The sequence below is a fragment of the Odontesthes bonariensis genome, chromosome 24 (genome assembly GCF_027942865.1).
Source record: "Odontesthes bonariensis isolate fOdoBon6 chromosome 24, fOdoBon6.hap1, whole genome shotgun sequence".
Taxonomy (NCBI): Eukaryota; Metazoa; Chordata; class Actinopteri; order Atheriniformes; family Atherinopsidae; genus Odontesthes; species Odontesthes bonariensis.
The window spans coordinates 6553076-7129791 of NC_134529.1; the positions used below are offsets into that span (position 1 = coordinate 6553076).

The 576716-nt window shown below is 39.3% G+C and overlaps 16 protein-coding genes, 1 long non-coding RNA gene and 1 other non-coding gene across 20 annotated transcripts; 9 read left to right on the top strand and 9 right to left on the bottom strand.

Annotated features, from left to right (window-relative positions):
- Positions 1–6156: 6156 nt before the first annotated feature.
- On the bottom strand, positions 6157–48465 carry clvs2 (clavesin 2). 2 transcript variants are annotated; one of them, XR_012768937.1, is made up of 6 exons: positions 47211–48465; positions 43887–44061; positions 16743–16853; positions 16289–16521; positions 11544–12396; positions 6157–7382 (listed from the first exon to the last, which is right to left on the bottom strand). XR_012768937.1 is itself a non-coding variant. In XM_075459352.1 (5 exons), the coding sequence occupies exons 1-5, from the start codon at positions 47597–47599 to the stop codon at positions 12303–12305; spliced, it is 1002 nt and encodes a 333-aa protein (XP_075315467.1). In that variant the 5' UTR covers positions 47600–48465; the 3' UTR covers positions 6157–12302. The 2 variants fall into 2 exon arrangements, 1 of the variants encoding a protein (XP_075315467.1); XM_075459352.1 differs by having other exon boundaries at positions 6157–12396.
- Positions 48466–61384: 12919 nt separating this feature from the next.
- smpdl3a (sphingomyelin phosphodiesterase acid like 3A) lies at positions 61385–71429 on the bottom strand. The gene is made up of 8 exons (XM_075459067.1): positions 71226–71429; positions 70156–70369; positions 68488–68632; positions 67740–67836; positions 66459–66622; positions 66115–66295; positions 65529–65653; positions 61385–63547 (listed from the first exon to the last, which is right to left on the bottom strand). Exons 1-8 carry the CDS (start codon positions 71320–71322, stop codon positions 63242–63244), a joined length of 1329 nt encoding a protein of 442 aa, XP_075315182.1. The 5' UTR covers positions 71323–71429; the 3' UTR covers positions 61385–63241.
- A 1431-nt stretch (positions 71430–72860) lies between these two features.
- On the bottom strand, positions 72861–74619 carry LOC142375320 (fatty acid-binding protein, brain). The gene is made up of 4 exons (XM_075459312.1): positions 74483–74619; positions 74202–74374; positions 73691–73792; positions 72861–73334 (listed from the first exon to the last, which is right to left on the bottom strand). Exons 1-4 carry the CDS (start codon positions 74553–74555, stop codon positions 73284–73286), a joined length of 399 nt encoding a protein of 132 aa, XP_075315427.1. The 5' UTR covers positions 74556–74619; the 3' UTR covers positions 72861–73283.
- Positions 74620–79392: 4773 nt separating this feature from the next.
- On the bottom strand, positions 79393–82111 carry LOC142375644 (uncharacterized). Its single transcript, XM_075459790.1, has 7 exons — positions 82051–82111; positions 81552–81878; positions 80989–81225; positions 80798–80887; positions 80494–80522; positions 80345–80407; positions 79393–79497 (listed from the first exon to the last, which is right to left on the bottom strand). Exons 1-7 carry the CDS (start codon positions 82109–82111, stop codon positions 79393–79395), a joined length of 912 nt encoding a protein of 303 aa, XP_075315905.1.
- An 18831-nt stretch (positions 82112–100942) lies between these two features.
- LOC142375646 (uncharacterized) lies at positions 100943–104519 on the top strand. Its single transcript, XM_075459791.1, has 6 exons — positions 100943–101003; positions 101948–102277; positions 102605–102841; positions 102943–103336; positions 103423–103485; positions 104425–104519. The coding sequence occupies exons 1-4, from the start codon at positions 100943–100945 to the stop codon at positions 103047–103049; spliced, it is 735 nt and encodes a 244-aa protein (XP_075315906.1). The 3' UTR covers positions 103050–103336; positions 103423–103485; positions 104425–104519.
- Positions 104520–107750: 3231 nt separating this feature from the next.
- On the top strand, positions 107751–108391 carry LOC142374823 (uncharacterized). The gene is made up of 3 exons (XR_012768814.1): positions 107751–107876; positions 107996–108091; positions 108181–108391. It is a non-coding gene; the product is annotated as an uncharacterized LOC142374823 (long non-coding RNA).
- An 8211-nt stretch (positions 108392–116602) lies between these two features.
- crip2l (cysteine-rich protein 2-like) lies at positions 116603–126596 on the top strand. The gene is made up of 8 exons (XM_075459229.1): positions 116603–116802; positions 120938–121032; positions 123504–123561; positions 123671–123802; positions 124043–124111; positions 124242–124336; positions 125561–125618; positions 126018–126596. The coding sequence occupies exons 1-8, from the start codon at positions 116760–116762 to the stop codon at positions 126080–126082; spliced, it is 615 nt and encodes a 204-aa protein (XP_075315344.1). The 5' UTR covers positions 116603–116759; the 3' UTR covers positions 126083–126596.
- Positions 126597–130878: 4282 nt separating this feature from the next.
- On the top strand, positions 130879–134724 carry LOC142375012 (proline-rich nuclear receptor coactivator 1-like). The gene is made up of 2 exons (XM_075458916.1): positions 130879–131538; positions 132410–134724. Exons 1-2 carry the CDS (start codon positions 131191–131193, stop codon positions 132878–132880), a joined length of 819 nt encoding a protein of 272 aa, XP_075315031.1. The 5' UTR covers positions 130879–131190; the 3' UTR covers positions 132881–134724.
- A 1507-nt stretch (positions 134725–136231) lies between these two features.
- fsaf1 (40S small subunit processome assembly factor 1) lies at positions 136232–140526 on the bottom strand. Its single transcript, XM_075458891.1, has 9 exons — positions 140186–140526; positions 139253–139423; positions 139066–139166; positions 138202–138261; positions 137969–138064; positions 137808–137894; positions 137679–137716; positions 137395–137508; positions 136232–137211 (listed from the first exon to the last, which is right to left on the bottom strand). Exons 1-9 carry the CDS (start codon positions 140262–140264, stop codon positions 137208–137210), a joined length of 750 nt encoding a protein of 249 aa, XP_075315006.1. The 5' UTR covers positions 140265–140526; the 3' UTR covers positions 136232–137207.
- gnpat (glyceronephosphate O-acyltransferase) lies at positions 140398–153377 on the top strand. 2 transcript variants are annotated; one of them, XR_012768853.1, is made up of 18 exons: positions 140398–140586; positions 141931–142122; positions 143019–143195; positions 143282–143411; positions 143529–143656; positions 143859–143934; positions 144068–144219; positions 144565–144695; positions 145101–145339; positions 147211–147309; positions 147492–147665; positions 147887–147966; positions 148068–148208; positions 149463–149562; positions 149654–149747; positions 150111–150175; positions 150260–150357; positions 150502–153377. XR_012768853.1 is itself a non-coding variant. In XM_075458890.1 (17 exons), the coding sequence occupies exons 1-17, from the start codon at positions 140563–140565 to the stop codon at positions 150301–150303; spliced, it is 2046 nt and encodes a 681-aa protein (XP_075315005.1). In that variant the 5' UTR covers positions 140398–140562; the 3' UTR covers positions 150304–153377. The 2 variants fall into 2 exon arrangements, 1 of the variants encoding a protein (XP_075315005.1); XM_075458890.1 differs by having other exon boundaries at positions 150260–153377.
- A 34879-nt stretch (positions 153378–188256) lies between these two features.
- On the bottom strand, positions 188257–426026 carry LOC142375550 (exostosin-1). Its single transcript, XM_075459624.1, has 13 exons — positions 425202–426026; positions 423934–424516; positions 421456–422207; positions 232004–232097; positions 226873–226980; positions 220038–220157; positions 215693–215825; positions 210665–210783; positions 209735–209830; positions 202071–202160; positions 195171–195331; positions 193160–193331; positions 188257–189329 (listed from the first exon to the last, which is right to left on the bottom strand). The coding sequence occupies exons 2-13, from the start codon at positions 424216–424218 to the stop codon at positions 189144–189146; spliced, it is 2316 nt and encodes a 771-aa protein (XP_075315739.1). The 5' UTR covers positions 424219–424516; positions 425202–426026; the 3' UTR covers positions 188257–189143.
- On the top strand, positions 284674–285929 carry LOC142375552 (pleurocidin-like peptide WF3). The gene is made up of 3 exons (XM_075459625.1): positions 284674–284758; positions 285341–285451; positions 285613–285929. Exons 2-3 carry the CDS (start codon positions 285342–285344, stop codon positions 285740–285742), a joined length of 240 nt encoding a protein of 79 aa, XP_075315740.1. The 5' UTR covers positions 284674–284758; position 285341; the 3' UTR covers positions 285743–285929.
- A 16739-nt stretch (positions 426027–442765) lies between the features above and the next one.
- LOC142375405 (sterile alpha motif domain-containing protein 12-like) lies at positions 442766–450043 on the bottom strand. Its single transcript, XM_075459412.1, has 4 exons — positions 449965–450043; positions 447214–447360; positions 446887–447027; positions 442766–446663 (listed from the first exon to the last, which is right to left on the bottom strand). Exons 2-4 carry the CDS (start codon positions 447332–447334, stop codon positions 446647–446649), a joined length of 279 nt encoding a protein of 92 aa, XP_075315527.1. The 5' UTR covers positions 447335–447360; positions 449965–450043; the 3' UTR covers positions 442766–446646.
- Positions 450044–450993: 950 nt separating this feature from the next.
- On the top strand, positions 450994–532782 carry scara5 (scavenger receptor class A, member 5 (putative)). The gene is made up of 12 exons (XM_075459190.1): positions 450994–451222; positions 457458–457575; positions 462454–462582; positions 492993–493192; positions 494312–494490; positions 494570–494696; positions 494795–494963; positions 500234–500314; positions 505332–505439; positions 511015–511080; positions 523391–523579; positions 528418–532782. Exons 2-12 carry the CDS (start codon positions 457464–457466, stop codon positions 528549–528551), a joined length of 1494 nt encoding a protein of 497 aa, XP_075315305.1. The 5' UTR covers positions 450994–451222; positions 457458–457463; the 3' UTR covers positions 528552–532782.
- Positions 532783–535578: 2796 nt separating this feature from the next.
- Positions 535579–542070, top strand: pbk (PDZ binding kinase). The gene is made up of 7 exons (XM_075459021.1): positions 535579–535647; positions 536240–536407; positions 536780–536919; positions 539211–539380; positions 539560–539689; positions 541294–541476; positions 541600–542070. The coding sequence occupies exons 2-7, from the start codon at positions 536241–536243 to the stop codon at positions 541830–541832; spliced, it is 1023 nt and encodes a 340-aa protein (XP_075315136.1). The 5' UTR covers positions 535579–535647; position 536240; the 3' UTR covers positions 541833–542070.
- Positions 542071–542277: 207 nt separating this feature from the next.
- esco2 (establishment of sister chromatid cohesion N-acetyltransferase 2) lies at positions 542278–549728 on the bottom strand. Its single transcript, XM_075459019.1, has 15 exons — positions 549644–549728; positions 548543–548608; positions 548245–548357; positions 547822–548137; positions 547433–547742; positions 546608–546717; positions 546307–546418; positions 545729–545792; positions 545598–545637; positions 545194–545335; positions 544746–544877; positions 544405–544494; positions 544149–544292; positions 543868–544052; positions 542278–542846 (listed from the first exon to the last, which is right to left on the bottom strand). Exons 2-15 carry the CDS (start codon positions 548593–548595, stop codon positions 542714–542716), a joined length of 1944 nt encoding a protein of 647 aa, XP_075315134.1. The 5' UTR covers positions 548596–548608; positions 549644–549728; the 3' UTR covers positions 542278–542713.
- A 1465-nt stretch (positions 549729–551193) lies between these two features.
- Positions 551194–554325, top strand: ccdc25 (coiled-coil domain containing 25). The gene is made up of 9 exons (XM_075458712.1): positions 551194–551385; positions 551522–551569; positions 551694–551733; positions 552480–552531; positions 552721–552796; positions 552882–552985; positions 553131–553333; positions 553628–553673; positions 553823–554325. Exons 1-9 carry the CDS (start codon positions 551361–551363, stop codon positions 553850–553852), a joined length of 624 nt encoding a protein of 207 aa, XP_075314827.1. The 5' UTR covers positions 551194–551360; the 3' UTR covers positions 553853–554325.
- Positions 554326–555035: 710 nt separating this feature from the next.
- Positions 555036–555108, bottom strand: trnaa-agc (transfer RNA alanine (anticodon AGC)). The gene has a single exon. It is a non-coding gene; the product is annotated as a tRNA-Ala (tRNA).
- Between the last annotated feature and the right edge of the window lie 21608 nt (positions 555109–576716).

Sequence of the window (576716 nt, forward strand, 5' to 3'; positions counted from 1 at the left end):
GAATTACATTTTTAATAAAGATGGAAATGGTTATTTTATTGATTATATTAAACACTTAACATCTATACATAATTAAATTGGAACACAGTATTGAGCAAAGGTCTCATTTCTTTATTTACTGCCAGTAAAACATGCAATAGGTGCAGTGATTAAATGAGACGTGTGCACTCAGCTTTAAAGTGAATATCTGCTCTGAGCTCCTTTCTCCTCCAACTCAGCCTGAACCCTCTCAGACGAGCTTTCTGTCCTTTCTTTAAGGAGTCTTCAGGAATAGTTCTCCAGGCTTCTTGAAGGACATCCCAAAGCTCTTCTTTGGATGTGGGCTGCCTTTTGTTGCGTTCTCTGCCAACATGATCCCACACTGCTTCAGTAATGTTGAGCTCCGGGCTCTGGGGAGGATTCATCCCTCCATCAGACCTGCTGCCACTGATTTTCAGCCCACTTCTTGTGTCCTTTGGCACAGCTCAGCCTTTTCTCCCTGTTTCCCTTCCTTAAGAACGGCTTCTTGACAGCCACCCTTCCATGGAGCCCATTTCTGATGAGGCTTGGGCCAACAGCAGATGGATCAGCTGAAGGTCCAGATGCATCTCTCAGCTCCTGTGTCAGGTCTTTGCTGGATTTTTTCCTCTTTCTTAAGGACATCACTTTCAGATCCTGTTCATCTGCTGGAGATAGTTCATTAGGCCTGACACTTCTTCTTTTGTCCTCCACTTGTCCAGTTTCCTCAAATGTTTTAAGGACACACTGCAGACCATGCTGAGATATGCCAAGTTTTCAGCTAATAGCTCTTTGGGAATAGAGAAATGTGTCTTTGAAACAAGCTGCCAGTAACAAAAGTGCCAAAAGATACGATTGAAAATGGTCTTAAATGCAAAAGCGAAAAAAAAAGAAGAAAATGGATGTTCTGGACTGAAAATGGGTAAAAAAAAAATCAGCCAATATCAAAAGAAAAACTTAGCAAAACCCTTTGGAAAGCCTGGAGAACTTTTGCCAACTATTAAATGAAGTCCACTTTAAAGATTACAAGTAAGTTTAGCTGCTTGGAAGTAAAATAAAAAATATAGCTCAAGTTATTTACACAGTATTATATCAATCATGGAACAAGCACAGAGCTTAAGCATGAGAGAAAACTTTGAGTCGAGTAAAAGTTAAATACTGTGAACACCCACATCGGCTAACCACCTCTTATTACTTGATGCTGAGATATAAAATGTTGCGAATAGTGGGCAGTGATGTGCATCGCTTACAACTTAGGTCCATAAAAGTTTATTCCAATAGAGTAAATTAAACATAGGTTTAGGTCTATAAACACAGATGCATCTCAAACATTTTCAGCTGCGTGATATGGTGACAGCAGGGACTACTGAACAAAGACTTTCAAGTATCCAGTAAAAAGTGAAAAGGAAGATGAACGAATGACACCCAGGGTGTGAAAAAAATCCAAAAGATTTTACTACATCAGCCCAAAGATGAACTGAAAGCCAGAAAAGATATAAAATGAGGTGACTAATGGCTGATTGACTGCAGCTGCGTGTTTTAGGAACAGAACAAAGGGATGAAGTTAAGGGAACTGAGGTAAGAACATGTTTCAAAGTGACGCAGGAAGTGTTAAGAAGTTCCCTATAGAGGGTGTGCACCTATGTCAATGTGCCATCAGGTCATATAGGCAGGCTCCCCTGAGAGGCCGAACATTTCATATGACACCATCCACCGTGGTGGGATTGGGAGCTTTACGAATGAATATCTTCTTAAATTAAAGGCTGCTGGTCCCAGCAAAGATCCTTTTGACTTTCTAAAGAATTTGTGTACTATGGAAAATCATATCCAGCCTAAAATCTTCGACCAGTCTGTGATGGCAAGTGCCATCTACTTTGCTGTAGTCTGCTGGGGGAGCAGCACCAGTGCCAGGGACGCCAGCAGGATCAACAAACTGATACGAAAGGCTGGCCCAGTTATTGGACTGAAACTGGAGACGTCTGAGTCAGGGATGAGCAAGAGATCACTGAACAAACTGCTCTCCATCATGGACAATCCTTCCCACCCTCTCCATAAAACATAGCAGTGGCAGCGGAGCTCTTTCTAAGAAGTCTTTCTTACTGTCCACCATCATACTTTATAATGGTTCTCCTTTGGGCCACAGATGAAAAAGTTTGCACATTTCATTACTCTGTTTGCATCTATCCTATCGGGTTATTATTGATTTGCACAGTTTAATATTGGTTTGCACCAATCATATCAGTTATAGTTTAATCATAATTACTTTGCTCTGTGAATACATATTTATTTTTATCATTTTTATACTATGTATAAATCTCTTCGGCTTATTCTCTATTTTTGTTGTCTACGATATAACTTGGTTTATGTGTGCTAACCGTTTGCTGCTCAATCAAAATAATTTCCCCTTGCAGGATTAATAAAGTACTTTGATTTGATGATTTGAAATCAGGTTCCTTGATATTCATATGTACCTATTTTCTGATTTTCTTAATTTAATAAAAGACTGCCCTTAAATAAATGTACTTAAAATAGAAATATTTGTTCAACTCTACCAACTCCTCTAAATATTTATAATTACTCTTTTTTATTTCATGTGTTATTCCATGGGCTTATGTGTTTATTCATTAGTTTATTTATCATTAATTCATGAATTAATCCATTCATTCATTCGTTTATATAACAAATGGAAAGTAGCACCATGTGCAGAAAATTGTGATTGTGAACCTTGATTTTTGATCCCTGCAGTGAGGATTATTTGGTCTAAAACTCAAATAGTAAACACACAGAAGTGGTGAAAAATACTGTAAGACACAAAAACAAGAGAAATAGGACGAGTGAGGAATCTGCGTGTCCATATTTATTTTGATCATTTACATTTCAGCAAATTGTCTTTGAGGACATTTACACATTGAACACCTGCTAACTGAACAGTTTTTGCTCCTATAATATACTGTCTTTCCATAATAACTTCAAAATTTAGGTTAGGTTTGGTCTTCCTACAGCTCCTACCTCAACTATACAATCAAAGAACATTGTTATGAAAATGAAAACAACAAACTGAGAGCTAAGCATTCATTTTTTCAGAAAATGACCGATCATTAAAAAGAGTCATTCAGTGTCTTCAGAGCACAGATACTTACTGATCGGAAACAATACATTAAATTCCAAAAGGAAAAAAGTGGCTTTGGCTGAAATAGTAACAACATTAGTCAAAGTCAGTGAGAAACAAAGAGTTTTGTTGACCAGATCATAAAAAATAAAGCATTTGTTAGAGAGTTTAATTCCAAAATGAGGCATTATTGTGAAAAACAGTGCCTGAAAACTGATTTATAGATCAGAAAATACATTTATATCAGACATTAACTGCAGAGATGTTTTTCTGTCACCTTAATTTGGAACAAACTCTTCATGCAAACATTTGTTTAACCCGGTCTGTACAGTGCACACGTTGTCATGGCTGACAGCTTCAGCTAGTAAAAAAAGATGTGTGAATAGGGCAGAGGGCATTTATTGTACATCCATGACAGCACAAATGTTTTTCTTTTCTTCTTTTAAATAGCCATCTAGAGTCGAATTCCCAAGCCACGTAAAAGCAAACCATTCATATATCCAATTCGTACAATGACATTGTCCTCTCGTCCATAAATCAGCCAAACAGGCGTTATTTGCATGGTAATTTGTGTGTTTAAGTCTGGGTAAAGTCCTGGAGAAATGCAGCTCAACTCGTGTTTAACCATCGTGGAGGTCCAGCAAAGACTTATGTGTGTGTTGAGAAGAGAAAGAGAACACTTTTAATTTAACACTTTTAATTAAACTTTGTACTTTGGTGCCTCAAAAGACCACCAGATCCTGGCTGGAGTGTGATGTCACTTATGGTGTTAGTTCCATTAAAAAAAAAAAAAAGGGATTTAGTAATTGTTTTTTTTAAAGTACGTACTGTAGGAGTATTTATCATGAAAGTCTATCTGCAGTAGACAGCAGTCTCAGTTTGGAGAATTGGGGAGCGAGTCTTCTGGGGGAGATAAACTAACAGAGATTTTCAAGCTAACCTCGAGACTTTCATAGCAGTTCAATCTGTTCATATCCTTCAGTATGACTGATAATTCCATCCTGTAAAGTATGAGTGGCATGAATATGGCTCATACAAGTGTTTCCACATCTCAGCCGTCATCACTGTCGAATCTATGGGAAGAATAAAGGTAACCTCGGTAACCATGGACCAACACACGATCCTTTAATTGTACAATAACACATTTTTCTCACTTGCTCGTTGGGTTTAGAAAAAAACATTAATTTGGTAAAGTCAGGAAGTAACCGTGGTTTGAGCTAAGCTACTTTCTAAATTTGCACGGTTGCCATGGTTACTTATAAACACAACACACTATGACGAAACTTTGTAATTTCCTGATTGTCTTAAGGCTGTAAAATCACTCGGTTAAGGTCAGAAATCAAAAGTAAAGGTTAAGATAATACGGGATTAAAAACAACATTGTTTTTACAATACAACATTGATGTCAAAGATGGCGTTTATGCTTTTCAGTTAATTATAGTCTCCTAAGAGGAGTTTTGGGATTAGACCAACAGAATTGTTGGTCACAGTCAGAAATTCTTCCTGATTCTCCAAGCTGAGAGCGCTCCGACTGCTGCCTTCTGCAGGTAAGACATTCAACAACACTTCAGCCCAAGATATCCCTTTACTATCTTAGATTTACTTTAAAAACAAACAACAAGATGGACGTGTCTTTATGGAGCTAACAAAACTCACATGGGCGATAGTCATCTGGTGCGTGCTTCACATGCTCACTGGGCTTGACCTCCACAGAAAATTTGAAAAGAAATTTCAAATCAGTCACTGAGGACGTCCAGGATGGCTGTCAGAGTGGTTTTTAAAGTAATCTACAACACTGAGTATGTTGCAGCTGGTATCTGGGATGAATCCAGCAAAACTGGGATCCAAGAACCAGAAGGAAAGACACAACAACATAGAAAAACATTCAAAACGCTGAATTTCTTAAAACTGAATTCTGTTTACACTTCATATAACTCATACATATATATCTGAGGCTTGTGTAATAAACAAGTTCGATAGCAATAATAAAATACTGACAAAAAAACATGAAAAAAACCTTGCATGTGATTAAGCACAAAGCATCATCAAATAAAGTGTATCTGTAATAAAATGAAAGACCTTTTTCCGTGTATCCACCAATACTTTGACTTTAACAACTATCAGCAGGAGTGAGACTCAGTTCCATTCGGAGTATCTATGTTCAAGCAGTATACAGATGTTTATTTCATGTAAACGTTGTATCCTAAAAACTGGAAGCATCTACAGTGGCTGTGTGAGTGAGTGTGTGTCCCTGTTTATGGGGATTAATCTTTACATTTCTTCCTGCTGAAAGTCTGACTGGCTTTTCAGATTCTACCACCACTGCGTCTGTTATATAACACAGAAAAATACATCTAAACACTTGAATGTTTCTCTGGAATCATCTTTAACGGAATGTTACAGATGTGTGACTGGTTTTTACACATCTCAATCTGAATGTTAATGTTAATAGTTTTACATTTTTTACTTACTTTTTTGAAGACTGACACCTGTTGTGATGCTGATAAAAATGCTGTTTTTGCTGTAAATGATTATTGTTTGATTGAGGATAAGTTTGTTTTGATGGTTTGATCCCATTTTAAGAAAAAAACCTGATATAATCTGATCAAGATAACCTTTGGATTGCAGATCAGACTCCAGAATGATCTTATTTCAAGACAAACTTCAACACTGGCTCCGTCATTACGTGTCAGGCGTGACAGGATTGCTAAAAGCATAACAAGGATCAGCTTTCTGTGATGTGTTATTGACCCGTTTAGCATCTGATCAAGATGTTTACAAATGAACATTTCATTCGTGTGCAAAACAGTATGAAAGTATGACATGTTGAAATTATTGTACATTTTGACTGAAGATGCAGAAATGTAACTTAATTCTCTTTAATCCTCTCTGTATTTTCTGCCCGTCCTGACAGTGAGCCATATGTAACAGATCACTGCACACTGTAAACTGCATAGAGGTAATTACATGTCAACTCAACCAAAGCTTGCTATAACATGAAGCAAAACCCTGCAAATCCCCCTTTTTTTTAATGTATTTGTCAATTTTGAATTTTTTTCTTTTTTCACATGGAAGACAAATGGAAAGATCATCTTATGCAGAATAAAACAAAAAAGCAAGAATTTTAGGAGATTTTTACTTGGAAACATCTCATTTTATTCAAATCAGGTCAAATAAAACTATAAAATATGATTTATTTTGCGTAATGAAATGAGGTGATATTTATCAGTCAAAAAAATCTCCTATTAACCAGTGGTGGCTTTTTAAAAAAGATAAATACTTTCGGTTCCACATTTTCTAAAAACTTTTATGCATTTAATGGGTTCATTTACAGACTATTGGCATATATTTATGTGTGACCCAGTGCTGCCACCTATTTTTTCTTTAGATTTCTGACAAATAAAGAAGTTTTAGACTGACCTTGTAGACCAAATTGACATCTGTTAATATAACAGGAAAAATGTTAAGAATGCTCCCCTTCAAAGTACTCCTTTTTAACCTCTAAGGTTGCTCAATGATTCAAAAGAAGCCTACCCTCTTTAGATGTAGCCGTAGCTTAATGAATAATTTAAACTTTGTTCTAATATTCTGAATTTCAACATTTAATAGATTGATTTTCCACCAGAAAGAATCAAAGACACTGAACATTTAGGATAGGGAGGTCTTCAAAAGAAATGGTTAAATTGACACGGGATAGGATGGATGATCGATGTGAAACAGAAATCTTAACAGATGTAGCTGCACAGGATTTAGTAAAATGTGAGAATCCAGTGAGACATCACACTGGGAAGGTTTTTAAACACTTTTCCGTAGATGAGTCTGCTGAGGGCGACTGACTGATTACATATTCAGCGAACGTACAGTATCACCACCACAGATTATCATCTCTGTAACCAAACGTCAGTGGAACCAGAATGAATTGAAGGGGAAACCAGGGCAGAGCCTCTGAGCTGCTCTAAGTGGGGTTGACATGTCATGTACGCTGGTTTGATAGTTTAACATTCCAGCTGTCTGTTCTGGTTGCAGCCAGCCACCTCTTGGCTCCTGCCTGCCGGCTTTTCTGTGATCTGCTCGGCTGCCTATTTGCCAGCTTGATTCTGAGCTGCTCTGTACAGTTTCACTGCCTCCCTTTTTTGTCCTCCTTAACATTCTGTTGTCATACCTGTGCACTTCAAATGCCTGTGGTGAATGGCTGATGCTGAAGAACCAAAACTACAATGCCAAACACCGTCAGATGGTGCCGGTTTCATAAGCCTTTATGGGAAGCCAGTGTTATCTAAAAAAAAAAAAACAGAGTGAGGAGCAAACATAAATTGAGTGTGTCATTTAGACACCCTAGTTTATCTACAACATACTGTAGCAGTAGCTTCTCTAACTGCTGGGTTTAGATTACAATCTAATTATAATAAAATTATATACTCTAAATATGAATAATCTGAAATAAAGTTACAAATAAACTCCAAGTCATTTAAAACCTCTGTACAGAAAATATTAATTGCAGAAACTATTAAGAATATTTTACAACATGCCAATCATGTTTACATCCCTAACGGTTGAAGCATATGAAGGAAAAAGGATTGCAGATTGAAATGTCTGCAGGTTTGTTGTATTCAGGTGCTCGGGGATTTTTCTTGGAAAAATAAAAAAAGATTGAGACTTTTCTGCATATTTTCAATTTGTGCATCATTTATCTCCAAGTTACCAAGTGAACAAAGGCCCCACACAAGTGCAACATGACTCACATCTATATTTGTTGGTGAATTTGCTCATGTGATGCTCTAGAACAAACTGAACAAGCGTGATACACACCGTCCTGAGAACACAAACCCCTTAGCAGAGCCTAAGATTTGATCTATTGTTTGACCTAAATTTAAAGTAAGATTTACAATGAGGTGGGAGATTTATCGCAATGTATATATTCACTGCATTTAAATAAACACTGCATGAAAGACGAAAACACTGAGTGCTGTGGGAGTAGGCTGGGGAGGCGGGGGGATCTTCAGATAAAGGAGCGATGTGGTGACCACAGGGCAGGCAGAATATTTGAATATTATCAGAATATTTGAGTCATGAAGCATGAAAACTGCGTGGGATAGATCGATCTGTGGCCAGCGGGACTGTGTACCCACTTATGCTAATAGTGGACCATTTATCATACCACGTTTTTTCACTCCTAACTTGTAGAGAAGCTTGGTCTTGACCGCTTGGCATGTGTTTCTGTCACGCAGTCAGACGAGCTTATGATTATGTCTTTATGGGTTTTGCATCACGGTGGGGAGACATGCTGCTGTGCTAACCTCGGAAAGACAGGAGACACTTTTTGCAGAAGATATCAACACCTGATTTTAAAATTGCAGGTAATAAAATCAGACTTGGACCTCTGGAGACCAGTTTATATTCCATTTAGATCAATTCAGACAGATTCTATGCTTAAAAATCAGCTAATTGAAGTTTTGCTGCAGATCCTGTTGAGTCAGTGTGAGATTCCCACATCAACAAAAGAGTCAAATTTAAGAATATTGGTGCGTGCAATGTAAAAACATAAAACAGCACTACTGACAACACTGACGAGGATCACAATGCAGCATCAAATGTAAAATCTTAAGCTTAGAAAACATTTTAAAACACAAAATTTTCTGCCACTTGTAGAGCTTGTAGAGCACTGATCAGGTACAACAACAGCATAACAAATACAAACGCTCACCTGAGAGATGGCGTGATAAAACATATGCAGAATCCATGGATGCTCATGCAGCTAGCATAACTGACAGCAACACACAATATAAAGACACTGATATGAAAAACTTTTCCCAACCTAACAAGGTCAAAGACATTTACAGCATGTATTACCCAATTTATTGCTGAGAATTTATACTCTTACAGTGTGGCTGAGAGTGATGGCTTCTGTGGCATCAGACATATTTGAGTCAATGGAGGCAAATAATAGTAAAAAATGTTTAAAGTAAATGCGCGCCAGACTTGTAAGTCCAATAAAAACTTTCAGGTGCATTTTTTCATGCTATGTTTTAGCACAGGGCATTCTGTATTTCATATAATGGATGTATAATACATCAAATAACTTCAGATCGTTCTGGATATAAATGCATTTTCCCTGAATCATATTGCACTCCATGTATTTATATATTGTAGAAATTTAGAAATGGAGACACACACACACCCCTCATGGTTATCAGTGTTTATGAAGATGTTTTAACTTGTTTTCCCAGAAATGTTGTTGCCTCAACTTTCCTAAAATGACTGGAAACAAAGCGATACTCAGTGATCACCATGAATACGTTTACATGGCACAAGCAAAAACCAAATTAGAGTGTAAAATGCATGTAAACATGTTAGTTAAGCTTCGAAAAACTGAATAAACAAACCCAGATAATGTTTCGGGTTTGAATCAATGGGCATAGGTGCTCTGTACATGCTCCAAAGTTGAATGCTTTTGCATTTTTTTGTGAAAACACTAAAGCAGAAGTATATATATCGGCAATAAAGCTGCTCTCATTCACACGTTTGTCTGTTTCTTTTGTCAGACGGCTAAACGTGTCAGAAATCCTGACTGAAAGCCATCCATTAATGCCGTGTCAACTTGCAATTGCTTAAAGCTTTTTGCAGACTGTCGCTCTGCTCTAACAAAATCCTGATTTTGTAAAAAAAAAAATAAAAATAAATAAATAAATAAATAAAAAAATCACCATTCAAGTGACGTAAAGACTGTGCAGTTAATTCAGCTATACTTACATGCATGATGATCTCCTGCAGAGAAAATCAGAGGCGGCAGGATGTTTTGAATGTTTGGGAACTCAGACTTCAGTCAGTAATTTGATTAAACTCCCCTGCATGTATAATGGGAAAAGGATGGTGGTCTTGTGAAATGGCAGAATCGTAGCCCGACTTAACTGTTCACATAACTAAGCCAAATGTGATGCCAAGGGCTCCTGACCAACAGTTAGAATGAGACAAGTTGGGAGTGAAAATGTGTTGGCATGGCTTACAACTGTAAAAGCATTACACCAGACAATGACAGGCGCTCACAAACTCCACAGGGGCTTTTAGGAGTCTGCCGCTAATGAATCATTTAGTTAGCTTGTCCCTGAACACTGAACACACACACAAAAAAATGAAACGTGAATTTAGTTCTAGCTCTTAAAAAACTACAAATCATTAGCTTAAAGCTGCAGTCTGCAAGATTTGTTGTTGTCATACGTAAAGTCCTACTTTTTGGCCTTTTAAGAGTTTACATGATCTATCAGAACGCTTGAAGTTGAAAACGGTGACCTCCGTAGTCGCAAAATACAAGAAATGCTTATTTTTTAACCAAAAAATAAAAAGTTATTCAACTTCCTGTCCCGCCCCTTCAAAACACATGAGAACTCGTGCACGTCTACGTGCACACCAGATGCGCCTACACGACTCCTCATTCATCAACTCACCTGTCATTTGCGATCATGGAAGACACAGTAAGTAGACTAGCCCGAAATGAAGTTCAATAGTCCAGATAAATAAGCGTGGGGACGAGCCTACCTTGTATCGCGCGTGCACAATCGGTGATTGACAGGCAGCAGAGCCCAGCTCATAACCTGATTGGTTACCTTTTACCGGTCCGGTCTGCAATTTTGTAAACAAACCTGCTGGCTTTGGAGGGACCTAGCGGGACATATAGGGGACCTAGAGAACTCATTTTTTTTTGTATTGGGGTATTTAATGTACTACTTTCAGAATCCCCGGACAGTTCCAGGCATTATGCTTGAAAAAGAGTTGCAGACTGCAGCTTTAATGGTGGTGCTGGGGTAAATTTCTCATGAGATGATGGCACATGAATATTCATAATTCTTCCAGCGTGGGATGCAGCTGAAAGCTCAAGTTGTAAATGTCACACCAGAAATACTAATATTTGACTTTCAGCTGCATTGTAACATTATGAGCTTGAATAGATGCAAAAGGAACTGAACCTTGTAATATTGTATAATGTACATGTGATTTCTTGTAAACAACAAAACACATACAGTCCAAATAATTCCTAATTCTATAAATCTTATACGAACATTTTTACCCTCAAGAAATTAGAGCTGATGTCATACTGTTGTTTTCAATAAACTGTTGTTTTACGTCTGACTTTTTAGAGGGTCGTTATCAACAAAAATGCAGTGAATGCGTCACAAAGTCACAGAAAAGAATCATACACTTTCCTTTTTGAGCTTTTCAAGCCTTACATTTCTGGCTGCCCATTAGATTCTGAAAAACATCTTTTGGTCATCTTCTGCCAGACAAACACATAATGATGTGAGTTGTTGTTCAAGAAGGGCCTGCAGCTTTGTAGTTTTTCTAACGGTGGGGGAAACCACTGCATTCTGTGGCATGTGGGCCAAAAAAAGAAAGAAAATGGCTGAAGGGGAAAAAGCAGATGATTCATAGAGCCAACTCTTACCGTAAAGGGAGGTTTGCTTTTCCAAGAGATAACTGGAGCGGGACTGATAGTATAGAAACTATTTTCACAGCAAAGAGGCCAATTGTCCTCCGGAAGCAATAGAGACGAGCGATAAACTCCTCCTAAAAACGGTGCCTTTTTGCACGTTTAGGTCGAGGAGGTTGAACGAGCTCATTATCGTCACGTCTGCAAATTCTAAGCCGTCCTTCTCGCACATATGGAGCATCTTCCTCAAATTACTGCACGAAGAAAAGGAAAACGTGAGACCCGAAGGGCTCTTTGAATTATGGTTTGCATTTTCTTCACATCCTTTGTCATCTGTATGCTGTACGACTGTGAGAAAGACTGTCTTCACACATATGTGGCACCTTCACCATTCGTCCTCTTTGCAGCTTTGCCCGCCCTCCAGACGCATCTTCCCTGCTCCACGCTGAATCGTTTAAAGACGTTAATTTTCAGTTTCAGGAATTGGCACTTGACATGTAACTAAATAAATAAATATACTGTATAGAACACCGTCGGTAGCTTTTTGGGATGCCTTTCGGTCTGAGAAAACGTCCCTTTTGTCTCTGGTCGTCTGCTTTTCCTTAAGTTCAAGAGAAACACAAATCCAACAGCAGCAGCGGCGGCGGCAGCGTTTTCTGGAGGATGGGGTTTTTGCAGGGGCGTGTGTCGCTTCCAGTATGTGCAGAAGTATATCAGTGTATTTGTGTGTGGAAATACTGATTTGTGTATGCGTTTGATCTGTTTATGTGTGGCTTAGTCCAGCGAGAGTAGCGGCTGCATGTTGTCTTCTTCGCTCTTGGCTTTGTCTGGTCTCTTCAGGACTCCTGGTTCCACCACTGACTGAGACCTACAGGAACACAGAACACAACATATCCAAGATTTAGTCATCATGACTGTACCTCTTAGATCTGTGTGTCCATCTGTCCAACATCTGACGGCATACAATTTCATGTTCATGAGCAGAGAAACATATCCTGTGAGTGTCAGCTGTAAAGTGCACCGATACGTTATCCTCTGTAATCATCTTGTTTGTCTAATTATCATGAATGCAGTTAGCCACTCAACATCCGGCGTCACAGCATCAGCAAGTTCCTGATTATAACTCTAGTGGTGCTGTTCTCTTTCTCACAAATTTATCAGCTGTTGATCTCACCTTGTGTACTTATTTAATGTGAACTAACACAGAGTCGGAGATAGCTGAAAAACGACTGCGGTGCCTGCTGAGGCTGACACTAAATGTCATTACAACAGAATAAAAAGCAGTGACTGTCAGGGTTTGTATTGATCTGATCTGGGCTGTTCTTCTTACAACAAATCAATATTTGGCAGTTTGTCCAGGTGTGTATATTTTTGATGAAATACAACATTTTGGACACAAACAAAGTATATAATACCGTTTTCAACTTCTGACAGTTTATTATGTATAGCTCCAATGCCCGTTTATACGGTTAATGATTCATTAAATTATGTAAAAGCTATGGACATTATGTGCATTATTCATTCTTTCGTGTGTTTTTTCTGGAAATTAAAGACACAGTTTTCTAAATTAATTTATGAAAAATGGTGTTAAAGTTACTTGAAATACAGGATTAATGATACATACTTAATGTATGCTTTGTTGCTCTTTCATGTAGTTAATGTTTTTAAACCAAGTTTAGTGTTTATTCGGTTTTCATTGACAATAAAACAGGAGTTAGCCGTTAACACACTATTGTAGATGCAGATTTTGATATAAGTATTTAAAAAAAGTGTCTATATTCATAGCTCCAGGGAAGTGAAAATACAGCTGAAAGTGTTTTAAACAACACAGTGTCATTGTCAGATAATTAATTACTGATGAATGATTCATCGATAATTGGGCGGGTTGTGCAGCCCTGCAGTGACAGTCTGCTGTCTACACTCTGGGTCGTTTGCATCACATAGCACGAATGAGTTCGAGCGAATGAGTGTGTTTATGTCCCACAGTGAAGAGATGATCTACTGTCAAAGTGAATCATATTACACAGTGGCCTATAGGGGGGAATGATACAGCACGAAATGTCAAACATGTTCAACAACATTGAGCTAAAGACGTATTTACGTTAAAGAATTCGAATTCATGTAATGTTTTTTGTCATTTTATCTTTTAACTTCACTCCGTTTTAAATACAAGGAAGTAATATATCTGTTTTTTTTCCTGTTTTAATGTCTCCAACTTGATTATCTATTGATAAATGTACTTATTTTACTTTCTCCAAGGTTTCACATAGACATTTTTCCACATTTTAAATTTAGAGGAGATTTGGGTAAGACATTTTTTACTCATGTAGTCCTCAAGTTAAGAGAAAATGAGGCAGAAATATATTGAAAGCCTGTAACCAAATTTAATTTATTATTAATCTATGACAAAGAATTGAAAAAAATACGGCTTCTCATGAAAAAGTTTCCTGTGCCTCAATCTCACGACAAATTTTAAAACCTCCCTATTAAATATTTTTAATTTTTGTTTAACAAAGTTTAATATTTTGTTTCTTAAAAGATAACCGGACATAGAAATCTAACAGAAAGGTTTCACTAAGTTGCAAACCTCCCCAAAACAGAAGAATGATGAGTAAAACTAGGTAAAACTCAGGGCTCTCAAGTTTTCAAGTTTGCTTGGCGTGAGATTCGGGCGGGGCAGGGGCCGGGCCATGTGCGTGGGGGGGTTTCTTTCGGGGTTTTTTTTTGGGGGGGGGTCCCTTGCAGTATCCCATCGCCATAAACTAGCTACTTAAAGAACAAAGAAATTGTTTTATTTATACCAAAATCACAAATCTTCACTTTTACACTAAATTCTGCTATATTTAATAAATTGTTTTAGGTATGCAAAGTCTTAACAAAAAAAAAATTAAGAAAAACAAACATAACCCCAAATGGGCCCCTTGAGCAGTCCCTCTCTGTGTGTGTTTGTTTATGAGTGTTGTTGTAAGTGTTTGTGGCAGATTTTGATGCTTGATGACTGATATTGGGGGCTCCCATTTAAAGCACTGTGGCTCAATGTCCGCCATTTTCACAGTCATGATGGATGACAGAGTTCCATTCAGAAACAAAGTGTTCCTGGTCTTGGTTTTATTGAGCCCCACCATGGAAAAAACCCTCTCTGCATCAGCATTTCAGTGTGGCAGAACTAATACCAGTTTGGCAATTGTAGATATCCTTATTGGGAATCTGCTCATACCAGTCACCTTTGAATAAAATTAACCATGGAAGTCTAATTACACTCCTACATATTTTTCATTTTTCATTAAGTTGCTCATGTCAAAGGGTGTGTGCTGAATATTTAGGCCTACTACTCCAACGAACACTTTAACCGGCAGGTATTGGTCTTTTACAAAGAGTAGGACAACTATGGTAACTAATAAAAGATTGAAATAAATGAAGATATGACCTGCTGATGATCCTGACGGTTCTCTTCCACCTCCAGCTCATCTACAACTTCTGCACGTATTCAGAGCATAATAGGCTATGTCCGCTGTGCATTCATGGAACGCTTGCTTGCAGCTGAAAGCTATTTCACACCCGGCAACAAGAAATTCTGTTTTCTGATTGGCTGAGAAATTCTATTTTGTGATTTGCCGATGGGTTGCTAAATCAAGACGGCTGTACCAGAGCTAGAGTTCTGAGCTGTACGAGCGCACAGTAACCTGCCATTGACTCGTTTAGAGTATCGGCCATTAGAACTTCTGTGCGACAAAGTTGATCATTTCTCAGCGTGAGAAATGGCATGTGGCGTGTGAGCGTGTGAACTTGTTGAAATGCGTGTGTCTCACGCTCATTGCGTGAGACTTGAGAGCCCTGGTAAAACTAGATAAAACTAGATAAAACGTCCCTTAAACTGATGAACACTTTGGTCAAATACATCGAAATATAAATCTGCTGCCCAAACTAATACTGGCACGACATAGCCGATGTCGAATGGAGAGACCAGTGAATCACTGTTCAACACTCATTGTGTCAGATATAAAAGCTTTTCATGGTTTTAAATGTTACCAAAATGCAATAGAAATAGTTTTATACTGGGATGAATTGACATGTGAAAGATGTGAAACTGGTGCTTCTTCTTTTCACAGTCTGAAATGATGGAGGCTTTCAAAATGAATGGTCACATCACAATGGAAGTGGATGGTTGCTAAGCTACAAAGGCTGGGTCAACTTATTCCACTATCACCCTATGTTTATTTATTGCTTCGTTTTTCTATCCAGACCCACATGGATCACATTCAACTTGGATAATGTTTGCTAACATCATTTTTACTACAAGATGAATAAAATAAATATCTAATTGATGCAATAAATCGTGAAAAGGAACTAATTAGTGCATGTTTATCCTCATCAGCTGAGCCAAAGATGACAAGAAGACCACACTAAGATAGAAATCTACAAATTAGCTCAATTATTGTCTCATTTGTTTACCCTAATTGTGCAAAGATAATCAGATTAGATTCACAACGTATTGATGCTCTGCTTAACACTGACACGAAATGAGGAGATAACAGTGAAGGGTTTGAACCATGCAGCCTCAGTTAAGCACGGTTTTTTTTTGGAATAGGTTCTCCAAATTAGGGCTTATATTAGTTTTAAATGCACAATTTAATTATGAAATCTGTCTGGTTCCATTTGGAGAAGTAAAGTTTGGAAGTCAGGTTACAAAAAATATTACACAAAACACATTTCCTTAAGAAAAATCAGCACAACGGATGTGATGAAAGTGACACGCTGACCTCTTCATGGTTTTTGGGGACATGTTTTTCTCCAGGTCTCTCTCCAGGTCTTGCACTGACAGGGTGTAGGACTCGGGACAGTAGTCCGTCTCCTCATCGTAGGCGTGGTCAAGCAGCGTACGAGCCCACGTGCCCATATCATACGGCGGCATCATCCCGCCCAGCTCTGATGGCAAGATCTCGGGGTGGATGAGCTGATGGAGGCTGTTCAGGTTGTTTCCATGCATGAAGATCTGCAAAAGGAAGATGGTCTAGATAAAGAGCATACTGTGGCATGAATTTTTCTTAAAGTCTAATGTAACAATAAGACCAAATGGAAAGGTTTTAGGCATGTTTAGCTCTGTTTAGGTATTTTGTCTGCAGGTCACTGAATGGATCATAACATTTTGGGCAAGAAAATCATTTTGTCTCTTAATTTCCAACAACTTAAATGTTGACAAATCTCTTGACGCACCCTCTTCCTGGTCTTGTCTTTGAGGAAGGGTCGAATGACAGTATAGAGAGCGTGGATGTACCAGGGCTGGTTCACAAAGTGGATCCCTCCAAATCTGGCAGGAAAACTGTCCTGTTGGAAACAAGAAAAGAATGAAAGAGATGAAAATAACGTTCCAGGCTGTAATTCCGTGACGATGCGCGTTTCTCCAAATTGAGGAATGTGGAGGTACACAGTGTAATGGGGAAATGAGAGACTAATTCAATTATCTGTAATGATGATTACACCTCCAGGTTGTTTTTATTTTTCAAACTTGCTTGTGTAGGGTTATAGAGAGGGTCAGTCATCAGTTACATTGAAGGAAGCTTGAAAAAACAATATTTACTCATAAGATTAATGTTAATAGTGGCAGATGGTAATATTTTTCATCACCTTGAAACGAGTTCAGGCGTGATTATTTATGAATATTTAAGTCTAACCATCGAGCAAATCAAATACAATCCAACAGAATTCCTTGAAAAAGAAAGTTATTTGGTTTTTAGATGATTAACAGAGAGACAACAGCCATTTTCATTAAATATTTAACTTCAATTATCCAAATCTCCAACCTGAAAATTGCTAATGGTGAAAAACAAAGTGCAACTATAAATGCTCCACTGTCTCCGGCCTGCTCTCCATTCCCGGCTCCGCACCTTTGGGGATCGGGCCTTCAGTTTACCCACCCTCTGGAACTCTCTCTCCCCCCTGCAATGCCCCGTCTCTGGACACTTAAACATGGCTTTCAACCAGTAATCCCCTTCATCCTGTGACCCCTGCGACCATATTCTTTGTTTATGTTTTTGTAAAGCCACCTTGGGTCCTTTGAAAGGTGCTATATATAAAGTTATTATTGTTATCATTATTACCTAATTTACCAGGATGATATAGGCTATAGGAGGATATTGTCATAGGAATCTCAACATTTAAACTCATCATTTACAGACTCAGAAAGAATCTTTTGTTCACCTACACACAGACTATCTCAATCAAAAGGATTAAAACGGCCTTTTCACCAACAGAAAAGGATTCGTGAGTTCCAGTAAACGTAAAATCACCTCTGTGAGTTTCCTGTCCCTTTCCATTAGATTAGTTTTGCAAATGGGCTCTAATCTCATAGTCAGTAGGAAATGGTCTGGTCTATTTTGGAGTCACCGCGACACAAGGCCTGAGGGAAATGAATCCGTCTTCGGGTAGGTTAGTGTGTGGTATCTGAGCCCATCGCAGTGTTTCCTAGAAGGCTGGACATAATTATCATAATTACAGTCATGATTTGGCTATGGTCCAGCAATGTGGCAAGATTACATTATGACATAAGAGCTGGCTGATGAAAATGGCTTTGGGCAGATATTTATATAAAAACTGTGGCACTGTGTGGAAGAGATGGAGGCTACAAGGGTGTCTGAGGTCATGTAGGCTGTCTGCATCAGGATTTCACTGACATGAATCATCCCAACCAGAGTCGCAGCAGGAATATTGCTTCAGTAGCAAAGACGTTAGCTAACGGGCTGTACAAAGTCTTGGGCTGTGTTCGAAACTGCATACTCCTACTACTCCTACTAACTTTTTGAGTTAGTATGCAAGTTTGAGTAAGCGAAAAGTTCCCGGATGCATACTAGATTCGCCGAAATGTTGGGTATGCATCATGAGGTTACTACTCATACTCAAACTACCCAAGATGCAACGTAACGTGACGTCGCCGATCGTCATTTTCTGTCAAAACGGCAGTTTCAAGCTAGCTACAACGAGGGTAGGTTCACTTTCTGTTTTCAAAACAAAAGCACCAATTGTATGGTAATGGCTTTCCCTGTGATAAAAGGCAACGGGTATTTTATTTTGTGAAAATAACCGGAAGTGCGTTGCTCACTGCGGCTAGCTTTAGTAGCGCCGAATTCGTGGGAACAAAATGGTAAACAGCCGGTATTTTGTCAGGTTTTCAACACGTTGGGGATCTAAACGACTACTTTCTCGCCTGAAAATGTTTCAAATGTTGCTAAAGTTTACAGAGTTTAGAACTTAAGTGAAATCAGCTTCAGGCCGGCTGATTTCGGCTCGGGCAGGAGCGAAATGCATTGTGGGTGAACGCTCTACAAACTGTCTGATCGATGAGTATGCAATATGTAGTATGTGGTTTCGAACACAGCCTTGGTCCAGAATAAGACACAGTATCTGGATATTTGTGTTCATATTTACATGGAAACTGGTGCGTTAACACATAAGCTCCAACAGAAAACTTCATCACCAGAGATAACCATTTGCCAACCATATGTGACGAGCTTTCTTGTAAACTATAGGCCATGCCATAACTCTCCTGTAAATGTGAATACTTTCCTGCGTTTTCTTTCTAAACCGCCATGAACCAGCCAAAATGTTCCATGTTGAGAAGAATCTTCATAACGTCTGCGTAAAACTTTGGACTTTTGTTCCATACAAAAATCAAAAAATTTCATTTCTGTCAGATTTTATGGGACATTTTATCACATAAAGTAAATATATTTTCTCCTTATTACGGGCTCAGTTGTTAGAGTAGGTCATCCAATAACCGGAAGGTTAGCGGTTTGATTCCCACTCTATAGTTACTCAGCATTAAAAGACTTTTAAAAAATTTGAACTTATACACTACACATTAAAAACAAAACAAACAAAAAAAAAACCATACAGGCTAATCAAATTTACAATCTGAAATAAATTTAAATGTAATTTCTACCTCACCTTTTCCCACAGGATTTAAATTTGCTGCTTGGAGGTACCCAAATTTCACATATAGATAAGACGTGTTTCTAATATTAACAGTTCAACAGTGTGGATATATCAAAAAAGGCTTACTTAAACTGACACCGACTGATTGTATACAAATACTCCTCCTCCCATTTGGATTAAACCATAACTCAAACACAAAACACCGTTTCAGATATTGAATCCCTCTAAGGTTTACAAAGAGGTAGAGTTTTGGGTCAAATGCCTGTCAGACAGCCCTTCCTGCTCTCAGCTGTTAGCTGCCTCTGGGCTCCTCTGACTCTGAACCTCTGGCCTTTCCTCTATACCGACAGACATTTTCACTTTGATGAAGGATGCATTATACATGAAAACTGAAAAATGGATTATGAGCTGCAGGCCTTCTGCTACAGTGGAGAGACTAGAGGAGGGGAGAAGTAGCAGCAGCAAAAGTACTGATTTGCTGAAGATATTTAAAGAGAAGAGAAGAGATGTCCACATGCACGAGGAGGACGATGCACTGAGAATAACAGAGAGAGCAGCAGAGAAGAGCAGCAGAAAAACGTCCAGAGTGCTACATGAGCAGATGTGACTTATTTTTTTAGGATATTCCATTCACATTCTATTCTACTATGGACAATACATCATGTGATGAATGGGTCACATCCCTCTATTCCACTGCATGTGTGTGCCCATCCAAAGTTTTCCATCCAAACACAGAGCATCACTTAGGTTTCTCCCTCATCCAAAAAGTGTCTCCATTCTCCTCTGCACCGACTCCACTGTGAGAGCAGGTGCTGCCAAATCTTGTGACGGTAACAAGTCTAAAGCAAGTGAAAGTGCTCACAAGAGAACAAAAGAAATTGCTTTAAAAAGGCAGACTTGGCAAATGTGGAAATGAAAGAACGCGTCGTAAAGCAGCAACGTGGGTCGCAGTATGCATCAGGGTATGGTACAGCGTGGTCCGTGTGAGCATCTTTTTAGAATTCTGCAATTACTTGTTTATTACAGCACACAACATTAAAAGACCTTCTGATATTTGATCTTTTTTGAAAACTCTGGGAAATATTCATGTCAGCCAGGCTCTAAAATGCCTAAGGAGAAGGCTTTTCTTTGTCCAGTGATTTCAGTTCACACGATGGATCTGCATTTGAATATGAACGTGCATCATTTGATGCAACTGACTTACGCCTGAAGGTGGTACTTTCATGTGTGTTGATTTCTTATCCCACTCTGCAGCTGGTTAGGTTTCCAGCATAAGTTGCGATGGTGATGCACTCTTTACACAACGAACACTGAAAATCCAGAATTAAGCATGAAGCTCTAAGCCTCTCATCCTGCTTCATAGCACAGACCCCTGGATAGCACTGGCTGGGGACAATCATGCCTCTATGAATGGCCCAAATATGGAAAAGAATCCATGAAAACCTAAAGAAATGTGAATATTAAGTTTAACAATTCAATTTGTGTCATCATATATAAGCTGAAAGACGTGGAAAAAATCTGGGGCTTTTGAACTTTTTTTTTTTTTTTTTTTTTTTTTTTTTTAAATCAGAATTTGTTGTCATTTCCAACTCTATTATTTGATATTATTTGACTATTTGATATGTGAATAATGTGAATGTTTTTAGAACCATTATAATGTACAATACATTAAAAAAAAGCCCAAGCAAAGACAAACAGGTCAAACAAAATATGATGGGAATTAAATGCCGGATTAATGGATTCATACCTTAAAATAAATCTGTTTTAGTCACTTAGTGCATTTGTAAGAGGATGGTTTTGATATTTATTCTCATCTTGTTTTGACAGAGTAGAAAAATACAACATTTTTAAGTGCATTTTTAGGTTGTTGGCATGTAGGAAGCTTTAATATTCAATAAATGCAAGCAGCCAATTTCTAAGACCACCTAGTCAGAACCACTTCAGCATTTTCTGTGATGTTAGGCTACTGGGAGGCAAAAGTCGATCCTAAACAAATGAGTAAGAGAGGAGATCTATTTTTGGATTCCTGCTGCAGGTCACTGCTGAGTGTGTTCAGATACAGCAAAAGGCTGAAGAAGATTAAAAGTGACAGAAGATGAGGTTGAATGTGTCTACATCAACGGCACAAAATGTGGAACGGATGAGACTTAAGTATTTTTTGTTTGCTTGTTCTGGTTTCTTTGATGTATGACCACTACATTTGTACATTTTGATGTTTACTCAACCCCCTGCTTGCACTCCTGGGAGCCTGTGGCTTGATGGAGCAGCATAAACACATTAGAAATGATTTTCTTTCCAAGGCTTAAAAAAAAAAAAAACAGCATCCACCTCCAGCTTTGAGGCAGATTTTCTTCCAAATCTAACCTGGGCCTGCAACCTGATTTTAAAATCTGCCAATCTTGTTTTTTGTTTTCTTTTACAGTAATTACAGTAATGACTCAGAATCATTTTTCACAGCATATGAAAATAGGTGCTGAAAGGGATTAACCCTTCATTTTTGTTTTGAAATTTAGAATCAGTTGGCTGCAACTGTACGTGTTGTTATCATGCACGTTTGAGCTGAGCTTTCAGAGAATCTATTTTCAAATACTGCAGTTTTTCTGGTATGTTATGAAGCTGCAGGCATCTGTGGTCATCCAGAACAGGTCTGCTTTCTGTCCACAAAGTGAGAACTAAACATGGAGAAGCTGCTTTTCATTTTAAGAAATCATACAAACTCCCACAGAACTTCAGGCATTTTAAAAACAGAATTGTAAGATTTTCCTGTTTCCTGATGTATTGAATTGCAATTTTCTAATTGCTTAGAAAACTAACATACAGCATCAGACACCTAATCCTGAGTGAATGACCAGATTATTGACTTGAAAGATAAAGGGTTACAGTAAAACACTGTAAATGTGTTTTAAATATTTCCTCATCTCCCTGAATTAGATGATCATCAAAACATTGCAATCTGTTAGTGTTTGACATCAGATTTTCCCCAACAAAACTAAATTTCCCTGCAGTGCATATCTTACACTTTTCAAGGAGAAACACTTCGGAGTGTGACTGAGAGGATTTGGGCTGTAAAGGTATTATGTAAGTGTCACTTTGGGTGAATATTTAACAACTGTGGAGAGGTACCTTTCTCAAACAGTCAGGGTTGAAGGGAAAAGCCTGAATGGGACAAGCAGCAGGTACACGGTTATGTGATTTGTTTCCAATTTACATATTAGGCCATCAAAACACTGCAGGATAAACGTCTATGGAGACAAACCACATCTGTACAAAATGCAAAGCTTCCTCCTCATGCATCTATGCTGTCATCTATTTTTTCATTTCTGATTTTTGACCCTCTAATCAAATGCATCAACACATTTTCTTTTATTCACAATAAGAATGGTACCATCAAGAGATTCTTTTGAAATGGTAACCACTGAGAGGTTTGCGATGATTGGATGTAATTAGGGTGGAATTGAGGCGCCGCAGCTTAGCAAACTCTTGAAAGTGAAAATAAGTAAACACAAACCCAACGAGGCGGTCTGTAAGTGGTGTGGATACAAACAACAATCCAGCCCGTACTTCCAAAAAGGGACTTAAGGTTTGCAACACATATATGATTTAGTGCATCAAGTGTTTCAGTTAGAGCTCCAAACATACATTAGTTCAACAGTCCAGGAGTCCAGGACGAGTCGTAGAAGGAGGGATGTGGTGATGTGTTTTTGAAGTGCCTTAAAGCAATACTATATAACATTTCTACCTTAAAATAACAGCTTGAAAAAAAATTGTGTTGCTAGAATGAGTTTTAATATTACGATTGGCCTGTCTCCTATGCCCTTCGGGGGTCTGAGTTGGAAAAACTGCGCTATGTAACTTTGCTGGAGCGGCCCGGGAGCTGAGCGGAAGTACTTCGACTTGCTTTCTGGCACACCTACCGCAAAAACAAATAGACCCCTCTCACGCTCCCAGGTATAAGGCTAAGCTAGCGCAACATTGTCAGTACGATCATCATGGCAGAGGCACCGAAGAAACAGAAGAAGACGTTGACTGATGAAGCAAGGAAGAGAAAGAGAGAGGCCGACAAAGCAAGAGACCGGACTAGAGTTGCTCTCGGAACAGCCTGTAGGGGGAGCTCCACAATGGGCTTTTTGAGAAGTTACATAGTAGTACTTTAAAGTCCAAGATTGAACTCTGATTATATTTCACATTTCAGCTGGATTCAAACAGAAACGGTTTCCTAATAATTTCACCCTAAATGGTGATAATCTTTTAGTGTTGTGCTCTGAGCTTCTTTCGGCTGATAGATAAAAAAAAAAAAAAAGTCTACATCTTAAAAATAAATGAAGGCATATAAATTAACGTTTTACTTTCTAATCAACGGTTTGCAACAGTCTCATCTTATCATAAATATTTGTATCTTATCATAAATTTAATGTACATATATCTGGTCATAATTATGCATAAAGTAACATTAGTTTGAATAAACTTCAGAAATAAGATCTCCCTGACGTGCCGTTAAATATTTAATGAGCAACAGCAACACCGATAATAAAATGTGAGGAATCTTAAAACAACTTTGTTTTAAAAGAAAAATACATGCGCCTGCATCATTTTGGGGTTTCACAACTCTCAATTACTGGTGACTGAATTGACCTTTGAAATCCAATAGTGATGCAGCACTAAAGGTCATGGATTTTAAACCGAAGCTGGCAGAGGACGCCGGGTCAGATTTCAGTCGAAGCAGCACATTAGAGGAAGGTGAGTCAGCATCTGAGGCCAAATACAACAACACACTGTAAAACACTCGTGATTTACATACACTGTAATCTGACATTGGCAATGAAACCCAAACAAGCTTTGTATATATTTATATAACAAAATAAAACCAATTAGGCTTCCTCTTGGAGCTAATCGATTAAACACTGAAATTGATCCAAAGTAAAACTGCAGCAACAAGAGAGGAGAAGAAATAAAAGAGCCTTTTTCAGGATGACAGAGACGACATAAAAGACAGCACTGACACAGCAGCAGGATGAGCAGGAAGATGGATCACAGCTGTTTTGTGGTAAGCGCAGCACATATTTCATGGCTGAACCTCCTGAAGCCGTAACATCAGGTCGCTCAGAGCTACATTCATTCATTATTCAGTTTATCAAAGAGAGCTGTGACAGCTACACGAGACTAGGTGGAAGCAGATGATGGGACCCCGATTCACAACATCCCTGAGTTAATGTTCACCTCTGAGGTGAAATGCAAGCTCACAGGCAGAAGCAGCAAGTGCTTCTACTCACTTCCACAAACTAAAGGTGCTTCTATATTATGGTGATCCATGAAAAAAGGCAAGAAACAGGTGTTGACCAGGCATGGAAGACACTGACAAAAAGGCAAAAAGCAAAAGGAAACAGATACTGTGGCAATCAAAAACGGGAAGCAAAAGATCTGAACTGATAACAAACCCTTTGAAGGAGGAAGTAGAGCTAGAACACAGAGAATGGAAATCCACAGAGGCGCATAAAAATTAAGGAGCATGACATAAGTAACAACACATTTAACACACATGAACCTATAGATTATGTGCCAGAAATGCAATGAAAGCAAACAATGAGCCAAAAGAGGCTAAAAGCCCCACAAGGCAGATAGAAAATGAGAATCTTTTTGACATTTTTTCAGTATTTGTGGATAAAATGCCTCATTGATGCTTACACAGTTTTAGAATGACATAATACTTGCATTGAAGCCCCTGTTATGTTTATATTACTCATTAATTCCTACATAGAAACTTGTAAAATCAGTCTTTTTTAGGATCTTTTCCCCTCAATCTATGATTGATGCGCAAAAAAACCTTGAATGTGTCAAAATGAAATGCCAGACAGTGAGTGAAAAATGTTGTAAAATCCAGCGTTAGTCTATCAATGCTCCACCAGCATGCAGCTGAAGCTGATATAACAAACTCTGACATGTGCCGTCTACCATCCTCTTGGTGCCTGAGTTGGGTCATAAATCTTCTCTCTCCGTCATGCTTTTTCAGTCTTTGTACAACACATCAGGTTGATGAGCTCCCTCTATACTCTGCTCCGCTTCTGTCATTTCCCATCCGCACAAGGATGAGTTAACATGGCCTCAACGGGGAAAAAGTGAGTTTGTGGTGGGGAAAAGATGACATCCATTGAAGTGCATTTTTTCAGGCTTTTAAAGTGTAGCCTCCAGTGATGACATTGTTAGCTACTGCCCTGCTCTTTACAAAGGCCATCTTTATGTCAGGATGTCTGAGTGGACTTAAAGTTGAACTTCAGAAGAAGGTCAAACTCCCTGGATGCAACAGAAAACTGTGACAGATCTGTGCCGCTTCAAAGTAGGTCGGACCTCTCAAACAAGTTAAAAAACTAAGCAGGCTCTGGTAAATTAAAAAACCTTAGACTCCTTGTCTTATTTCTCCAGAGCCTTTTATCCAATTTGTTTACTCAACAGTCCTTTTCCTCCTGCTCTTACTCCATATCAAGTCAATACATTTTCCTCTTCGTCCTTCCTCCCAAACCTTTTAGCCAATCAATTCAACTGACATGCTCCCTGATGCTCAAATCATTTCAGTTATCCCATCTGTTCCCCTCTGGGGCTGCATTTTGCTCGTACAGACCATTTCCCAATATAGGACTTTTACTTGACATGATTGTGCAATGAGTGTAAATGTTGTACAGAAACAGATTAAACTGAAAAAAGCCTCTTATTAGAACAGAAATTGGATTTAGGGAAAATAACAAAAGCAAAAAAACTATATAGTCCAATAATTAAGTGAACTGTATTTGAATAACCTGCAACTTTGTGGTTCTTCCTGTATTGGTTATGAGCTTCTTTTATTTCCAGCACCTTTAGTTGATTAAAGTCTGAATATTTGTACATCAATTTGGGAGAAACAGATGGACAAGCACAGTTGTAATAAGAATAGTTATTGTTGGATTTATGCCATCTTGGGGCCTGATGGATTAGTGACGCACAGGCACAAAAACCACATGTAACCAACGGATATCTGTGGGCCCCGTTTTTCAGAGGAATTTAAGACTTATAAGAGGTGAACAATTTCTCAGAGTTTTCTCAGAATGATAACGATTTTTTTCTGATCTTATCTCTTATTGTTATTGTTGATTTCCATCCATCCATTTTGCCAGTCCATAACACGGGCAGTGCAGAGATGACGAACCCTGACAGAACTGAACCACAGCTATTGACATAATTAGAAAAGGCAACACCTGAGTCATCGTAGTGTGTAGTCTGTCCTGTAGCCAACAGAGGAAGCAGTGGCTGGCACTGGCACTAGCAAATCAACAATCTGCTGGCTAAAAGTGTGTAGAGATGAGTAATAGTACGTGGAAACACAGTCATTACAACAACAACGAAAGCTCCTGGCAGGTGAACATAACCTTCATCACAAAGTAACCTTGTTCAGCAGGAAAGTTACGAAACGACCGAGACAATCAAATAATGTAAACCATACACATACAAAGGTAGCTGTGTTAATGTGCCCGGCCTGCACATTATCAGCAGTGACATCATAATCAGTGTTTGCTGATCTTATTGTCATTGTTAGTCAGCTGTTTTTCTTCATGAGAAATTAAAACAGTTAAGTTAGGTTACAATCAAAAGCAACCAGGGGTCATCGAGCCAAAAAGAAGTAAAACTCTGCCCCCTTGTGGTGACAGTTTTTGAATGCAAAAAAAAAAAAAAAAAAAAAAAAAACATCTTTAATTGTCTGCTGGAAATAACTGCAGTCTTGAGTAACGGTTATGCATCAGGAAGACTGCTTTGGCGTTTTTAGAGGACCTGGCTAATGTAATTTTAAGAAGACAGCACATGTTGAGAGATTGCTCCGATTTATTGGCACAAGCTGATAATGCATCGTTTTAGGTTTTATGGGGCAACTGGGTCTACAGTAGCCCTGATGCTCAGTGTGAGCCGATGCTGTTTGCCTCTTATTTGTAATCAGACCATTTCTTTTCTTTCTTTCTTTTAGTAATTTGTTCTGAATTAACAGAATTGGTGCTGTTACAGAGCTGAGACTACCAAATAAAACTCATTTTTTTTCTGCTTTTCTTCTAATTACATTTGGTAAAATCCTGCTTTTTTGTGTTGTCGATTTTAGTTTTGGTGCAAGACATGCAAATGATTAATAAGTGGAGCGTCTTAATCCGCTCATGGCTAAAGATCAGAATGGGAATCTGGCTGCTGCACAGCATTAATTTCCACACTGATTCAGATTTTTAAGACAACCATGCATACGTACGCTTTTATAAATCTGGTGACAAGATACCCAATTCTGCCTTTGTGCTTACACACAGTTTTATGCATCTGCATCTGGTTTTTAACACGCTTACTCACTGACATTTGACAGTAATAATTATCTTTATGTTTTGGTAAAACATGGACAGTGCATGAAGCAGGTCGACATTTTGCTTTCAGAGATTGTGCAGACATTTCTTCTCAGTTCGGAGTTGTTCTGAATGCAGAACTCGAGATGAGCGCCCGTACGACCATCACAGGCCTGCTGTTACCATGTCAAACCATTCATATAAAACACTGGAGAGTAATTGATTGATGGCAAGTTTGCAACAGCACTTAAACTGGTTTTGACTTAAAACAATAATCTTTTACGATTAAGACATATCCCATTCTTCTTTTGGACTGCAGAGACTGTAATTAAACCACAAATGTTTGTGTGCAAATCCAAAACTTTTCTAATAACACTTAATTACAGCTTAACAAATCAGAGCACATAGAGCCTATTACTACAAATGGGGAACTTTATCATTTGTGTATCAACATATAAAAATAAGTGTTAGGTTGTCAGTTGTTTCTAATGGTAGTCACCATCCTTTTTATATCATAACACAGGAAGTTTGACACATATGAAGAGGCAGGGAACTCTTATAAAGCTTTCCCAGGTTTCAAAAGGTAAGTCTACATTTTGTTTCCTGCTTGAAAATCCCCCTGAGAAAGAAGGTGACATCGACTAAACTGCAGCCTCTGAAATACTGCCAACTCCATAAACAAACACTGAACCAGGATCACAAGTGAGTTTAAATTAGTCCACGTTTCAGTTGGTTTCCCCGTGGAGTGCTTTCTCTGACTGATTAAGTAAACAGACAAGCTGCCGAACCTGAACATTTGAATGTCCTCATTCCAGTGCTTCTTTCATGTAGAGAGCTAATCAAGTGGGTTTAGATGCGTTTGTTAGCAGCAGATCTCAAGAGCTACTTCACAGAATTCAATGAGGGAGGAAGTGATAATCTGTTTTTAGGGTGCTGCCTCTCGTTATTCTGCGCGTGTTTGGTTCAGTTGACCCGCATGTCCAGATTGTGCCAGGCCTCCACAGATCTTGTCGTCCTGCCAAACAGACTGAGGGAGGTGCAGCGCCAGGGGACTGGTCATTCTGCCCAGTTCATCACTGCGTCATTATTCCTGAAGCATCTGAGCAGCAATTTATACACTGATAATCAGGACTGAACAGTGGGGATGTAAAAAGGCTACAATCTGCACCGGTTAATAAGAAATAATAATGGTAGAAAATAATCAACGGTTTGCAGCCCACAAATAATTGTGGTATACAATTGCTCATTTGTAATTTTCCTGCCTTCATGCTCATTTACATTAACTCGAACAGCTGGAACATTCCAAAGAAGAAGAAGTTAGGCTACATAGTTCACTTGGCTGAAACTCTATGTTCACAGACTGAGTGATATGGTAGAGGAAGGCAGAGCTCAGCAGAAAGTGATATAAAAAGTAAATATGGACACAGACTGGATGTTATGAACAAACCTGAAAGCAGGAACAGGGTGTGATGCACACAATGTGTAAAATCCACATCCCTGCAATGAAATACTGTGGTACTACAACTAATGTAAGGAAATATTTGAGCTGTATTCACCCTGACCAAATGTCTGCAACCTCAAAGAACAAAACCAGCAGAATAAAACCACCAACTAGTCTAGCAAGTGAAGTAACCATTGCTTGTATACATGGACTTCTGTCACCACTGACTAATCCGTAACATGCAGCATGTACGCTGATGAAGTGGGTCACTAAGTACGTTTTTATATTTAACACAGTTGTCTGGCTTTTAAAAGCACGACAAAAAGAGCATTCACGCTGACGTGATTGATCGTGTTTATTATTGAAAAAGTCGATATGTGCACTTATAAAGTCATTTTAGAGGACATGGCATCAAGATGCATCGAATTATAAACAGGGGAATTGCAACTGAATCCCATCAGTATCTGAATATGCCAAGTCATTTGCCTTTCTTCTCTTGGCCAACACTTTAAGCACTGAACACAAAACTTTTCAGCCAGTGCAGTGCTTTTCTCAATAAAACAGTTCAACCATCAATGATTGGCAGACAACTCCTCTTTCTCCTGAGCCACAGCCACCCCTCTGCAGGAGGCTGATTTCTGTTTACTTTCAGTCAGTCTCAAAAACAATCTTAAAATAATTCATGGGAAATTTTATTCATTTTATGGTAAATAGGGAACTTGTCCACGTGACCCATTTTCCCAATTTATTTATCATATATACAGCCAGCTGTACAAATAATCAACCAGACACAGTAAATATAAACTTCTGTGTGAGAGTTCCTCCTTAAAACATGCTCATATGGCCTTTGTTCATGCAGGAATATATGGATTATAGTTTTGTACGACGAATATGTGACCAGCAGAGGATGTGAAGGGTAAAACTGGTTTACACGACTGTATGGTTGCATTGTAAAAAGCACTGATAATGAAAGTTTTCCAACCTAACCCAAGTAGTTTTGGTTTCTAAGCCTGTCCCAGTGATGTTTTAACAGTTTTTTTATGCAACATGTTGCGTTTACATGTAACCAAGGCAACCAGCAAAATAATGTCAAAGATGGTGACAATCCCCTTGTAAAAAGAATGTATTTCCAACCTAACAATAATCTTTTTCAAACCCTAAACAAGTAATGTTATTGTTTAAACTCAACCAAAAGTGGCAAAAATGTTTCAGTAAAGTGTTGTCACGTTATTGATGAAACATTTGTTGGTCTCGAGCTCATGTCACACACAGGCCAGTGATTGAAACTTCTTCATCTTCTCATGCTCCACTTCCTATTCATGAAGATTTTGTGGCTTCTCAAAGAAAAGATTACTTCACAGGACGCTGTGTTGAGCGGTATAAACATTTTTCTTGTGACCTTTTATTGTGTCAGACTGCAAAAAAGCCACAATGTCTGCTCATGGCCGTATGCATTGGCATTTACTACTTCTTATGGTTAATTTGTTTAATTTTCATTTTTAAAGGCATTAATATGAATTGCCGAGTCTGCTTCGAGATTTTGCAGAGAATACACAATGGTTGCACAACAGGAGGCCTTGATAGTTTAAATCAAACTTTTTGTGAATAGAAAAAGGAGAGACATTGTTTGGTAGTGATGCCTCAGTCTCATACATGAATGATTTGGATTTTTTGTCATTTCCTAAATCTAAGAAGCTTATTTCAGTGAAGTGGAGGAACATTTGGTCAGATTTCCCTCCGTCTGCAGATGAGAGATAACAGAAGTAACACAGAAGTTTGACTCACTACAACACTGTTTGTTAAGACAAACATGGTCAATGGCTTTTTCTTTCCAACAAACCTGCTCAGCCTCCTGTTTCCAGACTGATAACTGAGACAGACAACATGTTTAAGCAGTGATATTATCCACTGTTAGTGATTATTCCAAATGAGACAAAAAGTAATAAACACTACACCTAATTTTCCTGCATTCATTTGCTGTCTAAGATTGTGTGCTTCAGATATATAAAAAAGCCAGATTATAGGATGCCTACAAGTGTCCCATCAATTCTATATAAGAATGATGAAAGGATCAGTATAATTATAATAATTCAGTAGGTTGGAATCAGTGTTTTCTTCCTTCTTATTAGCAGCTATCTAATAAAGTGTTCAAACATTTTGAGCTGCTTCCTAAGAAGATACAGGAGGCCCCTATCAACCTCTTCATTAATATTCTACAGCCACGTTGGCACAGTTTTCACAAAAGTACCAGTTATTCTGGAGGGGTCTGTATGTTACATAACAATGCTAATGCGGAATTAATCCACAGGGAGTTCACTCACTGGAACTGTAGTCTACTGTATATGGTAATGTGGTCTGAATAGCTGTAGATATTCAGGCTAGAACTATTATTTATAAATTAAAGATTAAAAATGAGCAATTTAGGGTTAAAAAAGCCATAAATCTGAGAAATAACTGAGCAGGCATCCGTTCCACAGACTAGAAATGTACAAAACAAATAACAGTTAAGAAGAAAACTTTTTCAAGCTGCCTTCATCTCATTTTAACCATTGTTCTCAGTTACAGCTGTTTGTATTTTGGGGCTTCACTACATTACACATCCCTTCTGGCCTGGGAACGCCTCGGGATGCCCCAGGAGGAAATGGAGAGTGTCGCTGGGGAAAAGGATGTCTGGGTTTCTCTCATGAACCTGTTGCCTCCGCGACCCGAACCTCGGTTAAGCGGATGACAGATGGATGGATGGATGGATGGATGGATGGACTAGATTCACAGTTGCATGATTCAAAGAAATACATATTCCTCTGATATTGACGGTTAATGCTATGCTCACTCATTCCTGAAACAACTACGCAGCTGTATCTGATGGTCAGCCTGAGCTTTTGGCTCACAGGGATGACTTTTACTGGTTTTTTTTTTGTTATTTTTCAAATATGAACAACTTACATTATGACATCAGATCATGGTTAAGGGATGACCTACTGATGTGCAGAATTTTTCATGATCACCATCTTCGTTCAGTTGACGCTAAATGCTAATTAGATGTTAAATGAACCTAAATGTTATTACTTTTGCATGTATTTAATGTAGCATAACCAACATTTCTAAACCAACCTGATGATTTGCTTTTTCAGATCCATCATGGATCTGATTTTGTGGTAATCTACATACCTGACTTGAATTGTTTTTCTTTAAAAAGTTTAACCTGCTGGAGTGGAGAGGCATTCACAAATGATTACAGCATCAATCCATCCTATAGCAGTCAAAACATTTAATCCCAAAACAAAAAGGCTTCAATCTCAAGAGCTAAGATCACAAACACCCACATGGTTAAGATAAAATGGATAAAAGATATAAAATATAAAGGATTTCTTTCCTTTTTGCTGCTTGTTTTTGACAGTAACATGTCCGTGCAGGGCCTGGAACAATACCCCCCCACACACACAATACATCAGCCAGTTACATGACTCATACTGATTTTACAGTATTTTGTGTTGCATCATCTGCTGTCACTTAATCAGCCGCCCGTGAGCTTCTTGAGAAAAAGAAAAACGACAAGAGAAACACGGAGATGTGCGTCTTTGTCTCGGCACACACGAACACAAAAACACCCAACAAAAGAGAGCCCATCGCGAGGAGAGGGCAGAGCAGATAGCGAGGCAGTACGACGTGTTGCCGTGGCAACGTAGCGAGGGTGGGATGAAGCAGGAGGGAGCCTGGGAGGGCGGAGGAAAAAAAGGAGGGGGGGTTAAGATGAGGCACACTGTGTCTTGAAACTGTCTGCTGATGAAGATAATGATGATTCTTCTTTCAGGTGAAAAGCAAGAAGAATAATTTTTAAAGATGTTTTGGATGATTTGTTTAGATTTCGAACTTGATTGTGTTTCCACAGATGCGCCGGCTTTCTGGTGATGAATAATTGCTGCAAATACCAGTGAATCTGTGCGATTACTGTGTTAATTTTTAAACAGAATGAATAATTATCTCCGTGAGACTTGAACGCTCTGGCTGCTGTCAATCCATTTAAACTGCTCTGCCACTATTGTCCCTGCTGAAAAAGAGACGGAGTGGCTGAATTGAGAGAGGGGAGAAAGATAAAAGGGGGAATGGGAGAGTGATGATGTTAAGGAAAGAGGTGGGGGAGGGTGAAGAAAACAAAAGTAAAGGGGTTTGGGAGGCCAGAGAAGAGGGAGGGAGAGGGGAGAGCAAGAAGAGCAGATAATACGTCACGATTTGCGTTTCAATCTATTTTTTCTTTTTAAATTTCAAACTTACATGGTTTGAAACCTTGGAGGTGTAAAACGGTCAACTTCTTTTTTGGAAATATAATTATAAAATCTAACAAAACAAGTATCAATTTAAGGCTAAAGCTCATTTTGATCGCTTCTTCAAGCTTTTTTTCTTTTCTTTTTTTTTTTAAACAAATTGATTTGAATCTAACAAACTTTGAATTAAGAAATTGTTAAACTCATGCCCAGGAGATTCGTCCTCTGAGAATCACGAATATCTGTACAAAGTGAAATCCATTAAAGCAGCACACTACCACCATGGTGCTATAAAGATATCCTCATTTACACCTTTTGACCTTAGCAATTCCGGTGCCGGTTCTGGTGCTAGAACCAGTTCTTAGTTGGTCTAACTAAGAACTGGAACCAAAGAGCCACATTAGCCGCTTTCGGACTGTAGGAACCTTTGGCAGTTCTAATAACCTTTTAATCCGCGGGGCCGTTTTCTCCCGTGTTCGGACATACAGGAACTCGGGGCTATCTCCCATAGTTCCTTCTTAGTAAACCCAGTTTTAAACAGCAGTCAGTGTGAATACTCAATGCAATGCTGACCAGCATTCTCAGAAAAGCAGACTGGTATCTATAAATGCTGCTGCACGCAGGATTTTTTTACACACAATTTTGAGTGGGATCTATAAAATTTAGCTGGAATCATTAAAATACTGACAATGCTTGTAAATGTTGCTGTGAGTGCATTTTGTAAAATCCGTACATCCGATACAGAGTGCTCTCGGATGGGAGAATCAGATCGTACTCATTCAGTTTCACGGAGTGGGTTCTCATAACGCGGTCCATGTAAAAACATGGAGTTGCATTGCAGCACACTGTGAACTCTGTTGCCATACAAGTGTTCTGCGGTTAAGAAATTGTAGAAGTAAAAGGTCATGGAAATACACAGAATAGCTCTGGCTTGAGCTCCTTTTTAAGGTTTGAGTTGTTTTAGATGATAAAAAAGAGCTCTTCTCTTCTGAGCTTCAGCACCTCGATGAGGAAACCCTCTGATTGTCTAAGCTGAGAGCTTTCTGACCGCTGCTGCAGGTAAGACACCGACTGCTCATAATCACTAGGCACAACCCCAGCGCATCCATATCAAAGCTCAGTGTGTTCTTTTGTTGTCTTGGATTAACCGGACTAGATAGAACACTGTTTCTGTATTTTTGAACACGGCAGTCACAACATTTCATTGGTCGGGTTGGTCTCTGTAATCCTGCCGCCTTCCCTTCACGTAAGAAGTTGTTTTAACTGGACAAACAAAGAGCCGGTGCTGCTCTAATCCTAGTGTTTTTGGAGCTGGAGACGAACCTTTGGTAGTCAAAACAGAAAGAACTGGTTCCAAGTGTGGCTCCAAACCAGCAACTGGGACTGCTGTGGTGTAAAACCCCCCATTGCTGCCGGCAAACAGGGATGCATTGATGTGTTCAGTCAAATAATGGCCTCAATTAAACAGGCTTTAGGTTATTGACAAAACATGACCAATGCTTTATCAATAGTAGCATAAATCTTTCTGGATTATTCTATTTTCTTTGCATGTGACTGGCCACACCAACCGACATAAATATATGACGTGCATTTTCGTCGCCTTGGAAGTAATTTGAATGTGCATCAGTAAAAGCTTTATAAATATGTCCTTTTCACTGGTATCAGTTCAGCAGATAAACAAGACTTTGGTTTTGACTTGAGGGACACTTCTCCACATTCAATGTACTTTTTTGTTGAATTTCCACCAGCTGGGATGAACCAATCTTGCACCTCAGGCCGACAAATAATAAGAGAAAACAAGAGAAAAACCTCATTTGATCTGATCTATAAAATAGAGAACCAAAGAGAGAACATCAATGCTGACAGCAGCATGAACTAGCAACACAGGGTGACTGTTAATACAGTCTGCTGGGAGACTAGCTCACATATTAGGCTTAACAGCCCATTTTTTATCCATCTCAAGAGGCATGCAACTCCAAATATTTAGATAGGACACTTTCAATTATACTGACATATTTAGTCATGCATTTCTGTTAAAAAAAAAAAATCTTACAACGTGTTAGATAAAAGCTTTCAAACCAGGTTAAACTACTTAATACTTGAAAATTCAATAACTTCAGTGTAGTTAACACACTAACAAAACACCATCTGTTGAGCTCGTACGTGCAAAGGAACTAACATGTAAAATGGCTTTAAATATCTAATAAATGATGAGTTTTGTATTATTTTTTCCCCTTAAAGCAAAAAGAAAAAGCATACAGCTGTTGCTTTTTCCCCACAAGCACTTAAATGTAACATTAAGGGGTTTGGCAACAACAAAAACTGAACTGCTAATCCAGATCACCATCAAAATCTGCACAGCTCACCCCTGAGTCCAGCATGATCTGTCAACACATGTGAGCCAGATCCTGCTTACAGACAGATGAAAGAATATTACTCTGGGTCCCATCGTTATAAGGACACACTGCAGATCTAAATGCACATGGTGCATCGGTGTTGTGTTTACTAGCGGTCTGCAGCTGGTAACTCAGGAGACTCAGGACTGCTCATTCATTCATCTGAGTGGCAGGTAGTTGATCTTTTTTTTTTTTTTTTTTTTTCCTTGTCCTGTCCAGCATTATGGCAGCAGAATTGTAATCTGAATACCGTTTATGCTAAACACATTTGCTATGCCAAGGGAAACTTTATGAATGTAAAGCTCCCCTTGACGCCCATCAACTCCTCATTTTTATTTATTAAATTTTGTTACAATATTTAACAGGATATGATAATAGTGCCGAACCGGACCGGGGGACAGAGAGAGAGGGAAAGCGAAGAAGAGAAAAAAAGAACAGAAACATGAAGAGACAAACATAAAAAAACAATGAAAAATCCGACAACCAGCTGCTGCACCTGTAAAAACAAAACTGAAGACGATTAACGGCTTTTGTGGGGAATCCAACCTTAGAAGCACCAGGAGCAGACAAGCAGAGAACAAACACACAAACAAAAAAAAACACAAGCAGCAGCAATCTCATATGACACACAGGTGACCTTAGACCACAGGACAGCACAACAACTGCTTAGTGAGCTGCTTAATGAATGTGAGTGTGAGTGTGTGTGCATGAACATGCAATACACATAGATGGTCCCACATAATAACCATGCTTAAATATCAGTGTATAGTGGCACAATCCCCCTCCCCAGCAATCAGAAGCAGGCCGAGAGGGCCCCCAGACCCAGGCCACCAACAGCCCCCAAGGAGCACAGAACCCGGGAAGCCCATCATAGGGACGACCACGCATCCCCCCAGAAGACAGCAGAGGAAGCTCCCAGACAGAGCCCCCACAAGCATCGGGCAGAGCCCCCCCGGCGACCAGAGGCGGCAGCCTACCAGCCCCGCCAGGCCCCCGCCACCCAGACATGGGCCGCGCGCCGCAACCGGCCCCCGCGAGCCCGAGCGTCACCAAAACCCCCCGGCAGGGGCCCCGCCCAACACCCGAGAGGGCCAGGCGCCCCTGACAGCCAACCGCAGTGGGCCAGCGCCTGCCCCAGTGCCCCTGGGCAAGCGCCCCAGGAGTCAAGACGTGCCCACAGGTGGGTGAGGCCGCGAGCAGCGGGGAGAAGCAATGCCCCCCCCCCCCATCAGGAACAGCACAAGCAGGCCAGAGGACAGCAGGACCCAGACCCAGTCAAGAGAAAAAAAATAAATAAATAAAAATAATAATAATAATATAAATACATACATACATAAAAAAATATATATAAGAAAAATATTAAAAAAAAAAAAAAAAAACACATCCACAAACACTCGCACAGCACATGCATCCATCCCCCACCTCCGCTGGAGTGTGGCGTAGCGGGCACATCCGGGGGCCAGCAGCCCCCCAGCCACCACAGACCCCGAACCAGCAGGACAACTCCTCCTCCTGGCCCCCCCGCCCCAGGCAGCAACCAGGCAACAGGGGTGCGGGAAGACCCCTCCCCTCTCCCCTCTGGCTCTTTGAAATTTTCTAATAGTGAGCATTTAAAATTGAGGGGCAAGCAACCTTGTGGAACTGGGAGCGTGGTAGTTGATCTGAGGTCAGGTGGTGTCATGCTGTGACAGATCACCTGAACAAGATGATATACAGAACTGAACTCCTGAACAAGACGGCTCGAAAACAGGAGCGCGCTCCAGTCCACTGCCTGGAATAACAGCTTGTATATAGAGCAAAACATAAAACTTCTAGCATAAAAGAATCAATCACAAGAGGAAGAATTCCTTTCATATCCAGATCTGGTTTTCTATTCTTTGAATCCCTTTGTCTTCATTAATCACGTAAAGCACTTTGATCTGTTGTACAAAACAAAGAATCTTTTTTGCCTGCAGAACATGAGATATTCTTGCTTTTATGTTGTTCCGAATTGATTCATTTTCTACAGTCTAATCTGCTTTTGTTGTCTGTGGGGCTGTTTTTTGAACTCCTGAAATGTTGGCATTTTGAGGTTACATTTTTTTAAAACATGAATAAGCATAAGAATAACATGATATGAACATCATAACAGAGGAAATGATAATGAATATCATAAATAATACATACATTTTAAAAATGGCTCCACAGCACAAATAATGCTAACAGAGTACTTTCTTGAATATGACTTTGAACGTTGCTTAAAACCTTTTTTTTTTTTTTTTTAACTTGTTTTGGGAAAAAAACAAGACTTTACATACTTGAAACGTTAATCCCTCTGTTACATTGTAATCCTGTAGGATTATAACCGAATGGGTTTGGATCCCATCATGCACAGTGTCTCACCTCCTGTGTTTTCCTGGACTCTTCGACATAATCTCTTTTCATGAGAGCAGAAGAAGCGTACATTTCATGCAACTGGTAAAATGATGTATAAACTGTGTTGTATTTATTGTATGTGAAAGATACTACAACTCAAATCCCAGACAGAGCAGTCTGTCTGCTGCAGAAACATTGAAGCAGCATGTTAAAAGCAAGGTTCATCCGAGGACACAAACTCTGCTGTGTAAGCTACCAAGTTAGCATTCAAACCTCATGGCCCATGACAGTTTTCACTGTTTCTGTTTCTCAACAGTGACACAAAACGCCAGTCAAAGCAGGATGCTGTGTCTGACAACCCCTGGAACCATTCGTCAGATGTCCTGAACTTGCATCAGATGCAACCACAAAGTCAAAGACGGTGCGTGGTCGAGATTAATCTCCAATTCAGACTTCGGTGAGCTTTGATATCAAACAGTAAAGTTAGAAACTGTGGCCGTTACAGCAAGGAACACCACAAGACTTACATTTCGACTCCACTGTGTCTTCAGAGTCAAAGTGAACACAGAGTAGAGGCAGGCAATTATAGGCGATTTCAAACAGGTGTGCAGAAGCCGTTGGACAGGTAATTGCACCTCATTACAAACTTACTGGACAGCCCAAACACTAAATGTATGGCATGCTTAGTCATGTCCTCATTATGGGTCTCATTTTAAGATGTTTGTCTTTTATCTTTGTATCTTTTTTTTTTTTTTTTTAAATCAATATTTTATTCATTTTCAAACAGACACAGAACAGAGAACATACTGATATCTTTGTATCTTTTGTCATTTTTGAAGAATTTGTTTCTTTGTCTCCGATGACACTACAAGTGTGTTATGTGGATTCTTATCAAAGCCAGACCCACCCTTGTTCTGGCTGTCCAATAGGCTTGTAATGCTGTTTCACGAGCTGTCCAATTACTAATGCACGCCTGTGTGAGATTGACTATAATGGCCTGCATTCATTTTGTGTCCCCTTTGACTGGTGAAGACACAGTTGTGTTGAAACAGTCTGTTTGCACAATTAAAAAAGCATAAGAATCAGTGAGTCCGGAGACTTCTGTGTCTAATGCTAAATGTTTTTTAATCTTTGAAGCTTCCCTTTACCCTCACAGTCAAACCAGAAACCACACTGTCATTTCCTGCTCGGGTTTAGACTAAATCTTCCCACGGTTAGGATTAGAAATCAAAACTACGAACTTCCTTTTCACAATTCACATGCAATTCACATGCAATATGCTGCTGAAGTCTGCCTGAACAAATGCCACCTTGGATCATACTTGAGAGGACGACAGTGCAGTCTTATTAGGACCTCTGATGTCACTAATTAACACAGTAGGAATGCCTTAATGCACACAGGCTGAACATAGAAAAAAAGCTTTATTTCCATTAAAAAGTGGACAGAGGGATTAAAGTTGCAAAGATGTCAAGTTGAAACCAAAACCATGAAAACCTAGCAGATAGTTTTCTTTAAATGAAAACTAAAATGACAAACCGATGTTATTATGCTGACAATCCCTTAGCATCCTGCACGACTCTCAGGAAAACGAACAATTTTAGAGTCCTAACTGTTAAGGCTCTGAGAACATTGCTGTCAGTTTCTCATTCATTCCCTTGTAGCCACAGTTGCAAGTTCTTGACTAATAAACGTCAAAGATTAAACTTACCCTCATCTCTGTCTCCCCATGTTCTCAGTCTATTCACTGACGTCGTGCTTAAAGACAAAAGTGCCCCATAAAAAAATCCTAAGAAAAGAACTTCCAGTTGGGACATGAAAAACACTGAAGCCTCAAGGAGCTGCCAGCAGGAATCCAGACTCAAGCTCACGTCTGCTGTGATCTTTACATAATACTGAGCTGCAAATTGGGATCCCAAGGCATGTGGCCTACATGCTATTTGTATTTGGTAAAAACCAACATCGTCAGGGTAACCATGACATACTTTAAATCACAGCCAAGGCAGTCTGAGCAGCAACTGAAGAGCGTCATGTAACTTTTTTCATGATGCTATAGGACCTGCTCTCCCTTTTTAAAGGATTATAAAAAATGACCAATCACAGTTTGAGAGGTCATGAACCATATGCCATTTTAAATCATTTCTTTATTTGTCACACTAAGATTTTTTCGGTTTCTTTGTGCACAAACAGCTCTTCAGAAATGTGCAACACATATTGTACAAGACCAAAACACCTGTTTGAATAAACAAAATGAAGAAGAGATAAATGCATATTGCTGCAGCATTCACAAATGCTCACCCCTTAAAGTTTTATTAATATCAGTATATTTCCCATGATAACTGACCGATGCTTATGTAAACAGATCAGCCATAACAGCACCAGCCGTTGCCCTCCAGGACAGGAGCGGGCCCTGAAAAAAGACCACAACAAATAGTCTGAAGGATTCATCCAGCCTCCAAACTCCCCAAATACCAATCTGATGGCGTCTGTCGGAAGCAAGCCCATTTCACTAAGACCCCTTCACACATTCCACAGGATGCCAGAGTAGCTCCACTCAAAGCCCTTTTGGCAGCATAAGGAGGACGTGCTTAAAACAGGCCGCTGGTCATATTGTTATGACTGATCGGTGTATGTCTGTTTTGACATCACGTAATCCTCTGGAAAAACTGAAAAATCTTCAGAGATTAAAACAAATCAAGGATGGCAGCAGCAGATAGAGAATTGCTGATGCACACAAAAGATAACCGAGTGCTGTGGTCTGTGTAAATCGGCCATCGCGCTACATCAAACCCTCGTGCAGAATAAGCTCTGCACGGCCGTCCTGCGTAAGCGGGATTCTGCAGCTGTTGAACGCTTCATAAGCAAACCTGCTCTGACTCGCTGTCGTGTCGTAAATGATTCAGACCCGAAGCTGAAACTTCAATACAGAATGCTTTATCTATCTTTTGTTTTATTCAAAAAAGGACAACATGAAGAAAAGTTCCTTTGGAAGACCCAGTGGAACAACGGTAACCTTCTCTTCTGCTTCGTTGAAATGGCTCTCAACCTTCAAGCCTGCTTAATTCTACTCAAGACATAAACTCTGGTAAACAGCATCGAAGGTTTATGAAAGATTGAACAATTTCCAATAATAGATGGGCGCTGTAGCTTTCATGGCACTTTCAATAAATATGTGAATATGTGTGTTTGTAGGAGATTATTTGGAGCTCTGATGAATATTCACAGCAAGATGATTTGTGAGTGAAACTGAAATAAATTGCAGAGCTTGTGAGTTATAAAGGATCTCAGTGAGGAGGCTTGTTGATGTGTTTTTAATAGTTTGTGTATGAGTGGAGCTCCATATCACAGAGCAATGAGATCAGTTTCTCATCTTTACATCCTGAGGAAAGATAACTTATAGCCCGATCCCTGATGTTTTAGTAACATGCTTTGTGAATTTTATATGCCGAATCAAATTTAATCAAATTACCCTTTTAAACCTGTTCCCCTTGTCTTTTGCACCCACCAATGAGCATCCATCTGAGTGGGGATGACTCAGGGCCCAGCTAATAGCACCCATCAATAATTCAGGCTCTAATCTGTGTCTATAGAGGCGTCAGAGATGTGTTATGTATGGACTCCTCACGGTGATGCACTGCTTGAATATCCTGTTGTTCCCTCAGTCTGAAAAACCCTGCGCTGACTGCATAAAACTAATATTTACAGAAAGTGGAGGAGGTGGAAAAAGTACTGAAGCATCCTGCTAACACACTAATAGAATATTTATTCAAGTCTTGCTGGGGCTTCAGTTAAAACAGATTAACTGAAGACAGTTTATTGCTCTGAAAGATTAACATCTTTCACCGTAACTGAGGAGCACTTTTCAGTCTGTCCTAAAAACAAACAAAGTGAATAAATAAATAATTTAACAATATAACTGAACTGTCTTTCACTGCTAATTGTTACAATCATATCATAACAAACTAAAAATAAATTGATTTAATGTTTGTGGTATATGCAGCATAATTTTTCATGATATATTGTAGATTTTAAGACAAATAAGCATTTAAGGATTCACAAATAATCAGGCCAAATACTTATTTTTTGTAATTTCACAATAGAAAACTTCAACTTTGAGACTTCAAACCAGTTTTTTTTCCAATCCAAACATTTCTAAACTTTTTGAATTCAAACAGATCTGTAAATGAAATCCGACTGAAAATTAAGCACTTCATATTGAATGTTTTAAGAGGAAAAGGAACAGGTTCAACAGATCTATAGAAATGTCTCATTCCATGCTGATAATCATGAAAAGATCTCAAAGATCGCTGGTTCATACAGCTGATCCTGGTTTTATTTGAGCTGTTTTTGCTTTTGTTGGTTTCTTCTAACTTTTGAGCGTCCGAAAATACATGAAACAAAACCAAAGTGCCCACATTAGAGTTGACATTTATCAGCTGTTGGTGCAGTTGATCTGATAGCCATCCTTACTGCTTCTTCACATCCATAATTGGTAAAGTATAACATTTGTGGTTGTTATTAAAGACATTTTAAATGCAAACATCTGCAGTTGTAACACAGTTTGCGCTCATTCTCCATCAGGGATAAAATGTTGTATGTAAATTTAGAGTCAAATTCACGGAGGATGCAGCTGTGACAGTTTTGTATCCATCACAAACGCATCAGATAATCACTCAGACCACTGCTTCTTACTGGATTCTACCCTCAAGAAACCCTTCCCTGTAGATTTCACTTTGACTAATGGAGCCCAAAAATAAATTGGCAGATGATTCATAGGTATGTTGAGAATGCAATAACAAGTCTTTGTTCACACACACACACACACTCACACACAGACACACAGAAGCAAGACATTTCCTCCCAGGATTGGCTGATTATCAGAGGACAGCTGCACTTTCTGCCTGCAAGTCTTTTTCCTCCAGTTACTCATTTCTATAATGATATTAAAGGTGTCCTGACAACTTAAAAGACTAATGTGTTTCCATGCTGTGCAAGCGTCACATTTTTCTTTACTTCTTTTGTTAATGCCAGACTAACCCCTCACCTCAGAGGGCCAGAACTAAAGGAAATATTACTATACTCAGGCAGTGAGAATTCACTTCTTTTGCACTGTATACCAGCCAAATAAGTCATGAAAGAAAGAAGGGGAGAAAAGGAAATAATCATAACCTATAACCAAAATGGAAATGTCATTATTTCTTTCTATTGCTTTTTAAACAAGCTCACAGCTTTAGCACAGTGCTTGACTGGTTTTTAAGTGGTGCGTTCTGACTGCAGAGAGGATACTGGAAGGGGAGCTGGAGGTTTGTCATCCCAAAAAACAACATCATCAGTGGGGTAAAGCAAGATATTTAGCTTTTTCATCATCTCTGAAATAAGGAAAGATAGCAAATGAAAATGACAAAGCTTTTAGCTCTAGGATCAGCTAAATTCAGTTAATATTTAGCAGTCAGTGGAGCACTGCTGCCATGGCACTCCTGCACACTCATGATGTTTTAGTCCTGGTCATTGATAAGCAACAAACAGACAAAATGATGTTCGTATCTTGGGATGGAAATCTACCCTTGAAGTTAAAAGTACTTCTGTCTGGCACAGGCAACTCCTGAGCAACCCGAACAGCATCGGCAAAGCTTTCTGACCTGCAGCCCCTCGATGGCCAGCCTCAGCATGCTGGGGGTCAGCTTGGACGCCTGTTTGAAGGTGAAGTTGCTCCAGTCGATGATGAGGATGAAGCCGTTGACCTGCAGCTCAGGATCTTCTATCATAGATTCCAGTGACAGTAAAATTGCTCTTAGTATGTCTACAAACGTGTATCTGGGGAAAAAATGGGACAAAATTTGGATTAGTTAGCACACAGAAGCACATGGCTTAACAAATTAACAGAATAGCTGGACAAAAATGATCTGAAAGGATGCGATGACTCACAGAAATGCTTTACAGAAACACTGTATGCGTTTGTTCCTTGTGTGATTTATTTAAGCCGTTAGTGAGCGTATTTGATACATAATTAATTGTTTCAGTTGTTGTTTCAGAGGAAAATGTCAAACATCATCTGGATATAGCTTCCAAAAGGAGGTTAGCTACCACATATCATTTCAAAGTGACCATCTTTGGGGTTTGGTTTGACCTAATTCAGAAGATCATGCTTTTTGAGGGCTTCAGTTAAACAAAAAAGATATCTTACATTTGTCAGTTAAGAGAATAATCATTAGTTATAGCCTGAGCCTAGAGTCATCGTGGTTTTAATCTCATGAAAGAGCTGAAAACAGTATCTGCTAGCCAGGCTGACAAGGCTTTGTCACTAGAATTTACCGTTAACCTCCCACTCAGTTCAATTTAGTCTTAAATCAATTAGGTCTTAGATCCATGTTTTAATTGCTTCTGGTGCTCACCATGTGGCTACTGGTGCCACTAGACATGATTTGTTTCTTCAGTGCATCCTTGAGAATTTTCATCCACCTGATGCCTCAGATTATTCACTGTCCTGTTCACCGGTCACGTCTATTTGCTCTTAACACAGAGGACACAAGGGTTAATGTGTCTCTAAACTCTGGTTACCTAAACACTAGAACTGGCCTGATCCCTTATTAGAGCCGAACAAAATCATGATCTGGCACCTACTTATATCTTTAACCTAAGCCTAGATGCTAATCCTGCTCAGGCCACTGCTGTCATTTATAAGACAGAAAAGCACAGGATGAGGTGAAAGAACAGTGATGCAGTGAAGTCAAACAGGAGGAAATAGCACAAATGTATCCCAAAAAGATCATTGATGACATGCCATTTCGATACAGCTGTATCTAATGGAACCACTAACTCATAATTTAAAGTTATGAAGGTACCAAATATGGTGAAAATACAATAAAAGAGGGGTAGGTAACTTCCCCTTATCATTATACATGTAATTGCATTCTCTCCACTTTATTTCAGACCTAAACATTGAACCTTTTGTCATCCACAGCCTTTTACTTTATTAATTTAATTAGCAAGTACTTTGCAGAATTAGAATTTTTACCATCAGTGAGCAACGGTTTCTGGATTATCAGTGGTTTCCAACCTGGTGGTCAGGGATTTGTGACGATTTGAGGATACAAAATAGCAAAAAGCATGGAATTAAGCCGAGCGAGCAAGCAGCGCTTCATTTCAAGGGATCATGAGCTAACAAGACTGAAGGCAGACAGCCATGCCAGCAGCTGTGTGATGCTGTGCTTTGGCACACTGTTGCTTTGAGAAAGTAAATTTTTTATATTTACAAGTGTAATGTGTATTCTCAATAGTCTCAATCTTTCTTAGATACATTAGCAGTTGTATTGCAAACATCAATCAGAAAATAGAGGTGCAAATAAAATGAATCCAAGAAGCAGAACATTCCAAGTATTGTAACATTCAAATTGTGGTTTAACTTTGTTATGACGGAGACATGCGTCTAACTATCCCTTCAATGGACCTGTGCACTATGAATATCTGTGCACTTTCTTAAGGAAGCATGTTTGTAGTCACTTAAACATTTTTAGATGGATTGAGATTAGCTAAGACACAGCATCCTGGTTCAGATCGTGCCAAAGCCTTAGTAACTGAACCACCACAACCCCCAGAGATACTGAGATGTCATCTGTCAACACACTTCTGTCACAGGGCTGTTTTGGGGATTTGGGACTCACCTCTTAATAGCACACTGGATGAATTAATCTGAGTATAATTGCTTGTTAAATTGGAAGGCAATGATTCACTCTATATCTGGTAAGAATGTTTCACTTTTTATATTTCCATCAAGCTATGCAAGCCTAATGCAATAGGAGGATATTCTCGGCCTTTTTGGTAACTAATGAGGTTCTTCAAAGTAGAATGCTCTGACCTGCTCTTTTCAGTTTGGATCTGGATGATTTAAGAAACCTAAATGAATGTAAGACTGGATGTATGATGGATGATCGTTTTATTAGTCATCTGGTGTTTGCTGATGGCTCTGTCATTCAGTCTCCTTATAGTGAGGAATTACAGCAACTTCTTAGAGTCTGTGCAAGATATTTTATGTTATATGGTATTTATTTAACTCTATAAAGAATGTTATTATGATTGGTACATCTAAAGATGACAAAAAGCGGAATTTTTAAGTGTTAAATCACCACGAATGAAGTCAGACTCTGGGTCATATCATCAGGAATGATATACATGATGATGATGATAATTAAATCCACAATAATATGCTGCTGTAAATTATATGGAGTAACAAATATGCTGGCAGAGCTTATTGTTCTCTTAATATAAGTAAAGTAAGTAAAAAAAATAAAAAGCTTCAGAGGACATTTCATGATTCGTTCAGGATCTTGGTCATGCTCCCAAGGTGGATATGTGCAAGCCATATGTTTGTCTCAAGTAATGAGATGTATGTGTCGATCGATAGGTTAAAAAAAACGCAGTCATAACAGCCTTAACTGTGCCAACACTAAGTGACACAAAGTATTCTTTTTGCTTCTGTGTGCGTGCTGCCAACTTTGAGGCAGCAGTTTGAGAAAGGCTGTTTCCTGTTTCAACATGACCTCTTTCAAAATGCATCAAGTCTGAAAGGAAGACAAGGTCTGAGGAAACCTTCAACTGGACAGCACCACTGAACTGCAATGCTGACTGCGAGCCAGTCAATCTCGTCCATGAACTTTCAGACTATAGATCAGCTCAGCCATGACATATGGGTGATGTGTTCAAGTGTCCATACACATATCACGTGTTATGTACGTTTTGTTTTCCATTTTGGATTGGCTATATTATTAGAAAACGTCCACAACTTGTTAAAGATGGTCCATGTACTCTGATATCAAGAAGTTTTCTGATTAACTGCGTGGTGCTGAATGGACAGCTCCACAAACCAGACTCTTGCATCTATGGATTTGAAAACACTGTTTTCTACTTTTCATTATGGCCTATTTTCCTTAATATAGCGGAAAAGATCAACTGAAACATATGATTACCTGCTCTGGTCCCAGTTGGCAGCGAACAGGACGAGTATTTTCCTGCCGTATCTGTCTAGGTTTGAGAGGACGCCGGGGAAACCATCCTTCAGGGCCTGTTTAATGCCCGGGTCAGTGGCTTTCAAGTTCTTGAACATGTCCAGGTTTTGCTGTCTGTACTCAAAATACTGTGCCAGCAGCCGGAACGCTTCGAAGTGGTTGAATTTCCTCGCCCGGAGGAATCTGAGGATAAACGCGTCGTCTGTCCTGAGGAAACCGATGTCCGGCCGGGTGATGATCATGTCCCGGACCTCTTGGATGTCCTGGTGTAAAGTCTCTGGGTTTTCTTTCAGCTCCACCTTGGCCTTCTCCAGGGTCTCCGGAGAGAGGCCAGCCTGTAAGTGAGTCATCTTTTGCAACAGCTGTCCCTCCACAGGGGATCACACCACACCAGCTTCCAATACAACAGAATAAATTGTTACTTCCGGCAGCAACAGGGCTGGAAAGTAGACTAAGTGGTTTTTCTTTCTGGTTCCCTGATCAGTAGCTGACTTCAGATGGAGGCCTGCTGCTCTGTAGACGTAATCCACCCTGAACTGACACAGACGTTGCTTCTATGATGCTCCTATGATGCATTATCAACATATGGGCCATTCACTTTTACGCACTGAATCGTTTAAATTCCACGGCCAAAAAAAAACACAACAACTTTATCCTAATTTTCCCACCGTGTATATAATGAATCAAGTCCTTCAGGCTGCACATCTAACCTGCTGATCCCGGTGGCCTGAGCTCAGAACCGACACACAGCCGCTTCCCTCCATGCCAGAGCCTCTCCTCTCTTCCTCTCTCCGTTTCTGTGACACAGTGACGACGACAGCATCACCGTCTCCCCGGCGTCGCTCTCGGCGGCCAGGCAATGCGGCACGAACCTGAAGCACCTGCTAGATCATCGTCATCATCATCAAACCTCCGCCTTCGCAACGCATCTCCATACGGCTGCTGGTGCTGCTGCTGCTGGTGGCGCCGCTGGTTTCCACGTCTACATCCCAGCTTGGATCATCACTCAGCTCGTTATCGTCATCCACAATTTGGGTTGTGAATTTAGAGCGTGAGTAATTTGTTTAAAAAGCCTCAGAAGAGGGTATCCAACAGCACAGGTGTCCGGCGAGGTTTTGTTCCCCTCCCGCCTCTGGTTTCAGGGTTTTGAAAAGGGGTGGGGTGGATGGAGGGGGATTACCGTCTCCGCTCCTCCTGCTGCTGTTGCTGCTGCAGCCGTCTGTTCGCTGGGAAAGTGACTGACATCAAGAGCGTGTGCTCCGGTCGGTGTATGGACACCACCAGCGGGGGGAAGGGAAGTGGTGGGAGGAGGGGGTGGAGTATAAGATGAAAAGGCAACAGAGATTCCAAAAAAAGGATGCGAGGCTGTGGAGAGGAAGAGGTGGCTTAAAGATGGAGACAACTTAGGTGTTAACGTGGGGAATAGATGGAGGGGTGATGAAAAGGTGCGAAAGGGACTAACAGGGGAGAGAAACAACCCTGATGGAGGGAGTGGAGGTAAAACCTGAAGATGGGGGCGTGGACTCTGGGTGTTAGAAGCCTGAGGCAAACTTGGGGGGCCTCTATGTCAGCCTTTCCTTTTCTATTTTTACTTAAAGCACCATGTGTTTGGAGGTTTTACCCTCTATATCTACCATTTTCTCGATATTCCTGTGGGCCACTTTGAATTGCACACTAGAAAAATATCCTATGGTAAGTTTTCTGAGTGTTTTTCAGGTGGGTATTTTATCTTTAAATAAATATGGATTTCTAGACTCTTGAAGCTTAAAAAAAGATCAAGAAAAATGACTATGGATGCCAACATTTCGTGAAAAATGAAGGTCGAAGGTCGAAGTTGATTGAAATACATCTTGATCAAAATGTATTTGAATCAACATCACTGGCTTTAAGTTTAGGACCTCATTCACTGTGAAATTGAGGTTACTATCCCACATACCTCCAAACTTTATGAAATGCTTGACATTTCCAAATTTCTTTGTAGAAAACTATCAATGTTTAGGGTTAGGGTAAGTTTCCAAAATACATATTTAGCTGCCAAATCAGCGCTTGTTTAATGACCTTTTTTAGGCCTTATCTATTTATTTAAAAAATACAGTATAACTAAAAAAGTTTCATGGTGATATCCTTCATCTGCATCTTTAAGGTCTGATATAGAAATATTGACTTCAGTTCACAGAACGATCAGTCCATATCTTATTGTAACCTCATTTATAGAATATTATATTTCTGTAGCTGTAAATAAAATGTACTTAGTCAAACTAAGTTTTGCCTTATTGCGTTGTACAATATTTTCTGATTTATTCATTTAAAAAGCGTAAATGCCATAAAGGGGCAGCATGAGTGCTGATAGTATGACTCCCACCCCGTGCAGGAGACTGTATCAGCTCTGGAGACCTCCTTCAGCGACAGACTGCTTCACCCGAAGTGGGTGAAGCAGCGCTATCGCAGGTCCTTCCTGCCTGCAGCTGTCAGACTTCACCACCAGCAGTGCTCCCAGTAGACCACACAGTTTAATGTGCAGTAATATATCGACCAGATATATTCCCAACTGTGCAGTTGTGTGAGTTAAAACACTGTATATATACTTATGTATATATGTCCTATATTGTTTATTTTTTATAGTGTTTATACTGTTATTTCTTTTCCTTTACCATCTTGGTATTTTCATTTTATTTTTTGTATCTATTGCTTCTGCTGCTGTAACACAAAAATATCCCCACTGTGGGACGAATAAAGGTATTCGTATAGTCAGCTTTCCTTAAGCTACAGAATCAGCTGCTGGAGTAAAAAAAACAAAAACACTTATTCTATGAAATAAGCGTTTTAATGTAAATGTAATTACTGTATGTCTGACAAACAGTTAGAAGAATTCATACAATAAACTTCCTCATTAGGCTCATGTACTGACAGTGTCTGCTGAGGGTTCCAGGCTGGTAACACATTTATGTGCTGAATACCTCGGCTTTGCATGGAGCTGAAGGAATAAAGAACATAAGTAAATTGAATGAGTTCAAGATGAAGGCTGAAGGAAAATTTAGGGTCTAAATATCAGGAAATAGTAATGATCTACAGTGTGAAATGATGTAAACATGCTGTATTTTCTGAAATGATGGTTAACTACAAACAAGTTGGGATGGAGGGAGCTTGAATGAACAGAGGAGTTTGGAGAGGGAAAGGGGGAGGAGCTGACACCTGCTCAGCAGCCACCAGCCAGCTGCACTTTAACATGCCAAATTAATTCTATTGTTTCCGCCTACTTATTTCTCCCCTGGTTTACTGTGTCAGTTCATACTGCTGAGTGTTCAACCCAGTTACCTTCATTACTGCCAAAGAAATCAGCATATTCATGATATTTCTCTAACAAATGAAGCATATAGGTGTATGTAGTGGAACTGGAGTGCTCAATTTTTAGAAACATACAACAATGTCTGTTTAGCTATCAAATGCTGTGATATTCATATATGATATATTACATTAACAAACACTGAATTTAGATTGAAATAAATGGGATTCTACAAATAGATGGATTTTCAGGAAGCTCAGTGTGTTTGAAAAATCTTTCTACCAAAGGTGGAGTCAATGAGGGATGACAATATTAAAGATGGCTGGGACGCATCTGCTTTAATATCATTTCAACTGGTTAGTGCATGCACATTCATGTGTTGATAAAGTTCCATATATTGTAGAACACTGTACCGGTCTAAGCCAAAAGAACCGCTTCCCGGTACTGTATAGAACCATGATGCGTTACTGAATGGGCAGTTTGCACAAGGTCAGGGGCCCAAATAATTGTCAGTCTGTTGAGCTTTAAATCCAAAATAACATGAAAAAAGAGACATAATGTCAGCAAGCAGAGGCAAAGCAACTCATATAAACAGCAAAACAAAGGCACACTTTGCCAAAAAAAGACTATAGAGACGCAACAGAATGCTATAACGATGACACATTTGTAAAGAAGAGCACAATTACTCACTGTCAATACCCAGACTACAGAAAAATGCAAAAGGGCAATGAACATGCCAAACAACAATGCAGATGTAGAACACCAACAATTTCTGTTTCTGAATTGCTGTTCTGTGTCTAAGGGACACAGAACAGCAAACCAGGTAAACCTAACCGCATGGATTCACAAAATGAAAACAAACAACCACAAACAGAAACACTGAATCATTTTTCTGTATCCTAAAATACGAGTTACATAGTGATAAAAAACGTCATTATGAGGTGTTGACTTATGACCAAGCAACAAGGGTCCAGTAAGGCAGATGAAGGGAATGTGTGGGAGAGTCATAGACCGAGAAACAGGAGACACATTCAAGACTGCAACACAGCAGCCGTTTTTCTATTCCTTCTTCTAATACATTAATTTTTATTTACATTTGTTATATCTTTTCTTAGGTTTAACACGACAAATAATGACAAAGAGACAAAACCCAACATGACTACTGCAAGGGAAGCATGACCACATAGACTAAAAAGATGTAAAAACAGCCACAAAAAGGTGCAAACAAGGAGACACAACCAGAGATAGATACATAATGGCTATGAAGGGACGAATATGCAAAGAGACCAGAGACATTTTGCTCCTCTGCAGTAGGAGTGAGGTCCTATTGAATAACCCTTCATACACATATAGAACCCTGATACAGATACCAACTTCTCGTAGGTATGCTTTTATGTTCTTATTAATGTCCTTTGATCTCTAAACGGTTCAGTTCAGCAGTTGCCACTGTGAAAGGAAAGACATGACAGAGTACCTGAGCCATTTAATGCAGTTAAGCCTTTAAATGAGGAATTCGTTTTTAGAGCACACATTTCCTACCGAATTAAAAAGAAATTAAATGACCTCCCACTCACAACAACATGGATTCAAGGATGCAGCACAAGCTCTCTCAGTCATGCCTTGTTTTTCTTATATTTTCTTTTTCTGTGCTAAGAAATATTTTTCTCCCAAATATTGTCAAGCCATAAATACATCTCCAGTCCAGAGCATCAACTGGGCAGTGGGTGGAGACCTAGGTTTGGATAACAGAGGCGGGGGATGGTAAAGGGTAAACCCTGAAAGAAGTGGGGTGGAGAGAATCTAACGGGCCCCCATGGGAGGCAGGGCCGGTGGCAATAAGTGCCCTTAGCTCTGATGGGCTGCTGTAGGAGCAAATTAAATGAATTGTGCACTTGCATTAGAAATTGCCTCTAGTTGTCAGACAGCTGCCATTTTCTAAAGTGCTCACATAATTCAGTTTTCAGTCTCTGAAGGCCGAACGCCCGATTAAGAAATGACAACCGGACTTAAAAAGTTCAAGCAGCAAACAGTTGATTCAGAGGCTCTGCTCATTCTGCACACAAAAAGATAAAAAACCCTGTTTATGCCCGTCAGGTAAGTCATTTGATCATTCATTCCAGTCTGATCAGACAAACATACTTACTCTGTAATGTTATAACAACTGATGCCGTTGGGATTTGGGTTGAAAATGCATTTTTTTTTTCTATCTAACTGTATCTTTTTATACAGGCAAAAATTGTCGTTATCATGATAAGGAAAATAATAAAAACAACAACTGGCAACCAGGCACAAATGAGATTTCTAGTCGGACACATTTCTGATGTGCAAACATGTCGGGGACAGTGCCAGAAGGCGGTGGAGGGGGGCCCTTTCTTGATCTAATTTTAAGATATTTTAGATTCAACCACTTTTCACCTGAAGTGAAAACAAACAAACAACAAAATAACAGCTTACAGTACATACATGTGCACGAAGAATACAGAATAGAAAGGAACAGATTAAGTCAAATTGAGCTTGTGAGTTTTTGTTTGACAGGTTTCAGAACAGGGAACCAAACACAATGGTGTGATGGCGCCCTCTGCTGGTCAATATACCGTAAATCAATTTTGCTTTGTCGAGCAGAAAATGGATTTATAAAATATCATAAATTAAAACTAATTATACAGTTATTTAGTGAGGTCCAGAAATCTTTTAACAGTGACACTAAGTTGAATTATTTGTATGACAGTAAAATAGGCTTGAAATGATTCCATCAGAAGGCATTCAAGTGCAGATTTTAAACTTTTATTCAAGTGGTCGAACAAAAATATCAGACTATCATAAGTAATTTATTACACAGTCCCTTCTTTTATCAGGCACAGATGTAATTTTATGAAAAAACATGATTGCCAGGTGTTCATTTTTGATACCGTTGAGTCATTTTCAGGCAGCCTCCTGTAAGTCTGGACCTGCAGTAACTCCTGAGTTGCTTTCCCAGTGTGTTTTGGGTCACTGTCCATCTGTACTGTGAAGCACAGTTCAACCAGCTTTACAATTCAGAATCAATCCTCCTCCTGCTTCTATCCTCTGTCACATCATCAATAAACATTACTGACCCAGTGAGCCAACACACACCATCATGCTGCCTCCGGGTGATTTACAGACTATGTTGTAGCTCGAGACGTTCAAAGCCCTTTCTATACTTTGTGTTTCTACTTTTAAAGACTTGAATGGTTTGCATCTTGTGGATAATCCTCTAGATTAGCTCTGACAAAGTCCTCGTTTCAAGGGAAAATTTAACGACAATATGTCCACTTGGAATATTGGATGACACACTGTCGTCTTCCAGGGATGTACAAGGCATTTTATATTGCTGAGTTTAAAGTGTGCTGCTTTTTTTCTCAGAATAAACTAAACTGTTTTGTCTGCTCCCAGTGTTTCTGCTCTCTGAGTTTGTCTTATTTTTTTCTGCTTAAGTGTGACACGTTTCATTCATGTTGAAAGCTCCTTTCACTGCATATTTAAGGTGTACAGGAAAAGCTTCCAAGCGTAAATGCTACAGTTTTAATCAACACCACACATTCACACTAGCTTAAATCATCAGGGGAATGGAAGTTAATAGCCCACGCTTGATCATGAGTGACCCAAGTCAAATATCCAATGACATTTTAAGACTCTGAGAAAGAGATTCTGTGCATGCAAAGAGCTGTAGATGGTAAAGTGTTGCTCCAATTTGGATGTGAAAACCCCAAAACAGAAGCTGTGAGCTTGTACTTTAAGCTGATTTTAATCATATTCCTGTAAAATGTTGCTGTTAGCTCTCAGACCTCCACAGCATTTCCATTCATTGTGACAGAAACAATGTTTTTGTTTCCAAGAAATCCCCCCCAAAGAAACCACACCACTGGTAGAACTGCAGATGGCAGCATTGGAGCAGTAAAAAAATAAAAAACTATATGTGAAAACCTCATTTAAGCCCTTTACCAGAAAGAAACGTTTAACATACCAGGATAACTTATCATTGAACTACTGTAACAGTCTCACTATACACATAAGACACGTGCATTGGCTTTAAAATATTCAACAGCTTTTAGACAATAAATTAGGTTTAAGATATTTCTACCCCACCTTTTTATAAAAGTGTGCAACGATTTGGAAAATCAACATGACGTCCCAACATGAAAGCAAAGAAAGGAGCAAGGATGGGAAAAGAGGGAATTTCTGGTGACCTGCTTTCCCCGTGTGCCTCCACTGAGCCCCAAATGCAGATGTTTCTCCACATGGGGTCGGACCACAAGGTCAGTACAGTGCTCATCAGGTGGAATAAAATGGATTGTAGCCCCCACAGTGATCAAAGACACTGGTCAACACGCCACACCCCTCTACCCCTCTCTTCCTGCACAACCCTGGAGGAGGGCAAGTCCACTGACCCCTGCAAACAGAGCCGACAGGAGGGGCGGGTAGAGCTGGAAGAGTCTGGGTGACTCATGGAAAGAGGGAAGAATGAATGTATGGATGAACAAGATTAAACATTAAGAGTCATCTTAACATATATGCATCAGGGAATTAATGTTTGTTGTAGGTCTTTGCAACATGTCAGGAAAGGAGGGCTGAGCAGGAATAAAAGAAATGAATATTGTAGGTCAGTTCATTTCGTTATGGAGATGTTCTTTACATTTTCTCTTATAGAATTCTGTTTATCAATTTAAATTTAATTTGTTAAAGCAGGTTTGAGACCAAATTTAACTGCAAAATCTGTGTATTTTTCATAATACTTTCAAATATGAGCCAAATCAAGATATTTCTCAGTCAAAATCATTTTCTACAACATTGGCATGATGTTGAACTCCATCCATCCATTTTCTATACCCGCTGAATCCGTCGGTCTGGTTGCAGGGGAGCTGGAGCCTATCCCAGCAGTGATGTTGAACTCCATTACACTGAATGCATCTCACAGCCTCAGTCACAGCACAGCTAACAGATGCAACAATGAAGCTCTTTGTAAATTTGTCACTTGCAGAGCAGCCATTGTCCATTGTTAGATTGCCAACTTAATAATTTATAAGTAATCAAAAGTAGTGAGAAACCATGTGACCTATATTTTTGGTGAATTTGGATATTAAGCATCTTTTAGTTTAGTAAACAAGCCCTTTGCCATCTCTCTACTACTCCAACAAACTCAGTTTAAATTATTGCCAACTTCTGCAGAACTTGGTAGAGATATGAGTTGGTCATTTGAGTCGGTCATTTGAGTCAGGTGTGTCACAGCAAGGAGATGTAAAACATGCAGGGTTGAGAGATGGTTGAGAGAAGCAAGAACTACAAGTTTAACACACAAACTGATATATAAATCAAAGGTGGCAAAATATAAGACTTACAAGAGCTCCAAATCAGAAATGAAGACTTAGATCTGATGACCAACAAATGAAAGCCTGGTGCTAAAAGTACACTGGGGAGTAATGACAAAGCAAAGGCAGGTGTTGTAATTAGCAAACTGAATCCAGGTGCATGAGGAGAGTATAGGTGAGAAACCTAACACAAAGACCATAGACTATGAAAGCCTTACTTGTTAAAAGCTACAGATACAAAAAGGAGAGGATATTTAACCCAACACCTGTCAGTAGAATGTGATCTGGTCCATGTTGGAGAGGTTACACCCAGCAGGTAGTTAGATTGGGTTAGCGCAGGGCCGCTGTCCTGCAGGTTTTAGATGTTTCCCTGCTTCAACACACCTGATTCAGATGAAATGGAGCCCTCAACAGATTGTTAAGTTCTGCACGAGCCTGCTAATGATGCCTTGATCTGAAGGGAAACATCTAAAACCTGCAGCAACAAACTGTATAAAACCATTATGAGAGGTCCTTGGCTCTGAATTTACATGCACCCAGCATGAATTGTAAGAATTGTCTGAACCCCAAAAGTCTTTTACATGTCAGACTATCATATTAGAACTGCCACTGCTCAGAAAGCTCCAGATAGTGCTTGAATGTATGCTGCTTTAGTCTTTCTCCTATAAAGAATTCCACAGTCACCAAGTGTTTCATGATATGAAACATTTATTTCATAAGGAGGAAAGAGATACTCCAGTTTTGTACAATATTTTCATCCATTGCTCCTCAACTTACTGTTTCATAACAGCCCGTCACAAACATGGAGCAGTTCCAAAGAACTGTAAGATAATGACACACTTTTTTCTTTTGTGCCCATTCATAAATTCATCTGCTCCAGAACAATCGGAGCTTTGTGCTCTGGCACAAAAGATTTACTCCAGTGGGAAATGTTCAACTCGCGTTACGCGTTGAAATTTTGATTAGAAGTGGAGACTCAACAGTGAAATCGGGAAGTCAATAGCTGGCGTTCGTCCAACCCGTTTTCTGAAAGTCCACATACACACATGCAGAAACACGGCCTTCTAGGAAAGAATTTTATCCCATGAGGGTATGGTTTATTGTAAGGTTTGAGTTTTTAAATAAGTTAAACTTGGTTTATTTTGGATTAAACTATCTGGTCTTCTTAACTGTAGCTCTCTGGGACTTGGAAACGTATCCTGTTAACACTCAACACACAAACTGCCGTCAAACTGAGCTGTCACTGTACTTTACTTATTGATTAATGTTTACTCACAATTTATCATCTACTTGGGAGGATGACTGTTTTAAAAAGAATTTAAGACAATCTCTATTTTTGGATAGTGAGACGTGGAAAAATGTCTAGGTTTAATCTGAGGTGTGATAACTGAAAATAGTTGTTTTAGAGATGCAGAAGCCACTAGATTTGAGTTTTCAATATTTACAAATGAGCATTTTATCAGGTAAATGAGAGTAAGGCTAGTAAGACACACAAAATCTCAAAATTCATTAGGAAACCTTTGGGATTCGTGTGCCTCTGTGATGGTGGAAAACTGTGTTGTCAGGAGAAATAGCACATAGTAGGCTCTCCCGTGGCAGAATGGTCCACAGGGAGACGCTAAACTAAGAGAGAAGACAAGACAAAGCTTTGATGAAGAAAAATGTGGAGCTGTTCCCCTGTGGATGCACCGTCTTCAGGGGCGTTGGGGTTGGGTGCACTGGAAGTTGGGGAGTAGGCTTAAGCAGGGACCAAAGTGTTCATACTTTTGGTGTTAGAAACTTTAAGATCTTGATCCCGATAGAGGGAAAAAGAAGGATATAATCTGCAGTAATGCAGCCATATTACTAGAGGTGATGAGGATGGAGTTGAGCCAGAAAGCAAAGGTTTTGTCCAAACAGTCAATCTACGTTCCAACCCTCACCAAAAAGTCTTAAACCTGGCATAAAGGCTGTGGATACCTTAGCTTTAGGCCATAGTGTAAGAAGCTGTGAAAATGGCCTGCTGAAGCTGTTCTGGTACGTAATTGCGATTCCTCCAGGACGTCTTACTTTGGAGGTTTTACATGCATACGCAGCTGGAAAGAGGTCCCAGAGAAGATGCGGAATTTTGTGGAAGAAATACAACGTGGGTCCAGCCAATCAAAAGAAAGGGGAAGGTAATCATCCTGAGGAAACCACCTTTTAAATGCATAATGCTCTTTTCTTTTTACTGGTATTATGTTTGAAGTGGCAGGGTGTGGTTTATGCTCAGCTGCATGAGGGAGATGTGAGGCCAGATGAGACTGATTGCTACAGCTGTGGTGTGTTTCTAATCCGTCTCCCTGTCTTTATCTTCAGTAGTCTGCTGAGTCCTAGATGCTTTAAACAAGGGAAACAGATCCCATTTATGTGGATTCCTGTATATTTTGGCCTCCCTGGAAATCAGAGGGTGGACAAGTTGTGTTTCTGTGTTTGTCCCGATGAAGTAAAATGATGTCGCCCCACCTTAAAGATAAACCTTCAGTCTTGATGTAACCAGACATAAAACGCTGTCAGAAAACAAAGACAAGTGGGCATCTCATGGTTGTACAACCCAATACATTTGTTGGAACAACAGTATACCCTAAAGGAAGACGAAAAGGAAAAACTAACAAAAAATCCTAAAAATAAGTAGAAATTGTTTTTAATTAAACGAAAAAAAAAAAATTCTTCTCATCGTGCTTTCCTGCACTCTATAAATTACCATTTTATTTTTGGGTGGACCCTTGTCCAAGTTGGCTCAGCAACCACTAGAGTGAGGTAATGTGTTCTGTGGAGTCTGATTGGGTGCTGGGAAACTGCCTATGGTGGTCCCATACAAAGGAAAGATCTGGGGTACAAGGGGTTTAGAGCAAACTCCTGTCTGAGAGTGGACCCCCACTAGTGTACACACACATACACTACCCTCAGATTCCCTGTTGCTGTCGCTGATGAAGGAGCCCATTCATGCCCTCTGACAAATTACTACTGAAGCATGAGACTAAAGAGACCCCCCCTGCCCTCTGTCTCTGTCTCCACCTCGCTCCATTATAGACTGTGTGAGAGAATATCACACAGGAGACCGGAGCTATGAAAGGAGCTTTATGTTTAGCTGCTCTGGACATCAACAAAACACTGCCAGTCAAGTTTTGTCACGGAAAATGTATTGTTAGTGTACCACTGAACCTAAAAGTGAGGCTTGATGTTTGTCTGAAAATAGGAAAAACAACTGAATTTGTGAGGCGTGTTTGAACGGCTTGGTTGAACGGCTTAGAAAGATGGCGAAAAAATTAATTATGTTGACGAAAAGCTCGTTAGAAAGTTAATTTCAGATGGAAAAATGTCCTGTGAGTGCACATATACAGATTTTCTTGCGAAACATCTGACAACATCTGATGCATCACAAACTGCAAAATACAACAAAGAAGACCCAGGACTGTCGAGCAGCTGGAATCCTGCATTAAGAACGAGAAAAAAAATGCATCCGCCTTTAGGAAAGGGTCATGAGGGGCCCTAATTAGTAAACTGAAAATCTACGTGCAGTTTTACGTGCAACAAATCGGCTCCTGAATAATTAACTTTATTAAGAGGATCAGAATCTTCTTCTTAGTAGATGGTGTTTATCTATTTAAGTGATTAGATTTGCCACAATCAAACTGAAAAAGTGCAGTAAAGAGAGTAAAGAGTTTTAGAATCATTCTAAAACTATAAGACTTCAAATGAATAAAATAGGTGACAACTGGCAATAAAACCTTAAGAGAGCGGCAGCTTTTAAAAACGTGAAGATGAGAGGGATTAGGTGAGCCGAAAAGCTGAAAGGTAATGATTATCTGAACCATGCACACACACACAGATTCCAGCTCCCCAGGAGAGAGCTGTTGGATGGCTATACTGTCCTGACAGTAATCCTCAGATTAACTGGTTGTGGGCCTCCACCAGCCAACTGGAACAAAAGCAGAAATCTATGCAAACCTGAACATGTGGGTCAGTCAGCCAAACAGAGCCGGCCAGTCAGACGATCATTTAAGAGGACAGACAGTCGAACAGCAGCGAACCAGCTCAAAAAAGGGATTCTAAAGTCCTTCAGCTACTGGATCACCATCTCTTTCACCCTGTAGATATTGTGCGATTCATATGGAAGTCACAACTTTTTGTTTTGAAAAGGTTGATGCAGATTTACGAATGTTCATTAGCCACTGAATTGGAAACATTGACCTGATTACGTTTCAGTTTTCAGGACAAAACCTCCAATTAATGAAAAGTTAGGCGATTGCTTTGCAAATTACCTGCAGAAACAATACAAATGCATGATAAAACTTTTGATTTAACTTAAATCAGCAACATCAAAACAACAACAAAATATTTGGCAAAAAGTCCCTGAACATAAGAATAATGGGGCTTCTGAAAAATGGAGGCATTTTACTGGTACACGTTGATATGTTTCACAAGATTAGAGGTAAAATATGTGAATTCTAATTACAGATGACATAACATCAATCAGAACCATGACAATATAGCACCATACTATACTGAGAAGTAATTTGGTCACTGCAGTACATAAAGAGTACTTGAAAAGCTTGAAAGAACAACGTTGAATTGTGCAACAGAACTTGTGTATGTTTGAATAAACTGAATGTACAGTTAAATAACCCGTAAGAGCTACAGCAGGAGCAGCAGTCAATGCACACTGCTATTTGCTTCATCTGCTTGGTATGTTGGTAGTCGAATAGTTGCTAATAATAGTGACCGAAGAGATGAATCCAAATGATTGGGTGCTTTACACCCGTTACCAGGGCGATGGAGTCCTCTCCATCACCATTCTCGCCACCAACTCGGTCTCCAGGGTTACGTTTTGGCAGAAACTGAGTGGAAGGAGGCGAGGGTTGGACAGGAATAATAAAAAGCAAAGGGGGCACATGAGGGGAAAGAGTTTAATGCTCTAAGAACAGATTCAGAGCTAAAGAGAATCCAGATGAATATAAGTTTTAAATATCTTATAAATACCAGTAAACTTACTGTTTTATCATGACTAATTTAAGATATGATGGTGTAGATGCTGCATGTCTGGACTTCCCTCTAACATAGATTTCAATTGGTCCTAAATTGTGATGATAAAAAAGTATGAGGACCAATACTTACACTACCATGGAGAACCATTATAAAGTAGATTGTTATGAATAAATGTTACCTAAAGACACAGTATTTGGACATGGGACTGTTGCTTTGCAAAATAAAAAAAGTCTGGGAGTGAAGCTGTAAAAAGTTCACTCAACATTTGGGGAGGGAGGCAAACAGACAAAAGAGTCTGGAGGGTGGAGGACCGGAGGAGAGGGCCAAATGCTTAAGCTGGTGGCTGAGAAACGAGAGTACTTTCTAGAAAGTTTGAACAAGAGAAGAATAAGATGGGGGGCTGATAGTGGGAGGGAGTGAACTTGAAGCGCTACGGTCATATGAGGTTAGTCATTGTTGCTGTGTCTCCCCTGCAGACACAAGTTTGTGTGCAGCATTCAAGTTAGAGACTTACAAAGTTTTGCTTTTTCAAAATTTAATTATCTCTCCAGTGACACACATTATGGTTCAAAGACATATGCATAAAGATCTTTATCTAATACAAAAATATACAACATTATTAAAGTCTTTGATATGTAACATCACATATGCTTATCACCACGAAAGTGACACTTTTTGTACAAATTTAAATGCACTTCTCCCACACTTTTCCATAAACATCTCAAACTTTGTGCCCATTTATTCTCATTCTTATTTGTGTCTTTAACAAGCAGAGAAAGTGTCCCTTTATCATGGCCCTGTGTTCATTAAACCCTGCACAATATCAAACTGAGTCTAAAAGATTTGATTCATCTCTCCCCTCAGACATAGTAATGATTTCTCAGCACAATCGTTTAGCAGCATTTAGATCACTTAGAGTATTGCATTGGTTTCCATTCCGTTGCCTTCTGTCCCTTTATCAAGTCATATCTGTGTAACAAGTGCAACATTTAGTCTGAATGATGCCTGCCACAACCAGCACCAACACCAAAGGTTACTGTAGGTGCATTTCAACATGCAGCACCCAGCGGGTAAAAAGCCCGGAGCATTTTTACAGGAGCTAAAAGATCCTTCCGCCTCGGGTCTGTTACATTTCCACTGCGGTCGAGGGTTTAGGGTGGATTAGGCAAATTAAGTCTGCTGAAGTTTGTTGCTCCCCCTCATCTGAATTTGCTGTAGTGTCTGCACAGACAGGATAAGTGGCTTGGCTGTATTAACTCATAATCTGTCCATACAACATACAACTTTTATGGTTGTTTTTTTTGGTGTTTTTTTTCTGTGCTTTACTTTATTATCACGATAGCTGCGGCTGTGGTAGCGTTGGCGGGGCCCTGTGGATCAGATCAAACATTTCTATGGGGTGTTCTTCTTCGTGTCTTAGTAAGTCTCTCCCTGGCTCCTGAAAAAGGTTCCTGGGGTGGAAATGCAGTTTTTGTGACAAAATGGCAGAATTAGACATCCCAGAAATTAGAATCGGGTGGAGTTATATGGAGATAAAAGAAGGTTTACGGGTCATAAACTTACATGATGGATTAAGAGCTGTAATTCATTCTATAGAAAAGACCTCAACTGAAGGAGAGCACTTAATAAGCTTATTAAGGTTATCCCCTTTTCAGTCATGTGATCTAATAGAAGCGTGTGGAGGTGGACTTCTGAGCAGAGATGCAGCCCTTTGCCTTTGTTTTATTCTTTACACGAAAATTAGAAAAATGTTAACGTCACTGTGTCCTCCCTCCACACTGGAGGCCGAAGCCAATTAGAGATACAGGCTAACTCTGTAGAAAAAGGGACTTTCACATATAATTCAGCAATGTGGCACCTTCCCGTGGAGATGTGCTTCAGAACGCCTTTTATCTCTTTAAGGACAAATATTAATGAGGTTAGCATTCATGCAAAAGTCAAAGTTGGAGAATGTTTTTGTGTCTTTTATAGAAAATATACGGCAGCTGTATCTCTGTATCGTCAGTGTGTGTGAACATTGTATTTTCCTCTGTTTGTATTTGATTTACTGCCATTTATAATCTCAAATGCATCTGGATATGCTTTAAATCAATGGAATCTATCATTCATATATATATAGATATATATATATATCTATATATAAAAAAAAAAGCAAACAAGAACAATTGCATGAAAAAATTTCCTAAATTGTCTTGCACATTTTGTAGATTTGCAAGCCCGACAGGTACGGTCAAGATTTGAATCAGAAAAAGATCAATTTGTCCAATATTTGGGCTCTTTGGAGGCGATTCACGGCATTTCCCTTTTATCTGATTCCAGCGGAATTAAGAAATATTCTAAAACAATCCAAAAAAAACTCCTGAGACAAATTCTTGCTACCATTCTCCGTTTGCCAGACATCTGGAGTGGGATTGCTGGTCCAGGCAGAGCACAGCGCACACCTGATTGACCTTACAGCTACCACCACAGGTTATACTACTGTTATAGTTGACCATGAAGTGATTGAAATATTTTTCGAAGGCTTTCGTCTGCGGCAGCCAGAAGCTCAGGCCCAGCTGAAGCAGGCTTTGTGGCCGGAGGTCAGTCAGTCCAAAAGCCTCAGTCATGATATATTCAAGCCTCCAATCGGATCTTTGTTTCTCGTTGGCTTCCGTCAGATTCAAATAGTACTGCCAGATATCCTTCAGAGAGAAAGAAAAGCACCAAAAAGGAGAGAAAAAAAAGTCTGAGTCTTTTTGAAAGCCAGAAACAGTTTTTGTGTGCTGATTGACACCATGATTAATCATCACCAAAGACTTGTTGATTCTGTCTTTGAGCAATGAGGTAAAAGTTGGAGTCTGTGCTTGAGTGCAGGGCATTTTTGGTTTGACCTAATGTTGCCATTATGCTTGCCAGCTTCTCCCCTTTTTCCATCTTTCTTTGTGATAATTCCCTGAAAACTCTGCAGTTGATCCAAAACGCTGCAGAAAATAATGAGGGATACTGTTAACAGAGATCATATCCCTCCTGTTTTAGCATCTCCACATTGATTCCCTGTAAAAAAAAAAACTAGAACTCAAAATACCTCTCATCATGACAAAGCCTTCAATTACTCTCAATCACCAAACAAGAGCTCCTCACAGGAGCTGCAGGACTGTTTCCAGGACAACAGGACGCAGAGCTTTTAGTTTTGAGGATCTTTTGTGTTGCGCTAAATGCTGACCACCTCTCTGCTTTAAAGACTAAGCTTCAGACATATTTTTGGTTTGAAGAGCACATATTCATGTCACTGATCTTTTGGTGCATTTCAATGCTCTTTTTGGTCTTTTGTATACTTATAAAAGCACTAATTTTTCATAGATGTTTTGCTTTTATTTCTATCAAATCCACCTGCTTTTTAGCCTGGGAAATCCCATGCTGCTTTGCGCTCGATTTCATTCTCACTGCAAAGGCAGCCTGGAAACCACCGCCCTTATTTTTGCCAGAGTTTGGGAACCAATCACAGAACGGGGGGGGCAGCAAGACGATGACGACGTCTATGCGCGACACCGAAGCTCGTAGAGTGTTAATCCAACATGACAGCGGACACAACGTTACCGTTCAATGCAGCCTTAGAAAGTGTTTCGGAGTAGATTCACCCTGGGGTCATTTGAACCGTGATATCCAGCCAAGTAGCCCACCCGACGTTTTTCCGATATTGGCTGAACATCAGCTGAGTTACTGAGTTATCCCTTATACCTTAGTACAAGCGCTAACGGACCCTGGCAGCATCTCCAAAATTACCACACTAAAATCATATGCCATGACACCAAACTTCTACAGTAGTACAAATATGGTCTGTACTCACAAAACGATGCATTTGGAAGTTTGAAAATAGTCCAGGAGTTTATTATTGTCAACACAAGCCTGATAGCTTCTCTGCAGCTAAAGCTACGTCGACGTCACTTCAGAGAGCTGGGAGCTTCAAAGTAAGATGAGGGTTGAGCTACTACTGTAGACAACAAAGCAAGGCTGCTCAATTTCTCCATTGATAAAATAAATTCACAACTCTACAACATAAAAATTCATGTAGAATATAGCATATAGGCCTACTTTGTTGTTAATTTAAGTAGCTTAGAGCGCAAGTTTACTTTTATTTTACTTTTTTTTCTTCTTCCTCGTCGAATTTCTGTCGTCATCTGGTATAAGTGATACAATTGGCTATTAATCGCGCGCAAAGCAGCATGGGAAGAACCTGACGTCATTTGATAGACATTCGTAGCGCCCAATAAACGGCTCCAGGCATTCGTAAACCACGCCTCAAATACGAGAAAATGCACACCTAGTTCCCAGACCACCATCTCATCGAGATTGTGGACGCGTCAGCCAGGCTACCTGCTTTTTGCAAATTGCTTTCTCTGTTTTTGTTTGTCTGCTCTTCTTGAGGTTTAATTATGAAAAATTATCTTAACACTTGTTGGTTTAGCTTCATATCTGTCAAACCTGTCAGACTATATTTGAAAGCCCTCCAGAATTTAGCTTGCAATAAGTTTAGAAGAGTGCACAGAGCCCAGGCATCAGTTACACTAATCCTACCTTTAAGATGTTTTTAGCAGTGACGGTGAGCCAGAATTCATTGTCCATCATCATAAACATCTACTTTTTATTAGAAAACAAATATGAGTTGACGGTGTAGCTTCTTACCAACAGACTGTAGTCCTTGCTGTTGTACAGGTACATGCGGAAAGCTGGGTTATTGGAGTAGGGCTCCAGAATGCTTTTGATCGGTGTAACAGCCGGTGACACAAAAAGAGAATTCACTGGTTCACCTACAGAAAAAGATGGCAAAACACAATCCAACAAATGGAATAAAAAACATAATGAAAGCACTTTTTCAAAGTTTTTCAGGTATGACGCCACTGTAAGTTAAAAGGGAAAAAAGTGCATGAATTTGCAGGGTTGGATCAACATGATTAAATTCCACATCACAGATTATTGTGCTCAGTGGGACAGAAATCCAAGCCCCATGTGCTGCAACGTTGCATCAACAGTTTGATCAGCGTGTTCTTTTCTTTATTCGCAGCCATCATTTAAAGTCCAGATGTTTAATATGTTGATTTCTGGCCAAAATGAGCTGAATCCAGTGATGTAAAATTCTACCGAATCAGACTTAGGAGAGATGTCTGTGGTTGGAGACTAATTCATGTGATTCTTTGAAAAAAATGCTTCAGTAAAAGCAGGGTCAACCGAACACGATCAAAGTCAACTTCAGTCATGACACATTTTTCACCTTGTTGATCCAGCAGCACCATGATGCTGTCTCTGTGGGTGTGGCCGTAGAAATGTCCTGCAACGACCCGACTGTACTTCCTGAAGATGGCGACCAGCCTCTCGTTGTGGCGTTCTCTGATAGCAGTGGTGTTTCTGCCAAAGGGCAGATATCCCACTGGTACGTGGGCTATGATGTATACCTAGAAAGGGAAAATCAAATATTTTAAATATACTCAACACACATTCAACATTTTGATTCATGTGTTAAAAAAGATAAGCTATGATTCGTGAAGGTATGCCAATTATTAGCGACTTTAACACAATCGACTTGATAAGACGGAATACAAACAGAACATTTTATACCCGTTCCAGGCTCCCAGCAGCCTTCTCCAGAGTATTCTCCAGCCACTCAAACTGTCCCGCCGGGTCTGTCATGTTACTTGTAACTTTATCGGGACCATAGTAAAGAATTGTGTTGAGACTAACCAACCGTAAACCAGGCTTCACCAACTGGGAGTAGTACCCACCTACAGGAGCAGACCAAAGCACAAAATACCATCTTTATTCTCTTCTTACATTAGAAAAGGCCATGAATCAAAATGAAAATGGCTTATTAACATATTTTGAATTGATTGCCCGACAGAGTTTAAATTTAACTCCATGTTTCAGTGATGATTACCAAATACTGAGACCATGTTTTTCCTTGACGACATTAAACTGAATATCTCTGGATTGTTTTAACAAAACAAACAATGAAAAGATGCCACGTTGGCCGATTCCCTGATTCCTCCCATTTTACAGACTAATTTATAATTCATGAAAACAGATGTTAGCTGCTGTGACTATCATTGGTAACATTATATGTCCTCATTTTTTGTATATATCTTGCTTCACATCAGCTTCTTTTGAATTCCAACACAGCAAATGTTGGGTTTGAGGGCTTATTGGTAAAATCAGCAAAAGATCTGTGATTTTCTGTGGTCTTCCTCTGTGGTTTTCTCACTTCCTCATGTCTTTATGCAAAAACCTCACAGTTTACATACGCAGTATGTAATTATATTCATTTCACTGTAAGCTTTAAAGCGGCACTATGCAACTTTCAGTAATACGGGGTTTGTTTACCATGCAATACACACCCCAAAGCTGTAGGGGGGGCTCCGTAGAAAATAAGGCGACAGTCTAGCCATATTATATATTACTACTCTAGAAGCTAACCACATTCAATTTAGCCGTCGACAGCTAATGGAGAGAGGTGTGTCTTATCAGGCTCCCTGGCTCGGCTCAGAGCCCTTTAGACCTGCCGTGAAGCAGTAGTTCTCGGCTCTCGTGTGTCGCGAGACTTCCAGAGGTAAACAAAGCACGCGGCGCCACAGGCAAAGTTGCAAGCGCTGTTTCGGGCTAGGGCCACCAGATGGAGATGGAAATGTCACCGTTTTCATCAGAACAGGTCAGCCAAGCTATCTGATGATTGCCAAGCAATTTTATGACCATGAAAAAGTTGCATAGTGCCGCTTTAAAGTAGTGAGAATGCAGAGAAAATAAAGCAGGTGGACATGAATGCATGTTAAAAAATGTGTGTTAAATGTGTGTTTTTAATGTATTTAAACCATTAACTGTTGACATGAGAGATAGTGGTGAATCTACCCTGTGAGAGGGTGAGCAGAGCCTCAGTCTGCAGCCAGGGCTTCCAGAGCTCAGCAGCAGCTTTGTAGATGGCATTAGTGGAGTTTGGCATCTGGTCCTAAAACAATAATACAAACACTTAAAATCCTCTTTCTTAAGAACATCACTTTTACAGATCCTGTTTATCTTCTGTAGGTAGGTTTTTCAGCCTGAAAACTTCTTCTTTTGTCCACCACTTCTCCAGTTTGCTAAAATTTGTAAGGACACACTGCACACCATGCTGAGATATGTCAGGTTTTAAGATAAAAACTCTTTGGGAATCACCTTGTTGCTGCAAAAATACCTTTTATGTCTATCAAAGGGTGTTAAAAATAAAGATGGGAACATATTGTGTGTATTTGTGTCTTTTGAGAGACTATTTAAGGTTTGCTCTTTGCTAAATTTGCTCATTTTTCAGTTTATTTTCAGTTTATTTTCAGTTGGACTGGACTGAAAATATGAGAAAAAGCAGCCGATGTCCAAAGAAAAACTTTGAAAAACCTTCAGAAAGTCTAAAGAAACACTGTTCAAGACCACAAGAAAGTCTGGCTGCTTGGAAGGAAAATATAAAGAAACGAGGGCTGAATAAAGACTTCTGCACAGTAAACACGACTATCCAGCTGCATGCTATGCCAACACATCATAAAGCTGAGGTTCAGCACACATTCAACAGCAGCTAAGAATTGGTGAATTCATAATTAAAATGTATTTGATTTCATCATTTAGATACCTGTGGCCAGTAGTCATGGTTTCCCAATGCAGGGAAGACTGTCAGGTTGGGGAAGTGCTGTCTGATTGTCTGGGTCATGTTACTGATAACCTGGATCACCATCTCTGTAGAAAGCTGGTCTGGAGGGACATGAGGTGGACTGTCGCTGTGAGAGAAGCAGCAAAACATCCAGTATTACAAGCCCAGGCCAAATGAGACAAGCTGAAAGACATTAATATCCATTTGGTTTAGTTTGATGTTGTGAGTTCAAGTTAAAACAACATTGTAAAAAAATAAATGGCATTTGTTTAATAAGATACATTAGGTGCTTCACTGAAAACCACAGGGGACATCATAAAGTGTGATTGTAGTCACACAGTTCAGGAGGAAGTGATACTTCGGTTTGGTTTCACGCATGAAAACACTTTGTGTTGGAGGAAATTAATTGACAATCATAAACCACATTATTGCCTCACATCTTTAACTCTCCTGGGACGAGTGTCCGGGAGATTTATCCGACACCACAAAGACATCAACGCAGAAATACAAGTGAGATGTGAGCCGAGGAAAAGACGTGTCGTCCAGATGTGGAATCTTTACCTGAAAATGAATCTCGTGCCATGAATGACTTGAATGACAGAGCCTTTAGAGACAAATGGATGATGAGAAACTGGGAGAAAATAAGTCTAAGTCTAAGTCCAAACCTTCACTTTGATGCTTAAACAAGAATTCAGACCTTTCAGAGGCCTACACTGGCAGCAAAAGCAGGTCGAGATGTCATTTCATCAACAATAGCTGCTCTGTTTCATTGACCGACTCTTTGTTGCTCTAAATAAGTGTTTGCTTGTTATAAACTGTAACAGATGCTTCATCATCACTACTTTTCCCAACCATTTCCTAAAAGTTTGAACAGAGAATGTCTTAGATGTTTCTGTGAAACATAAGATCAGCACTTGGGTTTAGAAACCATGTTTTCAGAGAAAAACAGAGATAAAACCAACGATGGACGACTTTGATTTAGTTTGTTTTAGTTTGAGGAACCTTTGTGCAAATAGTTTTGGATAGAGCGCCTTTAATTTTCAATGAAATGCTTATGTTACATAATGATCCATCTTTATTCTTTAATCTAGTCGCTTACATTATCCACAGTGAAACTCAACCATCAGCAGGTGGGACTGAGTTTTCTGCTCAAACGTGAAATATGAGGTGAATTTCTGTCTTTATACACTAAAACAGGGCTTTGAGCTGCACGGTGTTGGCAGTGTTCAGAGCTGGAAAGCTGTTGAGCATCTTCTTTTGACTGGCTAACGTTTTCTTCACAGTATTAAACATAAAGAAACAGTAAAACTAACATCTACACCACATAGAACGGTCATCCATTTCTCTGTTAAACAGAGAGAACCTCAAATCACCTGAAAATGCTCCTACAAGGAAACATATCAGAGTGACTCCACTTCTGAGAAATATCCTCCTCAACCTTCTGCTCCAAATAATCCATAAAACATTATTACAAAAACACAAGTACACTGTACTGCATAAACAGGAAGTGAAACCACTGACATATCTTTCCTGTGAACTGGTTCAACTGGTTTGCTGACTGACAGATTTGAAACTGTTACGTCTTCAGAAAAAGTTTTGCATCAAGGCAGCTAAAAGTGACTTTGAGTGTCCCTGCATGTGTGCACTGACCCGGTCCATATGATGAAGTCCTGCGGCTGTGTGAGCGGCGCCATGCTGGAGAAGGCCGACTCTATGAGGCTGTAAGGGGAGTCGCACAGAAAGTCTCCGTATATTCCGGCATGGGAGGCTGGGACTCCTTTGGAGGAGAAACAAACCTTTGTGGGGTCCGGGGCCAGGTGGTAGGTGGGGTCCAGGTGGAGGTCAGTGATGTGCCAGAACCTGCCTGAAAAGATGGCAGGCTGGTAAATAGGGATTGAAAGACTAAAGGACAGTGACATTAAAAACTTTACTTGTGTAAAATTGATTAAATGGATAAAAAAAAATGTTCTGATGAAATGTTCTGATGTCTTGAGCACTAAGAGGCAAAAGTAAGAAAAGAGGGAGGAAGCAATAGACTTTAGTGAAGAATATTGTTTTATAATGTGCACAGGAACATGGAGCTTTGCATGCAAACGATGTAAAACAAAGAACAAAGAAGCCAGTTCCTTTTTCGACCCAGATGTACGTGCAGAACAACATGTCGACTTTCTGGTCCTAAAGTTCTCTTTGACTTTCAGACGTCTGGGTGACATATATTAACACATAAATATCTACAGTAAATTTCATATATCTTGGCGTGAGACCACCTCAGTGGGGTATAAAGTAATCGTATTTAATAGTAGATAATAAGACAAACTCTAAACCTGTTTTATCATTCAAATTGTGAAGGTAAACAATCAATTTACCTCTGTAACCCCCAATTAGCAGGAAAAAGAAACAGATTTCGTTTAAAAATCTATCAATTTATTACGTTTTCAGCTTTGGCAAAACAATCTGAAACTTTACAGTGAATTGCACCGCTTATTTTCCATCAATAGTGCCTTCGGGTAAATTCGGCGAACAAGACACGAGTCAAGCAGAGCGAAATATTGAGCAAAAATATATACTTCTATTGGTTGAACTCGCTACAATAACGCCTCATGTCGTATATCCTGCAAAGTAAATCCAGTAGATCACTACAAATGCAAATATTTAAGTAGTGACACAAGATGCAAACACACGGAGCTCTCATCAGTGAAACTCGTCGTGCTTCCTCTCACCTGTTCCGGGCAGGTAGCTTTTCCGAGTCGGTGCTGCAAAGCCCGGAGCGGCTCGGCAGCTCAGCAGCAGCAGCACCGAACACAAAATGGGCTTCATGACAGTAAGATGTATCACATACCATTTACATGAACTAAAACAGATAAATACAGCAGGTCTTTTTTCTCAGAAGTAAACAGGAAGTACAGTAACCAATCGGTCACGTGACCACTGCGTTTTGGAGCTCAAGGGGGAGGAGCTTATAACAATGGAACCCGGAGAGTGTGCAGGGTGATTGGAGGTAACTGCGTACATTTCTTCAGGTACAGTAATACAGTAAGACCGTGAAGTACTTGAGTATGTCCCTGTCATACTACTGTTGTATTCCTTTATGTATTTTATACAAGAATATTGTACATTTTCCTAATTCATCTGACATAAACAACACAAATCAAAGCTTTACCTTATTTACATTTTCATGTTTAAAAGGAGAAGCACTATAAGTCTATAAGCCTATTATAGGTTTAACCACCTAGATAAATGTTGATGGAATCATTTCTCTACCTCAACCAATCTAAATCTAAGCTATTATCTGCTGATAGGAGCAACTTTTCTGCCTCATTGTTAATGATTTGGGTACATTTGGTAAACAGGTGTATACTTTTACAATATCAGAATTCTCAATATCTGTATAATATTAAAATAATATTTAATGGAGTAATAATACTAATTTTTGTCTTCATAAATGCTTTGAAAACAAATTAATACGATACCCTTTGTGATTTATACAGCCACCCTCTCTCCTACCTAATGTCCCTCTCCAATAAAACTAAAGTTCACTCCATGTTACACAAGAAATTGATTTTCTTCCTCTCTCCTGTTATTAAGATAATTCATTCAGTTTACACATGACAGTATGCAGAATGCTGTAAAAAAAAATATGTGCCTTAAATCTGTTAGTATTCTGTAAATAAACTGATTCTACAACACTTTATCATTCAGTATATGGTGAAGTCAACATTTATTCTTGCAAAAATAAAACAATTTGCATTTAAAACAACTAAGCTCTCAGAGGTTGTGGAAGGCTGAATTTGGAAAATTTCCACCCAAAATTACTCCAAAAACACCATGCTTAGCGATGGCAGCATCTAATTTGCAGCATCAGATCAGTTATCCATCTCTGATTGATCTTTTTACACCAATAATGGTGAATAGAATTCAAGCTGTGATGCTCTCAGTTTTGATAAATTAAATAACATTTAATTTTGCATTAACTGTACAGAATACGCCCTGTGATGGACTGGCGGCCTGTCCAGGGTGTACCCCGCCTCTCAGCCATTGACCGCTGGGATAGGCTCCAGCCCCCCCGCGACCCGACCGACGGATCAGCGGGTATAGAAAATGGATGGATGGATATACAGAATACTGTGATTTTCTGTGGTATTCGAACCAGGGACTAGTCGACCAACCATTTTAAAGCAGAATGATTGTTAGTTTGGAGAATTGTCTATGTTCAGGTGATGAATTTAAGTCATATATGAACAGTTTTAGCTCAGTTTTTTGGTCTTTACCAACTCCTGGGGGAAAACTTGGACTCTGTGGTAAGTCTCTATCAGCAGAGCTGCCCAGAAGAACAGCAAATGTTAAGAAAAAATTAATTTAAAGATAACAAAAAAAGATTTATTCTTCGATTCAGATTATTAAAACAACATGTTTCTTTCAGAGTGACTTCACACAATGACTTATAGCCTCTTCTTCTGTGCAGAAGTCAGATGTTATATTACAGAATTCTCTCAAAGTTCACATTGAATAATTGATTCACTTGAAAAAAATACAGCAAGGGAGAGACCGAGATTAGCTTTCTGCATGTTTTAATGTTTATTTCATGTTCACATAGGGTTGCAATGACAATCAATCAATCATGAAAGAAATGTATTCATATAAAAAATCTTACAAAACATGTGCAGCTTGCAGGCCTTGTACATGTGGAAGAGGATGAAGTGCAAAGAGTAGCATACAGTCCACAATAATTATAAAATCAACAGTTATTGGCCGGTTCGGGATGCTGTCAGTCTGAGCACTCATGCCTTCTCATATGAACGCACCGAATGGATATCTTCAAAGGTCAAATTCTGCAAGAAAGAGAAACGGTTACCCAGTTAGTGCTAATTTTCTTACCAAAACATTGAAAAAACCTTAGGACAGATGTAATATGGGAAGGTAAATCTACAAAAGTCAGTCAAGCATGGAAAAATACAATATTTATATCAGATTTTCTTTGTTTACCATCTGTTTTACATAATAATGATTTGCTTGTTTCTGAAACATCGCAATAATTCCAGAAAATTTTACTCCCTGGATAATCATTTTGGTCTACTTCAAACTATTTGCTTTGTTCGTAACTTTACTCTATTAAAGTCTTGTATTGTGAAAAAGTCAAACAGGACTGGAATCAGAGGTATGTGTGAGCTGCATCCGTCTCTCTTACCATGACCAGCTTGCCATCCTTGATCTCCCTGACAAACTTGGTCTCCTTGCCGTCCCACTTCTGGACGTGGACCAACTTGTCTCCCTCCAGAGTCACGGTGGACTGAAAAGAGAAAGACAGGAGGAGGCTTTCAGCATGAAAAGTGGAAAATTTGTGCATTATCATGCTGCCATATGTCGGTCAGCTCCTGTCGATGATCGAACACAACTCAGCTTCAGAGTTTCAGAAAATAACTCTTTTCACATGCATAATAGTGCTGAGAATGATGCAAAGTTTCCTTATATGCAATTTAATGCCCTTTATCGCTCACATGAAGCAAATCTAAACCTCTTTTATGGAATCCCAGCGTTTCTGGAACAGCAACAGATTTATTACACTAAAAAAATACTCAAATTTGCTTCTATTTACTGGTTTTCTTCAATTTCATATATACATCATCTTATGTTTCGTCACAAGTTTAACTAAATTTGCAACCCATAGTTTTAGCCTTTCTTTTTTATTGTCAACTTACTTTGCAGTTCCTGTCATCAGCTGTGGTTTCGTCAAATTCTTCTCCCAGTTTGAAGGAGATCTCAGTGTTTTTGAAGGTGCTCTGGGTGCGGATCGCCACCTTGTCGCCCTCCTGGCTGATGACTACAGTTGGCTTGGTCACATTACCAACCTGCCTGGTGGCAAAGCCCACACCTGAAGAATGGATAGAGGGGACATATTGTTGTCAACAGCCTATTTTACGACAATCTTATGTATGTGAGTGAATTAGACGAGCTCAGAGCGAAAGAGGTTTTTACTCACCAAGAGCTTTCATGTACTCATCGAAGTTCTCACTGTCGACCAGTTTCCAAGTAGCACAGAAGGCGTCAACCATGGTGAAGGTTTGCAGAGGGCCAAAGTTATCTCCAAAGCACACTGAGAAAGCTGCAGCTTTTGCAAGTTTATTCCCTACAGTTATTCTTCTGCCTCTTATTATTATGCATGCAGGTGGGTGGCACCAAGCATCCTATTGGCTCAGGAGATTTTCACTTCGTTGTGATTGGCCGTTAAATTGGGTCACGCTGTACTGCAGCAGAAGAAAAAAAAAAAAGGATTAGGCCATTTGTATGCTTAATGGTGTAATTACTCTCTTTCATGGGTGTTGTGGGGTTTGGTGGGGTGGTCCCTGCCATATCTTGGCTGTAAGAAAATCACATCACTTACTTTTTGTTTGCATTTCATCAAGATAAAACTTCTTTCTGAGCTTCTACTTTGTTTTGTGTTCTGAAAAAGAGCAAGTTTTCTGTAATTCATGAGTGAATGAACATAAATGGGCTCAGAGTTTGGTGGTAAATGATCCAGAAGACTAGCAGAACAGACTCAGACTGCTCCTTTCCCAAGCTGTTGGAAGGCTTTATCCACATTAATGTTTCAGTTGATTGTTAATTCGCTGTGTGTGAAATGTGTCGTGTTGGGGAGCGTCACTGAAGCAGAATCACTTTGTTTGACAGCCTTTTGTCCTAAACTGCCTTAAAACTTTGCCCCCAAGTGCAATTTGTTCATGCTCAGCACACACACTAATTACTGAGGCTAAATGTCTGTATGCGAGACATCTGTGTGTATGTGTGTGTGTGTGTGTGTGTGTGTGTGTGTGTATGTGTGTGTGTTAGAGACCGAGGAAGCTTGTTCACACAAAGTAAATGTAAGTAAAATCATTTCTGTTTCAATTTTTGAAATCTTATGAATAAAAGACAAGTTACTGATGTCCATATCCTCATTTTTTGATGATTTAAAAACAGAAATTTTAAATATTTCTTCCTTAACATTGCAAAAATCTGACATGATGTCCAATCAATTCTAATACTTGCTGCATACTCGGGAAGTTTCACTATGTTCTTTTTTTGGTTAATCATTTTTTCAGGTATATTCCAATAAAGACCAGCTTTTTAAAAATATTTCATTACTTACACATGTCAGATATATTTTGCACTTGCTGCCTGTTTTTGATATGAAAGAGAAACATTTTACAGTTATTCTCTTGTAAGAAAGTCTCAGTTTGGGTACACATGTTGTCTTGCCGACACCTCTATGCATCACTGTCTGCTGGTCTCTTGGATAATATACTAAATATAATAAATACAGTGTGATAGCTAAACATTCTGTTTTACTCTGACTTAATTTCCACTGCCTCTGAGATGTTCAGGGTATGAACTTAATCTACGGTAGAATGTGTTACTAAATGTTGCTCCAACTCTTCAGGATTTCACCCAAAAGATTTTATCACTATATAATACTGGACCAAAAAGTTATGGAAGCACACGTTGGCTATAGGGTGAATGTACAGCCATGACCCCTGCATGTTAAAGGATCTCTGGTGCCACTCTCTGGTAAGACATAGAATAGAAAGACAAATGTTTAAATTTGCTCTGACTGCATGTTTTAGATTGATGTCCTGCTGAATCAATGTTCTCAAACCCCCCGAAGCTTAATGTTGAGCTCCTGAAAATTCTGCTCATTCACAGCTCCTACTCAAAGCAAATGGCAACTAAAGAAGCTCAGGGATCTAAACAATGACATTTTCCTCCCATCTGTAATGTTTCTAAGACTCAACATGCTTCACAGATCAATCAGCAGAGCCGGATGTCCCACTGATATATAAACCTATATATAATATAAACCCAGCAGAGCTCTTAGATCCAATGACTCAGCTGGTCCAGTCCAGAGTCCAGACTAAACATGGAGAAGCAGCATTTAGCTGTTATGCTGCAAACAAGTGGAACAAACTGCCAGTGGAGATTAAACTTTCACCAAATAGACATTTTTAAATCCAGCTTAAAAACATTTCTTTTCTCATGTGTCTATGCATGAAATCTGCACGATATCTGCTACTTATCTAGACTATTGCTTGTTTTTAAATTAATTTAAATTATTTTATTTGTTTCTCTTTATATTCTTTTATGTATTTTTAATGCTTCTTCCACTCCCTGCTGCAATGCTTTTATTTTATGTAAAGGACTTTGAATGGTTTGTACATGAAATTGCTATACAAATAAATTTGATTTGATTTGATTTGATTTGACTGATATGACACCATGACTCATCAGTTTTCATTTTTCCACATATTCCTTCATCACAGCAATGATGTATGTGATGTAAGTTCACCAAGATTTAGGAAAACTAAAAAGAGAGAAAAGGAAGAAATGAAAATGAATCTTCACTTTTTACCCGATTCTTCAGTGACAATTTGTATTCAAAAATTTGGATCCACTAAAAAAGGTTTCTGTGGTTGTTCTTTAAATGGTTTGAAAGTGATTGTAAGCAGGATTTAAATCAGGACTGGAGGGGGGCAGCTCAGCAGCTTCTCTCTGATATCAGTAAATATCAATAGATTATGTCTTGATGTCCATTTTCATGCTTTATCTAAAAAAGAAACAGTGCAATTAAAATATTAGAAGGTCGTGTGTTTGATTGTGAGCAAGAAAATGTCCAACAGGATTTAATTTATTCTAAAATGAGGCTTCAAATGATTATTGTGAAGGTAATCTGAGGTTAATCTGAGGTCACTGAAACTAATCTGAAGTCAATCTGAAGTCAATCTGAAGTCAATCTGAAGTCAATCTGTAGTCAAACAACACCTATTTGTCAGATTGAAAAGAAAACAATCTTAATTGATGTTGAGGTGTTTTTTTGGTGTGGACAGTAAATTGTTAACCTAACTGTTAGAGTTTATATTTTCCTCCTGCATGTTAATTTCATACATCTTTAAATCTTTAAATCATATATATTTCATATTCATGTAAAAGAAAGATCAAGTGGCTGCAGGGTATGATATCATAAGGAACATTGTGTTGGTGTTTTAGTGGTTAGATTCAATATAAACACAAGAAACTTGTGCTAAAGGAAAAAAAAAAAAATGGAACAGACTCAGTGAATAATTCCCTATAATATAGACCAGTGAGCAGTGCTGACCGACATGTCATTGGGGTCATCAGGTGGAAACCTCCTTTCATCAGTGTTTTGTCAAGTTGGGCCCACGACACCTCCAGGAGGCTAGACAATGATCACTGGCGTCCCAGAGTCACCCCCCTAATGCCAGCCAACACTGCCCCTCACACCACAACAACCATCTTTTTTTTTTTTTTTACAGCCACAAGCTACCTCAGCCTCTCACCAACTGCACACCAGTCACAGCAGGGTGGGGATACAAACCCTGGGTCGGGTAGGGGGTAATGAAAATATAGAGGGTGCCAGAGGTGGAGGCAAGACAAGACACACTAGCAGATTCAGCAGACAAACTCATCTAAACAGTCCTATAATCACAAAAAATGCCAGCAGAACCAAAGCCATACACCTCACTCAAAGCCAACTCACCCAAAATGGCTGCCTGTTTTCAAAAGGCTCACATGGGCCACACCCTACACTTAAATATCTTGAACTTCTTCTTTGCTTTTTCCAAAAGTCTGTTTACCCTAAGTGCTCCCCTTGCTGGGCCCCCAGCTACTATTGCTTCTTCTAATCCAAATCCATTGACTGGACTTTACTGCCTTATCTGACACTTCCTTCACTATTTTCCTCACACTCTGTCCACTTACACCCAGCTCCCTCAACAATGAGACAACAGATTTTGCAACAAATCCTCTACATCCTACTTCCACTGGACATATCCTAACTTTCCATCCTCGTTGCTCTGCTTCTGCTCCCAACTCCGCATATCTAAGCTTTTTCCTTTCATATGCTTCTTAACTGAGAGGAGTTTGTTTCTATTAACTGCTGAACTTGTGTGAATGTGAGAACAGCTCTTTTACCTGAGCATTTCAACCTGGTGAAGGACAAACCAGCACCTGAACATGTGACGATGAAAGACATGAAGGTAAATGGAAGTTTGTTTAGTTTTATAGCTCATTTAATTGGTTGCATATTAAAAAGGTATGTTAAAAACTTAAAAAGGTCTTTTTCTTTAACTTGAATTAAAGACAAACAACACAGAACAACTGACATGTCATGGAACATTTTGTGCATCAGTGGTTAGAGAGGCGTTAGTTTCTGGTGGCAGCTAAAAAAAAAAAGCAGCAGCAGAGGGCTGGTGGTTTTCTTTTTAGATTAAAACTTCGCCTTAAATGGTCAACAGTCGGCATCTCACTTCAGGCGTCAAACCACAAAGTTAAAAACATTTACAGCCAGAGACAGTAAACATGGTCATGTAAAATCATGTTTATTAAATTTATCAATATTCAGTTAATTAGCAGATAAAGAGGATTACAAAAGCGTTAAAGAATAATAAGATTTATAAAAGACAGAAAAAACATGGGGAAACAGTCCTATTTCTCAGACTCTCCATCTCTAGAGGATCTCAACATGTGTGCTGTATCAGTCCCTCCAAAGCTTTACGGGCTGTATTCACACTGCCTGATCAAAACTTTGTTACACATCCTGTCTGTAAGATACTGTGGTAGAACGGGAGTTTAAGTTGATCCAACTCTGTTTGCTCAGGACTGAGTAAAGGTGAACAATGACAGCTGAAAGAGGAAGCATTTTTGCAGCAATTTAGCATGACTGCTGTGTGAAAACGGTTAATGCACATAGATAATGACACAGCATCTTTCACAAAGCTAAAATATAATGTAAGTTTTTTTATATACTTTATGATGCTCTACTCATTAATATTAAAACTATATGAGCAACACAATCAGGCAGTTTTCCTAAAAACAATATATTCAAGAAGCAACATTTTATTACTTTGGTTCGTTGATGGTAATATAGATGCTGTTCGGATCAATGGAAACTCCAGCAGAAGAAGAGGAAGCTCTCACAGTGCTGTAGATCACAGTGTCGGGGTCCTAGAAGGAAGCATTACAACACATACATTAACATTAGACTTGCTACAGGTCCTCAAACCCATACAGAGTGATGGCTAATTTGTTCATGCAGACAAATATGACCCAAAGAAGGTTTTCTCTAAACTGCTGCTACAGATGAGACATGCACTCTGCCTGGCCAACATATACTGGGCTGAATGTACAAATGACCAAATGTCTCCATCAAAAGGCATGGGCATGTTCCAAGATGCCACCGCCAACACTCATTGGGCTCAAACTGTAGCGGTTGATGTGGAAATGAAGTGATGCAGGGAGTATGAGACGGCATTTAGTCCCATTTTACCACCACAGAGTCCAGATCTTAACCCCACTGGGTATCTTGGAATGAGTTTACTTGTACTTTGTACATCCATCTCTCTTAGCATCAGTACGAGATCCAGGCAAAATAACAACAATTACTTCTCTGGATGGAAAATAATGTTGTGGCTCTCCATAAGCTGATTGAAAGCATGTTATAAATAAAGCTAAAGGCGGCCCAACAAAACATTGAGCGTATCACAGCTCTTATTTAAGTCTATAAAAGACGTTTGTACCCTAAGTCATAAAAGGTAAAAGCAAACATACCCTGATGCATTTGAATAGAATATTTTGCTGCACTGAGCATATCTACATGTTCGGATGTAACAGAGAATTTGAATAAAAGACCAGTGCTTGACGACTGTTTAGCCCACTGATGGATCTGCTATGCTTAAAGGATGTTTTCCAGCAGTGGCAGAGGGAACATGTTACTGGTTTACCAGCAATGCTTGGACAACATTTTGAAAGCTATGCTTTTGCAGCCACTATTATAATGCATTTGAACACTCACCTGGCTTTTTTTCTTGGTGTTCTTGGTGTATCTGATGGAGGCGTAGGAAACCTCAGGATCAGCCTGCACAGAAAACACAACACAACTCTAACTTTGCTGTATAAAGTGACAAATTTGTGAATATTTCATGATTCAGTCGTTCAACTCACAGGGTTTTCTTCCTTCTTCCTTTCATTTCCTGAAAAGAGAAACGAGTTGAGTTAATCTTCCGCATTAAGAATCCAGTGATAAACACCATCTACATAAAAGGAGGCCAAATTAGTGCCTGTATTCATCTGAGCCAACAATCTTCACATGTTCAACTTCTTTAATTCAGGTTATGATCAAGTCATTCTCTAGTTTTTCCATCATTGTAAAAGTTTGATTCTCAAACACTAAGTTAACACTTGTTTTCAGCATAATGAGAGAAGTGATCTCATCACTAATGAAGCTTTAATCAGTGCAGGTTCTCACCTTTAGTTTTCTTCCATATGATGATCACCACACCGACTATTAAGAACACGGCGACACCCACAGACACAATAACAACCCACCATGGCTGACCTGCAGGGAGAATTAAAGTTGGAGTAAAGTCAGTGATCCTTCAGAACATGTCTGTGAACGTCAGGCTGATATTCAGACTAAAAAAACAGAGATTCTGTCACCTCTTTGTTGTTGGGATGGATTCTTGGTTGTAGATGTTTGTTTGTCCGCTGATGTTTTTGTTGCTCTTTTTGTCGTAGTTGTTGATGTTCTGTGTTTGGTTCGTGTTACTGATGCTTTTGATGTTGTTGTTGTTTTTGATGTTTTCAGTGACGTAGTTGTGGTGGTCAGTTTTGTTGTTGCTGTTGTTTTTGGTGCTGATGTCACAAATTCTGATTTAGTTGTTTTTTCATCTTTACCTGAAGAAGAACAAGAAGAAAATGTGAGAAAGCGTTTATGAGACCATGATCTGAATAATTTACCTTTAAAATAACAGATTTTAAAGAATGACTGGAGAACAAAACTCCACTGAGTGTCTACAGCGATCATATTCCAACACAGAGCAGAACAAAGTGACTTTATCATTGTTCTTCTGTTCAGTCACTGCTGAAGATGGAGATATTGTGAGAGAAAGACAACGAGAGTAAAATTAACTTCATCACTGTGATCATAACTGTTGTGATGTTTCAGTGTGATGTTCTAACAAGACAGTTTGAGCTGAAAACTTTATGATGGAAATACTCACTGTTAATAACAGACAGATCAACCTCAGAGTCTGGTCCTTGTTCTCCTGATATGAACTGTCTGCAGGTGTAACGACCATCATCCTCATCTGTGACCTTCTTTATAACCAGAGAACAGTTCGCTGTGACACTCAGTCTGTCTGATTTAGCTGCTGCTTCTCTGTGAATCTGTCCATGTTCAAACAGTGTTACTGCTCCCATCTTATAACTGAACATCCAGGTAGAACTCTCACAGTTCTGCTGAGGACGTGTCACACTGTAGCAAGGCAAAGAGACGTCATCACCAACTCTGACAGTGAGTTTGTGCAAACTTTGCCCAACAGCTGCTGCTGTGAACAAAAGAGAAAAAGGAAAGAAGTGTTCAATACAAACTGCAACATGACTGTTTGTTTTCAGAGTAACCATCATTTTTTTATAAAAACAAAAGTTTGTGTCTCAGAAAGTAAAGCTTTAAAGGTGCTTTGAGTTAGTTTATTTAACATGTTTAATGTGTATCCTTACCTGTAAACTGAAGCATCAGGATCAGGAATAAAGACATTTTAATCCATCTGAATGTAACCATTGTGACTCTCTGTCTCTCTTGTTGTCTTGTTAACAAATGACTCAGTCTGAAGGGATTTCTTCTTAAACATGAATACGTTTTCTGCTTCCTGTGGTTTGGGAGGCGTCACTTCCTCATCACCAGAGAAGTTGATGCCTGACCAACAGTATTCACTGCAGGCTTTTTTCTTGCTGTCCAAACTACAGAGACGTAGTTTAAACCTGAACTATTGGAATTTAGAGTCACATTAACAGCACACTGAGACGCAGTTAAAGCTGATTTGAATGCATTTATTTTCCAGCACAAATCCAGCTGTTCACCCAACAGATAGAAGGTTTCCTTATAAACATCACTGAGCAGTAGTGGAGAGATGAAGCAAACATTTGCTCACAAAGAACAGAATGAAAAGAAAAAGATAAAAATATGACTTGAACAGATTTTGGAACACGGCTAATATCTTTCATGCAACTGATATTAATATTTGATTTAAATATTGATCAATTCTATGTACTTAGAAATACAAACAGGATTTGTCTTTAAAGTATGATGTCGTGTGAAAAATCATGTTTTAGTATCAGTGGTTAGAGAGGTGTTAAAGAGGCGTTTCAGTGGTTAAATGTGTGAATGTGAGACTATTTTTCACGATTACCAACGTTTCCCGTGTTCATAACTTTAAAGTGAACAAACGGACCAACCAGCTTAAAGGTAAGATGTCATGTGATACATGGTGTTTTTCTGTCAGTGGTTAGAGAGGCGCTGGTTTCTGCTGGCAGCTAAACTTGTATTAAAGTGGGAACAGCAGCAGCAGCAGAGGGCTGGTGGTTTCCTTTATTTATGATTATAAATGTGAACTGAAATGAAAAACATCTCCTAAAACAATGTAAAATTGCAGATTAAAAACCCAATAACTCACCTGTTTAAATGGGCAGTACATGAAGAGAGTGGAAAAGATGTGTTTCCAGAGGAAATGTTTCTTAAACTAAAGCTGTTCTGATTAAAATGTCTGTTTACGTGGACGTTAAATAAAACCATCTCATATGGGGAGTTTACACTCATAAAGCCTTTCATCAGAATGTGACTTCTTACATGAGCAAAGTGGGAAATATAACAGAGGAAGAAAGAAAATGTCTCCAGAATTTCATTGATGAACTCAGATATATTCAGCAGATCTACAGGGGTAGCTGTGCAGTTGAAGCAAACCCTGTTTTGTACATGAAAAATCCCTGTTATTTACTGACCGGGTGCAGAGGTGGTAGCTTTGTGCCTGGAAGGCGTGGACACTAAGATTATGCACACCTGTACCCAGTTTCCCTTTGAAGGGGCTGTGATCTTTGTTGTTAGAGGGACACACAGGATCTTAAAGCAAAAGTGTTGCAGGATGAGACAAAATCAGGATCTGACATGTGAAATCATAATAACTCAAAGTTAAATTTCCTGTTTAATCCGGGTAAGATCCAGCTCTTCTGCTCTGATTTAGCTGCGGATGTTTTTAAAAAGAAATCAACAAAAGTTTACCTCTTTAGAGATCAAAATAGTGAAATAGTGAAATAATCCTGTGATTCTGCTGTTGTGTTCGGGTGTAAAATGTGATGAGATGATCTTTAACAGCAGTGGACTCATTGTTATGGTGAGTGGATGTTTGTTACTGGTCAGTGGAGTCTGACAGAAGCAGAAGGCTCTGCAGTGTTTTCATACCACACTGAACCTTCATCTTCATCTTCATCATGGTGCACCTGAGGGAAACAACACAAACACACTGTGTGTAAAACTCAGGTTATAGATTGTTGTTCTGAACTGTCTTATTCTGTCATGTTTGTCCCATAACTGCATCTTCTTTACTTCCTGTTACATGTCTTTGATCTAGATTTCCACCACAGTGAATCCTTTGCTCAGATAACCACTTAAATTCAACAACACGCTCAGTTCAGTGCTTTCTTGTCTGCCATCTTCTCACTTTTGTTGGAACACAGTTAATAATAAACTGATATAATAAACACGGTTCTGCTCTGTAGAGTAATTTACTGTCATTCTCATTTGAATAATCAGTGTTTAAACTCACAGCGTTTTCTTCCGTCTGTGTTTTGCTTCCTGAAACGACAAAAAGACAAAAGACTTGAGTTCAGCTTCAACAGTAAAAATCCACTTTTAATGATAAAATCTTTCCTCTGTGAGTATTCTCACCTTTAGTTTTTGTCCACATGTTGACGATGATGATAGATATAATAAGAGCTGCTAAACCCACAGACACGATGATGCATCTCAACAAATGTGGAAAATCTGACAATGAAACAGTGATGTTTTTATTTCATCATGACTTGACCAACAGCCAAGTGTCAGTCTGACATTCAGAGTTTCCTGAAATAAACCAGAGATTCTGTCACCACTTTGTTGTTGGGATGGATTGTTGGTTGTAGATGTTTGTTTGTCCGCTGATGTTGTTGTTGTTGTTGTTTTTGATGTTTTCAGTGACGTAGTTGTGGTGGTCAGTTTTGTTGTTGATGTTGTTTTTGGTGCTGATGTCACAAATTCTGATTTAGTTGTTTTTTCATCTTTACCTGAAGAAGAACAAGAAGAAAATGTGAGAAAGCGTTTATGAGACCATGATCTGACTAATTTACCTTTAAAATAACAGATTTTAAAGAATGACTGGAGAACAAAACTCCACTGAGTGTCTACAGCGATCATATTCCAACACAGAGCAGAACAAAGTGACTTTATCATTGTTCTTCTGTTCAGTCACTGCTGAAGATGGAGATATTGTGAGAGAAAGACAACGAGAGTAAAATTAACTTCATCACTGTGATCATAACTGTTGTGATGTTTCAGTGTGTTGTTCTAACAAGACAGTTTGAGCTGAAAACTTTATGATGGAAATACTCACTGTTAATAACAGACAGATCAAACCAAGACTCTGGTCCTTGTTCTCCTGATATGAACTGTCTGCAGGTGTAACGACCAACATCCTCATCTGTGACCTTCTTTATAACCAGAGAACAGTACGCTGTAACACTCAGTCTGTCTGATTTAGCTGCTGCATCTCTGTGAATCTGTCCATGTTCAAACAGTGTTACTGCTCCCATCTTATTACTGAACAACCAGGTAGTTCTCTCACAGTTCTGCTGAGGACGTATCACACTGTAACAAGGCAAAGAGACGTCATCACCAACTCTGACAGTGAGTGTGTGAAAACTTTGCCCAACAGCTGCTGCTGTGAACAAAAGAGAAAAAGGAAAGAAGTGTTCAATACAAACTGCAACATGACTGTTTGTTTTCAGAGTAACCATCATTTTTGATAAAAACACAAGTTTGTGTCTCAGAAAGTAAAGCTTTCAAGGTGCTTTGAGTCAGTTTATTTAACATGTTTAATGTGTATCCTTACCTGTAAACTGAAGCATCAGGATCAGGAATAAAGACATTTTAATCCATCTGAATGTAACCATTGTGACTCTCTGTCTCTCTCGTTGTCTCGTTAACAAATGACTCAGTCTGAAGGGATTTCTTCTTAAACATGAATACGTTTTCTGCTTCCTGTGGCTTGGGAGGCGTCACTTCCTCATCACCACAGAAGTTGATGCCTGACCAACAGTATTCACTGCAGGCTTTTTTCTTGCTGTCCAAACTACAGAGACGTAGTTTAAAGCTGAACTATTGGAATTTAGAGTCACATTAACAGCACACTGAGACGCAGTTAAAGCTGATTTGAATGCATTTATTTTCCAGCACAAATCCAGCTGTTCACCCAACAGATAGAAGGTTTCCTTATAAACATCACTGAGCAGTAGTGGAGAGATGAAGCAAACATTTGCTCACAAATAACAGAATGAAAAGAAAAAGATAAAAATATGACTTGAACAGATTTTGGAACATGGCTAATATCTTTCATGCAACTGATATTACTATTTGATTTAAATATTGATCAATTCTATGTACTTAGAAATACAAACAGGATTTGTCTTTAAAGTATGATGTCGTGTAGTGCATCATGTTTTAGTATCAGTGGTTAGAGAGGTGTTAAAGAGGCGTTTCAGTGGCTAAATGTGTGAATGTGAGACTATTTTTCACGAGTACCCACGTTTCCCGTGTTCATAACTTTAAAGGGAACAAACGGACCAACCAGCTTAAAGGTAAGATGTCATGTGATACATGGTGTTTTTCTGTCAGTGGTTAGAGAGGCGCTGGTTTCTGCTGGCAGCTAAACTTGTATTAAAGTGGGAACAGCAGCAGCAGCAGAGGGCTGGTGGTTTCCTTTATTTATGATTATAAATGTGAACTGAAATGAAAAACATCTCCTAAAACAATGTAAAATTGCAGATTAAAAACCCAATAACTCATCTGTTTAAATGGGCAGTACATGAAGAGAGTGGAAAAGATGTGTTTCCAGAGGAAATGTTTCTTAAACTAAAGCTGTTTTGATTAAAATGTCTGTTTACGTGGACGTTAAATAAAAGCATCTCATATGGGGAGTTTACACTCATAAAGCCTTTCATCAGAATTTGACTTCTTACATGAGCAAAGTGGGAAATATAACAGAGGAAGAAAGAAAATGTCTCCAGAATTTCATTGATGAATTCAGACATATTCAGCAGATCTACAGGGGTAGCTGTGCAGTTGAAGCAAACCCTGTTTTGGACATGAAAAATCCCTGTTATTTACTGACCGGGTGCAGAGGTGGTAGGTTTGTGCCTGGAAGGCGTGGACACTAAGATTATGCACACCTGTACCCAGTTTCCCTTTAAAGGGACTGTGATCTTTGTTGTTAGAGGGACACACAGGATCTTAAAGCAAAGTGTTGCAGGATGAGACAAAATCAGGATCTGACATGTGAAATCATAATAACTCAAAGTTAAATTTCCTGTTTAATCCGGGTAAGATCCAGCTCTTCTGCTCTGATTTAGCTGCGGATGTTTTTAAAAAGAAATAAACAAAAGTTTACCTCTTTACACATCAAAATAATGAAATAGTGAAATAATCCTGTGATTCTGCTGCTGTGTTCGGGTGTAAAACGTGATGAGATGATCTTTAACAGCAGTGGACTCATTGTTATGGTGAGTGGATGTTTGTTACTGGTCAGTGGAGTCTGACAGAAGCAGAAGGCTCTGCAGTGTTTTCATACCACACTGAACCTTCATCTTCATCTTCATCATGGTGCACCTGAGGGAAACAACACAAACACACTGTGTGTAAAACTCAGGTTATAGATTGTTGTTCTGAACTGTCTTATTATGTCATGTTTGTCCCATAACTGCATCTTCTTTACTTTCTGTTACATGTCTTTGATCTAGATTTCCACCACAGTGAATCCTTTGCTCATATAACCACTTAAATTCAACAACACGCTCAGTTCAGTGCTTTCTTGTCTGCCATCTTCTCACTTTTGTTGGAACACATTTAATAATAAACTGATATAATAAACACGGTTCTGCTCTGTAGAGTAATTTACTGTCATTCTCATTTGAATAATCAGTGTTTAATCTCACAGCGTTTTCTTCCATCTGTGTTTTGCTTCCTGAAACGACAAAAAGACAAAAGACTTGAGTTCAGCTTCAACAGTAAAAATCCACTTTTAATGATAAAATCTTTCCTCTGTGAGTATTCTCACCTTTAGTTTTTGTCCACATGCTGACGATGATGATAGATATAATCAGAGCTGCTAAACCCACAGACACGATGATGCATCTCAACAAATGTGGAAAATCTGACAATGAAACAGTGATGTTTTTATTTCATCATGACTTGACCAACAGCCAAGTGTCAGTCTGACATTCAGAGTTTCCTGAAATAAACCAGAGATTCTGTCACCACTTTGTTGTTGGGATGGATTGTTGGTTGTAGATGTTTGTTTGTCCGCTGATGTTGTTGTTGTTGTTGTTTTTGATGTTTTCAGTGACGTAGTTGTGGTGGTCAGTTTCGTTGTTCCTGTTGATTTTGGTGCTGATGTCACAAATTCTGATTTAGTTTTTTTTTCATCTTTACCTGAAGAAGAACAAGAAGAAAATGTGAGAAAGCGTTTATGAGACCATGATCTGAATAATTTACCTTTAAAATAAGAGATTTTAAAGAATGACTGGAGAACAAAACTCCACTGAGTGTCTACAGCGATCATATTCCAACACAGAGCAGAACAAAGTGACTTTATCATTGTTCTTCTGTTCAGTCACTGCTGAAGATGGAGATATTGTGAGAGAAAGACAACGAGAGTAAAATTAACTTCATCAAAGGTTCAAGGCATCTTTATTATCCCCGTTGGGTAATTTGGTTTGCAGCAAGCAGTCATTCAGTCGTTGCAACAATCATGCAAAAACAACAAAGACAAAGCAAAACAAAATAAAAAGGCAGGGAAGAGACAATGATGAATAAAAACAAAGTAAAGCTGCTTATTTAGCAGAGCAATGGCAACAGGGAGGAGAGAATGTCTGTATCTATTGGTCCTGCATTTTAGCAGGATGTACCTCCGCCCTGACGGCAGCAGCAGAAACTTCTATGTATTATAATTTATAGTTATCGACTGCCAGCTGGACTGCACAGTTCTTAAGAACACGACCTCCAATACCATCAGGACCAGGACTTTTCCTCTCCTTAACTCCACTACACTGCTCTGAGAAGAGAAAATGTTTCGAAAAGCTGACAGTTCATCAGTAAAATCACAGATATTAAAACGGTTTAAAAAAAAAGTTCAGTTCATTAGAAAGCACCAGGTCAGACCTTCCTTTTAGGGAGACATGGCATTTTTTAAGGAAACTAAAATTTCCTTCTGTGGAATAATAGAGGACTCACAAAAAAGACAGATAAGAAGAGACAACATCAGTTAGTTCGTCAAGATCCACCACACAAACCTCTTTAAACAGGTCCCAGTCTGTGTCATGGAAACAGTCCTGGAGACAGAGAATTGATTCCTCTGACCAAACCGGAGCTGTCTCCGGTGTTATGCCGAGAAATGCATCCCCATTCTGTGCAGCGCGCGTAAGCCGTTTCAGGTGTGGATTATTACATTTATCCAATAAAGTTACAGTGATAATATTGAGCTGATGGTGTTTCATTCGTTCATCTTTTTTTCTCATTTCTTCATGTAGATGAATAAAACATGTACACTTGTGATAATCCGACAATTGTACAGAGCATCCATTTCACCTATCATTATATTATTGTACAAATATTCCAAAGTAAGGGCCGTGACTAACACTTTAGTAGTAGGCAAGAAAGACGGTTGGAGACATTTTCTATGAACAATCTTTATACTCAGTCTTTACTCAGTGTAGCCCAGATGAAATAATCTAGAAATGAACCTAAAACTATGAAACTTGATTATTAATTTTTGTTGAAGAAATTGGCGTGTTAATTCAATCAGGTAAACAAATTATAATAGTTATATCATTCCATTCCAGACTCTCTTTAAAGCATGACCAGCAGGGGATGCACTTTTCGGCATGACACCATCCCAGAGTCACAAAGCAAGAGTAGGAAGCCACAGTTTCCCCAAAAATGGCACAAAAAGCATAAAAAGGAAAAGGATGCTAACCAAATTAGGGTGAGTCCCTGCTGCCATTATATTCTCACAAGCAAAAATAGTAACTTCAAATTAAACAGCACTAAAAGTACAAAAAAAAACAGACTCACCAGCACACGTCTCACACCCTGCTGTGTTGCCAGCACCACAATACCCCTCCCATTCACCTCCCAATAACCCCTCATCACTGTGACCATAACTATTGTGATGTTTCAGTGTGTTGTTCTAACAAGACAGTTTGAGCTGAGATCTTAATGATGGAAATACTCACTGTTAATAACAGACAGATCAACCTCAGACTCTGGTCCTTGTTCTCCTGATATGAACTGTCTGCAGGTGTAACGACCATCATCCTCATCAGTGACCTTCTTTATAACCAGAGAACAGTTCGCTGTGACACTCAGTCTGTCTGATTTAGCTGCTGCTTCTCTGTGAATCCGTCCATGTTCAATCAGTGCTACTGTTCCCATCTTATTACTGAACATCCAGAAAGTAGTCTCACAGTTATGCTGATAATGTATCATATTGTAGCAAGGCAAAGAGACGTCATCACCAACTCTGACAGTGACAGAGGACAGAGGTTTCCTCTTGACAGCTGTTGACAAGAACAGAAAAAAGTTAAAAATATAATTTTAATTCAAACATAAAGTTTGTGTTCATAATTAATTTTAAATTAGTAATACAAACTTATAGAAATAGAAAAAACTAACAAACACGGCTCTTTCAGTTAAAGGAAGAATACATCTTACAGTATTATTTTCATTCTTGTTCTATAGATTATTTATTATTTTTTTAACCTCTTTTAACTGACCTGTAGTCAGTCTCACTTCGTTTGATATTTGAGATTAAACACATTTAAAGTACATTTATTAGCAGCCTCAGGGGTGCACATAAGATTTTTGGTCTTGTTCTCAGGGGAGAACCTAGGGTTGTTGCTTGGTCCTCAAATTTTAAACACATTTTTTCCTTAACCAACCACACGGGAGCAGTGTTGTATAGTAACGAAGTAAAAATACTTCACTACTGTACTTAAGTATATTTTGGAATACTTTGTACTTTCCTCGAGTTTAAACTTTTTTGACAACTTTCTCTTTTACTTCACTATATTTCCGAACTTAATTGCATACTTTTACTCCAATACATTTTCATTGTTCGGTTTAGTTACTCGTTACAAAAAAAAGAGAGAGAGAGAGAGAGAAAAAAAACACAACAGTGTTTTGACCCCATGCATGTTATGCCTGCCCAATGACGTGCAAATTCTATCTTACAGAAACTCCCCTTTTTTAGGTTTTAAGGTAGTTTTACAAAAACGTTCTTCCTCTTCAGATGCCAGATAAGCTGCAGTTCCCTCCCAATTCTTTTTTTTGGTGATGTTGGCCGCATTTTCTGTACCGAGTTATTTTATTTATTTTTTAGAAAGGTTTACAAAAGGGGTTTCAAACTGGACTCCCTCTTCAGATGCCAGATACGCTTCAGTTTTCTCCTATTTTTTTCTTTAAATTTTGTTTATAATGATGGCAATAACAGTAGCAGCCTCTTTTGTTTCATTTTTTTCTTAATGGTGTAATGTACGCCTCATTTTCAGCACTGACCTTACTTGAAGAAGAAAAACTTAAAGGTTCACAAAGTTTGTATTTTCTGTCTAAACCTGGTCTAAATTTTGCCTGCACTTGGTTGTGTGTAGATTTTAAGTGTATTTGACTTTCAAAGTTTACCAAAATATAAAAAAATGTCATTCAAACTGCATTTGCCTTGTTTACTTTTTACTTATACTTTTCATTACATTACTTAAGTACATCTATTTTTACAATAATTCTCATACTTAAGTACAAGACGTTTCGGATACTTTAAGACTTTAACTCAAGTAACATTTCAGTCAGTGACTTGGACTTTTACCAAAGTCATATTTTGGAGGGGTACCTATACTTTTACTTGAGTGTGAGATTTCAGTACTTTATACAACACTGCACGGGAGGAACAAAATAGAGATCTGTGGATAATGTGACATGTACAAGCAACACAACTAAATGTCTGTTCTTTAAACCCTTGTAATTGAACTGCTTTCTGGTGCGCTCTGCTATTGGCGTGCTAATCAAAAGCTGGGTGACTAAAGTTTTTGGTACCTGTATAAAAGGTGCCGTTTTTTCCCACCAGAGTGGGATTTTCACGGCATATTCTGCACCACATCTCTGTACGTTCATAATTTTGAAGCCAGCTGACCTCCTGCAGCCACTTTTCGGAGAACAGACTCAGTCTGACATTTCTTTGGAGGTGGAGGAACACCAAAGTAATCGCTTAATGGAGCTTGCTTCTTTGACATTTTGATGACGTTCTAAAACAGTGGCTCACAGGCCGATCCTGCACTACAGATTGCGCAACTATCTATCCCCGAATCTTAGGTACGCAAATGAGCGTTACAGCACCTGCGCACCACTTACGTGCACCTCTGCTTATTAGCATATTTCTTGCATATAAATACAAATATAAGACCGACCAACTGGTTTTACAGTTATTGTGATGTTTCAATAAAGGCTGAACTGATTCTTTCATGATGGAAATACTCACTGTTAATAACAGACAGATCAAACCAAGAGTCTGGTCCTAGTTGTTCTCCTGATATGAACTGTCTGCAGGTGTAACGACCAACATCCTCTTCTGTGACCTTCTTTATAACCAGAGAACAGTTCGCTGTGACACTCAGTCTGTCTGATTTAGCTGCTGCATCTCTGTAAATCTGTCCAAATACAAACAGCCTTACTGTTCCCATCTTATTACTGAACAACCAGGCAGTTCTCTCACAGTTCTGCTGAGGACGTATCACACTGTAGCAAGGCAAAGAGACGTCATCACCAACTCTCACAGTGAATGAGGGAAAACTTTGCCCAACAGCTGCTGCTGTGAACAAAAGAGAAAAAGGAAAGAAGTGTTCAATACAAACTGCAACATGACTGTTTGTTTTCAGAGTAACCATCATTTTTGATAAAAACACAAGTTTGTGTCTCAGAAAGTAAAGCTTTAAAGGTGCTTTGAGTCAGTTTATTTAACATTTTTAATGTGTATCCTTACCTGTAAACTGAAGCATCAGGATCAGAAATAAAGACATTTTAATCCATCTGAATGTAACCATTGTGACTCTCTGTCTCTCTCGTTGTCTCGTTAACAAAGGACTCAGTCTGAAGGGATTTCTTCTTAAACATGAATACGTTCTGTGCTGCATGTGGCTTGTGAGGCGCCACTTCCTCGTAATGACATCACTATTTGTTCTCACCTTTGTCAAGTGAAGCCTCGATTAATAACATCTGAATCTTTCTTAACTGGATGAATCTGTCAAAGGAAGGAAACTTTTGAACTCACTGTAACATTTAATGTTCATGGTACCCCTGACATATTTATCTTTTTTTTGTCTGAGAACTATTAATTCCCACATTAATTTTACCTAATAAGGTAACCAAGAGCCACCAGCCGCCTTTATGGTATGATGTCATGTTACAGCCTTTTTGGTGGATCTGTGGTTGTGCAGGTGTTAGTTTCTGTTGGCGGGTTAACTTGTATTAATGTGGGAACGTGACATTGAGCATGCATGTTCAAGTCCCACTGCAGCAGTTATCAGTCCTCTAAAAACTCACCTGCTTTCCCCAGATTTACACACATCAGAGCAAGTTTAGATCAGATGACCCTCCCTGCCATGTTCACTCAGATTTTATGTTCTGTTGATGTACATGTCTGAATCAGACAGCAGCTCTCTAGAAGAGGAAGCTAAATGAAATTGGTCTTAAGCAAGTAGAAAAATGAAAATGTTCATATATTTGCTTTCAATCATTTTCGACAATAAATTGTAGCATAAAGACTTTCGGCCATTTTTACACATCACTGTGGTATGTCGCTGCAAAACGGAGGTCCCTGTAAAGCTGCTGCTCCTCCTCTTTGTTCCATCTTACAGACTTATTGGTATGTGCTTACATGTAGCAAGCTGCTATATTATAGTCTCGGCAGCTCTCCTTCACCCTCACGCCTCATTGTAAAAGGTGATGGAGCACTTTATTCAAGACTGCCAACTTTTGTTTGGTACATTAAAACAAAGTAAACAAACTGACTGGGTCGTGTGAGGTCATATGAAACATCATGGTGGTGCATCAGTGGTTAATGAGTTGTTAGTTTCTGTTGGCGGCTTAACTGAACTAAACTTAGTTAATGTGGGAACAGCAGCAGCAGAGGTCTGGTGGTTTCTTTTTTATCATTAAACCCTCAACATGAGCAACTCAGGCAGAAACTTTCAAAAGTCACATCACACCACTTAAAAGCCAGAGGCAAAATGAAGCAACAGACCCATCAGCACATAGACGGCCAAAACATAAAACACACATTAAAAACTCTGATGACACTGTGATCGTGGTTGTTGGTTGGTTATTGACAGGAAATATAGCAGAAGAAGAAGAAATGTCTATTTTTCAACAGAATTCATTCAGTTTCCATACCTGCACTATGGTCTGCAGGATTGCTGGAACCTCTCCCACCTACAATCAGATGAGAGTACACCCTGGACAGGTCACCACTCCTTCTAATAAAGATGGAGACCCATCAGCACACAGGCCATCCGACATACATTGAAAACTCTGTTGACACTGTGATCTGGAGATCACCAGCACTGACAGAGTAAATTACATTCTGGGATGGACATTTTACAGAGGTGCACAACAGTCTTGACCACAGCACCTTCCAAACAAAGGATATGGTAGTTGACTGTTAAGATCCTCCTTCCTTTCCTACTTTGAGAGTCAGCAACCAGCCAATAGAAAGGGTCGAGTCACACAAATACCTTGAAATTGTTATTACTCATAGACTCACCTTTGTGTAAGCAGCACTTCCTTTTTTCCTGAGGAAACTGCAGACTCCTGGGACCTAATGAAAAAAGGGTGCGTACGTGCCAAAACGTGGCTTGTGCTCTTTTTCATGGCAAAGTTCAAGTGTACCAAGAGTGAAATGACCGTGGAAATGTGCGGTGCCTCACGCCAACTTCATGGCTGGCGTACGCACGTTTCTACGGCTGTTGATTCTTTGTTGACACATAGAGGTGATGTTGGCGAACTATTATAATAAGTAAATGTGAAAACAATTAGTCCTCAGACTGTGATGTACACTTTAAGACGCATGAACAATAAAACACTGATGAAAAATGAACACACCCATGTATCTGCAAATACACGAGTGGATATAAAAGAATGCGTAAAGTGGTGCAATGCATACCATTGGAAACAATGGCTGCTTTAGCAGTATTAGAAGACATTGCAAATGGTGCTATTCGAAGAGAGCGTGTGTTCAGAGACAGAGAGGATTTGCTGGCACATGATGACGACTGGCTCATCAGCCGCTTTTGAGGGCTATCCTCCTGGAACTGTGCGCAGAGCTGCGGCCGGCGTTGGAGCGCAACACAGCGAGGAGCCATGCGCTGCCTGTGTCCATACAGCACTGTTAAATAACTTTGAACCCTCAAATACGCTGCGGGCCCCGGACCTGGTGAACATTGAGCCCTCCTGCTCTGTGGCGGATCCCAGGAAACAGGGGTGCCTGTTGCAGCCATTCCTTGGCTGCCCTCTCCGGGGGAGCCTCTCTCCCCCGGTCTTCGAGATCCCCATACCCCTCTCCCTTCTGGCTCCTGTACACAGCACACATTCACACACGTAGGGTTTGAGGGCGGGTGTGTTCTGTGGGGGGCAGCGGATGGGTCCACGTAGGTGGTCCCCTTTGCTGCACTCTGCAGCCACTAGGGCTGTCGCGGTTGAGGAATTCCCCCTGCGGTGAGTCAAGGCGGCTCAATATTGCGATATGCGATATTATTGCGCCATCTTTTTTTTTTTATCTATCTTTCTAGCAAATTCGTTTGTTAATTACTAAATAACTAAACTCATTGCAATATTTCCTCTGAAACATAGCACTTACACATTTAAAAAAGGTTATAAAAAGACATGGCAACTTTATAACACTTTATTTTATTGAAAGCAGAACAAAGGGCGGTAACGGCACAGATGTGAGATGCAAGTTGTTTCTCCTACTGATTGAACTTAAAAACAGAATTCAGGAGAAGGCTGAAGTTGAACTTTTAAATGCAAATAAAATATGAAATGAACTAAAAAACAAGTGCCTGTTTTGTTGTTTTTTTAAATTAAGTATACAAAATGAGATGTACCAGGCACTACAATTTCACACACAAAAAAAATTATATCTCGGTCATGTCCTTGTTACACTCTAAGTTGTCGGCTCGCCCCAACATGAGCTGCTCCGCGACTCTGTGTGGCAGGAGGCAGCGGCAACCGTGCCGCAATAGCCGGATGATAGCTTGCTAGGTGAGCCTTTAAATTAGCTGTGTTCCCTCGTTTCACTTGAACTATTTTTTGGCAGATTTTAAATCGCCTCGTTTAAATTGGCTGGTTCACCCTTTTCATTTGGTTGAAAGCCGAAATGCTCCCAAAGGGGCGAAGTAACATTTGCTTTCGATACTAGTGCGGCTTCCATTTTCTCTTTCTAAAGTGTGTTAAGTTGTGGCGAGATCAGGTCTAGTGAGGTGATGGAAAAAGTAGTTCGTCAAAACGATCGTCACATCGTGCGCATGTAGATTGAAACCTGCACGGACGCTATCGAAAATACGTGCGGTAATCGTGGTGACCCATCATGAAGCGCGGTGGGCATCATCATATTGCGATATTTCATTTTTGCGGTTATTGCGACAGCCCTAGCAGCCACCCGCCCTTGTTTTAATTACACCTTAGACATTACTAATCATGAGACACACACACACACACACACACACACACACATTAGGTTTTGGGGGGCGACAGCACTGAGTGGTATCTGATGGGCGAGGCTCTTTGGGTATGTATTTTTTATATATTTTTTTATGTATGTATTTATTTATTATTATTATTATTATTGTGAGAATGCATTAAGCATTCTCACTATTAAGTTCCTGTTTCTCTTTATTATTATACCGTATTATTATTCTTCCGCCGATTTTTGTCCTTCAACTACTTCAGCATACTTTCAGCTATTTCAACAATTTTGGTATCAAAATGTTCAGCTCTTTCAGCTCTTTCCTGCAATTATTTTTTGGTGTTTCTAACTTTTCAACTTTTTAAGATATTAAGCTTTTTGTTCAACTTTTTTCCCATTGAAACTAATGTTAAATCTTCAAATCCTTCCAAATCCTTTCAAATCCTTTCATATCCTTCAAATCTTAACTAGTTCAGCATACTTTCAGCTAGAGACACCATTCAAATTTTAAAATGTTCATAAGACATTCAGCTATTACCAATTGTTTCATCTTTTAAAAATATTCAGCCAATTTTGAAATATGACAGTTTCAAAAATATGAAAATTAAGTTCTCCAAATCCTTATCTTCAAATTCTTTCAAATCCTTCAAAATCTTCAAATCTTTTCAAATCGTAACTGCTTCAGCATACTTTAACCTAGAGACACCATTCAAATTTTAAAATGTTCATAAGACATTCAGCTGTTACCAATTGTTTCATCTTTTAAAAATATTCAGCCAATTTTGAAATATGACAGTTTAAAAAATATGAAAATGAAGTTCCTTCTTGGATTTTAGAGTGAGACATTCAGCAGTGCTGATAAGTTTCAACTTTTCAAACAAATTACTATAACTTTCATACAGTTTAACTGAGAGAAACAAATTATACCTTAAAATGTAGGAAAACTTGTCCTCTTTCAGCCAATGTAACTCTTAAAGAGCTCACATGGACAGATTTTGAACTATGAGCCTTTAAGCTTGAACAACTTCTCAAATTTTGAGGAAATCTGCCATTTTTGAATCAGCTTCAAGTGTTTCAAACTGCTTGGATTTAAATATAGTTGACTCCACAGATGTAAAAGTCCTTTGCTAAGTTCCTTTAAGCCTTCTGCTTCTAATGGTGTTCAAATTATTTTTGTAGCTGCTCAACTTTTCTCACAAGACGCGATAGAAGACAGTCTGCGCCTCAGATTTGTCCCGCGGCTGCAGCAGCTAGCTCTGTGTCTGTTTGTGTAGTCTTTAAGTAGGTCAAATGCACATTTGGTGTAACAGAATGAAATGGCTTAATGGTAACACTACCAGCCTTTTGTGCAGGTGGCCCGGGTTCAATCCCCATCATGTCAGACCACACTTTATATATACATTTTTTTTATATAATTATTTAAGCATACTTTCAGACATTTCTACTGTTTCTAGCTTAATTTTATCTTCAAATCCTTCAAATTCTTCAAATCCTTCAGATCCTTCAGATCATTTAAATCCTTTCAAATCCTTCAAATTCTTCAGATAATTTCAATCCTTTCAAATCCTTCAAATTCTTCAAATCCTTCGAATCCTTCAGATCATTTCAAATCCTTCAAATCTTAACTACTTTTGCATACTTTCAGCTAGAGACACCATTCAAATTTTAAAATGTTCAAATCTTTTAGCTTTTTAAGATTTTTCTTTATTAAGGTAATTCAGCTCATGCATTCTCACAGCTGTTTCGCAGGAACAGCTCTTTCTAGTTATTATTATTATTATTAATTAATTAATTAATTAATTAATTAATTAATTTTTCTTTTTTCTCTTGACTGGGTCTGGGTCCTGCTGTCCTCTGGCCTGCTTGTGCTGTTCCTGATGGGGGGGGCATTGCTTCTCCCCGCTGCTCGCGGCCTCACCCACCTGTGGGCACGTCTTGACTCCCGGGGCGCTTGCCCAGGGGCACTGGGGCAGGCGCTGGCCCACTGCGGTTGGCTGTCTGGGGCGCCTGGCCCTCTCGGGTGTTGGGCGGGGCCCCTGCCGGGGGGTTTTGGTGACGCACGGGCTCGCGGGGGCCGGTTCCGGTGCGCGGCCCATGTCTGGGTGGCGGGGGCCTGGCGGGGCTGGTAGGCTGCCGCCTCTGGTCGCCGGGGGGGCTCTGCCCGATGCTTGTGGGGGCTCTGTCTGGGAGCTTCCTCTGCTGTCTTCTGGGGGGATGCGTGGTCGTCCCTATGATGGGCTTCCCGGGTTCTGTGCTCCTTGGGGGCTGTTGGTGGCCTGGGTCTGGGGGCCCTCTCGGCCTGCTTCTGATTGCTGGGGGGGGGGGGATTGTGACACTATACACTGATATTTAAGCATGGTTAAGGCTTGTGTATACTTCGCAGCAGTGTGTCGCAGTGAGCTTGTCGCAGACACGACGCAATTATTTTTGATTTATGCCTTGAAGCGCTGTCTGCGCTATGTTAATCCCACGCCACAACGCAAGAGGGACAATCACGAACAAGCTAGGATTGTGGGTGTTACGGTTACGGAGGTCATTCAACAACAATGGCGACTGGACGAATGCGCACTTTGATTGAGATGCAGCTGATCGATCTAGAAATAGAAGAAATATTGCTACTACTGGAACTGGCAGAGAGGGAAAGAATCGTCACGGTTAGCACGGTTAGCGTCAGCCGGTTAGCAAACCGGAAATACGCATAGCGTAGAGCGGATGTAGAGTTGACCAATCAGAGGCCTCCTTTCTCCTCCCTGCGGCGATGTCTGCGGCACTGTCTGCGGCGAGTTACAATTTTGAGGAGGTGCACCAGAGTGTCTGCGTAGTGTCTGCGTAGGGGGGGGGGGCATGTCTGCGTTAACTGCGACACACACGCAGACGACCTGGTTTCCGAGTATAAATCAGGCTTTATTATGTGGGACCATCTATGTGTATTGCATGTTCATGCACACACACACACACACACACGCACACACACACTCACACTCACACACATTCATTAGCCCAGTAGCATGCTCACTATGCTCACTAAGCAGTTGTTGTGCTGTCCTGTGGTTTAAGGTCACCTGTGTATTATATGAGATTGCTGCTGCTTGTGTTTTTTTGTTTTGTTTTTTGTTTGTGTGTTTGTTCTCTGCTTGTCTGCTTCCAGGTGCTCCTGGTGCTTCTAAGGTTGGATTCCCCACAAAAGCCGTGAATCGTCTTCAGTTTTGTTTTTACAGGTGTAGCAGCTGGTTGTCGGATTTTTCATTGTTTTTTATGTTTGTCTCTTCATGTTTCTGTTCTTTTTTTCTCTTCTTCGCTTTCCCTCTCTCTCTGTCCCCCGGTCCGGTTCGGCACTATTATCATATCATGTTAAATATTGTAACAAAAATTAATAAATAAAAATGAGGAGTTGATGGGCGTCAAGGGGAGCTTTACATTCATAAAGCTTCCCTTGGCATAGCAAATGTGTTTAGCATAAACGGTATTCAAATTACAATTCTGCTGCCATGATGCTGGACAGGACAAGGGAAAAAATAAATAAATAAATTAAAAATAACTTTGAACTTTGAGTAACAGCAATGTTGGGAACAGACAACAAGCTGGCACTGTGCGTGATGGATGGCTTCTTGAGTAACATTATTTGTGTTATTATCCTAATGTTATTCCCCGTGGCGTGCATTGAGCGTGTGCACCCCCAATTTCTATCCCCTCTCCACAGCATCATTACTAGTCGGTGGTAGTGACTTGCTGTTTTTTGCTGGATAAACTGCAAGCCCTTAATTGTCTCTGTGTGCAAAGTACTCATGTTAATAACCCCGTGCTTAAAGTGTGAAATGTCTTAATCAGCCTCACCGTCAATGCTCACCTCGCATCTCTAACCACTGACAGAAAAACACCTTGTGTCACATGACATCATACCTTAAAGCCGGATGGTCCGTTTGTTCACTTTAAATTTATGAACACGGGAAACGTTGGCAGTCGTGAAAAATAGAGTCTCACATTCACACGTTTAGCCACTGAAACGCCTCTTTAACACCTCTCTAACCACTGATACTAAAACATGATGCACCACACGATCATACCTTAAAGATAAATCCTGTTTGTATTTCTAAGTACATAGAATTAATAAATATTTAAATATTTAAATCAAAGAGTACTATCAGTTGCATGTTTCCAAACTCCAAACTCTCGAGAATATCATTTTTATCTTTTTCTTTTCATTCTGTTTTTTGTGAGCAAATGTTTGCTTCATCTCTCCACTACTGCTCAGTGATGTTTATAAGGAAACCTTCTATCTGTTGGGTGAACAGCTGGATTTGTGCTGGAAAATAAATGCATTCAAATCAGCTTTAACTGCGTCTCAGTGTGCTGTTAATGTGACTCTAAATTCCAATAGTTCAGCTTTAAACTACGTCTCTGTAGTTTGGACAGCAAGAAAAAAGCCTGCAGTGAATACTGTTGTTGAGGCATCAACTTCTCTGGTGATGAGGACGTGACGCCTCCCAAACCACAGGAAGCAGAAAACGTATTCATGTTTAAGAAGAAATCCCTTCAGACTGAGTCATTTGTTAACGAGACAACAAGAGAGACGGAGAGTCACAATGGTTACATTCAGATGGATTAAAATGTCTTTATTCCTGATCCTGATGCTTCAGTTTACAGGTAAGGATATTCAATTCATTCAACATACACACAACATCAAGCATTGGGACCGGTGAGGAGGTGTGGGAATTGCATGTGTTATCAATGAGCATGTGTGTGTGTGTGTGTGTGTGTGTGTGTGCGCATGTGGGTGTGTGCAAATAAGTCTGTGCAGCGCTGTCTCAGGCCATTGTCCTTGACGGTGGTGGAAAGTTTGTCAACCAGTCTAAACAGTTTCCACAGGAGTCCTCAGGAAGGGGAGGGAGCACATAGGTCAGAGCGTCTGTTTAAATAACAACTAGGAGAAACAGTTTTGCAGCTGGCTGCCAAGGCCAGCACAGGGAGCCAGATTGAAACATCCAGCTTCCGGTTCTGCTCATGTAGCATCTCAGTCTGAGTGTTGATTGCTCTTGCGACCCCCTCAAACGCTGTCCACGATCTCTTAATTTCTTGAAATGCCAGGTATCCTCCAACTCCAAAGTATCATAAATCCAAATGTATAAATATCTTCCACGTCCTCGACTGACAATATCGATAGACACACGATTCTCCATTTCCCCCAGGAGTCCATTGAGTATCCAGCGAAGAATGTCCCGTCAGGGCATGAGGGTTCTCCTCCCCCCAACTTTGCATTAGAGAAAATTAGATCAATTGCGTTGAGAGACCAGCTCCATCATTCTTGAATTCGTCTGATATGTAAAGAGAGGCTCCAAAAGAGCTCAGCACGCTGCAGCAGGGCAGAAAAAAAGGGAAGGGTTGGGAGCAGAGAGAAACTGCATCCTCCTTCACCGAGAGCAGGATACATATTAAACATGTTAAATAAACTGACTCAAAGCACCTTGAAAGCTTTACTTTCTGAGACACAAACTTTTGTTTTTATAAAAAAATGATGGTTACTCTGAAAACAAACAGTCATGTTGCAGTTTGTATTGAACACTTCTTTCCTTTTTCTCTTTTGTTCACAGCAGCAGCTGTTGGGCAAAGTTTGCACAAACTCACTGTCAGAGTTGGTGATGACGTCTCTTTGCCTTGCTACAGTGTGACACGTCCTCAGCAGAACTGTGAGAGTTCTACCTGGATGTTCAGTTATAAGATGGGAGCAGTAACACTGTTTGAACATGGACAGATTCACAGAGAAGCAGCAGCTAAATCAGACAGACTGAGTGTCACAGCGAACTGTTCTCTGGTTATAAAGAAGGTCACTGATGAGGATGTTGGTCGTTACACCTGCAGACAGTTCATATCAGGAGAACAACAAGGACCAGACTCTGGGTTTGATCTGTCTGTTATTAACAGTCAGTATTTCCATCATAAAGTTTTCAGCTCAAACTGTCTTGTTAGAACAACACACTGAAACATCACAATAGTTATGATCACAGTGATGAAGTTAATTTTACTCTCGCTGTCTTTCTCTCACAATATCTCCATCCTCAGCAGTGACTGAACAGAAGAACAATGATAAAGTCACTTTGTTCTGCTCTGTGTTGGAATATGATCGCTGTAGACACTCAGTGGAGTTTTGTTCTCCAGTCATTCTTTAAAATCTCTTAATTTGAAAGGTAAATTATTCAGATCATGGTCTCATAAACGCTTTATCACATTTTCTTCTTGTTCTTCTTCAGGTAAAGATGAAAAAACAACTAAATCAGAATTTGTGACATCAGCACCAAAATCAACATCAACAACAAAACTGACCACCACAACTACGTCGATGAAAACATCAAAAACAACAACAACATCAAAAGCATCAGTAACACGAACCAAACACAGAACATCAACAACTACGACAAAAAGACCAACAAAAACATCAGCGGACAAACAAATATCTACAACCAACAATCCATCCCAACCACAAAGAGGTGACAGAATCTCTGGTTTTTTAGTCTGAATATCAGCCTGACGTTCACAGACATGTTCTGAAGGATCACTGACTTTACTCCAACTTTAATTCTCCCTGCAGGTCAGCCATGGTGGGTTGTTATTGTGTCTGTGGGCGTCGCCGTGTTCTTAATAGTCGGTGTGGTGATCATCATATGGAAGAAAACTAAAGGTGAGAACCTGCACTGATTAAAGCTTCATTAGTGATGAGATCACTTCTCTCATTATGCTGAAAACAAGTGTTAACTTAGTGTTTGAGAATCAAACTTTTACAATGATGGAAAAACTAGAGAATGACTTGATCATAACCTGAATTAAAGAAGTTGAACATGTGAAGATTGTTAGCTCAGATGAGTACAGGCACTAATTTGGCCTCCTTTTATGTAGATGGTGTTCATCACTGGATTCTTAATGCGGAAGATTAACTCAACTCGTTTCTCTTTTCAGGAAATGAAAGGAAGAAGGAAGAAAACCCTGTGAGTTGAACGACTGAATCATGAAATATTCACAAATTTGTCACTTTACACAGCAAAGTTAGAGTTGTGTTGTGTTTTCTGTGCAGGCTGATCCTGAGGTTTCCTACGCCTCCATCAGCTACACCAAGAACACCAAGAAAAAAAGCCAGGTGAGTGTTCAAATGCATTATAATAGTGGCTGCAAAAGCATTGCTTTCAAAATGTTGTCCAAGCATTTCTGGTAAACCAGTAACATGTTTCCTCTGCCACTGCTGGAAAACATCCTTTAAGCATAGTAGATCCATCAGTGGGCCGAACAGTCGTCAAGCACTGGTCTTTTATTCAAATTCTCTGTTACATCCGAACATGTAGATATGCTCAGTGCAGCAAAATATTCTATTCAAATGCATCAGGGTATGTTTGCTTTTACCTTTCATGACTTCGGGTACAAACGTCTTTTATAGACTTTAATCAGAGCTGTGATACGCTCGATGTTTTGTTGGGCCGCCTTTAGCTTTATTTATAACGTGCTTTCAATCAGCTTATGGAGAGCCATAACATTCATTTCCATCCAGAGGAGTCATTGTTGTTTTTTTACCTGGATCTCATACTGATGCTAAGAGAGATGGATGTACATAAACTCATTCCAAGATACCCAGTGGGGTTAAGATCTGTAGTCTGTGGTGGTAAAATGGGACTAAATGCCGTCTCATACTCCCTGCATCACTTCATTTCCACATCAACCGCTACAGTTTGAGCCCAATGAGTGTTGGCGGTGACATCTTGGAACATGCCCATGCCTTTTGATGGAGACATTTGGTCATTTGTACATTCAGCCCAGTGTATGTTGGCCAGGCAGAGTGCATCTCTCATCCGTAGCAGCAGTTTAGAGAAACCCTCTGCGGGTCATATTTTGAATAGAAAAATACTTCATTCATCCCCCAATGGGGGAAATTCAAAGTCATTATTTACTTAAGCTAATAAGTAATTAATTAAGTAATTCAAATTATTCATTTGTCTGCATGAACAAATTAGCCATCACTCTGTATGGGTCTGAGGACCTGTAGACATTCTAATGTTAATGAATGTGTTGTAATGCTTCCTTCTAGGACCCCGACACTGTGATCTACAGCACTGTGAGAGCTTCCTCTTCTTCTGCTGGAGTTTCCATTGATCCAAACAGCATCTATGTTACCATCAACGAACCAAAGTAATGAGATGTTGCTTCTTAAACATATTGTTTTTAGGGATGCTGCCTGATTGTGTTGCTCATATAGTTTTAATATCAATGAGTAGAGCATCATAAAGTATATAAAAAAACTTATATTATATATCAGCTTTGTGAAAGATGCTGTGTCATTATCTATGTGCATTAGCCGTTTTCACTAAATTGCTGTAAAAATGCCTCCTCTTTCTTGAGCAAACAGAGTTGGATCAACTTTAACTCTCGTTCTACCGCAGTATCTTACAGACAGGATGTGTAACAAAGGTTTGATCAGGCAGTGTGAATACAGCCCATAAAGCTTTGGAGGGACTGATACAGCACACATGTTGCAGATCACCTTTTACAGTATCTGCTTCCTGAAACGCTTCCTGCTTCTGCTTCCTGCTTCCTAAGCCGCAACAAAGCTGAGCTCCTCTAGAGATGGAGAGTCTGAGAAATAGGAGAAGCTTCACTGTAGTAAATATGGTACTTTGCATACTGTTTCCTCATGTCTTTAACGCTTGTGTAATCCTCTTTATCTGCTAATTAACTGAATATTGATAACTTTAATAAACATAATTACCCATGTTTACTGTCTCTGGCTGTAAATGTTTTTAACTACATGGTTTGACGCTTTAAGTGAGGTGCCAACTGTTGACAATTTAAGGCGAAGTTTTAATCTAAAAAGAAAACCACCAGCCCTCTGCTGCTGCTTTTTACAAGTTTAGCTGTCACCTAAAACTAACACCTCTCTGACCTCATGACTTCATACCTCAAAGCCATTCGGTCTGTTTGTTCACTTTAAAGTTATGAACACGGGAAATGTTGGTAGTCGTGAAAAATAGTCTCACATTCACACATTTAGCCACTGAAACGCCTCTTTAACACCTCTCTAACCACTGATACTAAAACATGATGCACCACACGATCATACCTAAAAGATAAATCCTGTTTGTATTTCTAAGTACATAGAATTGATCAATATTTAAATCAAATAGTTATATCAGTTGCATGAAAGATATTAGCCGTGCATCGTTTCCAAAATATCGAGAATAAACCTAAAACATTAGTTCAAGTCATATTTTCATCTTTTTCGGTGACAGAGACACATAAAGTTGTGTATCGTCTGCATAACTGTGACAATTGATGTTAAAATTCTGCAATATCTTACCCAAAGGGAGCATATACAAGTTAAACAGAAGAGGTCCAAGAATTGACCCCTGGGGGACTCCACAAGTCATGGCCACTCGCTCAGATTCATAGCTGCCAATTGTAACAAAATAACTCCGGCCTTCTAAGTAGGACCTGAACCAGTTAAGGACCGCTCCAGAAAGTCCAACCCAGTTTTCCAGCCTGTGCAACAGGATTCTGTGATCTACAGTATCAAACGCAGCGCTGAGGTCCAACAGAACCAGGACTGAAACATTACCAGAATCAGTATTCAACCTAATGTCGTTTAACATTTGACCAGAGCTGTTTCAGTGCTGTGATGACGTCTGAAGCCTGATTGAAAGTTATCAAGTAATATTTAATAATTTAATCTAAAAAGAAAACCACCAGCCCTCTGCTGCTGCTTTTTCCAAGTTTAGCTGCCACCTGAAACTAACGCCTCTCTAACCTCATGACTTCATACCTAAAGCCATTTGGTCTGTTTGTTCACTTTAAAGTTATGAACACGGGAAACGTTGGTAGTCGTGAAAAATAGTCTCACATTCACACGTTTAGCCACTGAAACGCCTCTTTAACACCTCTCTAACCACTGATACTAAAACATGATGCACCACACGATCATACCTAAAAGATAAATCCTGTTTGTATTTCTAAGTATATAGAATTGATCAATATTTAAATCAAATAGTTATATCAGTTGCATGAAAGATATTAGCCGTGCAAAGTTTCCAAAATCTGGAGAATAAACCTAAAACATTAGTTCGAGTCATATTTTCATCTTTTTTTTTCATTCTGTTATTTGTGAGCAAATGTTTGCTTCATCTCTCCACTACTGCTCAGTGATGTTTATAAGGAAACCTTCTATCTGTTGGGTGAACAGCTGGATTTGTGCTGGAAAATAAATGCATTCAAATCAGCTTTAACTGCGTCTCAGTGTGCTGTTAATGTGACTCTAAATTCCAATAGTTCAGCTTTAAACTACGTCTATGTATTTTGGACAGCAAGAAAAAAGCCTGCAGTGAATACTGTTGTTGAGGCATCAACTTCTCTGGTGATGAGGAAGTGACGCCTCCCAAACCACAGGAAGCAGAAAACGTGTTCATGTTTAAGAAGAAATCCCTTCAGAGTCATTTGTTAACGAGACAACAAGAGAGACAGAGAGTCACAATGGTTACATTCAGATGGATTAAAATGTCTTTATTCCTGATCCTGATGCTTCAGTTTACAGGTAAGGATACACATTAAACATGTTAAATAAACTAACTCAAAGCACCTTTAAAGCTTTACTTTCTGAGACACAAACTTGTGTTTTTATCAAAAATGATGGTTACTCTGAAAACAAACAGTCATGTTGCAGTTTGTATTGAACACTTCTTTCCTTTTTCTCTTTTGTTCACAGCAGCAGCTGTTGGGCAAAGTTTGCACAAACTCACTGTCAGAGTTGGTGATGACGTCTCTTTGCCTTGCTACAGTGTGACACGCTATCAGCAGAACTGTGAGAGTTCTACCTGGTTGTTCAGTAATAAGACGGGAACAGTAACATTGTTTGAACATGGACGGATTCACAGAGAAGCAGCAGCTAAATCAGACAGACTGAGTGTCACAGCGAACTGTTCTCTGGTTATAAAGAAGGTCACTGATGAGGATGTTGGTCGTTACACCTGCAGACAGTTCATATCAGGAGAACAACTAGGACCAGACTCTTGGTTTGATCTGTCTGTTATTAACAGTGAGTATTTCCATCATAAAGTTTTCAGCTCAAACTGTCTTGTTAGAACAACACACTGAAACATCACAACAGTTATGATCACAGTGATGAAGTTAATTTTACTCTCGTTGTCTTTCTCTCACAATATCTCCATCTTCAGCAGTGACTGAACAGAAGAACAATGATAAAGTCACTTTGTTCTGCTCTGTGTTGGAATATGATCGCTGTAGACACTCAGTGGAGTTTTGTTCTCCAGTCATTCTTTAAAATCTCTTATTTTAAAGGTAAATTATTCAGATCATGGTCTCAGAAATGCTTTCTCACATTTTCTTCTTGTTCTTCTTCAGGTAAAGATGTTACAGGACTGACCACCACAACAATGTCGATGAAAACATCAAAAACAACAACAACAACAACAACAACAACATCAGCGGACAAACAAACATCTACAACCACCAATCCATCCAAACAACAAAGAGGTGACAGAATCTCAGGTTTATTTCAGTAAACTCTGAATGTCAGACTGACACTTGGCTGTTGGGAAGATTTTCTCTTATCAAGTCATGATGAAATAAAAACATCACTGTTTCATTGTCAGATTTTCCACATTTGTTGAGATGCATCATCGTGTCTGTGGGTTTAGCAGCTCTGATTATATCTATCATCATCGTCAACATGTGGACAAAAACTAAAGGTGAGAATACTCACAGAGGAAAGATTTTATCATTAAAAGTGGATTTTTACTGTTGAAGCTGAACTCAAGTCTCTCTTTTGTCGTTTCAGGAAGCAAAACACAGATGGAAGAAAACGCTGTTTAAACACTGATTATTCAAATGAGAATGACAGTAAATTACTCTACAGAGCAGAACCGTGTTTATTATATCAGTTTATTATTAAATGTGTTCCAACAAAAGTGAGAAGATGGCAGACAAGAAAGCACTGAACTGAGCGTGTTGTTGAATTTAAGTGGTTATCTGAGCAAAGGATTCACTGTGGTGGAAATCTAGATCAAAGACATGTAACAGAAAGTAAAGAAGATGCAGTTATGAGACAAACATGACAGAATAAGACAGTTCAGAACAACAATCTATAACCTGAGTTTTACACACAGTGTGTTTGTGTTGTTTCCCTCAGGTGCACCATGATGAAGATGAAGATGAAGGTTCAGTGTGGTATGAAAACACTGCAGAGCCTTCTGCTTCTGTCAGACTCCACCGACCAGTAACAAACATCCACTCACCATAACAATGAGTCCACTGCTGTTAAAGATCATCTCATCACGTTTTACACCCGAACACAGCAGCAGAATCACAGGATTATTTCACTATTTTGAAGTCTTGGATGCTAGCCGTATAAGTAAAATCACTCGGTGAATTATTTTTCCACATGCTTACTTTGGTTTATTCTGCAATATTTTGCCTGGAGATTAAAATGTGTTTGTTTCTTTCCGAAGCAGCATTGTATTCATTGATCTCAGAGAAGATCAACTGCTGCTGTTTGCTCTGTGTTGGAATATGATCGCTGTAGACACACAGTGGACATCACACAACATCATACCTTAAAGACAAATCCTGTTTGTACTTCTAAGTACATAGAATTGATCAATATTTGAATCAAATAGTAATATCAGTTGCAGGAAAGATATTAGCCGTGCATCGTTTCCAAAATATCGAGAATAAACCTAAAAATCAAGTCATATTTTTATCTTTTTCTTTTCATTCTGTTCTTTGTGAGCAAATGTTTGCTTCATCTCTCCACTACTGCTCAGTGATGTTTATAAGGAAACCTTCTATCTGTTGGGTGAACAGCTGGATTTGTGCTGGAAAATAAATGCATTCAAATCAGCTTTAACTGCGTCTCAGTGTGCTGTTAATGTGACTCTAAATTCCAATAGTTCGGCTTTAAACTACGTCTCTGTAGTTTGGACAGCAAGAAAAAAGCCTGCAGTGAATACTGTTGGTCAGGCATCAACTTCTCTGGTGATGAGGCTCAGAAAATGAAGGTTTAGCCTCACGGAACTGTCTCTGTAATAAACCATTTAAAACAACGTGTTCAAAAGTGAGGCTGAGGTCAAAGGTTCCAGACTTCCAAACTTTCAGAGTTGTGTTGCTGTTGTTTCCATATTTTCACCAACAGAAACCCCCTCCAGCTGTCAGAAAAGGTTCGATGAGGACATCAAATTAGAAAGATGAAATGAAAGATTAATAAGTGACCGAAGTCTGAGGAAGTGACACCTCACAAACCATACGAAGCACAGAAAGTGTTCATGTTTAGCAACCGTTAAACTGTCAGCCTGGTTCAGGTGATCATGCATCACGACAAACAGAATCATGACAATGAGCAGAAAAATAATTAGTCACATTTTGTGCCTCCATCCATCATCTATTTTTTAATCTTACTTATAAAAGTGCCTATTTTATCTACATTTAATCTAAATCTAAAAGTTCTATTTATCAAGTATTTATTGTGCTCTGGAAGTTTAACCCTCCTGTTGTCTTGCGGGTCAAAACTGAGCCACTACCATGTTTAGCTGTAGAAAAAATACCTTAAACTATCTTTTTCCAACTTGAAATTTTATGACTTTTCCTAAAGAGACCCCATCATTAGAAAAAGTCTATGTTTGTTTATGTTTCCATGTGGGCTGTACACCACTAGGGTACAAAGACTGTCTTATGGGTCATTTTTTGACCCGTGAATTATAAAAACATTTAAACACCAGGAAAAAGTTCACTGTTTTTTTTCTCTTTCAATATAATTAATTCAGAAGTAATTACTTCACATTTATATAACAGCAATAATAAACCTTTATTATGTAAAAAAAAAAAACTGAGAAAACAGGAAAACTGTTGGTCCAACTGACAGTTGGTTTGTGGTAAAAAAAAAAAAAAAAAAAAGTGTAATCCTGAAAACTGGTGATTGTCTTTTTGTATTGTGTAACAAAAAATACATGATAAAAAATGTATTGAATTGAGTTGAATAGATAAATAACATCATACAAAATAGATTTTGGATTTAAATTCAATTAAATTGCTTTATTTTGGGGCTTTGGCAGGGCGGGTCATTTTTGACCCATAGGACAAGGGGAGTAAACACAATGTTAAGACCGCACAAGGGTTAATTTACCACTGATGATTGACTGTATGTGATGTGTGCATTTTGTATTGTGTGGTTGGGTTTGTGAACTGTACACACACGGGTACTTTGGACAAAAGAAGTTCCTAACTGATAAATAAAGCTTCTTCAATTTATTCGAATTCTGCTATCTACTGACTTTGGAGAGGGAAAGCAGACATTATAGCTCACTAAGACCAGTTTATTATGTGTGTGTTAAATGGATCAAGAGCATGGATACATAAATGATGAAGATAAGCTTACTTGCAAACTGCTTTGGTACTGAAAATTCTCTCTGCAGGTAAGAAAATGCCTCACTTTTAGCTCTCAGGGAAACCCAAACAGTTTTACAACAAATCCAATTTTCCAACTTTTTCCCTCTCAAGCTGCTTTCACAATGTGTGCCCACAGAGGGACTGTTTAGCAATGCTGATGCCATTTTTAAAGAGATCTGATCGGACATGAGGCGCTAATTCTATACACATCTATGCATGCAGACAGACTAATTCAGACTGTAAAAATGTGCAGCCTGATGTTTCATTGTGATGTTCAGAGGTAAGAAGTGTGAAAACTCCAGAAAGAAGCTGAGGTTACCTCAGTATCTGTGAATTTTGCCTTGCAGCACTGACTTTTTTTCCCTGGTGTGCTGGGCGTCTAACAGAACTATCTGAGACACAGCATAAACATTGTTTTCACTGCGTCGTGTTGGCTTGTGTTGAAACAACGAGTGGCCCTCTTGAGCAGAAATACTTTGTAGTCATTTTCTTTTTAGAACGGTTAGACTAATGTGAAAGGCTTTTAAGTAGATAAGAAACAGAAGCTGCTTGGGAGTCTAGCCTCCCCTTCATCCATGACATCTAGTTGATGTATGTGCCAAAATTTACAGACACAATCTGGGGGTGTTTATTTTAAGACTAGTGCATTCCCAGGTCCTGGAAGGCTCAGGACCAGATGCACTTATGGTGGAAAAAATAAATGTCTCTGTTTCCATCTCATTGAATTTGTTGTGTTTATTTAATTGAAAACACAGCATGTGCAGTATTTATCTTTCTTGAAGAATTAATATCATTAACATTGTCTTATTGGCACGTTTTTTGCTTGAAAATTCACAACTCATGGTCAGAATGAATTTCAGTCCAATCCATGGGTATGAAATAAAACTGGAAAAGAACCTGCAGTTAAAGCGCACTTTTCCTCATTCATTCATTGTTTGCATGTCTTTAGTCACATGATGGAAGTGGATGTGTGAAAAATCCTCTGAAACACTCTTAGCGCTCTGAAACAGAGCTTAAACACACTGCAAAGACCTTCAACTGCCAGCCAAGACAAGTGATCTACACCTGCGAAAAAAGGCGTAGACTGCATGTATTATAGCGTCCGACAGGTTTGGTCTCTTCTAAGTCATATATATCCGTTGGTCCGCTGGCCACATTGTTGTGAAAGTGTTGGCTATACATGACAAATGTGAACAAATTGTGTTTGACAAGTTAAGTTAGACTCCGGCTTCCTCCCATCACCCAAAAACATGCACGTCGGGTTCATTTGATGACTCTAAATTGACCCTAGGAGTGAGTGTGTATGGTTGTTTGTCTCCTCTGTCTCTGTGTGACCCCGTGAAGGACCTGCGACCTGTCCAGGATGTACCCTGCCTATCGCCCAGTGACAGCTGGGACAGGCTCCAGCCCCCCCAACAACCCTGAGTTGGATTAAACGGGAATAGAAAATGGATGGATAGATGTTAAGTTAGCCGTTTGCCTCCTGTTATTGCTACAGGCCCCCTTCTTGTGCACCAGGTCCCTATGCAGAACCGCCAATCAGGGTGAGCCTTCTTACCCACAGATGCAGTAGAAAGCAGATGTTGTTGAATCTGACAACGCCAGCTGTGAACACACTGACAAAACAAGAGACACAGATGTTCACCAATGCTCAAGATGTTTCTGATTGATAAAGTATAGACCTCTTAGTCCCTCATGACTAAGCTGCTCACACCATCTATGAGTTTGCAGTCTAATTTTGGTCTCTACTCACAGCTTATGACCACAGGTGAATTCTGGAACTGGTAAATTGACAGTGTTGCCTTTAGGCTTAGCTCTCTTCTCTACACCACACATAATATCCAAATCACAATCTCCTGTTCTGTTCTACTCCCACTCATGAACAAATTGACTAATCCACTTGAGGCAGCAAGCCAATCCCTACCCAACATGGATTATTCACCCTTTACTGACAAAGGAGTACAACCTCAAACTCGTGTTAATTCTCAAGTCTGATCATGTTTGTGGTGGGACAAAGATAGAGACTCACTGTATCCAATAATCTGATGAGACTGATGCAGCAGCAGGATCTGAAAAGTAAAGCCAGTGACCATATATAATAGAAAGATATAGCACCGTAGATGGCAGTGAGGTGCTGATCACTAGAAAAACTTTTTTAAAAAGTGTTGCAGACTCTGGCTCGATACACATCCAAATGTATCGATTTTAAAAAGTTTAACTCTAATGGCCAGCAGGGGGCAGTACGTGTTGCACAAAGAGGTCACATTCCATTAGTCTCTTCCAATTTAAGGTCCCAGTTCAAGTAAAAAGAACAATAAATTAGGGTAACTTTTAGGGTGCTGTTACTTAGTGACTCAGGCCAGCTGGTCCAGTCCAGAGTCCAGACTAAACATGGAGAAGCAGCATTTAGCTGTTATGCTGCAAAGAAGTGGAACAAACTGCCAGTGGAGATTGAACTTTCACCAAATGGAGACGTTTTTAAATCAAGGTTAAAAACATTTCTTTTCTCATGTGTCTATGCATGAAATATCTTATCTAGACTGTTGCCTGATTTTAAATTCATTTAAATGATTTTATTTGTTTCTCTTTATATTATTTTATGTATTTTTAATGCTTCTTCCACTCCCTGCTGCAATGCTTTTATTTTATGTGAAGCACTTTGAACTGTTTGTACATGAAATGTGCTATACAAATACATTTGATTTGATTTGATTTTGATTTGATTAAAAAGCCTCAGCATTAAGGGTGCACATAGCTTAATGAAATCTGAGAAAGGGATGAAAAAGTCCACAAATCAACATCTTCTGTCGATGTTTAACAAGTGTTTTTTGATTCCCTACTAGTTCCTGCACAATTACAATTTCCAAATATGTCAAAATGTCTTATAAACAAATGTTTATTTGTTACATGAGACAAATTTCCGCAAATATATTATGTTATTACTCACTATTATCCTCAAAATACCAAGTTTTTTATCACAAGTTTTCTTCTGCTTTTCCGAGGAATCTGTTCCTCTTGTAAAAGCAGTCTTGTAAAAGCAATGTGCAAGTTTTTATTCCTAGTTATATAGAAAAGTCAGAGCCAAGAATGTACAAAGTAATATTCTTGGGAGCTGCAGAGCATCACTTAACATTCCTTGTGAAGAGCGGTACAGTCAGGCAGCGTAACCTAACAACCGCACAGAGGAAACAAACAGAGCTGAAGGGAAGGGCAGACAATGCTTTAATTCAGGATTCATCCCATTTCCAAAACAGAGACAACTGCAGCCATGTACAGTGTATCTCTAAATGTGCTTTGATGATTAGAAGTTCTACAAACCTTTAATCACCTTTAATTGGTTTGACAATAGGTGTGTGCCATCAAAATATACAAATGTTCTTAATCTGTATTCAAACACATCACAAAGGTAATTTTACCAACAGTGGATACACCCACTAACATGATGTTGTACCAGTAGCAGTTGACATGTCCAGATAAAACAAAGTGATAAAATTCTGCATCCAAAGGGTTTCCAGCTATTTGTGTGTTAGAATATCATGACTGTGTGAAGCTCACAGAGTTACAAACTTTTCTTTCACCATCACTCTCTTTAGTCTCGTGTCGGGCTGCATCATTCATCTGTTTTCAGTTCCAAAGTTGTCAAAGAGCTCTCAGAAGCTGATGGAAACAAAAACACAATTAAAGCTAATTTACTCACAGACAGGACATGTCAGAGTTCCATTCTGCTGCCCCCAAGTGGCCAGAATGTAGTTATAGAATTAGAAAACCGATTATCGACTCAATTCACATTGTGAGGAGTGTGTTGAGTTTGCTGCTGGTTGACTTGGTCTTGAAATGATTGTTTTTCGTATGATAAATCACATTTTACAATTTAAACAAATTGCTTAATGTCTTTCTTAAACAGAGTGGTGAAAATAGTCAAGAAATGGGCATTTTCGAGTTTCAACCCCTTCTCAATGCCTGGATATTAATGTATGAATTTTAATGTACAGGGGATCTTTACTGAGATCAAACATCTTCTAAAATTACACTGGAAATCATTCACAGATTGAATAATAAAATATGAAATAAGGAGCACAGGTTCATGGGTTTGACTTTATTCTTTTGTTTTGAGGTTATTGGACAGTTTTAGAATATAGTTTCACTTTTTTTTTTAGCTTTTTATGCCTTTAATGATAGGACAGTAGGAGAAAGACAGGAAGCAGGGGGCAGAGAGAGGGGGAAGACATGCAGCAAAGGACCGTCCGGCGTGGGACGCGAACTGGGGCCTGCTGCAGCGAGGACTGTAGTTTCTGTACATGGGGTGGCTGCTTAACCCACTACACCACCGACCTCCCCTAGTTTCACTTTTTTAATGATAAAAAAAAGAGTGTTTGGAGTAAGTAAACTCAGATATGTGAATATGAAATATCAGCCAAATTAAGCTGACTATGTTACATTTACTTGCTTCAGTAGCTGTGAAAAAACAATAAATTCTCACATGACAAGATGAAATCACAATAAAATGAGAAATAAAACTACATCTTAACAAAATAGTGAAGCTTGGGGACATTAACGAATAAATAGCAAAGGTCATCTTCCTGATGTTACCTAAAAAAATGTCTTTTTATATCTCAATAAAAGAGTTAATTGAAATAAAGATTACTCCTGTATAAGTTTGTATTCAGAACAGAGATCATTTCTCTTTGAAATAAGCCCCTATGTATCACAGTTAAAGGGATAGCTCGCCTTGTTTGACATGAAGCTGTATGACATCCCATATTAACAATATCATTTATGAACATTTTCTTACCCCCTGCTGCGTCCTGTGAGCAGAGTTCCAGCTGAGTTTTGGTGTCCACGAAGGTAGTCCGGCTAGTTTGCTAGGGTCCCAAAAATAAATCGTCTTGCTTCTCAAAACAATATGCGTTCAAAAGAGTAATACATTTGCATCACAAAATCGTCCCTCCAGAAAAAGTCAGACCTCACAATCGCTTGGCGCTATTTCTCTCTCCCTTCGTATCACTGCGGGCTGTGTAAACTGTGCAGACCGAAGTGCAGACCGAGCACTCCCCTGCAGTAAACACTGTAACAGGTGCGGCTATCGCTAGGTGGCTGAACGCATTGATATGAAGGGAGGCAAAAATAGCACCAAACGATTGTGAGGTCTGACTTTTTCCTGGACAACGATTTTGTGATGCAAATGTATTACTCTTTTGAACAAATATTGTTTTGAGAAGCAAAACGCTTTATTTTCAGGACCCCAGCAAACTAGCCGGACTACCTTCATCAGCACCAAAACTCAGCTGGAACTCTGCTCACAGGACGCAGCAGGGGGTAAGAAAATGTTCATAAATGATATTGCTAATAGGGGATGTCACACAGCTTCATGTCAAAAAAGGAGAACTATCCCTTTAATAATGTTCTTTCTAGAAGATTAAAGGAGAAGTTCAGTTTTTTTTACGCTATCTAGATCCGGGTATATCCATATATTGAGGCATTGGCCAATGCCCCGTTCACTCCCGTTATATGGATATACGCAGATCTAAATAGTGTCCGAAGGACCCTGACTTTCACCAAACTGTTATCGGTGAGTAGATGAACGTATTTTATGCCAGAAACAAGGTCCAGGTTTAAAAAAAAACAAAAAACGAACTTCTCCTTTAACAGGTGTCCAGCTTCAGGATCCAGTGAAGTGGAGTAAGTGCATGTATGACTCTGATCCTGAAAAGCGTCATGACACCAGAGGAGATAACATCAAAGCACATTTCCATCTACTTGTAGGGAGGGAGCCGGATGATGTCACCGTTAGGGAGGAGTCATACATGTGCAGGAGAGGGAGCAGAGGGTGGATGTGAGTCTCCTCATTGTCATCAAATCAGCAGCAGCATCCTCAGAGGTGTGTCTGCACAACCGGAGCTGCAGACAGACAGACAGACAGACAGACAGGCCGCCGCCGGACCGACGAGAAACCGACTCCGTCAGCTCACTCTGATCATGGCGTCAAAATGCCCAAAATGCGACAAGACGGTGTATTTCGGTGAGTGCATGTTTGCTGTGCAGCCGCTGCAGAGGCCGCCCCAGGGGCGATGCCTCCCTGCTCTGTGGGAGGTGTAGCCTCTCATCAGACTGAGGACATCCTAACCTGAAAATAAAGTCTAGTCTATGCTCCTTAAATCGCCTCATTGTTTCTAATCAATGACGCGTGTTTTCGGTGTGTTTTTTCGGAACCATACAGCCTCACCACAGTTAGATTCCCCCTATTGAATGAAAAGGGGCTTTCTTTTATCAAGCCTATTGTGTCTCACAGACTCAGCCAGTAAAACTTATAGCCATAGGTTAGTTGGATTTATTTTATAATACTTTACAAATAGTAATATGAGGCGATTTTATTAATCTTATTTTCAAGAAAAAGTTCATATTTGAACAATATTACTGCAATTAGAATAATATGGACAAAATTAATGCAATTATGACTGAAAACATGTTTCTTTCATACGTTTCTTTCTTGGAAGTATTGATAATCCTTTGAAAATAAACAGTATTATAGGATATATTCACTATAAACACATGTATTTGTTAAGGGTCACTTCAGTTTTTTTTTTATTTTGTATTTTTGCACTGGGGTAGAGATGCAGTTTGTACTGGTGTTGAGCCATTTTTCCTCTGAGCTTGTCAGTGCTGAATGTGGACAGACTATGTAATGGAAACCTTAATTCTAAATGACGTCAACCATCTTGAGCATCTCTGCATAGCACTTTCTTTATTACTTTTTAGCATTTACATCAGTATTTTTTTTTTGTAGCTTTGTTGTTCTAATAATAGCCAATCAGACAAGCATCAGTCAACTTAATCTCCATATTACTGATATTTCTATCCATAGCCACATAATGAGAATGTCTTATAAGATCTATACACAGATGAACTTACGGTGCTCTACATTCAGATATGAAGCATTGTTACTCCTGTGAGGTAATGAGATACCTTCACTTGATTCATAAAAGGCCTCCGGTTGCATTAACATGCATAAAGCTAAATTTAGAAAAGATATGTCTTTGAATTCTCAGTCTGACTGAAACATCAAAAGCCTGTTGTGGCCTGCAGCCGATGCTGCTCACAGAGAAGTTCCAACGAAAGGAACATTGTGCCCACGCTGTGTAATACAAAGCTGAAAGTCCCAGAAGGAATATTATATTAGTACAATAAAATGTCACTTGTGTTCACTGCTGAGCCCCCACAGATATTTTACCAGATCGGATGTGAAGTGAAAGTGACAGTTTCTTTGCAAAACTGATTCAAAAATGTCTCAGCTGCAGAGCCACAGACTCTATCAGACAACTGCTCTGCATCAGCACAGCCCAGATCCAGCAATAATGGCTGCGCTTCGGATAAGATTACAAAGAGCCATTAACAGACCTGTTTGCTGGTGCTCATCAGTAAACTGTGTTATCTCCAATCTTGTGAAAGAAATCCCTGATGAACGCCTTTAGGTCCAGGTAGAATGAGCTTCTTTCTCCTGGCTGCAGGCAGTACTCTTGAATGCCCAGTTTGTGTTTTACTTGACAGAAAATAGGCCTCTTGTCATTTTGGAGCCACCCCATATTGGCATGGTAAATAATTAATTGATTGCACATTTGCTGTATGGATCGATTATCTTATTGTTCTTTCTCCTTGGTTTCCCTGGAGAGCAGCAGCCGAACCCCACCCTGCTGCACCCTGAACCAAACCATGCTGCTCTCTGCTCCTTGCTCTGAATGCATTTCCCCTTGCAGTTCTCATCCTTTTTGTGTTATTACTGAGGAAAAGTGTAAGCTAGGTAATAGCTTGAATGCTTTATGGTATTTAACACTTGCCAGACTTCTAGCTTCAAAGTTATCACCTTTAAGTTGGCCTTTAAAGTTATTTTCTTTTGTTGCATTTAATGCAAAAATCTGAATTTTTATGTGATTTAAACTTGTTTTTAATGGGAGAAAGATTGTAAAAAATACAGTTGCATTATTTAAAAAAAAAAAAGCACCAAACAGTGGCTTCATATTCTTACAGTTCCAGTGTTCATAAATAAGAGCATTCATTTATGGCTGTACAGCTGTTGCACACACACGTCCTCCTCCATCACCACAAAGTACTCGCAGCGTGCTGCAGTGACTCGCTGTCACATAGCACACTGACAGGCTGGCCAGCCAGTGATTCTGAACAGGAAGTGTCACATTGTATCAGGCTCACTGTATCTGTTGTGATATTTTGGGAGGAGAAGAAACAGATAAACTGTTGAAAACCTTCTCCTTCCCTCTCTCCATTCATCTGCCTCTAACAAAAGTCTCTGTGACTGGAGCCAATGGCTTTCTTCTTTGGAGCTTTTCAAAATGTATTTTTAGAGAGTCACAAAGGGAGAGGTTATAGACTTTTTCATTTTGATGAAAGAAGCAGTGAAATGATATTCAGTCCTGAACTTATACTATGTAATATTTCTACAGTTACACAAAAAAACACATGCCTTAAAGGTGCATAACTGAAACAGTTTGCTTAGTATTGATGGTGGAAACATGGAGAAGCTCTGCTTTTAATCCAGTCCAAAAATAACAAGTCCATCTATCAGCCTGTCCAACTTGTTTTGACTAAGAAATAGACCAGCGCACGACCTTAAAATAGCAAATATTTGTCTGTTTTTGTACAAATTCAGTGAGATTTGATAAAGTAGCCACTTAGAATTGCTCCCAGTCAAAATCCAACCAGTTTCCAACCAATTTCAGCCGTACACATTGCAGACATTGGACCGGTGTGTTGTGCATGCATGAAGCAGCTGGCCATTCTAAGTGGCTTTATCTGTAATTACTTAGCATTCTCTGTGCTTGTGGGCAAACTTTTGGACAGCTATGCTGCACTGAACTACATATTAGTAGCCACTTGGACTAGTTCTCCTGCAGAGGAGCAAAGAGGAGTCAGTCTTCTTATCTAACTAAATAAGAAACAAGGAGGCAAGATCAGTTTCAGGGTCACAATTTATGGTTACAACACTTTGTGTCTTTCACGTCTGACAGATGGGAGAACAAACAGCATCTCCATAAAAAGGTTGAATTGGTATGAAAATGGAAATATCTGAGTCATCACACTGCCCTTTAGCATGCTGTGGAAAGAATGCGCTTTAGGCTGATATGAACTCTTAAGTGCCCATTAAGTGTTTTCTATCACTTAGACAGTCTGCACTGTGCACAGCTGCTCTGTCATAATTCAGATTGCTGCTCATGTCTTCGACCCAGGATGAGTCAAACATGCTGGCTGTTGTACTTTAAAGCTGAAGCGCAAAGTAAATGTAATGTCTCTTGTGAACCCATATATAGTTGCATCTGTACACACTTTAGATGAGGACTGTAAAATATGACTCCATGGAGAATGAAAATGAAAAATAGCTTTACATTCCGTCCAAAGTCACAAAAAGGCTAAAGCTAAAGCAGAGCCGTGGGTTCAACACATGCAGGAACTAATTACAGACTAATTTTATCATGTATGACAGCTAAGATGCGAAGCAAACTCAAACTGGCATATGAATAATGTTAGGTGGGGAGTGTGTGCACTGCAGGAGTGATGAGCTGAATGTAGAGCGAAAGATCAGATCATCACAGGTGGGAAAGGGCAGAGAGGTGGCAGTGAAAAGGTCTGAAATGACAGCACAGGGCTCTTCTCATTTCTCTGGAAGCTCCTCATGATCATAACGTGTCACCTTACTTCCTTCATTCGAGTTTACTCGACACGTTTTAACTCGTCTCAGCATGGGAGAGGAAGATTCACAGAAGCACTTCATACAAGAAGAAGGGATTGTGAATGCTTGGACTGGATGAATGACTGAATAAAAGAATGGAAAAATAGACCAGCATACAGTAGCTGCTGGTGAAAGGTTGCACTCTGTGGAGGAGTGCTTTCATTTGTGCACCAAAAGAGAAAAAAAACAACACTACTTTTTCTGTGAGCTGAATCTGGCGCATTAGGAAGGCTTTTTCCACTCTAACTAACCCTAACCCTAAAATTATATTCAGCTTAGACTCCTTTAAATTACCTAAGATAAGACAGACAGTTTTTAGAAGATGTAAGTTCCGTAAAATAATAGTAATAGTTTGATTAAAGTGTGTTTTCTGTATAATTTTAGTTTGTCATGTTCATTTTTTTATTGCTTTCTTCAGCGGAGAAGGTGTCCTCTTTAGGAAAAGACTGGCACAAGTTCTGTCTGAAATGTGAGCGCTGCAGCAAGACTTTGAATCCAGGAGGCCATGCTGAGGTAAGAGGAAACGACACGGGAATTACTGTATATTATACCCAGAAGACTCGAATCTCATTACAATTTATGAGGTGGCATTATGTGCTGTTTTCAAAGTAACTATATTAAATGTTAATGATACCATTTTATTAACATTATATTAACATATATTAACACTTTTTATCTTTTTTGTCTTGTTTTAATATCAGTGAAACAATTAAATATGCAGTATAAACGAATAACAGAACAGTTACTATTGCAGCTTTTCATCCCTCTGTCTTTCTCTCTGGTGACAGAAGATGAAAGAAGATCAATTGTGGTTAAACCAAATGATATCCTGACCATCAGTCTCAGACATTTCAATAAGACCTCAGGATATTGTGTCAACTCGTTGAAAATAAACGGCATAATCTGTGTTTTAGCTGCCTGAATCCAGCCAGGAAACATAGAGGTGGTTCTGTGCTGCTTGAGCAGCTATATCGTGGCATTATCAGGGTCTTATAATAGAACAGCACGTTGGGATTGCTTTTGAGGAGTAGTTAACTATAATTGTTAAAAACTGATTTAAAAGGGCACACTGGGGATTTGGAACACTTGGATTGGCCTCCTTAATCACCAGATCTCAACATATTTGAACTTCTTTGGTGCGTTTTGGAGCAGAAAGTAAGGAACTTCTTCCTGTGCCATCATCTTTGAGAGAGCTGCAATAGATTCTGCTTGGAAGTAGAGTGTAAGTAAACTAATAGATAGATAACTATGACTGTGATTGGTAATATAATAACCTGCAGTCAGAGTCTGTAAGCCTTTTCCAGTGGTTTAAGAGTTTATGTGAAAAGGCAGAGGTATAGATGTTTTGGCCTTCAGGAGGAGAAAACACAACCACAGCTGGGAGATGTGGGTTTCCTTAAAGTATTGTCTGGTTTGTGGCAGGTGTTTACGCTCGGTGTGTTAACTTAAAGGCGGGGTAGGGGATCTTTTTCTGGAACATTTTTTTACAAATTGCTTGAAATACTCTTCACACCCCCATTGCAACCAATTAATTAAAAGTTTTGACACAAATATGAAAAGTTTTAGTGGCCTCTAGAACGTACAATCTAGGAAAAACAGTATCCAATCATTGTGAACGGACCATTCACAATGATTGGATTCTGATGCCGTCTATCAAACTGCAATCTGCTCCTCCCTCCCCCCCTCCCCCCCTCCCTGTGCGCGTACCCTGCTCCGTGAACGAATTACGCGTCCAGAAGCTTGGCAGGAAGCTAAACTAGAGCCAGCTTGGCTAGCACCTAGCATTATTAAACGTATAGTTAGCATAAACTAAATACTAAATACTAAATACTAAATACGGCAACGATCGATGCTTGCTGTCAGAACAGCGCTCGTGCACCTTCGTGCTCGTGCGCGTTCATGTACTCTAGAGGCGTGCCTTCGGGGGGAAAGTGAAGAAAAGGGTTGGGACTTTTTACCAGTGTATTTTCAAAATGCAGCTTCGCTGGACTCAAAATCCAGGATCTCCTACCCTACCTTTAAGTGACAAATGATGCAGCTGATTCCAGTCATCACATCCAGATCACTTCCAACATTTGTTGCCCGTGTAGTTGAACTTTGTTAAAGTTGATCCACGACATGATTGTTTGTTCAAATGAACTTTGACATAAATCTGGAATAAATGAGCCCATCTTCAGTTCAGTTTGTTGCCTGTACAAGTTGTCACACTCATGTTCATGACAAACCTAGCTGATACAACACTGCATATGATGTTAACAGCTCAGCTGTTGGGATATTCACAGCAGTGTTATCATATTACATTGTTTCAGGGACTTCCACCATCTTTTAACAGTTTTTTTAACAAGGAAAGGATGTACAGTGAATCACAGCTGAGGTGACAACAATAGTGAAGAACTCCTAACTTAGTGACAACAGTATGGTCAGAACAGGGTAAATCTGTTTGTAAATGCACTGACTACAGCCTGTATATGCAGCCAGAAGCAGAATGTTACACACTAAAATGACTGAAAAGCATGACTGGAATGCCTGCTTTATGGATTGTTTTTTTTTACTGAACTGAATAAAGCTGTTACGTAAAATGTTAATGACACCAATGTCTGGATGACAAATGGCTAGTACTTTAGATGACACACTGCTGCATATTTTCTGTCTGACCAAGGTTATACATAGACAGTCAGCTAAGGATGTTTTCCTAAAAAATACATTTATCTCTATTACTATAAACAACACAGTTAGCAACAAAGACTGTGATCTGTCTAGCCCCCTGGTTTCATAGAGACCAGAGGGGACTGAGGCTTATTTTAGCTCCTTTGACTTGTGTTATGAATTGATTTGAACAAAGAAAACAACAGAAAGGAGATTCATCTCAAACACCTAAAAACGCGTCCTTCATTTGTTTGTTATCTGACACTGGTATGGGCTCAAAACAAAAAAGTTCTAAAATCTCAAATTCATGCTTACTGTCTCCTTCTCACGTTGTACAGCATGATGGGACGCCTTACTGCCACAAGCCGTGCTACGCCACCCTCTTTGGACCCAAAGGTGCCGTTTCTTCTTGTCTCACAAAAAGAAACCCCTTTGCTACAGCTTAATCATTCCCATCATTTCCAAGTTTGCAATTGCCCCGATTGTTCTATTGTGTGCGTTTCAGGTGTGAACATCGGCGGAGCTGGCTCCTACGTGTACGACGCTCCTGTCAACGAAGCCCCTGCAGCCGTTTCCATGGAAACTGATGCCAAACCGGAGCAGGAGAAAAAAGCCCCCGCACGGGGACCAGTGAAGGGTGAGAAATATGTAGAGCAGAAATAGAAAAGTGGTCACGTGTCAGCAGAACAAATTTAGTCTGAAAAATAGCTTCTGTAGAAGGATTAGCTTTTGGTGTCTGGGCCAGTTTTTTGCTCCGATCGTTTAAATGGGTTTAGAACATGTTTCCAAACTAAAAATGATTTATTTGTGACTGAATTTTTCAACAAACAGTTCAAAGAAAACTTAGAAATGAATCTGAGTCAGTGTCATTTTCCAGCTGCAAGCTTCTCGTCTTTCTCTGGAGGACCCAACATCTGCCCCAGATGCAACAAGACGGTATATTTTGGTGAGCAGATTGATGTCCTCATATTTCACTTGCACCATCCCAGTGTCAGAATGTGCGTACGTGACTAAGTGGGGTGGTTGCCGTGGTGACTGTCTCCATGGTGGCTTTCCTGTGTGCATTTTTTGTGCAGCTGAGAAGGTATCGTCTCTGGGGAAGAACTGGCACCGGCCATGCCTGCGCTGTGAGAGATGCAGTAAGACCCTGGCTCCAGGCAGCCATGCTGAGGTGAGATATGGGGGGTTTAACTCAAGCTTAAAAAGTTGGAAATCCTAGGAAAGTACTTTTATCAGTGCATAGGTGCAGGGATGTTAGTTGTTTTGTTTTTAAAAGGTGGCAAAAAGTGTTAAATGTGGACAATTTAGTCACGATTTCAGAATATTGCTGTGAAAGTGCAAGAAAAGATAATTTCCTCGTAAAGCATCTCCTTATCAGAGACTCATTACTGCTTTTATTAAACTATACAGCAACTTATCTGTAAAATTTGTCTGTCATTGAATCATGCATTTGTTTTACCGTATTTGATGGGCAGACATGTCTTGATTTTGTAAGCTGACTTATGTCAGTTTGCAAGGTACCCAAGAGGGAACTCATGAGCTTCTCCTTCATCTTATGGTGAATCCTGGATCTCTTTGTGTCCGGTTGTCTTCAGTATTTAAATTCAACTTCACTGTGTCATGAGGAGATGTTGCTTTGGTACGAAGTCAGCTGTGAAAGCATTTTAGTTTATGGTTAAAACAATAACCCCAAATGAGCTGTAGTTTAGATCATCTAAGAGCATCTAAGAGCATCTAAGAGCATCTAAGAGCATCTATAGGGCATTGTTAAGCACAATGTGGAGATGTAATTGTGTCATCTTTCTTTTAATGTCCTCAGTGTTGTCCATCTCATCAATAGTCAGCATACTGAATAAACATTTCAGTCAGCTGAAAGCACACATGCCTGCGTCCCAGCATGTAAGGTGCATGTAAGGAATGTAAAATAGGTACTTCAGGCATGTAGACACTGAGCACATGTGTGTAAAAACATAACATAACCTACATGCGAAGCGTAGACATCGTACTTATTTGTGGTTTATAGACATTTTAAATAGCAGCGTGGTGCTATTTAACCTGGTGACTGCACTGCAAAGCTGAAGTGGACATTTATCAGTTTTTCTAGCACTCATAGAAGAATGCCTAAGAAGAGAGTTTTAGACAAATTTAAGAGAAAAAACAAACTCAGTGTGCAATTTATACATAAATGTTACCATTTGATTCACCTTGCTACAAGCTAATTCACATTTCATGTCCCCTGGCAGTCCTTTGTGAGTTTTTATTTATTTTTCTTCTGTTTCTTTACTGAGATAAATGCTGATTTTACAATGTATGTCGTTGAAAGTGAAAATTTGAAAGTAATGACAGCATAAATTCCCAGTTGAAAGAATTAAGATGATCTCTTCTCATGTTGCAGCACGATGGACAGCCTTACTGCCACAAACCATGCTACGCTGTGCTGTTTGGACCCAAAGGTATGATGTCGCTAAAACTGTCAGTGCAGCACAGAGACGCTGTTTAAAAAGATAGATGCTTTTCCCCACAAACAATGATCTGAAGGAAGTCCATTTAGAGCGTCAAACGTTCCACAGAAGAGCCACAACTTTGTGGCTTAGAGGTGTCAGACTCGGTATGAAAAGTCAGAGGCAGGAAACCCTAATACTCTCACCAATAGCATCACTAATATTGATATCTATTTAATATTTTCAAGTTATATAGACCAAAGATCATTGTTTGTAGGTGAAGATACTGTTTCGTAATCATAGAGATCCCAGTTCACAGCACAGAAATCCTCATAAATCCAGAAAACCAGTTCTTATAACTCAAAAGCTTATTTATTCTGAATCTCCCTTTAAAGTTGTGCTCTGTCTCAGGTGTTAACACTGGAGGTGTCGGCAGCTACATCTACGATGACCCGGAAGCTGAGGCGCAGCCTTAAACCCTCCCGCTGCTTCCGAACACACACCTCCAGGACGTTCTGTGTCGTTGATTTGCCTTCAATGCTCATTGTGACAAATGATACATACTGCACTCACAGGGATGGATACTTAGATATTTATGTTGTATTTGTATATTGTTTATATATCTATTTTTTGTACTGAAACAAACCTTTAATATGTCCTCCCATGAGAGTTTCAGATTTCTCTTTAAGTTTATCGGTTCTCTTTGCCAAATAGTTATTAACCTATGAAAGTAGTGGATTAAAGCTCCCGTGTTCTTCCTTCTTGGTAGTTTTTTGGACATTTGTGCACTTACAACATGTACTGTATGAGAACAAAAAGTACCAGCCCACCTTTCTATCGTCTGTGTTTTTGAACAAGTTTATCTTGGTTTTAGTAAGAGGTACAGTGTAGTAAAGATTCACGCAGAGACGTGCATTTTTCTAAATGTCATCAGGGCTCATCAGCTGTTGATCACGTTTTCTACAATAAAACTGTGTGATAGCAAACCTGCGTTCAGTGTCGGTGGATTTTTACTTGTTCATCCAAACTGTTACAAAACATCAGGAGGGTTAATTAGGGACCGAGCAGTGAAACTGCAAGGACCCTATTGTATCTGTAAGGTTAATTAGGGACCGAGCAGTGAAACTGCAAGGACCCTATTGTATCTGTAAGGATTATTATTCCGTCTTCTTCTTCGTCTTCTGCGAGCGCCACCTGCCAGTCGACGACATGAAAGAATCTAAACTTTATATTTTTGGGAGTCGCTCATTGACTCTGGACCCCCCCCTTATAATGATTAAAAATGGTCCCCGCAATAGGATTAGTTTCGCGTGGGACAACGAAATTCGGTACACTCATTCATCATACCCAGACGCACAAAAAAGTCTCTGCCGCCATGGTCCCACATCCACAGGAAGGCGGCCATTTTGGATGGAAAGTGCGTTTATGTGCCATTTTTGACCGATTCCACGCCTTGCATATGATCTAACAGATTTAATGCTACAGACTTCAAACTTGGCCAGGTTACTCTTAAGACATGGGGGGAAAAATCATGGAGAAACTTTTTCAAACCTCAAAGGGAGTAAGCGTGGCGATGCCTCAAAATTCGATGACTCCATCACTCGCCACAAAAAATGAAGTCGCTTATAACTCCCACATACATTATCCAATCTGTCCCAAACTTCATACGGTGAATGCTGGACCCAGCCTGAACGCGTACATATAATCATAGTGACATCCACCTATAGCGCCACCTGCTGGTGGTTGGAAACGTCTTTTTTTCTCCACACCTCGCATTTGATCGAACACACGTCATGCCTGACGACCTCGTACGTATGTAAATGGTATCGTGTGTGGGTGGAGCAAAATGGCTCAGTGGTGCCCCCTACAATACTTAAAAATGGTCCCCGCATTGGGGTTAGTTTTGCGTGGGACGACGAGATTCGGTACACTCATTCACAATGCCCAGACGCATAAAAAAGTCTCATGCCGCCATGGTCCCACGTCTACAGAAAGACGGCCATTTTGGATGGAAAGTGCGTTTTGGTGCCATTTTTGCCCGATTCCACATATGATCGAACTAGTCCTACAGATTTAATGGTACAGGCTTCAAACTTAGCCAGGTTACTCTTAAGAAATGGGGGGAAAAATTAATTGAAAAACCTTTCCAAACTCTGAACGGTGTGGGCGTGGCCAGGCGGTGAAAATCATGTGATGGCGTTTGTGATTTGAAAGCCTTTTCATCATCGCAAAGTCATGAAACTTGGCACACACGTCCACCCTGACGACCTCGTACGTATGTAAAGTTTATCGTGTGTGGGCGGATCAAAATGGCTCAGTGGCGCCCCCTAGAATTTTTCAAAAACCCCTCTGCATTGGGGTTATTATGTGCTATCTCGGTCCCGCATACAGCTGCTTGCAGCTTTATAGTTTTTCTTCTGCTTGTTAAAAGTGAAGTGGCCAGTTTGTTTTAAGCCCCAACGCACCCAAGCTACGACACAGGCCTGCAACAGGGGTTTTAGGTGATTATAGAGACTGTTGTGGACCTGGTGTGTGTGTGTGTGTGTGTGTGTGTGTGTGTGTGTGTGTGTGTGTGTGTGTGTGTGTGTGTGTGTGTGTGTGTGAGAGTGCGTATGGGTCCATCAAATTTGGTATTTAATGTTTTGCTTCATTTTATTTGATGTTTTGAAAATAAGAGACTGAATAACAGTAAAACCGGGTACTACTTCTGTTAAATATTAACACTCTCACTATACCCAAGTGATTTATTTATAGGTACATGAGGCGGGTGTTACATAATATACTCTTAATATACTCAATCTTTCATTTTTTTCTATCTATTTTCAACCCCTTTGTTTCTATTTATCCCCCTTTTCCTCTTATTGCTGTTTATCTTATTATATTACTGCTGTTTTGAATCACTTTGATCCTTTTAAAGTCTTGATATCGTTTTGAAAGTACTGTTCTCGAAATACACATACCTTATACTTCCCTTTCTTCAGAGGTTACACTTTTAATTGCAGGACTTGTATTTTTTTACAGTGTGTCAATGGCAAGCTGCTTTAACCTTGAATAAAATCTGTGATTACTTCCCATAAACCTCTAACATAATTCCTCTCGGTTGAAATTACACTCGTACTGGTCAGAGCCGTGGTTGCAGACATCTACAGTTACATCTTTTCTGATCAGAAATTGTATTTTAAGATGTCTTTAACTTAGCTGGCACTTGTGGAAACCATGTTAAAGATGCATAAAATCTTCAGAAAGTCTAAGTGATCATTATTCGTGCTCATTAACAGGTCGAATGCTCCATTTAGATAACCGTTGTGTTCGTTTGTTTGAGAGAAGATGCACAAACTCCAAGTCGAGCTCAGAATTTATTTAAAGGTTCAGGTTCCACAGCGCTGTGGACCTCTCTGCCAGGCAGTCTGATCAGAAAAAGCCTACCACTCTTTCTCTAAACACACTTTTATATTACCATAGAAATATGATGTTGGTCCATAAGTCGGGGAGGAGCCGTGGTTTAGACTTGGCTTTCCCTGATTGGTCCTTGGTCCGATACTTTTCCACTATAGGCCTCATCCCACCTGTTTGGACTCCCCCTGTAAGCATGTAGTGTTTTAACCCTTCACACCGTGGGGTCGATGCTTGTTCCCTTCAAAAAGGAGCGTATCAACTCTGAATAAGCACAATGATCAAGATGACTTTATTGTCATGTAGTCATTGTCACACGAAATTTCTCCTCCAGTTAACTAACAGTGACTGCTGAGTTCTTCTCAAATTGATTGATTGATTTTTTTTTTATTATTTATTTAGTTTGATTTATTATTATTAGTTAGTAGTAGTATTTTTATTAGAATTGGTATTATTGTTATTGCTGTTGTTAATATACAATCGTTATAAAAAATAATGATTTTTTTTTAGCTACTTGACTAATTTGAATTTCCCCATTGGGGGATGAATAAAGTATTTTTCTATTCTATTCTTTTCTCCACATTGAACCCATCCAGGTTGGCAGCTGTTGAACACACACATGCACAGGGTCACACACTCATGGAGACAGATGCCGTGCACACTGGAGCGGTGGGCAGCCAATCACAGCGCCCGGGGAGCATGGGGGTACGGTGCCTTGCACCTCGGCCGTGAGGAGGACTGCCACCCCTCCAGCTGTCAGTTCACCAATCTGTGAGCAGTGAGAGTGGGAATCGAACCGCCAACCTTCAGGACGACCCACCCTCACCACTGAGCCACGGCCGCAGAGGCATAAATAAGCATAAATATGTCCAGTAAAAGGTGATATTAAACCCTCAACAATATCAAAGATACCTGATTTGTGCTTGAAAGAATAACTTTGGAAGAGAATTACCTTTTAATTGACACATAAAACCGTTTCTTATTTTGATAACAACCCAAACGAGTGTGTAATTTAGTTTTTTTTTTATTATAATTGATTCTATTTAAACACATAAATCAATACAATGATGATTTGTGAAGGAACATATCTTCATGTTCTGATCTGAATGACACTGTTAACAGCTGAGAGAACAATGCACTGATGCTTTCAGGCAGTTGTTCAGGATGAAAAGATACAGATGAACAAAAGTTATATGAATTTGAATCATATTTTATTGATGACATAATATGATGTATATTAACCAAATAACTCGTAGCCAATCAGAATATGAAACGTCACTACCAGGATCCAGCAGGTACCGCCCCTTATGGGAAATCAGGGGTCCCGGAAGAGAAGACTGTCAAGTTGAAAAGAATAACACCAACAGTTAGAAGAGTTTCCCTGCAAAATAATTGTTTAAAATTGTTATTATTATCATTACCATTAGAAAGGTATATAAATGAGTCACTTAGGGTGGTTTCTCAAGAACTCGAACATGAATTTATTTAGCAGTACTTTTACTTCCACGAATCTTCTGATAGCAGCTTGGAAACAAACAAAGAAAAATTAGATGAGTTTACCATCTATAGTGAGGAAGAATTAGTTACAACCTGTCTAAGAGTAGTAGCTGGTAATGGAGAAAATAAGAGTTAGAAGTTTGATTAAACTGTATGAAATCTTCTTTAAAGGCACATCTCATTAGGCAACAAAGATGGGGATGAAAATGTATTTATCTGACTCTGTGTTATATAAATGTCAGAATACCACGTAAGTGAAAAGATTTTTTATTTAAATTTAACAGCCAGACAGATAGATAAATAGAATAACCAATTTTTCAATACATTGTCATATTTTGAAGGGTACAGCCGGAAGTTCTATGTTTTATTATGGCTAATTACATGTCATTTGTGCCACTTCCGTTTTTAGATCACAATAACGTCGAAGCGCCATCTCGGTCAAAGTCGTCCGACGATATTTTAGCTGTAGCAATAACAGAAAACCCACAGCTTTACATTCAGAAGCTTTCGAGACGACGGTACACCGTTAAAGGGTTATTTTCTGACTTCAGACTCCTCGAAAACGACAGTGCATTTAGCTTCTTAGCTTTGTAGCTAACTGCTAGCCCGCAGATAGCTTGTGACGTTGTTTGCTGAAACTGTTCAGCTGCAGAGGTGTTTCACAGTCTGTTTATGTTTCCGTCACTGCAAAGACATGTTGGAAGGATCTCCTGCACACGGCGATGAAGCCAATGTCGGCAATGTCGAAAACAACAACCCGTGGTCGTTGATTTCCGGCAACGAAAGGGTCAACACGGGCAACAAAACGAAACAGGCGCTGCTGAAGAAAGGGGGGAGGAAACTGCGGACGACGGCGGCGGCGCCGCTGCATCACCAGAAACCCCCCAGACACTGCCCCAACATCCGCCTATCCGACCACAACAACAACAGCCTGACGGCCTCGTCTGCACACAGACCCGCAGCTCAGTCTGGCACCCAGCACCCTGCGGGTACTCAGACCCTGCTGACCCTCCATCATGTCAAACAGGGAGCCAAGAGAGAGGTAACTCAACAGTTTACAGAGAGTGTTATGTGGCCTTCTCAGAAACAACCATCTACCTTTAGGTTTGCATGCCTAATTAAGTAAATATTGTGGCACAAAGTGGCTGTATTGTCAGCCATATATCAGATCTGTTTAATTCTGGAAGCACACAATATTTTATGTCCTTACAGATTCAATTGAAACATCATTAAACATCAGATTTAATATTCTTCTGGTGGGTTTTCAGTTTGAGAAGATAATTGTAGATTGACAGTCTTATTCACATCACTTTGAATTGTTTTGTGAAGATACCTGCAGACAAGTCTTTACTGGATGTTGGGAAACTATTTCAAATGTATTTCTGGAACAGATGAAACTAAATAGAGGCATTGCCTTAAACTCCGTAGGTGTGAAGTGAAGAGTTGTGGAACAAGACTAACTTCTTCTTTTCCGGGGCTGATTCAGACGGAAAAAAAATTCCCAGGTTGTGAAAGACAATAGATGAGAGGAAGTACCGGATTTTGCAATAGCCAAAGTGACTCCTGAGAATTTTTTTATTGTGTATCTGTTGATGTGATTTCAGTCGAAACTGAATCTGTAGAAGTTACTTTATCTACAGTATACAGTATCTTTACTATATCTTTAAAATGGGTTTGAAAAACACGGTGGAGGAAATTCACAATACTGACACGTTTGGTTGCCACTAGATTAAAAGAAAGTAAAAGTAAAAGTTCACTTTAAATCCGATGATATGGTACAGAAGAAAAAAAAAGGGTTATTTTACTATTCGGTTTTCACTGTCAACATCATGATGTAAATCTAAGTTGATCGAGAATGATGGTCGAATTATTGTTGCCATACAGTTGGATTGATAATGGTTTCTGTTTTGTAGCTGCTGAAATCCAAAGGGAACCGATCGGAGCGAGGGGCTGTCCAACCAGGAGGGCAGCCAGCCCGCAACCTGCCCAGACACGATCAAATCGCCCACAACGTTAACACCCGGAGCCACAAACCCAAGCAGAACCAGACCCCCACTGCTTCTCCCTCCACCAAGAAGAATGATAACCGCACCCCAAAGAAGCCCTCGTCTTCCCACCTGCCTCAACCTGGAGAGCAAAAGAAACCCCTCCATGCCTCAAACAATGTGAAGATTATCAACAGTCCCCCTGCCCAAGATATCCCAGAATACCTCAAAGATGGTGAAAAAGTTTATGCTGGAGCCAGGTTCAGCGAGCCACCCTCACCCAGTGTCTTACCTAAACCTCCCAGTCACTGGGTCGGAGAAGACGAGCCTCAACAGAGCAACCAAAGCCGGGAGCAAATGACTGTTCATTTAAAGTCGCTGCTTAAGGTTCAAGAATAACCGCGAGACATAATCTGGAGTGTTAAATTGGCGCTGACCTGCAGGATGTGCGGTTTGCAAATAAATGCAATTGGAAAATGATTCATAAGATAAATGGAGATTGGCCTGTAACACTGCAATATAATGTATAATGAGTTTTTATTCACCGCATTACAGTTTCCCATGAGCCGACACGCTGCTTGCATTTGTGAACATTTTGGAAACGCTGTGTTGCTGCTTGAAATGGGACTGACGCGCCGTGTTTGTCAGAAGGTTGTGTTTGTGTTGCTGAGTCTGTGATTGGGAAGAGTCGGACATCATTTCCAGCAGCAACGCAGTCGGTGTTCCAGGTTTCCGTCGCACGAAGCGATGACGGCAGCCACGTGTGTGTGACTTTTTAAGAGCTCGTGTAAATGTACATAATATATTGTAAACATATATTTGTGTATATTTTTCTTGTTGTTTTAACTGAGATTCTAGTTTTGTTACTGAGGATTTTCCAAAAAAAAAAAAGATTAAGGAAAAAAAACAAAGGTCCCCTGCGAACTGAGGCACTTTGTAACATCTCTGTCTGCGTGACAACACTGTGGATTTAAGAAAGACTTTTCTTCCGGATTTGCAATGAAAACTAAAATGGAGAAGGTTCGGACACCCAAGCTTTATGTTCCACGTTCGACCAGCCAGCTCTCAGGCCCTGACTGGGTCACGTTTCAAAATGGTTCGGACAGCGGACGCGTCAGAACGTGGCAGCTAAAAAGGTTCTTCCCCTTCCCTGAGCAGGGGTCCAGCTGGTGGAAAGGCAAATCAGGGACTGAGAAACCTACAAGGATGTTGAAGCTTCAGCAGCCGAGGAAGAAGATGGTATAATGGGAAAATTCACCATCCAGCGTCCACACAGAGCGCTTTTTCTTGAACTTGTTTTGCACTGATGCTTCCACATGAAGCTGGATGATTCGTTGTCTCTCTCTGTTTTTCCACCCCATTGTATTTTTAAAGCAGGGCCCCGACTGAGTCGTCTCAGTCAGCCGTGGGGAGCAGCCATATGTGCATCGCTCCCGGCTCCATTTGTCAATTTAAATGTCACAACAGACAAACTAATCAGCCAGTGACAGACAGAGAGAGTCATTTTCAGACGCACCAGTTCAGTTTACATCACTGTGAACCAGTAATTACACAAAACAAGGCACTTCGATATGTTACTGGTAGATTTAGTCTCTTGTAAAGCTGTTTTTTTTTTTTGTAATTTAATGGCATTTTCTAGAGAAAAGAGAGCTTCATTAATCAGTTGGTTCATCTAATGATAGGGATTGTTGCAGAGTATCAGAAGAGATGAAACACAAAGTTTGTTTTAATGCTTCTGTGTTTCAGCATCGATGGAGATTTAACATAAACACAGTTGTGTTACCTTAGGTTTGTTTTCTATGAGCTAATTCAGCTTCATGTGGACGCAGTTCTTCTTGTATGTCACATGTTGGAAGGGGACTTGTTTTCTTTTTATATACCTCCTCTTTAACGTACATTAATGTTTACTGAGAGTACATTTTGTCTTGAGTGTGACCCGGATCATATTTTGTCTGATTATGTCCCACGAGTTTTTTTTCTTTCTTCTACTTTACGTTGATGGTGGAGACGGGCAGCTGCGGGATCTGGTTTTCCACCTCTGTGACGTCGCTTTCATGGAAAATTGTATTAATGTAGCAGACTTTTTTACATTTTATTGCAGTGTTTCACAATCATTTTGTTCCAGTTAAGAGAAGATGCTCAATAACATATCTCCATGCAACAATTTTGGAAGTTAAATGTGTTTTACAAAGTCTTTGATATCCAGATTAATAAAATTGGCATTGAAATATTGGTTACCTCTACGATAGTCTGTGTCTGTGTTCATTACAAGGAGAGAGAGCTGGAAACATTTTTGGCCTATGAGTATATTTCAAATAGAAGATGCAGGTATTTTACTGTAGTAATAATTTAACTCCTAAGGCCAAAGTTTTGCATAAACTTGATGCTTAGCGGCTGATATCTGAGGCAATTGGAAGCACAACAAATCTAAACTGGTCCTGTTATGTATCTTAAGAGTCACCTATTCCAAACACTCAAGTGTGGTCAAATGTTTAACTCACAGTAACAAACAGTACAACATGTTTAGGTTAACATATAAAGTCTGACTCATTACAGGTGATTGCCTGCTATGAGTCAATAAAAGAGCCAGAAAATATTCCGCCGTCCTCGTGCTGATACATGAAGTTACTGGATACACACACTGGGCTCCACCTAGTGGCCAGAATGCATAATACAGCTCACTGGGCTACTAGTGACTAGGATTCAACTTTGCCGTCGCTCTGTGTTTAGACTTGGACTCAGAAGTTATGAGGCTGCGATAGAAGCTTCAGAGAGGAGGGAGAGTAAGCAGCTTTCTCTCAAATTTTTCTTTGACACATGAAGGTGGAAAGTGTCTTTAAGATGACCTGAATCCACAGAAATGTGTCTGGCCTTCGGGCTCTCAAAATTAACGAAAGTTAACTGAAATTGAACCTTTTCACACAAAATTAGCTTTTTAGGCAAGATTAACGCATGCACATAAAATTTATATAGATAGATATATATGTGTGCGTGCATATTAATTAAATTTGACAGCCCTTTTATATACATATATATATACATATATATATATATATGTATATATATATATATATATATATATGTATATGTATGGCTACTGATGGCTACTCTCTCAGGATAATGCACCATGTCACAAAGCTCATATCATCTCAAACTGGTTTCTTGAACATCACAATGAGTTCCCTGAACTCCAGTGACCTCCACAGTCACCAGATCTTAATCCAACAGAGCACCTTTGGGATGTGGTGGAGCGGGAGATTGGCATCATAGATGTGCAGCCGACAAATTTGCAGCAACTGCGTGATGCTATCATGTCAATATGAGGAATGTTTCCAACACCTTGTTGAAAGTATGCCACAAAAAATTAAGGCAGTTCTGAAGGCAAAAGGGGCCCAACCTTTTACTAGCAGGGTGTACCTGATAAAGCGGCCTGTGAGTGTATAAAGTCACAAAGAAATTAAAGAAGCCTATTTAAATTGTGCTGTTTGTAGGATATGCAAATGGCATTCTATTCGTGCAGTTGCGCTCAGCTAAAATTAGTAGTCTGGAGCAGATATAGGGACCTTTCTAATAATGTAATTTAAATATTTCATGATTATATTATTTACAGTTCATCTGGTGGCCAGGGACACAACTCTGTATTAATGTTGCTCCTTTAGCTTTTTCCACTGAATCAACAAAAATCCTGACAGTTGATTCTGGCGCCCCCAAGTGGCACCAACGTTACATTGCAGGTTTAATGAAGCCATCAGTAAATCAGGACAATAACAAATAAAAATGAGTTTATTTACATTTCCACCGGCATTCATCTGAAAATAATCTTTCAATATTTTACCAGAAACACTTCCCGCTGGCACCCAGATGGAAATCTTTCGTGTGTCGCACGAAGGCAACATTAGTGTAAAAGGAAGGATTTAGTTGAGTTTCCTCAGACCCAGAGATCAGACATCTAAGCATCTGCCGAAAGGGTATTTCTTCCCGATGTGTTTTGGACGGCCAGTTCCCACCTAAAGGCAACATTTCCATCAAGTCGCTGCTCAGCATTGACCCTCCTCCCATCTCCCAGAGAAACCTGCCTCGAGGTCGACTTTGCTGTAACCGGGAAGTTTTCATCCCTGCGAGCAAAGTGAAGCATCCATTGTGTAACTAGGGGGGGACCTTTTCTGACCCTCTGAAACTTTGAATGATTTGGGTCTAAATGTCTGCAGGCTGGGTTGATGTGAAAATGGTAAAGAGAAAATCATGACTAGAGGGAAAGAAAGTTCATACTAAGAAGATCAGATTAAGAGTTGCAGAAGTTTTGAGAGGCAGACAGTATCAGGCTGAATTAAAGGATACTCGTTTTCTTTTCCTATCATAAAACAAATATCATGAATGGCTAATTATAAAATATACTATCTGTAAATGTCTTGCTTTATCATTGTTTCACTAAATCCATCAACTTTGGTCACTTAGAAAAAAATCAAATGAATTAACTGTGGATATGATCCGTCCGTTTTGTGCATCCAAGTCCTGCAACAAAGCACATTCAGGGTCCAATTTGAGGATTTTAAAATCAGCAGTCACCAGCAGCACTGTCCCATCTTTCACCGCAGACCATCGACATATCAGGAAATCAGTTATTTTTCCTCTTCCAAACATGTTTGGCTGCAGCAAGCTGAGTAACTGAGTAACTTCTTCCTCGGGTCTGCTGATATTTTCCCTCTTGCCTTTCAGATTTAATCTCTCACCTACAAACACAAACACAGGCACACAAATTTCAAATCTGACACTTTATAGCTCCATGTTTAACCACAGCACCAGCATTTAATATATTCAGCTCGAAGGCAAAGATTCATGGATGCTCAACATCTTTTCGTCCATCTTAGAGTATCTTATTGACTGGAAACGGGGGAGCACCTGCTTTTTCTTACCTTTTGCCTTTGATTTTCTGGATTTCCTTGGAGCTCAGGACCAGCATGCCATTCTTGAAACGGCCCACATGACCCGAGGGCGCCGCTCCAGAACCAGAGGAGGACTTCTTGTCTCTGGTGGAGATAGACAAGCATTCAGAAATATTACCCACTAATAGTCTGTCTGCTTGTTTATCATAAAAAAGATAAAATATGTCATCAAATGTGATTTAAACTTTATACTGGGAATCATTCCTCCACTTATAAGATCCTGGAGGACATTTAGAGATGGCCGTCTTACCCACCTTTGAGTACTTTGCTTCTTCTTCTTCTTCTTTTTGTCCTACATAGTGATGATGAAGGTTACAGTAAGAACAAACAAAGCAACATATTTCAGAAGAAATAAGTTGGAAGGCTGAAGTTGCAGCTCTTACCAGCTGAACTTCCTCCTTTGCTTTCTGCTTCTTTTCTTTGATTTGCTGCTGAAGCACCTTGTAGTTGACATACTCCTTCTTAGGTGGCTGATTAACAAACAAAAGTCATGTGTTATTATAGGACAAAGCAGTGGGACAGAAAGGACTTGTGTTTTTCTTACTCTGGCTCCCAGCATCACTGCTCTGTCCTGCTCAAAGATACGCTGCTGCTCCTTCCTATAACCTGTGATTCCAAACCGATGGACCTCCAGACGAGCCTGAAGCCAACATGCACAAACACAGCAGAGACCGAGGATATCACTGAGGTTAAGAGTGTGCAATAGCTGATGTAAAAACAGAGTACCGAAAAGTGAGATAACGATAATATCAGGTAGATTGTGATGAAAAAGATCACCTTTTCCAAACTGAGTTCCTCTTTCTGGTCGCTTTGCTTCTTCTCAGATATCTGAGGGGCCTTTAAAGTAACGGGTGCAGACACCGAAAGACAAAGGAGAGAGAAGAGAAGAAAAGGGACAAAGATCAGCGGTGACATGTGGTAAATAAGGCAAAACAGGAGGTTGGAGAGAGGTCAGAGCAAAGCATGTCACCTGACCAACAAGTTCCCAAGACGAGAAAGACATGAAGACGATGCAGAAACCTGTTTCATGTAGAGGGGATAACAAAGATACATCATACTATATGATCTAGCTTGTGTTTATTTCTGGTGTAAATGTGTGCAGCTAGTTCTGCAAATGGATAAAAACCCTTCCATCCATACACTGCGCCTTGGAGACGGTTGGGTTTGCAGTGAACCTTTAGGCCAAGATAACCAAAGAAAAATGCTGGTGCAGAGTGTGTGGAGGTTACTGAACTCACTAAAGTTCATCCTCTTCTGGCTGCTTTAGCTCCTAATTACCCTTTTTTTTTCATAATTCATATCAGTTCTATCCCTGTTCATTCCCTTTCAAATACAGAGGCTATAGAACTCATGTGCCACATTCAAATGCAAGAAAATCAGCTAAATACGCAGCCCCAGCATAATGGCTGAAAAAAAAAAAAAAAAAAAAAAAAAGCTCAGATCTGATTTGAAATTCTGGGATTTTCCTTGTGCAAACATCACACAACATGCCCCCAACCCAAACAACGCAGGCATCACTTTGCAGAATTTTATCAGACACATAAAAACAGCCTGAACAGTTGAAAGTTTTGAAGTTTTTCACCTGCAGTTTTAGAAACCAACAACAGAAAGCAGTAATAAGCTAAAGAAGCGTAGACTTACGGGCATTTTGTTGGGGGCCGGAGTCTGCTTGGTTTTTAGTTTCTTTGTGGGGTCCTGAAATGTAACCACCTCCACCTGGCTCGTTTGCTGGATGGTTGGACCTTAGTAAGACACGATGAATCAAAGAGAGTGACTGGAGAGCGACACATAGGGCGCTTATGTCATACATCTTTATGGCGCTCATTACCTGTTTGCTCAGTCTTTAACTGTTGCTGTTGATGTTCAGTTCCAGCATCTTCTCCTCTGTAGTCGTCACTGTTACTGCAGATATCTTTCACTATAGGGAGCTCCTCTTCTTCCTCTTCCTCACATCTTTTTCGCTTTTTCTTCTTCTGCGGCTTCTTTTTTGGTGCCGATTCTGCATGAAATGAATCAAACTGAATCCCTGGCAGGATGAGCAGCTATGTGCTCATTGAACCAATTCTCTGGTGGGGTTATGACAACACAAGCTGATACCCAGCATGAACTACTAGATGCCAAAATATTCCTACTTACAGCTAACGTTCATTTTTAATAGATGCACCAAGTTAAAAGTAATACACTTTAAATACATCATGCAACTCATGCTGCCTTCATATTTGTACATTAAGCTTTTCTTGAAGCAGTTTTAGAAGTATGTGGATTGATGTTTAAAGTATCTAAAGTAAAGTAGATCAAACAGGCTGTAAAAAAATGATAAACAGCTTTCAGTATGAAAAACTGAACATTAAAATCTTCTTTGACGAGGGCATTATCATATAATTACGTTAACAAAATGAATTTATGGTGTAAGTACACCTAATTAAAAGACAACACTGTGTTTATGCATAATACATATCTACTGATATGCTGCAGGAGAAATAAGGTTTATATATTTAAAATAGCAGGTTTGATAAAGATAAGCTAAACTTTCCACAGTGGAAACCAAATATTTGATGGTATTACTTCTCCTCATCACGCTTACACATTAGCTGATCAACATGTTTTGTAATAAGGTGTTAAGAGAGTTAAAGAGTTAAAGTTTTGTTCGGTGCCTGGACATTCGTATTAAACTAAATAATAAGAAGACAGATGCAATTTCAGACACAACACCAGCCTTACATAGTGGCTAGCAAAGCTAACATTAGCTAGCTACGCTTACCAAAGTCATAAAGCTTGTCCAGAACATGTTCAAGAAACGAGCAATCCTCGTCATCCCTTCCGTTTGTCTCCGAGCTCATTTTAAACGAACAAAACAAGCAGGCTTAGAAATAAATGATGGATTTTCGTTGACAACTTGTCCGTATGAATGTCAACAGACTGGAAACGCACATGGAACAACACGATTCGACCGGGTTGGTCCTTTCCGGCCACCGTAGGGTTGGGGTTAAAAATGCTGCGGAAACGTCAGTTCACACGCCCGTGGGAAGTTCTCCAGGTGCTGTTTTAACCAGGAGATATAAAGTTTAACACACAAAAAAGCAGGTCCGCGGAGATATTCGTGTGCATATAACTTCACTGGATGCAGTGTGACACAGAATGGCGTCCAAAGCTGTTTACTTGGTACGTAAACTGTGTCCACTAAGCTAAGCTAGCTGTGCTCCCTACTGTCTCTCCGCCCTCTGTTAAACATTTGACTTTTCATTCAAACGGATGCATGTTTGATTCGTAACGTACATATTCAGACAAAAATAGTTTATTCAGACAAAAATACGTGTACGTGTATGAGATCTGGTGGTTTTATGTCGTTGGGTATCTGCACCAATACACAAGTTTTTCGGTAGATCTATATTGCTTATAGCGAAGTAGTTTTTTAAGTTGAACTAATTTCCTGCATCTGAAGGTCTAACCCTGAAGCTGCAGGTGTCTGCTAAATTTTTGCTCATTCTCATTGTGGTGGAGAATATTTACTTTGCTTTGCAACTTGAAATTGGAAGAACTGCTTCCTTTTACTTCATTATGTAAATGGGAAAGTTAACCTGCCTCCCAATGTTACATAGATTGTATACTTACTAGTTTTGCGTGAAGCCCTGCGTGAGAAGTAATTAAGATACCCAGGTAATAGTTGTATGTAAAGATGACTCTGGAATGAAACGGTGACTACTTAAAATTTGCAAAGCATCACTTTCAGGCTTCCCCTGCTTGTTTTGACCCAACTGGGAGCCTTTATTGGACAAAGATCCTCATGAAATGTACCAAAGTGACCAGAGCCTTGTAGCAGGCATCAGTGTCCACTGGTAAAATGATTGGTTGTCGGGCCGTAAAATCCCTTAAATCCCAAACTTGCTCAGTAATTTTGCCAAAAGTTACTAATGTCTGTAAAGATTGGGGATATTTGAGTTTCCACCATTAAAAATAAATCACCTGCTCTAGATTTAAACCCACATTGCTTTCCAGCATTCGTTAAGACACGTTAAGATGTTCCAGTTCCGTATCACATTCACACACCCAGTTATTAGCATCTTCCTCTACTTTAACTCACTTCAAAGGGAATATTGTACATTTGGCCTCACTGTAGTTACTTGTGAGCTTTTTTGACGATCAAAGCTACTTCTACAGGACACAATTAACAGGTATTGTTATGAAATTTAACTCGACAACCATACAAGCAGCAGTTAAGATTAGTTAAGACTGCTTAATGCTTCTGTGCTGCTTTGTTAAGAATTATAGACCTCCTGAAGATCTTGTCGAGTATTTTTATTCATCAAAACTACTTCCTGGAGTTGCTTCTGTCTCTTTTCTTGTTTAAGTGCTGAAGTATAACCTGCCGGGGCTACGCTCTGTGAATCTGTAATAAATGTAGACATGCTGCATTTGCTTGGAACCACAAATGTTGTCAATATTAAAGGTTCATTGGAAAAAACAAACGTAAAGCATTCTTCTAATAATACATTTTCCTTTTAATAGCATAGAGATCCCATGTTAAAGAAGAGAGATGACTTTGAGGACATTCTGGAGGAGAGGAGGAGCTCCAGCGACCTGAGATACGCCCTCAGATGCTACACACCTGTTCTGTACAAAGAACTGAGTCCCTGCTCAGCCAGCGAGTTGAAAAGCATGGTGCTGCAGTCTGATCAGCTGCAGTATGTCATCAGTCAGGTGACGATCTTCCTGGTTTCATCTACTGGATGTTTCTTTGGGCTTATATGTGGCCACAAGGTTACACTCAGATGTTTACAAGTTATTTAGATAAGAACAATTCTGTACAATCCTTGTAATGACCTAGCCTGGGAATTGCCATGCTGCTTTGCGCGCGATTTCATTCACACTGCAAAGGCAGCCTGGAAACCACCGCCCTCATTTTTGCCTGAGTTAGGGAACCAATCACAGAACGGGGGGGCAGCAAGACGATGACGACATCTATGCGCGACACCGAAGCTTGTAGAGTGTTAATCCAACATGGCAGCAGACACAACGTTACCGTTCGATGCAGCCTTAGAAAGTGTCTTAAGTAGCTTAGAATGCAAGTTTACTTTTAAAAAAGAGTAACGTTTGGCGTTGAAAGATTTCATTGCCAAGAAGAATGTATTTCCTCGTCGAATTTCTGTCGCTCTACATACGTCATCTGGTATAAGTGATACAATTGGCTATGAATCGCGCGCAAAGCAGCATGGGAAGAACCAGACGCCATTTGATAGACATTCGTAGCGCCCAATAAACGGCTCTAGGCATTCGTAAACCACGCCTCAAATACGAGAAAATGCACACCTAGTTCCCAGACCACCATCTCATCGAGATGTGGACGCGTCAGCCAGGCTAGTAATGAGCAGGATTTCTTCTGAAATGCAGTTTGGAAGCTTTTACAAATACTCAGCTGACAAAATTATCTTTCCTGTGAGTTTACAGTCTGATCAGTTGGTGCTTTGTTCTTGTTGTCAGACATCAAATGCATTTACCAGATTTAAAAAAAAAAAAAAAAAAAAAAAAGCTTTAAAATTATATTTTTAACAAGATATTTTTATTGTCTGCTGGACATCTTATTTTAAAATGTCTAGGTTTCCAAAGAGATGGGCATGACTGCAGATAATGTCCAAACGGAGGCGTCGGCCATCTTGGATGAGATGGCTCACCGCATGCAGCTCAGCACAGTCCGCTTTTTTGCCTACATGCTCTGCAAAATCTTTAAAACTTTGTTCAGGAGTATCTGCGTCAATGAAGAAGGCATCCAGAGAGTGAGTTTACAGACTGGGCTGACTGTAACACAAGCACACACACACCCAAAAAGAAAGACGTATCTAACTTGTGTCTGCATTGTTAGCTCCAGCAGGCCATTCACGAGCACCCGGTGGTTCTCTTACCGAGTCACCGCAGCTACATGGACTTCCTGCTGATGTCATACATCTTTTACACCTACGACTTGGCTCTGCCTGTTATTGCTGCCGGCATGGGTAAGCAAAAAGGAAACGAGACTAACTACCAGTTCATTAGGAACAAAAGTAAAAGCTGATACTGATCAGTTTAGTCCGAGAGACATTCTTTCACTCACAGCCAGTGTTTCCCTGCAGATTTCATGGCGATGAAAGTTGTGGGGGAGATGCTGCGAATGTCTGGAGCTTTCTTCATTCGAAGGTCGTTCGGCGGGGACAAACTGTACTGGGCTGTTTTCTCTGAGTACGTCAAGACCATGCTGAAGGTAAAACATGCGGCGATATATACTGGTGTTAACAATAGTCTTATCGAAATACTGAAATGGTGACAATACACTTCCAGTCCCAGTACAAATTGTTTTATTCATTCAATTACCAAATAACAAAGGAATGGCAATACAACCCCCACCTCTCCAAGTTAAATATTGAAAATCGTTTTCTTCTTTTCCACTGAATTTCTCACTCCAGAATGGATTTGCACCAGTTGAATTTTTCCTAGAGGGGACTAGAAGCCGAACAGCCAAGTCTTTAACTCCCAAGTTAGGTAAGTAACAAGAGAAGGCACCAATAAATTCCCAGGTTTCTATTGAAGAAAGGGACTTATTTATAATCCAGGAACGCTTCCTGAACCCTAATGATATCTGTCTGACACTTCCTGTCTCTGGTTCCTGCTCCAGGTCTGTTAAATATAGCAATGGACCCGTTCCTTAAAGGGGAAGTGTTCGACGTTAGCCTCGTCCCAGTCAGTATCAGCTACGAACGGATCCTGGAGGAAGCGCTCTACGCCAGAGAACTGCTGGGTGTACCAAAGCCAAAAGAGTCCACTTCTGTGAGTTATTTAAGCATCCGACAAATGTATGTAGGAAAAATTAAATTTAGGGACAAAGTGGTGTCCCTAAATTAAAAGCTGTATTGATTGGAGATTGTTTGTTTTGGAGGTGCAGAGAAGCTGAGTATTTTTCAAAATATGATAAATATAAAATGCAACAAGTAGAATATGTGATTTTTATCAAAAAGATGTACACAGATTTAGTTTCAAAGTGTATTTTTAAAGCTCAAATGTCAGAGATTGTGTTATAATAGTTAAAGAAGATGCCTTGATATCTGAGTGACTGTAAATGCTAATAATGGTGGTTTCTCTCTACATAAGCTCTGGTTGTTTGTGTTTCTGCAGGGTCTGTTTAAAGCCAGAAAGGTCCTCAGTGAAGACTACGGCAGTATCCACATATACTTTGGTCAACCTGTGTCTGTCAGAAGTTTAGCTGAGGGCAGAGTTAACCGCTGCCAGTTCAACCTGATACCGAGGTGCGATAAACCAACATTAAATGAACTTGAATATACTAGAACTCTAGATTAGGAGTTCTGGGCTTCCTCGCTGAGGCTCAACATAAACATTTGCATCTTGCCTTGTTTCTTTTTCTTGGTTTTTCCCTAATTCAGCCTTTTTTTTTTTGCAAGTATTTCTAACTTTTCTTAATGCCTCTGGGCTGTTCCCTCTCCGTCATCATCTGTTCTGGATATTTATAACAATGTCTGCTGCAATTTCAGCCTTCGCCTTATTGTATAAGCTGGCATCTTATTTATGACTGCATGGGTTGAAAGCGATCATTCTTCTTCCTGAGTGGAAGGTGTCAAACCTGCCGGATCACTCCTCCATGAGCCATTTGCAGCGACTTGAAAAGGAGACTAACAGCAAGTTTAAATTTTCAGACACATCCCCAGGAGACCTGGAGAGGAAATCAGCAGCTTTGTCAACGACTCGGCCTACAAGCTCGTTCGAGCTCAAGAGGAGAACATGGTCCTGAAGCCCTGGGTCCTGCTGGCCTCCCTGCTGCTCCAGAACCAGGCTGCGGGCCAGAAACGGGGGATGCCACTGGAAGAGCTGATCGAGCAAGCTGTATGGCTCAGAGACCTCTCTCGGCAGTATGGAGCCTTCCTTCACTGGCCTGGTACAGTACCATCAGTGTTACTGTGTTCATAACAATGAAGAGTGTATGCTGCAGTGAGATGACTTACAAAAGACCTCTGTTAAACCTCAGCCGTGGGGCTGACCTGTAAGCATGCAGAGGAACACATCTGGAACAGTTAATCTTCCTGGAAATGGTGAATAATGAGTGAAAACCAGTATGCACGTCACAGACTCGGTATATTTGTTCAGTGACTAAACAGAAGTGTTTTTTATTATGTCCAAACCCGAGTCAAATGTTTGGACACGCCTCCCCATGAACACATTTACATTTATTGCAAAATTAGAGCTGAGAAAGTTCAAACTTTTTAGCTAAAAGAAAATAATAATTTCCTCAATATACCTACAGATGAGACATTGGATCAGACGGCTTTACCTGATCTCTCAGGCATTCTTTTGTCCTGGGTCTGACATGTAGCCATTTTTGATCCAGTGATTTTAAAATGTAGACGGCATCCTTGGCTTTTTATGAACACCTCACTCGAGACTTTTGGAGTTTAATGTCATGTCCACAGGCTACAGTAGAAGCCAGAGCCTTGTTCAGGGTAAGCCTGTTAAAAGGCGTCTGCCATGACAGGAAGGGCAGATGCAGAGCTTTGTTCATTGATGCTTTTGAAATGAACATAAAAGACGAGCAGGGGGTTTTCTGTTAGTGATGCATCTTATGACATTTGATGTTGCATTTTACACTGTGTGATTTCCTGGAAACAGGGAAAGGAAAAAAGAAAAAGCTTCCTGGTGAAAACTGCTGCTTGTGTGAAGTGGCATCAGTTGGTCCTTCAGTGTGTCTGTTGGGACATTAAGGACAACCTCAGAATGGGGTCATCAGATCTGGCTGTGTCCTCCTGAGTGTGTCCACATCTGTGCTTAATGCTGCCGTCTTGTTATTCGATCACCCAAGGTTGCTTTATGTGTTACCATGGTGACCAGTTAGCAGTGCTTGTGCATGCAAGGATGTGACAAAAATGAACAGATTAAGATGTGTTTTGCTCAGCAAAGTGAAATTCATTATCAATCAATCAATCTTTATTTATATAGCGCATTTCATACCACAGGTAACTCAATGAGCTTTACATAAAGACATACAGAAATACAGAAAAAATACAACACAGAAATACAGGTAAATAAAAACATCAATCAGGTAATTTTAGCTAACAGTAAGATTGGTATAACTATAACAGGTAATTTGAGTAAACTAACACACATGAATAAACTTTCCTCTAAGAGGGAGCATTTAAAAATATAGCTAATAACAGAACGCTTGATATAACGAATGATAAACATGGATAAGCTTTTCTCTAAGAGGGAGCATTTAAAAAGCCGTTCAATGGTTTATAAATTAAAGGGGACTTGGGTAAAAAACTTTCATCTGAGAGGAAATATTAAGGTTTATACAGTGATAATAGGTCTTAATAAACCATTTGAATATAACTAAGTTTTCCTCTTAGTGAAGCATTAATAAGATATGGGTAGAATGAGACAGGAAATAACACATTGGGGGAGAGGAGGACAAAAACCTCAGCACAAAGAAGCAAAAATTAGAATTAGAATTTAAACAGTTCTTGATGTTTTCATGTGCATCATAACTGCATTATATTGTGGGAAATGTATGCTGACAGCATTTAGTTCATGTGCATTTGTTATACTGACTTACTTCTTTGAACAAAAAGAAAGAAAGTGACGCAAGCTTATACATAAAAGTGCATTTATGTATGAGATTATTTAAAGTGATGGTGTTAATGCACAGTTTCAGGACCTTTTCTTTTCTAAAGCCTCTGTGGTTGCAGATCCACTCTGTTCCTCTTCTGCTCGCCCTCACTCAGACATATTCTGCCTTTTCTTTCTTTACTTCAGACCACGTTCCTCCCTCCGAGGTGGTTTCCTCCAGTCTTTCCCTTCATCGAGGGCTTGTCAGGATCTCGGAGGGAAAAGTTCAGCTCGCTTTGGAACAAGGTTTGTTCGATTTATTTATTTATTTTCCAAAAACCTAGAAAAGGAATTCCTTTCTCACTGGAATATGACCTTCATGTAGATGCCTGTATGCAGAAGTAACATTTTGCCAACTAGAAATGCCTGCTGGAACAACCCGGAGTGGCATATAAGAGGAACAAATGCAAATAAAACCTGTCTTTAAGGAGGCCAAGCCGGAGCAGGGAAGCCTCAGGGTGCCGTCACACCAGAAGAGGAGCTTTTGAGCCAGGCTGTGCTCATACTGTCCTGCACCTCCTACAGGAACCAGGGGCTTCACGTCTTCCTCCGACCGGCGCTGGTAGCCTCAGCTATCCATACCGCGTCCTGCAGCAAGAAACGTAGGACTCACACTCTTCCACTCCTCTCTGTCCATGTGATCAACACCGGGGTTGTATTTAGAACCTCTGTTTTCCCATTTTTAGAGGAATGTGTCTTAACCTGAAGAAAAAAAGGCACAAGAATGTATTTTAAGCATTTTCAAGGTATATTTCGTGCTGGGTTGGGTCTGTTTGAATCCAAAATGTTTTGACATGTTACTCTACTTGTGTGTGTTTTCCAGAGGAGGTGTTCAACAGCTTCACCTTTTTGCGGAACATGTTTTCCAATGAGTTCATCCTGTGTCCTGGAGAGGCAGTGCAAGTGGGGAGAACCTTTGTGTGCAGATGGACCTAACAAATGTTGGAGAAACTGATTAGTGCCCATTCTAACTCGTCTTATTCTGGCCGTTGTGTGAGTTGTAGGACTTTGAGGAGGCCTGTTACCTCCTGGTGAAGAGCGGAGATCTGCAGATAAACCAGCAGGAGATTCTGGTAACGGAGAGAGGACACAGGACGCTGGCCTTCCTCACCAGTATCCTGGATCCCTTTCTACAAGGATACCAGGTGAGGGACACCCACACATGCTGCCTGGTGTTTATCAGCTATGTCATATTTTGTATCCAACAGGGACAAATGAATATAATAGAGTACTTTCTGCCCATTTGCAGCAAATATTCTTGCTTTTGGGACCTAATAGCATCACGACTACTGAAGACAGTTTGTTTCAAGGATGCTGTTGGCATATGATCAGCATTAAGCTGCTTATGTCATAGATATGTGATAATCCAGATGCATCCAATGATGTGTAGTTTTATATCAGTGGTCAGTAGCCTAAACTGCTCTCTTTGATGTGTTGCAAACAAATATGACTTCTTACACACCCAACCTGAGCACCACTCTGAAGTACAACTGGAATGTCTGGAATGTTAATAAAGACGATGCAATATTTGCAAATCTCATAAATCGATGTTTTTCACAATGAAACATAGAGTGAGGCATTTTACTATTTGAAAAAAAATATGATCTCATCTTTAATTTGATGGCAGTAACTAGGCAGTCTTGGTTATTGCCTTATCTCATGGGCCAAAACTCAAGTGGAAAACTCTCCCGTGGTCAGACAAATCAAAAATTGAGGGACCATCCGGTTTGTTATCAGCACTCAGTTAAAAAAACAGGGATCTCTCATGGTGGAGGGTGGAGGCATCTGGAAAAGCTCCTCCACGGGTTTTAGAGCAACATCTGCTCCCATCCAGATGATGTCTTTTTCAGGGAAGGCCTTGCATATTTCAGCAAGACAATCCCAAACCACATCCTGCATCTACTACAACAGCATTCGAAGGCTTCGTAGTAGAAGAGTCCGGGTGCTGCACTGACCTGCCTGCAGTCCAGATGTTTCACCACCTGAAAACCTTTAAAACACAACAAAAAAGACCCGGGGACTGCTGAGCAGCTGGAATCAGACACGGATGGGACAACCTTTCTCTCCCTAAGGTCCAGCTGCTGGTCTCCTCGGGTCCCAGATGTTTACAGATGTAGTTAAAAGCAGAGGGGATGCTGCACAGTGGCAAACATGGGCCAATGTTTTTTAAACATGTTGCTGCCATCATCTTCAAGATGAGCTAATATTTTCTATGAAATGGTAAAATATCTCACTTTTAACATTTGATAGATTTTTTATGTTCTATAGTAAATAAAATACTGATTTATGAGATTTGCAAATCACTGCATTCTGTTTTTATTCACGTTTTAAACACTTTAGAGGATTTAGGGGTTCAGTTGTAAGTATTCTTAACAGAAGACGTCCTGCTGTGGTCCCAGGTGGTGTGTAGGTTCCTGTGTGAGGAGATGACGGAGGGTCTGACAGAGAAGCAGTTTGTTCCCGCGGTCCGGAAGTTCATCATCAAACATCTACTAACAGGTTTTTCTCTTTTTGCCTCTTCATTTTCTCCTGGTGTTTTACTTTTGTGTGTTTTTGATAAATGTGAGTTGTTTGTCTGCGTGTCCTCCAGGCAGACTAAGATACGCTGAGGTGTTATCGTCAGACCTTCAGAAGAACGCTCTGGCAGCTTTGCTGAGACTTGGAGCCGTACGGAAACTGAATGGGTAAGTTATTCACTTACAGTTTGCAACAACATAAGTAAACCCCCACTGCAGTGGATTCACTCAGGAATGGAGGTTAAATCTTTTTTCAAGGGACTGTTAATACAACAGCGAAGTTGCCTCGACCCTCACAACAGCACCGAGCTGCAACTCTCATGTTTCATCACTCAGCTGCAGACATTTTTACAGTTACGGATCCTCGGTCCAGCTAAAGATTACATTTAGAAAGGTTATCCCGGAAATGGGAGACGGTGTCAATACTGCCACTACTTTTACTAAAGAAATAGTCCCCTGATAAGCTGCTGTTCTGCGGAGACTTCTCCTTTGTGCTGAAAATAATCGACCGCTTCGCTGTTTTCACCCCAGAGGAAAGGAGCAGGGGTCTCTGAAGGTCGACACGGTGATGGTGAACTCACTGGAAGACACTCTGGGTACGAAACTAGCTGTCAGAAAACATTTTGTTTCAGCTCTCATCAGGCAATTGAAACAAATCTAATCTTTGTCTCTCTGTTCAGGAGGAAACCTTCCCACTCAGAAGGCTGTTGTCGCTCGCCTTTAACTCCATGACCTCGTTAGCCAAGTGTGACCGTGTCGCTCTGCTCTCCCTGAAATGGTAAAAGTAAGCCGGGTGAAGCACAAAGGCAGCCCGAAGTCACTGATGTCTGTGAGAGATGAAACATCTGGAGACACCTCCGCCACTTTTTATAGATATTTTCTATCATTTCTGTATCTCTCCTCTTTGGCTCTTTATTTTAAGATGTCTTTCTCAAACCGTTTTCACACACGAACACCGGAGATGTTCAGGAAAATGTGTGGACAAGCACATCACCGTGAGTGGCTCCCTGCTCGAGATGTTCGCTCCCAACTGGACGTACCATACGGGGGTGCAGGGGAGCGGCGGTCTCAAGCGCGCAGGAGGCAGCACGTGGTGCAGGAATGATGCCGTGTTTGCGTTACAACGTGCTGAGAATATCAAATCAGGCTCCTTATCGTGTTTGATATGAGCGCTGCTTGTATCTGTTCGTATCTATGATAGCTGGCAGCGAGTGGAAATGTTCTGGAATATCTGCTGACACGTTTGTGTCTCCCCCTCTGGTGTTCTGGAGATTTTACCAGGCTGGCTGCTCCGGAACATTTCAGGGCTCCTGTGTGAAAGCGGTGTCAGACGCTTCTCTTTAATGAAACTACATTAATCCAGATGATGAGTGAAGCCTTCAAAGCTGTGATGCTTTGGTCATTCAGCTCACTCTGAGTAGCAACCCTTTCGCTATGAGCTGCCTCGAGAGCTTCTGGATGTGCCAACGTGACTCAAAATAGTTGCCATTCTCAGTTTTAGTTGGTTGGTTCGTGTTTGTTTTTGTGATGCACATTTTAACTTTGGCTTGAATAAGCCCTTTCACCGCTCAAAGCAGAGTTTTTATCTTTTGAGTTGAGCTTGCCACAGACCCAAGTCCCTAGCTTAAGAATATCTTTCACTAGTTTGCTTAATATTATCCTCCCTGGTTTGAGTTACTACCCACCTACAGCTCTGTTGCCATGACTCCCAGCTGCTTAGTTTACACAGTGGATGTACTGTTAGGGTTCTAATGCTGGTTTATTTAAGTTGCCAAAGTCACTAAAAGTGAAGCACGACCAGCTACACCAAAAGATCATGTTTTAAGTTTTTGTTTGTCGGGAAGAATTTCTCATGTTGTCAAATTTAGAGTAGTTACTGTTGAAGAAGTTTTCTTTATAGAAGAGATTCACACTTTATACACTTTTGTAACATGGGAAGGAAAAAAGGAAAACGTCAAAATGAAACTCAGGAACAATAAATTCTGCTAAGATGTCATCAAAGTAGGCCAATTGACTTTAAGTCTCAGGATTCTTATCTTTTCGAAATCTTTTCGAAGCTAGATTAAATGAAACGCATCCATATTGGAGTATTTAATGGATACCAGTCAGCGTTGGCAGCAAATGTAATGACCGAACTGCTTCAGATGCAGAGAAAATGTCATGCTTATCTTTGGAAACGCAGCGACTCAAGACTCGCACATTTGAACCTAATGAGCAGCTGCAGTTTTAGTGTGAATGCCTTGTTTCCACATAGCTCTGTGTGTATCTACTCAAATCAACCAGAAATGTATTCATTCCTTTAGGAGTCCCTGTAATGTTTGCAAATTCCTCCAATCCCAACTTTTGTGGTGGATTTCAGAGAGACTGTGCTTTGTGTCAGGAGTTAGAAAAACTACTCACTGAGCATGTTGACGGTCAAACTTATTGTTTCCTCTTTACATTCCAAAGGCTTATTCAGGTAACATGAAAGCAGCTGTGTGACATCTGTAGTAGATCAAAATGTCTTTTAATAATGCATCACACTGCAGAGGCTGCACAGCAGGCAGGTCCACGTCCTAAATAGCACAATAATGCTTCAAGCACATATTGCTTAAAACTGGATGAAACCAATTTAGAACTGGTCTGTTGCTCATGGCTGGAGTGACGTTCTCATCTCTCTGTGAAGAAATTCACTTTCTTATGTTGAACACTGAGGATTGTGGCCCGTCTGTTCTGAGCATCGTACAGAGCTGTATGGAAATGAGGCATAAGACGGTGCTCACATGGTTTTTAGCTGCCAGCTGTCACATCCACTAATATTCCATTCTTTAATGATTAAATGCTTCAGTATTGATGAAATATTGATAAATGAAATGAGGGGAAAGTAGCTTATTTATGACTGAAGCTCCTGCTACTAACAGCAAGTGCCAAAGTTTGAATAGATTAAGATGATAACGTTACAGTGCTCAGGTGGTTTAAGTTGAACTTTGTTTCTCTATTTAAACCTGAGTGTGGTGTTAAAACTGCAAAAAGACCACATCAGTGCAGTACAAATGCACGGACCCTCAGTACAATGTCAGTCTCTGTGGCCCAAGTTTGAAGTTGCCTTGTTTAAGCCACCTTTAAGTCTTCAGAAAATAAAGAAAAGCTCCTTCCCTGCTTTCCCAAAACAAATCTCCTGCAGCTTCAGCCTGTCGTTGCTTTTGTTCTGCTTGGTTACCAGATCCTGAAACTCTTTCAGTCACATTATAAAGAAATGTTTCCTTAAACAACCACCTGCTTGCCAGAACATCATCCACAGTTCAGGGCTACTTTGTGCTATATTTGTGTTTTTGATATCTGAACTTTTGATTCATCAGTGTGTGCATTTCTGTATTTAACTCTCATATCACAGCGTGAGGCCTTTTAGTGGTGAATGTACAGGCTGGTGAAATAATAAAGCATTTTGAGGTACAACTCTCAGGCTTGGCGTGTCTGTTTGGTAGATGGACTGGGTCGTGTGTGTGTGTGTGTGTGGGGGGGGGGGTGATCGGATGATCGTATAGATTAATATTCAACCCATCCTTTCATTGTCAGTTCCCCTTTGGCTCAGATAATTGAGAGAAAAGTGAAGTGTTGACATTGTTTTAATACAATACAATGCTAAAGGGATTCGTTCCGTTTTGATTATGGCATCTTATTTTTCTATAACCAATACAACACAGTATCTGCCAATATTCTGTATATGCCAATTTGTTCTATCTTACCATCATTGCTGCTGTAACACTCCACATTTCCCCACTGTGGGACTAATAAAGGACTTTCTTATCTTATCTTAAACTGTTGTTTTTTTAATACAAACTCGGTGAAAATCTGAACCTGATGAATGCAGTTTTAACTTGGTTCCATAACCGCTCGTCTCTCTTTGTGCAGTTATTTAGTTATAGAGCATCACTTCGCAAATCAAGCTTACACATAGAATTATCGGTTTGATTGACAATTTCTCCTTCCCCCTTCACATCCAAAAAGGTCCTGAAACTGTTGCAGAGCTGTGAAGATGCACAGACTCGTTGAGATTAGCATCCATACGGCTACAAAAGAAGCCCTACCTGCCTTTATACACTGCCTTATTCCTCTAATCCAAAGATGACTCTTGAAACTATCCGTTCCTCATGCCCTTTAAGCTCCTGTATCATCCTACTAAGCCCATGTACATGTTCTGCTGTACCAGGGATTAACTGCGGAGTCCCTGTCACTGCTCAGATGAATTTAAAGCGCCTTCCGACAGTTTGACAGTTAGATAACAAATCTTACAGCTATAAATGGGCTAAATATGTTTGGAAAGTTTACCCCTTTGTGACACGAGACGCACCCGAAACAAGGAAACCGAGTCTTTTAAACCAGTTAAATTAAATTGAATAATTACTCCTGTGTGGAAAATCTATTAGTTTCACAAAACATTAAGATGTTTGTGTTTTGTTTTTGCATAAAGAAAAAAAAAAGGTCGACTGCAGTGCCAAAAGAGCAAAGATGTGTTTTTTTTTTACTTCTAGTGTTTTTAGTGATAATCACTGTCCTACTCCAAGAACACGCACCAAAACACACATTTTCAGAAGTAGAGTGATGTATGCTTTGGATTGACAGAACCATTTTGTATTGCAATGACCCAGACAAAATGTTTTTAAGAGCCAGTATTGGTTAATTTTGGCCTAGCAAGGCTGATACGATTAGCACGTTAGCAAACAGCATTTACAAAATATAGCAGAAAAAGCACTACACGATGTTTTTCATATAAGTTTGTGGCTCCTGCAACAGAAACGCATCATATATATATTCAGATAATCTGCTGAAAAGAGGATATTTTTGTAGGTGTACCTGTAGGTGTCAGGCTTGCCTCTCTGTGAGCATTCAGTTCACAGCAGCTCGGTTCTGTGTGTGTCTCTCTCTCTCACACAGACACACACACTGTCACGGCTGTATTTTTCATCATGTTTTGTGGCACTGCTGCTGACTAAGAGACTCCTGCCAGCAGATCCACCACTTTCCATCCATATTGCCCTTTCTTTCCTTTCATACTCTCTCAGTCTCTGACAAATTATAGGTTCATCTAAAGTTGCCATACAAAATTGCATATATACACACTCCAGTCCATCCATTCATCTAACCTTTTATTCATCCATCCCCATGTCGGTTCCTCCTCTTCCTTCCGTCTCTTGGAGGTGGTGTGTGATGGCGTGAGCTAGAGCCGTCTCAGCACTTTATCTGCTACTTATTGAAGAGGGAGGTGAACACACACGCACAGATACAGGAGACAACACCCCGATAAACTGTTTTCTGACCTGTGGCAGCTGCCTCCTGTTTTTTTTTTTTTTTATAAAAATAAGACCTGATCTTTTATTTCTTTACTTTCTGTTTGTGTTCGGCATGGACCAAGAGGTTGGCTAAGTGTGACTGAGTGCCCGCTGTTGATGGTGTTGTACCCGGAGGGGTCTGTGGTCTATGTAGAGAATTGATCAAAAGAAAAAGGTACCCTGGTGGATAATGTTTCAGCAGTTAACCTTAGGTAATAGTAGGCTGATGGATTCAGTTCATTTTCTCTGGTGAACTCTGTTCATCAGCGCTGTGCTGCAGGCTGAAACATTTACATACAGCAGGGGGAGCAGCGGTCACCAACAAATCCGGGAACGGGCAAAGAATACTGAGGAGAGTACGAAATATTCCAATGAGTAAACCTTTAAAAGTTTCCTAATTCACACCACATATGGAAAAGCTGCCATATTTAAGGAATTTTATAATGAGAAACACCCCTGATGTCATTGTTCAGCCCTCAAACTGCACATCGCAATTTCTACTGACAAGTTAGAGATGAAATTGTTCTTTGAAAGCACATTTTATCAGTGAAATAGAATCAAATCACACTTTTCAGCCTAAAATATCTTAAAGGAAAACAGAAATGGACTCGGCCTGTTTTTCCTCTGCTGTTGACGGCATGTCCCACATTGAGTGATACCTGGAAGGCTGTGGGGGCATCCTGATGTCTTAGAGTTTCCTTAAATTACTGCTGTTTGTATGGTTCTATGGCTGATTAATATTCTTTCGTTTGTTTTCAATTTGAGAATCAAAACTCTGTCCTTACATTGAAAAAGTCCCTGCTTGCATGGAGATTTGCTCTGCTTAATATCAAAGCTGCCTTTCTACTCTTCATTGTATAAAATGCCCCGTTCTTCAGTCTGAGCCCTTCTTACGCTCAGGCTTCTGTGCATTCATGTAGTTTTGTCTGCAAATTCTTAGATTGCTGTAAAGCAACAATCCCAGCCTATAGTGGGCCAGGTATGACATCGCTGCTTCCTTGTGGGTGCAATTCATCTTTCTCATATTTCGCATTTATGCTACGTTACACTTTTCCTTCCCTACACTTCAGTGGTAAAGAGTGTGCTTTTTTCCTGCTGCATTTACATTTGCTGGTGTTTTGGCAGATTTGCAGGGAAAAACATGATAGGCTTATACAATTGTTAGAGATTTTGTGACAGCTTTCTCATATTTCAGATGTTTCTTGCTGTTGGCAGCATGGAAAGACACATTTTGCCTCTCACCTTATCACACAGTTTCATTTCACTGAAGGCTGTGCAACATATCAGTGACATTTGGTGTCAGATCTGCAGACTGCAACCAGCTGAATAACCCAAGCTTCACCCTCTCCCTCTCTGCTGCCTCTCTTTTACTGCCATCTCAGTGGGTCCGGTACAGTTTTCTGTTTTTTTTCTCAAGAAGGTTTTCAACTGAATTGAAAGACCCCGTAAATCTATAACCTGTTAGAATTTTCTAAAGAAATGAGCTTAAGTGCTTCCTTTATGCTTTTTAAGGTAAAAAACAATGGACCGAGAGGGTTATTCTGTATCTCTGTCTCAACTTTCATAGCATCGCTTGATTATTGGTGATTTGTGTGGATAAATATGAGAACAGGAGGATCAGCCTGTAATAATAATATACTTGATTTTAAAGTAGCACTCTATATCATCTCTTAAATTATGTTTATGAGATGACCTTTGTGTAACAATGCGACTGGAATGCATCGGTGTAAGTTTCTAAAGCTCAGCCTAGCCGCTGCAGACCCACATCACAGCTTAGTGCTGGTGTGATCGAATCCTCATTGCAGCATGCTTGTCTTTTCCTAAATCCTGAAGAATATGTCCGACCATCACTTTTCAGCCCCATGGTGTTTTCCATTGGGGTAAAGGAAAAGAGCTCAGGAGCATATTATGGGATGCAATTCTTTGTTACTGGACCCGGTGTTTGATTTGAAACAAACATCGGGCTCCAGATTCTAAGCTCTGAGACCCTAGGACCCTGGACCTCACAGTACAGAACCATGATGACAATACTCAGCTGTGGTGTTTACTTCTTCATTTGCTCATAGTCTGTCTCCTAGTAAATGAAAACAAAACATAGAAAAAGAGTGAAAGTTGGATTCTCAGAGAGGGAATCCACACTTTGGTAATAATTGTAGTATTTTACTCTTAAAATGTATCTGACAACTACATGATTGGTTTAATGTGTACATTCAGCACATTCACCAGCTGGCTATAAAGTTGTGACGCACGAAACCCATGAGGGCAAACATTAAGTGATACAATTATTGCATTTCTTTTCACTAACTTTACTAATCTATTCATCTCCCTCTTTTCTATAATGAATTAAAGATAAACTCTCCTTAAATAGGTGAGTAGTGCTGAATGAAAACATTTGCATTTTTAAAGATTGTTTTGCATAATGCAGACCTCCATGAATTTAAAATGGTCTGTGAAAGTCTCCAAATATCTGAAATGTGATTCCCTACTCAGGGGCTTTTGATTTAAACTTGACCATCGGAGACTTCACACACACACACACACACACTATATACAGTTGGTGAGCCTCATCAGAGCAGTGCTTGAACATACAAACTGATCATCACACACACACAACGATCCCTCTCAGTCTCTGTGGGATTCCACAAGCTGCCAGTTCTTGACAGCAAGATAAATAATAATTGCCTGATGGATGCTGCTGTGAAGTGAAAGCTCGAGAAAGATTTAATACAAATCCAATCAAATCTAATTGAAGTGGCATAAGTGTGTGTTTAAGCATGTGAGGCAAAAAGTGTGTGTCTGCTCCATCTGTTGTAGAACTTCTTTTGTGAATCAAGGTTTATTTGCTGAATCAAACCCGTGTTTTTAAGACAACAATTCGCTATTGAATAAGTTGCTGTTCGTGGGACGCGCTGGAACTTTGTCTTTAAACTTGCTTTGTGTAGTTTGGTAAAGCAAAGAATTCACAAACGTCCACGCTTAACGTCCAGCCTTATATTCTGAGGTTAGTTTCACAGAAACACGTGAAATGAGCGCGACATATAACTCTGAATTATTTATCAGTACCCCAGAAACGGCTCAAATGAAAAGGTCAGTAGCAACTTTTACTGTTTTATGCCTAAAGTTGCATATTTAAAAAATTTCCTTCATTTTTTAAACGTATGTTCCCCATCTAAAAGAAGCTGATTACGGCCTTTAACTCCCAGAGAACAGGATATTCAGGACTCGCTAAGATAATCAGGCCTATACCCTACTTATTGGGATATTGATGTACAAAACTCATTGATGCAATCTTTACTGTTTATGTTCGTGAGATTTTGCACGTGGTGTCAGAGCCTCCATGTGGGATGTTATGGTAAGTAAAATATTTGCTGCCCCGGCCAATCTGCATGTACACTTAGCTGTTGTGTGTAAGTGATGAATTGCAAGTTAAACTCCTCCTAATAAGCGCCGAGATCCGTATAAATATATAATAGAGTCTAGAAAATATAGCCATGGTACAATCTCTGCGCCCTTTTTAACAAAATACAGAACTTTCACTGTGGATCTAAGCAGCCGTTACACTCTGTAGTGAGATCAGGTTTTTGTGGTGGACACACATGTTTCAGTCAAAAATGGCATTATGAAATGGTCAAAAAGCCAACATTATGAAGAGAGGAGGAGGAGGAGAAGAAGAGGAAAATGATTAAAGTGGGATTTGAGGGTCTGTGTACAACCCTTGATTGCCTCGTCATTCCGTGTTTACTAAGTGCCAAAGTTGATGTTTAAATTCGGGGAAAAGACCACGGTTTAGTCAGCCAGCTCTCACAAGAAAAAAGACAATATCCCCTGATTTTTATGCTCATGTGAATCATGGTCATGAATCATACCCACACTTTTTACAGAACGAGTGATAATGTCACCACTGCCTTGAATGGGGCTTAAAAGTCTGGTAACCAAGGAACTGCAGGAGAGGGATTAACAGGGAAAAAGGAAAACTGAGCACCACTTTCACAGTAATGTCTTAGAGTCAGATTCTTGTCTTCAAGATATTTCATCTTTTGCAGGTGGAACTGGATACATTCCTTGATTATACATTGTTGTGTATGAATTGATGGGCCAATTGAGTGCTTTTAGTCATCATGCTGATCACCTCCTGACGTTAGTTTCACCAATTCGATCAGTCTAATTAGGCAAGATGAATTATTTAGACAGCGCCATTCCTAATTAACTATTGAATATATATTTAAAAAAGCCTTAAGTTCAGAAGTAAGTGCAAGTGATACCAATTTCCACCAGAGACATGTCTTGAAAAAGAACAGCACTTGGGTTTTTTTTTATTATAGAAGATGGAGATTTGTGTACTGAAATGTTTTATTTAGGATGCGGAGGGCATGACTTTGCCTCTGATCTTTCTAAATCAGGAAAGCTATGATAAGCTGGCATCATTAACCTATTAACTATTAACTATCCTTTTTTATTCTTCCCCTGCCATATGCCTTGCTTTAGAATTGCTTTGTTAGCCTGCAGTGTTCTCTAGAAATATGAAGACCTCCATTGTGTCTTTGAAATTTCTCCAAACTTGTTTATTTGTAATTTTATTGATGACAAATAAGTCTATATTTAAATATTAAACATGTGATGGGAAGGTGATACAAGCTTTAGAGTTATACGGCATACAATTGATGAAGAAAAACAGTTTTATTTAATCCCTGTCTAGTGAATATACTTTGCAATACAAGTACTGGTCAGTTAGTGTATAATAAAAGCTCATTTTCATATCAAATGAGTAGAAATGTTAAGATTTCACTGACCACCTTACAGGCATGAATTAGTTAAGCACATTTAACCCTCCTGTTGTCTTGCGGGTCAAAAGTGACCCACTTCCAATGTTTAGCTGTAGAAAAAAATACCTTAAACTATCTTTTTCCAACTTGAAATTTTATGACTTTTCCTAAAGGGACCCCATCATTCGAAAAAGTCATACTTTATTTTTGTTTATGTTTCCATGTGGGCTGTACACCACTAGGGCACAAAGACTGTCTTATGGGTCATTTTTGACCAGTGAATTATAAAAGCATTTAAACACCAGAAAAAAGTTCAAAGGCAGCGCAAACTCTCTCAAATTCAGAAGTAATTACTTCAAATTTTATAATAGCAATAATAAACCTTTATTATGTAAAAGAAAACTGTTATGACAGTTGGTTTGTGGGAAAAGAAAAAGTGTAATCCTGAAAACTGGTGATTGTCTTTTTGTATTGTGTAACAAAAAATACATGATAAAAAATGTATTGAATTGAGTTGAATAGATAACTAACAGGTGGTTTCATCATACAAAATAGATTTTGGATTTGAAATTCAATTAAGCTGCTTTATTTTGGGGCTTTGGTAGGGCAGGTCATTTTTGCCCCGTAGGACAAGGGGAGTAAACACAATGTTAAGACCGCACAAGGGTTAAAATTTTTCTTTTAAAGTCTTGTTGAACTGTGATTCTCCATCAACATGAGAAATGAAGCCTCAAAGCCAAATTAACTCCTGCAGTCTTCAGTGGGCTTTATAAAACGGTGGAAGGTAAATCTGAATCTAATTAAAACAGCAGAATAGGTCTGCCCCACTCTCACTGTGAACTGATCGCCGCCAGCTTCAGCAGCGGCTGTGAGGAGAACGGCACTGATCAGCTTCTTAATCTGATGTTTGTTGAATGGATTTATGTTAGAAGTTCATGACACAGGACTGGAAAGTTGTGCAAAAAGAGATTTAGGAGTTAGTATCTTTGCTTTTCTTGTCTCATCTTCTTTAAACTTGGCAGATGTCAGAAAGCTGTTCAACTTTCATTCTAATTGCTGAAATTTCATCCATTCAAAGCACTTTAAGTGCCTAAAATAAAAAGTTCTTTAATGTTACTGTCTTAAGACTCTTTAACTTTACAGGCTTTTAAGATAAATTTGAAATGATCTTATCTGTCCTTGTTTGTGCCACTGTCACTGTCTCCGGCTTCTGCAGCAGAGAGCTATTTTCAGTGAAAAAGCTGCCTCCCAAGCTTGTTTTCTGCAGAAAAACCTATAAATATATACTGAAGCAAATATTTAATACCCAAATCAGATCATGTCACTGCTGAATATGGAAATAAGCAACTGTTTTCCAACCTTAAAAAAATATATATATATGTAAAGACAATGATATGTCAGTGTGCTCACCTTGTTTCTGCTGCTAGTTTAACCACTTTGTGTCCATAATGTCTTATAATTTGATCTTAATTGTGTCAAGAAGCTCATGAATAAACCTAAATTATAAATCTGCTTTCTGTAAATTACAGGAAATCAGCTATAAAGTTGTTAACAGAAAGAATGCAGATGGCTGCCCTGACAGAGTTCATGGGAACATGACATGAAATATCATAAAAATGTCACTGAGCAGCATACACACCTCACCCATCGCTCTGCACCTGTCAACGTGAGCTGTCAAGATGTGCCACAACTGCAGACTGGATTTCCAAGAAATATCACTAATAATTCTCCATTTCCCCATTACCAGCTTGTTTCACAATGGGAGGTTCAACTTCTGTCGTGACAGGAGCTGAAGTGGGATTTGAGACTGACACTTTCAGTCGTCAGACAACCAGCTCACATCTGTACCAATTAGCTCCACTCGTTTGTTCGGGTGGCATGTAGCTACGAACAAGAACGGCCTCCTCTAAAACTGCACCGAGCTCCAGAGGAGCAGGAGCTCGTTTAAACCTTACATAAGCTGCGGCTCAAACTTTACACACATTTTTGGGGAAAGCTTGAAATAAAATATTTTTCTTCTATTTTCCACTTTACTGTTTTGGTTCCTCATCATAGTACAACAAGTTACCACCAAAGGAGTAAAGTGATGGAGGGGCATCTCATCAGCAGCTCCCCATGATCTCTGAGGGTTGTGTAACTCTCAGCCACATGGGCTTTCATCTGGCTGCTGTCAGACTCCTGTAGTGATGCTACAGCCAGGACCAGAGAGTTGAGTTTGCTTTCATTCCTGTGGAAATGATTGTTTTTTTTCCCCCCAAACGACATTTGATGGAGAAATTGGGGCTTTGTACGTTTACGCGTTCATTTTAAAGTTTTCAAAAACAAATTTTCTTCAGCACTTTTCCTTGATCTTGTTGAAGAACATCTTGAAGATCTTAGCAGAAATCCAAAATGACTTAGAATTAGACTTAGTGAATTAGATTTGGTACCAAATGGGTTCCTATTTCCTAGTATCATAAGTGAGTCTATGCATGTCTGTCCAGATATAATCAGCCCAGTCTCAGGTTAGTCTTTGTATTAAAATGGACAGGTTAGCACCTTCCATTAGTCCCTCTTTATAATGACCAGTAGCAATACATGATACTAGGAACATGTATTTAAAATTTAAGCTGCATATCTACAGGGAACAGAGTAAATAAAATCTCCTCTCATTTCATAACAGATGCTCCAGTGTTTCCCATACTCTGAAGATAAAAGAAGCATTGAAGCTCCTTTCCTTTTCATACCACTGAGCTACTTCAGTCATTTCACTCAGTTAGGAACCTTCCTAAGATAAAGAATACGGCTTAACCAGTCTCCTCGTCTGTGTCGCGGATGCGTTTATCTCGCTTTAGCCTCTGCGGCTGCGTTTCACCAGCAGTTTTCTTACAAGCAAAAAGGATTGGCATTGTGAGTTATATATGAATGGATTTGCACCTGTTTTTAATCAGTCTGCATTTGTGTCGTTAAGGTATAAAGTGCATATGCACCAGGTAAGTTCATGTGTTATTGTGTGTTTGTCGGGATTAGGCTATAGTTTCATTACTCCTCGAACATAATTGTCTCCTCTATTTTAAGTTGTTTCAGGCTGCTTTAATGATTGATTGACTGACTTATTTGTTTATTTATTTATTCATGAGATAGATAGGTAGATAGGTAGTTTATGAATTTTTATCTGAACTGTCCCCAACAGATGTGCGTCGCTGCTTGAAGTGTAGCATGCATAAGTAAGCAAAATGTGGTAATGTAGGTCTAAAAAAGCTATATGCTGGTAATATATTGGTAATAAATTCAAGTATAAAGACATTTCTAATAACTTTTATAACAAAAAATGTATGGTGACTAAACTAAAATATTTGAGGTAAACAATGACCTTTTCGTGGCATCTGTCCAGCCTGCAGTGGTGGAATTATTTTGTCTCCATGTTTTTTAATGAGTTGTTACCCTCTTTTTTTTTTTTTTACCAAAGTCAAGTTTGTCCATTTTAAGTTATCGAGGAACCAGATGGTGCAGAACTGTACAAATTTGGAGGAACTCACATAGATTGTAATACTTAATCAACGTTAATAATGCTGACCCAAACAAAGCTGTGGATGCTCAGTGGCTATAGTACATTTGCCCACTCTAAACTAATTGAATTCCAAATAATAATCAGCATCATTATTCAATCATTTATAATGTTTATAACAAACAGAACTCAATGAAAATTGAGACCAATATGATAGGGGACAAGAGTTATCTGAGCATGGACGACCCACACTAGTACTGGTAGTGACACTCCAGCTAAGTGTTAATTTGGTTACCTTTAAGAGGTCTTTCTCGTATGAAGGAATGCATTTCTGTGCAGTTGTCTAAAAATATATAGAGAGAGGAGGTGAGATTGCGGAGCTCCAGAGAAGCTTGAGAAGGGCTTTGCTAGCATTCAGCAGGGATTTCATCCCACTGCTTCCCTCTCTAACCTCAGAAAACCCATTTAGTTCATGGTGTCCTTCCAACCTGACACTGCATTCTTCAAAATATTAATCTGAGGTTACATCTCAGGCATGAAGGTTATATTGGCCTTCAACAGAAAACACAATGTGCAGGTGGTATATTCACAAAAGTAGATTGCTGTTGTTTTGAGCTTTGAATGCATTCCGTGCTAAATCCTTCAGAAATGTTGTTTTGGGCCATTTGCTTTGAAACTGGATTGTTATTACTGCTCATGTTCCCCTCAAACACCAGAGCATTTTCTGTCAGATTTAACTGAAGTATCTGATGCTTGCTAAATGCTGGATTTGGATCTTGCTGCCTGACAAACTTTTAAAAAGTTTGTTTGTAATTGTTTCAAAATGGCAAAAGATAAATATCTTTTAATTCAGATCAGATATAAAAATGGATTGAAACTAAAGTCAGCTCGGATGGGGCCCCTGTCTTTCTAGTGGGATTTTGAGTCAAACTTGCAAAGTGTTACAAAATCAAGTAATTCAGTTTCGATTATTATTATTTGGATTATTTAGCTTTGACATAAACTTACAGCTGAAGGATCTGTGATGTTTTATCTGAATGTTTCCTCTGCTGTCCTGTCGTTTCAAGCTATAGCTTTTTCATTTGTAACATAAAGCTTCTTGATCATTGAGAAAAGAGACCCATTACATGCATTTGTTTAATCAGTGACAAAAAAGATGACAAAGCCTGCTTTTGCTTCACTGTTCTGGCATGAAGCGTACAGATGAGAACAAGGCTTATGCTGTGAAACATGACTTGCACAGAAAAACCTCCTTTTGTCAAATGTCTACACACATTCTCACACACACACACACACACACACACACACACACACACACACACACACACACACACACACACACACACACTCCTCGGCAACAACCTGTCTGAAGAGATCCGCTGTAATGGGGATGAATGGGACTTACTGAGAAAAGAGAAGTGGTGTGGAGAGAGAAGAGGGAAAGAGGCAGGACAGATGAGAGAAGTCACTAATGCATTCCTGTGATCTGTGGAGTGAAAAGTGGCACAACATAGAGAGAAAGACAGTAAGAGAGAAAAGGGCATGTGCTAATGCACAGAGAGGATGAGAGAGGGAAAGCAATCAGAGTGAAAAGGAAAGAGTGAGCCAGCTGACACTTTGTCAGAGGTAGAGCTACTTGTCTGACGGGCTAATGCCGCCCCGGTTCAAGTCCCTCTTAAAGACGTCAGATCACACAGGCAGATTGCCCGTGGAGGATTTGCGCCAGGCACCTGCCAGGGGAGTTGGGAAATTGCATTTGCTGCCTGCTACAAGATCCTGATTAGAGCAGATTTGTTCTAAGAATGCAATGACAGGGCAAGGTTATCACAAAGCTGCCTGCCCTCCCTACCGGAGAGGAGAGGCCTCCTAACACTCGTGAAATCCTCAGAAGAGAAACGAAAAACTCACAAATTATTGAAGAAACAAGCTGATGCTTGTCCATAATCCATGCCCGACTGAGTTGTAAACTAAGAGCCAGGGGTTATGCCCCCCCCTCACTGTGAATCTTAATGATGCTGCAGCTGCTGCTATGGATGAGACTGAAGCGAGTGTTGTGAATCAGAGCCGTAGAAAGTTAAGGACAACAATACAAGAAAGCCCAGTAGCTTCTGAATTCCTGTTACACTGACTTCAGTTTTGTATTTCAGCTGCTGAAACCTTCATATGTCTATGTGAAAAGTATTTAGCCTTAGTTGTTCTGTTACCTCTGCATGAAACATATAAACCTCTGTATGCAACATATAAACCTCTGCATGCAAAATATAAACCTCTGTATGCAACATATAAACCTCTGTATGCAACATATAAACCTCTGTATGCAACATATTAACCTCTGTATGCAACATATAAACCTCTGTATGCAACATATAAACCTCTGTATGCAACATATTAACCTCTGTATGCAACATATAAACCTCTGTATGCAACATATTAACCTCTGTATGCAACATATAAACCTCTGCATACATATAAACCTCTGTATGCAACATATAAACCTCTGCATGCAACATATAAACCTCTGTATGTAACATATAAACCTCTGTATGCAACATATTAACCTCTGTATGCAACATATAAACCTCTGTATGCAGCATTTAAACCTCTGTATGCAACATATAAACCTCTGTATGCAACATTTAAACCTCTGTATGCAACATTTAAACCTCTGTATGCAACATATAAACCTCTGTATGCAACATTTAAACCTCTGTATGCAACATTTAAACCTCTGTATGCAACATATAAACCTCTGTATGCAACATTTAAACCTCTGTATGCAACATTTAAACCTATGTATGCAACATTTAAACCTCTGTATGCAACATATAAACCTCTGTATGCAGCATTTAAACCTCTGTATGCAACATATAAACCTCTGTATGCAACATTTAAACCTATGTATGCAACATTTAAACCTCTGTATGCAGCATTTAAACCTCTGTATGCAACATTTAAACCTCTGTATGCAACATTTAAACCTCTGTATGCAACATTTAAACCTCTGTATGCAACATATAAACCTCTGTATGCAACATATAAACCTCTGTATGCAACATTTAAACCTCTGTATGCAACATATAAACCTCTGTATGCAACATATAAACCTCTGTATGCAGCATTTAAACCTCTGTATACAATACAACATTTAAACCTCTGCATACAACATATAAACCTCTGTATGCAACATATAAACCTCTGCATACAACATATAAACCTTTGTATGCAACATATAAACCTCTGTATGCAACATATAAACCTCTGTATACAGTACAACATTTAAACCTCTGCATACAACATATAAACCTCTGTATGCAACATATAAACCTCCGTATGCAACATATAAACCTCTGTATGCAACATATAAACCTCTTCATGCAACATGTATTTTTTTTTGCTCAGTGACAAAACAAACAAACAAACAAACAAAAAAAGATCTTCTGTATCCAAGGTTTATTAATTTTCTGTCACCACTGGGCTGAACTTGCCCATCCATTTTTTGAAAAGATAATTAATGCTAAACTGACTGAAAGTGAACAATTTGTAGCATTTTTAAAGCTTTTACAAAAGCAGAAAGTGTTTTTCTGTTGGCAGACCAATTCGTAAGATCAATTCATAGTTTCTTCATCCTTGTGTTTGTTCCTCATCGGTATGTGTGATATGTTGGGGTGGCTCTGGCTCAGGAGGGACATCTACCAATTGGAAGGTCAGTGGTTCGATCTACACCTTCCTCAAAGCCACATTTTGAAGCATCCTTGGGAGAGACACTGACGCTGCGTTGCCTCTGATCTCTCCATATTGTGAGAAGCTCTGAGTAGCACGTAATGCTGAATATAAAGGGTGTAAATGGGTGAATGTGACTTTTTGTATAAAAGTGCTTTAGAAAAGGGCTATATAAATACAGTATATTCATCTTTACCCATCTGCATTGGTCTGAGAAAACCCTTTGTTGGACAGCTGTGTACAGCCCCCGTATGATGTCAGGAAAACAAAAACAATGATTTTAGGATCCAGCTACAATTCTACAAGTATGTAGAAGCCTGTGTGATGGGGGTCTACATGAGAAGATTCACTGTTATTAATAGAGTAATTCTGTAACAACACACATATGGTATTTTTTCCTTTCCTTTTTACTCTCTCTCTCTTGTCACTGTTCACTGGCACCAAAAATGGGACTCTACAAACTGGACTTTTGAGAGGAAAAAAACTAGATGGAATATCACTAAAGCTTCAACATCGAACTAACTGTTTACCCTGTGTACAGGACAGTCACTCGGCTGTCCTCTTTCTGAAGTTTTCATTAAGCTCTTGATGAGTTATTGTGTCTCGAGTCAATAAAGAACTAATCATAATAAAAGGTGACAGAGTGGCGGGGAGGTGTGTGATATTATACATCATACACAAAGTGCAGTATCTTTGTATCCAAACAGACACAAATACATAACCTTTGCATGGGTGAGGTGCTGCTTTGAGAGCATTTTAAGCCCTCGTAAAAAAGGTTGGAATAGTGCTGTATGTGCCTCTGTTACAGGGCTGATCTCACCCAAAAAGCCCAGTCTGCCCTTAATGGTTAGCTCATGAACATGAAGTCATGAACATTTTTAATGAAAACAAGACTCATTCCAAAATGCCACGAAGAACAAATACAAATTATTTAATTTCTTGCCGTTGATGGTACAGATTCCTACAAATCCTCAAGTCAAAACAATCATAACGGTCATTTATTCATACCCTTAAATATGAGCTATAATGGCATCCTCTAACGTATCCCTAATCTTCCACATGTAAAAGCAGCAGACGGTGAATACGACTTATACGGGACACAATTGTCCTGATAAAGAGGAGGGAGGAGGGTTGGATGACTGTCAACTATGCGCCTTCATGTTAGAATAAGACCAACATATGACAAACATGAAAACAGTCTCACTAAAACACTTCATGTTTGGGTTTAGATGGAAACATTAATCAGGTGGGATTAGGAAATGATCAGCCGTACATTCTTTTTTCAGTGCAGCCATCACCTTTATGGACACAGTTGTGCTGGTTGCCTTGGTTACATGCAAACACAACCCATCAAAGCTTTTTTACTTCGTGGTTAGATTCATGCAATGACATCAGAACTACTACTGGGGTTTCGGGGAAAAAAAACATTATTGGGCGAAGATATATTATTTCAGACACGTTTTAAAAAGGTAGTTCAGTTAAGGTTATACCTTCCTCCTTCACTGTTTGGAACCCAGATGCAGTCAGATTTGCTTTGCTTCACTGGTTAGAAAGAAGCTAGATTTCATATAAGCAAAAATAGATCAAAATATCTGATGAAACTTTTGAAATCGCTCCCGTCTTCAGTCTCGCCGGGCAGCTCAGTGGGGCAGTGGTTCTGGGTTTGAACCTTTCTTTGTCCCTCGATGCCTAAAAGGTTGAACTTTTTGAAGTTTTAAGCCTTTGAAGTGTCCAATGAACATCAGCTGCAGGACATCAGAACTTTTGATTTTGTTGTCTTCACGCTCACATAGCGACTTGTGTGCTGTGGTTGTTTGTGAAGAGACAGACAGGTGGGACAGGTAACATCGAGGAAAAGACATATAATGCCTGTCTGACATCTAGTCTTTCCTCGTGTGTTCATCTATCACTGTCAATGAGAGAGGTAAAGAGAGCAGCTCGGTAAAAGTTCAAAGACTTATGTTTGGAGGAGGGAGCGTTGAAGGCTTAAGGCTGTCAAAATTGTAATCTGTCTGTCGTGAGGTGGGTGGATGCTGGACTTAAAGTTGGAGGGATCTTGGACCGATGTCATTTAGAAAGCTAATGCCCATCACAAGCTTCCAGCTGACACTTTCTTCTATTCCGGATGTTTTCTTCAGCTCTTCAGATGGTACCATTTACCTTTTAACTGTCTACGCCTGCTTCTCTGGTGCAGGAATACAGTTCTACTACACCTAAACTGTATTATTTGAACACAGAAACGTGGCCAGTGGAGCATTATGTTAGCTTCTGTAGTCACTAACAAGAAAGGACAATTGAATGCTTAGATGGAACAGACATATTGGTAATTACATGCATCAGTTTCCACAAGTTTAACAATAAATCTGCCTACGGTGTTATGCTAATGAGTTTCTGGTTCTAAACATTAGAGCAAAAGGGGAGGAGAATATCGAACAGAATACACCCTGGTACTCTTTTGCCAACCTTTTACTGAAATCAGCGCTTCAGGGAGAAACTGTCTAGCTAAATAATTAGTCTAGATGGCATTTCCTTGGCTTCTAGTAGTTATTTTTGACCAGAATCTGTCCATGGATACACATAAAACAGGCTTCCAGGACAGCCTTCCTTCACCTTCGTAAAATTGCCAAAATTAGGAGCATCCTGTCTCAGAGTGATGCAAAGAAACTGGTTCATGCATTTATTACTTCAAGATTGGACTACTGTAATTCCTTATTATTGGGCTCTCCAAAAAATTCTCTGAAAAGTCTTCAGCTGATCCAAAATGCTGCAGCCAGAGTTCTGATGAGAACTAACAGGAGAGATCATATTTTGGGTTGGTGATAAGATAAACAGGCTTTCCTACAAAGCTTTAATCACACATAAAGGCATGCCTTGGAAATACTTATTTTCATAGATAGTACGAGTTGTTACAGAACCATTTGAAAAGCACAAAGCTAGTCTAATTGGCTAAGAAGAGCCCCCTCCTTAATCAACCTGAGCTTGTAGGCCAAGCAGTATCACCTACAAGCTCACTCTATTTTCACATATGCCGCAGCATGAGACAAACTATTCTCCATCTCATGTAGGCTAAACTGCACCTTCTTGCATTTGTGTACATAACACAGCCACCTTTGACGCTTACACTAACAGAAAAGCAAGGCTCAATAAATGCAAAATTAGAAAAGAAAAACAGTGTGGCTGGATAGTGTAGTGGTAAGATTGCCCCCTTTCATGTGGGTGACCTGGGTTCAAATCCTGTGCTTGAAAGCTACTACCTCCAGTAGTGGTCCTTAGGCAAGACCCCTGTTAGCCTACCTGGAAGTTGCTATGGATAAAAGTGTCTGCCAAATGCACAAACATAAACACAACAGCTGATGACTGCCATGTGAAGCACAGAGTCCTGGCCAAAGTATCACATAATGCACTAGAAACCCAGAAATATTAGCTGAGGGGTTCCTGGATTGTGCGTTCTGACATAAAAATAGTCTAATACAGGCCATTTCTACTAGAACAGCATCTCTGTTGACTTTCTGAAAGTCATCCCGGTGGAGTGGAGGAAAGTTTTAGGATATTTGACTTCTAACAGCTGCTGTCACAACACAGAGAAGTTTGCAAACTACAATCTGTTGGAGAGACAGACAGAGAGATGAAGTTAAAGAAAAAGGGATGTGAATTTTCCAAATCAGCAATACTGTGTTGCGGATGGGCTCCTAGTTTGATGTACAGTGCTGTCAATGAGTGTGTGTAAAGCTCGCGGGCGAGCTTGATTTTGTGTGAGTGCTTAAGTGTATGTGATGTGTTTGTGCATTTCCCCAAAGTGCACGGGGCTTTGTGTGTGAGAGAGGTAGGTGTTCTTACAGGGGGTGATTTAGTAGCTGTGGGGGTAAATTAAATCATTTCTCAAGGCCTCTCCCGTCAAGTCTGTCATACAGAGAGATAATGCCATCAATGCAACCTCATCCTCTCCCAAAACACAGCTGGAGCAGACCAGGTAGGAAATTACTGTTCTGGGATCAAATGAACAATTAAACATGACAGGTAAATGATTCAGCCTGATTAGATGCCATTGTGAATTATCCAGAACTTTCCTAAAAAGGATTGACTTGTTTTTATCTTCGAAACCTTGCTGTCTGTTGTCTTCTCATTCAGATATCATTGATTAAATATTCAGAAGCTCTATTCCCCACAACTTACAGCTTAGTTAATTGATTTGTATCGATGAAATTCTCAGTGAACACTACATGCAGCTTTTATATTTGCGGTGCTCTGTTAGTGTTTGATATCATTTGGTGGAGGACCACACACCCAAACACTGACACTTGCTGTGGTGAGATAGATGGAGCCCTGTCATGCAATAAATCATACACTTATTAACCCGTGTGTAAGTGAATGTAAAATCGCATTGGCCTCAAGGGAGCCGAAAACACAAGGCCGTTGTTCTTTTAGCCTTCAGTCTGCACACGTGCACACATAATGCTCTGGATTTATAGCCACGTTTAAAGAGGACATTACAGTTTACTGGCTACATATGTGATGTTTGCACATGGGAATGTGTGCAGTGGGTACATGACTGTTTTTAATACATGAACAATCGTTGATGACAAAGTGCATGTCCCTTTTCCACAGCATGTAAAATTCTGGTTTTGTATCTCATTTTACTGTCTTTTCATATCTTTTATGCGTCGTTTTATCAAATACTACAAATGAAAACAGGATGCATGAGCAGCTGTAAAAAGGTTATATCTACAATCTAAATTTACCAGGTTTTCTAAAATACAGTATTTTTGCCTGAGGATTGTGTGGTTTGTCTCCGTTTTATCTTTATCTTGATTTACAGGATCAGTATCCAGAATATTAATAAAGTCTAAACTGAGTGTGTTGGTATGCCATGCTCTCATTTTCAGTCTCACAGAGTTGTATTTTTCTGTTGGATAACACTTTGTTGTTATATAAACTTGTTTGTATCAGTGCTTGGCCCCATCACTACTCCACTGAAAAAGGAAATGACCTTGCTGGAATGCAGCACGGTCACACCCACAGCATGCAAATCTAAAGTCACTTTCATTGTTGATTATGTATTAGTTTAAATTTTATATTTATAAAAACCTGGAAGGCAATATCAATTGACCCCTGCATTCATTGAATTCATAAAATAGGCTTAAAACCAAGAGAATAACTCTTAGCTCGGCAATTTTGGAAACTGTGCTTCTTCCTAATACACCCCAGGAGCAGCGTTAAATTACCTGTAAATATGTTTGAAGCATATGCGAGTTTTGGTGGTCGTGAAAGTAACTGCATGTAAATCGGCATTTATAGAGGTAGTGGCTGAGTTGTAAAAAGAGTGTATTTTTGCCTAAACATGATCATTTTCTAACTTAAACAGAAATAGATACAGTTTTGTTCTGATATGTTGTGTTTAATTTTAAACATCCCAGAAAGAAAAATTGAACCAACACTGAAAAGTCGTCTGACATTAATATCCATGTGTGATAGGTTCCAGCCCCCCCGCGACCCTGAATAGAAGTAAGCAGTCATGAACGGATGGGAAAGACATTTCCAAAGAGCTTACCTTAATAAAAACAGATGACAGGATACATACATGCACTTCATTTATATAGCCTGTTCCTAGTGTTGGTGGCCCCCAAAGTGCTTTTACAACATAATCCACACTTATCCACACACTCATACAGCACTACTTATATAGCACATAGTGGAACAGGCTACAGAGCGTTCCTCTATCACACACATTCACACACCAATTAATGCATCCGACCATGTTGGATTTAGTGCCCATGTACACTTTGATATGTGGTCCGGAGATGCCGTGGGATTGAATCACTAACCTTCTGACTGGCAGACAGCCGCTCATCCTCCTGATTTACAGACAATAGATTAGAATAGATTTTTGCAAATGCAACACAATATTTACAAATTTACAATATTCAATTTTATTGAATGGTTAAATGAATGATAAAAAAATGGAAAAGAATAATATATTGCAGCTCAAACCGATCCTTTTGTGACCCTAACCTCGTAATGTTAGCATAAACCCAACCAGGAAGTGACAAAAGCGATAAGTGTATGAACTAAATGTAAGTCAGAAGTAAAAAAAAAAGCTGCTAAATGTCTGTCTTGGACACATTTCCTGCAGTTAGGACCTCCGCCCCTGTCTCCTTATGAGGAATCTGTGATTTGTTCTAGAAAAGACTTCAGAAAGTTGGTTGTTCTGATAAAAAGAGTCATATTTCCCTCCTGCTGCAGGGGTGGTCCATCACAGGACACCAATATAAGTCGTAATTAATGGTATGAACAAAGGACCTATATGGTCATTTCGAGTGGAGGACTTGCCGCAATTTAGAGATCACAGAGGAACTTGTGGCCTAAATTAAACAGATGATCACCTTACTGTTGGTAGTTATTGTCAACAATTTGTTGACAAGCAGTTTTTAGTTTTTATCAATGAAAAGGGTGCAGTCAATGTTGATAAGTGAAGCGAGAGTAAATCATCACGCAACACGGACCTATAAAGTGCTGAAGAGTGGATCTGAGGAAACCTGCAGAATTTGTCACTGAAATCAGTTTTATTTATTTGATTTCTCTTATCTAACCAGGAAGTTTCATTTAGACTTAACCTAGCCAGGATAGCATTCATGCAGACTAATGTATCAAAGTGCATCATAAAATATGCAATAAAAAAATGTTAAAATCAGCAAAAAGTGACCTTTCAAGAAAACATCTATTAAAAGTTAAGTTACTATTCTAAATTAAAAGTACATTTTCATTAGATTGGTTGATTAGATGTTAATCGCCCTAACATTCCATATCCTTAAAGTCCTGGAGAGATTGTTATTCGTTCATCAAAATAAGCGAAATAAGTGAAAACCTTACCTAGTCCAGTTTGCTTATCGCCCTGGGGTTGAAGATGCCCTCATCCACCTGCTTCAGTGAGCCGACTCTCATCTGAACAATTTTTCCAGGTTTTTCCAGATTTTTCCATGGCTTTTAATACATTTCAGCCAGCAGTGTTATGTAAGAAGCTACAGAAAATACAGGTCGATGCCTCCACAACCACCTGGATTATTAACCACCTGACAAACAGACCACAGTTTGAGAGACTGAAGGGTTGTTTGTCTGAGAAGATGGTCAGCAGCACAGGAGCCTCAAGGGACTGTACACTCACCGTTTCTCTCCACTTTGTACACCTCACACTTCCAGTTTTACTTCCAGTCCTGTCATCTCCAGAAATATTCTGATCACTCAGCAGTTGTTGGGTGTGTCAGTGATGGACAAGAGGCTGAGCACAGGGAACTGGACCTCATCTTAAATACAAACAAAACAAAATAGATAAATCGTGGATTTTAGCTTTACCAGGAGTAAGCCAAACACTGTTTCCATCCTAGGTGAAGAGGCTGAGGTGGTTGAGGAGAACAGATACCACCTGGACACCGTATTGGACTGGAAATGTAACATTGAGGCTGTTAACAAGAAAGGACATAATAGACTGTGCTTCTTTAGGAAGCTTAAGGTCATTCAATGTCTTCTCCAAGCCTGTTGTGCAATCTGCTCTGCAGCCGTTTGTTGGGGCAGCAGCGCCAGTGCCAGTGACTCAAAGAAACTGAACAAATGAATAAAGAAGGGGAGTGCTGGGGAGCTCCTGGAGCTGATTGTTAAAAGAAGAATGCTGCACAATCCTCTTCATAACGTTGTGTTGAAACAACAGAGTGTGATCAGTTTAAAGCTTCTTCAGTTCCGCTAAAATAAAGAAAGATACAGGAGGTCCTTCTCCTTCCTCCTACCTACTGTGGGTTTTTTGTGATGTTGCAGATATGTTTTAGTGTTGCAATATCATTCTGATTTCCACATTTTTATTCCATGTGTTTTGGCTTTATTCATCTTGGGTTTTCTATTTCATTAGCTTTGGTCTCATGTCCTGTATTACTGTAAACACTATCCTTGCATGGTAAAGGTGTTCCATGAGAGTATAATGACAAGTTTAGAGTCAATGTAAAGTAAATTCAAATATTCTCTTGAACACAAATTATCCATGTTAACAAATAACGGTGAAAATGCCACATAAGTGAAAACCTATGTTGTGTTTAAACAATTTTAATGCTTTTTGATCAGTGTTGGGTCAAATTTCCTGATTGCACGACGTACTATGTTGTAAAGAATAGAGCATCGGTGTACCAGTCAGCGGAGGAGCGATCTTCTGCTTTTATCACAAAAATATGCCAAAATTTGCAGAACTTATCAGTTTTACGTCATGCTAAGTTGAAAGCAGACATCAAACAATTATGCATGTTTTCAGGGAACCAGAGTTACTGGAGAGATTTTTAGTGTGTTGACCGTGTGCAGAGCCACTATGAAGTAAAATAGAAGATTACCACCAACACCTGCCTCCCAGGTGTCCCTTTCACTTCTGTTAGTTAATTAAACTTTCATCAGTAACAACAGTGGTTGAACAGGTTCTGCTTGTCCAGTTAGTGGAGTTAATATGAGCTGGTGTGAGACCAGTCGGGTAGAATGCTTTTTGGGGATGGCACCAGCATCTCAGCAGAGAGCACTGCTCATTTTCTTTATTTTTTAAACTGTTAATAGACCTAGAGTTCAGATTGATGGTAGTTAGAGGAAAGGTTTAGAGTTTACATTGGTAATTACCTTTAAGGGTTGGACTAGTTACCCAGAATTCTTTTTAATCTGCTGAACAGATGAGAGGTCTGATGTTCTTTGTGCAGAATGTGCTTTAGGAAACTGCTGTTGTGAACCCAAAACAATGGAGCTCAAATGCAAACCAGCCATCCCAAATCCATCAGAGATAGTGGGAATTGTTGATTTGAATGCACCAAATCAACAGCTTGGTACATTCAGAGAAAAAAAAGAATACCTCAGAGAGCTTTGTTATATAAAAAGACCTGGATGATCACAAGGTTTCCAAGCTACAGCACCCCCTTCATAACATCCAACCCAACCAAGCCAAGCCAACTTTATTGATTAAACACTTTAAAAACAGCAGGTACCAACCAAAGTGCTGAAAATTAAGAATACACAAAACATTAAAAGACATCCAACTAAATCTAACAATATAAACACAATGAAATAAGATCATAACAAAATGAAAAAAGGAAACTTAACACAACCTTTTACCACCACAAAGGGAAGTGAAAATCTGAAAACCCTCAAATTAAGGCGCAGTATAAACTTCCAGCTCATTGATTATAATTCTAATTTGAATATGTCAAAGCAAACGGCTGAACTAACAAATAAGGTTGGCAATTGTCAAAATACACGTGGTTATAAATCTATGTGTACGACTCAGTTGACAATCCACAAATTAACTGCTGATTTGAGCCAGTTGTTAAAAGCAGTTTTGTCTAAGTAGTTTAGCTTGCCTCTTTAATTCTGTTACACACACACACACACACACACACACACACACACACACACACACACACACACACACACACACACACACACACACACACATATTTCTACCTGCCAATATATCACAGCCCCAAGGTAGGGAGATTGATGGCATTAAATTGCTTCTATCCAGGTTTTTTTTTTTTTTTTTATCAGGATTTACAGGCGCAGCTGTACATAGTGCTTTCCAACACCACTCCCTTCCATAAATCATGCTTTTTCACCTTAACACCTTACAGACACACACACTTCCATTCAAGCACACACAGGTGCACCACACATGCCTGTGCACCCCTTCACTTATATGCCCAAATGTACACACACACACATAGACTTTGGGATATGGCTGTAACAAGATGGATGACCTCCTTGTCGTCTGCTGCCACACACCCAAATACCAACACACACACGCACACAAACACGCACACACACACACACACACACACACACACACACACACACACACACACACACACACACACACACACACACACACACAAACACATCAACTCAGATGGAGCAACACATGTACATTTTGACTCCGTAATGGAAAATGTCAATCTTTGTCGATGGCAGGCCCTGGAAACACTGTGATTCCTTCCCTTCCACCCATTGCTCTCATTATAGGAAAATGTCACCTCATTTCCCAAGTACACGTCGGCTGATTAATTTCTGAAAAGGGGAATGAGAGAGACAGAGATGGTGAGATGGAGAGAGGTGGCATCTGTCCCAGAAACTGTCACTGGTGGGGGTTTTTTTTGGGGGGGGGACATAAGTGTTGGTGGTTTAAAAATAAATGGGCAAACTGAGGTGGCTGAACTAGACCGCAGATGTAATCCTGGAAGTGGGATTAGGCAAAGCAGAGTAGCCCAGACGTCCTTCTGCCTTGTGATCCTCCTGTGAGAAATGTTCATAGATCAGCTGAATTACATAATCCCTCTAGTAAATTCTGGGTCTTTCTCTTGGTTTTCTCCCAGTTGGGTGTACCTGGAACTATAAGAGAACCTTCAGCTCATAGAATGAGCCGCTTCTTTCAAAGAAGGATAGATGAGCATCTAAAGGTTAATTGGCCAACATCACATGCCCTCCACCTGAACACTTCTATAACAGCGATGGAAACCTTTTTGACAATCACGCCGACTTTGCACAGTGATTAAACCTGCTTCTATTCAAAGTCATGAAAGCTGTTTAAACCTCTTTCTCCATCCTGTGCACAGTTGCTTCAGTATCCTTTCATGTGTACTGACGATGACAGCACTATGGATGTCTTCTAGGAAAGGCTGAAAGAGCATGCCATCATCCCTTAATATGAATGATTATCACGTTTCGCTCCTCTCCTTGACAGCAGGGTTTCCATCCCACTTTTAATCATATCGATTTTCTATAAATTATACCATCAAACAAGATTTGATCTCAGTCAAAACTTTCTTTATCATTTATTTTTCTTTCATATCATTTTATTGAAGGCGTTTGAGCCGATAGCAAAGACATCCTCTGGTCGAAAATTATTTTCCAGAGATCGTTCAGCTTTGTGTTCTTTCAAACCCTGAGCTTATGCCTACGGACATAGTCAGAAAATCAAATGTTTCTTTATTGTGTTTGTCTGAAATTCCTGTATAAATGCCAATTCTGCAACAACTTAGACCTCAATATTGTGGTGTGTCTTATTCAAACTTAAGTAAACTTCTCTTCCTGGTCCAAAATTGAGGAGAACAATCAACCAATTGAAAAAAAACAATCATGTCTGAGCTTTACACGAGATGAATGGATTGAGTTTAACAAAGAAATTAGTCAGAATGGATTGGGTTCATATGGCTAGCTTTCTGATTTCTCTGTCAGGACTTCAAAAAGAGGCCCAAAAGCAGAGAAAGTTTGAGCCTTATTTCAAATTTGATGAGATCCTCTTTGCAACTTCAAAAGGACAGTTTGAGACTTTATTTTTCCTCAACAGAAAGATGCACAGAGGACAGAGACGGGAGCAATAAGAACTCTCTGTTGTTTAGAGGAAATAAACATGAAACATTTTTTAAATCGCTTTTCTAATTTATCCTCAAAGATTAGATACAAAATCATCCGATTTGATGAAAGAAAGATTAAACTATTTGATCACAATTTCAGTGATGTGTGAGCAGGTAACCAGACACTGATTATCACTATCTCTACGCACACAGCTGTCATGCTATTAAGGCACAAAAAGCCGATCTCGTTGGGCGACCACTGTTCCACTTTGGTCGGTCATGCAGATGGGAAGGAGGCTATGCAGCATTGTATCAGTCCGTGATTAGAGACATGTAGAGGTGGAATCAGGTGAGGGGCAACAGCCTGATTGGTTCCAGCGGTGTGTTCTGTCATGCAGGCTTTCGTTCACACACGCCATACACAAACATGTTCCTCTGCTACTGGCTTGGAGGTGCACTTTATTTGACTCCAATTCGGCCACCGTACCGTGCAAACATGACATCGAACTGCCATGAAAGTATGTCAATCCTACCTTGAATGGTCATTGTGGAAAGATGAAGCATCCTTACAGAGAACTATGGCTGCAGCCAAACTTTCCAACCCAACTGAGCTCGAATGACACTTCCATAGAGGCAAGTAAACACATTTCCCCAAATATTGGGAGAAGTCCTTTAAAAGTTACAGATGGGTAAGAAAAGGAGATATAAAATTAGACCAGAGGAAAAAAAATCTGTAACCCGTAAAGGCAGACAAATGAAGTGAGAGCAAACAGGAGAGGCAGCAATGAGTGTTTTACAGCTGCTAAATAATTAGAATCAGATACAACGGTGGCATTTTCCCACCCAGCCTGTCATAAACTGGATAATGCAAACAAATGACCCTCGAATTGAAAGCTGCGGGACAACAATGGAGACCGGCCTGTCTCAGAGTCTGACACACATATAAATAAACAAACGCACACTTCAGGTCGCCACAAAGACAGCCTTTACAGTCCGAATTATTCTGTGATGACAGTCTAATTTTTTTCAATTTATAAGGTGATTAAATTCCACAGTTGCATTTAGTCTCCCACTGTGTACTGAATGTATGTGTGGTATTTCTTAGCACTCGGAGCACAAATTGAATATTGAATCGCTGTACCCTCAATCAAAAGTAAAAGTTCTTGCATTGTTCTGAAAACCAATATCTCATCTACTTTTCCATGCCGGATTTATTGTAAGCAAGACTGAAAATAACCTTTATGATCATTACCAGCCTAAGGCTGCTTCATCGATGTTAATGAACTTCATTTGTAGCTTTAATTGGCCGTATCACAAAGGAAAAGAGTTTCACATCCTCCAAAAGTAAGTATGAGTGTGCAAAAAGGGACGAGAAAAATTGCTGCGCTGCAATTTTGCTGTAAATCTGAGACTGTTTCCTATTCAGCTGTCCAGGGACCGCGGATGAAAAATTAAACCGAGTTCAAATACAAATGAGAATAAATGGAGAAAGGATGTAAGCAAGGGCTGAGAGTCAGTTCACTAAACCTAATGGCCTCGGGACTACTCTTCAATTTATGAGTAAAACTTCTGGAGTTTGGTAGAAATTAAGCTGAAATGTTGTTACATTGTTAGTTCTTGGATGCTTTCCAGAAATGTATATCAAAAAGGTTAATTTCACAATGTAATCTCAAAGGGTAAGTTCACAGAGACAAAAGCTTTAATACCAGGTAAATGGTCATAGTCAATCACCCAAGATTTCCCAGCAGAGCTTTGCAATGAATCAAAATGATAAAAGTTCTCCATTCTACTTCTCATTGTTGGCTAATTTGTGCACGTTGGCTGCATCATAAATCACACAACAAAGGAAAATTAGCCTTTAATCTTTCATTCTGGAAGTGGGTCAGCAGATGCTGTTCTTGTCTCACTTTTAGAGGTCTGTTTAGTGGCTTTACCAGAGCTTTAGATCATATAACACCAATCTCCAGCTGGCATTGAATTGTGGAAAATTGCAGTTTCTTCTCCGTCTTATTTCAGGTGCTTAATTTGTAAATCAATTGTCATATTTCTGTTTCCAGGAACGTTGAGAAGTTTTTGATCTCAAGATTTTCCTTGAGATAGATTTTGTCATAAATTCTCTGCGATCCCACAAAAAAAATTCTAATATTTATACACTAATTCTAATGACGGACTTGTGAAGTGAGGACATTTCATCTTGATTTTAGCTTTACTGAGACTTTCCTGCTGATCATTCAACACTGCAGATCAGGAACAGGGAGAGGGATGAACTGCAACTGACCGGTTGGTGGCAGACGACCGTGAGGTGGTTTCTCTAGTTTCTGTCCTCCATCACTTGCTGGGTAGAAAGCAATTACAAAGTGCACAAATCATTTCATTTACACTTGTTACACACACGCACACGGAGGCCAGCATGTTTCCGTGGTGTTGATTTGTTTTTCTTATTTTAGAATTCCGCTTCCTTCCCTCCTGATCCAGATCTCATTTCCTGACACTTTTCCCTCAGGAACTCTGTGCACACATGTCCGGTGGTGCATGCGTGTGTGTTTGACCGTAGCGTTGCGCGATGCAGGAAGATTTCATTCCTAACAGACACCAGATGAGTTGCTCGTGGAAATTGGGAAAAAAATTAAACATTTTTTTTCAACAGGTTATGACATATCTTCTTTATTTACCATTTCTATCACTGCAATTATCAATTAAGCACTGACAAATGAACGGGATTGGGCTATAGGTTGAATATTATGAATTGATACACCAATAGTCTAAATATTCTGCTTATTTATGGTATAAGTTGCAGCACTGCAACATCAATAGAAGGTCTAATGTGGCCTTAAACCTTAAACCATTTTTTTTCTGATGTCAGAGACTAAGAAGGATAAATATGGCAGAAGATGTCTCTCTGCAGGGATAGTTCTTTATTTATTTATCTATGTATTGTCATATAATTCAGTCAATTTTAAATGTCTCTTACTGGTTTAAAAGTGAAGTCCAATTTGCTCAAAGCATCAGTGTTAAATTCATCTTTATGTTAATACTCTTTGTTTTCAGCCTGTCTTGTCTGGCTGTTTTGGTCATTATTTCAACACATTCGTTTGAGTGGAAACAATGTCCAACAGAAGCTGGAGAAACAGATTTTATTCATCTGATATCAGGCAATGCTTTAGTTGGAACGTTTTATTCCACCACTGCAATTTTTCAATTTGCTCTCTCAAATTCACTGGAAGTCTCAATTTAAGAGCTTTTTTTTCAAACTGTTCTTGCAGGAGGCATCATAATCGCCTTCATAAAATCATGCCTAATACCAGCCAAAACAGCAGATATGATATTTATTACCTTACAGTAAAATGCAACTAACAGTATCATATGTTATAAACAGTGTTTGAATAGTTTTCTTCATATTTTTAAGCTCCATTTTAGAACTAAGGCTGCAAACACTTTTCATATCTAACCATCCAGATTGGGCTCCATCCCAAGATTTGACATAACTGCTCTGACATAATATTAAAACTCCTTTGCATTTGCCACTGAGAGGATGGTCATTATTCGTACTGTCACAAGATGTCTTTGTTGGGAAAAGGCAGACATAGGCCATCTTTAGCATTTGCACAAATGATCATTGCTTGTCGTTCGCCTGCTGAGGATGGTGTCTGACACATTTGGTCGCTACATTGCTCCATCTAAAATCCATCTTCCCATTTTCCTTTTTCCCCTCCTTCCCCTCTTTTCACCTCCTTCATAATAGGATTCATAGATCCAGAGACATGTCCTATTCAGTCCAGACAATTGGGGACTTTCAACACCCACAAGGAAGAAATAAGGACTCTGAAGAAAATAGGACTTTCTGACTCCCTGTCAAGGCTGTGTGTGTGTGTGAGGAATCTCACTGGGGTGTTGTGAAAAGCTAAGTCACTGCTGCAAAAACCACTGAATGAACACACAATAACACGTACAAAGTGCCCCAGAACCCTGTGATATCATCACAGGTGACTGCCCAATATGACAAATATGAGGAGACTGGCTATAATGAGAAACATTGAAGGAAAAGATGGGCGAGGGAATGTGTGAGTGTATGAGCAAAGAGAAGGCACACACAAAAACAGAAGGAGAAAAAAAAGTCAGGAAGAGAAAGTCCCTTACAAACGAGCGATGGGCTCCTCCTAATGACTTTCTCCTTCCCTCATCTTCTCCCCATGTGCTCATATCAACCCTGTAACTCACCAGAACTAATATCTAGACGACTCAGAGAGAAGGTGAAGAGTATTTCTGGGCCCCCTGACTTCCAATTATAAGTCCATTTGGTCACGGATATTTGAGGCGCGGCGGCGGAAAGAAAAAGAGAGCGGGAGAGAGATTTAAATGTTTGGAAATTCTGAGAGTTTGTTCCTCTTTTCATCACGGCACGCCGCCGATCAATTTCTCATTCCATAACCTTGGAAACTGTTTCGGGTCACGACGAATCAATGAGAGCTTTTTCTCACGAAGAAATGAATAATTATCTAAACTCCATGAATCAGATAGAGGGAGAAGGGGGGTATATGATTTATTCATGCGTTTGTTATTTTATTGAGGCTGCGCTCCATAATAGAGCTGTAACGAAAGAGATGGATGTTGACGGCTAAAAAAAAAAAAAAAACAGTGTGAGATAAAAGGAGAGGCCAGCTGTCAGGACTGATTGAGTCAGATGCAATGATGGAAAGAAGGCATGGGTGTTTCAGTTTTATCTCTTTTTTTGTATTGCAGTCAGACAGCACAACAGAGAAATTTGAGGAAGCAAATGTAAATTGAGGACAGACTTTCAGAGATACAGACCTAAAAAAGATTTTATCAGTTAGCATCTGAGGGCTGTTTGAAAAAGGACGTATTTCTCTTCAAGTCTGTTAATATTTGCTGTGGTTGTTGTCATGCATGACATGATATTTAAAGCCTCCGAAGAATATAAGATGGAGCTGATTTTTAAACGTTTTTTTATTTTTTTATTTTCTTTAGCATATTTACATCAAATACAAAAATATATTTGTCTATCTTAACTGTTTGCTGCTATTACCACATGAGAGTGAAAAAAATGTTTATGGTATAAAATAAAGAAGTGAGTTTGGTGTTGAATCTGCATGTTTTAATCCCCCTTATTAATGACTTTGACTTCCACATAGCTGCAAATGAGACAATTTGTCTCTTTTTCCTTTTGAAAATGTGCTCATAGCTGTGGTGTTTGGCTTTGCAGCAAGAGCCTGATAACACTCCAATAAAAAGCCATCAAAGTGTGGTCGGTCACTTTAAATGTTGGAAATCTCAAGATAAACTGTTGGTGGAATTAAATCTCTACTCTGGTGCCATTAAATTTCATAAGAGTTACGGGGAAGCAACAAAATGACAACATGAAATATCACCAGTTCTCAAAGGGAGGAAAACATAAAATGCTGATATATGATGTTTCTGTTAGTTTAATCTAGTTATTTACATTATTATGCAAAATATGGAAAAAAAAATACTACAGTCAGGATTATATCCTGTGCTCTGGTTCCAGCTTTTCGTGCATCTTCTGTTGTTGACATGGTCAGTAGCTGCTGCCGTGTGTTAAGCAGGTTTTTCACGAGTTGCATAGCGTGTGTTGCTTTCGGATAGTTGATCTACTGCTTGAACTGCACTGAAACTCCAAACGGCTGCTTCTGAGACAAACGTCACGCAGAGGGTGTGCTCGCTTTAATCTGTTGACACAGGAGCCAGATTAAATCAGGACATTTTACACATGCAATGCACACAACACGCAGCTCGACCTGAAAAGGGCTGATTAGATATGTTTGTTGTAACTGAACAGCCCGTGTTTATTATAGCCAAACAAGAAAAAGCTAAAAGCAGCTTCTTTTCAGCTGTGAGGAGTTTTATTCTGTGTTGTCACACATGGAGCGCTCAGTAACTCAATCTCCTTGTGAAAAGGCCTTGAGAATAGTCCTCTAAATACCCTTGGATACGGCTTCCCCAATATTCAAGCGAAACTACCCATTTTATCTGAGACATCTTCATGGCTCTCTCGGGATATCTGGATTTCGCTTTTTTCATCCACTTAGGAGCCCTCTGTGCCTTTTACTATTCCCTTGCCAGATTTATATTTTTGTGTTTTTTTATTCTCTTTTACTTCCTCTGACATCAGCAGGAACAGAGATCCATGCTCACAGTCCAGTAAGTCCGAATGATGAAAAGTGAAACAGTTTACTTGCCTCCTGAGGGAACACATGGATGATCACATCCAGTGACTAACGCTGACCTGTATTGATCAGAGTCGAGACAAAGCCTTTTAGCGTGCTCTTACAGAGAGGAGGGTTTGTGTGTTGCCCAGAAAAGCTGCAGAATAGTCATGTCTGCTGTGGAGAAACAGTCTGCAAGATATTATTATAGTCTGGATTCCCTGTTGACAGCCCTTAGAATCAGGAAGCTATTTCTCTCGGCTTCACTGACTCATATTGAGATGGAACAGAGGCAGACAAAAGAATGAATAAACACGAGTCGTGCTTGATTTGTGCATGTTTATTAGCTTATTACCATTACACACAAACATGCAACGATGACTCGTCTTTGAAGAGGGTGATGCTAAAAAAAATTTAATAATTAAAATTGGAACTTCAAACAAATTTCACTTTTTTCCATCATTTAGATTTAGTCCACTCACACAGGAGAGTAGAAAGACTTAATGAGACGGATAAACAAGGCACAGAGATGTATGGAGCTCCAGCTCCGTCTATGACAGTCCCATTCAAAGACGAGGCACTGCCAGTAAAGGCAAACGGATAAATTGATTCTGCTCTGAGGGGTTTTTAGCTACCCGACAGTGTCACTGGAGGATGCAGTTTTTTAAGGTTTCATGTTGTGAATCCAAGTTGACACATTTTAAGAGGAACAGTGTCACTCTTTTGGCAGTCTATTGTTTTTTTCAAACGATGACTGTGATCCCTCTCTTTTAGAATCAACATACCCCTCAAACAAATGAAAAAAAAAGATTCAAAACTTAAACAGTGCAGAGAGATAGAGAATGATCGTAGGCGGCATGGCAGTGAGAATGTAAACTTAGAGACGATGATGATGGATAAACAAGTTTCGGTGTGTGTCGGAGTGTGTGCATTAAAAAAAAATAGTTTGGGAATGTGATGTCAGATGGCATTAAAACCAAAAAACAGTGGGATCATATGACCAATGTGATAAGGAAGTGGTACTGTTATGCTGTTTATTTCTGATTACAGAGTTTCAATTTGAGAGCACGAATAGTTAAAGAAAGCATTTTCATGACTAAATGTGAGTCAGAGCTGTCCTTACAAAAGCATGTAATGACTATATTATATGTATATATTATACTGAAAGGTGTGTCTAATAAATGCCTGAAATGGTTATTTATATCTTTTGTTCAGACCCCTCGACATGGCTTCTTAAAGGCTTCCTGTAAAGTAGCCTCCCAGCTCCCAGCTGTCAGTGAAATGAGGGTGGGCTTCAATTGATTTTATATTCTTTTAACTGCTCAGATACTAAATAACACATGTGGAAAGGTTACATGCAGTATCTTGTTGAGATCGCTTAATCGCTCTGCTTTTATAGGGATCAACACTGTTTATTTCCTGTATTTTCTTGAGGTAGCACCGTTGCACTTCGCAAAACATCGCTGCAGAAAAAACTGTCTTATTGAGCCATTGCTGTTCCTTTCTTTGTTTCTTTGGTAATTCATATAAACCAAACAAAGATGTGTAATCGTTGCATACCTGCTCACAAATAACAAGCTAATTTACAGATTTGGTTACACATTTACAAATCTCAAAACACTCCCATATCTGAACAGAAACTTACACAGAGGACTATTTTTGGACAAATCTCATAGCAAACACTTCAGTTCTTATAAAGATGCACAATTCACCGCAGATATCTATCAACAATTCTGCTCCAAGGAGGCACAAAGAACCACTCAAACAAAGAAACAGACTATTCAGTGATGGCCTACATACGAAGGCTTATTTAGCTTCATCAGGAAGCTTTTCACAGCCACAAACTGGTTGCTGTCGTGACTGATCACAATGGTTTCCCTAAACACCACAGTGTTGAGATACATAAGATGATGTCGCCTGACACACACACAGGCTGCAGGAACCTTGATAATGCATAAACAACATAACAGTCAAAGGAGAATTACCTGAAGCAAAATGGAATGGAAGTATTTGTAGTTCTCACTAAATCATCTGTTGAATCTGAAAGAAAAAGCGGACTGTGGAAGAAGAGGAAACAGCTGTTTGGAAAACAGAAAAGGGTTCTTTCTGATTTCATTTGCTGACTGCTTTGGATAAAACTCAGTGTTGATAGACATGGTAAAAACACAAGGATTTTCAAACCATCTTTTTAAATGAATTTCTACAAAAATGAGTTGTGATGCAGACCAGATGAAAATAATAATCTCCTAAGATTAGACTGACCTTGGAACAAAATATGTAACTTTAAAATCGCAAAAGCATGTAAGAACCACACTTAAAATTCCTTGTTTCTTTTCTTTTTTAATATAGTTCAGTTCATTTGGATGCACAGTTGAGTCTAGCTATGGTTAGAGTTCAACCTGGTTCTTTCAGTTCTCTTATTCCAGGAAGTCCTGGTCAACATGGCAGCATAAAATAAATTCCAAATGAAAGTTTTAGGGATGTTATGCACCAAGTAAACAAACAGATGATATAACTATCGTACCGGCTTACTGGAGCTTTAGGTAGGACCTGCACACTAACATTTTTAGCTTCCTCTTTTAAGCTTTGTTTCTTAGTTTTTCCTTCATTTCTTGCTTCTGGTCTGAAAAAAAAACAATTTGTGGCACAAATTCTTCCCTGAGACGTAATTTAATCATAGCAGAAGCTTTGCTACAAGATGATGTCATCAAAAGGGGCAACACGAACTCAACATAAATGTTATTTTTACTGACGGGTTTCTGTCAACATCATCAAAAAAGGGAGGAAAGAGGTGCAAATCCTGGCATGTTTGTCAGAGCAAAGCTCTTTCGGAGAAGATAACAAGGCAGTTATCTGTGTCAGCTGCCCATTTCATGTCTCAAAAAGCCAAACTCTGATTCGGTGTCATAAACATGTCTCGTAACTACACAGAGAACATAATTACATACATCTAAGGATGCTTTCCTCGGTAGAAATACTGGGTTTCATAGTGCTCACTTGGAATTGTCAAGATGGTGCTTGGAACTTATTCAACATATTTGATAACAAATGTCTTAATAGAATGAAAGCGAGTATTGATTTCTGTTACCTTTGTTCTAAATGAATATGTAAATTCATATGTATTATGGAAATGTATTTATTTTGTAATATGCCTGAAAAAAAAAAAATGAGCTCGAAATAAACACTCAAAGTCCAAGCTAACAACATAATCAGTTCAAGCCACTACCTCAGCCTAAGTTAGCCGTTGGTCGTGTCCTGTTCAGTATGTTTACAGTTGGTGTAATTTATGTTAAATTTGGCAGTCTGTGAAGTTACTTTATCGTGGACAGATTTACTTTTGAGTTTGATTAGACTCATTTTACGAATGTGCCACTGAAATAGTCAAATAGGAGGAACAGAACCAACATCAGAAACCAGGTAAGATCATTGAGAAATACAGTCAGCGAACATTTTCCACGTCTGTATTTAAAACTATGAAATATAAATCTTTTTATGTTTTGAATCCAGAAGAATTTATAGCATTGTAATTGTAATATGAAAATATTAAAATCGTGTGACTGCCAGCCATGGGTTTTAGTCCCTGGGTGGAGCACAGCCATTCATTTCTTTGCAAGCAACCTGTTTATACAGGTGAATGGAGAGAAGTAAGCAGTATAATTCATGCTGGCTCAAACAGTTGCAATCAAGCCATTGTGTAATCATTTTAACAGACATACACTAGGTGCTTGTTATAGTTAATGTTGCAGCATAACTGTTAATTCCAGGGAGAGCTTAAGAGTCAACATATAGAGTTAGCAAGACAAAAGTACCACAACAAGAAAATACATCAACAACACAGCGCGTTTCCTCATAACATCCTTTTATTTTATTTTTATCGGTTTCATACAGACAGAAACTGCTGCTGAAAATCTACAATAGTATACAAGAGGGATATTGTCGCTGTCTGAGGGACTTTTTGGGGTAGCAGCTGTCGTTCGGTTCGAGCCAGAAGCTGCTGCTTGTTCTTTTACTGTACATATGTACAGTGCTTTATAATAACATCTTATTAATAAAACCTCTTTCACCTTTAGTCGGTTTCAACAATGAACATCTTTTTTTCAATATTTTTTTCACACATTATTTTTCAGGTCCTACACAGTACAGTTGTCTTGTTCAAACCATGCAACACATACTGCAGCTCTGTGATCAGGACTGACTATGAATGTGTCTAGATCTTTGTTGCATGTGTCTCCATGCATGAATGCACACCAATCAGCCATAATATTAAAACCGCTGACTCGATGCCTGGGTCCTTCTGGCATTCAGGCGGATGTTACTTTGACTTGTACCCCACGCATGAAAATACATTGCTGTCAACCACATAAACCCCCGATAACATCAGCACTTGTACCTTTGTTTAATGGACTAGTGCTATTGTTCTGCTAGCTATTTCGGCAGGACCAGAAGAACCTACATAACGTCAGGCAGATGGTTTTAATGTTGTGGCTGACCAGTTTATATCTATGTGTACTCACAGATGGCAGGTATGCACGGGCGCTCACTGCTGTCAGCCACACACACAGAGACGTCTTGTTTTAATAGAAAGAAGTAGTTTATACCTCAATGTTTTTTCAGCTTTTTTTGTTGTGTGTGTGAGTATTCTTCCTCACAAATGTTCATTAAAGGTGGGTATTCCTGTTCCTTTGACCAAGAAACCCAGGAACGCATCCCTCTCGCCTCAATCACTCGGCTTTTATCCGCGTGTGTTCACAGCCGCTCGATGTCCCGGTACTTCTTCCTCAGGATGGAAACCTGGTCTCTGAAGAGCACTGGGTCCAACCTCATCTGAGAGTGTACCAGGGGCATGAAACCCAGCCACTTACTGAAGGTGTTCATACAGGTCTGTCGCTGAGCAAAGTGGTCCGGGTCGGCCCAGCGAGATGACTTGGAGCCCTTGGTTTGGAAAAATAAAGAGAAAAAAAGGAGATTTAATTTTTTGAGAGTACCTGAGGAGTCGGTCAACACAGATGATGGAGAATAAGAGAAGACATGGATTTGTGGAGAGAGGAAGCTTTTCCTTTCTCTTTGTTTTTCTTGTTTTCTCTTGTTTTTCACTTTCTGTGGTTAGTCTCCCACATGCTGGTGTTTGATAGAGGTGAGTTAAATTACTACCGTGCTGAAAGGTGAATCGGACAGCTTTACAACCATGTACTTTTTGTCATTTTTTTAGATAAATAAGATGAAAACTATCCCTTGTAGTTCTCTTGTTTTCTTCTGTTACTTCCTGGTCAAAGTCCAGGAAGGGAAATGAGGAGCATGTGCAAAGTCCAATTTAATGTAATTTAAGTAATTAGACTTCCATCAGTTTTATCTGGGTGTATTAATCCAACTTTTAGAAATACATTTTAAGTGGACAAAAGCAAGAATTTTTCATTTTCTAGCATCGTGTAAACGTGCGACTTTATTAAAATCAAGAAATAACAACTCTGACTGAGGCAACAAATTTTAACCCGCTACATCTGACAGCTGTATTCCTCACAAAAACAAGGCATTCAACATTCTTGAGTCATTCTGAAAGTTAATGGCGGTGGATTTGTTCCCTATTGCGGACAGTTTATTTCCAGGTGGGGAGGGGATGTTGTCCATTATAACAGAGAATTCAGGTGTTTAGTACTGATAGAGCAGGTCCATGAGAGTAGACTGTTCACTGTGTGGGAATCAACTTGAGTGAATGTTGAAGTTCTAATCACTAATCGAACGTCTGGTGACTCAATGTCAAACTGGGTGGACGTAGAGAATAAGAGTAATGTGTGAATGTGTATGTTAACGAGGGAATGTGACTTGGAAGAGTCATAAGAACCAGAACACGATGTAAATCCACTCATCCTGAAGTCTGTTGACAATTCATTATTTACTCCAGCCACCATCAGTGAAATGCTTCAAATAATCTCACTACATATCTAGTATTACTGTGAGTTTTACAAAGTAAATCAGTTTTCAGTTGATCACAAATGACATTAATTTCCATGGTAACATTCTCTCAATCTCTCACTGCTTATTTCCCCCAATTCTACCACGACACATCATTGATCCGAAAGAGAACAAGCTGCAGTAGTTCAGCATCTCAGATAAGAGTTGTTCCTCTCAGTGGTCCAATCCAGAATGGCTCCTGGATTACCCTTTATAAAATCAACCCCTGCCACTTTGCTACCTCACAAGGCTTATCTTAGATGGGGCAGCAGCCAAGAGGGATGAAGGTTGAGCCCCTGGGTGGCTGCAGGGAGATGAGATGGAGATGGAGAGGCTGAGGGCATTGTTGAGGGCAGCAGACCCTTTGATAAGCTTTGGCATTTGGGTTTGGGGATTGATCTCATGGCAGCCGAGGCTGCTGGAGGTCATGTAGAATAATTAAACTACAACAAATTGAGTTACATAAGCAGTTTTGCTTTTTGATGGAATGTCTCTCATTTGAAATAGAAAACTAGGTAAATAACCCAAAACATCGTAAACAGTCACGGTTCCTGTTTTAATTAACTTGAACTGTTGCTGCAGATCAGTTTCCAAAAAAAAGATATCAGCTCCTTCCACCTTTTCTGCAAAAAAAATTCCTCTCTGCTGTCGCTTGAAGCAAAGTCACAAATCAGGGGTGAGACGGGGGAGGCAGGAAAAGAGAAAGGAGTAAAGGTGGGGGGTAAATCTAGGTTTGCCGTGCTGCCTTCACAATTAAGACATTAATCACTGAGTCCATACTGCAGAGTCATCGTCCTGCCTGTGGTCAGGCCATCAATCAGAAGCTGACATAGGGTTAGCCATATGGACGCAAACACACACACACACACACACACACGCGCACACCTACACACACACACAAACACACACACACACACACACACACACACACACACACACAATACATACAGGAGTCTCCCATATAAAAGGTCAGGGCTGTTTGGCCTGAAACTTTTCCTCTATCGTTCAACAGGGGTGGATCACATTTTATATTGTTCTCCTGTTATAAAAAGGAATTCCAATTAATCCATTTTTAATAAATATGCACCTTTTGTCCCTTTTTTAAAAAAAACTATGTACTTGCTGTTAAACACTTCCGAAGGGTGGCAGGAGAACATTTTGACCAATATTAGTGCAATGGAGTGAAAATATCATAAAGGACCACATTTTGTCTCCTCTGGCCCATGCATATGCTGTTGATGTAATTCCTGTTGACTGCTTCTCACTTCTCCACTAATCTGATGTAGGCAGTAAAGTGCAAAAAAATAAAAATATTGAAACAGCAAATGCAAGAGAGATTATTTTTAGCTGGTAAGAATGAGTTCTGAAAATAGTAAAAAGGTCTGAACTGCTTAAAAATATCTTTGTTGCAGATGTTTTACAAAAAGAAGTACGTTCATCATGCTTCAAAAAGCTCCAAAAAGTGAAATTGTGAAAAGACGAGAGGTTTGGATTGCTAAAAATGAATTCAATATAAACTAAACAACTCAATCATAGATCAGCAGATAATGCTCATGTGGATAATTGTATCATTTAGTGTTTTCTGAAAACTGGGTGCCATTTTAAATCTACTACAGAACTTGAAAAGTGTCAAACCTAGAACGCAGCCTTTGGGATGAACCCTCACTTCTTGTTTGTTTTAACTGAACACTGTTATAACAATTCAAACCTTGAAAACCAGAATGATCGAAGTTAAAATGCACCAAAATTGCATCACAAATTAAATGTTTTACTTGAGTTTAACTGTGCTATGAGAAGGTGGAACTCCTCCGTTAGCGCTGAAAGGTTACAGACACCCCTTTAGTCTTTTAAATTTTGCATTTATATAACAAATGCTTTTGTTAATCCAGTAAGCCATGCAAGTCACATTTGTCAGGAGTTCCGTTTAAAGAGACAACTGTGTTTTTCAGACAAAACGATGACCATACTGTAAATGAGCATACACAGGAGCCTTTAAAGACTAAAGGAAGATCTGAGAACTCCATGCTCCTTCTGACTTGTTTAGTCACCCATAAAGATATTCATTTGGCTCACAGAAATGATTTCTGACTTTATCTGCTGCTAAATCACTTTGATCTTTAAAATCAGTCTTTGTGCTGCCCTGGGGCTACAATCAGTTTCAACTCCACACAGTGTATCACCCCACTTTGCAACTTGGGCAGCCATGGTAAGTATGGCTGTGTCTGACATCGCTTCTTCAGAAATATACAGTCGACTGCAATTACTGCTCAGAGTTTTACTTAAATTCTAGAGTGTTGAATGCATAAATCCACCTGCTACTCAGCAGATGCTGTTCCGTGTCCACCACTTTCTGACGGTAATCTCACCATGAAATGTGCATTTTCTTTTTTTTAACATGTAAAAAATCCAGTCATTCACCATTGATGATGATGACACAGATAGGTGGAAATCTCATTAAACTTCTCACTGCTAAGAGAACTATATGATGCCTGTTACAAGAAAGTTGTGGCTTTGAACATGCCAGCTGGTAGGAGTCTTCCTTTGTGAAGTTTGCAGGTTATAACACCCCAAAGACATGCAGCTTGAGTTTAGTGGCTTATCTAAATTGCCTGATGGTGGGAATGTGAGTGAACTGGTGACTATATGTGTCAGCATGACTTGCAACCTCGCCGTTACACCTCTCCTCTCAGCCGGTGACAGCTGGGAATGATTTCATCCTTCAGTGACCCCTTAATGTTTAAGCTGGTAAAGCTAAGCAACAGAACTGACATACCCATTGTGAATGCGCCTCTGACTGTAAAACCACATCATACCTGGGCCATCATGGTTTCCTTGTACTGCTTCTTCTGTGTGACTTTGATGGGCGGTTGCTTAGTGACGGCTGAAACCAGGAAGTTCATCAGGATGTCTTCACAGTTAGCCATGCGGTCCACCATAGTCAGCAGGCTGGCGGGGATGTAGTGAGTGAACAGGTAGTGGTAGTATCTGATAGACCAACATAAAGAGAAAAGTTAGATGGGGTTATTTAACTCCTTTTAATGGCCTCCATTCTGTTCTGCTCTATTCTGTATGGTTGTTGTGTTGCACTCTAAGTAGCATGGGAGCACTAGATCACTGTCAGGTCCGTTACCTTCCTTCCAAGGTCTATCGTCTCTCGATCTTACACACACACAGAAACACCCACGTACACTGCTCATACTTTCTCTACGTCAAGTTTCCAGCTTTTGTTGGCATTTGAGAGTCTACATAACATAGGACTAAAGAGGTGCATTCAGCATCCTAACAATAGAACAACCAGAAAGCTGTTTATCTGCATGACAAGATGCCTAAAATCCCTCAGGAGAGTAACACTCCTCTGTGTTCAGTTTACTACTCTGCTACATTCTTTATTTTATCATTTCAGTTTTCAGTTGTAGCATTTTTTTGTTGACAATCATTTTAAGAGACAAAGAGTGGTAGAGAAAGCCTTTGTTGTCCTGTTTCCTCTTTTATCACAGTGGTAAAAGAATGAATACAACTGAACTGGTGAGATGACTTTTAATGTGGAGGATTGTAACTTGTGAGAAAGGAATAAGTTTTTCTGTAAAGTTGGAATAGATCAACATGAAGCAGAGTGAAGAATAACTGCCAATGTGATCATAGAACTGGCTGTACTCTAAAAAACGTCTCTGTACAACCGTTTTTCTGCAGGCATGCCTGTGTGTGTCGCTACCTTAAAGGGAAAACCATGATTAATTAGTTCTTAATTGCAATGTTCGCCACAAACCCAGCAAACACCACAGGCGACTGTCCCTGCGTGGTGCACTTCCTCTGGTGGATAGAAATATTACCACGTATTAACACATATGAACAAGCATATTTTTTATTTTTTTTGGACAGGTGTTTTTTTTTTTTTTTTTTTTGGATTGTTTTTTTTTTTTTTCCACCCCCCCGCCTCTAGGACCGCCCCTGACTATGAGTAAACTAACTCCAGTAACAGAATGATAGCTTCTCTGAACTCCTCTTGTCTTTGTAGAATTTGGAAAACCTTTTTGATTCCTTTTTCCTTCTCTGAACAACATAAAGAAGTAGCAGGTAATCAAAACTCACTAAACCAAAACCCACATCAGGTTGCATCTCTTCTCAAAATGCAACCTCAATGTCAAAACATTTCCCAGGCAGGGGATTTTCAATGAAGATGACACCTAGTACCAACAGATCTTTTTGTGTCCATTCTTTTTAGTCTTGTTTGTCTCTGTGTTGGTCCTGTGATGGATTGACAACCTGTCCAAGGTGTACCCTGTCTCTAGCTTCGTCCTGCTCCCCTGTGACCCTGAACAGGATGAAGTGAGTATTGAAAATGGATGGTTGGATTGACTGATGGATGTAAATACATGTTGCATTAAACATGACTATCTTCTTATGTAAAATTTACTTTTTTTAAATTCTCCCCACAGCACAAGGTAGTTTATTCTGACCTAACAACTCCAGATATGACTTCTTACAAGGGGGAACTTATGGGTTTTACAGGGTTAATAATCATCTTCTAAAATGACCATTGTCATAACTAATTTTGTCTAATAATGACCAGGTTTAGGATCTATGGTGAGTATTCTGCTGAAAAGATAATACACACAAAAAGGCTCTAAGTTTTCAACACGATGGCCAATTTTTAATTTTTTATCATCTTATATCTTTTATTGCTCTCATGTCGTTCTTTTTTTTTATTTACATTTGAAAATGAGAGAAATACAAGACAGAAAACATTCCTCCTGTTTTTTTTTTAATAATTCTGTTTAAAAGAGTTAATCAGGATTCTATGCATTAAAATCATGTGGTTTGTACCTGTGGTAAAAAGCAGCTCCTGTAAGGACCATGGAGTAGTCATTTGTCCACTTCGAAGTGTAGCCCCAGCGGGATCTGGAACTGTCCCAGTAGTGGCTCCTTGCTGGATAACCAACAATACGCTCTGGGAAACTTTGCCATACGATAAAGGCAAAATCCACCTGTTGGAGCAGAAAGGAAGGACGGAGTGAAAAGGAAGCGGAGAAGGTCGATGGACAACACTGCAGCTGCCTTCTTGTCGAGCAGTTTGCAACATTAACAGGAGTCTATAGACAAAAATGCAATATAGTATTCATACTAGCTTTCATTATTGTGGAACTGTATGGATGCACTTGGTGAAAATCTGCAGCTTCACCACTACACTTTACTTACTCCTACATATTGGAGCTTTTATGACTGTTTTTAATGTTTTCAACTGCAGACATTTGTAATTGTCCAAATCAATTGTAATTTGTGAAAATCAAATTGAACATACAGAATGAAGAATAAATTAAAAAAAATAAGGCATTCATGTTGCCTCGCAAAATATTCAGTATATTCAACACATTCATGTCCATTTCCATCCATTTTGTTTGAACACAGCTCTACACTCACTGAAGAACTGAACTGCCAACTTATGGAGTATGATTCGGTATTAGTCTTTGCAGAAAGGCATTTTCCACCTCTGGAGCTGCACATCTTTAGAGCGCTTACACCATTTGGGCCATGTTTCCCTCTCCATTTCCCTCTCAGACTGCCAACTTCACCAATAAAGAAAAAATCTCATGTGGAATTGTCTAGAGCACCTGGTGTCCTTGAAGGAGCATGAGCTACATGATAAAGACCCTCTTCTGAATTCAAAAACAGCACTGAGAAATGCAGGCAGACACACCAGAGAATAAGGGGATCAGCACATAATGAAATACTTGGTTATACACACACAGACGCAGATCACCTCAGGAACCGAGACAGAAAATTAATTTCCAGAATAGAGATGGAGCTGAAGGAGGAGAGCGACGAAAGTGGATATTCTTTACTGATACCTCATGGCTTCTATCATGAATAGTGTGAGCAATTACTGTAAAGCAGCAGCACTAAGCGGAGAGAAAGGTTGCAGCTGCCATTCTCAGTGCAGCCCCCCATCAACTGACATGTTAGCAGTGTGTGTCCATGCTTTGTGTGTGTGTGTGGTCTTATTTGTCAGATGTCTCCATTGCTGTGATGAGAGGATTAATAATATCTTGAAAATCTAATTTTGCTTTCGGAGATTAAAAGGTGAAATAGGACGTGTGTAAGTGACAGAACACAGATATTAGCACTTATTATCTTTCTGGCTTCATTAGGCCTTAAAACTGGAAGTCAAACAGATGGCATAGATGTGTCTGGATCTGCCCCCATCGAGTAAATAACTTAATTTAAGGTGAGGGCACTCGGTTAAAGCGTCAATATTGTTACCATCAAATTTAACATGAGCTAATATTTTCCATGACATGGTAAAATGTCTCACTTTCAACATGTTTTCTATGTTCTGTTGTGAATTTGTCATTTGTTTATGAGATTCTCAGTTTACGCAGCGTCAAAAACTTTGTGGGAATTGATGTTGTAGATATAAGTGTTTGTGATGTCCGATGGAGCGATGAGAATACAACTGAGTGGGTGTGTGTGGTACATACAAATGGATTCTACAAGGCCAAAATTGATCTGTGGATCAGGGGGTCAATCCAGCACTAGATCGGTTTCAAATCTCTCCTGACATTTTGTTTTAAGATGTCCTGTGTTCTATGAAAAGGAGCGACAGGACCCTCCTCAGTATTAAGTCTTTTCCAATGTGTTTTGAGAAGTTTTGGGGTGTGAATCAGTTTCATTTGTCCTCCCTGTCATGTCTGTTCCACGGCAGTGCTTTCACTGTCAACTTCCATTTGGTCAGGTGATAAAAGTCCGGAAAATTAGTCTCATAGTGATGTCGAATCCAGTGTTGAAGTGGTTTGATGGAGTCTGGACCACCAGCTGTTTTTACCTAGTGGTGCATGGTTATGGGCTGTCAAGATGACTCCCAAAACTTTACTCTCACTGATTGTTTAAAAGTCTGTATGTAGAAGTGCGTAAGTTCAGTGTCGGCATTCAGTGCTGCACCCTAACCATCGTTATCTGTTTCACCTCCTGTGAACTGTCAATACAATTTATACTACATGTAAACATTTCTGTCTGATATTCCCATTTTGGGGAAGGAAAAGGACATGTTTGTTTGAACCTGAAGGTTTATTCACATGTATTGTATGCTGTACTGGTTAAAAGGAAAGTTTGGCTTCTTTGAAGTGGGTGTGTATCAGTGACTAAGCCATAGGAAGTCGATTTTCAACAGTAGATTGTAGTTAGCATGCTGATCATTTAGATTAGATGTTGTTACCAGGCTGCACGATAGTGTGTTGGTTAGCACCGCTGTCTCAGAGCAAGAGGGTTTCAGGTTGGATTCTCAGCTGGGACCTTTCTGTGAACGCAGGGTTCTCTCCGGGTTCTCCGTGTTCCCCCCACCGTCCAAAAACATGCATGTTAGGTTAATTGGTGTTGCTAACTTATCCCTAGGACTCAGCGTGCAGGGCTGTGTGTCTCGTTTGTCTCTGTGTGGCCCTGTGATGAACTGGCGACCTATCCAGGTGGCACCCTGCCTCTCGCCCAATGACAGCTGGAATGGACCACTAACCCCCCCCCAACTGCATGTACTATTTGAACTTAATGGGGTGTTTTTAAAAAAAGAAAAGAAAAGCAAACTTGAAACATCCATCCATCCATTTTCTATACCCGCTTAAACCGTCGGTCGGGTCGCTGGGGAGCTGGAGCCGATCCCAGCGGTCATCGGGAGAAAAAACTTGAAACAAATTTGTGAAATATTACATCAAAGAAAATCAGGCCTGTTTCCATGTGTGAGGTTTGAGGCGAATAAACAATGTGCAGAGGGTGGTGGTGTAAATAGCTGGATTAAACGGAGCTGAAGTCATACAAACAAACGTGTGGCCTGGACCATAAAAAAGGACAAATGTTGGTATGTTGTCTTTTGTCATTCATACCAAAAGATTTTGGCCAAAATGTCCCAAATACGTGTAACTTCAATTTGTATATCATTGAAAAAGTGTCGCAGTTTTTGCCTTGAATTTGTGCTCAATTTTTTTCTTTTTCTTTTACCAAGACTCGTACAAACATCTTCAACCTCATTCTTTTTTTAATAACATGAGCAAACCTTTCTAACTTCTGACAATCGTCAATTTTGCAGTTCCACATCTGACTTCATGACACCTGTAGGTGGAAGAAATATCATTTTAGGCGAGAACCCCCACACTGTCAGTCAGATTGGTAATATTCTGTAGCCTGAGGCCCCAAATTTTTCCAGAGGTTGCAATCAGTCAAGAAGTAAGCAAAGCAGTTTGCTTGCGTATTTCATTCATTTGTTTTCTATCCCAATTTCCTGCTGTTTAGAATATGTTTTGTACCATCAGAAACCGAAGTATCCTGATGTGACTGGATTAAGGTAGAGTCGGTGGGCTAAAAAAGATATCTATGACTGATTTAGATGAAGAAAGGCTTTAACACATTTTCAGATACTGCAACAACCTAGATATGCTTTCAAATTTGTGGAGAATAAAAAATCCTGCATCGCTGTAGTAGGACTAATTCTCCATCCAACATTGAAAAATTGTGTTTCAAAGGGCAAAATGCAACAGCATGCATGACCCTCTAATGGGAGGCATAAGCTTTGTCCAGTTTTTTGGGGGCGTATTTCTTCCTATAATCTCTCCTCATTGAGTAATCGTACCATTATTGAGCTGAAACAATGTAATTAGGGAATCTGAGGTATTGTAATATGAAAATTCCTGATAAAAGCGTAATGTTCCCTCTTGCACATTTTCAGTTCGTTGACATATTCCATCTCCTTTCAGTAAATCCCCTCCCCATGTTAAAAGGGCAATCAGAGCGATGGGGTCAGTAAGCACAGTAAAGAGTCCCTTCATCCCTTCTATGATTTCTCTCTCTAACGTTGCCTTTTTCTGCTCGTTCCATAAAACAAGCAACGTGGCCATAAAAATGCTTGTAGAAACTTGCTCCTATTGCTCTGTCACAAACTGCGCTGCCGTAAACTGTGATTGTGATCCTGTTAGCATAGAAAGGGGGGAAATTGACTTGCTCTGATCAATAAAACATCTCGGATTTTAAAGATACATTACATCTCTCGGGTTTATTGAGTCTCACAATCCATTAAAGATCACATCTTTCACAGCCTGAAAATCTGTGGAGAAACAAGGCTGCTGCTAGTAGTGGAGCGCTATTAGCATCACAGATGAGTTCTTTCTGACCGTGCTTACAACTAAACTTTGAGTTGTAACATTTCATTATAACTGGGGTGCTTTATTATATTATGATAGTTCATGTTAGCTTTCATAATAAAGATTTCCAATTGCAATACGTTGACAGTAGACCAGAAACAGAAGGGTTGAAGAGCCTGTTTACTTTCAATTGAACTTTACAAACATAAATCTTTTTCAAATAACTAAACTTTGTTTTTGTAAGTTCAGTTTTACATTTAAATGGATATTTAGCAACTTTTTTGGGAGATTTTAGAGAATATGCCAAGACCATAGGATCATTTCCCTTAATTTTAGCTTCATTAATTGTTTGGCCAATGAACAGTCCATCAGAAGAAATCACCAATAGTGTCAGTGTTGGGCTTTTTATGCCTTTAATAGGATAGGACAGTTAAGAGAGACAGGAAGCAGGGGATAGAGAGAGGGGGAACAACATGCAGCACTGGGCCGTCCGATGCGAGACTCGAACCGGGGCCAGCTGCAGCGAGGACTATAGCCTCTTGTACATGGGGTGTCTGCTCAACCCACTATGCCACGGACCACCCCGTAATTATGCTTATTAGCCTTTTATTTCAGTTGCACATGAACTCTCTGGGATGGAGCAGCATATGTACTCTTCAGCGGATTTAGGTTAAACCTTTGATGTGAGTGAAAACCACACACGGACATCTGTACCCAGAAACAGGTCTGCCACGGATGCACCCCCTTGTTCAACTACCTGATTCCTTCAATAAAGAGAAAAAAGAAAGTTCTGCCCTCCGTGTCCTGACTAACACCCCACAAAGACAGTGTTATTCTATATTCTGATGCAGCTTAGGCCCCAACAGCTGCATTATCTATTCTTACAAAATATTTGTTATTTCTGTTGGTTAAAGTTTAAATCTCTTCAAATGATGAAACATTAGGTGACTTTCACTGCAAAGCAACTGCAGGAAAAACAAACAAACAAAAAACAGAAATGGCACCATAACACTGCAAAGATCCCCTCATTATGACACCGTTTCTAGCCTTTGCTCATTTATACTTATTAAACCAATATGACCCTCATTCTTAAATAGTATGACTAAAGACTAAAGACCATGAGAATAATAATGTCACTAAATTGAAAAAATCTGCCTTTTGTGCATTTGTGCAAATTTTGTCAGTGAATCTAATTTAATAATGGAAGAGAGTAAATTAATCTAAATATACAAGTAAAAGAAACCTGAGCTATTTAATCTATTATCAAATTACAAAGACTAATAATAAAAACTTAAATTCTACACAAAGTACATCTTTAAATGTGATGATAAAAGCATGCATATCAGTTCATAAACGAATACAGGCTGAATGTTTGCATTTACCTTTTAAATTTAAAATGTTACACTCTATGAATAATTATGCCTGTTTTCTTTTTAGATATTTAATTTGTTTTAGCGAGCACACCGAGGACTCGCCACTAACTCTGCTGACATGTCACAGTCTTGATTAAAAAGGGTGAATACGAATATCATTTCCTCTCTTTACAACGTTTTAGACAATTCGCTGGTTTCTAATTTGCTCTTGAACAAATGTCTGTGCAACATATCACCAGGGTGTATCTCATCCTCGCTTTTAAGTAACAAGTGAGACTTTAATCAAAGAGGTGCTCTGTGTTTTGACAGTGTAATGATACAGACACTGAGGTAATGGCTCCCGTAAAACTCCTGAATGTGAAAGCTCTCTGTTTTTCATTAAATCCCACTCATTCTGCTCATTCTTGTCTTGATTTTTCTTTTCTTTCTTTAGCTTTTCACCTCATTTTCCTCCCCTTCACTTTTATATTTCTTCGACTTTCTTCACTTTGTTCTTCTTCATCTGTTTTATTCTCTCCTAGCTTGTCTTTTCCTTTAGTTTTCTCGGCTTTTATTTTTTTCCTGTTATTTCTCCCCACCTTCCCATCTTTTCTCAGTGGTAAGTGAATTAAAGAACACTGTTTTAAAAGAGCAGACTTTAAGCATCCTGGCCTCACTGATGACTGCCTGTCTGTTTCCTGTCTGTTGCTATGCTGGACTTCCTCCTCATCCTGCTCAGTTAGAGTTCATCCGATTTATCTGTAAATGGCCTTTAAAGGCAAACTGCATTTTTCACTTTTTTAGCTCAGTGGTCGCTGTACTGTTTGGCAATTAATTTATAATAAATGGTATTCATGACTTTCTGTGTATTGACTGCATCATTTCAAAAAGGATCAATACTTTGTTAAGATATTGCTACCTTCTGCCACTGACTGACATGAAACTGTGCAGATTAGAACTGGTCAGAAAACATTTATGAAAGCAGGCTGGTTTTTTTCAAAACTTACCATGAAAGGGCAGAACGTTTTTAATAAAGAAGAGCAGTGTTTGAAATAAGATTCCTCATCAGACTGATGTGAATATAAACAATCTGACAGAAAACTTGCAAATCTTCTGCCTGGTGAGTCATTTCTTCAGAGTTTACCAGTTTTTGATAAGTGTGTTTTGGTGGCCGTGCATTTTGGGAGTGCAGCCGTCTCACCTGTTTGTGCTGATAACCGCCTCAGTTCACCTGTTCTTAATCAGTAACTCACCTCATTGGTTGAAAGGACAGAGTCTTCATCCAGACTGAGAACCGCATCTGTGATAATGACGTCGTGGGGGAAAAAACGACTGCTCATGGTCTGCAGAGAAAGAGAGTAAAGAGATAGGTGGCTCATCAGTATAGAAAACACATAGAAAGTGTCATTATATTGTCAGCGGAACAGAAACGCTATGAATTAATGAAGCTCTACTGGCTCAGAGCTGTTTTAAAGGTCCTTTACTTCTTTACTTCACTGAGCATTTCAATGTATATAATTGTTAGAGAGGCATAAAAATTCTAAAGCAAATAAACAAGTGTGTTTGTTTCAGCCCAACTGTGTCTCTGTCGATCAATGAGCTCATTCAACGGCTTTTCTGTGACACTTTATCAATTCAGTGCCTAACAGAAAATATAGTGGACCCTGATCCATTAGCCGAAAGATGGCTGCTGCTAAAGTTATCGACTTGTAATTAAAGTGTGAATTATTCAGCGCTTTGTGCGGAGGACAAATGGAGGGGCACAAAACTTGTATGTGTTGAGAAAGAGCTGCTAAAACTTCAAATACCCGACCGGAAAAATACAGAACAGGTTAAAAGTTAGGGCACAGCTGTCCATTCGTCTTGAATAAGTATGTGATTCTGCCTCCTTTTCAGTGGTTGTACCAGCTTTTATGGAGGCTCAGCCTCACAATCAACTGGTGAAATAATTCTACATGAAAACTGTTTGGCTTTATATCATTAAATTAATTCAACGTTGTGATTGTGGACATGTTTACTTACAACTTGTGTTTCACCCCAAACTGCTTTAAACATGAACATATTTCCAATGTATTGATCCTGCAACTGATACGTTTATGCAACATTCAATCGGTCATACACCTCACAATGAAATTCAATAACTAACTACTTTCCTCTAAAATAAAGATGTAGCTCTTGGGCTCGAGCCGAGTCACATCTTTATTTTTTTATGACTTGAAGTACGCCTAACGGAAACTGTTCTGATCCAAATGGACAATAAAATACATTCAGTCATCATATGGATCTCACATCAGCAACATTACAACTTTTACAGTAGTTTCAGTTGTTATAAACTGTTAGAAGCATTGGTGATGTTGAGTGATTTTCAGTTAATGTCAGCAGTTGTACGTTTCTGGCCTTAAGTAGCAGCTGAGCCACTTTCATGCTTTCACATTTGAAGTCATTTCCAGTATATTTATGGTCATTACCAGAGGCATCAGTGCATTTAAAAACATTTGGGTAGGCAGACACTGCCTGCAGCTGGGCCTCAACAGGGAGGTCAGGGGTGTCGATACACAGCAGTTCAGCAAGGGACAAACAACACAGATGCCACTTTCACAGTGTAAGCAGATGCTACATTTTCTGCTGAAGGGGCGGCAGCCTGCCAATTTCACAGATTAGAAACCAAATTATTAGCTAATCCACATGGTATTTTGAATGTATTTGTGTTGGCAGCCAGTGCTGTCCCTCAGTGTCTACCCAAGTTGCTAATGCCCTAAATACATTATTGGGACTGGGCTCTAAAGAAAAAAACTAAGAATAACAATATTCATGTGAATAATCTAATATTGCCTCTTGAAAATCTGTTTATATGTATTTAAAAAAAACTAAGGTGATGGTTCATTGAATTTAGGAGGAATAAATTGTTCATCTGCAGGGTGATCAGTGAACAAGCAGTGCAACAGTAGGTGTTATAACAGTATTAATACCTGATATCTAATATTCTTTCAACAACCTCACCTTTGAATTTCAAGTGTTTTAAGAAACTTTTGATAACCCAAGTTAAGAAACCCACCAGCGGATGTGCTTCCTGTATAAACTGCAATTGCAGTTGATGTTGTTATATGATTTGTGTTTCTGTTGAATCAGTCATGACCTTCTCATTAGTGAGCTTGCAGGTGTTTCTCTGCCTGAAGAAAAGAAGCAGGCGGAAGTTTTTTTGGCATGAGGCGTATCCTCAAAAAACCTGAGCAGTATATATAAGATCAGGTCTCTGAAGACAAGAGGAGATTCTTTCAGACCCCAGACACTGAGAACAGTGTCTGGGGTCTTATCTTAACTCAGCTTATCTATATTCAGTTGTTTTATCTTTGTTAAACTAAGACAGTATGTCAATCAAATGAAATACAATATTAAGTTCCACATTGATCCAAAGCGTGAAATAAAGTGACTGGAAATTTCAACTGCGGGCTAAGCATTTTGAGAAGTAAGACGGCAAATTTAAGGTTGACACTTGTTCTCATCTCAGCATAATGAGCTGATGGATACTGAGTTAAGATTCATCAAGAAATCAACCATAGCATCAAATTAAATTAAATACAAATTTGCTAAATTCTTTCAATCAACTCAAGAGTGATATAAAAATCTATGTTAAATCGCTGATTTAAGGTAAAAACTGCAGGCATAAAGCATATTTTCTCTGGATGTTTGCTTAGTATAATACTCTGATTGGTTCAACAAGTCTTTTCTTAGGAAATGTTTTTGACCTGATGGTATGAAAGTAATGACAGTGAATCATATGAAAAGAACACAACCACATACTTGACGCACATATAAACAAAAATCTTGAAAGTAAGATGATGCAGTGAGGGCTTTGCCTTCAATAAATTTGAATTTTATACATTTTGTATTCACATAATTTCCCATCATTCTTCCCTGACTGTTTCTGAAGATTAACACAAATATAATCTAATTTATTGCCTTTTATTTTGCACCATACTCAGATTGATTTTTTTTCATTTGACCTGTGTTGATCTACACAAACAGTAATCTTAATACCTGAATAAACCATAAAATAACTTTCTGTGATGCAACATCACGGCTCATTTTTGACCTTGGAAACATCAGTTGATGAAGGAATCTCAACGTGACTTTATTTTATATTTAAGCTCAGGATCTTTAGGCCACATCACAAGGTTCTCATTCTCCCTTGAACTTTACAGTCTTGCTGATAGAAAAAGGTTTGGGAGAAATAGTCATGTTTGTTTACACACAAAATGAATTTGGTTTGAAAATCAACTTAAAATAACACATGTAATGATCTACACTGTGCAGGCTGATGCCGTTTTGATAAACAGATCTGTTTTTAACCCATCTCCAACCTCTCTATAGATCATTTTAGTTGCTTTGTGTCAACACTGATATTGGTTTTATTAGAGCAGAGCAGCAGCGTGGAAATGCTTTAAGTGACTGCGACCTGGGATGATTTTTAATCATAACTGCCGATGCGATTAGCTATCTGACAAAAGTTCCTCATGATGGACAACACAAGATGCTTCTTTAAAAAAAGAATAATTTGGCCTGAACACTTTTAAACTGAGTGACACTTGGTCTTCATATCTGCTGAATCAAACAATGTGTCTGTCCGTCGTTCTCATGGTAACCGTACCTTTGCCATCCCCCCACCCTCTGGCTGGTGTCAATGCCTTTTTTGCCTCTGGGCAGAGATTAAATCCCACTGAGACCTCAGAGAGTCCATTGGTCTGAACCTTAGCTTTATCACTCTCTTTCCACTCATATCATCTCTTTATATTTGCCATGACTTCAGCTACTTCAAGGGGAGTCTTTGGAGAGACCCAGTCTTCTTTTATACTGCATATATATCTAGATGACTGTAAATTATGGTTAAAAGTCAAAGATCCCATAACTATCTGCAGTGCTGTCTGAAGCTATGAAAAGTCTCTTACTGTCAGCTTGCTTCACTAATATGAGAAATGATGTACAGGCAGTACAAAAATCATCATGACTGCTGAATTTTTTACATGTCAAAGCATCACACATATCATCCTCATTTCCAGACTACTTCTCTGATGCCTGCATGTAGTTCTGTGAATACATTTGAAGTCTTTTACCTCATTTAGCCTGGAAAAAAAGAGGTAATATTGGTAAAAATGTCAGCTTTTATAATCAGTGAATCCGTCTGTGTAGATGATACAACTCATTAGTCCAACAGTCATTAGCTAATTCTCTTTCATGTTTTAATAATCTAGAGCTGGATGAAATGAAATCATGTGACATATTTCCAGACAATCCCATTGCTGCATCACTGCTCATAACTGCAGTTTCGTTATCTGATGCTTTCCCACAGAAAGAGGGCAGAGTCACAAAATGTAAAAAATAAGTACACTAAGAAACTTCTGCATGTACAATACCTGAATACAAAAAAGTGAACATTCCTCCACTGTTGGCATCGGGTCAACGCACCCACTATATGAGCTAATACTGAAATATGTCCCATGTTGGAATGAATGGTCGTATATAAACAATAAACCTAAACATAAACAAGGTCAAACAAGACCATCAGTTCTTTTGTAAATCTGCTCTCCTGACCTTCTGTTCACCCAAGTTTTATTACTAAGTCCTACTCGACCTTGAAAGCTAAAGAGTCTCGATCAATGTTGAAGATCAACATATCAATATTAACCTCAGTGTGTGTGATGAAGGTTAGATACAGTCGAAATATCAAGAGCAACAGAGGGATGTCCATAGATCTCTCTTTTGTACCGTTGATACCGGCCAGAAATGGATTTCTTTATCAAATCCATCATATATTATCTAATGTTATAAATAAAGAAAATAATAATAGAATAAATTATCATTAGAAATGATTTAATTTGATAAATGCATTGAGAGCATGTCAAGCAATAATTAAACCTGATTAATTTGATAAACCAATCATATTTTATGAGTATATGTGTATATACAGTCCTCAAACCATAAGCAAAGCAGAATAAATGTACAGTGGTTGAGCTTTTCAAGGCCGTCTTTACTGAAAATACTCTCCAGAGTGGACTACTGATACCTTGTGGCATTTGTGGATATAAATCCCTCATTCTCAAATTACAACAATTATCATAACGTACTCTGCTAATAGATCCTGCTAAATGTTACACACTGGAACCTTTTTAAACTAAGGCACCAAATTAATTCTTAAGCTACTGACCAAGATGGAAAAATTGTGAACGTGTCCTGTTGAATCCTGATGATCAACATGGGTCTCCTTCATGGCTGAGGAATCTTTGATGTTTCTATAAGGCCTATTTATTAGCGCTGTTTTTTGACAACTCATTTCGAGCCTTTAATTTAATGAATGGCAGCTTTCCCTTCATGAGTTGCGAGGTTGTATTGAATTTCTTTTCATTTCAGCATTTTCCTCAGGTTGGTTAGCAGATTCTTGCCATCTGAATTGATTTAATTAATCTAATAGTGAATCTGTCCCAGTGTAGTTTATGCTTCATTTTGCTTGTTCATTTTTTCCATGCTAAAAGCTTGCTTTTCCAATATGTCAGCAACATAAACTACATGAGCCCTTCCTGACAGAATAGATTTAATATTTTTCAGCACGATTTAACCTTCTCATTCTTCATCTGAAGCGTGCTAATAAAAAACGTGCAGCTGCAGTGTTACCAGATGGTCTGAATGATATTTTAATTTAAAAATGAATTATTGGTTTGTGTCGGGATAAAGAAGCAGTGCTTACTGACCAGATGCATGTAGAAAACGAGGAACTCAGATGAGCTCTCCACTCAAATCCCTCTCCAATTTGTTTTGCATCATTGCTTTTGGTTGAAAATTTGGAAGTTGTTGTTCAGAGAAACTTGATGGAAACGGCAGTGTTTTAAAAAAAGTCTTTCAATTCTGCAAAGAAAAACAAAACGTGTGCTCATGGTTTGGTCTTTTCCTTTTGACTAAACACAACCGAGTTGAAGAGAATTCTTCAAGAACTCCCTTCAGTTTTTTTTTCTTGGATATGGCCGAGGCCACTAGCTTAACTGCTGTCGTCTCTTTCAAAGTTTGGCTTCCAGTTAGCAAACCACTTTAATGTTTATTACAGCCATCCACAACTCCACCACCTGCTGATGACACCATGCAGCTTAGTTAATTCACTCCAAGCCAGATGCACATTCTCACTGCAGCAACATTTCAAACATTTGCTTCAAATCAGCCTTGCCAGTGGATCGAAACCCAGCTTTTATTTCACTCACACGCAATCAGACACCAACTCTTGCTCAGTCTGGTCTTTCCCTTCATAGAAGCAGTGAAGTCGAGCAGAGTACGAGGCTGACAATAGAGAAAAAAGAAGTAGAGGCTCGTTGATGGAGTATAACACTCAGCATTACAGAGTAGAAACACTCATAACCAACAACAAATTACTCTGCTGCTGCTGCGCCCTGTTGAGACGAATGATAAACTTTCTGTGTGCATGTGTGTTGTTATGACACAGGGAGCAAACACAGCGCTTGTGCTTGGAATGAAATGCACTCAAGAGCATCTGTCCTGGCAGCATGACAATATGCCACATAACTAATTATAGGACCACACATACACACATGCATGTTGCCTCTGAGAGGCATTTACTGTCACCAGTGGAAACATTGCTCTGGTATTTCAAGGGGAGACATTTACATGAAAACAAACAGAAGCAATTAGACGACAAAGCATGACGATTAAAGAGAGAAGCTGACACAGACAGATGGAGACGTTCAGTTAGTGAGTGTGTGATAGAATATGTTTAAGAGGCTGAATTGTTTAAACTAATGAGAAGATGAATTAAATGGAGAATCTATAAAGCAGCTGTGTGTATTCATGAAGACGGACTATTATCCAGTGGCACTGCAAATGAGAACAACTGCCACAAAGTCACACACTTGGTTTGACTTTATAAAAGAATAATGGCTCATAATAAAAACTCACGTTGCTTCAGTTTCACCATTAGGTGTCTGTTTAAACCGAAATAGACACTGCATCAGTATATAGTGGACACAAGACAGTTATCAAACACACTATGTGCAGTAGATCGCTCCCTCTGTCCTTTAAAGAAGTCGGTTTACATGAAATTAAAGAGTCAGCATCAGCCATGATGTAAAAATGACTGTGTTTACACAGTTCGATGCATCAGGAAGCTTTGAAATATTGTATGTTAACACTTTAAGATTGTTAACCCCTAATATGAGACTCATCCTCAAAACCCATCAAGTGAAATCTGCGCCTAATCTTTGAATGTAAGATTTAAAGTTGCAACAGAGGAAAAGCTGTTGGTCAAGTGCTCCATGGTGACGCTTGTTTTTATTTTTATTTGTTTCCTTGAAAGATTTGCGGCTGAAAGCCTGGAGCGTTACATTTCTACAAACAACTGGACAAATCAACAATAACCTTCTTGTCTCAAGGATGGAAGTGTATCTCAGTAAGATAATAACTGATATTAAGAAGTAAGTTTGAATAGTGGAATACAGGATGTGGACTTAAACTGGGTCTAACATGGCAACTCTGTTGTTTAGAAGTTACAAATATTTCATAGTTATTCCATAACTATGGACCATATTTACTGTATATTTACAGTCAGTTTCCATAACTAAACTGACTGTAAATATAGTAAAACTCCTGTAACAGGAACTGAAAATGTAACTACAATCATTTGTGTTTCATTTCTATGAGACATGGTTGATGAGCCTGAATTATTGTCCCCTCGACAATGAAATGGAGTATCCACCCATAGTTGTATATGAGTAATTTCCTTCTAAAGACCTTTGGGCTGATATTTGATTTCCTGGTTTACTTTTAAGTGAGTAAGTTTGCAAAGTGGAGATAAATGTATTCACCACCAAGCCTTGAAGTTGGTTATAACTCACAATGGATGCAAAAAGCCAGCAGCAGTTACCTTGGTCTGTCCTTCAATGACAGTGAGAGGCACACTGGTGGAGGGCCACTTGTTCCTCGGAGGTAAAGGCTTGTCGCAGTTCCATAAAACCACAATCTATATGGAGAAAACAGAGGCAACAACTCACATATACGGTATGTATACAAAGCATAACTTAGACGCACATTTGCTTGGTGATTCTCAGAACAGTGCTTTGACTCTTTTGCTATAACACAAGAATTTGTCTTCAAATTAAAGGTGTTAACAACTGCGTTACTCATCAGAATACACACGTAATGATTTAGAGTAACTCTTTACTTTTCACATTTGATGAGAGAACATTTTAAGTCCTCTTTGTTAAACAACATAACTTTAGTCTGTCAGATAATACTAAAGATATGAAGATGGTTGTGTTCATACATTAAAGTGGTCAATAGTATTAGGGACAAAAGGAAATGGAGATAAAGAAGTTGAATGAACACATTTTTCTCAGTAAACAGTATATCTGATTGAAATGTCAGTTTAAAAAATACTGTAGTAACCCTACATTTTTTTATACTTGCTAAATCTGAACTTAAACCATTTTAAGATGGGTTGATTTATCAAAAATAAATAAATACTACAAAATCTACAAAAATAACTCAATTTTACTCATCTGTTTCAATCATATTTTTCATACCAAGACACATTATTTCTATAATACTGTGTGAATCTTGACATTTTTCCCCTGAAAGAGGGAAGGGGAGGAAAAGGGGAGGAAGAAAAGATGAAGAAGGAGGAGGTTTTAGAAGAGAAAGGCAGAAGCAGAAAAAGACACAATGACAACTTGACATCTTACATTTAAAGAGTTAAACACTGGTCTCACTAAATGATGACCACCTCCTGACATGCCTTTCATGCTTTTTCTTTCAGTAGCACCAACTCACGGAAACGTGAGGACACACTTCCCACCTGTGCACAGAACTTGGACTTGGCAACAGCGATGATGAGCTTCACCACAGGGGAGATCTGGGGCTGCAGAGGGGTTACCGTATGGATCACAGCTGTAAACTGCTGCGCCGGGGTCTTACCTGCACACACACAGACATAAGCCGTTTTCCTTGGTAAACTGTATTTAAGTTGTTTTTTGTGCAGATGTAGCTCTCCATGAAGCTTCATCGCGGTTAAGTGGACACAGAGTCCTCCGCGCTGCACCCGTCATCCATCTTCCTGACACCGTATATACCCCTGCTTCCCCTGACCAAGCACGAGTAAACATGTCCAATCCAAGAACGAGCAGTTTGATTTCAGTCCCTTTTATTTAAATTTTAATAATGCTGATTTATTTATTTTTCTTAGCTCAACATTTCAAACTTTCCACACTTTTGCAGCTGAACAAGACAGAAAGACACCATGAAGCAGAACCCAACTTGAAATTACTACCTTCAATAAATGGCATCCAGCCCACGGCACAATGAATGAGAAATTTGTCAATGTTGTTGAGTTTCCATGATTGTATTTTATTTAGAAGCAGATTTTTGTGATGAGATTTTATTTTCTATTCTATGATAAATGAGTCTCTCTTTAAGTCGAAATCTTGGATTTGAAGAGCATACAGTGTAAATATCACACGTTCAATAATAACAAATAGTTGTGATCTGTGCAAGCGGATTCTAATAAATACTCAATAACTGCATTTAGATTAAACAAATAATCACATCAGCAGCATGCTGCTCTCATCTGATTATTAATTTGATTATTAAACAAATCACATAAATTGATATTTGGCAACTGTTTAAACTACTTAGGCTAGTGATATCTTTCCTTTTCTCTGAGACTGTCATGTTTGCCGATACTCCATCAGAAGAGGAGGAGGAAGTAACAGATTTTTGTCTCAGTAAACAGTAGATCTGATTGAAATGTCAGTTTCAATCTGTAGTAACCCTCCATTTTTTTTATACTTCTGTTGTCTGTTTCACTTTCTCACGCCAACTTTAGTTCCGTTCCTGCCATGCACACCTCTGCTTTGAATCTATATTTCATTGACTTCCTGCCACTGCATTGCTTTTGGTGTTGTTCATAGAAATTTCTTTATGTTTCCTCATCTGCCTGCCTCCAGCCTGTTAGTCTGCATTTGGGTCCTCCACAAACAACTGTGACAATGTAGATGTTTCTCAGACCCGTGGGACTTGACATAGATTGACATGATGTAAGTAAATAAAAGGAATGGTGGAAAGAAAGCAACAAGTTTTAGACAGGAGATGACAACAATTGCTGCAGCAATATGTAGTATGAGAAAAACAATGTTTTTTTTCAGAACTTTAAAGCATGCAAACCTATTTTAGAAGCCTCCTCAGAGGGTGGAGGCATTGCTGAGCTCATTGCACAGTGTTGGGTGGGTCATTGTGGCCATGCTATCTGCATACTAATCATATTAGTAATTTTGTCTCTGGTGCAGGCGATGATGTTCATGGAAGTCAAGAAGATAATGGTGGATAAACACATTATTGGGGGAGTTTTTTGTTTAAAATCCACTCTTGTTGACATGTGCATTTTCTTCTGAGTTACAAGAAACTTGATCCCATTTATTTTGGTGCAACTGAGCATCAGCTTGGTCACGTGGAATTTGTTCGCTATTGTTTTAAATCCTCCAGAAAATCAAAAATTCAAACTATCTCAACTTTTATTACTCTTCCACATACCTCCAAACAGTGTTTATAAAAAGTCACAGACCTCAACCCTGCAGCTAGATGAGGACGTCTTGTAATAAATAAACTGGAGAAGATGTGGGAATACTCACAGATGTTTAATATTCAGAACAAGCAAAGAAGGCCAGCACAGGAGGCTGACAGCAATGCAAGTGTTGGGTGGGTATGGGAATAGGGGAGTACATATCCTCATGGATAAGTGGAGTCAGAGTGCTCTTTAGTGTTGCTCTATCCATCTCTCTGACACTGGGCCCCCTGACCAGACATCTCAGGTGGGCTTAGTGGTATTTCTGGAAGCACGAATTGTGCCCTTGTTGGGGGTCACAGAAAAAGGCTCAAGCCTTCTTGGAAAGAACAACGTCACCTTGATTATTATTAAATGACATGAACCTCTTTTATTGCATGGATTTTTGCCAGCGCTGCTGGACTAATTGGAACAAATTAGTTTTGACACAGAGTTTTGACTCATTGTGGAATAAAGAACGATTATATATCTTTAGATTATAATATCTTGTGTGAATATCAAACCGGAGGAGTCTTCTTTTTTACAATGACTGCAATGCAGAATAAAGCCACATCAAAATCAAACTGTCTCATTACCCTTTTCATCAAAGAGGTTTTGTCATGGGCTTTGGACTTGAAAAAGCAACAGCTGGACGATGACTTAGCAAAAGCTCATTGTCACAACTGAAGACAGATGAATATTACATTAGCGATGACAGATTTTCTTTTGTTCTTTTTCGTCTTTGAATTGTCCCTTGTGTGTCGAAACACCTAAGACAAATGTTTTTTTAAAGTTTGGTGCTATACTCAAGCATAACTTGACTTGGGGTTGTGAGGAGTGGAGAACGCTGTTGTTTCAGGCTGGCCCTGTCTAAATTAGAGATCCACTAACTAAAGGACAAGACACATCAAAGACAGTGATACGTTGTTCTATTCATTACTTATTTAACATTGAAATATATGATGCTTTGCTTCATAAGAACAGTAGAACCGCAGATAAACATTAATGTTGGGCTTTCCTAGATCATACTGTAATGTATTGAGTTTTTAAAAAGCCAAAGACAATATAAGATTATCCATATGTTAGTTAGATGTACTGGGTTTTGTATGTTTAACTAAACTGAAATTGATATGAATGCAGACTGAAAGGAAAAAAGAGAGATGTTCAGATGTTTCAGCACCATGGAGAGAGACTCAGAGAGATGGTCAGATGTTTCAGCACCATGGAGAGAGACTCAGAGAGATGTTCAGATGTTTCAGCACCATGGAGAGAGACTCAGCCCACATCCGCTGCGCAATACTGAGGACAAAATGGCATCTTAGGTATATACAGCTGTGTCTGTGATGGGGACGTGGTCAGGAGGTCACACATGCCTTCGACTTTGCACAGCCTTGCTACTACGATAGTGACTGTCAATTAATTAAAAGTTTAATCCTGACTGCCAGGAAATTGTGCTCAATGTGATGAATAGAGATGGGAAACTCGGGTGCCGTTTGTAAATGTAAAGTAAAAGCTTTGATTTTTCTCATTAACACAAGATGGAAAAGCATAACTGTGTTGGAAATGTATCATAAACTCACATGTAAATCAAAAAGAAATTCAAACTGTAGGGGTCTGAGTGTAAATGCTGTTTGTAGTTTCATTGTGACAATTATTTCATTTTCTGAGGCCAAAAAGCACCATTTTACTGAAAAACAACATATCAATCACTACATAAATAATTACTCTCAATAGATTAGAAGACTAGAAGGCTAAAAAGGCTCATGACTGCAACAAGTTTTTCTTTTTCTTTCTTTTAAAAGAGATTCAAACCTTGATACTACATTCAGATGTCTCTGTCCCAATGGGGGAAACCTTGAAACTATCCAGCTGCTCCTCACATTTTAACCTTGATTTTTCCATCTAATTGAAATTTTACTCAGATAATTACTCTCCAGAGCAGCTTTGCCTTTTAGATATGTTTGCATTACAACTGTAATCTTCCTTTCACGTAACACTAAGTAGGTGTAAATTCAAATATAAAAAGAAAGAACGCGCTTCATATATTTTCCCATCTTTAGGCATTGACACTTCCTGTGATGTCTAAAGTCAACTAAAAAACCTGCATCACAAACTAGTAATAAAACATCTGCTGCATTTTGTGAACTAAAACAATGGATGCTAGATGGATAAATCTGAAGCACAAAGTAACTGAACACCACAGATAAATGCACAACTTTTCTCACAAACTAAGGTAAAGTTATCCCATCAGGATATTCTGAGGCCAAGATGTCTGAGCTGTAAGTCAAACTTTTGTAAACTATCAGGCAAAGGTCGCAACTGCTTTGCCATCAAAAGTTATGGGAAGGTAGCAGAGTGAGACCGCCATACACACGGCATTGACGTTAAGTTATTCCCCAAGCAGCAGCGGCAGAAATAGTGATTTACTGCTGAGCCATAAACAAAACTGCTCCATCTTACCTTCTATCTCTCAATCCCTCCCTTCTCTCCTCCTCCTAACCCATGTGTCCGCAATTCCTCAGAGGAAGACAAACATCGATCTGAGTTACAGCCTCAGTCTACTCAGATTCACTGTGTCCTGCATGCAGACCCACACAGACATGCAACAACCACATTGTCTGCTTGCAGCTACATCTTTCTGAACTCTGCTCGAGTTTTATGCCATTTATATTCCAAACATTTAACAGTTAATCAGTTTATAATCAGCTGGTTTTGCCTCTTATTCTTAAGAAGAATCCAGTTTTGGTATCCATGCAGATACAATAGCATTAGAGTGTCAACAAAGATTGGCACAATTGTTCTTGTTCGGAGTCAATCCACTGAGAAATCATATAAATCAAATCTTTGTTAAGTTTTCATAAGCATGAATAACCCTTCTGCATAATCTGCACTCTGTCTGCCACATGCTGCCAGAACATCTCTGTGCCCTGTGGTACCTTACATTAATATGTTAGCAGCAGATACTTTCTGATTCCTGTGAGTTGCAATCTGGAGCTGTTGGTAATTCAACGTCTTCCAGCACATTCCCTACAATCAGTTTGTGGTTCTCCCTCCTGTTCTTAAAGGTGTCATCCCCACTGAGCAGGCCTTGCCTGCAGAGATGAAATCACATTTCTTGTTGGAGGGTTCCTAGATGCCTGACCTAAATGCTTTGTGCTTCATAAAAGTCACACAGATCCTTAAACCTGCACATAACTGCAACATCCACATGTTTCTAAATCTAATGTGGAGTTTTAACCCTTACAGAAGGCCTTACCAAATGCTCAATTTAACAAAAGCAGTACTTACCCAGTATGGCATAGTAAAAAGGGAACTGAGCAGGGTCAGCTGAGTACTGCGGGAGTGCAGACAGACCACCAGGCAGGGAATTCCAAAGCAGCTGGTTTCTGGACACATGAGACTCCACACGGTCCTGGATAATCTGGAAGAATTGGAGAGAACATCTTGGGTCATGTGAAACCTTGAGGCAGAGAAGCGATGAGAATTTAATTTTTTTTTTTCAAAACTAGAGATGCTAATAAAAAATAAAACTATAACTAATATTTAATAAAATTTGAAATGTCTTCTTTAAAAGTAAAAAAACAAAAAATGACCCACTCAATCATTTATCACATGGCATCCATGTGATAGTTGTGGACAAATGTTTTAGATACACATGTGTTTTAAAGGACAGCACATCTGAATTTGATATTTAGGTCAACCTGAAACCTAATTTTCCCACTTTATTTGTATTTTCTAGTTTTAAGTTGGCTTCAGAAACAGAAAATTGCATGCAACATGCATCTCTTCCAAGGAAAACATAACCCTCCTCACATATTTTAGGTAATTGCTCAATGTACAAGTTAAATTCCCGCATCACATTTTTATCAGCAAAATGTAGCATATTTAAGTACTAAATAAGGATGTTTGTTTAAATGATGTTGGGAGACCCAGTAAATGTTTTGTGTGACTAATTCTCTTTAATTCACCTCTACTTATGTTGATTTGGATGCCGTGCTGCTTATGAGACTTCTGATGGTAATTCTAGCACTTTTTAACATCCGGAATGATGAGTTATCAAGCCAGTGGGAGAGTTATTTACATGAGGGAATATCGTCCAAAGCTCCAAGTAATAGCAGGAATAAGATCGAAAATCCAGATGAGTTCAAGAGGAGACCTGGAGGATAATAGGCCTGAGCAAACTGGAGAGCAAGGAGGAGGAAGTTTAAGCCATTTCCTCCCTTGTATGTAGATTGTAGATCACTGAGACATGGCTGCAGAAACATATTCCAGATTCAGACACCTCTCTACATGGCTATGTAAGCAGACAGAGTTCACAGACAGTATTAAGACAAAAGTAGGAGGTATTTATTTGTTCATTAGCAGCAGGTGGTGTAATTCTAGACATGCTCCTGAGAAAGAGCAGCTCCTGATATTGAAGGCTGCAAGCTTACATCCTTGTTGTCTAACAATAGCTACTGTTTAACAAAATAGTGACAATAAAACAGGTGAAATCTTGTATTACTGGAAACAGATAATCAACAGTGAAAACTTATTCATTTTTAGTTGTTATCGTGTTGGGCTTTTATCATTATTTAACAAATTATCTTGCATTACTGACTGATGTAGGGGCTGGAAAGCATGCAAAGGTCAGTACAGACTTAATTCAAAAATAATAATTTCAGTTATTTTTTATATGATTTGCAAGCACAATTTCAATAGCTCAAAGTACTGTCATGACATACTGATATAATTCACTGAAATCAAATTTAAATGAATAAGAAATGTATCAAAGTCAACACAGATACAGAATAGAAAGTATGATAAATATATTTTTTTGTCTACAAAAAACTATCCACAATTATCAACTGATCAATGCAGAATTGGCACTTACAGCCAGCTTTTAACACACACATACACACACACACATGAACAAACCCACAATGTCTGACACCAACTGCCAAGCTCGCAGTATGGGGGACATTACAGTTATCAACAACGCTTCATTTCACCCGTTTAGCCTGGTGGAATGCTGGCACTGAGTTCTTAGCACATCTGGCCAGCAGTACATGACTGTCAGTGGGCTTCTGTCTAATTTCATACCCCGCTAGCCACCAAGGTCCCTAGTGCAGAGAATTTAAGTAATCTAGAAAAGAAGCAGTTTGAGAAGTCTTTATATTATAAACCTAAACATACATAATTATATGAACATTTGTTTTCTCAAATACAACGCTTGTGCAGCTAAACTCTTCCTCTGTCTACATTCTGGGGATTTACTTTTGCTGCCTTAACTGGTCTGACATGGCCTGGAGCTTAGAGTTTCTGATGCCAGCACAGTCACATATTTAGGTTAGAAACTGCTGCATGACTCACATCAATGACCCAATTTTATGACTTAATAACATAAAATATATCTTATGATATCATAATAAGTGTCTCTAGATTGCACATAGGTTTGTATTTTACTTCACTGATATGTTTGTTTGTATTTTTGAGTAATAAAAGAGAAAAAGATTATTAACTCCCAATTAACTCCCAATACTGTGACAGTTTCATTGTAAAAATGATGCATTTTAGACCTGCCTACATTAATTTTTATCCATAGCTAGTAACCTTATTTTCTATACCCAACCAGGAGGTAACAAAAGTGGAGTAGAGTGGTGTTGTGTTATTGACAGAACATATGTTGGTCGTGATCTTTGAGTCACAGAAAGGCCCAGAGGAAAGCACAAGGCTTGGCTGCTCCTTCCAACCAACCTTCCTTCCTCCTCTTTGTGAAGACTTTGTGGCCTCTTTTTGCCATCCACTTTTCTTTGAAAGACTTGAGAATGAAGTCTGCACTGATATGGAAATGCTCATATGAGTCTCATTTTCCTCCTACCACTTGTAGAAGTGGTACTCTACAGGACACTGTCAGGAGCCGTATTGAGGGGTATAAACAACGACTTATATAACCCTTTCAGTTGGAGGACTTGTTGCCTAGAGGACGATCTACACCTTAACAAGTATAGTTTAGAACAAAAGTAACTCTTAAGTAGGTTTTTCACTTGAGACCTATTACACAGCAGTAGCTGCTTTTCCTGGAGAAAACTAGTTTTACATTATTTACACCTTAGTTCCTTGGCAAATAAAATTCAAAGGTTTACTGTACGTCTGTATATTACTTCTGATTTATTGTGCAATAATAAAATGAGGATTGCACCAATAAATAAATGCTGCAGCAACAAACACTGTTTTGGAAATAGATTCAGTGTAACCTCAGTCATTTAAGTTGAAGCAAATAAAACAACTGATATTGTCCATTAGTTATGATATTATCATGTAAATTATAATGACATAATCAAAGCAATGTTATTCTTTTATTTTGTAAATATAAAGCCATGAGAACAGCCCTTAAGTCAAGGGAAGAGGACAAAAGCAGTGGTGATTGTGACTTTGATGTTATTGTAGTGATGATGATCTTTGTATGCATGCTGGCGGTGATAAATGAAAACAATAACCGAGTATGTGCTGGTGATCATACTCATGTTTATGTGATAATAAGTATGATGGTACTGTGGATGGTGGTGATGAAGAGGTTGATTATCTTTTGTGTTCAGAGATGCTTCAGAGAGCAAATAGTCCCCGAGGACTAAACCAAAGCTGCGAGGAAGTGAAGTAACAACAACAGGAAGTAAAATAAGATGTAGAAGGCGACTGCAGAACATGCCAATGATTCAAGTTCTCCTGTAATCCTTTCAATCAGGCAGCCCGTGGCTTACCAGAGAGCACGAACGCACATGCACACACACACACACACACACACACACACACACACAGAACTTATCCTTTTTCATGTAAAAATCCCTGATAAACACTGCCCAGCCGCTGAAAGCAGATAACTGATGGTTAGAAGTAGCTTTAGAGAGTTTAAACGCTCCTAAAAACCAAAACAGAAGTCCAACCACTAAGTTTGGCATTCAGCACTTGCCAACTTTGTGTACAAATGACATGCAAGAGGATGTAACTAAGTGATAACCCAAGACCAGCATGTACAATATATTCATTTTTGTAACGGTTACAAAGTCCTTTACAAGAAGAAATGAAATAAAAAATGTATAAGAGCCCCAAACAGTCTTCTTCTTTCTTTAAAAAAAAAATACTGTATCATAACTTCTACAGCTGGAATTTCATCTGATCAACATGTTAAATAAACCATGCATGGTTACATGTTTGTAAAATCACATTTGTTTCCAATTCTAATATTTTATTGCAGCTGACCCTCATTCTTTAAAATGCTGTTTTATAGTAAATGAAATAAAAAGGATAATTGAAACACTGACCTCAAAACAGACCCTGAGCATGACAAGATGACTAATCCCCAGTTACTACATTGTGTGGTTACTAATCATCTGAGCAGCTTCTGGGTGCAAATGTATGGATATGAAACAGAAAACTGCTGGAAATAGAGATGTCACATTCAGCTTACCTTCTCTGGATGAAACAAAGACAACTAGAGAAAGGCATCTTATAAAAGTCTATCTCTCGGAGGAGATGCATAGCCAGCAGCGATGCACATCACAGAACATTACATATCAGTTTGGTTGATTAAATCAAGCCCTCTTGAGAACTTAAATCAACAACTCCCATCTAAGACCATTTTCTGCAAGCTTACCTCTAGAGTCGTTAAGACTATTTTGGCTACAGAGGAGAAGTAGGCGTCCCAAAGGAACTGAGTCTGCTGGCGGAAAGCCAAGATCCTGTCACGGCCCACAGATCGGGTAATGGAGGGAACCTGGAAGAAGACCAGAGGAAGAAAAGCAAGAGAATAAAAATGACAGTGGGATAGATTAAGTAAGATTTAAACAATGCTGAGTGAAGGGTGAGAATCGGTGTGTGGAGAAAAAGTGTGAAGACAGGCAGACAGGTGGAGAAAGCATAAGTAATTTTGTGGACAGCAGAAAAGATTAGTGGAAATTTCCCCCTCAGGATTCTTCTACCTCCACCTCCTCTTCTGTCCATCACCAAGCATATCCCCAGGACAGTAAACCACCTGCTATCCAGCTTCAATCCGGCATCCGCTCCATAGATATAATGGGCCGCACAGGTTTTTAAACTCTTTTGTGTAAAACTACTTTTCACACATCTTACATTCATGTCCTTTGATGAACATCAAAGGTGATATCTCTTTTAATATTGATGAATATCAAAGGACATAATGTTGCTCCCACTGTGTGCCAACAAACTCAGTATTCAGCAAGGAGCCCAAATATCCATGGGCCCAGCCCGACTGATATGGAAAACATGAGCAGCTGGCTTGTGGGCAAGAGTAACACCCTCAACAAGAGGCGCTGAAGGGATGAGGGGGAGCTGATGATCCTGAACGGGAAGCTAAACATCCAGATATGCCCGGATAATGGAGCAGGATGCTCCCCTGATGCTCAGTGTCGAGAAAAACAAACTACTTAAATGTTGTAACACATGACCTTAGCTGCCCCACTCAGCCTGACAATGAAAGCGTAAGTTGGAGGGAGCAAGTCTGGAGCCAGAGCCTCTTCAGCCTGGGAAATTGGAAGTGGATTTAGAGCCCTGGAACCTGTGCGGTGTTCTGGCCATAGCAATGCCATTTTTTTTTCTCTGAACGTAACAGTGCCAGTCTTTCAGATATGATGCTGGTCTCTACACTGAAGTGGGCTGCATCTTTGAAATTAAAGACACATGAGCTGCGTGGCTGCATCTCTCTCGCCGCATTTGACATCTTAACTATCAATGCTTTGTAAACCCAATGAGGCAGCTCACAGTGAAATTAACTCTGTCTAGAGCTGATTTTTTTTTACAGAAATACCAATTTCATGATAATGCATCAGACTTTTACGCCTTTGTGTTACTTGCTTCAATAGGAGACAGAGACCTCCATTACTTTACAGATATATTCATGCTTTAATAGTCATAGTCAGTCATATTCTGCTTCCCGTAGCTTTTTCTGCTCATAAAATATCTGCAATGTGCTCAAAGTTCACACCAAAAAGAGTAATTCCAGAGACCGTTCAGAATGGCAGCCCTCTCAAGGGTCATTTCCTTTACCTGTAACACATGGATTTAGCGCTCTGATCCACTCCCTGAGGAGATCGGCAGGAGGTCCTAAGTTTATTCATCCCTTTGGTAGAAACGAACGTGAGCACAGATTCCAGATATCGGACACATTTTACAAAATTGCACACATCTTCTGAGCATTCTGACACAGTCTTGTGAAATCAGGCAACATTCTTAGTATATCTAAGTATTCTTAGATCTTCTTCCTCATGGAAATTATTTACAGGGTTTCTATTCACCAGACAATCTCAGTAGTTGTCCTAACCAGAAGAACAACAACAAATGGAGTGAGCATATGCAAGAGAAAAATGGAGAGAACTCTTCTTAAGAAATTACTTACCTGAGATATATTATCATATCTCAGAAGAGCTTAGTCAGTCAGGTAAGTTTATTGTTTACTTTCTCAGACTGGAAACAGCTGGTGAGTCACATCATTTAAGTCTTCACCCCATAATATGCAATCTGCTAAGCTGTTTCCATTCCCCAGATGCAAATCAAATCATCTTTGAAGCAGAATTTTAATCATTTCAATTTTTACCCTTTTTCATTCACCTTTTTTTGTTCAAATCTTTTAAATATTAATCAATCAGTGTCAATTGAAACCCAACTAATGGGCATTTGCTGCCCTAAACCTCTTGTTTAAAGTCCAGGCTTTTAATCATTTACCGAATCAAATCAACAGCAGTCACATACTGCTGCAAATTATCACCATCAGCTGACCAATCAAAGCAGAAGGGGCGGTGCCTTAAAGAGACAGGAACTAAAACTGAGAGTTTCAGGCAGTAAGGCGTGCAGTAGCACAGTTGCAGTTGCCATTTCCAAAGTTTAAAGCCTTATTATGACACCAGTCAAAACTGTATATCAGATATTGAGTCCATTTGCCTTGAAGTTGTCTCAATAAACAATACAATACCAGCAGCATTCTGCTGTGGGAAAGGCCCTAATGCTTGTTTCTGTGTTTGGAATTGCACCAGCACCTGAATCAACAGCAGTGCTAGTGAGTTACTCAACATTTTCTCAAATCAGCATTTTTAATTTGGATGCTTTCTAACAGAATACAGTGTATAATAAATTAAAATCGAACACCCACTAAAAGAAAATAGAACAGATGGTGAGTGACTGAGCTTGTCAGTCAGTTAAAAAAATAAAAGTTCTACTGCTTATGGTGCTTTAAAGAGTCACTTTTTCTATTCACTTACTTAAGTGTAATAAAGAAAACTCACAGTTATCACACAGTCACTATGAGGTGGGTGGTCGTTCTGCTGCTGACATCACTGCGGTCAGTCAACAGCAACACGATCTGTAACTCTTCAGCTCTCAGAGGCGGATAATAAACAACACAATCAAATCAGCTCAATTTTCCTCCTCTCAATTGACTCTAATAGTGTTTCTATTTCTCAGTGTGTCCTTGTGAAAGCCTGGGCGTCTGTGTGTTTCGTATGTCTTGTCGCCACAGGGGGAACAGACACTCTACATATTAAACAGCCAGGTATTGCAGTTCTCAGTGATGTAATTGAAAGTAATGAGATCCAACTCTCTCAGCAGGTGTTGGAGTGCTTCAGTTGCGTTGAACAGTAAGCTCCTGTGAGTTTGTTGCTGGAAAAAGATGGAAGGACAAGATCCAGAGCCTGTTTACCATCCAGAATCAAAACATGTTTGTTTTGTGCAAATGTGTTATGCATTTTTGTTTAATTTAGTCCTCATGAATAAATCATTTATTGAGGTTTTAATGCTTTTAATGGCTTCCTAGAGATGCTAATTAGTGTGGACAATCTATTAAGAACCCTGAGGCTGGAAAGTCTGATCTAACTGGCTCTGACAAAAAAATGAGTAGTATTACTCATTAACTGATTTATTGAAACTACACTTAAATTAATTGAATTTCTATTTATGAACATCGTGTCCACATGACATCAGAACAACCCGACTCAAGCGAGAACACCTTTTAAAGGTACATTTGTTTCAATATTCACTAAATATGTGTTTTTAAGAGATCAGCCTAGAATAGTTTTAGACATCAGGCCATGCTAATTCAGATGCTGAGTTCAAGACGTGTCCTCAGGGTGCCTGAGCCGGAAGGGCGTGCTAACTATAGCTGAGTTGCCAGACACTCTCCCTGAGGTCAAACTTAGGGTAACACGGCTGTTGGTGAATCATTCGCTCATTTCATATTGACCTACATTTATTAGGCATCATCAAGGTGTCCTCAAGTTCACCCTCTTACTGAAAGTGCAGTGCATTTAGCACAGTGGAAGAAACTACTTTATATAGCACCTTTTAACCTTGACAGCGTTCCACAAAAATCTTTTCAGTAGCCAGGTGTCCATCCCCAAGATTTTTAAGAGTGGAAATGAGTTTGAACGTCGTGAACAACGACTGATCACATGAACTCTTAGCAGTTTCTGCCCTGAGAGAAGGAATGATGCTTTTCTACGTGTCTTCTACCTTGAAATGTTGTCTTCCTTTTAGCAACTACTTCTGTGTTTTTTACAGTAATGTGGAGCATAACCTGCACCACCACACATCCTACTTGATTTAAAGCAAAGCAGTTAATGGAAAAGAGCATGATGAGTACTTTCTGAGAAGCCATTTCACATGCTGTGTGTTTCTTAATCCCCTTTTAACACACATTCATATACCAACGTTTGCACCTGCCAGCAGCTGCAACTTGGAACTCAATCTTTTTTCTCGTGGACACAACATGAGGAGGGATTGAAAGGCTTAGCTAAACCACCTGAGTCAAAGCAGCTGGACCACATTTTATTTTCCCATAACTGAGTACTCATTTTCATGAGCATTCTTTTAAAAGTTCAATTATATGATTTCATTTCTGTTTTTTGACTGCTGCAATCCTGACACGTCTTCTGTAGAAGCTGATTTCGCTGCTGCCACATCACCAGCTGTAAGTATCAATTTAGCAACAAATTACACAGCTTCAAGGAGTCTTTCGAGTCAGATGAAAACTCTCGTGAGAAGCAGAAAATGGTATTTACCGAAAAGTTACATTTAGAAAGGAGATTGTTTGAGTTTATCACCGACACTAGAGTTTAGATGAGATTGAGCTTGTATGCTGAAGTGGATTGGGAATGGAAGAAGTGGTTTCCATATGCAAACACCTTTAAAAGAGACTCACCCTCCAGTATAAAGTGGTCTACGACAGGAGACTCTGTGTTTTGTGGACTGCTCATAGTAACAATAACATCGCGTCTCCTGAGAGACCCTCCTAAATGTCATTTTTAAATGCTCTATGACACAATGCTGCATCTCCTCTAACCTATTGGGTGGCATTTTGAAGATAAAATATCAAACTGGAATAGACATTTGACCTTTTTTCAGGGTTTTAACAAAGCTATCATTATTTAGTAGGTTTAATTATTAATTAGGGGGAGAGAAATCCACACGGCTTTCTCCTGTCAACTCTTCCTAATATGTCATTTTTGTTCAGACATTTTTTAATTGTACTGTCATGAACTTTACATTTTACAAGCTAACTGAGGCCCGTAGAGTCAGAGATGTAACTTTTGGGTTTTTTGCAACTTCCTCTGACCTCTGTATGGCTTTGCTGAGACGTCCCTCCTAGGAATACTGTCATCTGTCCTAAATGGTTTCCAAATGTGAGTAATTTTTCTCTCTGTTGCATGATGGACTCGTTTTTAGAGCCGACCAGATTCTTTTTTTTTTCTTCACACACAACACTGTGTGTACTTTAATTTCCACATGACTTTTAACAGGAGGAGGAAACAACCTGATGAAGATTGAAGAATGAGCCGCTCTGAACAACCAGTGCACACCACAGCGTATCTTTAAAGCGTGCCAGATGTGGCATGATGTATGAATGTGACAGATAAGTGAGAGTGCTTCTGAATGTCATGAGGAGAAGAAAGTGAGCAGAGCAGTCATCTTATCTTTTTTTTTCGTGCACTCACAAATGTCAATTTTATTCCTCGAGGCTTTTGTTTTCATCACTATCTATATTTGTATTCACTGTTGACATTTCTGCATCAGTGTCACTTAAATCAATAGAAGAGAGTTTGTTTTGTTTTGTTAAAATTGTGTGACTCAGTCAGAACATGTTGTCTCACTTCACTTATTATCTTAACTGTTAATTAAATGTTTTAAAAATAGATTTTTGTTTGTTTATATTAGCAGCAAAACCTCTGATAGCATTTGTGTTTTATGGCTGATTAACAACATTTTTTTAAAATTTCATCTAAAACTTTAATGATGTCACGTCCAGAGAGAAAAAAGAAATGACCTCACTTTCGTTAGGTGCTGATTCGGAGACATGGAACCGGAGACACGGTAATTGAAGGCAGACATATATAGCCTCCATTTCTCAATAAACACACCAGGTGGTGATAAAGGTCGGGCAGGTGACACAAAGTAATACTGTGAGAAATTAGAAAATCTAAATATCACACGTTCTGCCCGCTGCTGTGATTAAGAGAACAGAAGGTGTTCCAATTGTAGAGAAATCCATCTGAGATGAAAATCCTTCCTGGTCTAGATGCGAGTGACCATGACTAAAATAGCTTATAGTTACCTCAAGATAAAAGAAAACTCAATTCTAAATTTTTTCTTCTGTCAGTTGAACTGTGTGTGTACAAATCAGATATGCACTGACAGGTCAGATATCTGAAGAATATGGGCAATTTCTGTAAAAAAAACTATACGATATTTTACCGACTGTCTGTGTTATTCCACTTAAACAGATTCAGTTTCAATCTGATTGTCTTATTTTGACTTCAGTTTTCAGGCCCCTTCTCTTTTTGGAACCAACTGCCAGGTTCGTTTTCATTAAGCAGATATGTTCACAAGTAATTTCAAGTTTCAAGTCTCTAATCACTGAAATGAATGTTCTCTCATTGGATACATGCCATCTGGTTTAGATAAAGTCTTTGTTTGTGTGACTTAAGTGCGACTCGAGACAAAAAAGCCAACAGTTTCCATATAGTGTACTTATCATGACTCAATATGATTATTCATCCAGAGTGAAATCTTCTACAGAGTGTTTTGAGGAAACAAAATGAAATGTTGAAAGACTTTAGTAATTTCTCAAGCTTGTCGAACTGAGTTAATCATTTTCTATGAAAGTGCTTAAAATCATTTGGCAGGTTATTGTGTTAAATCATTATCATTCTGTGTGTTTGTATGAGAAGATGTTGCCATTTCATCACACTGAATTATTGAAAGGGCACCATCTGTTCAAGCTGTTCAATATGAGGAAGGTTTACTTTCTTTATCCAGGTTAAATGGTGATTGTTTTCACCAACCTTCATCTTAGTATTTGCCATAAATTGTACTGAATAATCTTTTTTTTTAACTGCTTCTTTGTATTTATAATCTGCTCAGCCTCCCTGTTCCATTCAATCCCCTTCCAATCCCCTCTTATTTAACTTCCCAGTATTTTTCAGTACCTGTAACAGCAGTCTCTCATCTCCAATAATGGCGGCTTTCCTCCAGTCGATCACTTCAGAGAAGGGAAACTCCCAGCCGTTACTCAGAATAACTGGAATACAGGCAGCCTGTGAGAACAAACAAGTGAAGAAACAAAAATGAATGGTCAGTATCATAAGAAATTGGTCTGGTTGAGGTAAATTTTTACTTTCAAAGCAGCATTCACATTCAGAAATAAGTCCTTTCAAAATGTAGAAATACCTCCCTCAGTAACTGGATACAGACCCCAATCTGTCCGGTTAGAGAACCACACCTCGTCAACCCTCATTGAACACCGGTGTTCCACAGGGCTGTGTGCTAAGCCCTCTCCTCTACTCTATCTTCACCTACGACTGCAAACCTGTACATGGCTCTAACACCACTGTCAAGTTTGCAGACAACACAACGGTGACTGGCCTCATCAGCAACAACGATGAGTCGGCCTACCGGAAAAGGTTCAGCACCGAGCTGAGTGGTGCGCCGACAACATCCTGGCCCTCAACACTAAGAAGACCAAGGAGCTCATCGTGGACTTCAGGAGGACCAAAGGTGGTACACACCCCCATCCGTATCAACGGGACGGAGGTTGTACGTGTCACCAGCTTTAAGTTCGTGGGTGTCCACATCTCTGAGGACGTCTCTTGGACCCTCAACACCTCAACCCTGATCAAGAAGGCTCATCAGTGACTCTTCTTCCTGAGGAGACTGAAGAAGGCCCATCTGGCCCCTCAGATACTGGTGAAATCACTCCTGAGGGTGGTGAAAACTGCCCCACGCATCACCGGTTCCTCACTCCCCACCATTGAGGCTGTCCAGCACAGAAGAGGTCGGCGGAGGGCGCGCAGCATCGCACCCCAGCCACAGACTGTTTGGACTCCTCCCCCCTGTGAGGCGCTACAGGACACTCCATTCCCGGACCAGTAGATTCAGAAAAAGCTTCTACCCTGCTGAACTCTGTACCACCACGATAGCCCCCCTAACGCTTAGATGCCACACATATATATATATATATATATATATATATATATATATATATATTTTACATGGGGGGGTGACATAGGGGTCACAGACTAAGACTGACTTAGAATAGTTAAAAGTGATGTTTGTGTTTAGGTTATACTGTAAGTATAAACTGAGTTTATATTTTCAATTCAGCCGCAGTGATGAACTTTTCTTTGGGAGGAATGTTTTGCCTGTGAGAAAGAAAACAAATAAAGACTGAGGAAAGTGTTATTTTAATCTTTTTACACGATTTCCCTGCTTGAGAGAGAGAGGCAAAAGTCTCAGTGAAATATAAGTCTGAGCAGAAGTTAAAAGTGGGGCACTGGGAAGGATCAGCTTTTGCTCTTTTTTTTTTAATCCTCTTTGATTGCTTCCTCCTGATAAGACACTTTCAACGTGCTCCAAGTAAGTTTTTCACAAACAATTTGAGTTGCCAAAAAGATTAAGGACAAAATAAGGTGGATTTATTTGTTTTTTCCATTGTGCCTCAATATGTAGAAGAGTAATTTATGTGACTTATTTCATGAGGAGAGGTTTTCATTCCCCACGGTAGCTCTCTGTGATGCTGAGTGTTAAATTAAATTTATGAAGAGATTCTTGGAACTCTTTATCATTTGTGTTTAATGGGTAAGAGTTGATTGTGCACTCCTCCGTGCTATTAAGCTGTATTCAAAGGAAGCATTCTCTATCCATCTCTCCTGGCTAATTTCTTGCATTTGCCCTATTTTATTCCTCACCGTGAAGCTTGTGGTGCCGTTTTATCACATTTTCAGCTAAAATTTAATAATGGGTAATAAATTATAAGTTAAAAGCCTGCTTTTTGTCTAAAAGAGGAGGTTTTTATAGAGAATGCTGGATATAAAAAGGGAAACGGCTGACATTAACTGTGGTGAGATGGAGGGAATAAGCCTGATGGTGTTTTCAAACAGTGATCGTGCACAGTTCATAGTTTAATCAGGGAGTGATGATGCATTTTACAATTATCAGTGTCAAAGGCCTTACATTTTCAACAGTGTAAGGTCTGTGCATCACAGCTGCAAGCTCCCCTTGAGTAGTTCCACATATGTGAGACTTGGTTTGAATAGTGTCCAGTCAGTCAGTTCAAGCAGTAGAATAAACACTGGCAGTAGGTCCTTTGGATCCTGTGGATTGTGGATATTCAGGGTATTTAGCCATCTGTTTGCCTCCTACAGCTTTTTGCTACAAGCACTTTCACTGCTGCTGCTGTGGAGCTGACGGAGTAGTTTTGTTCTGCATTGTGAGTGATGCAAAAGACCCTTGGATGTCCATATGGATAACATCTGCATGAATGAAAGGACAAGGGCACTCACTGTAACAAGATGACTCACTTCACCTGTTAATGTTTTTTGATACTGTGGCAGATCAGTGTATGATTACAGCTCTGTTCTATTATGCTTTCAAGCATTTGTGGGGGGGGGGGATACTGTATGTTGATTTGTTTTAGGGTGTAAAATTTTACATATGGAGTGTTTGTTGGGATGTGATCAGTCTGACTCACTTGATGTTAACGTCTGGGATAAAACTGCAGTTTTGCTGCTCATATAACACCTGTATGCTGCTGTTATCAAAATCTCTCACTCGGTGCTGCAATTTACATGTTGACACATTCAGACTGGGAATACAACAAGTGAATATCATTTTAAATTAAAGGCCCCAATCAACAGCTTTTATTTTATTCAAACCTTTGTAAGAAAACTGCAAGCATTGGTGAAATGTTAAAAATAGAAACCACTATGCAGTTCATTTTATATGTGAACAGAGTCGTGACTCGTGACATAGTTCAAATGTTTATCACTGTTTATCACCTATTTATCGTGATCTTTTTTCCTGTTTAATCCCTCAATTTATAACATTGGAGTTGTAAACTTGGTGATCAGTAATAATAAGGCATGGTTTAACCGCCCATCGAAACAATGGTAATAAACCTAATCTAACACAAAATGTCTTAAGTAAACTTTGAATATTAAGTCAATATCTAAGTTATCTAACCTTCATCCGCAATGCAGGGAAAAAATAGTGTTGTTACATATGCTATTTTCATTTAATATAAAACTTTGCAGTTACACATATTATAAATGAAGGATGCTAAAGGGACTATCTAGGTTTGTCAAAATATCGAATCCCACAATAATGCCAAAAAACTAACATGCCAAACAATGTTGAGCTCAAATCCACATTTCAGAGCCTGGATTTCAGTTGTCTTGATGAATTACATCAATCCATTTGGCCCTCTGCTCCTTACTTTTCCTAAGTTTAGAAAAAGTAAACTCCAACTTCTTCCTGAATCTGTTGAACAACACCTCTTCCCCTTTTTAGATGTGTTTTCGAGCCAGTCAAACAACCCATAGTCATTGAGTCGACAGTCTTTTTGCTACTCGGTAGGGCTTCACCAGGTGTAACCGGTCACAGTCAGGTGACTGATGACATCACGTGCAAAAAAAGTCAGGCCTGTGTGGACCCTCTAATAAGAAGGAAATGAAAACATAACACAAGCAAAGTTCACAGAGTACATTTACATTAAGTCAGTGGATATGGTTTACCATCTTAGTAATCATAGCTGCTGTCAAAAATACCATTTTTTGATTTGCTTATATCACACAGTTTAATGTGAAACACAAAGAGCAAAGAGCCGATGTATAGTTCATATATGTGTCTATCCAGGTTTGAGTCCGGGATGCTTTGTGTCACATGACTACACTTTAATGACACACAGTACTGAATGATTTGACTGTGGAGTCTGAAGTAGAGCAGAGACTAAGAAGAGTGAATACATTTCACTAAGTCTGCTATTTTCATTTAAAGTTCAAATTCCACTGGATTTTCAATCAAGTGAAATTGAGAGATTAAAGGATATTCACAAAATGCCGAGTACATGATCCGTGACCTGTCAATGCAACATCTCCCAGCTTTGATTAGTCTGGCTATGTGAGATGACTTTCTTGGTCTTTTGAGTCTTTTCTCTCACTCTTCTCACTATTCTTCGCTCTGCTGTCGTTTTCTCATCTCTAGAAAAAGCGGCTCAAGCTAAAACAGCAACCCACTGAAGTAAACATCAAAACTTTATTCAATTAATTACACATTATGGTGTCAAAGGAAGACATCTGTGATGTCTCACTGTCTGTTCATCAACATTTGTGACTGTTTACACTTCTCAGTGGCATCTCGGAGTAAAGCGACAGGGTAACAGTATGGAGGGAAATGTAAAAATCCTTGCTCTAAATGACTCCTGCAAATAGAAACGAGCACAAATGATTTATTCTTAAATTTAAATGGGTGGTCTGTCTAAAACAGAATCAGAAACAGGAACAAAACACAAGTAAGAGCTGGAAAACAGAACTGCTGAGGGCAAGCACGGGGCAGAGGCAGATAACGGATCTCAAAGCAGTGAAACAGACAGAAGCAACATGCAATGTAAGGTGCTGTATGTACCAAAACTGGTATTTTCTATTATTCATACCTTTTTGCTACAGTCCATGGCAAAGCCTTTATTTTCTATTACAGCTATTATTTTGATCTGTCGGTCTCTACCACTCTGATCTTAATTCTCTCAACAGATTACTAATGTGATTCTGGATCCCGGCTGGGCTACTAACAAATTTTGATAATGGATGTTAAACATTTCTTCACCTTTAGCCATACATTTGGGATTGTTGTCCAAAGGAAAGTTTTTCACTAGATTACCTGATACTTTTCTTCAAAATCTTACTGGAGAGCTGTTTTGTATTTGACAATAGCAAAACATTTTTTAAAAGCTGGAAGAGGAGGATGTTTACCTCTGTTGGATAACCACTTGTTCTAAGTTTTAGAAATTGGATGAAAAGAGTTCATGTAGTTTTGAAATAGAAATGTTTTTCTATTCATGTTTCGCACAAGGTTGCGGTTCTTTAAAAGTTCAGTGTCTGCAACTGCTTTATACCTTTTGTTTCTTTAAGTGAAATGTGAATTCAAGAGTTTTAATAGTCTCACAGAGGATTTGTGCAATACACAATTTACTATAGTTTAACATTTGCTATTGGACTCTACAGTCAGCAGTATGTTCAGACACAAGTATGCAATGGCAACCATATAAGAAAAAAACAGCAGACTCACCTGTAAGGCCTCCAGGAAGCGAAAGGATCCCAGACGTCGGCCCCGTGGCACCAGGCAAAAGCTGGAGTTGTGAAGCAGCTCCTGGTAGTCGAACCTACACAAATAATTTAAAAAAAACAATTAGATATTTGTTGAGAAAATAAGGCAAAATCAGCAAATAAATGCAAAAAAAATCAATTAAATTAAAAAAAGACAAAATATGTCCCAGCAAAACATCAGTGCAGAGAGGCAATTACAAGTTCTTTCGAATTCTTTTTGTTTCCACAAGCAGCCAACTTTTACAGGGACTTTATATCATTTCTATTGCTTTTAAAGACACAGTAGCAGCACCTGCACATCAAAAGGTAAAACATGAAATGTGCAGGAAAAAGCACTCCACACCTGTTATATGATCAAACATCAGTGGCCCCGAACACATTTTATCTGATACAGATATGAAAAGAAGACTGTCAAAGAAAGGCAACCTGCAGTGAAGATTTCACTTAGTTGCGTTGGAAAAAACTATTGATCTGCTAGCGCAGTGAATCTTGTCCTTCCAAAGACATCAGCGAGTGTTTGAAGGTGAGCGCTAATATTCGACCAGTGAAATTCTGTAAGTATAGGTTAGCACTTTGTAGTATGAGGCAGGTCACAGACTTTGAGTGATGTGGATGTAGAGCCATGTAAAAAAATGATGAGGATCACTGGTCTCTGGAACTTGCTCCTTTATGGTTAACAGCAGCTTTCAGTTTAATTTACAAGAGTAAAAATGGACTCCAACTGGGAACCAAAGGAGCAGCAAAACGCTGCTCATAAAAACTTTGAAAATCCCCTCTGAAGTGTAATATTGAATCTAAAAATGCAGTAGGCGCACACAACGATGAAAATAATCAAACAAGTATGTTCTAATCCTGAAATCCTGTCCTTTGATATTTTCTGCCATGCATGACACATGCATACAAAAACCTTGTTTGACTGGAAAGTGAACTGGAGTGTATACGTTGCCTTATTCACAGTGTCCAATGTATTTTTCTAATGATGCAAAAATCAGAAGAGAGTATTTGTGGCCACATTCAGCTGTCTAGAGAATAAAGTGTTTTACCCGGGGTCTCTTTTCTACGGAGCCCGGGAGAGATCAAACAATATCTTTTTCAGGGGGGTTCAAGAAAGCGTTCTCTCACTTTTCAAAGTGTGCCCTCGCTTTATTAAATCGTGCGCTCGTCTAAATAAAGCGTGCGCGCGTATACATAAACCGTGCGCTCGTCTTACTAAAACCGTGCGCTCACTGCCCATCAGTCGTGCCCACATTATATACCTTGTGAGCACAATAAACAAAAGTGTGCCCACGATCTGTAAGACGTGCCCACGACATTCTGTATGGCAACAATAAATCCAAATTGCTTGAAACGTTCGCACGTTGTATTAATTGTGGCCACGAAATCTGTTACCATTACAGTGTGGGTACGATTTCTGGAAATGTGCCCTCGTTTTAATTAAATTGTGAGCGCGTAAAATATTGTTTCCCACTTCAAGCAGCCACGAGGCAACGCACAGCACGGGGCAGATCATCTTCGTGTCCATCCTGGTAGGCATTCGTTTAATAAACATAATATTTTGAGAATATTTTGTGCCTGTGTGGCTTCTATCACCATGTTGGTTACGTGTTTCATGAAGGTTTACCATTTGTATGGTCACTGAATGGAGGGCTTAATGGAGCCGACAGCGGGCAACTTGAGGGACTTCCTCAGTAACAGGGGTGTCGCCGAGGAATTTATTGATAAATTGGAACATGAAAAGGTAGGCTATATGCCCTTGCATCCACTTTTCCACACAAGTTAGGCATAGTGTCCACTCTGATGTTGTCCCGTGTAATGCACATTTCATTTTTATTGCACCTTGCCCCAAAAGGGGTCCAGTCCATGTATCCCCTTTAGTCACAGTTGCATAAATATCGTGCATAAGGCATTTTTCACTTAAAAAATAATGAACTTTGAGAATGAATTTCTCCCAAATGATACAGTTAATGAGTTTGATCCTGAGTGAGTGAAGAGTCAGGATGTTCCTGAGTTCAAGTGTACACACCTTTGTCAGAAGTTATGGATCAAAGGGATTTTACAGTAGCATAAATATCGCGCATAAGGCATTTTTCACTTCAAAATAATGAACTTTGAGGCTGAATTTCTCCAAAATGATTCAGTGAATATGTTTGATACTGAGTGAGTAAACAGTCAAGATGGTCCTGAGTTCAAGTGTATCAACCTTTGTCAGAAATTATTGATCAAAGTGATTTTACAGTTGAGTAAATGATTTGCACGCTCCGTATCATAGACTTCCTGCATTTGCCATAATTTCTGTAGTACGGGCGCACTTTAAATCAGGAAAAGACGAACGTCTGCTCAATTGACCGCAGCGGAGAATCCATGGGAGGAGAATCAATGCGCGCGCTGCCCTGAGCACTAAAAAATATATTTTGTAAATTATTCGAATATTCATTTTTACGTTCGAATATACATATTTTTCCCATATTCCCGAAATTCCAATATTAATTTACCAGCCCTAGTTGTGTTGTGTGCAGACGGTTGCGTGTGTGTGCAGATGAGGGAGGACTTATTAGTACTTGCTCTGTGTGTGTGTGTGTGTGTCCCCGTTTCATATCTTATTGAGACAATTAAATATCATGAAGGTCATGTGTAGCTTTGTGACAAGACTTTGGCAAGTAAGAAGCATTGACGTTTAGCCTACTAATAGAAAACACTATGGATGCACAGCAGGTGCCGCATTTGTTTAAAGACTGCGGGATTAACAAAATAGCCTCCTACTTGATGTTAATGATTCCAGTTGGAGTGAAAAGCACGACTAAAACGTGTCGCTAATGTAGCAGAGTGGAGATGTTTTAATCTTTACTTTTTATTACCCAAGACAAAAGCTAGGTGTAATAGCACGACTACGCCACAAGGGGAATTGCACCCCAAGAATATTAACCAAGGCAACACAGGTTCGTACATTTCAAAAGGCAGAGACGTGAGTTACACATACAGTATGATTTATTTTCTCTATTGACAATGTTTAACTGTTGTCAGGCTCAATTAAAAAGAATACATTCAATCGTGGTTCCCACACTTTCCCTTTGTCCCCGTACACACAAGTGCAATGCGGTGCAGTTACGCAGTTCCAATGTGTAGTATTGTGGACAAGTAAAATATTGACAATTCTCTGCACAATCTTATATAGTTTCCTTTTCATTTCCAGCAGGTTGTATTATGATTGTGTATGTCACTTTGCATAAGCCTTTTACTGGTCGGCTGGTAATAGCATTCACTTACACCTATTTGTAAGGATAATAATGTGTAGGCCTTAGTCTAATATGTTATTTTAACTGTGATGTTAAAATGAAATTTAATCAGCATTAACAGATGAACAGATAGCCTAAGCACCATGATCTCATGTACACCCTTGATTCCAACCAGAAATAAGTGTACCACAAGGGGTATATGAGAACACTTCATCTATGCTTCTCAGGCCATGATCTCATAATCAAAGTGAATACAATTTGCTGAACCAGTAAAAAAGAAGGTTCCATTTAGCTTCAGATGACTTAAGCTTCATGTATGGAGTTTTAAATTAAGTTTTTGTGCATTGCATTTTGTAGCACAGATGACCACTATAACCATCTAGTTTATAGCCTATTTGTTGTTTGATTACTTTCTCTTAGTCAGTCCATTACTCTAATGTACTAAACTTTCTTGCCATCTTTTTTTGCTTTGTTATAGATTGATTTATCTGTGATTCCACTGATGAGTGACAATGACTTGGCCAAATACATTCCCAAGTCAGGAGACAGGATAGCTACAGTGGCCTTTTGTAGGTCCAATACGGCTTCTTCAAGCAGTCTTTCAAGAAGGGACAACATCCTCTCTCGACTGCGCCAACGACTGGCAACAGGTGGTAGTACCCCCAAAAATGCAAGATGGGTTGGGAATAGGAATGCTGAAAAAAAGGAAAGGAGGGTTGAGTTGGGATGGATGGACTTTGATGTGAAAAAAATGCAATACAAGCAAGTGAAGGCCATTAAAGGAGGAGGAACAAGGCATTTAAGCATCGACAAAAGCACCTCTGTGGGAGAAATAAGGGGTATAGCCGAGAACATCTTTTTCCCTGACGGAGTTGCCAACAAGAAGCAAAAATTGTCACATTTCAGCACTGAAATTCAGTCATCACAAATTCAGGTTGAAGATTCCAACACTGTGGAGGAACTGTACAGCAATAGCAGAGTTCGTATATTAAGACTGTATCTCTGCACCAAGATGAAGGATGAAGAGCAGTCTGAAGCAGAGGAAGACAACACTCCAGAAACCCAACCTACCTTATCTCCAGCACATGTTGCACAAAGTTCTACCGAGACAAGCACGTCTCAATGTCTCGATGTCGACCCTTTCACAAGCATGGATCCCATGGATAATGTGTTTCTGGTGCATGGAGATTTCGCACTGACCAGTAATGAGGGTGCCCCACTCACTGTGTCTGTTGTCTTGCCTTCTGTTAACACATCTCTGCTGGGCAATCTGGAACCCTCTCAACCTGAGACCTCTGAAGCTGGTGAGATGGAAGAAACTGGAGGATCATCTCAACCTGAGACCTCTGAAGCTGGTGAGATGGAAGAAACTGGAGGATCATCTCAAGCAACTCTGGTTATTGACCTTACTGAAGTGTCACACCAGGAGGCTGATGAAAGACTGGAGATGGAGATGGACAACAGTGACATGCCAAATGCCAAATTGATAGTACGAAGAGGACACTGCCTGACCGACCTCATCAAAGCGTTCAAGGACCCTGATATTTTGAGGTCGGACATCTATATCAAAATGCGGTTGCCCAATGGTCAGCTTGAGGAAGGTGAAGGAGTCGGTGTATTTAGGGACTGCATAACAGAGTTTTGGACAGAGTTTTACGAGAGATGCACAGTTGGGAGTGAGGCAAAGGTGCCTTTTATAAGGCATGACTTCCAGCTTGAGGAATGGCAGGCTGTGGCAAGAATCATTACTGTGGGATGGAAACGGGCCGAATACTTCCCTGTTCAGCTGGCAGCCCCTTTCCTTGAGGAAGTACTTTATGGGAGTACAATCAGCAGCTGCAAAGATGCCTTCCTGCAGTACGTCTCAGAACAAGAGAGACAAGTTCTACTGCGAGCTCTAGAGGATTTGGAATCAGTCGACATGGACGCCTTGCTCGACATATTTGATATGCACGAATGTCACCAGCTTCCTACCAAAGACAATCTTGTTCCATTACTGTCACAGCTGGGTCACAAATGCTTAATCCAAGCACCCCAATACATCCACAAATGCTGGCGGCCCATTGTTGAGGACATAAGATACACACTCCCAACTGAAGCACTGCACAAGCTATTGAAAGACAAAACTCCTACCTCTAAGGCAGTGAAAGACCTTCTCCAGTTCCCAGAGGAGATGACTGCGTTGCAAAATGCAGTTGTGCGCTACCTAAAGCGCTACATTTTTGAGGCGGATCAAAAAACTCTTCAGAACTTCTTGAGATTTTGCACGGGATCAAATTTGGTGGGAGAAACCATCCAAGTGGAATTCATTGAAACATCAGCATTCCAGCGCAGGCCACAAGCCCACACATGTGGATGTGTTTTGAAATTGCCTGTGGGTTACTTCAACTACCCAGATCTCAGAAATGATTTTAATAAGGTGCTGTCGAGTGCAGTGTGGGTAATGGATATAGTCTAGATTAAACCCCATTTAAATGGGCAGTTAACTCAGGCTAAAAATGTGAAAGCAATTCTTCCCCAGCTCATATGCTGCATATTTTCCATTTTATTATTCAGATGTGTAATGTTTCATATTTTAGGTTTAATAAGCACTATTGTGTTTAGAGAATTGTGGACCACTGTGTTTGGAATTGCTACAATTACCCATACTTACAAAAGTTTTAGTTTTGTGGTATAGTTTTGGTCCACCTACACTAGCAATAATGAGTACACCTCTTTTAACAATATTTCAATTCGCACACAGGTTATGAGTGAGTATGTTTAATACAGCATCTGTTGAGCTTACAAGAGGAAAGTAAGGTTAATAAAAGGTAAATAACATTTTTACAGGTTAGGTTTAGGGATAGATTTGGTAAGCGCACAAATTTACAACTCAGAAACATTGCATTACTGACAGGTTAGGTTTAGGGATGGTTTTGGGAAGGGCACAATTTCAAAACTTAGAAACATTGCAAGCGGGGAACATAGAACCCTTTTTTAGAAAAAGGGTCCTAATTTCCCCGGTCCCATACAAAGACCGAGGAACATAGGACCCGGGGAACATAGGCTCCCCCTTGAAGTACTGTAAGCATGGGCCACTTCTCTTTGTACCCCTCACTTGGTTACCACCATGCATGCTTGACCTCATTTAAAAAAAAATGTTTACTTTTGGTGTCATCAGAACACCGGACGTGGTTACAACACATATCCTGAATCTGTCTCTGATATGACTTTCATAAGTTAATTTGCTATGGTGTCAAGCATGTGTGGTGGTAACTAAGTGAGTAATTAAGAAAGTTGTCCCATGCTTACAATCAAGCATGGTAGGATAGGGACGGACACGTTTTAGGGTTGCATGGAGGCCAATATTAGGAAGCAGAATTTCACCAAAATAAGCATTTTTCGTTATATAATTCATTTATATTATTAACCTTATTGTAAGCTCACCACATGTATTCAATTCATTCTATGCAAATTTGGAAATAACTTGTGCTTATCGAAATATTGGTCAAATGTTACTTTTCTAAATGGGTAAACCTTTAGGCCTATATCTCCTGCCACTCATTGGCTCAAATATGGTTAAGTTTAAACTGCTAAATAATGCTTTATTCATATTCATAGTTTTAAGTTTTGTTCAGGTGAGATTGTAACTCATTCTTATTTTAGGCTGAACAAGTTCTTCACCTGAAAAAAAAAAAAACAAAAACATAGGCCTACTTATTTTAAGTTTAAAAACATATATTTTTTCTATGTCATTTAAATGCTCATTTCTATGCATTTAGCCATTTGCCCACCCCTCATGTTAAGCGGAGTAATGGTTAGCTGTTTATTTTTTGCCTTATGGTTTGAGTTTTAAGCTGCATCATCTGTGGCATATAAGACTTGTGCTAAACAATTTTAATTAAAGTCAACCTAAATTAATGTTTTCTCCTTTACTGGCAAAAAAAGCTAAAGTAAGATGGTGTTCAATTTATTTTGATTAACAGGCAACAAGAAAATAGTTGAATTTGTTTTGCTTTGCAATTTTTTAATTGTTTTAATTTTTAAACATTCGTACAGAGCACATTTTTAGTTTAAAACTTAGGTTAACACATGCTCCTGTTTCTCGAATAGGCTAGGGAAAAAAGTGCCAGTGTGTTTGAAAAGGATTCTTGATTTTTTCAAAGGTTATAAAAAATAAACACGTCAAGACTCTTCCTGTGTCTCTCTTTTTAATCTTCTTAAGTCCTAATGGTAGATTCCAGCCAAGCCCCCCTAGCTTGTGCCACACCATGATGGTGCACTTGTACACATCAGTGTTCATGTTTCAGTGTGCATGGTGTAGCGCCTAGTACTGAAACATAGTGCCCGAAGCGCACAAGTGCACCATCTGAAACACACTTTATTTTTCCCCTGTGCACTGCCCCCTGAGGGGTGGAAAATAACTAATTACATTTAAAATTACATGTAAAAACAACACATCTCAAAAGAGTTGGGACAGGGACAATAAAAGCAGCAAATGTCGAGAAAGACTAAAAACAAAACAAAAGACAACACTTAACAGTTAATTACAATAACCGATGAGATGATTTTATATAAAAATAGTGTTAATTCCTATCTTGGACATGATTTCACCAGCTTAAATGGTGGGTGTATTCCACGTCATGTTTTGCAATGTTTTCCTTTCTGTAGTGCAGTGTGACAGGTCTTGACCAAAAGCCCGCCATTTTAATCACCTGCTGGTCCTTATGATGGAGTTAAACTGTTAAAACTAGTAGAGAATGCAATTTGTCCTTACTATGTGGCAGTAATTGAAGATCTACCTTCAAAATATAATGCATGAGTGGCTTTTCGTGCTGTTTAAAACCCATTTATATCATTCAGCACTATATTTAACTCTACAGATGAGTGAAAACAACTTAACCAATGCACTACTGCACCCCCATGCCATCATGGAGGCTGACTTATAAAGTTAGCACTAACACAAGTTGGACAGTCCATTTTCACTGTTGCACAGGATGCAAGACTCTATTATTTTCAAAAAGAATTGACTTCTACAACTTCTGCTGACTTCTGAAGGCAAAGGACAGTTTCCCATGTCTTCTGGGTCTATTCAAGTGAGCTCGGGTGCATAGGAGAATGTTAAACCCCTCTATCATTTGCACACATGAAGCATTCTTAATATGGTCGATTTTCAATAGCTGTAATTCTTGGAGTGCTAGAGTGAGACTACAGCCAATATATATTTCATGATGTCATGAACCTATACAATGATTTTAATGACAAAAATATGTCTTATATTCAATCATGGTAAATCAAAGGGAATTCAAAAATATAGGCCTATGGTAATTATTCCCTCTGCATCTTCTGAGTGATTCAGCCTCTCTGTGATGGTCTTATACCTGGACACTCATATTGTCCATCAGTACAATTCATTTTGAAATGTTCTTTGTTGTTTTATCTTATTTGGATGTTTATTACATTTCACTTATTTGAGACGTGTTGCAGTTATCAAATTATAAATGAGTACATATGTCCCCCAAAACAATAATTTTTCTCTGTTTTAACACTTAATATGTTGTCTTTTCACTATTCTCCATCTAATGAATGGATTTAATGTTTTGAAAATGATAGCATCTCACCTTTTTAATCTGTTTGGAAGTGTCACACCCAGAGAATGGAGGACGCAAATGCAGGAGGTTTAATTCCAAGACTTTTTTTGGAGGGCAGCAGATCAACCAGTTCCTCGTGAGAGAAGCTAAATGGGCTATGAAATATTAATCTAAGAATATACTTTCCAAAAGTGGAAAAGTATATCTATAAAAATTATCAAACTCAAAATCACTCTACTAGCGGAGGAGAAAACAAAAGACCATGAAACTTTACTTTTCACTAAATGTCACTCCTACTGAGGAGGAAAACCAAAGAGCCTCTCCTAAAAATCGGAGGAAATATACTGTGAAAGATTTACAAACAAAAAGCCACTCCACCCAGGAGGGAAAACAAAAAGGCTATAAACAAAATTAACACTGTATCTCTTACAGGTTCTATAATATAAAACTTACTCTGGGAAAACAAACAAACAAAAAAAAAAAATCACTCTTACGAGGATAAATATCACTGGGAAACTCTGAAACGGGCTTGGGAAACGGGCAGAAACAACACACTGGCACAAGACAGGGGGAGACGCAGACTCTTAAGCACACAGGGGTAATGGGAAACAGGTGGAATCATTCATACCACAATCAGACTGGAACACGAGAGGAAAGGCAAGTGACCTGGAACGAGAGGGAAGTTAATCTTTCAAAATAAAACAGGAAATGACAAAACAATACATCAAACGAGACAAAAACCCAACTTAACCTCAACACGGTGTGACAGAAGGTTGCTTGGAATGGAACAGTAAGTGCATTGTGCTATGGCGAATGTATGCCTAAGCAAGTATTATGGGACGAACAGTGTCCCTTAATGTAATATATAATTCAAGTGCTTGGTCTGGACTGTTTGTCAACTGTAACCCTCGTTCTTGCATTATGCTTGTGCAAAAATCAAACACATCGATGTCGCATGGTATGGAGTCGAGGAAGGTGCATTTCCTCTTGCAGACGGTCAGATTGGCTTCATCGAGAGGAAAGAGATGATCTTCAGCCAACCACAGATGCGGAGCCAGGTGCATTATATCCGGTATTCCAGCCGGAACACCGGGGTTTCTGGACGGACGGATGCGATGTGCATTCCACGTGTCTTGGATGCTGTTCAATTCATCCTGGGGAAAAAATTAACGAATGCAAATAAATATTTTAGGATTTTCATTTGGCTACAGCCCTGACTTGAGCGCCTTACAAGCCAGCCTTGAGAACAGGTGAGGGTGTGTGAAGTACTTTGAGTCAACTGTAGCTAAAAAATATTCACTTTAAATTACTATGTGTTGTGTCTGGATGGCCTACCTGGACAGGTCCCATGAAACAAAGCTGGATTAATGCCTTGTCTAAGAAGTCACCGGTGAAAAGACCTTCATCTTTCAGCTCTCCAAATAGCTGGATGTATTGCTCAATTCCCGCTCTTCTCATAACTCCCCACCAACTCTCAATTCGCTGATTAGCAGTGCTTCTCCCGATCAAAAAGCTTGACTGGCCAGCCCGACTGTCTTCATCATTTTGTCGCAAGAACACTTGAATGTCGCGCAGAACCACATTCTCCGTCCCCATGTCGGTGCGCATCAGCGTTGGGTACCCACCAGATCTCTCCACGGCTTCTATATAGTAGCCCCCAATAACACTGGGGTCACTATTTGTGAATGCCGCTCTGAGCCACATCACTTTCCTACTAAACCCGTCTATGCACCCGTTTATGCATATACCATACGGGGTCAGTTTGTCATATGAGTCGACGTGCCAAATGAAATTAGGACCCCTGGAGAAGTACTGTCTCCTTCTCAGGCGTCTTGTGCGGCGATACTGTGTGGCTTCGGGATCCAGCTCACTAAGGATGATGCGCACATCTTCTTTCCTTACTCGAAACCCATTCCTTACACATTTAGTGTACATCCACCGATATCCATGGAACCTCCCTGGGCCTTGAAGTTGGTTGATGATAAAATCTATCACTGCACCCAAATCATCATACACCCTGCGGAGAAGACCGTTTTGTCTCAGCTTTCTTTTTAATGTGGCTAGGCTCATGATGATGCCATGACTGGACGCCAAGGTTGAAAGAATATCCTTATATTCCATACCTAGCCCATGGTAAACCCTGATTAAGTCCATTTCAAAATGGTGAAGAATTATATCCTGCTGGTAAAATGGGCTCATGGTGTTATGAGAGTGTGGAATCGTGGCCACGCTTTGCTTACTTGTGCCCTTTTTAATTAGGCTATACATTTCTTAAATAACGTTAACACATTTTGTTAATCATGACCATAATTTAGTAAATTGTGGCCACGAGGTATATAACTTTGTTACTACAACGAGATCATGAAATTACTAAATCGAGCGCACTATTTAAGTAAACGTGCGCTCGATTTATTTCTTTATTTGTATTTCAACGAGAGCACGTTTTGGTTAAATGAGAGCGCACTTTGCAAAGTGAAGACACGTTTCAGTAAATTGTGCCCACGAGGGATATAACGTGAGTACGACTGTATTACAGCAAGTACACGACATTAGTAATTCGACCGCACGATTTAGGTAAACGTGCGCTTGCTATATTTTAAGGAGAGCACGGTTTGGTTAAATGAGAGCGCGCTTTTTAAAACGGGTGCACGCTTTCTCGACACCCCAATATATTTCACCTTGGAGCCCCTTGAGTCTTAAGGTGAATATATGATTCTTCACCATTTTGAAACGGACTTAATCAGGGTTTACCATGGGCCAGGTATGGAATACAAGAATATTCTTTCAACCTTGGCGTCCAGCATCCTCATGAGCCTAGTTGACTCAAAGTACTTCACACACCCTCACCTGTTCTCAAGGCTGCCTTGTAAGGCGCCCAAGTCAGGGCTGTAGCCAAATGAAAATCCTAAAATATTTATTTGCATTCGTTAATTTTTTCCCCTAGATGAATTGAACAGCATCCAAGACACATGGAATGCACATCGCATCCGTCCGTCCAGAAACCCCGGTGTTCCGGCTGGAATACCGGATATAATGCACCTGGCTCCGCATCTGTGGGGGGCTGAAGATCATCTCTTTCCTCTCGATGAAGCCAATCTGACCGTCTGCAAGAGGAAATGCACCTTCCTCGACTCCATACCATGCGACATCGATGTATTTGATTTTTGCACAAGCATAATGCAAGAACGAGGGTTACAGTTGACAAACAGTCCAGACCAAGCACTTGAATTATACATTACATTAAGGGACACTGTTCGTCCCATAATACTTGCTTAGGCATACATTCGCCATAGCACAATGCACTTACTGTTCCATTCCAAGCAACTTCCAAATAGATTAAAAAGGTGAGATGCTCACACTGTAATGGTAACAGATTTCGTGGCCACAATTAATACAACGTGCGAACGTTTCAAGCAATTTGGATTTATTGTTGCCATACAGAATGTCGTGGGCACGTCTTACAGATCGTGGGCACACTTTTGTTTATTGTGCTCACAAGGTATATAATATGGGCACGACTGAGGGGCAGTGAGCGCACGGTTTTAGTAAGACGAGCGCACGGTTTATGTATACGCGCGCACGCTTTATTTAGACGAGCGCACGATTTAATAAAGCGAGGGCACACTTTGAAAAGTGAGAGAACGCTTTCTTGAACCCCCCTGAAAAAGATATTGTTTGATCTCTCCCGGGCTCCGTACTTTTCTGTTAGATAGATGTGTTTACCTGATAATGACAGTCCAGGTAAACTACTGTAAAAGACCTGTTTGAGTGCCATAGTAATGCCACGCTTTGTGTTGTTGTTCAGGTATGAAAAGTACATGCATAAAACATGTAGAAAGGGTTTGTTGGCGTAGCTAAAAGAGTCCTGTCTTAGTGAGGAGTGTTTAAAGTAATTCAAAGTTTCCATGTCTTTTCAGCTCTGAGGCCTGAATTCCATCATCCTCACCAGTCCGCAGGGGTCCATTGGCAAAAGCTAGCACGCAGCTCAAATATTTATAACCACGCAGACTAAGTGCACCAGCATTAAATTTACCACAGCCAATCTCAATTCAGAAAAAAAAAATACTAGACTGAAGAGACAGCGAGAACAACATGGAGGCCTGTTTTGGGGGGAAACATCATGGAAGAATTGCCATGATTTTCACCTCTAGACTGCACTGCACACCAATTACATGCCTATCCATCCATTCATCCGTCCGTCTGTATATCTATCTATGTTTTTTCATCCTTTCGCAAGTCGCCTACATTATGTGAACAATGTTTGAACTGTGCCACATTGATATGGTCCCTGGATCCTGTTTGATATACAAACTCAGAATATATGACATACCAACTCCACGTCATCGTGGGAAAGAACTAAAAAAGAAAACTGAGATGCTGAATTTTATTAATGTGTGTGACGGGATGTAGTAGCTGTTGCTGGCAGTAGCAAACAAACAAACTGGTCGCAAACAGAGCATATGCAGATGCAAAGGATTTAGTCAAAAGCAAGTGTAGAAATGACAGAAGCTCCCAATAAGTAAACATCCCCTTAAATACTCCCTCCCACAAAGAAGCCTCGTCCAGCAGCAAATCTATGAAATGACTAAAAGGAAAGAGCCTAAACACTGATTCCCAGGACTGGAAAGTGAGAAGATTGTATCCTATTGTTAATGTTGTGGATGCAGCTTGTGTTAAATAACATTTCTCAGCTGACTTTGCAATGCTAGCTTGTTGTGTGTAAGCACATATTGATGCTGCGCTTATCTTCCACTGTTTCATAGGTGGGAATTAGCAAAGAGGAACAGTTCAGGTTGAAAAAGATGCTTTTTAAAATTCTATTTATTTATTTGCAATAACAAACCCTGATAAGGCAGAACCTATGAATGAAATGAGCTACGGTGCTAATGTATTTGATCGTTTTTCATGACCAAAGTTGCAAAATAAACTTTTAACAGCAACCTTCTTTAAATCTCAGATACTTGGACCCAGGACACCTGGAACTTTAACCTAGCAAGTTTTGTGTCCTAAGTCTGGGACTTTAAAGCTCTGAGACTGTGTGTGTGTGTGTGTGTGTGTGTGTGAGTGTGTGTGTGTGTGTGTGTGTGTGTGTGTGTGTGTGTGTGTGTGTGTGTGTGTGCGTGTGTCTGTATGTATACGCATGATCTCAGGGCTGGCCTGAGGAGATTTCAGATGGCAACCTAATCTGTCTGGGGATCAACTATTCCCACAACCTCACCATCAGACAAGTCTGAGTGTCTGACTTCCTGGAAAGCCTGCCTCTATAATGTGGGTGTATAATAAATATGTATAATAATAGTAATGATAAATATAATATTGTTACGGGGTAACGATAAAGTGTCCTGGGCTGAGGAAATAAAACAAGGAGAACTGATGGGTGATGTTAAATAGTTATTTATTTGAAAGTAACACTATTCAAACAAAAACCCCGCGGGGGGGCTGGAGCCTATCCCAGCAGTCTTCGGGCGAGAGGCGGGGTACATCCTGGACAGGCCGCCATCCATCACAGGGCCACACAGAGACAAACAAGACAAACAACCACACACACTCCTAGGGACAATTTTAGGGACACCAATTAACCTAACATGCATGTTTTTGGACAGTGGGAGGAAGCCGGAGTACCCGGAGAGAACCCACACATACACGGGGAGAACATGCTCCACACAGAAAGGCCCCAGCCGGGAGTTGAACCGGGAACCCTCAAGCTGGGAGTCGACGGTGCTAACCACCACACCTAAATACAATATAAATAGATCAAATGTAATATATAATAATAATGATAATAACACAAAGCCTTAAGTCCTGAAGGTACAAAAGCTACAATGTTGATGATACTGATGTAAAAACAGAACTGACATGGTGAACATATCTAAAAGTGAAAGAACCAGTGTTATACAATTTGAGATATATTTACATCTATATCCTTCATCTGAAAAAAGATAAATAGATATTGGAGGACTTTGAGAAGGCTGTGACCATGTCCATGTCCCCCATAGTGTCTTGTGGGAGGTGCTTCGACAGTATGGGGTCCTGTATGTGGCCCCTTATTAAGGGCCACTTGGACCCTGTACAACTGGAGTGTGTGTTGGATTTTGTGCGGCCCTGGGCCAGAGGGTGTCCAGTTCAGTTGGCTTAGGATTGCAAGTCCTAACCCCCAAGTCTGAGGCTATGGTCCTCAGTTGGAAAAGGGTGGATCGTCCACTCCAGGTTCTTGGTGTCTTATCCATGAGTGGGGGGTAAAACGGAAAGAAATATTGACAGTAGGATTGGCCCAGCATTTGCAATAGTATGGACGTTGTTTATATATATATATAGTTATGACTCGACAACTAAGCTGGTCTAAAGTGTTGAAGAGACAACTGAGCTGGAAGGCAAAGCCGTCGATTTACCAGTCAATCTATGCTCCAACACCCACCTATGGTCATGAACCGTGCATAGTTAATAAAAATGAAATGGCATAAACAAGAGGCAGAAATGTGCTTTCTCCTAAAGGTTCTAGGCTCACCCTTAGGGACAGGGTGAGGAGCTCAGTGTCTGCATGGGGCAGAGACAGCTGAGGTAATCTAGGAATCTGGTCTGGGTGCCTTCCAGGTGAAGTGCTTCAGACATGTCCTCCTGGGAGAAAGGGTTGGAGCAGACCCAGGACTTACTGGAAAGATTCTGTCTCTTTTTTGCACAATCTAAACAGGACATCACAGGCTAATATAGCTACAAACACTAAGTGTAAATATTGAGAACTAATTTTGGAAAAGTATTCTAATGAAGAAATCCAAAAATCTGTTGAAATTCTTACGATACAATTAGTTTAAGCCAACCAAAAACTGATGGAACCACCATCCCCACTGGCAAGGCAGAGCTTTTTTCAAACCATCATCATCATCATGTAATTGTCTTCTGTAAGCAAGAAACTATGGGACGAAAATAGCCAGTTGAGTCAGTGTAGATAACATTTTATATTGACTCTCTGCTGCTTTTTATTTTTTATTTTTGCTTGTAAGGATTGGAAGTTAGTGCATCAGAAATACACAGTATTAGAGTAAAAATCCCCTAAAGGTCAAACTAACTGCTTATTCAATAAACTAACTGCTGAGAGGCTTTTAAGTCTCATACAGACACAAGCTTCCTGCCAACTCTCAGCAGCTTTCTTATGCCCTCTGTTTCTCATGTGCTGACAAAGTAGAGCCTTCCCATATTCAAGTATTACTGGACAGGGATTGTTTGATGTGGTGTTGGTGCTATATTACCAGGAAAGATTTCATCTTCATTCTGATCTCCATTTTGTCAAAAAGTGCAACATACCATTATTTACAATGCAGGAACACAGAACACACTGTCATCTTTAGGCAAGAGCTAATTTTTTTTTTCAAGTTGAAAAACTATTATTTGCCTTTTTTAATCAACAAGTATTTTAACTAAAAGGATTATATAGGTTGTTTCTTCATTCGCTTCAATATGACTCACAATGGCAACCTGTAAATCACCACCCTTGCAAACAGAGACAACTCATAGAAGTGTTTCCACATGAAAGTGTCACGTCCATGGGGTTTTCCCCATGTTTTTAGTTTTATTATGTTTTAGGTTGTCATGTCTTGGTTTTTGAGTTCATGTCTTGTATTTAGTTTTGTCATTGTCTTCCCCAGTTTCTGTTTGCTCATTAGTTCACTCACATCACCTATTCATTGTCCCCAGCTGCACTCATTCACAATCACCCAGTTCACTATTTAGTTCCCAGGCTCCCCTGTCATTTGGTGAATTCCTTTTTCCTGATTTTCACCCATCATGCCACGATGCCTCGTACCCAAGTGTTTTTCATTATCATGCCAAGTCTTTTGTTTCCTTTAGTCATGTTCATGTTTTTTGTCTCACAGTTTAGTTTTTTGTCATCCGGCTCAGCCTCGCCTTTTGTTTAACTTTGTTTTGTGAATTAAACCCAGTTTTTTGCCTTACACCTCTGAGTCCGCATCTATGTCTTGCCAACCCACCACCTCACGACAGAAAGGAGACATCACTGTAAAGTCTCATCTAAGATGCAACAAAGTCCTCATACAGAAGCAGCGGGGTGGATGGTGCAGTTAAGCACTCTCAGCCATGGACCTTGTGTAGGACATGAGCTGAAAATCAATATACGTTTCATGGACAGTAACTTTACTTGGCGAGGGTTACAGTAAGTGTTAGCACTGAAATACACTCTTTTTACCTCTTATGGACAACACTTTAATGGTTGCCTTTGTTACTTGTGAACACAACGTATTGAGATTAAATGTCGTTGCTTGCTGTTTGACTTTAGGCACTAACGTCACTTGATTGGGGTTAGAAATGAACCATTAGTGCAGTTACTCTCATGACCACTACCATCTTTATAGATATATCCTATAGATGCCAGACTGATAGAGGATGTCGAATGCACTCAAGCAACCAATATTTCTCCGCCATCAGCCATACTAGAGAGGGATAAAGCTCCTGAAAATATTTCAACAAGCCAGAAAAGGTCATTACATGTGTTGACCCATAAGAAATGTAGCAGCCTGTGTGGCTGCCTATGTTATTTTTCTGTCTACTGGTTCCACACCGACTGGGTTTAGGGTTGAGAAATTCAGTCTGGTCACAGCTTCCACTCGAGAAGCGACAGTCAGTTAAATGTCTGAAATCTATATGTGTCTGCTACTTGGAGCCTTTCCCAGGACTTAAAAGCATTTATGTGTGGAAATCTTCAGAAATCCCAGCCTACTGAAGAAGGATGGCTGATTCAGCCAGGTCTTTAAAAAAACAAGGCTTCAAACTGCTACCTTTCTCAAGTAGTTCAGTAAAAATCTGGATGTTCCCTTTTTATTCAACCAATCAGGTAATCAAACAGAAAACTGAGAGACTGCACATTAGGTGGAATAGAAGAGCAGTATAACGCTGAGTCTTTATCATAGATCCTCAATATCCTCACTGACTGGCTGATCCTCTCAGAACCCAATTTTCCAAGTGATTAATCCGTCATCACGCCTACTCAGCCACCTGCATCGAGAGTTTGCAGTGAAAGAACTGTGGGGTGTTTCACCTCACTGCTCTTACACCTGTGTGCTTAGGAACTAATAAAGCAATACCCCTGCATTAATAGGTACAGTGTAAACTGCCAGGTTGAGCTAGCATACCGTAAGTCCACCATAACTACCACCAAGCTCACATTTACTCTCTGAAATTTTGCATTTCAGCAAGTCAATAAAACTCCTGAAATTACACAAATTTTCCATCCAGACTGTATAATGCACCTTTCAGTTTTTCTACCAATATGATGCGGATGAACCACCAATCAGAACATGGATCTTCTGTTTTAGCTTCAGTATCACTGTGCTCCATTTATGATATTGTTTGGTGTTTAATATGACTGTTTGCTTTTTGTCATGGTGCGTATGTATAATGGGCATGAAATTAGTCTTTGATACATTACACAAAGGTCTCATCATTAATATCATTCAGGATTTTGTCTTTGTATTTTGTACATGCAAAGTGGTAGAAAATCACCCCTGTAGTTCCCTTACAGTTTTGTGTAAATTGCTTCATTTTGGTCCTCAAGTTCACTAAACATTTTCTGATGCATATTCAGCCTCTTGTCTACAATTTCTTCCACTTTTCTCCTCACTTTCAATCAGCTGAGCTATGCTCCTTGCATTGATTACTAAAAACTATAGTGATCGGTACCTGATTGCAGCTTTTTTATGCATGAATCTGTGTTAAGATATCCTTAAACTCATCAGATCATTTTAGAAAAAGCTCTTTTTTCGGCACCAAAAGAGTGTTGGGAAAATGAACTCTGAGTTTATTTGTTTTTTCCAGTTTTTATGCGGAAAAGTGATAGAGTCAGACAGGAGATAGGCAGAGTTGGATGGTACCTTAAGAAGAAATAAATCATAAAATCAAATCATGTGCCATAGAAAATCACTCAGAACATTTTAGTTGAAGAGTAAAAGAAAGAATATTGTTCAACGTAAAGTCAAATGATTCTCTCAGTAGAAGACTGTAAACTGTTTCAGGAGGGACGGATCAATTTGGGGCCTTACAGAACAGACCCTGAGCTGTGATTCAGACCCGTGAAAAATGCCTGCTTTCATATCAGAAGACAAGCCAGAATCCACAGAACAAAATATTTCACACAATATTTCACACAAGAGTAATACAGCTCGAGAGCTCTGCTCACACGCAGACAAAGAGAAATATTGTTGGTTATTGACAGCTCTGTGTATCCATCTGTTGTTTATCGTCTCACCATGGTTTGGGAGAAAAGATAGACAGAGACACTGGTGTGTTGAAAGGTTCATCCAATACTCGATAAATTAGCAGGAGCTGATCTCATCAGTAAGTGCTATAGTGGCCTTATCAGATACGGACTAATTCAGCATGTAACAGGAAACTGCAACGTTGGTGCTTTGAGCGATCAGATGAATATCAGATGATTTTTGTTTTTGCTTTTCATGATCAGATTCTTATTTTGCTTGTTTACAGATGGAAGTACCGATGAGTAAAGCAATGTGTTGCTCCAATGCATCTCAAATTTCCAAAGTGTTCCAATCTGCTTTACAGGTGCTGTATGTGTAGTATTCTATGCGAATGGTATCACAGTTTATTTCTACGTAAAGGCCCCTCACTGGTACAAAAACGCACTCTTCTTTCTATTGTGAGGACTTATCACTGCTACTTGCTACCTGCCTTGTGATCAACGAGGCTTTACACAAAGTCTCTGTTCAAGTTTTTACCAATGACTTTCTGTCACGCTCTTCCTGTTTTATTTTGTACATCTTGTGATCTTGTGGGACAGGGACGTTTTTGCTTCCTATGTCACACCTTTCATCACTGAGTGTCTCACCTGCTGCTCATTTGTTAATTACTCCCACAGTAGCTATCTATCCTCCAGGTTTTCCTTTGTGCACTGCCAGATCGTTGTATGTTACTTATCCCTCTTGTGATTTTCTTGTTGTTGGTGTTTCCTTCTGTTGTTCTGTTTAGGTTCAGATTGCAGTTTTATTCCTGCTATGGCAGTGCCTTTTGTTTATTTAAATAAAGCCTTTGATTTTTTTTTTTTTCATCACCAGTCTGTACTGGTAGTCCTCCATTTGGTTCCTTAACTGCAGCTTCTCCAAGTTCCATGACAATTTTCATGATAGAAACTTGTTCTTTGCCCCCCACCCCACCCCACCCCACAATGTGGCTGTCCAAACACATTTAAGTCCCCAAATCATGAGTACCGGTAATCCAGACCCTCATACACACTAAGGAAAAAAAAAAAAGGAAACCAAGCTTTTATCACACAGTGTGGCCTCATACACATTATGTGGACCCATAAATTATGAAGCAAAGACATAGCCAGAGTTGCCCTTGAAGACAAATAACCTTTGTCCACAGAATGGCAAACAAGGCTAAAATGTTGCTCACTTGTGCATTTTATAAGACAGTGGAAATAAATTGAATAACTTTCAGCCTACTATAGCAGAGATTTTTTTTCCTTAGAACAGTAGCGGTGATGATCCAACATCAAAGTCTTTAAATGCACCACACACATTCCCACTGTAGGGAACTGATCTGCTTCATCACTCGGTATAAAGAAGCGGAGATGCATCATGAGTAATCGATCCAAATATCAGATCGGTGCACTAATCAAAAGTGGCTTTTACAGCAGCAGAAGATGTTCGCCTCGCAGGGACAGAAACAGAATAATGTTCCGAAATTCCCAGTTTGATCACCCTCCTGTATCACTGCAGCTTAAAGACAAATCCTCTTTAACTTGAATTGTGTACCCTGAAACAGACTACCAACCTGGCCTAGGTGTGCCTTGCTTCTTGCCCATTGGCAGCTGGGCAAGGCTCCACACCCTGAATAGGATGAAGCTGGTATGGAAAATGGATGGCTGGATTGAATGATTTGACTTGTGTACAGTAGAAAAATGAATGTGACACAAAATAGAAGTCAAGGGAAAAGAGGCTTGTTCTGTGTCGCAACACGAGAAACGGTTACGAGGATAATTAGATAAATCAGGATAGAAGCTAAAAGACAAAAAAAAAGGATTGTCTACATCAGACCTCTTACTATTCAATTCAGGGATATTTATTGTTTATGTTTTTTATTTTGGGCACAAAGCTAAAAAAGAACATACCAATGTGGCTGACATACAAAGGGTAAATGGACTGAATATCTGCAGAGCTTTTACACTATAAGCCACATTCACCTAATCACCCTTAAACTCATATAGCACTTCTTAGTCAATACCGTGTTTTTGTCTCTAACATACACACATCAGTGAACTCATCTACGAGGCAATGTGGAGTTCAGTGTTTCACCAACTGACATTAACATGTGGACTGGGGTAGTCAGGGTCGAACCAATCTCCCGTTTGACTGGTGACTCCTACCTCCTGAGCCACAGCCAACCCAAAATATGTCAGCACCATAAACCGATAAATGGTAATAAAAGGATATAGAAAAACATCATATCATCTCTCCCGACACATCCGATTGAGATCACACTTTCCCGCTGTATTCCAGATTCCTTGTTCCTGTTTATAACAGATACTGGCACGCAGCTTTTTGCCCACATTATAGCTTTCATCAGCTTTTTTTATCTCTCCAAAAATATTTAAAGTGTTAATGAAGAAACACATCAGGGAGGCAACAAACACTGTATTGAATTTTGTCTGCTGAGATTTAATTTTCTCCTGTCAAGTCCTTGTGTAAGATGAAAATGTTTTCAACAGGAAGCAATTGAGTCACATCTAAATATGACATGGGTGAAAAAACAGGGAGGGTGTTTTTTAACAATGACACTAACCCTGCAGGCTAAAAGTAGATTTCTTGAGCCGTCACAAAGGATGTTAAGCTCAGAACGTTTCCCGTGGTTCTGTCCAGTGAACACATTGACACATGATTATCTTAACTCTTCCTATGCAAATCGTTCAAGCACATCACAAATCTTGAATTCTGCAGAGAAACTGAGTCTCAGTTAGTCATTAAAACAAAACAAAGCATTTAATTAAACATCCGTCTTAATAAAACCATACAGAGGACTGTGGTCAAGGCTAAGAGATGAGTGAGGGGAATCAAGTGAGCAGCTCCAAATCCCAGCCTATTCTTTCAGACCATTTGGAGTCTGTTGGAAGCTGCTTAAAAACTCATCAAAGCATCAACAAGCTATTTAGTACATCATCAAAGAGCATGAGGGGACGTCTGTTTGTGTGTGTGGCCAAGGGAGAGAATGAGCGGCTGCTTTCTGGCTATGGTGTGTTCTCACATTAGTTCAGAGACATGCTGGTGAAGTTAAAAGCTCTGCTATTGTTTCCATCCTGGAGTTAGCAAATTGCACAACTGAAGAGGCCACATGAAAAATGCTTGATGCTTTCACTGCTTATGCTGCAAATTGTGGACAGAAACCTAAAGGTTTTCGGTTTGTGTGTCTCTTACCGCTGAGTGATAGAAATAAATGTTGAATTTTCTCAAAGCTGAGGAGATGGTAATCAACTGCAACAGATTTAGTTATTTGGTTAAGCATCTACTATAGAGGGTTAAAGGCTCAACAAATACTCAGTTTTCTGTATTTTCTGTTTTTCCATGAGACAGGGATGTAAATGAAGACATATAAGTTGTGCATTCAAATGCCGCAAAGCATTTAATCAGAATGAAATTCAACTTTATTCATAGAGTTCTACTCATTTAATTTGATAAGATGAGACAAAGAGCATGACTTCTCACTAGCAAAAAAGTCCAACCCCCTGAAATTACAGGTGCTGACCATAAAATAAGTACTCTAAAAAAAACCTTCTCCCATCATCTTACAACTGTTTGGTTCAGCATATGGAACATATTTATTCCAACCAATGAGAAACAGTTAGATTGAACACATACCTGGCTACATTTCCCTGTTGATTAGATTACCAAAATCAACACCTCTTTCTCTAATTCAAAAGAATAATTCTAACTGAGCTGAATTAGATCAGTTGGTTCTAACCAGAGTGTTAACAAGAGGCATTTTTATTCTGGTTGTACTATTAAGCCAAGTAAAAGTGGTAAACACACCTACTGAAAGAGAAAATGCGAGCAACGTGCTTAAACTGAACAAAACATTAACTGAAAATTGAAAAAACACTAATAAATTGGGCAAATGGAGCACAGTTTCCACTCAGGAGTCAAACCAATGTACTGTGTCAATTTTTCTCTGCTACCGCAACCTCCTTCCCCTAATATCAAATCAATTAATTGACTTTCTGTTGGCAATGTTTTTGTGCTGCAATCACATAATTTCAGAGCCTTTTGTGCCACTAAGCAGCCTGTTATTTGAGAAGTTTAGCTAATTTCCCATATCTGAGATCAGGCTAAACCAGTCAGGTTTGTGAGGGTGAGAGAAGATTGAAACCCATCACTTTTCATGTGTAGTCAGAAGCAGCAGGAGTTTAGATGTCTGAGTTAAACTGAACTTGTAAGTTTAATTATATTTTTTGGGGGAGTGATTGTTTTCAGTGCTTAGTCAAGACTGGTTGTAGATAAAGGACACTGAATTCGATTTCTGTGTTGACACAAACGTTCACATGTTTGGGCCTCTTGGTACATCATTTTCCATTTATTCTTCTGTTTTCTTGTCAAGATTATCAGTGTAATTTCCTGGCAGGATTTCTTATGGAAGGACGATAGAGACTCGCTACAAACTAGGGTAGTAAACTAGTGTAAATAGTCGGAGAGGAAATCAAAGTTTGTTTCAGTCATAGTGTGAAAACTGCCAAAATAAACTCTTATGTGTGCATACATGTTGGTAATAAATGTGTGATATTTGCTCGCTTCCCCTTTAAATTTCACATCCAAACAACAGCAGCTTTGGAGGTCTCTGGGAGGGCAGGCCAGGCAGAGGTCAGGGAGCTGAGAGTTCCCGGAGGGAGTGCATCAAAGTTTGTTACACCTCAACTACTTTGAGAGGAAGTAAACATTACTGCAGAGGTTTTCTCACACCAGGTTCCATTTAAATACCAGAAAACAGATGGCAGAGCTTCACAGAAACACCTCAACTCCAAGTGCGTCTGAGGGAGAATGATTTGCATGTTCATTGTTGTGTCTTTGAGACAGACAAATGTATTTACTCTGTATGTGTGTGAGTGTACGTAAATATTACAGCTGAGGCTGTTCCCTTCTCTGGGTGGGTTGAAACACAGGTCTCTGGGCTGGTATTAAAGCTTAATGTTACAGACCAGTCTGGCTCAGAATATTAATACACACACTCACTAATGCTACTATACCCACACACAGGCAAAGCTACGTTATAGTTATGTAAACAGAAAACAAATGGCAGAAAGATATCTGCATGTTTGGTGAAAGAATAATAAAAAATCTGCAACAGCAGCTCTGTTTTAGTTATTTTTGTCTCTTTAAGAGAGCACCTTTCCATCCTGCAAAATGTATTTCTTCAACTGAGGATTTCTGACAATAATGAGTCTGATTCCGGTGCTTTTCTCCCCAAAATTTTTATCTGATTACATCTGAGTAAATGTAACAAGGAGGAATTTATTAATATGAGATTAAGGTTCAGGTACTGAAGCAGCAAAAAGTTAAACTGGTTTAAACTGCTCCCAATGCTGTTGCCACACATCGAACTTTACCTGGAAAATTGTTCAGACCACTTCTTGAACATTAAGATTACATACAGAACAAAAACCTGAGACATTACAACCTCCTGAATGCTGAAGAAAAGGATGAGCGCTGCATACGATATGACTCGACATCGTTAGATCTGATGCAATACGAATTTTTTTTTAGATTCAAGTGCCATTGACTGCCTTCACAGATCAATAAGTAGATGGTAGAAACAGACAATGATCTGCCTAAAACCAGAGGCACATACCACTGAACCAGACCGCAACATACACCAAACAACGTCCATGTTGAAGAAAAGAAAAAAGAGGATAAACGATGCCAATGTCTGACACATGCAGCTCCAAGAAGAATCGTCCAAGCATCACTTATAATTTTGATTGGCCACGAGAGTTCAACAAAAGAAAAAAAAAACAGTAGTTTTACCAGTTACGATCATGAACATGATGGCTGCATCAGCTTGAGAGAGTTTGATGGTGGCTTTCTGCAACTTTTAGGTGCATGTTGATATTACAAAAGGAAACCTGTAAGCAGTCGAAATGGAACTTTAAGCGAGCTGTAAAGATGCAAATCAAATCAAATCAAATCAAGTTTATTTATATAGCACATTTCATGTACAAACAATTCAAAGTGCTTTACATAAAATAAATGCAGAAGAAGGCTTCTTCAAAGGAGATTGCAGCATTAATTAAATCAGGTGTGTTCATGTGTTTTAAAGCATGACTGGATCGTGTAAGTGTGGTAAGATTGCTGCCTTTCATGTGGGTGACCGGGGTTTGAATCCAGACCCCCCCCTGCATGAAAGGTACTACCTCCAGTAGGGGTCCTTAGGCAAGACCCCCTTATGCTACCCTGCCTACCTGAGATATGAGTGCAAGTCGCTTTGGATGAAAGCGTCTGCCAAAATGCATACACACATTAAGTATTTTGCTGGCACGTCTTGGTTTTTTAATTACCACTTGCAAAGCAACACTGAAAAAAAAGCTGTATGCTGAATAAGATGGGGTGGGCTATAATTTGAATTTCAATGTAAAAGAAATAATACATAAAGCAAAGCTTAGTTTTCTGTGGTAAAGAGCTCCACTTTCATCCAAAAAAGATACTAAAACATTTGAGGTGAGGTGCACTGTTGTACCGGGCATTATTTATATTCCTTACCACTCACTCACTGACCTTGTTTCAGTTTTGGTCTTGGAGCTCAAACAAAAAATTTTGAAATTACTTAAACATTGGTGGTTTTGGTCTTTTCATGTGGGTTTTTTGACCAGCCTTATCTAGTTCAATGTCATGGCAGATGTCTAATTTTCTTATTTGTAGGCTAGCGACTCCAGAGGCCAGGGTTATGTTCATGTCAGTGGTAGTTTCCTGAGGAGCAGTGCTGTGGATCCAGGGCTTCACAGACAAACAACAGGAAATAACTCGTTCCTTTGCCTCCGCCTTAACGACTTATGGATCACCACTTTTAAAGACTGAAACTTTCCACGAGGCAGATGGCCTTGTTTTACGCAGTGGATAAATTCCCTTTGTGGCCCAATGTAGTATATGATGCATCTCTAAATTAGAACTCACTTCAGAAGGCTTAATTAAAGACACTTCATAAACATAATCACATCCACAATGATGCTCCCAGCCTTTTGAAGCTGTAATAGTCTGCACATTTGGGTTTTAATAACTTGTGTTATTGAGATGTTGAGTGTTGAGATTAAGCAACCCTTATTTTTACAATTTTTACAAAGTTCCTCAAGAGAAACTGCAGTTTTTAAGCTAGGAATGACCATTGAAATATGTAATTATTTATTTTTTCCCATTTTCACCAACTTCTATTTGAAAGATTTAACTTTAATTCTCCAGAGCAGCAGCAGGGCGTCAGAGCAACAAGAGACTATTTGGCCTTGGGTACATCTAAAAGGAATTTAGTGGCGTCCAATCTCATTCAACTGGACTGAACAAGAGATGTTGTGGTATTGCAGACACTCCTGCACAAAACAGGTAAAAGCTTTCTGCTGTTAACTAATAAGCTGTAACCTTTCAGGGTCAACATCCCCTCACTCACACAGAGCCACAGACAGAAAAATCTCTTCAAAGTAAGGAAATAAAAAGCATTGCATCTTTTTTTTCCCTGAGCGTAGAGCATTAGGAGATGGTTTGACATTTCCAAATCTAAGAGGTAGACTATTTTTGTGTGTGTGGTCTAAGGCTGTGAGTGTGTGTATTCAAAAGAGCGGGGGGGTGGGGTGGGGGGGGTAATTGGAAATACAAATTAGCATCAATAAATTGCCGGTATCGCTGTTTTAAGAAATAGATGTTAGCTTTTCTACAATAGTGAAACAGCTCGGTTTTCCTGTTGAGAAACTATATGTTCACTTCCAGCACCTTTGTCTTAATGAAATACTTTCAGCATATCTGAAGTTTTGAAGTATTTTTGTTCGTTTGGTCTTTCTTCCCGGTGGCTGTCATGAGTAAACCTCTCTGAGGTGCACTCACACTCTGAGGGAGTGTGTATGTGTGCGTGCACTGTGATCCATTAGCACCCTCCCTGTGCCCTTCAGGTTTCAGTGGACCAGGATGGAGGAAGATGTATGTCTGTGCAATATTGAGAGAGTTAAAACAGCAAACCCATCATTTCACATCGTATTATCTGCTACATCTGTCGTGTTTTTCCCTTTTATTTGAGTTTGTGCTGGACATTTTTATCAGCATGTAAATCAGCATCAGCATCAGCATCTCCCCGTGTATGCGTGGGTTCTCTCCGGGTACTCCGGCTTCCTCCCACTGTCCAAAAACATGCATGTTAGGTTAATTGTTGTCTCTAAAATTGTCCTTTGGAGTGAGTGTGAGTGTGTGTGTGGTTGTTTGTCTCTGTGTGGCGCTGTGATGGACAGGTGGCCTGTCCAGGGTGTACCCCACCTCTCGCCCATTGACTGGGATAGGCTCCAGCCCCCCCGCGACCCGACCGACAGATTCAGCGGGTATAGAAAATGGATGGATGGATGGATATTGAGATGATTCACAAATCTGAACCTTTAATTAAAAAAAAATTAAATTAAAAAATGAAAACAAACTCTGATACAGAATTAAAGCCAAGGATAAAAAATAATGCACTCTAAGAAAAAGAAATAATGTGATAACATTAATCGACCTTTTGTTTCCGGTAGTAGATTTGATATACACTTTTTATCAGTTTATATGTCGTGGGGAACCAAGCCAAATTATTTCTGCTAGTTATGTCTCTCATGTCTCTTATTTCAAATATTTGTCTTTTAATTAGTTTATTATATACTTAATATATACTTATTTATCAGTGTTTTTCCTCATGGGGATCTTCCACACCAAGGACTATGCCTACTCGGTCTGTGGGGATCGCCCTGGTCGGGGTGGCTGGGGGATCCTGCACTGCAGCCCTGGCTGTGGTATGGACGCCGGCTTGCCCCGATCTGGGCGGTTCCCATGGCGACGGTATCTGTGGTCATTCGTGGGCTGGCTCCTGGTGTGGACAGATCCCCTAGATATCGTTTCCTCACCTCAGCGTCAAGCCAGATTTTGATGTTTATCTACAGATTTTTTATTTATTTTTTTTAGATCTATATTTAGGTATAGAGACGGTCAATAACTTTGCGCTGCTTCAGTATAAAAAGTGCTACATAGATAAAGTTTGATTTGATTTGATAACACATCCCTGCGGTAAGCCAGAAAATGAAGACAACTGTGGCGCCTAAAGCCCAAAACACAAGTGCACTAACAGGAGGGTTTGTGCTGTAGCTGACCTCTGACTACACATGAGCTATAGTAACTCCACTGAGAGGTTCCATATCATAATTGTCTATTTATAATCATTACGATGAAAACAATTAATAAATATCATTATTTGTAATATTTTGTCTCAGTGGAAAAGAACAATCTGCAGAGTAATATTCCTACAGTTTATACCTTATGGACAAGACGATAATGCAGGCACACATTTATGTCAGCATGTGGCATAGTTGTAATGTTTAATGGGATTTAATGTGGTCTTCAACAATAAAACTCATACCAGTATTAACAGTACTGCTACAGTTATTTCTGGATGTAAAAAAATCCCAAAACATTCAAAATAACTCATAAAGCACCATAGAAGAAGAGCTTCTGAGGGACAGGTGCAAGGATGCACTTCCATCTTCCAACAAGTGATTTCTAACATGTTTTAGTTTTCTTGGATCTTATTCAACGTCTTTCAAACCACTTGCTAGTGATGTTTCAGAAGAACATAACTTTTATTCTGCTAATATTGTACTTGCTATATTTGACTTATGCTTACTTCCCTGTAACACTGGAGATTATCCCTCCACTGAATATTGCAGAATCCAAAGTCTCCCAAGTGCCTTTTGTCACTGAAGATGGAACCATGAGAAAAATAACCCCAACTAAAAATATTCTCATACATTTGGCTGTGTAGTGGTTTGTATACTAATGAAGACAAAGTGTCACTGACACCTTCAATCTTCTTCTTCTATTATTCATCTGATTAAATGTATCATGTGGCTGAAACCACAACACTACACTTTTCATTCTTCATGACGGGCTCTTGTTTATGCATGGACATCCACTGATGACCGCAGACAGACATATTCACACTTCCACATGATGGGAAATAAACTTGTGAGGTTACCCTCAGTGCAGGCAGAAATCAATAATTCTGAATACATGCCACTTAACGCTCGCCCACTCTGCCTCTGACATGATCTCTATCTCAGTCGATCCGGAAAAGTGAGGAGGTAAAGAAGAACAGACGGGTCAAAGTCACCCTCCTCAACCAAGACATGCTGAACACCTCCAAGTCCTCCATGTTTCCAGAGACACCAATAGACATTAACCGACATCATGCAGGAAATCAGAGATACGTCTACTTCCTGCTGCTGAATTATTTAACACAACAAAGGTAGCTTACATGAACACACACATAGATGCACAAACACGCACTAATATCAGATTTCATGCTGATACTGATGACGTTGATATGAGGTGAACCACAAAGAATATAACTTGATTTTATTTTTTCCTTATAAACTCTGTTTGGTTGAATAAATGTATTACAGGACTTCACTGTTGACTTCTATGCCTCGATATCTGTGCAGAGGTGGAAAGAGTACTGGAAATTTCTACTCAAGTACAAGTAATGTTACATTGCTTAAATTGTACTCAATTACAAGTAAAAGTATCAGTGTTGAAAAAAATACTTAAGTAAAAATACAAAGTACTTGAGTACTCTAGTACTAGACTACATTTCACACCAGAAATTTAATTTCCCCTGGTGCCAGCCGCTAGTAGGTTATTTTGCTTTGATTTTGAGACCACTAAAATAACTGAAATTTAACTTTTTAATGCAAAATTTGCTTTTTAGGCTAGATTAATGTGCGTACGCTCTATAGGCACGTTTTATACGTTCCATAAATGTTCTAAATATTCTATAAATATGTCAAAGACAGTGAAAATGCCTTGTTGATGTGAGTGGTCAGAGGAGAATGGGCACACTGGTTCCAGATGATAGGAAGCAGAGGTGGAAAGAGTACTGAAAATGTGTACTCAAATTTGTACAAAGTACTCTTCTCAAAAACTAGAACCTGAATATTAATTTGAGCTGCAGCTCAGCACTGTGCACCAGGTTTTTTAACCAAAAACAGCTCACCTTATACAGTGAAATTACTGCAATGATATGACTATTATGAGGCCAGAGTGTAAACAGATGGCACACACATGAATACATTCGGTTCACTGACTCCACACGTTAGCTCGCTCCGTCTTATTATCAGGCTAACCAATGGCAGCTTTGCAGACTTATCTTAGCCAAATTAATAACCGTAACACATGAAAAATAAGAAAGCAATATCATACAAGTATAGTTGTAAAACCTCTTCCCGCAGAGTGTTTTGTAAGTCTTGTAAACTGATGTCACCGTGGAGCTCAAACAAAGTTTCACTGCATCTGAATGCTGTCTCCTCAGTCCACTCTCTGCTCCGCTGTGCAGGTGTGTTACCTCCAGAAACCTGCGCCTGTGCAGCAGCGGAGTTGGCCTTTCCGAAGACATTACGTCTGAGATTAATTGGCCCGGGCGTGATCTGACGGCCAACAAGGATTTGCATAGGAAAAATAAATAAATCTGACGGTTTGAATACTAATTCAAATTGTGGGCGTACTCAGTAGCGGCTTTTGATTTTAAAAGTAGCGAAGTAGATTACATGGTGTAAATTGTACTCAAGTATGAGTAAAATTACACACTTGAGAAAAATACTAGCACCCAAAAATCTACTTAATTACAGTTCTGTCAGAACCACTCTCGTCAAAACAAGACGAGAAACAGAGATGAATTTCAGAAGCTTATTCTGAATGCATACAATTTGTGTTTGGCGGTGTGGCTCTGTTCGGAGGAAGTTCCCGACTTTTCCATGAGCTCCATGGAAGCCAGACAGGGAACAGCAGCATCCTCAGATGGAGTGCCTTCCATTTGCTGTAAAGGCAACAAACCCCCTTGAACAGAGCAAACAACAATGAACAACAGTATGACATTGTTGGCAATGAAAAATCGGTGGAGCAGGGGAGGTGGTGGGTGCAAGCAGAGAGCAAAAAAAAGCAGTGACAGCAAACCAAGTTTAAATTAAGTGCCCCAAATGCCAGCATCCAATTCCGAGAAGGAGCTGATTATTATCCATTGAGCGCAGCTGGTTGTGGAGCCATAGGGGTTGGGTCGGCGTCAGCCAATAGGCAAGGGCACGTTGACTATGTGGTCTGCCAGAACTAACGCGATGCTCCATTAACGTGAGTATTTGTAATTCGTTACTTCCACGCCTGTATCTGTGTATATATCTGTGAAAACATCACGGTCATCGGTGGCACTGTTACTCATTCTTCCAGTGTTCTCCTTAAGGTTACATCAAAAGTGATTATTAAAAATAGAGAACTGGAGTGAAATTTTGTTCAGTTCTGAAGGTTTACCTGTTGACTCATGAATCTTTACCAGAAAAATCAAGACTGTTGTGAGATTGGCCGGGAAGGTTTCATTTGGTTGTGTAGCAACTGTTTGAAGGGACATATTTACAGTTCCTTTAGTGGGTGCAAGCAGCTTTCAGAACAAAGAGTTTCAAATCCTTGCTGTGGATTATGATGAATGACGAGCTCCATTAAGGACAACATACCCTGGAGGGCTATTTCTATGCTGGCATCCCCACCACAATAGAAATGCCAAAGTGGCCTAAATGCCAGCCACTGGTTGATTATCACATCGTATTTCCTCCTTTTTTATCTAGGCTCAGTAAACTAGGCTTTAATAAGGGTTCATTCTTCTGTGTTCTTTCAAATTTGCGAGGCCGAAGTCAAGAACTGTTGTTTGTGGTTGAGATTTTACTGATGTTTATGTTGTTTGTAATGGTGAGTTCTGATGCTATTAACCATCATCAACTTTATTATACAGCCTTTTAACACAGCCGTGGCTGAAACAAAGTGCTGTACAACACAAAATAAAACAAGGCTTAAAACACAACAACAATGTAAAAACAACAATAAACAACAACAATATTAAAATAATAAAAACAATAAAACAATACTAGAAACAGAGTCTCATGCTGGGTTAAAAGCCAGGGAACATCATCTGACCCAATCACCACCATTTATGTTGGCTAAACCAATCACCATGGAAGGTTCCTCCTATGATGGGAAAGTATTTACTCTGAGCAGTTGCTGCTGTGCAAACACAAAAAACAGGGAGTACGTCCTCCAGTGGAAAATCAGGTGATCACGTTCCAAAGCAATACGTTTGCATGAGTGCAAAGTCTGGAATACCGGATAGGTCAACACAACTCTAAACTCAAAAAGGGATTCTTTGTATTAGCTCATTCTACAAAACCTAAAACTCCAGTTTTATCACAATGGTGGTTATCAGAAAATTGAAAACTGAACAACTAATATAATACCATGTGCTCCTGGAAGAGTCCTATTAACTGTTCAGTTCTGTGTTCTTTTGTCCATCACTGTTCGTTCACTAAACCTGCAAAAGTCATCAAAACTTAAAGCACTCATTTATTCAAAACTTTGAAGCTGTATTTGAGCCTAAACTAAGCATTTATCATAGTCACTTTTGAAGGCTTGCAATAGACATAATATAAAGATGTACATGTCGTCATTTCTTCTAGCTGCCCAAACGTAATGAAAAAGGACATTACCTTTGGTCAAAAGGGAACTTCAACCTCTAAAATTAAAGGTTAAAAATAGTTTTGGGAAGTACATTAATAGTCTATATGTGAAGAAAAAAAGAGTTCTTAACTTCTCAATGATGAGATTTGTTTTCAGCCCAAATATAGCATTTCTGTAAGAAAAAAAATCTGCTGCAAAATGTTTTTTTCCTCCTTTTTTAATGTATTATCCTATCATACGATATTGATGCTCCCCGTCCACAACACTGAGTTTGATGATCATTACTCATCATCATGGGAAACAGAAAAGGTGAAAGCCCAGGCGTGGGATCGAAAGCTGTACTCTTGTTGACTGTGGAATGATTTATGCTCGGTCAGTATTTCTGCACCGTATATGCATGTGTGGTTGTGTGTTTGTTGTGTTGCCCGCAGACAGACCAGCTCCAACGTGAAAAATGAAAATCGCAGGACATCATCAGTTCCCATATTGATTTTTCTGCTCATATTCTTAATTGAAGTTGTTGGGGTATACATAATTGAAGCTGGTCCTCTCAATCACTCTCCCTCTTTTTTTCTGCAACATTACAAAGAGAAAAGCCATACCTCCTCCAACTCTACATCCTTTTCTCATTTCTTTTCAGGAGACAAGTGTTAATGGGGAGGCCTTGTGGCTGAATGTAGTTTTGATGGAATAGTGAGGTGCATTTGTGTGTTTGTGTCCATGGCATAGACATCCAAGGCTGTGTGTATAGCTGCAGGAAGTCAATATACTGAAAACATATAGATATAGATATAGATCTATATCTATATCTATATCTAGCAAATTGTTGAACTATTCCTTTAACCGAGCCAAGAGAAAATATTGTAAATAGATATTAAATTGTGCTTTATCAATACAAAATATCAAATTGACTTTATAAAACGTGTATTTGATCAACTTTGATGCTTTTGAGTGTTTTTTTTCCCATCTTAAAACCCCACTTTTCTCACACTAATGGTGATTTGTGAGGTGGTAAGATGTGGAAAAAAATTTTAATTTATCTTTGTGCTGGCTTCCTGCTGGTCTACTTCATTACAGCAAGGAACAACTGCTGCAGTGATTATAAGCCTGGAGAGCAGCTGTTACCATGGTTCTCATTTATTTATATCTTAACAAGGATGAAGATTTAAAAGTTGTTGGAGGTTGCGCAAATTTTTCCATGTTTCTATGTTTTCTTTTTATTTCAAGGCCTTCACTAATCGTAGTATTAAAAATTCAGATACTCTGGAACAGTTCGGTGTTTTTGTGTTAACAACTTTTGTGGGGCGGCTCCTATGTCAAAATTCTTTTTTTTCTATTATGCCCTTTTTTTTGTGAATTTGGTCTCAAAATGTATGGTCGCAAGTGGGGGGTCTAAATGCAGTGTTTATTCTGAAGTGATTAAATGAACGGAGGAAATTAATAACTGTGACTAGTTAAAAAAAAAAGATGCCTAGCGTCATTACTCAAGAGCAATATTTTACGATAGATAATAATTTTATCAGTTTATTTGGCCAAAACTAACAAGTATTTGATGTTTTTAGATATCACACATTTAGAGTATACTGTCACTGTTTTCTCAGCTGATCAAAGGAAGTGGTCTTGAACAATAGTTCTCCAAGCTTTTCTTTTTCATTCCAGTCATCGTGCCTGATCATTTTCTATGTTTTTTCTGTTCAGCCACACAACTGACCTATGGATGATTCAAGCATAAAAAAGACCCCAAACTCAAGGGATGAATCAGTGTTGTGTCCACACATAACAGTTAACTTAGCAAAGAACCAATTTTAGATTATATCTTCAAGCACTTTGTTAGCAGCAGCCTGTCACAAAAACACAGGACAAAAGAAGAAAAACTATCTACAGCAGATGAACAGGATCTGAAAGTGATGTCCTTAAGAAAGAAGAAAAACTCCAGCAAAGACCTGACACAGGAGCTGAGAGATGCATCTGGACCTTCAGCTGATCCATCTGCTGTTGGCCCAAGCCTCATCAGAAATGGGCTCCATGGAAGGGTGGCTGTCAAGAAGCCGTTCTTAAGGAAGGGAAACAGGGAGAAAAGGCTGAGCTGTGCCAAAGGACACAAGAAGTGGGCTGAAAATCAGTGGCAGCAGGTCTGATGGAGGGATGAATCCTCCCCAGAGCCCGGCAGAGAAAAGTGGGGCAGAGAACAACTTTCAAGCTTATAAGGATTGTTCAAACTTCATTTTCTTATTTTCTTGGATCTCATACTCTCTCTGCAGAAAGTGACAATATTGTACAAAGTGTAAAAGGGTAAAGAAAAGAAGATCAATACAGTAGGGAAATAACATTTAAGCACAAGGCCCATGTAATCTCATCATTGTGGTCATCACACTGTAGGTGAGCAATTTGTACTTCCTTCTTAGGGCAGGTTTACAGTTCATGTCTTGTTAAATTACTTTAACATTAAAACTTGAAAGTTTATTCCCAGAATACTTATTATTCTAAGTAGTATTACTCACAAAAGTTGCAAACAAAGGACAAAGAGATTTTGGGCCAATTAGCATATTCATATAATATATACTGCATATACTATATGAGACAGAGGTGTAGAGGAGCTTACTTTGCAAAAGAAAATAGGGATGGATGGACATGAGGAGCTGGGAATTCAACCATCAACCCCACAAATAATGGCCAACCACCTGTGTCTCTACCAAAAGCAATTATGAATTATGCTGTCTTTAATAATTACTCCAATATGTAGAACCCTAAAGCAAGTATGGAGCAAATGTTCTGGCATGATTGAGTGAGAAATGAACCTTCCTTGTTTTGTCTTTATCTCCGGGATAAAGAGCGTGGTCGGGAACAGATTAATTGCTCCGAGTGTTAATTTGCTGCCTGCCCCCTGAGTGCCACGTGTCTCCATTGATTAAAATTAGCCTGTGTCCTGTTGCTGTTCTTTGTTAATTTACAAGGTAATTGATAGAGCTGGTTGTCCTGTCCGCTGTCGTTCATTCCCTTTCATTCCTTTCTCCAGTTTTCTTCTGCTTCTCTCTCTCCTAAACTATCTTGTTTGCCAGTTGCTTAGCTCCTAAATCATGCTGTTTGCAAGCTGTCTCCTCAGGCAAGACTGTGTGTCAATGGCTTTGTTCCTGAGTTTGTGTGTGCACATACTCCTCCGAGTACCCATTTCACATGCTAACATTACTCCCTGACAGTATTTTGTTTTGGTTTATTAATCCTGACTGCTATGTAGGTCAATATAACATGTTACAAATGGGAAAATAATAAAGTGCTGGTGTTCCCTGCAGAGATCCAGCAGCCTCGCACTGTTTGTAATTTATCTTTGGCCAGTTAATTTAATGTCGAATCGTGGAACTTTGTGCATGCCTGCTCGTATGTGGCCTTTTCATGTTTGAGCAGGAGTGCTGTATGGGTTTTTCTGACAATAATCATTTAAAAAACAAAGAGCTGAGAGATTACTTTTCCTCAGGGTACCCAAATGGATCTCAACTGAATGTTTCGGGGTTTGTTTTTTGATAAATTTCTGTGCACAGCTAAGGACATTTTAATGTGTGTGTTTGCTTTATATTTGTCTGATGTATCCTCCAGGTTCATGTGTATTTTGAGTGTCACTTGGCAGCAACTTTCTTCTTCTTTAGGACAAAAACATTTGAATGTTCGCTTGGCTATAATCAACATTTTTGTGATGGTAAACTTTGTTCAAGTACCTCAATCACAAAACACAAATTTGCCTCAGAGGGCTTCAGAATTTGTAGAGCAGGGAACACTGTGTACAAACACGTGATTCATACAAAACAAGCCAACAGCAAACAGACGTCCCCGGTGATAAACGTAAGTGAATTATCACTCGCAAACTGTCAAGATGTCACCAGACAGTAACAAGTGAGCTGCTACAAAGCTCTGCTTTCAGGCCTGAGCTGTCTCGTCACAACTTGACAGTTCACTCATACCACCTCCATAATGCCGCTTTGATTCTTCAGATGGAGCCTGTTTTCAAAGAAATAGATCAAAATAAGCACCTGTACAAAACCTGTTAGTGGCCGGCTGGAGATCACAATGGAGCAAGAGTCGAATATTTATTTTTGCAGCTGGTAGAGACACCAGAAGCAATGCTAAAAGAAAGCGAATGTTGGACTAAAAGGATCTTATGGCAACAAGTTGATCTCCAAAATGTATAATGATGTTTCTGACACGTTTGAAAATTAGAAAACAGCTTAATCGTTTTTACTTAAGGTTAACTGAGAATAAAAATCACATGCAGGCTTCAATGGGGTTGAAGTTATTCATAAAAGCTGTAGAGCGATTCTTTGTCAGTCAAAAATGTTCAAAATTCTAAATATTGTAAGATATAAAGAAATAAAGAAAATAGAAATAAAAGAGTTTGAAGGCTGAAAAAGCAGAACAACATTAAAATGACAGCTCTGTCCATAGACAGTAGGTTATTCATATTCCATTGAACATAGTTGGCTTTGCAGACCTGCTTATCAGCTCATCAGAAACATGCCTTTCTCTTAACCTCAATTATGAAACCAACACAATGTACACACCTCAAACAGACAGAGAAAATCTCCTACAAATTCTATACACATTTATACACTGACTCCACACTCGTCCTCATGTGGGAGGCAACCTTTTCAAGCTTGGGTCCTCTACCAGAGGCCTGGGAGCTCGGAGGGTTCGACACAGTATCTTAGCTGTTGCTAGAACTGCATCTTCTGGACAGAGATCTCTGATGTTGTCTCTTGGATCTGTTAAAGCCACTTTCCCAGTTTGGGGTCACGACCCCCAAATGCTCCAATTCACACTGGCACCACTGTTGCCTTCACTTGTCACAACTTTTGAACCTTTTCCTTTACCCTACCACTATTGCTCTTATGCTCGGCAGCTGTTGTTGAGCTGCCCTTATCAGTGCCTCTGTACAGCCTCTTTTTAACCACTGATGGAACTCCTTAATATCAGCAACTTCTTCAATCTCGGTTCAGAGACTCTCTGCATCCGAGTGGTAAAGAGGAGCCTACATGGCAGAGAAAATTATCTCCCATAAGCTATAACTTTCTCTGTAAGTTTAAACAGTCAAAATTACAATCTAGCAATTACCTTTAAAATATATGCATGGGGATCTTGTCAGATGACATCATAGTTACAAAAGCAGGATTTTAGCAGGGTAGTTTGATAAAATCCTTTGTTGGTCACCTCTGGTCAAACTGTAGTTATAATGGATCCTATTTCAGTCACAATTTTGAACTTATTCTCGTGTCTGACAACAAAAATATAAAAATATATCAATGAGAAAGGCTTCATTGGAAATTCTGCTGTATTAAAATGAGCATAAAGAATTGGGATAGAGACTTAAGAGCCAGGCCAGCTGTGACTGTGCTACACTGTACATGCACAGAGATTTTCCTGTTGTCGTGTGGACATCCAAGATAAAAGTTGTACTGTCATAGTAACACTTATTATTATTACATCATTACAAACAGAATTTATTTCCCTACTCCTACTCAGAGGATAGAGGTGAAAACAAAAAAAAAGAGTCTAGACTGTGATTTATACAGAATATTTCATCCAATAATACATCAAATGCAAGTGCAAATTTATCCAAGATGTATCTTTGATTTGAAGCAATAAGTCAAGTTACAACTAAGCACAAGCAGCACGTTTCGACTCCCCATTAGGATACATGAATAAATGTGAGTGAATAACACAAACATCTCTTGAGCTAGTAAGACTGTAAAACTGCCAAATACTACAGAGAACAGCAGTCTTTTCGGGTCATGGCTCAAGAATGATATAAGGGAGACCAGAGTCTGCACAACAAAGAAGGGAGGGCTTGCAGAGGCGAAGGTGGACAGAGAAAAGTCGTAGACAGCACATTAGTCACACTTTCAGTGAGCCATAGCGACACACTTAGTGCTGTGACATGCACTGTGTTAGGGCAGCAGACAGTCAGTGGAGCAAACCACCAGGGAGATTTGTGCTCCTGCTCTGAACTGGGGGAATTGAAGGTTATAACATTGTAGAAACCAGCAGCTGGTTCAATTCTGTGAGTAAGCGTCGGGTCAGGCAGGGTGTCTTTGTGCTTTCTGTTTATTTATGACTTCTGTCAGACAAATTTTCAACCCGTTTCACTGTGATTCAAATAAAAAGGAAAAACAAAGACAAGAAAAATAAATCAGAATCTCATCATCACTAATCTCATTTTGTGAAAATTTGGGTAAAACACTGAATTTAGTTCAAATATTCAAAGTTTCTAAATAATAGAATATTAATTCAAATTGCTCAGTGGTTATCAAACAGAACCCAATAACATCCATAAAGTATCTCTGTATTAAACTTTCCCCAGTGTCCCCTGTCTTTGCTGCTATTCACAAGAGAGGAAGAAAACTTTTGTGTAATTACTATTTTCAATTTTCTTCTCAGCAGGAGAACAATGAGTCTCCCATTTTGTTTAGAGCCACCCACCTCAAAACAAGTCAGAACTCGCAGGTAATCTGCTCAGATTAATTCAAATGCTACCCACACATCTTACATTACATTACATTATGGTCATTTTGCAGACGCTTTTAACCAAAGCGACTTACAATAAGTGCGTTCAACATCGGTAGGCAAAAGAACTTCAGTGCATTTCCTTCCAAAACCAAACAGCTAAGAGCAAAACTAGTGCTAGAGTAAGTGCGATAAGTCAGGTACCTCAGCCTCTCACCAACTGCACACGAGTCACAGCGGGGTGGGGATGCAAACCCTGGTTCGGGTAGGGGAAGAAATAAAAGAGGTAAGAAAAGCAGGAATGGGATTCAAACCCTGGTTCGGGTAGGGGGTAATGAAAATATAGAGGGTGCCAGTGGTGGAGGAAACAATAATTGCGTAAGGAACTAGGACGGAGCAGGTGATGTCCTAAGAGGGCGGATCAGGGTAGTGTTTCCTGAAGAGATGGGTTTTCAGCCTGCGGCGAAAGATGGGCAGCGACTCAGCTGTCCTGATATCAGTCAGGAGATCGTTCCACCATCGGGGGGCCAGAACAGAGAAAAGCCGTGACCATGTCGATCGTGCGCAGGGACCCCTGAGTGACGGGGCAGCCAGGCGCCTGGTGGCCGCAGAGCGAAGTTGTCGTGCGGGGGTGTAGGGCTTGACCATAGCCTGGAGGTATGAAGGAGCTGTTCCTTCCACTGCCCTGTAGGCCAGCACCAGAGTCTTAAACTGGATGCGAGCAGCTACAGGGAGCCAGTGTAGAGAGCGGAGAAGGGGAGTGGTGTGGGAGAACTTGGGGAGGTTGAACACCAGACGAGCAGCAGCTTTCTGAACCAGCTCCAGAGGTCTGATGGCAGAAGCCGGGGCGCCAACAAGGAGGGAGTTGCAATAGTCCAGGCGGGAGATGACAAGAGCCTGGATGAGCACCTGTGCTGCCTTGTCGGTGAGGAAGGGGCGAATCCTCCGGATGTTGTAGAGGAGGAATCGGCAGGAATGGGTCACTGATGCGATGTTTGGAGAGAACGACAGTTGGTCGTCCAGGGTCACACCCAGATTCCTCGCGGTCCGGGTTGATGTCACCACAGAGTCATCCATGGTGATGGTCAGATCTCGGAACGGGCAGCCCTTCCCCGGGAGAAACAACAGCTCAGTCTTGTCCAGGTTGAGCTTAAGGTGGTGCATCGACATCCACCCCGAGATGTCTGCCAGGCACGCAGCAATACGTGCTTCCACTTGGGTGTCAGAAGGGGGAAAAGACTGAATCAGCTGGGTGTCGTCTGCATAGCAGTGGTAGGAAAAGTTATGGGAGTGGATGACAGAACCAAGAGATGATGTGTAGAGGGAGAAAAGAAGAGGACCCAGGACCGAACCTTGGGGAACCCCAGTGGTGAGCCTACGTGGCTTCGAGACAGACCCTCTCAGTGTGACCTAGTAGGAGCGATCTGTCAGGTAGGATGAGAACATGGAGAGTGCAGAGCCAGAAATCCCCATTCCCTCCAGGGTAGAGAGAAGGATGTCGTGGTTCACTGTGTCAAATGCTGCAGACAGGTCCAGGAGAATCAAGACAGAGGAAAGAGAGTTAGCTCGAGCAGCTTGGAGTGACTCAGTTACTGCCAGGAGGGCCGTCTCAGTTGAGTGGCCCACCTTGAACCCGGACTGGTAGGGATCCAAGAGGTTGTTCTGGTGGAGGTAAGAGGACAGTTGTTTAAAGACAGCACGTTCAAGAGTTTTGGACAGAAAGGGTAGAAGGGATACCGGTCTGTAATTCTTGATCTCTGAAGGGTCAAGAGCTGGCACATGGCATCGTTCTGCTCAACTGTCATGTTGCCCCCACTTCAGCTGATTAAAGCTGCAGTCTGCAAGATTTGTTGTTGTCATACATAAAGTCCTACTTTTTGGCATTTTAAGAGTTTACATGATCTATCAGAACGCTTGAAGTTGAAAACGGTGACCTCCGTAGTCGCAAAATGCAAGAAATGCTTATTTTTTAACCGAAAAATAAAAAGTTATTCAACTTCCTGTCCCGCCCCATCAAAACACATGAGAACTCGTGCACGTAGACGTGCACGCCAGATGCGCCTACACGACTCCTCATTCATCAACTCACCTGTCATTTGCGATCATGGAAGACACAGTAAGTAGACTAGCCTGTAATGAAGTTCAATAGTCCAGATAAATAAGCGTGGGGACGAGCCTACCTTGTATCGCGCGTGCACAATCGGTGATTGACAGGCAACAGAGCCCAGCTCGTAAACCTGATTGGTTACCTTTTACCGGTCCGGTCTGCAATTTTGTAAACAAACCTGCTGGCTTTGGAGGGACCTAGCGGGACATATAGGGGACCTAGAGAACTCATTTTTTTTTTGTATTGGGGTATTTAATGTACTACTTTCAGAATCCCCGGACAGTTCCAGGCATTATGCTTGAAAAAGAGTTGCAGACTGCAGCTTTAACAGAGTAAACTGATTCAGTCATTGTTCTTAAGCTGCCTAAATTCTTAGATTTTTATCAAATCAAAGATTCTTCCAGGCAACTTTTTGATTCAACTTGTTTCCCGTATTTTGCATTATTGAGCAACAGTGGGTAAAAAGGAATACTGGGTGTTTGTCTGCATCCAAACCAGTGTTCTTCATTTTGATAAACAGAGTGTATCACATGCAAAAAACATACCCCATTATCTAGTTTATTGTCAACCATTTCAACAATCCAAAGAAGGAAGCAGAGAACACTTTGTACATTTTAAGATGTACGTTGCTGTTAAATTATTTCTGTTCTGTCAGCTTTCCTAGAAGGTGTCACTTTTTGGTGTGTTTTTTTTGTCTTTTACAGATTAACTGTTGTTAGATTTTACCCTCACAGACCTAACGTGAGAACTGTTGTACCTATTTCCCACCGGCGCCATAATGATAAATTGAATCTTGAGTTATCTGAGGATGAATTAATTGCTCCAAAGGTTAAGCAGGAATCTGTTTACTCTGATATGTTTGCTCTCTTATTTCTATTGTTGTGAGAAGCTGTTTGTGTTTTAGCCCCTTTAGAGCTACAGGAAATGTACACCCATCCTTACGGCTCCAGAAGCCCTCTGAGCTTAGGACCTGTGCATTCACTGAAAGCTTCAGCGCTGCAGCTCATATGAAACAGATTTAGTCTGTGTGTGTGCGTTGCTTCCATTTGGCCTGCCACCAGCAGTTCACTCCGCTGGTCTGAAGTGAAACAAGGAGGCTAGTGGAGCGTGCTGGCGGCAACACTCAGTGTTCACTCTCAATATCCCACTAACACACAAACAACACACACTAACCCATTTTTCACACGCAGTGTCTGCTCTCATGTTTCTCACGCACAATGCTCTGCCTAATTAAGGTTGTAATGTGAACAAAGGCAGCAGTGCTATCTACCACAGCAGACCTCCAAGCACTCCAGTCTAGACGGGAAGCCTCTCAGTGAAGTTACACGAGGTCCTTCAAATGGACAACAACACTAACAAAACACACGATCATGCACAGCAGTACGGACAACGAAATGAACCCCTCAATTTTACCCACAGTCACATCACTCAGGAGGACAACTTACAGCATTCTGATGAGTTGTGGCAGGTGATTTTCACATAAAAGTGTAATTAAGTGAAAAAGTATTTTGAGGAGTTTCACTGTGGATCACTGCGACACACAGCGAGTGAGATGAGGGAGAACAGAGATCCATTCATGGTGCCACTCACTGTTGTCATTATTAATCCTTTCACTCTATATTTCAGCACATCTTGTGTCGCTGTTTCAACAATAAGCTACCGAAGCTGGCATTTCACCCTGTTCTCGATTGCTGTTTTCTAAAATCTACGCAGAAGGAGACCTTGTCTCTCACTGCAACCTGTGGGAAAGCGGAGCTCTCTCACACAAGTCATCTGTCATCTATGTTGGTTTTGATGCCCGAATGTCAAATATACTTTGATCACGATTAAAAACTGATAAAGAGTTACTGCAATATACAAGATTACCGTGTTAAAAATGTAAATTGTCCATGTGATTCCATAAAAAGAAAAGAAATTGCACAATATCAGTGTTATCATTGTCGACTCACAGAAAGAAGCTTGGGTCTTTCTGTGTGGAGTTTGCATGTTCTTTCCGTCTATGCGTCAGTTCTCTCCAGGTACTCCAGCTTCCTCCCACCATCCAGGTTAGGTTAATTCAATTCAATAATTCAAATTAGACCCTTAGAGTGGCCCTCATCTCCCAGAGACCCGGTGAGGGATTGTAGACCTGTCCACTGTGTACCCCACCTTACCCTAACCTGGATAGGCTCCAGCCTCCCTACGACTCCAAATTCAATAAAGCAGGTTTAGAAAATAAATGGGTATAGATGAGCTGCTCACTTTTTACCATGTTGACATTTTCATGTATGAAACTATGATTATCAATAGTGATGATAAAAAGTAAGACAAATCTATGTGATTTTACCTCATTGTGACTGTATTTTGCATGTTCATTAAAGCTTTTGGACGTCTTTATGCACAAATTGAACAGTAACTACTTTAAATCTAATTGACCAGGAGTTAAAAAGAAGGGTTGAACCTCAGAATAGTGCTTCAGTAAAAGTACAAGGATTTCACAGAACTGAATAAGTATCTAATAAACCAACGGGATAGGCTTGGTTAACTACATGGCATACGGACACATATAGAAATATAAAGTAAAATCTCTCTCTCTCCAGCACACACACACAGACACACACACACAAGCACGTCCTGCCTGTAATGAAGCAGATAATAAGCTACTTCACGCTCTGCTGTAGCAAAACCAAAATCAAAACATTGTTGATTCAGGAATCAAAATGCGTGCACTCATGGGTTTTTCATCTTCCATGCTCTGTGGCAATGATGATGATGTAGAGTTTTACCATGTGTGTGTGTGTGTGTGTGCGTGTGTGTGTGTGTGTGTGTGGTTTGTTGCCTGAGGAGCAGGCCATGGTTTTGCCAGGCAGCGTTGAGAATCCATTCCTCGTGCCTCCCAACTCATTTCAGCCCTCTGTTTTTCCAAGAAATAACTCTCGTGCTGTGACTGAAAGACTTTTTGGGAAATTTCTGAAGTGGTGAGAAAACAACAAAGACGTGAAAAGAAAATCAAGAAAAAGAAATGATAATAGAAAGAGACATAAAAACATGTGAAATATGCAAAAATGATAATCAAAGCCGCTTCGAAGCCATTTTATCTGTGTGTTTAGATTAAAACAAATTCCAAAGCTGTTAGAAGCTTGTATCAAGCACACCAAAGAAACACATGGAGACTTGCCAAGCAGGTGCATCTATACAGAAGCTCTTAACTGAGGCTGATTTTATCCTCCAAAGTTTACAATACTTTTAACTTCCAATGTGATAAAGAGTTCTTTTTAAACAATGTTGTGTCAGACTTTGCTGTTTGGAACACGACAGTTTCTACACTTTTTATCCCTGTTACTAATGGTATAATAACATATTGTCCTCTTGGGGGAGCTTATACACTGCACATGTTGAGAGTTTTCAAGTTAAACGACATCTAAGAAGCTTTACTTTATGTTCATGATAAAATGAAGACAATTCGTTTGGTACTGTCTGGTTATATTCAACATGGCATTATAACTCTATATTATCAGATCAGAAATAGAATACTCTTTAACCTTTATGAAACTGAGAACACATTCTTTACTTGTGGCTCAGAAAAAAAAGGTGGTTTGTTAGTCTTGACGTAATGTCAGATATTCTAAAAACATAGAAAAACCCTCCCGTTTTCTACCAGCTCTTCCAACGCTTTACATTTTGTTTGGATACCAAAAAAGTTTACACACTCTGTCCCAGGTTGAAATAGGTGATATGTAAGTAACACATCTGGAAGCAGCATACTTTACATAAAGAGCAGGACGTCTCTCATATGTGTGGATCTCTGTCTCTCAGCCCATCAGACATGCAACACTAAAGACATTTATATTACAGACGAGCGAGTGTTGGGTTCTGTTTTTTTCTGTTTTATTGCACCCGCCGCAGTTACCAGCATCTCAGTTTATTTGAAAAGCAGCCTTTTGTTTCTATTTCTATCCTGTACTTCTTTTAGAAATGGTAACGTGACACAGAGCGGTGCTGTGTTGATTAGGTTTGGATTAAAATATCAAATAAAATCACATACTCTAATGGAAATTATTTCAGTTAATTTGAGTCCTAAACATAAATGTGTGTTTTCATCTGAGAGCATTAATCAGGGCCGTTTTCTTTTTGTATGCCCTTCAGATCTTTATCATTTGTGAGGTTGGATATGTTCGTACAATCAACTGACCGATGTCACTGAAGAGAGAACTACATAAACAAAAACTTGATGATCAGAAATGTCCAGGATCAATTGTTGCACAACGTCACAGTAACCTGTAAGATGCAAATCAATGTTCACAGAGCTCACACAACATATCTGCCTCATTATACTTTAATAAAACTGAAAATAATTATATGAAGGAATTCACTTGAACAAAAATGAGCAGAAAAGGACAGTGGGATGTTATTAATACTGTATAGTATATATAACATATACTATGTATATATATACTGTATATTTTTAGTTTAGGTGTTGCATGCCACTCAGACCAAGAAGCACTGGTCACATTAGCATCATATCCCAGAACAGAGTAAAAGGAAATACTGTATGTTTCCATGTCCTTCGTCAAATGATATTGTCACAAAAATGAGCACATTGTCAGTCATATGCATTAGCTCTTGAGCTGTCGTCTGTCACAGAAACTTGGAGGCAGGTTGGATTTTCTGCATTTTTTGTGCTTCATTCAGATGCTTTTTGAGAGTTTTTTTTACTGCTCAGAGCCATCGTGCGTACATATGTACAAAAACGGCATATGACATGTTTTCACTGCTCTCCTTGCTCTTGATGCCAGATCAGATGGACCCATATTATTCTGAAGAATTAAGGGAACCAGAAACTCATTCCCACTGCCTAAACGGTCTATTTCACAGCATATAGTGGAAACATAAAACTTATTAAAAGCAATCATCATATGGCTATTTCCTGGAAGAATTACATACAATTGCCATAAAAAATGTTTTCTTTTAAACCGGTAGGCTGCAAAAGGAGTCTACATTATTGAAAGGTATGAATGTAATTTCTATAAAGTACTTGTCCTCAAGTCAAAGCCACTGTAAGCAGCAAAAACCTTGTTCTAAATGTTACATCCTGATCTCCTCGATGCCTATATCATTCAGTTCCAGTTGTAGCTGGAACAACCACTCAAGTCTGGCTGTTTTAATCCAGGTGTGTGAGTGTGTGTCTGTCATGCACCACTCTGTCTCTAGCAAGGATTTAAAGAGGGATTGAATTAGAGGAAGGATTGCTTTCAAGCAGGGATTAGGCTAAAGCTGGGTCTCTGGGGGTCATTATTCAATAGCCAGTGAGTGGCATCAGGACCTCCAAAAACCAAGCAGAGCACACAGAGTTACTTCTCCATCTGTAATGAAAGGCAAAGAGCACAGGAGTATGTGCAGAACACTGTATTGTTTTATGTTGATGTATCCTAAAGTCACATTTATGCAATATGCTATTATGTGACAACAGTTAATAGACAAAGCAAGTAATGTGTACAGGTGCACTGCTGTGAGTGAATTAGTGACCTAAATGGATGTACTGTGTAGTTCTACTCCACAATACTTCAGAACTAAATATAGGAAATGATTTTACTTCTTATTCCACGTCATTTATCTGAGAGCTTTAGCTTCACAGTACGTTCTTTGCAAAGAAAACATATGAAGAGGTCTTAAAATAAGACATTAAATTAAATTCAATTAAATTAAATTAAGCAACCCAATATACAGCTGAGATAATTAGCTGATAGTTCTAATAAGTGTTTGAGTCATTTTTCATGCACTCGAATTGAAAACAATCATTATTAGTTGCAGTATTTAAATACATTCCTAAAGATTCTTTTGACTAACAACAGTAGTGACATCCTCACATCACCAATAAGTACAATGAGTTTTTTTTTACATTCAAACATTGTCTAATAAAGAAAAATACTCAATGCAAGACTTACACCTGCAATGCAGTATTTTTCAGCAATTTTCAGTATTTTAGAATGAATATTACTTCTTCACCCATGCTTGAAACCCTTCAGAGTTATTTTATGTTGTTTTGCTGCCTCATGTTGAGTAAACAGTTGTACAATGTGTCTTTAGCTGTGGTTTCATTGTTTTGTTTTTTTTACATGGAAATGCAAAGGATGCTGAGTAATGCTTGCTGTGCTGTGGCGTCTTCTGCATTAAATGCAGATAATGATAGATCACAGTACTGTAGTGTCAGAGACAAACAATTATATCAGTAATAGTGAATGTAATCATTGGTATTTACATGTATTTACACTTGTAATTTCATTTTTATAATGTCAATCACTTCACAAACCTTTTTTCAGCGATTTCTTAAGAAGTTTTTTAGATGCATTATTAGTTGCTGGATGCCAGTAATTTTTTTGGCTCTCGTTCTTCTTTATACCAGCTTTAAGCTTTAGAATTACATTCCAAACTCATATTACGTCAAACACTAACAGACAACTCTATATATTGTAGAAAAAAGTCAAGAAGAATTGAAGCAGTAAATGATAAAACAAAGTGCATAAGGACACGTGAAGGTTTGTCTGGTTTGCCTTGTCGTTCAGCGAATGCTGTGAATTCACATCCACCTGAGAATTTGGGCAATGGTAAAATGCGACTGAGCCAGTAGAATGGGGGCTTACACTAGGATAAAAACAAACACAAAACATTGGCTTGTGGCTCCTCATTTGCCACTGGTTTGTCATGATCTTGCTGATTGGCATTTAAGGCCACTAACAACTCACATTCTCCACTGTCACACGCAGAAATCCAGACCAAAGTGCTGTCACTTCTTTAAAAATCCAGAAGTTAGACAGGATGCATGTGCAGCTGTGTTGGAGCTAAATTCCTACAAACCCATGATTTGATCCTTGTGTGGTTCACATAAACAGGTTTTACTTGAAAATGTATCCATTAAGTCAGTATGAGTGCCATTTATAGCCCAGATTCTGCAAATGTCGTTTGGAGAAAGGTTTCATCTTACATGAATAGCTCTCCTGTCTTTGGTTCATTAGGGGCCTGCTGATCGGAGGAACGGTCAGTTCTTAACTGTGACTTAAAATCAACAATACAAAGGTGGAGGTGACAAAAATTCAAATGTAAACAGAGGCACTGTACATAAATGAATTAAACCGTTTATCATTATTGTTTCAGTGAAGATAATCAGTTCTGCAACACTGCACACACAAAGAAAATAACTGCTTTCCATATACAGTATTTTTAAAGAAACTGTAAAATCTTCTTGGGAGTGGTAGCACACACATACATACATACATACAAATAACACCGGGATCAAATCATGAGCCTAGGGTTTGTATTTCATCTGGTGACCCCTCTGCACTGTGCATTTGTTTGGTCTGCAAGCAACTTTTTTTTCAACCATTCAGACAGACATGCGGTTATTTCAGATGTAGAAATAACTCATCATTGCAAACTTTTAACTTAGGATCCCGTAATCAAACTAATGCTGTGTTGCTTTGCATTGACTAAAAAGATGTTTGGGAAAATCCTACAGTGGCCATGATGCCTGAAAAAGAGGTAAGAACTAAATGTAGAATCTTCAGAACAGGAATAAATGACCACAAACATCAGTCTTTGGCTGAATAACAAGTTACCTGTAGAAGAGTTCCTAAAAACTTTTATTCAAACAAAAGTTTAAATAAAAATGCCAAACAAGGAAATTAGCAACAACTATTTCCCTTTGCTTGCTGAGCATTTTTGTACCCTCACACTGTTGGTTCCTCTAAATTGCAAAAGATGAGGAAATACAGCTTAGAGAAGTGATATGAAAGTAATCAAGCTGTTCACACTGATAAACTGAGGACTTTGCATGGTCATTGCCCAGTTTGTTTCAAATACATTTTGTATAATGCCTACACCATAAAGACGGGCAGAAAAATGAGGATATTGTTTTAGTTTTTTGTGCTGTTTCAGTTCCACTTGCAGTTGGGATGGTAAGAGCTTTCTGAATTCTTAAAAGGGTCAACGTGTGATGTCGAGTGTTAATTGACCCCTCATTTCTTTTTCTTTTTCGTTCAAGAAGCCAGACTTTCTTGGAATCCTTTAAAGTGGTCCTGAGCAATTGATCTCTTGTTTTTTTTTTTAAAAGCTTTTCAAAGTCTTTCTTTGCACATTAGCTGCTTTTTAACTATTTTTTTCAGTCCATGCCTTGTTGTCTTTTTCTTTTGTGTGTTTGTTTCTTAAGAAACATTGGCCTCATACAAGAAAAATAACAAATTTTACGAAGACACATAATTAATTCCAATTTTTTGGGTTGTGTTTGTGAAAAATATTGAAGATAACAGTTTTACAGACTCAAGGAGTGTCTGTGAGTGTGACCCTGTGATGGACTGGCAGCCTGTCCAGGGTGCACCCCCGCCCAATGACAGCTGGGCTCCCCCCCCCCCCAATCAACAGACAACCATCCAAGCCCACAAACACTCCTAGGGTCAATTTAGAGTAACCAGTAAACTCAACATGCGTGTTTTTGGGCCGTTTGTGTGAGCGTGGATGGAGTACCCGGAGAGAACCCACGCTTACACGGGGAGAACATGCAAACTCCACACAGAAAGGCCCCAGCCAGGATTCGATGAATGAATTTATTCAGTACATGAGCACTTTAATATGAATAATAGACCTGAATTACTTCATCATCCATGATTAAAAGCCATCAGATCACCGTCGATGTTGTTCTGCAGATCCTTAAAAAGTTTGGCTTGATTTTGTTTCTGTTTTGTAAAGTTTTCATGACAGAAAGTTACATTTGTTTTGGGCAAGCCATTGCACAATAGCTGTTAGCTGTAGTTTAATTTTTTTTCACACAGAAATTCAAGGAATGCTGAGTAATGCTCTTACTGATGCCTTCTGAATGATTTAGATAATGTTCATACTTCTATTGTTTTTGTAAGTTTGCAGATAAATGTGTCACTATCGTGTACTAAGCCAATAATAATAGAGGGTATAAATAATGAAATCTATTATTGTTGTTATTATTATATGAAAAGATCTTAGAAGAATTAAAGTGGAAGAGCGTAAAACAAAGTGAAAAGGGATCTGAAGATGGTTAACTGGGTACCTTTCAGCCAATACTACGAATTAGCATTCATTTATGATCTGGTCAATAGTAAACCTCACCTCAGCTAGCAGACTGAAACCAGAGTCAAATACAAACCCTCGCCTCATGGCTTTGCTGATTTGTCGGGATCTTTCTTAAGCAGCTGGAACTTCTGACTTTCACATCATGTTCAGCCCTGACACACCACTCTGTCTTTTATCTCATGGCAAATACCAGCTTGGACAGTCACCATTTTTTTTCAAAAATTAAGAGGTTAGGCTTTCCATGAACAAAGGAAGATCATGGCAAATACCAGGCAGCTGTGTGACAATCCACAAACTAAGACCAGGTGAGCTTACAACTGTGTTAGGAATCTGGGATACCCAGAGAAAACCTACACATGCACACTTTGCAAGAAGGTTCCCTGTCCATATCATTGCCTTTCTGTGTGGATGTTGCATGTTTTCTAATGTGCATGTGTGAGTTCTTTCAGTATTCCAGCCACCCACAATCTAAAAACATGTATGTTGAGTTTATTGGTGATTTTCAATTGACCATAAGGGTGATTATGAATGGTTGGTAGTCTCAGTTTTGCCTCCATATTGGACTGGCAACCTGTCCTGGGTGGATTCTGCCTGACATAACTCTTAATATGATAAAATGGGTATGGAAAATGAATGATTTCATGAGTTTTTATTACATTTTCTGATCCTTTTACAAGTGATAATCGCCAAATGAGCCAATGGTAATATTCCATTTAAAGCCTTTTTTTTGCAGATATTGATAAAAAGGCCGATATCACACACGATTTCCCTAAACTTGCTGACTATGACCTTGTCAGTAGGTTATGCGAAAAGGCAAGCAAAGAGGAAACATAGATTGGGGAAGTGATAAACCAGTGATAAAGCTGTTCACACTGATATGGCAAGGACCTTGCATCATCATTGCCCCATTCGTATCTCATACAACCAACAGAAACATGCAAGCGTAATGCCTAAGCCACACTCGAAAAAAAGAAAACGGCACTAGATGTTTTAGTTTTCTCACTAATGTTGCAGTACTTTCGATTAGTCATGCTGTCACAATGGCAGCAGCTCTAGTCATTTGTTGCTAAGTTTTTTTTAGCCTTTTTCATTTATGCTTTTGCCATTTCAGAAAACTGCCAGTGACAGCATGAAAAAAATATACATTCCCCATTTGTTTATTAGTAATGTGAGATTTCTTGTTATTTTCTGCTGGCTACTTGTCTGTGAGCCAAAGTGTAATATTCTTATGATTTGCCATGCAGTCATGACGGAAGCAGCATTTGTGTGTCTTGAAATATTGTAACAGACAGTGTTTATGTATACGACTTACAACTTTTTAAAGTTGAAGAATGAAAAAAAAGATCTTATAGATTTTATACACTGCGGAAAGAAGTCTGACACTTCATGGAGATGAAGGGGAAACCTGTCATGGAGCTCAGTGATGGCAAGTTCCTCAGTGATCTGGCCTTCATGGTGGACATCACCAAGCACCTGTCAGAGCTAAACATTAAGCTGCAAGGTCCCAACCAGCTCGTCAGCTCTCTGATTTCAAATGTGAAATCATTTGAAGTGAAGTTAAGGCTGTGTCAAGGACAACTGGAAAGGGGAAACACTGTGCACTTTCCCACCTTGCAAGAACAAAAGTGTGATGTTACAACTGAATATGCTGGTGAGTGTGCAAAGCTCATTCAGGCATTTGATGAAAGGTTTCATGATATGAAAAATATACAAAGGGAACTGGACCTGTTTGCTACGCTGTTTAATGTGCAACCATCTGATGTGCCAGACAACCTCCAAATGGAAATAATTGAGCTGCAAAACAACAATGAGCTCAAAGCTAAATACAACAACCTCTCTCTGCTGGACTTTTACAAACTGTATGTTTGTGCTCAGGATTTTCCAAACCTGAGGAGACATGCCGTGAAGTTTGCATCTCTGTTTGGGACAACGCACCACTGTGAACAGTTCTTTTCAAAACTGACACTTGCAAAGACTCGCTTCCGCTCAAGACTGACTGACCAAAACTTGGAAAACCAGCTTTGAGTAGCATCATCATCACTGCCAGCTGACATCAGATGCCTAGCCAAAGAGAAACAGTTCCAACCATCACATTAGGTGAGTCTGACATGCGTAGAAATGCAGCAATCATGAGGCTTAGTAACACAGTAGTTACAGTAGTTTTTTCCCGTCTTTATTTTGCATCCCTAGGTATGTGTTCATAATAGTATGGCCCTCGGAGGACTTTATAAAAATTGAAATGGCCCTTGATATGAAAAAGGTTCCCCACCCCTGGCCTAAATTATCATATGATGATCATATGATGATCATATGATGATCATTTAGGGGTGCGGTCTCACTGGACAGGGTGAATATTGGCATAAATATAAGAAGTGTGACATTCAGACACACAGAAGACAGATAATTTCGTGATCTGTGACACTTGTGCTACTGTTCTAGAGAACATCCTTCTGACTGCAACCTTGATACAGAGGACAGGTAAAACTAAATAGTTCCCAGATTTACCTTTACTTACTAACTTTATATTCTTAAAATCAAGTTAACAGATTGTCTTGGGAGTGGTGAGTACAACAACTTGTATCACGTGGTTTATAGTGATATCGGATTGTTTTAATGCTTTAATTCAATCAGCCAAACCCCAACCATGACTCAATTTAACTTTGCTTTTTTTTCAAACCAAACAAATGGGAATTATGTCAAACCGTATTTGAACAGATTATAAACGTGGTTCTCATCCTATTTGTGGTGAAATACGATGTAAAATGAATAGGCTTAAAACAGCAATCATGAAGTAGATCTTACTTTGTACTTTAATCTTGCTTATATATTTTATATGTTGTATTTGATATTCTACTATTCTAATTTAGGAATTTTTAATTTTACTTTAACTTTCCAGTAATGTTACTTTGCTACCTAGTTTATATTTTGTATTTTATAGTTTATATTTTGTGGACGGCGGTCAAAAGTCATTTCACTGCATGTTGTACCGTGTATAACAATGCATGTGACAAATAAAACTTTGAATCTTGAATCTTGAATCTATGAATATTTTCTTCACAGGATGAAGTGTGCTGTGGTCTTTCTTGTGTTGTCCATGGTTGTCTTGATGGCTGAACCTGGAGAGTGCTTTTTCGGAAGAATCTTCAGGGGAATCTATCACGGCGTTCGCCGGTAAGGACTTGAACTTCTTCTATTGCTCCTATGTTTATATCGGCTGACATTTTGAAATTGCCAAAGATGACAATGTTTATTTATTACTTGTAGCATATTATCACTGTTACCATAAATGTAATGTTTGTCATGCTGTGTTGAACCTGCTTTCCTACCACCAGGCTCGTCCATGGGAAGGAGAACTTGGCCGAGGACCAAGTCGAGCAGCAGCAGCAGCAGCAGGAGCGGCAGGAGCAGGAGCAGTTGGACAAACGCTCATTTCAGCACAAGTTTGCAAGAAATGTTGACTAGACTTGAAGGGCCGATCCCATGACGTCTTCAATCAGTTTTCGTCCCATTTGAAATAAAAGTATCAAAGAGCTTGGCAAAACTTTTCGTGAAAATATATTTGCATTGCATTTGCTGATCGAAGCATTTTGATGAATTCATTTTGGTAAAATGCTTGTTGCTTAATAAATTAGCTTTACAGCACATCAAACCTTGTTCTGTTGTCTTGTCTAAAAATCTAACAAATGAAGATTTTACTTTTAAAGAAGAAAATCTCAGGTCAAAAACCTGGAGAGAATTGTGTCTATACTAATACGCAATGATGGCAGCTAACACTTCACTCAAAAGATGAAAAGCCACAGGAACAAAAGCCATAAAGGGCACTGCCAAATACCCACAATACATACAAGGTGATGCATTATGAAATGCACCAATGGTATAAAATGATATAGACTTCCAGTCTCCTGATTATGTGTGGTTTGAATGTTCATGAGTGTCATGTGAATGGGTGAAAGTAGACTGAGTTGTGTGCTATAACGTGCCTCTTGTCTTTTATTTATTTCTAACAATACAGAATGAAAACATATATTATAATATTAGACGTTAGCCACCAGAAATGTATTACTTGAAATATATATATATGGCTTTCTTTGTCATAACTAATAAAAAGGCTAAATTGACCTGTCACTCTATCACTGACCAGGAACAGGGACGATAAAGTGTATGCGATACACCAATAAATAACATCTGGCATTTAAAAAATTACACATTTTTCATCAATTTGGGATCAAGCAACTGAATATAACTGCAAGTTTTTAAGGGCCACTTTGATAAATTCCACCAGAATGAGATGACCAGGACCTCACTAGATAATAATTCTGGTGTATCTTAAACATGCTTGACCTGATTAGTAACTCAGGGTTCATCTAGCACAGCGGCTGTTTCCGTCTTGGCCCCATAATGGGCTACCAACCTGTTTTAGGTGGGAACCAACCTGCCTGCCAGAACCCTTAATGTGATAAAGTGGGTATGGACAATTAATTGTTTAATAATTTCATCCTTCTTTAAGAAGCTTACGTGGTCATCTCCCAGGTAACAGTCACCAAATGAGCCAATGCCAATATTCACTTTTAAAGCCTTAATTTCGCTGATACGGATAAAACGGCCGATATCACTGTGCATCTCCAGTAACAATTATTGCTCTATACTTGCTGACTGCGACCTTCTCATAGTTGGTAATGCTAAAAGGCAAACAGATTGGGGAACTAGTGATAAAGCTGTTCACATTGATATGGCAAGGACTTTGCATCGTCATTGCCCAATTTAAACCCAACAAAAATATACAAGCATCATGCCTAAACCATACTCAGTTAAAAACTCACAAAAAAAAGAAAACAGCACTAGATGTTTTAGTTTTCTCGCTAATACTGTAGTTCTTTTGATTTGACATGCAGTCGTGATAGAAGTGGCATTCATGTGCATTTAAGTGTTATAATAGACAAAATGTTGTGTAAACTACAAGAAAATAGCATTTGTGTTATTTTTTACTCACCGTCTTCTTAAAGCAATACAATGTAACTTCTCAAAAAGCCCATTATGGAGCTCCCCCTACAGGCTTGGAGGTAATGTACGGTTACACTGTCGTAAATACAACACCCTTTCGCTTTCACGTTTCACGTTTGTTGACGAACCGGCGAGGAGTCAGAAGGTGCAAGCTATGTCGACCGAGAAGGTAAGAGTAATCAAATGTACCTGGGAGCGTGAGAGGGGTCTATTTGTTTTTGCGGTAGGTGTGCCAGAAAGCAAGTCGAAGTACTTCCGCTCAGCTCCCGGGCCGGTCCAGCAAAGTTACATAGCGCAGTTTTTCCAACTCAGACCCCAGAAGGGCATAGGAGACAGGCCAATTGTAATATTAAAACTCATTCTAGCCGCACAATTTTTTTCAAGCTGTCAGTTTAAGGTAGAAATGTTACATAGTATTGCTTTAAGGCAGTCTATAACAATTATTGTACTCGGTAATGACTCATAAAAAGACTGATAGCAACATTAATTATAAATAAAAAAGAATAAAGAAAAAATTGTGGTGTTGTAAATGAGGTATCGGACAGCATCAGTTTCTTTCAGTCTAAAAAGGATGAATTTAGAGAAGATTAACTACTGTATTACTTTAAGTACTTATGTGTCTTATGGGAGCAAATGCCAAACACCCTTCATACTTCTGGGTAAAGATAAAAACAAACAAATTAGTGGAGTTTAGTAAACTTTTTTCACAGTTTCCATCTTTAACAGTTTTAGAGAACGTTTAGAAATGGTCTATACATGGACAAATTAGTATACAAGTAATGATTACATTTGAAGTCTGAACATTCAAACTGTCTTCTCCTGGTCTTCAATCAGATTCAGGATGGGGTTAAGATGTATTCCTCACTCTAAAGACATGACCTGGAATCACAGAGAATAAATGCCAGTGTAGCACCCATGGATCAGATCTGGTATTTTTCAAAATCTCTTATTTCATAATTAATCATAAATGTGCTGATTAATGTACTGACTCATCGTGGCATGGGCATGGGCCCTGTCAGGGTGTGTCAGGGCAGGGACATATGATCATTTAGAGGTGTGGTTTCAGTTATAATACATTTAAAAGAAGAACAGATGACAGATATTTCCCTTATCTGTGACATTCTTGACACTGTGTTAGTGAACAGCCTTTTGACCGTGAAGCAGAATCAGCGGAAAGGTAAAACTAAATATTTCAGCTAGATTTATCTGTAAACAAACAGGTTTACAGACTGTCTTGGAAAGGGTAAGTAAAAAAAACTTGTCAAGTCATATCTGGTGATGTAGGAACGGGGAATCTGTATGTTTTTACCAATGTAAACAGGTTTTGATGCAGTCAGCATATTAAAATGTAAATTTATTATAACAAAACAAATGGAAAGTGGGTTTGATTGAAATTAGTCATAAACCTTCATTTTAAAGATTTCAATTGTGGTTCATTTTTTATTCATAATGAACCACAATGCAAAATTAATGCTGAAAAACAGCAATCATAAATTAGAACATTGTGAGTTTTTTCTTTGCAGGATGAAGTGTACGGTGGTCTTTCTCGTGCTGTCCATGGTTGTCATGATGGCTGAACCAGGAGAGGGCTTTCTCGGATTCCTTGTCCATGGAATCTCTGCAGCCGTTCATGGTATCCATAAGTAAGGACTCAAATTTCTACTAAAGCAAATATTTTTACTTCTGTCAGCTTATCAAAAGCAAGTAGTAAGTAACAATGAAAACATTTAATGACTTAACATTGTTTCCAAAATTAAATTTTCATCATGATTGATAGTTACTTTTACTCCTTGCTGTGCTGTGTTGAACCTGCTTTCCTACCACCAGGCTCGTCCATGGGAAGGAGAAATTGGCCGAAGAGCAAGTCGATCAGCAGCAGCAGGAGCAGCAGGAGCAGCAAGAGCAGCAGGAGCAGCAGGAGCAGCAGGAGCAGCAGGAGCAGCAGGAGCAGTTGGAAAAACGCTCATTTGAGCACAAGTTTGCAAGACATGTTGACTAGACTTGAAGGGCCGATCCCAGGACGTCTTCAATCAGTTTTCGTCCCATTTGAAATAAAAGTATCAAAGAGCTTGGCAAAACTTTTCGTGAAAATATATTTGCATTGCATTTGCTGATCGAAGCATTTTGATGAATTCATTTTGGTAAAATGCTTGTTGCTTAATAAATTAGCTTTACAGCACATCAAACCTTGTTCTGTTGTCTTGTCTAAAAATCTAACAAATGAAGATTTTACTTTTAAAGAAGAAAATCTCAGGTCAAAAACCTGGAGAGAATTGTGTCTATACTAATACGCAATGATGGCAGCTAACACTTCACTCAAAAGATGAAAAGCCACAGGAACAAAAGCCATAAAGGGCACTGCCAAATACCCACAATACATACAAGGTGATGCATTATGAAATGCACCAATGGTATAAAATGATATAGACTTCCAGTCTCCTGATTATGTGTGGTTTGAATGTTCATGAGTGTCATGTGAATGGGTGAAAGTAGACTGAGTTGTGTGCTATAACGTGCCTCTTGTCTTTTATTTATTTCTAACAATACAGAATGAAAACATATATTATAATATTAGACGTTAGCCACCAGAAATGTATTACTTGAAATATATATATATGGCTTTCTTTGTCATAACTAATAAAAAGGCTAAATTGACCTGTCACTCTATCACTGACCAGGAACAGGGACGATAAAGTGTATGCGATACACCAATAAATAACATCTGGCATTTAAAAAATTACACATTTTTCATCAATTTGGGATCAAGCAACTGAATATAACTGCAAGTTTTTAAGGGCCACTTTGATAAATTCCACCAGAATGAGGTGACCAGGACCTCACTAGATAATAATTCTGGTGTATCTCAAACATGCTTGACCTGATTAGTAACTCAGGGTTCATCTAGCACAGCGGCTGTTTCCGTCTTGGCCCCATAATGGGCTACCAACCTGTTTTAGGTGGGAACCAACCTGCCTGCCAGAACCCTTAATGTGATAAAGTGGGTATGGACAATTAATTGTTTAATAATTTCATCCTTCTTTAAGAAGCTTACGTGGTCATCTCCCAGGTAACAGTCACCAAATGAGCCAATGCCAATATTCACTTTTAAAGCCTTAATTTCGCTGATACGGATAAAACGGCCGATATCACTGTGCATCTCCAGTAACAATTATTGCTCTATACTTGCTGACTGCGACCTTCTCATAGTTGGTAATGCTAAAAGGCAAACAGATTGGGGTACTAGTGATAAAGCTGTTCACACTGATATGGCAAGGACTTTGCATCGTCATTGCCCAATTTAAAGCCAACAAAAATATGCAAGCATCATGCCTAAACCATACTCAGTTAAAAACTCACAAAAAAAAGAAAACAGCACTAGATGTTTTAGTTTTCTCGCTAATACTGTAGTTCTTTTGATTTGACATGCAGTCGTGATAGAAGTGGCATTCATGTGTATTTAAGTGTTATAATAGACAAAATGTTGTGTAAACTACAAGAAAATAGCATTTGTGTTATTTTTTACTCACCGTCTTCTTAAAGCAATACAATGTAACTTCTCAAAAAGCCCACTATGGAGCTCCCCCTACAGGCTTGGAGGTAATGTAAGGTTACACTGTCGTAAATACAACACCCTTTCGCTTTCACGTTTCACATTTGTTGACGAACCGGCGAGGAGTCAGAAGGTGCAAGCTATGTCGACCGAGAAGGTAAGAGTAATCAAATGTACCTGGGAGCGTGAGAGGGGTCTATTTGTTTTTGCGGTAGGTGTGCCAGAAAGCAAGTCGAAGTACTTCCGCTCAGCTACCGGGCCGGTCCAGCAAAGTTACATAGCGCAGTTTTTCCAACTCAGACCCCAGAAGGGCATAGGAGACAGGCCAATTGTAATATTAAAACTCATTCTAGCCGCACAATTTTTTTCAAGCTGTCATTTTAAGGTAGAAATGTTACATAGTATTGCTTTAAGGCAGTCTATAACAATTATTGTACTCGGTAATGACTCATAAAAAGACTGATAGCAACATTAATTATAAATAAAAAAGAATAAAGAAAAAATTGTGGTGTTGTAAATGAGGTATCGGACAGCATCAGTTTCTTTCAGTCTAAAAAGGATGAATTTAGAGAAGATTAACTACTGCATTACTTTAAGTACTTATGTGTCTTATGGGAGCAAATGCCAAACACCCTTCATACTTCTGGGTAAAGATAAAAACAAACAAATTAGTGGAGTTTAGTAAACTTTTTTCACAGTTTCCATCTTTAACAGTTTTAGAGAACGTTTAGAAATGGTCTATACATGGACAAATTAGTATACAAGTAATGATTACATTTGAAGTCTGAACATTCAAACTGTCCTCTCCTGGTCTTCAATCAGATTCAGGATGGGGTTAAGATGTATTCCTCACTCTAAAGACATGACCTGGAATCACAGAGAATAAATGCCAGTGTAGCACCCATGGATCAGATCTGGTATTTTTCAAAATCTCTTATTTCATAATTAATCATAAATGTGCTGATTAATGTACTGACTCATCGTGGCATGGGCATGGGCCCTGTCAGCGTGTGTCAGGGCAGGGACATATGATCATTTAGAGGTGTGGTTTCAGTTATAATACATTTAAAAGAAGAACAGATGACAGATATTTCCATTATCTGTGACATTCTTGACACTGTGTTAGTGAACAGCCTTTTGACCGTGAAGCAGAATCAGCGGAAAGGTAAAACTAAATATTTCAGCTAGATTTATCTGTAAACAAACAGGTTTACAGACTGTCTTGGAAAGGGTAAGTAAAAAAAAACTTGTCAAGTCATATCTGGTGATGTAGGAACGGGGAATCTGTATGTTTTTACCAATGTAAACAGGTTTTGATGCAGTCAGCATATTAAAATGTAAATTTATTATAACAAAACAAATGGAAAGTGGGTTTGATTGAAATTAGTCATAAACCTTCATTTTAAAGATTTCAATTGTGGTTCATTTTTTATTCATAATGAACCACAATGCAAAATTAATGCTGAAAAACAGCAATCATAAATTAGAACATTGTGAGTTTTTTCTTTGCAGGATGAAGTGTACGGTGGTCTTTCTCGTGCTGTCCATGGTTGTCATGATGGCTGAACCTGGAGAGGGCTTTCTCGGATTCCTTGTCCATGGAATCTCTGCAGCCATTCATGGTATCCATAAGTAAGGACTCAAATTTCTACTATAGCAAATATTTTTACTTCTGTCAGCTTATCAAAAGCAAGTAGTAAGTAACAATGAAAACATTTAATTACTTAACATTGTTTCCATGATTTAATTTTCATTATGATTGATAGTTACTTTTACTCCTTGCTGCGCTGTGTTGAACCTGCTTTCCTACTGTGAAAGAATTTATATACTTTATATACTTATGTTACAGGTAGTATTATATACTCATAGTTACAGGTAATCTTATATACCCATGTTGCAGACAATCTTATATTCATGTAATGTGTGCTGTACCAAACACTGAACTTTGAATGACCAGACACTGAACTTAATTGCACTCTGTCTCTGTTTCAACAACACGATTGTCTCTGCTTTGCAAAAACATGATATTAATAGTATAATCTGCCCTGCAACTTGCAACCTGCGAACATCTGTGTCCTTATCTGTAAGTTTCATGCGTGGGATGCGCAGGCCTTACTGTGAGAAGGTCCTGTTGATTTACGTTAAGCTACGTCATGTACCTCACGAGATTGCGCTACGCGCGCCAGACAGGAAATAACTCCTTTCTGTGTAACTTGTTTGTACCACTGTATAAAAGCTTGTGTGACGTGCCGTAACGGCAGAGATCTCTCCGTGTTCTGAATGAGCACGTATTTTAATAAATCAACTACCAAGGCACATAATGGACTTAGTTAATTTATTTGACTTAAGAAAGAAAGATTTTATTCCTCCACAATTCTGGTGTCAGAAGCGGGATCCTCGTACGCTCGTCGGGACCGGGAACCAGAGGCTGATCACCTAAAATCCTCAAACCTCAAATACACCTTCGAGAGACGGGGACGGGAGTTTGCGGTCTCGATCAGCGGCGCAGGGATCCTCGAACCACCCAAAATCTCTAAATTAACGGTGAGACGTATATTACCTTTAACTAAAGTGCCTTTGTGGTTGATTTCGTGTATTATTATTTTGTTAATAATCAAGAACAGGTGTCGACATTAAAAGTCCCGTGAGATTATTCAGGAATGTACCAGGTTAAAACTTGCGAGATAAGCCCAATTCTTTGAGCAGTTTTACCATAACCTTGAGGTTATTCAGGAAAGGTACCAGGTTAAAACGAGCAAGATAAGCCCAATTCTTTGAGCTGTTTTAACATAACCGTAGGGTTATTCAGTTAAGTGCAGTCCCCAGGTTAGAACGTGCGAGATAAGCAAAATTCTTTGAGCAGGTTCAGTAAAATGGGGACTGAACAAAGTAAGTTTCAGGGTCCGAAGCCAGATACACCCATTATGGCGTGTATGAAAGCCAAGTATGGACCACAGTCATGCGAGTTCTTGTCTTATTGGGAAAACTTGGGTTTTCCCGAAGGAGGCTCGTTCAGTAAAACTCAACTGGCACAGTTGAGAGGAGCTCTAGAAAAAGAAAAAGAACAATTGTTTAAGAAAAAGAAACTCATGAGTAAAGATGTTGTGAAAGTTGAATGCATGAATAAATGTTTGCAAATGTGGGAACGGGAATGTGACACGCGGGATCGGAAAAAGACTCAGAAAGAAATTACCTCTCTTAAGAGTAAACCTAAAGAATCTGATAACACAAAAGGGTCTTTTTATCCATCTCTCCAGGGCTTGAGTGCGTCTCTGGCAACGGTCGATCTCCAGGACTCCTCAACTCCATTCCATCGACAACTCCCACCCCTCGAAGGTAACCCTGCCGGCCCTCCACTGTCGCCCGCTCCCTCCGCTTCCCCTGCACCCGACAGCTCCTCTGACCACCTTCGAGCCACCAGTGGACCAGGCATGCCGCCCAGCGACGGCTCTCCATCCTTTACTACTGGAAAAAGACAAATTCTGCCGCTGGTCCTGGACTTCAACAGCCCTTCAGCGAGCCCCGTTTCAAGCCACCTCAGAAGTCGAGACAACGATCCGGTCTCTACACTACCCATTGTCCAGGTCGCTGGTCCTGACGGTCCAATGCTCGTCTTCCGTGCCTGGACCTTTGACGACATCATTAAATCAGTCAAGCACCTTCCATCCCCCGATAAAGGTGGACAGAAGCTGGCAGATGAGCTCCGGGAATTCATCACTCAATTCACTTCCACAGCTCATGAAATGGCGCGAGTTTTGGCTCGTATTCTCACTCCAACCCAACTGACTCTCCTCCAGGCACACCTGACCCCGAACTGTGCACCAAGAAACCCAAATTGGCAGACCTCCACTGATCAGCAAGATATTGACTATTGCACCTGGATGACAGGTCTGATTGCAGCCGTTCGAGCAAGATTCCCTGTTGTATGCGTTAATCAGCCAACTTGTCCCGGAACCAAGATGAATGTTTCTATTGTCATCAAGCTGGACACTGGGCCCAAGACTGCCCCAGGAGGCGGAATCAGAGGCGGGGACGTGGACGAGGAGGCGGTTACCAGCGTGTATCCTACTCATCCAATTCAGGCCGAGGCCGCCCTTTCCAGGGCCCCTCCCCTTCCGATTGAGAAGAAATGGAAATGGGTGGAGTCCGGGAGGTAGGCCCTGCTGGAGATTCTCCGCCCATGACAGATGATGACAGCTCTCCCCAGACTGCAGCTGAGGGAAGTGACACACACACACACACACTCTTGTCCTCTTCTCCCTCTGAACGTAGTGTTCTAAGTTTACCCTCGCTAACTATTCATGTTTGTGGTCACCCTGTTTCCTTTATTGTAGACACTGGTGCCACTTATTCTGTTATCACCAGTTCTGCTCTGCCATATTCGCCTCCTTTATCTGAACACACTTTTGTTTCTGTTGGAGCCTCTGGCTTACATGTTAGTGAACGCTTTACAGCCCCTCTATCAGTTACCTCCCCTTATTCCCCTGATTCAGTCCTTCATTCCTTTTTGTATTCACCTTGTTGCCCCTTCAACCTACTCGATCGAGACTTGATTCTCAAATTTCAGATTAAACTTGTGCCCACACCCGACGGGGTTAAAGCTGCAGTCTGCAAGATTTGTTGTTGTCATACGTAAAGTCCTACTTTTTGGCATTTTAAGAGTTTACATGATCTATCAGAACGCTTAAAGTTGAAAACGGTGACCTCCGTAGTCGCAAAATGCAAGAAATGCTTATTTTTTAACCGAAAAATAAAAAGTTATTCAACTTCCTGTCCCGCCCCTTCAAAACACATGAGAACTCGTGCACGTAGACGTGCACGCCAGATGCGCCTACACGACTCCTCATTCATCAACTCACCTGTCATTTGCGATCATGGAAGACACAGTAAGTAGACTAGCCCGTAATGAAGTTCAATAGTCCAGATAAATAAGCGTGGGGACGAGCCTACCTTGTATCGCGCGTGCACAATCGGTGATTGACAGGCAACAGAGCCCAGCTCGTAAACCTGATTGGTTACCTTTTACCGGTCCGGTCTGCAATTTTGTAAACAAACCTGTTGGCTTTGGAGGGACCTAGCGGGACATATAGGAAACCTAGAGAACTCATTTTTTTTGTATTGGGGTATTTAATGTACTACTTTCAGAATCCCCGGACAGTTCCAGGCATTATGCTTGAAAAAGAGTTGCAGACTGCAGCTTTAAGCCCGTCCAAAGAAATGACTTCACCTACTCCATGATAAAGCAAACTCTCGCCTCTTCTCCGTCTCCGCCATTGTATATTTATCAGTGGTGGATCAATTTCTCTCAAGCCTCTTCTCTGGTCACCACTGCTCAAGACAGGCTTGGCCCAAGTGCTGAGTTTATGGCAGCTGCTGCTCTTCACTGTACTGTTAAGGTCAGCTTTGAAGCATGTCCAGATTTTGAAGCTGAATTCTTTTCTGACCTTAATGATTCTCTTCTCACCAGAAACCTTTACTGGTCTGCGACGCGCTGTGCTCTGTCTGTATGTTTGTCTCCCACACAGTTGCAGTTCTACGAGATTCCTTTTAGTGAGCCCCATGTTTCCCTGGCTAAGGGTCCCACGGATCAGTGGCGAGACTTGGGCCCTTGGGTGAGGATGTGCAACGGCCTGACTGATTGGTGTCCTACCGTGTGCCCGCTTGTGCTTCACTCTCCCTCAGCTCGGGTCTACTGCACCTCACACCCACTCCATTTGTCCGCTCTCAGATCTGTGTATCTTTTGCAGACCTCATCACTCTCCACCCTTGTGTCTGCTCCTGCAGACTCTGATCCAGATCTCGATTCTGTCCCCTCCTGTGTTTGGGCTCAGTCCAAGTATGATGTTGGTTTAATAAAGAACTGTGAACCGCTTGTTGTCACCCCTAAATCATCTTTTCGCCCTAGACGTGCCCAATACCCACTCAGCCCTGAGGCTGTGGCAGGAATTCGTCCAGTCTTTCTGTCTCTGCGCACTTCTGGTGTAATTCGCCTGTGTGATGACTCTCCTGTTAACACCCCCATCCTTCCTGTCAAGAAATACAGGCCCCCTCCTGCTCCACAGGAATGGAGGTTTGTTCAAGACTTGACTGCTGTTAATGCTGCTATTCATGCTCGTGCCCCATTGGTCCCTAATCCCTACACTTTGTTGTCTAAAATTCCCCCTGACTCCTGTTGGTTCTCTGTGATTGACTTATCGAATGCATTTTTCAGTGTTCCTGTACATCCTGATTCTCAGTTTTGGTTTGCTTTCCAGTTTGAAGGCCGCAGTTACACCTTTACTCGCATGCCACAGGGCTATGCTGAGTCACCTACAGTGTATAATGCCGCCTTGGCATCTTCCTTCTCCTCCTTGTCACTCAGCCCTGGCACCGCCCTGCTGCAATATGTTGATGACCTACTTATCTGCTCTCCAACTCAGGTGCAGTGTAAAGCTGACACCATTTCTCTTCTCCACCATCTTGCATCTGAAGGTCATAAGGTCAGTCGATCTAAAATGCAGTTTGTGCAACAAAAGGTCACGTTTCTTGGACACGTTTTGTCCGAAGAGGGCAAGTCTTTGTCTAAAAAACATACTGATGCGATTCAATCTGCACCCAGACCCGCTACTGCTAAGCAACTCCTTTCCTTCTTGGGTCTTTGTTCTTACTGTCGTGCCTTTGTACCAAATTACTCTGCTCGCGAACGTCCACTTCGTGTCCTCACTCATTCCACACACAGCGGTTCTGTTCTGCAGTGGACCCCCCAAGCTGAGGCTGCCTTCACGGACCTCAAGCAGACCCTCATGTCTCCCCTCATTCTTGGTCTCCCTGATCCTTCCAGACCTTTCACTCAAACTGTTGATGAACGTTCTGGTTGTATGACATCTGTTCTTTTGCAGAAGCATGGTGACCTCCTGCGACCTGTTGCCTACTTCTCCAGCAAACTTGACCCTGTGGCTGCAGGCCTTCCTACCTGCCTACGTGCCGTTGCCGCAGCTGAAAAGGCCGTTTTAGCCTCTCGTGATATAGTGGGCTACGCCCCACTCACTCTTCTGGTTCCTCATGCGGTAACCCATATCTTACAAGAACATCGCACTTCTCACTTCTCTGTCTCTCGTTTCCTTCGTTATCACACCTGTTTGTTGGAAATGTCCAATTTGACTGTCAAGCGTTGTACTGGCCTTAATCCTGCTTCTCTTCTCCCTCTTCCCGATGACGGGACTCCCCATGACTGTTCTGCGGAATTGGCTCTGACCTGCACTCCCAGACCGGACCTGACTGACTCTCCCCTCTCAAATCCTGACCATGTTCTGTATGTTGACGGCTCTGCCGTGATTCCCATGGCACCAACAGGGCTGGCTATGCCGTATGTTCTGACCATGCCACACTCTCTTCTGGCTCTCTACCTTCCTCCTATTCGGCTCAGGCTGCTGAATTGGTCGCTCTAACTGAGGCCTGTCGCCTCTCTCGTGCTCTACGCGTCACTATTTACACTGATTCCAGGTATGCCTTTTGCGTCGTCCATGACTTTGGAGCACTTTGGAAGCACCGCGGTTTCCTCAAATCAGATGGCAAACCTGTCCTTCACCATCATCTCATTGCTCAACTCCTTGACGCCATCCTTCTCCCATCTGAGGTTGCTGTTTGTAAATGTGCTGCTCATACTAAAGCTATTGACTCTGTTTCTGCAGGAAATTCTCGAGCGGACCAGGCTGCCAAGGCAGCTTCCTATCTTCCCCCACCTTCTCCCTTACCCTCACTGCTCTCTGTTCCCTCCTCTCCTCTCACAGACCTCCCGGCCCTACAATCATTGGCTTCACCCTCTGACAAGGCTGCCTGGCGTTCTGCTGGCGCTGTTTACTCATCCAATAGCTGGATTGGCCCTGATGGTAAACCCTGTCTTCCCTCTGCCTTGTTTCACCATTACGCCAAGTTGACACATGGGTTAGACCATGTGTCAAAAGGAGGTATGGTAAGAATGATGACAGAAAATTGGTTCACAAAAGGATTCTCACCAGTGGCAAAACGCTACTGTGAAGCCTGCCTAACATGCGCCAAACATAACACACACAAATCTCGACCTAATATCAGATCAGGCGCACACCAAGCCCCTACGGGACCTTTTGAACACATTATGATGGACTTCATCGAACTTACTCCTTCGCATGGTAAGAAATATTGCCTAGTAATGGTTGACATGTGGTCCAAATGGGTTGAAGCATTCCCCACTTCTCAGGCTTCTCAGTGGCTCACTTCTCAGTGGCTAGAGCACTATTGGGGGAAATCATTCCCAGATGGGGAATTCCTCGAATACTGTCTAGCAACAATGGTGCTCATTTTGCTAATCAGGCGATGACCCAGATTTCTAAATACCTTGGCATTGATGCTAGAAAACACTGTGCCTATCATTCTGCCAGTGGAGGTGCTGTGGAGAGAGAGAACGGAACATTAAATAACAAACTAGCTAAATGTTGCCAGGAAACAGGACTTGCATGGCCAAAAGCACTTCCAATAGTTCTCATGTATATGAGAATGCGCAGGCGAACTAACAACAATCTCAGTCCCTTTGAAGTTCTGTTTGCAGGCCCTCCCCGGCTCGGCGTGGGACCTCCCAGGACTCCTCCTCCGGATTCTTCCCTGTGTGAAAGTGATGTGCTAACTTACTGTGTCAACCTGTCCAAAACTGTGGCAGACATTCGTTCACAGGTTGCTGCGGCGCTGCCCACCCCTGCTGACTCTGTCCTCCACAACCTGAATCCTGGAGACTGGATCCTCATTAAGAACTTCAGACGGAAGCAGTGGAACGCAAAGCGCTGGACTGGTCCCTTCCAAATCCTCCTCACAACGCAAACGGCTGTGAAAGTCGCCGAACGGGCCACTTGGATCCACGCATCGCATTGTCGGGCCGTCCCAGCCCTAAATCCTGCTCCACCCATCGCACCCTAACAAGATCAGTGTACGAATTGTGTGTGCACTGCAACGTGACGTGCCAAGTCACCACCTAACAAGATCAGTGTACGAATTGTGCGTACACTGCCACGTGACGTGCCAAGTCACCATCAGCCATGGGTTTTTCCGGAAAACTGTGTTGTTTAGGACTAGTGGCTATAGCTGCTGTGTTAGTCATCCTGTTAGTCTCAATGTTTCTCCCTGCTAGACCTATCACAGCATTCTTCTATCTCCCCCTAGACCTATCCCTCCTACCAATTTCACCTCCACTCCCCCTAGCCATTTTCTCAGCAATTCTTGTGTTATGTGGTTGTTGTTGCATTCCATTCCTCAGGTCTCTCATCCAGCGCCTTATTACCACTGCCATCGGGGCATATCACCCCCACCTCCCTTATCTCTCTCTACGTTCCTTTGTTCCCCCTCCCAAACCTCTTGCCTATTCTTTCTCTGATGAATCCGAATCAGAAGCCATAGACACTGTTTAACTCTGCAGCCTTTATGATGTGATGTCTTAAACCTTTGGGTGTGCCATCTCTGATGTTATTGCTGCATTTTTTTATATACATTCTTTGTTATGCATTTTATACTTTTATACATTCTTTGATACTACCTCTTTTTAAATAAATTCATTCAGTTTGTGTTGATCCAGTAGGATCACAAGTAGGGAAATGTGAAAAAATTTATATACTTCATATACTTATGTTACAGGTAGTATTATATACTCATAGTTACAGGTAATCTTATATACCCATGTTGCAGACAATCTTATATTCATGTAATGTGTGCTGTACCAAACACTGAACTTTGAATGACCAGACACTGAACTTAACTGCACTCTGTCTCTGTTTCAACAACACGATTGTCTCTGCTTTGCAAAAACATGATATTAATAGTATAATCTGCCCTGCAACTTGGAACCTGCGAACATCTGTGTCCTTATCTGTAAGTTTCATGCGTGGGATGCGCAGGCCTTACTGTGAGAAGGTCCTGTTGACTTACGTTAAGCTACGTCATGTACCTCACGAGATTGCGCTTTGCGCGCCAGACAGGAAATAACTCCTTTCTGTGTAACTTGTTTGTACCACTGTATAAAAGCTTGTGTGACGCGCCGTAACGGCAGAGATCTCTCCGTGTTCTGAATGAGCACGTATTTTAATAAATCAACTACCAAGGCACATAATGGACTTAGTTAATTTATTTGACTTAAGAAAGAAAGATTTTATTCCTCCACACTACCACCAGGCTCGTCCATGGGAAGGAGAAATTGGCCGAAGAGCAAGTCGATCAGCAGCAGCAGGAGCAGCAGGAGCAGCAGGAGCAGAAGGAGCAGCAGGAGCAGTTCGACAAACGCTCATTTGAACACAAGTCTGCAAGACATCGTGTTGACTAGACTCGAGGAGCCGATCCGAGGACGTTTTTGATTCTTTTTCTTTAAAATATGAAACAAAAGTATCACATTATCGTGCCCAACCTTTTCATGCAGTGCATTTGCTCAACAAAGAACTTTGCGTCATTTGCTTCATTAAAATACTAGTTGCTCAATACATTTGCTTTACAGCACATCAAGTCTCTTTCTCTTGTCTTATCTAAACATCTAGCTGTTGTATTGAAGGTAGAGACACGGGAGACGGAGGACATTGGAGTTACTTTTGTCTCAGCAACGTTGTACATTCTGTACATCATTCACATGGCATCACACTCTTCTTCTTACAGTCAACCTTAACTTGTTCATGAACACATAGCCACCTACTGGTGAAGGAAATAAAGTTTCTAATTCAAACCCAAATATCAAAGTCAGGTTCAGAAGTGTGTGTAAACGCAATGACATGGCTTTGTCTTTTAATAATTTATTTGATTTAAATAATTTGATGATGTTTGTTATTAGTAAGATCAGTAATTCTGAAAAAAATATATTACTGGTAAATATAAATATGTCTTTCTCTGTCATAACTTTAAAAAAGGTTAGGTTTACCCGCTTCTGTCTCTCTGAAGTGGAACACAGAGGATAAAGTTCCACCCCCGAGGCGACCGTTCCTTTCAAGCAGTGGCCCCCAAACTCTGCAATGCCTTACCGCTTTCACTAAGGTGCTCTGAATCTGTGGACTCTTTTAAAAAGCAGCAGAAAACTTTTTTATTTAAGCAAGCTTTTATGATTTTATAATCATTCGTTTGTTTTATTGGTGGCGTTTTCTTATAATTATTTTTATGTATTTGATTGTATTGATTGTATTGATTTGTGATGTTTATCTGTGACAGGTGCTATATAAATACAGTTTACTTACTTACTTAGTCACTTAAAGTGTACGTGCAACAACTGAGAATCTGTTAAAAATCTAATAGTTTTCATAGATTCTATCATTATTTAGCTGTTGTAAATCTGTATGTGTTTAAGGGGCCACTATGTTTATATACTGTACATATGATTTGAAGATCATTTCGAGCTGCCAAAACAGAAGTGAAAGATCAGTCATGGGCACGTTGTCAAGCTTGAAAAGGTTGCTGCCATGATGGAAGGGTGGTGGTGTAGCGATATGCTTTTCAGGTGTAAATCTTTCACAAGCCCATCCATCCATCCATCCATCCATCCATCCATCCATTATCTTCCGCTGGTCCGGGGATCGGGTCGCGGGGGCAGCAGCTTGAGCAAAGAGACCCAGACGTCCCTGTCCCCGGCCACTTCCTCCAGCTCTTCTGGGGGGACCCCGAGGCGTTCCCAGGCCAGCCGAGAGACATAGTCTCTCCAACGTGTCCTGGGTCTTCCCCGGGGTCTCCTCCCAGTGGGACGGGCACCTCACCGGGGAGGCGTCCAGGAGGCATTCTCACCAGATGCCCGAGCCACCTCATCTGACTCCTCTCGATTCTTTCACAAGCCTCAAGATTTAATTTAGATTCAACTAAACAATTATTTGATTCATAGCGACAAAAGACAAAGGACAAAAACATCACAGTAGGAAAGCTGCCAAAGACTCTTTGCTAAATTGTTGTTTCATCACTAATTCACTTGAACTAAACTGAAACTTTGAGCAGAAGGAAGTTGATCCTCACTGACCCAAACATTCATGTCACGGTTGAGATTCGATGAGAATTTCTCAGATCTACGTGCCTTAAGGCCCTATCATTACTCATCTTTGCAATTTTGCAAGATGTTTTGCAACAATGAAATCAACTGTATCGTGCACACGTATAAAAAGATTTAACAGTCCAGCGCTCCACAGATATTTCCATAAACTGAGACACTCTCACCGCTGTGTTAGAGAATAACCTTTTGACTCCAACTTTAATTTGGTGGAAGGTAAGAATAACATGTAGTGATTTAAGAACAGTAAACCTTAACTTTTTATCTATTTCTTTTAAGACGTGAGAAGAAAATTAAAAAAAATTGACTTAAATTAAGTGTAATTGTGCTCAATAATACTAACTGTTGGGAGATGGAGACCTAATTTTTGCCTGAAATGTCTTTGCACTGCAGCTGTAGCTCACAAACTGTATTACCGTTGGAATGCTGGTTTTATAAACATTCAAAACTTTTACAGGCTTTCACTGCTGGATCTGGTCTATTGTTAACCTCAATTATGTTGTCAGCCAGACAAACCGTGACAACGTTTAGGCATCCGTAGTAAGCAAGGACCAAACAATGCAAAGAATTTGTATGTAAATAACATTAACAGGTCAAACTTAAACTAAATGCATTATTTGACTGAGGTAAGTGTATCTAATTTCTATCAAAAGACAATGTAAAATTATTAGCCTTGAACACGTGGTCGTCTTTTCTTTGCAGGATGAAGTGTGCTGTGGTCTTTCTTGTGCTGTCCATGGTTGTCTTGATGGCTGAACCTGGAGAGTGCTTTTTCGCACACATCATCAAAGGAGTAGTTCATGTGGGCCGTAGAATCCATGAGTAAGACTTTAACTACTGTTGTGTTACATCTTCCAACACCACAAGATCATCAGTGAAGAAAGATTTAATTGCTGCCGTTGTTGGTTGTAGGAGGGATGCTACTACTATTAGCACAGTTATCATTTTTGTCATCACTAACGGCTACTCTTCTTCTTCTCTTGTTGTGCTGAACCTGCTTTACTTCCACCAGCCTCATCCAAAGCAGAAGAGGGATGGAGCTCGTAGACCAGCAGCAGCAGCAGGAGCAGAAGCAGCTGGACAAACGTTCATTTGAATACAACGCCAACTAACATCGGTTTGATTGGACCCAAGGAGCTGATCTGAGGATGTTCTGACTTCTTTCTCTTTAACATATGAAATAAATGTATCAAATAAACCTGGTCAGCCATCTCTTTTCAAATCTTTGCATTATTATTGCTGATAAACAGACTTTGACTTGTTGAGCTTGGTAAAGTACTAGTTGCTAAATAAATCAGCTTTCCAGCACACTGTAACCTGTTTCTCTTGTATTACAGTATTAAAAAATCTAGCAAATTGAGAAGGTTTTTACAACAAAGTTATAGGAAATATGGTATTAAAAATGTGAATTTTTTCCACATTAAAGGCGAAGTGATGACTACTAAAACAAATCAACAGCTACATTGTGTCTATCTAATGCTTGCTAACTTTACTGTAGCGAACACTTACCACATAAGGTGAGGGTCTAATCAAAGATGTAAAGCTACAGCCCTAATCCCTAAAAGTGCTATGAAGATGCACTGAACAGACAGAGGGACACATTACAAACTACACCAATGGGAAGGTAAACATGTCCAATCTTCTAAGTGGGTTTGGTTGAAGCACTGCAAATGTCCTGTGAACAGATAATGGTAGACTGAGATGTGTGTTGCGTTATTTTAACCAGTAGAGGCAGCAAGAAGATGAGAGTAAATAATTGGAAGAAGTGTGGCATGTGTAAAATGGCAGCAATATTTCCTTCAGAGAATGTGGGGCATAAAGAGCTGGTGTGCTTGTGTCACTCCCATTTGAATGAATCGACTAAGTAACAGTTTCTCATCTCCTTCAGTGATCAAACACTTTTTTACTAAATGAACATAATTCAGGTTAAAAAAAGCTGTGGTCAAATGTTGGTGTTGAACAGATATGACTGACTGACCGCGCTGTATGTTGCCACGTCACCAAACTCCCGTCTCCTAACTTCTTATGAGGATTTTCAGGAAAAACTTGAGAATGACGCCTGCTGTGGTGTTGAAACATTCATTGAATTGAATGTAATAATGTTTTTTTTTTTTAAATATTATGCAGCAGAAATAATCCAAAACCTTTTTTAATCAGCCGGTATTAAAATATGGGTGGGAATAACTTTCTGTGCCATTCTTTGTTGCAGCAGAGCTAAAGTATCCTCTGACTTTGGTACTTTACAAGATGCCCACAACAACCATTATGATCAATTTGAGGAAATATTGTTTTAATAACATTGCTTAATGTCCTCTTTCAAAAGTCATTGCCTCACATGAATGACTGACTGTAATAGCTGCAAGTACTCATTGGACAGCTCTGATCTCCCAAGTTTTCTATTTGAATGGATGTTTTTTTATACTGACATTATTCCTCTACGCTTTGCAGTCTAGTGCGTCACATTTCTGTATTATATGCTGTTCAATTGGGTTTTTGCAAGCCCCTTTAGATAATTGGCAAGTTTTTTGGAGGTACCTGAGGGAAATTAATTTTACACTACATTACATTGGATCTCTTATGTGGCTGTGTGGAAATTTTTGATTAGTTTCATGCTAACTGATTAATGGATTTAACCTAATTCGAATCATCTTTCCAGTGGGCATAACTCAAACTTAAACAGGAAATGTCAGGGTGTTCAGGGTGACAGGGTGTTCAATCACACTTTGGTTTTGTGGTTGAATTTAAATTTCTCCAAGAGGCAACGAGAGCCTGTGTTAGCCCCTCCTAAGAATTCATTCCAACATCAGAAATATATCTGTTGTAAACTCTCTGGGTCAGTATACCACTCCCAATTATATTTTGATAGTTTTCCATTAAATGGCTTTTTAAATCAACTATTTTCATAAAGTAAATCATTAACACATTGCTAGGATGTGCATCAACACAGTATGAACTTTATGAAAACAACATATAGGTAGACAATGTACTGTAAATTGCATTGCCAAATAACAAAGAAAGGCAGGAATCCTCAAAGATTAAGATCACTTTATTGTCATGTAGTCACATGAAATTACTCCTCCTCATTGAACCCATCCAGGTGGGCACCTGTTGAACACACACATGCACAGAGTCACACACTCATGGAGACAGATGCCATACACTGCAGCGGGGGGCAGCCAATCATAGCTCCCGGGGAACATGGGGGTACAGCGTTGCTCAAACGCACCTCAGCCGTGGCAAGGAGGTGGACTGCCACCCCTCCAGCTGTCAGTCCACCAATCTTTTTGAGTGGTGAGAGTGGGAATCAAACTGCCAACCTTCCTCAGTGGACAAGCCACTCTAACCACTGAGCCACGGCTGCCCTTTTATTCACATCTTTCACATTCTTGGTATTATTTTTGTAATATCTCTTGCAAAATGCTTTATTTTATCAGTATTTCAAGATTATTAAAATGTAAAAATATAAAATCTGAACACATAGTAGGAGAATCTACTTCCTTAGACAAAGGGTGTGTCTTAAGCTGCACTTTGATCGTTTAAACTATTATTACTTAAAAAGAGTTTTTCATATTTACAAAGTGAGTGGATTCTCTTTCATGGAGCCATTCATATCGAGCCAACATCTTTCCAGTAGAGTGCAGACCTCTTATTGTTCATTCTTTCTGATAGTCTTACGTGATGCTCATGTGGTTGCAGTCTGCTGCCTCACCACCAGATGTCCCAAAGTCCAGTCTACCAGTTCTTTATAGAAAAATACAAAACGTATTATGACCTTTGTGAAAATGAAGTCTCTCAGTTGCCTCAAATCTCACTGTTGTACTTTTCAGCTGAGTTATGAGTGTTTGAATACACACAAGCACCATTAATCCTCTACTTTTAACAGGACCTTTTAAGACTTGAAATGCTAAAATCATAAGAATGTTGTAACATTATAAAGCTGCCCGTGATAAACCGGCATTAAGGCATTGAAATATTAATATAGTCCTTCAATTATTTGAGTCAAAGCTAAGTCTAAGTCAAGCAGGCTTTAAGAAGATTTGATTCTTATTGGCTGGAGGGAGGCTTTTTCCACTGTTTTAATAAAATTGCACCATACTTCCTTTATGAATTGTGTGTGACATACAATTGAGTGGTGCATTCATTTGGTCTAAACATATTTTTAAGGTATAAATGAACAACTTGTAATAAACAGACTGTCTTGATGTTTGCACAGCTGATCCAAAGTACAAAATAATGAGTTTATAATAAGTTTCTTATGGTAAGGACAGAAAAGGCAACGACGTATGATCTCAAAGAGGAAAATAAGTGGGGCAGCACACTGCAAGTCAAAAGAGGACACAATGATTAGTATGCAACACAACAAATGATCAAAAATGTATGGTGAAAAGGGACTCTGCAGATATGGCAGGGTCTCAAATAATAAAAGCACAGTTCACTATCTTCCCAAACACTCAATCATAACCGAAATAAACAATAAAAAGGTTTCACAAGCTGATCCAACTGAAGCATTAGCTTCTGTTAAATGAAGCTTCTGCAACAAAGCATCAGCACCTATAAATTCATTATTTTGTGGAAAAGAAATTTGTTTTGAGGGTTTTGCTGAAGTCTTTAATGGTAAATTACTAATTTATTCAGGAGCTCGACTGTATGAACCGTTACTACATCGTTCCTGTGGTGTTTCTCAACCTTTGGTGTTGCGTGCCAAAATGCTCATCAGCATCAATGTGTGAACTGTTGATAAAACGGCTTTTATACAGTCAAAGGGACTTTGCATCATCTGATAAGATGACCAAAAGTATACTTCCCTTTTTGGAGAAGTTTGTTTAATAACTAATAATAATATAATACTTTAGATTGGCATTTCAGTCAGATACTTTATGGCTTTCATAGTTGTAAAGAGGAACAACATAATTCTGCTACTGTATTAATAATTTAATTATTACATATTATTAAATAAACATTAAAGTAGGACATTAAGTGACAGATTCTGCTGCTTCTCTTATGTTGAAGTGAATGTTGTTGTCTTTAAGTGGAAATTTGGATTCAATAGCACATTATCAAAGCCATAAAAAATGCTGTTTTGGACAATCCTGCAAGAGGTCAAGAATACTCAAAAAAGTCAATAACAAATTATATTGATAATTGTTGCATTCTTTTGGTCTGAGCCTGATAAACCAGGTTTTGGAGACAGTATATACTGCTTTCCAGATGGTGTTCAGCAACATAATAACATTCTGCTCATATTACAGCAGCGTGAAAACAAATATTTCTTATAAATACAAACTTGCGTAACATTCTGCTGTAATTTGCAATTTAGTCGATGTCCTGACTTTTGTGGGAATAGGTTTTTATCTTGTGTTACAGTTTTTTAAATGCCTGTCACACTGGTTTCACAATATCTTCATGATGAAGGCAAAACTTCTTCTTTTTTGGAAAAAAATTTGCACCTTTTATTCAAACCACTTGATCACAATGAAGGAGCATAACTCCATGTAGGGACATTTTGAGCCTGAAGCCAGTGGACATGACTAAATCTAGATTTCCCAACTAATGAATTGCTGCTTAACAACTAATGGTGGGATGATAAACAAATGAATCATCAAATAAACAATATATCAGATGCTAAACATTTTATGTTAGTATAGAAAATAATATGTGTACATTTACTTTTTTTCAAACTGAGCCTTCAAGATGAGAGTTTTGTACCAATTTGGGGGTCAGTGTTGATGCAACTCTGAGTGGAAGCAAGGCATTCATAGATCCAACCTTACCTGTGTGTGTAAATCCGGTGCCATGCCACTCCTCTGACCCCCCCGGCATGCGATTAGAAAACAAATGCTGATACAGCATTAAGCCACCTCCGATGGGTCAGTTTGAACGAGCAAATACGAGCAATGACAAGCTTTACTGACAGTGTCTTCTTCGGTGTGAAAAGAGGTTTCCGATCAGTATCCTGTCATCTCACTCCACACTGCAAAATGCGAAATGCAGGGAGAAACTTTTACTTTACCTGATAAAAAGTCAACAAATTTGATGGTAATTTCCCATCAGGTGACATTCACAGCCTATAGCATGGGCCTTAACTACAAACAATTCAACCAATCAATTCATTTGTTGCACTTTAACAAACTTCCCTTTGCATGCTCTCTCTTCTTCACCAAACAAAATGTCTTCATTAACAGACCTTCATAATACATGATTTAATGGTACTAAAAATCATAAAGCTTTATTCACTGTAAACCCTCAGTTTTGTATTGGACAAACAGTATGCGTGACTGTCTGAATGATTATCATACCCCATCGAGCCCCAGATTACATCACATGTTGTTACAAAACGTCTTGAAAACTGTCCGCAGTGACCCGCAGTTTGAAGAAACAGACTGAAATTACATCAACCCATACTTATTGTGACAAACTAAATGATGCAATAGTGCAATTCATCACTGACACTGAGAAACACACCTCGGCACCACCCACTAACAAAATCAGGTATTTCAGGAGACAAATTCACAGCAGCTTTAGATCTCCAACTTTGCTTTCTTTGACAGCAGTCGTTTGACTTGGACCCAATCTGTGGAGAGGTAAAAACCTAAATATTATATCCTTTATTCGATGCAAGATCCTTAGAACTGGCTAAAAGTTATACTATGACTTGAAACCTTTTTGCAATTGCATTATAACTCATAACTAATGTTTTTGATTTGCAGGATGAAGTGTGTTATGATCTTTCTCGTGCTATCGATGGTCGTCCTCATGGCCGAACCTGGAGACTGTTTTTTCAAAAAGGCTTTTAGAGGCACAAAGTCCGTATTTAAAGGGGCCAAGGCCGGATGGAAAAGTAAAGTATACGTAGTAGTCCTGACTTCAACAGACAGAGCTCAGTTTTTTGCAAACATCAGACAACAATACTCTCTCAACAAGTTGGCACAAAACGTTTATTAAAGGGGCACTAGGTAGCATTTTCACCTAAAATTATAGCCTTCAGGAGTTTAACAAAGGTTAAACAAGTCAATAGTAAGCGAATGAAGCCTGTCTCGCTCCCAACAGGAGTCTGTATGCTGAAAATCCCATATGTAACTTCGGCAGGAGCGACCCGCTTCTGAAGTGTCGTGATGTGCGAGAAGAGTCGTTTGTGTTTACGGCACTTAGCTAGGTACTGTATGCTAGCTGCAGTTGTAGCTGTGTTCGCTTGCGTTGAAGAGCCAACACCAAGCGTTTCATATTCTGCCTTTCACAGACTGAATATGAAACGTTCGATGTTGGCACTTCCCATCTTTGTGAAATTTCTCCAAGCGTGATCTTGTTCATCTACCATAGTGATCTGTGTTTTAGATCGTAAAGAGACAGGTGATGACGGTGCACTAATTCCTCCTGAGTTCGAGACGTAGCCTAGCTTCAGAAATACACGGACTGACCTGATTAGAATAAGAATAGCGTTTTGATCCGAACAAGAATTGTTATCTACAAATGAAAATTGATTAATTTGTGATTGTAATCGGAATGGTGTAGAGCTAGTCTGCGTTTATTGCGGCGTGTGTTGGTAGTGCCTGCGCGCATCTGTCTAAGATGTAACTTTTGTAAGTGTCTGCTAATACAAAGGAATCACTCCACGAATACACCATGATGAGGGAAGAATCCCATTCAAGATCAGCAACAGTCCATCCATACATCCATACATCCATTATCTGCCGCTTGTCCGGGGATCGGGTCGCTGGGACAGCAGCCTGAGCAGAGAAACCCAGACGAGCTGTCCCCGGCCACTTCCTCCAGCAACAGGATTATAGCATATTATCTTGAATTCTCTCTTCAGAAAATCTCTGATTATAGTATCTTACGTGGGCAGTCTACACTTGTGAATCAGATGACCTAACTGCACTGACTAAATAACACAATGGCAGCATTCGCCACGATGGTTAGTTAGTGGGTGTGGACAGGTAGGCATTTTTACGACAGTGTAGAATTTCAGTTTGACCAATAGAGATCGTTATACTGCCGCTAAACTACCTTGTATCCCTTTAAGATATCCAAACTTGTTGCTACAAACAGTGAATATTTCTGTTTAAGTTAAAATCTTATGTTGTCATGGCAAATGTAATGTGCTTCTCTGAACTGTGGGTGTACCTCTTTTCCACTAATGTCAAACAAATCCGAACATGAATTAACTGACTGACAGTGACCACAACTAATATATATATCTATATATTTTTTTATCTTTGTTCAGATCACAGAGGGCAGCGCTTAATGGACAAAATGAAAAAGTAAGCACTTTTCAATATTAATACATGGTAATATAAAGAAGCCATTATTTGTATTTTATTCTTGAGATTTACTACTTTATTTAAGCAAAACCCAACAAAATTATACTCACAATGATTTAATGCAGTCAAGAAAATTAAATAAGTAAAACTTTATTCTGTGTTACAAAATTGTTAGACTATTTAAGTCTTAATGAGTTGTGTTGCCATCTGTTGATGAATTTAGCAATTCCTTTTTTTTTTCTTCCTTCCAACTAGGTATCAGCAGAAGCAACAAGCACTTGCTGATCAAGGCCAGCAAGATGCTGGTCAAAGTCAGCCAGATGATGCTGGTCAAAGTCAGCCAGATGATGCTGGTCAAAGTCAGCAGGATGTTGATCAAATTCAGCAAGATGTTGATGAAGTGGCGTTGAATCTCTTCATCTGAAGACATGCACGATGGGCGCAGCTTTTCGCTTGCAATTGGGGAACAAATTAATATGAAGTAGAAACAAGTCGTCTTGGATTTGCATGAATTCTTATAGATGCAGTCATTTTCCCAAAATGTGCCATGAGCTAATGTTGCTAACGCTTCTAATGAATAAAGCTGCAAATGAGCAAACAAAAGTCTGCATTGTGATATCATTTTTTGAATGTGTTCGTCACTTTTTGACTCTGGAGTATTAGACAAAGGATGTAATGCAGTAAATACAGTTATAGTGGGAAAAACACTATTATATTGTGTTGATAACACACATCAGCGAATGGCCCGTATCAGCCTTGTTAATCATTAGGTTTTTAGTTCTTCTTTTTGCCTTTTTGACACAGGACAGTCGTGGTTTTAGGCTCTCAATGGATAAAAACACCTGTTAAATTAGTTATAAACTCATTAATGTTACTCAGAGTATAATTTATATTATTCTAAAATGTTTTATTCTGTTATTCAGCGTTGTTTTGGCCTACACAACAATTCTGTACAATTGTATATCATGACAATGTTTTACTCACGGTACAACTTTCAAACCTGAAGTTTTTTTATACAAAAATAGGATTCAACATTATTGAATAGTCAGTAGCCTAAGGCAGGCAAAACGGTTTAGAGGCAGGCAAGAAACCAGAAACCACAGTACAAAAGGTCCAAAACACTGAGGGCACAACAGATTTGACACAGATAAAGAGAGAAAGAAAGTTGTACTGGTGCAGTCAGTTTTTGCACAAGCTTTGGTAAAGCTGCAGACTGCAACCATATCAAAAACCCTCGCCTCACCCACCCATTCCAAGAGTGTTGGGGAAACTGCAATGAACACCAGAGGGGTTAAGCCCCCCCCCCAGGGCCGGTTCTTCCTACAGGCCGCCAAGGCGGCTGCCTAGGGCGCCAAATTGGCGCCTTTAAGCACAGTGTTGTACGTGAATGAGTTCAAAAGAACACGTTCATTGATCACGCTCATTTTTTCGCGAACGTTGAACTGAACGCAACACATTTTTTAATAAAGAACTTGAACGTGAATTAGTTGACATTATGTGTCATGAACGGCAGACATCACTGTAAATGAACGTTGGAATTTGTTTTCCATTGAAAACTGAGTGACATCTGTTTTCTCTTTTGAAACGCAACGAGAGAAAGTTCCTCCCTCCTGTATTCTCGCTGGTGCCGCTTAAATCATGTATCACCAGACAGAAATGGTTTTGACATTGGGTGCGCAATGCATTGTGGGCAACGTAGTGTCCGGCTGAGAATAATTGAATAACATACTGGCTTCCGAACGATGTTACCCGTGATGAATTGCGCGCGGAGGGCTGGAGGAGCGAGCGAGCGAGAGAGAGAGAGCGAGAGAGAGAGAGAGCAATGACCAGAGTGAGAGAAAGTGCTGCAATTAAAAAAAAAAGGCTAGTGGAAGTGATGGCACGGAGACAGACACCGATTCTCCTTATGAACATTTAAAACAATTCTACACTCTTGCAAACCAAGACCCCGACGGCAAAAATCTTACCTTTCTGTGTAAGAAACTCACCTGCGCAGCAAAAACAAGTTAGGACATCAACAACGTCCTTCTCGAATTTGAAACGGCACATTGAGTTAAAACATCCATCCAGTGTGAATGCATATATGCCCTCGAGGGTCATAAGGGAGGAAAGGCAAATGACACTGCCAACTGGTTCACCTTGTCTGTACTGCTGCAAGTTTCATCACCTGGTAAGAAACCCACAATTGCAGTGAGCAATGTCTACAATGAGCAGTTTCAAAGAACGTATAGTGATTTCTAGCTCGTAGTGTGAAAAAAAGTATTTATTTGAATATCTCACGAAAAAAGTAAAATGAACTGAACTTTGAACTAGTTCAGAACTAAAATTGTGAACTTTGAACGTGAACTGTTCACTTTGAGCATGTATGAACTGAACTTGAACTAGTTCAGAAAAGCTGTGAACTGGCACAACACTGCTTAAGCATACATCTTTGTTTTAACAACATTGATTAATGAAATACTTTTTAAAAAGCATGGGCAATAAAACCCTCATTGAATTAAATGAACATGCCCCAACCCATATTTCGAATGAAAATGTAATATTATAAAATATGTGCATGGGTGTCGTCATGACAATGCAGTTGCAAGTCACAGCCACACTAGAACTAGATCACGCTAACGGTCGTAGAAGGTCAACTAGCGACATGAAAAGGACCAAACTATGGAAAAATGGATTTATGGAAAAATGGCTTATATAGAATCCACTAAGGTCATGTAAATAGTAGATACATGTGAATTCACAATTGTAATAAATGTGACTGTGTTGGTGAGTGGTGTGTTATGCTCATATTATTTTATATTTTAAAATGTCTAGGTGCACTCCAGAGATTTTTGCAGAGACCCTCACCGGCGCAAAATCTCAATCTCGCCTAGGCAAGCCAATGGGCTAGAACCGGTCCTGGCCCCCCCCTTCCAGAGAGCGTTTGGTTTGTCCACACCGGTGCTGTCTGTAGAAGCATGGTTGACTTTGAAGAGGATGTGCTATGTAGATATTAATGCAAGCACATGTATGAATATTAGATTCCAATTATATAAACTGGTCACACTGTCAAGTGTCAGCCGTACTGACTTCACGTTTTCCAAAACAAAGAAAAGATAAAGATTCAGGCTGCTATTCATGGCTTTTTTCATACTAAATTCATTCATTCATTTTACAAAAAAAGAGAAAACATTGCAATTTCCAAGTGTCCAAATTTTTGTCGTAAAATATTTATTGTATAATTCCGCTGTAATATCTATACGTTATATTCTGTGATGTTTTTGACATGATATGCATTTTATTCCTAAAGCAGCTAAGGAGACTGGCTTCCTTTATTTGTTATGTGATACAAATCTGCTTGTTAGTTACTGTAATCAGGAAAGTCTGTCATTAGTGCTTCGTGACAATATCTGGCTTATCAGTGGCCTATTTGCTGATTGGGGCAACAGCATGAAACCAAGATTTTTTAAATGCCATGTGAATAAAAACTCCCATTTGGGCGAAACAAGAGCTTTGTGGTTCGCAATGCAGATGTAATGCAGTGCAGCTTTCGTCATGCCTGCCAGTTCGTAGAAGCAGATTGTTCAATAATCCCCAGAATCCACACCAGCTGTAGATTTACAAACTCTTTTTTTTTCGCCACAGCCTTTCATCGAGGTTGCTCCAGAGTGTGTAGTCCAACAGAATTCAGGCAAACAGGCTGTGACAGTCTGACACATAGGAAGCGGGAGTGGGATGAAACTAATCACTTAAGTCATGTTTACCAATGGGAGATTTTACATAAAATGTTCGTAGCCACAGTGAAGTTGCAAGATTTATAATCAAATCCGACAAGGATAGTCACATTGTGGATGAAGTCTGTGGCAAGTGCAGTCTGATGTGCAGAATAATTAGAAACTGAAATCCATTGTGTTTTATTTTTTGGAGGGTGCCGACCGCTCAATTCTTTGAAGACTTCACTGATGAAAATCAACACTCTTCATCATCATATGCCAACTTTCTTGTATAACAGTTGACAGATCAGCTTTGCAAGATGGATACTTGTCAGATTCACTATCAATTGACTGTTTGCTGCCCATATCATTGGGTTGATATGTCTGCACGAACATTTTGAACATTCTCTGCTCTGTGGCAACATGCATTATAATCCTGAAAAATGACCTCAGCATTACAAAACCTCCTTTTGATTGAGGGATTAAGTAAGGTGTCCAGTGTTTAGTGAGGACGTATGTATTTCCTTCCGCCATTTTCTCACAGTTCATTAATAAATGTTTATTTCTGGTTTTGCCCATTTGTTTACATTTTTGTGCATTTTCTATTTTCAGGCATCTTGTTCAACCAAGACAAAAACAGCAACTTTCCACTTGACTGGATCATTACAGGCGCAGGTTTAAGACTTGGTTAAAACACTATTGACTAGTGACTATTCAAAAGCTGTGTAGGCCTCAACCAGAACACCACAACTGCCAGATACAATGGAAATTAGATGAGGATTTTACAAATGAGTCATTAAAAAAGAAGAATTGTGAAGCACTTTTTCCCCTTTACATGCACTCACAATTTATGGAAACTGAAGGAAAAGCAAATTAGACAAATTAGCTATGTTTCCACACCTAGATTTACAGAAGCTGCTCTTCAGATCAGAAAAGCATCCTTCAATCAGTGAGTGTTGCAGAATATGAGTGGTGCAAAATTGCTGAATACTTTTGGGCAGAGAAAATGAATTCCTTTCCCTTATGTTTCCATCTTTATAAATAGGAACTAAACTACGATAAGACTCAGAGATTCACATCACTTCTGGATCTATTTCTTCTCACTTGGCTCTCTTTGGTAGTAATTTTCTGACTAACAGCAAATTTGTTGAAAGGGAAATTGTAAAATTTCCTATTCTCGTATAGATGCAAAGCCTTCATTATGAAAATTGATGATGGCACTGCAGCCCCAGGTTTAGGGGTGAAGAAACTTATTGAGGGAATATGAATCAGAGTTGAATACTGTGATATGTGAAGTGTGTTGTGATCTCTGGTACTGAACCCATATAATCCTCTTGGCTGAACCTGTGACAGAACCAGTGACGATACAGCTTGGCAGTAAGTCAACAGAATAAAAGATATGGTGTGATAGTGACAAAAGCAGTTGGAAGGGGCTCGGTATTATGTTGACACCCGTTAGGCACAAAAACCATACAGGGGTTTGTTTGTTCTTATACTCTTGTGAAAAATGGAAAAAAAAAAGTGAAAAAAAGTGCGTTTAATTATAGAATAGATAGGTCTATTTTAAGAAAGTAGAGTCTTTTCTTTAGAGAATGACATTTATGTTAGAATGAAAAAAAAAGAAAGAAAAATTAAGGATATCGGTGTCTAAAATCGTAGCACTCATCTCCTAAACACAATGAATATTTTAATCTTGGATAAAGATTGATGACAGCTAATTTTTACCCTGAGAGCATAAACCTCTTCTCTCAGTATTAAAGGGTACAAAGCTGGGCTAAGCTTAATGCTGATGGTAAATGGCACCAGTGCAATACACTGACCCTACATTATGTTATGTTTTGAGTCTTTTGAGTGTCTTTAGAATGATAAAATAGCAATTAAAAAAAAAAGTACACTGTAAAAGCCAGCGTATAATAACCTCTTCCTCTTGGTTTACACTGATGCTGAGGTAGGGCTCATACAGAGCATATAATGTACAAATGTATCATAATCATTTTGTCATTGAAGCTCTAGTTATCAACTTTTGTCTCATAAGGAACCACCCAGGGAACTAGAACTAGTTTGGCTCTGGTTGGGTTCAGTGTGAGTAGTGTACTAGATGACATCGAGTCGCTCTCATGGCCACTGGTGGGTGCTTACTATACAAATGTAATCATAGTTTCTTTTGGCCTGCACGAACGAATGCTCCAGGGGTATTTGTGTGGAGGACAGTCTCAGGAAAAATGTAGAAGTGGCACAATTTTATTTTCTAAGACATTTTGCCCTGTCATGAAACCGGGTTGGATTTCTCTGGAAGATGTATTTAACCTCAGACCAGCTAATCTTAAGAGGGAAAGCTCCAGGCAGGCTGAGGTGCCAGAGGTAGAGCTGATTGATCCCTCTCAATGTCGCTGGAAGACAAGCTAAAGGGCAGTATAGACCACTCCTGGAAATGACACCTGCATCCCCCTGCATAAAACTAAACAAACACACACCAGTGGAGCAAGCAAAGTTTGCTTTAGACGGATGAGGATTTGCTTAAAACATATTGATCGGGAAATGAGATGTGGTCAAAGGAGGGATGAGGTTAGTAAGGTATGTGCATGTATGTGTGTGTGTCTGGGGGTCACGAGTGTCATTGGCAGTGGTTGTTTACCTAGAGGCAATTGCTGGTCTCACACACGAGTCCTTCCCAGACAGAGACGCGTGGTAAATAATAGAAGAGCTATGACAGAGGGCAGACACACAAACAAAGATCAGCACCAAGGTTAAAGATGGGTGTGGGTGTAACGGGAGAGCTCTTTATCAACGTGTCATTAATACATGTGAGGAGTCCAAAAAAACAGGGAGGCACAGAAAAAAGAGGCAGTCGACATGGATCCTGACATCTAAATATCTAACGTATGAGAGGTCTGCATGTTTCAATAACAGTTCTGTCAATGTAAATCACAGTCAACTGTGGCAGAGAGTCGCATGAATCATCTGTCACTTACTCACATTACCGACTGGCATCATTCGTATACTCTTGGCCGAGTGGTTAAAGATAAGGTGTAATAATCATTTTCACACTTCGCTCCACAGACAGATGTGCATTCTAATCATTTTAAAGATAGTTCACCGTCCGACCTTTTATTGGTTGTGGTGGTCGCTTGGCAACCTCTGCATGCTTTTAGCATCACAACAGGCCATATTTTTGTTTACGGTCTCTAGACATCCAAGGTGATGCAAATGGAGAGTGGGGAAGTGCAAGAAAGAGGAAGACAGAGGCAATGCTACATAAATAAAACAAAATGGGATTTTGTGATCAGTTTTGAAGGGTAAGGTGTTATAAGATGAATAAGTCACTATTTGTGCAGAGTGGTTAATATTTGATTCACCTGACAAAGTTTCCAAGAAGCTCAATGTCAATGCAAGCCTGTGAGCCTTTCACATGAAAATGTCTTTATAAGGTAGTGATTTGTTTTACTGCCATATTCAAGTGAGTAGTTTGCTAGCTTGTTTGCTAAATAATTCCCCCCCCCCCCTATTGAGAAGCAGGGGCACATGCTGTGTCCAGTTAATCCAATAAGTCCACAGGGGAATTGTCAGGGGAGTCAGTCTTGAAAAGTAAATGATTGGTGGAGTTTTGCAAACATGTCAGAGACCACAGAGACTCCTGGAATGAATGAAATTATGGTTGGTCACATTGGTAGAAAATTAAAAATTGGAGCTCTGAGATAGAGTTTAAACAAGTGCTGTAAAATGTCCCTCTCCAACCCATGCAAAAAAACAATGCCATTAACATAAGTAGTGGTGTAATTAGATATCTGATCCACAGTTCTTATAGTTAACAATGGAAAACTACTACTGATTGTACTGTGAATCTGAAAGAAGAAATATCTATCTACTCTTTGAATCAATGGATTTAGTTTTCACCACGATACATAAAGCTGACAATGGCTAACATAGAGGCTTTGGAAGCGGCCAAAATCATTGACCACTGTCCTGGAAAGTCGGTGACTGGAAGTGGCACTGCTCGGGGCTGCTGTTGCCATTTGAACCAGCTACTGTTGTAATGTGCACCATGATTGGCTTTGTGTGCATGAAAATAGAAACAAGTCGATCCTCTGTCGAGTCAACACCCAGTTACCTGATGTTTAGAATTTTAATACTTCCAAAGACTGCTCCTCTTGGCTGTTCTACCTGTAGATCCTAGCTAACCTCTTAACTTCTCATCAGCTCAGTCTTTATTTCCACTTCTGAGACAGAAATGCCACTGAAAAACATTTAGATAACAGCTATTCTGAAACCTATGCTCAACTATTAGTAACTTAATCACTTCTGTCTTGACAGATTTCTCAGCTGCATCCAACTCTGAAAGAGCTCACAACCACATTACCCACAAAGCCACCTTCTTAAGGGGGAAGGCCCATCTAGTGGAGTAAAATGTACATTTTCATAGAGTATATTTGCATTTAAAAATCTTTCCAATGGAAGGACATTTAAGATATTACATATTCAATAAAGTGGCATTTGATTTGCAATTAATCACAATAAACTACAAATGATCATTCAGTTAATAGCTGGCTTTAAGACACCATAATCATAATTCTATCCATAAAAACAATTGTAGGAAAAAGTAAAGGTATGAAGGAGGTATGAAGTAAAAACAATCATCAACAGCAGCAGGGAAAGGCAGTGAGAGTAAGTGCACCAGGTTTGAGATGGGAAGTGTGGCTGTGGGATCAAATTGCACCACCTGAGTGTGTGTGTACGTGTGTCTGTTGGTGTTAAATGCAGTGATCAATAAGGTGGATGTCACCAATCTCCCCTGGAGTGGTCGAATACGGACACAATCCCCTGGAGTAATTACTTCTCTCTCTCTTCATCTTTCTGTCCGTCTCCCCTCCAGTTTTTCATTTACTTAGTTTTGTTTTTCTGTTCCTTGTATTTCTAAAGACTGAATAATTAAACGGTTCAGCAGGTTGAACCGACAGACGCATATTAAAGATATTAAACATTTTAAAAACAGGGGAATAAAAGGGAGTGGGTACTTTTGCATGTTAAAATTAACGTTATAGACCTTAGAAATGTACTACTTTGAGCAAAAAACAGCAACTTTTTGTTGTGTTTGATAGGTGTGTGTTACTATTTCTATATTCTGTATATTCTTTATATATTTGCTTAGAAACAGAAAATAATCATAGGATAGGATATCTTTTGACTGTCCCTTATGAGAAAAAGCTATCAGCAAAGTCCTCGGTCAATACCAAAAATAGGGTAATTTAAAGGACGAACAGGTTTTCAAAGGCACTTTTGACAATGTGTGGTACATAATATCTTATTTCTCTGTTTACAAAGAGATCCATTTCATAAGCCAAGAGATTGAGCATCTTAACTTGCTCTAAAGCAGAAGAAATTTGAATGGCCATTATTTTACATGAGTCACAACACTGTCACTGCTCTTCCTTATCTACGTTTACCATTAGGCTACTGAAGAAATAAAAATTAAAACTATGCAGGAATAAGCATAGGCTACATATTTGTCAAAGCCAGCTACTGATCTACGGTGGGAAATTAGAAGGTGACCGTTCATTCAACTAAAAAGTCTGTTGTTCAAGTCAATGGGTCAAAAAGTTCATTTTAGCTGAGAGGAAAGCTGTATATATAAGCAAAGTTAGTGTAGAGGCCAAGCCAGAGCTTTAAGCCACTGAGGTGATGCACCGGGGTAATATTGACGCGCTGATTTTTTTTACCTTGTTTGGTGTCATTAAAGGATGAGTCGGGATTGCCATTTGAACACTTTGTCCAGTTATTTCCTCTTCCATCTCATACACATAACATCCACACCTGTTGTATCCACCAATCGCTTCAGTGCTCAAAAACTGTTTTCCCCTTCTGGGTAAAACACCTGCCTAGACAAAGAAGGTTCCTGCCTTATATAGATAGTAATGACCGCTGATTACCCAGCGAGACCTGACTCAATACCCCATACAAAGTTCAATCAATTCCCCATGGCTCCTACAGTTTGTATTTTATGATGTGAAAACTAATGTAAGTCATCAGTAGCAGAATGAACATTAATGAAATGCAGAATTTTAGAACTGAAACAGGAACAGAGATAGCAGCATTTACGAACGAGGCCATGGATTAGAAACAAACATGACATTAAGAGGGAAACATTGAGCAAGACAAAAAAAAAAAAGTCCAATAAATCCATACAGGGAGAGAGAACTGTCTGCCAGACCAGAGTCTGATAGAGGACAGAAGCTTTGCACCAGAGATAAAGCAGAGGTCCTGGTGCCATGCAGGCTCATCTGATGTCAAACCTCGTTATGTGCAGCATACGCCAGGAGGTAGATGTTTTAATCAAAGGCTCATAAAGTCTGAAACAGTTACAAATCAGGGTCAAGACCTGCTGTTTTACACCACAAGATCAAAACAACACTATGAAGCTTGTCAAATCACACCACAACTGCCTCCTTCTAAACAGTCTAACACAATCATTTGTACAACTTTACCAATCTAATGCATATAAATTGGCATGGACAGAAATTTCAAACTAGCTATTAACCAAGTAACAGGGTTTAAAATCTATTCAACTGGTGTGAAAGAAAGTCATCATAATGATGAAACATCCCACTGGAACATAAAAAGGAGTGACTGCAGACATAAGTTCAGAGAATAGTGGAGGCCAGAAGAACGGTGAAAATGGTTCCCAGAGGAATGAAAAAGACATCATGGGGCGCTAACATCTGCGTGGCCTTCTCACACAGCTGCCTCTCAAGGTTTCTGCTCTGTGAACCGGTTACACAGCCACTGGTGTGAAACACAGCGCTGCTTTCTCCCATGTACCATGCAATAAGCAATATATGTGTAAGTGAAGGAGAGAGGGTTCTTTGCCAGAGGTTAGGTACCATTTTAGAATTAGAATGTCTCACTATATCTTAATTTAGAACAGATTTAGTGATCCAGGGGTTTTCATTGTGGCCATGTAGGTTGAAGCCGCAAGAAGATGTTTTTCTTGTTGCTTTGAGCCACCCTGAGATGGTTTTTACCATCCATCAACCTAAAAATAGAGGGATATACATTTCAGGCTGTCCATTAGTGTAATTAGAGCTACTCCCCAGGCCTACAAAATGATTTTATTTTCTTGCTTTATTCATTTGTTGCCTGATTTAGCAGCACAAAATGCCTTAAGCTAGGTTTGGGCTTGATATACATAAGTGTGAAAGTGATAATGAACTGTTTGTCTGACTGTGATCGCATTTGTTTATTTTCCCACATGGCTCCACGTGGTGGCTGATCCTCTGAGAAAACTTAAAAGGAAATGTGTATATAGGTTTGAAAACATGTTGTGTTTAAACATGTTAAATCCTGACAGCATTAATTCATCAAACTGAACAGATAATAAATTATAATGAATGAAAATAAATGCGCTTTTGCGAGGTCAGTTTAGATGTGAGATTAGTCAGCACTTCTAATTTAGAAGGTAGTATCTCAATGTTCGATTCAATAGATTGATAGATTGACACCATTGGTCCAAGACTCTGATCACACAATAGTTCATAAGGTGGAGGGAGCACTATTGTGGTTTGAGATCACCACAAACAGCCAAGCGATTAAACACTTAACAGATTCCAACATGGATGGGTAGAAACTAATCCTGGAGTAAGATTTGGTTTTGCTCTCATTTTTCCTCAAAACCCGCCCGCCTTCACAGCAAGCTGACCTGTGGCTGTAGGGGCCAATATTAGTTAAGTATTTATTTACAGATCCTGGCAGAGCTGTCCTGTGAATAATTCATCTAAAGGAGTCTGTTGACAAGACGGCCTGACGCAGGAGAAAGGAAATCAATGCAGCTATGATGGGCAGCAGACTCCAGCATTTCTGCTTCTGACCTGAGCCCAGCTGTAGGTGAGTGTGTGTGTAGTTACAGAGGTTACAGTACAGCCCTATGTAAAGTGATCAGGTCTTGATCTGCTGATTGGAGTGAAACAATGTCCGCCGAGGACAGACAGGCCGCAGGGAAATGTCATCTTCCCGTTCCTCATGTTATACACTGCAGACAGTAACTCTAGCACACACATGAACCTTCAGTTACAGCAAGAAGCTTATGTGGTGTACAAACCGCTTAGCTGTAAATCATATAAAGCTGAGCATGTGAGAGCTGCATAACTAACAAGTTAAGTATGCAACCTGCAGCCCTTCATCCAAGTTTAGTGCACTTACTGGACACTGAGACAGAGACTTTAATTTTTCCATTTGAACAAAACTTTAAATGGTGAATGAACAAGTGGTTCTATCAGAGGGATTCTGTCAGTGGACTGCTCACATAAAAGCATTTACAGTATGTAAATGGTGGCAGTAAATCTATTATCAACAGTCCTATCAACACTGAATAAAAAAAGCAGCCAAATAAAGCAAAAAGACCAGGCTAAGACGGCGTCCTGCTCCAAAGCTGAAAGATGCTGCTACAACCAAATCAAAGTTTGGATATTTTCTTGAACACCAAAACAGTGTCTTTTTATTTTCCACGATCTCAACTTTACCCGTAAAGACACAATGAACATGTTAAATGTTACGTTTTGCCCCATTTCACAATAGTAAAAAGGTTAATTGTTCTCTAAGGGTGCTTTTACACCTTACTTATTTTATCCAGACGTTTCAGATTGACCTGGACTAAAAAAAAGAGTTAAAAGGTCCTGCAGACTACAGCTCAGAAAAAAAAAACAGCCAAACTTAAATAGAACCATGTTTAAAGTTGCATCACAGAAAGTCACGCCAGGTTACAATAAAACTCTGAAATGTGGATCCAAACTTAACTGGATCAAACATGTACAATTATAGCCACCTGTCTTAAAAAGATACGGATGGATTTACATGAAACATGTTAAGTAATCCAGCTGACAAAAAGTAACTGAACCAACCACATAATGTGCTCGACCAAATCCATAAAAGCATGATGCAACAATCCACAACACAAAAACACAACTGTGTCCATGATACCTCAAGTTATTGTCCTCTCGTCTGCTCGTGTACTTCTCTCCTCACTTTACTCCCGTTATTGACTGCACAAGCATTTCTTTTCACCTCTATTCCCTGTTTAACATCACTCAGCTTCACTTCCCCCTTCACTCCCTCTTCATCCCTTTCCTCCCAACCTTTAAATCTCCTCAACGAGAATGAAGACAAACTGTGGGGAGATAATTGAACACTAACATGAGTCAGAGTGAGATGGATGAAGACAGATGATAAGCATTTTTTTTCCCAGGATGTCTTTTCTCCTCTCAGGCAAAATCAAAAGTACAGTGGGTGAGATGCCTTTGGGTTCTTGTTTCATCAATTTGCACAACAACAGCACATAAATTGAATCTGTCTGTTTTACTTACAAACAAGAAGTTAGTCTTCTTTGTTTGTTCTTCACCAGGTCATTTTCAATAACTCGTGGAACACAAGACACTGGATAACTCTGGATAAAAGACACCAAGAGTTCCTGACTGATTAACACATTTCAAAGGAGACACCGACGACACTATGTCAGTCTGCATGCATTAGATAAACAACAAGAACAATTAGACATGCAACAATCATTCAGCCGGAATTAGATCATTTTCAGCTTGACTGGCTATGAACGGTAGATTTTTTTTTCTTTAACTGGTCAGGTAAACCCATCATGTGCACAGCAAAGATAACCACACAGAATTTTACACAAGGACATCGTCAGTGTGAAAGCTTTTCACTGAGACAGAAAGACAAAAACCTTCCAATCTGATCTATGTTGCTCTTTAAAACGAGGAGGCACAGCATGTTTGGGACAGCAAACCCTTTTTTTCCCTTTCCTAAATGATTTTTAAACAGCTTTAGCCTTCGTATTTCAGTGCAGTGTAATTTAAGTTACCACCAAGTGCAAATGAGCAGACTTTTGCTATGTGTTCCTTTCAACACGATCGCACCAACTCTGAGTTTAAAGAAATTAGAAAGTCAACTGCAGCTCATGGAAGCCGGCTTTCAGTTTTTTTCAGACGTTTGCAATGCACAGCCTGCTGAATCTACTCACAGGTATGTTTGAAATCATGAATTAGTTTGAATTCTAGTTCATATCTGTCAGTTATTTATCCCCATCTTGGATATTAGTTTCTTTACTCTGTGTTTATATTCTCTTGTGCATTCTGTTGGGTTTCCTTCCCTTCTTGTTTCACAATAGGTCTTCAGTTTCTGATTACCAAACCTGATTCTCATTTGTCATCACCATCGTATGCATGTAGGTTTTTCTGTGTTCTCCCTGTGTCATGCAGTCCTTTGTGTTTTTTTCCTGTCAGTTTCTTTTCGGTCAGTTAATCTCTCTTGGGTTCTGTTTTAGTTTAGTTTGTAGTTCTTGGTTCTACCTTGGCAGCACCTTTGGTTTAATATTTTCACTAAAGCCTTTTTGATTTTCCAACCTGCCATTCCTCACTTCCCTTCCTGATAGTCCTCAACCTCTGCTTTTCCTCATGATCTGTGACAGAAATATTTAGCACAGATGTGGAATAATCCACTAACTGAACACCGGTATGGTGGAAAAACCATTGCAGTATGTAAAAGTTATCAACATTATATGATTTAGGATAAATAAAAGCAAATTTATTTTTTACAAGATTAAAAAATGCTTTAGGACATTTAGTATAGTAAATAGGTTTTAACTGTAAATTAAGATACAGGGAAAAAAAAGAGAAATCCATTAAAAACATACTGAATCAATATCTGAGGGTACGTAGAAGAAGAAAGAGTCCAACAAATGCCGGCATATTGTTATAAGTCTGCATTTAAAATACTGATTTCACACTGTGCCTATATGAGAGGATTGTAAAAGTGAAGCACTTCAAATCGTGAGCGATGCATCTACAAACCTCTTGGATTTCAACACAGAAATTCTGCTGATCTCTCAAAAGACTCAACATCAAACAGCTTTATGACTGTCTGCCACAACTAGCAATGCCGCTGAGAACTGGAGAACAACAGAACCTTGAAAAGGTACTATCATCTACTACAATTATGCAAGAAAAGGGAATTTTACAATCAGGTATCACTCAATTGGAGCAAAGGAAAACTGTGTAATGAGGTGGCGTCAAATCTCAAGTGAACCAGAAAAGGAAAATAACAACACAACTGCAAGTATCGTTGTAAATGAGGCCACTCATCTTCTCACTTATTGTGCAGACTTATCCAAAGACATCTAAATCCAGCCTGTAAAAACAAAGAAAACAGCTCAACTTTCAAGGTTTTATTTTGTGTGTGTGCCTGAACCCTTATTTTGTATTGTTTCCAGATGGATCAGAGCTCAATAACCAGTAAAATCGTTTTAGCATGCGCCGATGAGCTTTTTAAAACACTGTGAGAGGGTGAACTTTAGGGGAAGATTATAAAGTGCATAGAAAATATCAAAGAATACCCTGAAAAGGCCAGTGCAAACACCCTGCTTTCATTCCAGTTTGGAATTTGTAGCATTTGGCAGTAAAATGTGTTATTTTACTTTAATGATTAATCATGATGTTTTCCTAACCTTAACCAAGTCTAATGAGTAACAAAGCAGCACAGCAGCAGAGGGAAGAAAGTACAAATAAAGACGGTCATCTCAGGTGAATTCAGTTTGACCTCGTTAAGATTTCTGTCTTAGTTTTTTATAACCCTGCACCATAGAATGATGTTTTCCTCTCACAGTTTTCTTTGGCCACAGCCGTGTATCTTAAATCCATGGGACTTATGAGTGATACCCAGAGCTGTAAAAGCTGACAATACAATATGCAAAGGTTTGGCATGGATGGACATAGTCTTTTCTTTGTTTCTGTTTGAAGTTCTGTGTGTGCGTCTCCTTTTTTAGTACATCAACCTGTCATCAGCACTGCAGGCTCCCAGTTGTCACTTCATTCTGACAATTACAAGCCAAGTACTGCATACCTGTTGTTCTGAGTATGCTGCTCAGAAGAGCTGGTGACTTAAGAACAAAGTGAACAAACAGCTATAATCCCTATATTCTGACATTTGTTCATTAGATCAAGTTTAAACAATATCATCCTGTCATCCTGACATTATTCAACTGAACAGCCCGCAATGAATTCTAAGGGTTTGCAGGGTTGTTGATACTTCTAAGTTGAAAAAAATGTAGTTTATGGTTTAGTGTTCACAATAAATGAGCAGCACAGGAAGCTCAAACAATCAGAGGAGCAAGTGTAAAAGTAAAACCATTACATCACTCAAACAGTGGTCAGACAAAACTTATAAGACACACAACTTAATATCAAAACATATTGTTAAAGTGAGACTAACTTTTCATATCAGCCAGACAATGCAAATGACACTTTTGTACCCATAAAGACCAGAATTAGGATTTAATCAACAGATTTGAAGCTCTTTTGAACGAATCTCAAGCAGAAATCCGAATAAAAGGTGCTTGTTGTCACTTGTATTTGATGTTCTGATGAACATCCTAAATTCTCTGGTTTGGACACCCTCAATTTTCAGGGAACAAAAATGACTTTTTTGCAAGAGAGGCTTAAAAAAGGTTACCATGCAGTCTGGACAGCAGTCATTGAATGAAAAAACTAAATTACTTTTAAAGCAAATGCTTCCTGGATAATGCAGTTTCTTTTACTTCAGTAGAGCTTATAACCTGAAGACCAAATGCAAGCCCAAGAAACACCGGGTGGAACAGCTAAACTTTATTCATAAGATAAACTCATGTGTGGACAAAATAGATAAAAGGGAGAGAGTGCTCTGAGGTGTTAACATTACATCTCAAGTCTCTGTGCTGCAGCATTAGCACCAAGAAGAGCTTTTGAGAGACGACAGCCTTTATGGACAAGGATATTTTTTGCTTCCCACCTGAGTCATCTGAAATGTAAAGATTGTGATGCTCAGCCGCTCTGGTTCATTACTGCTTTACTCGTCCAATGTGTGTATGACAGGGTACATTTTTAGGGGGGATTACTTTTCTCTTGTGGTGCTAATGCTTAGTTAATTGACAGATGTCTTTTTGTAAGCTTTTAGGTAACTATGATACAGAAATGTACATTGTTTTGGTGTTACACCTTGTCCTCATGGTTGAGGTTCCAACTTCTTCATTACCTGAAATTTGACTAAGTTTATCCATCCATCCATCTATTCATTTTCTCAAGCTTAGGACTGGGTCAAGAAGTGAACAGCCAGAGCAGAGATCTTCAGACTTCCCTCTCTCCAGCTCCTACACCTCTTCCTGTGGGACACTGAGGTTTTCCCAAGCCAGAGGAGAGATATAATCTATTCAGAAAGTCCTGAGTCTGCCCTGAGGCGTCCCTCATGGTGTGACATGTCCAAAACATCTCGTGTCTGTCCACCAGGGAGGCGCCTGGAAGGGATCCTGACCTGCAAGTCAGTTTATAATGGTTGAAGAGTTTTATTCACCAGTAAAGATATAAAAAAAAGATTTTTTTTATTGGATTAAATTATGCAATTGCAGCCTGATGTACAATATATAATACAAAGCACTGTGTAGAAAATACACAGCATGGTCTGAAAAGCAACATCCACTGGGAAAAACAGGTGAGAGAAAAACAGGAGAGAAATCCCCAAAAGAAAGTTGAATAAAACAGCATGTGTGCTTGAAGTAGAATAGGCATTTTCAATTATTTTCTGAACTATGCAGACTTGAGTAGACAGAGGAACTAAGGGAGTGGATAGAGACAATCCATCAAACAGACAGTCTTCACAGTGAGAACAAAGAAGGGGAGGAATCAAAGGGATGGAAACTATCTCATACAAGGCTCAACGTGCTGCTACAAGCAGATCTTCACATTCTAAATCCATCACAAAGCAGAACACTGGGAACCCCTGACTTTGACAGCAATCTTTAAACACTGTTCTACAGATCACAAATGATGTCTCTTACTTATGCCTCCGTCTTAGACACTAGTTGTTCATTTCTGCGCTTTTCTGCAACAATATTTCCTTCTGATGCTTTTTTAAAGCGAAACACACCCCCTTCTGTGCTTTGGAATTTTCTTTTTGGAAGTCAAAGGAAAACATCACAAAGCATTGTTTTGTTTTGATAAACATTCATATTTCTTGCTGGGAGGGGGTTCAATTTAGGAAATGGATAAAAAGAATTGACCAGAATCTCCTAAAGCTCTAAATTGAGCTTTTTAAATTGCTTTTGAGTCATTTACAAGAATGTTTAGCAGATGCTTTTATCCAAATTAACTTACATGTGAGAAAAGAACATTTAAGCTTCAGTGCAGCAAGAGTCAAACCAGCAATTCAAAGTTCAAAATCAGTGAAAAGCAAACAAACAAAAAAACTACTTCCCGAGTGATAAATGCTCCAAAGTCAAAGCAAACAACAGTGAAAGCATCTGGTGTGCCTTTGTGGTGCATTAAAGCACTCCATAATCAGAACTTTACAATTTAAACATCTGCAGCATTTTATTCAAGATTAAACAGATGGTCTAATGTTTAACTGACAAGTCAACAAGTCGTGCTTCATCTTAAAAAACACAGGCTGGGAGCTCAAGTTTGGCAGAAATGACGAGAAATCACATTTTACCCAAACAGCCTCACCAGGTGCAAAAAGTCTGTGTAAAGACGATTCACCAATTTTCTACATTATGTCTGTAAGAGCAAAGATATACAGAGTACCACAGAAGTTGGAAAACTATGTACATATTAATCTATAATCCCAATAGAGATCTAGGTGCCATAGCTCATTCAAGAGCTAAATTTGCTGTTATCTTTTTTAAGCAACATGCAGATCAGTGACCTGATTCGGAGGTCACAGTGTGGAAAGCAGCTCTATAACCATCTAATAGTACCACCAATCACCAGAGCAGCTCTATGCTCTTTCATAACACATCTGCTCAGGTCAGCCTATGCAGCAACAGCTGCAAGATGTACTAATTACCTGAGTTTACCAGCAAACTTGTGATACTTCCTTTTCAACTGTCTTGAATGCTCCAGAACAACTTGACATATAATTTGGTGTATCTGGTGTGTCTGCGTTTTTGCAGAAGATGATGATATTCTTAGGAATCCTTAAACAATCAGATTGTATTTCTTCCTATTTCTAAAATTTAAATGATCTATGAAAGCACTGTGGACAATATATGCATATCAATTCAACCATGTTCCCGTTCTATCCTTGATAGTTTTAATTTTTAATCTCGTCAAACACTGATTGTATGTTCTGTCAGTTCTGTGAGCAGACATAATCATGTTAACTTCTCGACAAGAGAGACTTGATCAATGTTGACAAATGTCCAAATGGAGATGGAAAAGAATGGAGAAGAAGACTAAATTAATTTTCAAAAAAGCTATATATCAATACATATCAATCTTGCTTCTCATAAAACTAGTTCGGCCCCTAAAATGCCAAAAATGAGGAAGATGGAACAGTCTTGTGCATTTGCACCCACCACACACAACTTCATTGTACAGTCTGTGTAAGTTAAGTGTAAGTTTTAAACTGAAAGACAAAACAAATGTCATGATTGTCAACAAATGCATATATCTGAACCATAATGTCCTCTGGCAATGAGCAGACACATCCGTTATAGCCGTCCAGGCAAGCTAAACATGCTGAAAGGGACAAAGCCATCAATCAGCTCCTAATCTGAGAAGGCACACTGTCAATGACAAAGGAGAAATAAATAAGACAACCAGGATGATCTAACAAATATGCCTCAATAAACTTGAACAACAGTGGGAGTGCGCGATGAATCTCTTCATCTGATTTTTCAGCAGCTACAACACAAATCAAACTTAGTGGATGCTGTCAGCGTAGAAGGCAATGAGAGACCACGTAACTGTGACCTGAAAGACAAGTGAATGGGGAAAAAGAGCTGGTGAGATTGGGAGGACAAAGAAAATGGAGAAATGAGCTAACCTAACCCGAGGGGACGCACAACCTTCATTGATTCTATTTAAAACATACAGCAGCTGCAGCAGTTTAGTCATTGCCGTGGTACTGAGAATGTGCCCACCTGTCACTGATGGTCACGTGCATGAGGATGAAAATAAACTATTGGTACAATCATCCAGCACTTATCTAGTATCTTCTGTAAAATCTAAAACAAACCTAAAGAAAACCTCTTCTACAATTTCAGTTCTTAGAACGTGTTTAAATTTGCAGGGTTGTGGCACTGACCACGTTAACTGTGTAAAAAGAAAAGATTTCTTCGAGTTGTGTCCTCACCTTGAAGCAGAATTCAGAGGTTACAGATCTGTGAGCTATAGTCTTATTCACCACCATTACTCATGTTTGCACAGTAGCCTGTGCTGTTTTCCTCTGGAATATTAATTAAGAAATAACAGCGTACAGTATTTGTGCATCTTGGAGTTGGGATTAAAGTCATTTAATATTACATTAAGGGACACACATTTTGGTGAGAGTTTAGCAAATTATTATTTTCTAAGCTCATTCCCCACACAACCTCTTGAAAAAATAAAAAAAATTCATCTCAGATAACTTCACTGGGACAGAAAGTTAAGCTAACACTTATACTCAATTTCCAGAACTTCTGAGAAAATGTGTGTTTGTGTGTCCCCTAGCAACCAGAAACATTGGAATAAGTCAAACAAGTATTACCTGAGAGCAATGGTCTTACCTTCATACTTAAAAAGAACGAGAAAGTTAGAGATTTCCACGAAATGTTTTCACATCTGGGAGCTGGTTGGTATGACCAGTTTCAAACTGTGGGCCACTGAGCAGCTCCGCCGGGGAGGGGATTAAATGTCCTGCATGAATGCACACAGATATTGCAAAAAAATTGCACAGAAAATGACCAATTTCTCAATTAAGCTTTTCCAAATAGGACAGAATTAGACTTTCTTGTCCTGAGATCACGTCTAAACTTCAGACAACATCTCCTCAGCATCAAGCCGTAATCAGATTTAGTAGTGCAGATGGATCCACTTGGTTTCCAACTCCTTTTGAAGTATTTATTTCACTCAAACTGCGCTGGCAAGAGATGTTGACTTCCAGAAGTACCGAAGTGTGGAATGAGTATAACAGAAAATAATGATGTCAGAGAAGAGGGCAGTTATCTTTGAGCTCCGCACTGAAAGAAAATCGATAACTCTTTCAGGGAAAAGTTTAAATGAAGACGCAGGCTAAATGTAAAATTCACAATTACCGACTTTAACTAAAGCCAAAGTCAGCGTCATACTATAACGAATGTGGATTTATTTATTTTCCATTACTCAAAGCATTCCTGTGCAGTGCACAAAACCAAAGAGCACAAAGCATTGCTCGCCAGATTGTGTTTGCATACATCAAAACGTGCAAACTGTGTCCTAAAATTGTGCTGTGTACCTAAATGACCTCCTTCCATCCCCAGATCCAGAAGCACAGAGCTTAAGAAGTTCTTATAAAAGCTGACTTGGTCATAAAACAATAATCACATACCTTCCCAGTCGGTGCATCCAAATGATTTAAGTGTGTGAAAATTGGAAGAGATGTACTCTTGGCTGAGCCTCCTATCTCATATTTACAAGCTTGGTTGGCAGCAGTGATAGCAGTCATTCTGAAAGTGATCCCGCTGTGCAGTGTTTGAGGTTGTGGACCTTGAAAAGGGATTTATTTATGTGACAATGATTGTGAAGTTGCCAATTGTTTGGAAAACTTCAAGCTCCAAGCAAACACTGACACAGTGAGGAGTCTTGTAACAACTGCCAATTTCTGACGTTCATAAGGAAAATGCTTGCAGGATTTAACTGTTTGAAAATGTTCACTTTTTCATTTTTAAGACTTAAAATTGCAAGTAGGTTTATCAAGCACAAGTGCGAGTTACCTTCTTTACTTTATTCCAGTCCATTATTTCAAAATATACAGTCACACTAAATACAGGACTTCAATAAAAATCCTTAATATTTTATGAAAGTGCTCTGATCAGTATTTCTGGGCTACATTCTTTGAAGAGGGATCCCCAGGAACCACATGCATAGACAATGCATATGTTTGCCCTTCCCTACATGCAAACCGGTGTTTATAAAGACAGAACGCACCCTGAAAACATGCACATCTCATGCTCTACAGACCCTGTTCATACACATTTCAAAAGCAATTCTAGCCTGTTATTATGTAGCTAAAACAGAAAAAGAAAAATACATAATTTAACATAAACTGAGAACTATTTCAGGTCAGGATCTGAACCAGTCATCTGTTGCTTAAAAGGTAAGAGGTTTAACACCTCCCCACCAACCATTGGTTTCCCCACACAAAGTGTTTCTGTCCTTGCATGGCAACTATTGACATCATTACATTTTGAGCATCAGTGAGCATTTCTTTTTTGTTTTTAGCCTTTTGAGCCTTTGTAAATTGTGAATTAGCTTTGTATTTTTCTGTGGACCAGCATGTGTATTTTACAGACTGTCTTTCAATCGGATTTTGTTCTTTATTTATTCTTTCTTTATTTTTTTAAACACATTTTCATTTAATTGTCAAAGCACCAAAGCAGGTAAACAAATATCTCTTATCTCATAACTTACTATACGAACTCCAATCAGGATTTCGTAAATCACACTCCACCGACACATGTCTATTGTATCTAACTGATTATATTAGAAAGGAGGTTGACCAGGGCAAGTTCTGTGGCATGGTTATGCTGGACTTGCAAAAGGCGTTTGATACTGTAGACCAAAATAAAACTGAGGGCTATAGGTTTTAACAACACAGCAATAAAATGGTTTGAGTCATATCTGATGAATAGAGAACAAGTGGTCGATGTTGGGGGAACTTTATCCCAGCCACAAACTGTACAGTGTGGGGTCCCCCAGGGGAGTGTTTTGGGCCCTCTCCTTTTTCTTTTATATATTAATGATCTTAAATCAGTCTGTTCATGTGAATTATTTTTATTTGCTGATGATTCTGCACTTGTGTTTTCACACAAGAATAAAAACATGGTTGAATCAACATTAAGTATCGAGCTTTCTAATGTCAGCAAGTGGTTATCATTTAAAAGGCTTTCTCTTCATCTGGGAAAAACCGAGTCCATCTTGTTTGGGTCTAAAATGAAGTTGAACAAAAGCCAAGGTTTTAAAATATTAGCTGGTGACACTGCACTTAATGCCAAGGACTCTGTCAGCTATCTTGGGTGTGTACTGGACAACCAGTTGTCTGGTGCTGGTCAAGCCCAGAAAGTAATCACTAAGATTAATCAACGAGTGCGTTTCCTGGCCAGAATTTCCAAGTATCTGGATCAGAAGGCTTTGTTAACCCTAGCAAGTGCTATAATTCAGCCATATTATGATTATGCATGTTCCTCCTGGTACAATGGCATTACTAAATATCTTAAAAATAAGCTCCAGACCTCACAAAATAAATTAGTAAGGACCATTATGGGACTGCCTCCAAGAACTCACCTTGATCCTCACCACTTTAACAGTTTGGGTTGGTTGAGGGTTGAGGACAGAGTTTCTCAAATTGAGTTGAGCATGGTGCACAAAATTGTAAATGGGGATGTCCCTAAATACTTAAATAATTTCTTTATCAGAGTGAGGAATGTCCACAGTTACTCCACTAGGGGGAGCTCTACAGACTTTGTTCCACCACGAGTCCTTACTAAGATAGGGAAGGACTCATTTCTATATTGCATCAAGTTTGTGGAATAAGTTACCAGGTAGTATTAAAATTAATAATAGTTTAGTTGGTTTTAAACGTGCTTTGAAAACCTGGTTTAGAGATCAGTCAGTGTAGGATAGCACTTAATAATTTGTAATTGTGTATGCTATGTAGGTAATGTTGTTTTAAGGTTTTGGTTTGGTCGCAGTGCCACTCTTTCCAATTTAACATCTGGTGCCATTCAACATCTAGGACCACAATGGAAATAAGCTTCCAAGCTTTATTGTGTTATCCTGGCGCTCTGTTTTTGTTTTTTTTAATTTAAGTATGTGGTGCGGTTTATATGGAACTTAATCATGTATTTATTTTTTTAATATGAACAGAGAATGTCAAATAAAATCATTCATTCATTCATTCATTCAAATAACTGCAGCAATATGTGACATTTTAGAGACGTCTGCTGTGGCAGACTTTGCTAATGCAACTTGAAAACCATCATTCAGAGTTTGGTTTGATACTCGTGCACTGCTTTAAAGAAAGAAAAGCAACCAAGACACCGTGCTCCATCTGCACATTGTTGTCTCCCTCCTGATCATCGACAATTCAACACGAGGCTGTATGACCTCATGACCTCAGGCTATGCATTCATCCCTTGTTAATAAAGCAGGAGCTCCTGGAGCTCTTTTTGTCTCTGTAATCTGACCATCTCTTTCTTCAACTCTCCAGGTTTCTTTGCTTCTTTGAGTTGATTGTTTCTGTTCCTTTTCTGCTATTTAGTGTTTTTTGTTCTGTTAATGATTACAGAACAGCAAAAACTGAGAGAAATTTTCTGTCCTCTGCTTCATTGATGAGTGTCTCAATTCCACATCCGGTAAAAGTGGACGTCTTCTTTGTGGTTTATTTCATTGTCAGGTATATATAGTTGTTATGCAGCATTTTCTATGGAAATGAGAAAGTAGAGGGGTATCCGCAGCCATTCAGAGCTAAAAAGGAGAGGAAATCAGGTTTGTGCGTGTGTTTACTTTAGTATGGGTGGCTTTAAAGGAAAACTCCGGGGCATTTGAAGCGCAATCCCATTGCTAGAGGTTGTCAAATACTGATAGTAGGACACAAATAGGTGCAAATCGGCGCTCCCTGTGTGGAGATAGCGCTGTTTGCGCAGCCTGTCATGCGAGGCTAATACGTGGTAGCTAGGGGCAAGCGCTAACCCTTCCACGTAAAACAACAACTTGCACACTGCAGAAACGTTACACCACTTTATAAACCATCCGACAATAAAGTCACAAGCCTTACCATCAAAACCATATGCATGGTTCTCACATTACTGGCATGGGGACGTTACAAAACAACTTTATAAACAGCATGTCACTCACCGGATATTTGTACGCTCGCGCATGTGAAAGCCCAAAAGAGTCGATGGACGATAATCCCATATACAAAACAATTAATCTTCTCTAGAAAAACTGCGTTCAAGTATTTAAAACATTACAATACATGCCCAGTAATATTGTTGTAATGTTTTAAATACTTGAACGCAGTTTTTCTAGAGAAGATTAATTGTTTTGTATATGGGATTATCGTCCATCGACTCTTTTGGGCTTTCACATGCGCGAGCGAACCAATAACCGGTGAGGGACATGCTGTTTATAAAGTTGTTTTGTAACGTCCCCATGCCAGTAATGTGAGAACCATGCATATGGTTTTGATGGTAAGGCTTGTGACTTTATTGTCGGATGGTTTATAAAGTGGTGTGACGTTTCTGCAGTGTGCAAGTTGTTGTTTTACGTGGAAGGGTTAGCGCTTGCCCCTAGCCACCACGTATTAGCCTCGCATGACAGGCTGCCCAAACAGCACTATCTCCACACAGGGAGCGCCGATTTGCACCTCTCTGTGTCCTACTATCAGTATTTGACAACCTCTAGCAATGGGATTGCGCTTCAAATGCCCCGGAGTTTTCCTTTAAAAATCAGGCAAAAGGAAATTATGTTCACATTTCTGCCTAAAACACAGTTTTAGTCAAGAAACTACAGATAGTTTTATCTATCTGTATCTATCTATCAAGCAGAACCAATCGGAAGGTCGGTGGTTCGACTCTGGCTTCCCATGTCGAAGCGTCCTTGGGCAAGACACTGAACCCCACGTTGCCTACAGATGCATCCATCTGTGTATGAATGTGTGTGAATGAGTCCCATATGAGTAGAATGAGTAGAAAGCACGTAGTTATGGACTAAGACGTGCTGTGTGAGTGAATGTGGCATCTAGTGTTAAAGCGCTTTGAGTGGTCAGTTAGACTAGAAAAGTGCGATACAAGCACAGTCCATTTATGCACCTGTTCCAAACTACCTGAAGTCTTTGATCATGTAGGATATTTGATGTAACTACTTTCAACATAACTGCATCTCAAGTGTTAAAACACAAATATGAGGAAATATTGACAACTGTTTGTCAGCTAACATATTCTATCTCCTCATATCTCTCTTAATCTATAGAAAACAGGAATCATGCAGCCGCATCAAAAATACCAAAGACTTTATACAACAGAGTTTTAAAAGAAAATTTGAATGTCAACAAAACACAGAGTTAGCAAGAAATGATAATGAGGCAACATGAATGAAAATAAAAATAAAAATAAAAAATGCCATGTGGTCCACCTTAGCAGGTTGAGGCCTGTTTTATAAAAATGAGCACTGTGCAAGTGTATGAACACTGTGTGTGGAACCTCATTCTGTCTTTAGATTCCATGTCCTAAACTAATAAGGTTAATGTGATGTCCACTTGTTGGTCAAACATGAATGAATTCCATAAAAAGGATAATGATGTAAAATGACCACTAAGCTAAGGCAGATTAATAGTAACAAGGTTTATGTATTAGAATTATGTATCATGTATTTGTACAAATCACACACATTTTAAGTAATTCAATCTGTATCTCACCATGAAATCTCTAAATGTATTTGTCTTAACAACCAATAGATCATTTACATGAGTAAAAGTTCTGAATATGATCTTCCAGCATAAATTAGAGTTGATAATCCTTGTTCACACGGTGGCTCGCTGTAGGAGCTCTGACAGGTGTCACTATTAACTCTACCACAGCGTAGCAGGGTGTTGGTGTGTGTGCATCCAGAACTGCACAGGAGCAGATGGTGTTTTTCCTTGACAAAATGGCGGATGAGACAACAGTGATTAAGTTTGCTGATTAACTAAAGAAATATGGAGGGTAGAATTAGGACAGAGTGATTACGGGTACAAAGAAAACAACTGTCCCTTTGTCTTTTCCTTCTAAATGTATGGTTATTTTCAGACCACCATAAAGATATTGGCTGTGTTCAAGAGCTTTCTGGACAGGATAGTGTGGAAGCATCAAGGTTTCTTGATAATCTTCTACTTTTGCATGACGTACAGAAACACTGCAGTACTGTTAATGTCAAAGCAGATGACAAAGATTCAACAGTATTAGGACATGAGTTTTATTTGATGGCATGTGTACAACTGCACACCACAAGACAGCGATGATTGTTAGAACCTACTAGGTTTTATTCACCGTATGAATGACTCCAAATGCCCAAAAGATATTCGGTGGGGTCGATTTGAACACAGATTTTTCTACACAGTTTAAAGATATTGTTCCTTTTACAGCATGTTATGACTTTTACCACCAATTTAGAAATATTTATGCACTCCTGCCTCGTCTATGCATTTGTCCAGACTCAAAAAAAGAGGATTTTTCAAAACAGCCCGTAAAAAAACAAGGTCAGATAAAGCTCTAAAGTAGAAAGATTGTCTCAACTATAGAATGATAAAAGAAGCATTTTAAAATGAGCATATTTTACAGGCTGTCCACTCAGAAATAAAAGTTATAAAACTCTGAAATTTGCTGCTCTTTGCAGGTCTACAGTCTGTCTTTAAAATGTTTATTGATTCAACGCACACTGCTGATATATGCTTGTCTTTACGATTTCTCTGTAACTAAAACATTTTTGTCACACAGTATCTAAACAATGCTGCTGAGCTGCAGCAGTAGAAATCAATAAAAACTTTATATTGATTTTTGTTTTTTTTTGCTGCTATAGTAATAAAAATCATGTCATGGTTTCTAAAGTAGCACAAGCACAACCTCTTCAAAGAAAGCTCAGCAGCAGCAATATAAGTCTCTGGGACAGGCGAGTAGCTCAGATAAGTCCACTTCTTTTACCACCCGTTAGATAAAATACACAATTACTTTTAGCATCAGTACCGTCTTTATGCGTGTGTGTAAATATGCCGAGCATGAAATATCAGTCAAATCAAATACTGTGTTGATGCTGATAAAAACGTGCAAATTGACCCGTCATTGTCAAGACTACAAAACTCGGAAAACATCATCCACCATGTCAACAAGAATTTCCTTGTTTGTCTCATCTAAATTAGGCACTTTACAATTCATTTTCCCCTGAAACCTGATTGTAAATGAGGAAAGTGTTGCCAAATGCCATTTAGTTTTAGTAACGCAAAAACAAAATTCATGCATTAATGTTTAATCCATTTCTATGACCAATTATGCTGCAAGTGTTTACCATATATAAATATATGAATTATTTCCTGAGTAAGGAAATATAAATAGATCAATTTTACGACAAAAAAAAAGACAGAATTGCTCTCTTTCCACAGCAATATTTTCAACGCCACTTAGGTCATTAAATAGCTATTGTTGCAAGTCTAGAGGAGCTCCGTGTGCCAACCATGGTGACGTTAAAAGCCATTTTACCCATATGGGGGGGGGGGGGGGGCGCATTAACCTTAGCCTGATATTTAAATGTCAAGACAGTGGATGTGTGTGTACAATGAGTGTATAGACAATGTAATTCAATAGAGGCCTACCCTTTCCAGCTGCTTATTATATCAGATTATGCAGTCAGAGATGACTGATTGCTGATGCCAGTGTTTTCATCAATTAGACCCAATTACCAAGCAGCGCCGGTAGCACACAACCCCCACCTGTCTCACTTATTCAGCAAAGCTCAAAGCTTCGTTCTGCACAGGTGAAGACGATTTCTCTTGCCTGCAAAATGAGCCTAGTTTGCGAAATATGCACAACAGGTAAGTATAAAGATATATTGCATGTGTTAACATGGATGTTCAGATGATGTCCGCATGTTTATGCTAAAACGTAAACATGTAAAGCTTCAGTTCGCTTGCTGCCGGTGGAAAACATTACCTGGATTAAAGTCATTCAGCTCTTTCTCTCCTACAGCTACTGCTCCTCCTTCAGACTGTGAGAGGACAGGAAACTTACAAACTCGTTTTACTCTTGTCTCACGAGAGCATTCTTCTGTGCTAAATCATTCATTCAAAGAAGATCAAGAGTCATGAGAAAATAACAGAACATTTTATAGCAGATGAACAGATTTTCATAATCAATTCATCAGCCCAGTCACCTGAGAAAATACTCTTCTCAATATCCATCAGTTATGTATACTTAGAATAAATGGAAGGTTTCTCAGGCAGAGGTGTGCAGTGATTCTCCCATCTTATCTGAAATCATTATAACTAAACTCAAGGGTCTGACTGCAATTGAAAGATATTAAAGTTTTGGTGTCCAGCTTCAGAAAACAGTGGACACATATTGGAGTCGAACTCAAGTTTGGATGACGGTTGCTTGACTTATTGTGCTGCCTACCCACTGACCTCCATATGCATGCTTGTTTGTTTTTGTTTCATAAGTGTCTTAATCAAATATTTAAACGTAAAAAAAAAACTTTTATGCCTTGAGTTGAGTTTTAAGTCTTCATTGTGGACAAATTTAACATGACAGCAATCCAGACTGTTTGTTTTAACAATGAATTATTCTCAGAAAGATCTCTGGCAGAATGTTCATAATGAGGAAATTTAGTTATCATAGACTTCTCACTGAATTCACTGACTTGAAATTTCACAAGGTTATTTTTTTTTTAATGGGAGACTTTTGAAGCCACTACTATGGGTGGAAGCAGAGTGCCCATTCAAAAGGATCATGGAAAATGCACTGGGCACAATGCAAGCTGCAGTGGTAGACTCAGTAGTCACTGTCTGAATTTACTTATGTCTCCACAGGAAACCAACCTGCTAACACTGCTGGACATCACTGAAAACGTAAGCTAAAAGAAGAGACAGTTGCATTATGTGCTATGTATTCCAAATAAATACGAGCCGTCACTTAGAGTGCTGATAATGGCTTTTTGTGTTTGGCAGCAGTATCACTCTCTTGTTGATTGGCAATCAGCCAATCTATTATCGAATGTTAGCTTATTGCATTGCTAAGTAACAAGAAGCTGCAGCACAAAACTTCCACAGAAATATGTAATGGTATTAAAGACTACCCTGAGCATAGAACTACTGTTTCACAGCCATCTACTTTGAAAAGTTTCAAGAGTTTTTCATGTCCGAGCCAACAAATGTTTTGTTTCTCCATCATTGAGCACTACAAACTTTATTTTACAGCCATAACTCTGCTATAACTTTCCTATATCAATAGATATGTTGGTCATCGCAACAATAAAGAAAAAGGAGGATCCTTATCAAGATGCTTTATTTGTTTGTTTGTTGTTGGCGTAACCTTCCTCTTGTATAACACTGTCGAACTATTAGGAGAGAAAAAGTGCAGAGTTTGCCAATCAGGATGTTCCACTAAACATTGTTGGAGCTTCAGAAATCCCTTCTTGGGAAACTTGAAACATGGCTTTACGTGTATTGTGTTGAGGACGTAACACTGAGACACGAATAGTTTGAGTGCAGTCATACATAACCAAAAAAAGAATAAAAAAGTCCAAAACTAGGAGCAAGGTAACCACAGAGAAGTACCGCTCACAAGTAAGTGCACACAAAAAATGAACCTTCGACTTTGCTGCAATGGCACACAGCTAATAATGTGTCATTAAATGCTAATATCAGATAAATCTTGTTCTCAATTACCACTCCTGAAAAGTTGCAGGAATCAGTTTGTTACTTATAAAACTCTGACTGCTTTAATCAATGAGAGTGTTTTTGCATGGCATTTGGGAAAAAAAACGTGTTTGTTTATCCAAAACCAGGCTTTTAAAATAAATGTAAGCATATTAATCTAACAAAATCGAACATCTCGAAAGCCAGACAAACACATACCTAGATTAAACGATGGGGAGATAAATTTCTCCTGCATTTATACACCCAAGTAAACTGAAACTAGCCTAGGGACTCGCTCCAAAGTTCAGACATAAAAGGAAATGTATCTCTACAGAACAGGGAGGATAAAAAGCTCATATTTTGGAAAAGTGGGATGTCAGATAAGACGAAAGCAATCTTTTAGGTTTAAGGAATCCTATATGGCTTTTCTGAAACAAAGGGGAAAAGTTCTGCATCTATTAGAAGCAGAACCCTGCTGAGGTATCAAGGCAGACGCCTGAAACAGGTGTAGACAGCAGCTGCTCATCAGGAGATCTTCATGATGCCTCCATCCATTGACTCATTGGATTGATCGGGACTGTTTTCCATCCCTTCTCTGTCCTCACATTGATTCCTGAGCTGATGGCATTTTATTGCAACAAACAGAGCCTGGAATGTCCTGGTAAAATCAGATGCAAAGAGAGCATTAACTGACTGGAATCAATACACCATCTAAGATCATTCGACCAGCTTCTATCAGGCAAAGCAGTGAGGGAATAACATCTGAAATAATACAGGACTCTTTCAAGAAGAAGAGTACACTGAAAATGAAATCTCAAAAACTGATGAAGCTGGGTTTTACATTTGAGATGGAGAACGTGACAGAGGTGTGGCAACAGATCCTCACTCTCAAAGGAAACCTGGACACCAACAATAAAATATGGAGGCAGCAGGACTAATCTGGCGGCCCGCTGAGTGAGCTGGCGTGGACCCGCTGCAGGAGAAAGGGATCCTGCTTCTCCCCTACAGCAGCAGCCAGCACTAACACCAGCAGCAAAAATATATCCCAAATGTTCCCTCATCTTCACATGCCAACAGCTCCACATGGCCAGAATTCATTACTGAAGCCAGTGTCTTCAGAAACTCAGCAGCAAGGCATCATTCGTAAACAAAGTCCTGTTGGAAAGTTGTTCTCCAGCATCCATAGAATACATACAGATCTGAAATAGAGATCTAACAAAAAAGCAATGAGATACTAGATGACTCTTTACGCTATTGTAAATGGCGTAGCCTCTCATAAACAGTGCAGTTAAATAAATGCATTATCTGCGGTATTAAAATTAAGTTAGATTGAGACTTTTGGTGGAATCTCAGCATTCATTATTCAGTCTTTAACCTTTGCAGCTTTAGGTCTATATTTCCATTGTATTCTCATTACTTTGACACCTATTTGAAACATCCAGCTCTAAGACCTCATGTGTAAGCATTACATTGTATTCATATTCCTCTACAAAAATAAATGAAACAGAAAAAAATTGACAGTGTATAAAGATTGCAGATGAACTCTTCTTTTCTTACTGATGGCATCATACCTACTTAAATTCAAGTAAAGGTTTGCTTCTATACATTTTAGTGTCTTTAAACTACTGGTACACTCCACTGGCAAACAGATGGCTGAGATGTTTCTGCATGTTTGTGTGTTTGTGTACAACAGAAGTGTGAGCTCAGCAGGTGACTTGCCGTCTGGCGTCCGGCACCCATGGGCTTGACAAATAGGATCTGGCCCAGCGGTGCTGCTGATTAGCAACATTTGTATGGGACCTCACCTGTGTGTATGTGTGTGTGTGTGTGTGTGCATCAGTTAACATTTGAATGTGATCTAGGGAGCTCACCTTTGCCAGACTTACAGTCAGCATTTCTCACATTCACCTCGGGTGGTGAGCAGCTAATGTTTCCTTAATACCCACGATTGCTGCACTCCTCACAGTGATAAGTAACTTCTCTTCAACCATCGCTTCATGATGACGGGAGAAAATGTTGAGTGTACCTTCAGGACAGGGCGGAGGAGAAGTGGACATGGTAGGGTTGCAATAAAAATGCAGACTATACGGAACCTTAAAGTTAAAGTTAAATGCAGATACTAGTTCTTCTTCGCTGATGACAAAACTTGCACACGGTTAAATTACTTTTTAGTTTTCTTAATAGACCAAAAAAAGAGTTTCATTCTAGATTTTTATCAAATGTTCACTGTCTAATGTTCATAGATGGTTTGGAAAAATGAAACAGCTCAAATTTGTCTACAAATCTGTGCATTTTAACATGATTTCTGACAGGAAGTTGAATAAACCACTGAATAAATAAACTTTGTCCTTTATTCCAGTTTCCTTGTACGTCCTCAATTCATTTTCTCATTGTTTCTACAGCTGCATAACCCTTGATTTGTTGCAGATCACCTGTGTTATTATTTTTTTGTCAAATGAGTATTTAGGGTGTTTATGATTTTTTTTTTAGGTCAAAGATAGGAGAACAGAGGAGACACGAAGTTCTGCACACCTGTTCTGCACAGGTGAACAAAAGGCCAGTTACTTAAAGCGAGTTAAAACTTGGGTTGGAAATAGGATTGAATACCTTAAAAGGGAAGTTCAGGCATGTGGCTCGTTTCCTACAGTATTTCGAGAAAATCGCAGTGATCCATTCTTCCTTTGTTAGTTTACTATTTCTTTGCACCCTAAAACATATTTCTGAATAACACTAAACAATTAAAACTTGACCTACAACTATGATAATTCATTTTGTGAGCAGTCAAGTTTAGCTGTGCGTGCTCAGACATCCATGACACTACTTATCACAACTCCATAGTCATTCATTTCTCATGTTTGCCTGAGTGTGGACCAAATGTTTGACAATGTGGGTCTTGTTATCTTTACATAAAAGGCAGAAATTAAATCATCAGCTGAGCCTACAGAGAGGGAGCAGAACACATCCAGCATTAGGTTAATGAGCTATGAAATTAAATGTATTTCTTAGCTTACAGACCACATCTCACATCTTAAATATCAACTAGCACGGGTAATGAACTTTACTTCATCATCAATTACCTGTAGCCATTATGGCTGCGTTTTAATCTGGAAGGTGTGAAGCAAGTGAGACAAAGAAAAAAAGATTCAGAAAAGTGCTTTATATTCATCCCTGTTCACATACTGAAATTGTACACAGCATATTAATATATATGTGTGTGTGCGTGTACATATCGAGTTAACTGAAAGAAAATTTGGATTTTCTAACTTCTAAGATAAGGAGGTTGAAGAGAAATAGAGAGAAAGACATTTACTTGGGTAGGTTTCGGAAAGGGGTCAGGGTTTAAAATACACCACTTCCTGAGGTTAATCCTGTCCAGTGGCCCAAATACACACTTTCAGTACTTTTACTTGTCATGTTGAAAACTGATGCGATTAAATGCAACTGAAAACTGTAAATTAAAACTCTAAAGGAAAAGAAAATCAGAAAAATCAGCATAAGATGCATTCTTCATATCTTACAAAGTTTGACTCTCTGGTTGCTCACAGTTATTCATCAGCAGTATTAAACCAAATGAGAGATCACAGAGAGTAAATAAAATGGAAACACTTGCCCCACTCTTTTCTCTCTAAGTTTTGCCCCTGCTTTTTGTTTTCCACATTTTCCTCACCCGTCCGTCTCAGCTCCCTCCTCTCTGCTCCTCTTTTCTCTTCCTCTTTGACACTAATAAGCAGGGTTATTCTCCACAGCCAGCAGTCACCTAAAGTAAAATCATACCATCTCGACTCTACTATCAGCCTCTCATGCCGTCTGTCAGCTTTAAACCCAAAATGAGCATCGAGAGCTTTTCAAACATCTGACTTGTGACAAACCATACATCTTAGGCGATCTAAGTGAGTCCCATGTAATGCCAACAATGAAACGTTTGCTGTGTGAAATGCCAAAATTTTAAAACGTAAGAATGTAATTGCTTCCTACTTGAAATGGAGGAAAAGTCCAACAATTTGGTAACACAGCTCCCTATTTACCTGAGCAGGTTGATGAGATGTAAACTGTCCAGAGGAGGGAGAAAAAGATTTCAATCTGAGCCTTAAATACTTATAAACCAAATTACATGGCAACCAAAAAGGTATCTACTGTTTAATTCATTAATTTAAAAAAAAAACACAACTATAGCTACTGCCAATGTTATTCAAACTGATGACAACGTGACAAATTAATCAAATTCAGTGAACTCGATTATCATTGATTTAAAAGGTAATTTGATTGCGAAAGGATCAGCCCTCTTAAGCAAAAAGTACTTCCAAATAAACAAAAAATACAGTGATGCGGGCTCATTTCCAGTCAATAGTTTATGACTAAGACAGAAACTGAAAAAAACCCCACTAATAATAAAGCTTTTAAATAAAGAATAAAGTTAACATTTTGAAAATAAAAATATCAAACTTTAACGAGTACTTGTTGGATGTAATTCAGTCATTGTTTGGGCAATAAAAAGAAGTACACAATTCTTTCAGACTGAGCAAAACACTTCAGATTCCACGCTTTGTTGTAGTTCAAATATATACGCTACAATGCACAGAAATTCTGTTGCTTTTGTCCTCTGATGGCAGTGTTCAGAGATAAGAAATAATGTGTAAAAAAGAATAAAAGTGTTGCATAATGAGGTACAGTTTGCATTAACAGTAAAGTGCAGTTTACTTTAGAAAAATACTCCAATTTAAATTTCTAATTATCAAATGAATAAAAACATCTAAATAAATAAATTGTGGTTGGCATAAAAGACTTCCACACCCACATTGAGTCCAGTCGTCTTATGGCTTGGGTGATGAAGCTGTTCGTTCTCGTCCTCAGGCTGCAGTACCTGCTGCCAGAGGCCAGCAGAATGAACAGACCACGCTGGGGGGTGCTGTCCCTGGTGATGTTGGCTGTTGTGAGGCAGTATTTGAGCCCAATGTCTTGGATCGAAGGAAGAGGAGTCCCTATGATTTTCTCCACAGGTCCTTCCAGTCTGCAGCTGTGCAGCAGCCACACCAGACAGATATGCAGCGAGTCATGCTGCTCTCCATCACACTCCTGTAGAAGGTGGTGAGGATGGAAGAGGGGGGGTGGGTTCTGCAGAGGAAGTGCAGACGCTACTGTGCTCTCTCAACCAGGGATGCAGTATTTTGGGACCAGGAGGCCACTCTCACTTCTGTGAGAGATCATTTATCATTTTCTTTTGATGTCTTGTGTATTCCTTCAGTAATAGTTACCTTGCAGTTATTAAACTTGTTTTTTTTAATGATACTTTATGTCCAGTACTGTTCCCATGTTCCATCTATCAATCAACTTTCCATCTTCCCCTTATGAAATGAAATGAGAACAGAAATGTTTTTAACCTGGATTTAAAAATGTCTACATTTGGTGAAAGTTTAATCTCCACTGGCAGTTTGTTCCACTTGTTTGCAGCATAACAGCTAAATGCTGCTTCTCCATGTTTAGTCTGGACTCTGGACTGGACCAGCTGACCTGAGTCCTTGGATCTAAGAGCTCTGCTGGCTTTATATTCTCTGAACAGATCACAGATGTATTTTGGGCCTAAACCGTTCTGGGATTTGTAAACCATCAGCAGGCTTTTAAAATCTATTCTGTGACTGACTGGAAGCCAGAGTAAAGATTTTAAAACTGGTGTGACGTGTGCAGATCTCTTAGTCCGGTTTAAAACTCCAGCAGCAGCGTTCTGGATGAGCTGCAGATGTTTAATGCTCTTTTTGAGAAGTCCAGTTAAAAGAGCATTACAGTAATGGAGTCTACTGGAGATGAATGCATGGATGAGTTTCTCCTGGTCTTTTTGGGAGAGGAAACCTTTAATTCTGTTGATGTTTCTGAGATGGTAAAAAGCTGCCTTGGTGACAGCTTTGATGTGGCTGCTGAAAGTCAGATCTGAGTCTATCAAGACTTCGAGGTTACGAACTTGGTCAGTGATTGTAAGGTCCCGAGTCTCAAGATATTTACCAACGCTGACCCTCTTCTCTTTGCTCCCAAACAGAATGATCTCAGTTTTGACTTCATTTAATTGTAGAAAATTGTCTCTCATCCAGGTGTTTATTTCTTCCAGACACTGACACAGTACGTCTGCTGGGCTGCAGTCGTCCGGTGACAGAGACACATAAAGTTGTGTATCGTCTGCATAACTGTGATAATTGATGTTAAAATTCTGCAATATCTGACCCAAAGGGCGCATATACACGTTAAACAGAAGAGGTCCAAGAATTGACCCCTGGGGGACTCCACAAGTCATGGCCACTCGCTCAGATTCATAGCTGCCAATTGTAACAAAATAACTCCGGCCTTCTAAGTAGGAGCTGAACCAGTTAAGGACCGCTCCAGAAAGTCCAACCCAGTTTTCCAGCCTGTGCAACAGGATTCTGTGATCTACAGTATCAAACGCAGCGCTGAAGTCCAACAGAACCAGGACTGAAACATTACCAGAATCAGTATTCAACCTAATGTCGTTTAACACTTTGACCAGAGCTGTTTCAGTGCTGTGATGACGTCTGAAGCCTGATTGAAAGTTATCAAGACTTCCACTTTCATTCAGAAAGTCGTTGAGCTGGTTAAATACAACTTTCTCAATAATCTTAGATATAAAAGAGAGATTAGCGACAAATCTGTAGTTGTTCATCATAGAGGCGTCCGGAGTTCTCTTCTTTAGGAGTGGCTTAATACAGATATACAGAGATAGACAAAAAAAATTAGGCTCGTAGACATTATTGAGACATTTTTCCACGAAGAATAAACTTAGACTACATTTAAAAATGTATATCATGAAAATGTTTCAACATAAATTCCCCATCTCCAACCCTCCTTCACTACAGCACAGAGTTCTGTACAATGCCAGTGTGAGGTGATACCACATTAATCTTTATATCCAGTCTATGTGATAATATAGTATCATAGTAGCTGTATGACAGCACCAAGGATTCAAAGTTTGATACAGAACTCAGCTCAAACAAGTGGTCGACAAGAGCTTTCAATACAAGGAATTCATCAAAGATCAGTCAAAACGAACTGATAACTCAATGAGCTGAAGTATTATGGGTATTTAGCTCAATCTGACAGTGCAAAGTTTTCTGTTTTACATCAGTTTCCTTATGTTTGGTATTGATTCTGTACAAGCTGCCCTTCTGTTGAGCAGAGACAGAATTTTAAAGAACATTGTTTTGGTAAAGTAAAAAGCCAAGTGCCTAAAAGCAGTAAAAGCTTAGATGAATATTCAGTGTTTGATTTCTTTGTACCAGCTGGTTCCTTTGTCTCAAAAAATGGCTCTTCCTAAGGTCTCTCCATCTCTAAAGTGTGTGTGTCAGTACTTCGCCTAACACACACTCATACAAAGCTCCCTGAACAGTTGACTCTCAGGCCAAATGCAATTGTTTGAGGCACAGCAATAGGAACAATTGTTTGGACAGTGTGTAGAGATTTAATCCCTTCATCTGGAGCCTTTCTCCCTCTGTTGTTGACTCGCACACAAATACACAACAAAGACATGCAGACACACACACACACACACACTCCCTCACTTTCACTTTGCTGAGCATGGAGGAACACTGTGTGCAATTCTCTGTCACCTTCTGTTATTTACAGCTTTTCTCGACAACTCCTCTTGCACATGGTCTTCAGACTTCAGATATCAGCACGACACAGAATATGATGCATGCTGGTCGATGATTGCCTCCACTGACCGAGCGACACTAACCTCTCAGGCTTAATGTTATCTAGTAAGGTTCATCTTGCACATTTAGTAAGATTCTATTTTACAGATTAGTCTTTTGGATGTTTGCAACTGTTTGCAGCAAGCTGATGGCCCCACTGCTTCTTAACATTTGAGAATACAGTTGGTTGTACCACACTTAGATGATATGCCAAATAAAGCTCACCTGATGCTATCATCTGATCATTCATGAAATCTAACTTTCACTGTAGCCTTACAAGTTTAAATAGTTTAGAGATAACTTTGGCCTGAGGACTGACAGAATCTAACAGAGAGAAAACATCATCACTGCAGGGCTCCACATTTTGTGCATTTAATTTATATATGCAAATTTAAATTACAGCATACAAATGTGGTAGATTATGTGGGCTCACCAGTGTTAATGACTCATTACTAAAACTCAGTGCTCAAAGCATCCAGGTTGTTACTTTCTCCTTCTAGCGAGCATCCATCATTGTTCATGTAAGTCTTGGTCTGAGTGTCATAGCCTTTGGTTCTGGTTGCTTCCCTTCGAAGAGTCTCTTTCTTTGTGTAACGTTTTTTTAAACTTGCTTTTCTTCTGCTTGTTTTCCTTATTTATGTAAGTGCGTCATGCTTTCCTGTGTGTGTCTTGTTCCTGTGTATTTATAGTCCTGTCTTTCACCTCCCGCTTGTTCTTCTTACCTGATTCCTCTCCATGACCTGTTCTGCTTGTTATTTCTTGTCTTAGTATATTAAGTTGCATTATTCTCTTGTTTGGACATTAGTTGGGTTTTATATGCCTTATCTTTATTTTCCTGACTTCCCTGCCAGCCTTTTTTCAATCCCTGTAAGTTTTTAAAGTTCCAATTCAAACCTGTTGATATAATTTTAGAAAAGAGATCTATAGATTTTGTGAAATATTTGCAAAATTTCCACTAGAATTGAATTTGTGTTCTCAACATTTGAACAATCCTTTCTCAACCTTTTTCATTTCAGTTGAATTTGTTTTTCTACTTTCACACCTGTGATGATTCTTTGCAGCAAATTAAAATGAGCCACCCTGTTAATTAGACTAAAGAAGGTTTTATCTAAGCCTTGCCACGAAAACGTGGTTTCAGCAACACGTTCTCTGATTTCTGTGGTCTTTAAGCAACCAAGATTTCTGTGCATGGCCACATGGGAAAAGTTGCAACAATCTGCAGGGCTTCTCTTCTGTGCCACACACAGATTTGGCCTGCACGATACATGGCTAGAATTAGAATAAATGGATGCATATTGAATCGCTTTACTTTGGAAAGAGGCACGTGGCAAGACCGTTTGCATTATATTTGGAACATTAGCTCAAAAGCATCTGATGAAATAAAGAAGTTGCAGGAATTCCCATCAAAGGGATTAAACATGAAATGGCCTTTTATGCAGATGATTTCTTGATCTACCGCAGATGGCAAACATCTTCTTCACCAAAACTAATGCCATCATTTGAAAACTATGGTCGACTGTCAGGATTTAAGGTCAAATAAACTCAAATGCTTTCAAATTATTATATCCCACCAAGAGAAACTGGAAATAAATATCCATTGAAATGGCAAATGTAGAGCTTAGAATATTTGAGTATCTATGTGTTTTCCTGTTCATAAGAAAATTAAGGAAGACATGGCACGATGAAATTGAATCCCTGTCTTTGGCCTAATTTCAAGGGTTGAATTCATTCAAACAAATATGTTGCTTAAAACTGTTGTATTTATTCTAGACTCTACCACGTGAGATTAGCCATTACCAGGTTAATGAATGGGACAAAATGAAATCATGGTATATGGCAAGGCAACGCACCAAATGTTTCACTTACATCGCTGCAATAAAAGGGAGGCTGGGGTCTCCTATGCCCCAGAGATTATTATTTCAAAGCACAGATGAGTGCTATGATTTGCTGGTGCACGCATCATATACTGCTCAATGTTCAATCTTAGCTGCCTTAAATCTAAATATATATATAAACAATATAGATAACTGAATTGGTTAAATTGACTGTAAGAAGAACAGCTATAAAAGAATATGACTACATGGAGATTAAGCAGCTCTTTAATGTGAGTATATGACTCAGATTTTAAACCTAATGAACTGGATACTCCATTTAGGACGAGACAACCAAAGGAGTAACAGATTTATGCAAAATTATTAAGGAACATTGTTTAGGTTCAAAATGTTTTCTAAAAAAAATCATCTAGAAAAGCAAGGCACTTATCAATATTTGCAGATGCAATGTTTTGTTGAGGTGGAGGTGTAAAACTTCACAGAGGGGAGGGAATGAGGCATCACTATCTGAGAAATAATAGATAATAATATGGAAGTACCAGTGGAAATGTACAAGCTCACTGAAATGGAGGGAGTTTGGGTGGAAAAACCTAAAAAAACATTTCACATATTCATTCGTCTAACCTGTCTACTTGTTGAAGACAATTTGGAAACCAGAGAGTAAACCACAAACATAATTTCTGCAAATGAAACTGGAGAGGGACACAAGATGGCCTGTAAGACATGTTTAAATCATGAAACACTCCAAGAAGGTAACACTATACACTCTAAATATATAGCATATATACCTCAAGAACAGCAGAAAATTAATAATGAAGAAACATTTAAGGATCAACTACTGGTGGCCAGGAATGTTGTCCCAGTCTGGTCTGATGTAGGATTCTAGCTGATCAACAGTCCTGGGTCTTCTTTGCGTATTTTGTGTTGAATGGTCCTCCAAATGTTTTCAGTGGGTGAAAGGTCTGCACTGCAGGCAGGTGACAAAAACTTTAATGATACATAGAATAATAGAAAGAATTTAACACTTCAATTAGTCTGACAACAAAACAGTTTTCCATTTCAACTCGTTTTCAGTTCAGTAGTGTTTCTGGATCGTGTTCACGTTGAGCTTCTTCTTTACAGGTTCAACCTGCATCTGTGGATGGCACGGTGAACCGTCAGGGATTTCTCAAGCGTTCTTGAGCCCGTGCTATGATTTTCATGGCAGAATCGTGTCTGTTTTTAATGCAATGCTGTTTGAAGGCCAAAGAGTCACAGTAATCCAATATTGATTTTTGGCTGTGTCCCTGGTGCACATATTTTCTGAATCTTTTGATGTGCTGTAGATGATGGAATAATCAAAGTCTTCTTAGTTTTGCAGTGTGGATCATCATTGTGAAACTGCTTTGTTGATACAGTCTTTAGCGGCTTTAGCGAACCTCTACCCAGTTTTACTTCTGAGAGACTCTTCCTCTCTAAGGTGCTCTTTTTTACATCCAATCATGTTTCTGACCTATTGCAAATTAATCTAATTTCTTGCAACGTTGTCTTCCGGCTCATTCTATTTGGTAACAGTCATTTTTCCAATCTCCCGTTGCCCTGTCCTAACAATTTGAGACATGTGGCTGCCATTAAATTCAAGATTCACGTGTCCCAACACAGTGTCCCAACTTTATTGGGAATGAGGTTGAGCTTGCCATGAACTTGGTTCAGTAACTTTTGGAGTCAGGTGAGGGCAGAAGAACTCTCTGTGATGCTCTGTAACTATGTGGCGTGTTGTTACCATGCACTGACTAGAATAGCACATAACTTTTCTCTTTTCCTGAGTTAATTATATGTAACAAAAAAATATGCTAAGATGAAACTCACTGAGGCTCTTAAAGAAGTGTGACATGCTCTAATATGATAGGGGGCATGAGGGGTAGCAGGAAATGACAAACTCGCAGTCCTGAGTGCTAACTGATAAAGGATAAGAGACATAAGGGCTCAAATTTCAGCATTTGAAATGGCTAGAGGGGTAACAACATATCAACACATACGCACACAAACACAGTTAGTCCCTAAATGAAATGTCATTGTCAGCTCGTGTGTGTGTTGCTTAGAGGCTTGACAGTCAGCCATCCCATCTCTGTGTAGCAGAGGCAGCTGCAGCATTGTCTGCCATACAATGGTGATTAGAAGGGTGACAAAGACAGACGGAAAAGCGAGCGAATCTTATTGTGTGCATTACAATGGCATTTTAGAAAAATGGAAGAGAGAGAAAAAGAGATAAAACGGGGATTTTATTGTCTGCTGTACCAAAGTGTTTCATGCAATGAGCTCAAAGGAGAAGAGAAGAAAAGAGAGCAGATTTTACCCGAGATTGACTGGATCTGTCAGGCTGTCATTTCAAAGCAGGACACACGTATGCACATACGTCTGATGTTTCCAGACTGTGTGCCTCGGTGTTGAAACCTTTAACCGTGGCTCACAATCAAAAGATTTGACCAACGACGTGACCAAAATATGCATTTGGAAGTAGATTGTCAAGCACAAGAAGTTTCCTCTTATTCTCTGATCAAACTGTTTCTGATTTACATGATAATTCTGACAACTTTATGCAATTTTTTTCATAAAATTGAGCTCCTACTGAAAACAAAGAAAGCATCTTCACATGAAGAATAACTATGGATAAACAGAGGGCAGCTCACTCATTCCAGCAGATGAAGCAGAGCTTTAACGACATCCCTGGATTCAAAGTGCATGTGATTGTAGGATTTAAGCCTGGTACACATAGTTTAGATAAACTGACATTTGTACAAGCCACCGCACTTATTGGCTGAAATAAAAACAATCTGAGACTAATTCCATTTCACTGACATTTTGTCCCAGATTTTAGAAGCACTGCTTCATCTAACGTTAACTGACATTTTTGTCAGACCGGCAAAACAATGACATTTTAGCAAAAGTGTCAATGACTTCAGGAGGTTCATTAGGAGCCAAGTGTGACTGCAACAAGCTACAGGAAATGACAAAATACTATGATTTATGGGTGCAGTGAAATAGACTCTGACAGGCGGCACTTCATCATATTTGGAAAGTCAAAATAACAAAATGAATTCTGCACTCGAGCTCATTTTAGCATCTTTAACATGAACATGCGGCAGAAATGATAAATCACAGCCCAGACAAGTCAAATTATGATTATCTACAAGTTTACTAACATTTGATTTAAATCCTCCCTTTCAATGACAGACAAATACTAGGGCATTATAACCTGTGACATTATTTGATATTTTACATTTCAGTTGTCATTTATTCTATTTTTTGTATAAGCAAACAATTACACACATCTTAACCGTGCCTCTCCTCTGTCCGTGTATTATCTCATGCAGACATCCTTCAGTCTGCATTATTACTATTCTTGTGATTGTGATAGCACCATATTTGTCTCAGGATTAGCTCTGTGAATTCCTCTCATTATCCTTACACTATTTTTCCATCCACTGCAGCGATGACTTTAGTAGGTGTGGCTTTGCTAGTCATCGACCTCCATCATTCGACTCTGGAAAGATGTTATTCATGTGAAATGAGTGAGGCAGCAGCTAAATGGAGCATACTTTCTATTGGAAAACAGCCTTGTCAGTTCAGGATTTTAAAATTATTGCTTGGATCCCGTCTTCTGCAAAAAAAAAACAAAGGCCTGCATACAAGGGATGTGACATATATCTATAGATATATAGATATTAGGGCTGGGCGAGTTAACTCGTTATTATCGCGTTAACGTATTCATTATTTAACGTCGATAAAAATTTTATCGCGCCTTAACGCATGTTTTCTTTTTTTATTTAAAAAAAAAAATTAAAAATGTGATTTAATTTTTTAAAAATTAAAACAATTTTTTTTTTTAGGGCTTTTGTGCCTTTAATGGATTGGAAAGTTCAGAGAGACAGGAAGCAGGGGGTCGAGAGAGGGGGAAAGACATGCAGCACAGGGCCGTCCGATGCGGGACTCGAACCGGGGCCAGCTGACTCTTGTACATGGGGCGCCTGCTCAACCCACTACGACACAAACCACCCGTTTTATTATTTATTTTATTTTGTAAAAGTCTGTTGCTAACAGGCTTTTATTTTGTAAAAGTATGTTGCTGTCTGCTGCGGAACTGGAAAAGAAAGTAATCGGCGGATCCAGCAAACATGGAGAAGGGTACGGAACTTTTACTCGGCCATTTTCATTTTAAAGTTCTTCCAGACGGCGGAGTCGACAGAACCAAAGTCATCTGTAAACACTGCCAAGTTGAATTGTCTTCTCAGCGTAGTAGTTCCAGTCTAAAATATCACTTAAAGGCAAAACACACAACTGATAGCAGCAAGTCATTCAAGGAAACAGACAGTGGAGCGAGGCTTCTACATAAAAACTACAGAAAGATGCTGATGTTAAAAGTGTGTTTGCACAACAAATGTTATGGCACTTTCATTCATATGGCAGCACATTTAAAATAAAACTAAATGCTAAAAGCTATACACTACTTTTGGATTCATTTTTGGATTTTGCGTACAAATGCGATTAATCGTGATTAATCAGGGAAATCATGTGATTAATTAGATTAAACATTAAATTATTAAATTTTAATCGTTACCCAGCCCTAATAGATATATATAGAAACTTGAGGTCATTTGAACCCGTTGCACATCGAGTTCTGTGTTCAGTCATGATGACCAGGACCACATAAAAATCCTTAAATCAAAGGGTGATTTAAGTGACCTAAACACCTCTTTTTGGCTGTGTTGTGGCACAACATATTCCTAACCCTGCACAGAAGAAAGATGCCCCTTTTCATTTTTCAGCCATGATCCCGTGTCACCAGCCAGCAAAGTCGCTCAAAAGAATGTCTATCACAGTCAAGGATATAAGGGTCAGAGCTGAAGATAAAAGATGTTTTCTAGGAAAAAAGGAATCTGTTACCCAGTGGTGTTTTTGATAGCCATCATGTGAAACTTTTCATGTCTCCTCTGAGGGAAATTGGCAAAAGGTCAGGGATATTGAACAGACAGGTTGCCAGAAGTTTGGCTTAGTGGATTCCCAGGGATCTCAGTTTGGCTTTTGTTACTAAGCCTATTTATAGCCATTCCAAGCTCCAGTGATACACATCTCTGTCCGTTTGTGAAAATCAAACCGCCTGACCTTTTTTTTTCTATTCTTGTCATACTCCCCTGCTGTTAAGGAAGATTTGAGTTAACAAATATGAGTGGATCCCAATCTGATTTAGATTTTTCACAACTTCTAGTTCAATGTTTTCGTTCACTTAGTCAGGTGTTTTTTTTCTTTGTTTGTTTTTTCGTTTTCCAAATACATCCTGCTTTCCCATAGATACAACACTCAACACAACAAGGCAGTGATATCACATTCACCTACTGAAGGTGTGTAAATGCTGCCAGGCTTCAGTATGGGACATTCAGACAACTAATGAACATGGATGCAGCAATATGAGATGATAGGACTAGATAATGAGGTTGCTCAATCAGCTGTAAAAATAACCAATAACAAAGTATTTTCATAGGCTTACGTTGGTTCTCAAAGGCAACCTATGGGATTGGTTCTCTGGTGCTTTTCCTTCCTTGTGGAGTTTGCAAGTATAAATGCAAAGACTAAAGTTTCAGTACAAATGAATCTACTTTAAAGAGTAAATTTGTCCAGGTGGGACAGGAGTCTGGAAGGAAGGCATTCTGGCCAGATACCAAAACCAGCTCACCTGGTTTTGTTTGATGTGGAGGGGAAGGGATTCTGCTCTGAGCCCTTTCCTGGTAATCAAGCTTCTTACCCACTCTCAATTATTCTAGATACCCTTTGGAGGAAGCTTATTTCAGCCACTTGTATTATCTATCACATGATTCACTGCCTACAACTCTTGATCAAAACTGAGGAAGGAATGTAGACCGACTTTCGGCTCAGCTCTCTCATCACCATGATAGACCGGGAGAGCGTCTATATAACTGCAGAAACTGTCTGCATCTGTTATCTGTCTGTCTGTCAAACTCCAACTCTGCTATAGCCCAACTCATGAAAGTCCATAAAATACTTAATCTCCTCCACTTGGGGCAGCAACTCTCTCCCAAATAAGTTCAGGAAATCCACTCTTTTGTGACTGAGCCCCTAATTTGGAGGTGAAAGAACCACAACGTTTGCCTAAAACACAGATGCAATTCTGGGCCTTTAATCACAAGCAAATGACTAAAAGAAAAGTTCTGGAAATATGGCAACTGTGCTTTTTGATACTGGTATTATGTTGCTTAAAATTATCCACACAGAACCAACAACACGAGTTAAAGTTGCATTAAGCCACAGGAGTCACAGCGGTAAGAGTGAGAGAACACTGCAGTAATTATATTCAAATCATTTGCTATAATGAGGACTCAGTCCCTTTGTGTATTTCAAGAATGAATGTGTTATGTTCTGTGAGTAGCTGATATGTAGCCTATAGATTCCTACCGTCACAATTTGGTACGTGCAATATTACATGCATGTCTGTCAGGCCCTTTTCTAAAGGTTAATGAGTGGGCGGTCACTGCAGTGTAATACTGAGGTAACACCGTAGCCCCGAGCTAATTGGGACACTCTTTAACTGTGTGGCATACATGTATAATATCCGTGTGAATATATATCCATGTTTTCAGGTTAGGGGGCAACAGAAATCTATGGAGTCCAAGATATTATATAGCAACGGAAAAAAAGAGTATTCGTGAAACTGTCAAAGTTGTTTTCTTGAGGCTGCAGAAAGGTGTTGATTCAAATTTATATCATCTATTCAGTCAGCAGTGTGTTTGGATTTAAGCACATTGAATAATATTGGTAGGCACCTAAGGTCATGTCTCCTGCAGCAGATTTACTTCAGTATTTTATTGTTTGTCCTGGTAAATAAAACCAAAGGTATGAGAGCATGGCAACCCTGCGCTGTTGAAATATATGGTTTTGGAGAAAAATATCTTTAGGTCTTTATTACATTCTTTAAAGTCATGCCAATTCAATTCTTCAGTAATGTACTGCACCAGGTGTGGACTGCATTATTGATCAATATTGATCATAAACATCGACGCATGCTTGAATAGTAATACAACTGCTGGTTTAGTATTTTCAGTTGGTTCTGGGTTACAGAGAGTGGGTACAACAGCTTGTGAAGACATAATGAAAAATCATCTTTGTATGTTAAAGTCTTTAAAAAGCTGCAAAAACAACTCATCAGAAATTCAAGATCAACACAACCACTCTCCAGTTGCTTGGAAAAAAGATTTTTTAACCAAGATAAATCTACATCGCAGGGCTGACCAAAAAGAACGGACGAACAATCATTAGAATCATCAATCTACAAGTGGGAAACAGAACACAAGCAAACTTCATAAGGGAGAAAAATGTCTTCAAATAAAAGCAAATTCAAACAAAGTATTCGTAATGACTTGCTGCTGATTCTGACAATCAGTTGACAAGCTTGTGATTTCAGTTTTAATTGAGGTGTATATACATGGGGATATAAATGTACCTTAATATGAACAGTTATTTGAGTAGAACACAACCACCAAAAAAAATCCAGTTAAAGATGCAAAATATTAATATTTGTTTTAATTTGCGATTTATTTTTTTTCTTTCTACAACTTTGCAGTTTTTTAAAAAAGTATTGCGTGATATGCAAACTATTCTACAAAGGGATCTCAACTCTGAGTTGTTCACAATTAAGTTTAGGATGTCAAATATAAAAGCTTTTTTAATGTTTAGACTCTTCCCAACTTGTCCCTCTAAGCTAAGGATGTCCACATTCGGTCCTCGAGGGCCGCTGTCCTGCAGGCTTTAGATGTTTCTCTGCTCCAACACACAGATCACTGCACAAGCCTGCTAATGATGCATTGATCTGAAGAAGGTGTGTTTGAAGCAAGGAAACATCTGAAACCTGCAGGACAGCGGCCCTCTGGGACCGACTTTGGACATCCCTGCTCTAAGCAGCTACCTTTGGCACTCTGAAAATTGAAATACCCCAAAGTAGGAGAAGTAATATGATGGCAAAGTGTTTTCAGGTAGTTGCCTCCTAATGTGGTCAAAAATGCGATGGTTAATAAGAAGGCCAAACCACAACTGCAAACGGGTTCAGTAAGATTTAGCACACTCTGAACAGAACTGCTCGGCACTTTAACCTGCACAAAAATGACCTTCACACGAGAGTCAGAGGAAATGCTTTCCTGAAACCTCACCACAGAATTCAGTTTCAGATGTCTTTGTCAGATGTCTGCAGATGATAGTCTAAAATAGCTTCATGCATTTTTTAAACAGGTTCTGTGCACTGATTAAGTTTAAACCTTGTTGCCTCAGTGAGTACAGTTATTTGTTGAGAGGTTTTGTGAAAAGAACACCCCTCCTCCTGTTGGGCATCAGGGTGGGTTGATCATGCTTTGGTCTTGGTGACAGTGACAGAAGGAGCATTTCACTGGTAGCAATGTAGAGGTTAAAAGAAAATCTCAAAAGATAAACATGAAAAGATGTTGGCCTCTTATAACATGATACATGAGTACTCAAACACCTCAAAATTCAATAAATAGAACACTGCAAGAGGCACAATCTGGGGGTTTTACCATGAACCTCACGATCCAATTTTGTAAAAAAATCATCAAATTCTTTAGACGGACCTAAAAATAGAAGAATTTCACAGAACTAGAACAGGTGAAAACTTCAGCTCACTTAATTACTTGACAAAGTCGATGCGACAGTTTATTGACACAAATTAAAGAATTCTAGCTTAAACATCAAGTACATATGTCATCTTTAAATTTTTCATTCACAGAGCTTGGTAGTATATTGAGTTTTTAATTGAGGTGAGATGTGAGAGAAAAGTTTTTGAAGTGATGCAGACGACTATTTCCTGCTTTAAAGCTGTGGCATTGCTTTTATCTCACTCACCGCCGTGTTCGAGCGAATGAGGAACGATGATCTTTCCCATTCTACAGTATGTTGAACAGACAAACTTCTATTCTGTTAGAACAGTATAAAGAAGCTACGAGATGTAGGATCTCAATTATCAATTCTTATGAGAATCGTTAAGAAAACACATTAAACTGAATATCATTGATTTAGAGAAGTATATAAGTCAGTAAACAAAAAAAAAAGAATCAGAACGAAATTAAAAACTAATCAATACAGCACCAGGACCTGTCATAAGTGAATGAGTGAAAGGGGATGTGACAGACGGTTTTACAGTCAATGATACACTTCACTGCATTTCTACCTTTGTTTTTCAGAGTGCATATGCATTTATGTGTGTGTGTTTGGATAAGAAAGAGAGTCGAACTGTCGGTGGTGTTGTGTGATTTACACAAGGTCTTTACGGTAAAGTACCATGAAGAACATTACACAATGACAATGAGACCAGGAAAGATTGATTATATGCGGATGGACGGAGGATAGGTTGGTGAGAGAGCTTGAAGAGGTTACACACACTCGCCCACACACACTCACGGGAGGGAACATCAGAGCTGAAATGAGCTGTAACTAAAACTCATCCTACTAGAAAGCATATCTCATTAAATATGCATAATATTCAACACAGCGGCGTGGAGTACCCACTCTGAGTCACCCACGTTTAAAAAGGCGAGGGGTTAATTCTACACATTACTTCAGTTTTGCATGATGAGGATGAAATTTTAATGATTCCACTGGGAAAACTGGTTCACACAGCTACAAACCCAGTGCAAACCAGGCTCATTAGATTTAGTTAAGAACTACATTACAAACCATTCTGCAAAGACAAAAAACATCTATAGTATATCAAAAGTGTGTGTGGGAAAACATTTAAATTTCAAAATATACAGTATATTTACTTATATAAGAAAGCTTAGGATAAAAAAGGAAACTAATCAACACATATCTCAAAAAATCAGATAACTAATATTGCATCTTTATTTCCAAATAATGAAATGTCAAAATGAATTGGTGCTGCTTGTTTAATTTTTTCATCTCCCTTTTTTTTAATTAATCATTGGTCGCAGACACAAATAACTTTACTTTAGCTTTAGATAGATGGAAAGTTTAATAATTACAACCAAACACATCTTACATAAGACTGGAATAAAAACTCGCTCCAGTGATTTCACTGCATCGATCTGAACTAACAGCAGTCGGCTCTGCGCTGCAAAAATGTTTTTGGAAGTTTAGAAATAAAGTTATTACTGGTAAATTAGCACATCAAGGTTCTCATGAGGCACATGGAGACAGAACACTGCAGATGTTTGTTTGCGTACTCAGCTGTTTAACTCACTGGAGCGTCGCCGCACAGCGACCTCAATGTGTCACAGCTTTAGGATTAAATCAGTAAAGTCTCAGCTTAAAGTGAACCTGCCACAAGGTTGGATATGAGCTAGTAAATCTTTCATCTTGTTACCTCACATTCAGATACATTCAGCTCTCATCTTGTTATCCGTTTGAATGAGCAATTTAATGCCTTCTTTGGGTTAGACTAATCAAGTTCAGTTCTCAGTTTAGTGACATTTTGATAGATTTAGAGCTGAAACATTTCATTTCTTAATTAATACAACTTTATTGTTTATGTTTTATTTAGTCATTCCCCCCTTTCCCATGTGTCTCATAAAGATTTATGTGCTTTTAATCCGTTATTCCTCTTCATCATTCTGTTTAAATTTGTATCATGGTTGCCAGATTGGCCAAAAAATGGTTCAGAAACACGACGCTCCACTAAAGAGTTGCATCCTGTATCTGTGCTTTGAGTAAATGAGCTTTTCCTGACTGACACGCCCATTTAAGAGATCAGCAGCAGGTCTTCGGTCTGTTAATCGTAATAAAACACATGAACATAAAGACAGATTCTGGTTAATTCTTTAACTCTACAGTCTCTAAAAAAGAACATCAACCCGTTTTTTCCCAAGCCACACATCTCTCCATTGTCTTTAAACTAGAGTAGTATTTTTGATCTATTTTTACACCTGCAAAGCAAGATTGTCGTGATCTGTGGTTGGTTTTGTGTTTCCATTGTTGTTGTCCTTTGAGTTTCTAGTGTTTCTTTCATTGTTGATCATTTCTTCTTCTGGTTCTGTGTTCTTAGTTAGTTTACCTTTCCCTGCTTTCTGTTCTCTATCTGATCTTGATCATTAATCTTTCATTTCCTCAGTTCCCGCCAGTTCTGGTCATTAACTCCACTCCCTTCACCTGTGCTTATCATCCTCAGCTGCCATCGCTCACCAATCAGTATTTAAGCTCCCTTGTTTCTCAGTCTTTGTCAGATCTTTGCTGTTGCTGCTACTGCGTCATGGTTCTGTTTCCCAGTTTGTTCTTGTCCCCAGTCGGTTTTAGTTTTTTTCATGATTTTCCGTCTTGTTCGTGGTTTCTGTTTAGCTCTAATAAATCAGTCTGAATTTCTTCTCGCGCTGGGTTTCATCTGTGTCTGCATCTGGGTCCTCCACATCATTACAAACCACACATCGAGACAAAATAAAATCAACTTTATTTGAGAACAGTCTGTGTCTCTGCAGCCAATTTGTGTGAGATCTGGCAACACTACTGTTTCTTTGAAAAGTAATAGCCTTCTCATCTCTACAGACAAAAATCATACAAGGCACAAGCAAAATGCGTTATCTTGTTGGTGTATAGAGGATTGCCACCACACGAGTCATATGGAGCATGTCAACGTGGTTTCTTGCATTTTAAGTGATTTTTAGGTCGACTAATCAAGCCAATCAAAGTCGATTAGTTGTGACGTAATCATTAAACTAACATTGTTCACCAAAGCAGTTATTTGTTCCTGTTGTCAGCTGTCACACGAACGTTTAACTACAACAAAACCAATCATTTAATATAAGTTAGTCCCCATCGCGCTGGTAGAACTGTGGTTGTTTTGCTCCGGTCTGTTGCTTCTGCTATAGGTGTAAACTCCAGCAAAAACATGAGTTCCACATCCCTACGTTGTGAAACGTAATTCTCCTCCTGCCCCCCAAAAAAAATGAGTGAACTCTTAAAAAAGTAGTGCGCCGCTCTGACTAATCGCTTAGTCGTGCACATCCTTCATTCTGCAAATGAAATCTGTACAGAAAGTGACCTAACTTTCAAACTTTGTTCCAGATGTGTTCAAATTAAGTTGATTATTAACATTTTGATACTTGTTTTAACTTTTTAATGACTAATTCTATTTCCTGCTGGTCTTTTAACGTATTATGTCAGGATTGTCTATTATTTTTCCAATACTATTCATATGTTATATAATTTTTTCATTTATTTGCCCTGAATGGAAAGCACTTGGGTCAACTTTTATTGTTTTGAATGTGCCATATAGATAAAGGTAATTTGATTTAATTTTGCTGACAAATCCCACTTATATGTCTTTAGGCTTTCTTCAATAATTCTCCTGATGCAGAAATTGAGTACATATGAATATAAAGAAACAAGATTTGTGGCCAGATGTTATTGTCCACGGTCCCTACTTCCTGTGGCAGATCGCAAGGCTCCCAGTCTTCCGTTTAGATTATATTCATTTGCTGCACTCCAAATCCCATGCAGCAGCAGCAACGTTGAGCATTTTGCCACTCAGGGGGGTGTGTCTAGAAAGGAGAGTAATAACATATATTACGCATAAAAGGCATCCTTACTATGCCATTGTTGCTCACCTTTGCTTGTTCACATAGAATAAGCACATAGACACAGTAGAGTACCAGTGTGTATGCTTCAAATATCATGTCACCATTGTGGGAGTTGCTGAATCACAACAGAGTCACTGTTTAGAGCGCCCGTCCATTACACATAAACACACGTTGATTACACACTCAGAGGTGCATCAGCTTTCACTCCACCATTCTAAATCTGAATCTTAGAAACAGAGGTGCTCAGCGTTATAGCAATAAGCAATTTGAGATTTTCTTTTTCATGATTACAGCAACATATTCTGAAAACAAAATCCTGAACCCTGAATATAAAATTGACATTAATGAAATGCTCCATCCTATTCCATTGAACAGAATGTATTTTGAAATGTTAGTTGAACAGAAAATACTTGTTGGTAGTATAACACCAATTCCTTAAGTTTCATTGGTGTAGAAAAGAAAAAAGGAAATCTTTTGCAGTGACAAAAAGTCAAATTTAACTGAAAATCTTAGTTTTGAATTTACTTGACTATAATATGTTGGTCACAACAATTCATGTGTCAATAAGAAAAGTAGTAGTTTTTTCTGATGTTTGCCTGATGCAGTGTGCCAGCATATTTGAATGGGTGAATATTTAAGTATTGGCAGAAACTAATAGTCGCGACAGCCCTCTGTATTGTGTAAGAAAAAATAAAGTAGTAAAAAAACTTTACAATGAGACCTCTTTCATTACAAAAGCTCCCAGATAGATGGCAACATTCTTGGCCATTACACTGAGAGAATAAGGGCACTTAACTTGAAATGAATCACACTCAGAACATGATAATTACTATGATCAGAGCTGGGGAGGAACGTTTGCTGGGTTGTGTTATTGGGGAAGCTTGTCATTGTTTTCATTCTGTTTTTGATGACACTGTATCAAGTTCTTTTTTTTCTTAAATCTCTATATTTCGGTTTCAAAATTCAGTGGTTAAACAGGTGCTGTCTTTGATTCTTAAAGCGTTTAGGTAGAAGGTAACAGACAGAGGGAAGCCCTGGGGGAGCTGCTGAGAATAGCCGGAGGCCAATTCCACACACAGAATCCAAAGAATGAGCCAACCTGAATGTACACTTTGATCCAGAAGCAATGGGGCTCAGATTTTTTTTCACACTTTGTTGTCCTAAAAGGCATCATTAACTCTTTTAGCCTGGAGCAAAAGTAAAGATAGGACCAAAATCTTGATCCTTCACACACATACACACAAGACATGTGTGTCTCTGCTTCTATGAAACCACAGCAGCGCTTCCTGCAATGTTTTAAGCTTTTCACATCCCACTGCTCTCAGTTTGCTCAGAATACATCCCCCTCCCCTGGAAATATACCAGTACACTCTCAAATAAATACATGAATGAATTGAACGCATGCTTGACAGACACATGTATGCACCCTTGGATGCTTGGCTGGTCATGCATTTCCACCTCACACCCAGTCGTAGCCTGTCAGTCAAACACAAGACATAGCAAAGAGAAGGATTGATTGTGTGTTTGTCTGATGAGAAAACACAACACTCTCCAGACTGAGGTGCAGAGCATCCTGTGACTGATGCATGACTTTCTGATAATTACCTCAGCTTAGAAAATAGTCAGAGGCTGCAGAAATAATTATCTGATTTTGTTATTAAATATAGAAAAATATTGAATGTATGAAGCTAAATGATGTACAAGCGAAACCTTGGAAAAGATGAGAAAAGCTATTCAAGAAATTATTCCATTTGGCTAGTTCTGCAGAGCTGTAACTGACTGCTATTTTCAGTATCTGTTAATTTGGCGTTCAACTTAATAAATCAATGAGTCACTCAGTGAAAATAAATCCCATCTCTGTTTATCACTAAGCTGCTAACTCATTTAGTCTAAACATACAATTTCAAAGCCAAACACGCAATGACCAATTAAATGTGTTGGCTCTAATTCCTGTTTTTTAAGTGCTTGAGCTCACAAATAATTTATCCCATGATGATCTTTTCTCTTTTTCACCTGACCAGGATTCCAAAGTCCAATTATCCTCATCCAACAATGATGTCGGACTTAGAAAGTAGTTTCATTTTCTCATTTTTGCACTGTATTTAGAAGTAGAAGAAAGTTTTTTTTATTTTAATTCATTGATTATAAATGCGCTGATTGTGAAATTTGGGATCAAAATCAACACACATAAGGATTTGGCCTGTAGGGGATAGTCAATAGTGTTTGTTTTGGTCATTTATTTTTCTTTTAATGCCAGAAACCAATTAGATATTCGTTAAAAAAAACATAACTGAACAATTTAAATTGAAGCATTCAGCCAACTGATCTTTGAATGAGCACAAATTCATTTATACAAATGTATCAACGATCTGCCGATGTTAAGCCAAATATCTGTACATCCCTACCTGTAAACTCTCCTGTCAATCAACTGAATCTTTCAAAGATTTGATTTGATTATTCCAGCTGCCAAAGAAAAAAAGATGTGAAAATTCAACTCCCATCGCGATGATGTGAACACGACTTAAGAGAGCGGCTGCTCCGTCAGCTGACTGGCACCTTCACGTAGCTTTTACAGGCTGGTTTGACTTTTTTGGTGTTTTCAGGCATTTTCCACTAGCTGTCATCTCAGTCCCTGGCGACCCCATAAATGTCAGGTCATTTCAACATCACTTCTCCAACATCCACTCTGGTGCGGGAGGACGTTTTCTCTGGTGATCCTGTCAACTTTATAAGGCTGTTAAAATGATCAAAGTCGCTTTTAGAAACCCTGAGAGAGAGAGGAAGATGGAAAGAGAAAGTGCAGACATGCAGTGACACAGGCGGTGATGGGATGTAAACACACAAGCAGGCAGAGAGTTGACGAGTTGAAGAGCTGAAGAGGACATGAGACGACATGGTAATAAAGACAGGCCCCGCGTTGTTGCTTTCTGCACATAACTATTTGTAACAGGCCCTCAGACTGAAAATGCATGATGTTATCTACAATCTGTAGCTATTAATGCCAAAAAGGCAAGTGGGAACTGGAGCTGGAGGAAAGACAACCACCTGATTCCTGCTAAAATCTTGTATTTGGCGCTCAGTAGCCATGTTAAGGTTGCTCAACAAGACAAGTGAAATGTCAGTCAACTGCTGTCCAAATGAGAGCCATGGTTGCCTACCTGGAAGCACCAAAGATCACAGAGGGTCTGTGTGATGCCTCTTTTGGTTTCTGGGCTGACTCTTTGTGTTTTGTGTTGCAGGTTCAGTAAGCAGGGTTGGGCGAGTAGAAAAGGACTCTCCATTCATTTCTTAAAGGATTCACAGAGGAAAACTGTTGTTTTTTTTACTCCACACAGTTAAATCTTATCTTGGTTTCCTTTTTTAAACACAACACCTAATGTACGTATGTTCACATTCATGCATACATGCAAGCACAACTGATTACCTGACGTACACACTTCATGACTTTTTCCTTTGAAAATTAAGTTTATTGAGATAAGTTCCAACTAATTTTTAAAGATTTTACTTTAACGAGATTCTTACAGTAGGTGGTCAAAATCAAATGAGTGTGTATCTAAGTTTCAGATTCACACGTCCGTCTCACACCTATCCTAACTAGACAGACAGATGCTAAATTGTTTTTTATCCTTTTTTTTGTTCATGATGCTCATTACATGACTCCTCATAGTGTGTTTTGAGCTCTGTGAAATGCCATCAGATGTAAGCCTGTCATTATTTGTTCTCACCTTCATTTCGAATATTTCTGATAAATAATAGTAACTGTATTATTAAGCTAAATGTTAGCAGCATTTGTTAGTTTTCAATATACATCTAGTTGATCGTACATAAAGTACACAAAGCTAATACTGTATCATTTTACTAACTGTAAAGAATCTTGCATCTTCAAACTTATTGTCCTTGGGCTTTGTTGTTCTCTTTGATTGGTTGTCATATCTCACAGATACAAATCAAATCAAATCTGAAAGTGCTGCCCCATGCTCTATGTCCCTGAAGGTGTTTTTCCCTACCCAGTCATCTATTCCTCGACTCTCATATTTGTTGGGATTCTAACATATTACATAAACTAATCTAACCCCTTTGGCCAACTGGCTTGTTTCCATTAGCCTAATTGGGAAAGGAAAAAAAAATGGTCCATTATATTAACCTTGAATAATCTAATGGTTCCCAAATTGCTTAAGAGACAAAACATTGATGTTGCTTCTGTTATTAATGCACTAAATCATACATTAAACATTTATGCTGCCCAAATTGTTGACAACTCTTCTATCCAGCTGCATCCAACTAGCCTCATAGGAAGCAGTGTCTCATCAGCGAGTCCTTCATAACAAATAATACAAAAGCGACACAAATTTTTCTGTTCCTGGGTTCAAGCCCCAGCCGAACTCTCGTTGTGTTTCCTCTAATTTGCATCCCTCAGTAATCCTTCCTTAAGCCGCTGAAGTCAATAAATAGAGCTGATGGAGAGAAAGAACAGGCCGGAGAGTGAAAATGTGTAGAAAAGTACTGTCCATAGTAGTTCAGCCTGCACTGCTTTGCGGTTTGAACTTTTTGGCTTTCATAGCAACCAGGATGAGACCAGAGAAAGTTGGTAACAGCTTCCCCACACAGATAGCATTTACAGCAAGACAATCAAGCATGAAAAGTAAACATCAGCAAAGAGCAAGCATCAGCCTAATATGCATAAACAAAGCCCCCACAAAAATCTCTTCAGTGAATTATGAATTAATGTGAATTATAGCCCTGCAGGACTGTGGTGTCTGGTCATTAATCAGTGTGTTTTCAGTGGAGAGGGAGAAATATACCCTGTGTTAACTCAAAGAACAGGTAAGCCCACGTACAAATAGCGAAGGCACTCACATTTGCAAGCAAGTAAATACAATTTGGAATCCATTAACACTTTCAATCAGCTACCTGCTCGTTGTTCTGTTTTTTTCTCCTTTGAGAGGAAAGACAAATGGAAATGTTCTTAAGAAAGATGATTGCATTAAAGGATAATTCAGGTTTTAAATAGCAAAGTTTTTGTTGGTCAAGCAAAGTAAAGAGTTGCAGTTTGCTGCTGTTACTATTCAAGAAGCTTGGTTTCTGCATTCTCTTCTTTTTTTTATCTTGGTAAATATGATGAAGGCTCCAAGCGTTGTTGATGTGTTTAAGATATTCTTAAAGGCAAAACAATACGTGGTCAATGCACAGAGAGCACAGAGCAGATCAAAGGCTCAGTGTCACAAGACCGTCAAATATGTTAATCCATTTAGGAGGCAACCAGATTACACAATATGTTTCAATCCTTTAAAATTCTGTATTTATGTCAAAATATTGTCACGGGGTGTGATTAAAAGCACTTTAGTTTCTCAGCTGTGGCCCATTTTTTTGTAAATGAAAGGTTTAATCTATATATATTTCAGCAGGATCAACTAAAAACAGAAGTAATCCAATGAACGAAGCTGAATTTTCTGCTTTATCTCTTGACATAATATTGTGTGGATTACAAACACAGACTCTTGAAAATCTTGTAACTCAGAAGCTTTGGTGTCATTGTCTTGAGACAACAAAGATGGGGGTTTGCAGAGGCTTGTGTGCCTGTCAAAGCTTCTAGTGTGCTGACAGACTCGAGTGTGATCCACAGTGACAGAGGAAGCGATCAACACATCTATTTAGGGACTTTGACACAAGCAGGGGATGCAGGCACAACCACTGATTTATGAGTCCTCTTCAGTGACTTAACAAAAGGAATTTTCCTCTCCTAAATGCACTTTCTGATAAAATACATTTTCACTTTCTTTTCCTCAAACATGAAGTAACATCTACATAATAGTTTTGTGTATATAATGTTTAATGTTCAGCACTCCTATACAGTGAAAATGTAAAAATGCAGCTTTTTGCAGGTCAACAACAGGCTTTGTCTCAAACTTGCTCATCTTAAGCATGTCTCATGAATAAATACCCTGATGAAGAATAAGTCACTGCCACAACATTTTTTCCAAAAAGCATTTGCTGCTTTCAAGAAAGGTCCTGCTCCATGAGTCCACTCGGTTCTGACGTGCACTGACAGACTCCCCTGACGCTCCTCTCTTCCAGAGTCAGATCTCTGGTCTTAAGTGCTCTTTCATTACTGATAATTCAGGTAATTTTCCTAAAAATAGGCCAAGTAAACTCTGAATGAGTCCATTTCTGAGAGTCCATTTTGCACAGAATACTGCACAGAACCATTACCTGAGCAGCATGCAAGTCAAACATGATGCATTCTACAAGCAAAGATCCTCTGTTAGCCACGTAACAGGTGAAATTATAAGTACAGTAGGAAGAGAAGAAAAGAGGGCAAAAAGTGGTCAAATGAAGTTGGAGTTCAGTGTCGCACCTACCTCGAAATAAGGAATTATTCATCCTGTCACGATCGTTCTTGATAAGTTTTATAATAGTTGTAGTATCTGCGCAAATCATAGACACAGACAGGATTTTAAACCTATCAAGAAGTGAATAAATTTGTGACACGCAACACCAAAACACAGACTTCTTTACACACCTTATCCCTCAAGTTTTTGGCCGTAGATTCGAGAAATTATGACAACAAACAGTGAAACTGTAAAAGATGTTGTTGACATCCGTCTTTAATGAGTTATGGTGCACAGCGCAGGGGTTACAAGTAGTCGAGTGTCGAAGTCAAGCCGTTCAGACTGTGTGTATGTTTTTAATAAAGTGCATTAACTCGTTTTAATTGGTCATTACTCCCACAAAACCTTAGTAATCACTTTGCGTCAGCTGCAAAGCAGTTTATCTTCTTCTTTGTATGGATTTGCAGCAGGTGTCTGTCAGTCCAATACTTCCTGTCATGGTTGTCTAACAAAGCAGTTGTATTATGATTTTTTTCCTCTGAAAATTGCAGTAAATTTCTTCTTTCCGACAGTTTTGTTGAGAAAGACTCTGTCCACACAGTCTGTCGTCTAATCTGTGCCACGTCTGTCGCGTGCTTCTGTATTTGCACAAGTGCTCTGAACTAGCATCATCAGCGAAAAAATAAAACACAAATCACACAAACTACTTCAACTGTAAGACATCCCAACCAACTTTAGAAGATTGATTGATCCTGGAATTAATCAGGTATTGTGACCCTTATAAATGACACATAATATCAATTTTAAAATCAACCCGAGGTACCCAGTTCCATAATGTGCCTGCATGGCTAAAGCCATGACAGATTAACTATGTTCCAGCATGCACAGTGCCAGCACCCTGACACAGAATCAGCTCATGGAGCTTATACCCTGCCTGGGTGTCCACAGGCAGGCAGTAAGGAAACTGAAGCAAACAGATTGGTTGATGGGAGCTGAAGGGTGACAGGTGTGAGATGGTGTGAAAGTCAAGTTTGGGCCAAGAACAGGAAATGACCAGCAAAGCTAGTATCTGACAGACGAATAACAGGAAGAATGGTACAAGTGATATGGCAAAAACTCGTAACCACAATGTCTTGTTCTCAGCGTTCATTTTATTACGTCTTCTTTTCCTCCCTCAACACTCACAAAAGGAGCCTCATTGTTAACCCGTGTCTACCATACAAATATGTTTATGAGGTTATCATCGGGCACCTTAGAAAAGCAAAACAAGAAATATTTCATCTTCAGAGCTTTCAGAACTTTCTATGAAAGACAAAACAACCACACAGTGAATGAGATTTCTGGAAAGTAAACTGGAAAGACAGTGTACCTGTAATAAAAACAACAAGATCCCAAAAATAACACAGTAATTCAAGCTGGCGAAACGAATTAATCTTGACTCTTTCATTTTAAACAGCTCTTTACATTAGTGACATTTATCCATTGGATCATGTTTTTAGATACATCTGTGTTGCTATTTCAGCTACCTCTACAAAAATACAGCTGTGCAAAGCTTCTCTCTGTTATCAATTAGCTATTATCACTTTCCATATCCTTTTCAGCTGTTTTGACTGGGAAAATGATTCACATAAGATGCAACAGGTATGTGCAAACAGCAGTAGCGCCTTCTGCTCCATCTGACACATGGGAATGAATGGAGAAAATTAGATGATGGGAACAACAGGAGGAAAAGAGTGTTGAGAGGTGGACAGGAAGCAGCAGAGGTGGATAAAAGGAGGGCAGGAGGAGCTGAAGGGGATGGCGGGCTGTCAGCACTGCCTGTACCGCTGCTGCTGCAAGAGGCTCACATCACAGTTATGCCATCTTCACCGTGTCTCCTCCGATCTATCCAGACTGTCTTCCTACCTGTCTCTTCTCATCGGGGGGGGGGAAGAAGCCAACGAGAGGAGAGACACAGAGAGGATGGAGAGAGAGAAAGACCAGTTCTGTTGGAGAAAAATAACAAAAAGCCCAGTTTGATGGCAGGGTCAGTATGCTGAAAGAGGCGTTGCATTTAGATGGGTCAAACTGGTGGTGCATTGACTGTATATGGGAGAGAAAATAGGATTGCTTTCTCCTTGTGGGTTTAATGTTAAAAATTAGAACAGAAGATTTATAAAAAATGAGCAAAAGAGAAATGAAAATTACTCGAGGAGTTTCAACATCTTGCTTATTCACTCTTAATTTGGTCATTTTTGGGGAAAGTGTACACAAAATCTGGGTCAGATTTTCTGACTTCCTTGAACGGAAGTGCTGTAACTATAGATTTTAAACTGTACTCTACATATAGATGTGTGTATATATATGTGTGTGTGTATATATGATGTTATTTGTAATTCATCCTATTCTTAACAACTTATGGAATAGGTTGCCTGTTTGGTAAATCTTAAGCAGAAGTCGATGACAACATTTTCCAAGATGGCTGCAATGCTTCCATGCTATTATTTTGGGTTAGCAAGACCAAATTCCTACCTAAATGACTAAATCTAAATTAAATATAAAGAATCAAATAAACTTTTTTTTTCTGTAACGTGAGTTTTTAAAAGCTTTATTTAACCCACCTGATATACTTTTACAAAGCATGTGCAAGCATTAAGCTTCATACACAGCCTAATTAAGAGTGCTGTGTAAAGTCAGCAACATAAGAATATAAGGTGGTCATTAACAGATATTCCTTTGCATTCTCTGCATGACATCCTGTTCACAGGAGCAGAAGTGGATTGAAAATGTTCAAATGAACTGCTTTTCCGAATTGTTTCGTACCGGTGACAAAGTGTTTTGTCATTCAGGTATGAGGAGCCATCTCTGTTTTTACTGATATTTATGTCCTGTAAGGGGAGAAAAGCACACTAGGAGGCATGAGAAATTGACAGAGCAATGAAAAAGCAGAGCTTACAAATGGATGCCGGGTGTGAATGGACTGGCAGCAACATAGAAGAAGTACCAAGTCTGACAGCTTAAACAGATCTCCAAATGTGAGACAGCAATTACACCGGGTCAGCTGACACACCAGCTAATCCAGTTGTACTCAAACTGTCTGCCAGAAGCCGCCTTAACAAGCACCACTCCATAAAGACATGGTAGCAACGTGACTGAAAAATAAAAGTTTTTCTTTCTTTTCCACTTGTTTTTTAAAAATTTATATTTTTAAAAAAGTCTCTCAATCCACAAATGAATAAATAAATAAATGAAAGTGCAAAGCCATTTTTCTGCTCCAGGCTGAAGGAAGAGGCCATTACTAACACACATGAGGAAAGTGTTGTAATTTATGGAGTGCATGGCGTCGAAGACATCTTAACATCATGAGGCATGTATCTGGAACGGTTCCTTCCCCTGAGTTGACTGTGGGCTTTCAGTCATTCAGACAGCCCGGTTGTAAAGACACTGCTGACAGCCACAGTTTCAGGTAAAATTGCTCCTGGCACCAACAACTTCATCAGGATGTTTTGCCCTTCAAATATACCCTAAACCAAAACGCTTCAGTTATTATCAACATCTGTCAGCTCTTCAACCCAGTGATTTATTCCAGAGACAGACAGTCGAACCCGACAAGGCCAGAGCATAACTGCCTCATGTTGGCAGCGACCACTAATAAAGTTGATAAAGTTTTCTCTCCATCTTAAATCCAAACTCTTATTCTCATACGGAAAATCGTGCCAGCACACATTTTTTTCAGTTGCCCACTTTGCACTTCAATGTATCGACCACTGTGTCTCTATATTGGAGCTACAGTGAGCTTTTACTGAAGACTTTCTATTTCTTTAAAGCAGCAGACGAAACTACACATCAAAATGAGTCCAAACTGCCAGTGGCAGACCAAATGGTAGAAACCAGGAGAGTCTGAACACAATAAAGAACAAAAGACTATTTAGAAAAAAAGAGTAAATTTGCTCTGTTATACAAATTTATATCTCACTTTACTGAGCAAAAGTCTTGATCCACCCCTCATCTCTTTATATCTGGCTTCCACGCAAACAGTCTTAAGTCTTCTATGCAGATGAATAGTATTTGAAAGTGATGTCCTTAAGAAATAGAAATCCAGCAAAGACCTGACACAGGAGCTGAGAGATGCATCTGGACCTTCAGCTGATCCATCTGCTGTTGGCCCAGGTTGGTGTCCAAACAGAACAGAATTCAGTACAGGGGATTGGAGGGTCTTTCATTTGCTGAAAGTTTTGGAATAAACCTAAAAATGAAGATTGAATAGATGAGGCACACCATGCAGTCAGATAGAAACTCAGTTTTCTTTGTCATGAGTTATACCAGCACACATACAACATAGATTTCCTCTCATCAATGTGGAACAGAGGAATTAAAAGTACATATAAAATGATTCAGTTATAAAAGCTCACAGTTATTTCCCTTGCCAGCCATGGTGAGCTCTTTTTGGCAACAGGGACGAGCACGAGGTGACCCAGCACAGGCCTGATGCTGTGTCACTAATTCAACATGAAGTCTGGTTAATATTATGGCATGATGGCTGGGCGTGTAAATAAAACAGTGAGTGAGTGCTCTCAGCTGCGTCCGGAGGTTTTTCCACGTGCAGTGGGATCGTGCTGCTGTCAGTTAACATCTCCACAACATTAGGAAGTGTTGCCCACAATTCCTGTGCATGTCTGTGCAATCTGTGATGTAGAGCTCAGGAAGGCACTGGGACAGCTGCTCCCCACCTTAGGACTCCTCAGGCTGCATGCCCTCATATCTCAATATACTGATTTAGTACCTTTCAGGCTATAAAATCACTATCACTATGCTTTATCATTCTGTACAAACAGGAAATTACATGGCATGTCAGTTATCATGTAAAGTGCTCTCAAAAATCCTTTGTGCACTGCATTGTCGGAAAAGAGCATGTGTCAAGAAGGCATTCAAAGATCAGCTGTACATAAAATGTGTTGCATGTGTCCTTCAGCTGTACAGCACATAAAATCTGTTGAGAATCACAGCATGCTGGGAGTGTCCAGCATCTCTGATACACAACCTGACATTCCTTGAAATAATTAATTTAATTAAAGGGTGATTGCAGAAAGATAAATGGGTTGAATTAGTAAATATCCTTGTAAAATCTAATATTTGTTAAGACCATAAAAGATCACTTGATAAACAATTCACCACTTCTTCTGAAAGCTCATCTGTGTCTTAACATGTTCAATTTCATCCCAGATGTCACTAAACTATTTCTTGTGAACAGCACCTTTCAAGACTGAGTCCCCTTCTTAAAGCCCATTTTCACCTTGACATGCATCAAGTAAGAGGTCAGCGTGCTGGTGCTCTGTGTCACATCCAACTACAGTTTCAGTCAAGAAGTGAAGCCAGTTTCAGCGAGGATGTCTGGGCTTTATTTTTTGATTGACATATTAGCCAGTGTGCTATCTCAAACTCGAAACCAAAACTTTTCTTTCATAGGATGATTCTGCAGGGAAGGGGAGTCGCTCCTTTTTCACCTCCAACTGCTCTCTTTGAGAAGTTCTCTGGCTGGTGGGGAAAGTTTTGACAGCAAAGATGCAGAAAAGAAAGACAACAAAACTTTCTCTCCTGTCAAAGAGAATTTGTTGTGGAGTGTAACATGCCATTTCTGGAGTTTCTGTTTCATATCCAAACTGGGATACCTCTCACTTAGATGTTACTTAAGCAAGATGGGTATGGTTGGGAGGAGATTAAGGGCGTAATAACTAGGTCAGTCACCCTCTAGATCCAAAACTCCTGCTATTAATTTCAACACTGCCTCATCTTTTATTTTGAAATTAGATGAAGAGATTGGTCAAATGTATGACCAACAACTTCGAAAGGTCTTTTTCACCATTATAGGTCATTGAGATGTGTTCCATTCTATCCATGTTGCTGAAACTGTAGCTTAATGTGTCTTCCTATCAGCTTCCACTTACCCCGTAACAAAGTATCTAAAGCTTCGCCTCATTAGTTACAATGCAAACGACATCACTATCGATAGCTCTTAACGAACTGCCACCTCATCAATTCGATTTCTTGTAAAGTGACTTCGGACAATGTAAATCAACACCCAGCAATTAGTATCAGGGCCCGGGGATCAGACTGCAGGCATCATATGCGGTGTAGATATTTATCACGCCTAATGGGGGCCATCTCGCTGCTGTTTATTGGTTCATTGTTGTCCCGTGTCAAATCGTGCGTAATGGTCCGCAAAGATGTCTACAGACGATGCACCGGCCGGACAGGATCGAATTCCTGTGTCGAAGTGCTCACACCTGTGAAGGAGTGTGGGGATGCAATCAAGGTCATGTGAGTACGTTTAAAAGAACAATTTCCGTGTTTCTGCAAACTTTTTCTTTTTGCCCTCCTAAAATAAATGGAAACTTCAGATGAGTTTCTATTTATGTGTTTAACACATATCTCAACTGCATTTCACAGCTTTCTTTTCTCCATTTCTTCTCATCTCAGGCACAGATAGACAGGTGTGTGGGCACTAAAACAACATATAGGAATACAGTCTCACTGCATTTCAAGAAGCTGTCAAAAAGAATCTGTATTTGGAGGTCGAAGAGTGTTGTGGTGGAATTATTCACACAATTTGTCTGAGACGAAAAGTTTGTTTCCAACCCAGTATCAACACAACAGTTTTCCAAACTTTGTCTTGGTACTTGGTTAGATTCAGGTATTGATAAACTAATTTGTTAGGGTTCTGTCTTGCTGGACAATTCCTTTTTCTAATTAATGGGTGAGGAGATATGTCCCATTGGCAACCTAGACTGTAATACATTACTTTGAAAAACCAACTCAGCTATTTACCTTGAGACCTCCTTGGGCAAGAGTCACCCCTAACCTGCTGGGTGAGCCTAGCAGATCAATAGTGTCACCACCATCCCCTCCACCTCCAAATCTGATGGTTTTAGAAGAACAAACAGGAGATAAAGGCCTACTGAGTTGAATCCAAGATGGCGAAGGGTACCCAATGGCCACAACTATAGAAGTAATAACAACTGTTAATTGTCATTCATTTGCCCTGATAACCAGTTATATCTACCTGAACTTAAATGACTAATCTTAACCCATCCAAGCCAAAGTGCTGTACCTCTCCTGTGGTGTTGGCCGGGAAGAGATTTCTCTGTGTAATGGTGTAATATTCATGACATGCCTCTGCCTTTTAGTAGCACTGTCTCTCTCTGTCATGTTCTATCTCATTATAGTGCCACAGTGAAAATGACAAGATACAAGAGCTGAGACCTTTTTCATACCCATGTAGGCCTCCCTTTCTTTTTAAGTAGAAAGATAGCAGGATGAAATACACACCGAAATGAAAAGACAATGTGTAAGAGCTAATGGAAGTTCAGTCAACATGACCTCATTTTTTTCCTTTAAAAGGGTGTTTTATTACTACATAAAGCAGCTGTCATCCCAACACTTTAATAACATCAATTTGTTGTTTTGATGCTAAAAACAGGCTCTTTCACTTTGAGCTTTTGTTTGAATTTATGTAACTAGCAGCCAAAAACATGCAGAGCGAAAAGAAAACCAAACACACAAAAAATGCAGTATTTCTTTACAAACTTTCTCCTGTTTTCTTGCCAGTAATCAAAGAAATGTCCAAATGTACGGGCCTCAGAAGAGGTTTGACAGAAAGACATTTCATAAACAGGCTGTGAGCAGAAACTCAGACTACAGGATCAGTGCATTAGCTGGGGCGCCATTAGCTGAACGGCTGTTGTTTTATGCTTTTAGTTGCAGCAGAGGTGAGTAATTTCTGTCATTGCCTTTTCACCACAACCCTCTTCCCACTCACACACACACACTTTTCCATTAAAGCGGCTTGGGTCGATTGCATGTGGTGGGTCGATGCAGGTCCACAGACACCAGACATTTCGGGACTCAGATAAGTCGAAGCAGGACAGCTTGTCCAGAATCAGGAACGGTTTTAAAAGCTTCTTAAAGATGGGCCATCTCTCTGTTCTTGATAAACTGTCCATTTGTAAACAAATTTCCGCGTTAATGTAAACTTACCAGAGGACATGTCTCACTGTCACGTTATTTTCTCTTGGTGAATTGAGGCATGAGGTCTCTCATTTTTTAATGTATTTTATTGTGATGAATAAAATACATTATTGATTATCTTGATTATTGTAATGCAAAATCATTTGAATTAAGAGCTGAAACTCTAAGAAATTCTAAGAAAATGGACCTTTGATACAGTAAAATACATCCAAACCTTTCTAAATCCAGACTAGACAGACAGATCCAGACAGACGACAAGTGTAATGACATTTCATCCCTGTGTTGTCTCTTTGTATCCGTTTGTGGTGATTCTCTCCTTGTATTATATATGTATATTTTACTGTGCTTTGTGTCTGTCTGTGGTTGTACTCCTCATACCTGGTGTTTGTCCCTCTCTAAATGCCTCGGAGTCAATGCCATTCAGAAATGAAGGCACATTTTGGGACCAACAAGTTCAGTAAAAATTGCAAAACATTTTGATCTTTCTGTGGTTGTTTGGCTGTGCTGACTGTTTCTTTTGTGTTCATTTCATCTGTTTCAGTCGTCATTTTTGTGTCTTTTTGGGTCATTTGCTTATCTTTAACCTTTGTCTATGAATGCTTTGCATTTCTATTATTTCTGATCTTTTATGTCTTTGTTGTCTTGTTTCCTTGTGGTTGTTTTTTTATGTATTTAGGTGGTAATTCTTAATTTCCCTACAGACATTTTTACGTGTGCTTTTCAATGACTGTGTAAATGACAACAATGTTTTCATTCAAAGGCTCTGATGAAGTATCCCTCGGTTCATGCTTTGCATGTATGCAAGGGTCCGCACCTCTCTAGGGATGACAGTGTGTCGCTTAAAATTTGTGACCAAATTAGTTTGAATTGTCCTCACTGTGCCTCTTCCCCCTCTAATGCACCCGGCCACTCCTCCTCGCTGATCTCTCTCTTCTACTTTCTGCCACCTGCTTTGTGCACTCCTCTGTTTTGCCTCTGTTTGTGTCCAAAAAAAACTGAAAAAGGAAAACAAAGGAGCTAGAACATTGAAAGAATGAGGGCAGTCTATTTGTCATGGTGGGATAGAAATACAGTACAATGCCATGGCTGAATAAATCTTTTCACGTGGTGAGAAAAACCTCTCAGCGATGTGAAACGATGCCAAGGCTCACTGGTCTGGACGATCAGCTGAAAAACTCAACACAACACTGAACAGACAGTCTCACTGTGCGAAGCTCTTGAGAGATCACCTTACACCACTCAGCAAAAAATGTGTTCATTACTGCACACATAATTTCATCACAGCACACCCTATCGTGCTGGGGATAAAGTAAACCAGTCCTTTGGAGAGTTAACTCTCTATGTCTTCATCACATCTTTTCTTAATGCAAGATAGATTCAGTAGACACTGTTAACATTCCAAATCTTATTAAAAAATCTAAAATGTAAGCACTGAAATAAGACAGACAGCATACCAAAACCACAAGTTATGTTAAGTAAGCGTTGGGACTGTTAATCAGAAGATCTTTACCATCTTTCAGTTAACGATAAACATCTATTATTCTGAGAGATTTAAGTAATTGTTCACATTTTGCTGATATCACATTATCATTATCTTTGAAGAGAGACTGTTGTCACAACGAGAACACATATTCTCTTTGACCAATTTCTTTAAATCCTGCACTGATTCTGCAATAAATTTAATAAGCTGACAAATGTCCTCCAATAGATAGATTTAATGTCAGGTTTTATGGAATACAATTATTTTCAACTTGTCATTTCAAGACAATACACTCACAGATACATACATACAATCTGAGTATATTCACATTTTTAGCTCTAATCATTTTGACATGCACATGTCCATATGTGCAGTCTATGTATTTCGGGATTTCATAGGTGATGCCGAGACTTCATGCATTTCACGCCTCATGAACTCCATAGAATAAACAAGCGACCATGAAGCATGACGAACAAAGCAAGCAGCTCTGAGTCACTTTTATTTCTGTCGCCTTTCTGAGTCTTCAGACGGATCCAGAGTGTCTTTTTAAAACAGATTATGCTGCAAACATTAAGGTATGCTGCCTGATGGTTTTGTTTTCCAGGTTTTTGCACTGACACACAATCCGGGGTGAGAAAAAAATTTTCATTCAAATTCACTCATCGTTTAGGGTTAAAAATCCAAACCACTTTGTTAGGGTTATGAAAACAACCGCAGGAGTTATGGGTCATCACTATTCTCTGCATGAATAAATGGAATGCCAGCCTTCGTATTGACTTCTGGATGAATGCAATTTAGCATAAACATGACTCAGTTCTTTTGGGGTTTTTTGTAATCTGTTCTTTTTTTTAACTCTTTGTTCAGTTAAACTCAGATAAATCATAAAAGTTACTACACTAGAGAAACCAAGACTTACCAACTTCGCTTCCCATAACGCATTAAAACTGAGACATCTGGGTTTCACCTGAGGGAACAAAAAGTCTGTTGGACCACCACATTGAGTCTATTTCAAAGATAGTTTTTAAAAAGGAGATACTTTTCACCATTTTATGGACCTGACATTGTTACTTGACTTAAGCAATCCAACCCGAGGCCAACTTTACCGGACATCTGCCATGAGTAAAGGACTTAGTGACTTCTTAACAATTTGTGTCACTTTCTGAATGACTAATCAGTGTCCATATGTCATAAAAATACGCTTGTTCTGTCAGTTTACAGTTTTACGAAAGGTAAGCTTTAGAATTTGTAGTATTAGGTATTGATCCAGCTCTTACTGAGGGAAAAGAGAAATATACTGACAACTTCTGCAATAGCTGCTCTGAAGATGTGACCTCCAGTTTATATAACACGGATCCTTTGTGTAGGCCATAAATGAAGCTGTGACAAATGCAGCTTTTACAAACATGAAACATTCATCAAGCTATAATGAATGAGTCATGTCCATCTGTATTACAGCCAGTAACAGCAGCAGTCTTCATCCTTTCCTTACACAAGAACAGTATTCGGCAGCTCCATTTGCAACAATCATTATTTCATCCATTAACTACTGTATTAGCTACCGGAGGCATTTCTAAATCAGCTACATATAGATTTACAAACACAAGCACACACATATTCCTGAGTCCATTAAGGCCCCACATACAAATCAAGTAGGAAACACAAGCCCTCATGCTCCATCAATGAAAATGAATATATGCAAAACAAATGAGCTGCTCTGGCTTTTAAAACATCAATCACATTAGAGACCTGATTTCAGAAATGGGATACAAGAGGCGGAATGTCAACAGGTAAACAGAGACAGCAGTTTCTGGGCAAACTCAAGGTCAAACATTTTCAAATACAACACGCGTTTCAGTCTTTTTTGCATGTAGCTGAATCGCAGTTCCAAGAAAACACTATACAGCCTCCAAATTATACATGTCACACTGCAGCATTTCAGATGCAAACCTATATTTTTGTCATTTTAGCTCAACTTTGGAAAATGTTACTTTACGCAGTCGTTTACTATACTTTGAGCAGTGCCATGAAACTCCTGCCAGGCAGTTGTTTCCCTCTTTTGTCTGTCCTTTCATCTCTGTCTCTCACAACGTAAAAGAAGCACTCTCACTTTGAGGCAGCTCCTGGAGACCCTGTTAGGTATCTGACTACAGACAGCCAAGTCAAACGGTAAGACAGAAGAAGGATCCAAATAAACGAAGTTCAGAGAGAGTCGGCATCATAAGGAAAGACAAGTGAGCTGGAAACCAGACATGTTGAGCCTGCAGGATGGAGCGAGGCTAAAATAAGACAGAGGTGGACGTGTGAAACGGTGAGGGAAGGAAAGCTAGGCAGGGCTGTCTCACCTTTTAACCTCCTCCCTTTCACTCTCTCTTCAATATATAGTTTGTTTTTATTGCTTATTGCATAGTCGGGGTATTTTGAAAGGTTTTATTTTAAAGAAAAATGCAAGTGCAGTAAAATATCTGTTATTATTTCAGTGTCTGACTTAGACCTGCTTCAAAAAACTGGCAGTTTTCATTCAAAACATGACTGAAGTAACATCTGGTTTGAACAAACTGGCATAAACTGATAGACAGAAAAGGTCTATAAAGTGCTTTTGATTCAGTTTAAATTTGACTTCTAACTTTTGTGATCCTCTAACCTTTCTCAAACACGACTTTTTTGGTTTTAAGTAAAATATCAGCTATTGAAAGGAGTCTGGGCCCACACAGTCTGTGTGCATAATAATTGTAAAACCTCAGAAGCAGAAACTTTTTGAACAAAAGTCCTGCCTAAAAACGATCCCAACAAAGGGAAAGTACCCAAGTATAAGCAGCAAAATGTAGTTAAAGTTTATAAGTAAAACCACGGGTTTGGTCCCTCCCTTTTTATAACACAATAAATGATAAAATAATCGATTAAGAAACATCACTGTGTTAGCGGCATACTATGGTTGTAAATGAGACTAAGTACTGGCTGCTGGGAAGCCCACCGAGGCTTTATCCACAGTTGTCTTTGTGAAATTGGGGAAATTAACTTGTGTGCTCTTCATGTGACTGCGCTGTGAAATAAATCTACCATAAACATTACATTATGGATGCACTTTAAATTTATTGGTGAGTAGTTTGAGCACAGCTGACTGTTCAGTCTTTGACTGTGTTGAACAGTAGAAGCTTTATTACATCTGATGCTTAATATCTTCAACTTGAGAAAAACCAAATCTGTCAATTCATTTTTACTATAATTGTTATTTTTTAAAATGTCCTCAAATGAGTAACTGATATTTTTGTCTTTTTTTGACGAGCAAACATTTTTCTTTTGTGAGGAGAACAGGGGACGTGTTAGCATTTCTCTCCTTAGACTGTGACTAATTTCATCATCAACGTTTTTACTACAAATACCCTGAAACCAGTATATTGCTGCAACTCTAGCTAACAGTGAAAATGTGTTTTATTTTGTGTTATGGGTGAACTAACTGCTGAAAGGTTCACCTGTCTGACAGCCTGCTGCAGGCAGCAACAATATCAAAATGCTATTTACCTCCGCAAAGCACTGACAAAATTAAAAGAACAAAGAAAACTAGTCATCCACTTTATCCTTTTATTTCTTGCCTTGATTCTTTTCATTTGATGAAAATACAGAGAGAAAAACAAAGAGAAAACAGATTAGAGCATGTAAAGGCCTCTTCACGTGAAAAGTTCGATTCATAGACAGCCTGAAAATAAATCTAAACTCCCTCCATCTTGATTTCTATCACAGAATAAACCAAATAAAAAATGTATAATCTATTCAAACAGAGCAGCTGTTCTATCCCTGTTTTTGGGGTATGGCTATCACAAACTAACAGAGTCTATAGAGGCAAACGGCTCAGATAGTGAGGTGTAAAAACATATTTTTGCCTTGAAAAAGTGCTGCTATCAGAGGGACTGATAAACACATTCACACCTTAGCAGCAATTTTCTTTTTTTTTTTCCACAGTGGAACCTCAATTAGAAGGTGGTTATTATTCACAGACACTTTAAGTATTGAGCTTTTCACTGTGGTATCCTGCAGAGGGAGGCTGTGGATCTCTGACGCTCTGCCTGAATATTCAGCCTGCTCCGACCAGGCAAACACAATCTCTTTCTCTAAGGTATTCTCTGACATCTAATTTAGCTGATTTTCCCTGAAAGGCATAAAATTAAGCAAAACTTGGACAAAAATGGCAGCAATGCTGTCTAAGGTGGGAATTCGCACATAACAGAGTAAGCAAAGATCATGATGAGCTTGTTACGGTGAAAGTGGCTGAGCTAGTCAGGTTAGCATCTGTTTTCGATTTTTTTTATTTTCCAAACAAACTTGCCATACTGCTCTGTCAGCTATACTCATGCATGGGGAGGGTTTCTCTGTGTATGTGTATCACAGGTCATTTCACCCATCTCTATAAAACTTCAAAGTCCACTCACACAGCATTTAAGAAGCTGCATTTTGCCAATGTGTGCAGGACCAAAGTGAATCTACAGACAATCTTTGCATCAAAATTCAATACAAATACAAAAGCAATCGTCTTGACAGTGCTGACCTTAGAGGCAACAGAGAGACCGAAAGAAAACTGTTAAGTAAATGTTGTTTACATAAGTCACAGCATGTTGTTCAGCACAATGTTGAATTCATGTCATATCAGGGGCCTAACTTATCAAAAAAAGCTGGTTCAGAGTCAAAGCCGAAACTAGTTCTTTCAGTTTGGATTAGCAAACCACTGACTCCTGCCCAGGAAAAATGGGGCTGCAGCTGCACCAACTCTTTGATTGTCCAGAGCAGAGAATCACCCTGCCTTCAGGGGCTGAAGGCAGGGTTATGGAGACCACCCCGACCAATTTAAATATCTAAAAATGCAGAGCCAGTGTGGCATCTTGTCTGCTTGATTCAAGAAGAGAACAATAAAAAGGACGTTGCTTCACCATGAAAGGGCCATTGAAGACACAGTGGAAGCCTTTTCCATGCGGTTTAAGCTTGCATAACTTACCTTCACAGTCACTGTTTCCACCTGATAAAACCTGCATTTGAAACTATGTTCACCATCATTGTCACGTGTTCTGATATGTTTGAAGATTAGCAACGTTCATGAATACAGTTCAGTATTTTGGCAAAGCAGGCCGGTGCATTCAAACACTGACTGCTGTTTAACATCATAACAAACATGGTGTTTATCATCATGTAGGCAAACTAAGAAAGACACCATGTTTTTTATAAACTGTGCACAGAACTACAAGTGAAATCTTGTCCCATCCAGTGAGATGCAGAACTGTGAGGGTTAGTATCCTTTTTTTTTTCCTCCGACACTTCTACCAATGTCTCTCTGCTGTGGTTCTGTAGCCAACAAATGTAACTCTTAACTGTATTGTTACTTTTCAACATATGACCACTACAAAGTCTGAAGATTTCACCCTTGTCTGCATAATTTCAGTATGTTTTTCTCAGTGCTTATTGGATTAAAACAGCTCAAAGTTACCCGAGGGTAAATGTTGGAAACTTTGACATCATGTGAAAGCAGTACAAGTTCTTATGCCTTTTCACTTGAACAAACATGAAAAATCTTCAGAAAAATGCCAGAATCATAGCGTGAGCGACTGTAATCATATCAGCTGCTTTGGCCTTTAGTGACTACGTCTGATTAAAATACAACAACAAAGCACCTCAGTTCTGTAAAAACATAAACATTTGACAAATGTGAATTCCCTGACGAGTTTAAGGCCTCAAATTTATGAAAAATCTTGTGGGAAAATCCTCTTTGCAGAAAAACGTCATTTTACACTGCATTCATCAGCTTCTGGAGCACCATAAATGTAAGTCAGCAAAACAAGATATTGTTATTCCTCATGAGCAAAAACCTTGACTAAGCCTTCTTTCTTACAGCACACATTCCCAAACATAAACTGAGTGCACGCCTATGTCTCTGGTTGCTGTTATTAATCACTGGAATGTTCAAATTGCTGTTAAATTGTCCGTGGTGCAAAGTAAACCTTGAAGCTGAAATAGAGATAGGAATGATGCTGCATAAGAGCTCTGTGTTCTTTGTCTATTAGAAAGTGGATGTCTGTGAGTGCGTGTATGAATGTTTTATAATCTCTGAGACTCGTACACAGCGCTTCGCAGAACCCTGATTAATTATACAATATCTGACTTCTTAATGTTCACTTTGTTAAACTCTCTCTAGCTGTCTTTCCGTTCCTTTTAAGCTCTTTTGATCTCCTCCCCCTCCTTTTAGCTCTGATCCGGCATTTCAGATGAAGGATTTGCTCCACTAAACGCTGAATAAAAGTGCACATTGTTTGTTCTGCTTAAATTTGTATATATTATGACCTTTCATCCCCATTCCAGTAAAGTACAAAGTGGCGTTTTGAGTATAAAATGTGGGACATAAAGAACATCTGTTTGAGATGACAATGGAGAGGAAACCAGCAGGTATTTTCCTCTTTGACTGTTAATGATTTGCCAGGTGAGCTCCATGTTGAAATGATTATTTTCCTCATATTTTGATTCTGGCTTGCAAGGAATGACCTGCACAGATTACATTGATAACCCGCAGTTACATGGCAAAACACATTTTCCAATAAATGTAATGTAATTGTGTCTTTCTTGGTTTTTGGTTTCTTTCAACATCCACATGACCGTCAACAGATTAATGATTTTTTATCTTTATCGACCCTGAATCTTTCCACACTTGGCTCAAGGCTGTAGCACATCAAGAAAATTTCGTTTGATGGTGGATATTCGAGGTCGATAAGGATCAGATTTTCTTCTTTTAATCATCATTTTTATTGAAAAAAATTAATTTAGATTTTTGCAAAGTTTTGATGGAAGATTTAATAATTTAAAAGACAAACTCATCATGGCAAATCATGTAATATATACTAAGCTTACAGATTAACTATTGGAAATATTCAGTATATGTCAGTGTACACAAATATACGTAATGCCATAATGTTTGAGACACTCAATAGAGTAACTAAATGTGAGTTACATTAGAGTTACTCCTCTGCTCCTTAATGTAAAATTCTAAATCAAACAATCCTGACTTTTATTTAAAGAAATGTTCATACATTTCAGTTCCACCATGTAGAAATGATAACATTCTTTATGCATAGCGCCCCTCATTTCAAGGCCCTATAATGTTTGGGACAAAGTAACGATAGGTACATTAAAAATGTTTAGTACTTTGCTGCATTTCCCTTAAATGCAATGACTGCTTGAAGTTGGCGAATGATAGACATCACCAAGTGCTGAGAATCTCCTCTGGAGATGCTTTGCCAAGCCTCTACTGCAGCCACCTTCAACTCCTTTCTATACACCTCAGAATTCCTCATGCAACTACCATCAGTTACATCATCAATGAAGAGAAGTATGCCAGTACCTGTGGCAGCCATACATGCCAAAGCCATAACACCCCCAGTACCATGTTTAACAGATGAGCTGCTATGCTTTGGATCTTGGCCAGTTCCTTTTTATCTCCACGCTTTCTTCTTGCCATCACTCTGTTACAGGTTCTTCTTGGTCTCCTCTGTCCAGAACACCTTTTTCCAGAACTCTGCAGGCTACTTTAAATACTGATTGGCAAACCTTTAATCTGTCCATCTTGTTTTTGTGGCTAACTACAGGTTAGCATCTGTAGCCTCTGTATTTCTGTTGGTGAAGTCTTCTGTGGACAGTAGCCTCCTGGGGACTGTGTCTTATCTGTTGGACAGGCCTTTGAGGGTTTTTCTGTCCTCAGCAGTGGAGGACCTCCTTGGTCTACTTTGCGTGCGATTAAAGACTTCACCAGTGCATTCTTTCTTCTTAATGATATTGTAGACAGTTTATTTTGTAATCCTAAGGTTTGACCAACGTCTCTAACGGTTTTATTCTCGTTTTTCAGCCTCATAACAGCTTCCTTGGCTTCCATCGGCATTGTTTCCCTCCTCCCTCCATTTTAACTAATTGCAACTACAGACTCCAAATTATAGAAGCAAGTCTAAGTATTATATCCCTGCACTAATAAAGCAATAAAACACACCTGAGTAATCACTAACACCCGGGAGGCCAATTATCCCAAACATTATGCTGCTGTGAAATGAGAAGGACAGTGTAAGAAAAGTGTTGTAAATTCTACAAGGTGCGACTAAAATGGATGAAAATTACTCCAAATTAAAGTCTGGAATGTGCACTTTTATCACATATTAATCGTTTAAATTGGAATTTTACACTGAGGAGCAGAGGGGAAACTCTGATTTTGTCCCAAACATTATGAAGGGCACTGTGAGTGTACCATCAGCCCAGTTTCATGGCCCAACCTTCAATGTAAATATTTTAGTTGGAGTTTCATGCCTGCAACACATTTGTGCCTTTGGTAGATGGTATGTGATCGTTCATCCTGTTACATTAGTGAAAGGGAAACTGTAACATTAAGCAGGTGTTATAAATTAATTAGGTTCTAAGGATGATTGATGGAAATAGATTAATTACCTTTTTTAAGTGTTGCACACTAAGGCTCTATATGCATTAATTCAATTGATCAATGTTTCAGCAATCAGGCTGTCTTCAGGGCCAGAGCTCACCCTAGTAGTACCAGATCAATGAAAAAGAATGACGTGGAAAAACGGGAGTCCCACAGCTGGTCTAAAACCTCGAGTGTCTATTGGAAGGTCATGTGACTATCGTCCACCCACCACTAGGCCAACATCCACATGAACACTTGTTAGTTGTTAGACTTTTTTAGAGTTTTCCATCTGCATTTTGGCACAATAATTATGGCCACTAGAGGACAGTTGGCAAGATGTGGTTGTAGAAAAAATACAGTAAAGGAACACCCAGTTTGTTAAACTGGTCTTACTCAGGCATTAGTTACTAAGTTCTTTGGTTTAACAGAATGACAATTGTTTAAATGACATCTTTAAAAGTCACTCACTGAAATATTTTTCTTTGAAAGTCCTGATGGGACTGCTATCTTTGTTCATCTGCACATATAAAAGGATTTTTTCATTATTACTGCAGACATGTTAACGAACATGTGAACGGGTTTAATGGTGAAGGAGTTGCTGCCAACAACGGTAGAGTCGTCATCTTTCTGTAAGATTTAATAACAAAATCCCTATAACTTGTGAGGCCATATGCAGTGAGCCCCACACACTTGATTTTATGTTTATTTGTAAAGTTAATGATCAATAAAGCACTGTATGGGGATATTGAGTCTGTCATTCATGTTATTAGCCCATGAATGAGGTAGAGAAGCCAGTGCATTCAAAGGAAAATGTTGTCTCACTTGCAAAATAGAAATGTTTGCCTCCTAATGTGAAATTAGGAGGCAAACGTGGATTGTTATGTACACTTTCTGTCATTTATGTTGATCTTTTTTGTTGTTTTTTCTAAGTATGAAAAAGTGCACTTGGGTTAAAGTCGGCGCCTTTCAATCCTTGACTTTAATGTTTCTAAAATTAACAATTTCAGATTGAAGATGCTGTTTACTTTTAAAGTTAGAACTAAAATCTGGATTTGAATTTGCAGGAGCTGATTGGAATCAGTGGAAGGTCCTCATTTGTGAAGCATCTCAAAGACGTGTGTTTGCAGTCAGCGAGATCTCTCACGCTTGGCTAATGTTACTCTTGTCCTTGAGCTCCACATGCGAGTGACGGTTAGCTCCATTTTCCCAAACACACAGCTGAAGAGGCATTTAAAGCATCACTCTGATCCTCCTCCAAACACTCACACAAGTAACCCTGATAGCGTAAGAGTGTCTGGTGTGTCGGCCGGTAATGACAAGCAACTTGAATACATTAAAACTTCCCACCTCATCCTTTCAAGCTGCACGCAGGCGTCATTTTTCCACAGGAAAGGCACAACCTTGACTTGATTTATCTACCTCTTTTCACTGGCTTCGAAGATCTTCAATGTCTCGTGTTTTTCCTTTTTTCTGTTTGTGTGTGCGTGGCTCGGTGTCACTTGTTCTTTGTTTGGGGTGTGGGCAAGCACACCTGCTTTTAGGGGCATTTAAAAAGTCAGGCTGGTGAGAGGTGAGAGGTTTGATCTTCACTCTGACATCCAACATGGCGCCACACAAACCCTTATGGATGGTCCTGACCTCGTACTGAAGATGATGGTAATTTGTGTGTGTGTGTATGTGTCTGTGTGTGTGCGTGTGCGTGCGTGTGTGTGTGTGTGTGTGTGTGTGTGTGTGTACTCACATAAGCGACCTTTTGCAGTAGCACGACAAGGCCATTGATCCTGGCCTATAATTGGACAGCCTCCACGCCAACACTTCCACAGCACAGCCTGTGTCTGTCATTACTTTTACAGGAAACGTTTACTGAGCTCTACTGTGCGACAGAGATAAATCCTGATTCATATTCATTACATTTTAGCTTGCTTCAAGAACTATTGGAAAGTTTCCTTGCAGCATTTCTCGACATACAAGTATCTTGGAAAATTCAACAATACTTTAGCAGTAGGCTGCTAGCATCAGTTAAATAATTTAATATTTCCTATCACTTGGGTGTTGTTGCACATGGCTTTGAACAGCAGCATGATTGAAGGAAATTACTTTGTAGAAGTTGAACATATGATTAAGTATTAACAGCAACTTTTAATGGCTGAATGAGAGGGTGTAGGAAACCTTTTAATAGGGGTTAAGATTGTTGTAGTAATTAACTGAATGGAGATAAAGATGCACAGGTTCTCTTCTTTTTTAAGAACAGAATGATGCTATTACAAACAACAGCTTGACAATTGAAAACTTAATGTTTTTACCTTAACACAAAAGGCAAATGGCTGAATAAAATGGGATGTGTGGCTATAATTAGAATGATCTTTGTAGAACATTCAGACATTTAATAGGTCTATAAAGACAATACGTTTTTTTTTTTCTCCATGTCACGAACCAAAAGATGCTCTAGATTCTTCTACAGTTTGTTTTTTTAACATGGCATTAAGTGGAAGTTTAATTAATAATGCTAAGAACAAAAGAGCCAAACAATTCTACATGCATTTAACTGGACAAAACATATTTTTAACAAAGTTACTGATACAAATGATCATGATATGATTATTATCAGCCAGAAAGTCTCAAATTATATTCAGTTATAATCTCTGCTCCCTTAGTTATGACCTTCTTTCCTTTGTCTCTAGTGAGCTGCACAAAAAGTGGAATTAAATCAAGCAATTTTACTCTTATGCTTATTTTTGTGCTTACATGAGGAAAATCTCCAACAAGCATTCATATAGTACTGTATGCATAGGTGGTGGGGGGGGTTCAACAGCCTTAGCTAGACCCACTTCAATGTGAAATAAAACTTGCTTGGTACAACCTGTACAATCACAGTCTCCTTATGGTTGCAGCAATCAGATAAAACTATATTATTCCTCTGTAGCCAACTATAAAAACTGGAAAAACCCACCTCCGGGCTGTTTGCGCTATATGATAGTATGCATGTAACTATAATCCCACTGCTGAAGCTGACACTCTCTACTTTCTATTTCATGCCATAGCTCTCCCCTGAAGCAGATCTCCCAATTTTAAGCTGCTAAACTTTGATACCTGTGCAACTGCAGGGTCAGACTTACAGCTCATTTCAACAGATAAGAAAAAAAAGAGAAAAATCTTTAAAGAAAAGAAATTCATTTCCATTAGGTGGTTTATAACTTAGACCATGGACACAGAGGGGCATGAATAAGGGCATTGTAACCAAACTGGAACATTCGAGAATCTGATACGACAAACAGTTGCTCATCTCTCTGGTGGTAAAAAGTTATCAGATTCATGCATGCCGCAACCCAAAAAAGATGTTGTCACAAACACATCTCAGCTGCCCTGATCATATCAGACACGTTTCGGTGTCTGTGCAGGTGTAAACTGCTAACTGCTGTGTGTCATCGACCCGTGAATGAACACAACGTGTTTTAAAAAAAGGAGCTCTGGCTCAAAAAGTGTTTTCTCTTTTCAAATGGTAAATATTAGAAACCTTTTCTGAAGATATGCTGTGTTTGGGGGATGTATTTCCTTTGTAAGTGAGTTCGTATTAAAGATAAAAACCTACATGGGAACATAAGGAAGTCTTTTTTCTGAAACCTTATTCACCACATCCATTTCTTCTCATATTTATCTCTATATGTTTACCGTCTATGTCTACAAAAAGGATCTTTTACATACTTTAACAGTATTGGGTAGGATGCCGAGTTAATGGTAAAAGAACTGTACCTGTATAGCGCTTTTCTGGTCATTTCATGCAGCACTTCTTAGTCCATATAGGCTACACAGTGCTTTCTTCTAAGCATTCACACACATTCGTACACCAGGCAATGTGGAGTTCAGTGTCCTCCCCAGGATATTTCAACATGTGGTCTGGAGAAGCCGGGAGTCAAACTGCCAACCTTCCAATTGTTAGGCGACTGCTCTTCCTCCTGAGCCACAGTCACCAAATAGGAAGAATATATCTGAGTAGAGTTGGATTCTTTTTTTTGCCACAAAATGAATACAAGCAAATAAGCTGTCACCTTTAAGCTGACAAAAGTCCTGCCCATAAAGAAAATAAAATGCTTAAAATAAAAAATAAAATCTTGAACACATCCTGTATAACATTTACTTACTTCAACAATGAGAAGGTTAAACAGTTTACCTTGTTTTATGTGCTAATTTTATGCTCAGCAACAAACAGCCTGGTTGCAGATCCATAAAACTGTGTCCAGATCCATGAATAAACTCTGTGTATGCAAACAGGCATAAATGTGCCAGATTTATAAAGCTGTGCATCTATATTGTTCTCTTATATTAATCTCTCTCATTTATAAACTATACGCACATGTGCACGAACACTATTTCCACTCTTATTTTTAGCCATGAATTGAAGCAGACACTCGCCTAATTTGTTATTTGGGCATCAAGACACTGTTTGCACCTTGATGGGCATGACAACTTAAAAGCAACAGTAAAAAAAAGAAGCACAGTTTTACCAAATTTTCTCATTGACAGAGAAAATTAAATCAGTTTTATATGGTGTTCTCCAATTGTGGAATTGCAAACAATTACTGCAACCGCTTTGATTATAAGAAAAAAATGCCATCATCATCAGCTCCCACAGAGACAGCATGAGAGCTGTGGGCAGAGGACTGGCAGTTTCTACTTTATCTGCAATGGATTAACACATGGCCCGTACAATAGAGCTACAGCATTTCTTGGAAACGAGCAGAAAAGAGACACGGGGTACAGATGGGTCATATTTGCTCATTTTTTTAACAGCTCTTGGAAGTGTAAGTTAATATTTCCCAGAAAATCTGAATGATGGAAGTCTTCCACTGCCATGTTCCCACATCTGCAGTTTTTCATTACACTCCCAATTTGATAAGAGTATTTTCTTAAATTCTTTTAAAGTTTTTTTTTATGGTAAATTGAGTATATATGAAGATTATACTGCAATAAAAACATGCACAATTTGTGTTGTGCACATTCTCCCCACACGTGCGTGTAAACATCATTTATCTATTTAGCCCCTGTTGTCACATAAATGCGTTAAATAAACATAGGCTTAATTGTTGTAAACAAAGGATAAACCTTGTGGTGGACAGATGGATTGTTTCGTTGAACTGAAGATGTTGTGTTGTGTTTATGCATTTTTATCCAAAGCGACTTACATTGGCAGGCAGGTAGGGTAAGGGGGTCTTGCCTAAGGATCCCTACTGGAGGTGGTACCTTTCATGCAGGGGATTTGCCTGAGGGGAGGTCACCCACATGAAAGGTGGCAATCTTACCATTTTTAGATTACAATATTTAGGTCTCGCTGATGAGATGTTATAGTCATTAAACTCTAATGTAATAAGAAACATAATTATATATATATATAATAAGTATTTTTTCACCTCACACTTTCACAGTTACTACATTAATGAATTTTCTTTCACGCTTCCATAAGCAACGTGAAAGAGAGAAATAAGTGTCTTGATAACAAAGTGATCACACAGTGTGATAGCACACAATGCTGCTAGAAAACTAAACGCATCTACACCCTCCTCATTTGACAGCTTTCTAACTGCATTTAATACCAGGTTTGATCCAGCCTTTGAAGCTTTTCCTCCAGTTGGCTTATGGAAACTAATCTATGGCAAGTCCCATTTTTAAAAAAAACTAATTTAAAAAACTGGGGCATGCCATGGAAAAATCCTGACACAACTATGTTAACTATATAAGAAAAAAAATTAGCAGTATAAATAGTGATATTATTCCCAATCATAATAATATAATGTGAACATTGCAAGAAGAATCCCTTTAGGAAAACTTAAAGTACAATGCGTGTAAGTGTGTGACAAGAGTGGAGATGTGTACCACTCTGAGCATTCAGAGCCCATCCGAGATACATTCTCACACCCACAAAGAAGTAGGAAGTAATAAGAATGGAGATTAGAGTTTCGATTAAACTGTTTTCTCATTTTGCAGCCCTCCAAAAGCTTTGACACACAGCGTCTTCGAGGCAGCAGTGACCAATTTGCCTTCAGCATTTACAAACAGAAACTACTTTGAACGCTCACTTCTCAGAGTGTCTGAGTTTCCAATCAGCAGCCATAGCACTCAAAGGGGAATGTGTCATCACTCGTGCCGGGGTGTTACACAGAATTGCACTGGTGTGTGTGTGTTAGCTCATGCATATGCATATGGAACAAATACACAGAGACGTGAGATAAACAAAACAACAAGGAAGCTGTCAGCAGATGGCAGAAGGGGTCACAGGAGACGGCGTTGATGGTGTGCCCACATGCCTCATGCACACACATCCTCACATGCACATGCCAAGCAGGTTACAACAAGAAAGTTGGTGGAAAGACAAACTTGTCAGCGCGCCGCAGACACGTGAGGCTGTGTGAGATTCACAGGTTTGCTTTAAAAATGAAGACGGTCTCACCATCACCGCGTTCCAGTTTTGCTGACAAGTTTTCACCTTGAAATGGATGTGAAAAGCTGCCGGTTCGCTTTCCATTGTTGGGGAAACGTGCGGAGAAGTGTGCAAAGCCTGTGGCAAAATAATTATATTTTTCGTTTACTGCAGAAAAGAAGTGGAGCAAATCTGACGTTCATTTGTGCTGTGAGCCAGCAGAGTGTCACGCAGTATGCACATCAATCAAATAACAGCAGTTCCTGGTGAGTTTGGTGGAAAAAGGTTTACAATTCTTAATCGTAAAAATAAAAAGCAATAAGGCTGTCAGACTTAAGCACATTAAAAAACATTAAATCAGAAAAGCCTGTTTTTATGATGCCGTGAAAAGCAAGGAAACCCATTTATTACATCATTCTATTGAGCCCATAGACTTCTTCTAAAGCACTTCACACAGAACATACTGAGACACACTTATCAAGAAGCTGCTTATTCCCTGTTGCATTGTTAGAAAACTGTTTCATTACATAAAAGATCATTTGTAAACTCTCTCTTTCATTTCAAGTTATCAAATATCATTTCATCACAATATTGCTCCATGAGGAATGGTATTTCACTTTCAGCTCGTCAACAAAGTCCGTCTTTATCATAAACACATGAAATGTGTTACAAAAAAATGTGTTTGTACACTTGTTCACAACATAGTAATGTCACAATAAAGATTTTTTAAGAATGTAAACTTTTTCACTGTCTGTTTCTTTTGTTCGGAGAAGTGTAGAGGTGTCAGGTTTCAGCATTTAAACTTGACCTACGGCTTATTTAACGGGATGGCAGGTACTGTTGATCTAAGGTTATATGCTGTATTTCAAAAGCAGTAATATTCTTAATTTTAAAAAGTACCAGTGTAAATGTACATGTAGGTCATTGCTCACCTGCAGCTAGAGGATAGATGAAAAATATATTACTAATTCAAATATTCTAATATGCAAAAAGCCATCTGTCATTATTTAATTAACAGCATCGTAATCTAGTAACATCCATCATGAAAAGCATCTTCATTTTCAAGTTTCAATGACAACCTCAGAAGTTTTGACTCAATGAATATGACCACATCAAATTCTATGAGATAAAACAACAATCTGATCCTCATTAGACTTGATTATTTTAATTTGTCAGTAATTACCAACAAATATCCAAAGTCTTCTCACCCTTTCTGAAGTCGTCTCTGTTCTGTGGCCAGCAGAAACAAAGCGTACTGAGAAGGGAGGGAAACCGAATTTGAGCTGCAGAACTTCAGTACGAGAATTAGCCACCAACGCATAATATCCAGAGGAAATCTTGACAAGGTGTCAAACAGCAGCAGTGCAGTTTTCTGTTTGATGTGTCTGAGTGCGCCAAAGTCAGCAGAAACAACATATGGCCCCATTAAAAATAACACAAGTCAATTACCAGAACAGGCTCTGCCAACACAGCAGCACGAACAGGAATACTTCACTTTTATGAGTCAGCCAAAAGAACAAAAGTGGAAAAGATTCTACAATAAATCCTGATGCAAATAAAAGAAGACTGACCCCAATGTTCTGCATGCTATTATCATTTTTACCACGAAACACGATGTTCATACATTGGTTTAGAAAAAGAAGAAAATGGTGATCAATAAGTTTTGAGGGGTTTTGTGGATTGGCATTAAGAGCAATCAGGCATCAACAATCCAGATAAATTGGTCTTACATTTTACAGTGTAAGTATATCTATCTATCCATAATGTATAAAAATATAGATACACACACACACACACACACACACACACTCACACATACACAGCATGTGTAACAAAAAGACAAGACTGACTGAAAATGGTCTGTTAGAGTTCTGCTGTCAGGAATTAAAGGGCGTCAGACCATTGTCACCTCACCAACCCCAGGGCCACTTCTGCTCTATATTTATGACAGTGTGTACGTGTGTGTGTAGGCGTGTGAGTGTGTGTGTGTGTATGTGCACATCTAGCCTCAGGCTCAAACTCTCAGCATGTAAGAATGAACTAACAGGCATCAAGGCGACACACACATTATCATCAAAACGTCCTATTTTTGTCTGATCCCAACCTTGAAATGCCCCGATGTCAACCTGCTGTCACGCTACAAGATCGACACCAGACCTCATGCTGTGGCTGTGAGACGGCAACATGTGGGGCAAAAAAATGATCAAATAAGTAGGTGAGGAACGAAAGACAAGACACAGAAGGGAGAAAGATTTCAAAGCGCGAACAAAAACATTTGAGGTCAAGAGGGGAAATGAGATGTGCAAAGTTTATCTGGAAAGAAGAAGAGGAAAGAAAAGTGGAGAAAGACTAAAGTGGATGCAAGAGATATCATACAGACAGAAGAAAAGGAATTGCAAAACGAAGAGGAGAGAAAGATTCAGGAAAGTAATTCGGAAAAATAAACATGAGCTCAATTAAGACAATAAAAAAGAAAAGTATAGGTGTTAGGAGACGGGAAAAGAGGAAAGGCAAAATTGAAAAATAGGAGAAGAGGTGATGAATTAGTTGAGAAGAGGAGGGGAAACCTGAAGGAGGGAAGAGAAGATACAAGCAGAGGAAAGAAGGAGATTATAAATAAGGAGGGATAGTGATGAAAGGAAAAGTAAGGAGAAATGAAGACAAGAGAAATAATCATGGACAAACATGTGAAAGATGGAAAGAAAAGATCAGCAGCTTCAAGGTGATGCATAGGGAGACTTGACAGAGCAACAAACAGAAAGAAATAAAGAGGAGACAGCACAGAAGGGAGTGTAAGCATGTTATAAGCAGCAGCTATCCAGCTGTAACTGCCTGAGGAGAGACGCTGATAAGAGTTAATCTGTTCTGATCATATTTACACCCAAACACACACTTTAAAGTGACACCTTGCTGATTTTTAACCTTATTTCCATGTGTTAAGCCTGGAGGGGACCTGAGGTAAAGTAATAATAACTGGGAAATCTAGTCCCGTCCGAACGCGCCATGTCAGTAAAGATAGCGGAGTATGTCGGTAAACTTTGCCGAGAATTCTACCTCCTGTGAAACGGTCCGGAGTATCTACCATAGGTAATACTAATCCCGTGCGAATGCGACCTTCGGTAATAAGTACGGAATATGTCGTCACATCCTTTTAAAGAGAGAAACAATTAGGTGTCTGTTTGCAAACATGGAGGTTCTGGATGAAGCGCTGCTTGCAAGCACGCATGGTCGGCGCCATGTCTGTTTACAGATGGGGTTTACGGAAGTGAAATGAAGACGTGCATAGCATCCAGGATGTGACGGTTGTGCGTAACCAACAACTCCTCCCATGTTAGATGAATATTACAGGGATTTCTTGTCCCGTCCGAATTGGTCATTTCTTCTCCCTGGCGTCGTCTAGTTAACCAACATTACCATACGTCCCTCCATTGAACTAGTCCCGTCCGAATAGGGCTTTAGTCGTACAGGGTCGGCATGTCCTCTTCTTTTCCAACATTTGAAATGCTTTAAATGTTGTTTAAAAGGTTTGTTAATGAGTTTGAATTGTGGTCTGTAGGTTAGACAAAACTTTCTGTGAGGAGCCCAAAAAGTCACCTTGAGTTCTTGAAAACCATCAACGCTATAATTTGACGGAATGAATAAATGATCATTTAATGAGGAAAATAACCGACAGATTAATCAATGACAGACATGATCATTAGTTGTAGCCCTCTGTGTCTATTAAGTCCAGATTTTTTCACCATTGCTACCAATGTCATTATCATATCTCAACTTAAGGGAATAAAAGGAATAATCCACCCAAGATGCGCCTTTCAAATTATATTAGTTAAACCTGCTGACATTTACTTTTTGTGGCAGCAAAAACAAACTGTGAACAAAGCACTGATATATAACATTATGTAACAATGTTATTCATTTGTCCACCAATAATCACAATCTTTCAGCTCTGTTAGTGAACTGTACTTGACCCACATTTGTGTCTTTTGCAGATGATGCAGGACTCGTCTTTTGCGGTAATTAAAGGAGACTTGAATCATGTGTTACATGTTGTCAAAGGGTCTCTCTTAAAGCAAACCGGAATATTTTCCTGACCATAACCAAGTTGCAAACAAGTCTTCCATCCAATACAACATTTAATGGGAGTTTACTTTGGTTTAACTTTGAATATGACCCCTCTGAGCACTCCTGCAGGCGTCAGGGGATAAATCACCTCCTAATGGAGGTTTTTTGTTATTATCTTGAATTATGACTCAAATTACTCTTATGATCATTTACAAAATGCTTTATTATATGCTGACAGCAGATGGTATCATGTCATGTTTTCTTATGAACATGCAACAACATGCTGGTGAGTGGGCCAGAGGGTAGGTGGGGAATAAAAACAGGGGCCACAATACAGCAAATTTCCCCAATTCATTCAATTTTTTTCAGTTTTACTCCCTGTTTACACATGACTACCACTTGATTAAGCAATGAAATTGCTTAAAAAGATTGTGGTTTAGGCTATTGGTTTAACACAAACATCAAGTTGAAACACGTCGTTTTGCTGGCTACTTTTTAAACATTTACACAGTAATGCTAACATTAAACACTTTCTAACCCCGTAATTTAAACCTTTAGATTACTTTCCATTTTCCGAATTATTATGTCCTCATACAGCACAAAAAAGAGAGACACAGGCGTCAACTTTGCACATTTGTTTCTGTCTATTCGCATATGAGCATTTCATCCTTACATCCTTACAGCCCCACAAAGACCTGATGAGGAGACGAGAGGTGTGTTGGATGGTGTGGATGGCAAACTGTGCTTTCAAACATGGGATCTCAGTTCTAGTCCGTGATGCAAAAGTTTTTATTTCCTAATTTGCTCTTTTCTCCCAGTTTCACTCATTGTTTACATAGGCCACAGTGCCCATGTTAGGTTTAGGCACTAAAACTACTTGAATCAGGTTAGGAAAATATCTAAGTTTTGGTTAAAATGGATTCTTTAAACGCACTATGATAATAGGATACCATTTTATTGGTTGCCTTGGTGATGCCTCAACAACATATTTCACAGGCACTTGTTCACACAGCTGCTAGATGTATATTTTTGTTACATGAATACAGCCCATTCTTTCTGCTTGAATAAATTCACCAGAAGGATGATAAAGACAGGTTTGATGATTCATTTTAAGATTTGCATATACATGAGAAGGTGTTCTTTAATGGTGAGTAACAGTTAAAGCCAGCATTAATATACGCTGGTAACTCGTAATCAGAAATGGTTCCAAACTTTTTCTATTGATTAAATATTGTATTGTCCATCCCTGAAGACTCGTTTTCTTTTTATTGTAGCATGAAGTATAATATTGTTCAATCGCACATGGTCGTAATGATTGTATGTTTGAAAGAGAGAGAAGACTTAAGTAAGACTCGTGGTGAATTGTTGTGCATCGATTCACCTCCATGCACCTGCAGGAGGAGGGGGCTGCTGGCTGTGATTCCCTCCATGACACTGCAGATGTCCAAAGGCCAAGAATAGCCGCGGGGTTTCAAGTGCAATATCGCATTTTCATAATGAGAGCCAATGAGCTGTAAATCCCTGCTGACACAGTTATGGAGCGAGAAGAGCTTATGGCAGCGATACTGAAACTATTAAACAGTCGCCTACCTCTGGCACTCTGTATGTGTGTGTGAGTGATTGTAAATGTGCATATTTACATACATGTGTGCATGTTTCTCAGCAGTAACAAGGAGCATGTAGTAGGTGCTTCGATGTTAAACTCCCACCCTGATGCTTTTTCTTGGTTTACAACAAGCCTCTTTTTAAAGTCAGGAAATGCTGGATTGTCATCGTGTACAATAAGTTTGTGTGCGTGTGTGTGTGCAAAAGAGCATGTGTGTGTAGTACAAAGTACCAGGTGTGTTTGGTATATACTGTCGTTTCTTTACTGTTTCTATCTACTCTTTGTGGTCAAGTAAAAGCTCATGGCTCAGTTACACCGTAGCAAAAAGAATTTTCTCCTTTCTTTACAACTCGACTTATTTTGTCATCCTATAAAACATTTAAAGCTGCAGTTGACGATGCATTGCCAAAGCTAAAGAAAAAAACTCCCTGCTCCTCCCAAAAGCCACACCACTGAAAAGTGTGCACATGCACCGCTCCAGTCAGCTGGAAGAGCAATGAGAACACCAGACGCCGCGGTAAATACAGTCATGGACTCACACTCCATGAAGCTCCACAGCTGAGGAGGCTTTAAAATAATGACTACAACAAATTCCCGACAAAACAAACCAAATCATTACCTGTTGAGCAACTATTGCACGGGCGCAGTAGGGAAGGTAAACCCAAATGCTCAACCAAAATGACAGACTGTACTTTTTACATACCTGTGATGGATATGAGCTCTATTTTTCCCACTCAAATTTATTGACAGCTGTCGGGGGTGTGGAGACAACATTAAACAGGATCCAATACTGTGCCTTTAATTGAAAAATATTAACAAAATGATGATAAAAGAAAACACATGTGGGAGATGGATAAAGAGTAGACGGCATCATATCTAAAAAAAGGTGTGAAACATCAACAAAAGGAACAATGGGCGCCTCTTAAAGTCATGAATGGCTGCCACACGAGAGCCTTTAAATGACTTAGGCTGCGGCTACACGAAAACGTTTTTCACTGTAAACGATACTTTTTCTTATCGTTTCGCTGTCGCGGCCACACGGAGCCGGCGTTCCCACTACCCCAAAACGATAGTTTTTGAGAACGGGTTCCAGAGTGGGAAAGTTTGAAAACGGCCTTGTTTCGTTTCCATTGTTACAGCTAAAACGTTTTTGCGTCAGTCAAACGTTGACGCTGTGAGCCAATTTTAACACTTCTCTATTGTCTCACAGCGTGGCGTGACACAGTGGCGTGTGTACTGCATCGTTTCATCGTTTTCATCCGTTTTCGTCTGGACCTGAGTCTTTACAGCAGCGCGTTGCCGTGTGGTCGCAAGAATTTTCGTACCCGTTTTCAAAAAAAACCTCGTTTCGTTTTCGTGTAGCCGTAGCCTTAGTCTATTGTTCAGTGAAAATTTAAGCACACTTCTGTGGATCCTCCCTGACCTCAAAGCTCCCACAATTCCAGACGAAAGATGGAGGTTGGCACAATGCGAATGCTTTTCTTCATTTTTAGTTTTCACTGCATTTGGTGTGAGCATCATTATGTGTTGTATCAAGGAATTGCAAAGTTCAGGCAGTGTAAATAACTTTTAGGTTGCCATCCAACAGATGCAAGCTATTGACAAACCTGACAGTTTTGTTGTTGTGTGTCAGAGGAAAGTGACTGTCGGACCCATTTGTTAGGACTGTCCCATTATGTGTTTTCCCAAATGCAAAGAAGGACTCCTCCCTAGCCTAACCTGAGACTTGGAAGGTTCCAACCTTGAACTGAGGCATCCTTGACTTTGAGATGCATCTAGTAATGGTACTAATACGACAATGTGTTGGAATTCATTTCTATTACATCAGTTTATACCATTTTTTAATCCCAAACAGGATTCCTTGTTGTTCTTTAGCCCTTTATGTTTTGAAAGCTTCTATTGAAGAAATAAACAGGAGTACACTTAAAAATGCTCGTCTGGCTTAAATGTCAAATGTTTGAGCAATATTAGAATTTATTTCATTACAAGTTATCTATTTGCGGTTGTTTCATTCCTAACAGAATGCTGACTGTAAAGCCTCCTTGATCCTTGACATGTCATAAGTGAAATTTTTGATGCTCTTCTTCATTTTCAGGAAGAAAATGACACTAATAATAGCCATAGCGGTAAATTTGAGAAAAATAATGATTTTTACATGATCCTTGAAATGAATTCTGATGTCATCCTTCACAGAGGTCAGTCCAGAAGTTTTGCCTCTTCCCTAGAGGACTTCTTTCTGATCCAAATCAAATTAATCACAGAGTATCTCAACTCTCGGTGGCTACACTAACAATTTAAAGAGTTTAATCAGTGCCTGTCAGGCTGATGATAGTTAACAGTACAAACTGGGGTGGAAGCTTTAGTGTATAAGGTATCAGGCATTGTGCATAGCCAAAGACTTTTTTTTACAGATAATGAAATCCATACTTTGTCCAGGGAGGACGTCTTACACACACACACACACACACACATTTCTTAACAGACATTTTATTGACTTGTAGATTCTTTTCTTTTTACCTTAAATTGGGTCTTAGTTCTTGGTCCTAGAGGGAGAGGAAATTAAATCAAACTCCTGGACATTAACACCCTAACTAGAGTTGTCTGTGTTGTTCACCACATTTAACCACATCACATGAAACACAACTCCCAGTAATCAAGTCAGACAATCTGTCAGCTCCTCGGCTTTGATCAACTCATCACAGATCAAAAGAAAACAATGTGCTTTCCATTTTCTGCATGCTTGGCTTGCATAAAAAAACAGTCCCTAATAACGCTATTAATTACATGTCAAAAATTGCACCTCCCAGCTCGTACAACCATGACTTTCACACGTAGTAGGAGTTGATTCCCCTTTTGTCCAAGCTGTCAACATGGAGTCTCTTAACTTAGATCTTGTCCAACCCTTAGACAATAAGTTTTTCCTTTGCTTTATTAACCAAAAGTAGTCATACTCTTGTTGTACGTGTTTTTGACAATAACCCAAAGCAAACTTTTAGCATCGGTCAGCAATCTTTTGGTGAACACAGCCCTTTCATAAGAGTGCCTGACTAAACCTAGTTTAGTCCTCTTTTTGCTCTTAAACAACCTCAATTCATTATATCATGGTTTCAATGGGAAGTCTGATTGGTTCCATGTTGATGTGATGGTATCACAACATATGTCGATTTGTTAGCTGCACAGTCATACTGCCTATCTCTCTGACAACATCCTAACAAGGACTTCTACTGGATTCAGTGAATGAGTCGTCAATGAAAACAGACATTTGCTTTGTGGCATGCTACATGAACATGTGGGAAACAGCCATGAGCACACTGTAAAAAAAAAAACTGTAAAAAAACGGTAAAAGCACTGGCAGCAAAGATTCCAAACGGATACCGTAAATTTACAGTAAATAACTGGATCACAGAATTACATACAATAACTGTAAAAATACAGAATAAATTTTACAGTCAAAATTACTTAAAATACAGTATATTATAGTTGATGAATGCCATCATACTGTAAAATAACATACATTTTATGTCAAAAAACATTAAAATAAGATAACTTTCAGATTAATCTCTGTAATTTTGCGATATACATCATTTATTTTAGGAAACAGCCCAGTCCATCTACAGTAATTTCATGTTAAAATACTATGTTTTCCATGTACAATAACAAAGTTTTAACATATAAAAACGAACTAGGTTCATAAAACTAAAGGTAAATTTCTGCCCATTTACAGTATTAATCTGTCATTTTAGAGAATTAGTATATTAAAAAACAACCATTAGGCAGTGGAAAAACAAGCTAAATACATTACAAATACATAAACAATAGCTACATTTAAGGTCAGACCCTGTAAATTAAGGGTATTTTAGTATTTTTTTCATGGAATGTCCTCATCTATCTAGAGTAATTTCCTGTTTAAATATCGTTCTTTCATGTACAATGACTGAGAAATAATGTATAAAAATGCTATAAATGCATTAAACCAACGATAAACGTTTGCCCATTTACAGTATTATTCTGTAATTTTAAAGAATTACAAGATTTAAAAATGTTCATTGGACAGTGGGTAAAAAAGCAGAGTACATTAAAAATACATCAAAGATAGCTGTATTTAAGGCCAATCCCTGTAAATTAAGGTATTTAGTAGTCATTTCATGAAACCGTCTTGTCCATCTACACTGATTTGCTGCATAAATGTGGTTTCCCCAAATAAAACAACAATGACACATGTATAAACTAAATATGCATCTTTAATCAAATAGGAATTTCTGCACATTTACAGTATTAGTTATTTCAGTGAATTGGACAATGGAAACTTAAACACTGTACATCAAAATACATTATGTGTATTTAAAGATAATATCTGTAAATTTATGGTATTAAACAATCATTTTAGTAAACTGAACAAAAACTGTTTAACAATTTAATTTGAAAGAAAAACACAAGGCAATCTCTGTAAATGTAAGGTATTCAGCAGTTACTTTATATAATTGTTCAGTATAGTGTTTTACTTCCAAAATCGATAGAGCCACTTCCGGTTGACCCCTTCAACACCAAACTCAGGCATTCGAGAAAATGGTGAATGAAGAGCAAGATGAAGCTACATCCCTCTATATTTCGTATATTTAATTTGTGATGAGCTGCTTATTGCACAAATGCGATGCACAACGGCGCATTCTCAATCGCGGTGTTTTTCTTTCCGATGGCGACTACAACAGGGAACTGATGGCGACGTACGGTTCCCGACCCCGGGAAAAAAATCTCGAGCATGCGCAGAACGCAAAGTCTAATTCACCACATGCTTCAGCGTCTAAAAGCAAGTTTAATTTGACTTTCAACCGAGTTATCTCGGGGTCTTAATCCGATCCGAGTAACAGTATCAATCCAATTTCTTGTCAGATTAAGGTGTCTATATGCACTTAATAACTCAGTCTTATTGTAATTTAGCCAAATATCTGATCCTTTCAGTGCCATATAGTGTAGTGAAGTGAAGTGAAGTGAAATGTATTTATATAGCACTTTTCAGCAACAAGGCGATCCAAAGTGCTTAACCCCACTGAGTTATGGAGGAGCCGATACATCGGTGCATCCCTAGTAATTTTGAGGCCTTTTTCTCAATGCAATGAATGTGGATTGGGAGCTGGACTCTGTTCCACAATTGTGAAGCACAAGAGGAGCTTATGAAGACGATCAGCAATATTTGGACTTAGGTCATGGCCATTAAACTTTGTAACCATTTCTTGCAAATCAAACAAATGTAAAAATAATTTTAGAATACATTCAATTTGGGCAATACATACTGTGCTCGGATCATCGTCAGATCATTTCAAACTGTCGGTTCACTTGCTCGGCTGCTGGGGTCGGTTCACTTGCTCGGCTGCTGGGGTCGGTTCACTTGCTCGGCTGCTGGGGTCGGTTCACTTGCTCGGCTGCTGGGGTCGGTTCACTTGCTCGGCTGCTGGGGTCGGTTCACTTGCTCGGCTGCTGGGGTCGGTTCACTTGCTCGGCTGCTGGGGTCGGTTCACTTGCTCGGCTGCTGGGGTCTGTTCACTTGCTCGGCTGCTGGGGTCTGTTCACTTGCTCGACTGCTGGGGTCTGCCTTGTGATCCACAAGCCACTGAGCATTTCTAGCAAAGCCAACAATGTGCCACTTTATTTCCAAACTAAGAGACACAGAAGAGCAGAAATAAAGAGTGATAAATATTCTCTTTAGAGATTACACTCAGCACATTACTCCTATCAACATTATATTCTTAAAAGTAAGATTTGCTCAAATTAAAACTTTAAACATGTCAATCACAGATCTTGATAACACTTCTCTTTCCGAAATAGATTCATGCAGTTATATACTGAGTTTTACAGAGAAATAAATATTGTCTTACCTTCTCTAGGTCGAAGTCTGCTTTTTTACAGGCATGACATCAATACGAGCAGCTCGCACACACATATGGAGAAACAGGAGAAAAAAGGTCAGCCTGGCTCTGTCCAAAGCTAATAAAAGCTCACAAATTAACATGTACCAAAAATGTAATTTATCTATAGTCATCGTAGTCTTGCTGCACCTCTGGTGGTAATGACAGCCAGTGCATTTCCCCTGACACAGGTAGGAAGTATGTCCATCTGCACAGGCTTTAATTGCAAGCTCGAATCTAGTTTTATGGATTGGAAAAATGTTATTTGTCCTTACCATCTCCAAGGAAATAGGACAGTAATTCCACTTAAGAGAAGCACAGTCTTTGTTGTGTCTCATTGGGTTGAGTAGTCATTATCACTGGGAGTCATCCTCTATCATATGTTAAATATATGTAACCCATCTCCATTGTATGTCTCTGTTGTGTCCCGAGTTGGAAAGGAGACGTAGGAGTCAGGACTGGATCTCTAAATCTTTACTTGGCAACTGCGGTGACAAACAGAAACACAGAAATCGTGAGCTGTGTGTGAGCTAGAAAAGGCTTTTTAACTTAAATCTTACAATAAAATAATCAATTTAGTACAGTAAAATTAAATTACAAGAAATAACATACACTGGTCCTTTAAACAGGATAAGTTTCTGCTTTCAATGCTTCAGTATTGAAAGTTCTGCTTTAAAAAAAAAAAAATAGATTCAACAATTAGGCAACCAAACTTAATATGGTAACCTAAAAACCCACATTTCACTATCTCAGTTTAACGTTTAAATCCAAATAGACTAATATCACATTCAGCAGGCATCTGTATAATTTAGCATCAACAAACTTGTACAGGGCGGAGCCAGAGATTAACAACATTATTTTAAACACAAACGAACAAACATCTCCACACCTGGGGCGATAGAAAGAAATAAACTTTTATGGTGAAAAAACAGAGTAGACTCTTGCGAGGGAAGACAGCAGTGAACAGGCTAATTTAGCATGCTAATGCTCGAACAAAATTAATTAAACAAAACAAAAAAAACTTAGATCTCATGCAGGATGAGTGGGACATTACACAGAGCAGCATCCAGCAGTTTGACCGCATTCATATCACGGATAACAACTTTTATGAACATATATCAGCAAAGAGCAACACAATTACGACTAACATCTGGCCATGTTAGAAAAGGCTTTGACCGAAAGCGCATGTTAACAATAAATACTTCAGCTGTCAAATAAAATGACCTGGTTGCCATCAGTCACTTAGTCTCAAAACTATACAAAACGATAGTTATCTGCTAACAGCTTATATAATGGTAACAATTTATCAGAGGGATGCTAACGTTAGCTTTAAGGCTGTCCACTTGAGGGCTGCTAACGTTAGCTTCAATGCTGTCCACTCGAGGGCTGCTAACGTTAGCTTTAATGCTGTCCACTCGAGGGCTGCTAACGTTAGCTTCAATGCTGTCCACTCGAGGGCTGCTAACGTTAGCTTCAATGCTGTCCACTCGAGGTATGAAAATGAATTAAAATATCGTTCACATGCGTTATCTGGGACACTTACCTATAAAAGCGTTTGGTTGACAATGTCCATTGTGGGTGTCTCATACTCCTCCTTGGAGATCATGAGCCCAATTCCTATTAGGGCACGTCTTTCATGTGATTGACTCATGACATGCCCGCTACGAACCTGTTTGAAGGAGCGTTGTGTTCTTCAAACTTGGCCTGTTGGTCGTTTTGGGCGGGACGAAGCTAACTGGAAATAGGCGCCAACTTTGAAATTTGAACAGAAAAATCTGCATAGATTGATTGCATGAAGTGAATGAAGTGCGTTTCTAATGAAAATAAATACATAAATGAAAATATTTTATTTTTATTATATATTATATACACACACACATTATTATTATTTTAAAAAAAGGAAATATTGCAACTCCTTCTCCCTAACACACACACAATATATATATATATATATATATATATATATATTATCATTATTATTTTAACATTATAACATACATTCTGCATACAACTGGTACACAATGACTTGAGTTTTTTTTTTTTTTTTTTCAAATGCAGTATCTTTACATTAAACATGACACTCTTCCTCAGTCTTTTACTTTGAATCAAAGTAAAGGACAACCATACCTATTTATATACACAAATAAAATTATGTCCAGGACATAGTAGTTATTTACATTCTACCATGCATTTTGACCAGTTAAACTGACAGAGTTTTACCAAGTTACAGTGTAGCGAATATAGTCAAATAAAATAAAAGGGAAAAAAACAACTTTGTAGCTGTGAACTAGGGTTTTCAGCTTAATAGATACTACTGTGCAGAAGGCAGGAATACCAGGTTTCGCAGGGTGTTTAGAGCACACTAGCATGATTTGGCATCAGATTCAGACAGCCAAGATTGAGAAGAAAGACTTGCATGTTATATTTCTGGATGTAGCAAATGTTTACTACAGTGCCTGTAGTGGTTGCTCTTAAGCCCCATATACACACGTCGCTGCTATTTACTCGCTACTCGCTCACTCGCCTACTCGCCACTCGCTTGGGTGCTTTTGCTGACTTGGTGTGTAGAAGTTGGGTGGCCACTGTTTGGAGAACACTGGGGGAACGTCACCTGTCAATAATCTGTATTCTGCATTTTAATTGGCTACTCGCTTTTACTCGCTTACTCGCGTCGCTCGAAGTTGAAATATGTTCATCTCGGAATCCACCCACATCGCATCGCTTGTACTCGCTTGTACTCTCCTCGCCTACTCGCCTCCTCGCCTCGCGTGAACACATAGACATTCTATTGACTTCACTCGCTGAGCGAGTAAATAGCAGCGACGTGTGTGTATGGGGCTTTAGACATGCAGAGATTGTGGGTAATGTGCAAATAGGCCAGGGAGGCTTGGCCCGGGGAGTAGAGCAGGTCCCAAGGAGAAGAGAAAGCTAGTTGTTGAGCAGGTTCGTAGACAGGAGGAAATGTTATGGGGCACAAAGGCAGTGGCTCAGGCTAAGCAGGGACGGTGGTTGAATTGGGAAGGTGTAGAGAAGAAAAAGCTTAGTTGGAAAGAGCTGTGGAGTATGTAGGAAAGGAGTATTAGATTTTTGATAGGGGCAAAATATGATGTATTGCCATCTCCCCAGAACCTAAAACTCTGGGTAAATGGAGACCCGTTATGTTCAGGTACTGCAACTCTAGGGCATATTTTGTCAGGTTGTAAGGTTAGTCTGTCACAAGGCTGGTATACGTGGCGACATAACTAAGTATTAAGAAGCTTAGCTGCAGGTATTGAAGAAAAATGAAGGCAACTAGACGAAACACTAATGAAAAGAGGTTCCCACCTGATGACCCCAATGATATGTTGGTCAGCACTATTATTATAGGTTAAAACCTGTAATAATACGGAATACTTTCTGTAAAACTGCATTATTTAAAGTACACGTTCCGTAAAATAACATTTTCAATTGTATTTCTTCAGTAATGTACAGTTAAAAAACATGAAATCACTTCAAATAAATGCTAAATAACCTGAAATTTTGTGGAAATAACTATAGATTTCTGTAATTTTATATACATTTCTTGATTAAAATTATTAGGAAAGATCTGTAAAATTACATCACATTTGATGTAAAATTACATTTGAATATGAAAGAAACATGTTAAATTACATGTAAAAAACATAGAAATAATGTAAATTATATTATTGGTCATTACATGTAATTCTAAAGGTAAATATTGAAATTACTACTAGTATCCGTTAATTTACAGTTATTACATTGTTTTAAGGAAAATGGTGATAAACCCGTAAAAACATACAGAAAATTGTATGTAAAATTAAAGATAAAGATGTACAAATACAATAAATTGTCATTAAAAAACATCATATTAATGTAATCTTACATTACGGATAATTAACTGTAATTTTAAACATAAAACCTAAAATTACTAAAAAATATCTGTAAATCTACTGGAATTCCATTGTTTTATTGGAAAACAGGAAAAATCTGTGAAAAATTACAGAATATTTCCTGTAAAATTACATTTTTTTTTTACAGTGCAGGTGGAGAAATGTCTCCATGAGAGCATTCTTGTTTACGCAGGTTGAGTTTCCCTAACTTTGATTGATGAGGATTGTGGTGCCCAAAATGTGTCAAGTAAAATATTCTAGCCACTTTATAGCATCACCAGCAGCAGCCTGGACTGATGACATGAGGCAGGTTGGCTCCGAGCTTACTCAACACAAATTCTGACCCATCACCTGCAGCCTCAGCTGGACTCCAAATTCATCAGACCAGACAGCATTTTTGCAATCCTCAAATGTTTAGGTTTTGATGAACATGTTCCCACTGCAGCCGAAGTCTGTAATGTGATATTTTGTTTATGTAACCTGAGTGATGGTGTCTGCCACTAAAAATCACTCTTATGTTTGATGTGAATATTAACTGAAGCGTCTGACCTTTGCCATTTGCTCCATGCTTAAAGGAGAAGTTTGGTTTTTTTAAGCCTGGACCTTATTTCTGGCACAAAATACATTCATCTCACCGATAACAGTTGGGAGAAAGTCGGATCTAAAAAACTTCACCAAACTCTGTTATCGGTGAGTAGATGAACGTATTTTATGCCACAAATAAGGTCCAGGTGGCTCCTAATTGATTGACTAAGAAAGTCTACAAAGACTCTTTAGATATGTTCAACAACAAACTTAAAAACAACTGGAATAAAAAGATGGAAGAATCACACATTCAATATATGTCAGCAACTGCTTACTTGTCTAATATATGAGATAGTCAAATGTAATGTTGTTAATACCCACGTCTCAGTATTCTTTGTGGTGATGAAATAAAAAGATGGACTCCTGCAGTTCCTTTAAGAGACTCTGTAAGAAAGTAAACTGATATATTACTACTTATTAGGCCGCTTGTTTCAGCTCAGACAATGCAGCAAATGAAAAGTCAGACAGGAGCAACACTTCCTAGTTTCTCTCTGATAAACCTCCCTTTTATCTTGAGTTATGTTGGTGTAATATAATGAATTTCTACAGCAATCCATCCAGCCATACAGCGGTTTCACTATTCTTCCTCCCCTTTAATTCTGTTCACCCTCTCTCGGTGAGGATGGATGGCAAACATCGTGATGAGCTCCTGCACACCTTTATTTTGACCGAACTGTTCATCAGCAACCAGCAAACTAATGCACAGAGAGAAAGATATGACGGAAGGAAGGCAGAAAAAATAAGAAGTGGAGAAAAGGAAGGAAAAAAACGCAGTCAAATTGCACTGCAGTCTTATTGTACACATCTAAGTGATGTGTGGCTGAATTAAAGGGACCCCCACACTTCTCGTGAAACACTTCAGAAAATTACATCCTTTCTCAAGACAGACAGAATCTCCGTTTTATCTCAGACAAAGAGGTTGCTCTTCCTCTGTGCGTCGTTGCTGTCAAACTGATGAAATGAGAAGTGATATGTTTAAAAAAAAAAAAGCTTTTATTTAGATATGATGTGCAAAAGTAAAGCTAAGTTACAAGAAATGTAAGGACGTAATGTTCGTATATTACAATCTGTTGACTTTAATAAAGTAATAGATTATATTGTATCTCATCACACTAATTTTGTACAATAAAGCCTGTGCAGAACAAGGTGATATGAACGCATTAATCACAGTTAACATGAAAATGACTATTTCTAAGTTTTTTTTCTAAGTAATACAGATAGTCTGTGGGGCAGTGTGGCGGGTGGGGATACTGAAAGCTGCTATAGACATATCCTGAGTCCAGTCTAATGTTACACTTAGTCATCAAAGGCTTTCATTTAGTGGATGATTGAGGGCTCAGTTGAATAATCAACCTTTTGACAAATTAACATCATGTCATTCCCAAGAAGTCTCCAACCTCAATGTTAATGCATTTTTCATTGGCAGATTTATTTCTGCTGAAAAAACTCAACAAAAAAGGTTTTTAAAAAATCCTTTTTGGGTGAACGGTTCATTGCTTCAGTTGCAAATTGTCATTTTAAACGTCATCTTAATTCACTTTTAATTTTTCAAAACTCAAATAATGAGAGATTATATTACATATCATATGTGAACTGACCACATGACATCAATTAAAGCAAACCTTCCACTTAAAGAATTGACATTTGTAAGCAGATATAAAAAGGTTTGGTGGGTTAAATGTTAGCTACCATTTTAAATGCGAAATACTGAATCTATCCGTCAATTGGTTCTGTGCCATTATCAGAGCTGTGACAAAAAGTTCATTTGATCAATATGACAAATGTTTGAACGCAGTGAGCCAATTTGAGATCCTCACAGTGATCATTTGGCCTTTGCTACATTAACTTCTTTTTCCCGTTAAGAGCGACAGAGAGTCAGCTAAAATAAATGCCAAGGCCCCGTCGCACAAAATGCCAATCTATGTTTAGGTTTCACACGGTAAGGAGACCCATTAACCTCTATTCATCTGCTGATTGGCCACAGTGGTGAAGTCAAAGCTGATCGATAGAGTTTCTTTTTACCCTCCAATCAGCCTTGGCAAAAACCTTCAGTGCATTGATGAGTTCAGCTGTTGTCTCACAAATCAGCACGCTTTTAAAGGCCCCTAAGAAGCTAAAGATCCTGTTTGAAAAAAAAAAAATTCGATGCATTTGTGATCATTACATATGCAGGCCAGGCGGAACGTGGGAGGAGAAGACCATTTTTGGTTTAGTGTAACTTCTCACCCTGCTGCATTCAGGTGTTATAGACGCAGGGCAGGACTCACAATCATGCTTTTCCAAAGAAGATCGCACAACGCTGATTAAGCCTCTCAGTGTCAGGTTAATCCCACCGGACGCTTCCTGAACCCATTCTCACTTAGACATCATATTCTTTGTCAGTAATACTGGCGTCACAAATCAAAGCAGAAGGCAGCCTTCAGGGTCAGTTTTCAATGCTCTAAGTGAAACAGTGTGTATATGCAGGATTTGATAAAGAGGATCATTTTAAATCTGACCACAGCTAAATATAGCCTACATTTCTCCAACAGTCTAACCAAGCTCGTTTGGTTTAATTTAAGCAAGCAAATATCAAGTCTAAAACTAACCAAACATCCAGTGAAACTAAAATTAAACAGTGAATAAATTCAATTTAGTTCAATCCGTTTTCTATTTACAAAGCACCAATTAACAATTTGCATTTGCATACAATTTACATACAAACCATTTCAATCGTCCACCCTGTGTACTGTATACACAGGCGGCAGACAACTGAAAACAAGGAAGTGAAAAGTGTGGTCTCAAATTCAAGTTTGTGGATATTGTGACTTTCTTGCACCTCTCCACCGTCCACCCAATAAGTTCTTTGTTTGTCCAATGATGCATCAGCACGCCAAAGCCAAACATCTACTCAAAGACACCAGCGGCTTTGACAAACATCATTAGTTGATGCCCTGGAAAAGAGTTAGCCAGTTTTTGTTGAGGACCAGAGTTGTCAATCTGGTGTCTGAGAAGGTGTTCATAAGCTGGGCACCTATAGTCATTCATCTTATGTCAGCCAGAGGTGTCATAGTGAGAAACTGCAGCATCAGAGGCAGAACAGGCTGTAGCAAGTAGTGAGGAGGAACCCATGATTGAAAAAGCAAAAAAGCATTCAAGAAAAGTTTAGTCTCAGAAACAAGAGGTTGATGGTGAGAACCAGCAGGGATTACCATGAATGTCACCAAATGTCGATGTAATTACTCTTTCTGCCAGTAGGGGAAGCGACGGTCTCCATCCAGCCATCTAAACTCAGTCACATATGCTTAAAGCAATACAATGTAACTTCTCATAAAGCCCATTATGGAGCTCCCCCTACAGGCTTGGAGGTAATGTACGGTTACACTGTCGTAAATACAACACCCTTTCGCTTTCACGTTTCACGTTTGTTGACGAACCGGCGAGGAGTTAGAAGGTGCAAGCTATGTCGACCGAGAAGGTAAGAGTAATCAAATGTACCTGGGAGCGTGAGAGGGGTCTATTTGTTTTTGCGGTAGGTGTGCCAGAAAGCAAATCGAAGTACTTCCGCTCAGCTCCCGGGCCGCTCCAGCAAAGTTACATAGCGCAGTTTTTCCAACTCAGACCCCCGAAGGGCATAGGAGACAGGCCGATCGTAATATTAAAACTCATTCTAGCCGCACAATTTTTTTCAAGCTGTTATTTTAAGGTAGAAATGTTACATAGTATTGCTTTAAGCACCTTCTGACTGTGCTGTTCCTCTCAGGTGGCCTCAGTCCAGAGGGTTTGTGGTTTCAGTGATACAATGAGCTACCAAGGGCGATCAGAGCAGGACTGTCCTGCTCTTTGAATAAAAGTGTCTGCTAAATGATTAAATGTAAAAGTTTAGCCCTGCAGACTAATATTTAATTTATGCATTTGGAGCCTCAAAAGGACACATTGAACTACAAAATACGCCACAGATGCTCAGATGCATGCAAAACCATCGTGATTTCTATTTTCAAAAGTATACTGTCGTCCCATTTTGTTGCTTCCAAAGTACTTTTTCAACCTCAACTGATGTGCATTGTCAAAAACAGGCTGGTTTAGTCCCCTTTGTGTCTTTGTCTCCACTCATCTCTGAAAACAGCAGTCTCAGTTATTAGTGCGCGTGGCACTCTTCATCATAACCTGCATTAAAGATGATCTGAGAAAGCACAGCTGTAAAACCTTTTCCACTGTTTGCTTCAGCTCAGAGTGCAAGACCGCAAGAGCAGAAGAAAGAGAGACAGAGGTGGAGTGGAGTGAGGATGAAGACAGATAGGGAGCTCAGGGGCAGAATAGAAGGGGATGCAAGGGGTAGGAGAGGATGAAGTGAATAATTAGGCAGATGAGTGTGAGAAAAGGAGGATGGAGAGTGAGCAAAAAGGGGGCAAAGACATTTGATGGGCTTTCAAAGAGCAAGAAAGAAAATAACTTCACTTATTCTACTACACATTGACAGCTAAGACCACCAACATGACCACAAGTGACATTCAAATTAATACAGAGAGACGTTTTTCTCCCATCATACATATTGGATTGTGCAGCTGCCAAACATTCCCAGATGTGACAGCAGCTGTGCATGTTTTTATGCATACTGAGACGCATCAAATTAAACACACTGAACAGAGAGAGCACATTATAACTAATTCATTTAGCGTCTCTGCTCGCTTTTCATGAAACAATTAGTGATGGAAACACATTTGTTGCATGATGACAGAGCCACATGTGATCGCTGGGTGTAAAATATCTGTCCAACACCATATTTCATCGTTGGATGTGTGCATCATGCAGCTAAGAGCAGCACAAACAAGCAGCGGTGATAAACTTCAGCAGGTCAAGATTCACAAATGATTCACAAACATTTTCCCACACCAGCAATGCTGCATAAAAGCAGCCAGTTCATTACATCCTCCACAGACCTCCATTAGCTCTTTGGGCTATTATACACCAAGCGAACTGTGAGGGACTGCAACAAAAGTCTGTCTCTCTTGTCTCGTCTTATAAGGCACCTTCTCCTATTTTAGACACCATCATGTCTGCTGGTGAAAGAAATCTCTCTGATTGGCTGCTCAGCTAAGCGAACAAATCTTATACATTGATGTGACAATAATCCTACTTTATTAAATGTTAATTTTCATAGCATGAAGCTTTAATTCTTAAAACTAAAATTGCACTAAATCTACATGTTTTTTGTGTAATGTTGACAGAGTAAAACCTGCAAACTTGAGCAAAGACTATTAACAATAAAAAAAAACAGCTTCAACAGAATAATGTACTACTAACTTTGAGCCACTGCTTATATCACTAAAAACTTACGTCCTCTTGCACAAGCTAGGAGTCAGACATCAACTTTTTCTCCAGATGCTGGCAAAAATCAGGAAACACAGCAGGAGGCCTTCTGCCATAGCTTGTTCTTTACAGTGCTTTGAGTGAGGTCTTAAATCTAATGGCATGTCCAGTGTGTGTGGTTATCATCATTTTATCTTTGAGTTAATTATGTAATTCTGCATCCTGATATCGCACGTGTCTCTGCTCCACGCACATCACGTTTTCGGGCTGGTTTGTAGTAACAGCTCATCAGATCAGTGCTGCTCATAAATCATATATCCAGGATAAAAATAGGACTCATAACGCGAGACATTTTTTTGAAGTGTGCTGCCACGGAAAGGAAGCAGCTGACATACACCAAAAATATACATGTCTGTACAGAAAACCATCTAATGGCCCAAGTTAAAAGATGTGCCAAGACACAAAACTGATTTTGTACTTTGAATCGCTGCAAAAGGAGGCACAAACCCAAATGCATGGAAAAGATCAAGGTTTGGGCTCAAATACACTCATTCATAGTTACACTTTACACTATGTAAGAATTCAATCAATTTAACTGACTATGTTTTTTATGAGTATGTAATTAAATCAATGCATTCAAGAAAGAAGAAAAATACTTCTTGATATGATTCATTTAATTTTATGAATTTAAAAACCTGCAGTCTGTGCATGTTGCTGATGATGCAAAAGGATGGCGTTTCTAAAAATTTTTTTTTTCTCTGAATAAGAGATTTCAAGCCCAATATGAAAGTCACCACCAGGAAATCCAAACTTACAGCTTTGGAGAGAGAATCATTTTGATCATTCTTTTGGTTTCACAACATGCATTTTCCATTTTTTTGGTCCCTAGATTCAAGTCTTTGCACTAATGAAATTAGGATGTAAAACATACCAGCTTTCCTAACAAAAGACAGTTTATCTAATTTCTTGTCACATTTTACAACCATCTGTTTCTGCAATTCATCATAGAGATGATGTTACAAAAGACAAAGAAGGATGCTTGGTTGCTGGATCTGCTGTACAGACAGACAGCAGGACACCTCTCATCCCATCCGACCACCCTCCACTACATCTTTGCTCCTCCATTTTTGTTCATGAAAGTTATCACGAAAGACTCCACAGCTATTTGAATTAAACATTTTTCTGCCTCTTCGTAAGTTAAGCCTTCAGCCTCTGTTATCAAACTGTCTTTGGGGAGTCACTTTGGTACAGCGAGGCTCTAATTGGTTCAGGCGGCTGTTATCTATGTACAGTAAAACAGCTTGAGTTCAAGCTGGCGCCGCTCAGAGGGAGGTGAGATCTCTATCTATCCCCTTCATTCACAGCTTAATTCAATTGGAGGGCAATTATCGACCGCCCTGAGGCTCCAAGATCCCTGTCGGTTTCTGTTCTCATCAGGGAGCTTCACTGTGTAAGACCCCCCCCTCCCCAACTTCACTGGGTGATGTCTGTATCGATGTGCTGTGTGTAAAACACCAGAGCAGGCAGCAGCAAACAAGCAGGAGGGATCTCTCAGTCACCTCATGATTCAAAAGATTGTGAGGCTGTGTTTGTTTTGCAAGTAGAAGAAGTCCAGCATGTGGCTTTTATCCTTGAGGGGACAGAATTACGAAACTAATCTTTACTCGGATGGCTGACTCCTTGTCTATATAATGCACGGCACTTTCAACCCAACAAAACCTCCCCACTACTCTGATAGCAATACGTATTGATAATGCAAATATATACGAGCCTACTGTTGAATAACTGTAAAATCAGTATTTCATACAAGGGTTAGGTTCATTATCACCATTAAACCAAAGCAGAATAAGCAGTTCTTGTTCATAATGTACCAAGTGAAGCACAAAAGAAAACTCAAAATGGGGCAATAGTCACTAGTCAAAAGCCACTGAGTATAGAACTACAGCAGCAAAATATTAGTTAAAAAATAATCTCAAGGGGAAACCTGCGTTGCAGTTTTTCAACTAGCTCACAAATCCAGAGCACGGTTAATTCCGGTCTCTTTGAGGAAGCAATTTTAGATGTTCGTTACCTCATATTTTACTAACATACATGTGCGGCCGAACCAGCTGCTGCAACACAAAACATTACCACATGTCTTACAACACACACAAGTAGGGTAACTCCTTTCTCTGGTAAAGACATCATTGAATTACTATATACACTGATTTTCAAGACAATGAAAGACTGTCAAGTACCAAAGCAGTAAACTGTTCGAAACCACAAATTTCTGCAGATTATCTATCAACCCTCAGAGTTCTTCAACACGGGACTTCAAAAGACACAACAAAGCAATATTTTGTTCTCTTTTGTCGCTGTGCTTTATGTTCTTTTGATTTTTGTGACACGTTTTGTTCTCTGTCCTGTTAGTTGTTGTGTTTTGAAAAAGTTATGTTTTCTGATTTGTAGTCTTCCATCATGAAATTTTATAGATTTCTGCCATATTATCATGTGCTGTGCTTTGATGTAGTGTTTGCTGAACTGTTGGGTTTTCTGTGCATTGTGATGCAGTTTCCTGCTTGCTATTCAAAATTCCCTTTTTTAAGTTAAGTAAGCTGATCGTTTGGAACGATAGAAAACGTATAAATGAGCCGGTGAGAGCTAAACATTTGGAATTTAATAACCAGGCGAGTACCAGTAAGACTGAGACGGAGAAAGAATTAATGCACTGTTTAATTAGCGATGCAGCCTCTTAAGCACTTTTCTGTTCATTAAAAGGACCACATCATTCATCACCCTGTGCGATTCATTCAGCAGGTAGCACACATTGGATTGGGTTGTTCTAATACCTACGTATAACCCATAATGTGTTGTTAAGTAACTGCATTTGAACTTTTTATTTTTCTTCCCTGTAAAAGCTTCAGTTTAAACAACAACATCTATTAATAAGACCATTTTGATGCAAACATCCTGCTAATATACAGACAGTTTACAGTTAAAGACATTTTCTGTCCGCTTGCTTTTGCTATTAAATCCAGATTTATTAAAAGCAGCATCCTTAACAGAAAACTGCTCAGACACAAATGAAAAGCTTTCCGGGGGAAAAGGTGGTCACATAGACCATCTGCATGTTATTATTCTTATTTTCATCTTACATGGTAAATACAGAAATCTGTCTCCATTGTGGGAATGTCTGTTCACAGCATGTGAGCTGCAGCTAATAAAGTGTTGGCCGTAGTCTGTAAAGCAAAAAGAAATTTAAATGTGCGCCTCTGATTATTTTCAGAAACAGACTGCAGTCGATTAGCAGTTGGACACGGAGATTTTTTTCTGCTGTGTCGGCTTTGAACTGCAGCACATTACATTTGAAATGAAACAGCATCTGCGGGTTTTTAACAGCCGACTGTATATACAAAATGCAGGCCCAATACTAGAAAAAGACTTGAACTACCAACTGAAATCAAGCCTCAAAACTGGACTGACACACCCAGATAATGCAGATGGGGATCGTTTTACTCCTGCATATATACACTCAAGTAGACTCAAGGGGGCCAAATCGCTATGTTCATGCTCCAAAGTTCCCTCTTTTGTATAAATGGTAAAGTATCAGTGTATATGAATACAGCTAAATTCCCAATAAAGCTGCTCTCGTTCATCATTTTTCCTGTTTCTTTTTTCAGATGGCATCAGAAATTGGAACTGAAAATCAACCCATTTAGACTTTGTGTCAACTCATGGTCACTTAAAGCATTTCCAGACTGTCGCTCTGCTCTAATAAAATCCTGATTTCAGCCTCATCTGACAAAATCGCCATTAAATTAACTTACAGGCCGCATCTGTGCCATGAATTCAGCTTCATGCACAATGATCACCCACAGAGAAAGTCAGAGGTGGCAGAATGCGTTGAATATTTTCTCACACAGTCCAGGCGTCAGTCAAAAACTAAATTTTTCTCTTGTGTATGTATATTGAGACAAGGACGATGGTCCAGTTAAATGGCCAATTCGTGCCGTGACCGTTTTCCTACACAGGAGCTGTTAGATGCAAAAGAAATATTATTTTTTTAGAAATATTATGGATTACAAATCCAAGCATTATAAAGGAGAATTTCAAACTCATTCTGAAGCAGTTTCAATTAATCCTGCAAGTGTCCACACAAGGAGCTCGTCATAAAATTTAATACAGTAGAAATAGTCGATATTCTGCTGTGATCAACGCATACCAAACAGCCACAGCCTGGCAAAGTGATTAACGGCTCAATAAATGCAATACAGAATCCAAGGCCTCCAAACTCCCCAGATCAAGAAATCCACAATCCTGCTGCAAAAAGGATCTTCTAACCAAATGACTTTTCTTTGTAAGTTATCATGGTTGGATGAGCACAAATCGACAGTGTGCATTATTTCTACTAACTATTTGAAGACTATTGCATATGTAGAAATTCAGCCCATTTTTTACATAGATTTCCAGTTTGAATAAAATGTAGCTTTGGCAGAAATAAAACCTCAACATCTTTCTCTTATTAGTTTGTCTCCTTTCCAGTTGAGCTACACAGATAACTTATTATACTGGGAAACATCACATCAGTGCAGTGCTGATACTGGCAAAAATGTAGCCTTGATTGCTACTAAGTACTTGTGCATGCACAATCGCAGCAGTAAGTGCAGTTTTAACATTTACATTTCTGCATACAGCTGCTCTAGACACAAAGTTGTTGGAAGAACACAGTCAGTACATTTTCATAATTATGACATTTTACATAAAAAGTGAAATGCTTTAAAACTATGTCTAAGTGGAGACCACATTTGCCTACGATTGAATACCTTTGTGAAAATACATCAACACTAATCAATATCATTTCAGTTTCAACACAAACAGCTGGAAACTGTTCTTGGAATCCTGGTCGGTGGTCAACACTAAGTTGTCAGTCAACTCAACTTTAGTTGATGTGTGATAAGAAGTCTTATCAACATTTTGTTACGTGATGGTAAAATGACCTTTTCCTTCAGAATGAAGTTGCGGTTGCAATTTAGTAGTGGGGAACATGCTTTCTTGGATACCAGATTGCAGAAACTACAGCAACCCTGCTGCTTGCTTCTGCTTTATGCTTCTGCTCTTCAATAAATCAAACATGACAGTCTTTCATCAACATTCAACTAAAACGCATTTTGTTTCCTCACTTGTATGTTTGGGTCCACTGGGAGAGGAAACCACTGCTCAATTTAGATTTGCTAGAATGGAGCCAAAACGCTGAAAACTTCACAACAGGCTCAATATTTGCACAGTTCATTGTGTGTAGAAGTGTATTATAATTTTTTTTGGCAACACTTTGCAGGTTTCTGGATCTGTGGTTTGTATTCAGGCTTAAGCAATTTTAAAGTATGCAACTAAAAGATGTCCAGGAAAAAAGCAAGAGAAGTTAAGCATCTTTCCCCCTTTTCACTCTGCACACAACAGTTTTGCTTCTTTCAACTCGCTTTTCTCATGACCAACCGCTGAGTTGACTAAACTTTCTGTCTTTTAGCAGTCAATGGCTCGCCACTCTCCTGCTGCCAAATCTCCACGCACACAAACAATTCACACAAAACAGCACAAACAACTGCGCTTTTGGGTTGCATTTTCTCACAAGAGGCAGAGCAACAGTGAAGTTTAAATCCCCTGACAACTGGGAAATGTCTACATGAAAGCATCTAACCTGTCTTACTCAAAGCAGAGTCGCTTCATACACAGCGCCACAGTCCCTGACCTTCTTGAGAAGGAGGTTTTTCAGCCAGTAAACCAAATTTGTAGAGATTGACATCGTTAACAAGCAACCATCTGTGCATAAACACATCAAGCACTTGTGAGGAGTTGCAAGGACGCACAAACACGCTGCATTTAAACAGCAAGTAAGTGCTGATAATGAGAGAAGTGCCTAAGTGCTAATGTCTGCTAGAATTCAGCCTGGCTGCTCTGTTTGCAGACACAAGATGAGCTTAATTTACAGACCAAATGTCAAAAATGACAAAGAAGATGAAGAATGAAAAGGTGAGAGCTCCTTAAAGCAGGACACTAAGTGAGAACGGCCAGCATTGAGACTAAACAGTCCCCTTGATTCAGATTCAAGAGCCCAGATGCGTGTTACAAATTAAAACCAGAGGCAGCTAGAAGGGAGAAAAATGTTTCTTACTTTGTGTAGTCTTCATTGTCTCTGTCACAGCGAGAGTCCTTGTGTTTCTCCCAGTCTTTTCCATGTTTACATGTGGTCAGCAGAATAATATCTTCCCCATTGTGGATGTGATACAGAGCATTCCTTGTCTCTGAACCAATGCCAGTTAGGTAGCGCTTCCCTTTAAAAACTAGCAGGTACTTCCTGGAAAGCGGTGCATCGTTTAATGTCAAATAACCTGTGCCCCCTCCCTTAAGCGGGTGATCCTTGGAGAACAGAGGGATGGAAATATCAAAGTTAGGTCGGAAGTTGACCACATCGGCACTGGCCTTAGCCAGCATGGCCTGGCCCACCTCGAATCCCAGATCCTCTGTGTAGTCTGGCCAGGTTCCAGAGTAAAGGTTGAATATGAGGTGGTTTCTGCCATCGTTCCACATTGGCAGGCTGTGAATGCGGGATCTGACATTCTGGACGTACTGAGCTGAGAGCTGGTCCCTGTCTAACGTGTCCAAAGCCAGAATGAACAGACAAGCCCGCGAAGGGTCCTTCGTATGGAAGCGGGACTCCTCAATTGAGAACAGGATCTTCTGGTAGGTCTCTGAGATCTCGTCCCCTCTCTGCGGAGGGTAGATGTAAACCCTGAAGCCCGACTGGCAGCGAGCAAAGTCGAAGCAGGTTTCCATGCGGCAGCGCTTGTACTTGTAGATGTTGTCACGAATTGCCCGGCGTTCACGAGGTGATGTGTGCTGGTGATGGAGCTGAGGGCTGTCCTCCTGAATGAAAACAGTAGTTAAAATTTCACCCATTAAAAGCATGCTGCCAATCTTCAGTTAAAACTAATTATACACTTTTAGAAACACAAATGAAAAAATTTTCTTCATCAATGACACTTTACAAGATTTCTAATGAATGCATTTGAGTACTATAGCCCTTGAACTATCCATTTGTCAAAAGTAATTTGCATGTTGCATTATTTTGTTGTACCTCTCAGTTCTTAACGGACACAATTTGTATTCTTTTTACAAAAAGCAGGTCTTTGCTAAAAAGGTTGCAGAATTACAAAGACGATGCTCCTGAACTGCCTGAAACTCCTCATATGAAATATGACTTAAGGAATTAGCAGCTGCCTCCCACCCTCAACAATGACCAGTCAGAGTAAAGTGGACATACTGAGAGTGGGACCTTGAGAATGAAGGAGCATAAAACCAAGTTCTTTCCATGAGACTTTAGGCCCGACTTTTGCCTGGCAGACAATTGGCTCAGATCTGATTTCAGCAGGCACCGATCACTATGTGTGAATGCTTCTGCAAAGAAGTGGTGTCTGATGCTGGAGGAGATGCCTTAGTCTCCAACTGACTATTTAAGGAGTCAGCAAGGGAGAAGTATCAAGTAAGACATTAGCGAGGAGTTGCAGCCAAAGAGAGCGTTAAAGACGGGGTCAGGGGACACGAGCGCTAAACCCAGAAAAGGAAACAAACATGACTGAGAGCGTGGTTAAGAAACTACATTCTACTCAGGGAGCTTAATAGAATTTGCCTAAACGTTGCCTAAAAGCATCTCTCCGATGTTTCCAGCGTGCTATATCATGACAGACTCTAAAGAGAAGGCGTGGAGAGATTTTTTTAGTTTGGTTCTTAACAACCAGATGAACCAAAAGGACTGAATTCATTAGGGAGCGAAGTGTATCATGTGTGGTGTAAAAAGGGTTTGGAGCGGTGTGAGCCCAAGCTGCAGATCAACCATGTAGTGTTTACCCATTTAAAACTTCTGTAGACATGAGAAACACATTGTGTAGTTTGAACAATGCAACGATCTGACAACACCCTAAATCATGACGTGTGAACTTTTCTTTAAACAAAGCTAAAAAGCTAAAAAGAAAAACAATGTGTTTTTCAGCATTAAAGCACTTAAACTGTTCTATTAGACCTTCTGTAAAGAAAAACAGGATATTTCCACAGTTTACGGACCTCTCATTTATTGTTTGCTGTTGTTAATACTGTGCAGTGCCTCAGCATGTCAAACCTCAAAAGTAAGGATTACTCAGAGGGGGCCTGCTTGCTAAATAATAATTGTGTAAACACCTGGTGTCTAACAATGGGCCATTTCTGTAGGAATACATTCTAAGAGTAATGAAAGCGTCATTGTATGGTGCTCCTTTTAAGACTTTCATCGAATAGTACTAAGACCAGAGACATGTTTAATAATGTATATATTTCATCACCTTATTAGTCATCTTGTAAAGCCCCCTAGTTGCTTGTGATGTATCATTGGTTATTTTTATCAAATTTCTTTATTTTTCTTTCCAATTCTTCAGATGTGCACCTACTTTTTCAAGTTCAACAGGGAGAGCCCACCACATAGCTTTGCTTTTAAAAGTCTATTTTTCAAAATGTTAACACTTTATTACTCTGATCTCTGCTCTGAATGCCCCTTTCAAACACACACCTCCCTGTTTCCTTTCTCTCTCTCTAGTTTGACTATAAAATCAATCCAATCTACCTCCTGCTCTCCTCCCTCCAGATATGGCTCAAGCAGCTCAGTCAACTCCGGCCAGTGTCTGGGTGGTCTGGATGGGTGTCTCTGTGGCAGAGGCTGGGGCTGGTACACGGCCTGCTTCTGATGATAGTACTGGTATTCCTGTTGGTGGTACTGGTGATACTGCGGAAGTTGTGGATACTGGTACGGCTGCTGCTGAAACTCCCCAATTTGCAGACCCCACAGATAGATGAGGAAGAGAAGACCGGCCCCCACAGACACAAGCAGGTACCGCTTCTTGGCCTGCATGTGTGCTGTGGGGGGTGGAAAAGGAGGAGGTGGTGGGTCTCTGGGGGGGAGAGTAGAGGATGAAGATGTGAAAATAAGAGTAGAAGGAGAAGTTCTGAGATGCAGACGGATGTGGAGGAGGAGAGAAATGTACAGATCTGGAAGAAGGGAATTAGAGTGGGGGCTAGAAGTAAGAGGGGAAAGTAAGGAGGAAAAGGGAGACGATGAGGGACAAAAAAATGATGAGGAGAGGGGTCACAGGGAGGCACACACAGGTCGGCTCTCTATCCACGGGTCGACATTTTGGGATTTAGGGTCACTGAAAGAAAAAAACATAAAGAAAAAGAAAGAAAGCAAAATATTTTAAGTAATCATTTACTGATAAAACATTTCTGATAAATTGGGAATCATAAAAAAAGCCCAAGTGCATTTTGTTTAGCGTAAACTTTGTTTTTTTTTTGTTCTGCCATCTGCAACTAAAGAAAGAAAAGAACAGTGGTAAACAAACACCTGAGCAGATTGATCAGTTCTAAGGTAAATGTTTATGATACAATGATGAGCAACCATATTGGGTAATGTTCTGATTGTGAAAGGAAAAAAGAAGAAACCCACAGTTCACTCAAAGCTGACTATACCCACGTGTACCATTATTGAACTGAAATTTTAATATCTTCCAAAGTCTGAAAGGATTACTGCGAGCTGCATGAACACACAAGCACAAAACTTTCCTCCAACCTTGAAATTATTTCCTCTACTGTACGTTTTAGCTATTAATCTTAATCTATATGACTCACCTTCACTTTGCCAATCAAATTTTTATGTAATGAATATTGTGTAGCATTTTGTGTCAAGATGAAAACTTTTCTAGTTTACATCATCTTTCATAATCCACTTTCTGAAGACAGTTTCGAGCGGGGCTCATCTTGAAAACTCGACACTGATACTTGAAGATGGAGTAGTTGAATTGAATTGCTTCAGATGAAAAAAAGCAAAAAGAAACTCACCTGTTCACAGGAAACACCTGTGGTTCCAGGAAGGCATGTCCGCTGCGCGCCCCTCCAGCCTGAGCAGGGCTCCGAACTTTGCAAACACATTTTCCATTAACTCAAACACTCTGAATCTCAGTTCCATTCACAAATCTCGTCAGCTTATTAACGCCACGTGTAGGAGCAGATCGGAGAGCTCAGAGCGCGCAGGGGAACCAAAAAACGTGCGTTGCTGTCATCATCCGCCGCGTCCCAAACACAAACTTTCCCCAAAAAAAGACCTGGTGAGTGCTTCTCATGTGTACGCGGTTCCCACCAGAACACAAAGCTCTCTGAGAGTACGGCTGACACCCACTTTGGGAATTTAGATTCGCACTCGTCTGCCAGATGAGCCGTGATCACATCGACAGCATCCATCCAGAATTAACTGTGTGTAACAAGACGCGTTCATCTTCAATCAGCATCTGCCACCCCCCTTCTCAGGCAACCCCAGCAAAGGGAAGATGCAAACTTTGGAAGGTAAATCCACGCTCCTGTGCTCTGCCGCTCACCGTAAGAAATAAGCAGATATCATTATGCCAGGTAAGTTTAGAAAGATGCCGCAAACCTGATCCGAACAGACGCGCGTCAGTAAAATCCTGTTAGGAGTGACTTCACGGTCGCTTGAATGGCATAGCAGCGGCGTCTCTCGGTGGGGTAGAAGTAATGGATCAGATGAACATTCTGAGTGCTAGTGTTCTTCTGGTTATATCTTTCCAAACACTGGCTGCAAGCAGTCCTGCTGTCCTCACGTCTCCATCCTTAAATCCTCAGTTGGATCCCGGCTGCGCCACCGTGCAGCATGCAGCAGCATCAGCAGCAGCGCTGATAAGCCAGACAGACCGCAGCAGGCTGGGGGGATCGGAGCATGCATGGGGCGTCTGTTGGCTCTGATAAGGTACGGGAACCCGCCATTCAGCATCTCCCAGTCTGAAGTGTAGCTCCGTTTCTATTTATTCAATAGGAAATATATGTTTGTTGCAATATTAAATGCATTAAAGAAATGTCCAAATAAACAAATGAATTCATAGATCAGTCCCGGAGCCTTCAGGACAAGTAAAAAAAAAAAACAGTTTCATCCTTGTTTTCATTTTGCCAACCAAACTCCTTTTTTCAGAAAGTTGGGATTGTGCTTGCTTGTGAATTTTCGGCAAACGTAGCCTTAAATAAGTTGTAACATCTAATTTAATGAGATAGTTTATCATTTAGGATGCGCCTCCTGAGCGTGTCACAGTTTTAAATGAATTAGCCTCGATTTTCTTCTCATCAGATTTAAGGATGTGCTTTCATAAAGCGCTGCGTACCGCAAACATTAACCAAAGCTGCGAGCGAAGTGACATTTTCAATTACAGGCGGCAGGTCGGTGATCTACATGTCATTTGTCACATTTGCAATACAAATCCACTTTTCCTGAGCCCAGGATCCACTTAAGGTTGAGATTAAACTTTGGATAATGACGTTGAGGGGATTTGTCATGGCTCGGAGTTTTGTGAACTCAGCCTGTTAACTTTTAAATCTTAATTAATCGAATCAGTCGACGAGTCCCATTTTCCAGGTCTTTCCATCTGCCCTGCGCCTCTTCCATGTTGCTGTTTGTTTGTAGAGATCCAATTAGATCAAATGGAATTAAAAGGGTTGGAATAGTTGGAGAGAAAGTTTACCCATGTTGTAAAGTCGGTCACAGACGCATGGTGTATCAAACAGCGCCATCTTGTGGCACTTTTTGCAGCCCACGCTTCAACTCAAGTGTCTCAAGTTTACAAAAAGCTATTAGACAACTTTGTGTTTTGTGTCTACGATTTATTTCTGCCAAGAATTGGACGTTTGAAAGGATGAGAAACTTTAGCATCCAAAGCATATGACTCAGTCTCAGGAGCAGACAAGGATGAGCCCACACTGTAGGATTTATGTGTTGAGCAAGTTTGCAAAAATAAAAACACGCACTGTTGCGGTTTTGGAATATAAATGGTCTCATATTAAAGGAGCGACCTGTCAGTCATTGAGGAAGCTTTTTATGTCGCAGCCGGCTCCTTCAGGCAGAAAGAGGAGCCTGTCTGGCAAATAATTTAAAGTGAAATCAGCAAACTGCACACTGCACATTAATATTAATCCAGCCAGCCTCCGATGCTTTATAACGAACTGATGACAGAGACTTTTATGCACGAGTCACGGCAGAAGAGTTTTGGTATACAGTGCTTCAGAGAGAGAGAGCATCTCAGGGTTTAATGGATAGTCTGCACTCTGAAAATTTGCACTGTAAATTCGGAGTATTAAACAAGCATCATCAACCTAACATCCGTGTTTTTAGAGTGTGGGCGAAAACCAGAGCAAGTGCAAGAAAGAAAAAAAGCTTTGGGTTGATTAGTTAGCTTTTACATTTTAGATCCGGGTCTTTTCGCTTAACTGAGCATCTTCTTCTTCAACCAAAACTGGACCTTCCACATGATTTGGAAGCGAAACCCTGGATATCAGGAAGTTAGAGAAATAGGAAATGAATTAAGGTTTGGATTTATTTGAGCGTTTGAAAAAACAAAAGAAAGCATCCCATTTCACATCTCCAGCAGCATAGTACTGTACATCTTATATTTATTTTTATGTATGTTTATCCAAAACAATAGCAGATGTAAAACCACCAAACTCTCAGAGTTTTGCTCTAATTTACTGGTGCTGTGATAACTCTGAAGGATTCACTGGTGTCGGTGGCTTCATGGTCCATTAGGGGATGATAAATCTGAAAGAGCCCTGTTGGTGTTGACAGAGCGGTACAGAGAGTCAGTTTTGATCTGTTTCCAGTCTCAGTCCATCGCTTCACTTCCTCCACTTCTTCATCTTCACTATTAATCCTGCATAGTGTGGCGGTAGCAAAGTCTCTCGCCTCTTCTGTGCCAACGTTTGGGAGAGGAATGCGATTCTGCTTTATTTGTATTTAGATAATGTGATTACATCCACACTGTACCCAATGTGCTGTCTGCCATGCACTTAATTTAGGCCCATACATTCTTCACCGTTAACTGCATGGAGCCTGACACCTGAAACCAATAAAACAACAGGAAAACACTAATAGTGCTGGCAGCAGCAGTTAAACGTATGCTGCAATAACTGAAAGTGATTTATATGAGTGTATCACCCTTTTATCTTAAATTAATTAATTTATGGCAGCTAAGCAGTTAAAACATGGTGTTCAGAGTGAGCCACCTTCAACAGTGGTTCAACATGACTCGTTCTTCAGTGGCTCTGTGAGTCTTTTACACCTTCGTCTGATGTTATTCTGTGTTCGGCTGATTAAAAGCAGAAAAATTCCCTAGAAATCATGAAACTCACTCTTGAATCTGTCCATATGCAGGAGCTTGAAATAAGTGGGCCTCAATAGCTAATATTATACAGTAACTTGACTAGGACATGTAATTGAGCTTCAATAAGAAGGGATCAGTTGAAGCGACAGATAAGCTCTCAGGGGAGCTGACATGAACAAAAGAATGGGACAGGATAGGACCCCCAGAGTCTAGATGCTGGTGATGTATGAGCAGCGGGAAGCTGTGGCATAGAATTCTGAAGAGGATCCTCGGGTATCAGATAGAGGTGGAGATGGGTTGTGCAAAAGAGCCTGGAGGGAGCCTGACTTTTTGCACAGCCTGCGGTGGTCAGAAGAGAGCTTTAAAAACACGGGGATCAAAGTAGCAGACAAGAAGACCATTGGACCATGGCAGAATTAAGAATGAGCTGATTTTGACAATGTGCGAAGAAGAATCAAAAGCCCAAACAGCAAAGGATAAAGGCAACAGATCTGTCTTACTGATCTTAGGCATAAGCTTCATTACTGGAACTGATATATTGACCAAAGTGTACCTTCTTTAGTCTGGTAGTGTTGGGCTTTTTCTTATTGATCTATCAGTTTAACTATTGAACTCGGGCAACTTTATAGCACTGTAGATCTCATATGTGCTTCACACTTTTTCTTCCTCTTTTTTTTTTAACAGATTTCTTGTGTTACTTATGGGGGAAAGCCTGCAGCTGTGGAGTATCCATCCAATTAAAATGGTCCAATTAAACGTATACACGCAGGAGTAATTTGACTCCCAACCTCATTATCTGAGTGTTAATCTAATACTGAGAAACATCTGATTTAGTAAGATTTCAGTTGGACAAATATGATTCCAAACGTCTCATTCAACATCTTTTCATACAGTCGTGTACTGAATGATACCTTGTGCTGATTTCTGTTGAAAACAATTGTCACTGCTAATTAATACTAATCTATACTAATTCACCGTTATTATTCCTTTTTATTCTGCATTGCAACACTTTCTGATTTCTCTCCCATTTATGTGATTTTTATCATGTTTTTAACCTCGTTCTGTTGGGGTTTTTCACACAGTAGAAGGCGTGTCATCTAATTTTACCTTGGATGTGCAGCGCACCAATGAAAGCCTTCAAATATTGTGTTCATATGTGACAGACCCAAGAAGCAGAGGCAGTAAGCAGGAGAGGAAATAAATGGGACTGATTTGCATATTCACACATCTCAATGACTCAAAACTGTAGGTTAAATCTAGGCCAATTTAAGGTATTAAACGATTATATTAATGCAAAATAAAAAGCAAAAAAACGTCTGACTGTGGAATATAAATGAGCAGATTAGTTTTAGGAGGTTAATCAATGCTTGGAGAAAGACTACAAAATAATTCCTGCAGCTGCTCCTCCTGCAGTCGTGATGTAGTCATGTTGTGTTCAGATTCTTTAGTCCAGAATTTGACACTGCGATGCTACTTTCAAACAGTCCACCATTTAAAACAACCAAAAGCAAAGTGACTCTGAACTACTGTTTTCTCTAAATGACAATTAAAACAAAACTAAAGAACAGCTAGAAGCTCCGTCCTGAGATTTGCATGAAATCAGTGGTTATCTGCTTTTCAACAGTGGAAGATGTTTAATTGTAGCTTGATTTTATTGATTAGAATCTAAAAGAGCTACGTCAATATAATGGATTTTGACTGAAAGATTGGGTTCTGTTTGCAGTAATGCACTTATAGGTCCATAAATTCATATTATTCTTGGCTAGACCTTCATCTGGACGGGAAAGATGAAGAACTGCAAGCCTGCAAACCATAAATTAATTTATTTGACATTTGTACACAAGTTGTAAATCTAGGCCATAGAAACCTAAATTATCAGTATTTATACAATCAGGATTAATACTATATTATGATTAACCACAAGAACCCAATTAATCCCTGATGATGGACACTTACTGAATCATTCCATCGCCTGAGGTTTTCATAGAAGCGGACCTCCCCAGGAAGGAAAAACAGTTTCAGGGGAGGCTCAGTGAGAATTATATTAGCTACTTATCAGCTTTTCAAAAGGAGATTGAATAGAATAGCCTAAATGTGTGAGATTTGGTTGAAGAGACATTTCATTACCAGTTTTCCAAAAGAGGCACAAAACATTCACCAACAGACTCAAGGGCGTTTTTTTTTAACTCAAATTTTGAGTTTTCTTCCTTTTTTACTTTTAAAAAATTGACCCTAGAAAACTGTGAAAAAGGCTTTAAACTGACAGTATTTAAACTGCAATGTATTTGTCAAATCTGGAAACACAATATACTGTAATTTAAAGCTATATCATAACATGGGTGGACATGGGTGTTATTTGGTGCAGCAGAAAACAGTGGTGCATCGCACACAGAGGCAGTAAATTGCCTTAAAAAAGCACCATTCTTATTGATAGTAGTGGGATATGCAGAAGGGTAATGTTTAACTATGTTAATGGCTGTAACTGACACACAGAGACAGAGAGACAGTATAATTATCTTATCAAATAGTCCAACACTCCACTCAGGAGACGGCAGCAAAACAACACTTCCTTTCAGCAGTGAGCTTTTCAACAAACAGCAGCAAAACTGTCACATGAAGGGAACAATGCCGCCTGCACAGACAAACGCCAAACTGGAGCAATTAGAGACTTCATCCAATAGGATAGCAAAAACTGTTGTGGTGTCTGATACTTAGGAGAATATTCGAAAAGAGCATCACAGACAGAGTGTGTGTGTCCGAAGCCAGAGATGCGTAGAGTCAAATATGGACATTTGGAGGAAAACCCATTCCAAAGGCGTGAAGACGTATGCTTTATTTTCTGGCTATATGCCTGGAGACGGGGACGCGTAGCACCTTCAGGGCTACCAAACAGGGGAAAGTTTTATCCCACTTAAAAAGGAGCAGCACCCACAGTGAGTCAGAGATTGCATTAGACATTTGGATTTTAAGGATCTCTCCAGACTTGATGCATCATTCTGTAATTCTGAGGCGGACCTGGTTGGCAATAAAAGTTTCCGTGTTCGACTAAGTCCGTGTCAGCAGAGTCCCTCCTGCATCCTCTACACATAAGCTGTTTGAAGGCAACCATCCCTGATATACCACACTATTTTGAATGTATCCGAGTTGTATCCACAAACAGCATAAAGGTGATAAGCTTGATTTCTGTCATGATTAACAGGTTAGGCATGTTTGTTGTAAATTAAAAATTGGCTTGAGCTGAGTGTCTACAGAAAGGTTTGAAGGTAGCAGAAACGTGTGTGATTGATTAAAAATGTTTAAACTTTTCATTCTGACCACCACAAATGAAATCCTCACTTCAGATTTACAAAGTTTTCAGATTTGATATATACTGACTCTTATGCTGAAATAAGTTCACGCAAACAGTACATTACTATGAAGTAAACCCTCATCTATTGATGTTTAAAGAGATTTTATTGTTACACTTCATAAATCAAAAAAGTCCTCCACCCTGTGTGACTATAGGTCATAATATGAGTCACAAGAATTAGAGTCCCGTCTGGCACAAAGAGAACTTGGTTTAGATCGATATCAATATGAGTTTCATGCATCCATCATAACCTCCTCTTCTGGATTTTGTGACTCCATAACAACATCACCTCGCTTCCTCCTTCAGTCCCCTCATCTATTAGAGAAGCCTGTAACAAGCTGCTGACTGTTCTGGTTGTTTTTATGGGAGATCAGTCGTTGTCAGTAAGGCTGTGAAGGCTAAGTGTCTAAGTTTCATGGAGAAGAAAATAGTTCACATGCAATAACAAATATGTGATTGGCAACTGCGCTTTTAGTGAGTAACCACACTAGTTCCCTTACCAAAACAACGATTTTTAATTTTCTTTGAGGGTGAAGTTTTCAAGTTTTTACAAATAAATCTGCAACCAAATTAAAAGCATTAACTGAAGGAACACCTTCAGTCTCAATTGATATCAAATTACCCTACATTAGAAAGGACTTATTGCTTGACAACGTGGTCATATTGCTTTAATTTCAACCAGCTGCACATTACAATTTCACCACTTTTTTTTGTGACTGCTGTCTAATGGCATCTTCACCATCTTTACAGCACAGCCTTGGATCTGTTGGGTTCAGTGTTACAGTAACCTTGCCTCCATGCATCTGCGGTGCAAATTGATTTTTCATGTCATTGCAGCTCACCGACAATGTGACAATGTTTGTAAATCTGTGTGTGTTCAGTGATGATGCATGTAGAAGAACCAACAAACGTATTAGGGTCAGTCGATGGAAAGGAGATCCCTCAGGACTCGTCCCTGACCTCCTCACTCTTTACTTTGTCCTCTTCAGCCCAGGACCCCCGACCTTCAGCCCAAACTGTGAAATGTCAGAGGATGCTTGTTATGTCAGAAGAGCTCACCAGGCAACGGTGGGCTGTTGTTATGGAGACTGCATCACATCACTGAGTGTGCTGATACCTTTCTGGCTGAGCCACACCAGCCATTAAAGCCATCCCGAAGTGCTTGCTTTTTACACTCTTACATGTAAAGTAAGCTTACAAATGTATGAGACATTAACAGTCATAGCTACAGCACCAAACCCATCCTACCTTCGAAAGCAGACGTTTTCATCTGTTAAACAGAAAGTATTCCTTTTGTGGCTATTCCACAAATGCTTTGAAACTAAATTCTTTTCTGCAGTTGTTTTTTTGTGTCCAGTGCCATGAAAAAAAAGGACATCTGTTGCTTTGAGACAGTTAAAATCCATCTAAAAAGGTCCAAGCTGTTGAGCACATATCTTACATTTAAGTCCTTACTTTATTCTTTAAAATCAGTTAATCCCATTTGACTATTGGAACAAGATGACAAGTAATAAGCTGAGATGACTCCCCCCCCCGGGAGGATTTACCTCTCTGCTGCTATGTTATGTAATTTATTCTATTTGACAGTGTGTCATGGTGTGTGTCTCCACAATGTGGAGATGTTTCTAAGTTGCACAACCAATCAGAGTAAGTCTGCTTTAATGGACAGTTTGTTGGATTTTGTCATGCTGAAAAAAAAGAATACATTTTCCCTTTGATAAAGGGCCATTAAACTGACAAGAGGCTTTCTGTCAGACTACACAACATGGCAAAAAGTAAAATATGTAGACCCTTCCACAAAGAGTTCCCCGCCTGCAGAGTCCTGATCTCATTCCCACTGAACACCTTCAGGATTATCTGGAACGCAGACTGTGTTGGAACAGTGTTGTATGTCAGTAATGCTTTTGTGGTTGAACTGGAGCAAATCCCCACAGTCAGGTTCCAAAAGCTGGTTGAAGGCCTGAAAACAGAGGAGAGAGCGGCTGAAGGCAGAAAAATGCACCTACAGAAGCACTGATAAATTGCTCCCCATTCCAAAAATGTTCAAAACCGTAATCCCATATTTCATTAGAAAGTGAACAAGTGTATCCCAAACATGCTCCACCATGCTATAGTTTCCATAATATGCTGGTTTAGAAAGCAATAAGTTGTGACCATGGAATAAAAGTCAGTAATTTGCAGAACTGTGCTTGAAAATATAATTTCCTATTTGTATCCAACCTGGCATATTTCCCATTATGTGGCAACTCGTGCTCAGTTCAAGGTACAGAGGAAAGCAGATATTCATCATTTAGTGCCCAAAGCAATACAGTTCGACTCCTGAATTTGTAATAGCTACTCATAAAAGGCTCATAACTTGTAAAATGATGACGCTTTCTGACATACGTCTGCCTGACATGAAACGGTCATGTGAGAACCAAGATTGAGCCTCATCTGACCCAATATTGTCCAAAGCATTTTTCACTTTTTTTCAACTTTGCTTTGTCAAGCTACAATTTACAAAACAACAGACACGGTGAAACACTAAAGTCTCACAGTTTCTGTTTCTTTATTGTTACGCTATATTTCTGACATGTGGGAAAAACGTAGATTGTTACATATCTGCTGCTTTAGATTCAGACTGTAGTCAGTCTGAAGTCTACCAGCTGGACGCACCCAGAAAAAATCTTGAATGGGATCCAGAAAGAATCTTAGTAATTATTCAGTACAAGTGTACACATGTTCCCCTTTTAAGTTCAGGAAACTCCTCGAGGTCTTCTTTTTTGGAGTCATAACAACTATTTTCTATCCTTCAGAAAGGATTTCCATAAGAAATTTTAACGTCCTGTGTGATATCAACCCCTACTGTTTGTTTCTTCTGCCTTTTACTGTGTCTGAGCGAAGGCAGCGAGATCCTGTTTGTACCAACTTGAAGGTGACTGGTTAAGTTAAACATTCACTCAGATAAATGCAATCTCTCACTGCTTCCCCGTGTAATATTTTCAACATTAATAGCTTCAGATGGAAGCTGTAAATTCAAGTTTAAATAAAGCAGCCATCTAGAGGTTTTGGCATTTCAATTATCCACAACAGTCTGTGCACTACGCTCTGTCATACTGTCAACTTTAATGTTTTAATATTCTGTTTTAAAAGCGGCTCACAAACACGCACAAAACCACTAACCCAACACATACATATGCATATACGCTTAAACAAATTTTGATTCATCGTCAGAGGAGCCATGCCTCAGTGACTAAGCAGCTCGAAACATTTATGTGAAACCAAATGAGTGACGTTCTCATACATTTTCAAGTGAGTCTGAAAAGAAGGATAATTTAGACGGTAATCCATATGAAGAGCAAGCAGCCTTTCAGGAAAACGTGCATCATGACACCGATGTTGACTGTAATGTGCGATAAGTATAAATCAACATGACGCTCACACTTCTTGCATTACACACTGTTAGAAGGGTTTCAGTTCTGATATGTTAAGGCACAAAATCAACCTGTTCTGTAAGCATGCATGTATTCTTCTAATCTTTAATATTATTATTTTCCTATAGCTTCCTTGGGGTGATATTTTTGTATTTTTGACCACCTACTATCCCAAAAGTTACTTTAGAAATGATATGACTGACCATTTTATTCTTGCCTTGAAGTCAGCAAATCCTATTCAAACTGTATAGAACAGCTGTGACTGTACTCTTCGCTCTGCAATGTAGTTAAGCATCAAAATGTATGAAAAAGAGCCAAAAGTACGCAATGTGTAGAATGGCTAATATCAGATTAATGTATATCAATGTATCATCATTTTTTTATGTCAAATAGTTCGGACCACCTATTGAATGTTTAACTTAACCAGTCACCTTCTTCTGCTTAGTCACTGAGGCATGGCTCCTCTGACGATGAATCAAAATTTGTTTAAGCGTATATGCATATGTATGTGTTGGGTTAGTGGTTTTGTGCGTGTTTGTGAGCCGCTTTTAAAACAGAATATTAAAACATTAAAGTTGACAGTATGACAGAGCGTAGTGCACAGACTGTTGTGGATAATCGAAATGCCAAAACCTCTAGATGGCTGCTTTATTTAAACTTGAATTTACAGCTTCCATCTGAAGCTATTAATGTTGAAAATATTACACGGGGAAGCAGTGAGAGATTGCATTTATCTGAGTGAATGTTTAACTTAACCAGTCACCTTCAAGTTGGTACAAACAGGATCTCGCTGCCTTCGCTCAGACACAGTAAAAGGCAGAAGAAACAAACAGTAGGGGTTGATATCACACAGGACGTTAAAATTTCTTATGGAAATCCTTTCTGAAGGATAGAAAATAGTTGTTATGACTCCAAAAAAGAAGACCTCGAGGAGTTACTTAACGACTTTGAGAGATAAAATAGTAACCCATAAAGATCACGATTTACTGCATTTATTGAGTTTGTTTATATAATTGTACAGCGTTGTTTCCCAGAACTCTTCAGATGTTTGAGGTACATCAGAAGGGACCACAAATTATACTTATTGTACATAACCATTATTATTGCCATGATTCCTCTCACTCGATCTGCTTCCAGTAATAGAAACTAGCTGCTTTTATGCTGAAAGCCATGACAAAATCATTAAAAAGCCTAATTCTAGTGTCAGTAGGAAAAATAAAACATGCATCTATTTTTGTGAAAGAATGCATCGGGTGTGATGAGAATCATGCTGGAAGTGCTGTTTAAAATAAAATAGATCATTGAGTCAAGCTTGCCTGCAGAGCCAGAGGAGGTGAGCAGAAGAAATGAGCATAAACATAATATATCTCCACCTTCCTACCCCCTCAGCTATAAATTTGTCTAAGAAACAAATGAGAAACTCTTAGAGAAACTCTTAGTTAAGTGAAAATCACCAGACTGTAATTTACTTCCTCTTCATGTTCTTTCTCATTTCTTATTTTGCATCTCTCATTTTCTCTCTACTAAAACTCTCTAATTTTCTATTCATGTGTTGGGATTCCCATCATATCAAATGAACGTTGCCCTAAAGAGAACAACGGCCTTGGGATACGTTCCAGTTTCACAATTTGTAACCACGTGTATTGGTGTACATAGATAAACATTTCTGATGAGAGCGTCACCTTTCATGCTGTGATGCAAACTTGAATTTGCTGGCTGATTTGGGTTTTTCTTTTTGGGTTCCCTGAAAGTGCATGTAAAAAATAAATGGTCATGTTAAGAGGACTGTGCATGTGTAACATAGTGACTTTTATAGTCTCTCACTCTGGGTCCAACTCTTTTTTTTTTTTTTTACTTTTTAACATGGGAAAAGGCTTTAAAAAGACCAAAAGGGACGATAGAATATTGAAACAGGAAAGCCTCTTCAAGGAGACTCTCAAAATAAAAATCTGAACCTGTAAAAAATAATAAAATGGATCCTTGTGTGTTTTTTTTTTTCTTTTTTTAAGGTGGAAACAAGGAAGATAAGTGATGTCGTTGTAGGGTCACAAAGTTTGGATTAGGGCGATGCTCAGAGTGCATGGCTGAGTCAGAAAAATGCTGGATTTTAACACAGGAGTGCACAGTTAGTTACTGATGGTCTCATGCTCTCATATACTGTAATATAGGGCCTTCGTGATATATCCTTATATGTATCCTTAAACCTTGAATATTTCTGTTCCAAATCTGAGTCAATACAAAACTTCCTGTCAGCAGAAGGTGCAAAATAATACAGGAAATGATTCTTTCATTTGTATTGAGAGGTGGTTTGTCCTCATATGTACTTCAAAAGGTGTTTACTGGTTGACCTGTATGACAAGGTTCATGATTTTTATTTTTTCCCTCAGCTCTTTTTATGGTTATACCCATGAGACTTAAAGGCAGCAGGAGTCCATCCTCCATACTTTCATCACCCTCCCTCCAATTTTCACTCCATTGCTTCCAACACAGAGAAGATAAATCAAGTGCCGTGGGTCCTTTGATGTGAGGGGAAATAGATGGGCTATTTGGTGACAAAACCCATTTTCCCAGTTCCAGGTAATAAAGTACACTGTGTTGGTTTTTTCCTCTTCTATTTGTGGCTGCAGCAGGTTTGTCTCCACGTCCACCTTCCTTCACGTGTCACTCGTTTGTCTTGACAAATGGGTGCGTTTGGTAGCATGCGGTCGTAAGACCGGACTGGTGAACACAAACACACGAAACAAACATTCAGTCTGGTCCTGCCTGCCAGGGATAGCCGGCGACCAGGTGCGTTCTGCTAACAAACCCACCAGGAGCATTGGCTCGACCCATTTTTTTCTTTGTTTACTCCAAATGAGAGGGTTCAGTTCCCAAAACTCTGAGCCAAAAATATCAGCCAAATACCTTTAACTCTTTAAACCGACAAAATCAAGAGAGATTGACAGAACAAAGCTTTAGTTAGTTATCAGTGTAATTCATCTGTGTCTGCAATGTGTACAAAAGTAGAAATAGGCTTGAATGGCATAAATTCATTGAGATTAGGTTGTAAGTAAAGCACTTGAACTTGTTAAATTAACATAGAAAAGATGGAACAAACAATTTGATGGTTTTTTTTAGTATTCAGTCATTTTGTTGTATCTAATTCATTTGTTTGGGTTGCATCAACATAATCTATTAAGGTTGATTTAACACATTTTCTAGGGATACGTCGCAATGAAATTGGGTGGATTAGGAGTTAATTTTACACTCTTTTTTTAATAAACTGGCATACAATTTATGGGGTTTACTCATATCGCTCTTATTGTTTCAATTAGATTTGTTTTTTATTCTTTTATTAGGACTGATGTGAGTAACATAGTCAAAATATTTAAATTTAGTTTCAGCGAAAATAACGTTGACACAACCTATATGTTTATTAAGATGACATGACATAATTATTAAATGCAGAAAAAAAAACATAATTTTGTGGCATTTTGTTCTTTATGTTCAATAAACATTTTATTTTTTCAAGTATAGGAGGCACATTGAAGTGTTATTGTGCTCTTCTTGCCTCCACCACTTTTTTTTAAGCCATAGATATCTGTTCTCATCCGGAGGGATGGTTTGACTGAAAGTGTGGACAGTTTGATGGTTGCGCCTCATTGATCACTGCTGAAATGAAAAGTCCACGGAAGAAAAAAAACTTCAGGCTGTTGGATGTCTGTCTTTAAGCTCCGCTAAGAAGATCCGTGGAAGAAATCCAGTTTGATTGCAGTGGGAAACAAGGCATCGCTGTGAGGAGTGGGATCTTAGAGGAATAGAATTAAAGATTTTCAGTGTAAGAACTGAAGAGAACAATCAACACGGAAAGAAGAAAACTGATACACATTTGGAAATACCTTTCCTTTTGTGTATGAGTTGGGTATAAAGCCAAAGCCTGGTTTTGATTGGCTTAACTTAGCATAAAGGCTTGAAGCAAAGGGGAAAATGCTAGAACGCTCTGTCCAAATATTTATATACAAGATGTACCCAGCCGAACAGATTTGCTTAGGTCCCGGGTTTAATGATGTGCCCTCAGGCAGGCTTTGCTTTTACCGTACTGACAGTGCTGTAAGGGAGATACGTAAGTGCTCACAGAACCGGAGTTCACTCATCCCAGAGAAAAGAGTACAATTTTCAATCTGTACATTTGATGCACAATGTAAGGAGAAACTGATTTATTTTGTAGATTTTCAATGAGGAATAAAAACTCATCGACAAATATGATGTGCACTTAACAGAAAGTATGTGCTACCTCTCAGTAGTTCTGCAGTTCAGAAACCTTGGATAAGTTACACAACTCTGAAATGTGACATCTGATTGTGTTACCCTTGATTTTCTTTTCTTTCTTCAACTTCTTTTTGTGGTCAGAGTTTAAGGCTCTGAGTGGCTTAACTGGTTGAGTGTGTGTTCGATGTACAGAGACTGAAATCGCTTGTTATAGTCGGTTGTAGTTTGACTCAAGCCCTCACAGATTTCCCCTTTGCCATCAACTGCAGCATTGCCTTCAGTTACTATTATTGCCTCCTAAAGCCATGTGACATTGAATAAAGTCAAGTATGTAACATGGATTGATAGATATGCACAGTTAGTAATATTGTATCGCTATACTAGACAGTTGGCGTGAGATCTGAATGCAGGAAACGGAGCTGAGGCTCCTTCTGTCTGTCCAGACAGAATGAACTATTGATTTGTTCTGCAGCATTTTTATCTAACTGAATTCTGTGTATGGCCTCTACTTAGAACTCGCTGCTGTATTTTTCCACAAATAAAACAGATTATCAACAGTTAATGCTCCAAAAGTGTATCCAATTATTATCAGTTTACACCATATTGGTATCTATACATCTAAACTTCAGACAAAGAGCTGAGCCTCACTTTCTGAAAACTTTCTGCATGTTCATTGGAAAAACGCCACAAACAAATTATGTTTTAAAGCAGATATTTGTCAGGTGCCATGTTTCACATTTTGCAGTTCTACAGTCGGTTACCTACAAGCTGCGGTGGACCAAGAGTCATTTTGTAAGCAATCACAGAATCAGAAAATGTAATAAAAACAATGCGGTATTTGCTGCTCTCAAGTGACAGTTTCACTCCTGAGATTGTATCCAACAGCGGGGACAAAACACAATATTAACTTGTCAACTAACTGTCAGCCATCTGTTACATCGGCTCAGTGTTTCTATTTATTGTATGAATGCAAACAGGAAAAATACCCAGAAGGTATGTAGTTACATGGTAGCTCCCATGTCACAAGAATTTTCTTTCCTATTTCATTGTTTTTATAAATTAATATTATATAAGTTTTGTGTCTTTCCTACATGTTTGTGCAGCTGTGGTTCTCAAAGAGAAGACACGTTGTTAAGCTTATGGTTGATGAATTTAGATTCTGAATTAAATCTACATGTTTGTAGCCCAGAATGTGAAGTAATCAGCAGTGCCATGGCCCTCTAAACTTAGTGAGCTTCTCTCTTATTCCACCCTTCTTGTGGCCTGACACAAACTCAATTTTTCTTTCACAAAGTATTGATCTTTCTCTCTTTGCTTCAGCTTTTAATAAATCACAAGAAACTGACAAAGAGACTGCTGGAAGACACTGAGTGAGCGGAAGGAAGGAGGATCAGAGCTCTGTTTGAGCTTGACAGTTTAAAGCCAAGAACACCTGGTCGTTATCATCGCTGCACATTGGATCATCGTGAGATGACAGAAAAAATCTGTACTGCATGAAGGCTAAATCTAATCTAATGTAAGTTATCTTACTAGTATTAGCAAAGAAAACCAAGGAAATTGGTTGCTCTTTGGCTCCCCCTAAAGTTGTGGGATGTAACTTTACTGTCATAAAAACAATCTATTCGAGCCCTGCACATGTACAGCCATACACATGAAATTTGGTCATGTTGCCACAAAAATGCCAAGCAACTGCAAAGCTGAATGATGTGGTGCAGGGCTGGAAAGTTGTGAACTGTGGTATCTCAGTGTCTCAGCACTTTTGGGCAGTTTTAGACCCAGGAAAGTGCAAAACAAAACAAGTCAGAAGCACATGTTTGTAAGGTTAAAAATGTTTCTAGTGTTGCTTTAATCCAAAGTTTCTTGGGGTAGTGCCACCTAGTGGAATAAACTGGACATTGCAACCAGCAGAATACCCCTCATGAAAGCCTAAAATGCAACGCAAAAGTCCCACTCTGCAGCCAGAATTTGATTTGTGCTGTCAGGGCTGTTGCAGTTACATGTTGGTACAAACTGCCAGAGTTGTTGATATATTTACTCAATCAATCATGACTGACTATTTAAGACTGTAAAAAAATTACTTGTTCAAACTTAAAATCTTTGAATTTGCAAAAAAGGCAAACTAAAGCATTTTGATTGAATTTAACTTGAAATTCAAACAAAAATCGAATTAAAATTTTAATTGTGGCTTTACAATTGCGTGTGCCTGCATCTTTGCTTATAGTTGAACTTCTTTAAAAGTCAGAAATTAAAAAATTCCATCTTGTGTAATTTGTAGTCAACACACTATGTTAAAGCTGTTACTTAACATTTCCACAATTGTTTTACCTGCAAGTCCATCCAAAACACTCTTGATCTTCTGAGCTCCGCCATTGAATAAACTGAGTTTACGCTTGTGTGTATTGCGCCAGACTTTTCATTTAGGCTCTGTGGTCAGGGTCAGCAGTGTTGTTCATCATCCCTTCAGTCTGGCTCTGAGGTGGATTTACGTTTGTGCTGAGTAAGCGCTGCCCCAGCCACGCCCTGCCAAATCAAATGCCACAGCATCTCCTGAAGTATTAATCATACTCAGACACACAAACACACAGTAAGGCCCAAGAGGAGAGGAAAGGTCACTTCAGCACTCCAACTCTCCCTCACACTCCTCCTTTCACGTTACGTTTTCGTAAGTATGTTTATTTGCACTTCACTTAAGTATGATTATTTTCTTAGCATTTTTGTACATATGACAGAGCCTGTTAATACATGCAGTTAGGCCCAAAACTACTTCCATGCCAAATTGTAATGTATAGTGCATTCTTATTTGATGCAGTATACAAGGAGTATGAATCATTTTGGACATGGTTTACAAATAAATACATTTTTGAAACATCAGTTATATTCATGCACAGTGTTAACCATCTTGACATACCTCCAGAACACCTCCAGATTTGTGAAATAAATGGATGGATGGATGTAGCTACATGCATTGCCACTCACACAGGAGTGACACAGAAAATGCAGGAATAAATAAATCACAATGAAGGTGGATTTTTCTTGTTTTTATTTCAAAACATGAAGATTAAAAACACCAAATATAACATGCCTGGTTGAAATGTACGTCTAATGACAAACAGACAGATAGATATGCATATATAATAAATCATGTGGGGGTGGAGCAGCTTTAAATAACACTCAGTCTTGAGTTTGAACATTTTTCTCAGTGCAAATGTCATAGTTTCAATAATGGCAGCGAAACATGAGTGGACGAAGAGGACATTTTAATCTTAAAGCTATCTAACTCCATCATGCAACACAAAATGTTTGGGATGTTACTACATGACCCAACAGGCTTTCTAACTCGGTTTTTTAGTTGCCCATTTCTGCCAGTGTGTCAAAAACACTTATCTCCTAAAACTGAGGCATCTAAACATTTTAAAAATGGGACTCTGTAAAAGTCTGACTGGATTATCATCACGCTGATATACGACTGATGCTGTGGATCTGATGCAGTTTGATTACATTTTATTGCATAGTTAATCAACACAACATTTGCTGTCTTCGCCTCTAATAGTATATGACTCTTGATTTAGGCTGCACACAAGTTTGCATTAATATGTTTATGTTATTATGACCTTTAGCTTTAGCAGTAGATCATTCACAGCGGTCTGTCCCTGAGGTATTTTCAGCCAGACAAAAACAGAGTTATAGTGGAAACACTGGATATTTATGAGGCATGGGGCTGCAGCTGGAAAGTAGCTACATGACAAACAAATGATTTATGATTGCAGTATGGCAGTCTTTGCCAAACAGAAAGATTATTTTTTAAAGGCAGCAGCCCAGGTTATGTTGCCAGAGCAGCACTTTTTAATTCAACTGACTTTACAGTAGCAAAAGAAATATTCAGGAAAACGCACAACACTCCACATGGTACAAATGGTATAGATTCCTATAGTACATACATCTTAAAAACATATCTGAAAGTTTTAAACATCACAACTGTACTGTAATTACTTAAAACAGGCTCAGTCACAAACAAATTGGCAGGCACTTGAAATATAGGATCTTCATAACAACAACTCTTTTTTTATATCAATTTCAGCCAGCGTGTGCGCCAGAGATAAAAGCAACCAGCAGGAGAAAGTCTCAGCACCCAGTTTCAAATTTTCTAAAAGTTTAATGTTCAGTCCTCTCTAACTTGGAGGTCAATATCAGACAACGTTTGTTGTTAAAATGCAATCAAGGGGAGCCCGGTCCTACTGAGAGTAAAATGGATACAGCATTTGTTATGCCTCTTTGCTGCTGCATCAAATTAAGCAGAAGTGGAGCGGAGAATTATTACAGCATGTGTAAAAGCATCAATGATTTCTGACTCACTGTTGATGTTACTTTACAGTAAACAGGTAAGGAATAACCTTACTCTGGCTTTTTAATGGGGACAGAGGGATGAATCTCGAGTGCTGTGGAGTCATTACTGAGAGAATAAGAATATTTTTGAGGCAGAAACTAACATGTGGCTTCAGGGATTAGAAACATGTAGAAACCCAGAATTTCTTTTATTTCTTTTTTTTTTTTTTTTTTGGCACTGTTTTCTCTTCCTGCATAAATTAACTTCTGTTCTATCTGAGGTAACTAATGACGAGTGTAAAACAAGTTTAAGGCCAACTGAATGTATGTAAGATCATTTACAGTTTTATTTTCAACAGGCCTTGGTTTGATTGTAACACAGTAGATGTTGATGTAAGGCAAACAGCTGCAGATTTGGATACAGGCCATTCCTACAAAAGGTACCGACAGCTTGAAGAAGCATTCCATGCATATGAATTAAGAGGGAAAATGGTGACCAAGAACAAAAATAAAAATCCTTGTAGCCCTACACTGGCTCAGTTATGATATTAAAGGTAAATCTAATTATATTGCCTTTCCTCATAAACATGCCACAAAGTATCAGAACAGGAGCTCTATATTAGCAGCTGATTTTCTGACTTGTTAAGGTAGATATTCTAAGCATTCGTGGTAAACGAGAACAACAAATGTGACAATAACAGATCCTAAGATAGGATACCGGCCGGTATGCTGCACAAAGGCATAGTACTGATTTGACGTAAAGGCTAAAGCTAGAATGCTAACATGCTAACAATTGCAGTGTTCATCAGATAGGTTACCAGGCTCACAAAGAACGTGTAGACTGTATGAAATAGATGGGTGAAGCCACTGTGACATCAAAATCTGGTTTGCTTATGTTTTGAAGCCTCGAGTTCAGTGATTCCATAGTCGACATCTAGGTTTCTGAAACTAGAAGTTACAAGTGAGCAGTTAATCTGACCAAGAATTGTGAGAACTAAACCTCTACCCAGTGAGTGTGCTAATCAAACCCTAATTTATACACTGCTTTTCTCACTCTAAACTGGGACAATAATTCACCAAACAGACATCATGTACTATTAAGTTTTAGTTTCTATTAAGGTAATTAGAATACCAATTAATTATACCAATTAAGAGCATAAACTAATTGGAAAATGTTAACCGAGATCACAAAGTGAGAAGCAGTCATTTTCCCAGAATTGCACGGATGGGTTTCTGTTCAACATCATCACAGAGGTGCAGATAAGGGAAAGAATGTGGTGCTCATCCCAGATTGTTTGGCAGAGCCAAGTAATTAACTGTACCAACCAGCAAACACGGTAGATGGAAATCATTCAATATTCTGAGGGGATCACAGCCCAGAGCTGAAGATTGTGGACGCAGGCCAGTAAAAAGGTGAACTGGGGTCCCGCGGGTCCCAAAGGTATTAAAGTTTCTGCAGAGCTCATCTTAAAATGCAAAACTCTGAATCCATGACAAATAGCGACTGTGACAACACAGAGATCATAATTCTATGCATTTAAGGGTTCATATGCATGCAAAGCTGCTTTTGTAATAACTCCGGGCTTCTCAATGAAAAATGTGAACAGGACCATGTGTAACCATTCCATGTCAGAAATGGTGTCAGGATTTGGTGTAATTTATCTGCATATTTAATAACTTAATTGAATTGTAATCAGTTCCAGCCACTGACCCTGATAGCTGTCTGTCAAATAAGGAGGGCAATAGGCATGAGATTCTGACGGTATAATCTTAGGCAAAAATATCACGGTTTCACGGTATTATGATTACAGCTCTGAAATGTGTATTTTGAATGTCTGTATTTAAAAACAAGAAAAATAAAAAAAACTTTTCCATTAGTTATGAAATAGTGTGCTTCAGTGGACACACTTTGGAATTATCTTATTGCTTTCAGGATGCAATAATAATAGATTGGTTTTATATAGCGCTTTTCATAATACTCCAAGCCACTTCCAGTGAATAAAACAACAGCAAATTCCCCAAAGTTCTGCCCATCTCCGTCACAAACCATTAAACAACGTATTATAACTGAGTAATTTCACTATTGAGTCTAATATGTATGTTTTGTTGGAGCTGAGAAGCAACTAAATGCTTTTTTTTCTCCTCCTGCATACGTGCACATCTAGAAACTTTCGTAAACAAGAAACTAATTAATGCAATATCACCACCTTAAGGTTTATAAAGTGGAAGCTTGGGGATCACTCAAGTCACTAAGGTTTATCCTCTAGAATCCATTAAAGTATGGAGAAAATGTAATGACAATTCATGCAATAATTAGCTTTGGGCTGAAGCAGGTGTTCCCATCCCAACAATGCTGCTGCAGGGACTTAAGAAGCCATCGTAGGTACTGCTGTGTTATTTGTCGTTCTCAGTAACAACTGTGAGTGAAACTGACAACATCAACTATCATCTATACACATGCTGGGGCTGTTTTCCTTACTCAATACATCAAAACTTGTGTTTGGATATTTCATCCTGCTACGGTTCGATGGAATACAGTGAGGGGAAAAAGACAGAGACTAATGGACGGCAGGGATCAGAAAAAGACAATCAGACAAAAACTAATCTCATCCATCTGCACAGGTCAGATTTCACACAGGAAATGGGTTTTCTTTCACTCCTCATCGATCCCTCTTTCTATTCACCTTCTCTTGTTATTGCCATCACTCCCACCTTTCACTCTCCTTCACACAGATGAATGGATGGATGGAAATAAAAAAGTCAGCCGGGGTTTTTTCTCTTTCAAGATTTTTGCTGTCCTATAAAGTAAGACAATCTGGGGAAGAGACATAAGAGCAAATAAAATGTTAGCTGAACTGAGGATCCATGCATTACTTATTACATATAACCAACACCAGAGAAGATAACTAACACTTAGTCATTTTTTTTCCTTTTACCATAACGAGCTCAGAGCTGTCCAAACAGATACTTTTCTATGGCTGTTTTATTAATGCCTGGCTCAGCTCGAACCTGGAGATGAAGTCACTTGGTATTCTCACCAGAGCAGATGTCATCGAGCTCATTGATTTCTTCCTGAACTTTGAGGAGCAGGAGGTCCTGCAATATTTCCTGCTGCTGCTCCTCGTCTTCCACTCCAAGAAGCCCCAGGTGACGCTCCTTTAGTCTCAGCAGAGCCCGGCCTGCAAAAATCACAACGTGGGACTTTAAATTAGGAGCATTAAAACGTATAAACTAAAATGAAAACCCTTTGCAGCCTAATTCATACATCAACACAACACTTGTGTATCTCAGTCATCTAAAAAATATATTCTGATTTGTTCTAATGTTTCCCATCCAACAAAACATTTCATCAAATTAAGTTTTACCTGATATGTCATGTTTGATAATGCCTTTATGGAGCGTGTCCATGTGTTCTGGGAGACGTTCCTGAACCCATTCCAACACTTCTTCCACTGACCACTTCGACGCTCGCTCTGACGAGTCCATCGCTCTGAAACCACACCAGCAACAGCCTGAAAGAGAACAAGTAAAATAACAATTACTGTTTGTTTTAAAAGAAAAAGGGCCTTCAAGGGCTCCTTGTAACCTCCTGCAAATGAGGTAGAAAATATTAAAGTGTGACACAAATAAGGACACATTAGTTCAGAAGCGTAAAGAGGAAAATAACCATTAATCTTAGGATATGTACATTTCTTCTTCTAGATGCTTAAGAAAACAAAAATAACATTTAGTGAGAATAAAAACTATTTCAGTAAACATCCCATCTTCACCACTTTGTGGGGTTGTTTTCTTCACACCCAGCTTGTGTTTGATTAAAGCCAAAATGGGTTTTAGACATTCATCATACCAGAATGACTGATTTCCTCTCCAACTCTTCTGTACTTCTTTATGGGCGCACATCCCTCTTGTAGAATGAGAGATTGTGACTCGTCCAGAGGAAGTGAAATGAAAGTGTATGTTTGCTACTGCTGATTCTGCTTTTTTACACTACAATTAAGTTGGTATTCCATCTTTAGCCCTCAAAGTTTATCAGAACACAAGGTGCAATCCTCCGATTGTTGTCTGCTACAGACAAACTGGAATTCGTTTGACTAATTTTAACGATTCTGGTGCGATTTTGTGATGCTTTACCGTCAGACTGTTCCCATAAAAAACAATTTTATAAGAAAAAATGTTGTGAGCACTAAGAAACTATGTCATTCTGGCACTTAAGACAACATTACTGCATTATTTAAAGTGCTTGTCATTTTTGGAGCTCAACAAACCTCAAATTTGATCTCTACCTTTCAGCTGTGAGTGTGAAGACGTCCATCAGCAGCAAGTCATTTAAGTTTGGCTTCAGGCACATTAGCTGACAACATTTCTGTCTGTGGCAGACTTTCAAAAGAGAGGACATGTCATTTTGTCTTAATATCTGACACTTTGGATTAAATCCATCTCACATGTGGTGTCACAACCTACATTTAAGCCCGTTTCTCAGAGATAAATTCCACTCCCTCTACCAAACGTAACTGCAGCAAAAAGAAAAGTTACAATTAACCAGCTCTGACATGCTGAGGTCCAAAAAGTTCCAAAAGTTCATTTTTCTTTAAAAAAGTTATCTCAGCTTCATTTGGCTTTCCTCCCAGCCATATCCTCTTGGGCTGCACTACTGTAGGCCAAAAACTGCTAAACTGTTGATGTGACCTTTTCAGCAGGCCAGCCTAGTTATAAGGTTGTAAATATAGGAATGCAATTTCCTGAGTTAATTAAGGGGTGTGTGCGATTGGCTGAGGCAGTAACGAGGTCCCAGTGGAGTAATTGACATACAGAAAGTGACCAGTGCAGAGAGACAGATTCGCGTTCCTCTCAGAGTCAGGGGGAGCTGAGGGTAAAGAACATTTTACAGTGGTCTATCATGTTGGTTTTATGCCCGAGGACACCGTGTTTCAAACCATACAGCCCCAGCGGGTCTGTTTTTATTGAGGCATAAACCCACTATATATACAGCTTGTCTCATTTGCTCTGAGCCATTTCATTTAGGCTCACACTGTCCAGTTGCGACTGAACCAGGACCTGTAAACAAATGTAATATGCAGCAACAAGCAGAGTGGAAAATTGCCTTTTTGAACTGCCAGTGTGAAAGATTATTACACTCTACAACACCCTTCTTTATTAAACTTATTAGCTTATGTTTAATCCTCAGTCCAAACTCATGTGTTTAAAATATTAAAATTAAAACAGCTGAACTGAATGCATGCTACTGAAATAGTGTTTTAGTCCACCAGCAGCACCTCAGGCCCTCTCATGCAGGTGTTACTGCCTCCTGCTGGTCGGAAGGTGTCAGGACGCATTTCCTTTCACAAGTCAATTGCAAGAAAGTCTGGAATGAAAATATTCTAAATACAGAAAAGGCCTGAAGACAACATTTATGTCCTGTACTGTAGCTCAACTGCATCCTTGTCTACATACATATCTCAGATATGCAGCCTCAAGAATAAATGGGACTGCTCTCATGTAACAGAATGAACAAAACGGGACAGTTTGGAGTCACTTACAACCCAAGATGTGATCCTACCACCTTGTGGTATGTTTGCGGAAATGCACCATCCTTTGAGATTTAAAAAAAGTTGAAGAAAAAGAAAAAATGTGCTGTGGTATATCTACCTTTACTTAACATGAAGCAACACGTCCTTCAGGCTCCTGTATGTCTAAGGTCGTCCATAACTCCAACAACTACAGTACAGCTTTGCTTTGTGTTTTCTTTTTCTTTTCTTTTTTTTGACATAAAACGGTTTGCCTGTAGGAAATGTGTTAAAAGTTTTGTATAACTATATCTACTAAGACTACAGTCGATTTAAAGCAGTTTCTGTCAGTTTCTTTGCTGTGGTTTTTTTTTTCTTTTTTAAAGTTGTTTAGGAAAATCAAAGAATAGTTAAAGTATCGGAATTGAAGGCGTACTGTTTTGTGTAGAGCAAAGAAGCTTGTCGCCCTAGGGCGACACGCTGAGTAGGTTTGGAGGAACCCACCGATGAAGAACAGTTTTTCAACAACATCCCAAACAGGGTGTCGGTGTTAAAACACAAGGGCGGTGAACAAAACGTGTCCTTTATAATTCACAAAGTATTTGTCTTTACCTCAAGCCCGGACTCGGTGTATGACGGCGATATGGCGACCCTCGTCTGTACCTGTACAGTCTGACGTCAGGTACGGTCCTCTATCAGGCCCCGCCCCTTTCCTCCACTCCTTCGTGATGCCTTCATGACCATTAAGAAACATCTGTAATACCGTTATGATTCGGAAAAAACATTGTTCTCTGGGATGTTCATTCCCGAGAATCTAAAACTCCACATCTGCTCGACTATTGCTCCACTGATGTAAACAGTGCATCTTCGTTTTCTTTTTTCTAAAATAAACTATCAGCTTCTTGGTTTTGTTGACGTGGAAGCCAGCCAATAATGACAGTGTTTTTCTCAGTAAACATCAGTAAACCCTGACGGGCCAGTACAACAGAGTGGGGTACACAACTTTCCACTGTGGAACATCTAAGTGGAGCAGATGTGACTGCCAATCAGTTGTATGGGGGAGATAGGAGGCTACAGTTAAGCGGAAACTGACAAACATCACTCTAATGTAAGCTCTTCATGTCTAATAACAAACCCGCAGAGTGTGAAAAACTTTTTCTCTGCGATTGTAAATATAATTTGATGCAGAAGAAATAAACTCCAAAATTGTTTTTGTTTGTTCACAGGCCAAAATGCCACAAATTACCACATAATTAAGCATGCACCACGATGTGAAATACACACAGCCAAATTACTGCGTGGTAAAGTATTATAGTAAATTATTTTAGTCATAGAACACAGATTCAATTTATTGTCTGAATCCGTTCATTTTACGAGGGTGTGTGAAGGTATGAGCCCCTGTCAGCTGATTCATCTCCCTCTGTTTCTAAACTCTGTTTGTTATTGTTAATATGTTACTCAAATGATCAGTATAAAAACTGGTGTATGACATATAATCTACATCCGAAGGAGGGCGCTCATGTATTGTCGCTGGGAGACGTTCCTCATCTCCCAGCCTGGGGACCAACTGCAGCGCAATGTTCAGCGAGAAGTTTGTAGTGGTCACGTGACGATGTTGCGCGTGTATATTATTCCAAATGTCGGAGTTTCTTCTCCACTTCAGAGTTGCTGTCTCTGCCACACTGACAGCAGCCGTGCATGCTTCTGTCCTTTATTTTCTCTGCGGGTTCACTTCAACGCGGTGTCGGTGACACTCTGAGAGCTGTCGGACTGAACAAAGGAAGTAAAAAGCGTCAAGACGCGCAACTTTTTGAGGGGAATTATGAGGAACGCAGAGCTGTGACTGTGAATCCAAGTGACAGCTGACAAGGTGAGACAGGAGAACTTCTCAGACCTCGGTTTAACACTACCTGAGTGAAAACGTGCTGCAGAAAATATCTAAATCTGCACCTGTGTGTCACCTGCCAATCATTTGAAAAGCTGTAGGCTTTTGACCTTTTGAGAGGGGGGCCAAACAAGTCGACATCTGTTAAATTTTTATTGCAATTAGGATGAATGGAAAGTTAAAGAGCTGATTTATGGCGTGCAATTTATTGGAGCGGTACGCCACAATAGACAGGAAATTCACATTTAATGGAACTCATCCGCAGAAAATTGTTATTTTGTGTTTCAGCGGTCATGGGTGAAGTATCTCTTTAATTGGGTGGAAAATGGGTTAATGTTGCACACGGATGACTGAGCACTAACATAGGGGGGTTGATCTCTGTATATGAAGATATAGTGTGTTCAAATGCTCCTGTATGCACCTACTTTTGCTATTTGAAGTCTGAAAATTAGTGCTTTGAATATTACTTACCATTAGAGACCACAGGTGCTGCTTCATTCCCAACAGCCGGATGCTCTGTTGGGGACAGATTACAAGATAACTGTGTCCTCCCATGTTGAGAGGAAAGAGAGAGAACTGCCTGCTTTCATGGGTGAATATAAAATCCTCTTTCCAATCGATTAAACTGTCACTCTTCAGAGCAATTACCATGGAGTAGACCAGACTCAGCTGTGTGCAAAGATTGCCACATTTCTGCAGCAAAAGATGTCACTGTTTTTAAAAATGTAGGCTATAAAATCACCAGCAAAGATGGACACTGAGGAAGGGCTTGAAGAACGCAGCAAAGAGTGGTTCACCCAGCCTCAGAATATTCTCATTTGTGGGAAATAAGCCCAATTTCCAAAGACCATACCCCTCAACCCTCAGGGCCCAAAGCACCCATGTTCCAGACACTCCAGCACACCTTTAGTTGTTCTTTCATTCACACCCTGACAGGTCAGAGCTCTTTTGGCGGCATAACAAGGACCTTCACAATATGAGGCGGGTGGTCATAATGTAATGGTCGATTGTTGTACCATCTCTAAACTCTTGTGTGGTGCACTCTTATGATTCTCATAAAAAAATATATATATTTTTATTAATGGTCTCTAAATCAAGGGATTGTTGTAAAGTTCATTCTTGCTAAAGTATTCAAATTAAATAAGTATTTGTGTGATGCTGTAATTAACATGAGAGTTTGCTTGCTTATCTATGCCAAGCCTCTTAGAAAACTTAGCAGACATTGATGTCTTTATATCTTATTCAGTATCCCCTTTGTTTTCTTTGACAGAACTTCAGCAGTAGTATTGAGACCCAGCCAATTCTGTCTGTTTGTGTAAATTTAGCTAAACAAGTTGTATACATGACTTAATTTCATAAAGCTTCAAATATTTTTTTTTATATGTGATAGGTCTGGATTACTGGCAGGGCAGTTAATCCCCCGTACTGTTTTATTACAGAGCCATGTGGCTCTAATATGTGCAGAGTGTGGTTTGGTATTATCTTGATTAAATAAGCAAAGCCTACCCTGAAACCTTTGTCATCATGATGGTAGCACATGTTGCTCCAAAACCTGCATACATCATTCAGCAGTGATGGTGCCATCACATATGTGAAATGCTTCCCATTTCTGTCACAGATGCTGGCTTTATATCTGTGTGCTCATGACAAGCCAGATGGCGCTTCCCTGATTTCTGTAAAAAAATGAAAATTTTGCACTTGTAAGACCACATATTTCACATTTAATTTTTTCAGTTGTGTTGGGAGACGCCCCAACAGGTGTTTTGCCATTGTTTTAAAAGATGTTTTGTCTTTTTGATTTATGTTTTTGTACTTTTTACAGTTATATATAGGACTGAATTATATACAAATCATTGCATTCTGCTTTTATGTACCTCTTACCCAGTGACCCAGCTTTTCTGGAACTATATTTAAGTACATTTAAGTGTCTAGTTTTGGTAGATGTATCAAATTAGTTTATCAGGTAGTTGTACTGTATCTGTAAATCAGTTTTCTGCTGCCACAATTTCTCTAAATTTGAAGGTTTTTCCATTACCCTCTCCGTTATGTAAAGAAATAACAAAATTCCAGAATTGCAGAGCTGATGAGAGTAAGACACTGATTGCTTTGCTTTCCCACCATCCTCTGCTGGCACAGCAAGACCAACTTAATGATGAGAGTTTTATCCCAACAAACTTAGAGTAATTAAAAGATAACTCATTCCACGCACTCACTCACACATGCAAACAATGCTATCTGTGGACACAGACATTCATACACATGGGTGTTGAGTGGTTTGTGGGATCTCCTAGCAGCTAATGGTTCCTGCCTAGCTTCAGTCTAAATGTCAACCTGACCCCTCAATCCCCTCTTTAATGAGAAAGCCTGACAGAACGTTTTTTAACCACTTTCTCAAATATTCACAGATCTGCCACAGAGGCTTGAGAGAGTTTACACCCACAACTCCTGACTGGAGCACATTTCATTTAATTTCATCCCTCTGAGTTGTCTGACACAGCCTTTCTGCCCCAAGTCTGATCTATTTGTTTTCTGTTCCCTTTCACTTCATTCATATTTGTTTAGATCATGAGTAGCGTGGGAAACCCTGCCAAAACTGGAGAAGCAAACAAGCGCGACAGAGTAAATAGTCTCAGGTATGAGAACAGAAAATATAGATTAAAAAAAGGCAATTCACTGGATTTCATATCAGTTAAAATGTTGACAGCTAAACTGTTGAAATTCAGTGTCACGGCAGAGAATATATAACTCGTATAACTCCGCAATAGCTGCAGCTTTGTCAGCATTTGCTTCTAGACTTACTTCTCCTAAAGATAATCGATAAATGAGAAAAGTTTTTCTTCCTGTTTACGTGTTGAATCTTCCCCAAAATTAAGTCAAAGCACTCCTCATTCTACATCTTTCATCATTTGTATATAGTTTTGTTTTGGGTAGAATTAGACTATTGGACTTGAATTGAACTTGTTTGCTTTCTTTATAAAGTGCCTGTGGACATTTTTCTCATATTATAAATATTTTGGGATATAAGATGATGTATTCATGTTTTCTGCATCTGCATGAATGAATCGATTGGGACTATAGTGACTGCTGTTGAGTACATGGTTTTATTGTAGCTCCAATATAGGTCAGTTGCACCAAAGCTTTCTATGCATTTGCAATTAATTGATTTACAGTCCTTGTACGCTTTCAATGATGCATTGAAGATTTGTGGACAACAGTGACTTTCCTGCAGAGTCTTTCCCCTTAAACACTTTTCTTCTGAAAACAGCTGTTTTTCCTGCTTGTCCTTTTTGACTGGTATGCTTTTTTTGGGTGGATGTTCATTTAAACGCGTGCCTAATCTGCGTTCACTGTCCACACAGTGATACAGTTTTGGGTTGCCTATGATCAGATGCAGAGGGGCCCAGTTGCCCCTCCTGGTGTCGATAGCAAAATTTATATTTCACAGGCATCGAGCAAAAGCGGATGTCGCCACCATAAATTTAGCTCTTGTCGAAAGACCGATGGCAATTTGCAAAATTAGTCTACTGATGTATGCAATACATAGAGAGAGATCTCTGCTCTCTCAGAGTGTTTGTGATGGCCTTACACATAAACAGAGCGCAATGAGACTGAAGCTGCTGCTTTCTTAGCTGTATTCGCATAAATCTAGCTATGGGGTGCATTCTTGCACTGGTTTCACACTGAGGGTAGTAAAAGGGGTTAAATAGATAAATGGGGGTTAAACCCTCCCCCTCCACAGCTGTCACCAGGAGAGCTGCTGACACTCTGACCCAAATACTTTCCCTATCAGCAGCAGCACATAGAGTTTGCTATCATCCCTACTCCTATCAGATTCAGATATTTTGCACTGACTTTCAGACATTTGGGGCTATCATTTGTTGACATTTACTATCTTTATACAGTATTTCATCGCCACTTGTTGGAAAGGTTTTATTGCACCTACAATGATACATTTGTTACAAGTAACAGTGTATGCATAAAATCAGTCAGTGTCCATCTAGTTTATTTTATTTCACTCTTTCTTCACATACTGTATGACCAAATGGGAGGAACACTGGCTGTGAAGGTCCTTGATGATCCTCCAGGAAGGGTTTTGGGTAATTTCATGTCTTTATTTCCAGTGAGAGGGTCTGGAGAAGTTTGCTTATTGTGCTTCCACTGCAACCTGGATATGTGGTAGAAAATGAATGAACAGATGCACCATTTTATCAGATGAGATCATAGCAGAGTATGGCTACCAGCTCTATATGTGCTCAGTTGCCATTCCCATTGTGACACTCAAATACTCTACCATGTTTTGGAAAATTGGCAAAGGAGTTAGTTTTATTACCTCCTCTGGTGCAATACTATGTGAAGCAGTAGCCACGTCCATACACTCCTCAAGGCTAGTTGGGAAATTACCTCTTCCAAGTTTTATGCACGTTAATTCCTAGTTGTTGTAAAATATCTTCCAAAAAGCCAAACAGACAGATGGAAAGGAGCTAAAACTCAACTCCTCTCCAGCTTTGTTGGCAGATGTACAAATCATATAACATTGGTCTAAAGACAGCCACAATCTTTACACCACAAGGATTTCCTTCTGTTTGTTTAGCTTGGAGCTTTGAGTGTGTATCTGTGAGTTTGTTGTTAAGCCAAGTAAGCCGTGATGATCGCATCTCTCCCAGCTGGTCCACCTCATTGGGAGCAGTGGACAGTAATGGAAATAAAGCCCACGCATGATCGAACTTACTAACATTAACAAAACGTATTCTCTAATGCTTATCATGGTAATCTTAATGCTACAAACTGTAAATTCTGTTTACTTATAGCAAAAAGTTCCAGATTGTTCAATTATATCTGTGACGTAATGCATCATGGCAATTTGATGACCTCGAGAGCATCATTCTGGAGGAGCGAGATACGATAATACACTATTATACATACATCATTTTCAAGAATTTCCTGTAAGAAGGCACAAAGTTCTCATAAGGATGTTGGAAGGGGGGTTGGATAGTGCTTTAAATCATTCATCCATTCAGGACACTTTCTGGTTGGGTTTAGGTAATTGCATTTGCTGGTTATGGTTAGGATTGAAAAAAAGTTTTTTACACAACTGTCACCCTCATGGGCACCATTTTGCTGGTTGCTTCGGTTACATACAAGCACATCACGTCGTGGTTGGTTTTAACCAATAACTTCACTTGGATGGGGTAAGAAAATTGTCATGATTAGGACTCAAGTGCATTCTTTTTATAATGTAACGGCAAATGTCCCTTTAATGGATGCGATCTTTACAGGTCACTGTTGCTCTCACAACCAGGAGAGTTCACATACTCTGTAAGCATAATTAGAGGCTATACGCCCCCTACATGTACTGTATTTGAGCAGAGGATTGTCTTTGTAGAAGATTCCTAACAAAGGTTAAAAAGTTGTATGATTAACTATGTTCTCCTAACTCTGTTGACCTTTGAGGACCAGTGGTCCCTTTGTGCTTCTTGCATGGATGTTAAAACCCTTCCCGCACAGTGTCTTCAACATGCACTGAACATATCCACTGCCCTCTTTTGTTAATTCTTGTGATTAAACTTTAAAAGTACATGGTTAGGATTTGAATTAATGTTTATGTCAACCTGTTACAAAATACGTGGACAGCTGCAAAAATGTACATTAGGTTTTACACATTTTACTGTTCATGCCTCGCAATATCATGCATGTCAAATGAACCACACCGGGGGATATGTCACCATCAAAAATGTACAGCCTTGGATTGTCACTCATACACTTACATACACAAGTGGGTAAATTTACATATTTGATCATTTCTAATGAGACTGAGCTCTCCTGTAATGGGTGCTTTGATGCTGTGAGCAAAGTTAGTTTACGGCTGTGAGATTTTGGATCAATTTTTGTTTAGCGTGTCATGATGCAGGAGAGGTCGCACATGATCAACCTATTAAAATATCCAGCATATAACGCTTATTATCCAGCATATTTGATGGTGAGGCAGCACTGATGTAATATTGAGCAGAATTTTTTTTAACTAAAAGGTGATATTTGACTCACAAGCATAAATCAGTAATTCGCTCATCTGCAAAATGTGTGCATGCATGGGTAAGTGATTTTGAACAGGTGGGTGCATGCTTGGGTTTGTTTAGTAACGATGAAGCTTGTCAGATGGTGCTTTTTAGTACTCATCTTTGTTGCTGACTGATGTCTTTTATTGTCCCTTATATATCTTCAGGAGGAGATGGAGAACAAAGCCATGTATCTGAGCACAAACGACGAGAGAGAGAACACCTCCATGTATGAGGAAGCCTACGATGGACGCAACTTGTCCAAGCTCAACCTGTGTGATGACGGTGAGAAAGAGAAATGGAGCTTGTTGTTTTCAAATTTCATACCCAAAATACAAACTTCTTGCAAAAGCAGCTAAAATACTTTGACCTGGATTTAAGAGTCAGCAACCACAGTATACCGTGCTGAAAAAGCTCATCCCAGTAGTTTATTATCAATGACCACAGCTGCTCTCAATTCTTTCTGGCAACAGAAACAGAAGCGGGAGATAAAAAAACAAAAGAAGAGTAAACGCTTTTGCAGATCTTTTAAAAAAGGGACTTTCTACAAAACCATTTGTGTGTCCGCAGAAACACCCACACACTGATAACCAACACAGACTCAGTCAAGCCCACTAAAACACATGGACAAGAAGAGGTCATTCCGTCATCTTATGGCAGTCATGAAAGCCAGAAACATCTAGAAGCAACATCTGCATGTGTGTGAGGACAGGTGCAGCTGAACAAACCCACAGCTAACCTCTTTGATATTCTCGGGTTTTAACCCAAAGCGCGGCCCATTTGCTGGGAAAGTCTGAGTGAGCCTGAACTGGTGGGTTTGTTGACTTTCTAATGAAAAGCAGACAATGACCTTGCTCATCAAGAACACTGTGCTGCTCCAGCTCTCTGAATCCTGGAACACTTCCACATCTAGTTCTGTAAAGGAATATATATCTAGTTGGATTTGATATGTCATGGTTTAAAAAACATTTAAAAATTGTGGATCATGAATTAGTTTTATGTTGGAAGGAGAATCTGGGCGTGTCCTCAGTGTTATTTGGCTGTTCCAGCACGGGATCGGGGCTAAATTTTAACTATTTAAAATTGATTTGGCAATCATATGTTAGCAGCACAGTTTTTCCCAACAAAACATACATTTTCTATTTTGTTGGAAGTTGTAATGTCACCATCACCCGCCAACAACGGAGACAGCGGCTGACTTTGATGACATCTATGACACCATTTGTATTTGAATTGGAAAGATAAAAGTTGAAGGAGCAATGCTCATTTTGTGTGCTTAATTCATCCGAGCTGAAAAACATCTGGATAAACAACTGTCAGAAGAGTGTTGTTTGTTTATGACACCATCATCAGAGACACAGCACCAATGCTTACAGTCCAATGCTGTCCTTCCTAAATGTGTGCAGTTAAATGATAAGTGGACATTGGCGCTTCTGCTTCAGATGTCAACTTAGATATTGTTTTGCATTTTTGTGAAAAAGTTTCAGTGAAAATCTTAAAAAACGCATGACTAATCCTTCACAGTGGCGATGAGAGTCACACGTCTGAGAGATTCATGAGTTCCAGGCTCAGTTCTCTTCATAAAATTTTTAAAAGAGCAGCTTACCCTTCTTCTTTTTCTCTCTTCGTGGACCATAACAGCGAGGCCAGCACCTCAGATGCATTTGTTGGTCATTGACTGAGTGACTGATTGAAGTGCACCATTGACAGGTGTTAAAATTTCCTGATCTATCGTTGCTCTTTTATTGTAAATCAGCACAAACAGTGCAGTCCTTCAGTATCCCATTACTGGTAGCATGCACTTAAGGCATTTAGCATTTAGTATTTGTACATTGTAGGTACGACTATAACCTTGGTTACACTCTCCTCCTTGATTCTCCTCCTTGAATGTAGTCTTCTGCTGTCAAACTTAAAGACAACACAGAAGTGCCTTAACACACGATGCCACTGATGGCCACTAGTCATGGCTCCAAATCAGCTCTTGCTCCAATAGACTTTTTCTTTTTTTCTCTTCTTCTCTGATTTAAAAAAAAAAATTAAATAAAAGAAAAAAAAAATTAAGACAATACATTTTCTGAGTATAACTCCACAAGTCAAAAGGTATTTATCCTCTTATATACATACTTACATCCTGGCAGCTTTAAAATATTACTCAGTAATTTTTAGTATTGATTTGTTGGATTAATCCCAAACAGAGTGTCTTGGTGTGTTAACCCCGTTTTGAGGAGCTCAGTTTGGTCAGACTAACCCAGCACTTCTTGTTTCATGTAGTGTCACATATTTATTATAAATTGAACATCTCTTGGTTCAGACATTTGTAGACAGGTTCAAGTAAACAAGGATGGGTGTTTGGGTTCATTTTTGTAGAGATTTTATGAATGAAATGCTTGTTAGAACAAATTAGATTAGATCTCTAAACCAATGAGCTGTAACGAATGATTAGTTGCCGCTCTTTGTCATCGAATGGAATATGTTTGGGATTAAACTGCTGCTTGAAAAAAGCTCCTTTGAAGACAGCACTTTGCACTTTTGGATACTGTGGTTGCCCTTTTAGAGAAAACATTGATCAAAACCATTAATGTAGTCATGCTAAAGAAAAACATTGTTGATTTATTTGGATTAATCACTTTCTTTCCTCTCTGGTTTGACGGAATGACTTGAGGCCTTGGTGACTGCTGCAGGACCTTGTCCAAACATCAGACATGCCCCTACCAGTGCTTAAAATGTATATAAAAGTCATTTAAAGGAGCTACACACCATTTCATTCCAAAATAAGTCCCTGTGCCAACTTTCATTGTTTATGCACAGCCAATTACTGTACTTCATCGGTTTTGCTTTGTAACATACAAGTCGATATGAGTTGATGATTTCTTTCTGAAGCTGCTGGTTGTGTTTCTCAGACTATGTGTACGGTGTTGAAATGTTTTGCTTTCTGAAAGGGTGTTTTGAAGCCAAGCATGAATTAACTAAAAAGGAAGATCAGCTTGAAACACCAGTTCTGTTTCTGTGCTGTACATTCCAAGCATGTGACTGAACACACATCAGCTCCAGCTGTGTTTGTCTTACACTGGAGTAGAGTGTGTTCTTCATCACAGAGGGGAAGTGTGTGTCTTTGTGCATCAGCAACAGTGCACCAGCATCCACTGATGGATTGTCGTGGACCAAATTAAACCATGCTGTTAGGAGTTTTTGTGTTTAAAATTCGGACTCAGTCCAACATTGTGACTGTTCGTACGAAAACAGAATCTATAACGTCATGATATCCCAGTGGATGTAGTATTTATCATAATATTGCCACATTGATTTCTCTTAGAAACCTGGAGCCTTTTTCACATCATGTTCCAGGCTGTTATAGGCTGATAGATGAGTCTAAACTTTCCTGTTTGATTTGTCAATGCAAGTTGTGGTTCAATGAAAACTCCTGTCCGTGTTTTCCTAACTAAAGAAAACAGGAAAACCATCCTGGCGGTTTAAAAAGGTGGATCAGAGGGTTCCAATTACAGAGAAATTACACTTCTCACCCTGCCTGTGAAAGTCTATGCCAGGGTGCTGGAGGGAAGTCCAGCAGATAGCCAAATCCTGCAAATCTTGGATTCCAGAGGAGAGACGCAGTATATACCCTGGTTGTGGACCAGCGCTTTACACTGGCAGTTCATCCAACTTGTTTCCATGTGTTTTTTGGACTTGGAGAAGGCTTACAACTGTGTCCAAGTGGTGCTTTGGAAGAATAGAGTCTCATAGAACTGGAGTAGGTTGTTTGGTTGAGTTGCCAGCAATAAGTCCCATTTGTCTCCCGTGGGTGTTGCACTTTGCCAGTGCTACCCTCTCTGTTCATAACTGTTATGGACAGAATTTCCTGGCACATCCAAGCGGCAGGGAGTCTCCAGGTCAGCCGGTTTAGGATTTAGCTGGGAGCTTTGAGTAATGACCAAGAGAATGAGACTGTGAATACAAGCAACGGAAATAACCCTTAGGGATAGGGTGAGGGGCTCTGTGGAGGGGGCTCAGAATAAAGTCGTTACTCCTCTGCATCAACGGAAGCCAGCTGAGTAGGTTTAGGTCTCTGGTTAGGATGCCCCCCAGACCTCTCTTAGGATAGATGATTTGGACATGTCCCACCAGGAGGAGTCCTTTGGGCACACAATGGACTCCTAAGAATATATATGTCTCGGCTAGCTTAATGTCCCGTGGAAGAGCTGCAGGAGGTGGCTGGAGAGAGGGAGGTTTGTGACCTGGACAAGGATAACTGGTAATAAATGGATGGATGAAAACACTAATAAAGTAAAAGCCTCAGACTTACTGCAGTGACTGATGAAGGATGTGATTCCAGCAGAAGTCTCTTCACCATCCTGGCCTAAAGAGAATGTTTCCATCAGCAACATCAACAGCCTCACCACGGACTCCCTTTGAGCTCTCCATCGCATACTCGTACACAAAGAAACAACTTTCCCATTTTTCATTTAAAGCACTGTGTCAGTTTTATCAAGAGTAATTCTCAAGCATCTGTTTGACCCTGAGAGGACTGTTAAGTGCTGACATGAGTTATTTTAACAGCTCCTCAGTGAGTGTGCACAGTTCATGTAACACCGTATGACGTGGGGGTCATGATGCATGTTCTTCAAATAATTCTGGGAAAAAGTTGAATTTTTGCCACAATTTTGCAACTGAGAGCCTCTGGAAAATATCTGAATTTTGCGGTGCGTTAGCATTTAAAAACCAACAATAATTTAAAGTCTCTAAAATCAAACAGTGGAACATCAAAGCCAACAATGATAGATCAAAATCTGCCATAATATTAATTTAAGGAGTGTATTTTAACCTCAGACTGGAAGTATACATGTAATTTCCTCTCAAAATCATACATATGATGCAAATAAGATCTTTTTTAACCAAAACTGTTTTACCTTTTGCCTGACCTTCAACACACTGACATCAACGTAAAACAGCAGATTTACTTCTATACTCACATCATAGGGAGTATGCATAGTGTGTAGGGTAAAATTTTATCAATGCATCTGTTGTTTTTTTGTTTCCATTGTTGCCTTCAGATGCTGCTGAGCCTCAAATTTCCCAAATGTCGGAGGAGCAATTTTGTTCAGGGGGATGATAAGGTTGTTTTTTTTAAACTGAAAGCTAAGAAATGTTTCATTTTCTTTTGCTCAGTGTCTGGAATGCGTCGGAGGAAGCAGGACCAGTGTTGCAGTCACCTGAACTCCCTCTCTGCTATCAAGTACGCCATAGTTTCCCTCTACATCCTGGTTTTTCTCACCATCTTTGGACTCTGCCTGGCAGGTAGGATGCATGTGGAGGGTTGATTTACCTGTGAAGATATGGTCTTCCAACATGCTGTTTGTGTATTTTCTTTTTTTCAGCTTTTGATAGTCTGGGAGCACTGAACGTTACCTTCAAACTAATATATTAATACAGTTAAGAAAATAAAATCCTGATAAAATATACATGTAATATGTTATGAGTTATATAGGAATTAAAAAATGTTTAAGATTAAAAAAATCTGAGAACTAAGCGTGACATAATGCACATTATATAGAGCATTTGCAAAAAGAGCCAAGTGTTCAGTTGCCCATGCATTGATAGAGAGCAAACATGAAGACACTGCAGGTTGAATCAACAAAAGATTGAATTTTTTTGACCATGTTGAGTAAGTTAGGGTTTTATAGACCTTTTAGGCTTTATAACAGGCTTTAGTTATCACAAACGAGAGGAAATTTAGTTTGCACAGGCTTCAATTTTCTTGGTATCACATTTCCCACAAGTCCTCTAAGTGAAGATATCAGATCTGATCTTTGCTCATGCCCTTAAAATACGACTGATGGTTCCTACCTGTAAAGCACCGCTCCTATATGCAGCATGAGGGAAATACGCCTCATATTAGCACTTCCAAATCAGAGCTGACATCATTGTCAGCTCTGATTTTTACCCCCCACGTGCAGTCGCTCTCACGACCACTAGAGGTCCCATATTCTTTTAACACAGTTGTTGTCAGTATCTGCTGCATGCACATAGTCACATGGGCTCATAATGTGGAGGAGGGCAGTCTACATACACATTCAGCTGTGATCAGTTTTTCCAGATGTTTTTGCCAGCTGAACTCCAGTCTGTCCTTGTCAATTCCTCCCGCCATGGCATCATGTTCAAACTGGATATTTTCTCAACAGGATAGTAGATCTTTCAACATTACATCTTTAATACAATTGATATGATAAGTCGAGCTTGAATTCGTATGGAAGAAATTATCTTTCAATTTATAGCGACACGTTTGAACTTTTCATCTATTGCTCTTCTGCTCTCTGAATTATACCCATACAAGGAGTCGATACCTAAAATAGATTTTCCTCTTTCAGATGAGCTCTAACTTCTGCAGAAGGACCCCAGATAACCTGGGTTTGGCATCTTGATGAATTTGTAAAGTTAGTGGGGATGAAAGACAAAAATGAAATGTTAATAAAAGAATATGTTTTTCTAGAATCCTAAACACAGCCACTGTCCATGTTTGGAGTAGCTTTGGAAAAAACACAAAGGCATTTTGGCTGATGAAGCAAAGCTTTTCCTGAGGTAGTTGAAGGCTTATTCATATTTACAGTGTTTGATTCTTTTAACAGGACTATATACAATAGTTTGTGTCCTTGATTTGCAAGGTTTGTCTGCTTTAAAACCAACATAATACCAAAAAAGTGTTTCTCCTTATTCCTTTCCACAACAAGCTTTTCTTTGGTTGCATTTGCTGAAAAAGCCCTCCCCATTGCATGCTGCACCTCTGCCAATACATCTCTGATGGATGGTTGTTGGACTAACAAGCCCTAGGCTTTCCCAGTAAAAACAGCTGTTCTACACGACCGTGTCCCTAGTTTGAGCCCCTGTTAAAAAGAAAGAGAAATAAAAGGAGTCAAACAATGTTGTTGTAATGTGCTGTATATGTCAAGAAAGTGAGAATATTGCCTGCCTTTTGCTCTCGGAGCTCTGTTATGTAGATGACATCAGCCATTCCTCAAGGTTGAGTTGGGATGTAGGACGCACACACACACACACACACACATGCACAAATACGCAAATGCACCTCAAAGGACCATTTAGCTAGTCTTAGGTAACGCTCAGGGATATGGTCTGAAACATAAGTCCCCTCTTAAACTGTCTCTTCTGGTTTAGCATTTAGGACACACAAGCACACTAAACAAATCAACAGTTATTTGAAGCACTACTTTAACTCCAGTAATGTATTGAACTGCTTCTGAATTTAGTGGCTCTCCACTTGATTGAATAATTCCACAGCTATTTAGCATCACATGCGTGACTGCTTCACTTCCAAATGTAGAGCAGGTCTCTGAAACTTTATTACAGCTTCTCTCTGTCGTTCCACTCAGATTTTTCTAAAATGACTGAGTACAGTATATGAACGATCACCGGGCGCTCTGCTGCTGATCCAAAACTCTGCACGTGTGCGACAGGTTTTAACTCGATTCCCTCATGAAAGTTACATCTGTCACAGCATCTTAAAAGTGTGACAAGCGCGACCTTTTACCCAGCTACATAAAAGGCAGAGGAGATTGACCAAGACAGCGGCTTTGAAAAGCTGGGGAAAAGTGTGGCTTGGTTCTCATACTACCCCTCATCCACAGTGTGCAAGTGTACAATACTCCACCTATACTGCCTTATATGTGGTCTGTCACAGTGTTAAAAATCATAACATTCGGTCTCATTCACCGACGTCATCCCTGATCCAAGTCTTTGATCATTTTGCTTCAGTTGCACAGATTTTTTTTATCTAGAATTCTGTGGCTGTAAAGCAAATGTGGACTAGTCGACTGGCATGAAAGATAAAAAAATAAAACCCGTCAGTGATGTTGAGCTTGTTGATTACATTTTACAATGAGGCACGCATCTTTAGAAGCAACCTTTAGTTGTCACCACTCTGACATGTGGTTCTGCAGATGCAGGAAACATTTCTTTATCACAGAAGCATCACGATTCACCTTCTTGTCTAAGTTGGCAATTATCAGCAATAGTTTGATTGAAATACACTACATGTAATGATCTAATGAGATCGTTTATCGAGCCTTTTTCGTTGCATGTTTTGTCACTTTTCGGTCTACCTGTACGTTTCACGACAATCAAAGACAATTTATTCCCAGAGCTCTGAATTCAGGAGCTGTTATTTCCCTAATGTCCTGTTTTTATGGGACTGGTATTACATGTGGACCTCAACACTATCTGTGATTGGTAAAGTAAATATTTGCCTACCGTTTTGCAGAACATACTAATCATAGAATATAAGGTCCTCTAGTAATGCTAAAGCCCTGTGAATCAGGCTAATTCCTCGTGGCTTTGGTTAGGAATGGATTCAGCTCGCAGCTATAAACATTCAGCTGTGTGAATAATCTCTTTCTACATTAAAACGGAGAACTTTTGAGATGGATGCTGGGAGAGGCTGCACTGTGTGCCAGAAAATTGTAAAAACAAAGATCTGTCAGCTGATAATATGCAGCGTAATTGACTTGCTTTACAAAAGTGAGACTTGGCCAGCAGTTCAGATTACTGTTGACCACTGAGCATTTAGTGGTCTTTGAGATATTTCTGCAACATGACTGCAGTCCACATGAGACTACTTGAATTCACTGGACATAATGAGGCTCACCCTTTCTACAGAGGGTCTCACAGTTGTTGGAGAATGTCAAAGTAAAAAAAAAACAAGTCATGAGGTCAAGAGAATTGTCCGTAAATCTTCAAGACAGGACAGGTCAATGCAAAAGCCGTGGAGAGAGACTAGAAAACTTTTTCAGCATTTAAAGTGCACAGAAGCTCAGCAGCCTCCATCATTATGAAGTGGAAGAAGTTCTGAAATAGCGATATAGTTCCTGGATGTTTAGCCAAACTGAGGAATGGGACCCAAATTCTAAGTAAGAAGCGTAACCAAAGAGCCAGTGGTCACCATGAATGAGATTCAGTGTTTCTTTATGAAGATGGGAGAACCTATAGAACAACCATCCCTGCAGCAATCCCCTAAGGTCGTTATGGTAGAGCGCTCAGACAGAAGCCCTTTCTCACTAAAAGACACATGACAGCCCTGAGAGTCAGAGCGCGGGGAGCAAAAACTCCCTGTTCTGATAAAACAAAGGCTTAACTATTTGGCCACAAATAGTTAGGAGGGGGGGTTAAAGTGTTGGCTCAGAGTGGCAACTGTCAACATCATGACGTGTGGAAACAGTCCAGTGGAGGCCCAGCAGACAACTCTTGCAGATAATCAGAGCGATCTATAAATATTTGTTTCACTTTTAATGTTTCTGTAGACAAGTCATTATAACCAGCATATGGCTGCAGTTATTGAAAGCCCCTATAATTACTGTAAATAATGCTATAATGCAAAAATTGATTATGACAAACAAAATAAAATCACTATCATACTGAGCGAGCGCCACAAAGTTGTCTGTTTTGTTTTATGTTAAATTATGCTGCCAGTATTTCTGTTTCCACCTCATAGAAGTGGTGTTGACACATTGGTATAAAAACTTTGGTATCCATGGGTTGAAGAACAGTGGGATCTTCCTTTTATAAATGCCAGTTTGTGTGCAGGAGAGGGTGTACTTGTGGTTTTCATGTGTAAGCACTCCTTGTGCATCTGGCCCGTGCAGAGGCAAAGCCAGAATCTGGACCTGAACTTATTCAAGTTGGAGTTGGATGTGAAAACTGTGGTGCGCTGATGCTTCCCACCCAGTTTCTACCAAGAACAATGAGAGAAAGTTCCAAAAGAAAGGTGTGCCAAGTCTTCATGTTGAGGAACAATGTTGTTGCAAGAAATGTTTAACTAAGACCTAATTGAAGGATTTAAATGAATAGATTTCAGTCTTTTATGTTTGATACGTTTTCAAAACACTGCCTGACAAACCTGATTTGGCTTTGTTGTTGTGGGTGGAATTGTGTATGAATGTTTGATTGATTATTTGTGGGAAAGGAGAGATAAATAGATTTTTTTAAATGAGTTTGAAACAAAGCAAAATGTGGAAAAGTTAAATCCGAAAACTTTCCATCAGCCCTGAACATCGTGAAAGAAAAGGAGGGGGATGAGTCATTCTCTTACCATCCAAAACAACTGCTTAATTTCCAAAGCTAGATTTGGAAATGCACGCATATGGCTTTCAAAGATCACGTCTCAGAGATTGGCTGAAAACATGTGAAACTCCACAGTGGAAACTTGGATGTGGAGGCTGTGGAAATTAGCATTAGCTGTTGTTATTTCATATCACTCAGTCCTGTAATAAATCCCAGTGTCTTCAGAGCCTTACACTGCCACACTTCCTCCTCCTGGTTGACTTGGAAAAACCAGGAATGACGCAACATCGGCTTAATGGCCGATTCATTTACGTGTGTGTGAATCAGAAAGCCTTTGGAGGTGTGTCAGACTTTATGGCTGTTACCTTCTGCGAACCTCACTGTGGCCTCCTTGTAAATGTCAGCTCAACTATTAGAGGAAAGGAGGACAAACAGAGGGTGATATTGACAGAAGGAGAAGGAAAAGAAAAGACACATTTAGAGGGGAGAAGCAACAAACGGGGAAGCAGAAGCTTTCAAATCAGCAGGTTCCCAGAGAAATCAACTTATTGCATTAATCCTAGTTTCATTTCAAGGCCTCTTCTCTTTGAGTCACCCACTTCTGCTTTAACTACACAGCTGATGCCATTAAATGGATGTGGCTGTGTGTATATTCCCAGGCTTAGGGATGTAGTTAGTCAGTTCGTCACAAAGGTATTTGGGGTTTTTTTAAGGCCTCTAGATGAGGTTGTTTTCGAAAAGCAGTCAAACCAGGCTTTTTCAGCCAGACTCTCTTAAATTAAATGCCGTCCATCCAAAATCCAAGTGGCTCCAGAGTAGCTGCACGGGAGGCCCCCTCGTTACACGCACACACACACACACACACACACATTCATGCAAAACGAGTGCACACAGAAACACATTCACTACTGCTGCCAGTGTTCAGATGTGAACAAAATCAGCTCTGTGCTACCCACATTCTCTTTTTTGTCTGAATTCTCACTTGACTTTTGGTTTTATTCCAGCTCTTACTCTGCCTTCTTGGCCTTCCTTCAAAAAAATGCCTCCCACTGTCTGCAGGGCATCAGAGCCTCGTCTCTGGCTGAAAACATCTGCCTTCATGACGTGCATAATTCAGCACATCTTATCCTAAGTCTTAGTTTTGGACAAGTAAAGGACCAGAATGTGATAGACAGGCGCATAAAAAAAAGCCAAATGACATGAGGATGAAAGAACCAGATGACGCCTGCTTCATTCATCATGCACTTAAGAGCTGCCACACAAGTCCATTATTTCTACAGGCTTATCTCCCTGTAGATATCAGAGGGCTCCGTCTGCTCTGGTCAGAACGCTCAGCACAAAGGGAACTGATCTGCTTAAATGTTCTTGTGACTTTTATTAACCCAGAGGAGCCTGTTGGAGAAACGTTTGTCTTATTTTAACTGACATACCTGAAGAAGCGGATGATTAATTGAGACACAAGTTTGTCCTTTTGACATTTGGGCGGAAATACTGTGAATATTAGTCCAAATCTACGCAACATGGGACATGATTTTGGAAATTTCAGCCCCTGGAGGAAACTGTATCTCATCTTAAATGTCACGTTCCAAACAGATAAATCTGAGGGCTTGTTAGATTTTGAGCAGGATAGTAACTACATGTTCAAGTTATCACAGCATCCTAAGTTTGATTTGCTTAGTTTTAAAGTAATACTATGTAACATTTCTACCTTAAAATAACAGCTTGAACAAAATTGTGCGGCTAGAATGAGTTTTAATATTACGATTGGCCTGTCTCCTATGCCCTTCGGGGGTCTGAGTTGGAAAAACTGCGCTATGTAACTTTGCTGGAGCGGCCCGGGAGCTGAGCGGAAGTACTTCGACTTGCTTTCTGGCACACCTACCGCAAAAACAAATAGACCCCTCTCACGCTCCCAGGTACATTTGATTACTCTTACCTTCTCGGTCGAAATAGCTTGCACCTTCTGACTCCTCGCCGGTTCGTCAACAAACGTGAAAAGTGAAAGTGAAAGGGTGTTGTATTTACGACAGTGTAACCGTACATTACCTCCAAGCCTGTAGGGGGAGCTCCAGAGTGGGCTTTTTGAGAAGTTACATTGTATTGCTTTAAGCTATCACTTTTGTCAAATAATGACAAAATGTAACAATCATCAAATACAGCAATGAAAAGAAGTGGCTTTTATGTTCACCAACAGTAGACGTGCAGCAGTGACGATGGTTTCAGAGGACATTGTTCCGCTCCTTGTTTTGTGGGTTCAAAAGACTTTCAAAACTTTGGGAACACTGCTATAAAAGTTAAGCATTTATCGATGAAATCATCCTTTTCTATTTGATAAGTTTCGTTTAAAATCTGGTATATTTCACAGTTAAGTCTTTGTATTGTAACTTGCCTTTAAGCAGGAAAGAATATGACAGTAATCGTGTCTTAAAAAGAAGTTTATAATGCTTCCCCCGGGGTTAGCATAACAAAGAGGGTCATGTTAGTTTTAGAATGAAAGAAGAAATAATAGGGGAGTTGTTTCAGAACAGTTTCAGCATTTTCAAAGAAGTTTTAGTCTTTAAATGAAATATATAGTAATTTTCATTGCTGTCGACCGTTTGGGGAATCAAAGGAAACAGCATATCACACAGTATGGATATGTACTTAGTTCTGAAGGGGAATGTACCTACAGTGATTCATGAAAACACATGTCTTGGATGCAGTTGATTGTTACATATTATGTGTTCTTTCCTGGAGAGTTTTTGTAACTTTGAAGCAACTTTAATAACTTTTTCTTTGTTGAAAGGGAGTTCTCTTAAAAGACACCAAAACCTAAAGAAAATTTATCACTCAGCTCTGTTTTCCTCAGTTTTATGGAGCATTTTAATGTCTTTTCGCTCAATGATTTTTGGTTTCACTGGCCACCCCTTTATTGGTTTGGGTTATTCTTACCACTCATCATTGCTGTTGTACACCGCCTAAACGCTACCCACTCAGTACCAAACCACTCTAAAAAAGATGAGCATTATTGGGCTAAAGAGCCAGATGTTACCATCAGGAGTTAGAAGAAAAAGAAGAGAACTGGAACAATAACGACTAACTGGATGAGCAAATAGTTATCTGTTTAGGCAACACTTTGTTAATTGGGTTGCCATGTGAACTAAAAGTATTGGTGGTTTTAGGAGAGTTAAGTTTCAGAAACTTACAGTGAGATGTTCAGATTTTCACGTTTTATTAGCATTTGCTTTTCAAGCCTCCTCTGCACTTGAAAAAAAGAGCAAATGTTACACATGAGCTTAGTTATATGCTTCATTTACCTTTGTTTATGTGCATATTGACTCGTGCAGTCAGCATATACAGTCTAATCAGAGCACTCATTCCTTAGTTGGCCTCATAACCCCGAATATCTCATTTGGACAGATCTGGTTCTAACATTGTGTCTCTATGGGATTTATTTTTTTTTTTTCTGATGTGTAGGAATGTGAGGTTTTTGGATGCATTTTTGGCCAGACACTGTTACAAATACCTTGGTGCTACTTCTGCAGCCAGTTCTCAGAATAACAGGTTGTTTGGTTGTGCCTTCATAAGTTGCCGCAGAGCTACGCCTGATAACTGTCAGGCTGTTCAAAACATTTCTTTGACAGATTTACATGTGTTGTTTTTGGTTTTAAACATTTATCACAGCCTTGCAAAATATTGGATTGTTGTATATTGGCCATCCACTAATTCATACCATATACACACTAAAGAGGGTCTATGTTCTCCACCTGTAGCATCTACTGGTATTGTCGGGTTGAAAACTTGCTGCAGATCCTAAAACATGGCCCTGCATCCCTCAATAGGTGCAACTGAGTCATGTTTTCCAGTTGGAGAAAACATGCAGCTCACGGATTTGGCATGGCGGTGCTCTTTTTCTTTGCCATTTAATTCTTGGAAAATGTGATGGTAGGTTTATTATTCTTCTTTAACCCATGAAATCTTCAAACAAGAGTTTGTGCCTGTCAGTGATACTGTAGGTAACAGGCATTTTATTGCTAAGTGGAAATGGGCAACAGGCTCTGCGTCCTGACACTGCTTTGGCTTGTTTTGGTCCTTTGTGGTAACTGAGTTTGGCCATGCTGTTGCTATCAGTTATTTTTGTTGTTTTTTACAGCAGTTTTTCCTGCTGCAGCTAAAATCTCTCTTGACTATAAAGTCTTGAATGATACTGTTTGCAAGGAGAAGAGCATGTGGAGATGAAAACGTTTTGTTGTTTCTAATCAGAAAGATGCTTAGATAAGCATTAAAGGTGTTTTTTAAATTTTTTTTTTTTTTTTCTACAGTTCAGTTTAAGGCGTGGAATTAATGCATCGAGCCGCTATTACACTTTACCAAAAAAGACAGCCGTGTATTCTCACTTTAAGGTCATCCGATGAGCCTCTGTCCTCACCTCTCTCTCCTTTAGGTGCATTTTAAAGAATTGTAACCTCTTATTTTGCTGAGATTCATTTGCTGTTCATTTCCTTAGAAAACTCCTCGCCACTCGTCCATGATGCACTGCCACATCACAACAGTAGCCAAGAAGAGACAAACCAAATACTTGCTGTTAAGTTAAGCATAGGAAAGACTTTAATTTTTACCTGAGCATCAAATTTGTGCTGATGATGATTTCCATGGTGCCCTCTCCACCTATTTGTACCTTTCCCCACATTTAGAAATGTCTCTGTGTTATTTTAGTCCTTCATCTGAGAAGATTTTTTTAAAGAACATACTTTCTATCCTGTAGAAAGAAATTACTGGACACTGGCAAGGTGGGGAACCGTTGGGAAAACAATAGCACCCTCTTTTTAGCTCAGCCACAAGCTTTAGATTACTTTAGCTCCTTTGAGGTCATTTAAGAACACATTTTATAATACAAGATTAAAAAAAAACTGTCTTGAATGTATACCATATGTGTCTGGCTAAGTTTGTCCGTAGAAAAACTTTGTGAGGGTGAATGTGACACCACAAAGTGCCACTCCTATCGACTTTAAAGACGAACCTTAAAGGCCTTAAACCACACCCGTGTGGTAACAATAAGCATTTTTGGCTGTGGAAGACAAACTTTTTCTGATCTTTGTCTATTTATGTTCAACACGGGTTAGAAATATCTTTCCCAAACACACGTCACCTGCAAGAGAAAAAATCCTCCATCACCACATCCATGGACACCCATAAACATGCTCAGACACACACACACACACACCCAAAACCTTACTGTATATGCAGAGAAATGTGTTTATGGATGCAAATTGATACATGTGCACATATTTTTAGTCAGAAACAGACATTGCACATAAAAAAAAACAAAGTGGGATATGTGTGGATGTGTGCCTTCTGTCATTATTGCATAAACTTTAAAACAAACAACAATGAGCCATAACATTAAAACCACTGTTTGACATTTGTTCCCCCAACAGATGCAGACATTTAAAGTATGATATACACACAAACACACTCTCAGACCCACATGGTTAACACATTTAGAGACTCACAGACGTTCTGAGTTAAATGAACCCACAAACACACACGCATCCACTCATTTATAGACATGTATGTCACATGTACACAGCCCCAGGGCCCCTAAATTGACTCTGAGAACATAAAGCCATTTCTAATGAGTCTCTGTGCTCTGGCTCTAGCTCTTTGTGAAGAAAAGAGTCTGGAGACGGTCCAGCTTTCCCTGTAGGGGTTCATCATAGTAGGCACACACATGCGGACACACTGGTACACAGAAAGAAAGAATAGTCAGTCGAGACAAGAGGGGTCCCAAAAGTCAGCAGACAGCTTCATTCAGGAAGTCAGACATTAACATATCAAGACTAATTGGACCAGACCCTTCTGTCTGTTTCCTCAACACTGAAAATAAGGCTTATGTTGAGGTAGCCATGGTTACCAGGGTTAAATAATCATTAATTGGAGGATCACAAGTTCTCAGAGTAAAAGTATATTATTTCTACTTCTCTATTTGTTTGTTTTTTTGCTTTGTTTTGTTTCATGGCTAATATTTCCAACAACAGCCTGCTGGTCACTGATAAATCTTTCAAATATCATCCCACAGGCATGTGAATCTTTCATTCTCCGCAGGATTAACTTTAAATACGGTCCAGCTCTATGGATACAGATGGATCAGAAACCAATTTTGGTCAAGCCGGAAATTTCAAGGCTCTGAGAACAATATGCACTGTAGGACTGACATTTAAAATCGTGTCTCTTTTTATTTATAAATGAGTATATAACCAAATCTTAAGCATATCTGCTCACCGCAAGCAACAAAAAAACATATATTGCACATTTTAGTGCCTATTGCTCGATAAAATAACACGCAGCTGAATGTTTTTTGTATTTTGGTTGGCTTGAAGAAACAGATATTCGAGACTTTCTGGAGATGTGAAACTTATACATTCATGCAAAGCACATCCACTCAGCCCAAATGTTGAAACATTTAGCAATGTGAGAGGAGGTAGCTCTTTGAGGTTAGTAGCTATGTCTTGGGCTGCCACGCCATAAGGATCTATGTTGTTTCTATGGCTTAGTTTTTCCTTCATAATGAAATACTTCAGTTGAGGTTTTTATCTTTATACTTTGCTTGATTATTTTTGATTCCCTGCAGCGTGTAACAAAATTCTCAAATGGGAGCACAACAGCAGGTGAGAACAGATTTGTTTTGTTCAGTTGCATTACAGGTGATCTCCACTGTCGTTTATTAAGTCCTTCAGACTCCGTTGGCAGACCTCACTCTGTTTTTTCCACTCCTGCGTGGCTGTCTTCTAAAATCTCCTTTTGTTTTACCGCTTGTTAATTCTTCACCTGCTGTCTGCCGTGGGAATGTTGCTGCGTGGGTCTCCACAGATCTGTAGCTGTTCTAATGCAGCTCTGTTAGTTGTACATCAGGTATTTATTTTTGTTCTGGTGCAAGGTTTGTGGCTCCTGCCAGAGTGCACACCCACGGTATGATTCCCCACGACACGTTTACAGTCAACAAAAACATTGTTCAGTGTGGGCGAGAGAGTGAGCTGTGTTCATCTGTCAGTTAAAAACTGCCTTGCTCAGTTTAAAATAAAAAATAATTATGAACGGCCTAATTTTAACACGATCACAACACTGCTTACTGGTTGCTGTGGTAGCGGTTCCCTGATCTAATGGGTTGAAATTCGCTTGTGAAAAATGTTGGTAGAAGAAGGATTCATCCAGTCATCTGCCATCCATCCATTTTCTGCACCCATCCATCCGTTATATTCAAGAATAGCCAAGCTCGGGTCATGGAGGCAACAGGTCCAGGAGGAAACTTAGACATTCCTCTCCCCAGTGACACTCTCCAGCTCCTCCTGGGGGATCCCAAGACATGCCCAGGCCAGAAGGGACATATAATTCCTCCTGCAAGTTATGAGGCGGCCCCGGTGCCGCCTCCCAATTGGATGTGCTTGAAAAAGCTTCAAAGGGAGACCAGGGGGCATCCTAATAAACTGCCTGAACCACCTCAGCTGACTCCTTTCAATGCAGAGGAGTTGTGTCTCTACTTTGAGCTCCCTTTGGATTTCCTACACCTGTTTAATCAAATTTAGGGTAAAGGGAAACCTACCCCAGCTGCCATCTGGGTAGCAAGCGAGGTACACTCTGGACATAGGCAACCATCATCTGTCAAATACTTCTGCAAAAGTGCCTGCATTATAGAAACAAATTTCCTCCGTGACCATCAAGTAAAACATACAGAATGAGCATTATTTGTGGTTTTCTCGAAGTTCTCATTCATTTCTCTCTTTTATAAAAGAAACCATTATCCGAAGACATGGCAGCAGTTTATCCTGCCCGACTGACACCCTTTCTTTGAAAACACGCAGAACTTCATGCAGCTTCAAGCCAAATAAGGTCACGTGGTGCAATAAAGTGGGACATTGCAGTGTGTAAATAACTCCAACACAAATAAAAAACAGCAGGCTTCACTGATGCAGCTCTCCATAAACAGCTATGAGATTTTATAAATCTTCTGCAGTGGCTTGGGAGGGGGGATGAAAGCTCCAGGGATGCCAGGGCACGATAGCCTGTCTCCAAATAAGTCCTCCAAATGTCTTTTTTGTGCTTTACAAGCAGACTAATTAAGGAACAGCACACTCCAAAGACTCACATGCACACACACAAACACACTGCGGGGGTTTAATCTAGCTAACTGTTGTGTTTCAGCTCAATGAAGTCACACAATGCAAGAATTATGAGAGCTGGCGCCTCAGAGCTGAATGAATATTAGTTTCCACTGTGTTTGGTTGAATGGCAACATGTTCAACAAAATAATTAAACAAGTTATGGAAACATGAGGAACTTGTGAACTTATAAAATTTTATTACCAACATTTACAAACGTGTCAAACTCATTTCCGCCTTTACAGTATGATTCAAACCTGTATTGTTTTTCAGTTATTTCTCCTACTCCACAGGGTACATCACTGTTCTTTGCTATACGTTTTTGCCTTTGACTCATTCAGTGTTTAGGCCTTTAATGTGTTTGTCGATTTGTCTGTGCCTCTCGCATGCCAAAGTAATTCTCACCTGTTGTTTCTCTGTGGTTTAATATCTGAAAGAGACTTTACACTTTACTGCTTTGTTTTTGCACACTTTATTGCAGCTATAAAGCAGATTAGTTGGACAATAAAGCTCTGAAGCTTTAATACGTGCAGCAGGATGTTCACATGTAAACTCATTTGTGTGGCAGATCCATTTTGGCAGGAATTAAATGAAAAGTGAGGAGTGGTGTTGTGTCATTACTTCATTGGTAGAGTGGAACTTATTACTACTGACAGGGAAAAGAGGATGAAATGTTTCAGTGACATTTGGTTTTGAATCCTTAAATGAAGGTTATTCAGTGGAAATACTGACTTTTATCTGTGAAGAGAAAGCATGAATATAACACTTGTGACTACTGGATTTCTGTCTGGGAACATATGCTGTTAGTGTTCACTGCTGATTTCAGTACAGTAGTGCTGATTTCACAGGGTGTGCCTTGACTACATTCTTGGATAAAAACACTGAAATAATAAGATCCCTGTCTCTGCAGAAGGATATCATATTCAAGTTAAAAAGTGTCTCACTAAAGTGCTTCCAGAACAACTTTAAGTAATTGTTTTACAAGTCTCCTAAACTCTTCTGAATTGATGGAACAGCATTCATGTTGAAGTGTACTTTGGCAGGATGGAGTCCCACATTGCCCCTCACTGTGTTTCTCACTTGTAGGTCACTTTAGATAAAAGCATCTGTTTAAATGGATGTCATTTGGTATATTGCACGATGTCAGTTTGACTGCTCCAAATGTTCCCTAGATATTCATCTGGATTTAAGACCTGGTGACTGTGAAGGTCTTGGCATCTAATTCGCGTCATTTTCAAACTCCGATGCCTTGTGGATGAGGAGATGGGGACATTGTCATCAGTACAGAGAATTAGCCTGCTAGACTCTGATGAGAAGTGACTTCACATAAATAACAGAGCGGATGTTGCCGGGGAGAAGTTTGGAGATGGCTGAGATGGCTAAGACAGCCTGGAGAAGCAGATAAGGAGGAGCTGGGAAGAAGGAGGGTTGTGTGAAAGATGGTCTAAAAGAAATCTTTTAAAAGTGGAACTGTGAACTAATTTGCTCAAATGTAGGAAAAAAGATTACTGCATGAGAGCACCTAAAGTCTAAAGTGCTTTAATTTATCCACAGCGAGCCAGCGGTATATACAACACATACAAACATATTCCAAATAAAAGTGAAACAGCATTTGTATTTAAAAACAGATGCATATTACAGCTGGGATCAAATGTTCTAAATCTGTTTCTTTTACATCTTGACGTATAATATTTTCTGCCAGATTCAACAACTTGAAACCACCTGAACAGGGTTAACAGGTTCGACAGATTTTTTTCTGCTGTCTTCAGAGACCTGACTTTACTAAAACTTCTCATGTCAGCTATCAGTTTGCCCACCATTTTGCTCCATACTTTAAAGATGCTTTGCAGCATGTGTCTGTTCTTTAGGCAGAGCAACCTCAGTGGAAAATGTGTTTGGACTGTTTCTAAAGATATGGCAGAGCAGAAGTGATTGAACACACACTCAAACTTCAACTGGATTTGATCTTGTGGTTAGTAAGATTTCTGATGTTATCTAGCCTATAATATAAAACATTCATTTATATTTATTTGTCTTGCAAATCATCTCCATTTTATTGTTTCAAAATCAAAATAGTATGAGGGAGGTTTATCAGTGTAAATGCTCTTAGTAAGGTCAGTAAGGTTGTCTTGGAACCAGCGTTTTTTTTTCTTCAGAAAGCAGGTACTTCCTCTGTACATAGACAGATATATTGAGTCATTTGGCCTCTCACAGCTGGGGCCTCACTTTGATGTCTGCCACATCACGGGACCCACACTTGGAAAATCAAACAAACTCCACTTCACTGCTGTTACTTCATTCAGACATTCCTCCCTCTGAGTTACAGCTGACTGAGCTCAACACACAACTTCCCCAACTCCACAGATAACCTTTCCCAGAGAGGTACTTTAACAAAGCTAAAGAGAGTTGACACTTCCTTGCGTTTAGCCTTTTAAATAATCACCAAATAAACACAAGAAAACCCACAATGTTACACATCTTCCACAACATGTGCCACTTTTAATCTCCGGTTTGCACATTTTATGCACATCTAAAGGCAACTGGAGCTGTATTTATTGCACTTTTTATGCACTGGTGCAATCCACACTGCATGACCCAGAACTGGGTCATGTGTGATAGCTGATGACCTAACATTAACCCACAACATCAGTTATGTATTAGCGGGATGCAGCCATAAATGTATGGATGTGGGCGTCGGTTCGTGACCTCATGTCAAACATGTGGTTTGTGTGTGATAGTGTTGCCATTTTCAGTGAAACACAACAAATTCAACCAGCTAATAGCTTTTCCAGTTGTCCTCAGATGTAGCCAAAGCCCAGAAAAAGAATGTCAAACATGAAGAGAATACTGTCAAATAAAATGTGTTCCCTTTTGTTGATCTAAACAAAAGACTGGCCACCTGTAAGTGATGTGTGGTTTTCCAAAATGAAGTCCATATTTCCCATAAAACCTGCCATCTCCATGTGCCGTCCCATCCTCTATCGCACTGTTGTGTTATTATGTTGATGATTTTTTTTCAACAGTTTTCACTCATGGACAGATTACTGAAAGCAATATATTATACAGTTACCACAAAGTGAAGGAAGATGACTGAGAAGAGACTTAACAACCATAGAGATGTACCACATGACCACAAAGAGACAAACAAATATGCAAAATGATGAAGTAATGCAAAACATCTTGAATTCAGATATAAAATGGGAGGGAGCATATTTAAAATTACCCAGAGAGGGTATGAGATACAAACCAAATGAAAAACAACCAAATTTAGAACGCTAAATTTGACGCAGAGATACAGACGGAACACGTGACTCGAAACAGAAGTGTATCTTCCTCCAAACTGGAGACAGTAAAGCTGTTTTAAGAATGTGTCTTAAAACATAGAAGAAGAACTGTTGCTCTTCTTCTTGGTTAGTTAATATCTTTGTCTGCTGTTGAATGCCAGGTGGGTAGGAATTAAGTGCATTTGTGATAGTTAAAAATCTGTGTGGTCATCACTGGGAAAGACCTTTGCCTTCGTCATTTAAATTAATGTTAAAATACATATAATTAAATATCAATAACTGTGCATTTTGAATGTCCTGTGCTGAGAAGAAGGACCAAAGACAGGCAGTAAGAACAGTCAAGAACTAATGGTTTTGTCTTGAATTCTGCCCTCTGCTACAAATCTTTTATCTCTTTGGTTTCAAGCTTGCAATGAAAACAAACTATCACCAAACAGAATAATCAAAGCACATTTAGTCTCTGCTGCTCAACCACTGGGGACTGTTCTGTTGTGGGCTGCATTTGGTACTGCAGTGTTTGTGGCCGTTTATGTTTGGAGGTCGACCGTAAATTGACTGCAAAGCTGTTTTCTCTAATCTGTTTCACACTGAGCGTGAACGCAGAATAAGATGAATTGGCTGCGACACCTCTTGCCTCTGCCTGGTAAATTTAAATCTATAATGTCTCATTCAAATATTTACACATCTATTAATGTGAAAACAGTAAGCTGGTTTCCCTTTAAGTGCTGGAATCAAAGTTATTAAATCAAATTACGCTATGTTTTTAGGATCCGCATTTTTCCTACTGCATGTTACCTGCATATTTTCATTAAAAAAATCCTTTTCTTTATGGCCAAACATTGTAATCATAAACTCTTCATGTAAGAATTGATAAAGATGTCAGATGAATGTAGTGCATTCATATTTCCATCTTAATTGTAATGCGGTAAAAGATGTAAGTTAGAACAAAGGTAAAGTCATTAGTTTTCCCTTTCTAAATACAGAGGCCCAACCTGTGCCTCACTGTGTGACGACCCGGTCATTCAGCATCATGTAAATGTTTAACGTGTTGCTGCATGTGTCACGACATCCACGTTCCACATGTCGTAAAGTGACGACGTACACATTCCTCATACGCTCATAAAGAGGTAGGCGGAGGTTAATAGAGGCATTAGTCCACCAACATCAACATACCTGCGTTTGAGGCCCATCCCACACAATGATTCCACTGTCCTTTCAGCTGTCTACTTCCTCTTGCAAATAGTGAGGGTTAGGAGTCAAAATTGCCTGGGAAGGGCTCAAAGACCACAATGAAGAGTCTAAGATGAGATCACCCGGCCTCCAATCTGTCCAGATACCACTACACTCTCAGATGTTGTTGCCTTACACTGATTGCCGGCATACGAAGATACAACTACACATTAGGTGGGTGGTCACACTGTTGTGGATAATCAGTGAACACAGTTAGGGGATACGCAGCATGGTTTGGCATTCCCATCGTGTCACGCTGATGCACAAATACACAAAATAACACACTAGGGATATTACAATCTCACAGTTTTTAACCTTAAATTGTGACACAATTAAAGGATAAATGTCTTATTACGTGTTTTCTGGTGTGACTGAGCTGGTGGGAAAATGACTGGTGAATTAAGTAAATATGTAGCAGCTAAAAAGCCAGAATGTTTTCTTTAAGAATCAGAAAGGAGAGCAAATATTTGCACTTAAATTCATCAGTTGGATATAAACATGTCACCAATTTGGTGCTGATGTCGCTGTGGAGCTGCAGAATAGTCAACAGCCCACTGATTACACTTTCTAATTACATCCTCTCCATATCTATTCCAGCTGATAACTTATTGTTGTAAATATTCCAAACACCATGGCCAAAATTTGTCACATATATCTAAAGTAAAAAAAATTTCTTGTTGATAGTTGGATATTTATCTAAGTCACATTTCCAGCCATGCCTCATTATTCTCTCATTTGTGCAGCACTTCTGAAAAAAGTCCAGTTTTAATCTTTACCTCCCACACATTTCATCAACAAACCAGTCAGAAGTAACTGAGCTTAACTCAGGATGTGAAACCAGCCTTCTGTCAGTCGTTCATTTGAAATAAAGCAACGGTTTCCTTTTGATGTGAGTTCAGATAAAGCAGGTTGTTCACTCTCAGATATTAAGATCCTGTAATTTCATTCTCATTCACTGCTGGAAGTCTTTCAGGTCCGAAAGTCACAAAAAGACTCTTTCTTCTTTGTTTCCCTCCCTCCTTCCTGCTGTTGGCGTCCCCTCAAAGTCAAGAAGGATGTTGGTCAGCTTTTGTCTGGTGGAGAGTGACTGGTCTCTCGCTTTCTAACAGACGCAAAGCAAAGTGTTGTAATGTCTGAGTTAGAATTATTAGAGGGGTTTTAAAGAAGATGATACCATCAGAATGTGCCGGAGCACATAAACATATGGAAAACGTCTATATTTAGCAGAGAACAGCTGTTTTATTGTTCTTTAGGTGGCTGTTTTTCTCACCCTCCTCACAGGTGGGATCGCTTTCATCTCTGTTGGGTCGGTTATGGAGCCTGCGCGGAAATGGGTTTGTAATTTAGGGTTACCTTACACAGCCTGAGAATGTTGACGTTGGTTCAGCTGTTTTACAGAGTCAAACTTAACTTCACAAGGAGTTATAATCACAGTGGGTGAATCTGCCTACATCCTACATCGGCCTACTTCCAATGCAATGTGAATGAATGATAAATACTGACTGTGTAAGACTTGGCAGGAGGAGCATTCAGCTCTCACACCAGAGACTTTGCATCCAGACTGTGGTTGAGTTTAGGCAACAGAAGCATTTTGGTTAGGGTGGGAGGATGTTTGGATATTCATTACATGGAAACTTGTGTCTCAATTCACTGTCATCTTTTAGTTCATTTGACAGCATCGTGTTTACAAGTGTTGTGAATTCCAAAACATTGTGCTCCTAGGGAAAATTGTTGTGCACAGTTAAGGCAGATAAAATATTTCCCCCCCTATGTTCACAAAAAAGATAACCTGACACCAAGCTGAAGGTGCCATAAATACTTGTTTGACTTCTGTTGAAGGCATTGTTATTTCACTTTAACTAAGTTTTTAAACAGTCTGTAGTTTCTTCTTGTGCCACCAGAACATCTTAGAGCCCTTTGGATTACTGACAACATGTGGGAAGTCGTTCCTGTGGCTTCCTTGGATCGGGCCTGTTCTGTGGATGCTCCATCAGACTGGGATTTTAGAAGCATGGAGGCCATTTCCTATTTCCTATTTCCTATTGTGCTCATTGAGTCATTCTTTATCAGTGTTTCAGTATGGTGGTGGCCACTGCTGTCAAAAAGTGATGTTGTCATGGGAGTGTGTTTTCTGCAACAATGTTGAGGTGTGTGGTAAGCTGTGCCGTGCATGAGCGCGTTCAAATGTGAGCGTTCATGAAAACGTTCAAAAACAAGTTTCAGAAGAGGATTTTAAAAGAGTGAGGCTGAATTTGAAGGAGAAAATATCTATATCTATCTATCTAATGCAAGTTCAACTTTAGTTTTGGCCATAACTTCCCACTTTTTTGTTTTGACATCTGTGTCATGCACTTGCATTTGATCTGCTTCTGTGCTCCCACGCCAGACTTTGTCTCAGAGCTCTTTTCCTTTGGTTTCTTTCCTGCGTATAACATTTTGCTGTTGCTGGTTGTTTTTTTCCCGCTGCTGAAGCCACCTTTAACGTGAGACTGAAGCATGTCTCCAGGCCGGCTAATAAGTTTTCATCAAAGTGCGAAAATGATCAAAACAAGTAGGCCATGAACTGAAAACATGCTTGTCATATCATTTTGAGTATCTTGATAGATAGTAATAGATGAAACAGATTAAAGCACAGATGTACATGCATCTGCTAACATGACCGTGGGTTACAATTTATAACACTCCATAAAACAATATACAATATGAGAAATGAAAGTGAATTAGTTCATTTTGGGACTGTGAACTTGTAAAATCCTTCATATAAATCAATCTGAGAAGCAATCTGTTGCCAATAATGAGGTGTCAAAACTGGATATAAATACAAGGTTTATTTCCCGATGATGTTCAAGTACCAGAAACAGAACCTCATCTCTCAGAGTTTTGACACCTGAATCTTGTTTAGTTCTCATGGGATATTAGAGGGACTCCACAGACGAGGCTAAACATATGAGAACTGCTTGTTCTGGCTTTTGTGTGTGTTTGAGTTGGACAACTGAAGCATCCCGACACAGTTCCAACAAAATGCTCTGGTTAAAGCCAAGTCAACGCCATCCTCGTATCAGTCACTGGTCAGGTTTTCTTCTCTTTAGATGAACGTCTGTGTGAGGTCAACATCAAAGGCGGAGGAAGGGGGAAGGGTTAGAGGCTCTGAAGTTGTGTCACAAATCTATCAGCCATGTCTGACTCATCCAAAGGGGTCCAGTGATAAAAGACCTGTGAGCGGATAATGTTGTTTTCTAGCTTATGCTTCCTCATTGAGGTGCCGTATTGGACAGTGAAGGAGGCAGATACATTTCAGCATAAGTTGGATTTAAATCACCAAAGTAATCACGATTGCATTCTCTTTTTTTTTTTATTTTGTGAGTAACAATGTACCACAGTCATTTTGAGAAGGGCTGTAATCGAAATTCATAATATAAACCCTTCATCTTTTGGTCTGTTTTAGAAAACCCTGCCACACACAAAGCAGTGGTCTCATTTTAGTGAGGTGGTCTTCATCAGCGTATACATACAGTCAGAAGTGCTGCAACCACACGTACCTTTTGTGTATCCAACTGCCAACAAGAAAACAATGCCCTCTGGTTTTCTTAACTTCTAACTTATACTTATGTAGGTGAATTCGAGGATTTTGTATGTTTTTAGCTAGAAAGGAAATTGGACAATCTATCCTAACTGTAAATAAAGTTGAACATACAAACAAAGCCATTGCACATCTTCTAATGGCAAAAAAAAGGTTTTATTCTTCAATTGTTTCTGTTGAATTTTAGCACAATTTTAATATTATAAGGAAATAATGTCTGATTATTAAGGGATAAACTGTTATTTTAATATAAAATAAAAATGTTCACTGATTATTTGGATGTATGAACTGATCCATCAATCAGTCGATAAATAAGACAGTTTTATTTAGTAACATCTCTTGCTTTGTAACATTCTGAAACAAAGTCGTACTTTTTCTAGAAAATAGTCATATTTTGACACTAGTTTTATTTAATTAAAGAAATTTCTAATATTTTGAGATTAAATCAATGCTATTTCATGATTGAAGCTAATTGTAAAATATTCATTGCACAGACTTCTGAGTCCATCTCAGCTGGTAGTGTTTGATAAATTGGGAATCAAGACTTATGTTGATCTATAAAGGTCACTAAAATAAAACACAAGCTATATAAATAAAGCTTTTTCAAATCCTGTTTGGAATGGTGCTTAACATCTAAATGAAAGCTGCTCTCTTACTTCATAAACACACAGAGACTTCCTGTGTGTGAAGTTACTTTATTAAAAATCTGTGAGAGAGCTGCACAGGGAGATTAGTAACCATGGGTGCAGGGCCATGACGGAGAGGGCTGCAGGATGTTGACCTGTGCGAGTGCAACACATTTAACAAATCATACACTGACAGAGAACAAGCAGAAGCGCATGTAATACAGAGACATGCACAGATTCCCAGCATATCCACACTGATGACGCAGCACATCTGTCACAAAATGGCACAAAGCAAAAAACTGAGTAGCGACAACATGCAAGATGACTTGCATAACTGACCGCTGGCTCATAGTGCTCTGGAAATTTAATTGGGTCTAAAACTCAAACTGTTCTCTTATTAATAGATCACGAGTGAGTCCTCTCGCACGGGAACACACAGTTGTGTTTGTAAAACACCATATTACACCAGAAATAGCTTTTTCACATAGCTAATTGTAGCAGTTTCTCAAAGAAACCTCAGAAATGGTTAAATTACTACACTTTATGGGCAAGAACATTGTTACATGCCTATTACAGCCTCAAGCCTCCAAAATGTTACATGCCAAAGATTTCCTTTCAACACCATAATATGCTTTTATTCTACGTGACACGGTCAAAAATGGGATTTTGCACAACTATTGCCCAACAAAAATGCTTATCGGGATGTAGGAGAGGGTGGATGGTGGCGTCGCACCATGGACTGTCAAAATAAGAGAACTGAGTCGAAGTCACATCCAACCCAGTATGGTCAAACAAGATTTATGGATTTAAAAAAAACATACAGTATGAGTTAGGGCTTTATTTGGACAAGCACACAAACATATCTGTTTCCAATACCTCAGAAGAGATTACTTACTTATCTTTTATCACTGATAACCAAATCCTAAGCCCGAGCCTGACGTTGTGACCCCAAAACGAGCAGACACACACGCATACAGACTGCAGATAAGGAGATAAGTGATGGCAATAACATGTTATTTATCTCTTTACAGGTTATTCATCATCTCAGCACTCAACGTTCTTGTATAAATGTTTTGTCGTCTTTGGGTTTGGGCTCTGACAGACCTCCAGCCATTCAGCCTCTGTGACTGTGTGTGTTTGTTGTGTGCACCCCGTGTGGTAGACTTATGGCACTGCTGGGAACCAGACCTTTTGGTCTGACAAAGAAAAGGCCAGGAGCCTTTTTCCTGATAAGACTTGGTGGTTTGAGAGTTTGAGTCCGAGTATGTAAATGAGGTTCAGAGGACGTGTACCGTAACGAGCCAGGGAAACATTTTAGCCCTCAAAGTTAGAATTTTGTTTTTGTCTGGGAGAAGAAGTAAAGAGCGAAAAATTGGTGGTCATTGGGCAGTAAATACACATCTATCCATCCCTTATTTCTCAAGAGAAAACACAAACATGGACAAACAAGCAGAAGAAAGGCTTGTTGTTTTGTGCCTAAAAAAATAAGCTTTTGTGTGGGACAATGTGTTTACCTTTAAGTGATAGATCTTCTCTTCATCATCTTGCGTTTGAGTCACATTAATCATACAGGCAGGAATACTACATCTCATACACTTGTGAAATCATCTTATTTGTAGATTCTTATTTCTATTTGTGCTTATGCCTGTGTTTGACGTATTTGCCATAAACAACCTTCCTCTTTTTGCATCTGCACTTTCAGACTGATATAAGTGAATCCAGTTTTGGCCAACTGTTGCAGTCCTGAGTTGTTTGTGTAGTAAATGGGCTTCTCTGCCACACTGGATGCTAACAACAGCGCAGATGAGCTGCAGACTTAACAAACCGTTATCTTGGTGTCCATTCACATTAGGACATGGAGCCCAGCTGTTGAGCTGGCCCGATCTCTTAACATTTGATACTTGAATGGATAAAGTGTCCTCTGCTTCTGTGTCTCCACAGGAGATCTCAGAGGGCATGAAGCTGGGAATTTAGGAGTAATGTCCTTTTAAAATTGCTGGCACACCACTTTGTGTGTGTGTGTGTGTGTGTGTGTGTGTGTGTGTGTGTGTGTGTGTGTGTGTGTGTGTGTGTGTGTGTGTGTGTGTGTGTGTGTGTGTGTGTGTGTGTGAAACAGTCAGCAGTGTATAAAAAGTGTGTGGAATAGATGGCACGATGACTTTCCCATCCCACAGAGCCAAACTCTGAGAAGTTTTAAACGGATATGTCAAGAGTGCGTCTTGTTTTTCAGGCCATTTCTCATACGCTTTGCCCGAGGTCACAAAACGTTCATCTTAATGACTGAACTGACCTTAAAGATGAGGGTTAATGACTGAAAGAGAGCTACAATTACCGATTAATAAGGTATTCATCATTTCAGCACTCAAAATTAATGTTTTTGCAATTTAGGATTATCCAGGTGCTCAGAATCACTGAACTGGGAAATAGATTACCAAATGAATAATGAAACAGTACCTTCCCATAATATCATTAAAAATCAAAGCATATTTTCATATTTCGGCATGTTACAAGGACACATCATTTGTTACCATGTCTAAGATAACACAGTTAGACAGACTTGCACTAACGAGGTGATTCCCAAAGATCTTTTAATCGAAAAACTTGACATGTGATGGCATTTTGAGGAAAAGAAGATGGCAGGCTTGAAAAAAAACTAATAATACTACAGCAGATGAACAGTATCTGAAAGTGACGTCCTTAAGAAAGAGGAAAAAGTTCAGCAAAGACCTGACACAGGAGCTGAGAGATGCATCTGGACCTTCAGCTGATCCATCTGCTGTTGGTCCAAGCCTCATCAGAAATGGGCTCCATGGAAGGGTGGCTGTCAAGAAGCCGTTCTTAAGGAAGGGAAACAGGGAGAAAAGGCTGAGCTGTGCCAAAGGACACAAGAAGTGGGCTGAAAATCAGTGGCAGCAGGTCTGATGGAGGGATGAATCCTCCCCAGAGCCCGGAGCTCAACATTACTGAAGCAGTGTGGGATCATGTTGGCAGAGAACGGAACAAAAGGCAGCCCACATCCAAAGAAGAGCTTTGGGATGTCCTTCAAGAAGCCTGGAGAACTATTCCTGAAGACTCCTTAAAGAAAGGACAGAAAGCTCGTCTGAGAGGGTTCGGGCTGTGTTTGTATTTGCCTTGTATTCTGTATTTATGCATTATATTAATGTTCCATGTTGCACCTATGCCCCATTTTTGTAGCAATATGAAGAAATGTGGGACTTTTGCCCGGGACTGTAAATACATACTGTCTTTAGAACACGTGCACAATGGCAGAATCAACAATGGATTAAATGAAATGTGTAAGCATATGTGCCAGCTGGTCAGTGGCAGTTCCCCCTGACTGTATTTTGGTTTTACTGTCCACTAGACCTAATGGGTCGGGCACCAATTAACAAAATTATAAAGTTACTAGAACATTTACCCAGTCAGTTACAATAAAAATCAGTGTTAAATTTACAATGAAGGATGACTTTGCTCGATGTGTAAATAGGCAACCGGGTTGTTGTGCTGCCCTGAAGTGGAAGAAAACAGTTTCTTTCTGCTTTCAGAGTGAAAAGAAAAGCTTTCCACCTGATGATGACCCCTATGAGGATGTTTTCTGTTCTCCAAGTTACCAGAACCGCAGTTTAACAGAAATTATTTCGCAGAGAGTTTTTCAAAGCTGATGGACGATCCCTTGAGATGATGTTGACAGAGGAAACAAAGTGAGACGCTGTGGAAAATCTATTTGAATGTGGCAACAAGACCTTGATTAAGTTTAGATGTCTTTGCACTAATAACACATAGTTGTTCTGGATTGTGAGAAGCCCCAACCACAAAATGGTCTGCGGTCAGGAAATGTAATTTTGCACCTTAAACTTGAGAAACCACGATGTGGTTGCTCTGAAAAATTTCACTAAGTCTGAAAACAGGTTTTGGATCAATCATTAAGCTCCATGCTGCTGCTCCCTGTGTAACTTTTCATATATTTAAAGAGATTAATAGGCAGAAATGTGGTATTGGTGTTTATTTTATCACTGCTGCTGCTTGTTAGGAACTGTTTCCCCAAATATCAACATTTCAGAAACTACGTTTTTTTTTTTTTTAAATGCACAAAACGGGTTTTTTACTTGACCATTATGTCGTTTTCAGTTGATTAAATGAAGGATGATGTTTAGTTACTGCTCCCACTTCTTCTCCTTTGTCATGTACATGGAGTTTTTCTCACTAAAAGTATATCACAGGCCTGCTTTTTCAGTTTGGTCCTGCTAACTGGGAGCAGTTTGGTGAACAAAGACGATGCTCAGCACAGTTCAGAAGTTGTCATTTTTTTCATTTCTTATCCATGACTCGACAAATAAACTAGATTTACAATAACACAGTTACAACCAGATGACTCAGAGCATCTCTGAAGGACCAACATAGCGTGCTAATTTCCCACACCTTTTAAATTTTCTTTTAAGATGTAGAATCTAAAGCGTGTTAATCATAATGTTTAATTAACCACTCGAAGTCAAGACTGTTTTGCTGCTTGTTTGTTTTCCCAGAAAAGGGCCCCACGGCACCAACGTGGAAAATGTGAACGATGAAATACAAACTCACTGACCCTAAAAGCATCAGCTTTTACTCCAGACCTTAAATACAATCCCTGAATATATGGATCCATCACATCGTGTAACAAATGCAGGCTCGTGCACTCACCATTTCACCTTGAATGATGGATGTGCTTTTGGATGTTCTTATATGTTGTTGTTTAAAGACACTCGGCCTCATTCACCAATGTCTTCTTAAGAATTCTCTTAAATTCTTTCGGAAGTTGTTCTTAGGAACTGTTGGTGAATGAGGCCCGTTGTTAGCCAAGCTACCAACTTAGATTTCCAGCCTTCTATCATTTAGCACGAACCACTCTGGTGCACTCAGAGCCGGGTGAAACTGCTTTCTGCGTCTGTGTTATGGAAACTCCCTTCTTTGCTTTTTTGTTCGGGTCTTTTCAGAATGCCCTAAAGGAAACCTCTGACTGTTTTATATCATTTTTTATTTAGAGGGGAAATGTGTTGGATTTAGTCGCTGTTGTGTTTTCTTTTTCTTTTACCCACTGTGTCATATTTTATTGAACAAACATTTCAAATTGCCCTTTTTATGTGTAGTTTTTATGTGAAACGGCTTCATGCTGCCATCTTGACCCGGACTCGCTGGAAAAACAGACTTTTCTTGGCAAGATACAGGACAAATCATGTGAAAATAGAAATTAAAAGTTTTTGTTTTAGGGTTGGATTGGATATTCGTCTCTGTTGGATAATCTCTCATCATGAGCACAAAGCTGTGCAAAGCAGTCCTTACATGTTTGATTATGACACCTGGTAAAGAGCAGAACTGTACTAATAAAAAGGCTCCAAAATAACAACAAAAGGTGCAAAATAAAGAGGTAGGATGTATTCTTTGGTTTCATGTTCATCTCATTCTTCTTTTTTCCATGTTCAGTTTCCTTCATGTGTATTTCGTGATTCTCTTTTATGTTCCATAGTCACCTCCCTGTTGTTCTTCTCCTTCATGTTGACATATTCTTCTCTCTCTTTGTCCTTCATATGCAGCAGCACTGCTGAAAAGCTATCTGGTTCTGTTTGAACCCATCTCTGTGTGTGTTCTCCACTGAAAAAAAATACTGGTGCTGACAGACCATCATTTAGCGGTTAAGTGACCTGTGTAGTGGCGAGATTTCAGCTTATTTAGTTTTTCAGCTCATTAGGAATAAGCCTAACACGCATAATGAACAGCAATTGAGATAGTGTGTTTGCAGCGGGGTGGCTTTGTGGTACTTTTCTCTCTGTCTCTTTGAGGTCATGCTTACATTTCTTGGCCTCTGCTGGCTCATGAAGCCACACATACAGAAACACATTTTTATCGTGCTCTCAGATCCATGAAAAGAGAAACAGGGTGTGTGTTATATCGGGCTGTTAAGGGCATCAGAGTGTCAACGAACATGTGTGAAGGGAATTATCTGTTTCCTCCCATTTCCTACGTAAGTCCTTTTTTATCCACTGGATGTTTTTTTTTCTCACACTGCTCCCGCTCAGAGTATGTTGTCACTGTGAAACGCCGAGGATCCGGTTTCAAAACATCTCGCGGGATATCGAGAAGTTACCGTGTAGCATGCTTTCAAGAAAACATAAAACCAAGAAGCTTTTTCTCATTAGACACGGTGGAGAACAGAGGAAAAGAAAAAAAGACTCTGTGCCACAGTGAAACACAAGCCAAGAGTTTTTTTTAACTGTCAGCAAATGTGTTCCTGTTCTCATACCAGCTCTTATTCTTTTAGATTTGCATGTTTACAGTTTATCATCAATATATGTCTGCAGTTCATGCATATTTAGGGTTGAATTTTATAGAGCCTTTAATTAAGAGTGTGCTCTTTTGATTGGAGTGCAGGATTCCTTGAATCCATGCTCAAATATTGTATTTCTCTCTCAAAACTCACACTTCCTGTTTGCATGCAAATGTACTCTGCTTCAGCTAAAGAACTGTGACACACTCAGGCACACTGTATAAGCAAACAGTTCAGCTCTCAGGCTTCTTCTGTGGCCTCGCTAAACTTCTGCTGTTGGATTTCTGCTTTTTGCTCAACCCTGTGAGAAGAACTTACCTGCTGATCCTGTGATGAAATTTCCTTTTCAAATCTGTACCACTTGTAGATGATTTTCTTGACAGTGACATTTTGTATTTGAAATAATTTAAAGATCTTTCTAAGTTGCTTTTCAGTCTGATAGGACATGGCAACACAATGCTATTATACATAACAATATGAGTTGTTTAAAGAAAAAGAGGACACGTAATTTGCAATAGAATAAAACAGACAATTCCACTTAGTTTACTCAGTGTTATATTGATGCTTTTTTTTCTGTATTTGTTTCCCATCATCATTTTTTCAGAATATACGCGTATCTTCAGTCTTTGTTGTCTCATAGGCCTCCGCAGGGCAAACATACCAGAATCCATTTATTCACTAAGCAAAGCTGTTTACTGCACAGGCCGTCATCCATTCATCCATTGTTTATGAAACAGGAGTCCTCTGCTGTAGCCCAATGTGTTGTGTGGCCTGCTGCTGATTTACAATCCAACCATTTCTTTTCTACCTCTGCTTAGTCGTTTACTTCGATCTTCCACAGCTGATTCCTTGTTATTATTTTTGTTCTGTTCATGATTACAGTACTGAGATCACGTGACTCGGTTTTATATTCTGTAAAAACTTTGCGTCTTTACCGTTGCTTTCAATGTCCACAACTAAAGTTGTTTCATAACTAAAATGTCTGTTTACTTGTGGTGGAAACAATATCTTGGCATGCAAATGAAAAATTAGAGGAGTGTCTGCATCCACAGATAAGGATGGGAGTGGAAATCAGGTTTGTGCACGTGGGTTTAGATTCGGGATAGCTGAGATTTGTAAAAGTGAACCATATGTTGTGAAATAAATGCATCCATACACTTTTAGTCATGAATCCACACACAGTTTTATGCACTAGGCTTCAGATCTCATCAACATGAAATAGCTACATTTGTCCAAAGCTCTAAAGGTTGCAGCTTTACAATAAATTCTCAAATATCGTTCAGTTACTACGATTAGTCATTTGTCCCTTACACAGATGCAGCTTAAGTTTTTAAATCATGTCCACTTACCAGGCTTTGGTAGTGTTTGTTTTACCAAAAACGTCTACAATGATGAAGCTGATGGTGGAAGGTGTTAATCCACTGACCCTCATGCAAGAGACTAGGCAATGTTCACTGTTCACTGTTTCCATGGCGCGCACTTATGTTGTTACATGACTACAATGACCTATGCTGTTGACGGTATTTTCTAATAACTTTGTGTTCAGTCCAAAAATTCTTTCCGTTGACAAAACCGAACATCATAAACGTGTGAAGTTGGAAATTGCAACTACACTATGTTTTCTAAGCATAGGCCAAAGAGTTTGTGTTTTCTCATGTAAAACCTTTAACTGTAATATACCACCTTGCTATTGCTCCTAAATGTATTCAGTAAAATAAAAAGATGGAATACTTCCCTCTGAAATGTAACTACAAACTGGCATAAAATGGAGAAACACACTTAACTCCCACCTTTTGGGTCCATTGGCACACGTTTTTTCAATAACTTCTCTTGTAAATACCACAAGACTATTATAAAACTAAAGAAAACACTTGTACTATTGAATTTATAAGCATACATTACTTAATGTGTTCATGTCCATGAAACTACAGAACATGATCATATCTCATTTTACATATTTCTAGGTTCGAAACTGCATTTTTGTAGTAGAAACATTTGATTTGGTCAATAACAAAACATGTCAAGCCAAGCATTTGTAGATGTCAATTTCCAAAAGTACAATTCTTTTTTAAAATGCCCTTTTCATCTCTTGATTTCCATATGTCAAAACCTTAAAAAGCTTGCTGTCCTGCAAGTGGTTGGATGAACAGCTGCCTGCAGAGGCCAACTTGAACATCAGTCAAAAAGAAGAATTTCCACAATGAGACATCACAGCATAGGCAGCTACACACTGAGCCAAGTTAGAAAACTCATAAAAATATTTAAGTCCTGATTTAAGAAAACAAGACACTCAGCAAGAGCAGACAACCAAAATCAGTGTCGGCGACGGAATCAACATCTGCTCAGCATTACAGTGCTGGCTCGCTCCATGCTGACAGTTGTGATTGATACTAAATGAAACTTGATTTGGGGACTTTTGCTGCAGCTGAGGGATGAGTGAATCAACAATAAATCCCTAACTCTCTTCCTTTCTCCATCCCTCCCCAGTGTCTCGTTCCCAGGTGTCCTCGCAGCGACAGGAGGTGCTGATGGAGAATGTCACCCGAATGTCGGAGAGCTCTCGGCGGCTCCAGCAGACGCTGGGCGAGGCGTCCACTCAGGCCGACCTGCTGGAGAACATCTGGAAACTGGAAAACGTCTTCCAGAACCACAGCAACTGGCTGCAGAGGCTGGAGATCCTCATCAAGGTACCACACAACATCAAAAAGGATGAAATGTGTCTGTATTATGTTCCCTCTTTTGGGGGGGCTGTTAGGGGTGAGTTTCGGTAACTGGAGTAAGTGGTGGGAATGCCTGAAGTAGGAATGATCTGCTGTTGTGTTCTCAGCATGATCTAATACAGACCTTCACCATGTGTCTGTACGGTCCATTCAAGTTTACTCTGATATACCTCTGTGAAAATACTGGAACCAAAGAAACTGAAATACATGTGGTATGATAATGAGGAATTCTTGCAAAAAAACAGACTGTTAAGACCAGATGTGTTGCAATCGTCTCCCTAAGGTCTCCCTAAGTTGCACTTTGTTAGCAGTCCTGTGAGATTCCTCATCTTGGTTTGGGGCCTCCCTGCTCGAATAAAGGTGAAACTTTATGGAAGTTGCTGCTCAGTTAAAAACTTTGTTTTTGACAGAATGTCTTTGTGGAGATACAAAGTTGTCTGTGTGCTTGTTGTCAACCTAGTGTAATTGGACTCATAACCAGCAAAGGCCAAAATAAGCAGACAATTCTCTCCTTTATCCCTGACTGCAGCCTGCAGAACAGGCTGGCTTTAATCCAGCTCACCACCATTTTATTGCTTTAGCTAATCAGCAGGGTGAGACTAGACGAGTTCATAAATAAATTTCCCCCTGTTTTTTGTGCAAAGGTGTTTCTCAAACTGAACATCCTTAAAGGGGTAAAACACAGCCTTAGGAACTGTGTGTCACATGTGAGCCGCAGCCACTCACACCACAGCAAACAGAAGGTTAAACTTACTGAGCAGCCTCTCATAGAACTCATGAATCTCTCTGTCTCAACCATGTCCCGCGCTTTGTCTCAGATTTATCTACCTCTCCTTCACATGCTCCCCCACCAGCACAGCCACTTGAGCTCCTTTAAACCTCGATTCATAATAAAATCTCTACCCAATAAAACGGTTACCCTTGCTCTGACAGAGCATGACTTTGACTTTGACGTTACAGAAGATGGTGATAAAAGATCGAGAAGATGTTCAAAAATAAGCGGCTGTTGTTGTTTATTACGTGAGTTGTAAAACGCTGATAAAATACCAGGACTTGTCAGATGCTGCAGAGTCCTCTTCCTTGCAGGGCCTGGAGGTGGAGCTGAGGAGCATACAGGCTCATTCCCTTCAGTCAGAGGGCTACCTGGTGCAGCTTGACGACAGGCTGTCCTCGCTCAGCACCTCTGCCGTCAGGAACGTGACGAGCTTGAGCGCAGAGGTGACCAGAACCTCCAGGTGGCTCCGCGACCACGACATCCTGCTCAGGTACACATTTATATCCGTCTGCGGAGGTTGATCAGTCAAACCAAAAAAAAATCCTGATTTTTCCCGGAATGTTTTTCAGGGAAACGTCAGGGCAGGTGAACGGGCTGAGAGAGAAACTAGACGAGGTCAACTGGACTGTGGGTGCTGTCAATCATACCTTCAGCAGCGACATCAGTATTCATCACTTCAAGATACAAGACTTGCAGGTTTGAGGTCCATTACGGATCAGATAAAAGGTTCTGTGTATTAAACCTGCTGTTAAAAGCCTTTTAACGGCCCTTCTGCCGGCCCTTGTTCTGCTCAGATCCAGATCAGCAACATCACAGAGGACACCAGCAGTTTATGGGTGACGCATGTCCACACAGAGGCCCAGCTGAGGAACGAGATGGAGATCCTGAACACCATCACAGAGGACCTCCGTCTGAAAGACTGGGAGCACTCCATGGCACTGAAGAACCTCACAATATTAGAAGGTCAGCAAAGAGATGTGGAGGTCGAATCAAACCACTGACTTGATGCATTTGGTACACAAGCCCTGCTCATAGGATCAAACAGACTTGGGAGCCTTAGGCTGCGGCTACACGGAAACGTTTTTCACTGTAAACGATACTTTTTCTTATCGTTTCGCTGTCGCGGCCACACGGAGCCGGCGTTCCCACTACCCCAAAACGATAGTTTTTGAAAACGGGTTCCAGAGTGGGAAAGTTTGAAAACGGCCTCGTTTCGTTTCCATTGTTACAGCTAAAACGTTTTTGCGTCAGCCACACGTTGACGCTGGGAGCCAATTTTAACACCTCTCTATTGTCTCACAGCGTGGCGTGACACAGTGGCGTGTGTACTGTATCGTTTCATCGTTGTCGTCTGGACAGCAGCGCGTTTCCGTGTGGTCGCAAGAATTTTCGAACCCGTTTTCAAAAAAAACCTCGTTTCGTTTTCGTGTAGCCGTAGCCTCAGGTCATCGTGGTTTTCCACGTGGTGTTAAGTATCTAGTATCGTGGGACAGTGTGTGTATCCCCAATACAGATAAATCAGTATAAAGCAACATACAGACCAACAGGAATAAGTCTGAATAAGCGACTTTTATGGAGACACGTGTTCAGATATTTACCCGCTCCTTTCAGACAAGGTCATTCTGGGATTTTTCCACACTTGTTAACAGGGGAGCTTCATGGGTAAAGTTTGCTTGATGTGGACATTTGAAGCTCCTCTGGGCGCTGGTCACATGTTAAAACAGCTTATTTCTCTGGCTGTTTGAACAAATTTGGAAACATTCACTTCCCTTATGGGACTCGGGCAAAAAGGCTTTTTGCACGACACTCTACAAAGAAAAACATCTATGCAGCATTAGTACGTGAGAACGTTGAATGAATCCCTTTGGGTTGGACCTCAGTGGTCCGAAAAGATCTTTTACAGCAGCTCATCTGAGCCGTGTTTGCAGTCTGATTGAATGCAAGTGACCCTAGCATGCAAACACAATTTTACACCATGGGATTACTTCCCTGGAGTCTTAACAAACCTTGTATGTTCTTCCTCCAATCTGCTCAGACTTGATTAGTCTCAATGTGACCCTCGCTGCCAGCTTACCAAATTACTTCTCTGGCTTGTTAAAATCAGAATAGGTATGAGATGATGTAATGCTGGCAGGGGACACAGCCCCAACTGATTGATAACATCTCAAACCAAATGGGACTCCTGATCTGATGTCTGCTTCACATGTGGGTGGGATGCCATTTCTTCTGAGCCTGGAAACAATTCTGGGTTAAATTTAGACGCCTCATCCAGAATGAAAACTCAGTTCAGCTCCATCATTAGTTTTAGCTCCGCTGCCCATTTGTTTGTTGTTAGCTCTGTCACCTGAGCCAAGAAAAAGTTTTACATTTCTCTTCATGTTTACCATCTCCTCTCTTTTTCCCATGGCTTCTTTTTTGATCTATTTTATCTCCTCTTCATCTGATTAACTTTTCTATCTTGATATCTAATTCCTCTCTGACTCAATAAGATGTTAATGCCACACATGTTGCATAAATTATACAAACATGAGAAGCTGTTTGAGGTGCTGCCTCAAGTTGTTTTTGGTGAGCAGTGCAAAGGTCTTACATGGTAAATTTTACACTGATGTGGGACTGCAAAGGGCAAAAGTATCACCTGATTTCGATCACACCTCCCATGTAATGTAACCTGGTGTTTCTTTACTGACAGGGTAATCAAATATCTGCACTTAGGTGCCAGGCTTTGCTGTTAGTTTCCTGATTAAGTCATAAATAGTTTCAGGTTGTCAGTGCTTTAAAAAAAAAATTAAATTTCAATTAAATTAATTTCACTTATAGTTGTGCAATTTCTAATGAATATGTTTCCATTTTGTTTGTAAGCATTTAAAAACTCAGCTTTTCAAAATCTATTTGAGAAAATAGATATTTTCTCTCCACCTTTAAAGCTTATTTATACTCAGACATTGTTACCTCGCTTGATCCATGCCAAGCATTGACACCGAAAGGCTGTCTTTACAACTAAATGAAAAATAAACTCATCTGCTGTAGAGGAATGTTTAATACTACCTTAAGCATCAGATGCTCTTTTTCTACCAAAGCATTTCCCGTGCTGCTTTAGGGCTGGTGCTAGAGCCTGTTCTGAGTTAGTTAAGCTAAGAACGGGTTTGATTTTCCACAGCCAAAACAGCGCCACGTTATTGAATGTATTACATGTCTCTTCCAACACATCTTATGCTTCCTTCATTATATTTTTAATTCCTGGAGACGACCACAGTGCGGGGAGACAGTTTATTGTCACAAAAAGAACCACAGCTCACAGAGTTTGTCTTAATTTTCCATTTAATTCTAGTTTTTAAATGCTGTTTTACAAAAGAGTTGGTTTTTGTTCATGTTCTATGCCAAAGCCGACCAAACCAGTATTTAGCTAAGTAAATGCTATCTATGGGCTACATAGTAAAACCAAAAAGCTTTTTTTTTAACCCAACAGACACCTGTCAGCCTTAAAATTTTGAGTAAACTTTTGATGCCCGGTTGTTTGTTAGGGTTTTAGTGGTATTTTGTTTCTGTAACAGTGCTGTTATGACAGAGTGATGCACTTTCTTCTAAATACAGTCGTGTTCATCGCCTTTTCGGTTGCAACATCTTGTATCCTCGAAAAAAACACAAACCCTGTTATGTTTGTGTGTCATCGGCTGTTGGGACACATTTTACAAGACATTTCTCATCTTCCCATGCAGTAAACATGCAAGTTGTCCCATCACAGGCATTTAAGACTTCAGCGAGACTAAACATGTGTGATAGACAAAACAAGACGAGCTGTTGCTCCATCCCGCAGGCTCAATGTTTGACGGAGGCTCCAAAACTCTTCTCTGATGGTTTAATTCTGGACTGGGCTGACTTGTTATTGTTGAAACGCTGTCAGCGGAATGAACAGGGGTGACTAAGAGTCAGGAGATTAAGGATGGGAAGCTCTGCTAAAACAGCTACTAACGTGACTCTTTTTCTTCTAAGATCGGACACACAGATGTAAGACTGAAGCACCAAAAGCTTCGTTTGGTGAAGTCAGGAAACTGTGAATAAGAGTGGCTGTAATAGCTTCACACCTGCTTGGGCTTTTTTTTCTTTCTAAGTTTTAATTTATTACTTTCTGTGAGAGCAGCCACAGTTTGAAATAATACTCATGGCAAAGTGACAAAATTATGAAATATTAGTTTGTTTTAAAAAAATATGAAGTCACTCTGGTGAGTCATATTTACTTGCTTTGTTGGCAGACAATTTCTTATTTTAGATGAGTTTTGCAGTGTTTCGTGTTGCCTGCAGTGGAATCAGTAACGTTTCTTATGTAAACCTGATTAGGGAAGCTAAAGTCTTTAACTATGAAGCTGAATCTTTTGATTATCAGTCAGCACGGGCCCTAATGCAGTTGCATTAGTTACATATACTGTAGGTATGCCCAAAAAACTAGCAATAGTGGTCCTAACATTACATGTGTAGTGATTTTCCTCACTTTCTTTTCCTCAGAAATTCTAAGATTGAATAAAAAAGTGGTATCCATAGCAGTAACAGGACGTTTCAACAGTTTCCTCAATGCTCACAGACGGTTACAGATGCCATGATGACCATCACATCACATACACATTGATGGTTGATTGTGTAGTGTCCAAAACCTCGAAACACTGCTCACTTCAGCATGTCCAATGTTTGAGAAAAGTAATCTGAAATCCAGCAGAGGATCATCAGGGTTGACTGTGCATCAAAAGCCTTGAATAGGAGGCTTGTTCCAACTGAAACACCACTTCGTACAACTAAATAAGGCAAGCATTCACGAACAATTACCTGTAGCAGATTTAATCCTTTGCCAAACTAAGAGTCAATGAAAGCTTCAAATACTGTTTCTGTTTTTTTGCCAAAGATGACCGGGCCAATTGTTCATCATGCCCATTAACAGTCTGCCTGGCATTTTTAAAGGTGTTTTCATAGGGTGTACCATTCCAGAGGCTAAAGATGTTTTTTTTTTTTTTTTAATCCTCACAATCAAGAGACTGGAAGAAAGAAATGAGCAACAGCTGCTTACATGAAATATGTCTTTTACTGCACTCACAGGGACGGAAACAGGAAAACACACACTCTCCGACTGTCCTCGTGTTGTGACATTTTCACAGCTTCCTAACCTGCTGTTACCAGTTAAATGTGTATAGCTGTGAAGCAGCTCGAGGCAGCAGCTGGCAGATCTGTATCTCAAAACCAGCCAGTATCAGAAACATGCAAATTAGAGATCTGAAGGATCACAACCGGTGGCCATGTGCTGGATGATAACAAGTTCTGAATTTCTGAACATTGCCACAAGCTGTGCTGTGGTCCACCTTGTTAAACATGTGGTTCCTATTGTGGCCAGACCTCTCTCTCTCTTTCACTCACTATTTGGCTTTTTTTTCCCACTCACTCTCTCTGGAGTAATCCAAGTACAACAAATGCTTGGACTCAGCTCTTTGACCAGTTATTAGACCCAGTTTGGCCTTCATTTAGCAGCTATGTCAATCTATATTTGTGAATAAACCTATAAAATATATAATAACATTGAGTTGCATGACAATAAGATGACTGAATGCACCAGTTAAAGGCTTTATTCTATACATGTTCCATTTTTAGGTGATGATTCAAATTGATTCTTGCCAGCATTCAATGAAAAGCAGCCCAACATACTGTAATAATAATAAAGGCACTTAGTGTGGAATCAGATTTCTTCTTTTATTTATATCAGACAAACCCCGAAGCAGCTACTCTAAGTATAAGCCAGCCTTCTGAAATGAGTTTATACCACACATTTGATTTGTTCTGCGATTCATATTACATTATCTAAACATAATATGAATAATTATGAATAACATCAGGCTATTCATGTTCACTGAACCATTAAAATTGCTACTTTAGCTTAAAATGAGCTGCAGGAATTCCACTTGTAAATTACAACCTATAAAACAGCACAAAAGTTTTACTTTCAGGGGATTTTTAATAAACATTATTTCAGTTTTTACTTGCAAATAGTTAGTTAAACAGTAACTACGTGTGCATTTTATCACAGAGTCTTTCCTCGACTTTAAAGCTTCCACAAATCCTTAAGGAACAACATCAGTGTGGTTTATAAGTATAGTCATTTTGGAGAATGTTGACAGAGATTAAAAAAAAAAAATAGCATTTGCAAAAGGATTAGCATTGTTTGCATCAGATGCCCAATTATTTCCGTCTTTGTGCAGGACCTCCGGGGCCGAAGGGTGAGAAGGGCGACACTGGACAACTGGGACCAGCTGGGGCCCCTGGGTTGACTGGCTTGAGAGGTGAGTACTACCATACTGTCACCTGTCGGTTATAGGAAGACACATTCGATTTTCAACCCAGTCTATCATCAAAATTGGAGCTACATTTTTTCAAAGCTTAGAAAAGGTCAGTTTTACAGTCCAGGTCATATTGTGAGATGTCTCTAACTTTATGGGGCATATTGTTTGGGTGGGACCCTGGATACCTAGAAATAAAATGGGGAGCTTTGTAACATGTTACCTTTGTAAAAGAACAAGATCTTCTCCTAACCTTTTACTGCTTAAACCTGATTAAACAGTGACTACAGATAAAAATAAACAATGTGTGATAAAGAAGGAAAGTCAAAAATGAAAACATAATGGTAGCAAGAACAAGAACCCTAAGCTCCTTGGTTAAAGCCAGATGCATAACTTATGCCATATTAACGTCTTTAAGCGAACTTTGTTGCTCTTTCATTCTGCAAAGACACACTTGGCAGTCACCAGACACGAACACACGCAAGCAGAAAGTCCCAATTAAGTGGTGCTTTACAAAAGTCAAAGAGATTCCAACAGACCTACCAAAAGAGAAAATGCTGTAACTGGCTTTTATAGGCTGCGATATACATTTTTGAATTAAAATACTAGTGTTTTCAATCGTTGCTCTGAAATGTTTGACCTGTGGTCAAGGTAATATCACATCTTTTAAAGCATTTAACACACAAAATATTTTGATACATATAACAAATGAAGGAACTGCTCTGGCATAGTTTGTGGATGAGTTTTAAAGGCCCATGAGTCATACAATCCAGCTGTGCAGTAAAAAATCTAATGTAAACACCAAATCTGAGAGTTTTTTGAAACACTAAGATTTATAATTGAGTGGCATGAAAGGTGGATATTTAGACTCCTTTGGCACAGAAAAGACTTTGGCAGGTGTTGCTCCCTTGGCTATTGCTATTACATTTAATTGCATTAATAATGCAGTGAGCAGAAAAACCAAAAGGTCATATATGGATATATATATGTAGAAAACAAAGCCCCAGTGATTGGGTGGGGATTTATTTTCTGACAGGGCCAGTGGGATGCATCATCCATCTTTGACTTGCTAATAACAATATAAACCCTCATCCAGTCAGAAACACCACCTCAGGAACATGAAATTGTTCTTTTTCAAAAACACATCATGGTACAAACAAAAACTATATGAATTCAGATGTTTTTGGGGCCCCTCCAGCTTGGTACATCTTGAATCATCACCCCATAGGTCACCCGCTGTCATCATCCATCCTACATTCCCTGGCTGGAGAACATTTCCAAGAGGCATTGTCTTCCTGCTGAAAGGGGCCTGCCCCTCTGCAGCCGTAGTTCCAGGAAAAAGCGAACGAAAAGAATTTCAAGGCCTCATTATTGGTTAACGTGAAGACATAGCAAAATTAATTGAAAACTGAAAACCTAATCCTCCTGAAGGTCAAAACTTAAACAGATCAACCCTCAGTGTTTATCTCCGTTGTCTTGAGTTGGAGTGTTCCCTTACGGGGGGGGGGGGGGGGGGTTTGATCAGCAGACTGACTGGTCATAGGTCGCTGTGGGGCTCAGCAACGTTTTTGCCTCAAACCATGAGAAACAGAGTTGAAGTCATTTATCTTCTGATTCTTTAGAAAGAATGCAAGCTGCCAAAAATCCTGATAAACTACAAACTATTTAATTTGAAAAATTCACAGTATGATGTGGTACAATAGTTAGAACAGTAAGCGGTCCAGAAGTATCCTCCCAAAGCCCACAGACAGGCATGGTTGGTTTATTGGTGATTCTAAATTGGCTGTTAATCCTGGTGTCCTATCCAGGCGGAACATGCTGGGATAGCCTCACGCTACCTGCAGCACTGAGCAGGATAAAATGCTCAGGAATCAAAATTAGTCTCACAGTCTATAAAAGCTGAAATGTCATTGCATATTTAATAGGATTGTATTCAGAGCCATTTGTTTTTGTGTCTCATTAATAGTCTTTATGTTCAGAGTTTTAGATCTGAGACCGATGTGAAAAATTGCTGATTCCACAGAAACATATACAGATCAGCCTCAGCAGGTGAATGATACAAATAATCTTGTTACAGTGGGTCGTGGGAGCCCAGTGGATGTTGTTTTGATACATATCACACACCTAAACTTTGTTTTAGTGGTAAAAGAGGAAAAAGGGTGGGTGTTTACTAGAATGTTTTGCGTTTTTGGTTTCTTCCAACTTCTGTCGGGAATGTAGTTAAGTCTGAAAAAATAAATATTTTTGTTATATCGCTGTTTACCAGAACATATTCAGGTTACATAATGAACACAGGCTCAGATTTCAGACTCTGAGGGTATTTGCATGCAAAGTGGAGAAAGAAATTCCTTCTCTCTAACTTGTCGAGCCCTCTTTTTATTTAACAATGGACTCAAAAGCTGTTTTATAGACAGATGTGAAATGTTTCTTTAATTCCCCAACAGTTAAGCTTTTAAAAGGTCTGGTTCGACTACATTTTACAGTTGTTGCTATGAACCCACATCGTGTGCTCAATCTTAACGCAGGCGAAACAGGTCTTAGACTGCAAAAACAAAACAAATCAATCCGAGGGACAGCGAGAACGTCAAAGGTGGCCAAAATAAACAGATTTCTCTATTCTGGAGGAAAAGAGAACACTAATGAGCTACATTAAATAAAGCCTGGGTGTCCACAGAAGACAACAGTTTATCCATTATCCAAGAAGAAAAGTATTTGATCAGAATCCAGAGGTTTATTCACTTGAATACAAACCATTTATAAGCTTAAAGAATAGATGGGGTATATTAGACTTTGCCAAAAGTAACATGTTAAAAATGCCAGACTTTTTTAAGATAAAGAAGCAGAATATACTGCAGTAGGTTTAGTCTGTCGCCTGATGTTAACCTGCATTTCACTCGCTAAAGACAAAACGGAATGCAGAAAATAACTGAATACAGCTGCAAAGAAGCATAAAGCATCATAAAGAGGTAAATCCATTCTTTGGGGATGCTGTCCATGAGTTTCAGACTCATGGCAGTCATTACCTATATAAACTTCTCAACATAGAAATAAAAATGACCATTTTATATATGTTTTACGAGCATTGGTAGGAGCTGGAGTTGATAAATACCTGTGATGACTGCAGAACGTGATGACTTTAAAAAGCACTTTAGATGAGGATCCTGTAGTATGACTAATCAATACAGAAATCATTGTTCTTATTCACAAAAGATTGTACAAACAGAGGGATTTCTCTTCTGTGGAACTTATCAATAAAACAACAGCGTCATATTGGAACTAAACACCATTAGACTCTGACCCCTTACTTGACACTGTGGAGGCCCTCTGCTGCATCTTCAATGCAAAAAGAAACCCTGTTGCAGGTATTTTATCAAAACTCCTGCCCCGCTCTTTAACATCAGCATCACATAAGTTTTAAGTGTTTCCTGTTCTGCCATGCATGTTTTCTGTGTTACCATCCCATGCTAGATACAGATGCTCATCTGTGAGGTATAACATGCAATGTGCCATAACCACTTTATATCTTGCAGATATTTATTTATCTGCCCCATGTGTGCATGTGTGTATGTTTACAAATGGTTTGTTTATTTATGTTTGTGATTATGCCTAAAAACAGGACGCCTAAGAAAAAGAGGTACCTGTTGTATAAAGCTTGTATATAACCCAATGCAGCATAAAGCGTGAAAGACGTCATCTATTTTTGTTTCAGTAGTTAAAACCTTTTAAAAAAAGATTTATATTGTATATATGATTAAAAAAACTGACTGTTAAAGTACTTTCGGAGGTTGTGAATAATGTGTAGAATGTGAAAATACAGTGACATTTTTCAGATTGTTTAAATGCTGGAGGCTGTTTCTGATTATGATATTAATAATAATAATCTGAGACCTGCACAGTTTGTATTTCAGCAAATGCACTTCTGTTGCTCCATTTGTACAAAATCCAGAAGAATCTGTCAACACATCCAGATTCCTTCCTCTTGTTGAACGATCCAGTTGGACCGACCTGAACACAAAGAACAATTTTGCTCTGGATCCAAACTGTGATGGATTGCATTTTCCCTCTGAGCCGTTGAATCGTGTTGAGTTACATGACATCATCCATCATTAGTTTATTTTCTGTTTCTGGCTCTAATGCGTTCAGTCTAATTATTCAATTTACATTTCTGACCAGTCACAAATGTGTAATCAGAGTGTATCAGGGCACAGCCACGTTTAAAAAAAGATTAAGCATGCTTTAGCAGTGCAATCAATAAGTCATTACCACATTCATTTTAAGGTTTTTCGAGTGTGCTTGAATAAAGTAAACAAAGAGGCTCATTTTGTGCCTCAGGATAGGGGCAAATTTTTAAAAAAGAACAAAGCAAAAGATCTTGATTTAGTGTAGAGGTTTAAGTAAAAGCAGATGGCAGAACAGATTAGAGAATACCATTAAGAACACTTCCAAAATGTTCATTTCTTTGATAAATAACACACAATGTGTGAATGTTATTTTATCAAATTACAGAGGAGTCCACACAATGCTTAATGCACAGATGGGGCTAGTAAACCTGGTGATTGAAGGCTTTCCGGTTAAAATGCAGCTCAACAACTTGACAGAATAAAGTTTAGGAGTTGTTTACAGCACAGACCCACATCTCAATAAAAGTGTGACGGCTAATCAAATTCAGAAGGTGTGTAAGTGTGTTTCAGGCTTTGTCCTGACAGGTCCTTCATTTCTTTCCTTTTTCCTTATGGATCGCAGGAAGTTTGGTGCAAAATCTGTCAAAAATCATTGCTCAATCAAGTGGTTTTACATTACATTTTGCTTCGTGGACTGTACAGTTTTCAAGCCTCTAATTTAAGTGTTTTTGTAGGCATCTTGTCCAACTACAAAGATGCTTTAAAGCATACGTTTCTGTATCATCTCTTACTTTAAAGGATCCGCTAAATGAAATTCACAGATTTAGCATTTAGCACTGACCATGAACACGTTATAGTCGGGTCCAGTTTTTTTTAATCATTATGTGTTTGTGTTTCAGGACTTACAGGAGAAAAGGGAATGCAAGGCCCCCGGGGAAACAAGGGATCTGTTGGGGTCGATGGCATGCGGGGAGAGAAAGGAGATACCGGACCTGTCGGGCCTAGAGGTACATCTATGGTTTAGCTCCTATAATTTGGGCTCGTAGATCATGTGGCTCTTGCAGGATGCAAACCTTTAACAGGCTGTGCTTGAACCCACTAAAATGTATGATGTTATGGGGCAATTCAATAGCCATTGTAAAGTGAGCAAATGACTCTGTTTAATATGGCTGTTTCTCCCTGTAGTGTAATACAACTCACAGCTGAATCTTGTCCACACGTTCACACTTCAAGTCACTGCAGACTTGCGTAATGAAGGACTACATTCTCAAATCGCTGTGTGAAATGAGTAATAGCCTCTTTACCAGGAATTATTAGGAGCCAGAACCTTTAACACGTCTGACATCACGAGCAGGTGCCACTGTTTTCTTTTTGTGTTTTGTCATGGAAGCTAGAATTGCTCAACCACCCATATCTTGTTCTACTTGTGCGAGTCCAACAGCTGTCTATGCCAGTCTAATCAGTTTTCAGCTGTCTCAGCTCAGTCAACACAAAAATATCTTAGATAATCAGTACAAAATATACTTGTATCAAAAAATTGAGCCATTTGGTTAAATATCGGACTGCTAGAACAAAGAGAGAAGCCATTATTTGTATTTAATCTTCCTGTTCTACCTTTCTGCTTTCATATTTTTCAGTGTCTATTCATTATTGTGTGCTCATATTAATCATAACAAACCATAAACAAAGGGCAAATGATACGATGGGGGCAGCCCTATAAGAGGTTGCTGTGACTTGTCATACTTTTCATGCACATGAACACTCGGGCCTCATTTACACTTCCCTGTGTGTTTTATAGAGAAGTCAAGCAGAAGTCTATTCATTCCTATAGAAAGCTGTTGTGTTTTTCCCTCCAGAAGTTCCCTCGAGTATGTTGAAAAAGTTTAACTTTTGCAGTGGATTATGGAGCGAAGCAGTGCTGTGTGCCAAAAAGTTGAAAAAGTAGCAAACAGGCTAACAAACTATTAGCTTCACAAGCTCCGACTATAAACTTTACACCCCCCGGACCCTATAAAGTTAAAATTGTAGTTGGAATAGAAGTCCGGACTTATCCGACGTGGCTCAAAACAAATGACTCAAATGACCACTTGACAAATGGGTACTACCGAAGTACTACAGACTGGATTTAGATCCAGTACTACAAAAGTGCAAGCACTCAGCAGCCACTTATCTACTGCTAATCTATGTTCTCATATAGAGCTCATGCATCTTTTAGGGTTTAAGTCGGATAATAATTCTTATACAGGATGCAAAATCCACGATAACCATTTGATAGTCTCCAAGCAGCTGAATATAACATTATCTTTAGTCAAGGAACATTCAGTGTTCTGATTTACAAGCAGCTCTCTGTTGCAGACTGTAAATATAATTTCTCTGACATGAGCACACACACGCACACGTGTCTAACTTATAGACCGACGAGTGTCCACTAAATCACACCTTAATCCAACATCCTGTTCCTTCATGACTTTATCTCCATTGTTCTTTCTCTCTGTTGTCCTTGGCTCTGCTTCATCCATACTGATCTACATAAAACCCAGGGGTGTTGATATCAAAATCACTCTAGCATCACCGGCTGGACGGTGCCAATGATAACAAAAACACTCGGTCCGGAACATAGACCTGATGGAGAAATCACAGCCGTGACTAATGTGATAAGGCGCTGCAGTGTTTGTGTTTCTTGTGGACAAATGCAATTGTCTATGCATGTACAGTATGTGGAGTGTGTGTCCAGCCAACAGCTGCTGCCAATCAGAGCTGGCTTAGCTGAAATGTTCAGTGTTGACTCCCACAGCCCCAAAGTTGGCCAATAGCTATCAAAACCTTGGAGCAGGCTTATATGTTGTCTCTTGCACTTAGTTATTATGGCCCCACATTCTGCGCCAGGCTCCATTTAAGTTTTTGCATATTTTGATAGACGTAGTATTGCTGATGGCTATAACTTTTTTACATGTCATAAGTAAGTGGCTGTCTTGCAGCTCTTTACATTTGAAATATTTAATCGAAAGCAATCATGAAATCGGGAAAATAGTACAACACTTATTGTGATTACAATCATAGAAAGGAGAAGATGCTTGAATTGTATTAATTATAAACTTATTGTAAGAAATAGATTACTTAGATATTCACCTTAAAGTCCTTTTCACTCCAAAAATGTGAAAAAAATCACACATGACATTTGGCAGTAGAAGTCGTGGTGATGGAGGGAATACTCAAAGGACTATAGTTGGCTGACAGGATTGCTAAGAGTTGGTCTATTTGACTAAAAAGACTAGTTAATGCATGAGTTATCAGTAATTTATGAGCTACCGTGTTGTATTGGTGGTTGAAGGAATAGCTTCAGAAGAAAGTACTGTTATGATCATTTTATTGACAATTATGAACTAATTATTAGCTTATGGTCCAACAAGTATCTACTTCTTACTTCTTAAATGCTAATATTATTTGTTACACAACAACTGCCAGCAAAGAGTTCCTTGTATGTGTCTGCGTACTTGGCGAAATAAAGCTGATTCTGATTCTGATGTCGGAAGTGACGACATTAACTGTGACTCCCAGGGTGCATTGTAACTGAAAACATGATCTACAACCTAAATTATTTTTACTCAAAATTCCTGGAACTGTGATGCAATGTTATGTTAATAGAGTGCTTTGGATTACCAATGATATCACTGTTTTTGATTAAAAGATAATAAATCAAATGAGAGTGAAGGATTGGGTAAAACAGTGGCCCCTCCAACAGCTGAAAAACACTTCACTTCAGGAAAACTCTTGCACTGTTCTCAAACCAGCTGGTAATTTGTTGTAATTTACTGGAAAAATAGACACGTTTTACAGGAAGAGGCCTGCTTAACAACAACAATTTGTGAGACCTTTTTGTACACAGAGCTCAAGCCGATGGCATCATATTTCATTGGCAAGCATCACATGTTGTTGGTGCTTGTTTTGATCAGTGAAAGGCGTCAGAATGACGCATCTCTCATTTGTTTGGAGTAGACGGAAGAAAACATGTGAAATCCAGCAGGAGGGACTGATAAATGCCATGGCTGAGCAAGCAAGAACACCCACAAGATCATTTGATTGAAGTTAATTATGTGAAAAGCAGCTCAAAGCATCACACTAATAAGCAATTTACTCGAAAAAACTGAGACAAGATGAAAAAACACTTTGTGCTCAGATATTTTTCCATCCACACACTGGCAGTTTCAAACAGTGTGTATCTTTGCTTTCACCCATCTGGGGTCTGGTTAACAAACCACTGAAGGGTGAAGAGTTTGCGGGCCTTCTGGTATGAATGAGGCCTCGGCATAAGGCAGCAGGGAATAGGGACACTGAAGGGCTTGTAAAAACAGTGTGGGGAAGCTTCATGGTTTGTTTTTATAGATGAGTGGTCTGTAGTGGAGAACATGTTCTACTCTAGGTTTTGGCTCTTTTTCTGGTTAGAAATATCACATTTCAGCTGTACTTTGAAATGTTGCGTGTACTCAGAATATAATCTGTCGTTTTGTTGTGTGCGGATGGACAATTTGTTTTTTTGGCCACAGACGCATAGCCCTGAAACATTATCACATTATGAATTGGTTACAGCTAACATGATTTGGTCTCTTCTGAGCCTCACTAAAAAACTGTGGGTCTAAAAAATGCTTTAGTTTTACTTTTGTTCATCATATAGGTGTAATCTTTATCCCTGTGTCATCTGGCTCTGGCATGCAGTGGTTTATCTGACCTTTTTTAATGAAAAATGCTGCTTGCTGTTGCTGCAAATGAGCCTGTTTTAGAGTGTTGATCTGAAGGATGTCGGTTTGTTTGCAAACTGTTAAACCGAGATAAGCTTATGGTGAGGGAGATTTAGTAGTTTTGTCACTTTTAATGCAGTTTTAGATGAAACTAAAGTCATGTTATTTAATATTAATGACTGGTAAAACCCAGATAAACAGATATCTGTAATAAAAGTGTTACGGCCTGACCTGAACGCCCCTAATCCACAATGCAGCGTCCCCTTACAGCGCCTCCTCCAGGTGGTTGATGCAAAGGAGGTTGGTCTGATATAGCCCAAATTTGCTGGACCCAGTAGGCAAAGGCCCAGCCACCAGGCACTCGTGTACAAGCCCCTCCCCCAGACCTGGCTCCAGTGTGAGGCGCCAGTATCCCTAGTCCAGGTTTTATAGCGCTCAGTCATCCATGAGGGACTGCTCTGAATTGAAAGAAGGCAGTTGAGGTTGTTCAGGCGTCTGGTCCAAATGCCTTACAAACGCCTCTCAGGGCATGTGTTTGGGACACGTCTAACCAGGAAGAGGCCTCGGGGCACACCCAGGACCTGCTAGAGAGATTATATCTCTGGGTGCCCTGGGGATTTCTGCCTAGGAAATCTGTAGAAAGTGAGCAGAAGGATAGAAAATGTCCTCAAAGGGCAAGATTTTGCTGCTGGAAGCTGTATTTGTAACTTCTATTTGCAGACTGTTAACCGGTCACACAAAAAAGGCTGGTTTGGACTGATGTCTGATGCTTTTAAAAATCTGTCAGCATTCATACATGGACTAGAGCATGGGACAGAAAGGCTTTTCCCTGCAGTGTTTTAGTTGTCAAGAATGTCATCTGATTGGACACAACGCTGATAGCTGAGGACTACACCGGCAGGGTTTCATGGAGTTGTCAACACATGGTGGGTGGGGCTGAGCCGCCTTGGCTGTCACCTACACTGTGGTCTTACATCTTTAGAAAAAAAGAGTCGAATTAAAAGTGGGATAAATGCCCACTTCAAGTTGATCCTCTTATAGCTTCATGGCAAAAAACAGACTTGTGGTTTTCAAACCTCATGGCTGAGAAATGGCAGCAGCTGGCACTGAAGCAGACGCTGCTGCTCTGTAGGTGATTCCTAGTAATTTGGCATGAGAATATATTTTGAAATGAAAGCAAATGAAAAACAGTCGTATCCAAGCTGCTGATTGGAGGGGGGTGTCATGAGTAAAGGTGCCATCATTTTGCCGAAACCACAAAGTAAATGAGTTTTACTTATTATGATTGAGGGGTTTTGCATTACATTAGCTTTTCCAATAACCCAACTACACTTTGAAGAGATTCCAAGAAATTACCTTGACAAAATGCTTATGTTTTCTCTCTTTTTTTTCGCTCTTTTAAACCTTTAAAAGGACATTAAACACAGGACTCAGGGTGGTAACCTCTAATTTTAACGTTTTATGCCCCCATCACAAGGCAATTACAGGGCTCTTTACTTAAGAGGATTGCTGAAAATATAAAAGGAGCACCATGGAGAGGAAATGGGTGTGAGGTAAAGAAAGGGTATAAAAAATGTGAAGCTGTCAGTGGTTGAGCTGTTCGTTTCTTTGAGCGCTTTGACTATTTTCAGTCCTCCTTATGTGCTATGTTGTGGTTGCCACCATGTAACACATTAGGAAGTTTCAGCTGTGTGAAGTATTCAGCTTATTTAGTGTTATCTAAATTTAATCAAGACTTCTTCATTTTTCTATGCTTGTTCTTATTGACTGGTTAGATTTTGTGACAAGGCTATTATCTAAACTTAGTTAATATTCAGGCTGAGGCTCTGTTGTGTTTTGTCCGCAGGTGACAGAGGAGAAAGAGGCTTCAAGGGTGAGAAAGGTGACCGAGGAGATCGAGGAGAAAAAACAGGTGAGGGCTGATATTTAAAAATAAAGCAGGGAAATATTACTCTTTTCTTCTTGTTTGCACCAATAAAAACTGCACCGTAGTTATCATGCAAGCCATTATAGACTTAATTCATATACAAATTAAAAGTCACTCTTTGTGTTTGAGGTCTAAGAAACTGCAGAACTGGAAATATTGACTCTACAAAAATATATGAACACCGTAATGTCTCTCTCTTTTTTGTTTGATGTATTCATTAAAGTGCTACTCCCATTAGTAACTGCAGCTGCAAACTTGTAAGATGACCACTTATCCATGAAGGGAAAACCAAGGTTGAACATTAAGGCGAGCGTGGTCTGTTAAAAAATTCAACAATAAAGTTAAATGTTTTACAGACTTCCCTGCAAACAGAATATTTGAATGTTATGGTAATATTCCCACAAATTAATGCTGTAACAAACTGCTACTTCAACTCCACTGAGGCTGTTTTCCATCAACTGATCCTGGAAAGCTTTTTCAAATGAGAAACAGTTTATCGTTCTTCTCTTGTTTAGATTAAATTGAATATTCCCCCTGCTCTCAGACATGATGCACACTTTGAAACCTAATCAAGTTAAGATATTTGTAAAAATGTTAACAAGAGCACCAAGGAGCCAATGCTGTATTTTGTAGTTTTAATGACAGTGGTTCAGATCTGCAGCTAGATAAACTGGATTGACCCATGCTCATACTCTGCACAAAATGTCATGAAACTTGTTTTTTTGTGTCATCCTACTAACAAACCATACAAATCTTCTTGGCAGAGGTGAAAATGGTCAAGAGGAGTTGGTTCAACTCTGTTATTACTATAATACTATAATGCTAACCTATTCAGTCCTTTATTTATTATGTTATTATATGTCCTTAATTTGGTATATGCATTGCCAACTCTGGTAAAATGAATGTTTTTGTCACAGTAAGAACTTCTTGTCCATTTATACAAGTTACTTTTTCCAGATGTGGCATCATCATCCTGTAGTGCTCACTCACTCTGTTTTGACCTCAAAGTCCTAAAATTACATAAATAAAAGCTCAGATGAACGACAACACATGACATAATATACTGTGTCATTTTCTATTTAACAAAAACTAAGACAAAATGCAGAAGCAGTGTGTGAAAAACTAAGTGAACCCCCTGATCCAGCAGCTTGTAGCAGCAGCTTTAGCAGCAGTAAGTTGAAGTAATGGTTTTCTGTGTGACGTTATCAGTCTCCCTCATGGTTGAGGAGGAATGTTGATCCATTCTTCTTTCCAGCGTTGCTTCAGCTCATTGAGGTTTGCAGCTTTGGTTTCTGCACAGCTCTCTGAAGGTCCCACCACAGCATCTCAGTCAGGCTGAGGTCTGGACTCTGACTACAACACCTTGATTCTTTTCTTTTTTTTTAGACATTCTGTTGTACATTTGCTGCTGTGTTTGGGATCATTGTCCTGTTGATGAGCCAGTTTCAGCCCAGCTTTAGTATCCAGAGGAGTTCATGGTGGACTCAATGGCTGCAAGGTGCCCAGGTCCTGTGGCTGCAGAACCAGCCCAGATCATCAGCCCTCCACCACCGTGCTTGACAGCTGGTGTGAGGTGTTTGTGCTGATATGCTGTGTTTGGTTTCCTCCAAACGTGCTGCTGTGCATTATGAGCAAACATCTCCACTTTGGTCTGGTCTGTCCAAAGGACATTGGGCCTCATGCAAGAAGCGTTCGTACGCACAGATTTGTTCTTAAATCGTCCGTACGAGTGATTTAAGAGAATTTGCGCATTCACCAATCTTTTCGTATTTTACGTTTTCTTTTAGGTACGAACAGAATTTACGAGTGATCCAGAGCTGTCGTAGGAGTTTCGTAAAATAGTCCGCTGTTATTCAAATCACGTTTGCTTGACTAATGGATTGTATATTTAATTACTTTGAAGAAAACATAAATAAATATATACATTATACCCAACAATGATGCTGACATTATTCTGTTTGACTTCAAATATGCACTAATCGAAGGTTAATTTGAATCTGTATATAACGGGAAGCGTAACCAGCGGCTGACTTGCGACTTTTGGATGCCTCAGCGCATCAGGCTCTTGGAAGAGAGCGTGTGGAGACAGACGAATGGCTGAGATCGCGATTCAGATTGCCAAGGACTGTGCTGCTGCAAATATGCAGCTTAATTGCTAGAGCCACAACTCCAGAGAGAAACACGCCGATCAAACCCAATTCCACCACACGTCCAGGACCTCACCACCCTTGGATTTTTGGCCACGGGAACCTTTCAGAGGGAGATTGGAGACAGATCGGGGGTGTCCCAGTCCTCTGTGAGTCGTGCGCTCCCCTTGGTCATCAAAGCTCTCATCAGTTTATCAACCATGGTACATCAAATTCCCATACGCCGCTGTCCAACAAGTGCAAATTAAGAGGGACTTTCATGCCGTGGCTGGACTGCCAATCATAATTGGAGCACGAGACATATACGCATCAAAACATCCGTGCCGTTGTGGAGCGCACTGCTGAAGGCCAGGTGGGTGTGTCTCGATACAGCTGGGGGGCAAAATAGCCCAGAGGAGGCATGCCAGATTTGCGCAATATTGCCATGAACGAGGGTCTCCTACAACCTGAACCAGCCCAGGCAGACAAGAAGCTGTGGTGCCAGAAGACCCCCCTCATGGACCACCCCATCAAAGTGCCATCATGATGAGGCAACAACTGATTGCACGGCTTTAGTTGCAGTCATCGATCGCCTGCCCATGGCGAGACGTTTTTTTTTAAGCCATTTTCATATCAAACCATTTATTTTTTTATTTCGCTGACATGGTATTAACAGCACTCGTAATTGCTTCCAATTTCTTCACTTTAGCAGGTCCCGTCCACTGCTGACACTGCTAAAAATGACAGATTTTCCTTTTTGGATCTCTGAAAGCAGAACTTTAATCTCAGAGCCCGTATTCTCAGCACTCAACACTTCCTGGCACAGGAGAGAGGAAGCACAGCCTTATATGGTATCATTTAGGGCGTGGAGTATGCAAATCTACTATCCTCGTGCACGTGAACTTAAGATACGCACAGGTGTGATTCATCATTTACGCAGGTCGTTTACACACTTTTTCCGAAGTTAAGAGCGCTTGTTGAATCTGACGTGGCGTGTTCGTACGAGACCTTCTTACGAAAAAAGTAAGAGAAATTTAGAATAAAAATACGAAAATGTTCTTGCATGAGGCCCATTGTTCCAGAAGTCTTGTGGTTTGTTCAGATGCAGCTTTGCAAACCTAAGCTGTGCTGCCATGTTCTTTTTAGAGAGAAGAGGCTTTCTCCTGCAGCCCTTTTTTCTTTTTTTTCTGGGAATATTGACAACTGTCTTGGATGTTTTCCTTATAATCGTTCACATTGATGGGCAGCAACAATTGCTCCTCTAAGATCATTGCTGATGTCTTTCCTCCTTTGCATAGTGTTAACACACACCTGAATGTTCCAGACCAGAAAACTGACAAAACATTTGCTTTTATAGAGGTGCTCACACTCACTGATGATCAGTTAATCAGGTGTATTTGTCATGTAATATGTCGTCATGTTTTTTAGGTATACCTAATTGTAAGATTTGGTTATGATCCGTCTATGTTTTATTGTGTTGTTATACATATCTCCTTACAAATGAAAGAGGATGTGCTTTATTTCTCACTTGACTTTATTTAAATGATGATTTTCAATTGTAAGTCACTTTGGATAAAAGCGTCTGCTAAATGCATAAACATAAACATAAACATAAATGAGATAGTTGGAAATATTGGGAACAGTTTTCCCTTTGATGCACCACCTGAAACTTTAATGCCCCACCACCCACTTCAGGTTAAATGAGAGAACATAGGATTAATTAACATGAAAGATATAGAATCCTTAAACATATTAACTTAAGTATTAGATTGCATTTTCAGTTTTGATAATTCTGATTTTTAAAGAACAAAAACAGAACACTGTTACCCTGTTTTTAACCCTCCTAACTACTTTGGGCATCTGATGCGGTGTTTACGCTTACATGTCTACAGCTGATGAGAAGCCTACATGTGGATATTATTATATTTCAGCCAAAGTATGTTGGTTCAACAGAAAGCCCCTAAGAGTAAAATAAAGGTTTAAACAAGTTTGATTTCATGAGAAAATGTTTCACAAAAGACAGCCAGGTTTATTTATATTTATACGAAAGTACTGTGACTATTTAGTTATACTTTACTCAGATCTTGTCAGACTGCTGTTGCTGTTATGTCCTGCTAAACCACCCCTGCTGTAATATAAGCACATATATTAGTGCATATGGTCCAAAACCAACAATAGAGGAAGAAAGATTTACAAGCTGATGAGTTCATGTGCTTCGTATTATATGCAATCACCCCTGGCCCACCTGAGAGCTGAGTACAGTTAAGATCTGCTTTTCTTTTCAATCTAATGTCACAGTTTCTCGCACACGATGAAGAACCACATGGCTTAATGTACATCAAAAGGATTTTAAAACCATTATATGTGCGCATATGTCATGTGGTAGTAACCCAAAACCCTGTAAAAAAGAAAGAAAAAAAACACCAGTCTGGAGCCAGGTAGAACATTTTAAAAAAGAGCAGATCTTTCTTTTTCCTTCTAATATTTTTCTCTTTGTTACATCATCACGGCTGTTCTGCATGTTGAGCAAGCCGCTCACGTCAAATAGTCTTGATCCTTGACCACATGAATGCCGTTTCTGCACATCACAGAACAGTCACTTCTTTCCTCACGTCATTTATAAGACACAAACGTTTGATGAAAGAAAAATGAACTGAATCCACATGCTGTTGGTTGTAAGAAATATCGAATAACAGCGTCATGCATTTTTCTGTCACAAACCTCAAATGGCCGACTTCTCATTGGCTGCTTGACTTGGATCGTTTTACACTTCAAAGCAGGCATTTTGTACCTGTGTAAACACTTAACTTTATTCACACATGTTGGATGGTAACACAAAATCAACCTGCTGCACATGACATAATATCACCGAAAGAATCAAATGTTTTAGTTCAGTTGAAAGCCCGTCCTGTGTTATCTCTGTCGGACAGCGTTGCATTTCCTTATTTTGGAATAAAAAAAGCAGCTATTGTCATGAGAAGCATACATGCAGGACAACAACATGAAAAGTAATGAGAGAGGAAGCTGGACATTTAGGTAGAACAGCAATATAAACATAAAGATAGGGGAAGGTCTCCATTTAACTTACATACAAATCAACAATACATGTATTTTGATAAATATATATGACATAAAGCGATAAATAGGATTTTTTTCTGTATGTAGTCAGGCTTATTAAGTCTATTAAGTTTTATGCTTTTGCATCAATCTATGCAGCATCCCAGAGGGTTCAACAATCTGATTCACTGACAGAACTAAGGATTTCTGTATGGAATGTCCAACAAGTCAATGTTAAAATATATAACTACATAATGTATAAATACTAGTGGTGGGCATAGATTAATTTTTTTAATCTAGATTAATCTCACTGAAATCTTGAAATTAATCTAGATTAATCTAGATTAAAATGGCTCATTCAGGGGTCCGACAATCCGCGGGGTTCGCGGAAACAGACGTGTAAACTTTGGTTCCTATCCAAACAATAGTTGTTTAATCCTGAGACTGTTGCAATTGCCGTGTCGAGTGCTTCAATACAATAGTGTAGTAACCCCACACATACCTTTTTCACTGCAATTAAGTTTTATTTCGGATTTATTTCGGATTTTATTTCGAATTTAGTTTCTTTTTCACAGCTGCCTCTGCTATTCCTGCTCTTCTCAGGTGTACCTAATGTAGTTTTACATAATTTGTAAAGTGATGTATATCTTGTATAACAAATTGTAAATAACAACACGTTTATTCGTGTCCCTGCCCTCACTTTCCTCATGTTTTTTTCCGCGGGGGTGCTGCACAGCCGCGGGGCCTCTAAGAATTGAACATTCTAAATGTGACGTCACGAGCTACCAAAGCTACCAAAGCAAATTCTCAAGCGAAGCTTCTCCAGCGAGGTCGCTCTTGGTGAACACGCAGCAGGCAGACCAGCTTATTCACATGCATGGCTCCAGCAGTTTCTCTAGCTTCGCCAACTTCTCATATTCAGCACTTGTTGGGAGGGCCAGGTGGTGCTGCTGTTGCGTTGTGTGCAGTGCGTCTCTGTTGCGCCTCACGCGCAGTATCCTCCCTGCGGCCACCATATTAGGAGCGCTGTCTGTTCCAACAGAGCAGATTTTGTCAACTATCCCCCACAGATTAGCGATCTCCATAAACTGCCTAGCACAGGCTTCTGCAAAGTGGCGTTCTTCTGTTTTAATCACACCTAACTGCAGACAAAGTACATCAGCCCACACCCGAGCTAAAATATCAAGGTAAAAGTCATCACAGTTTGCTTAGGCTACCTATTTTGACCCAGTTCCCGACCCAACTCTGAGAATAGATTAACGGCGATATTTTTTATATCGCCCGATAAGACTCTCAAATTATCGCAGCACGTTAACGCCGATAACGGCCCACCACTAATAAATACATTCATAGAAACATATTCTTATTAAGTAAATTGTTAATAAAACAAAGTATATGATCAAACTGTATTAATAAGTGTAAGATTAGATTTATAAACAAGTCAGTGTAGTTTAAACACATATTTCTAGGATTCATGTGTAGGGATGAGATTTTATTGATATCAGTGTCATTATGATGCTTCTTCTCAATCTGGTTCCTGATCCGATTCACTGTAAGGAAACGCACACGAGCAGGATTTCAACAACAGCTTAGCTGCTTACAATCTGAAAATAAACTTTAAGTTTAGTGTCTTTTTGAGCTCTGTACAGATATCATAAAACTAAATATATGATGACCAGATTAGAATATCAACACGCAACTCGACATGTACCCACCAAATCTCAGAAAATTACATTTTTGAACATCTTATTTTCATACCAGACTATAAATAATATATAAACAACCGGAAAAGTGAGTTTTCTACTGTAGAGGAATGAAGCAAGCTTTTCACAACAGACTTTGTGCATCTGGTGTGAGGGGGTTTAGCTGAGCTTACATTGTCATGTAGGGTTTCTTAGTTAAAGAAAAACGTGCCAAGCATGGTGCTTATATGAAAAATGTAGGATATTTACCATCAGTCAAGAGTTTTAGGACAACAGGGGTACACAACTCAAATGCTTTTGAAAATTTGGCACATTCATGTCTTCTTTTATTTTATCTGCATATTCACTAACATATTTATTTTGCTCATTTAATATTGGCCTCAGTGGCGTTCCATATTCTCCATATTTTCTGAGCTCTGTGGCTTGAAGAAATACAGAAATGACAAATACTGGTCAAATAGGGACAAATAGTAATAGCTTCAAGTGTCAAAATACAATATTTCAAATCTCAATATAGCTCCAAACAACTGCTCTCTGTGTAGATATGGTGGTGTATGGAGGTTCCTACTTTTAATACTATATCAAACATATTTGGTAATTGTGGATGGAGTACAAACATCTCCAAGTTCAATAATCGATCTGCTAATATTAAGTTTTTAAAAAAGACACATTTTAAAAATAATCTTAACGTAAAACAAAATGTAATAATGAGTTGTTCAGACTTGGACGTAACATTGTGTGCTGTACAGCTGGTAATAAAGGTGTTTCCAGGACTACATTGTGTTATACTGGCAGTTGCAGTGGATAAACATAGTGTAATTGTTTCATGATGTTGTGTGTTCTTTGAATCTAAATTCAGCAGAGGCTCATCAGGTTACCATAAAATGCACGGCCTCGCTTAGTTTTGATTTTCAGAATACAGATAACAAAACTTTCAAACATTAGCTAAAAGGGCTGAAGTCCAACATTTTCCCTGAAGGAGATTTTCCCATGAGTAATGTAACAAAACTCCCGTTTAGCTTTTCATTTTGGGGCTGATAAAAAAAAAAAAAACTTTTTTTCATTCTTTTTATTTTTTCAACAGCTGATATATTACAGGAGAGATAACATCTGGCAGTGAGATCGCTCATCTCAGGGGGCAGCATTAAGCACAGTGGGTTTAATGTCCGACCGGCTGTTTGTACGGTGCACCTCTGCAGCCACAGAGATGCAAATACTTTTAACTCTCTGATGCCGTGATGCTGAACCTGAGCTCATGTTTATGTTCTTCTTGAAAAATGAACTGGAACTCAGCTTTGGTGGGACCCCCTAACATCTTAAGCACATTTTCAGCGTGTTTTTGTATTGATGAATTGCACTTTTTGCTGAATTCAGTTATATGTTGCTGTAACGGAACAGCTCAGTTCCCCACAGTTTACTAATCTGAAACATTTTAAACAATTTGATATGTAAGTATGGAAATCCATCCATCAACTTGGCCTTTTTGCTCTCAATTTGAAGCTGTTTACTACAGAGAAGTAGTTCTACTACAGAGAAATTTTCTTTCCTATTTTACTGTCTTTGTGGTACGCTAAGATAGCTAAGGCTGCCGGCTGAAGCTTCTTAGTATCCATCAGACAGATATGAGAGTTGGACTGATCCTTTTCAACACTTTGCAGAAAGGCCTATAAGCTGTGTAGTTCCCAAAATGTCAAACTGTTTCTTTAAATAATAAAAACCAACTCAACTTACTTTAATGTTCCTGCACGCTGTCCAACAAATCTGAATTAAAAGCAAACAAATTACTCTAACGATAAAGAATATGGAAAGAAAAAGCAAACGTCAAAAGAAGAAAACGTTTAAGTAACTTAAAGAGTAAAAGATGAGAGCATCTGAGTTTTAGAACAACTTTTTATGAACAGATGGAGCTAGTTAGCTGTTGTCCTGAAGCCATTCAGTCCCATCCAGTCCGGTCCAAACTCCTTCTGCCTGCCTGCCAGATAAACATTGGTAATATGCGATCACTTCATGCTCTGGCCTGCTTCAGGTTCTGCTTGTTGCCGCTCCCCTGGCCTTTGAGGCTTGAACCACTTGGACGACCACCAGAACGACTGCTCCCTGAGCAGAAACAGTCATTATATTCCATGAAGGCTCAAATTTATATTCGTACTTTAACAGAAAAAATTCCAAGCTTGTTATGGCTTGATTAGGTAACGCCAATATTTCATGGTAAACTATTTAATTTAGTATCCAAGGTGAACATGAGTGCTGTCGGGTTGTGGAGACGAGGCGAGTTAAATAGTTTATTTTCAAGTATTGGTTTTAACTGCCACTTTCTTTCTTTCTTTCTTTCTTTCTTTCTTTCTTTCTTTCTTTCTTTCTTTCTTTCTTTCTTTGTGAGTCAGGAAACTTCACACTTCAAAAGTCAATAATGAAATAAACTGAACATCTTTATAGTTAGTTGAAAGCAGTTCTCTGAGACGTATTTTCCAACATAGATACAGTAAATTTATTTGTTTATATTCTGATCCAGATTAGATTTATGATCATGACACATGGATTATTTATTATATTTAAACCAAAACAGATTTTAAGCTCTTTTTCTGAGCCTGCCAAACTTTTTGCCTTCGTGTAGCAGAGTTACAGATGGCAGTTTTACCGCTCAATGATCATTTTTTTGGTTACTGAATATTTGGGAAATGACACTGTATCATTATCTACACCTTGTTCATCGGGTCCACACGAGTATTTAACATAAAGAAACCTAACGCTGACAGTTATAGACCGATGGTTGCCAACCTGGGGCGACGAAGACAACAGGGGTTGTCATGATTGCATTTGCACATGTACAAAATCATAACACATTTAATGAAATTGTAGAAAAAAACGGCATAACTCAACGACATATTTAGACTTTACAATAAGACGAACAAGCAGATGCAGGGTCCTGAACCACTGATCATCGGGTGCAAACATGCCCTTTATGCACAAACTGAGATACTAAACTAACTAACTAAAGTTCTGCGTTAAAGTGATGTAAATCTGTTTCCAAGCATTCATCCATTGTTAGGTTTAGTGGGTTTTGTTATGTTCATGGGGTTTAAGTTTCTGGATTCTCGTATTCTAGGTTATTCTTTGGCTTTTGGGTTTTGTTCTTCTGAGTTATCAGAGTTTTATTATGACCATTGCTCTGGTTTAGCTCTTTCCAATCTTTGTTTAATCTCTGTTCTGTGTTTTGATTCAGCTCCTGTTTGAGTTTTGGTATTTTGTTTGAGCTTTATTATTTATGTATTCTGTTTTAGCCTTCAGTCCTCTGTGCTAGATGCTGTTGTATTCTTGTTTTTGTCTTAGGTCCTTTGTTTGGTGTCATCATGTTTAAATTCTCTTGATATTCATGCTCGTGTTTCCCTTGAGTTTGCACTCCATATATGTTCTGTTTAGTTTCTAATTACTTTCAGTCCTTGTTTCAGTTTAGTTCCCCTTATCCCCGGGCAATTCCCGGTTCATTGTTATTGTTCTCTCTACCATGATTATTTGGTTTAGTTACTTCCTCGCGCTCAGTCTTTAGTTTGTTGCTTGGCGTCGTCCTTGTTTGGTTTTGTTGAACAAAGACTATCCACTTCGTCATCTAGCTGCCTCCTGCCTGAGTCAGCATTTTGTAGTCAGTTAACTCCACCAATATAACAACCAGGGATCACAACGTTTTAACCCCTAATTAACCTTGTTTGACAGCAAAGTAAAAAGATGTCATAGTTCAGCCACATCGCATTTATGACAGTTTCATGTATTCCAAAACATAAACATGTAACAATTTTTTAAAGGAAAAGGTTGGTACGTAACAATTATGGAGCCTAGAAAGTGTAGAAGTTTAAGGATCTTTGAGCCTTTGTTGTAAAGCTGCTACATTTCTCTCCACGAACCAACATAGTCAGAAAACATTCTGGTGCATGTGCATATCTCTCTTTACTTACCTCGCTTTCAGTGTTGACTGACAAAATAGCAACAAAAGGAGGCTGAAATTGTATTATTTTATTTATTTATATATTTTGCTTGTACTGGAAAGAGTGGGATACAAATACATTCAGCAGATACAATGTTATGGTAGATGTTAAATTATGATGGGCTGGTGAGTGCAAAGTACTTGACTGAATAATGAGAGTTAAATGATACACAGAGAGAATTTATGATGGTCTGATGAGGCTAATATCCTGTGTAGATAGTGTGTCTGGCTGTGCTGTCCAGCACTTTGTCAACGGTCTTAACAATGATGAGCCGTCCAGAATAATGTAGCTGTGTGCGAGTGTGCGTTGTATGTGTGTGAATGTTTACCTCTTCTTCTCATTTCCTCTCTGACCAATGAAAGCTGATAAATCAAGTCAATTATATAAGTACAGCTGCTGCATAGTTTCACAAATACGAGATGAAATGCAGATCCATGAAGTTTCTGCTAATACTGACACCAAACACACACGTTATCTGTATGTTTGTACCAGTTTTAGGCCGTAGTGCCCCTGAGCTAAGACGTGGAAACACAAGAATGAATCATCTTAACAGCTAGGACGGTTCACACAGCTTCTCAAGCATAAAAAGTACTGACTTCCTTAAACTCTGTGCTATTTATCTCCATAATGGTCCATAAAGACCAGAGAAATATGTCATCTGACATCTCTAAGTGCCCTTTCAGTGATGACAGCAAAATTTCTCAATGTGTCTCAAATTTCCAAATGAGTATGGATAAATTCTTACCTAATGTCTGAAATTCATGCGTCCATTCATCTTAGAAATTTCTCCACTTACAATCTCTGTCCTTCGCTCGTCTCCTCCACTGTCCTCAATATTTATTTTCAGGTGGTTCTTTTTAGCTTTTCTAATAAGGTGGCTACATAAATACTTACACATGTGTTTGGTGAAGCTCCAAAAGAAGAAGTTATGACTTCCAAAAATCCTTCAACTGGTGCATTGTCAGGTGGATGAGATTATTGCCACATTATAGAGTGCACATTTCCTGAAAGGTTTCTATTCGGACAGAACCTGAAACCCCAAATCTCATCCGAACGCCCACATAGGAGGAGAAAAAAATAAGACGATGTCCCCCAAGTTGAATCAAGACTCTTTTTGTGGTTTGTGGAAAAATTTGCTTTCAGCATGTCAAGGAAAAAAAGCCATTCATGTCAGTTTGTTTTCATATTGGTTTGATTAACAGAGCTTCATTAAACTCAACAGCACTCACAATAGAATTAATCTGCACAGTACGAGTTCAAAGCCCTGCTGGCGGATGCCAAACCATTTTCAATGTAATCTTGTTGGAATGAATAATAAAGACATTCAATATTGGAAGAAAACATGTAAAAATAGCTCCGCCACTGGAATTCTGTATTTACATATGCAGATTGTCATAACAACATCTGTTTGTATGTATGTGTCGTGCAGTTGAGGAGACTCTGGTGCGGTTGGTAAACGGGTCCGGTCCTCACGAAGGCCGTGTGGAGGTTTTCCATGAACGCCGCTGGGGGACGGTGTGCGACGACGTCTGGGACAAAAAGGACGGAGACGTAGTCTGCAGGATGATGGGATACAGAGGAGCAGCTGAGGTCTATAAGACTGGGCGCTTCGGGCACGGTAAGCACAAAACACGCCTATCTGCAGTTATTTCTTAACTTTCTTGCAAATCGTGGAGGGATTTGGTTCCTTTAATGCTTTTATTGCACGGTCAGGAGCTTGTAGAGTCTAACACAGAATCCTCCTGACTGGGAACTTTATGATGAATGTGAGGATTTTAGCCTATTTTCCACAGAGTTAAGCTGCAGGGTAGCGGTTCTCAGCAAAATACATGGATAAATCATTTGTTGGTTGGCACAGTGACCTCATATCAGCAACAGTACTTCATGGACTGTAGTTTCAGTGTGGAAGCAACATATCACAGACATTAAAGATACAGCTCACCTGCTATGATCACTGCCTAAAGTCTTTTTTAGTCATGAGATACGAACATTAGGGGCTTCATCGTCAGTCTAACCTCTCTGCTAATGTCTGTCACGCCTCATTCAGACATGCCTTTGAAAATGACAGGTGCAGCCGTCTGCCATTTGTTTGTGACGGCACAGTTAATAAGAAGAGGTATGATCTGGTCTTTACAGAGTCACAGTTTTCTCACGACATGTCAAATCGGCTTCCATCAATTTATATCAGCGTTGCAACAGTGAGTGGGAGCAGTTGATACTGTTACTTTTGATTGTGTCAGGGCTCATTGAACAGTCGGTGTCACTTCACCTGAGGATGCTCTCTCCACCATCACAGCTGTTTGTCAGATGAGAACCACACGAAACTGAGAGGATGTGAGCGAGCTGTCACTTAAATCATAGTGAAGTAAATAATTAAGATGCGTGTAAAGTTGAAAGTTTAGACGACAGCAGCACGGCATGATTGATGTTATGGTCAATTTTAAGGAACTAATTTTTTAAGCAATTTTTTTATGGTCTTGGTCTTTCATTCTTTACTCATATATGTAGAAAGGGGACATTTGCTTTGGTTTGTAGTCCTGTTTTTTACGAACTGTACGGCTTTTGCTGTTGAGTGGTACTACTTGACCAGTACCCTACGATGCAGCAGGGATTAATATTAAGGTTTTATGAGGAAAGATATGTGAGCCAGATGTCGTCAGGAGAAAGTCTCAGAAGTGATATGTGTCTCTTTTTCTATCTCTTTCCATTTTATGTAATGTACTGGTCAGCCTTACATCACCCACAAATTCTATCTAGGGAGAGATTTGACCTAAAAGTCTGGGAAATTAGAGGAAAACTTTATTTGTTTCCAAGGCACGACATCCAGATAACATCAGGGAGTAACATCTCTGCTGGATTCAATTTCAGGCTATCTGGAAGTTACAGATACCACATATTTTCAGATGTGTCATTTGCCTTTTTGATTGTTTTGTCAGGACTTTTCTTAGGTCAAGATTTGACAAGCAACACACTTTATCCCCAAAATAACCAATTAAGGCGCACTGTCTAATGCCTGACAACTGTAACTGTTGCAGTACATGGGTTGGTATTTTGCTGATGATAGATGTTGCCATCTAATGCATTAGATGAAAAAGTAAAGATACAGCATGATGTCAAAAGTAACAAAAATAATCTTTTTACGCTTGCGTTCAATTGTCAAGGAAGAGCTGAGCTGGAGGAGAGTAGAGTGTGAGCAAAGGAGGAACGCATTGTATTACAGGATAGGGCACCAACCTCAGGGACCTTGAGTTGACACCTCGTCTTAACGGGCTGATTTCTGACACGTTTAGCTGTCTGACAAAAGAAACAGAAAAATACTTTTTATTTTCTTTGTTGATGGGAACTTGTGAGCGTGTGTGGAGCATCTAGGCCCATTTGAGAATAGTTGAGCGTATCCATGCAGGCGTGATTTGACCCCCAAGAAAACTATCTACGTTCACTTTGTGAAGCCAGATTTCATACACGTTCAATTGGATCAGTTTTGGTCAGAATAACACGGTAATTTGCTTTTTTTTCTGTTGTCACGTAACCGTACCGACTGAGCTGTCACTCAGAAACTCACAAGGCGAGTGGAATGCATCCCTTTTGTGATTTTTGTGCCAAAACTGCAAAGGAGAAAGTTGTCAGAGTGACAGCAAAGATTATAGTCAGCGTAAAGACTGATTAATGAGAATAAAACAGATGGAACTGATTACCAAAGAATATGTTGTCAAACAAAGGACCAATACTTTACTTTAATTAAACAAATCATGAGTTTTACTTTTGAAATTAGGCTCTTTTTTTTTTAGTTTTAGGGTGATATATCGTCTCTCAGATTCTTATTTTTGTTTCATGTTCCAGTTTTTTTTTTTTTTGTATTACACAGCCAAAAAAGCTAATTCCATAAATGGAGAACTGCATTCGGAGTGCAAAAGTTCAACATTTTGTCATGTCTGTCTTAGCTTAAACTCTTTCAATAACAGCATACAGAGCTTGAGTTCTAAGCAGCTTGTCATACATATCAGTGAGGACACACAGACTTCAGCATTCAAGAAGAATTATTTTCCATGGTTTGAAAAATTGGCCTCTAACAAGATTTGACTGATGCATTTTCTGCAGACAGCAGTGCTCTCCTTACACAAGACCCCCCCAAATCTAGTTTTAAATCCCCTAAATCCCTCTGTAACTGGATGACTCTTGAGCGTTTTGGTGATCCAAGACTTATTTGTAAGAAGTGTCGTAAATTTGGTGGGACTAGAAGTTATATCAGTGCCCAAACAGGGCTGTACATGCGTGTTAAGATCCAGTGTAAATCGTTTAAATGGGCACATCCGGTAGAATAAACCCTCAGAAGGCACAGCAGCAGAACAGCTCAAGTATGGTGTACAACAGTGGACCTGGCTACAGCAGCAGGGCCATGTGCACTTTCTCCAGCACTCATTTCCACCCTGACACATGCTGCTTTCAAGATGTCAAATCTTCAGCCAGTTTCTCTTTATGTTACATTGTGAATTCAAGCAGGAATGGTAGAACCACATGGTTTGGCTTGGATGTAATCCCGCTCAACTTTAAATTGCAACTCTTTATTGAGATTTAGCAGAGACATGTCTTTGTGATGAAAAGACAATATTCTCCATGTGGGTTATTGTGCTCAAGAAAACTGACTGCTGATAAAAGTGAGGACTGCTGGATCACGTTGATATGATGCATCTGTCTGTGATGAAAGGGACAATCCTTAAATCCTTAAATCCCTGTTATAGACCGTTATTTTCCACAATGAAGCAAGAAAAACAACAAAATATGCACTTTATATTGCAAACATTCTCTCTCTATATATATAAATATATATAAAATCAGCATTTCTATTTTGTTTTTTATCTTTCTCACTCTAACTGAGACGTTACATTTTGTGTCTTTATAGTCATTTCACTGTTTTTTTCTAATATTTCATCTTTTTGGTCCTCCTTCTCAAGTTGTTTCTTTGTTGTTATTTGATCTTTTTATGAGGATTTTTGTGACTCTGTAGTTGTTGTTTTTTCATATCTTTTTGTTGTTCTTTTCTGTATTTTTGTTGTCATTTTGTCTAAATGAATTTTTATTAAACTTTTTTTGTCACTCCATTTAATTTTCTGTCTCTGAATGAAATGTTTGAATCTTTTCGTGGTTATATTGGCTATTTATGATCATTTTGTGTGTTTTTCGTCTCATTATTAATTTATCATGAAGATCATTTCATCTTTTTACATCATTTTGTGTCTATAGTTGTTTATTCAATTTTTTTGTGTCCTTCTGTGGTCCTTTGTACATCTTTATTACCCTTTTTTCAGTGTTTTTTTGTCAGTCTGTCATCATGTAGTTGTTTTTCTCATCATCTTATCTATTTTGTCACATTGATATTGAGCACAGCTGACTGGTTGACAGCAATTATTTCACAGACAACAGAAATGACCATTACTGCATTTACATGGTTCATGCAACGTCTAAGTTTGTCTCTCTGTTCAACCAGCATGCTAAAACATTTAGTAAACTACAGAATTCTGCCGTTAGAGCAGCGTAAGGCTCTCCATCACTCTTGTTTCCCTGAAAGTTGAGTATTGTCTCCTCCGATCATCTAAAAATGTTGCAAAAGTGAAGCATCTGGCACTTCCTGAAACCTCCAGTGACTCCGGTTTTACAAACAGGAACCAAAGTTTATAGAGAAAACAATACATCCAAACGCTCTGCTTACCAGCTGGAACTGAGTATTTTATTACCGGATACAATATAATCTCATCAACAGTTCTTAGAGGCAGCTCTGAGAGTGCTTGCTATCTCAATCACAGAACTCGAAACACACACAATCTGATGATGGTTGTTTCATGGATTGGGACATATCCTTTACCCCTTTGATCCTTCGCCTCCAAAACTGTTGACCATCTTAAAACTTTTGGAACACAAACAGAGACACGGAGGTTGTGTGTCGTCCTGTTCTTCACATTAACAAGCTAAAAGAAGATCTGCTTACTTCACCCCTCGACAGGAATTAAAAAATCAGGAACAGGCAGTTGGCACACAAAGCATCTGTACTGGCTTTTTGTTTTTTTATGATTTCTACAGTTTATGGCCCTTAGACCATGTGCAACACTCTCAAACTTCAGCTGCTGATTAAACTCACAAGTAGATCCAGCTTGTTCTCGCTCTTTGGCTGCAGTTGCATCACTTTAACCGTGCACACGAACAACAGGGAAAGTGATACGTGAATGAGCCATCAGAGGAACCACTGAGCTTGGACTGTTTATGTTTGAGTGCAGATGGGATTTTATTTCTTCCAGATAAATTATTTCAACAAAACGTAAAAGAATGCTAAACTCTATAAAAGTAGGTCATGGGAATGCGAAGAAAAATAAGCAGATGGATGAAAGAAAACGAATCATGGGTATATTTTTTAAAAATCAGTGCATTCTGTAACTTCGGTGTTACCTCTCTCTGTCTGTGCAGGTACTGGACTGATCTGGATGGATGACGTTGCTTGTACAGGGACTGAAGACACAATCCACCAGTGTCAGTTTTCCGGCTGGGGCAAAACCAACTGTGGCCACGTTGAGGACGCTGGTGTGACCTGCGCCGTCTGAACTTCAGGACGCCGACGCCGCTGCAGCTGCCCAGATATCCTCAAACAAGGCCTTCAACTTCTATGAGATGCTAAACGTTCTGCAGTTTGTACCAGGAGTGCCATATTAGCAGTATGTTCCTCATTTACCTGAAAAAAGATGCCTCCTAACCTGACAAACCCTCATGTTGACTCAATATGTGGCTTTTTCAGCCACGAGACTGAACCACAGACAAAGCTTATTTACGTCAGTGTTATTTTTTTCATTAACTGCGCAGTATGAGCAGGGATCACATGACAGGATAATTTGTCACGCTCCCCTGCCTATAACAGAGTTTCAGCTTTAAAAGGAATGGGATGACACTGCCGTCGGAGGCTCATCTCAGGTCACGTCTGCTGTTTTGACCTCAGATGTCAGGAGGGAGGCGTCGATCCAACAACATCACCTTTATGAAGCATCATTTCTACTTACTGAGAGGCTGAAATACGATTAAAGGAAATGAGAAGTCTGCTGATTAACTGATTTTCATTTACTGGCAGCTGCTCTTGACAGTAATATGTAGAAACAGCTTTTGCTAAGCAAACCACAATGTTGCCTTATTTCATATTATACAGCATTGCCTTGAAGGTAAGTATTTGGTCATTTGCATGTCAAAAGATGCCACAAAGTCTGAATTATGAGATTAAATCAGGCTTTATCAATTTGACTTTCTATCGAAATGGCCAATTTTCTCAACAAAACAAATTGTGTCTTTGGGGTTTAACAAATATTTTAAGTACATTTTTGCTGAACTTTAAGTGTTTTAAATCGAGTATTGCATACAGTGTCTTTTTTTTATGCCTTTTGTCAACATGTCTTTGTGATACGAGGCTTGTTGACATCATCAAAAGTGCTTCTCATGGTCAAGCTGCTTGAGAAAGCGTCTGACCCCATGACCCTGTCGCTGATTCAGTGGCTTTCCTTCCTTCCACTTTTTCTTGATACCGACCGCTGCAGACTGAGAAAGTCTCACAAGAGCTGCATTCGTGGAGATGCTACTACCCAGCCATCTAACCATCATATATTTGCCCATTTCAGTGTCACCCAAGTCCTTGCACTTGCCCATTTTTTTCTCTTTCCAACACATCAACTTCAAGGACAAAATGTTGACTTGCTGCTGATAGATTCCACCTTGAGCCAGTGTTGGAAAGCAGTCAAAGCCCACAGGGTAGTAAAAGTCATACTCCGGGAATTGTTTAAACTCTTGAAAACTTTAATGTCGAGAAAAATCAGTAAATCATTTAAAAGCCTTTATTTCCATGACATAGTAATAGTGACTGCTAAAACACCAACTCGTCTCAGCTTACTACCCTTTATGCTAGTTAATGCTACCCCATGCAAAAAGCATCTGAATCCATTAAAATTATCCCCTCACACACATATACAGTCTAATCTTTCCTGATGTACATAGATTGCATACATATATCCATCACTTAACCTGCAAATCACGACTCGGTTCTTGTTTTGAGCAGCATTTTTAAGACTTTAAATTAAAAAAACTACAAGAAAACAAATTTTTTAAAGGGTTAGAAGTCACTCCAGTTGACAGATGAAGCAATTATGAAAAACAGATGAGTATAAACAGATGGGTGTGTGGAAGTCTGCCCTGTATGATTTATAACAGTGGGTCTGTCAAACTGCCAAACTTTTGATTGTTTCAGCATTAACCCGAACACACTCGCACACCAAACCAACCACAATAGACTGCTTCAGCATTTTGTTTCTATTTCAGAGGGATTTCATCTTTATGGCTGCTTTTGAATCCAAAAAGGTCAGCAATTCCCAAGTGTCCTTCTCGCTTCTTCTTTTTTCTGACTGAAACAGCAGCCTGGAATACAATATATGCAAGACTCTGAATTCAGCCATGTTTTATATCTAAAGATTTTAATACACCTTAAAATCGAGCAAACTCACAAACCTCAAATCCTTTAATACTTTAAGAGTTTGTGTCAAAGTGATCAGTGTTTTGGAGTTGAAGTTGAATTTCCATGGTGCCTGGTGCTGAAGTGCCTTGCTTTTTGTTGAGGTTTCTGTTTTTAAACCACAGTTTTACCACAAAATAAGACAAATTACCAACAGGAAAGAAGAAAATGAGGCGAGAAACCGGACTGAATAGACTTATTTGGCTCTAGGCACATAAGTTGGTATTGTTTGTGGATTACTTGCTTCTTTTGTGCATTTTTCTGCAATTATAAACTGGATAAGTCATTCGGTTTCTTGTGGTTGACAGGAATCATGTATATTATTGTTGAATTGGTTTTCTTTGACTCTGCTATATAATCTACCGCCATCTCATCTCATCTGATTGTCACATCTGACAATAGTTTGCAACACGTAAACTGATCATTGTTGAATAGTTTGTGAAACGAACTGGGAAAATAAAAGGCAGTTTTAAAGATTACATTAACTGAGCACTTCCTAGTGATTCCTAGAGTCTCGCTGTTGTGAATGAATCATGAATCTCACCAGGAACGATAAACCACTGGCTGAAATGCAGCAGATTCATTCATATTTGCTCCAGCTTCCTCTCAGATGTCAAGCAGCAGGATATGTGAAACATCTTCTCTCAGCACAGGAAGTGATAAAACAACAGCTGACAGTGACACAACCTCTTCGCCACCTTTGCAGCACATTGAAAAAGAGCTTACTGCAGCGTTTTTCTGCCTCCGCTTCATGCAAGACCTTCAGATGCAAATAAAATATAAGTTTAAAACGTTTCTAATCGCTTCGTGCAGCTACCAAAGTACAGTGTTGCCTCAAATAACACCGATGTGCATCTAAAACAACTAAAGCCAGCGCACAGTCTTCCATTATTATACATTTAATATCCAGCAATAGCAACTTGATATGTGGTATGTTTGCACTTTTATATTATATTTGGGCTGTGGATGGAATTTTCAAGGATGTATTGTTTTTTGTTTTCAACCACATTCATATACTTGGCCATAAATGAAACACATTTTACTGTATCTACTCTGTTGTTCTTTGTAAAGTCAGACAGTGAACTGAGTGACAGCCCTGATGTCTCTAGTTTATCGTCTCGATGCAGTTAGAAATAACATCAAAGGGCTCAGTGCATCTGATTGAAATAACACACCATAAATTATTAGAGGTTGAAACATTTTCTCTGAAAACAGTTTTCCCCCTAAAATAACATGTCTTCGTTTTTTTTTATTGAAAGTATGCAACACAATAAACTGCAGCAACACCAGCCAAGAAGCAGGTTTTCCAGCTTTCGTTTGCAATTTGATTTCAAATAATCTTTTTGTCATTTCTTGTCTAAATCAAATGAGGCAAAAATGAAGTGCAAATAAAAACTGTGGGGGCTGAAAATTCCTTTTTGATCTCCACCAACCACCAAATCGCTGCAACGTGTCTTCTGGACGCCTAAAAGAGAAGTCTATAGCTTCACCACCAGATGTCACATAAACGTGCACATTTTAATTTGATTCGAAGATTATTCGTTTGGCACCATGTAAACATGGGAACTGGTATTGTGTTGTGTTGCTTTTGGTCTTTATGGATTCATCATCTGCATTTTCAACTTTAAAGATTTGAGAGCAGTTAAAGGAGGATCTTTCACACTTCTGTGACCCACGATCCTTTCAAAACTATCTTAAAAATTGACACAGTTTAATCCAATCTACAGTACGTTATTGATGCTGCAACTAATTACATAAATGCATTTGACTCAACTGTTTGGGAAGAATTCACCTCTTAACTCAACTGAGTTGCAGCCGATGAGATATCTGCAGTATACAACTGTTTTGTTGTTTTAGAGACTCCTCTGACTTCACATTAGAGCTTCATCTTTATGGGATAAATAATTGTGTTTTCACTCATAAAAGTTAAAGCACCCTGATGTCATACCTCTGAAACTAAAAGCACACAGAAAATAAAGCGCATTTTAACACTCAGATGTGTAACTTTAATGTGTTTTAAAGGGTTTTTAATGTATTCTTTGCAAGACCTTACAACTTGTAACTTTTTGTTATGAACATACACTTTGGTGAGTACTTGTTTCTGTTATTTGTTACATTGTGCTGGTCATAACACATATAAGAGCTGTGGAGTGCATACAAAAATAAATCAAGATGATTTAAAATACTTCACCTGAACATATACAGAGCTTTTTACTTTATGTTCTGATGATATGTGTCTCTAAAATGCTGCATATGCACTGCTGGAATAATAAAAAGTAGGTTTGTTTAAACAGGTGAACTCTGTTATTTCTGCTTACGTGTGGAGGTGAATTTGAAACAGACATGTAGAAGATGTCAGCAGGTGAAGATAAAGGGAGGAAGTGGACCTGGACCTGGACGTGTGTGTGTGTGTGTGTGTGTGTGTGTGTTTCAGTGTGAGAGTTGCACACATGATCACAGGAGCGAAAGCATGAGGAGGTGGGCTTTGAGTGACAGCTCTGGACAGTAATCACACAAATGAACGTTTCCACATGTGAAACGGATGCAGAGGTGATTGGCTGGAAAATTACCTGATCTCGGACACACATGGTCGAGAGCAAAGACTGTGAAGTCGGTTCGACTTTTTTTCAACGTGGTTTCTTTTATCCTCCATGAAGGTAAGGCTGTGTTACTTTTTACTGTATACATCAAAGTGTGAGGGTAAGCAAGGAGAAATGCTCATGTGTGCAAGTGAATAATATGAATATGAATATAAGGATACATTCCTAAATAAGGAACTTTCCTTTGAATAAAACCTCATTTTATCCAACCTTTATCAAATAACCACAGACTATATTCGCTTTTTGTTTTGCACTGTATTTGCTGTCATTATTTTTCCTGTTATCATGTCGTGATGGAAACATGTGGAGGGATAATGTTTTCAGGCTGTCAAATTCTTGCAGTCAGAAATGCCTCTTAAACTCTGGTAAAAATGTTAGCCTGCATGACTCCAAGATGATTTTGTCAAACTCAAGATTTTAAATGCTAAATACGACTAAACTCAACTCTCCATTAGGATCAAATAAAAACCTGAAAAGTCACCTTCACTGTGACATCAGGGCTTTCTGTTAACACTCTCATCTTGCCAGAGTTCAACACCATAACTCGTAAAAAGAGGGAAATTGTGACCATATTTCACATGTGGCAAGATTCTTAACTGATGACACTTATCAAAATCAAATCAAATCAAATTTATTTGTATAGCACATTTCATGTACAAACAGTTCAAAGTGCTTTATCATCTGTACCTAAAAATATGGACAGATTTGCATGAACTTTACCAGTAGTCTAACTGAAGTTGTTTATTTCAGACTTTTTATTTTTATCCAACTTCAGGGGGAGGTATACAGTCTGAGACCCAGCTCACTGATCTCATGCTATATATGATCACTGGTTCTTGTTTTTGTTCTTAGTGTTCATACAGACAGAACAGGAGAGTTAAACTGAATGGCAGAAGCTGTATCTCTGCACTAAACTGCAATGGGTCTTTATGAGCTGCAGTCCTGTGCAACTCCAGATGTAAAAACCACAATCAGAGGATGGATAGATTTACGACACGTACACCCTGGATGATCCTGAAGTCTTTGCATACTGCGACCTTAAAGGGATAATTAAAGTTGTGTGAGGTATTCATCCATAATCAGCATCTTATCTCCATAACAGTTGGCACAGCTGCAGAGCACTGTTGTCATCTGAATAATGAGGTGAAACCACACCAGAAACTGAGCGCTCCATCGATGAAATGTTGTAATACAATGAAATCATGCACAAAACACAGAAAATATTACTGAAGTGAGTAACTATGCTCAAATATGAACAATAAGCTTCATTAAAGCGTTACAATAAAATGCAAAATATTTGCAAATCAAATATCTCTTCAAGTTGCACAAATAAGCCTGTCAAAAAAGTTTGATTCATGCTACTTTATTTTATCTTTGTATTTTGATTATATGCTGAAACTGCTCTGTAATCCATCACAACATCACACACTGTTCTCCTTTTGTTATAATGTTCCTCTTTTGTCTGATCACAAACTGACCGAGTCTCTTTTCATAAAAAATGTGCCAGAAGAGCTCGCAAACATGAGCTCATTTCACTTCAGGGGAACAAGAAACTGGGACAAAAATGAAAGTCCCAGTCCCACTTCCCTTCTACATCCATTTGTCATCAGACTGCATTCCTGCTGTTCTTCCTGATAATGAAATGGTTATCCTGCCATACAATGAGGAGACTGAGCTGCAGGACCATCTGCAGTGTGTGAAGGAGATGAAACAAAAATGGGATCACAAGGGTCAAAGTGAAGGTCAACTGCACCATCATCAGTCAGGAAATTCTTTCAGGCAAGGCACTGATGTTGGAGAGGCAGCAAGCATGTGATGAAGACCACAAAAATCTGAACATTTGATTATGTACTGCACATGTCCCCGACACATTTACAGTGAAATCGTATGATAGCTTTAAAACACAACGTTTCAGTGCAATGCAACACAATGCTGCTGACTACTTACAAATAAATATACTTGCTGCAAAACTAAATCATGGATAAAACAAGGTACCAATAAAAGTAATAAAAAAAACTTATAATATTTTTACCACAATGTAGAGAGTGAAAAAAATAATGACAATGCATTATTTGTCTTGCTTAAAGGCTTTAAAATAGTTCAAATTTAGTTTAAATCGGATTTCATTGATAGACAGGAAGCGATGGGCTGAAATCTATCTGAAATAGTGGACTGATAAATGATGAAACTGCAGTCTGCAACATACTACATACATAAGATTTGTAACAAAAACACACACATTGCACCTAGTGTCATCAAACATGACTGACCTCAGCTGGTTAAAAGCTGTATTACAACTGTTCAGTAGTCTTCACTTCTGCAGAATATGCTTGATATATTTTCACAGCACAATTTACACTAATTGGGGTATTTTTAAATCAGGAAAACTAACATATAATCTCGCTCTCGTATTTTGTAGTTTAAAAATAGAATTTAAAAAACGACTTTCACTCAGTTTGTCCCTCTTCGGTCCCCGTATCTGTACTGGCCGTCATTTTGAATGTAAGGCGCGGTTTGACTGCAGATATTTTGTCGTGACAGCGAAGAGAAACCCAGGTAACATTACTTTTTTTAATAAACGATTACCTTTCATTTCTGAATGCGACATAAATGCACTTTTGCTGGGACTGTCGCCTCGTTGACGTCAGTAACGTGTCAAACTGTTTACCGTAAGAGCTAACATAGCGGTTGATGTTAATTTAGCAGTTATTATAGCTGTCTTCGCCATTGTTGGTTCACCAAATGAAGTGATAATGTTGACAAGAAAATTTTGACTGTTAATTTAGCTTGTTTTCAGTGTTTACTTTAATATTGAAGCAGCCAAACGTGTTCATAAGTACCACATTTAACAAAAATATAAAACGCCTTTTCTGTTTCCGCCAAACACCATTTTTGTTCGCAAAATCAAGTCAATTTTTTTTATTTTATTGCTGTTGTACATGGTGATGGGCTAAGACAACTTGATACATACTCTGAAGAGCATTAGATATTTCAAACTTTAATTCGGCGTGTGTCACATACATCAAACATCACTTACTTTTTGTTATATGTTAACGTTTAAAGTCACAGAGTACAATTAAGTTAGTTAGACCGTTTAAGTGAGCATAGGTCGGTGAAAACTGATGATGAGTTTGTTATTCTTTGACAGAATGGCCTCTACCGACGAAAGCGTATTTAAAACCCCCAAAAGTGTCCGGGTGAGGAGCTCTAGGAGCTCTGGAAGCAGCGGAGGTGGTACCCCCGTCAACATCCCTGCCTCACCTTTCATGAAGAAGCTCGGTTGTGGGACTGGAGTCAACGTTTACCTCATGGATAGGTTTTTGTTGAGCCTTTTAATTAAAAGCTTAAATTTACTCTTCTACTAACATATTTTTTCCTCCATTACTCTCCGTGTCTTTTATATGTTCAGTAATCAAATTAATTAATGATTTGTTCAGGCGAGAGAACGTTAAATGTATTAAATGTCTCGGGGTTTTTTTTCTCCATACTGTACATAAATTAGAAAGTATCGTCAGAGCTTATACAAATAGTGGATTAATCAAGTAATGAGGATGTTAAGAGAAGCTTAAGAATAAGCTTAATTTGGCTACTTACCAGATCTACCTACTATACTTACTTTTGATGTTTGTGTACGTTTTAACCAAAAAAAAAAAACTCAACGACATTAAGCTGCTTTGTGAATCCAAAGGGTTGGAAAGCTAAATGCGTCACCATGGGCTGTGAAGAAGATCAACAGCAAATGTGCATCCAAACAGACTTCTGTTTACCAGAAGCGCCTCAACGAGGAAGCAGAAGTCCTGAAGGGAATCAGTCACCCAAACATTGTTGGTAAGGCAAGATTCAGGCGCTCCAAGCTGATGTAGCACGTTGTGATTCTGTATTGTAGTTGTCTGTCAAAAATACAGTAGGATGACGTGGAGTTTACATAAAAATGCATGTACCTCGAAGTGAGACCTCGAAGAGACATCTAAAAGTTTATATCCAGCTATAAATTAACCACAAATAAAGCCTTAGAGAAAGGATGAAGTTTAAACTGGGAGAGCTGCAGTGGATTTAGTTATAGCTACAGCTATATTGATATTCAACTGGGTGAAATGTGATATATCCTCACAAGAAGCAGGACATTAAACTCAGAATTCTACAAAACCTCCTGAAATCATAAAGTAAGGTCAAGGCCATGAATAGTTGATTTCCAAAGGGAAATAAAAGAGATATTCACTTAAAATGTCGCTGTCGCCTTTATGTTTGCTCAAAATCTTATTTTTCAGGCTAATAAGTAGATGTTCATGTACAGTTATCCAATACTATGGGAACCTCTTAAGAAAACGACTTGTGACAAAAAAAATTCTTGTCGGGACTGTTCTTCATTACAAGTGAAGCGTTCGCACCGATGAACCTTTTCACCTCTCCTAAAAATAATGTGATCCAGCTGTGCAACGTTAGCTATGGTTACACGAACAAACACTGCTTCAATCTGATAGAAATTATTCAAATTAAAGATTCAGCTGCCAGTGTTTACAAATACAGACATCTGATCATGGTGAGTTCAGACGGTACAGAGCATTAATCAGAGTGAATCTCTTTCACATGTGAAAAGTGGGCCTTACTGATGATCTGTGGGAAATTTAACAGAAGAAGAAGAAAAATGTTGTTTTGTTCCCATCCTAACGGTGCATAAGCCTACTTCTGCTGCCTGAAAGTATAATAATGGAGCTTTACAGTTCAGTTCAGATCAGGAAGCCTGGATGACATTTAGCAATCCTTAATTCTTCTAAGTGTCCATCATGGACCATCAGTCCATTTCTAATCCTCCTAATAACCAAATGCTAAACGCATGTGTCCACTGAAAGTTAAAATAATCACATTTTTAATGAGTTTCAACACTAAAACACATATTTATTATCTGTAAAGTTACTCATAACACTCACTTCACCTGACTTCATATGATTAAACTTATTTCTGAATGGATTTTCGAGGCGTTTGTTTACTTTGATAAGTTATCCGGAAAAAGTGGGGTTGGGTTTTGCGAGGGATCAGATTTCAGCACATTACCTGCTTGTTAATTAGCATATATTACAATCAATGGTGTGATTCAGTTACTCCTGTTAGGTTCCATCTTCTTTCTCCTGTTTTGTTTCTCCATCTCTTCTCTTCTCTTCTTCACTAGATGTGACCATTTTTGGCCAAAGAAAACTAAATCTAACCGGGCAATAATGTTCTGAAATGGGACCGTGTTCTTCACAAGATGGCGCTAACGTCCCAGCATGCAGCACCGCATGATGTATCCTCACATTCTTTACACATCCAAAGACTTTCCTGTTGATCAGATTATCATAAGATTTAAATCACCCCTCTTGTTCTGAAGGTGTCGATCTGATTTGCTTGAGGTGTTTACACCAGGCAATCTGATTAAAACTGGTCCACGTAAACACAACAACTGACACAAACCTCCACAAAGTCACAAAGCAGTTCCTCAGAACCAGATCCCACAATATTTACTGTCATCCTTTATAATAGGAGTGGTGTGTTTTAGTTTCTGTTAGTTAAGTTGGTCATAAACTCCCCTTCCAGCTGTTAAAGGCTCTGTTTGCTTCAGCTAATCAATCCCATCCAATGATCTTGGTCTTTTACCAATCAGGCTGTACACAGGTTTTACATTGATTATCATCGTAGTGGCACCTGAGGTAACAGTAAATGTCCTTGTGTTTATCCCTGTTAAAGTATTTTTCAAACACGCTGTATGCAGGAAAAAAATAAATAAGCAAATATTTTGGTGCTTTATGTCACTAAAAGCAACTTACTGTGAAATCACTACTTAGAAAGACCTCCCAAGATTTACTTATTTGGTTTTTAGCAGCTTGTAGCGAATAGTGTTAATATTTAGTTGCTTTTAATCTTGTGAAACGGCATTGCAAACGTTTCTTACAGCTGGGTCTTGGTCCTAAAATTCATGCTGGTTGCATGATCAACATTAACGAAAATGAATGACTTTTAATTGTAGGTTTTCGTCTTCTTTTTCATCCCCACAAAGCACAACCATGTAGTGCTAAGCCTCTGTATTATTATTGCAGATTTCAAGTGTTTCATTTCCGGGGTTAATTCCGTGTCTTTGTGTCAAGGTTTCCGAGCGTTTGCCACAGCCAAAGACGGCTCCAAGTGTCTGGCCATGGAATACGGTGGCGAGCAGTCCCTCAACGACCTCATAGAGAAGAGGAGGGAGGACGGCCTGAAGGCTTTCGCCGCCGCCAACATAGAGAAAGTGGCGCTGCATGTGGCTCGCGGCCTACAGGTAAATCCTGCTCGTTTTTATCTTTCATGCGTCACAAACTAATTATCTCACATTCTTAATACACTCGTTAGGTGCTTCTATCATCTCAGCCTTCTGCTCCCAAGTCTTTCAACATCATTTAATGTAAAAGATTATGGGTTGTTTGACCAAAACGTCATTTTGTCCATTTGTTTTTGCAGTATCTTCACAATGAGAAGAAGCTGCTGCACGGCGACATGAAGTCATGTAACGTGGTCATCAAAGGCGACTTCGAGGCCGTGAAGATCTGTGACGTTGGTGTTTCTCTGCAGCTCGATGAGAACATGAGAGGTGAACTTTATCTTTAGTTATGTACATATTCGATTAGTTTTGATGTGAGAATGGTGCTGATACAGTTCTAACTTTGTATGATGCATCAACAGGCTTTTCAGAAACAGAAGCCTGAAGTTGGCCTGTTGCTTTTAATGTGAAGATATTTAGCATTATTATTAAGAACAGCTCCGTTGAACCAACAAAAACTTCATATTTCACACTGTTTTCCAGCGTTTGGTTAGAGTTTACCCACCTTCTCCTGCTGCAGTTTATCGGTACCAACTGTTTATCTCAAGGCCTTTACTTTAACTTTAAATATTCAACAACTTGATGAGCATTAGTTTGATATTAATGTCAAAAATGTAAAAAGACCATGACCCCATAACTTCACTATGAGCAACATAATGGCCAGAGAGAACCTCTAAATATCAGAAAATTGTCAGGAGTTTAGCTAATGTGTTCAAAACTACAGGAGGAGGAAAGATGTCACCATCACTGTACAAACAAGCAGAAATAAGAAAAAGGAGCACTGATACAGTTTTGTAGCTCTTATTTTATTTCATAGGTTGATTTCTCAGCATCAAATTGTCAAACTAAAACTCAAATTCCAGGAAAATTGGGACGCTCTGTAAGATATGAATAAAATCAGAATGCAGTGATGTGCAGGATTAGCTTTGTCTTCAAGGCCGTTGCCTAAAAAGATGCCTGGATGGGAGCAGATGTTACTCTAAAACCTGTTTATACCTTTGAACATTGATGGTGTCTTTCCAGGTGTGAAAATTAGAGACCATGATGTGTCATTTAACCCTCTGACCCTGTCAAACCCTATTATCAGGCGTTACGTTCCAGTTTCAAACCTGATCTGACTCAAATATCTGTTTACATTTATAAAATTTAAAGCAGCTATTCCAACAGGTTTAAGCCTGTGTTTTCAAGGTTTGATATGTTTGAAATTGGGATATATTAACTGTAATTTTGCAGCTTTTGTAATGTGTAGAAAAGGCAGCCTGAGGATCAAGGTGATAAAGTTGAATCAGATGAAATTATGTGTAGTTTGATTTTGGGGAAAAAAACTATTGATCACCTCGTGTGCTATCCATGCTGTGTTTTTCAGGGTTTAAGATGAGCAGCAGTCAGAAAATGCACCATTTATTTTGCTTTATTTTTAAGCAATGAAGGTTGGGTTGGGAACAAAGTTGGGAAACAACATTTTTCTTCATCTGTAAAATTTTCCACAGATCATCAGGGCACAAGATGTGTTTTCTTTTTAATTTGTAAACATTTAGTTTAAAAAAAAAAGGCTCGGTGAGGTGATGGACTGCTTTCCTTTAACACTAATATTCTCGTATCTTTGATATTTTCAATTATTTCTTAAAACTAAAGCAATTCATCGGTCAGATTTACAGGTTAATTTTGTTTCTTCATAGCACAATAAGGTCCGATTTCCTGTGATGAAGAAGTGAAAATGAGTTGTGCAGTTTATCACCAGTGAGTCAGAAAATGACTGATTATGACAGTTGATTTACTTTGTTTTTCTGCCCCGAAAAAAGGAGATTTGTCTCGCACACATGTGCCATCAGGTCAGTAGTTATTCAGTCATTAAAGATCATTTCTGTCCTCAGTGTCCGACCCAAAAGCCGAATACATCGGCACAGAGCCGTGGAAGCCGAAGGAAGCTCTGGAGGAAGGCGAGATCACGGACAAGGCCGACATCTTTGCCTACGGCCTGACTCTGTGGGAGATGATGACTCTGAACATGCCTCACCTGCAGATGCTGGATTATGGTGATGATGATGATGATGAAGGTCAGAAAAATGCATTAGCTCTACCAATCAGATCTTTTTCCATGAACTAAACAAAGGTTAGGAGTCTCCACCTTAAAGCACGAAGTATTTCATTACATTGTTTGAATACTTTTTGTATTTCAGAGGACTCCATGGAGGAGTTTTTCAATGATGACGCGTATTATGAGTGTTTGGGGACGAGGCCGGAGCTGGACGCAGAGTCTCTGGGCAGCTCGTACCGGAGGGTGGTGGAGCTGTTCTACCTCTGCACCGAGGAAGAGCCAAAGAACAGACCTTCAGCGGCTCAGATCGTCCAGGCCTTAGAGAGCAACGCCCCGCTGGACCAAGCACCCTCTGAGGTGATCGTTATCGACTGATTTACTTATTATATTCTCACGTTAGAGGTCCGGTCTGCCTGGGACTTCATGAATGAATTCAGACACAAATTCCTGGAAATGTTCAGGATGTAGAAACCTATCAGTGAATGGTTAAATTACATTTTCATGTTACTGTTTGTCATCTTTTCTGTTGTCAAGTTACCATATAAATGTTTTTACTTTGTTACTCTGTATCTGTCGCTCACAGTAAACTTTGGTAAAATGCTTTCATGATTTGTTGCTAGATTTAAGTCACAAATAAACTAAACTTATTTAGATTGGAAAACTTTTATAAAGGACCTTATTCTGTTTGATGTTAATGTGACTTTAAAAGCAGACAAACCTCTTTAACAGAGTAATTCTCATGTAAACGAACTAATTTATAGATTGTTTGGGACTCTTCAAGATCGATGTGCTATTACAAAACCACCAAGAAACAAGCTGCAATCATGAAACATAAGCAATAGGTTTATTAAATCTATGTACAAGTAGAAATGCCTCTAAACAGTGAGGGGGGCGTCCACTTTACGAGTCATTGTGCGAAGACATTTATCTCTAAAGTGCCAAAAAAAAAAAAAAAAAGCTTAAACTGGCACCAAGAAGGATAACAAAAAATCTAAAAAAAAATGAACCTGAACAAAAGTCAAAACAAATAGATGCAACCTGTGAAATGTTTCCAGTCACTGCAGAACGAACCTCTTACACACATTTAACAGTGAAACAAACAGCACTGAATAAATACTGAGAGATGCATCATGAACCATCTAAAAACTTTAGACCATCACAACTAAAGCCTGGAACATCTTTGCATATGAAGTTATTTCCAACCGACGCCTGAAACGCTGCATCTTTAACGAACACACACGAGTTCCTTCCAAACTTCACGCAATGAAGTTGTAAACGAGGAAGGCCGGCGTGCTGCAGTACTTGGTGGCGAACAGTTTGCCGTCGGGCGTCGGATCTGAGAAGGCGATTTCCTCCTTGGTCAGGTGACTGCCGTACATGAACGTGCTCCTGGAAAAACCAACGAGGTAAACGTTTAACACGTGGCCCGGATCGGTCTGTTCAGATGAGGTTAAGCTGCTTTTTAACCAGATTTTTCCAGTTTATTGAACCTGCTGGAGCTCCCATAAGTGGCACTGAGGCCACATTTACACATTTTCTGGCGCATAATGTGACGTTTAAGAACCTAAAACGCTGTTTCTCCCAGTTGACACGGCAACACATAACCGGCGTTATCAGAAATCTCCACTTTGGCCGGAGGTTTTAAAAATAATCGTTTTCTGTGATTAAAAACTGGGTTTTGGTGTAAATGAGAGGCCAAAATGCAGGAAAATATCTGCGTCTTCCTATCGTGTAAACAGGGCCTGAGTCATACTGATGCTGCCTTCACCTCCTTTGTTAGAAATCTGGGTTAAATGTGAACATTTTTCAGTCTGAGAAGTAAAACTTCAATCAGGGACAGATGATAAAGTGTGGAACAGCTTAGCCAGATCTATTAATAATAGTCTTACTCATGTTAATGAACCACCAGACCACCATTTTATCAATGATTCAGCTGTCTGGTCTTAACTGTGTGAGGTCTTCAGTTTTGCTGCACTACTACAGTAAAAACTATCTGTGGGGTGAATTTCGGCAGCGCTCCTTAAAATATTAAAAGGAATATTACAGGCAGAAACTAATCGAATCTCTTCAGGGAAATTTTTATTTAAAAAAAAATAAATATTAATAATTTGAACAAGGTTTAATTTCCGTTTATGGTTATTAAAAAGTCAAGATTCCAATTTTTTTGTTCCAAATTGAGCTGTAAAACCTGATTTTTTTTTTTTTTTTTTTTTTTTTTTTTACGACTTCTTGGACCTGCTTTTAGGGCACATGTTTAGCTAAATTAAACGTCTTTATGAGCTCACTACGTATTTGTGGAAATCAGAACCAAAGCAGCAAAATAAACATCCAACTGCGAAGATGTGCCGTTAAGTTCTGAACATCTCAACCTTATGTTAATTTTTGAAACTGTGGGGCTGTTTCGCCTTACCTGACCGTGTCCAGCATGAGGGAGGCGATGCCCTGTCGCCTGGCCAGGCTGAAGACCCAGATCCGGCTGATCCCGCACAGAGCTGGTTCTGGGACGGTCGAGCAGCACCAGGCTCGGTGGCGCTCCATGAAGTCATCTTTCGTCATGTCCTTCCGTTGGTCCGGCTGCTCGAGGACTCTGTAAGCCTGTCGGGGTTCACACATTTGGTCAAAAACTTCTCACAAGAAGCTATAATGACTTTTATAGAGCATTAAAAGAATAGGAGGATGCAAACATGCTACCTGTCTTATGGGCTCAGCGACGAGACATCCCACCACCAGCCGCTCTGTGTTGATGAACAGGTAGGTTTTAGCCTGCGCTGGTCTGCTCAGAGTCACCTGCTGGAAACCCAACTCGTTGTCTGCGACACGCCGCACGTCCTCAGCCTGAAACCAAACAAACGCCATTAAAGATGAAGCTTCCACACCTCAGAATACGTCTCTTTTGTCACAAACTGTAAGAAATGACCTAAAGTGCATCGAGTGTGCGGGTCTGCACCTTTTTCACGGCATATTTGGGATCATCGGGCAAGACCAGGAGAATTTTTCCCTCCCAGAACTCGGCCACCACTCGCTCCTTTTTCCAGCCCTGAAACACAACAAGCGGCACAACGCTGCATGAAACAAACTCCTGCCGACGGCTGTAACAGCAATCATCACGTAGTCGGAGTGAATTAAAAGTGACATTTAGTTTGTTAATGACTGGAAATCATGAAAGTCGATACTGCTCTGATCAGGTTTAGAACCAGTTTCAAACGTCATTTTTACATTCAGTTTTAAATCCTTCTACATGTATCTGTTTCGATTTAAGATGGACTGAGGGAAGAAGGGAGGACTCACAACAAATTTGATGGAGTTGAGGAATCGCTGGTGGAACTGGGTGTGTTGGAAATTGTCCTCTGGGTTGTCTGCGCTGTAAACCATCCCGCATGAGCTGCAGTTTGTTGCTCCAAACTGCTTCTGACCAGCATCCTAACAAATACATGAGGAACTGATGTCACCGTTATCATCCCAGTAGATGTGTGTGTAGAAAGCCCGCCCGATATCCCTGGATAACATCATCCGTCTTAAAGTATTGGTGAAATAAAGACAGATAATGCCTTATTTAGAGGCTGCATTGTCTCTGCCATGTTCTCTCCCGTTATATGGATATACGCAGATCTCCAGTGATTCAAATATTCAGTTTGCCGACTTTCATCAAACTGTTATCGGTGAGTAGATGAACGTATTTTACTCCAGAAATAAGGTCCAGGTTTTCAAAAAAAAACAACAAAACCCTTTAACTTACAATAATGAGCTGGTCATTGTCCTGCTTCTCCTTCTTCCTGCGAACGCTTCGCTCCTTGGTCGCTGCAGGAGGCTGTAGGGACGTTAACGCGCCAGAGGGGGTGCTGCAGGACGCCGGCGGCCGCAGGACCGCGCTCTTTAACCTGCAAGACAAAACATAACTTATGGAGCGTTTGAGTTGTAAAAAAAACATCAGTCAGACATAAACACCCCCCTAAAAAAAAGACTTTCAGTAAGGTTACTTTATACTTTACATTAACAGCTGCTAATCTGTTTAAACTTCCAGGTTTTTATCTCTAACAGAAACGATTTAAAAAGGTAATTCCATCTTTTGAATCCAAAACATTTATCCAAGGTTATGCTGTACACGCTCTGAGGTAACAGACAATAAAATGAAATCCTCACCTTTTCGAACCAAATATGGGATAAACAGCTGCAGCAGACTCTGGAAGAAACATTTGATTCAATTTAAATAAAGCAAAGAGGATAATCTTGGGGATTTGTTCATGTTGTACAGTCATGTATATAAAACAAACCTTTGGGAGGGCTGGAGGTCGTTCTGGTGGCGTTTATTTCGCCACCTTCTGCCTGAGACTCATCCTGGAAAAACAAAGAAATTTCACTGAATTGAAGCTTAAAATAACCACAAATATAATTTTTTTTTTTATTATTTCTTTTAAATAATTGCCTTTTTGACAATTAAAACCAGTGATAGAGGGGAAAACACACCATGCTGCCAACAAACTATAAAACTCAAAGGATCGGGTCAAACATTCTGGTCTTTTCTGCTTGGGAAGGTTTCTAAATTAACTAAACGACGGATGAGAGCTGTTTGAATACTCCGAATGCTGAAGAAGAATATATTTACCTTTTCTTTCCTTTATTAATCACAAACCTTGATAATAAAGTAGTTTTCTATAATATGATGATAAATATGATAACCTTTATGTAACGATGTGATAAGAATGTGCTGGATGAAGTATCTAAAGCCATTTTTGTAGTTTCTTTACACCTCACAGCTTAGCCTCGGCGTGGTTGACTTTCCCTAAGACGATATTTCAACTATTCGACCTAAAGCCAACATTTCTATTGTATGAGGATGTGATGTGCGCACCTCTGTGTTTAAGGATGAAACTGTAGAGGCTGGACTTTGTCTCGGGGTCTTGAACAACACAATCTTAAGCTCCCGGGTGATCCCGCATGTTTTCGTTAACACGGTGGGGGAGCTGAAGGAGGGAGATGAAGTTCATTAAATGTAGGTAAACACATGTTTACGGCATTTAACAAGTTATGAGTCAAGAGTCTACAAATTATTTAATGTGCAGTAAAAGAAAAAAAAAAAAGAAAGAAAGCAAAGAAATCAAGAGCAGACAAAGTGTTGTCATTAACTTAAAAAAAAAAAATCAGTAAAGTACCTCCGTGGTTGTGGAGTTTGTGGGTCTTCATCAGTAAAGTCGTCCCAGTCTGTGGGATCAAACTCGGCTACTCGCTTGGGGCTCGGTCGGTTCTCCTCCTTCTCAATTTGCTTTTCAGAAGCACAGACAAAACATCAGCATTAACTTGAAATATAAGCAATGACTCTCAGGCTCACTGATAATTAATCTGCAGCTCTTATAGAGGAAATTTAACAAATGACCTCAGAAAAAGGAGCCATGAACGAGTGAGTCTACGTGGGTGTTTTTAGCAGCCGTGATAAAATAAGGAGTGCGTGACACATAATGCACCAAAGGTTTGATCAAAAGTAAGCAAATAGTTGTGCCACAACTCATATTTGATTGTTTTCAGTTTAAAATGGAAGCTCCAGAGATTAAAAAAAAAAAAAAGTTTTTGAAGCGCTTTCAAATGTAAGAATTAGAATAATAACCATCTTGGCTATGATGGGGCCTTTTGAAAAGACTTGAGCTGCAGATTAATTTAATAAAACCCAGGATTCTCAGCTCTGCGCTCACTGACATAATCTCCTTGTGGCTTATTTAGTTTAAAAAGTTTGTTGTTGTTTGTACATTAGTGTGCGTGCTGTAACCTACCACGGGACCACAAGTGTAACTTCCAGCTCTAATGGCAACATTTCAGTCTAAACTACGCCCTGATGATATAATATTATGGTGTTATTTTATCTTTAAAGAATAGGAAGTTAGGTTTACTGATACATAACAGCAACACAAAGCATCTTTACATGGGAAATGGTACAAAATATTCAGGTTACAGTTTACCGTCCGACCTCTAAAACACACACACACCTGTTGCGGTTCCTCCTGCTGTGGGGTCCTCTCTTGCGCCGCCTGCTGCTTTGGTTTCTCGCTCTTCTTCTGTGGCAGCGAAGCTTTGCTCTTCGCTGGGACTGAACCTGGCTTGGCTGAAGGCTTCGGAGCAGATTTTTTGTACATGGATGTCGGTTTCTTCCCCGTACCGAAGAAAGCGGCTCCAACGAAGATCTTTGGCTTGGGCCTCAGGGTGCTGAATGTGAGGGCGATAGCCTTCTTGGGCTCTACCAGTTTGCTGCCGGCGGGCGCTGCCGCGGCCGCGGTGGGTGTTGTTTTAGCAGCAACACTGCAAAAGGATTTAAAATCATCAGATACAAAGCTTAAAAAGCACATTGATGAAACGGTGAACGTCGGTGAAAACAAACCTGCTTTCGAGTTTGGACGGCTCTGTCTTCATTGTAGATCTCGCGTAGCTTTTGATGCCCATCTTCCCCCCTTTGCCAGACCCCAAAGACTTCTTTCTGTGTTTGATGCCTTCTTTAACACTCTTCTTCGTTTTCTTTACTGGCTTTTTGGCCAAAGAAGGAGGGGAGGGAAGGGCAGCGGGAGGAGAAGGCAGAGACTCCTTTATCGCCTTTCTCTCCAGTGGAGTGAGATAGATGACCTTCTGCTTGCCATAGAAGGAGCTCGTAACCACAGAAGGCTTCCGTGGTGATTTACGAGGCGACCTGGCTGGCGAGCCTTTGAAAAAGAAGCAAGGACAACAAAATGTATACAACTGCTTGATTAAAAAGAGATGAATCAATACTTCCAGCCCAAAGAGCAACATCTGCACCTGTCTGTCCTACCTGCTAGTCTTTGTGGGGATCTATGTGGCGACTGATGTGCAACCGGCTTTTTCCTTGGAGATCTCCTCTTCACCGGCGACAACTCTCCGCTCAACCCCCTTTTGGCCGGGTGACTTTTGTATGAAACAAAAGATCACATCAGAAACAACCTCAACGTCACAGATTCAAAAAAAAAAAAAAAAAAAACTTTCTCGGTCTTCCACAGATGGAAACAACGGTTTGAATCGTGGTGAAACTGGAGTTTGAAAAGCAATAATGCTACACACAACTGTTTAATCCTGCTGCTTTTACAGCTTACCTGTCGGAGTCCAGAGAGGAGAGTTTTCGCTTCCTGGTAGTGGTGGGTATCATTTTCAAAGTTCACCTGCACACAGTGTGACATGATAAGGTCCTCTGAGTTGAAGAAAACAAAACTTCAAACTAATCAAAACTCAAAACAGAGAGAAGCATTTAAATCATGACTTAGTGTACAGGAATAAACTAATGTACAGCATCAAGCTTAAGTAATAAATATGGAGCAGGGTTAATGTGTTATCTGGCTGCTTAAAATAAGCACAATAACAAATGCTTATATATATATATATATATATATATATATATATATATATATATATATATATATATATATATATATATTAAAGCCGTTTCCAGAATATATGGTTTAAAAAAAAAAAAGAAAGCCAAAACGTGCAATAATTTCAACATCTTATCTCACAATACAAGTCCAGGACAAAATATCAATAAGAATATTAATTCCTTTGGTAACATTTATGAAATCGGGATCTAAAAGCAGCCGATAGAAGTAGCTCAAAAGTCCCATGTGGAGTCGGAAAAGGTCAAAAAACAGAAATGCAATATGAACTCGTTTTTAGGTGTTAAACGCTAAATTGGCAGGTTTTTTGCTGGAGTTTGGTGTGACTGTCTAGAACGATGAATGCATTTAACGTTCAGAAGCCTGTAAAGCCCACAGACTTTTACGTGCATGTACTTAGTGGTCGACTATAATATTGATGATGGCTCTAGATACTGAATGTATAATCTTACATGCGCACAAATGTGCAAGTTTGGCGGTAAACAACAAAGCGCAAACAGAAGAGCAAAAGAATGGAGGTAATTGGCGGGATGATTAGCTTATGCAAAGGTGACTCCGGTCTTCAACACAAACGAACTAGCATATCAGTATCGATTAGCAGTCATACAAACTTTAAAAATTACTAAATGTTTACGCATTTAAACAAAAAGTCGGTGAATCTAGCGTCAAACACAAGCAAGTTCTGACTGACGTGTAACAACGAAGTCATTTCAGCGTTTTTATAAATAAATACGCGATTTAGAGGAAAGACAACCACATTTTTAAATAACAAAAACACCACAACGGTGGAGATTTAACTCAACTTACCGAAATTATTTCTGTCAAGCGACATAAACCGATAAATTGTTCCAGTTGTTGGAGGTTATACTGCTACCTCCGCGCGCGTTTCTCCTCTATGTTTTGAACAGCGCGCGCTAGCCTCAAATTAGTTTCACAACCAGAGCGGAAGCGGAAGTGTTGCACATCCTCAATTTACTTGCCATAATAAAAGCTTGAATACCTCTGCTTCTTCCGTTGAAAATAAAACCTATTTATTTTGTTTTCTCTTTTATTTAAGACAACTTTATTCGAAAATGCACCTTCAGCAGTGAGCACATTTTTTTTTTATTGATAATAAAATCTCTGAGGCTGTAAGATGAATTAACATTGATAACAATTACTGTGCTCTGAGGTGCTCAAAATGAGTAAAAGTAGATAAGGACTCTAATTTTAAGATAAAAAATAGAGAACCCAACACAAATTCTTAGATATTTCTAATCAACTCTCCTTTAACAAAATATCAAGGGCAAAATCTTGTGTATCCACTCAGGCTTCAGATTTAATTTGACTGATTTTTATTTCTGTATCCATATGATTGAGATTATTTCATAATGTTATTATAATATATATAAGACTTATTATATATCATATATAATATATTCTTATCTCCAGTTCCTATTTGTTGGGGGAGTTTCAGGCCACAAAGCTGCATCCACACTTTGAGAGTCATTAAAGTCACATGTGAGTTATCCAGCCGCCCATTCTGTTCCTCATTCACCTGTAAGCCGTTTACCTACATAAACGGCATGTTTAAATTACAAGGATCGAGGTGCAAACGGTGAGGCTCACTCCTCTGTTAATGTTGGTTTATCCCAGAAGTTACAACTACCTAACACTTTCAGTGCAACATTACTCTCTTTCACACATGGATAGAATAGAATAGAATAGAATAGAATAGAATAGAATAGAATAGAATAGAATAGAATACAAAAATACTTTATTCATCCCCCAATGGGGGAAATTAAAAAAAATTGTACCTTATCAGCGTAAAACATCTGACTTCTTAAATCTACATGTGTTCCTCCTCTATACATTCACACTTGACATGATGCATAATAAAGATGCATCAGTTTCAGCTTAAAAAGGGCAAATAATAAATGAACACCTGGTGGTGCTTATTTAATGCGTGAAGGGCCTATAAAGGCACACCAGATGGCATTTTGGAAGTATGTTAACTATGACTCGTTTGGCTTTCCATAGGATCATTGTCCCCAAATGCTGTATGTTGAAAAATGTTTCTTTTCCTTTTCATATTCACAATATCTCCTGTTAAATGTCAAATTGTCTCTAGATACAGGCGCATATGTATCTATCATTAGCATTCAAATGATTACATTTAAATTTATCTGAAATCTTTTCTTATAGCTGTCGAGGATAAACGGTCACTGAAATATGGGAAGGAAAAAAAAAGGGGGGGACACGAAATGTGGTGCACTTAGCCTGTGATATAAATACAAAATATTATCAGACAGGCATTAACAGACAGGAGCTTTTAATTTGTAGGTGTATGTTTCTACTTCCGGTATACGTGCTAACTGCTGTAGCTTCACTCAGGCAGCTAACAACTTCCCGGGTCAATTTGTACATGCACGCTCAGTAGACGCTCAGCTTATGGTTTTTCTTACTGATTATAAGTAGCGTGTTTGCTCACAGGCTATATAGACCCACTTTTCATTTGTTTTGAGCGAGTTTTAATCCCCGTAAAATGGTGTTTTACTTCACAAGTGCCGGTGAGTGCGGCAGCCGTTTGGCTAACAGCGGTGTTAGCTTGTAGCCTGTTTCAGTTGAATGTGATTTAAACGTGTTTAGCACCAGTTTATGTTGCCGTTTCACTCCCTAACTACCTGTTTCTTGCTTCCTCTGCAGTGGTGGACCCTCCATTCACAATCTACATGGGAAGGGACAAATATGAAAGTAAGATTGTCCTCGTTTGATCTCTGTATGCTAGTTCTGCCTGGTTGAGGTGTTGCTGTTTTGTTATTGATGAACCACACATGGTATAAAATTACATTTAAGATGAGGCTGTTTTTGTCTCCAGATGAGGATCTGATCAAATACGGATGGCCTGAAGATCTCTGGTGAGACTCGTCTTTATTTTAAAGCTTACATCTGTGTGAGGTTACTCCCAGAGCAGCTGTAAGGTGGTTACAAACCCAGTTTGTAAGCAAAAGTCATTCAAATGATAGAGTTTAATGTATGTTAAGTGTATGACAGAGGGTATACAGCAGGGATAAAGTGTGCAAAAAGTGCGCCTTGTAAAAAATGACAACCACACTGTGACAGTTCTGAATTTATAATATATATATAATTTTTGTATAGAACTGTGGTATAAGTTTATTTACAGTACATTTTTGTCATAACTGACTGTAAGACCATATAAACAAACACATAAAGTATAAATACATTTATGTAGTGCATGTAGGAACAAAAAAAAGGAAGAAAGGAGGAGGAAAAGGCTGCTAATATTCAAATTCTTCAGTTATTTATAAAGGAGTGTTGGTTTTATCACTGAATCAAGGAATAAACGAATAAAATGATGAAAAACAGGATGGAAATTACTTTAAATTAATACGTCATAGTTTGAATATAGATACAGAATTTTATCAATAAATTCCCCTATTTAAATGCCATTTTAATTCTGTGTTTAGTTAAAGTTTTCTCACTAACTTATTTTTTGTTTGATTGAAGCACGAGTCTATATCATATGAACTCATTTGCTGTTAGTTTTCTGTTTCTAATCCTGGAAATGGACTTCTTTGGGGGCTTTTTTTCTCATATTTAAATACAGATTTATGACTTCTGTACAAATCTCTTCCATATCCAGGTTTCACGTGGACAAACTTTCCTCAGCTCACGTTTACCTGAGAATGCCAAAGGTAAGTAACGATTTATGTTTCTGACTGTTGTTTTGACTATGTACAATTTTGTAGTGAATAATAAGCAAGTAACAAGCAAAGCTACAAGGAAGTAACCACAGCCACGGTACAAAAGGGTGGGGGTTCACTATCATGATGATTTTGTGGCGTCTAACCTAACAATATCTGTTCTGTGTGGCTCGTTTCTAGGGTAAAACCATAAATGATATTCCTCCAGAGGTGCTGATAGACTGTGCACAGCTGGTGAAAAACAACAGCATCCAGGGTAAGAAGAAAGTAAAAAAGTTAAGGAAGTTTTCTGCATGTCGTCTGTTCAGCGCACTGAGACTGCTTGTGTTGTGTGTCGTCAGGCTGTAAGATGAACAACATCAATGTGGTTTACACACCGTGGGCAAACCTGAAGAAAACCGGAGACATGGACGTTGGACAGATCGGCTTCCATCGGCAGAAAGAGGTTAGCAGACCACTAAAAGAGGGGAGATAACAAAGTTAAAGGTGTCATGTGTGCTGGAAACACAGAGGCACAATTTTTATTCTGCATACTGAAGCTAATCATCTCCCAGCTGCCTTCATCACAAAACGTTTGCTGGTGTTTGCAGGTGAAGATCGTGGCAGTGGAGAAGAAGATCAATGAGATTGTAAATCGTCTGGAGAAAACGAAAGTCGAGCGTTTACCGGACCTGGCGGCAGAGAAGGAATCGAGGGATCAAGAGGAGAGGAACGAGAAGAAAGCTCAACTCCAGGAGCACAAGAAGAGAGAGAAAGAGGAGCAGAAGAAGAAGAAGGAGATGGAGGAACTCAGGTGGGCTGGAGATGCAGGAAATATCTCAGGTTGCATTTACTGACTTCACCGATTATAACTTAAAAGCAGCTGATGGAGAGATAACCAGCAGCTCTAAAACGCTCTGAAACACTTCTGCACTAATCGTTACAGAAGTAACATGTTCTCGTTCCAAAACTGGAACGACTCTCATCCATCCTCTCCATGTCTTTGTCCCCTCCACCTGCTGTGTGAGTGGGGGAAACATCACATGTGGCTCACCAGCATCATTTAAGTACATCCTGTGTTTTTAATCTACATCTTTGTACTCCCTAGGAACTACACAACACTAATGCAGAGTGAAAACATGAAAACGAATGAGGTAAGGACATGAACTGACAAAGAGAAATCATTCATGTACACAGAGTCACCATGTTCATATCATTATGTATTTGTTAGAAGTGGAAAAGCAGCTGAAATCATGTTTACTTTGTTGAAATGAAACATTCCTTAACTGGTCTTGTGTTGCAGGACGGCAACGATTCAGATGACTTCATGTGAGGAGGGAAAATTAAACCGCGAGCAGACGGACAATCTGCTGTCGGGGCGCTCCCCTGCCGCTTTTGCTTGCACAGACATTGAAATTAAACAAGAACAAGCGGATACCTTTTGCTTTTTGACACTCAGAGCAGAAAGTGGACAAGCGAGGGACGGGGCAGCGACTTGTGGTCCAGAAACTACATTCAAACCAGGCTGGGCTACCTCCTCATCACAGGAGGACACTGTCGAAGAGTCATTAGCAGACAGTAACTCTCAGATACTCTCAGATACAGACCGGTGTTTGATGGCGTTTTCTCTGATGATTTAAAAAAAAAAAAAAGTGGTGTCTGTATGGGTGTGTTTTAATTATTCATTCAAACAGCATTTTGTTGAAGCTGCGAACCCTCCTACTCCCAAATCTGCCCATTTGTCTGCATGTCAGATTTTATTGAATACAATTCAGTGTATGAATTAAAATCAAAAGTTGTTAAAAATGTTGTGCTTGTATTGTCATAAGTTCTGCTCACGCATTAAAAACAATCAAAGTATATTACTTAGTGCAGAGATATTATGATAAGACATCTAATGTCTGCCTTTCAGGGCCTGTAATGCCAGTAAAATCGTGTTAATTTAAGACCAGTAGAGATCAGAAATGATCTCTTTTTCAGCAGGTATCCCTGGCCCGGTGCCCCCTTTCCTGTCCTCGAAGCCCCCAGCTGCCCTGCACTCAGGATGGAGGATTGGACTGAAGAGAAGTTTCTGTGCAATTTGTTGGTTTCCATATTATTTTTAATAATACGAATGATTCCTTATCAGGCCACTGCAGAGCTTGATGAGAGCTGATCGTTTGAATCAGGTCTGGTGGAGGAGGGAAACATCGAAAACATGCAGAATTGAGCTGCGCTTTTCAAATTTAGAATTTGTGCGCGCTTTCTTTCTATCTTTCTGACTCTTATTTGATCCCATAGTCTTTATCCACAGAAAACAGTATCTGGCCAGGCAATAATGATCTTGGAGGAGGTAATAGGAGGGCATCTCTCACAAGATGGCGCTAACGTCACACTAACTCACGGGTTACGATCCGGCGTAACGTATCTTTGCATCGCTCCTAAAATACATATCACATGTATAAATATTAAACAAGAAGGAAATATGTAACATAATTAAATTAAATGAACATTAGTAGAAATAAAAATGAAAAGTTTGGAGGATGCGGGCATCGATCCCGCTACCTCTCGCATGCTAAGCGAGCGCTCTACCATCTGAGCTAATCCCCCGTAATGTACCTTTAATGTCACCTTCACTTTTATCATCGTCCATTACCATAACGGTTAATAAGCTAATAGGTTAACCAACTTAGTAAAGTTAAAGACGCTTTCTGACACACACACCGCATGTTACTTTACTTTCTTTTTCCAATTTTAGACAACCAGTGGGGTCCTCTCGTCGAAACTCCATGTTTTTAGGGTACGAGGGCTCGTTCATATCATGCCAAACACAAACATGGAAACGTGGAGACGCAGCGTTTTATAGCGTTTTAGTACAAATACAATGAACACGAGATATATAACCACAACGACATCCCGTCAATAATGCTCCATGTGAAAACAGAAGAAAAGTTAAATTCTCGCATGCACAGATACTGTGTGCCGTCAACTTCGCCAAAGTAAGCCCAAAGTAAGCCCACATTAGCCAATCACGTTTCCCTGTGGTTTACTTTTGACCAATCACGTTTCCCCCTGTGGGCTTACTTTGGGCTTACTTTTGACCAATCATGGTTCCTCTCTCCTCCCTGGCACACTTTTAGCGCTAAAGTAAGTCGTGTTTTATTCTGATATTGAACGTAAACTTGTAAGATTTTCTACGACGAATAAATAGCAAAGGGTGTTGGTAAAGTTAGTATAAAATGCAAAATATAAAAAGTTAAAAACATCGCCATATATGCGATGATTATGTGTGAATTATGAGCGAAGCGCTGTTTTATGATAGCTGGAAAATGGATGAAAGGATGGATGGAGTAGTGCCAGGGTCACTTCATACGTAATAGGCTACTATACAACAAACGAGCGCTCTACCATCTGAGATAATCCCCCATCATGTCATCCAGACAAAGATCGTCCTTTAAGAAGTCGGACTTGAAAAAGTCGAGTGCCTTTGTTCAACAGCCTTCGCTTGAAGACTGACGCTTCCAACAACAGGAGTTACTTTGTACTGCTTCACTAATTGCTCATTGACTTGGCTGCAACTAGTTTCAATGGGGGCAGTTATCACACAGTGAAACTAAACCAGCAGCAAGCCTACTTGCAGTCAAAGTATAGCAAAAAGCAGCCTGATATACAAGAAAAAATGACTTACTTATTCTGGATGAATCAAGGAGTTCACAGTCCCTCCAAAAGTTAAAACACACACTGAGCTAACACACTACCTGGGCTGACTAAAAAGAACTTGGGTCATGCAGACCCCTCCCAGAGATTAACAGGCAAATTGGCCACTCTTGGCCGAAACTAGTTTCAATGGGGGCTGTTATCACACAGTTAAAATAAACCAGCAGCAAGCCTTCTTAGCAGTCAAAGTATAGCAAAAAGCAAGAAAATGTACAAGAAAAAATGACTTACTTATTCTGGATGAATCAAGGAGTTCACAGTCCCTCCAAAAGTTAAAACACACACTGAGCTAACACATTACCTGGGCTGACTAAAAAGAACTTGGGTCATGAAGAAAGCTGCACTGCATTACATCTGCATTGCGAACCACAAAGCTTTTGTTTCGCCCAAATGGGAGGACAAACCAAACGCTCTCTGGAAGGGGGGGGGGGGGGGGGCAGGACCGGTTCTAGCCCATTGGCTTGCCTAGGCGAGATTGAGATTTTGCGCCGGTGAGGGTCACTGCAAAAATCTCTGGAGTGCACCTAGACATTTTAAAATATAAAATAATATGAGCATAACACACCACTCGCCAACACAATCACATTTATTACAATTGTGAATTCACATGTATCTACTATTTACATGACCTTAGTGGATTCTATATAAGCCATTTTTCCATAAATCCATTTTTCCATAGTTTGGTCCTTTTCATGTCGCTAGTTGACCTTCTACGACCGTTAGCGTGATCTAGTTCTAGTGTGGCTGTGACTTGCAACTGCATTGTCATGACGACACCCATGCACATATTTTATAATATTACATTTTCATTAAAAAATATGGGTTGGGGCATGTTCATTTAATTCAATGAGGGTTTTATTGCCCATGCTTTTTAAAAAGTATTTCATTAATCAATGTTGTTAAAACAAAGATGTATGCTTAAGCAGTGTTGTGCCAGTTCACAGCTTTTCTGAACTAGTTCAAGTTCAGTTCATACATGCTCAAAGTGAACAGTTCACGTTCAAAGTTCACAATTTTAGTTCTGAACTAGTTCAAAGTTCAGTTCATTTTACTTTTTTCGTGAGATATTCAAATAAATACTTTTTTTCACACTACGAGCTAGAAATCACTATACGTTCTTTGAAACTGCTCATTGTAGACATTGCTCACTGCAATTGTGGGTTTCTTACCAGGTGATGAAACTTGCAGCAGTACAGACAAGGTGGACCAGTTGGCAGTGTCATTTGCCTTTCCTCCCTTATGACCCTCGAGGGCATATATGCATTCACACTGGATGGATGTTTTAACTCAATGTGCCGTTTCAAATTCGAGAAGGACGTTGTTGATGTCCTAACTTGTTTTTGCTGCGCAGGTGAGTATCTTACACAGAAAGGTAAGATTTTTGCCGTCGGGGTCTTGGTTTGCAAGAGTGTAGAATTGTTTTAAATGTTCATAAGGAGAATCGGTGTCAGTCTCCGTGCCATAACTTCCACTAGCCTTTTTTTTTAATTGCAGCGCTTTCTCTCACTCTGGTCATTGCTCTCTCTCTCTCTCGCTCGCTCCTCCAGCCCTCCGCGCGCAATTCATCACGGGTAACATCGTTCGGAAGCCAGTATGTTATTCAATTATTCTCAGCCGGACACTACGTTGCCCACAATGCATTGCGCACCCAATGTCAAAACCATTTCTGTCTGGTGATACATGATTTAAGCGGCACCAGCGAGAATACAGGAGGGAGGAACTTTCTCTCGTTGCGTTTCAAAAGAGAAAACAGATGTCACTCAGTTTTCAATGGAAAACAAATTCCAACGTTCATTTACAGTGATGTCTGCCGTTCATGACACATAATGTGAACTAATTCACGTTCAAGTTCTTTATTAAAAAATGTGTTACGTTCAGTTCAACGTTCGTGAAAAAATGAGCGTGATCAATGAACGTGTTCTTTTGAACTCATTCACGTACAACGCTGTGCTTAAGGGCGCCAATTTGGCGCCCTAGGCAGCCGCCTTGGCGGCTGTAGGAAGAACCGGCCCTGGGGGGGGGGTTCTTCCTACAGGCCGTTCATTGGGGAAACTACAATGAACACCCCTCTGGTGTTCATTGTAGTTTCCCCAACACTCTTGGAATGGGTGGGTGAGGCGAGGGTTTTTGATATGGTTGCAGTCTGCAGCTTTACCAAAGCTTGTGCAAAAACTGACTGCACCAGTACAACTTTCTTTCTCTCTTTATCTGTGTCAAATCTGTTGTGCCCTCAGTGTTTTGGACCTTTTGTACTGTGGTTTCTGGTTTCTTGCCTGCCTCTAAACCGTTTTGCCTGCCTTAGGCTACTGACTATTCAATAATGTTGAATCCTATTTTTGTATAAAAAAACTTCAGATTTGAAAGTTGTACCGTGAGTAAAACACTGTCATGATATACAATTGTACAGAATTGTTGTGTAGGCCAAAACAACGCTGAATAACAGAATAAAACATTTTAGAATAATATAAATTATACTCTGAGTAACATTAATGAGTTTATAACTAATTTAACAGGTGTTTTTATCCATTGAGAGCCTAAAACCACGACTGTCCTGTGTCAAAAAGGCAAAAAGAAGAACTAAAAACCTAATGATTAACAAGGCTGATACGGGCCATTCGCTGATGTGTGTTATCAACACAATATAATAGTGTTTTTCCCACTATAACTGTATTTACTGCATTACATCCTTTGTCTAATACTCCAGAGTCAAAAAGTGACGAACACATTCAAAAAATGATATCACAATGCAGACTTTTGTTTGCTCATTTGCAGCTTTATTCATTAGAAGCGTTAGCAACATTAGCTCATGGCACATTTTGGGAAAATGACTGCGTCTATAAGAATTCATGCAAATCCAAGACGACTTGTTTCTACTTCATATTAATTTGTTCCCCAATTGCAAGCGAAAAGCTGCGCCCATCGTGCATGTCTTCAGATGAAGAGATTCAACGCCACTTCATCAACATCTTGCTGAATTTGATCAACATCCTGCTGACTTTGACCAGCATCATCTGGCTGACTTTGACCAGCATCATCTGGCTGACTTTGACCAGCATCTTGCTGGCCTTGATCAGCAAGTGCTTGTTGCTTCTGCTGATACCTAGTTGGAAGGAAGGAAAAAAAATGAATTGCTAAATTCATCAACAGATGGCAACACAACTCATTAAGACTTAAATAGTCTAACAATTTTGTAACACAGAATAAAGTTTTACTTATTTAATTTTCTTGACTGCATTAAATCATTGTGAGTATAATTTTGTTGGGTTTTGCTTAAATAAAGTAGTAAATCTCAAGAATAAAATACAAATAATGGCTTCTTTATATTACCATGTATTAATATTGAAAAGTGCTTACTTTTTCATTTTCTCCAATAAGCGCTGCTCTCTGTGATCTGAACAAAGATAAAAAAAAATATATATATATATATATATATATATTAGTTGTGGTCACTGTCAGTCAGTTAATTCATGTTCGGATTTGTTTGACATTAGTGCATAAGAGGTACGCCCACAGTTCAGAGAAGCACATTACATTTGCCATGACAACATAAGATTTTAACTTAAACAGAAATATTCACTGTAACAAGTTTGGATATCTTAAAGGGATACAAGGTAGTTTAGCGGCAGTATAGCGATCTCTATTGGTCAAACTGAAATTCTACACTGTCGTAAAAATGCCCACCTGTCCACACCCACTAACTAACCATCGTGGCGAATGCTGCCGTTGTGTTATTTAGTCAGTGCAGTTAGGTCATCTGATTCACAAGTGTAGACTGCCCACGTAAGATACTATAATCAGAGATTTTCTGAAGAGAGAACTCAAGATAATATGCTATAATACTGTTGCTGGAGGAAGTGGCCGGGGACAGCTCGTCTGGGTTTCTCTGCTCAGGCTGCTGTCCCCGCGACCCGATCCCCGGACAAGCGGCAGATAATGGATGTATGGATGGACTGTTGCTGATCTTGAATGGGATTCTTCCCTCATCATGGTGTATTCGTGGAGTGATTCCTTTGTATTAGCAGACACTTACAAAAGTTACATCTTAGACAGAGATGCGCGCAGGCACTACCAACACACGCCGCAATAAACGCAGACTAGCTCTACACTATTCCGATTACAATCACAAATTAATCCATTTTCATTTGTAGATAACAATTCTTGTTCGGATCAAAACGCTATTCTTATTCTAATCAGGTCAGTCCGTGTATTTCTGAAGCTAGGCTACGTCTCGAACTCAGGAGGAATTAGAGCACCGTCATCACCTGTCTCTTTACGATCTAAAACGCAGATCACTATGGTAGATGAACAAGATCACGCTTGGAGAAATTTCACAAAGATGGGAAGTGCCAACATCGAACGTTTCATATTCAGTCAGTGAAAGGCAGAATAGGAAACGCTTGGTGTTGGCTCTTCAACGCAAGCGAACACAGCTACAACTACAGCTAGCATACAGTACCTAGCTAAGGGCCGTAAACACAAACGACTCTTCTCGCGCATCACGACACTTCAGAAGCGGGTCGCTCCTGCCGAAGTTACATATGGGATTTTCAGCATACAGACTCCTGTTGGGAGCGAGACAGGCTTCATTCGCTTACTATTGACTTGTTTAACCTTTGTTAAACTCCTGAAGGCTATAATTTTAGGTGAAAATGCTACCTAGTGCCCCTTTAATAAACGTTTTGTGCCAACTTGTTGAGAGAGTATTGTTGTCTGATGTTTGCAAAAAACTGAGCTCTGTCTGTTGAAGTCAGGACTACTACACTTTACTTTTCCATCCGGCCTTGGCCCCTTTAAATACGGACTTTATCCCTCTCCAAGCGTTTTTGAAAAAACAGTCTCCAGGTTCGGCCATGAGGACGACCATTGATAGCACGAGAAAGATCATAACACACTTCATCCTGCAAATCAAAAACATTTTTAGAGTTATAATGCAATTGCAAAAAGGTTTCATGTCATAGTATAACTTTTAGCCAGTTCTAAGGATCTTGCATCGAATAAAGGATCAAATATTTAGGTTTTTACCTCTCCACAGATTGGGTCCAAGTCAAAGGACTGCTGTCAAAGAAAGCAAAGTTGGAGATCTAAAGCTGCTGTGAATTTGTCTCCTGAAATACCTGATTTTGTTAGTGGGTGGTGCCGAGGTGTGTTTCTCAGTGTCAGTGATGAATTGCACTATTGCATCATTTAGTTTGTCACAATAAGTATGGGTTGATGTAATTTCAGTCTGTTTCTTCAAACTGCGGGTCACTGCGGACAGTTTTCAAGACGTTTTGTAACAACATGTGATGTAATCTGGGGCTCGATGGGGTATGATAATCATTCAGACAGTCACGCATACTGTTTGTCCAATACAAAACTGAGGGTTTACAGTGAATAAAGCTTTATGATTTTTAGTACCATTAAATCATGTATTATGAAGGTCTGTTAATGAATACATTTTGTTTGGTGAAGAAGAGAGAGCATGCAAAGGGAAGTTTGTTAAAGTGCAACAAATGAATTGATTGGTTGAATTGTTTGTAGTTAAGGCCCATGCTTTAGGCTGTGAATGTCACCTGATGGGAAATTACCATCAAATTTGTTGACTTTTTATCAGGTAAAGTAAAAGTTTCTCCCTGCATTTCGCATTTTGCAGTGTGGAGTGAGATGACAGGATACTGATCGGAAACCTCTTTTCACACCGAAGAAGACACTGTCAGTAAAGCTTGTCATTGCTCGTATTTGCTCGTTCAAACTGACCCATCGGAGGTGGCTTAATGCTGTATCAGCATTTGTTTTCTAATCGCATGCCGGGGGGGTCAGAGGAGTGGCATGGCACCGGATTTACACACACAGGTAAGGTTGGATCTATGAATGCCTTGCTTCCACTCAGAGTTGCATCAACACTGACCCCCAATTTGGTACAAAACTCTCATCTTGAAGGCTCAGTTTGAAAAAAAGTAAATGTACACATATTATTTTCTATACTAACATCAAATGTTTAGCATCTGATATATTGTTTATTTGATGATTCATTTGTTTATCATCCCACCATTAGTTGTTAAGCAGCAATTCATTAGTTGGGAAATCTAGATTTAGTCATGTCCACTGGCTTCAGGCTCAAAATGTCCCTACATGGAGTTATGCTCCTTCATTGTGATCAAGTGGTTTGAATAAAAGGTGCAAATTTTTTTCCAAAAAAGAAGAAGTTTTGCCTTCATCATGAAGATATTGTGAAACCAGTGTGACAGGCATTTAAAAAACTGTAACACAAGATAAAAACCTATTCCCACAAAAGTCAGGACATCGACTAAATTGCAAATTACAGCAGAATGTTACGCAAGTTTGTATTTATAAGAAATATTCGTTTTCACGCTGCTGTAATATGAGCAGAATGTTATTATGTTGCTGAACACCATCTGGAAAGCAGTATATACTGTCTCCAAAACCTGGTTTATCAGGCTCAGACCAAAAGAATGCAACAATTATCAATATAATTTGTTATTGACTTTTTTGAGTATTCTTGACCTCTTGCAGGATTGTCCAAAACAGCATTTTTTATGGCTTTGATAATGTGCTATTGAATCCAAATTTCCACTTAAAGACAACAACATTCACTTCAACATAAGAGAAGCAGCAGAATCTGTCACTTAATGTCCTACTTTAATGTTTATTTAATAATATGTAATAATTAAATTATTAATACAGTAGCAGAATTATGTTGTTCCTCTTTACAACTATGAAAGCCATAAAGTATCTGACTGAAATGCCAATCTAAAGTATTATATTATTATTAGTTATTAAACAAACTTCTCCAAAAAGGGAAGTATACTTTTGGTCATCTTATCAGATGATGCAAAGTCCCTTTGACTGTAAAAAAGCCGTTTTATCAACAGTTCACACATTGATGCTGATGAGCATTTTGGCACGCAACACCAAAGGTTGAGAAACACCACAGGAACGATGTAGTAACGGTTCATACAGTCGAGCTCCTGAATAAATTAGTAATTTACCATTAAAGACTTCAGCAAAACCCTCAAAACAAATTTCTTTTCCACAGAATAATGAATTTATAGGTGCTGATGCTTTGTTGCAGAAGCTTCATTTAACAGAAGCTAATGCTTCAGTTGGATCAGCTTGTGAAACCTTTTTATTGTTTATTTCGGTTATGATTGAGTGTTTGGGAAGATAGTGAACTGTGCTTTTATTATTTGAGACCCTGCCATATCTGCAGAGTCCCTTTTCACCATACATTTTTGATCATTTGTTGTGTTGCATACTAATCATTGTGTCCTCTTTTGACTTGCAGTGTGCTGCCCCACTTATTTTCCTCTTTGAGATCATACGTCGTTGCCTTTTCTGTCCTTACCATAAGAAACTTATTATAAACTCATTATTTTGTACTTTGGATCAGCTGTGCAAACATCAAGACAGTCTGTTTATTACAAGTTGTTCATTTATACCTTAAAAATATGTTTAGACCAAATGAATTCAGCACTCAATTGTATGTCACACTCAATTCATAAAGGAAGTATGGTGCAATTTTATTAAAACAGTGGAAAGAAGCCTCCCTCCAGCCAATAAGAATCAAATCTTCTTAAAGCCTGCTTGACTTAGACTTAGCTTTGACTCATATAATTGAAGGACTATATTAATATTTCAATGCCTTGATGGCGGTTTATCACGGGCAGCTTTATAATGTTACAACATTCTTATGATTTTAGCATTTCAAGTCTTAAAAGGTCCTGTTAAAAGTAGAGGATTAATGGTGCTTGTGTGTATTCAAACACTCATAACTCAGCTGAAAAGTACAACAGTGAGATTTGACGCAACTGAGAGATTTCATTTTCACAAAGGTCATAATACGTTTTGTATATTTCTATAAAGAACTGGTGGACTGGACTTTGGGACATCTAGTGGTGAGGCAGCAGACTGCAACCACATGAGCATCACGTAAGACTATCAGAAAGAATGAACAATAAGAGGTCTGCACTCTACTGGAAAGATGTTGGCTCGATATGAATGGCTCCATGAAAGAGAATCCACTCACTTTGTAAATATGAAAAACTCTTTTTAAGTAATAGTAGTTTAAACGATCAAAGTGCAGCTTAAGACACACCCTTTGTCTAAGGAAGTAGATTCTCCTACTATGTGTTCAGATTTTATATTTTTACATTTTAATAATCTTGAAATACTGATAAAATAAAGCATTTTGCAAGAGATATTACAAAAATAATACCAAGAATGTGAAAGGTGTGAATAAAAGGGCAGCCGTGGCTCAGTGGTTAGAGTGGCTTGTCCACTGAGGAAGGTTGGCAGTTCGATTCCCACTCTCACCACTCAAAAAGATTGGTGGACTGACAGCTGGAGGGGTGGCAGTCCACCTCCTTGTCACGGCTGAGGTGCGTTTGAGCAAGGCTGTACCCCCATGCTCCCCGGGAGCTATGATTGGCTGCCCCCCGCTGCAGTGTATGGCATCTGTCTCCATGAGTGTGTGACTCTGTGCATGTGTGTGTTCAACAGGTGCCCACCTGGATGGGTTCAATGAGGAGGAGTAATTTCATGTGACTACATGACAATAAAGTGATCTTAATCTTTGAGGATTCCTGCCTTTCTTTGTTATTTGGCAATGCAATTTACAGTACATTGTCTACCTATATGTTGTTTTCATAAAGTTCATACTGTGTTGATGCACATCCTAGCAATGTGTTAATGATTTACTTTATGAAAATAGTTGATTTAAAAAGCCATTTAATGGAAAACTATCAAAATATAATTGGGAGTGGTATACTGACCCAGAGAGTTTACAACAGATATATTTCTGATGTTGGAATGAATTCTTAGGAGGGGCTAACACAGGCTCTCGTTGCCTCTTGGAGAAATTTAAATTCAACCACAAAACCAAAGTGTGATTGAACACCCTGTCACCCTGAACACCCTGACATTTCCTGTTTAAGTTTGAGTTATGCCCACTGGAAAGATGATTCGAATTAGGTTAAATCCATTAATCAGTTAGCATGAAACTAATCAAAAATTTCCACACAGCCACATAAGAGATCCAATGTAATGTAGTGTAAAATTAATTTCCCTCAGGTACCTCCAAAAAAGTTGCCAATTATCTAAAGGGGCTTGCAAAAACCCAATTGAACAGCATATAATACAGAAATGTGACGCACTAGACTGCAAAGCGTAGAGGAATAATGTCAGTATAAAAAAACATCCATTCAAATAGAAAACTTGGGAGATCAGAGCTGTCCAATGAGTACTTGCAGCTATTACAGTCAGTCATTCATGTGAGGCAATGACTTTTGAAAGAGGACATTAAGCAATGTTATTAAAACAATATTTCCTCAAATTGATCATAATGGTTGTTGTGGGCATCTTGTAAAGTACCAAAGTCAGAGGATACTTTAGCTCTGCTGCAACAAAGAATGGCACAGAAAGTTATTCCCACCCATATTTTAATACCGGCTGATTAAAAAAGGTTTTGGATTATTTCTGCTGCATAATATTAAAAAAAAAAAAACATTATTACATTCAATTCAATGAATGTTTCAACACCACAGCAGGCGTCATTCTCAAGTTTTTCCTGAAAATCCTCATAAGAAGTTAGGAGACGGGGGTTTGGTGACGTGGCAACATACAGCGCGGTCAGTCAGTCATATCTGTTCAACACCAACATTTGACCACAGCTTTTTTTAACCTGAATTATGTTCATTTAGTAAAAAAGTGTTTGATCACTGAAGGAGATGAGAAACTGTTACTTAGTCGATTCATTCAAATGGGAGTGACACATAAGCACACCAGCTCTTTATGCCCCACATTCTCTGAAGGAAATATTGCTGCCATTTTACACATGCCACACTTCTTCCAATTATTTACTCTCATCTTCTTGCTGCCTCTACTGGTTAAAATAACGCAACACACATCTCAGTCTACCATTATCTGTTCACAGGACATTTGCAGTGCTTAAACCAAACCCACTTAGAAGATTGGACATGTTTACCTTCCCATTGGTGTAGTTTGTAATGTGTCCCTCTGTCTGTTCAGTGCATCTTCATAGCACTTTTAGGGATTAGGGCTGTAGCTTTACATCTTTGATTAGACCCTCACCTTATGTGGTAAGTGTTCGCTACAGTAAAGTTAGCAAGCATTAGATAGACATAATGCAGCTGTTGATTTGTTTTAGTAGTCATCACTTCGCCTTTAATGTGGAAAAAATTCACATTTTTTAATACCATATTTCCTATAACTTTGTTGTAAAAACCTTCTCAATTTGCTAGATTTTTTAATACTGTAATACAAGAGAAACAGGTTACAGTGTGCTGGAAAGCTGATTTATTTAGCAACTAGTACTTTACCAAGCTCAACAAGTCAAAGTCTGTTTATCAGCAATAATAATGCAAAGATTTGAAAAGAGATGGCTGACCAGGTTTATTTGATACATTTATTTCATATGTTAAAGAGAAAGAAGTCAGAACATCCTCAGATCAGCTCCTTGGGTCCAATCAAACCGATGTTAGTTGGCGTTGTATTCAAATGAACGTTTGTCCAGCTGCTTCTGCTCCTGCTGCTGCTGCTGGTCTACGAGCTCCATCCCTCTTCTCCTTTGGATGAGGCTGGTGGAAGTAAAGCAGGTTCAGCACAACAAGAGAAGAAGAAGAGTAGCCGTTAGTGATGACAAAAATGATAACTGTGCTAATAGTAGTAGCATCCCTCCTACAACCAACAACGGCAGCAATTAAATCTTTCTTCACTGATGATCTTGTGGTGTTGGAAGATGTAACACAACAGTAGTTAAAGTCTTACTCATGGATTCTACGGCCCACATGAACTACTCCTTTGATGATGTGTCCGAAAAAGCACTCTCCAGGTTCAGCCATCAAGACAACCATGGACAGCACAAGAAAGACCACAGCACACTTCATCCTGCAAAGAAAAGACGACCACGTGTTCAAGGCTAATAATTTTACATTGTCTTTTGATAGAAATTAGATACACTTACCTCAGTCAAATAATGCATTTAGTTTAAGTTTGACCTGTGGTAGTCATTAAATTGGACCTGTTAATGTTATTTACATACAAATTCTTTGCATTGTTTGGTCCTTGCTTACTATGGATGCCTAAACGTTGTCACGGTTTGTCTGGCTGACAACATAATTGAGGTTAACAATAGACCAGATCCAGCAGTGAAAGCCTGTAAAAGTTTTGAATGTTTATAAAACCAGCATTCCAACGGTAATACAGTTTGTGAGCTACAGCTGCAGTGCAAAGACTTTCAGGCAAAAATTAGGTCTCCATCTCCCAACAGTTAGTATTATTGAGCACAATTACACTTAATTTAAGTCAATTTTTTTTCATTTTCTTCTCACGTCTTAAAAGAAATAGATAAAAAGTTAAGGTTTACTGTTCTTAAATCACTACATGTTATTCTTACCTTCCACCAAATTAAAGTTGGAGTCAAAAGGTTATTCTCTAACACAGCGGTGAGAGTGTCTCAGTTTATGGAAATATCTGTGGAGCGCTGGACTGTTAAATCTTTTTATACGTGTGCACGATACAGTTGATTTCATTGTTGCAAAACATCTTGCAAAATTGCAAAGATGAGTAATGATAGGGCCTTAAGGCACGTAGATCTGAGAAATTCTCATCGAATCTCAACCGTGACATGAATGTTTGGGTCAGTGAGGATCAATTTCCTTCTGCTCAAAGTTTCAGTTTAGTTCAAGTGAATTAGTGATGAAACAACAATTTAGCAAAGAGTCTTTGGCAGCTTTCCTACTGTGATGTTTTTGTCCTTTGTCTTTTGTCGCTATGAATCAAATAATTGTTTTTACCTTTAGATCAACAGTTGAATCTAAATTAAATCTTGAGGCTTGTGAAAGAATCGAGAGGAGTCAGATGAGGTGGCTCGGGCATCTGGTGAGAATGCCTCCTGGACGCCTCCCCGGTGAGGTGCCCGTCCCACTGGGAGGAGGCCCCGGGGAAGACCCAGGACACGTTGGAGAGACTATGTCTCTCGGCTGGCCTGGGAACACCTCGGGGTCCCCCCAGAAGAGCTGGAGGAAGTGGCCGGGGACAGGGACGTCTGGGTCTCTTTGCTCAAGCTGCTGCCCCCGCGACCCGACCCCCGGACCAGCGGAAGATAATGGATGGATGGATGGATGGATGGATGGATGGGCTTGTGAAAGATTTACACCCGAAAAGCATATCGCTACACCACCACCCTTCCATCATGGCAGCAACCTTTTCAAGCTTGACAATGTGCCCATGACTGATCTTTCACTTCTGTTTAGGCAGCTCGAAATGATCTTCAAATCATATGTACAGTATATAAACATAGTGGCCCCTTAAACACATACAGATTTACAACAGCTAAATAATGATAGAATCTATGAAAACTATTAGATTTTTAACAGATTCTCAGTTGTTGCACGTACACTTTAAGTGACTAAGTAAGTAAGTAAACTGTATTTATATAGCACCTGTCACAGATAAACATCACAAATCAATACAATCAATACAATCAAATACATAAAAATAATTATAAGAAAACGCCACCAATAAAACAAACGAATGATTATAAAATCATAAAAGACGAAAAAGACCATACCAAGATAAAAATATATATATATATAAGAGAGTAGTATAGAATACTTTGTGTCAAAAAAAAGATTTATGGGGGGGTAATAAAAGTGTGATTTATGAGGGGGGTAATAAAACGTCATTTGACAGGTGACCTTTTGACCTCCGTATGTCCTGTCACATCAAAGGGTTAGCTCACATCAAAGGGTTAGCTCACATCAAAGGGTCAGCGATAACAAGTGGCTGGTGGTGGGGGTTAGGGGTGGGTGTTAGGGGGGTTCAATATGTTTGAGTAGTAACAGTATTGACAATCAAATCAAATTTATTTGTATAACACATTTCGTGTACAAAACAATTCAAAGTACTTCACGTAAAATAAAAGCAAATCAAGTAAAGTCTTTCATTGTCAGATACACAGAACAACAGAGTCGGGCACTGAAATTCATGACATAAGTACGCTAACAATAAATAGTCAATATAGATACTATAAAATATACATTTTACGTTAATTACTAGTGCTATACTGAACATATAATACACATAATAACCTATGCTAATCTAAGACCTATACTAACCTAGAAACCCAAGATTAAAATACAATATTGTGTAATATTGCATGTTGTAGTGCATTTCAGCAGGGAGTGTAAGAAGCATTAAAATATATAAAAGAATATAAAGAGAAACAAATAAAATAATTTAAATTAATTTAAAAACAAGCAACTGTCCAGATAAATTAAAATATATCGTGCAGATTCCACACATAGACACATGAGAAAAGTAATGTTTTTAACCTGGATTTAAAAATGTCTCCATTTGGAGAGAGTTTAATCTCCTCTGGCAGTTTGCTCCACTTGTTTGCAGCAAAACAGCTAAATGCTGCTTCTTTGTGTTTTATAAATAAAAAGATGGTAAACTGTCAAGATTTAAAATACTGCGTTCTTGATTGTTTCAAAAAGTATGTAGACAGGCTGTAGATAGTTTAAATGCTAATATGTTAAAGTTTACACGAGACAGTCAGACGATTCAAATCGCATTGTGGCAAATCAAGGAGTGAGTTTCCACAGCAGGGGTCCACGGGAACCTGTCAAAATGGGTGGTTTCAGGGTAAGTGATGAATACAGTAAAAAGGCTGAATTTCCACTCTCATCCCGTAAGGTGACTTGGGGGATGTTGGAGGTGTGATAAGAATCCAGCCTGACTTTAAGAACCAATGAGATGACAGGAGGGTGGGGGGGGGGTGGTGGGGGGGGGGGGGTTTGGTAATGGATAAAAACAACCCCACAGCAGGGGTCCACGGGAACCTGAAAAAAAAAAAAAAGATTATTCAAGAAAACCCTTGAAACAGGAAGCACAAAGAGTTGTTAATGTAACCTCACACCAACAGTATATCTGCATCCGCACCAGACAAGAATAACTCAATAAACTGGCTTATGTTACCCCTCATACTTTATGTTACTTTGCTGCTAAAAGATTTATTTATCTCCAGTTGAGCAGTGTAAAGAACATTTACTCAACATTTAATTAGCTATATTCAATATGATCTGCTGTATTCAATGCAATTTATTATTAATAAAGGTAATCACACACACAGCCAGAGACAAACAACGACAAGTTTTCAGGAGTGCTGACAGTTTTCTATTCTCAGGTAAACTTCATCTCAGGGCAAATACTAAACCAGACAGATTTGTCAGCCTTCTTCAGGTAGGCTACTTCTAAATAGGAGTCTACACACCTATTAACTAACCAGGGGTGAATAAAAGCTTACAAAAAAAAAAAAAAAAACCTTATTCATCCATTGTTGTGCAACAACCCAGAAGTAGATCTCCTAGGGATGTTTAGAGTTGATATTAAGAATGATTTAAGTTTTTAAAAAAAATAAAAATAAAAATTTAAAAATAAAAAACAAAGCAGATGTAAAAGAAAAACCCTCCTAACGACATGCAGAGAAATAAACTACAGTCAAAATAAAGTTTTCAAACAGAGTTCGAGCACGCTCCTAAAACACCTGAGCACCAAGTTACCCACGAAGTGATCAGAACTGATCAGAAGTGTAAAGAGATAGATGTTCCAGGCAACTACAGGCTTAGAAAAAATTATTTGGAGATAACGGTAAGTCACTCGTCTAGCAGAGTCAGGTTCTCAGCTGTCATCCTGAGAACTACCAATGTCTGATTCTATCTTTTATTCTGAGATCTTGTGAATTTCCAGTTAAACATTTATATCAGATATGTGTAACAGATAGTTAGATGTACAAGTCACATCCTGCATTTACTGTTACAAAGTTAACTCAAATGTGAACTAAATCTTCAACCTTTTAGGCGTGCAATGCAATTGTCCAACCAGGAACTGTAGAAAATAACCCAGCTTTATGGTGAATTACACCTAAGCGGCACCAGTGTAAAGTATAAGCTTCAATAAGCCAATTCACATATATTACTGCTAAAATAATGTTAATATTGCAACATTCCAAAATAATGGACCTGAATCCGACTTAACGTCTGATTGTAGTATTAGGAGATAACCTAACTGTACTTAAGATGTTAACCAGCAAACAAGGCCTGAGTTCATTCAGCCTTAAAGACTTTCAGACTCTGCTTATCTCCAGTTGAGCAGTGTAAAGAACATTCACGCAACATTTAATTAGCTATATTCAATATGATCTGCTGTATTCAATGCAATTTATTATTAATAAAGGTAATCACACACACAGCCAGAGACAAACAACGACAAGTTTTCAGGAGTGCTGACAGTTTTCTATTCTCAGGTAAACTTCATCTCAGGGCAAATACTAAACCAGACAGATTTGTCAGCCTTCTTCAGGTAGGCTACTTCTAAATAGGAGTCTGCACACCTATTAACTAACCAGGGGTGAATAAAAGCTTACAAAAAAACAAACCAAAAAAATAAAAAAATAAAAAAAATAAACCCTTACTGATTCTGTCTTTTATTCTGAGATCTTGTGAATTTCCAGTTAAACATTTATATCAGATATGTGTAACAGATAGTTAGATGTACAAGTCACATCCTGCATTTACTGTTACAAAGTTAACTCAAATGTGAACTAAATCTTCATGGCAGCAAAAGACTCCAGCGCGCACACACACAGAAAAGTAGTCAAGAGTTATCTTTCCACAAAACCTTTTAGGTGTGCAGTGCAATTGTCCAAACAGGAACTGTAGAAAATAACCCAACTTTATGGTGAATTACACCTAAGCGGCACCAGTGTAAAGTATTTTTACAAGTATAATGCTGCACTGTACAAACATGTTTAGTGCGATAAGTCAAAGGTGAAAGTGTATAACAATAGACTCTGCTCTTCAAAAGCTTCAATAAACCAATTCACACATTCCCGATAAAATAATGTTAATATTGCAACATTCCAAAATAATGGACCTGAATCCGGCTTAATGTCTGATTGTAGTATTAGGAGATAACCTAAGTGTACTTAAGATGTTAACCAGCAAACAAGGCCTGAGTTCATTCAGCCTTAAAGACTTCAGACTCTGCTTAATCCATCCTTCATTTGAAATCAAAACACGATAACCTCAACTGAGATGGCTTTGTGGTAAGATTCAAACACGAACAGTTGTTCGATTTGATGTGTAAATACTGGAACAAATGAGCATGCAAAGAAAACATATTGATCTCCTGGAGACTCAGGATTAAATATAATAAAAAATGATCAAAGTCTAATCTTTCTTGAATTGTTTAAAACATTGGTTACTGCTTCAGCTCCGTTTTGTGTTGTTTTTCTGATAGTTTATGCCCCCCCGAAAGAATTGATTAAGCTGAAATTAAAACTCCATGCTTTAGTTTTGCATAAAGACCTTATAAATGTACACTTTATGCCCACCAAACTCTTGTATGCTCTTAGATTTTACATGAATGTAACCTTAAAACCAATACTAATATTATTCTTAGGCTTGATTTGTAAAATATTTTGAACATGAACAACTTTTCTTGTCTCCCCAGAAAGTATCAACCATAAACCCCCCTCTGTCTTCCCTCACTGACCACTGAAGACAGGCAACACAGACCACTCTGTAAAATCAATATTTTGCAAACAATGAAAACCAGAAATATATACGTAGCCTAGGTGTCTCATGCAACAGCAGTAAAGGTGATATTTAAAAAGCGAAACGTTATTTCATTTAACTAAAAGAGCTGGAGGGTTAAATTAACCACACAATATTAAATATTCTGCATCCAATGATTAATTTCTCACATCTTTGAATTACTACTCTTGCGAACATTTCATGACACAGAAAATGTATCCTAAATTGTATATCCAACCAACATGAAAATTCCATACACTGCAGACGATGGCAGCAATAACCAGTGTTTCAATCTTATTCTACTTTTTTATTACCATTACCATTATTTTATAACCAAAGAAAAACTATGCCTTTCAACAAATTTAAAAACTAGACTGGATACAAATTAGCACGTTCACCAAATGCAGTCTAAAACAGCAATCAAAGAGACGATAGATTAATTTCAGAAGTTGGGTATATAGGGAGACTTTCCAATAAAGAATATCAATTTGCTATCTGGAGGGACCAACATTGGATATAAATCAGTTAATTTACGTGTTGAGGGTCGACTAAGATAAAAGAATCCTAGTTTTTCCCCCGTTGTTCTTAATTTCTGACCATCCCACACCTGGACTCAAAATAGTGTCACATGATGTGGAAAGTTTGAAATGCAATGAAATTACACGTGCTGCATCGTTACTCGTTATTATAAACGCACACACACACACACACACACACACATAAAAACGTACATTCATTTATGCACAAACACACCCACACGCATACAAACACGCAAACATACATATAAAAACACACACAGAGAGATACACAAGCATGCACATAGTTTAAGAAGGGGAAAAGTTGTAGAGAAAAAAAAGCACAAGCAGGGAAGAGAGGGGGCATGCTAAATCTGTTTGTTCACAAAGAATTAAGCCCAGTGTTTTCAGGTGTTCTAATCACTATTTGTTTTTACACGACATTTGTATTTGAATGTGGCCTACTGGCCATGAGATTTTTTTAACAAGTTGAAAGAAAATGACAAGGATGAAAAGAAAATGTGTAATGTGTGAAGTGATGGGAGATGCTTTAAAGGGGGAAGGGACATACATGCCAATACATATTCTTTTGTTCAAAAGAGTTGAGCGCAATGTTTAAAGGTGCTCTTGTGCATTCCGCTGTACTGCTGTGACAGCCAAACATTTTGAATAATATAAACAATTTGATTTTCAAACTTTCAACTGATTTCTTTAATAACTACACTACACAATACTTTTACTTTCAGTACTTGAGTAGTAATTTTAAAAATAAACTACTTGCAATACTTAAGTACAAAACATGTTCAATACTTTAATACTTCCACTTAAGTACGGTGCTTAAAGAGCACTTCTACTTCTACTCAAGTCTGAATCGTTTGTACTTTATACATGTATGGTTCTAACACTATTCTTTTCCTGAAATAGTTGAAAAGATCGATTCAAATGACTAGTTATTTAGGAAGCTGCAGTTTGGGGTGCTGTTAAACTTTACAGCGTACTTTTATCGCCCAGCAAAAACATCTAGCATGCTTCATGAATGATGGACTGACTCTGCGTCAGTACTATTAGCCTAAGCTGCGTTAGAGCGCAAAGGTGATCCGTTTAAATGTCAAATGCTATCTTCTTGAAGCCTGCACCTTTAACGGAACATTGTCAACTACATCTACGCTAACCCAGTTATCAAAAAGCCCAGGTTTCTTTACACTGTTTCTTGGTAGTCAGTCAAGATCAGCTGTAAATATCCCCACACAGAGCCGTAGTTACACAGCAGCTGAGCAGTTAAAGACATCTACCCGCAGTCCAGGAGGCTGGAGCCGGTTTGGAAGAGACATTTATATATATATTTATTTACATAACTACCCAGTAAAACAGTCAGGAGACCATCTTATGTAGGCAGCACTTAATATAGAGGAATTACAATGATATGTTTAAAGAAAGAAAAGAAAAAAATAATACGCACATAATTTACAACTTTGAGGACTGCTGCTATTGCGAACAGCGTCAGTCGTGAGATTCCAGTCTCACCTGCTTTTTCTGCTGCACCAACCGATCATACGGTCCGGTCTGTAGGTAGTTTAGGGGCCGCACCGTTTCAGACCGAAAATGTGTGGAGAGCGGGGAGGACCGAAAGAGATTTCCATGGCACTGCATGCAGGGACAATCTGACCAGGCCTCAGTAGGACATCAAAGACCCCTCCCACCCCCCCCCCCACCCCCCACCCCCCCCCCCCCCCCAGTCACGGGAGATTTTACTCTACTCACCCCAAAGAGCAGCCACATTCCACAGCAGCTTCATCAACCGCGTTAAAAATATCAGCGAAGGGGATTCTGGAGACACGTTCGAGGGTGATGATGAGGTTACCGGAGCATCCCCCGGTGCAGCAGAAAAAGCAGGTGAGACTGGAATCTCACGACTGACGCTGTTCGCAATAGCAGCAGTCCTCAAAGTTGTAAATTATGTGCGTATTATTTTTTTCTTTTCTTTCTTTAAACATATCATTGTAATTCCTCTATATTAAGTGCTGCCTACATAAGATGGTCTCCTGACTGTTTTACTGGGTAGTTATGTAAATAAATATATATATAAATGTCTCTTCCAAACCGGCTCCAGCCTCCTGGACTGCGGGTAGATGTCTTTAACTGCTCAGCTGCTGTGTAACTACGGCTCTGTGTGGGGATATTTACAGCTGATCTTGACTGACTACCAAGAAACAGTGTAAAGAAACCTGGGCTTTTTGATAACTGGGTTAGCGTAGATGTAGTTGACAATGTTCCGTTAAAGGTGCAGGCTTCAAGAAGATAGCATTTGACATTTAAACGGATCACCTTTGCGCTCTAACGCAGCTTAGGCTAATAGTACTGACGCAGAGTCAGTCCATCATTCATGAAACACGCTAGATGTTTTTGCTGGGCGATAAAAGTACGCTGTAAAGTTTAACAGCACCCCAAACTGCAGCTTCCTAAATAACTAGTCATTTGAATCGATCTTTTCAACTATTTCAGGAAAAGAATAGTGTTAGAACCATACATGTATAAAGTACAAACGATTCAGACTTGAGTAGAAGTAGAAGTGCTCTTTAAGCACCGTACTTAAGTGGAAGTATTAAAGTATTGAACATGTTTTGTACTTAAGTATTGCAAGTAGTTTATTTTTAAAATTACTACTCAAGTACTGAAAGTAAAAGTATTGTGTAGTGTAGTTATTAAAGAAATCAGTTGAAAGTTTGAAAATCAAATTGTTTATATTATTCAAAATGTTTGGCTGTCACAGCAGTACAGCGGAATGCACAAGAGCACCTTTAAACATTGCGCTCAACTCTTTTGAACAAAAGAATATGTATTGGCATGTATGTCCCTTCCCCCTTTAAAGCATCTCCCATCACTTCACACATTACACATTTTCTTTTCATCCTTGTCATTTTCTTTCAACTTGTTAAAAAAATCTCATGGCCAGTAGGCCACATTCAAATACAAATGTCGTGTAAAAACAAATAGTGATTAGAACACCTGAAAACACTGGGCTTAATTCTTTGTGAACAAACAGATTTAGCATGCCCCCTCTCTTCCCTGCTTGTGCTTTTTTTTCTCTACAACTTTTCCCCTTCTTAAACTATGTGCATGCTTGTGTATCTCTCTGTGTGTGTTTTTATATGCATGTTTGCGTGTTTGTATGCGTGTGGGTGTGTTTGTGCATGAATGAATGTACGTTTTTATGTGTGTGTGTGTGTGTGTGTGTGCGTTTATAATAACGAGTAACGATGCAGCACGTGTAATTTCATTGCATTTCAAACTTTCCACATCATGTGACACTATTTTGAGTCCAGGTGTGGGATGGTCAGATATTAAGAACAACGGGGGAAAAACTAGGATT

Coding starts and splice junctions, on each gene's coding strand:
- LOC142375646 (XM_075459791.1), top strand. CDS start 100,943: ATGGTTACATTCAGATGGATTAAAATGTCTTTATTCCTGATCCTGATG. Junction 102,278..102,604: donor TGATCTGTCTGTTATTAACA/GTCAGTATTTCC, acceptor GTTCTTCTTCAG/GTAAAGATGAAAAAACAACT. Junction 102,842..102,942: donor TCCATCCCAACCACAAAGAG/GTGACAGAATCT, acceptor TTCTCCCTGCAG/GTCAGCCATGGTGGGTTGTT.
- esco2 (XM_075459019.1), bottom strand. CDS start 548,595: ATGATACCCACCACTACCAGGAAGCGAAAACTCTCCTCTCTGGACTCC. Junction 548,138..548,244: donor ATCCCCACAAAGACTAGCAG/GTAGGACAGACA, acceptor TCTTTTTCAAAG/GCTCGCCAGCCAGGTCGCCT. Junction 546,419..546,607: donor CAAACTCCACAACCACGGAG/GTACTTTACTGA, acceptor TCCCTCCTTCAG/CTCCCCCACCGTGTTAACGA.
- gnpat (XM_075458890.1), top strand. CDS start 140,563: ATGGCGTCCAAAGCTGTTTACTTG. Junction 140,587..141,930: donor CGTCCAAAGCTGTTTACTTG/GTACGTAAACTG, acceptor TCCTTTTAATAG/CATAGAGATCCCATGTTAAA. Junction 149,563..149,653: donor CATCAAACATCTACTAACAG/GTTTTTCTCTTT, acceptor CGTGTCCTCCAG/GCAGACTAAGATACGCTGAG.
- LOC142375552 (XM_075459625.1), top strand. CDS start 285,342: ATGAAGTGTGCTGTGGTCTTTCTTGTGTTGTCCATGGTTGTCTTGATG. Junction 285,452..285,612: donor ATCTATCACGGCGTTCGCCG/GTAAGGACTTGA, acceptor TCCTACCACCAG/GCTCGTCCATGGGAAGGAGA.
- clvs2 (XM_075459352.1), bottom strand. CDS start 47,599: ATGACTCACTTACAGGCTGGCCTCTCTCCGGAGACCCTGGAGAAGGCC. Junction 44,062..47,210: donor GCCAACTGGGACCAGAGCAG/GTAATCATATGT, acceptor TTTTTTCCCCAG/ATACACGTTTGTAGACATAC. Junction 12,397..16,288: donor TCCCCAAAAACCATGAAGAG/GTCAGCGTGTCA, acceptor GTGTTCCTGTAG/GTCTCAGTCAGTGGTGGAAC.
- smpdl3a (XM_075459067.1), bottom strand. CDS start 71,322: ATGAAGCCCATTTTGTGTTCGGTGCTGCTGCTGCTGAGCTGCCGAGCC. Junction 70,370..71,225: donor AAGCTACCTGCCCGGAACAG/GTGAGAGGAAGC, acceptor CCATCTTTTCAG/GCAGGTTCTGGCACATCACT. Junction 66,296..66,458: donor CTGCTGGGAGCCTGGAACGG/GTATAAAATGTT, acceptor TTCCCTTTCTAG/GTATACATCATAGCCCACGT.
- LOC142375320 (XM_075459312.1), bottom strand. CDS start 74,555: ATGGTTGACGCCTTCTGTGCTACTTGGAAACTGGTCGACAGTGAGAAC. Junction 73,793..74,201: donor CTGATGACAGGAACTGCAAA/GTAAGTTGACAA, acceptor TTCTCTTTTCAG/TCCACCGTGACTCTGGAGGG. Junction 73,335..73,690: donor AGGATGGCAAGCTGGTCATG/GTAAGAGAGACG, acceptor TCTTTCTTGCAG/AATTTGACCTTTGAAGATAT.
- pbk (XM_075459021.1), top strand. CDS start 536,241: ATGGCCTCTACCGACGAAAGCGTATTTAAAACCCCCAAAAGTGTCCGG. Junction 536,920..539,210: donor CAGTCACCCAAACATTGTTG/GTAAGGCAAGAT, acceptor CTTTGTGTCAAG/GTTTCCGAGCGTTTGCCACA. Junction 539,381..539,559: donor ATGTGGCTCGCGGCCTACAG/GTAAATCCTGCT, acceptor TTGTTTTTGCAG/TATCTTCACAATGAGAAGAA.
- LOC142375405 (XM_075459412.1), bottom strand. CDS start 447,334: ATGGACTCGTCAGAGCGAGCGTCGAAGTGGTCAGTGGAAGAAGTGTTG. Junction 447,028..447,213: donor TATCAAACATGACATATCAG/GTAAAACTTAAT, acceptor TGATTTTTGCAG/GCCGGGCTCTGCTGAGACTA.
- LOC142375644 (XM_075459790.1), bottom strand. CDS start 82,111: ATGGTTACATTCAGATGGATTAAAATGTCTTTATTCCTGATCCTGATG. Junction 80,888..80,988: donor TCCATCCCAACAACAAAGAG/GTGACAGAATCT, acceptor TTCTCCCTGCAG/GTCAGCCATGGTGGGTTGTT. Junction 79,498..80,344: donor ACACCAAGAAAAAAAGCCAG/GTGAGTGTTCAA, acceptor GCTTCCTTCTAG/GACCCCGACACTGTGATCTA.
- LOC142375012 (XM_075458916.1), top strand. CDS start 131,191: ATGTTGGAAGGATCTCCTGCACACGGCGATGAAGCCAATGTCGGCAAT. Junction 131,539..132,409: donor AACAGGGAGCCAAGAGAGAG/GTAACTCAACAG, acceptor TCTGTTTTGTAG/CTGCTGAAATCCAAAGGGAA.
- crip2l (XM_075459229.1), top strand. CDS start 116,760: ATGGCGTCAAAATGCCCAAAATGCGACAAGACGGTGTATTTCG. Junction 124,112..124,241: donor CAACAAGACGGTATATTTTG/GTGAGCAGATTG, acceptor TTTTTTGTGCAG/CTGAGAAGGTATCGTCTCTG. Junction 124,337..125,560: donor CTCCAGGCAGCCATGCTGAG/GTGAGATATGGG, acceptor CTCATGTTGCAG/CACGATGGACAGCCTTACTG.
- fsaf1 (XM_075458891.1), bottom strand. CDS start 140,264: ATGAGCTCGGAGACAAACGGAAGGGATGACGAGGATTGCTCGTTTCTT. Junction 139,167..139,252: donor GTTAAAGACTGAGCAAACAG/GTAATGAGCGCC, acceptor TGTCTTACTAAG/GTCCAACCATCCAGCAAACG. Junction 137,509..137,678: donor AAGAAGCAAAGTACTCAAAG/GTGGGTAAGACG, acceptor TATCTCCACCAG/AGACAAGAAGTCCTCCTCTG.
- LOC142375550 (XM_075459624.1), bottom strand. CDS start 424,218: ATGCAGGCCAAGAAGCGGTACCTGCTTGTGTCTGTGGGGGCCGGTCTT. Junction 220,158..226,872: donor ATGAGAGACTGCTGTTACAG/GTACTGAAAAAT, acceptor GTCTTCTTCCAG/GTTCCCTCCATTACCCGATC. Junction 209,831..210,664: donor AGTCCAAGTTCTGTGCACAG/GTGGGAAGTGTG, acceptor TTCTCCATATAG/ATTGTGGTTTTATGGAACTG.
- ccdc25 (XM_075458712.1), top strand. CDS start 551,361: ATGGTGTTTTACTTCACAAGTGCCG. Junction 551,386..551,521: donor GTTTTACTTCACAAGTGCCG/GTGAGTGCGGCA, acceptor CTTCCTCTGCAG/TGGTGGACCCTCCATTCACA. Junction 551,570..551,693: donor GGGAAGGGACAAATATGAAA/GTAAGATTGTCC, acceptor TTTTGTCTCCAG/ATGAGGATCTGATCAAATAC.
- scara5 (XM_075459190.1), top strand. CDS start 457,464: ATGGAGAACAAAGCCATGTATCTGAGCACAAACGACGAGAGAGAGAAC. Junction 494,697..494,794: donor TCAAGATACAAGACTTGCAG/GTTTGAGGTCCA, acceptor TGTTCTGCTCAG/ATCCAGATCAGCAACATCAC. Junction 511,081..523,390: donor AGATCGAGGAGAAAAAACAG/GTGAGGGCTGAT, acceptor TGTGTCGTGCAG/TTGAGGAGACTCTGGTGCGG.